Source organism: Emydura macquarii, unplaced genomic scaffold, assembly GCF_026122565.2.
Source record: "Emydura macquarii macquarii isolate MOO-44397 ecotype Brisbane River unplaced genomic scaffold, CSIRO-AGI_Emac_v2 contig_312, whole genome shotgun sequence".
Classification (NCBI taxonomy): domain Eukaryota; kingdom Metazoa; phylum Chordata; order Testudines; family Chelidae; genus Emydura; species Emydura macquarii.
Window position 1 is genome coordinate 14,618,458 of NW_027130449.1, and position 567,523 is coordinate 15,185,980.

At 47.9% G+C, this 567,523-nt stretch overlaps 17 protein-coding genes and 1 long non-coding RNA gene across 43 annotated transcripts; 10 read left to right on the plus strand and 8 right to left on the minus strand.

Moving 5' to 3' along the window:
* Positions 1-4,665: 4,665 nt before the first annotated feature.
* LOC137163014 (myelin protein zero-like protein 3) lies at positions 4,666-10,512 on the minus strand. Of its 2 annotated transcripts, XM_067563041.1 has the most exons (6): positions 10,388-10,512; positions 9,695-9,920; positions 9,065-9,194; positions 8,254-8,314; positions 6,673-6,768; positions 4,666-5,010 (listed from the first exon to the last, which is right to left on the minus strand). In XM_067563041.1, exons 1-6 carry the CDS (start codon positions 10,409-10,411, stop codon positions 4,801-4,803), a joined length of 747 nt encoding a protein of 248 aa, XP_067419142.1. In that variant the 5' UTR covers positions 10,412-10,512; the 3' UTR covers positions 4,666-4,800. The 2 variants fall into 2 exon arrangements, with proteins under 2 accessions (XP_067419142.1, XP_067419135.1); XM_067563034.1 differs by lacking the exon at positions 10,388-10,512 and having other exon boundaries at positions 9,695-10,119.
* Positions 10,513-17,038: 6,526 nt separating this feature from the next.
* On the minus strand, positions 17,039-28,834 carry MPZL3 (myelin protein zero like 3). Its single transcript, XM_067566237.1, has 6 exons — positions 28,645-28,834; positions 26,257-26,423; positions 24,485-24,695; positions 23,479-23,644; positions 22,669-22,732; positions 17,039-21,069 (listed from the first exon to the last, which is right to left on the minus strand). Exons 1-6 carry the CDS (start codon positions 28,700-28,702, stop codon positions 21,043-21,045), a joined length of 693 nt encoding a protein of 230 aa, XP_067422338.1. The 5' UTR covers positions 28,703-28,834; the 3' UTR covers positions 17,039-21,042.
* Positions 28,835-30,188: 1,354 nt separating this feature from the next.
* MPZL2 (myelin protein zero like 2) lies at positions 30,189-41,809 on the minus strand. The gene is made up of 6 exons (XM_067563055.1): positions 41,737-41,809; positions 37,507-37,673; positions 36,227-36,437; positions 35,830-35,974; positions 34,001-34,093; positions 30,189-33,461 (listed from the first exon to the last, which is right to left on the minus strand). The coding sequence occupies exons 1-5, from the start codon at positions 41,807-41,809 to the stop codon at positions 34,033-34,035; spliced, it is 657 nt and encodes a 218-aa protein (XP_067419156.1). The 3' UTR covers positions 30,189-33,461; positions 34,001-34,032.
* A 2,889-nt stretch (positions 41,810-44,698) lies between these two features.
* Positions 44,699-53,210, plus strand: CD3E (CD3 epsilon subunit of T-cell receptor complex). The gene is made up of 8 exons (XM_067567000.1): positions 44,699-44,742; positions 44,869-44,989; positions 47,181-47,201; positions 47,496-47,513; positions 48,800-49,006; positions 50,008-50,160; positions 50,650-50,696; positions 51,113-53,210. The coding sequence occupies exons 2-8, from the start codon at positions 44,941-44,943 to the stop codon at positions 51,167-51,169; spliced, it is 552 nt and encodes a 183-aa protein (XP_067423101.1). The 5' UTR covers positions 44,699-44,742; positions 44,869-44,940; the 3' UTR covers positions 51,170-53,210.
* Positions 53,211-58,397: 5,187 nt separating this feature from the next.
* On the minus strand, positions 58,398-66,808 carry CD3D (CD3 delta subunit of T-cell receptor complex). Its single transcript, XM_067563067.1, has 6 exons — positions 66,607-66,808; positions 64,930-64,953; positions 61,852-62,040; positions 61,182-61,313; positions 59,796-59,839; positions 58,398-58,669 (listed from the first exon to the last, which is right to left on the minus strand). Exons 1-6 carry the CDS (start codon positions 66,659-66,661, stop codon positions 58,607-58,609), a joined length of 507 nt encoding a protein of 168 aa, XP_067419168.1. The 5' UTR covers positions 66,662-66,808; the 3' UTR covers positions 58,398-58,606.
* Positions 66,809-69,732: 2,924 nt separating this feature from the next.
* On the plus strand, positions 69,733-99,041 carry UBE4A (ubiquitination factor E4A). 4 transcript variants are annotated; one of them, XM_067566252.1, is made up of 20 exons: positions 69,733-70,090; positions 72,842-73,003; positions 74,513-74,689; positions 78,441-78,553; positions 79,781-79,933; positions 80,098-80,257; positions 81,416-81,618; positions 82,222-82,413; positions 83,491-83,824; positions 84,082-84,208; positions 85,522-85,829; positions 86,846-86,978; positions 88,966-89,153; positions 90,792-90,892; positions 91,030-91,143; positions 92,728-92,902; positions 93,035-93,215; positions 94,140-94,287; positions 96,318-96,475; positions 97,585-99,041. In XM_067566252.1, exons 2-20 carry the CDS (start codon positions 72,883-72,885, stop codon positions 97,721-97,723), a joined length of 3,225 nt encoding a protein of 1,074 aa, XP_067422353.1. In that variant the 5' UTR covers positions 69,733-70,090; positions 72,842-72,882; the 3' UTR covers positions 97,724-99,041. The 4 variants fall into 4 exon arrangements, with proteins under 4 accessions (XP_067422353.1, XP_067422371.1, XP_067422361.1 ...); XM_067566270.1 differs by lacking the exon at positions 69,733-70,090 and adding an exon at positions 70,129-70,438; XM_067566260.1 differs by lacking the exon at positions 69,733-70,090 and having other exon boundaries at positions 72,647-73,003.
* A 1,407-nt stretch (positions 99,042-100,448) lies between these two features.
* Positions 100,449-106,017, plus strand: ATP5MG (ATP synthase membrane subunit g). Its single transcript, XM_067566293.1, has 3 exons — positions 100,449-100,607; positions 103,646-103,806; positions 105,828-106,017. Exons 1-3 carry the CDS (start codon positions 100,544-100,546, stop codon positions 105,924-105,926), a joined length of 324 nt encoding a protein of 107 aa, XP_067422394.1. The 5' UTR covers positions 100,449-100,543; the 3' UTR covers positions 105,927-106,017.
* A 6,065-nt stretch (positions 106,018-112,082) lies between these two features.
* On the plus strand, positions 112,083-118,577 carry LOC137163044 (uncharacterized). The gene is made up of 3 exons (XR_010922603.1): positions 112,083-113,305; positions 116,149-116,835; positions 117,804-118,577. It is a non-coding gene; the product is annotated as an uncharacterized lncRNA (long non-coding RNA).
* Positions 118,578-121,410: 2,833 nt separating this feature from the next.
* On the plus strand, positions 121,411-204,653 carry KMT2A (lysine methyltransferase 2A). Of its 3 annotated transcripts, XM_067566306.1 has the most exons (36): positions 121,411-121,755; positions 144,354-144,423; positions 147,365-150,036; positions 151,447-151,624; positions 152,041-152,275; positions 153,627-153,691; positions 155,591-155,962; positions 156,658-156,731; positions 159,055-159,183; positions 161,940-162,053; positions 163,402-163,548; positions 163,872-163,967; positions 164,892-165,012; positions 165,585-165,698; positions 165,891-166,075; positions 167,564-167,737; positions 168,667-168,777; positions 169,175-169,248; positions 169,683-169,876; positions 170,891-170,997; positions 171,618-171,755; positions 174,333-174,491; positions 174,795-174,912; positions 175,004-175,082; positions 175,359-175,519; positions 177,357-177,545; positions 178,905-183,213; positions 185,543-185,620; positions 188,981-189,045; positions 190,087-190,257; positions 190,902-190,976; positions 192,373-192,547; positions 197,092-197,199; positions 197,700-197,783; positions 198,197-198,326; positions 199,520-204,653. In XM_067566306.1, the coding sequence occupies exons 1-36, from the start codon at positions 121,411-121,413 to the stop codon at positions 199,793-199,795; spliced, it is 11,892 nt and encodes a 3,963-aa protein (XP_067422407.1). In that variant the 3' UTR covers positions 199,796-204,653. The 3 variants fall into 3 exon arrangements, 2 of the variants coding, with proteins under 2 accessions (XP_067422407.1, XP_067422415.1); XM_067566314.1 differs by lacking the exon at positions 197,700-197,783; XR_010923294.1 differs by lacking the exons at positions 190,902-190,976; positions 192,373-192,547; positions 197,092-197,199; ... (1 more) ...; positions 198,197-198,326; positions 199,520-204,653 and adding an exon at positions 188,323-188,395 and having other exon boundaries at positions 190,087-190,129.
* Positions 204,654-206,319: 1,666 nt separating this feature from the next.
* Positions 206,320-209,854, plus strand: TTC36 (tetratricopeptide repeat domain 36). Its single transcript, XM_067566394.1, has 3 exons — positions 206,320-206,865; positions 208,065-208,253; positions 209,158-209,854. Exons 1-3 carry the CDS (start codon positions 206,748-206,750, stop codon positions 209,424-209,426), a joined length of 576 nt encoding a protein of 191 aa, XP_067422495.1. The 5' UTR covers positions 206,320-206,747; the 3' UTR covers positions 209,427-209,854.
* Positions 209,855-209,993: 139 nt separating this feature from the next.
* Positions 209,994-222,565, plus strand: TMEM25 (transmembrane protein 25). 3 transcript variants are annotated; one of them, XR_010923297.1, is made up of 9 exons: positions 211,186-211,538; positions 211,837-212,148; positions 213,068-213,358; positions 216,914-217,045; positions 217,204-217,234; positions 218,043-218,143; positions 218,467-218,553; positions 219,949-220,204; positions 222,070-222,565. XR_010923297.1 is itself a non-coding variant. In XM_067566344.1 (8 exons), the coding sequence occupies exons 1-8, from the start codon at positions 211,445-211,447 to the stop codon at positions 219,997-219,999; spliced, it is 1,095 nt and encodes a 364-aa protein (XP_067422445.1). In that variant the 5' UTR covers positions 209,994-211,444; the 3' UTR covers positions 220,000-221,800. The 3 variants fall into 3 exon arrangements, 2 of the variants coding, with proteins under 2 accessions (XP_067422445.1, XP_067422432.1); XM_067566344.1 differs by lacking the exon at positions 222,070-222,565 and having other exon boundaries at positions 209,994-211,538; positions 218,471-218,553; positions 219,949-221,800; XM_067566331.1 differs by lacking the exon at positions 222,070-222,565 and having other exon boundaries at positions 219,949-221,800.
* A 141-nt stretch (positions 222,566-222,706) lies between these two features.
* IFT46 (intraflagellar transport 46) lies at positions 222,707-242,960 on the minus strand. Of its 5 annotated transcripts, none has more exons than XM_067566377.1 (12): positions 242,762-242,901; positions 242,281-242,374; positions 240,677-240,756; positions 239,004-239,137; positions 237,729-237,803; positions 237,512-237,605; positions 228,595-228,723; positions 228,023-228,144; positions 226,426-226,492; positions 225,816-225,876; positions 224,982-225,067; positions 222,707-223,102 (listed from the first exon to the last, which is right to left on the minus strand). In XM_067566377.1, the coding sequence occupies exons 1-12, from the start codon at positions 242,777-242,779 to the stop codon at positions 223,007-223,009; spliced, it is 1,056 nt and encodes a 351-aa protein (XP_067422478.1). In that variant the 5' UTR covers positions 242,780-242,901; the 3' UTR covers positions 222,707-223,006. The 5 variants fall into 5 exon arrangements, with proteins under 5 accessions (XP_067422478.1, XP_067422465.1, XP_067422471.1 ...); XM_067566364.1 differs by lacking the exon at positions 222,707-223,102 and adding an exon at positions 224,300-224,404 and having other exon boundaries at positions 228,023-228,141; positions 242,762-242,960; XM_067566370.1 differs by lacking the exon at positions 222,707-223,102 and adding an exon at positions 224,300-224,404 and having other exon boundaries at positions 240,677-240,753; positions 242,762-242,953.
* Positions 242,961-244,126: 1,166 nt separating this feature from the next.
* Positions 244,127-258,589, plus strand: ARCN1 (archain 1). The gene is made up of 10 exons (XM_067566453.1): positions 244,127-244,282; positions 248,355-248,618; positions 249,569-249,748; positions 250,022-250,227; positions 251,230-251,394; positions 252,579-252,744; positions 254,071-254,218; positions 254,627-254,735; positions 255,084-255,288; positions 256,614-258,589. Exons 1-10 carry the CDS (start codon positions 244,280-244,282, stop codon positions 256,701-256,703), a joined length of 1,536 nt encoding a protein of 511 aa, XP_067422554.1. The 5' UTR covers positions 244,127-244,279; the 3' UTR covers positions 256,704-258,589.
* A 6,290-nt stretch (positions 258,590-264,879) lies between these two features.
* On the plus strand, positions 264,880-376,964 carry PHLDB1 (pleckstrin homology like domain family B member 1). Of its 2 annotated transcripts, none has more exons than XM_067566405.1 (23): positions 264,880-264,900; positions 280,283-280,372; positions 282,766-282,889; positions 286,198-286,368; positions 312,408-312,533; positions 325,252-326,777; positions 337,201-337,491; positions 338,405-338,542; positions 339,193-339,330; positions 344,769-344,897; positions 347,814-347,969; positions 348,361-348,471; positions 349,115-349,204; positions 357,639-357,755; positions 358,055-358,157; positions 362,170-362,464; positions 364,329-364,419; positions 364,649-364,795; positions 365,252-365,471; positions 365,692-365,777; positions 366,772-366,801; positions 372,151-372,189; positions 374,595-376,964. In XM_067566405.1, exons 2-23 carry the CDS (start codon positions 280,313-280,315, stop codon positions 374,733-374,735), a joined length of 4,329 nt encoding a protein of 1,442 aa, XP_067422506.1. In that variant the 5' UTR covers positions 264,880-264,900; positions 280,283-280,312; the 3' UTR covers positions 374,736-376,964. The 2 variants fall into 2 exon arrangements, with proteins under 2 accessions (XP_067422506.1, XP_067422515.1); XM_067566414.1 differs by lacking the exon at positions 264,880-264,900 and adding an exon at positions 274,589-274,657.
* A 621-nt stretch (positions 376,965-377,585) lies between these two features.
* TREH (trehalase) lies at positions 377,586-402,835 on the minus strand. Of its 3 annotated transcripts, none has more exons than XM_067566432.1 (15): positions 402,702-402,835; positions 386,699-386,799; positions 386,215-386,362; positions 385,407-385,494; positions 385,136-385,236; positions 384,632-384,724; positions 384,260-384,376; positions 383,375-383,497; positions 382,437-382,486; positions 381,290-381,490; positions 380,455-380,672; positions 379,899-380,010; positions 379,085-379,197; positions 378,524-378,577; positions 377,586-378,285 (listed from the first exon to the last, which is right to left on the minus strand). In XM_067566432.1, exons 2-15 carry the CDS (start codon positions 386,718-386,720, stop codon positions 378,148-378,150), a joined length of 1,578 nt encoding a protein of 525 aa, XP_067422533.1. In that variant the 5' UTR covers positions 386,721-386,799; positions 402,702-402,835; the 3' UTR covers positions 377,586-378,147. The 3 variants fall into 3 exon arrangements, with proteins under 3 accessions (XP_067422533.1, XP_067422541.1, XP_067422526.1); XM_067566440.1 differs by lacking the exon at positions 402,702-402,835 and adding an exon at positions 402,676-402,695; XM_067566425.1 differs by lacking the exon at positions 402,702-402,835 and adding an exon at positions 394,325-394,462.
* Positions 402,836-412,610: 9,775 nt separating this feature from the next.
* DDX6 (DEAD-box helicase 6) lies at positions 412,611-439,123 on the minus strand. Of its 4 annotated transcripts, none has more exons than XM_067566461.1 (14): positions 438,872-439,059; positions 434,635-435,105; positions 432,838-432,901; positions 432,202-432,306; positions 430,752-430,881; positions 430,021-430,167; positions 429,408-429,506; positions 426,607-426,725; positions 425,904-426,032; positions 425,324-425,440; positions 423,859-423,922; positions 420,742-420,843; positions 418,948-419,127; positions 412,611-416,863 (listed from the first exon to the last, which is right to left on the minus strand). In XM_067566461.1, exons 2-13 carry the CDS (start codon positions 434,832-434,834, stop codon positions 418,952-418,954), a joined length of 1,452 nt encoding a protein of 483 aa, XP_067422562.1. In that variant the 5' UTR covers positions 434,835-435,105; positions 438,872-439,059; the 3' UTR covers positions 412,611-416,863; positions 418,948-418,951. The 4 variants fall into 4 exon arrangements, with proteins under 4 accessions (XP_067422562.1, XP_067422576.1, XP_067422570.1 ...); XM_067566475.1 differs by lacking the exon at positions 438,872-439,059 and adding an exon at positions 438,401-438,520; XM_067566469.1 differs by lacking the exon at positions 438,872-439,059 and having other exon boundaries at positions 434,635-438,025.
* Positions 439,124-439,415: 292 nt separating this feature from the next.
* Positions 439,416-466,015, plus strand: CXCR5 (C-X-C motif chemokine receptor 5). Of its 3 annotated transcripts, XM_067566504.1 has the most exons (3): positions 439,416-439,676; positions 440,746-440,796; positions 461,638-466,015. In XM_067566504.1, exon 3 carries the CDS (start codon positions 461,716-461,718, stop codon positions 462,715-462,717), a length of 1,002 nt encoding a protein of 333 aa, XP_067422605.1. In that variant the 5' UTR covers positions 439,416-439,676; positions 440,746-440,796; positions 461,638-461,715; the 3' UTR covers positions 462,718-466,015. The 3 variants fall into 3 exon arrangements, with proteins under 3 accessions (XP_067422605.1, XP_067422613.1, XP_067422598.1); XM_067566512.1 differs by lacking the exon at positions 440,746-440,796; XM_067566497.1 differs by lacking the exons at positions 439,416-439,676; positions 440,746-440,796 and adding an exon at positions 455,415-455,453.
* An 8,276-nt stretch (positions 466,016-474,291) lies between these two features.
* Positions 474,292-565,073, minus strand: BCL9L (BCL9 like). Of its 6 annotated transcripts, none has more exons than XM_067566545.1 (9): positions 564,134-565,073; positions 563,202-563,332; positions 508,488-508,866; positions 496,672-496,794; positions 488,229-488,439; positions 486,746-486,830; positions 484,156-486,520; positions 481,706-481,966; positions 474,292-479,235 (listed from the first exon to the last, which is right to left on the minus strand). In XM_067566545.1, the coding sequence occupies exons 3-9, from the start codon at positions 508,786-508,788 to the stop codon at positions 478,082-478,084; spliced, it is 4,500 nt and encodes a 1,499-aa protein (XP_067422646.1). In that variant the 5' UTR covers positions 508,789-508,866; positions 563,202-563,332; positions 564,134-565,073; the 3' UTR covers positions 474,292-478,081. The 6 variants fall into 6 exon arrangements, with proteins under 6 accessions (XP_067422646.1, XP_067422639.1, XP_067422632.1 ...); XM_067566538.1 differs by having other exon boundaries at positions 563,453-565,073; XM_067566531.1 differs by having other exon boundaries at positions 563,449-565,073.
* Positions 565,074-567,523: the final 2,450 nt, after the last annotated feature.

Here is a 567,523-nt window from a genome sequence, read left to right on the forward strand (position 1 = left end):
CAGCAGGGACAGCTGGAAAACCTTGCCTTGTAAGCCGAGCACATCCGATCACTGTGCGGTACTAAATAAGCAGCCCGGCAGCATCTCTTTTCGGGTGACTTCTCCGAGGAAGGCTGAGATGCTTGGAAAAGCGCGATCCAGAACTGCCCCGTGTCAGGCAATCCCAGCGGTGCAGGGCCGCCCGAGAGCGGACTGAATGCAGCTGAAGGGCGATACGGAGGTGTTGCGAGCTCAGAGGTGGGCAGTCTCCTCTGTGACAGGCTGCAGGGACCCCAGCTTTGGAAATGTTCCTGCTGCTCTGCAGATAGCGGGCTTAGAGATTTAAAGGTGCCATACACAAAAAAGAAGCTGTAGCAGTCCGGTAGCTAAATACACTACAGCGCACAGCATCCGGCCTGGTCCTGGGCCGGTCAGGAGTGCTGCGACAGGCTGCACTGCCAGAGGGACGCTCCGAGAGCGCGATGGAGGGTGCTGTGCAAACGCCAGCCTGGCCAGGACGTGTGCCTGCGTGAGTGATTCCTGCTGGCTGACGGGGAAGATCCATTCCGGCCTCGCTGAGGGAGAGGAAAGAATTCCCAGCACCAGGCCCCAGGGATTCTCGTTGACTGGGCAGGGAGAGAGCTGCAGTGGGACGCTGGGACTGGTAACAACAGTGTGGGAGCACAGAGCCTCCTGCACTGCTCCAGCTGCTTCACCAGAGCAGCCATGGCAGCAGGCATCTGACAGCCTCAGCCCACCTCATTTCCAGGGAGATGCGGGGAGCTGACAGCATCCTGGCTTGGGGAGCGTTCTGTAATGTGGACGTAGGCCCTGTCAGCTGCAAAGTGCGGGAGGATCTGGCCAGGCCGTGGCTACAGACTCCCATGGGCCCAGGATACCAGTGAGAACCTGCCGCGCTGAGCAGCCTGTGAACACACAGCAGGGGTGAAGAGCTCAGTCACGGAGGTGGAGGCTCCTAAACGGCGTCCGGATGGTGCCTTTCCCTCTCTGATAAGCCCTGAGGCTACCTGCCCTGCCGGGACACGGAGCCCTGCCCTACGCTTTGCTCCCCAGGGCTGTGGAAAGATCTGTAAGGACTAGATCAGGCCAGAGGCCTCCCCGGTATCGTGGGAGGGCATGCGCCATGCGGAGTTCTCCTTTGGGGCGCGCCGGCTCTCCCAGCGAAGTCAGAGGAGGTTGCGACCATCCCCACTAGAACAGAGTCACCTGGCCCAGCGGTCACAGCTAACAGCTCTTAGGAGGTGAGACAGGGGACTCCACCGGGACATTCAGCAACTCAGTGCAAACACCTGTATTCCTGTTCGAACAGCGGAGCATGCGACACGGGCTTCTTCCCCAGAGCGGGTGGGCACTGAGGAGAGTCCATTGATTCCCTACTGCTTCCTTCCCTGCCCCCCTTAACTCCCCAAGTGCCCTGTCCCCTTCGACCCCTTTCCCACAGGCTTGGGCGGTAGAATTACACGCAGCCTCTCCGCAGCAAATGACATGCAGGATTCCTAGTCGTGAAAGGAGGGGAGATCTGGTCATGTTTGCCTCCATTTCCCAGGCTGTCTGAAGGCAGAGGCACCGGCCCAGAACACACCTATGTCTTCATCTGACCCTCTCCTATTTCCGAGTAATCGATACAAACACAAAGCTGCTGACACACATTGCCGGCTCCATGGCCGGGCAGAAAAGCAGGGGACAGAGACCAACAGCCCTGGCACGCCACACTCCTCACTAGCAGCCAACAAAATGCGAGGCAGCGCCTTGAGTAAATTAACACACACACCACACACATGCGACACTTCGCTTTTCAGCCTGACACCTCTGAGCAAAGGCACAGCATCCCCAGCCTCTCCCCTGCACCAGGCAGGACCACACCCATAGCCCGCACCAGAGAGACACCGGCGATTTCAGGGGTGCAGATACAGCCTGGAGCCCGGATCCTGCTTTGTCAAAGGTTGCGTTCTCCTTTGTCATTTCAGTCAATATTGCACATTACACCGTCGCCCTCCCCGGTCGCAGGTCGACACGCCCCAGCCCTGCTTTCCCGCACGGTCTCCCCTCGTCCCCTGGCTCCCGGGGTCTCTCTGGGGCGATGCGGCTGCTGAGTGAAGCGGTTTCTCCCCGGCCGGCCGGGGCTGCTGTTCTCCTGACAGATGCCTGCATGCAAGGTGTGCAGAGACACTTACCCAGAGAGACAAGCAGGCCGAGCCCCAGGAGGCACAAGGTGGGCTGGAGCAGCCACGCGGCCTTGCTCATTTTCAAGGAGCTTTGTGTAGGGCGCTGATGTGGTGTTTGTTGTGGCTGTTTGTGCCAGTGCACGGGGTTGTCTCCAAGACACACACAATTTTAGCCCTGCTTTATTGCCAGCCTGCAATATGGCCGGGTAGAGGGATGCTGCTATTTAAAAAAAGGGAGTAAATTTTATGGTTGGTGGATTTCATCAAAGTAAGTGGGAGGGCATCAACATTTCCTCTGAAGCGCTCAGCTTTTCGCCTGCTCTGCACGCGGGGATGTGGTTCCGGTGCCGGGGCCTCTTTAAAATTGCCAGCTTACCAACGAGCGGAGCTGGCTTCCTCTGGAGCCAGCTACTGCCTGTGATGAGGGGAAGCGGGGCCGTTAGGCTCTCTGCGCCTTCCGGACCAAGTACCATCCCCTTGGGATCGCAGGTGCCGGTCTCACGTTACCGGAGCAATGCAGCCAGAATTCTGGGTCGGCTTCATGCCCCCAGCAGGCCTGCCCACGATCCCTAGCAGTTACCTTAGGGTGTTGTCTGGTAGCTTACGGAGCCCTGCCTGTCTGCCCCACAGTGCCTTACTCACAGCTCAGGGAGCAGGTGTGTTTAAGGAGCAGACGCTCCTCAGCCTAATGAGGTGCTCAGGACCCGTTCGACAGCAGCACTGGTGCAGGATCAGGCTCCCAGCTTTGCTCAGCACCTCCGTGCTTGCCCTTGTGCTAACACCACTCCACACCTCCGCCAGGCAGGGCTACTCCCAAGAACTGAACTTGTGGCGAAATGGGAGAGCGGTGCCAGGCCCCAGCAGTCAAAAACCATGAATCGGGCCCCGCAGTCCTGAGATCAGTTTAAATGTCGTGAGGTTGGCAGCTGGATTTTGTTCTCTTTGCCTTCACGCGTCTCAGGCTTTACGTTGCACTTGGATCACATTTTCAAGCTTTTCTTTGCAACCATGAGGGCTAGCAGCTCTTTTGTGAAACAAAAGGTGAGATTCTCACATAGTCACAGGACTCCAGGAGCTGGGGCTTCAAGAAAGACACCAAAATATCAGCCTCACAATAAAATCAGGTTGTCAAACAAACAGAAAAGCGCGCACGCACACACACACACACACACCCAGGTGTGGGGGCAGAGCACTGTGTATCGTTTGTCAGTTGTTACAGCTGTGAAGTGCGAGATTACAGTGCGAGATTATTATATAATAAATCGCTAAGATCTATTGACTGCACGAAGTCCCACACCTACACTGTATAGTCCCAGGCATTCCTGCACGCGGCACTCTGATACAGCAGGTCCTTACTCATTACTTACATCATCCGATTTATTTCAGCTTTCATAAAAAGTTTGTGGGCATATTTTTTAAGCCACTCCGGTTATTCTGCCTCACTAACAAAAACGAGTTGGGTGGCCATGAGAAACAAAAGACTGCAGCAGAGAGCAACCCTTGCTGTATTCTCCCCTCTGTCAGCACTCCGGCTGGTCTCCCTTCCTCCCCAGGAATGGAGCCATCCCAGCTCAGATCACTGACATGGAGGTGTCAGACAGCTATACATAGCACCTGAGAGCGGGACCCCGCTGGGCTGAGCCAGAGGCCTCCCGCCGTGCTTCGTGGGAAGGTTTCTCACCCCACCACAAGGAAGCGCGGGCAGGGCAGGGCAGGGCAGGGCACGGACTCCCATCCGAAATGAGGGGCTGAGCCAGTCCCGCTGTCCGCCAGCGACTTGGCACGCTCAGATGCAGATCTGGTCCATGTAGAAGCGAGGCAGGACACCGAGCCCTGCGCTAGGATCTAGCGTGCGCCCCATGGCCGTAGGGGTGCAGACGGAGACACAAACGTGCGTGGTGGGGGCCAGAGCACATCATGCACAGGCCATGCACGCAGCCCGGGCTTTGCTACAGGTCAACCACGTTGTGTCCCCAGCCTGTGGGTTTGCTTGTTTCCCATGTGGTTCGGGTGGAAGGTGCCAGGCTGGCGGCCCGGAGACCCCTAGGCACCCATGCAGCAGGCCCAGCCGCAGGGCACACAACACCCCATCAATCCCTCCTCCGTCTGGGTATTTGGGCTCTCCCTGGAGTTGTGTGTAGCACGGCACAGGCCAGTAGCACAGCCCCGTGCGTGGAAGATGTGCCACTGGGCCCCGTCCCACCTGGCGAATGAGAGGGTGAAACCAGAGAAAGGTCCATGGACTGTCATCTCCCTGCTGTGCTCTGCTCCTGGCCTGCCACACTCGGCAAGGAGGGCCCTCCCGAGGGGCAGCGTGTCCAGGACCAGGGCTCCAATGCCGGGTTGCACAGCGCTCCTGGAGCGGACTCGAAAGCTGCAGTTCCCGGCAGCCCCATCAGAGCATGACGTGGCCCTTTCAGAAACGTCCGTAAGCAGCAGCAAGTCTGCACAGTGCTGGGCGCAACGGAGCCAGGTCCTGACTGGGGCCTGCAGGCGACGTCGCACCAATCGATTGTAACAACACGGACAGCTAGAGAGATGCGGCCCATGCACCATCCAGACTGAGCCAGCATCGCGTGACTGCTGGAGTGGGAGGGTGTCCCCCTGGGGCCATGGCGATTGTGCCAGGCTGGGCTCAGAGAGATTTCCCTCCCTCCGGGGCACAAGGGAATTCCTCCTCCGGACAGTCTGACTGCTCACAGGTTTTCTTGCTTTGACGGGCTCCTTCATCGCCCAGTCTCCCTTCATCTATCCGGTCCCCTGGGATCTTCTTCCTCTCCAGCTGGACGTACACATTGTTCTCCAGAAGGGCCAGGCCCGCCCCACGGAACGCGGCAGAGGGGTGCTGCAAGGGACAAAGCGCAAAGCCAGAGTGTGTCAGGCAGCCAGCGGGCGTTAGGCCTGACCTACACTAGAGTGAAGTCAGCCCAGCTACCTCCATCAGGGCCCCGTTTGCTTTGCCTAGCGGAGCGAGCAGATCCTTCCTTACCTAGGCAGAACTCGACAGAGCTTGCATCCAAACGCCACCCTTGGAACCAGAGCCCAGCTCCCCCATCACCTCCAAAGAAAGGGGCTAGGATCCCCTGCTCGCCTGGCGGCAAACCACCCACGTTCTGCCCTGCAGCCAACACTAAAACTGGAGCCATCCGTGGTCTGGAGACCGGTGACTAGGCTACAAGGGGTGACAAGTAACGGCAGGCTCAGGCACACGCTGTTCTGTGTTGGCTCTTACGCTGTACTGACACACGCTCAGCGTTTCATCCACCAACGCACATCCGCGACAGCGCACAGCCTCACCCTACGGATGTGGAAACCGAGGCACAGTGAGGTTAACCGGCTTGTTCCAAGTCTCCCAGCAAGTTCGTGGCAGAGCAGAAATGGAACCCCAGAGTCCTGGCCCCCTGATTCTTGCTCAAAATTGAGGCAAGGTTTGAAGACACGAGCTGCTAAGAGTCCCATAGCCCCCCATGATCACTCACCCCCTCAGTGCCCTTGGCAAGAAAGAGGAGAAGTTGGACTGCCCTACGGTGTGTGACAGCTGGCAGCGTGGGCACAACCCGCATGGCCCATAAGTGTCCCTTTGCCTGGACACGCCCCTGCATGGAAGCCCACGGGCAGGGTCTGTATCTTTGCCCTATGTTTTGAGCACGCTGCCATGAGAGGCTCTTTGAGGCCATGCAATAGGGCTTTGATCTGCTCCCGCTGCAGTGTATCCCCAACATGGCTCCATTCCAATGGCGTGAGCAGACATCGGGCTGTTGATAGCAATGGGGTCACTCCAGGGCCAGTCAGGCCCTGGTGTTTGGGGGAGGCCCTGATCTTCTGTAGGGCGCGGAGGATTATTGCAACGCGAGAACGGCACAGGTGACAAGACTAGGCCCTAAGACCAAGAGTCGGCCTCCTGAGGTGGGCTAGACCTCATGGCCTAGGCATACGCTCGGAATGAAAGCAGAAGTAGGCTGACCGCAGAACCAGTTTAACCCAGCTAAGGGCCAGCTAAGCAGCTAACAAGGAACTGCAGCTTATAGTGGATTGGACCCTAGCTAACGGCCAATAGGAAAGAAAACCGCACGTGTTAAGAACCAATCCCCAGGTGGACTGAGAGGTAGCCAATGAGTTATTGCTAGAACTGGGGAGAGGGTATATTGGGACCCCAGGTGCCGCCCTGCCTCGAAGCTCCCCGCAGATCCGTGGAGGTACTGGCGGGTGCTACGTGGCAGGTTCGTTCCCTGGTCGCAACTCACTTATAGGAAGGCCGACGGGCTTCCCCTTCCTCAGTGTGGTAAGTGCCTGATTTATAGTCCCAGCGGCAGAGTGTTGGAATGACAGCCTAGGATTTGTAACTTTCACGGGTTGAGTGCGGCTCTAATGAGCTAACAGTGTAAGGCCCTTCCTCGTCCGGCTGCTCTTTTCTCACTACCGAGATCTCAAACCACGGACCCTCCATCTCTGCGGAGCACATCTTCTGTCCTGCCTCGCCTGCGTGGACCTCCCGACACCTGCTTACCATGGTAATGTAGGTCGTGTCCATTGCGCTCCACCGCTCTGCCTCCTGCCCAGACTTCAGCGTCTCAGCACAGGTTGGGAGGGAGTAAATGCCTTCCTGGCAGGAAGATCAGAGAGAGACTCAGGCCCTGTGTGGCTCCTTTCTGCTTGTGAGCTCTCCCGCGCAGGACCAGGCAGTCTCTGTGCTTGGGGAGGTCCCAGCATCTCGTGGGCAGGATGATAAATGCTGACTAGCTCTCCAGCGAGGGCTCAGCCCTGCTCCAGACTCCTTAGCCGTCCGCCTTCCCCACTCATCCAGGCGTGCTGGGCAGGCAGGGGGTTCTCTGACCAGCAACAGCTGTAGCAAAGCAGCCCCCAGGTAACTACAGTGCGTGCCAGCCAGCAGAGTCCCCAGCCTGGGGCAGACTGACGTCCACTAACTGGTGGCAGCCGCCAACACCCGAGCTTCAAAGGAAGGACTATAAAGCCCCCATAACACATCTAATGGAGCAGTCTGGTACTGGGGGGGGGGGGATGCCTTCCTGACCCCTGCTGATCAGCCATGCCCTGAAGCATGAGGATTGAGAGCACTGCTCATCTTACCCTAGCTAGTGTCACTGCAGAGGTGATTCTTGTGCTGTCTGGGACTCCTGTTTTCTTTACTCTTACTAACCTGCTTGCCTCCATAATACCTAGTGTCAAGAATATCCTTGCATCCCCCGATGAAAGCTCAACAAATAAATACAATGTTACACAGTGAAAGGCATGTTTATTCCTAATGGGACAACAGATCCCCACAAATCCTGGGATGCAAAGGCCCCGTCTCCCACCAAGGTCCATTCAGCTGTGGGTGTTTAGGGCCTCAGCACCTTTAAAGCCACAACAGCACTTTACCCTTCTCGAGTGCTTCTCATCTGAGGCCATCAAAGCACTTCACAGGCATTAATCAGTGAAGCCCCATGCGTGGCAAGGCAGGATCAGGATCCCCATTTTGAGGCCAGGGAAACTGAAGCTCAGAGAAGTGAAGTAACTTGCCACGGTGGGACTGAAACCCCAGTGTCCTGGTTCCCGTGTCTGTCCTACCCGCCCTGCACTGCACTCTGATTGGCTGTGTCACACACGCTCAGCCTCTTCTCGCACTTCCCTCTGAGGAGGACTATAAACCATTCACAAGTCTTGGGCTGCAACAGCAACAAACGTTGTCACAGGACCCACATCTCCTGCTTTGCAAACAGCGACCTGCCCTCTGCCTGGGCATTTAGGTAGCAGCAGGAGACCATTAGCTCCCTCTGCTCCACTGATATTATCTCTTAATGAGGAGTCACGGCAGGAGGGAATTATCTGGGGTTAATTCCCATCAGCACCCACACGACAAGCCCACGATACAGCAAAATAGAAGCCAGCCTTTCATTGCTGGGCGTAGGAGTCTCTACACGTGCACTCACTGCCTGGGAGCAGGCCGGATGGCAGCCCTGCTACCCCAAATCCTCCTTTTATTCCAGTAACTGGCCCCGCTGGCGTTTCCTCTTCTCGTGTATCAAAACCGTTACAGGGTCTGGCAACAGGAGCCCTGCCCAGACTGGCAAGCAGAGACTGAGCTTACCTCTGGTTTGTGCCGACTGCCGTCACCCCGAGTCCTCCACAGGGTCCCGTCCTCCGAATGTCTGCAGGGAATGTCAGTTGTGTGCAGGTGAAGAGCTGCCATCCCTCCCAGCCCTCCCGGGGTTAAATCCAGAGCCAGCCCCGGCTCTGCCTGCAGCTACCCTGACACGCGGCCCTTTGCCCTTGGTCAGGCACCTGGTGCCAGAAAGCAGCAAGGAAAGGCCAGAACCGCTGCTCAGCCGTTCCATACGCAGGGTGGAGGGACTCCCACTCCCGGTGACTGGCCTTGCGTCTACCCCATGCGCCTCGCTCCCACTGCAGCCTGCTGTGCACAGGAGTGCTCCAGCCCCACAGACAGCTGCAGTAGCTAGGGGTGCAGCCGGGTGTGCGACTCCTCCCCATCTAGCTGCTCCACGCAGGGCACAGGGACGGGCTGTGCTGGGACCCCAGCCCTCCGCCTCGTTCCCAACTGGACGCGAGCTCTGTCCCTCGAACCCGGCCCGTCAAGAGGGCATCCCCTAGCATTCCTGTCAGGAGGCGGCTCTCAGAATAGGCAGGCTCAGCAGGGACATGGAGAGGAGCCGTGTGGAGCCCAGGAAGCGCAGGGCAGGGCCAGGCCGGGCCGGCCAGGCCAGCCAGACACACCTGAGCCACCGTGGGGGGCAGCAGGGGATCAGGTGTGGTCGCCCCAAGCTGGGATTCCCCAGGTGCTGAAATTCACCCACATCTGCATCCCCCTCTCTGGTCCTGGCCTGTGGCAGGAGGTAACAGCCAGGTACCACACCCACCCTACAGGACCCAGCGCCCGTTACCTCTGCTTCTGGAGAATCTTCTTCAGCCCGGATCCCAACAAGAGGGCCAGGAAGGTGGCTGCACACACGTAGCCCATCACAGCCTCCCAGCCGCTGCTCTTGGAGTCCTGGGCCCCCGCAAAGCCGGACGCTTGGGGGTGAGAGACACATGCGGCAGGGTTAGAGCTGTCTGTCTGCCCCTGCGCATTAGCTGTCAGGAATCAGTCTCTGCCCCAGACCTGGGGAAGGACACGTCACTGGCAAAGACATCCAGGGGACTGAGATATCTCCTCCCATTTGTAACAGAGCGGTTAGTTCCCTCAGGACGGGGGCAGAGATCTGTCCCCAGGGAGCACAGCACAGCACCTGGGGGCTGCACAAAGTCAGGAATTTCTGCCCCAGCGCTCACAGTTGGTGGCATTTGTTAGTCCCTGGTGACGCAGCACCATGCTCCTGGGATCGCACAGGGCTGCCAACTGTGTGACCCCTAGGCGCCCCCAAGCTCACACAGACCCAGCCGGGGCGTAGCTAGCACTAGAGATGGAGGGGCAGGGAAGTACTTGGCTCAGGGGAAGGGGCGAAGCAAGGAGGCTGTTGTGAAATTGACCCATAGCCACGGGGAGGCGTAAGCTAGCAAGAGAAGGCACCTACATGTCCGTCCCACAGGAGCCACGTGCAGCAGGGTGCAGTTTTTGAAGACGCTGCTCTGCCCCAACACCCGGATCTCACAGGTGTAGGTCCCACTGTCGTCCAGCTGTACGTCCTGCAGCCTGACAGAGCTGTCCTTGCGGGCCACATCCCCCAACCACTGCACGCGGTGCCGGAAGCGCCCCACCGGCACGCTGTAGTTACTGTAGTAGTAGAAGACTATCTCCTCCTGCAAGGGGATCGGGACCTTCATGTGAGTGGGAGTCACTGCACGCCCAGGTGTGAACTTCGCTCCTCTGAATATCCCCGAGCAGCTGCCTCGCCCCCTCGCCATGGAGGGCTGCCCTTGCGGGGCCAGAGGTACTTCAGCCGAGGGCCCGCTGGCGTCTGGCTCCTCGCTGGGCCTGTCAACAATCAGCCCCATCTGCCGGCGGGGATTCTGGGACATGAGCACCTAGGAACCGGGCTGAGAGGCATCAAACCCACCTCGTTCAGAGACCTCTGCACAGCTGCCGCCTGGGCTGAGTTTCCAGCCCCCTTAGAAATCGCTGTTGTCTCTGGGGTGAATGTGCTGAGCAGCAGCACTGCTCCCAGCCCCGCCTGACCCCCCGAGCCCTGCTCTGCTCTACGACCCGGTGTCCCCTTTGCCCTAGGTCTGTGCTGTTGCCTTGGGCCCTTCCTGGCCACTGGACTCACCGCCTGAGTCTGGTTTTCCGGCATGTGTAGCCAATCCACTTTGGTCACGTTCCAGTCTCCTGCCAGCAGGAAACATTCCAGCAGGACTGAGTCCCCCACATTAGCAGTCAGCTCCGGACGAGTGATGACCAGGCCAGCCAACACCCCACAGCTCTCTGCAGGCACCAAGGACGGGAGAGATGAGCCCAGAGAGGAGGAATGCAGCCCGGTGCAGAGAGCAGAGCTGCCTAGATCAGACTGGGCCTGCCAGCTGCCCGCTCATCCCGGGAGCCATCCCTCCCAACCCAGCCTGGAGGGGGAGAAGGGACCGGCCGCCTCCATGAACCAAGCCCGGGAGACCCTGCTTCCGTCACGCGACAGAGTCCTCCTTCCTGGGGGCGCCTCTCCCACCCATCTGACTGCACAAAATGCTGCAGCCCCTCAACTGGCTCCTTCGTGAGACAACACCAAGAAATGGGGGGCCAGGGCAGCTCCTTCCCCCCAGGGGAGAGTCTGTGCTGCGCGTCCACAGCCAGAACCAGCCCTGGCGCCCAGTCCCCCCAGGCTGCTCCTGCTCTCAGAGGCAGCCGAGTGAGTTTTCCTTCTCTGCCCTCCCAGCAGCCCCTTGGAGGGAGCCCCCTCTACTCCCGGTCCCCCAGGCAGGGAGAGCTGGGGGGCAGACCCGGGCGGTGTAGGCGAGGGGCATTGCAAAGGACTGGAGGCAACACCACAGGCAGGCCCCCTGCTTTGCACACACCCCAGCTGGTCACACCCGTGCTACGGCCTCGTCCGCCCACAGCCTGAAGCCAGGGTGATGGGCTGCTGCTAGCCGGACCTCTGGGAGGTGGGCAGTGCTGAGGATGGACATGCTAGGTCTGATGTTGCCTCCACACTACGGGCCGTGGCCTCCCAAAGGGCCATGCTGCCTGCTCAGTGAGATCACGTGGCAGGGCCTGTGGTGCAGCCAAGACACCAACCACATGCCTCTGTCCCAGCTCTTCCTCAGGACAGGTCATCACCCTGCGCCCCCAGCACTGCGCTCCCAGGCACCATGTCCTGGGAAGGTCCCTTACCCCACATTGCAGCCCCACAGTGCCCGTTCTCCCAGCCTCACTCCAGTCAGCAGTGGCACGTGGGCCCGGCTTGAACAAGCTTGTTGCACAAGCACAAGCCACTTTGCTCTCTTGAAGCGGAGAGCTGTGGGTCTCGTGAACTGGTCTCCTGTACCCCTGCCTGTCACCATCGTATCTGAGCACTCCATCTCCTGTATTTACCCCAACCCCCTGTGAAGCAGGGAAAGCCTATTATCCCTATTGTACAGATGGGAAACCGAGGCACAGAGAGACTAAGTGACTTGCCCAAGGTCATACAGGAAGTCTGTGGCAGAGCCGGGATTTGAACCCAGATCCCCAAGGCCCAAACTAGTGCACGGACCACCAGCCTATCCTTGCACTGGGGCAAGGACTGCTGGGCTGCATTCTGTGTGCCAGTGTCACCTCTCTCAGCCCTTCCCTGCTTTCTTCCCCACCCCTTGCCCTGAGGCTCTCAAACCCATCAGGCTGGGTCCTCAGCTTGTCTGCACATGCAGTGGCCCAGCTATCGCTCAGCCGGTTTCTGGAGAACCCTGGCAGAGGAAAGGAGCAGAGCAGCGTCAAAGCGTTCAGAGCTGGCACAAGCAGCAGTGCTACAGAGCCGGGACAAGGAAGGGACCTGGGAGCAGCAAAGGTTCAAGACTCTCAGTGCCCCAGAGACGGCGCCGTTGGCGCGATGACACAGGGCGGTGGGTTGGTGAGTCGCCCAGAGGGCCGGGCAAGGTGGGAAGCAATAGAAAATTCCCAGGGGAGAGAAACCACCGGGAGATTTTGGGCAGGGCCAAAACGAACATTAACAGATCCCAGCAGGAAGGAGGCTGATTCGCCCCTCCATGCTCCTTAAATGCTTGGGGATCTTCAGGTGACGGCGTTAAGCCCAGCTGATCATGCAGCTCCGACTGCCGGCCTTCCTGACGCGTGAGCCGCGTTCCTGAGCTCTGACGGGAGCCGCTTTCGGGCACAGCCCCCAGTAAATACTAAATGCGAAGTGCTGCTGTGTCCCGAGCAGGCCTCTTCTGGGGCTGGCTGGGGCGTTTAAATGAAGAGCACTGGGCAAAGGAGCCCAAGACAGGCCCAGGCCTCTGCAGACCCAGAAATCAGTAGCTTGGAGACACTTCCCTGCAGCTGAAACTTGCCTTCAGCCCTCGTGAGGCGCTTCTGTTCCTTCCCGCCCTGCTGGGGCCTGGCTGAGCACATGCAGATCACAGGTCAGGGCACAGCGGCCTGCTGAGGCCGGTGCGTGGGAGCCAGGTTAGAAGGGTGGCATGCCCAGCGTTCAGGGATCAGAGAAATCATCAGCATTAGTGAGGATGCGCAGCTCACGCCCCCCATATTCCAGATCGCACCAGATCGGCAGCTCATCAGCTTCCCCAGCAGTAGGCTCCAGTATCCCCTGCTGGGGAGCTGAGGCACAGGGGGGGCAGGAGACTTGCTCAAGACCACCCTGACGCAGCACCAGGGCTAGAAGAAAGGGCTGCAGGCTCCGAGCTCAGTCACGGGGATGGCCTGGGCTCGGACATTCACGGTCATGAGCCGAACGCTTCAGTCACGTCTCCTGGGGGAGGAACGGTGGCTCTTTAAGAAAGGCCAGGGAAGGAAAAGGAGGCAGCGTTTCCAGGGTGCCAGAGAGAGGGGACGAAAGCAGGATCTCTGCTTACCCAGCGCCATCAGTATCAGGACAAGAGTCAGGGCAGCTAACCGTCTCATTGCACGCTGAAAAGGGAAGAGAAAAGTTAACAGGCTGCAACGGCCCTGCTCTCTCCAGTGGATGCAGAGCACTTAAGTCACAGCCTCGGCTCCGCTGAGCCAACCCCAAGATCCCTCCCTCGCTTTAACAAGATACACACCCAAACCATGGCCGAGCTGGCCGAGAGGCAGGGACTGTGTGCCTGACTCTGCTATTGCATTGGTACAAAGTCCCCCAGGTAGCAGGCAGGGCTGGAGGCAACTCCAGTGAAAGCCCAGAGAGCAGAGCTCCCACCCTCAGGCAGCAGTTCCCTCCAGCACCCCATCTTGTAACTGCATTGCAGCCACGTCCCAGGCGATCAGCCCGTAAGCAGGTGACTCACAGACGGACAGAGTTGCTGGACTGATGCTTCCTTTGCTTTTACTGAGATGGATTTGACCTTTATTCCCCCTCTACTTATCCTGAGCCTCGGGGATTTAGCTTAACAAATCCACCAGCTCCCACTGGCTGACACCTGGGTGTCTAAAGCTCAGGCACTATGAAAAGCAAGGTAGCTGTCTGATGCGTTTCTGCTTTGAGTCAATTCTGAGCTACCGTGAAGGGGAAGTTAGCGAGAGCGCGGCTGGAGGACCATGCTCTGGTTTTAAATTTTCCTTTTGTGGAACGAATCTTCCGCGTGGTTCGGAGCTCAAGGTTCCTGCAGAACTGAGAGGTCAACTTGGCTTTGCCCACAGATGTGGAGGAAGGTGATAAGAACTGTTTCCACAAACTTGCACTCAGAAGTGTTTACACTGATACTAACAATCCAGACGCCTTAATCTTCAGACAATCTCCCTGTTAGTGTGTGTCCTGCACAGCAGAAACATCTGAGATCCCCCGAATGAGGACAGATCAGATGATAACACTATTAGTCACTGGCAACAAGGGCTGAATTTCAAACAGTGGAAACCTCTATAAGGGGAACTTCTTCTGGGACACCTGAAATGGCCCCTTTTTCACTAAGTGGATACAAAAATTGTAATAACTTCTGAATGTTTGTTCCAGACGCATTCTGCACCAGGCGGAATTAGCTGTGTTTACAGGAACAAATCAGTGGAACAAGTGTTCATTGTGACACTTTGCATTCAAAGTGAAGAGAAAAGCTGAACGAGCGCAGGCACACTCAGTGCATTTGCTATGGGTCTGATGATCAACTCTTGAAGAACAAGAAGTTAATGGGAAAAAATCCTCCAAACTACATGAGTGTTATACACTCATATGTTAAATCCAAAAGCTGGCAGTAGCAACAGCAGCAAAATATACACACACACACCACACACACACAGTCTCTTGTATAAGAATTCTGTTACCCAAAAAAACATCACCACAAAATCATCCTGTTTTTTATTTTGAAAAATCTTGTCCCCTTCTCTGTGCGTTTCATTATTGTGCCCTGGACAAGCCAGTGCCCCCCAAAACCAGTTTCAATACAATTTTGAGGTGGGATTTATTAATCCCCAAGAAACAGGGCAGCTAATGAAAAGGATCTAGAGTAAACCTGCCACCTGTACTTGGTTTAAAGTACACTTCTGAAGTACTGTTTACTCCTGATCATTCTCAGAGAACAACAAACATGGCCTTCAGCACTAGCACAGTAGGGAGCAATCGGTGACCAGTCTGGGGTATTTATACGGCAAACTCCATGAGGCCGAGACTGTCTCCTTTGTGCTCTGCAGAGTTGAACATGCAACAGTGAGTAGTGAGAATGGATGGCACACAGCTGGGGATGCGCTAGCATGCACCATGGGATGGTGTGAAATGGAGAAATACTTAAATAGAACAAGGTCAATAGGGAGAGCAAAATTTTGCACCAAATCTCCTAGGAATCCTCACTTCAGAGGATTTCACCTCTTCTCAGAACCAGGCATGTCTGCAGATTTCTTTTTTCTCAGGCAATTGTAGTTTCACATTCCAGTGGAAGTTGGTAAAGCGCCTGCAGATCCCAGAGTGGAATCCAGCCATCACCAACTGCCATGGATACAGAACTGCTTTCTAGATTGAGAAATGAAGACTTTCCAAGCTGCTCGAGTGCCCGGCTAAATACGCTGGTATAAAATAGACCCTGCCTTCCATTGCCCGCTGCGTGTTTGCAGAATCAAAGTCCAGCTAGCAGTAGCAAGGACCTCTGTAATTCTCCTTACACGTGCCTCTCAGTAAAGAAACGTTTGTAAAAAGACTTAAGTATTTAGAACCTGCCCTGCAAGGTCCATCCTGCACTCAGGGCTTGCTCGCTCGCTCACGTTCGACACACACCGCTCCAAATTCCCCGGCTGCCGCATTTCCCCGTGCAGATTGGCCATGCTCCTAATTCTCAGGGGGCTAAATTGCCAGAGAAGCACCTCCAGTGAGGCGCCTAAATAGGGGACAGATTCCAGAAGCACTGATACCCAGCAGCTATCATGACACTTATGGCCGGAGTTTCAAACCATCTCAGCACCTAACATGCACCCAACCACTGAGCTCACTGGAGAATCTGACCCTCAGCATCATCGAATCCTCCATGTATTTGTTACCTTATTACTCACAATCCCCTCACTGACTTCGTTCAAGTATTTCTACACAGCAAATCGGGCAGCAGGTGCTCCATGTGTTTCAGCTGGCAACAGAGTTACCGCAGTGGGGCTCTCTTGGGTATATTATGACACCAATATATATACACATATATCATGTACATAATGGCATATTATCAGGATCCTTCCATGGGATAATTGTCCTTAGACAGAACCTTAACTCATTGGATGTGGAAAGAAATCCATAAAACCAACAGTGCCCTTCACTCCCCTGCGATTGCACATCAGGGACTTTCAGCCACTGGGCAGCTGAGCTCCGAGAATTAAAATATTCCCTAGTTCTGCTCTCCGACAGAAAATGAATATAGATTATTCAGACACTTACCAGATAGTTTGGAGCAGACCCCCAGCTTCTCATGCAAAGTGTTCTCCAGTGACTGATTCAGAGGCTTACAGCGTCTCAACCATGGTCTCAGCGGAGCAGAGGCAGAGTCTGCTTGAGGTTGCAGGTGCAGGATTTAAAATGTAACTCTTGGTTTCAGATCTTGTGTGTCTCATTCACAGGGAAATGGCTGCTTTTAAATTACAAAGGGGAAGTGAGTGCTGACAATCAGAAGGCAGAAAGGGTTTTGGTGAATAGAGTGAAAGGTGGTTGTAGACAGGACGTGTAGATACACACAGCACTCACATTAATAGCGAAAAAACTGCTATGCACAGACTCAGGATGTGCCTGAGCCCCCAACTTTTAACCACAGCACACAGCTCCCATCAAATCTACGATACATGTCCTAAATGGGGCCACAGATTCTCAAAATGCAGCTCCCTGGCCTCCCCTCACTCTTAGCCTGGTCTTCTGGGACAAAGTAAGTTGTAAAATAACCAGCTCAAGGAGAGATGAGGCTCAGCACCCCAAGGCAGGATAGATCCATGCCAAGATGCCACCTACATGTAAAACCAGGGGGACTTGTAACAGAAGGTGGTGGGGGAAAGCATTAAAGTGCCTACACTCAGGGCAATGAGACAGCCTCTGTATGAGCAGTATGGGAGGCAATAGCCCAGCTGGTATCTTTGTGGCAAGAAACCGCTATCTAAATGCTAACATTTATGAAGTCATGTATTCGACATCATGCCACTAGCTTTACTGTTTAGATTCTGAATGCAAAGGCAGGACACTTGGCATCGTAGCCTAACCTATAGATTATGTATTGATTTATGTATGACGTAATTCCTAGCGATCACTTTGAGGGCTGAGAGATTCTTGTCCAAAGATCAGGCCCAGTATTGATTGAAGTATATATTTTGGGAACCCCAATGTGCAGTTACACCACTCACACCACAGGAACACTTCTAGAACTACCAATAGTTTATTGATACATTCAGCACAGTCACAAACACCCCAACTCAGTAAGACAGCGATACGACAGAATGTGCATCCGCACAGCCATATACTCACACCATCCCGTGAGAACAGCCGGGAATGTTAGCCATCATCTTCCTCATCACCATCCCCTTCCCCTTCATTATTAGTGGCCATTATTCTGGCACCTCCCAAGGATTGCATCTCTTTCTCCTACCGCCCCCAAGCTGGGATGTAACTTTTAAAAGATGATACACTGAGGCCATTCATGTTTGATGCGTTCAGCAGGAGATCTCCCCCTTTTCCTTACTTGTATTTTCTCACCTTACTAATGTTGGATTGTTCTTCACCTGTAGGTCAGTGTATCAATGATCTCAACTTATTATCATGCATCAGTTCATTATTATGGCCCTCTTGTAGCTCGGTATACGCAGATGTAGCTCACGTACATGTTATGTACATCAATTCATTGCCATAACGCTCTTGTGGTTGGATCGTGTAGCTGTGGTTAGAAATTCTTCTTAAACACCATTTTCAGCTCCCCAGTACTTTGGGTTTTCTGTTGAACCATTGATCTGTTTCAATTTTATCTGTACAACGTTCATTGGCCTCAAGCCTTATGCCACCTTGCTGAAGCGAATGCCTTACAGTTACGGCCTGTAGGTACCTTGCATTACTGCTGAATATAACAAAGCAGTGAATATAAGAAAGGCAAGCTAGCCCTATGGGCTACAGCATACACGGCTGTCTGCTCTGTTGACAACTACCTTCCCCACCCAAACCCCCAATTTCAATAGCATATAGCCTGCCTCACTTCTCTCCCTACCCGGGTGCTATTACACAGCTGTTGTGGTCCACCCCAGAGCTGGATTTCCAGATAGCTAGCAAAGAAAGAGCTAAACTTTGTTCTCTCACACACCATTCTAAACGTAGAGCCAAGCCATGAGCGTCAGGCAGCACAGCTTTGTCCCAGGGTAACCGAGCGCAGGATCTGGCCATTGTTTGTAAATGCTTTGGCCTCCTTTAGACTGACAAGTTCTGTAGAAACATGAGATTCTCTACTTAGCAAAGCACTGAGCAATTAGCTACTGCCCAAACTGGAACAGTAAAACCAGTTCCCTCTAGCCTGCCAGTAACTCCCATTGAGATCCTTCCACTGGCTGGTTTTAGGTTTGGACAGTCACTGAGTCACCAGGAAGTGCAAACTTATAAAAGCCCTTTAGCTGTGAAAGGGGAAGATCTTACCATTGCTTTGACCACACAGCTGCAAGAAGCTAGCCCTGAATGCCGTGTGGCTACGCCACTCAGCTTCGCAGCCTCTGGACTAGACAGTCAGGTTTATATGGCACTACAGCTTACACCCCATTAATGGAGAATGTGGCCTCTTCTACAGATCAGCTCCTAAGCACATCTCCCATCATCACCAGGACTCTTCAGCTCACAAGCAGTGATCAGTCAGGCCGGGTAGCTTCACAAGCCCCTCTTCAAACTCAGCCACGTGTCTGCCTATTTCTAGCCAAACAAAGAAAAACGTGGCCTGGAACGAAACAAAATGATTTATTGGCCATAGCACAGCAGCACAGCTACAGCAAAAGGGATCATCCAGAGAACGCCATACAGAGAAAGCAAGTGGCGCAGCAGCAGTTTGGGTGCTCAGATGAGAGGCATGTCACGGCTGCCCCCTCCTCTCTATTTCTTACTGGGCAGGGCTGGTGGAAGACAACACTCCACCCTTTGCAGACCATGGGGCAGCAGTCACGTGCCAGCCTTCTGGTAGTTTATTAGTTCCCCATTCAGCACTTGCACATGTAAAAGTTCAAACTCAAGATTGGACAGCCCTAGGGTTAATGGACCTTTTCCCCCTTTGTAACTCCTGGAGTTACAGCAAGTTTTGAGCTGTAGAGGACTACTGCAATTCTGCCAGGCCCCAGTCCAACAGGTCACAGCAGAAGGGACACGGCTCTTTACAATACACTCTCATTTAACGAGAGACTGGGATCTTTAAACCTGCCTGCTATTGTGCAAATGCAGGCATCAAATGCTTAGACATACAGGCAAGGCACTTCCCAGTTGGAACACCAAGGGAAGGGCGAGGACAAGATGCAGCCCTGTTCCCAGCTAAGTCGATGGGAACACTCCCAGACTTGCACAGAAGCAGGATGGGGCACCCAGAAACCTATGATTTCTACAGGCAACATCAGAGTTGTGTCCCCGGGCGCAGTCCCTGCAGAAAGGGAAGCACCCAACCCTTGGGCAGAGGCAGAACACTGGCCTGCCTCTGTTGGTCAGTCTAGGAGCTGTACTGGGAATCCCACGCTGTAACATGGACTTCCTGGGATGGCACTAAGGACTAAGAAGGGGTAGTGGTAAGCATTACTCATCCTGCCCTGGAAGCATAAGTCTACAGAGCCTCGCACGCTATCCACACTGCTCCTTGCCCTGCATGACTCCGCTGCTCACTAGAGAGACAGGTCAGAACTAAAACAGGATGAGCAAATGCTCTGTGCATAGCTCCCTCTTCCTCACAACAGTGATTGCTGGAGCTGGGGGAAAGAGGGGGCGGAAAAGTCGAGAATTTTCTCTCCCTGAAACGTTCAATGATTTCCCAGTCAGCAATACACTGACCCTTCCCTCTGTAACGTGCATTAGTATTTGCTAATATACTGATGCATTTTTTCACCCCACTCTGCAACTTCAGAACCTCTCTGTAGTTTACTCTATCTGCCCAGGAATTTCACAAGACTCACTAGACGCCTCCTGGCCCATCTAAGATGAAGGCAGCTACATAGAGAGGCATTGCACTCTGTGGGCCAGGGAAGCTCTCTGCGCCATTCTCCCCCCGCTCATAGCTCTTGGAGAGGAGAAAATGAAACGTGACAAGTAACGACATCCATCAATGTTCAGTTCATGCAGACGCTGTCTGCCCTGCTCAGCACAACAGAGTTAGTCACTGCAGCATTATTGTCACGTTTGTCATTTGGAAGCCCACGCAGCAGAGGTTTGTGCAAGCTGCTTTCTCAAAGTCTGAGCCTATGAAAAGTACAGGACGAGTCTGTAATACCCAAAGGGTCCTTCCCTGTGACATTGCCCTGAAATGATGGCCCAGGGAGACAGGGTGAGATGGAGCTGGGGGCACCCTCGCCACCATTCGCCATTGTTAGAGGAAAATGGCTGCAAATTAATCACACTCCATTTTTTTTACAAATAACTTCATTCTAAGCATAGAATGATCTGGTGCTGCAGATTGCTGGGTAACGAAGAATCAAGACAAATACTGCCAGGGTTTCATTACAATGCAGCTGGCAGCTTTTTAAAAGCTCAGCTGAAAAGATGGGAGGCATAAGATGGTTCCCCTGTCATTATAAGGCAGATGCCACCAGGAAGCAATGAAAAAGCAGCAAGCTCCCTTCACCCTACGCTCAGATAGGTCCTTTGTCCAGTAGGCCAAACACGGCCCTTAGTCATGCTGGTGCATCACTTCAGCAAGGAGGCAGCAGTGTAACGCAAGAGACGTTTGCTAGATGTGTCTCAAGACCATCCATTTAAGGCGCTACAGTCTCACTCCTAAGCAGCCTGTGCTTTAGGCAATTTCAGCTTCGGGGAACTGGAAGACAGGCATGCGATAGAGAGGGCAGCTGGCACTGCCCCTCTACCAGGGAATGTGCTGAGTCAGATTGTTGTTAGAGAATGAGCTCATTTCATTGGAAGCACTGTCGGGCTGTAAGTGGAAAGCTGTACTTCAGGTCTCTCTGCTTTACAATATTGCCAGGTGGGTTTTAAATACAAAAGGTTTCCTTTTTTTCCCCCAATAAATAACACGATTTTAGAATCATTATTCCTGCCGTTGAATAAAAGTTGATTCTCCCATCTCAGAATTAATTCTCCCAACACGCCAAGTTCAGAGGCACTGGGTATCCAAGGGTCTTAGTGGCCTTCTGGAGGAGGCTTTCAACACTGCACGTTCTCCCTTCATCTGTAGCTTTGGCCTTTCATCAGTACAGGTCCTCCTCATCTGTGTCCTGGGGGAAAGTATTGAGGAGCCAGATTAGGCACGCAGACATGAAACCATTCAGATGCTCAGCAGAGACAGGAGTTGGGCAGATTCAGACAAGAGATTAAGTGCTTCTCACAAGCTGCTCGTTTGGAAAAAGCCAATGCTCTTGTGAAAGCCGTAGGCCCAATGTCTCTGTAAAAGGCTGCAGTCAAACCCTTTTGGCATGTCGCTGAGGAGCCCCGTTAAACTGGCACAGCAAGAAATTCGCGTGGGGCAGGTTTAAGTGGCGAAACAGTCAAACCTCAAAGCAAGAGGCACTTGCCACACCAGCCCCAAACACTAGTTTCCTTTGAAAGCGGCACAAGTTCCTACAGAGAGCGGATCCAGAACAGCTCGAGCACCCGTTTCCTTGCTGCAAAGTCCCCACACAAGACTGGAGAGCTGCCAGCCTGATGGTTTCAAAGGAAAAGCACATACATTTACAGTGCGTGCAGAGAGGGTTGTGGGCAGCCACACGGCGCTGCTGCTACATCTAAACCTACTGCTCAAGTCTGCCCCCGCTCCTGGCAACCACACGCCTTCAAATCCCCAATATCTCACTTTAATGACCATGATCATTTGGCGCTCTCTCGCTTTATGGGGACCTCAAGTCGTTGCGCTCTCACACCAGGAGGCAAAAACGTATCTGCCTTATGAGCAAGCACCTCCACTGGTTCCCATCCCTTTCAGGATCCAAGTCCAAGCAGCTCTCTCGGTTTTGTGTGTGTGGCGGATTATAAAAGTATTCAAAATTGTAAAATGTATTAAAGATGAACGGAAAACACAGTACAGAAGCATCAAGTCCTGCTACATCAGCATCAGCGAGACGCCTGGCATGCTAAACACGCTGTTGTCAGCAAAGAACAAAGTGTCAAATGAGTGATGAAACATTCAACGTGACTTTCTGCCCCTTGCAAATTCCTATCCTCCTCCTACTGCTGCTGCTCTGTTACCCTTCTACGGCTGGTATTAGTTACCTATAATTCTGTTTCTGCACCTGTAACTCATTGGTACGAAAGCTGAGATATTAAGTACAGCCTTCTATTGCTGACAGCAGAAAGGATGAGTCAAAGCAGTGGTCAAACATGTAATGCTTCATCAGTAAGGCTGCAAGTCTGTCATGGAGGTTGCGGAAGTCACAGATTCTCACTGATCTCAGGGCTGCCTGAGCAGCTGGCCCCAGGGACCACCAGGGCAGCAATGGATTTACACATTTCTGCACTGCTCACCCAACAGCCACAGCATCCTAGCCCAACTCCACCTATGGCATAAAGAGACTCCCCATGGTCTTTGGAGGAGAAGGGCAGCACGGTGAGTTAAGTGGTTAAACTCTGGCTTTTCACCACTGAAAATGTAGGGTTTGATCTGGATTAAATGAATTTGTGGGCCTCACGCTAATCACACCCACCCAATAATGCAGCAGTTTCTACCCAAAAAAGATCAGATGTGGAAAGCACCGAGACACATCAACTGCGCTATGTGGGGAGCTCACGCAGAGCTCTCAGGCACTGTGCTTGGCTCTGGCTCGGAGCCCTCACTCTTAACAGTGACACAAGCAGTTAAAAGAATGTTTATTTGCACTCACCACACACTGCAAACACCATGTGCCCAGCCTCCCCAGATAGGTGCCCTTCTCAGTACACTCAGGCCTGCAGAAAAAGCACAGTGTTAGGTCAACGTGTCTCCCACTCACGCCCCAACACAGCCGGGAGAGCAGGGTTGTTTTCAAACACACAGGTCTCTTTCCCAGCCCTTCTGACTAATTCCTCAGAAATGCCTTCTCTGTAATTATGTTTTAACTAGCAAAGCAAAACACCAGCATGTGAGGCTCCTTATTTCAAAGGTTTGCATGGCAAACCTAAATCAAATGGCCAAACTATTCCTGTTGTCTTTTCACCACACCATGAACCTCAGAAATCGCTGCTTGGCTGGAAAGTTTCAGCTGCCATTAACCAAAATATTTTAGTTAAAAAAATCATCAGTGTAATGATGGCTTGACATCCCAGGAGAACAAAATGACGCGTTTACACGGGAACCAGTTCGCATTAGAGTGCTGGGCTTTTGTGATACTGACACTTGGACTGAGACCCACCACACAGTTTACTGATCTGGGCTGGATTAAGTCTGGTGATGGAGGTGAAAGGCTCTACATCCCAACAACAGGTTAGCTCAGCTGCCCCCCAAAGAGGATGTACCGCACACATTTCACTTCATGACATTCCCAGAAGGTGTTTTCAGAGACTCTGACTGCCAGCTGAGTTGTGCCCACAGACAGTGACGTCTCAATGGCAGAACTCCAGATGCTGTGGGTTATGAAATGTGGGAGGACAGAAAAAACCCACCTAAGACCATAGGCCAGAGGGGAAATGGGGTTTAGGTTCCAGGCAAAACTTACTCATCAGAGACTTCAATGGATGATTTCTTATAGCCAGATTTTTTTCTGTGCTTTAGGACCCCAAACTTCCTTCCCATCCTCACCAGCAGCAGTATGACCACAATGGCAGAGGGGAGGAACACTAAGATGGATAGCAACGCTGCTGAAGTTAGCTGGAAAGAAAAGCCTGCAGGGGAGAGAGAAAGCAATGAGGACAGAAAAGCAGTAGAATATGGCTTTGTTTCATCTCTAAGGCAAATATTAATCCACCACACAGCATCCTGGCCTTTCCTATAAAAAGACAGGGCTGGCTGGGGTGAAAGGAACTTGTGACAGAGTCCTGGCAGGGAACTCAAATTCAGAACTGGACTTGAAGCTTTTACTTCCCTACAGAGGGGAGGGAAAAGATTAAAACTCCCTGCCTGCAGTGAAGGAGCACAACTGAGAGCAGCATATCCAGAGCCAGGCGAGAGGCAAGTCGCATCGAACTGATGGACACAGCCAGTCTGCAGGCACAGGGACAGCGCTCTCGCACAGCCTACGGCAGCTATTTGTTCATGTTTGTGAAGCATCGGGTCATTGTTAGGACATCAGTTCCAAGCCACGCTACCCACTTAATGCTGCACGCTCTTCGGTGGGAATCCTGGACTGCCCATCACCTCCACCTCCTGTTCCACAGGACAGGACATGCGCTAACCCCCAGTGAAGTTTGGAATGATCTGAACTCCCCAGACAGACACCAAGGCAGATGCCTGCTCTTAGGGGAATGCTGTGGCGTCTTGCGTCTTCAGACAGGACAGACACAACCTTCCGTTTTCACCAACAGAACACAGGAGAAATTGCATGGATCTGAATTTACAGCTGGAAAAGGAGAGGGGCTGAGTGAAGCCCAGGTGGCATTGAAACCTGTAGTTCTACGGAAGCTAGACACTTCACACCTGGTACTTAGACTCCAAAGATTTTTGGCAAAACAGGAATGCACTCATGAGAAATAAACAGGAAGAACACTGCCACACTTGAGTCTTACCTCTGTGTGTGACCGTCAGCGTGGTCTGGGGGATGTTGTGGTGCACGTCCGGGGGATTCTTCACTGCGCAGGTGAATGTCCCATTGTCGTTCGTTGTCGGGTTTTCTATTGCAATGGAGGCATCACCCTTGGCAATATTTCCAACCCATGAAATCCTGTCTCTGAACGTTCCCACTACAGCTGGGTATGCAACAGACTGATAATGAAAAATCTGAAGGGGGAAGACAGTGATTGTTCCAATAAGTCATTCTCTGAAAAGGAGAGAGAAAGAACTCCCTTCACAGAGTAACGGGATCAAAACGAACCACCATTTAAAGGAGCCCACTCAGGCACAGCCAGGGGCTCTCCAGCCCACAGCACTGGGCACCTTTGCACCAGCTTTTCAGATTTTTAAAATATTTTTACCACGGGTGAAGAGGGGATGGAAATGCGTGTCAGGGTCTTCCATACCCATGTCAGAGCCCTGAGGATCTCCCTCTTTGCCCACCAGTCTCCAAGGCTCACATCAGAGTCAGCATCATCTTTCTGGCCAAGGAGGATCTCAGATGGAAGAGGATGCTCTGGAGGTTGGGGTGCTAACCTGGGATTTGGGAGACCCATGGTCAATTCCCTGCTCTACCAAAAATATTCTCTGTGTGACTTTGGGCAAGTCACTTAGTTGTTCTCTGCCTCAGTTTCCCCTCTGTCAAGTAGGGATACTAGCACGTTACTACCTCCCAGGGTGTTGTGGGGAAAAATACATTGAGATTGCAAGACACTCAAATACTATGGTAATGAGGGCCAGATAAGTACCTTAGACAGACAGACAAATCAGTTACTTAAAGCTACAAGGCGGGGGAGGGAATAGCTTTTATTGGACTAACTTCTGTTGGTGAGACAGACAAGTTTTCAAGCCGCAGGTCACAGCTACAACTATGCTGCATACAAACAGTTACTTAGTCATCTAGCCATGCCAATCAGGAGGTGTAGTGCTCTCTGCTGTAAAGCATGGGAACCCTATCCCAGGCATGGCATGACTGAATGCCGCAACTCTGCCCATCAGACTTTAGTTCACAAAGCAATGCTAACTTCCCCTCAGTTCACTCACGCTGGCTGGCCACAGGGGACTTACCAGAGCTTACTTTACAAAGGCACCACCACATCCTCCCAGCTGCAACATACCATTCCCAAGAGCTTAACCTCATCTGAGCAGAGGAAATCACTGATGATTTACACAGAGAATAAGACATTTATGAATGGATTTTCCATCTATGCACCTCTGACTGGATTTCGTAACACTGCCAACAATAACCAGTAACAGCCCATAAATCCTTAGGGACGATCTATCATCATGCCTGCAGACTGTGACTGCGCACACACCCTGCTATCACCCCGACCTAAGTTACACCTGCATTCTGCCACATGGCAAAACTGCCACAGTACATTCTCCATGGGAGGCTTTCCGAATCACATGATCTCTTGTGCAGTAATATGGATGCCTACCTTGCAATGGGACAGTCATCTCTTAGGGTTATAATATTTTGCATTTACATAGTTCCTTTTGGTCCAAAGGATTCTAAAGTAATTCACCCTATGTATATACAGCAGTGCTGAAATGCAGCCACCTCTGGAGCAGAGGGTGACAGACAAAGCCCACCACACAGCTGTGGAAAAGCACACAGAGGAAAACCCTGACTTTTTACACAAAATGCCATGGGATCTTCAGCCTTCCTACAGAGTTCTGCCCAGCCTACATTAAAGATTCTTTGGACCACTCATCTGCAAGCACTTACTGTCTCCATACGACCACCTGTGAGGGGCTGGTATGTCCAGTCTACAGTCAGCTTCTCAGTTATGGGAGAGAAGGAGCTGAATGAGCATTTCAGGGTCACTTGTTCATCGACAAAAGCTTGTACTTCAGGATTCACTTTAATTTCCAATGAAAGACCATTCCAGACACCTGATAAAACAAGCCCCAAAGAGAAAGGTTAGAAGGGAATTTTTGTAAGGGACACACATGAGAAAGCAAAGCAAAGCTGTGAAGAACTGATGATTGTCTGAAACTGCACATATATCTAGAAACAGGAAAGCTAATAGTTGGTATCTATCCCATCCCCTTTCCCCCACCAGGCCCAAGAAATGCAAACCTGGGGATTCCTCTAATGATGACAGGAATTCAGCAGTGTTTCACACTTAGCCCACAAATAGGGTATTTGTTTGGTGGTCACTGCCAAAGCCCTACGTGTACCCACCTATGGGGATAAACTAGTCAAAGAGTAGGTAACCTAACACAGCTGGACTAGAGAGAAGGTCCAAAGTACCAACTTCAGGGCTCTTTTTCTTATTAATAAATCAACATACAACCCCTCTCCTGACAGTCTGTTCTGCATTTGGTTATGCCTGTCTTCTTTTGTTTGTAAACTCTCTGGTGCTGAGAACATGCTTCTTTTAAAGTTTGTAAAGTGCTGTGTAAGTTTATGGCATTCCAGAAGTGTTATGTACTCACTAATAAATACAAAACATGGACACTTGAAAACAAATGATTTTTTCCACAAATGTAAACAAGTCTTAGTCCAACTACCTGGACTGTAAAGTGACGGAGGCAAAGGGAGGTGGAAGAAAATCACAACTCTTAGGAACCTCATGGCCAGGGCCTCAGAAAGTATGCTAGGGGAAAACCACTGGCAACTCAGTTTATCAAAGGATTTCAAAACGGGATTTGTTTCATCATCATAAGAACATAAGAACGGACACTCTGGCTCAGACCAACGGTCCGCCTAGCCCAGTAGCCTGTCTTCAGACAGTGACCAATGCCAGGTGCTTCAGAGGGAATGAACAGCACAGTCAAGCATCAAGTGATCCCTCCTCTGTCATCCAATCCCAGCTTCCGGCAATCAGAGACGAGGGACACCTAGAGCATGGCGTTACTTACATCCCTGACCATCTTGGCCCACAGCCATTGACGGACCTACCCTCCATAAACTTATCTAGTTCTTTTTTGAACCCTGTTATACTTTTGGCCTTCACAAGATCCCCAGCATCAAGTTCCATAGGTTATTGCGAAGCAGTAACGAGTTGTCAGAAGACACTTTTCACGCAAAGATCTCCAGGAGCTTTGCAAAGGCGAGTGGATATCACTCACCACAGTTTACAGATGAGGAAACTGAGGCCCAGTCAGGTGAAGTGACTTACCCCAACAAGTCACTGACATAGCCAAAAATCGAACCCAGATGGCCCGAGTCCCATTCTCCGCTGCCCCATGTCCATTTCCAATGCTAGACAGACCTCCAAATGAGGCAGTGTTGAGAACCAGGGCCAGGCAGAGGGATCAGCGGAGGCTTTGCTCCCTAGACAAAGCCCTGGAAATCTCAAAGGCACTTGTGAGCCCTTTCACATGCTCAGGCTGCACCTGTTGCAAGGCCTCAGTCACCCCAGCCCCCAGGGTGGTGGATCCCAGCTGGGAAGTGGTGTGTCTGGGTGACTCAGAAAGCTTGACAGGGTGCAGCTGGGTCACTGTTACCCAATCACTTCTGGGACACTCCAGCTGAAGCTACACAGGCTTCCCACCCCCGACACCTCCCCCTGGCCTGTAACTGTGGCAACAAGCCTCTCGCTAATGCACCTTTCCTAGCTGCCCCGAAAATACTGCGGGGGAGGAGGGGGCTAGTCACACCCTGCCCCCACACAGAACTCCCTAAATGTATCTCAGTACAGACCCCAGCCCTGCCCTACAGCGGGCTGCCCCTACACACCCGGCCAACCCCACACCTCACCCTCCTTCGGCGAATCCCACAGACGCGCCCCGCTCAAATTCCGACCTCCCCCAACCCAACCCCCGTCTTCATCTGCCCCACCAACCCCAACCCAGCCCCCACCCCCGGTCTGTCCACCCCCAGCCTGGGCCGTCAGCAGCCTCGGCCCCGGCCTCAGCCTCCCGGGTTCCCGCATCCACACCCCATCCACCCCAGCCCGGCCCCCCCCCAGCCCCACGGCCAGACCCGCCCCCAGCCCTCTGGTCCCCCACCCCAGCCCCCACCATCAGCCCCCAGCCCCAGCCCCACAGTCAGACCCGCCCCCCGCCATCAGCCCCCAGCCCCACGGCAGACCCGCCCCCCGAGCCGAGCCCCCCGAGCCGAGCCCTCCACCATGCCCGCACCGGGCTGGGCTCGGCCCGCGCTCACCCAGCAGCAGCAGCAGCAGCCCCAGCCGGAGGAAGCCGCCCGCCGCCCAGCCCCGCATCCTGGCGGAACAGGCCGGGAAGGCTCACGGCAGAGGCAGGGCGAGGCCCGGCGCGGCAGCCACCAGCCGGGCCCAGGCCGCAGGAACCCGGAAGTCGGGGGCTCCCTGCCCCGGCCGCCCAAAACAAACCAACCGACGCCGGACACATGCCGGAACGATTACTTCCGCTTCCGGTGGGGGAACGACCCGGCACAAACATGGCGGACGGCGCGTTTCCGTTTCGGGTTGGGAAGAACCCTGAACAAACATGGCGGAATGTCCGCTTCCGTTTCCGGTTGGGGCGGAACCACGAGCAAACATGGCGGGCTGTGCACTGCTGCGATCGGGCCGGACCGGAACCAGGCCGTGGAGCGGAAGCGGAAGCGGGGCGGACCAGAGTCGCTCGGAGCCGGCAATCAGCGGAGCGCGACCCGAGCCCAGACCCGGCAAGCCCGCCCCACGCTGCGGGGAGGGGGAAGCCCCGGCTACCCAGCAGCGCCCGTTTCGCTTAGTCTGGCAACTGGTCGCCCCGGCTGTTTCCATGGCAACGGGGCCTGCCCCGGCCCGGCCTCCTTGCAGAGCCGCCGCGCCGCCACGTACACGCCCTCCATCGCCCTGGCCATGGGCTCCGCCCGTGGCGGTGTCACCTGAGCCACCGCGCCGCACCGCACCGCCTCAGCTGCAGGGCAGCCTGGCCCGGCCCGGCCCGGCCCGGCCCGGTGCCTGTCTGCAGCCAGGCCTCTGGTCTGCGCCATGCGGGAGCGGGGCCCGCTGCGCTTAGCCAACGCGGCGCGACGTTCAGGGCGGGGTGGGCCTTTAACAGGACAGCATGGCCCGCACAGCGGTGTCCAGTGACCCGGCGAGGTGACACACAGCACCACAACACAACACGACATCGTTGTGTACACAAGCAGCATGACGCTGCATGATACACAGCCTTGTCATTCAGCGAGGTGGGGTGCGGTCTTAAAACTCCTTTTTGAACCCAAACAATCTCGGACTCTTGTGTCAAAAACCTCCCGAGTAGTTCAGTTCCATGACATGGGATGTCCACCAGTGTTATCACAACGTCAGCCACTGGCAATGCAATCTCACACTCCTCCGATGTGTTGTCCTAGACTTTCAACGCTGTTTTGAGCATCTCACAAGCACAAGACAAGTGACAACCAATAAATGGTGCCTTTCCCTGCGAAGAAATATGTTCTGAGACGGAATTGGTAGTCTCCAAACTAGGCACATACAAAAATAAGTTTGTGCAGTGTAGTTGTACCATGTTGGTCCCAGATTATTAAGAGGGACAAGGAGGGTGAGGTAATATCTTTTATTGGATTCTTGTCTCTCTAACTGACAGAAGTTGGTCCAATAAAAGAGCTCGTCCACCTTGTCTCTATTGTGTATAATGGCATCCATTGTTTTCGTACCATAATGAACTTGTTCAGTAAACTGTCCAGTTTTTTCCAAATAAAAACAGGCAACTGCGACATGATTTAATACTAAAAATGGTTTATTTATGTACAATGATTTGAAAGCTCATTTAAAATAAATTGCAGTACAAAAGAGTATCTGTCTGCAGAGATGGGGCACGGCCCCTTACTCACTATAGTTTCTCTCTGCAAAACATACAAGATTTGCAGCAAGAAATGAAAATATTGAACTTGTCTATAACTAAGCAGCTGTTTATTATAAAAATGCACATGCACAACCTCTACATACTGCCCTTGAGTCTTAATCCTACAAGTTGTTTCATGTGAGCTGACCCCTGCACCCACCCAGAACCCTGTTGAAGTAAATGGGTCTCCACATGGTTGAAGAGGTCTGCCTAAGCAGAACAGCGGGCAGGATCAGGGCCTTGAAACTGACAAGTAGCATGAGACAATGTTTCCAGAAGTAGAGAAACTATGAAACAGAATTAAGGTAATACTGGTCTAAAAAAATCGCTATTAGCCATTGGTAGCTGAATACAAGATGGTACATAAAACTATGGCGTGTGGGTTCACAGCACGGCAGTGTCTGATAATTGAATTTAATCTGCAGTCAGTTCATTTGAAGATCCAAGGCTTGACTTGCACTAGCCCCCCTCTATATGATTTTGGGACTCGGAGGACAAATACATTTTGGGTCAATTGAAGTTTAGAGTTTGGAGAATCTGGGTTTCCCTCTATTAGTGACGTGTGTCCAATAGTTTGTTTTTAGTTTGAAATGAGACTGGACACTGTACAAGTAGGCTCCTGCCCCAACCAACTGCTCCAATCCTTCTTTCATTGACGTCAATGGGAGCAGGACTGGAACCAATGTTTGTTTTACCCCCTCTCAGACTGATCATTTCTTGAAAGACCACCTCTGAGAGGTGCTGCAGGTAATCAAACAGTGCTGTGGAAGAGCTAGGACTCCATCCCACCCCCAAACAAAACACAAAAGCTTTGGGAGGTAAATGGTGACCTATAATTCCAGTGATGTCCTCAAGCTTTCATTCCAGGTGGCTGCACAGCTCACTTACAGCCCACCCTGCTCAAGGCACAACCTAATCTCTTCCTCTATAATCCCTCATGTCCTTTTCCAGACTCATATCACCATATTTTAGGCCCGTGGTTTGGAATCATCCTCCTTAGAACCCTGCTGTAACCATCTGCTGATCCCAGTTCCAAAGTTAGAGCTGTTCAGTGATGGCATGAGGACACAGGGTGTCTGCCCCTGAAAGAGCAGAGGATCCGAGAGAAGAGCAGTAACAAGTTGCTGGGCAATTTGTTTCTGTGTCTGCTGCTGCTCCTTATGTGCGTTCCAATGCCATGACATGCCATGACATCATTGTCACATACAAGCACCCTTATATCGCAACAAAACCTTATCGGTCAGGGACATGCGTTAAAGCTCCTCTTCTAGCCACACCCTCTCTCCTGCTCATGAGACGTGGGCATCAATTCCAGTAGGTCAAAACCCAGAACAACTCTTTTGTGTTGAGGACAGGGTGATTTGCGGTATCAGAGTTTACCCAGACGTACTGTGGTAGTTATACTGTTGCCACTTCTGCCTTGGTCAACAAAACACATTTATTTAGGACACTCCAGATAGGGAAAGAAAACAAATGAACAGATAACATGGCACTTCACAGGCAGGGCCATAAAAACAATGATACTCTTTAAACCAGTGGTTCTTAACCTTTCCAAACTACTGTACCCCTGAAGCCTGAGTCCCACCCCCACGGGGCTGAGGCATGTAACTTAGTTTCATGGCGCCCCTGTGGCTCCAGGCAATTGCCTTTCTTGTCACCCCCAATACCAGCTCTGCACTTGCGACCCCTCTAAACCCCCAGGTTGAGAAACACTGCTTTAAACAAACAAGCTCAGATTTTGATGTAGTGCCAATTAAACACAGCAGCAGCAGAGGTTTTGATTTTTGTTTAAACTGAGGTCTGCAGCAGCGCTGATGGGATGTGCTCACCCCACACTTAGTGATAAAATGCACTACCAGTAACCTGGAGCAATAATTAGCATTGAGACAAACAGACTTTCATTCCCTTTTGCAGCAATGTGCATATCTAAGAGGGAGCTGCTTGCATCACTGAAGTACCAGTTCTGCTTTGGACCTCCCAGCATCTTGATCCAATGGAACCAGCCCTTGAACTTTGATATGAAATAAAACTTGACCGTGATTAGGCACAACAGGTAGTGTTTGCTTAGGAGAATCTCTAGGCTGGAACAGAAGTGGTTATCGCAAGCCAAAGCTGAAGGGCATCTGCCGACTGCACAGAGCTTCTGACAAATAACAAGGGGTGCTGCAGGTCGGGACTGAGGTGAATCAGCAGCAGTGAGTGGGGGAACCAGGCCTGGAACAGCAGAGGGAAGTCAGAATTCTGGTGTAGAGACTGCAATAGAACCTGCCCACATTGCAGATAGCCATAGGCACTGTTCTCAGCCTCTCACTTTCAGACACACTAAGTCACCTAACATGTAAAACAAAAACCAAACTGAAAAGTGCATCCACTTCTAAATACCATCACAGCCAAAGGAACAGTGCATGGTCCAAAGCTGTAACACTTTCCACGTAGAGTAACAATGGGATCCACATCCTGTTCTTGCAATAAGCTTCCGCTGATCAATCTGTCTCAGTCTTCTTTTTAGCTACATTTAAAGAGCTTCTTTGAGGAAGGAAAAATAGTGCAACTCAAAGTTGTTAAGAATTAAAGCGAGAACTAAGTGTGGCAAGCACAGACAGTTTGCAATAGGAATAGGTTAACCATTCTCCCATTCTCATTCAGAGTGATAGGTCTGTCATTCTTTTTCTAATACATTTCTTTTCTACAAATATTGGGGGTTTTGTTTTATGTGGGGAGGGAGGAGATAATAGTAAAATAGTTTTTTAAAAAATTAAAGGCAGTTTTCCAAAATTCTTCCACATACCAAGATAAGAACTTTGAAAGATCTCTGTTCAATCAGAGATCTTTGAATTTCTTACAGTTCTCTGGGTTTGGTTTTTTGTTTTGTTTTTTTTTTCCCTCCCCTTCAACAGAGTGAATCAAATGAAATTCTGCAGGACTTGCTACAGTTGGCTTGAAGACCAAAGATAACTTCACTGTGGATAGACCAAGTTTCCTCTATGTTATTTCAATGAAAGGAAATAAGGTCTTACATTTTATTTTAATCCCACCATTTAGCAGAGGAAAAAGCCTAAAGGTGAACAGGGCTACCACAGTTGCGGCATGAGACATCTGTAACTCAGTTTTGTTCCAACATCTGAAATCAGAAGGATTCCACCTGCTTCTGAAACTTCTGCAGGGGAGAGGCTATGGGAAGGAAAAAAAGACAAACATAGTGCTACAGCATTCTTGGGAGTTAAAACAGTGAAGGCAGCTGATGACATCAATAAGTGGAGAGGTAAAATGATGCATAAACGCATCAGCCAAGCCTGTCAGTAGCAGTAAGTAACAATCTTCCTATAAGTGCCTTAAAACAAGGAAGGCAAAGCGAGTCTAGAAATGGAGATGAAAATGCCCCTTTTATCCACAAAACAGCTACATAATGGTAGCAACAGTTCAAACTTCCCTTCCAATAAGAACCAGCTCTGACCTGGAGAAACCTCCTGTATTTAGAGAGGGTCTCTCTCTCCATAGCCCGTTCAGGCCTTGTTCTGTCTGCTGCAGCTGCCAACAAGGAGCCAGTCAGTACTACCTGGGACTATGGCAGGAGCAGTTTTTGTAATGTGGATACCATGACCTGTCCACTAGGAACTGGCCTGAGACCTACCCACTCATTTCACACAGATCATGGAATAGCCCCTCTTGAAAACCTGCAGCAGGTCAGAAAGCTTTTGGAAAGCAGTTACCTGCACTGTATGTACCCTTTGGTGAGAGGACCTTAGTCTTCTAATGGGACAGCTACCTTCTCTTCTGTACTCTTCAGCATCTCCTTTTCTGTTCTAGAAAAGGAACCAAAAGCAGCCATCAAACACCCTGCACAGCAACCCAAAGCTCTGAGTCACAAGGAGGTAAATAAGCAGGGATCTTAGAAATCAGTTTGCCACAGAAAAAACAGAGAATTTGCATTTTTACAGATAATCTTTAAGTTTATACATTTTGTGAAGAAAAAAACAAAACAAAAAAAACCACACAGCCAACCCACCCATTAACAATTGTAAGGCTTGAGACGGTTTTCAGATAATAAGTTGTACATTAAAACTCTTGTAAATGGCCAGTGCAAACATCCGATGACTCAGTTAGCCAGATGTCCCCTTAGTGATTCGAATTCCAATGAGAACAGCACATTTGCTTTTAGAAATTCCTGTCCGCCACCTATCTGTAAGGATCCCCCCCTTCTTCCTCCACTCTACCCCCCATCGAGTGTAACCCTAGCATCCTTGATGTAAGTTAAGTGATTAAAAGTGTCTCTGCATATATGTAATGACCATTATCACTGTTGTTCTCTCTGGATGGGACAATGTCTGTATTTGTAAGCGAATAGATAAAGAATTTAAAATGTACTATGTAATCAATAAGAAAGGGTATATAATTGACCACTGTAACATCATGAAGTTGAAGCTGATTTATCAGACTTCCCGGTATCGTGAATAAACCTCTCCAGTATTGTCTGTGGTTCCTGATTCTTGGAGAAAGAATCCTTCACGCTTTACACAATTAACTAAATTTTACTGAAAGTACCGGTGTCACTTATTCAATAAGTGACAGTGGGATCCCCACCACCCAGGGCATTTTATTTTAATCGTGGAAAAACATGGATGTTTTTATTGGAGAATTTTGGTTTTATCACAGAAACTAGGATCCCTGGTAATAAGCATGTTAAGTGGAAGGTGCAGAGAGGGCTTGTGGTGTCTGCTCTAGGGAGGAAGTGTTGGTTAAATATATTTAGACTGCAGTGCAGCTGTATGGTCCTGCAAATTATGCAGTAGCTCAGTCACAGCTGGTTAGACATGGTCCCAACCACTGCCCCCCTTTCACCATCTAAACCTTTCTGACAATGGCTCCGTTGTGATCAAGTTTTTTAGACCCATTACCCATAACGTTGTCTGTTCTGCATTCAGCCTTCATGATGGTCCCCCTGCAAACTATAACCTGTCCATTAAACTGCAACATATCACCCAGCCGCAATTCCTTTAAACTACAGAGTATCTTGGCAGCCATTAGAGAAGCCAATTCTGTGGCCACCAGCTCCTTTTGACAGTGGTCTGACAGTACTGACTCTTCCCTGTAGCTGTTCTGTTTGTAAGTGGTTGTAAAGCTTTCCTGTTCCTTTATAACAAAGAAGCTAGTTAAGTTACTTTCTGATCAAGTGTAACTACAGCTCTAAATTAATGACTATTTATGTACCCCTTGATTTAGGGAACAGAAGCAAGTGTTTCTCCTAGTAACACAGGACATATCTGCTGTATCAGCCACTTCTAAGGATAAGCACAGCATTATGGAGAACAGGCAGAGCAAGCTTCCCCCACAGACACCTCCACAATTGGCTTCTACCCTGACTTGATGGACCCCCTCTAGGGGTGAACGGAGGCTCATTCACTCTGAGAGCTCCCTGTTGTGACTGCCAGCAAAGGGGCCAATTGCTGCCAGTTGATTTTAGACTGTAGACCCCATGTACTAGGACGAGCCAGCCCCCCAAGAAGATCTATTTTGAGGTTTCCCAGAAGCCCATCCTTACAGTTCTGTCTCCACCGTCTCGTTGGTCTTCTCTTGCCGTTTTTTCCGATAGTGTCGACAGACAACCACCACTGTCACCACAATGATCATCAGAGCGCAGGCAGAGCCTATGGCCATGAGCAGGAAATGGATTTCCGAGAAATGCACTGCACAGAACAGAAACAGGAGAGTGGAGCTTGGTTGGGAGGGGACTTAGCATCTGGCTGGGAATGAGGCACTCCTGAGTTCAGTCCTTCCTCTCCCACATCCCATTGTATTCCTTTACTTTTCCCATGCATCCCCTCTGTGCTCCCTTTCCCTTTGTGCAATCCCCCAGACATGGCAGGGTATCATCCACTGCTGCCCGTTCCCTGTAGCAGCTAACTTCATATTGACCCCGACCATGCTGGGCCACGTACCTTGCTGCACGACCCTGAGTTGGATTTCACCAATCATGCCATCAACATCCGGTGGGTTCTTCACCTGGCAAGTGAACGTCCCATTGTCGGTGGGATTCAAGTTCCAGACCATGATGGAAGCATCGTTCCGGTTAATGTTCCCATCCCACGTAATTCGCTCTTTAAATCGCCCACTGGTTGCGGGATAGGGCTCCTCATAGTAGTAAAACACCTATATGGTCACAGAGGTGAAGCTTCCTCATTACTGTGCGCTGTGTGTGACTGCGCCTGCCCTTCCCCCCTCCCCTGTGACTACGGGACCTGCCCATCTGTACCTTTGGGCTCAAGCCCATTCTGCAAACGCTCAAAGTGTTTCTAAAACAGGCAGGACTAAGATCCTGGTGTCTCCATCTCAGGCTGGGGGCCAGAGGCAAGACAGGCAGCATGGATGGAAAGCAGCCAGACAAAGGAGCCATGGTGGAATGGGACACCCCCCCTCCCCCAAATTCTTACTCTTCTGTTGCTCTGTCCCTCTCAGTGGCTGCAGGTGTCTGCACCCCAACTCCCGACCCCTGGTTTTTCACCTCTGAAAGCTGCTGCAACTTCACATCCCCCAGAGGCCTGCAGGGAGCCAGCAGGGCTCCAAAGTAGCACAGGCTGGAGAAGAGACATGGTAGGACAGGCAGGCACTGTGCTGTGTCAGCCTCTGTAGCAGAGCTCAGAGACCACCTGACCCTCAGGGTGGATCCCTCTCCTTACACCAGTGCCGAAGCTGTGTTACCTGCACTGAACCCTGCTTCAGGCATAACATGGTCCGTGCTGATGTGCGTTCCCTGCCAGCATGGGCCAAGAAAAGTCACAAGGCAGAGCTGTAGCTTCAGCAGGACCCAGGACCACATCCAGCTGTGATGTACGGTGTAGCTCCACTTCCATCTAACTGTACAAGCCTGAACGATCTAAAAATGGTTCCTCTCACCAGGTTTAATGGCCAGCAAAGATCAGGTCTGAAACCAGAACTCACTGCCCAGGAGATTAGTCAGACCAACTTTTACTCAACAAAACAAGTCGAAGCCACCTGCCCTACATGCCTCTGCTAATCTGTGGTCCCCACCCTCCCTCACACCCTCTATTGTTAGTCACATTCCTATTGCAGCAAGTTCTATGCAACAGGCGAGGCTCGTATGAGCAATGCCCTGCATCACTCAACTGGAGTGGAAAGCTGCCACTTACAGACTCAGCAGTGTTCATTTGTATGAGCAATGCCCTGCATCACTCAACTGGAGTGGAAAGCTGCCACTTACAGACTCAGCAGTGTTCGTTCCCTGGGGCCGAAAGTTCCAGGTCACCGTCAGACGCTGGCCAACAGGGCTGAAGCTGGAAAAGGTGCATTTTAAGCGTACATTGGTCCCATTCAGAGCCTCCACTTCCTTGGAAGTGTGAACTTCCACAGGTGCCACAGGCCGGAGTGCTGCCGGGAAAACGGGGATGGAAATAAAGAAAAGCTACAGTCTAGAAGAAAGCTCCTCACCCTTTCTTATCCACACTTAGGGTTTCTCTTTTGGGGGGTTATTAATTTCATTTGGGGGGGTTATTTTTAGCAATTTGAGTTTTATGTGGCTGTCCAAAAATTGGGGAGATCAGAGCTCTCTTTACAAGGATTACTCGGTGTGTACACACACACGCACACACATGCACACCAGGGTCAACACAGACCATTTGATGTGCAACCATTAGTGTTTAGAAATCACACCTGGGTAGAGCACACCACCATACGAGGTAGACAAGCCCTGAGATACAAATACCCATTTCCAGTGTATTTCCATATTTTTGAATAAACATCCATGTCATCCTTTGTGTGTCAGGGGTCTTTTATCAATGTTTATCAGTTAAAACCAAAAATCAGAATCCCTATCCACACTCAATTCGGGCTGCCGCCTGCTCTATCATCTCCTGTTAATAAATTACACCAAGAATCCCAAGGGATAGATTTAATTATTGATAACGATCTTGCATGTATGGAACCTGAAGGATCCCATAGCACCCCACAGACTTAATCAGCTGATACACAAACACTGACATGGATGGCTTCAGGGTGCGGGTGTTTGCTTGGTCCTTGGGCCGGGCCCATAGGAGATGGAGGAGAGCTTGATCTGGATGTGACTTTTGGTCCCACACTGCTTTGTACTGAAGAGGGCATGGGCTGCTGGTTCAGAGGGCACTGGACATTTTCCTTTTCTCACATTTCTAGACACTGACGCTTGCCCAGCAGCAAGTGAAGTCAGAGGGATTTGTGTGTGCGGAGCCCAGCTGCAGAACAGCAGCCTACAACACTGCAATGCCATGACGTTTTAGAAATCCCTCAGCTAGAGAGAGCAGGGGTTCTGCTGGCTGTGTCCTAGTTGAAGGTCTCTAAAGTTACAGTGCAGCCCCAGACTTCACTTCCATGTAGTGCATTGGTTTGGATTACAACTGAGTAGGCTGCTCAGGTGAATATGGGCAGCCAGGCATTTTATGGAAACACTCCAGGGCTTTTTCTCCAGACTGTTTTTATAGCCATTTTGAAGCTCCCTGCTGCACGCATTGTGAGGAGGAGACAGGAGCAGTCTAGGGCAGGAACTAGCTCTGTGCTGGCCAAGCAATATTTGATTTGCTTGTTTTGTTCTGAGACTGATTTTCTTCCTTCCCCACTTTGTGACACCTCTATGGGGTAGGGTGCCCGGATTTCGCCAGTGGAGCTCTCTATGCAACCATCTGGGATGGCAAGTGGCTGTGTGCTGGGCAGAGAGTCTTCCTGGCCTGGCAGCTCGACAATTTCAAGTTAAGTGTTTTGGGGTCTGGTCACTAGCTGGATAGGAGACCAACAAGGAGAACCTGCCAGCAGGAGCTAGTGCTGGTTATTGGGCTGATGGCAAACCAACTTGACCTTTACAGGGCACTGTGCTGATGGACGTGCCCCCTCACAGCTGAGATACGACACTGAGTCCCTGACGCAGGCAGGCATTAAAGACTCAAAGCCTAGGGCGAAGGGTGCTCAGCAAATGCCAGGCATGCCTGCCTGGGAGCATGCTCAGCCCTACTAATATTGCTCCACAATTACTGCCCAGCTCCTTGGGGAGCGGGTTTCTGTCTCATTCAGGACGTCCCCAAGGTAACCTTTATCCGGGATGTCAAAGAAGTATCTGCAGTTCAACTGCTGCTGGGGTGGTTTGGTTATGCAGACAGGTGAACCCTACCAGAGCTGCTGGGAAAGAGGGAGGAAGAAGATGGAACCGTTAGCTCGTGGGGAGACCTTTCAGTTTGGAGCCCTGATTCTGCTCTTGCTCACACTATTGTAACTACGACGACAGAGGCTGTGTCTACACAACACACACTGCAGCTGTAGTGAGGTTGTAGGAGGTGCCAGGCGGCGTTTTTCCACCACTCTAGATTATCACCTCTCCAAGCAGTGGGAGCAAAGACAATGGAAAAATTCTTCCACTGGCCTAAGAACACAAGAGTGGCCATACTGGACATGACCATTGGTCCATCTAGCCTAGTATCCTGCGTGACAGTGCCCACTGCCAGCTGCTTCAAAGGGAATGAACCGAACAGGCCAGCTCTTGAGTGATCCATCCCTTGCTGTCCAGTTCCAGGCAGTCAGACACATAGGGACACCTGGATCATGGGGTTATGTCCCTGACCATCTTGGCTAATAGCTATTCATCAAGCTAGCTTATCCTTTTTTTAACCCAGTTATACTTTTGGTTTTCACAGTTGTACTTTTTTCCCACACCCCTGAGCGATGTAAGTTTTGCCGGCATAAGTGGTAGGGTGCACAGCACTCTGTCCGGGGCAAGAGAGCTTCTCCTGCCGACATAGCTACCGCCACGTGTTGAAATGGTTTTATTATGTCGATGGCAGACTTCTCTCCCATCAGCATAGAGCGACTACACAAGCGATTTTACAGCAATGCAGCTGCATTGGTACACTCAAACCCTCCTCTTCCCAGATGCCCACAAGAAGAGAGTTTATAATTCTTACAAAAAGAAAAATCAACACCCCTGAGACCCTCCCACAGCATTGCCAAGTGCACGCATGTCAGGCCTTAAAGCGTGAGATGGTTTTAAGAAATGTGGGATTTAAAAATAAGGATTTTGGGGTGCTCTTCTCTGCCTTCTGGCGGTGGCGCAGTAGGGAGCATGGTTGTCAAGCTTCTCTCTGAAACCAGGAGGGCTGGAAGCTTACTTTTCCTTTGTCATTGAAAGCTGAGATTTTTCAGATAATAACCTGATTCTGACAGCTGGGGCTTTTCAAAGAAAAAAGATTATAAGGAGCCTTGTGATAAAATGTCAAGGGTTGCAACACTGCCAGAGATGAGAGATGGCTTGAGGAGGGCTGTATTCTCACCTGAGGGGGGAAAAGGGGTGTTACTTATCCTGAAGGCCATTGCCCATACAATACAATACAACACAACGGGTTTCACACAGCAACTGCTTTTGCCTTCCCTATCTGAAGGAAACCCGAGTAACCTCCACCTGACAGATGTCGTCCACTTTAGACTTAAATTCACCTCTGTCCCAGACTTCTTTCCAGTAAGCTTTTGACTGCAGAAAAGCAGAACCGTTCAGCGGGGTTGTAGAACACGATTTTTATGCTAAGGAATGCATCCCACATTGCCTTGTGTGCTTTATTTTCCGTTACTGCCAAATACAGCAGCATAAAGGGGATCTGCGAAATATTCAGAATGGAATTCAGAACCCAAGAATCTGTGCTCTTTGCATCCTACTCACTCCATTTCATAAAAATCCACGACATTTCACAGCTATGTTTATCTTCTTGAAATAGGACCTCATTCAAGAGTGAACACATCAAATATATGTTCATGTTTTTGCATTTGAAAGTTTCTTTTTGGCAAAGATCAGCTTTTACATCAAAGTGAAAAAATCACCATTTTTGAAAAAACTTAAAGAGCAAAACTGGGCTGTAGGTGTGAAATATTGTCACAACAGATCACAAAAGTGCATGTGCTGGAAATAAGGTGCCAGGGAAGCAATGTAAAGCCTCATTGGGTCTCTGGACCAAGTTCTGATCTCCTATACAGCTGTAAAGCCTGTAAAATTCCACTGAAATTGGGGTATTTATTCCAGATTTACTCTGCTGCACTGGATCTGAATTCAGGCCTGTCTCTTTAATAATCTCTTTCTAGTGTAACAAAGATGGAGACGGCAGCGCAGGTTCAAAGAGTGAAGTCCTCTGTCAGCCCTGGCTGGAGCAGGGATTGAGGGAGGAAACAGTGCGTAACCCGACCTGAGAATGCTCCTGCACAGCCCCTGTCTCGCTGGAACACACCTAAACCTGTTTGTCCAAGAGTCGTGTCCATACACACAATCACCCTGTGTAACTCAGCAAAATCAAACCAGAACAGCCACCAAAACAAGGGCCAGAATTCTGCAGGCACTGACTTCTGGGGGTAGGGAACTCAGCAACCAGAAGGGCAAAGCCAAGAGACACCTGAGGGGTGCCCAGGGGAAAACAGCAGAATAATTCCTTACCTAGGAGCTGTACCCCCAGGATGAGCACAGCACCCGTCCAGTGGGGGCCATGCGCTGGGGAAGGCAAGTCCATACTCCAGAGACCGAGCAGGGAAATACAGAGAACTTGTCAGAGCCTGCATCAGTGCCCGGCCCTAGCGCTGGCTGAGAAGTGAGCAACACACCTGAGAATTCCTCCCTGCCAGCTCCCGGCCCCCACGCTGGGAGGGAGTGCTGCTGAGTCACCAGGGGATGAAAGGTGGAGCCAGCACACCTCACTCACACACTGTAAGCAGGTGAATTTCCCTTTCCCCTTCTGGAAAGCAGTCACTCCGCCCAGCTTCCCCGCCTCCCACTGGAATCAGCCCTCTGCTGTGGCAGGCAGATTTCCTCCTAAAGGGGAGGCTGCCCCTGGGCATTGACAAGCAGCAGAGCAGAGTCAATACACAGGCTGCAGTCGCCGTGGTAGCAGGACAGTGCCCCGTGCCAGAGAGCACAGGCCTCAGGTCAAGGGGAGAAAACACGCCTGCTCAGTCACAGATCTCTGCAGTGACAGCAAAGGGCACGGATGTGCACGTCTCCCCCTACACAACGGGAGTCATTGTAGCCGTCCCACCGAGGGGCTGTGAAGCTGAGTTAGTTAATGTCTGTAAAGTGCTCGGAGATCCTCCGCCAAAAGTGTCCCATTAAACCACTTTCTAACCCAGCCCAGCTCGCGGCTAGCAGGGACAGGGCTCGGGAGTTCCTCCTGGAGCTCAGCCACCACCCCAAGGTAACAGAGAAAGTTCATGCACCAGATTTTTTTCTCCCTGAGCAACATCCCAACAAAGCTTGACAGACACAGATGGGCGGGGAGGGATTAAAGTGAGAGAAGGGTGTACTGGAGGAATGTAAAGCCCTTTCCCACTCACAGTAGTAGGCACCAGAAGTTGTTACTGTCAGACAACTCTTCTGTGGCCTGGGTGAACGAAGTTGGACGTCTCAGTCCAGTTCCTAGGGCACAACCATCCGTACAGCAGGGATCTCCCTCCTGCCTGGCAGGCACAGGACAATGGACCATGGAGAGCGAACGCCCTCTCATGCCAAGGCAGAGCCCCTTTCCCTCAGGGCGTGGGCACGTTGCCGGGGACAGCGCTGCCTGGGCCAAAATGCACTTACTCCACGCAAGGACATAACGAGAGGCCATGAGCCAGGGAGTTTGGTAAGGAGAGGGCTGGGGCAGGGGCTCACATTCTCTTTTCCATACTAGGAACCTCATCATCACGGGATGATCTCGGGGCCGCCTTCCTTCCCATTCGCCATCCCCATGGCAGCTGGCGGACGAGACTGAACACCTGGGAACAAGGCAAAGCCCCAGCACCACATGCCCAGAGCTGGTTCTTGGTGGCCTCACTCTATGGCCGCCCCTCAAACACTGCACATTTCTACATCAAAGGAGGAACGTCCCTGTCCCAGCCACTCTTCACTGCAGGTCACTGGACGTGTCCAGAGCTGCTATTCTGAGACTGTTCTCGCCATTTCTTTCACTTTTACAAACCACCGTCATTGCTGGTTTTGTTAGTTTGTTGCATGGCGGGACATTTGTTTGCTGCCCCCATCCTTGCTGCAAACGCTGTTAGCTTGGGTCACGGTCAGAAAATGTGCTGACGGTGGTTTGTGGCCAAACAGGTGCGTCGTTCGCACAGAGAGCTATGAGTAAGTGCCGGGACAGAGCACCCCAGAGTGCTTCGTGCAGAGCCAAGCTGTAAATGAAAATGGCCTGACTATGGCTTTCAAAACCAAAGCCGATGTAGGGCTGCATTATAAAGAAAGGGGACGCTGTGTTTGGAGCAGAAGTTTGTTTAGCTCACTTTATTGAGTGTGAACAAAGTCAGCTATGGTACCAAACTGCTCATTCCAGGGCTATTAGTAGATTCCTTTTTAACTCTAGCCCCCAAATAAAAAACTATTTACACGGTTACACCCTGCGCATGATCAGGGCCCAAGTTTGTTGGTTTTCTGGCCCGGACCAGGAGCTGCTGCCAGGTTAGTCACTAATTCCACCACCAGAGGGAGAAGAGCCAAGAACTCCAGCTCAGGAGGCACTTTCTGGTGTGGTGAACAGGGTGCATTTTCTCATTCCAAATCGGAACGGTTGCAAAAGAAGATATGGAATCCGGTGATAAACTGAGCAGACCAGCAGGCTGGGAAATGCCACAGAGCCCTGCCCCAGCACCTGACTCCCAGCTCAGCGTTCTAACTCTCTGTCTATTTACTTCTGGCAGTGGGAAAGGCCATCCTATGCTGGGGCTTTGAAGGCACAACCCCTGCTCCACAGTACTCTCTATCTAGAGACAGACCAGCCAATAGACAGGCAGGGGTGCAGGATATATGTGGGTCTGGTAACGAACACGTCTCTGTCTTTTCAAACAGGGACATAAACTCTTCTCCAAGGATTCCTCCAGCGTGTCAGCTGCAGCAAAGGGTGGAGAGAATAGTGACCTTTCCACCTGAACACCCGCTTCTCCGTATTTCTGTCGTTGTTGTTATTGTATTAGCACCCAGGGGCCTGAATCGAAGTATTGGGCCCACTGTGCTAGGCACTGTACAAACCCCTAGTTTAGGGGGAGGCAGTCCCTCCCGAAGCGCTTACAGGCTAGTTATGCTGGTGGTACAAGATGTCTTTATATGTCGCTGGCATTTACTTTTCTTGCAGCGTTTCTCATGGTTGTGTTTGTTGCCATCGCTTTGCTAAATTAACTGTAACACTCTGAACTTGAACTGTTAAAATATTGTTTGAAAAATGATGGGAAACGCTGACAGCGAATCTGCTCGGGGACAGAGGGTCTGACGGTGCTCGTCGTCCCCGGAAAATGACAGGCGCTGGCCGGAGAGTCACAGCAGTGGGCTGGCAACAGGGCAGCCCCCTCGTGTCCTCAGTGACGTTCAGAAAGGTAGGCATCTCGAGCCTCTGCACTTCCTGCCAAAGGGCTTGTTTTGTCATAGACATTTCTCTCTCTGCGCTGCTTGCATGTTATGCTGGAAACAGTGAGTCTCCTCGGTGCGCGACTTCGTTGGCTGTAAGATGCAATTCTGGGAAATATCCTGGGCCTCTTTCTCATAAACAGAAACTTGAACAAATTCTGTGTTTTTTGGGGTTGGTTTTTTTTGCAGACCCGGACTCGGTGATGCCAATCTGATTGGAAAGGAGAGAAAAGACAGCAAGAGAGCGGGGGGAACACCAGGATGAAGTTAGAGCTTCCCCTGCCTGTTTGGGGGCTCCTGCTCTGTGTGGGTGAGTACAGCTGCCTGGATACCCCAGGGTAGCCGAAGAGTGAGACTCAAGGGCTCAGGCAGGAAGGGGACCGGCATGTGCCGATGGACACTGCAGATTGCCGGCCGCCGGCTGTTCTTACACAGCCATACACAACTGAAGTTGCCTCTTGCTGATGAGAAATATACCCCCTCGAGTGTTGACTTTGAGGGGCTGCGGAGCAGGAATCATTCCCTGCAGAATCAGAGGAGTGGAAAGAGAAGGAATTGAGGAGCTTAATTATACGGGTTTTTTTTTCTGACAGAAGGCAGTTGCCAAGAAGATCCTTGTTATTTATTAGCAAATTCATTAAAATCCAAAGCCCTAATCAATGGCCTGAACAGGCTGGTGAAGCTTACAAGAGAGGCAGTGCCTTGGGCAGCAGAATGGTCTGGAAACTGGACTCATCTGTCCCATGGCTGGCTCCTATGTTAAATCGCTGTGTGATATTGGGCCAGTCACTTCACCTCTGTAGATCTCAGCTTGACCATGGGTAAAGCAGGGATAATAGCATCTCCTTAGTGATGTCCGAATGAATTGATCTGTGTATGCCAAGGCAATCAGATGTAAATCTAATCAATAGATCAATATGCCCACTGGGAAATGTGCAAAGGAAATGTAAAAGTAAACTCTATAGCCAGCCTGCCCATGAGCGGCAAATGCCAGTTGCTGGCATTGGTGTGAGCTGAAAGGGTTTGGGTTCTTTTTGGCCGCGATTGGTTTGTGTTACTGGGCCTGTATTTATTCCCCTTTCTCCAAAACAAAGCTCTGTGGGGGATAAAGCAGCCGATCACCTCCGCCTTTGTCTGTGGGATTTCAACTGTGCCGTTATAGTGAGACTGCGCTCCTGTCCTCTCTGAAGCGAGTGCTGGCTCTGGTGACACACCAGGACTGGGAAAACACAGATGGGAACACTTGATTCTTTCTTTTATTGGCTCGTGCAACTTTCTTTTGTCTAGCGACTCTCATCCACACGCTGGGGCTGACCATTCTCACCCCCTCCCTGACGTTGGTTTAACATGGCGGTAGTTTCGGAAGCTCAGGGGACTTCCACATGCTCACAAATTGCTTTACAGCGTTAAACAAAACTATGTCTATGCTCAGGCCCTGATCCCGCAGCAGGCAGACCCATGCAATCATGCAGATCCCTGCAGTTCTCATTGCTAGCTCGGTGTTCAAATCTCCTGCAGTCTCTGTCTCAGCGCTGCACAGTAGCCATGTCACTGCATTTGCACCTTGCCATGAACCAGATCATTGCTTTTCACAGCAAACCCAGGAACATCGGTTCAGGTTTCCACTTTGAAAATGACACCCGAGGGAAACACAGCTTTGGTTTCAAGTAACCAGTTGTCTCTCTAACTGTTTTAGCCAGCGACACGTTTCTAAAGCATCGCACAACCGTTGGTGCAGTACATCAACTGGAAAACCTCTCTCAAGGGAGGGCTAAAACTCCAAGGAGAAGCATTCAGTTCGGTGCCTGCGATAGGACTATAAATATATCCTATCAGTTAATTGTTGCTGTTTACATTGATTTGAAAAAGGAGCTAAAGTTAATTGTCTAGTAACCATTTTAGTGCCATCCAAGCAGGATCAGGCACCTGCAGAGACCAGAGCGGCACATGGAAAACAGACTGATCACTAGCGTATGGACAGCCAAAATAAACAGTTCCACACTGGGGGTTTGACACTGTGGTTGGTGGTACAAGGGAACAGTGAAGAAACCAAGTGACAATGGGGGGAAAAGAGAAAGAATGAACTTTCATTTAAACCAAGAGTTTACATTTTTGTTACAAAATCAAAGACGGGGGGCAGCAGGGGTCAGATGAAATTACAGACCTGGAGGTGGGAAATAGAGCAAGTGGCCAGTCTTCAAAGTAGCTCCTCGGTTTCGAAGTAAAGGGTTTTTAGCCTCTAACAAATCTTCCTGTGTATGTTTCTAGGACTGGGGGGTCTGAGAACAGGGATTTAAAACACGAATGTTGTTGTGATGGTTCTCCCGTGGCTGCATGGCACCAGGCATTTGGCTGTAAGAGCAGCTTCACTACAGATTAGTGTTTTGTGTTTACTGCCTAGAGGCAGATTGTTAAAAATAAGTGGAAGGATGTTTTTAAACAGATGAACTAAGGAGAGAGAGGTAGATCTGCTAACAGCTTTCTTTGTTTTCCTTTTGCAGCTAGCACCATGGCACAGGATGGTAAGTTGATTTTGCCATCAATGTTTTTAGCCATAATCAATGTCTTAAAAGTGCTGCTGCTAAGATTTGAGCCTCCCATTTCTAACCGCTCAGAGGGAATCTAAAAAATGGGGCATCTTTAACCATTAGAGGCATATGCCATTAGTCTGAGCACCCGTGTGAGTGTGGGTCTGGGTCTACGCTAGAACCCACTGAAGGCAGATTGTTAAAAATAAGAGAAAGGATATTTTTAAACAGATGAACTACAGAGAGAGAGGTAGATCTGCTAACAGCTTTTTTGTTTTCCTTTTGCAGCTGACCCCACGGCACAGGGTAAGTTGATTTTGCCATAATTGTTTTTTGCCATAATCAATGCAGCTTTAACCACTAAAGGAATATGCCCATGTATCTGAGCACCCGTGTGAGTGTGAATGTGTGAGTGTGAGTCTGGGCCCACGCTAGAACCCACTGAAGGCACTGGGAGTCTTTCTATTGACTCCAGTGGGTGCTGACCCAACCCCTGTGTGTGTGTCTGGGTCTTGGTGTGTTTGAACATAGACCTTGATTTACTTCTTCTTTTTACAGAGACAGATCCAGAAAACTTTATTCCTTGCACACTGGGTTCCAGCTTGCTCCCTTTGCAGTTAGTGGGGGGTCTTGTTATTAATAACAGTTACTCGGTTTCCCCACCTGTAAAATGGGGATAACGATGCTGATCTTTGTCAAGCACTCTGAGATCTACTGAGGAAAGAGCTCTGTCTATATTCTTTACTAGTAGCATATGGTATCACCCCAGGCCATATTTAGGAGCAGGGATCTACTGGGCTGTGCTCAGCAAATATGCATCGGACAACAGGCCCTGCCGTGATAAGCTCCCAGTCTAAGAGCAGTGTCACAGTGGACTCCAATGGGTAGATAATAGGATGCATTATTTCCCCTCTCTCCATTTGCATTTCCACCTCTCCCCTCCGGTCAGCAGTCGCACTCGCGCTCTCTCCAATTTTAGTTTTTCTCTATCTAGTTCCAGTCCATGGGCAAAAACCTCCCCCCACATATTTACCTGGGCCCCACTCACATTCCATCTTCACTCACCAGTGTGCACAACTCAGAAATCTGCATTCCGATTGGCCAGTGAGCCGGGAGCCGGAAAGGTTGCCTGGAATATCTGTTCTCCAGGGTTTGAGAAGGTTTACAGGGCGGTTTCAGTCAGTGCTTAAAATGGTCTGAAAAAAGATTGGGGCCGGTATCACAATGCCAGACAAAATCAAGAGAGGCAATTCCCAGCTGTGGGAATCCATTGATTACATAAGGAGGGTGTTCAATATTTAGCTCATGAAACCACTGCCAGCTAGTTACTGTCACTGTCTGTGAATGAGGAGAGAGTTATACACCAGAACCTCCCCCGAAGTGATAACGAGGCAGAGTTTTTACATTTGAACCTAATAACCCCACTTCCAACGTCCTTCACAGAGGCCCAGCAGTGCGCATAGTGAGCCTCTCATGGCCCAGCTCCAGTTTTCATTATATTCTTGCTGGACTGTGATCCCTGTGCCCTGCCCATTCCAAGCACTGGTTTTATTGAATACTCTGTGTTTCTGGTCTCGCTTCCCCTTTCGCAGGGTTCGAGGTGGCGATCTCTAAGATGAGGGTGTCTCTCACTTGCCCCCTTGACACTTCAGGGATGAAGTGGAAGAAAGAAGGGCAGGAGCTGCGCCCTACTAATGAACAGGAACATGTGATTGAGAAATACGATAGTTCCAAGGATGACGGTGAATATCAGTGTGAGTCAGGCAAAAAGTCCATCAGACTTCACCTGAAAGTCAACGGTAAGTGGAAGAGAGCCCCCCTTCCATGGGAATAAACAGGGACATAAGATGTCCTGGGAGGCTGCAGAGGCTAACGATTCACTGTGTCCTTTATGGCTCGAAAGATTGACACGCCGTAACATACACCGAGGCCTGATTTCCAGGGGTGCTGGGACTGCCTTCGACTCGGTACTCAGCTGCCCTGCGGTCCAGCCTTCCCCGCACGAACATTAGGGTTCCATGGGGCACTGTTCACAAATATGGGTTTGCCATGGGAGGTTTGGCTCCGTTACCCTTCACTGCACTGTCACGTGGTGTGCTTTGCCCTGGCTGTGTCCTCCACCCCAGGAGTGGCTGCAGTTCAATGGTGCTTTATACACAGCACGTGGGAGCTGCTGTGGGATGGGAGAGGACGTATAAATGTGAGATTGTCATCTCTCCCCGAGAGCAGTGACATTTCATGAACTTCAGAGGATCAGGAATCTTCAGGGTCTTGGCAGGAGATTCCAGGTCTGGAGGCTTGGAGAGGGGCCAGCCTGCACCCTGGGAAACGGGAGCAATTCTCCAATCTGACAAAGCCCCTTGCAGCCAGGAGCTGTATGGGTGTCTGCGGAGCTGCTGTGCGCACCCTCCTCGCACAGACAGACAGACAGGGCTGGCATGGAAAGAGCCGGTAGAAGCAGGGGATGTTCGCACCCTGCTCCCAGGGGCCATGCAGAGAAAGCAGGCAATGTTTCAGTCCCTGACCCCAGCAGTGTTGGCAGTATGAGCGGGTGTAGGGGGACACAGAAAGGCCTCTCCCTTCCCCCTTCATTTCTCCACTTACTGTTCTTGCCCCCACCTCATGAGGTAGCTGGTCTCCATCCGTGCAAAGTGCGTGGGTGCGGTGTGGGCAGACCAAACATGGGGCATTTCCCCACCAGCATCTCCAGGCTGGGACTTGTGACTCCCACCTCCTGCCTTCTCCCTGCTCTCCCCTTCTCCCTCTCACTGAGCCCCTGACCTGTCCCTTCCCACGGCAGTGTGCGAGACCTGCGAGGAGCTGGATGTCTTGACAGTGGCTGGGGTCATCATCGCAGACCTCCTCATTACCCTCGGGGTGCTGGTCCTGGTCTATTACTTCAGCAAGAACCGGAAGGGGAGAGTCGGTGGCAGCGCTGCAGGTCGGCCGAGGGGTAAGAGCTGGTTCGAGTCTCTCCTGGGAATCAGTGGCTGAGCGTTCTCAGCTCTCCCCGATGCTCCAGGACATCGCTGGGCTGGGCCCCACAGGGGTCAAGCCCACCTCAGCCTCCTCCTGCTTACCACACCCTGTGCTGCCGTTCATGTAGGGAAGTGCGGCTGCCATTTTGGGCTGAAATGATACCCCGCAAATCACGACACGCACCATAAACTCCTGAGAGCTGAGCGCTCTGCGTATTGCACCCTGGGCAGAGCCTCCTTTGCCCAGGTGCTGCAGGCCTGTGTCTGGAGTATAGTCCAACAAAGGCCAGGCACTCAGGGCCTAGGTGTCTCAATTGGGCCCCCAAAACCAGTGGACATTTTGAGCCCCGCTCCTGAACGCCCCCCGCCCCCCGGCGTCGCGGGGATGAGTCACACCGGCGAAGTTGTGTGTCTGCACCAAGCCTTCATTCCACATGACGTGCCCGTCCTGCTTTGTGTTCCAGGCCAGAAGATGGCACGTCCCCCACCTGTACCGAACCCAGACTATGAGGTAACGGGAACCAGGGGGTGGGGGGGAAGTTCCTTCTCTTCTCTTGGCCTTTCCAGACCTGTTGGGATTGGGGTCACAGTCTTCTGCGGTGGGATGAGGAGAGCTGGGAAATTACAGTATCTGTCCCCTTCCACCAGGTGCCTTGTTCACCTCCAGGATTCCCCTGGGCGGAGGGGAAGGGGTAACTGGGAGCAGGGCCATCTGGCTTCCTAAGGGTAGTTCTTAACCCGTCCGACAGGGAGTCAGTGCCGGAAGGATCACAGCATGTAGCGTGCAGTGTGCATACCCAGAGCTGCATGCCCCCTGTGCCCAAGTCACACCTGGAGCCCCAGTCCTGGACCAGAGCCCCCTTGCATTAGGTGCTGCGCTGTGTTAACGCAGGAGCCTGTTGCTCACTTCTGCTCCTATTCCCACAGCCCATCAGGAAGGGCCAGCGGGAAGTGTATGCCGGGCTGGAGTCCAGGGGCTTCTGAATGGCTCAGCGGATAGCAGGTTGGACGAGAGCAGCTAAAGGTGATATAGATTCTCAACACTTCGTGCTGGCGACCAGCCAAGCCACGGCAATGGGAGACGCTGCCCCTCCTCAGACACACTCCTTCCTGCCTCCGATTTGACCCCAGGGAACTGATACCAACAAGAGGAACAACAAGAAAAGTTTTTCCCCCAATAAATAACATAGCTTTCTCCTCTTCGGGGCCCTCATGGGAACTGTTTGGCTCTCCCGACCATCCCTTTCTAAAATGCTGGGGAAACCCTTTCGCTCTTTAGTTTATTTATTTCAGTCAAATGCTTTGATTTTTCTCTCCAGCGCCCTGCACTGCTGATCTCTTCCTGGCACTCAGATGGCTTCTTCTCTGCCCAGGAAAAAGAGTAGCATGATCTAGTGTCCTGAGCAGCAGCCTGGGAGCCAGGAACACCTGAGCTCTGACCCCAGCTCTGACACTGAGTCCCCCTGTGACCATGGCCAAGTCATTCTCCTTCTGAGTACCTCAGCTTCTCCGTCTGTAACATGTGGGCAATGATTCACCCGCTTCCTGTTAAATAGTGCTAGTAAAGGGCAGATTCCTCTCCAAGCACTGGGGCTTGCCTGGCTTTCCTCTCTCTCCTGTCCCTCTGTTTTCATCTGGATGGTTTTACTATAGCTCCACTTTCCATGCCCAGGATCGTAATGACTCTGTCATCATGTTGTCTGGGGCTCGAAAGGGAGATGCGGTGGTCTGTATGGGCCATACGGGTTAGAAATGGTCGTATGTGCATTCACCCGTGTTCGTCCTTCAGCCCCGTCCCCTTCTTTCTTGTGCTCTGCAGGTTTCTCTGGGTAGTGCCAGCGTTTGGGTGTAAGTCCCTGGGCTGTGATCTCCAGGCCCAGAGGCAATATATCAGTCATGGGCTCCCCTGGTCCCATCTCAGCAATGACAGAGCAATTCATTGGAAGTGCAGCTCCAGCTGCACTTTCCAGCCAGGCCAGGGGAGCCCGGCTCAGCACTCCTGTCCTTGCTGTGGGGTCACCCACAGCACCAAACACCCCTTACAGGGGACCTGCAAATGGGAGAATGGGGCTGGAGCCCTTTCTTACGTCTCTGGGAGGGATAGAGAGGGCCTGGAAGGGGGGATTTAAATATCAGCAATGGAAGTCTGGAGTCGCCCAGTCTTGAGAGTCGATAGTTCTCTCAGAAAGGTACCGTATGTTGGGCCCTAAAATAGACGGCTGAGCGTGGGATCTTCAGCACATCGAGCGTCTCCGCCAACTTCCTCTAGACATTGTAACAAAGCAGAAACCTCTGTTCTACTTTGCAGGTCCCCTGTAAGCCCCTTGGCTTAACTGGTGGATTGAGTCTTTAACCCTTGTTAGTCAATTTCAGTAGCAGGGGGAAGCTTCAGCCAGGATCCGGGCCCCACTGGGCTGGGCTCTGCACAGCCACGTAGTCCCGCCCCAGAGACGTTACAGTCTAAATGGGACAAGACAGACAAAGAGCTTGAGTGAGGAGAGGCACCATTTCCCAGAGGGGACACTGAGCTCAGGGCTCCGGAGGCCCAGTGCCTTAACCACAGGACGTTCTCTCTGGAGAAGTCCTGTAGAATTCAAGAGAGGCAAAACCCTTGGGGCTGTGTAGATATTAGCCCAAACCATAGAGGACTGAAGTCAGAATGAGCCCCTTTCCATAGGTCTTTTTACTCCTCCTGTGGAATGCTATAGCAGGGACCCCCGTTCCTGTTTCAGTTCTATAGCATGGTCCACGAACACATCTAACAATGGGACCGTTTTCTAGTAAATGTGCTGGGACTTGCCCATAAGGGCTGTACAGACTCCGTGCACTGAGTGACTCGCATCTTGCTGCCCCCTCCCTCTCCTGCTTCATCACCAGCTCTCAGGCTGTGTTCGGGTCTCGTGGGGTCTGTTACCAAGCTGGCGGGTTTGCTTGTATTGAGAAAGGCTTGTTTTAACATTTATGATGCAGCTATTTTTCAAAATGCCTTGTGGGGTCAATAAAATGGGAGGGCTGTCCCCGCCCAGATCTGCACTGGAGAGTTTTCAGTTCATTCTTTCTCAACACACCCATTGCACAGAGGATTCTGCGCGGGAGAGACCAGGACTGGAAAAGCTGCAGGGGTCACTCTAGGTGCACCGGCAGCAGTGTACAATGGGGACCAAGGGTAGGCAGTGGGGTGGGGGACAGACAGCAAACAGTGGAGTGCAATGGCCAGGCTAGGAGGGATGTCACCAGCAGAGCTGGGGGTGGAGCTGGAATTGCAGGGGGCTGCAGGGGGGGGGTGGAGGGGAATTAACAAGGTGGTGGGCACGCACACTCAATTTAACAAACAATTTTTAAAAGCTGGCTGAGTTAAAATGATCCCGTTTCATAAAGGTAGCAGGACAATAACCTAAATGGGGGGATTCAGAATTGTGCCCTTTTCCCGAGAGCCACATGGGCGGCTGGGAGCAGACACCAGCGCCTGGCTTAGCCCAGGGCTGAGCTGAGCCAGTTGTCTATTGCTCAGAGGGGAGCTGTGTCTCCAGAGAGGAAGCTGCAGTAACGGGGGTGGGCTGTGGTTTAGGCCTGCTGTCTCGGTACAGCGAGGAGTGAACACTGCACCTCGGCTCGGCGGGCTTGGCCTGGAGGATGTGGTTACAGGGGCTGGCACAGCTGGGTTTACCTTGCAAGCTCTACATGTCGAGAGGAGAGAGTTTGCAAGCAAGCGACAAACAGAACCAAACCCACACAGCCATGAAACCGCCCAGGGCCAGATTCCCTGGTGTAAATGGGCATCACTCCACACAGTGGCTCTCAACCTTTCTGGACCACTGTGCCCCTTTCAGGAGTCTGATTTGCCTTGCGTAACCCAAGTGTCACCTCACTTAAAAACGACTTGCTTACAAAATCAGACATAAAACGCGTCACAGCGCCCTATTACTGACAAATGGCTTCCTTTCTCCCTGCTGGCAGTAATTATAAAACCAGGCCGTTGGGATATAAATATTGTACTTACATTCCAGTGGCTCCTGTATAGAGCAGTATGAACAAGCCATGGGCTGTATGACATGTTAGTTTGTACTGACTTGGCTAGTGCTTTTTATGTAGCCTGTTGTAAAAGCAGGCACCTGTCTGGCTGAGCTGATGTACCCCGGGAAGACCTGTGCGTACCCCCAGGGCATGTGTGCCCCGAATGAGGTCTGCTGCCCCACTGAAGACAGTACAGTAATGAAGCTTACTGACCACAGCCCCCTGGCGTAGCTCCTTTGCCGGGGCTGGGTCAGAGCAGGGGTGTGAGGCCTTTCACAGACCACACAGGAACTGCTGCTGTGGATGGAGAGTGGATCAGATCCTGCTCCCTGCCACACCCAGGGGATCAGACTGCCTGCCCCACGGCTCCAGGCATAGGTAGCACTCAATCCAATCTAATCACCATCTTCCCCACTTGTCAGCTCGCTGCATCGTCTAGACACATCTGTCTATGAACATACGCCGCCTCTGGCTCCCCGTCACCTTGCTTGGCAGCACTTGTGCCTACAAATCTCGTCATCATATTGCCTTCTCAGGCCGGAATTGCACAGAGAAAACCCCAGCGCCACGTAAAGGAAAGTGGCAAAGAAGGGAGATGACCCTTTCAGATCTGCATGGTTTCTCTGTGCCCTGCAGTACCGGAGGGACTCACTCCTGGACACAGTTCCAGACTCAGAGCAGGTCTGCAATGGGCGAATGAAGTCTCTTCCCAAAGCATGAGATGGTCTGAAGAGCTGTGATTATGCCCGGCCAATGTTTACTCCTTCTCTGGCATAAGCGGGGGCTGCTGAATGTGGCGATTTTATCCCCACAATTTAGGGCCTAATAATATTTGAATCCTGCTGCTCACTAGTAAACCTCGTATCCTTATCCCACAAGAATTGCACTTCATTCCTGGCATTTTGGTCTCATGTCTGTCTCCTACACGAGCTCTGATGTCTCCATATATTTACCCACCTATCACTGTGTGGTGTCAGGTAATGACATGCTCCACAATGTGACCCTAGAACAGCCAGATGAATACAGGGCATTTCTTCCATGTTAATATGGCTAGCAGCTCTCTGATGCTCACGAAAATGTGTCACCCAAATTCTTAGCGAGTCAGGAGGCAAACATGACCCACAGGTGTCTGCGACCCGCACAGGGAGGGTGACCTGGTTTCTGAGCTCTTTAACTGCTTGATGCTCCCATCTGTCACCTGACGCCCATTCTTCCCAGACAGGGAGAACTGTAATAACCTATAGAGGGCAGGTTCTATGCAAGGTCAGGGAGGTCAGGAGGGGGCCGTTGGGTGGAGAGGATCCCAGGGGACTGGAGCAGTCAAAGCTGCTGTTGAGAAGCTAAGTGTCCCAGTATCTGTGGCCAGTAGGAGAGATGGAAAGACCTCATCAGTTACATGCAATGCATCGCAGGGGGTAGGTGTGTTTGTGAATCCAGATGCCATCTTCTATGGCCCGGCATGCAGAACACTAACCTCTGTGACATTAAGGAGCCCTCCTGTTCTGACCCTGAGACATAGGACTCCCAGACTTTCCTAGGAGGACCAAGGAACGTGCTTATCTCTGCTTCACACCCCATGGGGTGCTTTTGGGCCAGAGAAAGGCACTTACGATCCCTTAGCATTTCTCTGACCAGGCAGCATGATTCCCTCCCTCGCTCACGTCCTTTCCATGCAGCAGGTGTTGCAAGTGGGACAGGAAGTGTGTGCCTGATGGTTAAACGGGCCCTGTTAACACGAAGCCTGTATGTTCCAGGCTGCTTTCCAAGTGCAAACCTGTATGGATGTTGAGGGAGTGCAGGAGCTGGGACTCGGCTGCTTGTTGCTCCATCACTTGGCACCTCGTGTTCTTGCCTCCATCTCTCAACCCTTCGGCCAGAAATCTGTAATCCCACATCACAAGGTCGATGACCTGTGCACAGGAGCAGGCAACCGAGGGGTTAAACCACTGCTCCAGGCAGACAGACATCCCTGCTGCACCTGCTCCTGGGATTCTATAGAGCGGGAATCCCCAAGACTCTGTGGGCTCCAACTTGGCAGGAGAGCTTTTAAGGGGGCCTGCCACTCAGGAACCTGACTCAGCCAACAGCTGGCCCCAGAGGGTGGCTGGGGAGGATACAAACCAGCCAGAGGGGTGGCACGAACCATGTGTGCAAGCGTGCTCTTCACACTGGAGACTGGCTAACAACAGCCTGGCCTTGGACCCCTTCGTAGCTGGGCTGCTGCCAGCTCCGCTGGTCTCCTGCGCTGCGGAAGTGCTGAGGTGGATTCATGCTGTAACTCACTGCTGCGCCGAACAGCCTGTCACCTCCCCTCACTGGCCAGACAAACTCAAGCCAATTCCGCCCCTTCACCACAGCCCACAGAGAGCGTCGGGCCACAGTGCAGGAAACAGGCCTCTCTAACCAGACGGGGCCCAGGGCAGATGCTGGGCTGGGATTTCCCTCGGACTGACTCAGCAGGCAAAACACCTGGCTTCTGCTCTGACCCAGCGTGTGGCCTTGGTGGAGTCCCTGCCGCTCTCTGCACCTCAGTTTCCCCATCAGTAGAATGGGGCTTACAACGCTTGTCCTCCTGAAGCGCTGCATTATTATTTAGGATCATAGCGGGCATAGCTGGCAGCCCCAACTCAGAAGAGACCCTCCCCACCCCAGACTGGCAACTGGGCCACCACTCATAATCCCACCCGCAGAGGCAGGGTTGGAGTGGGACAGCACCACGCCCTAAAGAGCTTTAGTCTGTTTTGTGGCTTGTCTCTTTAGTAGAGCCCGGATCTAGACACACAAACAAATGGGCTAGGAGCTGCTCTCTGTAGAGCATGGGAGGAGCAGCATTTCCAGAGTCCCCGAAGGTGGAGGGGGCTGAGCGGACTTGGCTTGCTTGGTACCATCATCCCTGCAGGGCCCACACTTCTCGAATGGACGAGTGCACCGCTCCGCTCCTGCACGAGCATCTCTTCTGCAGCGTGTTTTCTGCTCTGAGCTCTGCTTTGCCTGTCATCGCTCACCCTCCCCGCTGCGTCTCCATTTCCTCCTTGGTCACAGAACAGCTATCTGATTTTGGGGAGAGCTTGTCTCAGACACATCTCCCGTGTCAGCAGCACACCCAGCTCAGAGCATGCACAGCTCTTTTGCTGATGGATGGCTGCCAAGCAAGCAGGCCGGCTTGCGGCCTGGGTGTGCGCTGGCGGAAGGGACTGGGCCTCAGAGCTCGGCGGCTTCAGTCGGAAACAGAAACTTGCACATGCAAGAGCAAACCTATTTTGGAACAAACAACTCCTACCATGTCCCCCCTCCCCGCCCCAGCCTACCCCAGGCAGATCCTGGGGGGGAGGGGCTGTCCTGCACTTCGCAGCCCTCTGATGGAAGAGGCTGCAGGGGGGCAAGGTGTCACTGACACTCCCCATGACTGCCAGGGCAGGAGCAGGTCTTGGCATACCACCAGGGGAGCAGTGTGGAACAAGCAGCTGCGCGGGGGGTGCCAGGAGCAAGCTCCCACCCCCACTGCTTGCAGCGGTAACAATATTCTCCCCGCTCAGAGCCTTTCTTTCCCTCCCCTCCCCTCCCCAAGGATTGCAGATGAAACCCCTGCAAGGTGGGCCAATATCATCATCCCCCGTTTATGAGGGGAGGATGAAAGCACAGATACGCAGGGTAAGCAGCTTGCCCAGGGTCCCACAGCGCTAAGAATGGGAACCTGGGCCCTGGCTCCCAGCCTTCTGATGAGCCACAACGCCGCCCTTCCAGCCACAAGGACTTGCAGGCAGTTTTAGTCACTGGCTGTCTCTTCCCTGCCCCCCACTCCCCGGCCTCCCAGGCAATGTTAAAAACAACCAACCGCCAGCACAAGACAGTCGGTCTCCACACGCAGCAGGGAGGGCTCGGGGCCAGGCAGGAGCTCCCACCGGTTCAGCTTGTGCTTTGTTTTTAAAACACAGAAGCCCGGAGGCGCAGTTGCACTCGGGCAAGGCCGATTACGGGTTACATGGGGTCCTGTCAGACTGCACACGAGACTCCGTCAGCTGCAGGTTGCAAGGACTCAGGAGCTGCCCCCAGGGAGATGCTGGAATGAGGATAGCACGCAGGGTTCTGCTCCTCTCACCAGCCTGGCAACACCCCTCTACTGACAAAGCAAAAGCATCACAAAGAGCAGAGAGTTCTGCAAGCACTCTCGGGCCTGCAGGGAGCCAGGGGGATTTCAGACAAGAATCACTCAAGGTCTCCGGAGAGCAGAGATCATTTATTTCTTAGACACATTAATGAGGCACCCAACACCGTGGTTTCTGGCCACCAAGATGCAGAGTGATGGCTTCGCGGGCTGGTTCGAAGGCAGCAGGATTTCCCGTATGGAAAAGAGATGGGATAAAGGGCCACGGGTCACAGCTGATTAGCCCCAGGGGCTCTCCTGTCTCATTTGCGGGTCTTGGCAACCCCTAGGCGGCTATACGGCTCATTGTCCCGTTCACCAAGGGGCTAGGAGAAAAGGAGAAGTCAAGGCTGGTTTTCAAAGTGTTTCTGTACTATTCAGGGTCTCACACTTCACCCACCACCATGGTATTTGATCCCAAAAGCTGGGAGCTGGGGGGTTCTGACAGGATAAGTAGCCCCAGACAGCACCTCCCATATCCTCTGCATTCAAAGCTTCATTGTGAAACAGGCACCCTCAAAACAGATGAGATGTTGGCTGCATTCATGTATCACACACAGCCACTGAGTTCCCAGCTAGCAGGACCTTCCGATGAGCCGATGGAGCAGTTACTTATCTCAGCAACCAGCTGGGAGGAGGGGGCCAGCCTGTGCTCATTTCCCATCATTACCTGGGCTGGCTCGCTTCTCCATACCCGAGTTCATCTCACTGTGGCTGACTTTCCCTGCCCTCTCCTGCAGTGCTAGGACAGAGCAGCTGGCACCAGTTGGGGGGTGAAGGGAAGCAGGAGCAATTACGCAGTAAATGAATCACCTGGTGCACATCTGGGGGTCTGTGCCCCTACATGTGTCTGGGTGCAATCTGTGCCGTTGTGCATCTACGATGCTCCTACACGGGCACCTGGGAGTGCATAGCTGTGTCTAGCCCTTTCTGCCCTCCTGCGTCCGCCATGGCAGGCAGGCAGCTCAGCACAGATCAGCCTACTTCTCTGAGCTTAGCGGCGGGTATCTGATCTCAGCCTGAATGTGTGAGAGGGACAGAGGGGCACCTGGGGCACACCCCTCAGGAGGCTGTCACTGTGGAAGGCTAACGGGGCGGTACAGCGGGCTTAAGCAGTCTGCTAGGAACTCCCTGGGGAGAGGGGAGATCCCCAAGCAACCAGCACCACTCCGGCACCCTGTCCCAGTCCCCAGTGGAGGAGGTGGGAAAGGGCACAGCCAGAGGGCACTCCCAGCTGCAGTGTGCGCACTGGTGCCAGCTGTGCGTGCAGCACGACCAAGTCAGACCCTGCCCCCGTGCTGCCATTCACCCCAGTGGGGGCATTCCACAGCCGCTCTGTACGGAGCCTCCATGCACCAGTCCTGATTTCCAAGCCCCAACTGACATGAAAGGATGGCACAGCCCCAGTGGAGGCCCTGGACAGGCCAGGCACAGTGACCCCTTGTTACTCACCTGGTAGAGCTGCTCATTGGCAATCAGCCTCTGTCTGTCAGAAACTAAAATAAATCAAGCAAAGGTCAGTGGGAAGCTTTGGGGCAGGCGAACATTTTAAAATGACCCCAACGGTGGTTTTCTGTCCTGCACCCTGCACCTTGTATCCCCGCTTACACCTGGACAGCATAGGGTCAAACACCACCAGTCTGACTCGCTAGCATCTCACACTGTGCCTGGTCGGTACTAGCGACACCAGGTGCAGGGCAGGGGGGCCAGGGGCCCTCTCTGCTCTCCATGGACAGCTGGGAAGCCAAGTCGCTTTTGCTGAGCATAGGGCTCTGTTCACACTAGGCCTGCTCTGCTAAGATTTCACTTAGGCTATGTCTACACTGCTGGCAGCACGGCTGGCAGGGCAGGATCGAGTTTGCGGATTCGACTGAGCGGCAGTGAAGACTTGCTCAATCGAACCCGGAAGTCGACTCTGTTAATCCACCCGGCAAGAAGCATAGCGCTGCATCGACGGAGGTCATTTCCCGTCGGCGCAGCACGGTGGAGACACCGCGGTAAGTAGACGTTAGGAACTCGACGGGAGATATGCAAGTTACTGTATGTAGCTTGCGTATCTCCCCTTGACTGCCGCCGAATCCGCGACCAGCGTAGACCAGGCCTTATCACTGCCATTGGTTCAGCCACCCCAGTGAGGGCATGTTGCTGAGAAGAAGCCAACATATACTGGTGTCAACTGGGTCAATAACACAGTGCTTAAAAATGCTGAGAGGTGCAGGAGCCGTATCTACACTAGGGCTCCCACTGTCCCTAACATTGGGAGAGCTGAACTAACAGTTGCGAAAGTGGGAAACTATTTGCACAAAAGCCTAATGTAGGTACTCCCTTGAAGTTTACTCTAATGTCTCTGCCCAAAATTTCCCCTCTCCAACTGTGCTCTGTGTTGGCTGTCCCCCTCCCCCCCCCGATATGGCTGACTGCGCAGAGTTTGTGAAGTGATGAGACCTTGTGGGGTAGTTACAGACAATCAGCCCGGAGGTAGGTGTCCTGCAAAATACAGTGTTTCCTGCTGCTACCCCCTCACACAGGCAGATACCCACACTCACAGATGAGTCTCCCACAGCAACGTGCAGACACCCTCACACCCTACCGTGGGCTGATGTGCAGGCCTTGAGTCATGCATGTAGGTGTCACAATGAGTAGGAGCACCAGGCACCAGCCCAGCATCATGTGGGGTCAGTGATGGAAAAACCCCAGGGATACTGCGCCGTGACTCCCATCCGACCAGCCATCCTTCCTCCAGGTGTTAGTGGCGATGCCCAGACACTCCCTGTCCCTGCAGTGGGCAGCAGAGACAACCTTTCCCCAAGCTGGATGGAGCGGCCTCCCCCATCTCACCTCGTGACAGACGGCCACTGTCTTGGCTGGTGATGCAGTACACGGCGATTGCCAGGAAGACTGTGGCGATGACATCAGCTACCAAGATCCCCGAGATGGTGGCTGCATCCAGCTCAATGCAGTTGTGGCACACTGCAAAGCCACAGACACAACACAGAACACTGAGAGCCGGCACACAACCCCCCACACCGCACACCCACCCGCCTCCTACACACCTAGCTGGGGCTGACCAGCACAGGGAACCAGCCAGCAGGAGAGCCCTTGAGAATTATCTATTCCCTCTACAAGGCTTCTTTGCCACACAGGAAAAAATATAACTACACACACATATACACACACACACACACACACACACTCCACTGCTCTCCCACCTCCAAGATGCCACTCGGCCAAAGACACCTGGACAGGACCCTAGGGAGCCCACCAATGCTGACCAGACAGATTGGTTACTGCTCAGCCGCTCCCATTCCCCAACCAAGGGCTCAGCACACCCAGCCCCAGGTGCCTGCTCAGAGCAGCTGGCAGGGAGGGTGCAAATTTGGGATGGGGAGAGGAGCGGGTTCTCTCGCATGTCAAAGCATAACACGAGCTTCTGAGCCACAGGGCCGGCCTAGAGTGATCTGCCAGGTCTGGTTTTATAGACAAGAGGCAAATCAACTGAGGAACGCACTTCGGAAATACACCTGTAGAGTGTTCTGATCACACATATAAACGCCTCTTGGGTCGTTCGCTGCTGGACCCAAATTCAGCTCTGATCCATTTGTGCTTTGTACAGTTCCATCTCTCTTCCAGACGGCAGGCTGGGAAGTACACGTCAGGACCATGTCACGGCCTCTCTTTTCCAACTTTATGGCTCCTTCTGTCAAACAAAAATGGAGGCTGGGAGGTGACAGGTATGAAGGAGCCCAGGGGGCTGAGTTGTCATTGGTAACCAAGTTTCAGAACTCAGGTCTCTTTCATAGGCATTTAGAAAGAAGCCATTTCCCAGTGAGACCGAGACGGCTTCTCACAGAAACCCCTGAATAAAGGCTGTTCTAACTGAGATAATATCCCTGAAAATCTGGGCCCGACTCTGCCAGCTCACCTCCTGGCAGAGTGCCTGCTGCTGTGAGCAATCCTATTCGCATCTATGGAACTTCATGGTCAGAGTAAGCTGTACATTCCATAGTAAGTGTTTGTAGGATCAGGTCCTGAACTAGCAACATCGAATATGGCTACATAGTATTGATTATGTTAATAGAATGTTACAATTGATATTTTATCAAGCAGATTTTCACTAAGGCACAGAAGAACTGGGCCCAGCATCCTTTGACCTATAGTAAATTCTGGGTGTTGATGGGAGGCTCCAATCCTGCAAACCCTTATACAAAGGTTGAATGGTGAGCAAAAGTGTTTGCAGAGTTGGGGCTACTAACAAGTAGTGGTGGTGGCTGGAATTTAAAAAAGAAAAAAGTTTTTAAATTAAAAATGGTGGGGAGATCTGCCAAACCTGTTGGCAAAATACTGTTGTGGTCAGCTCTGTAACTAATGGGCAAATTTAATTAAAAAGTGTTTACAATGAAAACTGTACATAAGATTCACAAAATGTGTTTCCTGTGAGGGCAGGCCCATGGGGATCTCTCCCCCAGCCTTCAGAACTTAAATGAAAGTTCCTAGGATTGTTGTTGTTTGAACGCTGAAAATGAGAGCATTGGAGCACATACTGAAAAGGCCTCAGCAACACAGAAACACATGAGAATTTGGATTACACCTCCCCCCCCCCCCCACACACACACACACCTCCCATTTTTTCAGTCACCTCTAGTTTGGATGTTTAATTCTGTTTGTGTTAGCAAAATAGGTAGTTCTGTGTCTGCTAGTTGCACACTCAATTGTCACTAGTTCAAAAACGCAGCCATAATTATATGGAGCTGCAAAATCTTAAGTGCACAAAGATAGGCTGTGTTGAGGTCTGTCCCTATTTTTATATATGTATCATTAATTGCTTATATTAACATTGCAATTATATTTTAAAGATATATTGCTAAATAATTATTAAACAGCAGCTTAATGGATATTAAACTGCGTGGGGTGGGGACTTTGTCTGCTCCCTTTTCTGTGCCGAGGATCTAGGCTTTAAAATATAACGATAATTTAATTTTCAAAGAGCCCAGAAAGGCGCTCTGAGGAGCTACACAAACAATTGAAATAAATATTGAATAATAACTACAATAAATAATTATTTAATTACTAACAATAAGCAATATAAACAGGTAACTGCAAACTAGACGTTCCATTAAAGGGTCTGCATCAAATCAAAAATCTCATCTCTCTGGAGCTTTAGTCACCTTAGATGACTGCAGCTGGAGAAGATAAAATATATTTTTTTCTCTCTGTTTCTGAGTTTACAGTGTTTGAAGTCAATGAGGTCCCATGCGGACGTAGTGAGCTCATTGCAGGGTCGGGGCCTTAACAGTCAGTTTCTCCTCTTCCTGAGTCTTTCACATGGCAACAAGTTAGAGAAAAGTATCTGACAAATACAGGAAAAGATAACTGGGGAATCACAATAGCTGGCAGGCAGACTTGAGGGCAGGGCCAGCACTGCCCTTAACACTCTTCTCAAGAGCGACTAGATTTCAGGCGGGGCGGCGGTATCCCTTTCAGAGTCAGGGCCGATCCTAGTCTCCACTCCAGCAAAGCTCTCATTGAAGCCAGCGGGTGTGTTGCCAGAGTAACGGCTGCAGGATCAGGCCTGAGGGTCTGATTTCAACCCTCCTTTGCCAGGAAGTTCACTGTTTAGTACATGAACTTCAGGGGCAAAACTGGCGCAAATAGCTTCATTCTCTAGTCTACTGCTTTTCCCTGTTAACTGCACTGACCACCACAATTTTGGGCCTGATTCTGACTTCACTTGCATCCGTTTTGCCCTGGAGTAATTTCACAGACTTCAGTGGAGTTATTACTGACTCACACTGGGGTGAACAGGGATCACGAGCTAGAACTTTACATTGGTTGTGGGACCAGTTTGGCCAATTGTCAATTCTTGGTTTCCCCACTGGAGAGAATTGAGAGCAATCGGCCTCCACGGTGACAATTTACATGCTGGATTGGATTTCTGAGGCTTCCTATCCCATGAATGAGGAACTGGCTCTTTTCCAGGGTTTGCTTTTCCTGCACTAAGATGCTGGCTAGTATTGCTCCACACCCATCCACAAGGAGGTGGTTCTGACAGTCATGGGACCAATCCTGCTTCCAATAGGAGTGATGCCATTAACTTCACTGGGGCAGGATAGGGTCTAATGTGGATCAGGATACAGTCAGTCCTACTGTAAGGCAGTCCAGGCTTGTAACAGGCACTATACAAGCCAGGAAGTCACCATAATGGGCTCACCTTATTATATGTCTCTTGTAATATGCTTTCCCTGGGACCTGAATTGATGCCCTGCTATTTGAAATGATCACTACAGAAGTGAGCATGTTGCACAGATGAAAGATACAACACTGATAGCCCCAGAACCTGAAGCCTTGTATATATCCTCAGAGCAAGCAGGGCATTAACAATGACCATCTGTGCTCCCTCCGACTCCAACCTCACCCTTCCCCAATGAGCTCTAATACAAACAGGGGATACAGAGTCACGGCTGCCAAGGTTATCTGCCAAGGTTATCTACCCTTCCGCTGTGACTTTCAAGAGCAAAATGTCTCCTCCATCCAGCCTTGACCAAAAAGGGCTTTAAATGGCACGACAGTAAGAAGTAGGGTTTTTTACCTTTATTGCCAGAAGTTTGTGTGCCTGAGGGGAAAAAGAAAAAATATAATTTAGAAGTGACATAAACCCTCCTGCTTCAGGGCATAAGGACAAGACATAGGAAGAAACCAGCCACTCTGAGAGAGAGGATACTGAACTATCTGGGCCCCTGCTTGGACCAGAGCTGGCAATTCTTATGTTCCTGATTCCATTTAGTTATAAAGGCAAACTTTTCAAAAGTGGCCACTAATTTTCAGTGCCTGGTTTGAGTTACCCTGGGCCTGATTTTCAGCCATGCTGAGCACCCAGCCCTCCAACAGAAGTTAATGGGAACTGTGGATGCTCTATCAGGCTCAGGTTGTCTGAAACTGGGCACCCCAAAATTGAGTCACCCAAATGCATTGGTTGTGTTTTAAAATGTAGGCTCAAGTGAGTCTAGAACTTGCTTCCCCTCAGCTCTTTGGAGCCCAGCTCCTGCGTCATTTTGGCTAAAGGCTCAGTAATCACGCCAACTTTTTTCCAGGGTGGGTTGGCTGAAGGAAACATACCAAAGTTTGTTTGTTTGTTTGTTTGTTTGTTTTTTTTTTGGGGGGGGGGGAGAATGTATTTAGATGGCAATAAGGAACTGTTTGTTTTTAATCTTTGTATGTGCACTCAGAGCTTATCAGACATACGTATTCTATAAGTCAGATGAAATAAAACGCAGATGTCTCTTCAAGCTAAAATATAGAAACACATTTTACAAAATCAAGGATACAAATATCAATAATTTTTTAAAACCTTTAATCTTTACCTATACGCAGCAGAAATATTAAAATTTCACCAACCTTTGCGGTGTGTTTAGCAATCATGTCCCACATTTAAAGCCATGAACAAGAACAAATAACACAAAGGGGCAAAACATACCCAAATGCATACCCTGTGCAATTCTTCGGATTGGAATTGTGTGTAACTACGGCACAATGTGGCCCAAAGTTCCATTAACGCCAACAAAACAGATCACAAACCTACTGAGTACATCTGAAGAGAAGTGAGGTTCCATTAGGAAAAAAACACTTGGGAAATAAGCATTTGCTTCCCTTTGTTGTAGGTGTGCACTTTCCAATGAACTTTACAAACTTTACACACTATATACTATTAAAATAGATTAAAACATTGTATGGCTTATTTGCTTAAAATGACACACAGTATGTATGGTAAAAGGCTGCTACAGACGATTCTTCTTGGTCATAACATTTGAGTTTGCCACACAGAGCATTTAACGCGATCATTTTTTAGTTACTTGCCAAACTGAACTATATTTCCACATGGTCTTTTCCCCTTTAAACTTTGTGAGTGAGTTTAATGTTCATGGAAGAACAAAAAGTAGAGATGGAAAAGGCCCATTAGGTCATATTGAGTCCATCTCCCAGTCACAAAACAACCTCCAAAACCAAATTTGTATAATACAAATAAGGATGTATTTCTTTAAACAAGATGGGTGCCAGCCATAACTTTCACAGCTTTGCCTTTCTATCTTTCTGGCTATATACTTTCCCCCTCCATTTATCTGTCTGTGTTTAGTCTTGCAGATTGTTAGCTCTTCATGGCAGGGACTGTTTTCTTACTGTGTTTATATAGCACTGAACACATTTGGGCCATTATGGTAATACAAATGGAAATACTTAATGACTGATAATGCAGAATTGAAGATCTTACCTTTGATGATAAAGCCAATCATTATGACACTGACCAGATACCCATGTCTGCCCATGGTCTTTCTTCTTAACACTAATGTGCAACTGTTGTTATTTCCTCACTAGTTAGGAAAAATTACTTCACTTGGTTTAAAAATCGAATACAATCAAAGGTCTCTTTCCTACGCTGCAGAGAAATGTGCAACCAGCACTGAGATCCTTCTCAGATGTTGGCAACAGGAAGCCTTTGGGTGGAAGCCTCTGCCTTCTTTCCCCTGAGAACGTCAGCTTAAAGACGACGTCAGGGTTGTTACAGAAGTTGTTTCGCTATCACCAAAGTGCTGCTGACATAGATCAGAGTATTCAGTTGTAAATAAAAGATTCTCCCACTAAAAACACAGAAGGAAAATGGTGCCTAATGTGGGCATCCCCACAAAGGATCCATACTGCAGCTAACTACTTTAGGTCCAAATCACATCCTACCTTCATTTTTTCAGGTATAGAATGAGTTGAATTACACAAGAGTATCGTTTAAAAAAAAAAAAAAAAATCTGTGGCCCCTTCTGACTTCAGGGTTAATACATAACCCTGTCACTTCAACTTTCTCAGCTATAGCAGGGATAGAGTTCAGGTTCTACTGCTCCAAAAGCACAGGCTAAAAAAGAGCTAAAGGAGAACTGCTGCTAGCAGTGTAAGTATAAGTTATGACACATGGAGCGGTTCCTATTCTGTCCAGTACCTGGGAATGGTGCACATGCACCCTAGTTCGGTCATACGATATTTTGGTGGTATCTAAGCAGGTGATTAACTTTGTCCTTTGGCTTTAGGATTAGTGTAGCCATTTCCCACCAAATGTGTTTGCTGTAATATAATTGTTGCCCACTTTTGTGTTCATCAGTGATTCCCAAGAAAGCTCTTTGCAGGAATATCCATAGATTCATAGGCCATCTACTGTGACCTCATGTCTAACAGGCCATAAAACTTCCTCAAAATAATTCCTGTTTGAACTAGAATATCTTTTAGAAAAACATCCAATTTTGATTTTAAAATTGACAGTGATAGAGAATCCACTACGATCCTGGTAAGTTACTCCAATGGTTAATTATCTTCACTATTAAAAATGGACATGTTATTTCCAGTCTGAATTTGTCTGGCTTCAATTTCCAACTACTGGATCTTGTTATACCTTTGTCTCCTAGACTGAACATTATAAATATTTGTTCACCATGTAGGTATAATCTGCGATTAAGTCACCCCTTAATCTTTTCTCTGTTAAAATGAATAAACTGAGCTCTTTGAATCTTCTAACGCATATTTTCTAATCTTTTAATGATTCCTGTGGCTCATCTCTGAACCCCCTCCAATTTATCAACATCCTTCTTGAACTGTTGACACCAGGATTGAACACAGTATTCCAGAATGGCCACACTAGAGCCAGATAGAGGAAATATTGTTTGTGACCCGCTTATCAAGAGATCCCAATTACTATATATCAGTGACCTGTCCTCTTCATTATTTACCGCTCCCCATTCTTGTGTCATCTGCGAACTTTATCAGTGATTTTATTTTCGTTCAGGTCACTGATTAGAATTTTAAGTAGCACAGGGCCAAGTAATGATCTCTGTGAGAGCCCAGTAGAAACACAAACACATTGAAGTCCAGGTTCCTCTCACTGAGCTCCTGTAATTCCCTGCAGTCATGTCTGGGCCTCCAAATGAGCAGAATACCTACTTATTTGCAAACCAAGTCAGTGTTTTATTAGAAATGTTTTGTGTCAAAACAGTTCCACCTCATGGGGAATAATTTTTAAACCAGCGAGTGAGAACTCAGTGACAGCATTGTATGAGACTTTCCCTCTCTTCCTTTTCAGCTGCTACACAACTGGTTAAAAGAAATTATCAGTTTGTGTGGGTGATCTCAGCTTTGACAAGCTAACATAGTCTGGGTGGGGTCAGTACTTTGTGGCAAGACTGCTAAAGGAAAACCTCTGTACTGTAGAAAACCAGATTTGTGATTAGCAATGTGGTCCCTGAATTAATAGAGAACCCCCTGATCCAGCATTGTACTAAGGGATGCTGGGCTGAATTCCTCAAGCCAGATGAAAGGTAAAAAACGAAAGGCCAGATTTTTCAAAAGTATTTAGGACCCAAAGCTGCAGCTAGGCCCCTAGTAGGATTTTCAAAAGTGCCTAGGCACCTAATTTCCAATGGCTGCCAAAATACCTTAAAAAAAATCTAGTCATACATGGTGAGGGCCTTGCCATGAGATTATTAATGATACCTTACCACACTGTAATGGTAACTGTGTGTACCCTGGTATCCTGGTAAATTACAACCCAGGGTGCCCAGTGGTGTGTATAAGGGGATCCACAGCCAGACAGATACACAGACTTCACCAAGCCCTTTAGATGAAAAGGGAGTTATAAATGTATGCAACCACTGAGCTGAGGATTCCCTTTCTAAGGCAGTGCAATTACTCATCCTTAGCGCCCTGCCTGGTGTTGTTTGCAGGATGAGGACCCTGCTGAAATAAATATCCAGGCTGTATCTACACGGTGCAGACTGTATGTCAGCACAAACGGAGGTGCAGGTGCTGCCTACACGCACAGAAGGGTTTTCTCCTCAGCATAGAAACAGGGCCTCCCACACACAGTCAGCGACACCAAGGGAAGCTCTTCTGTCAACACAGCTGCAGCCGCGCTGGAAGTTAAGCTGTGTCAGCCGGGGTGTGTTTTTCACCCCTTAACCCATGTAGCTGTGCCAGCCCAACACCTCAGTGTAGCCCAGGTCCCAGGGCGTGTCTACACTAGAACAGCACAGCCAGCCACGCACCGCACCGCACGGCCCGGCCCGGCCCCCCGTGTGCAGGCGCAGCACCGCGGCCAGGCGCTCTTCCACGGAGCAGGGGGCGGGACTGGACTGGACTGGCGGGACGAGCCCGGCGGCTGTCGGAGAGACGGAGCTGCCTCGCTGTCGGGACACAGCCCGCCCAGCACCGCCGCGTCTACACGGGGCCGGGGCCTCGTCAGCAGGCGCAGCTCGCTCCGGGTGTCTGTGCCACCCCCGCCCGCCCGCCCGCCCGCCGTCACCTAAGGCTGGGCAAGGCTTTGGCGCCCACTTATGGCAGCTGTGTCCGCCTGTGACCGCGCTGCGGGGGGAGGGGAGGAACTCCAGCCCCGCCCCGCACGGACGGACGGACGGACTGACTGACAGCTCACGAGCTCCCGGAACCGCCCCCGCCGCACTGAACGCCCCGCCGCAGACGCATGCGCAGAGAGGAGGCGGCGGCCAGGAACGGATGGATCATGGGGGGAGGAGCCAGTCCGGCTCGTCACAAGGGGCGGGGGGAGTAGCGCGCGCGCCGCCAGGATCAGCCCCGCCCCGCAGGTGGTGCCCACGTGCTCCTGGCGCTGGGGCGTGACGCGAGGCGTGGCGCGGCGCGATGACGTCTGCTGTTGTTGCCAGCCGGAGGCTGACCGAGAAGTGGAAGCGTCCGGGTCCCTCCCGGTAAGAGGCGGCGGTGGCTCCGCCCCTTCCTCCTTCCCCCCCTCCCCCTCCCTGGGGGCGGCGCCCGTGTCCTGCTCCGTTTCCGCCGGAGGGGCGGGCGGCTGGAGCCTGCCCCCTGCTCTGCGGCTCGGCCCGGCCCGGCCCGGCAGGCAGGCGGGCCCCGCTCAGGCCGCGCTCAGCGGGAGTACTAGCCCGGCTGCGCAGGGACGCAGCCCCTGGCCGGGCCGCGCCGAGTCGAGTCGAGTCGAGTCTGCAGGAGCAGGTGGCAGCCGGCCTGCATCTGCCGGTAACGGCCCGGTTCTCCTCGCTGCCGCGCTCCGAAGGCAGGACACGCCCGGCTGCCCTGGTGTGAGCAGTGTAGTGGCGTTACGGGGCACGTGGGGGTACCGCCAGCGTGACCGGGCGTCGTCTGCAGGCGCCCCTAGCTGTGAGCGGAGGTTTGGGGGAGCTGCGTCGGCAGCTGCTAACGCCCAGCTCTTTTCTGGGGTGGTCACCAGCTCTGCCGCTGCTCTGCAGAGATCACGTGCAAACTTTGTCACGTGCAAACGCTGGCTGGACGCACTGGTGATGTGGTTTTGGGGGCTTGATGGGAACAGCTTACCAAGAACAAGTTTCCCACCCTCAGGCTCTTTGAATTGTGTGTGCGACTGGGGAGGGGAGGTGTGAGGAAGAGAAGAACAGGGTAGGTGGAGAAAAGTCCATGAGCCACACACAATCAAATGAGTGTTTGTGGATGTGTGGGTAAAGCAGTGATAGAGACAGTCACCTGCTTTGTGGCCCTGCTGTCACACTGGCCCCGTACTGACCAACAAAGCTGGCCCCAGGAGCAGCTCTCAAAGACTGTTGACTCAAGTTTCCTTCCTCTGCTCCTATGGCACTCTGCTAAACTGCAGAAGCATATGCCACCCAGCTCTGTGGAACTGCCACTGGACAGGCTAACCTGGAGGAAACAAGGAGGGAGCAACAGAATAAGAACAAAAACAAGAAAGCTTGACAGTTAGAAAGCAAAGAGGAAGAGGACAGAGAGCACAGAGAGATATGGGCAGGAGAGAGAGAATGGTCAGAAAGGAAGATGCAGCCACCTGGGGTGTATGACGTGGGGAGGGCATGCCAATCTATTTCAAGAGGGGTTCCAACAGAAGAAGGTTGGGAACCACTTCTGTACGATATTGTGCTTTTAGGGTTTTCTTGGCTTTGCTCCATCTGTAGGTTATGACACAACTGAGCCAGCTACAAAATCCACTAGCTAATTTATGTTGTAAATGTGCCATATGATACTAATCTTATTTAAAGTATTGTAACATGCTTGATTACTTGCACCAGTATATCAAAGCATTGTGCATAGAGGCTACAGAATGTTGTCTGCATAAGTAATTGGCCATTAGCTACTTTTTTGGTTTGAAGTAGGGCTGTTAGAGCAACAAGGTGGGTGAGGGAATATCTGTTAGACCAGTCATTTGAATGACATTTCACTATACAGTAAATAACCCATTAGCATGTACTTTCATAAATATAAATTTAACTGTTCAATTTTTTTCACTAGCTTGGCTAATGTGATTCCATGCAGAACTCTGTCTCCATTGAGGGGAAAGAAGGGGGAATGCACTTAGTGCTGTTGTGACTTTGAGTCCTTGAATGTTTCTGTAGGTATCAACTATGTAAACAGACTGAGTAAGTTTGCCTTTTGGCTTTGCGCTAGATGGACTTGTGCACAGCAGTGTTCCACAAGTTGAGATTCTTGTTCTCTCAAAATGTCTAAACGGGGATAAATGTAAATTGCTCTGTCAGGGACGTTGTAGTCCAATGTAGGAACAGCCAGGGCTAGGAAATGAATTATGGCAATAAATGCCTCATTTAAAAACCAAATCTGACTCCATGTGTTATGAATTAGGAAGTAATACCATGACAAACTAGCAAAACTCTAGGCTAAAAGTTAAGCTATTTTGCTTTCTCTATTTCCTGTATTTCTGTAGAGAAGGACAGGTAGAGTGGTTTGCTGAGTGTTGCATCTGATTATTTTTATGCTATGATGAAGAATAAATAACTTTTAGAAGAAATAGTAAGGGTAAAAAAATGGACTGGGCTTCCTTTCCACCATTACCTGGCCTCTTCGAGTATTCCTTCCCTGAGATTTCTCTACAGAATCTTTCTCCATCGTTCAGCTCCACTAGGTCTTCAAAGATAGTAGAGCTAGCATAGACCAGTTCCCAGCATTCTTACCAGCATGTCATCTTGTCCTGCTGATAGCAGGTCTAGACAACATGGCTGTAAAAGGTCTCCATCAGTGTTCCAACCACTGCTGCAGTTTTCCAATTAATCCTAGTGCAGGCATGGCCTTTGTCACTCCATATTGCAGGACTGTTTCCATGTAAGATCATTCACTGTAATAGGTGCTACGTTACCTTAACAAGAAACAAATTCTGCTAAGCATCCATAACTGAATTCCCTTGCTCTTTTCAGTTTTAACTCTGTGCTTAATTTTAATGAGTTAAAAGGTGTCATTCAACATTGAAAAAATGTATCAAGGTAGAACAGTTGTGTATTCCTTCAGTTTTAACAGCTGTGAAAGCAGGCATACTATTTTTAATGGTGGGTTCTTGTATATTGTAGTTATATTGCCTTAAATCTTGAATTCCTAGTTGAAAAAATCTTTCCCACTAAAACACTTAGGGTTTTATTTTTAAACTGTAAGAATTGTAGCTGCTGCTGTTAGCAACTGTGTTGTGATTGTGATACCTGTTCCTTCTTCAGCTCCTCTTCCTAGGTCTGGATGGAGCACATTTTAAAGTGAAATGACAGACCAGGAGAATAACAACAGCATCTCAAGTAACCCTTTTGCAGCCCTCTTCAGCTCTCTAGCTGATGCCAGGCAGTTTGCAGCGATCCAAAAACAGCAGCTGGGGCAGCTCACTGGTAAGAGGAGGAAAGAGAGCAAACAATGCAGCTCTGATTGCAGAGGGTCTTCCCTAACGACATGTCTGTGAGGTTATGATTCACTGGTGTGTGTTTTCTGTTCAGGCTCAGTACCTTGGCAGGTTTGGGACAATCAATAAACAGAAATATTTTTCAAGTCTGGACACTTGTAAGTATAGGAGCCAGGAGTCAGAATTGACTGGTGGCCGTAATATTATTTGTATGTCAGTATAGCTTCTCACTTCATGCACTTGAGGCCTGATCCAAAGCCCATTGTATTCAGTGGAAGTCTTGCAGTTCACTTCAGTGAGTTTTGGATGAGGCCCTAAATTGTTGAGCTAACTTTTTGTAGTCCACTAGAAAATCCTCTTGGGGGAGAAATATCTGAATGCAGGATTGGGAACCAGAAATGCCTGAGTTCTGATCCCAGACTGAATACTGACTCTGTCACTTGCTGTGATCAGATCTCTTGTAGCTTGATTTTTTTTCTCCCAGAGGTGCTGAGCAGAGGGTGCTTGGCATTAACCTTGCTGCTTCCATTTTCCCATCCCATGTGTAAAATGGGAATAATGTGTCATCTACATCTCAGGAATGGTTTACAAATTAATGTCTGTGAAGTGTTCTCAAGAAGGTAATTAGTGTAAAAGGGCTAAATTTGAATTAAAACAATACTCTTGCCTTACCCACATCCATATGGGAGTCTTTTGGGAGGCAAGGAGGGAGAATGGGAACTGGGCCATGCACCACTACAGAAGCAAGTTATAGCAGTGGGGAGAATGCTTGTGAAAGAGTGCAGATTTCTCCTGGGCCTTTTATCAACCAGTCTGAATTGAGAGGGTGACTTATTTCTTTCCCAGAGAGTGTAGGACTCTATTTTATTTTGTTGTGACTGTAGGTCTGCTTTGCTTTACAATAGCAATTTGTCTGACATGAAAGGTTTAAGTTCCTTGTTCTAAGACTTGCGCTGTTTGACAGGTGTCTGTGTTCAGATGGAGTTTTTTCACAGAGACAATAAATATTTAAAATGCTACTTTCTATTCTACAAAACAAAATGCCATTGCTTCTCTAATTCTTCAGCTTGGCATACAGTGTATGGGTCTTCAGCTCTTTTCATTGGCAGCACCAGTTGAATATAGCATGTAGACGGACTCGGTTCTTTTTCAACTCGTTGTCACACCCTGCTCTGAGCCGGGTGTGACAACATGGTGCACGCCACAGCCTACATCATCACTACCTTCAGCAGAACTTCACTATAGCCATAGTGTGTTCGCTGCTGTGCTTGCCAAATAATGAATAATTCATGTTTTTGCATGCAGAAACCTAAGCTTTGGTGTTTCAAAATCAGTGGAGGCACAAAAATGGGAAGGACTTGTGCTTGTCATTAATAGTGTTCCCTTGGTTTAATTCAGCCTTTTCTGTTTCCAGAGTCACATTGTTACCCTTTATGTTACAGTGTTAATTTCTTCCTGAGGCCAGAGACATATTTATTTACTAGCTTCTCTTTTCCAGCAGATGAAACCTCCGCCAGCCAAGATGACTCAGATAACAGTGTATCAGAGAGTCTGGATGACTGTGACTACTCTGTGGCTGAGATCAGCCGCTCCTTCCGCTCCCAGCAGGAGCTGTGTGAACAGCTCAACATCAATCACATGATCCAGAGGATCTTCCTCATCACCCTTGACAACAGTGAGTGGACAATACAGTGAAGATTCGTATTACTCGGTGGCGGGAATCTCAGGGTTACAAGATTTACTTGGCAAGCATGCTAGCTCAGCCCAGGGAGTAGTTCTGAGTGTGTGTTACAGTTTGAGGCACTTTTGCCTCCTTGGAGGTAGAGATTAAGTCTGAAGACTAGTGTTAGATGTGTGTGATTGCACACCCCAGCCATTACTTATTATTTGTATTACAGTAGCACTCAGGCACAAATCAGGATGAGGGTCTCGTGTTAGCCCCTGTACAAACACACAGGCAGACACGGTCCCTGCCCTGAAGAGCTTAGAACCCAGTGTTAATTTCTGTTGTGTGTGTTTGCAATGTTATGAAAAAAGCTGAATAAATCAGCGTGGATGAAAATCAATTTTTTTTTTTTTTTAAAGCTGATTTTTTTATTTTAAATTAATTATAAATTTTCTTTTTAAAAATCAACCTGTTTAAAATAAGTTTAGGCCTTAACATATTTTATATTAAATTCAGATTTCATTTTAATCTCTCAAAATCTTTAAATAAAAAATAATTCTGCTGACTCAAGGAGCCTCTGTCAAAAACTTGGAGTTAAAGGCTGCTTTTTTGTCTAAAGAGCGGTGTTTTTCCCTGATTCTAACTATTGAGGTCAAGACTTAGAAATGTGACACAGGAGGTCATGTGTTGTATTAAGGGTTTGATCCTATGGGGGACCAGGGGCTGTCCTAGTGCGTGTGGGAGACTGGCAAAGTCATCACAGGCATTGAGACTTGGCTTCTGACTCCAGCAGACCCCATCTTGTATCTGCGCAGGATCATCCACTGAGTCCACCTGGGTACAGTTCATAAGAATCTGGAAATATTAAGCTATATAATCGCTTAACTATCGTGTATTAACTATCGTGTAATATAGTTATAGTGTACCCTGCTAGGTAGCAAAAAGATGTGCCAAATCTAGTGTAAAGGTTCTATTTAGCTGTAAATCAACATGTTTTAATGGGTATATAAACCAATGAGAATGTACCTTTTTTTTAAGAAAATAACTGAACTACAAATGGAAAAGTTTAATTAAAATTGATAATTGACAAAGAGGCTTTCCACTTGGTGATTTAAATCAATCCAGCCTGGAATAAATGTAAAGCATTAAAATTATCACCACTTGGCATGACAATGCAGATGGTATGACTTATATCTTCCTTTCATAAAGCCACAGAGGATGTTGATGTGTTTGCCCTTTATTTATTTGTAATGATCATTAGAAAGTTCACTTATAAGGATCAGATGGGAAGTGACTGACTTGATCATTGGAGATATTTATTTGATGTTTCATGGAATCATAGAAATGTAGGGCTAGAAAGAACCTCAAGAAGTCATCAGGTCCAGCCTCTATGCTGAGGCAGGACCAAGTAAACTTAAATCATCCCTTACAGGCGATTGTCCAATTTGTTCTTAATGACCCTTACAGTTAGAAAGCTGTTCTTAATATCTAACCTAAATCTCCCTTGCTGCAGATTAAGCATGTTCTCTTGTCCTACCTGCAGTGAACATGGAGAACAGTTGATCACTGTCCTTTTTATAATAGCCTGTAACATATTTGAAGACTATCAGGTCCCCCCCCCCTTAGTCATCTTTTCTCAAGACTAAACATGCCCAGTTTTTTTAACCTTTCTTCATAGGTCAGGTTTGCTAAACCTTTTATCATTTTTGTTGCTCTCCTCTGGGCTCTTTCCCCTTTGTCTACTTCTGGGAGCCACACTTCAGAAAAAATGTGGACAGAGTACTCCAGTTGAGGCCTCACCAGTGCCAAGTACAGTAGGACAATTACCTCCTGTATCTTACATATGATGCTGCACTTAATGCATCCCAGAATATTAGCTTGTCTCACGACTGCATCACATTGTTGATTCGTATTCAATTTGTGATCCGCTATAACCTGCAGATATTTTTCAACTGTACTACCATCTGGCCAGTCATTCCCCATTTTGTAATTGTGCCTCTGATTTTTTTCCTTTGTAAGTGAAGTACTTTGCCCTTATCTTTATTTAGTTTCATCTTATAGATTTCAGATGAATTCTTCAATTTGTAAAGTCATTTTGAATTCTAATCCTTCCCTCCAAAGTGCTTGCAACTCCTCCCTCTTGGTGTCATCTTCAGATTTTATAAGCATACTCTCCATTCCATTATCCAAGTCATTAATGAAAGTATTGAATAATATCGGACCCAGGATTGGACTCTGTGGGACCCCACTATATATGCTGTTCCAGTATGACAGCGAACCATTGATAACTACTGATTACAGTCTTTCAACCGCTTGTGCATCCATTTTATAATAATTTCATCTAGACCTTATTTCCCTAGTTGCTTATGAGAATGTCATGTGGGGTTGTGTCAAAAGCCTTACTAAAATCAAGATATATCTATTGTTTTCCAACCAGGCAAGAAACTCTGACAAAGAAGGAAATTAGAGTGGCTTGGCATGATTTTTTTTTAAACAAATCCATGCTAGGTATTCCTTATAACAGTATTATCCTCTAGATGCTTACAAATTGGTTGGTTAATAATGTATTTATATATATATAATTTAAATAATATGCACAGTATATTTCCAGATATTGAAATGAAGGCTGACTAGGCTATAACTCCCTGGGTCCTCTCTGTTGCCCTTTTTAAAGATAACTGTTTGCCCTTCTGCAGTCCTTTGGGACCTCACCTGTCCTCCATGAGTTCTTGAAGATAATTGCTAATAGTGCTGAGATTGCTTCAACTAGTTCCTTGAGTCACTAGGATGAATTTCCTCAGGCCCTGCTGACTTGAATACATCTAACTTCTCAAAATATTCATTGATCAGTTCTTTCCCAATGTTGGCTTATTTTCCTTCTCCCTTGTAGTTAATATTGTGTTGAGCAGCTAGTTAACCTTAAATCTTTTCGGTGAATACTGAATGCCTGTTTTGTTTCAACACCTCAGCCTTCTCGATGTCATCAGTTGTTAGCTCTCCTTCCCCACTAAGCTGAGGACCTACAGTTTCCTTCATCTCTTTCTTGCTCCTTGTGTATTTAAAGAACTTCTTATTGTTTTTATGTCCCTTGCTAGGTGTAACTCATTTTGTGCCTTACCCTTTCTGATTTTTGTCCCTACATGCTTGTGCTATTCTTTTGTATGCCTCAGCAATTTGTGCATGTTTCTATTTTTTGTAGGATTCCTTTTTGATTTTTAGGTCATTAAAGAGCTGCTCATGGAGCCCTATTGTTCCCTTTCTATTCTTCTTGTCTTGTCTTCACTTTGGAATAGTTGAAATTGTGCCTTTTAATATTGTCTCCTTGAGAAACTGCAAACTCTCCTGAACTCCTTTATCCCTGAGATTTTCTTCCCATGGGAACTTATCTATCCATAAGTGAGTTTGTTAAAGACTGCTTTTTTTGAAGTCCTTATTCTGCTTCTCTCACTCCCCCCTTTCCTTAGAATCAAGAAATCTATCATTTCATGATCACTTTCACCCAAATTGCCTTCCACCTTCAGATTTGCAGTCAATTCTTCCCTCTTGATCAGTCGAGTCTAAAATGGCTGTCCCCCTGCTCACTGCTTCCATTTTCTGAAACAAAAAGTTGTCCCCAAAGGCAGGAAAGAATTTTGCATCTTTCTTGGTGTCATTTTGCTGTGGTTGAAGCATATGACAGTGCCAGTGGAAACCAGTTATATGTTGACTGTAGGCACATATCTGTGGGGTTCTGTTGAAGCGAATTTGATTTTTTCCCCAGGTGATCCCAGTCTGAAGAGTGGCAATGGAATTCCGGCTCGTTGCGTGTACCTGGAGGAAATGGCTGCAGATCTGGATGAACAAGACTGGCTTGACATGGAAAACGTTGAACAGGTATCTCCGCTTCTCTATTGACATGTCTCTTTCAGGTTGCTGTCTGGCAGTCCTGAGCTAAGGAAGGTGCAATGAATAATAAGCAGGTACCTGACTGCAGGGTATCTCCTCAAAAGTCAGTCCCAAATAGGTATTTAATGACTTCTATTTAAAGATCTGCATAAAACATTAATGATCCAGGAGTTGAGCTTAACTTGTGCACGTGTTACTAAAAAACCATCATGCTCGGGTTTTTTTTGTTTAGACTAGGCTAACAGTAGGTTGTCGTCTGGGAAGCAGTGGCTGTGGAGAGCCAAGCTGGCTGCATCCTGAGCACGGGGTTGGCCCTGTGGGTTAGTGTTTGGATGGTTATTCCTTGCCAAATGGAGAAGGTGGAATTTGGTTTCTGTTAACAACTTTTTGTTAACTGAAATTGATCTTTACTGATGGGGATGCTTTAGTTCTTACAGTGCACAAGAAATCTGGCTCTCCGCTTCTAACAGTAAGTTGAACTCTGCTCCTTCTTCCCTGCACAGCATATTAGTTTACCTTCAAGTGCAAACTTGCTCACTAATGGTGTCATATGCTGCTGCCTGTGACAACTGCACAGTGACTTCAGGCTTGTGGGGCTAGGAGCTTTGGAGTGCTTATATTAGCTAATACTAGCTCCTCTCAGTGGCTGCAGCAATCTGCTACAAATGTGGGAGACTGAATAGGAAGATACAGGTTAGGAGTATGGCGAAGAGAAATTCAAAGTTAGAGTGGATAAAATCCAAAGGCCCCTCCCAATCTTCCAGTTTAGTCTGCTGTGTCCCCCTCCTGGAAGGTAAGAATGCCTTTGCTTATGACAGTGGGCACGAGGGAGCCGTTGCTTCAGTACTCTGCTCTGCCACCATCCACCTCAACAAAGCACTGTAAGAGACGCACTCCTCTAACAGGAGTGTCCTGGTAATGCTTGCCATGTTGGTTTCCAAAGGCAATGGGGCACAGTCACCTACTGGTAAAATAGCTGTAAATTTTGAAGGTGGATGGCAAAGCTGTTGGTCTAGCAGACTGGAAAAAGTCAAGAACCTCTGGTCTAGCACTGAACTCTCTACACTTCTCAGTAGGAAAGGAAAGCCTAATGGGGAAAAAGGAGCTATAGGATGTTGTTTTGTTTTGTTTTGTTTGTTTTGTTTTGTTTATTTGGTGATTTTAGACACTTGGGATTGTGTTAAATTTTCAATGTATTTTTAATTGTGTGTCTAGGCACTCTTCACACGCTTGTTGCTCCAGGAACCAGGAAATCACCTGATTTACATGACCTCTGTCAGCACGCAGAATCTTTCTGCAGATAGAGATGCAGGAGAGAAACAGATTCTTCGCTACCTATATGCCTGTTTCCAGAGAGCAAAAGAAGAGGTAGGCAGGCAGCCTTGGGAAGGGGAAGTAGCATCATATCCAGTCTGATTACTGACCTGACACAAGCAAGTTGTCAGACTGTCCACATACACCCGTTGTCATTTAATTCCCAGTACATTTCAGGGGACATAACTCCTTCTGTCTCAATTTTGCTTTCCATGCAGATAACCAAAGTGCCAGAGAACCTGCTGCCCTTTGCACTTCGCTGCAGGAATCTGACTGTGTCAAACACTCGCACTGTTCTCCTCACCTCAGAGATCTATGTCAACCAGAATGTCTATGAGCAGCTGGTGGACCTGATGCTGGAGGCACTGAGAGGAGCACGTACGTTTATAACTAAGCCTCTTTCTTTTGGTGGGTTGGTTATTATCCTCAGATGACCAAGTACTGTTGCTTTTTAGAAAACTATGGTAAGTACAAAGCTGACTGAGCAATATTTTACCCTTTGAGGGCCTGGATGTTGTGTTAACTTTTTCTTGTACCTTTTCATGAGCAAAAATGTGTAAAATCCTGGTGCCATTGAAGTTCAAGCGAGGTTAGCCATTGACTTGAATAGGGCCAGTATTTCACCCACTGTAAATAACAGATCTGATACAGCATACAAATTGAAATCCAAATTTATAAGTTACCTAAGGGGTAGGGAATAAGAATAAGCTATTCATACATATTGAAGAGGAGCATCTGACCATGTTGGGAATCTTAACTTATATTTTAAACTCTAGGGATGGACCTGACTTGTGAACAGGAGGGAGTAGAGCCAGAAATGGGACGGAGCCTGTGAACAGCTCAGTCCTTTTCAACACGAAATGTAGGGGAAACTGCTGTCTGCTTCATTGGTTTTCTGTGTCACTAGAGAAGTTAACACTTTGGGCCAAAGTGCAGTCCATGGATATCAGTCACCCAGAGCCTATCCTGGGGTCAACTGAATGAGTGTGGGTTTGGTGTCGGGAGGAGAATTGGTTTATGAGAGTGTCTCTCTCCAACAAAATGCTCTGCAGAATAAAACACTGAGACCACCTTTTATAAGGGATTTAAAATCTGAGGGGAAGTTCAAATACCTTTAGCTAGTGTCCTTATCCCATATGAAAACATGACTATGTCCACTTGGCAGGAGGAAAATGTCTAGTAATAAGAATGTTTCTAATGTCCTTGTCAAGAACAATTGGTTCTACTTAAAACTGTGTCAGGAATTCTCGTCTCTTGATTTAATTTATCCCTAAGCAGCCAGTATTTTAGGAGTCTCTAGATATGGACTTGCTAAAGCATGAGTTAATCCGTACATCCCTTCAGCATTTGCTGCACATATGACCTGCCCTTCCGCTATGGCTAGTATTTCACAATTTGATGTTAACTCATTGGCTGATGGTTTGGGATTATAATGAGATGAGTCAGAAGTGTTAATGGGTTGGAGCCACTAAAAATATTTTGAATATTTCTGTTAAATGTGTTTTTTCTACCTCCATCCTTTACTTCTTTTATTAGACTTTGAAGATGTGACTGAGTTTCTTGAGGAGGTCATAGAAGCCTTGACGATGGATGAGGAAGTACGGACATTTGGGGAGGTCATGGTGCCTGTGTTTGATATTCTCTTGGGTAGAATCAAAGACCTGGACCTTTGTCAGATCTTGCTGTACACATATCTGGATATACTCCTCTATTTCACCAGACAGAAAGATATAGCAAAGGTAAGTGTGTTTTAGTGCTGGTGAGAAATGCCAGTTTTCCACTGGAAAAGTGCTGCATAGGCAGTTCCAGAGCAAATTCCCTCTATGCTATCCCTTTAATATGCCTCTGCCATAACCCAGAAAGACTATCTCTACATAAGTAGTTCACTTTCTGTGGCCCTTTAACACTTAACCTTGCTACTGAGCTTGTCAGCAAGGAGAGCAACTGAATACGCCCACAGGCTGGTGAGTCTGCTGTAAATGCACCTCCGGTGCAGTGGCTAATGCCTTTGGTTTTGTTATCGAATGACAGACTGGATGTGCGGGGCTCACATTCTGCTCAAGTGAAGGTGTGCTCTCAGTAAATTGTTTTGCTACGACACATGCATTCCAGCTGTAGTTAAGGAATGATGCACTGGCTACATGCAGCATCCTAAATGATTCTCAAGTTCTGTATGTATTTATCCTCGTACCTGCTGAGAAAACAAAAGGGAGATGAAATAATTGGTTTCCCCCCTTGCCTACACTAACAAGCAGCTCCTGCTGCTCTCTGACATCTCCCAAATCAACAGGTTCTCTTCATGCTTGTATGAACGTTGGCGTGTACATCTTCTGTCTCCTTAGGTTTTTGCAGACTACATTCAACCAAAGGACCCCAACAATGGGCAGATGTATCAGAAGACCCTGCTAGGAGTCATATTGAGCATCTCCTGCTTGCTCAAGACCCCTGGCGTAGTGGAGAATCATGGATACTTTCTGAATCCATCCCGATCCAGTCCACAAGAGATCAAAGTGCAGGAGTCCAACATCCATCAGGTGGAGCTGAAGTGCATCAGTGACACTTTCTCATACTGAACCAGTGTGTGACCCTAAGGAAGGGAACCCTTGTAATGAGTTACAGCAGAAGACTTGGGCTCAAGAGATCTGGGTTCTATTCCAGGCTCTGCCACAGGGTGGCTGTATGACCTTGGGGAAGTCTCCCTTCCCTGTGTGCTGCTGTTTCCCCATCTGTACAATGAGGATAGCACATACCTCACAGGGATGTTGGGAGAATAACTCCATGAATGTGGGTAAAATGCTTTGAATCACTCAGATGGAAGGTGCTGCAGAAGTGCAAAATCTTAAAGAACTTTCTAGACATTAATGAATGAAACATCACAAACCCTGGGAGATAGATGTAATCCCTATTCTGCAGATGAGGAAACTCAAACACAACAAGTTCCCCATAGAGAGCCTGGCAGATCCAGGAGCAGAACCCAGATCACCTGGCTCCCAGTCATGTGCCCTACCACAAGACCATCCTTCCTCTCAGTGATCTGTGAAAAACTTTGGTTTTACTTTCCATTGAAACAATTAGTTAGATCTCTTAAAATGTCCTCTTTGCTTTTTGTTCTTGGCTTCAGGATTGCTCTGTTCATCACGCATTGTCTGACAGGAGACAAGGGCAGGGGGGCTGGGGAGCTACATCAAAGCACCTGTGGGTATGTCTGCATTCCAGCTGGGAGCCTGCTTCCCAGCATGGGGTCAACAGACTCTCACTAACTCCACTCAAGTTAGCGCACTAAAAGTGGTTGTGTGGACACAGGCTAGCTGCCGAAGCTTGGAGGCAGGCAGGTTTGGATGTGGGCGACCAGACAGCAAAGTCCATACTGCTATTTGTAACATGCTAGTTTGAGCAGAGCTACCATGAGTCTGTCTGGCCAGGCCGGGAGGCTTGTTCCCAATTACAGGACAGGCATACCCCAAGTGACTTTGTAAAATGTTACCCCATAAGATTAGGATGATCTGGGGACTCTTAAGACAAACCTTGGAAAGCGCTAATGTTTTAAAATGATTGTGTAAGTGAAATGGGCCTTTTTCAAAAATTCAGTGATGGGTGTTTTTTTGTGACAGTTCATGGCTCAGTTTCATGAGAAAATCTACCAGATGCTGAAGAACTTGTTACAGCTGTCTCCAGAGACCAAACACAGGATTCTGTCCTGGCTTGGAAATTGTCTCCATGCCAATGCAGGCCGTACCAAAATCTGGGCAAATCAGATGCCAGAGATCTTCTTTCAGATGTATGCCTCGGATGCCTTCTTTCTGAATCTAGGAGCTGCTCTCCTGAAACTGTGCCAGCCGTTTTGTAAACCCAGATCTCCTAGGCTTCTCACCTTTGATCCCACCTACTGTGCCCTGAAAGAACTGAATGAAGAGGAGAGGAGAAGTAAGAACATGCATATGAAAGGTAGGTATGCTAGAAATGTTAGCATTTGCTTCCATCTGGGATCATGTGCACTTGGTCTCCCTCACAATACTCTGTCTCGTGACTCTTCAGGAGAAAAAGGAGGCAAGGGGGTAGATGGGCAATGGGGAAGGAGTAAAGGAAAAGCTGAGAATTAAAATATCACCCACACCACATGAGGCCTTTCTGACAGTGCTGAAGCCCCCTTCCCAGACCCAGCAGGGCAGGGTTAACTCAGTGTTGCTTTTAATTTCTTTAAGGTTTGGAAAAAGAAACATGTTTGATCCCAGCTGTGACTGAACAGGAGCCAGAGTTTGCCCACAGCTACAATCTGGTAACCGAGAATCTAGTCCTCACACAATACGCCCTTCATTTAGGATTTCACAGGTAATTCCTCTGCTAGCCTTGTAAGTTCAGGAAACATTTGTTATAAACAGGGTTGATAACAGGGAAAGGGTCACACATCCATTTTTCTTATGGATGTATTTTAAACTAGGGTGTCTGCAAGCTTATGGGAGAGATTATTTTGCCTAGGTGCAGGTAATCACTGGTGTTCTCAAATAACAGAAAAATGCTAAAATCACAAGGGAAACGTTTTCTTTCTGTAGCACTTTGTATCCATTAAGTGTTTAAAAATGAAACAAAAAACCAATTCAACAGCCAGAAATACTCTAACAAGGAGTATCCCCTATCTCTGTGGTCCAATACTGTATTATGCCTGTTTTTCTGAGTGTGCTGATGACCTTTGAGCTTCAGGCTATATATGAAAATTCAACATGGAGTTTATTTCACCTGTGCTCAAATAAAAGCTAACAAGCCCATGAACCAGAGGTTTTGCTTTGAACCAGAGTTCCAGCTCTTCTGTAGGCCCAAAGTTAATGTCTGGTTCATGGGCTTGTTAGCTTTCATTGTCACTTTAATTAGCTGCTCTAGAATATTGGAACTGCTGCAGTGAGTGGGTTTCATTTTAAACAGGATAGGAAGGTGACTGGCTGCGTTTCTCAGGAAGTGATCTGCTGGTTGCTAAAATGTATTGTTCCCTTAGCCTCCCATTGTGAATAGTCGCCTGCATACTGTGAGGTCACCAGTGATCCAAGCGTATTCATCTTCTGTGTGGTTTATTGTCTAAGTATAGAAATAGCTGAAAAAGTTATGCAAGTGGCTTGTTGCTGGAAAACTTGAAAATGCTGCCACGCAGACACATCACATTACATAGAAAATCCTTGACTTTGGTAATCTAGGAGGATTTACAGCTACATAGACCAAGATAGCCCTCTTTACTCTGCTGCAGAGTTAGCTTTGGTGGATCACCAGATTTTTCATTCTGCAGATTACTTGTAAGAGAGCTCCTTTTCTGGAACTGCACCCCTCCCAATCCTTCCCTGTCTGATTCCAACAGCATTTCATTCAGCAGACCACCACACAGGATTATTCGTGGGGGATAATTTGAGGACAGTGGATTTAAATAACGCTCACTCAGTTACAGCCTTTTTTCTGCTTATTCAGATGGAATGGAGCAGTTTGTAAAGCTGGTACTGTGCCCTGCTTTTTTTCCTGCCCCCTCAGCTGCTTCTGCTAACTGCACACCACCACATAGAATTTCACAACAGGGTAAAAGTGAGTGTGAGTTTGAGCTGTGTGGGCAATCTGTACTAAATCTCTTTTCAACTTCTCTGGTATTCTCTCTGTTTTCTGGGCAGGCTGCATGATCAGATGGTAAAGATAAACCAAAGCCTTCATCGGTTGCAAGTAGCTTGGCGAGAGGCTCAACAAAGTTCCAGCCCTGCCGCAGACAGTCTCCGGGAGCAGTTTGAACGCCTGATGACTATCTATCTCTCTACCAAAACATCAATGACTGAGCCTCAGATGCTACAGAACTGCCTGAATTTGCAGGTGTCCATGGCAGTTCTCTTGGTCCAGCTGGCTATAGGGAACCGAGGGACGGAGCCTATAGACCTGACATTTCCTTTGCCAGACGTGGAGCACAGTGCACTGGCTTACGTACCAGGTGAATGGGATCGTTCGAGACTATTGCTTTTCATGAAGAAAAACACACCTTTAAAGGGAAAGTGCAAAGCACTTAATCTTAACTTCTCGCCGTAAAATTATGTTAGTATGATTTCAGTTTGCAGTGGCTGGACTCTTTCGGAGGTGCTGAGTACCTACGTTTTGCAGGAGCTCAACATCTTACAAAATCAGGGCTGTAAGGCCTGTTCAGAAACAATGTGAAGTTCTGCTTCAGAATTTCAGGAGTGCAGATAATGTGATAAGCATCATAAAAATGCCTGAGAGTGTAAACTTGTGGTTCTGAATCTGAACAGATTGTGCAAGCTAAGCCAAGCTTGGGCTCGATGAGTGCTGACATGGGAGTTGTCCAAGGAAATTCTGAATTTTCCAGGAAGTGATTTTATGTTGATGATACAGGAGGTAGCACTGTTCAGTGTTGGTACTGAATCAACACCCCTGTTTGTTGATAGAGGTCACTGTAGTGGTGGAAGTGCTGTCTTTCAGATGAGACAAACTAAGGTCCTTGACCCTTTTAAAAGTACCAAGCACTTTCTGCCGGAGTTGGAGTGTCCAATCCCAATGTCCTGCCAAATTCCAATTTAGGCAGAATGTAATTACCCATCTAACATTTCACCCGCAGGTTCAAGTGGATATGGATCCTTCAGCTGTTGTTTACTGTTACGTACTGCTAAACAGCTGCCAAGTTTCACCCCAAAGGTGACTTGCTTCCATGGTGGTGTGAAGTGATCTCAGCATACTGTAAAACGTATCCTATGGGGATGCTTCAGGATTATATTTTTATATAAATGAAAGCTGTTACAGTTAGGGATAGGGTTTTTACAGGCTGTGCTGGCATCCTCACTCAGTAATTGCTTCATTTGTTCATTGGCATTAAACAACCGTGTTCATTTTAATCACCATAAGAAGCACTGGGAGGAATCCTACAGGGAAGGATAGAAAAGCGTGCCTGAAGGAACTTTCTGAGGTGACACTAACACTTATGACTTCTGTTCACAGAATTCTTTGCTGATAATTTGGGTGATTTCTTCATTTTCCTGCGACGTTTTGCTGACGACATCTTGGAGACTTCTGCCGACTCCCTGGAGCACGTCTTTCACTTTGTAACTCTTTTCACTGGTGATGTAGAGAGGTAGATACATTTTCAGACCTCTTTTCCTTTTTCAGTTGCTGCAAAGCATTCAGAGAGAAACAAACAAGTAAAAATCGTATGGGGTGTCTTGAGGTTTGAGTTAAACATTAATGACTCAACTGATGTATCTGGGGATAGCCAAGAATTCTGCTCACAAGAGGCGTAATAAGCAAAGAAGCCATGAAGCACTTGGGCTTTGTGTAAAGCACAAATGGGAGTTCAGCATCCAGTTCCTTGTTAAAGTCAAATTACTGTAATGTTGGCAGCCTGTCTAGTTACAGCTGGTTGTTAGTCAACTTTGAGTAACAATGGAATGCCTGGCACTTGCATTTCCAATAAATGTTGTTCCCTGGTCTGTGTTGTTCCCTCCCCTGAAGGAGGAAGCTGAAGTACGTCCCGCAAAATTGTTTTCACAACCAGGTTTTTATATTTGTGGCAAAAAAAGAAAGGGATTTTTCACAGCATTTCGAGTTGTAAGAAAGGGAGCTGGGGCATCAGGAGAGAGAGTTTGGTTAATCACCATGGCAAGAGCAAGTGATGGGGGGGGTGTTCAATAGTGTGTTTACATGTAACAGATGAGGTCAGCACATCTTGATCTATATGAAAAGCACCTGAAAAACACTTCCTTTTTGTTGTTCTATTACATACCTTGGTGCCTCTAACGAGGAAACAAATGGGTATTGTGCATGTACAGTTGAATTTGGTTTTAATGAGCAACACACGTGATCATTTGGCTGTGGATCAAATTACTTTCCAGAATCCATTGGTTCTAATGCTTTTGCCCCTCATTTACACCGATTTATGGGGGCTTTTGATTATAAGGGTCAGACTGAAAGAAATTTCAAACCCGACTTTCATTTTCAAAGACAGGAAATAATTTTGCACGTTTCTGTTGCTGTTCAGCTGCAGGTAAAGAACATTACAGCTCAGACAGCACCAGCGTGAGTTATACCTGAGTGCCCAGCTGTGGTACTAGTGGACAGACTTTCAGAAATGAGCACTTGCAATTCCAAGTGAAGTCACTGGGAGCGGCACGTGCTCAGCACCTTTGAAAACCAGGCTTCATGTATCCAGCAGAATTTGTGCTGTCTTTGCTTTATCTTCATGTCTGATTGGGAAATTCCCTGTTTTATGGAATGGGATGTTCTGCTTATGATCAAAACAGGTTGTCTAGATTGGTCTGTTTTAGTAGCTCTTGAGACATCTGGTGCCTCGGTATCTAAGCACTGAACAAAATTATGACCAGAGTTATTGATCCTTGTGGTACGATATCATTGTGTACACTGTATTCATGCTATTCGTTCGTTAATATTTGTGTGCATGGCAACTACAGGAGAAGATAAATTCCATCTTCTCCTATGGGTGCTATTTGCAACTGTGGTATGCCCAGCATGGGACTTGAGAGACCTGGGGTCTGTTCCCACTTTTCACTGATTCACTGTGCAGTCTTGGACAGGTCACTCAGCCTCTGGCCCCACCTATACAATGGGGGCAATAATGCTTTTCTGTCCTTGCTGAATGCCCTCAGATGTATTAAGTCCAAAGTACCTCTGCTGTTATATAGATGGTAGACAGAGGCATTAGACAGATTCAGCACATCGCTGATATAACCGAATGTTTGCCATGAAAATACATTTGGGCTGCTCCAGGAGAGCCACAACTGATGCATGCTACTGCACATCTGTGCTTGCTCATCATTGAGCGTGTTCTAGGAGGGATGAGGCCAGAAGCTTCAGCCTTCACTTCCTCTGTGGCCCTTCTGCCTGAGGTTTAACCACTAGTGACTGAGTGTGACCATGGCATGCTACTAGGAATCCAAGTGATAGGTCAGGTGCTTTCCATTAAGTCAGAAGTTTGGGTGCGCAAGGGTAATATGGGTAGCCAGTCTTGCCCTGTGTGGATGGCCACAATCTTTGGGATTATCTTTGGTCAATCAAGTTCTTCTTTTGCTCTAAACTGCCCAATTCTATCTGTTTCTCTTTTCTAGGATGAAGAATCCTCACCTACGAGCTAAGCTGGCAGAAGTGTTGGAAGCAGTGATGCCTCACTTAGATCAGGTCCAGAACCCACTTGTCTCCAGCATGTTTCATCGCGAGCGAGTGTTTGGCTCTTACCAACACGCTGCTCATCTTGCTGAGGCACTTATCAAGGTCTTTGTGGATATTGAGTTTACAGGTAAACAGGGAAGGGGAGGTGAGACTCTGTGGAGGATGTCTGCCGGCTTTGAGATGCTTGTTCTGTTGACAGTGATGCACCAAACCTAATCCCTTCAAGCTTGATCAAATCCGTTAGACCATCTTAGACCGATGGTGCTTTAGCAAGAGTGCAGCTATTTTGAGTAGCTGATTCATGCAGAACTGCATCATATCTGGAAACAGCTGCTCTGGAAAGCTCATTTCATGGTCTGATGAGGTCTATTAACATACGTGCCTAACCATGCCTACAGGGGTGCCATCCTGCTCCCATTGAAGACAATGACAAAACTCCTGTTCAAAGCATTGTAGAGAACATGAGAAAAGACATGAGCAGGCAACTCCCACTGAGGGGGAAACAAGCACATTTCCACACTCAGACTTTCCATTGGTGTCTCTTCTCAGAGGCCCCTGCTAGACACATTTGTGTTCTGAGAGCCCTACATCCAAGCCACCATACTAGCCAGGATTCTCTTCTCCTCTCAAGTGCCTCAGTCAGAGGGCAAGAATCCCTATGGAGCAAGGAGGGGTGCTCCCTTCTCCCTCACACAACCAGTCTAAGTATGGTGCCTAACTAGCATTTCTGGCCCTGCATCCCAGAGCTAGGATTCTGCCATTCAACTGGATTTATTTTATACCCTGACATTGTGCTCAACATAATTGTTTGTTCAGTCCTCGTCCCCAAGAGGTGTCCACCATCTCAGTAGACTGCCTCAGCACCGTTTGCGGTATGTGCTTGGTGGTTAATCCAGCTCCCATTGAAGCCCGTGAGAGCCTTGCTGTTGATATCAGTAGAAACAGGATTGAGCCCTTGTTGGGTGGGTGGTGAGTACTGGTGGTACTGAGCTTCAACTTGGCTGCTTCCTGTGATCCGACAGTCAGCACCTGTGCTATTGCAAACCGTTGCCATGGCAATGGTTTCAACAACACAGACAGAGTGAATTCCCAAGATGCTGTTATTAACTGGGATGCTTATTCCAAGGGAAAATGGAGCAAAAACATCCAGTCACTCTTTAAAAGTCTGTCTTATTTTCAAAGGCACTAACATTGGCCTTGTTCCTGTTTCTTTGAGGTAAACAGGCCTGAAAATCTGGACAGTTTATCTCCATTGTTAACTTTAACCACGCCTTTAAAATAGTACAGGAACCTCTTTGATATCACCGAGTCCAGTCGTCTTCCCCAGACTGAGCCAAGTTGGGGGCTCTGATCATTAACTAATGTAAATGGGTTGCCTTAGCTGGGTAAAGCTCTCCAAGTGCATGTAAAGTCTGTATAAAATAGAGCCCCTGGGCTCTGTGAGGCTTGTACAATATTGGTGCTGTAAGGCAAGGAGAGATCAGGCAACAAGAAGTCTAGTGATGATGGCAAGTTTATATCTGGAAGTTGCATTCAGTTGGTTCTTGCTTTCTGGCATTAGTTGTGTTTCAGGAACCTGCTGTGAACATCGTTTTCTGCTGAGCAGGATGCACTGTGAAGTCAGCTCTTGAGCTTTCTCAAGGAAGTGAGCAAGTGTTGTGCTCCCCCTGCCTGATGCGAAGTCTGAGCTCTGGAGAGGTTAAAAAATACGGGGCTGGTGCTTGCCGTTGACTTGAAACGCTCTCTCCTTTTTGCCTTTGTTTAGGGGATCCCCATCAATTTGAGCAGAAGTTTAACTATCGCCGACCTATGTATCCTATCCTCAGGTACATGTGGGGGACAGATTCATACCGGCAAAGCATAAAGGTAAACCAACCGATGCTCAGATAAGCATGTCAGTCATTTGTTTTGGTTTGTACTATGCTGTAGTAAGTGTTGGGTTGTGTCTTTAAGTTTGAGCTGTGGTGGAGCATTAACTCATCATTTCTCTGTGTGATTTACAGGGTCTGGCGGATTATGCCTCAGAGAACCTGGAGGCAATGAACCCCCCCCTTTTCCTGCGCTTCCTTAACTTGCTCATGAATGATGCCATTTTCCTGCTGGATGAAGCCATACAGGTAGGGCTTGGAAGGCGCTCTAGCTGTGGCACAGGAAGTAGGTGCTCGAGGTCATGATTGAAAGGGCATTGGCAGAACTGTCTTTGGGACCTAGGACTAGAACCCGAGGGGCTCTTGCAGGCCAGGATCAGTACTGGGTTGGTAAACTTTGAGGGAGGGAGGAAGCCAGAACACAGGCAAGGTTTTCAGGTCAGGACTGAAGCACATTGGTACAGTCATGAGGGAGTCTGCATGTTGCTTATCTGAACTATAAATGGGTCATGTGATTCTTCTTGCAGTTGCTGATTACCAGATCCCTCCGGCTCTCTTCACAAATGCTTTGTTATCTTAACAGAGGTGCAGTTCTCAAGACAGCTTTGTCCTTTGGGTTTACAAGGCATCAGACCCGATGAATTTCTGTGTCCCCAGTGTGTGATTATTTTCTAACCACACCTTTTGGAGCTGCTTGTTGCTACTATAAAAAGAGCCCTTTGTTTGGAGAGCTAAACTGTATGTCCCATGCTGGAAGTGTGGGCCTGGGGACTAGCAGATGAGCCAGGCGGCATAAATGTAACCCAGCTGCTTGAATGTTTATAGGTGCTTCCTAATGTTGCTTGTGGTTTAAATGAATGTTCTGTGTTTTTGTTTGTTAAATGTGTGTGTCTGTGGGAGCCTTGTGTAAACTCGGAGAGAAGCGCTCCTGTCATTGACAGGACTGGCTCTGGGATTTACTATGGCCTGGAACTCTGCTGTGCGAGGTTTGATATGTCAGTGGAAATGCAAAGACATCCACTGCTGCAAAGAAACTTACAAGTTACTTCCATGGTGTGGCGTATCTCACTTGTTGAATCTTCTTTAATCCCAAGAAATGAAATCCTTGATTAATCTGGTTCACCCTTTGCTCAATCCTTTTTCATCCACATGCCAGTTTTACTCTCCTAGTTTCCCTCTTCCTTCTTGATGCACCATGTAATCGTTGTTTTTCTTGTTGGTCTTTTGTTGAGCTGCAGTGAACTAGACTCTCTTTGGAACGTATCAGTCAGTGCTTCTGCTGGTAGCGGGAAGCTTGTGAGAACTTGGGCTGAGCTGGCAAAGGAGAGGCCCTGTGATTCTGTCCCGCCCGGCAGCCAGAACGTCAGCTGATACCCTGGGTTACATTATTTCCATGATACCCTGGGTTACATTATTTCCATGATACCCTGGGTTACATTATTTCCGTTCTTGTTTTTGGTTTATCTGTGTAATTGGTGCTGGTGAAAAATACCCAATTGAAAGTACCAGAGACTTAAATTCTGGTCATCTACAAGCCACATTTATCACAGGCAGCAGCAGTTCAGGCTTTCCGCAAGACTTCAGCCTACCCTCAAGGGAGGAGAGAAGTGCCTCCATGGTCCAATTCAACCAGGCGCTCTTTGCTGAGGTGGCTGACAAGGGGCCATGCGTAGTGATGTTTCTCTGATGTGCACAGCAGCCTTCTAGGAACTTTCCCAAGACCTACTGAACTCATGGAATGATTTCCTTTCCCAATGGAGATGAAAAGCATTCTGAGCATGTCAGGCTTCCTAAGTAGACCACTGCTCATTTCTTCTGCTTTTATCTTTTCAGTACCTCAGTAAGATAAAAATTCAGCAGATAGAGAAGGACTGTGGTGAGTGGGATAACCTGTCCCAGGAGGCTCGTCGGGAGAAGGAATCCAGTCTGCAAATGTTTGGTCAGCTGGCTCGCTTTCACAACATCATGTCCAATGAAACCATCGGAACCCTGGCCTTCCTGACCTCGGGTATGGGTCGCAAATCCTGCTGGCTGGGAATGGAGAGTGGCAATGGTTGGGGAAGCTTTGCCTGGTTTAAGGGGTTGGTGTGGAAGGGTTGATTTATTCTGATGCTCAGAGAGCTCTTGACTTCTATTCCAGAGATTAAGTCCCTGTTTGTGCACCCTTTCCTTACTGAGCGCATCATCTCCATGCTGAACTACTTCCTGCAGCACCTGGTTGGTCCTAAAATGGGAGCCCTAAAAGTCAAGGATTTCAGCGAGTTTGACTTCAAACCCCAGCAGCTAGTTTCTGACATCTGCACCATCTACTTAAACCTTGGGTATGTGAGGGAGTGAGAACCTGCAAGGGGGCAGCAGTCCTGGAGAAATAAAACCCGTTACACAATGGATTCACATTGCTGGGGTGGCAGAGAAAAATGATTTCTGGGAATTTATCCCGGTAAATCCATGAGCAGGAGAGGGGTGAGCTGCTAAGGACCAGATTCTATCCTGAGTTGACTGCAGTCAGCATAATCCAGCCAGGAATTATTTTGGATTCTAAAACTTGTTTTTAGACCACGACCCCTCATCTGAGCAATTGCGGGTCTAAGGCTCTACAAGAGATTACTAATAATGGAGAGTCTATAGATTACATACAGCAGGCTTTTCTGTAGGAAATCTGGCCAGTGAAATGCCATTTAATGTGATGTGTGTAGTTCTGTTTACACTGGGAACTGAGCTCTTCTAGCTGTGATTGTTTAAACATGGTGGTGGTTAGCAGAGTTCTGTCACAATTCCCTGGCCAGTGTGTGTGTTGTGTGGTGGTTTTGTATTTTATCATTTTTGTTTTCTTTCTTTTTCTTTTTTTTTTTTTTTTTTAATTATGGTAGCCAGGCAATGCTATACACTGGTTCCTTGTCCCTGGTGGGGTACAACATGTTTTATAATAGGGTTTTCAGACACACACACACACACACTCACACAAAAACCATCCATGCTAGCCTGGGAAAACCTCTGTACCCCTAGCAGCAGTTAGCAGAGTTTAAATATGGTTGTAGCTAGTGTAGCCCAGTGTGGAGACAGGCTGGAAAAAACTACTTAGCTGTTATGGAGGTGTCCCTTTGTTTCACTTTGCCATTTCCGGTGTACATTTTACTGAAGTAATTCAGACGTTGTGTGGGTTGATGTCTCGGCAGCCAGCAATTCACTCCCTTTTCACATATGCGAGCTTTTATGTTCTCTTTCTTTTTGCAATTGTGGTTCAGCGATGAAGAGAATTTCTGTGCCACGGTGCCCAAGGACGGGCGCTCCTATTCGCCGACACTGTTCGCTCAGACAGTCAGAGTCCTAAAGAAAATCAATAAGCCTGGCAACATGATAGTGGCTTTCAGTAACCTGGCTGAGCGGATCAAGGTGAGAGGAGGAGTAAGGGGTCTGGTGGAGGTTGTTGGTGATTTCATCCGTTTACCAATGCTCCCTCTAGGCAGAGTGAAAGTTCTTGAATGCGCCCCTCAGCTCCTTGTCTGATTTCTCTCTCCTCCTCCCCTGGCCTTCAGTTATTCATCCCAACATCCACTCACATTCTTCAGTCCCATTATCCCTCCCTGGGCTCCTCCATTCAGGGTCATTCTGTCCCCTGGCTGTCGCATTTCTCGCCACCCTCCTGCATCCTGGTTTCTTGTCAGGTTTATCTCCTGTTCCCCTATCCATTGGTTCCCAATCTCCTTGCTCAGTCAGTCTGTCTCCTCCAACACCTTGACTCCCAGTTTCCCTCTCCCCATCAGTCTCCAGTCTGTCTCACCATCCTCCCAAGGTTCCTTGTGGCAGTCTGCTCCCCCCACCCCTGCAGGGTCCATCTCATGTCCCTTCTGCATTCAGACTAGGCAGCTTCCTCCTACTCAATGCTGGGAAGCAGCAGCAGCAGCAGCAAGGTCATTGAGGGTATGTCTGCACAGGGGTAAAAAACCCACGGCTGGCCCGGGGTCAGCTGACTGGGGATCGCAGGGCTGAAAAATCACTGTGTAGACATTCAGGCTCATGCTGGAGCCCAAGCTCCGGGGACCCTGCGAGGGGGAGGATCCCAGGTCTTGGGCTCCAGCCTGACCCTCAGTGTTTACACAATAACTTTTAGCCCCACAGCCTGGGCCAGCTGACCCAGGCCAATCGTGGCCATGCCCTAGGTCTTTTATTCCTGTGAACGCAAAGGAGACAGACTCTCCTCTTCCTTCCAGTGCCTGGATCTCATACAGCCCACAGCAGCCTAGAGCTGCAGTTTCGGGTAAAGTCCTGCCCAGATCCAGGCTGTAGCATGCCCAGTGCAGACAGAATCTTCTGGGAATTTAGTTGCTAAAATCTAAGACATCTCTACTAAGCATATGTAAACTGCAGTTCTTTTCTAAGGCCAAATGTGAGCAGATTTTCACAGGGATGACAAAAAGCACATCCCTGATACACAGACCAGTCCCCTTCCAAATGTCAAGTCCCCACTCCAAAGTGTGATGGTGCTAGAGCTTTTCAAAGGAAAAGTTGCCAGAATATTTTAACATGAGCAAAACAACATTTTTCCAAGCCTCCTCCTTGGAGATAGCTGAGCCATTTTGGCTGAAATTCTCTAAAAAATGTAAGCCTCAGGCAGACACCTGCCATGTCAAATTTCAGCCCAAACACTTAGATTGGCAAAGTTATCAGCACTGAAACAGCACAGGGTCTTACAATGTGAAGTCTTAGGCAACCTTAACAAAAAGTTAAGAATACAACCCCTGCCTGTAATATGTGTATACAGCTCTGTAAATGGACATGGTCTTTTACAAACCAATAAAAGGGTGATCCCTGATGCAGAGTGGTTATAGTCTACCTAGACAAGACAGTGTGCTGTAAAAGCTTCTGGAAACCCCATCAGTGCTAATCAGTCACTGCTTCAGTGCAGGTTTTGGTGGAAAGTTACAACCACGAGAGCCATGCTCCTCCAAAAGCTTCCACCCCCCATTTTGCCCTACCCGTGCTGCCAAGGGGAAAGCTGGCAACTCCTGTTTTCCAATAGATCGTTATATTCTAGATGCTTTTGCTGTGTCTGAAATTGAAACCAGGAACTGATTTACATTTTGATGGTACTTTAACAACTGCAACTATGCAAATTAAGGAACAATTAGACCTCAGGAGTTTGCAGAAGCAAAGCTGTGTGCCCAGTGTTTATTTGCATGCCAGAGCTGTGATGTGTTTTCTGGGCTCCTGCAGTTTCTTAGCCAGGCTGGTGTCCGAGCTCTGGCTATAAACCAAATGGTTTGGTAGAGCATCCACATGTGTATGGATGCTGTCTGTCAGGTACTTCTCAAGTGAGAAAAGTGCCAGACTTTCTGCACTGCTAGGCTCCACCCCTTTGTGAATGTGAAAACTTGAGCTGCTTCACAAAGCCTAGTGTTAATGGCTGTGTATGGATCTGCCAGTCTCTTGCAGACCGACAGCAGCAGGAAGAGGAGACCTATGCAGACGCATGTGATGAGTTCCTGGATCCTATCATGAGCACTTTAATGTCTGATCCTGTGATGCTGCCGTCTTCCCGAGTCACTGTGGACAGGTCCACTATAGCCAGGCATCTCCTCAGGTATTCAAGAAAAGTGACCTGTGTCTGAGCAGTTCCACAGGAGTAGCCGTGTCAGTCTGTATCCAGCAAAAACAATGAGGGTCATGTAGCACTTTAAAGACTAACACATTTCATTTCAGCAGTGTGTCTGCGGAGCTGTTGCTTCACTAGAGGTTTGCTGGGAAGGGCTGGTAAGCGTTTGTGCCGTCAGATCCAGGCAAGACAAAGTGGACATTCCCATATGCGGATACAGTCGTTCTGCTTTCCAAGTTCCCACGGTTGCTCCAGAGTCTAGGAGATCTTAGCTGTGTTATGTTTGGAACTGGCCGTAATTCATCTGTCTCTCAAAAGTACTAAACGTTTATGGAACTGTGTGCAGTTTAATCTGTGCCCTGGCCCCTTGGAATTCAGCTTTCTGAAACTTGCATCCGTGTCCAAACTTGCACAGACCAGACTGTTTCTTTTGTTTTAATGGAATAACGTATATGAGAGGTACTCGGGGCTAGAGACTGAAGTTGGGGTGGAGATTATGAAGACTTTGCTTTTATTTAAAGGTAATTCAAACATTGGGCAAACCACAGGTGTTTTGTCATCCTGGTTTGTTAAAAAGTAAGTGGATAGGTTGGGCATCTTGGTGAATACAGATAAATACAGAATACAGACGTCTTCCAATAAAGCATGATTATAGGAGATGGCTTTTTTCATCCAAATAGTAGCACATTTCAGTCTGTCCCTAAGTAATCCTCTTCTGTGTTTTGTAAGAGTCAGAGGTTTGCCAGCTGATCTGGGCTGTGGTTTAAGTTCTCTTTGAAGTACTGTTGTATGCTCTGGTATTTGATTACTGTGGATCTGTTTTGTTTTCCTTGAAATTTAACCTCAAATGTTCATCACTCATCATTCTCAGAGGGTGTCATTTCTGAAGTGTCAGCCTTCTGGGGGGGGGGGGAGGTGTCGATGAAGCCTAATGATTATACCTAGTGGCTCAGAGTCCACAGGCAGGTCTGATTCACTTGATGGAACAGTGGCTTTGCATGTCTCTGCTCCCCATTTCTTGGGTTCATAATGTTGGTTTTTAATCCTAGGATGGTACTGTCCGAGAATGAGCCTCCTTTATTTTCTCTCTTTTATAGTGATCAGACAGATCCTTTTAATCGGAGCCCCCTCACTATGGACCAGATCAGACCAAACACAGAGCTGAAAGAGAAGATCCAGCAATGGCTTGCAGAGAGGAAAAAGCAGAAGGAGCATCTGGAGGACACACTGAACTGAACAAACCAAAAACCATCCTGACACAAATGAACAATAATTTGTTTGCAAGAGAGTGAAATTGCCTTGCAGAGATGGTGGCTGGTGCTCCAGCGAACCTGTGAATTTGTGCTGCAATGTACTCTTTACCCAAGATTGCATTTATTGCTTTGCCATCAGACCTGGAGCCTCTTGCTTAGGCCCTTTCTTCCTTTTATCCTCTTCTACTTTTATTTGTTTCCTTTGACTTCTCAATGAAATCAGAAACCTGAACTGCACTACAGCTTCTCAGCCCAGGAATCATACAGCCCCTTCTTTCTCTGTTGGCCACTGGTTAATTTTCATGTATTGTTTGTTCTTCACAGTGTTCACTGTTTTTTATGACTGTCATGCCACACAGTTCAGTGGCTGTCAGCCACTGCCAGAAAAGCTCTTCCTTGTGTTTCCTCCCTGTTACAGCTGCTTTGGCTCCAGACTTGTTTAAACTATGTAATGTTTTATCATATGATGTTTAATGTGGAAAAAAAAATCCTTTGTGTCTACAGCAGCCCTTAAGTTAGATGTTTGCAAGGATGCAAGAGGTTCTCTGATGCAGTTCTGTCTGTAAATATTGGTTGTGTACAAGGATTCACTTTCAGCATGGCCGAGGGTAGGGGGGCAGCACTGAAATCACGACGTTTAGATCACCCTCTGAAGGGTGGATGTGAATCCCTTAGTGAGGGATAGTTGGACAATTTAGCAGCTGCTATAACAAAATTCTCACTGGGAATAGGGAGGTCATGTTTGGAAAACATGCTACTGGTTTTAGAAAAGCCCCTCCCGTGGCTGACAGACAGCTAGTGGTCTGTTATTTCTATTTTGCTCAAAGGACAACCCTCCACGAACTCGCCATGTCCAGACCCCCAGGACAAGCTGTTCGGGGGGGGGGGAATGACATTATCATTTAAATTAACCTTAATGCGTGATGACCCTCTGCTACGTTTGAGCCTGCTGGAAAGTGCCCTGGGTGCGCCTCGCCTGCGTACGTATTCGTCCAGGTACGCTGTAAATCCTGCCCACGTTTATACTGTACGGTGTGCATGTTAACGTGTATCCAGGGTGTGTATAGACAGAGGGACCCGGCCTTTACCAATAAAATGTCAGGCTGCCAGGCGGTCTGGAGTAAGTGCCGGTGTGGTCTGAGGTCAGCGTGTTGGAAAGGGGGGATGGACCTGGGCAGCTCTGACCCCGGCCAGTGACAGTGACACTTCATCTGCGGGGTGCACACAGCTGTTCATCTCTTTCCTCCACTCCCCACTGGGGTTACAACCGCCCCTTCCCCTGGGCGGGTCTGCAACGTGCGGAAACAGCCGCACTGCTCACCGGGGGACGCAGAGCAACGGCGGGGACCGGCGCGAACCCGGTCAAAGCAGCGTCTGCCCTAAGGCCGGGACCGCCGGGCTGCTGCGCTGCGGGTGTGCGCGGGCACTGCCGGGCCGGGGGTGGGTGTGTGCGGGCACTGCCGGGCCGGGGGTGTGCGGGTGTGTGTGGGTGGGTGTGCGCGGGCAGTCCGGCGCTGCCGGGCCGGCAGGATAAAGCGGCCGCTGACGGTGTGTTCTGCTGGGGGAGCGGGGCTCGCGGTGCTGCGGCGGAAGGAGCCGCGCGTTGGCCGGAGGGTCCCGTGCCGGGGGGTCCCGTGCAGCGCCGGGCCGGGTCCGTGCCGCGGGCAGCAGGACCAGGGGCCGGTGGCGGGTTCACAGGCTGCCGCGGGGGGGCCGAGCCCGGCCCTCGTGTCCCGCCCCCCCCGGCCTTGCACCTGCACCAGCAGCCCGGGACAGGCGCGGACCGGCCTTGGCGGCTGCCTGGGGCGAGGCCGGGCGGGGCCGGGGCGGGGCTCGCTCTCTCTCTCTCTCTCTCTCTCCCCCCCCCCCCCCGCCACGAGCGGCAGCGCCGGGGCCCCGCAGAAGCCAGGCGCCCCCTCCCCCCCGGGTTTTGGCACCGACGCCCCGCCCGGCCCGGCCCGTAGGCCCTTGCAACGCAGGGCGGGCACGTGTGCCCCGGATCAGGCCCGCCTGGCCAGCGGGACCGCCCGGCCGGGAGCGACTCTCGGGCACCCGCGGGCCGCCGAACCAGGCGGTGAAGCTGCGCAAGCGCCAGAAGGGCCCTCGGCCAAATGTCGTCACGCACGCGACGAGACAAAAACAACAACCAGGCACTGACTCCTCCCAAACAAGCCCGACCCCCATAACCCTGAACACACATGGCGGAACGTGCACTTCCGGTCCCCTGAACAAACATGGCGGGATGTGAACTTCCGGTTCTGGTTCCCCTCAACAAATATGGCGGAACGTGCACTTCCGGTTCCCTGAACAAACATGGCGGGATGTGAACTTCCAGTTCTGGTTCCCCTGAACAAACATGGCGGGACGTGCACTTCCGGTTCCGGTTGGAGCCGGTCAGGAAAAGGAAGCCAGCGCGCACAGCGGCGGGGGTGGGGGGAACAGGTAAGATTCCAAAAAACATCAAATCCTGGCGTCATTTTCGCGCGTTCGGGAATGCGCCGCTTTAACTCCCTCGAGATGAGGTCTTTGCGCGTGCGCAGCCCGCCATGGCCGATAGGTGACCTCGGCGGGCGCCTGATCAAAATGTTGCCTCTAAACGGGGGAGAAAATGGCCCCCGTCCCCTTCCCGCAGGGCTGGGGCGTGCGCGAGGGCAGTTTGGGGGCGTGGCGAGTGGCGGCGGTGTTAGGCGCTACCAGGGCAGCCCTGACGCAGGCAGGGGTCCTTAGGGGTCCTGCTGTAGGTGACATTCAGGCTCCGGCTCGGCGGCTTCTTTCTCCTCAGCTGCCCCGCATCGGCTCCGCCATGGCCCAGGCCGCCCAGCGCATGATCCAGCGCATCGCCACGCGGGGCCCGCAGCTCGTCAGCGGTGAGAGCGGGGCCGGGCGGGTCTGAGCGGGGCCGGCCTGGGACCGGCTCTCGGCCTCCGGCCTCCAGCGCTGCGCCGAGGGGCGCCGAGACTGGAGCCGCGCGCGCCTTCCCGGGCCAGCGTCCCAGGCTGCCAGCCTCCCTCCTTCCCTCCCTCGCGGCGGCGCGCGCCCTGCCGCCAGCCCGGCCCGGTCCGATCCGGTCCGGCCCTGCCCGGGGGGGCTGCGTGACGGGCCGCGCCGCGCCGCGCCGCCCGCTTACACTGGCCCGAGCGTCTCCGGTGAGGGCGGGCAGCGCCTCGCGGCCAGACACTGCGCGAGCCGGGCCCGCCCCGCCCCGCCCCGCCCCGCCGCCGGCCGCTTGTCTTTGCGCGGGGCGCTGCGCGGGCCAGGGCTCGGCGCGCAGCAGGGCGCGGCCTCCCTGGCGGCGGGCTGCCCGGGGCTGGGAGTGCCATGGGAGACCCGAGCTGTGTGCCCTGCATTGCTCCACCCCTCCGGGTGTCCTTCGGCCTCCCGTCCCGTCCCGTCCGCTGCCGGGCGGGGGTTGGTTCTGTCGCTGTCCCGGGACTCGTTCCGCCCTTGCTGCGTTTTTCGCCGAGCTGCTCTTCTGAGCGAGCTGTGCGGAGGCGGCCGGGGGCTGCACCCCGCTGTTGTTAGCGAGCAGGGAGCTGCGCGGCTGCGGAGCCGGGCTGTTTGCGCTGCGCTGCGCTAGGCGCCAGCTCTGTCTTGTGCCTTCGGCTCCTTCCACCTGTCCATATCGCAGCAGCTGAGCACTGCGGGTCCGGATTTAAACTGTCTTTACACTGCAGCTTTGCCTACTTTAGCTGAGGTTTTTCCCATGTGAAAGGCTGTTCTGCTCTGTAATGGGTTATCATTAAAATACTGCAATCTGCCCGCCCAGTCGGGGAGGGTATCTCTAACCTCAGAGTGAAGTCTCTTGAGGAAGAATCAAAAATAGAAAAGGTCTGACCTACCGAGGGCCAAGGAATATTGTTTAAGGGTGCTAAATATGAGAGAGTTATTAACAAAATCTCTTTCTTCTGTGACTGACTTTAAAGTGATCTAACTATTGAGGTGGTAACTGGCATAAACTAGAGAGAGAGTCTAGGTGGAACGTCTTGTGGTGGTTGAAGACCTTAGCTTTACTCTAAATCCTGCAGCAGCACAGCTGCCATGGCAATTGACGAAAGCGTGGGGTTTGGTGGAAGGGCTTTCAGTGGCGCAAAGGCCCTTTACAGTGGAATTCACTCTCAGTTAGTCTAACAGAGTGAATTTCTGATCTTCTGGATGCAGTGCAGAATGTCTGTATCCCTTTCTGAAACTGAAGCTATGCTGGGTTTAATTTGGAGGGTGGGTTTCCCCCTTTGAATTACTAATGTACCAATATCCCATGGCACTCACAATGCTTTTTGTAAATTGAAAAACATTGTTTGATTTGTTTAACTTATGCTGAATTCAAGGTTATTTATGCAAACAAAAGGTGGAATCTACCTTCATAAGCAAAAGCTGTCGTTATGGAGACTGGAGAATTTCCACCACAGTATTCAGTGTGTGTGTGTGTGTGTGTGTGTGTGTACTGAGACTGGTATTAGAGATGTACTTTTCAGGCCACTTAGTCTGAAGTTTACCTAGTGTTTAATTCTTTTGCATCATATAGAGCATAATTGTCAATAGTTCTCTTGTGCTTAAATGCAGGATGCTGCAAAGTTGTGATTCATTCCAACAATAACATTGTTTTCACATTACCATTTCTGCAGCTTTTGAGGAGAGGCAGTTGTGCTGCCTGTTTAGGAAAAGCTTAATAAAACACATCTCAACTGGTCCATCAGTTGCTATTAGCCAAGATGGTCAGGGATGCAACCCCATGCTCTCTGATTGCCAGAATCTGGGAATAGATGATGGGATTGATCACTTGATGATTGCCTGTCCTGTTCATTCCTTTCAAAGCACCTGGCACTGGCCACTGTTAGATGACAGGATACTGGGCTAGATGAACCATTGGTCTGACCTTTTGTGGCTGTCCTTATTAAAATTATTTGGCTAGTGTAATTCTAACATCTAATTATTCATGCTTCCAATATTGAGGCATGACGTCTTAAAAATAGGGGCAACTAAATGTTTTCCACTTAGATTCCTTCTAGTAAAAGTCCATAACACTCTGCTGGCAAAGATCAGTGATATGATTGATCTTCTATACTAATCATTATCTGGTAACTTAGATTGCAGCTAACTGCTTCACAATTCACAACCAGCTGATAGAGGGTAGGTACTGACCTGGGGTCATCACATAATAAGCTCTTCTTCATACAGACTTCCTGAATGTCTGAGTTCCCAGGGATACGCATGTTCTGTACTTTTAATGATGTATACAGCCTGATTAAGTGGCGTTGGATATTGGGAGCACGTTAGACTAGTAATCTCCCATGGCTGAAAAGTAAGCTTTGGACTGGAATTCCAACTGTTTGTTTTAACCTAAAACCCCTTAAAAGGCTTGGGATCTGGTTACTTGTAAGACTGCCTCTCTCCTTGTGAAATGCTGACACAGTTGAGATCAGAAGAGGTGCTTGAGCTGGAGCTTCCTCAACATAAATAAGGGAGCTAATGGCACAGTATTCTTTAGAAGGGGTCTTTGGGTTTGTTTTTTTTGTTTTTTTTTATTCGCCATCCCACATCTGGTCTGCCAGCATCCAGATTTGTTCACCTTCTGAGCATGCTGCTAAATTCACCTATTTCCCCTTTTTAAGTCCAGTGGTTTTGGCTGTGGTGGATGTATTTATGGGCAGACCTTCATGTTCCTGTTGTGATTTTTTTTTTATTTATGGAATAGGCAGTCAGAGCACAGAGTGGGTTCCTAGACCTGTGTTTTTAAAAGTGAAATAAATATCTGCTCATTATCCAGGAGCGGCTCTGACTTCAGACTGGGTGCGCATTTGGTGAAAGCAATAAATGAATGTGATGCATATATCAATATTTGTGTCCAGCCCACACATCTGTTTCTTTTAGCCTCCAGTGAGTTCATCCTGGTATTTTTCTCTTCCAGCTGCTGTGACTTACTCCAGGCCTCGTTTGGCCACATTTTGGCACTATGCCAAGGTTGAACTGGTTCCTCCAACCCCTGCTGAGATCCCCAAGGCCATTGACAGCATGAAAGCTATGGTCAAAAGCTTTCAGTCTGGTCACCTCGCACAGCTTACAGTCAAGGTAACTGCAGGCTAAATAAGAACGGATGTGAATAACAGAAGCGTGTTTCCCCTGCGGTTTCTCCAGCTAGTCTGGTTAACACACTTTTTAGCTGGGCTGCATCTAGCAGCATAAAAAGCAGCCCAGAAAACGGCTTGTGCTTGTTATTTGGACAGAACAGTTAACTTGGTAGACAAGTTGTTGATAAAACCTGGCCAAACCTGAGTGCTCAGCGAGCTCATTCTGTGACAAGAAAAGTGTGACTGGCCAAATATCACTTTTGCCTTATGGTGGTTTCTTCTCTAGTGAGCTTTTATACAAGATTTTAGTATGGCCAGATGTTGGTCTTTCCACTTTTGTCTGCGGCTGCCTTACTGTCAAAGGGACTTCTCAATGCACTGTCACCTTTCTGATAGCAATGTCGACATAGCCAGCACCGTATGTAGCATGGTGTGAAGGCGTAATGGATAATTGACTAGTCTGGAATTTCATGCTTCTGCTTGACCTTCGTGATAACAACCCAAAGCTTCAGTATAGTTGTAAAACACTGCTACCTTCTACAGTGCAGTGAGGAGGGATGGGGCTATGTTCTGTTCCTACTGAAGGATGCAACTATCTTTTGGGTGTGGCTCTCTTTTAGGGGGAAAATGCATCTTTCCTTAATAGGAATGTGGGCATTGACAGACTGGATCATTCCAGTAGTTCCTCTAGTCCAGGATCCTGTCACTGATGGTGGCATGTACTAGATGCTGAAGAGGAAGGTGCAAAAATCCTAGAGTTGGGCAGCTATATGATAACCTGTCCCAAGGAAAGTTTCCACTTAACTCTTAATTTATGGAGATTGGTTTTTATCCCTTCCCAAACTCTTGCAAATACCTATTATAAATTTGGATTTTCCTGTCATCCATATAAATAGCTCTCTGCCTCATTGATACAATGTGGGAATGAATTCTTCCAGCTAATTATGCATTGTATGGAAAAAGTAATTCTTCTATCCGTTTTGAACTTGCTGCTTTTCAGTTTCATTGAATGTCCCCTTATTCTTGTATTTCACAATGGGGTTAGCCTCCAGGCGCTACCACAATATAAATGTTAAATACTAAAGCAAGGTCCAACCTGGGTGTTTTTTCCAACTAGTATACCACCTTGCTGATATGTAAAGTAATTCAGTAATAGCCTTTTTTCTATAGGAATGGGAGCCACAACCAAGAATAGTTCTCTGAACTTATTGCCTGCAGGTTTCATTCTTTAGTTGCCTCATCCAGGTCTTCTGACAGATGCCCTTTAACTCTTCACATTTAAATCTCTCTTCCTGAAGTTGCCTCCAGCATTCTGAAAACCTTGTTGGTTTATATAGTGTCAGTCTTCAAAAAGTAGCTTTTTAAAAATAATGGGTCTTAATTGATTCAGAGTTAGCTAAGTCTGGCAAATGTAGTCTATTTTGTGTACAGGGCAATATTTTCCAGGAACTTATCGAACCCCTGGCATCCTAGCTTGAAAACCTTTACTTGTCATGAAAAACAATAGAGCTGTTATCATTAAGGATTGAAACTCCTGAAGAATTTGTAGGTTGAGTAGACTAGCATTTTTAATATACCAGCTTTTCATTTCTTAACCCTATTGCTTCTAGTAGAATATAGATGTGCTTTTGACAGCAGAGTTTTCAACATCCATTCACAGGAGTTATGTCAGCAGGTACCAGATCTGCCCAGCAGTATTGAGCAGCTATTTCATAGGTCTAGTGTATTGTTTGGCATGGAAACTTGGATTGTCTTTTCAGATTTTATGCTTTAAAACATTCTCTTTGAAGGGTCTGAAACCTAAGCTGTATTTAAGACTTGAGTGCACTTTCGTATGTACTATAACTCCTTGGGTGGATGGGAAGTAAACTCTGAATAGCATTCTTGGCTTTAGGTAAAGATGCTATCTCGTGAACTGGGTGGCTTTCTTGTCATCATAGTCAAACTTTGTATGGTTAACAAACCAAAGGGAGATGTTATTGCAATAGCAACCATTCTAAATTGTGGCTTTCTTTCTTTCAGGAAGCTCTGAGGAACGGTTTGGTGGCCACAGAGGTGCTGATGTGGTTTTACATCGGTGAGATCATAGGCAGAGGCAGCCTGATTGGATATAATGTTTGAAGACTAATCCTTGGTAGTCTTGTGTTTCGCTTCTTTGTCCCCTAAGTCTGTAATGGTATTTGACAAAATAAAACCAGGAAATGATGTGGAATTGTGGTGGTCTCTGTTAGTGATGTTTACAACGTGGGCTTGTCTCCACCCTCTTAGCGTTGCCAGCTGTGGAGAAAGGATCAGTTAGTATCTAGCTGCATGCAGGCCATCCCTCTTCAAGCATTACCACACACAAGGAAATGGATTTATACCCCTCTGCTGCTTCTGTAGCACTTGAAAATGTGAATCTTTTACAATAGCAGGTTAACTTGGATTGAAATTTTTTTTGGGTCACTCACTTAGGACTAGCGCTTGGGAATGTTTGCTGGCTAGGAAACCCTTTCTTTGTTTGATCTGTTAAAGTGGTTATCGCTGGGGATTGTGAACTCAGATCTGCATAACACAAGCTGCATTTTTTACTTTGATTCTGACAGATTTAGCAGTAGCTGTTATGGGAACCAAAATACACCCATGCTTTAAACCATCAGACAGCAGCTTGGCATCCCAGATTATTCTACCAGTCTGAGTTGGAAAGTGTCAGGTGTATGTAAAGAGCTGGAAGAAAGAAGGTAATCAGAATAACACTCCTAAGGTCTTATCTCACAGGCTGGTAGGTGTAAGTCATCCAGTAATCAGTAGTCTTGCTGTCCTCATCAGAGAGATTTTTCTGAGATACAGGTACAAAAATTTCCTCATGTGATCTTAACCCTAAGGTTAACTCTTTAAAACAAGTGGGGGGGAGGACAGTTTTTAATCAGGCAGACAGCTCCATTTCTGCTGAAAGATGTCAAACAATCTGATGGGACTTATTCTTTACTGTTTATATTGCCATAGAAAGTGGAGCCAGGTTTGCTATTTAAAAACAATCAACCACTTTTCCTTGTTAATACTTTTAGCAAGACTAGTATTGGCTCAAAATCACCTGTTAAGCCTTCTGCAACCAAGGCATGACTGCTAGATGGATAGAATGGTGACACGTTTCCCTGCATCATAACTTCTTTTCAATAGATGGCTTCAGTAAACAAAAATGAAACAAAATCCAGTTTCCTCCAAAGTAAAGATGTCAAGCAAAGTGTGGCTTCTGGTTCCTTTAGCAGGATCTCTAGGCCATGAGGTTACAGCATTGGTAGAAAAACATGATTCAGCTAAGTGTGCTAGCTCTACAGTGTAGCACCTAACTGTACATAACTAGAAGATATTGGCTTTCACTGCTAATAAGAACATGAACACAAAAGTTCATTATCAAGGACAGAGGGAACAAGCATTGAATTCCAATAAACTTCTGTTGAAATGGGCATGTAAGCACAGCTTCTTCATCGGTAAAGAAAACAAAGGAGGGGCTCTCTTCTCTGCTACCAACAACACTATACTTGCTCTGAAATTGGGCGTTACGTACTAAAACAAGCTGTTTCTTAGCTAACAAAAGCTAGTGAGTTGGAGTCAAACAGTCTATGCTAGCTATTTTGATAGGGAATTATGATCTGCTGTAATCCTCTCTTGGGTTGCCCTGTGATTGTCTGAGTCTTGCTTTCAGCTCCTTGGTGAGCTTTCAGTACTCTGGCTTGGCTGGCCCGTGTGACATTAGAAATGTCTTGGCAGACTATGCTAATAGTACATAGATCTCTCTTGTCTCATCAGCAATAGCATAGGCTTTTCCTACTGAAAGAAGAGTTTTGACAAGTCTTGCATCTATACCATTTTTTTATCGTGGAACATCCCGGCTATGCTTTCTGGATAAGTACCTAACTTCACCTGCTCCTGAACTACAGTCAGTTATCGTGTAGTTGCAGTTGTCCTTTTGCATGAACATTTTGGATGGATGGGAGAACATCCATTTGAAACAGGAAGTGTTGGAATTAGGCCAGGATACCACTGCTAACAAACCTGGTCTCAAGTCCCATGGTATCTTAAATGATCAGAAGTTGTTTGGATCTTAGTTGCTTCTTCGAACTGTCTTTTGCCACTGGTTCACTACTAGTGAAGGGGGAGGAAGATGGAGAACGGCACTACCATTTTGATAGCAAAATACTCCGCAGAATCCATATACTAGTAAGCAGTTTGTATAATGGTGTGGTCTAACATTTGCCAGTCGATGAATGACAATCTCAGCAGATCCTCTTCACAGAAATGTAGTAGTCACTAGCCACCACACTTTCCATGGTTGATTTGATATTGCATTTCCAATAAGTAAAGACTTCAGAGGTGGTACCAATACCAGACTCCTTACCAAGCCTGCTCTTGCACTATTCCTGTTACCTAGAGATGGGACCATGGGGCTAACTCAGTGCAGACAGACAGGTGTTTGGGCCTCAACAGAATTCACATGAAATGCATTCATATAAATGGCAAGAAGTCCTGAGCCAAAAGGTAGGATATCTCAACAGGGGAGGAGATTGAGCTTGATGGAATAAGCGGAGACATATTTTAGCCTTACTTTTTGTAGGCCAGACCAGTAAGAGAGAGCATTCTATTCTGCTCTGTAACATGAGCCATGTCAAGCTTCATTCATCACATACTAGCACTGCAGAAGTGTGCCTTTCAGACTTCGAAAGCGTGACACAAACAGCAGGCTCACCATATACCACTCTGACAATGGAAAAGGCAACTGTACGAAGTACTAAGCAGGCGAGAAGCTGACATTTTTCTTGTGGAATAAAAATGTCTTGCTCCGAAGCCATATGTAATCTTCACTGGTGTCTTGCAGACCTCGGGCACTGCTTTCTAAACCAAATTAGGTAAAACGATGGAGTGCTTTTGTTACTGCTTCCTTGGGCAATCTTGGAGTAATCTTTGAAGAACTAGTACCAGCTGCATCCTGGTGGTGCTCTTCCTTCTGATGGATTACTGAATTGGCACCCAAATATAGTCTGCTGTCAGCTCTCAGGTGAGATGTACAACCGAGACCCGGATTAACTGTGGCCATTAAACTCCTATTAATGGTATGGCTGTAGCAGCTACAGGCCCAAGTAGTGACTGGGCCTTATATTAGGTACCACACAACATAAAGATAGGCTCCTTGGCACTTTTTTAACCTGGTTTTTACCTGCTGAAAACAGGTGGATTCTGTCCCCTATTAAGTGCCATTCATGCTGCCCTAGAGACAGAGAGGTTGCCCACAGTGCAGGGTCACTGTATGTGGTTTTATGCCACTCCTGCTGTATGGATGGAGTGCTTGATCATTAATCTTTTCTGTGCTTCAGGGCAGCTGGGGAAGCTATTCAAAATTACAGCAGGGAACAAGCTGGCCTCTCAAGATCAGGTTATGGGAGACATAAAGGTGACTTAGTCACCTTTGTCCCCCATCTCCTGGTCTATGCCTCCTGAAGGCTGCAGCATAGAATCCAGGCTGTCTTGCGAAGTTATTACATTCTGCTTACTCTTCCTTGTCTGAAGTTATTCTTTGCTTCCCGGCCCAAACTGTTGTGCTGCTGTGTACATATCTCAATGACAGTTGGCTATTTAATTTGTATTACCCAACCTAGACTGAAATCCATTGTGCTGGGTGCTGTACAGACAGACAGTCCCTTCCTCAAAGTGTTTACAACCTAAATAGGTGAGAGACAGAAAGGAGCAGTATCTCCATTTTACAGAGGGGGGAAAAGCAAAGTGAGCAAGAGAGAGAGTGATTATTTTATGTAAGCTATTGTGCGAGCCTTCAAAGTGCTGTGTAGATTTAAGTGTTACTGCTGCCACCCTCATGGGCAGTCCCTAGCAGGACGCAGAGAATTCAGAGGGCTTTAGGGGATGCTTATACAATTTTTATGTATCTTTAAAAATGGGTGTTCTCATCTCTTAAACTCCTCGGTGGTCCAAAGTCTTGTTACTTGTTTGTTTTTTCCATTTTGTTGCATGGCCCATGAAAAGAAGGGGTGTGAGTGTGTGAGAGAGAGAGAGAGATGCACTATGCAACATTAGGGTTTCAAATGCTGAAGAGGAGGCTTGTGTTGGAGGGGGCTTTCAGTGAATTTTTAAAAAAACAAACCCCAACTTGTGGCAATGCTTCCATTGCTGTTTGATATGGACAGAGCAGGGACTGTCTTTTTGTTGTATATGTACCGCTCCTCACACGGTGAAGCCCCTAAGTGCTACCACTGGTCAAATAATAATGATCTCTAGGTGGTAATAGCCTGCTGTATGGTTGCACTGGAGGGAACATACAAGTAGTGCCAGTAGAGAACTCCACCTGCACTAGGACCCAGGAGCTTGTAAGGCACCCCCAAAAGCTGTTGAACCAATCACTCACAGCTGGGACCAGTGATGGGCAAGTCAAACAGTAAGCTCCTATGGGGGGGATCTTGGGCTGCAGAGAGGTTCAGGGACTCGGTTCCCAGCTGCCTGGAGAATGACTGTTGTAGAATTACGTCACCCCCCCACCTCTCGGTAGCTGACGCGGAGTGGCTTTCATTGCCTGTAAGAGCAAGTAACCCCCTCCCAGCAAGCAAGGAGGCTGCTGTGCAACATCTCTGCATAATCGAGGACAGGCTAAGCATGGATGGAAAATCCTGTGCCTCCCCTGGTGGTCTCCTCCCTGCTTCTAGGGGGGGAGAAGTTCAGTGCTATACAATCGGGCTAGAGAGCAGGATCTGTGCTGCTGGAGCCTGCAGAAAGCCAATAAGAAGCCATCGTTACTGTAGTGTCGCACCATTTTCTGCACAGGTTTTTCCTAGGCTGCCTCAGATGGATCTTTATAAGAAATGTTAGCTTCTGACTTTTAACCAAACAGATAAATGAGATGCTGCTGGCTTCTACTGCTTTCTCTGCCATAGCGTTCATGGTTAATTAAAACACCTTACTGCAGTGCTGAACTGTTCCCTGTGTATTCAAATTCTCATCCTTTTCCCAACAGACACCCTGCATTTCTACCTCTGCCCCTGACGTCACCCCCTTCCCACCCCACAAGGAAGCAGCAGCCCTATCTCTGCAGTGCATGTAATAGCTGAGGTTTATAGCTATTCCCACATTTCTGAAATGACTTTAAATGGGGAATGAAATACAAATGCCTGCCCCTGTTTTAGGGGAAAGTCCCTCACCCAGGCTGCTTAACAGAATCAGGGGCAGAGAGAGAGCATTGAGTCAGCATGAGAGCTGCATCTGAAACTGGTGTTAAGTGCACACTGACAACAGTTAGCAATGACATTCCACTTGAAGAGCTCGGTGTAGCGCGAAAGCTTGCCTCCATCACCAACAGAAGTTGGTCCAGTAAAAGATATTCCCTCCCCCAGCTAGTCCCTCTAATTTCAGCTCTGAGGCATTCATCTTTTCTGCTGCAGTGTGCCCGTACCAACCTGTGAAATTTGACAGGGCACCACACAAGCTCGGAAGCATTAAGCTGCGTCACTGTTTGGGTGGGACACACACAAGAGATCCTGTAAAAGGTGGGGTAAGTAACTCAAAAGGGGTGCTCTTTTTTTGACAGTCAATGCTGACGTCTGTGCTTCAGCTTGGTGTTGGCATGCTGTGTTGCTGGAAGTGTTTTGTAGATGGGAGATTAACCTGAGATCTTAGCAGTTTGTGGTTATTAATGATCCTTGGTTGTTTTTGCAACCAGAGGCTGGTTATCCTGGCTAAATTCCATCTCGTAGAATTGCACTCTGTCTTCCTCCAATTTAAGTGAGATGGAATTAGACTCTACTTTTTGCACTAAAACTTGTGTGTAGTGTTGTTGTGCATGGCTAAGCAGCTGGTGGATTCTACCCCAGAAGTGGTTGCATTTCAGTGATGGGAGGAAATGATCTCTGTAGCTTACATTTGCAACACATTCTTTCAGTGTGAAGTTACCATGATCAATGTCTTTATTAGTAATGCTATATTTTCCTCTAGAGCTTCCTAGCTGAGTACCTTTGCTAACATCATTTTCTATGTGCACGATCCCGCTATTCATCCGTCCTTTAACAGGGGCTTCCAAGCCTTTTCCTCCCTGGCTCCATTCAAGAGCTTTAGAGGGACCATCACCCCTTGCACTATGCCATGCTCAGTTGGCTTCCTATTTCAATTTGTTTGTATTAGATACAACTTCATTGTGTAGCATCTTCCACAAAAATTAAATCCGCAGCTGTATATGAAACACAGACCTTTAGCGAGGCCCTTGAGGATGCAGCTGTCCAAAAGGAAGTTTGTGCCAACAAGATTTATCTGGGCAGTTGAAATGTACATACAAAAGAGAACGCTTTATCCCTGTTTGTGTTAGTTCATAAAATGAGTTCAATTGTACAAGCAGGAAGCTGAGAGTTACCACTAGAGGGCATGCTTCCCACCTGCCCCTTATGGCCCAAGTTCGTTCGTTCTCTCCACGAAGGCATGTTTAAGACACTTTGTTTTGTCAGCGTTTGGTAGGTCATGCTGTGCCTTCTCAATCACTTTTAAACTGATGTTGTTGGAAACTAATTAGGCTTTCAAAAAATATTCTCTGCACAAGATGAGCAGTGAGGCCCGTGCACAAGCCCGGGGGTCAAAGGCTGACTGGTCTGAGCACATGGAGAGAGTGGTCATCACAAGTATCAACGTCCAGCATTTCCTAGGCAAACTCCCCTCCTCTGGCAACTGACCCCGCAGAACACCCGGTCACAGAAATCCAGCTGCATACGCTTTGCCCTTCGTTGATGCTAAGTAACTCAGCCTCCTAATCCCTTGCGAGGTAGGTCAGCCATCTCCATTTTATAGCTGGAGAAACAGAGGCAGAGAGAGAGTGTGACTTTCCCAAGTTGGTGACAGAAGAGGAATGGAAATTAGGGCTTCTCACCCGCAGTCTTTAATGAGAGACATTCAAGTCTGTGTTTTTTTAAAGCCAAACATTTGCACCTAACCTAATACCAGCCCTCAACATCCTCTGCTCGGACTTTAGCAAGCAACTGGTAATAGATCCATGACTTGTTCCCCCATTCTGCTTCCAATTACGCAATAGGAAAACACAGAGAGAGACCAGCCTCGTTAGAAAAGAGAGACGCTGTGCCACTGAGTTGTGTATATACTGAGCTCCAAACTTTTCTCAGAAGACTATAATGTAGCTGTGAGCGGTACATACAGTACTTCTTCAGAGGCTACCTAGGGTCTACTACTCCTTTCACACCCACCCACACACCCACCCACACACACACACCCTTTTATGTGAACTTTTCCCCCAGTATGCCTGGCTAGGAGCTGGCCCTTTAAATTTGGCAAAGCCAAGCAGGTATAGCCTGGAAGTAACCATTTTGTAGCTGGCAGTTGCTGACTACACTTCTCTCTTCCCTTGCTAGTACGTGCCTGTTCTGTTTTCCCTTGTATGGCTGAGGAGATGGCCCTTTTCACAAAGTGTGTCCTCTAATTTGAGACAACATCGAAGTCTGATGCTCCGTGTGGTGCCGGTCTGAGTAAGTACTCTTCTTCCTCCTCGCCAGTAAAGTCTATGAAGGCTGCATAGGGTCAAATGTAAGGTCCTGGGGTTTGGCTTTACTGTTAACTCAACAGTAACAGATAACAAATCTCACACCAAACTTGGCTGTTCATTGGCTTTCCTGCAGGTCCTCCTTGTCTTTGTTCCAGTTTATCTGACCAGCAGCTCACGCTCACATTTCCTGTGACTTCATGGTGTTAACAGTCACCATGATGTGCCAGCAGCTTTACTCCATGCTCTAACTTCTGCTAGCGGGATGGGTCAGCATCCCACTGTGAGGCTGCAGATCCCTCCGTTCTATGCCAACCCTCAAAGTATTCCAAGAATCGGAAAACTTTCCCCATCATGTTTGAGTGCAGTAGGGTAACCTGCAATTTCAGTTAGATGCAAGGATTTTGGGTTGTTTCCTATCCTACACTGTTCTGTAGCATTGCCATGTGCTGTTAAACGTCCTACCAGGCAAGACTGTATGTCACTTGGTAGTGAGGTGACACCCATGTATGGTTGTACAGAATGAGTTTACAATGTCATTTGGAAGCACTTGGCATGAAAGGTGCTTGGTTAATGTACGATACTGTTATACTGTGGGAGGGAATCGACCCTCTTTCTTCTTTGAGTGGCGGTGAAGGTGTGTGGCCCTAGAACAGGAAGATCTCTCTAGGAATTATGCATCTCACACATTTGTAACCCGCTCACACTACTTATCCATGGGGAAGTTGTCAGATGCCTCGATGATAGGCTGCAGCACCTCTAATTAGAGAAAGAAGTCACCTTTGGGATTACAAGTGTGATCTTGACTTCCTTCCAAAACGAGCACTAGCCCTGGGCTAAAAGAGCAACTTCCTGTATGTCAGTCGCCAAAGCCCTTGTATAATTACCTCAGGCTTCCACTGCCGCTGGTATCCCCACCTACACTTCCACTGCCTACCTTCCACTCCCCACCTCCACTTCCTGCGCTGTCCAGTGAGGAGGGAAGCTACTCTGCTGCAGACAAGTTTGACACAAGCAGGTTTTGGGATGGCACATACATGCCAGGTTGCAGAGACTGCCAAACTCACCTTATGGTTGGAGACGAGATTCGATTTGACTCCTGCAGTGGCAGAGGGGACCTGGCAGCATTCCAGCCCATTTCCCACGCCCTAGCAGGACACAACTTGGCTATTTTAAAGGACCATTTAAAAAAATTTTCTCTAGAAAAGTTTTAATGAGAAACTACTTTAATAATGCTCCCAAAGCAGGACAGCAAGTGTGAGATAAACAGATGACATGCCTACAAACCAAAATGGGCTGGACCATTTCTCTTTGCTACTATGTTCTCTTTGCTACTATTGCAGATATTGGTGTTTAATTACTTTTCTCCCATCTCATCCATCTTCTCCTGCTTGATTTGACAATGACACCTTAAGGAAATACAATGCTTTATGCCCAAAATTAGTTTTATTTTAAAAATTAATATTAATCATATTTTTAATGTTTTAAAGTAATTAAAACTGTCATTTGTTTGGCTTTAAACCTTCTCCTGCAGCATTGCTAAAACAAGGTATGCTTCTCAGATCAGAAGCCAAAGCTCAGAGAGGGAGCTTGTTATTGAGAATATGCTGCATCAGTGTTACTGTTACTGTCCTGATAGGACATCTGAATTGGATATCAGGCCACTTCTTCCATGAAAGATAAAGTGAAATTGGCAGCAAGTGGACTATGATTTATGGAATGAAATCTTAGAATGACTGTTCTTGAGTCAGGTGAAATTACTTTTGATTGGTTACTTGCTGTTTTTTGTTAATTGTTTTCCTTCCAAGAATAAATTTTTGCTATTTTAGTCTGACTTCCTCTGCAGTACATTGCCCATGTTAAAAAACCAACAACAATGTACATCTGTGCAGCAGATGAGCTCTATCACCCCCTGCTTTGCAGCAGGGAGTTGAAATTTGGCAGAGGGATTACTCCAGTGTCAAGGATATGCTTTTTGCCATCCTTTGGGGAAAAATACCCAAATTTGGTCAAATTATAAGCCTCTGAAAAAAGTCAGTTTGCAAATGCTCAGTACAGACTTGTCAGTGGGAGCTAAATTCTCCAAAGAGTCTGTCTGCACTTAGCAGGTCCCAACCCTCACAGCTCCGGTGTGTCAACTGGACTGCAGTTGCACCATCCCCACAGAGCGACTGAGCATCCAGGGGTGAAGGAGGAGAAAGCAGGACTCTCCCTGCAATTGTTTCTCTTGGTAGCGTAGGGCTGCTGAGCCAGAACTGAGAGCAGAGAGATTCTCTCCTGTACTCTCTTGTTGCTTTCCCTGCTGGCACTTAGGCAGTGGAAAGGAGGAAGTGCCCAAGTTGAATGTAGAGGGTTAAGAGATTGGGGAAAGTGGAGGAGGGAGTGTGACTAGCAACAGAAGAGGAGGGGGCAGGAGCTGGGCCTGGGTTGGGGCCAACAGGAGGAAGGGGGGAGGAAGGGACAGGACCAGAAGGAAACAGAGAATGACATGGGTGCACAGTGTCAGAAAGGCCTATAACCAACAGAGAACACTTCTCTCCAAAACCTGGAATTGAAGTCAAGTGTCCTGAGGCTGTACATTTACTTGCTGTTAGCAAATAGCTAAAACCTATTGGCAAAGTGTGTCTCATCACCCTTTAAGTGACTGGTCCACACGGATAACTGCAAATGCTACCATTTACTTCATTAGCTGATGTGGTGGAAGCTTGTGCTGTGGATGTAAAGGTCTGAACCCAGCTGATGAACCTCCTAAATTGGAGGTCAATATAATTCCACTAGATAGAATTTCTTCAGTCTTTAATTACATGATCACATGCTATTTTCCCACAGGATTCCTGCCTCACTCAGTGCACAGTTTGGTTCTGCTCTGGAGGATGAATCAGTTATGTAGCGAAGGGGAGACTCGTCTGTAGGACAGCTGCCTCCTGTGTTGCAGAAGTTGGAAGGTTGGTAGTGAATGAAGCAGGAGATTGCAAGCAGAGAAAGGATGGTCTCACCCTTATGAAGTGAAGACTGCATCCTGCTGCATATGCATAAAGGGGCGGAATGGAGGTTGTACAGGCAACCTTCATCCTGGCTTTTCCGAACTTCTACATGCTGGACTTTGCAACCTTCACGTTCTTTTGACTGAGTGTTTTGGATGTAACTTACCCATTTAAAAAACCAGACAAACTGCAAAGTCATAAATTCTGTCATGTGGAATGTGACCCACAGCTGGGGTCATCAACAGGGTTTGGACCTTTACAGCCACAGCTTCCCTTTGCACCCTTAACGCTTTTAACCTAGAGTGCGAGATAATTCTCCTTGTTTAACAGACTTGGATGAATGGATTTGCCCCAGGTCACCCAGGGAGTCAGTGGCAGAGCTGGGAATGGAGCCCCCCATCTGAGTCCCATTCGAGTGCCTGAGCCAGCAGGTCTTCCTCTGCCTGCAGCAAGCATGGCAAAGAGCAGGAGCCACCAGCGCGTGATTTGTGTGTAAACTGCCGGCCGGTCCCGGTGTCAAAGCCCCGCTTAGGTAAGAAGTACTAGGGCCAGGCACAGCCGCCTTCTCCCTCGGCCTGGCTGCGGGGAACAGCAGCTGTGTCACGCCTGGCCTGGCTGCCGTGCTCCCTTCTCGCTCAACACGCAGCGTCCATCGAGGGCTCGGCGCTGGGGCCCTGGGATCTCTGTGAGAGACGGGAGAGAGCCGCGAGGGGGGAAGCAGGTGCGTGTGCAGCCGCAGAGGGGCGGGGATGCCACCAGCCCTCCCTCGCTGCTCCCTACCGAGCCGTTTCCAGTGTCACTTGCTGCTGGCTGGAGTGGCTGGGGGGGGGGGGGGGCCCACGGGTGGTTCCCCGCCAGGCTGCACGTCCCAGGGGCACAGGGAGAGCCACGAGGAGCCCAGCCCCGCCTGCTCCCCTGGGTGGGGCTGGGGTCTCCAGCCGGGCTGTCCTTGGCCTCCGTTCGCTTTCAGCCCCAGCGCAGCACCTTCTTCCCTCCCACTGCCCACCTAGTGGAGCATCCCTGTGCTGGGGCCAGGAGGGCTGGCTGGCCTTTCCCACAGCAGGTCCCGCGGGCAGCCCCGCGAACTCCAGACCCTCTCTAAGAAGAAATGGTCCTGCCAGACACCGGGGGGCTCAGTAACCCGGCCCGAGGGCACTTTATCCCTGGCAATAACGCAGAGGTTCTGTTGCTTGGCTGTTCCCAGTTCTCTGTGGTTGCCCCCAATGACTTGCGGGCTGGGGGGCTGTGTACAGAACAATAGTTATTGTTAAGCTGGGTGGGTCCATGATAGGAATGGTGCAGGCAAAAAAAGGCACTTTCGGTCAATGCTGCTCTCCGAGGTTCCAGAAGCAACTGGGAAATCCAATTCCGCTGCACCCCTCGCCCTCCCGCCCAAACTGAAAAGCTCCTTGACAAAGGGGGGGCAGAGCCCATCAGCTGTGGGCAGGGAGATGTTAAGAAGTGCCATCCCTACCATACTTATTCAGTGTTTTCCCCCAGCCAACCTGCACCATCACACCCAGCATCAGTCGCTACCAGTTTGCTCTCCTCCAAGTCCCAGCCCCTCTAAGTGCTATCAAAGCAAAGATGCAGCATTTCCCTGGTCCTGTCCAAAGGAGACGTGGAGCTGTGTCTCATCAGGGCACTGATGATGACACCACAGTCCAAACGTCCAGAGCCTTCCTGCCTCCACCAGGATCTTCATACACAGGTTCAGCAAGAGGACAGCAGAACTGAATCCCTCTGATCGCCCTGCAAGGGAGAAGCCTCAGATAGAAGAGCAGTGGCCCAACTCCATGCACTGGATCTCTCTAGAAGGAAAGACCAGCATCTTGTGAGCTCTCCCCATCTATCCCAGACAGCGATTGCAACCATGTTAACCAAACTTGATCAGCCATATCCAAAAGCTTTAGACAGGTCAGAATGTGTCTGCAGGTACAGTGCCGCTGGAGCCATGTTTATAGCAGGGGTGCTGAAAGCCATTTGAAGAAGACTGTTGTAAACCTTGTATATGATGGAACCACTTCAAGCCAAGGGGTGCTGCAGCACCCCAGAGCATGCACACCTGGCCTTTCTGTTACGCGGAGTTTGTCAGCCAGTGAGATCAGTGCAGGCTCTGTGCTATTCTCAGGTCAGAGGCAGACGGAAAAGGCTCAGAGTGGGCAGGACTCCAAATGGCACCGAAGCTGTCTTGAAACCTTCTCAGTGATCTTCCCTCCACAAACTGGAAGGTTCCCTTGATAGTCATACACTAAAGTTTGCAAAGACTGGAGCAGTTCCTGGCTTTTGTTACTACTCCTACTTAGCTCTGGGAGATAAGATTTCAGCCAGAGGAGGGATATTGGGAAGTGGGGCTGGTCTGGCTTCAGGCAGCTTTCTGAGGCAGGGTGGAGCAAGTGCAGACAACAGGTTCTGCTGGCAATTGAGCCTGAGCTTAGAGGAGGGTGGCTGCTGCTTCAGCACAGGAAGTTGGAGAGAAGTGGACTGAAAGGTGCGTGCGTGCGTTCGTTCAAATAACCCAGGGAAGCATCAGGGGACAAAACAGACTGGGGGGGAATGGATTGGAGGGCAGCAGGGAGCTAAACAGAGCAGGGGTCTGCATGGGGCAAACAGATGTGGGGGGTAGGAGGTTACAAATCTGAGTTAGGGGCTCCCGGGGATAAATTTGAAACCTGGAGGGGCACAGAGGTAGAGCAAAATAGCAGTAGTATTACTGTGTGGAAAAGGAACAAAAGACTCTTAGGGTGAATGCTGTGAACAGGAGCACAAAGAGATTTGGTTGGAGACTGCCCATCAGTTTCAGGATGGTCATGGATGCAGCCCCATGCTCTGGGTCGACCTTTGAGTGCCAGAAGCTAGGACTGGACGACAACAGGGGATGGATAACTCGATAGTTGCCCTTTTCTGTTAATTCCCCCCTAAGCATCTGGCATTGGCCTCTGTTGGAAGACAAGACACTGGGCTAGATGGACCGTTGGTCTGACCCAGTGTAGCCGTTCTTATGTTCAAAGGGAAGCAGCAGAGACAAGCAGCTGTGGATGGGGTCAGAAAAGGAGGTTATTTCCCCACCTGCTTGTGTCCATTTGTGGAATGCAGTGCAAGACAAAAACTCAAAATGAGAGAGATTATTAATTCGTGAAATAGAAAATACTGCAGGATTCATTCCTTTAGTGTGACATTTTCTATAGCTTCAATGTCAGGCTTCTTAGACATATGATAGGGAAATGGAACGTTTCAGCTGGAAAAGAAAAGAGCAGTGATCGAAGTGTCGTACTGGTTCAATGAACCACTGTATTTGTTTTGGAAGCTGACATGCTCCAGAATCTCAATTTTCATAAAAAACAAAAAAGACGTGTGTGTGTGTTCATTCTGCATTAGCTCTGGACATGGTGAGGCCTGTGTGGGTTCTTGGGGGACTGAGTTCCATGGTCTAGGTCCAGCTCCCATGAAAGTTCTGTGTGTCACGCTCATGAGTGATCTGTGTGGGCAGGGGGGTGGGAGATGGATATATGGCAGCAGTCAGGACAGCGTTGTGGTGCCTCACTAATTCTTGTGCAGCGTGGTAGGGTAGAACTTTCTGTAAGTAGGTTTTGGAATTTGGCTGTTGCTGCAAGTTTTCAGGCTTGCTCCATGGCCCTGGTTTCTTCTCAGCTTCCACCAGGAAGGAAGCCACCTCGAGGAGGAAAGTTCTGACCAGGATGAGTGGGATACTGACAGTCAGCTGGAGGCTCCATTCCAAGGTATGGCTGGCTGTGTGGGTAGGTCTTGAGAAATTCCCTGTAAGAACCTGAAGGGAAAAGGGCTGGGTGAGGGGATTGGGAGTGTTGTACCAGGCATGTGGACCTTGAAGTCTCCCATGATGATGAACCTTGTGTGAGCGCCATCCCCCTCAGACTGCATGCATCTCTCTGCCCTGCTGAGAAGCCTTTGCTGCCCGGGGTTCTCATCAGTAGGATGCCTGCATGAGTCTTCTCTGGACTCACCGAGTAGGTGGGTACGCTCGAAGAAGGGTACGGAGTGACCTTTCTGTGTGTGCCTGCCTCGGACGGACGGAGGCTGACTGTGTCACCAGGCAGGACCACTGGAGCAGGCAGGGAGGGGAGACGGGACTGGGGGGGGCCTTCCAGCTACAGGGCTTGGCGGGGGGGCCCGCTGGTGCTGGGAAGGGGGTGCGAGAGCTGGGCAGGGCCCTGTGCGGAGGGGGGAGCCTGGCCGCAGGGGAGTTGCCCCTGGACGGGGTGGGCCTGGCCTAGGGCGAGCTGGCGGCACGGAGGGGTTCCCGAGGGGGGCTGCTGGCAGAGTAAGGGCGGGTCCTGGCTGGGCGGCGGGCGGGCGGGCAGGGGCCTCTGTGCAGAGGAGGGGGCTGTGCTCGGGCCGAGGGTCTCTGGCCAGGCGGGGGGGGCTCTCGCAGGGGGCTGGCCGGGCGGGGGATGGGCCGGGCCGGGCGGGGCGGGGCGGGGGGGGTCGCTGAGCGGGTGGGCCGGGCCGGGCCCGCGGTGCGCAGGCTCCCGCCAGCGATGCCAGGGCGCGGCTCGCTAGCAGCGCGGGCCGGGTCCCGCTCCGTGCCCGTGCCCGTGCCTGAGCCGTGTGCGCGGCCCCGCGCGCCTGCGGGCTCCCAGTCGCTATCCGGGGACAGGCCCTGGGCCGCCCGCCGCGCCGGCCCCTCGCCCCTCTCGGCAGCGTGCTCGTGCACGGGCTGCTACGCCGCCAGCGCTCCCGCCCGGGAGCCTGTGTAACGCGCGGAGTTATGCAGCGCACCTGGCGGTGGATTATGCAACAATCAGGGCGCTGGGCCAGCCGGTGTCGGGGCCCCGCACCCAGCATTTCGGCCGGCGTTATTCAGGGCCGCTATGGTAGGCTCGCGCAGTATCCAGTCCCCGGAGCCGCGCCGTGGTTTCGCCCGTGCCCTGCATGCCGGCCAGCCTTATGCCGGCGCTCTATGGTTTACTTATGAATTATCCATTGTCCCGGGCCACGCCACGGCGGGGCCCCGCAATCTGTATTGCCGCGGCTGCTATGCAGCGCCCCTATAGGCGCGCGCGGCGCCATCCAGGCCCCGGGGCTCGGCTCGGCCCTGCTCTCTCTGGCTCGTCGCCTCACAGTAAAGATGGCGCACAGCGGTCGGTGGCGCTTCCCAGCCCGGCCCGGCAGCGGCGGCTGGGGCCGCCGGGGACTGGGGGGCTGCCGGCTCCGGGTCCCGGCAGTGCGGAGCCTACGGGCCGCGGAGCCGCCGCCTCAGGCCGCGGCGGGCGATGGGGAGCGCGGGGCCCCGGGCTCCGGCGGGGCGGCGGGAAGCGGGGGAGGCGGGGCAGCGCCGGGCTCCGGCGGCCCTGGGGGCCCCGCGGCCGGGGTGGGTCCCGGCTTCGACGCGGCGCTGCAAGTCTCGGCCGCCATCGGCATCAACCTGCGGCGGTTCCGGGCGGCCTGCGGGGCCGAGGCGGGCAGCGGAGAGGTAAGGACGGGCCGGGCCGGGGGGAGGGGACAGCCCGGCCCCCGCGCCCGGGCCAGCCCCCCGCGGGCTCCGGGGAGCAGCCGGGGGCTCCTGGCCGCGGGGAGCATCCCCCTGCCGCGCCGCTGCGCCCCGCCGCCCTGGGCCGCCCGGGCTCCGGCGGGCACACCCCTTCCGTGCGCACACACCCCGCGGGCGGAGCGGCCCCTGCCCGCGAGCCGCCTCCCCGGAGAGCGACACCCCAGCCGGGCTGGCCCAGCCCGGCCCGGCTGCTGCTGCTCCCCCGGGCGCAGCCTGCGGCCCTCCGGCCCGGCCCGGCCCGGCCCGGGGGAGCAGGCCGTCCCTTGCCCCCGCGTGGCGCACACAGCAGCCCCGGCGCAGGTGAGCCCCCCGCCCCCCACCGCTCCGCCAGCCTCCCCCCGGCGGGGGTGGAGAGGCCCCGCGCCCCTCAGGGGATGTGGCAGCGCAGCAGCGTTGTGGGGGGAAGGAGCTACTGCTCCCCGTCTCCCCGCCCGCCCCACTCCCACCGGCCCTACTCAAAGGGGGCAAAGAGCAGCCCCCGCCCTGGGCAGGGAGCGTGCCTCCCCCACCTCAGACATTTTATTATTGATCCTCTGTCTCAGTTCTTTCTCCGCCATCCTTCTGGAAGAGGAAGGAGCCCTAGCAGCTGCTTCTCATGGGAGGAAGGATAGGAAGGAGGGGTGAGGGTGGGTGAAGAGCATGTGCTCCCCACCATCAGTAGCCGCAGAAGGATGTGGGTAAAAACCTTCCCCCCATCATCAGCAGGTAGGGCTGATAAATGATATTTGCTCCTTCCTCTGTGTTGTTAGCAAGTGCGGGTGGGCAAAGCACATTTGCTCCTTCCCTCTCTTGATCAGGACAGGGTGGATAAAAGGAACTTGACCCTGTCCCTCTTTATAAACAGGAGGAGATGGGAGTCAGTGTCTGGGGCAGGATCTTTATTCTTTCGCTTCTAACAGGGCAGTTCTTCACAGACATGCTTCTTCTGGAGTGTCCAGATATTAGGGTTTCTATATTTTTATTTAGGTTTGGATGTGTAACGGGGTTTTAATACATAGGATCCGGGAGGGTGCAGAGCAGCTGCTGCTGCTTGGGGGCGGGCGGTGGGGGGGAAGGAGGGAGGGAAGGGATGCTCTGAAGTGCGCTTGACTGAAACAGAAAGGAAAAGATGTCAACAAGCAGCCGCCTCCTGTGTGCCCTGCTGTTGGTGCCACACGCGCACACAAATCCTGTTCAACCGTTTTCCCTTTCACCACCCCCAGCTGCACCTGGACATGGAGAAAGACTCCAGGGGCAGAAGGGATGGGGGAGAAAGCAGCTCAATTGCAAAAAGGGTTTGGCATTTTTGCAGGGTTGTTCATCTTCCTGCCTTAATTTTTTTCAAAGCGTTTCTAAGGCAGCCAGATCAGGAGTCTCACAACAACCCGCCTTTTGACAGAGCAGGGAAGACATGATGGGGGCGTGTTACTTACTACTAGTTGCAGCATCCCCTTTTCTTGTTTCTCTCCTTTTTGAAGTACTTCCATTTGCAGCCTTCCAAAGATGGAATTTTTTCAGGCATTATACCAGGGACATATTTTCTTTTGAAGGGCTAATTCCATATCTTGTTCTAAAGGAAAACTCTCAAGGGATGTGTCTGTCTGTGTATGTGTGTGCACGCGCACACGAGCAACATGATTGCTTATGTTAATAATATCCAAAGTTATTAAAAATGAAATAATTGTAGAAATCCAATTTACTTCTCTCAATTTTTGCTGTTTAAGTTTTGTATTTTCCTCATCTGGTACAGTAAAACCAGACTGGTCAATTTCAAATTTTGTTTATAGTAATTTCTGGGGCAGTTTGCTAGACACTTGCACAATCATTTAGCATACAAATTGCACTCATTGCAAGGGAACATGTAATTATAAACAAATTATTGTAACAATTTCATGAAAACATTCCTTTTAATGTTACCTGAAAAGTTTAACAAAAAATCAATATTTGTTTTAAACCACTCAAATTATCCAGGTGAAAACATCCCTTTACTTAAAAACACAAACACTCTTTGGCTGGATATAATGATTAAAAGACTAGGTTAAATTGAAGTTATGGTATCAACTTGAAGGAAGTTACTATCTTATAAATATAAGTTGACTGGCAAAAAATGAAACCCAAACAGTCAGCCTACTGATCATAGAATTATTTTGAGGCATAGGAGGCAGGGGTTATAAAGAAAAGCTGATTATGTATGGTAATGGATTTTTGTCCATTCACATTCCCATGTGTATTTTCGAATGTAGAGACAATTCTAATATGTTTCAAAGAATCTTTGTGTACTTGACTCTAAGGACATCATATAAAGAAAGCAGCGATAACGGAAGTGTCCTTTACAGTTAATGAAGAAAATATTTCTTGTCTTAGAGAGAAACGCATTTAGTAAATGTTCAACTAGCAAATATTTTTTGGAGATAAGCAAAAGAGCAGTATTTTATGTTAATTGGCAACATTTAATTACAATTCTGTATGAGAGTGAGCTTTGTTTGCTTGACTCTATGGTTTATCTATTGGGCTATGACAAATGACTTTTTAATTTTTATTAAGGTGGTGCAAAACTCCTGTCTTCTAGTATTATGAGATGGGAGGAAATATGAAGTTTCTCTGATAGCTTATTGGTTGTAGCCTGTGAGGAAGCATCAGTTGTATTTCAAAAGACCTGAGCTCCTGTTCAAATGTATTTAAAACTACATTGTTAATGGTATGCTGAGACACCACAGTACCAAGGCAGATACACACTAAAAGTGGCAGGCAGCTTTAATAGATTCAATATTTTTACTCATAATTTCGCCCTCCTGTGTTTGCAGTGGGTATTGTTTCCTGATTTCAGACTAGCTGTCAATCTGTTGCTTTCCAGAGACTTGGTTATCTTAACAGATGATCTCTGAATATGGGGGTCAGAAGGTTTGGAGCATGTTTATCATAAAGATTACACTAAGCTGAAATAATGCAACATATTCTACTAATAAGTTAAAAAAAAAAAGTTCTAGAACCCAGCCTAGTTCATATACTTGACTAATTTTCTGTATGATAGGAGTGGGATTTGCAGATTGAGTTGTGATCCAGCTCAAAAGTTTGTCTCTGTTCCCTGTTGAATGGGGATGGAGTAGCTTTCGGATTAATATCTGACCAGTAAGGTTCTAGCCCCTGATTGTGACAGGAATTTGGGGCACAGCTTCTTACCTTCTTTATCTTGGAGACCTCCAAGAATCCAGTCTACTTAAGTACAATGAGTCCCAGGTAAAAGGAGTGTCCTGTGAACAGTTGCATAACATTTACGTTGTTCATGATTTCCATGAAGTCAGAGATCTTTCCTGAACCAAGCCGATCAAAACCTGGTGCTTACCTGCTCTAAAACTACTCATCCTAAGTTGAAATCTTATAAAACATTACATAATCAAAGGCTGGATGGGCCTAGATGTAACATCCAGGAATCTTTGGAGATCAAAATAGTATGTAAGAAATTGTTGTGTATGTTTGTGTTATGGTCAGTACTATTTTTAAGTAGCTTTTACTCTGGTCTGGTCTGATCTTTTTTTAGGTAACTACCAAAAATGTGACGTTAGCATCAAAATTCTAATTTGATCCAACAAGACCAGGAAAACTCAGAGCTAAATTTTGCACTCAAATTTTCATTCACCTCATTGTGCAATGGTTCAGAACATAGTGGATCTTGTTATACTGCATGTGCTGCAAATCCAAAGAAAACCAGAGCAACTGCTTCAGATATGATTGTTCTTCTTTCTGTCCATTCAGTGATACTTGAACATTATTAACATAGTTTTAATTTTCTTTGTTACTCAATACAATTTTAGGGGGTGAGGAGGGGCTGATGGATCTCTCCTCCCATTTCCAGCTAATGTTGATTTTGTGCAAATTCTTTGCTTCCAGTACAGTTCAGTTTCTTTCACTGAGCTGTCTTTTATATATTTATCTGTAGAATGAAGTACTAAAACTTTAGGCTTTGACATAGCAATAGTTAGTGTGGGGATTTGCATAGTAGAACCACAACAAATTGAAAAAAATCTTGTTCACATCAAATCTTTTCTACTTGATATGAGTCAAACTTACCTTGAGTTTAGGAGGATTTTGGATAGTATTTGTTTACAAAAATTCCATATTATAGTCTAGAGAATATGTATAGTAGAAACCAGGAAAAGTGCTTATGTACAATTGCTTTATAAGAGTTAAATATCTGCCAGCTTTGTTTCAAATAATGTTTGATGCTTTATGAAATAAAAGTTGAACCTGTACTTATTGTCTGCTTACTTGCTAAGTTTCAACTTGATGCAAGTTAATAACAGTTACAAACCCCTGGAAAAGGTGTGCGAGTGGAATCTTAACAGTAACTGTAGTAGCACTGGTAGTGTTGTAATTATAAACGGATTACAGTCTTGTATGAGGCAAACAGAAGAGCTTTACAGGTTCACTAACAGCTGACTTGTTTTGAAATTGCACTAGATACATGTGCTGGGAGGCGTGGCTTTCTATTATTGCCAGAGTCATGCCTGAGCTGAATAGTACAGATAATTTCTTTCCTACACTTGCATTAAAATTTTGTGTCTCAGAACTTCATCTCCTAATTTTATGTTAAAGGATCATTGTAAAACTGTATGTGTTTAATTTGTGAAGTACAGTTACAGAGCTCTGCCTGTCAATGGTAGCTTATTAAGTATATATAGATGGAGAGGCTTGGATTCTTATTAGGTATTTATGTAAAGCAAATCCTGACTGGTTAAATGGATGTTGTAACCAGAGAGATGGGACATTCCTGTTTTTTTCACACCTAGTCTTTCTGAACTGTTCTAGGTCCTTCATAAGAAATATTAGAATCAAAGTATAAATTATAACCATACTATGCCAGTCTCTTGTTAGGTTTCTCTAAATATTTCCTCACTTTGCTGAATGCTGGTTACATGCAGCTCTCAGAAGACAAATACTCTGGCTTGTAGATTCTGAGAAAGTTGATTTTTTCTGATGGAATGTCAACTTTTCAAAGAAGGCAATGATTTATAACGTATTGTTGGGTTAGGGATGGGGATGTTACGTCTTAACGTATATTAGCATAACACTAAAAGCATCAGAACTCTTTCGCATCATGGTTCTCTCAGCTATGGTACTCAGAACACAATCCTTACAGGATGTGTTATTGAATTAACATTGTGTTTTTTTCCTTAGTTTTCAGTGTAGGAGTCAAATGATTGAAGTGGATTTTATCATACCACATCAGATTCTGTCCAAGGAATTAGAGTGGGTGGGGACAGTTGGGTAACCTGCTGCCTCCTTGAGGCAGCAATTAGTCTTTCAGCCATTCTTAATTAGGGGGAGATGAAGTTATGGGAATTGGCTTTTCAACTCTCATCATTGTTAGGGTTGCCTTTTCTCCCATATGGTTGCATGGGTTCCACGCAAATACAGTATTTGGCCATGTGTGTCCTACAACCACTTGTTAGGAGCAAAAGCATGTTCTGGCTGCCCTCTCCTCTTTTGAAACTGTGTATGATGGCTATGCACACAGGATTTACAAACATTGTTTCAAAAGCCTGCCACCTGCTCCACTTATTAGCACTTAACCCTTTGAGTGCCCCTGCATGTATTGCCTGTAGCTAATTAATTGGCATTCTAAAGGTCTTTTGATGTATGTCTTGTTCTGCTGTTCCCTCTTATTTTATGTACTGAAGTATTAACAGGATGATTACGGGACATGGTTGAGAGGAGGAATATGTATGGTATGCAATAGAGTTAAGATTAGGAACCTGCACCATTCATTCATCATTTAAGTCAGTCAGATGTATGTCCCCACCACACAATTTTTTTGAGATTTGGTTATGAAAATTTATTTTGCAAACTTTTATTACTAGTTTAGAGTGTATTTCTAAATTGATTCTTAACCAGACCCTTTACCTGCCTGTTTCCAGCACTCTAAACAGTAGATGAATGTTATAGGGGGGTGATCATAGTCATTGCAACCTAGTGGAGGCAATAGCCTGGGAGCTTCCATCCAAGGAAACTACAGCTATTGACCCACAGATCTCTGAAACTTTACCCAAATTCTACCTGCAGTTAAGGGTGGTATCAGAAATGTCATTAATATTTAAATTTGTTGAAAGAATTCTCATTGGATTGTGTACATAAATGCTGTGGCTAGAAGGCATTTTGCTAGATTTCTGTTTTGGGAAAGTTATGCTCAACTTCATATAAAGAGAAAAAAGTTACCTTGCTTTAAGAGTGAGTATTTCAGTTAGAGGAACTATGTTGTACTGGTATGGAAGGAGCAGCAAAAATCTCAGGTTTTTGTTTTTTTTTAAATTTCCTTTTCAATTCATCCTGGAAAATGCTTGGATAAAAATTAGCCTGGATTTAGTAAAGGCATTCTCTCAAATCTGTCATCTAGAGCCAAATGTCTTTGTTGATGGCTCATTGATATGAGACAGAGAGTGGTATCCTTACTGAATCCTTGCCTCTGATTCCTGCTGTCACAGCCATTAAAATACCTTGTTAGGATACAAAGAGGATCTGGAGATATCTCTTATGGGGTTATTGAAAGATGCAGTTAACCACTTCCCCAGGATGTTCTTTCCAGATTGTACAGCATCTTCAGAGTACAATTATACGAATGTCCAGAAGTATCTGAGTTGTTTGTGTTCTGCTTTGATGTGCCTGGGCAACTTTGATTGTTAATCATTCATATCCATTTTATATTTTAAAAAAACTACAGTTTTTTTCACGTGTTCTCAGTTGTCTCAGTTTATTCTGAGTATTGCTTTTTAAATGTTCCTCTTAAAGAATTGAGGGGGTAAGAACTAGCTTATCAAAAGTGCTGCATTGCCAGGACTCTGTTAGATGAGATTTGGGAAAAAGTCTTGCTTTTCACTCACCGAGAGCTGGATGCTGAGGTGATGCATGGTTTTTGTATAACACTTTGGGTGACCCTCTGCTTCACAGGCTGTACTGAAAGAATGTTGCCATCAGAATGAAACCATTTCAGGTGTTTCATGTTGCAGAAAACATTTCCTGTTCACTCAGAATGAAAATTAGGAATAGCGATTATTCATACAGAGTAATGAAAGCATGGGCAGGGTTGATAGAGCGCTACTAGAGCGACACCATCAACTATGCAGAAAACCTTGGACTGATGAAATATTTTGTTAGGGTGTGTGTTTAAAAGTTACCTTTGCCTGCTGCTTGGAGTTTAGGTCATGGTGGTGGTCTTAACTCAGTAATAGCACAGGCTGTTTTCTGAGTTGCACCTAGCAAAAGCTTTATCTGGCTTTAACAGGCCAGATTGGGCCATATGCTACTTGAATAAGCACTGAAGTAATTCTGTGAGAATTAACATGATGTTCAGTTTGATTTTCTAATTCTAAAATTAGTTACCAACTGAGAGACTCTGGAAGCTGGAGTTCTGATTGTATTTATGCTGCTCTTCCTGTATCTTATAATTGCTAAGGATATGGGATGCCAGTTAAAAACATTGGGTCCATTTTGAAGCATAATTTCTTCTATTCCTATTGTTCCACTTTAGAGTTTGTCTTATGTGGAGACAACACAGTGAATAATTGTGCTGTACTTTCTGAGAGGTCTTACGAGCTGATTGTGCTTAGTACCTCTATTTCTAGACTAAGTGCCAACACGTGACATTCTGATTCTCAGTTTCTGGACAGGCATTCACTTATAAAAATGTGGAAGTCAAATGAGCCCTCACTTTGGTAGGCTGGATGTAACAAGAACCTCTAATGCTCTGTTGCTTGCAACTCATAATACAACTCATCGCAATAATGTGGAAATTCAGGGATGTGCTTTTGGGCTTACTTGAGTATCCAGTTGTTTTGATCAAAAGGTACACGTGAACATCTGATTTGATGCTGACATAGTAATTTGTTGCTTTGTTTTCTCTTCAGTATGAGGGGAGTACATTAGATATTGTGCCAGTAGTTACTGGACAGACTGCAGAATTAGCTTCTGAAGACAGACTCTCGCTTGTCTTTTCAGGGAGATAAGATACTGCAGAGCTGGCTGGCTTTTGAAGAATGAACCAAAAACCAACATGTAGGAAGGAAGTAAAATAAATCATTGTTCAAATATGTCTGTCTTTAAATTAAATACCTTCCTCGTCTCCCCTATGAGTGCTGCCTGGAACAGTTGCATTCCTGTTTCTAGTGCTTCTGGTGGTCAGTTTTGACAACAGTGATCCTGTTTGCCTCTAAGAATCCATATCATGCTTTAAAACTGAGACACAACTAGAATCAGTATCTTCAGGAGAACTTTTCAGCTGAAACCCATTTTAAAAACCAGATTTCCTTAAGTCTTTGGATAGAACTACTTTGGAAAATGTTATGTTGCTCCAAAGTCTTACTAAAATGGTCTGTTAATTCATTTTAACAGAGATTTGAATATGACTTTCTGTGCTTGACTTACACTGACTGTAGTGAAGAGATTTTGTCCATTGAGTCAGAACTTTAACCTATGTAACTATCTAGATAAGATGGGAGAAATACATTGAAACTCTCCTCTCTGGGTCTAGGGAATGTCTGCGCCATTGGGGCCTTTCACTTCCTTGTCATACCCAAGGGACTGGCCTATTGTAATCCTTTCATTTATTTTCCTGAGTTATCTTATTTTTGTTGCATTATGCTTTCTCAGGTAAACGAGGTCATGTTTAAAATCATCATGTTTTTAATCACTTTCCATCTAGTGTCATGCTTTATGGTAACTTACAGTAAGATAACCACAGAGATGGTGTTTCTGCTTCAGTTTCCTAAGGATGGAATGTAAATACCTGTGACATCTTTAACTGACTCAGTATTTTAGCCTTCCACATGCATGTTGAGATTTCGACAGTTGTCATGGTATTTTCATCTCTGATCAGTTACTAGACTACATTGATAGATTGCTATTCTGTCTGTCAGTGGTATTATTGTCATGAACAGGCCACTTACAAGCATGATTGACAGGTGTGACCACACCCCTTTCAATTGAAAATAAAGCAGAAAGAAGTGTTTGTGAAGAGAACAGCTTTTTTATTTACTCTAGTAGGCAGTACTAGTAACTGCCCGGTATGAAACAAGAAAGAAAGAATCCTCTACAGAATGTTGGGTCAAAGCCAGAATTAGTTCATCCTTTTGGAGAAATAGGTTAACAGAGCTCTCAATTTAAAAATAGTCTGAATCCTAATTCTGAATTGACTAGGGTGTGTAATTGTAGGAATTGTTCCAGTTTTTTCTTTTATGACCTGTGGATTACAAAATCATCCTAGAATTTCTGTTAACAGAATGAATAAAAATACTACAAATAGTTAATTGAATTATGGAGAGACCAAAGTCTTTCCATATTTAAGATTGCAACTGAGTTTCTGTTATAAGATTCAATTTTGTGTCTCACATCCTCCCCTTTTCCCACCACCACCACACACACCCCCTTTCAGAACAGTCATATCTGCTTCAAAAAGGTTGGTACAACTGGGGCTGAGGTAGAATATTTCTACAAAATATGAAGTACATTGGGTGAGTTCCTGAATTATGTCACCCGAGAAACAGATGTTCAGAAGAATCCAAAAAAGCTGTCAGTTTGTAGTAAAATATATACAGTATTATAAAACCTTGTGGGTAGGGCATTGGACTGAGTCTCGGAAGACCTGTGGTATACGTCTGACTTTGCCACTCATCTTTTGGATGACCTTGGGGTAATGTTTGGTTGCCTTTCAAACTTTGCGCGTAATGGGAAGGATTGCCTTTTGAAAACTAGTCTTTTTCTCATGAAGGAAAGTTGCCTGATATTTTTATTAAACTATGTTGTAGGTACTTTGTATCTTTAAGGATATTTGTCTGGAGACCAAACATCTCTGCCAGAAAGAAGAGAATTTAGGTGTTTTAATAGGCATTTATATTTTTTCTCCTTTTCTCTGAAGCCCCACCTTCAGAGATTTCCAATATACTCAAAATAGAAGTGATCTTGCAAAGAGCCTGAGCATTGGTCTAAATGTATGACAACTTCATACAGATTACTGTAAAGTGGAAGTGTGTCTGCAACTGTGATCTTTTGAGTTGCAGAATAAATTTCTCAAGGCAGAGAATTATTGTTTTTGTATTGTGATGTGCAGGATACCCATGGCTATTTCGTAATACCATTTTTATTACTTCTGGCTTTTAGATCAGGATAGCATTTCTTTGTTTTTTCTAGTCTTTTTCTAGTGACAGGGAAGATAATACCAACTCAGAAGGAACACCCACAACAAGGAGTTGAGAAACAAAAATCAGATTTGAACATCAGTATATTTTGATGATTGGGTTGTCTTATTTCAACTTGTCCCTTCTTCGTTAGAGTATTTTTCTAGCAGGAATTAAATGATTCAAGGATCTGATTGGTCTTCTGAAAATATGAGTTAAAATTACTTATTTTTAATGGCCAGACTTAGGAGTTAGAAAAAAAGTGATAATTATGGAATTATAGCTGGTAAAAGGACAGTGTCATATCAGCCAATTGGCCATTCCTGCTTACCCCTCCCCCCTCCAAATGGGTCATATTTTTTAAGGTTTGCAAAGTATTTATATGTTCCTAGGGTCTTCTTTATCCCCAGTTAAAATATAAATATATTAGCCAATTTATGGCAGTCACACTGCACAACTTTTAGAAGGGGAAGGCAAGTGAAGAATAATGAATCCAATTTAAACTACACTAGGGAAGCATGGGTAGGTGGAGTCTGCCAACCAGCACCCCATGCAGCCTCTTGGGGGGCCACCATTACAGTACCGAGACTCAGGAGAGGGTCGTGTAGTGAGTCACTATAGCAGTTCCTGTAACTTCTGTGTTTTTCTTGGGTCTCTTCTCCCAACTGCATGTTCATTGATCTTGAATACAATTGAGCTTATGCAGACTGAAATCTCAGCCTAATGTCATGAGCAGATGCACGAAATTTTGCCCTTCAAAGTGAGTGCTGGAAAAATATTAAAATCTGTTGTCATCTCAGTGACTCACCATCTACCTCAGAACACTGAGGTTATTGGGTTTACAGTGAGTCTGTGACATGTATGCTGGATTCTTACAAGATATGATATTCTGCCCACTTTCAAGAAAGGAACCGGCTAAGCAAATGGCCAAATAGGTATCTGAACCAAAATGGAGACTGGAAGATCTCCCTTTATCACTTTGAAAGTTACTGTTTAAAAATGGGTACATGCAAAATCTGATTCAAAGGCAGTATTTATTAGATTTATTATATGAAATTAAAAAAAACAGTTCTCACCTTTTCTGAATCAGAAAATAAGAAAAGGTATGAACCATCCACCTCTTTCAGCAATAGATGGGTGAAAGCATTTACTGCAGAGCAATGTGTTGTTACATTGCATCTTGCCCCTAAGTGATGTTTATGAAGTATTTCCAATTGTAGGGGGGAAAGCTTTAAATAAAAAGTAAATAAATAAAAACATAATTGAAACAAAAGGAGCTCTTGGGTTGTGTCCCTCAGCACTTCTTAACAGGTGGGTCTTGTATATTTATACAGAGGCTGGATTTGTACAGTTTTGGCTTTTTCCTTCTCAGAACATTACAGGAATGTTTCATATGTTTATGATGAGATTCTTAATGTTACTTAAACAACATACAAATTAAGTGTGTTCAAATAAAAAACATTTAATGCTATTAGTGTCTCTCATCCTATTTGGGACTTGTAATGGTCTACCAACAGAGAATGACTTTGCTTGCCATATATGCTACACACTGCTGCCAGGCAGTGTGGGTTGGGTAGAAGAGATTCTTATAGCTTTTCTTTGCCTTTGTGATTGGGTTTATTCTTCTGCTGAATAATGTAAATCAATCTTTGTACTATTGCTTTTTTTTCTGCAAATACTTTCGTGCATTTACTTAAAATGTTTTGTGTTGTGATATGCTTCTTGCATAGTTTCCTGATGGGCAAGCCACACTGGATTGTATCAGAGCAAAAGTCAGTAGAGCTACTTTTTAATTTTTTCCAATAGCTCTTAAGTTGAGTTCTTGAAGTATAGCTGTTATTTTCAGTCTTAAAATATTTGTATATCTTTCGCCCTGTCCACTGTATGGTTGAAACTGTGCTAGCAAGGATTGTGTTTTTGTCCAAGTCTACAGTCTCTATATCAATGGTTCTTGAACTGTAGGCCATGACCTATTGTGTTCATAGTCCTTCCGGGTATACTGCAGAATGAACTACTGTGAACCAGTGAGTGGGAAGGTTGAGAAGACTGCCAAGTGAGCTAGTTTGTTTTCTAAAAAAAATCTTACAAAGTGGTCCTCAGGATAAAATATTTGGAGAGCTCCACTTCCATTATACCACTCTTATCACAGACATGATTCTGCATAGTGTAGAGTTCCCCACGTATTGAAACCTATCCAGTCTCCTTTCCTCGGCGCTTTTGTTCCATTCTTTTCCAGTCTCATTCTTTTTCTTCATCCTAGCTTTGCAACTTATTGCTGTTGGATAATAAATTCTTTCCCACTCAGCAACTTATAGCTGTGCACCTTCAGTTCCAAGGCACAGCCTCTGTACCTTCAATCATATTCTGTTGTTGTGGTGCATTCAAGGAAGAAGTGTTATACTGCAGGTGGCTGGGGTGGAAAAAGTGTGGCAAATAGGACACAATTTGGATTGCTGAGGTGAGTGGGAGGCAAGAAATGACAGAGTAGTACTGGATCAAAGCTGTGTGGGTCGGGAATATTGGAAATGGGGGCAGTGTTGACCCATTGCCATTGAGAGTTGTTGCTAAACTAGCATCAAGGAAAAGGAATTGAGGCAACTGCAGGGGAAGAGGGGATAGTGGGGATCTTGTGGTGGAAAGTGAAGCTAAAATGATGGAAGAAGGAAAGGAAGGGAAACCTTGCAGGTCTGGAGGGCTAGGGCTCTTATCTGAAATTAGAAGGGAATATAGATAGTGTTCAGGGAAAAGGTTGAGAGTCTGGACTCCTGGGTTCTATTCTTGCATCTTCCAGAAGTTCATTTTCATCTTGGACATGTCACTGGCCATCATGATGCCATTTTTCCCTATCTATAAAATGGATACGTTACTTGCCTTTCATCCTACTTGTTTGTCAACAATTTTGATCTAAAGGGCTTTAATGCTTTAAGGATTTGGGAGCTCTGGTCTGTAAAGAATAAGCATCAAAGGTTTCTTGCCTGCACTTAGTACTAGGCTACTGTTTGTTTGAAAATGCTGTGTGTCTATGTTCTTGGCAGCCTTAAGTGAGGAAAAAATGTATTTGGGACAGAAGGCTCTTTGGGATACATTTCGAAACCTAACTGATAAGACCTAGCTTGTGACTTTTCTTTGTGTGTGTGTGTGTGTGTGTGTGTGTGTGTGTGTGTGTGTGTGTGTGTGTGGTGGGGGGGGGAGAGAGCACAAATGCATGCTAAAATATTTTACGGCATTGAATATGTAGATTTTTAACAGCCTCTCCTTTTGTCAGTTTGTAGAACGTTTTTCCCCTCAACAAGTATTAATCCTTTCTAAACCAGTTCCCTGTAACATTGTTTACATCTTGCAGTGAGACCCATGTGTTCAAGGGGAGTGGCAGAAGAGACATGACAAGGCTATTGCTCATTGCAGTGCTGTGTGCAAAATATGAGCCCTTGAGTGATGCACTTCTGCAGTGTTCCTTTCACAGCTCTGCTTGGATTTCAGTTTAATTCTATTTAATCTAAAATCTACCTTAAATTCAGACATAAAAAAACCTTATTATTCTCTTTCAGTAAAACAGTAAATTCTTTAAACAGAGTCTTTAAACAAATTGTCTTTATATTTTTGAGAATGTATTTGATATAAGATGTATTTTGTAGAAGCAAGTGGTTGAACTTTGTGTTTTTTACCAGTGTTCTTTCTTTCCCTTCCCACTGGCATCACCGCCACAACACTGGAAAGAGAATGTGTAGTGCTGAAAAACTAGCAAAAATTTCTCTTCTCTTCCCTTTTGCTCCAATCCTAGTCTGTGTGTGAGAGAATATAAAATATAGAGAATTGTATTGCTGTGTGGCAGTCTGATATTCCAGTGCTACTGTGGGGTCTATACAGATGATATAAGTAAATTTGATGAATGTCAGCATAATCAGAGCTAAATATATCTAGCACTGAGTCGTTCATGTTTAAACACAACCGTTTTTTGAAACCAAGAGTTCTCATTTTTGTGTTGTCTTCTTTCTGGATATAATTTGCATTATTTACCTGTCTTTGCAGCTTTTATTAGTATTGGACTTCATGCATTTACCAGTGTGCCTCTGTATATTTGTTGGAAAATCCCCAGATGTTTGTTAAATGCATAATTAGCACCTTATTTCATGAGAACAAGACAGAAAACAGAATGCAATGATTTTTTTTGTATTTAATTAGAGCATTGAAGACCAGAAGGCAATTTGTGTCAGGCAGGATAGAATTTCTTTACCTTTAAATATTCACTTAAAGCTTAATGTAGTCTTAGAGGAGCCAATAGTAAGAGTTTATCCAAATTATATATATTTATATATTTTTTAAAAGAGAGAACTCATTGGAACACATTTTTGTTCTGAAATGTGAACGGGCTCTTGTTCAGAAAATTGCATAGTGAGTATTCTGTAAAACTGTCCAGTTCTTTACCACATTATTACGAGATGGTGTTTAGTTGGACCTTTCTTTGTCTTGCTGAAGGATGTTTCAGCTGCTGATGGAGTTAAAACATACTCAGACTCCAGATCCCAGGCATACCTTTCATGTCCTAATGCAGACTATGTACATGGTTAATAAATGGCAATTTAAAAATGTAATTTCTGGTGACTACAGACAAAATACAGAAATCACTTAAGTATTGTATCAATACGTAGTGCTTGTGATTGGTAACTTTCTAAATGGAGATCAGTGATAGCTTTCATTGTGATTTAGTTTCACAGAAGGTTTTGAGAGATGATACATCTTCTAGCCTGACTAGGTTTAGTGGAGATTTCTTAAAATACTGCCAACAGTCCCCATCAAGAGCCTATGGCATAAAGCCTATAAACTCAGCTCCTGGAATTCGCTGGTGACATCAGACTCCACTTTCATTTGAAGAAGAGAAAACAAAACATCTAGCTGTTATGATTGTAAGCAGAAGCTTGTTAACATGAACCATGTGCAACTGATCTAGATATGTCTGCACACAGCCTGAGAGAGTAACTGAGATGTGTGAACTGTGCGTGCGTTTCAGTGTGGTGTTAACCCTTGCCCTGCTTTGTGGGAGGCCAGGACACCACCACCCTGGAACTGCAGGACTTGTGTGTGGCAGGGAAAGTGCAGCAAGCCCAGCCAAACCATCTCAAGCTGGTGCACCTCAAATTCTAGGCTAAGTATGGAGGGGTGTTGTGGTTGCCATCCCTACCTCTCCAGGGGGCGGAGGAGACCCCCACCTTTACAGAGGGCATAGGGGACCCTTGATGCTGCTCTTGATAGAGGAGGGAGCCCTGTGCTACTGCCTCTGCCCCTCTAGAAATGAGGACCCTGCCACCACCACTTCTAGTGGGGTGTAGCATAGCCATGGGGAACTCTGTGTCATGTGCCTAGGGCCCTGGATTACTTTAATACAGTCCCGCCCCATCTCTGTGTCAGATTTAATGTGTAGTCTTCACTCTTGGTGTTAAAACATGAGCATGCTGGGCCAATTTGTGACCTCAGAGATGTATGCATCTCACATTCTAGTCATTTGATATTATATACTTATATCCATGGGCAAAAATTGGCCCTAGGTATATAGATTTGTATGTATTTGTCACTTTCAGCAATCAGTTTACATATATTTCTCAAATATTTCCTACTGCCAATGACAGTTTAAGCAGGTTAGGAGCATACTGTAGCTGTAAACAACTGGTTTGACAGCCTTTCAGCAAAAATCCACAGACATTGATGTCCGTATGTGTGGTTTAAGTTCTTAAAAACAAGCTCTTGTTGCTTCAGTGGCTGCAACTGGATTTTGTTGCCTACCCTGCAAAAAAATGGAGATGGAAAGAGTTTTTTCTTGACATGTAAGGCACAAACTTAAAAAGGTTTATATGTTGTTTTCAGGCAAAGTATTTTACCATAGACACAAGAAAAAAGCTTTACTGTTGGTTCATTTTGGCTTTCTTATCAAGCAAAGTTGAAAATTAAGAGGTGGCCCAAGCTAATTCAGTGAATGGTATTGTTTGTGTATTGTTGTTGTCATTGTTAGAATTTTTCTTTTCTGTGATTGGAATTACTACCTTTTTATTTTTAGTCACTTACATTTTTGTAGTACCTCTTACCCAGAAGAATCTCAGAGCTCTTTACAAACCTAAATTTACAGTAACTGTACAATAAGGGTCCCTATAGCCATCTCTGCGGTGGAATACAGTAGTTATTTTATGCCGTATAACAATAATAATAATTTCAGACAGGAAGTAGAGAGTGCCACATCCATTGAAACTACAGAGGAACTTTAAGGAGGGAAAATGTAATTGTCCAAGTTGGAATTTGGCTAGGACACCTGGATCAACATATTACTCCTAAGAAAAGTACCATGAAATCTTTAATTACTCCAAGTGAATAGGGCTTTTATTTAATATGTTGTCTGAAAAATCTGCCTCAGCTGCAGCGCAGTGCCCCAATGCCATATTGGAGTATTGTTTTGGTACTCCTTTTTGAAAAGTGCAATCTACTGAATCATTCAGAACCTTTGTTTCAGCATCTAGCTGTTCCTTAGTTGTCTCCCATCCAAATATTGATTTTAATTCAACTCTGATTAGCTTGTGATCTAGTCAGATGCCCCTCCCTTCCTCCTATCTTTCTTCTGCCACAGTTGTGGAAAGGCTAGGCTAAAGAAATGTTATGCATTTTATTTTGAAGGCAGTAGGAGTTGTGGTCATTCTTTTAAAAACACTAGTTTTCATTGATTTTTTTTAAAAAGAAAAATACTAAAACAAAACCACTCTAGAAGAAAGTTCTGTAATTTTGGGCCAGAAATTCTGAGAAAGCTCTGTCCTTTGTTCTCAAATGTGTTGCACTTGAGGTTGACAGTTTCTTTGAAGTGTAACTGTTAATAGAGGTCTTGGTTTCTTAGCAAGTGGTGCTTCTGTAGGTAACTTGGTCCACTGCCATGGAGGACCTTAAAGATGAGGATTGCTGTCCTGTAACTTGATGCCTTATGCTAAAGAAAAGTGTGTGGAGCACTGAGGTGATGTGCTTTTCAGTGGCTGATATCACTCAGGAGGCATGGTTTTATACTCTGGACAAGTAAGAGCTTTGTTTGAGTTGCAGCACTCATTCCTGAGTAAGTGAGTTGCAGTAATCCAGTCTGGGAGTCACACGGGGTGGATTGCTATAGCCAGAATTTTGTCTGACAACAGGGTACTTATCTTCTTGGCAGTGGTAGGTGAAAGATGATGATTTCAGTAGCTGTAGTTATTTGAATGTCTAGGAACAGTGATGAATCCAGAACGTAGAGGCTATGGACTGAGTTGATTGTGTCCATGCTTGCTCAAGGATGGGAAGGTGAATGGTGGTAGGTCGCTCTTCAGAGTGTTGCAGTATTTCCACCACTGGGTGGTTGTTTAGTTTCCACCAGCTGCTTTACATCCACTTGCTGATCTCAACCAGTGATGGAAGTAGTTGGGTGATAGGGCTATCTGTGTCCTTGAATGAAAGACCTGGGTATTATGTATTGATATTTAAGTCATGATTTCCCCACAGTAGATTAATGGAGTTGATGAATAGAGTGGGTGCTAGTGTATAGGTCTGAAGGACTCTGTAGTGAGCACTCTGATAAGGGAGGATAAGTCGCCCATCACCACTCTCCAAATGTGATTTGTAAGAATGGATTAACTACAACTCACTGTTTTCCTAGTAACCCCTGATACCTCTTCAGGGTGGGTTAATAGTAAACTGGTCAACAGTGACAAATGACCCAAAGATCTAATATTATAAGCATAGATAACCTCTTGTCCAATGATAGGAGAGGGTATCCATAAGCACGACTAATGCCACTTATGTTTCATGTCCTGCCTGAAACATGATTGGAATGTGTCCAGGATCTTGGCAATGAGAGGGTATGTTGAAGATGGCTTTTTGCTGTTTGTTGTTTTCAATTTAGTTTACTCAGTTGGATAATAGATGGTACCTTGCAATGCTCGCAAGGATCAGTGTTTGCTTCCTTGTTCATTATAGGGAAGATGGTAAGTTCCCTCTTCATAGGAGTGGCTAGTCAGGAGGGTACTTAGATGAACCTGAGGGTCTTTTCTAGTCATGAGGAGTCTGGGTCAGAATTGCATGGCTTCAAAACATTTCTTGGTACCAAAAGAAACCTAGACATGAACTTACATTACCAATGCCTTAAACTAGATAATTTATAAGTGAACATAAATCTGTTTATCCATGGAGCTGGTAGAGCAGAAAATCTGTATTGGAAAGGCTTCACTCTGCGTGACAGCTCAGCTCTGATCCAGTCCTCCTTTGGTCTGAAAACTTAGGCCTTGACTACACAGAAAAGTTTTTGGTATAATTTTATTTTTCCCATATCAACTGCCCTGTATCCACGCACACGATTTTTTTTCTTGTCTTAATCTGCTTTAATTAATCTTCTTAGGAAGTGATATAAGTCTATTCTGGAATGAGGAATTACAGGTATAAGATTTGTGTGAACGCAACCCTGTTTTGTATTAATTATACCACTTCTATGCTTCCAATGGCTGTCCCACACTACATTTATTCACACCTGGATTGGCCAATTTGTTTACCTGTGGGCCCTCTATTGCTCCGGGGTTATCTTGGCTGGATGTCACCTTTCCATTTAAACATTGGCATACAGCCAGGTGCCTGCCGTGTGATTCTAACTTTTTGTGAGTTAACACACTGAGTCACATGCCCATTATAGCAGCCATGCTTCTGGATGATACCATCAGGAGGTCTTGGAGTTCCTTGACTTTTGGGGAGAGGAGCGTATCCAGACCCATCTGAGCAGCAATCACCAGAATGCCAAGATCTACTAGAGGCTGCTGGAGCAAGTGCAGGAGAAAAGCACTGCTACTGGAACACAGCCCAGTGCTGTGTCAAAGCAAAGAAGCTCCTGACAAAGCTACAAGAACACAGTAAACTAAAATAGGACCTCTTGTAATCCTTCTGCTAGCTGCCTCTACTAAGAGGAGCTTGACCGTATTTTTGCAAAGGAGGACACCGCTGAACCCTGTCATGGGGTGTTGGACAGTTTGGTGTTGACCACAGAAGGCATCCAAGTGAGTAGAAGGAGTTCTCCCAGACAGCCAAGATCTCTTTGGCACAACCAAGCATGAGACAGAGACCCAGGCACCGAAGATGCCGCCCAAATCTCAAACGGGGCCTCAGCCTGAAACTGCAGAGGAATGGAGCTGTACCAGTAAGTATTATATCCTGTATTACAGTAGAGCTATAGAGGGGGATTTAAACAACTTTGTTCCAGGTCCAGACTGACCATCACCATATTGGGAGGACATGAGCTATGAGCCTCCCTACCTGCTCAGCTCTCCTCTCCTCCCGTCTGCTCAAAATGGCATCTGTGCTGGAGACTTCAAGCTCTGAAGGGTTATTTCCCTTAACTATCAACTCGCATAACCATTAGTAAAATATGTTGCCTCCCTAAAGCCCTTCCCATGCTGCTTGATTTTTTCCCTGTCCTTCATGGTGGACCATGCCCACTTCCCCTACTCAAGATGGAAGCTCTGTGTGGGTTAAAACATCATACAGTAAACATGTCTGCCATAAGTAAGAGAAGATCTGAAAGAGAAGAAGCAATAGAATGGGTACTTTGGCTCACAGTTTGACCAAGGCTGTGTGCTTCTAGCCACCTTTACATTGTATGAAGTAAATTGCCAAAATTAGGCTGCAAAGACATTTCAAAATGAACAATTATAAGGCACTTTTATTTTTCAGCATTGTTAACCCCTTGGTTTCAAACTAATTACTACAAGAGTGTTTATTCTACATTGCTCTCAGTGCTTATCTGCAATTGTTATATAACAGAATTTAAAGTGAAGATAGCACACTATTTGGTTGGTGCAATGCAACCTTCTTGGGGCTGCTCATATTGGTGGTGTGCTTCCCTTCAACTCCTGTACCAGCTGTGGGGGCATCATCTTGGTAAACAGCAGTGCTCATTTTCCTGGTTTGCTAATTTTTTTTTTTAACAAGGCCCTTCTCTGCCCCTTGGGAACATAGCTCTGTGTAAGATCCTCCAACATAAGCATAGCCTCCAGAAGTGCACATGCAATTATTAACCTGCCCTCTTTCCCTCTCCCAGCCCACCACTCACCCACCATTGGTATAGGGGACCCTATCCAAGGGGGAAGTAAGGTGGAAAACATCTAGTCTCCAATCTCACATCAAACTAGACAGAGCAGTTGGGGATAGCGTTTTAAAATTGTAATAAAAGCAACATTTTATCATTTTGTATTATGACAATAACTACTTGTGCTGTTTCTCTGTTCTTCTGGTGCCTGAAATGCTGTGGCCCTCACAGACGGGGTCTTATCAGCTGCTGAATGCCTGGCAAACCTCTGAAGGAAGTGAAAGAGGGCCAGGGAGGACAGGTTTACTGACCTCATGACTGCATCCTAGCAGAGGGCCATGAAAGCAGAAGAAGGGAAGGAAGGTTTCCTGCAACAGTCTGAGAGGCTCTGAAGGGACTGCGTGGACAAAGAAAAGGACGTGCAGAGGGAGGGATGCTGGACCTAATGCAGAGGCAAACAGCTCTACTGGAGAACATTGTTCACAACCACCTCCACAGCCTAGCCTGGTCCTTGAACACTGAGGAGGACACAGGATACCAGGGAGCCCCTTTTCACTTCTCCAAATGACAGGGCTTTCCCACACTGAGACAACAGTTTCCATTCTTCTACCTATGCATTTTTGTGGGCCTTTAAACACAAACATGTATACACTCATCACTGTAGTTCTGCCACAGTTCCATTGGTTTTAAGTTTGCACTGTAATGTTGAATCAATAAAGGTTTTTAATATGTAAATAGAATTTTCCAGCTGAATTTGAGGTACAACTTCCCCCTAATAATATCCTTTACACAAACATATTTCGTTCCTTTTCTTGGTAATGGTACATTACTTTTCTACAAATGCACCGTGGTCTGAAAGTTGGACCCAAACACATCCCTGACCCTGTTTCCTAGACTAGTTGAGGCATCTTATGGAAAGGCATCTTCTCTGGCTGTTCATAATGTACAGAAATCTCTCCATCTCCTCCTCCCATCCACTGGTGAGGATCTCTCACTTGCTGTCACAAATGATGTTCCAAACAGAGCAAAAAGCACTTATCACAATGGGCAAACATTGTTCCGAAACATCCAGCCTTGCCATGAGGCACCTCTGCTTTCCTTTCAGTCTTCCAAAAGCACCTTCTGCTGCTGTTCTGCCGTTCCTCAGGTATATTGTCAACAGCTTATGTCTCCTGCCCGAGTGTCCAGTATAAGGCTTCATAAGTCAGGGAACTAGAGGGTAAGCTTGGTCTCCCAAGATGATGAAAGGAATCACTGTTCGATTTTTTTCATTGCAAAGAACAGGGACAGAGGTTTGAAATATCCTGGCATCATGGATCTTTCCTGATCACCCCACATTAATCGGTAAACCTTGCATAAGGATCAACCAGGGCTTGCACCATGGAGATATACCCCTTTCTGTTGATGAATTTTGAGGTCTGGTTTGAGGGGGCAAAGAACAGGCATGTGGGTCAGGGTGGTTAAAAATTGATTATTTAAAAAAAATAACTAAAACAGATTTTTGTATTTAAATTGGATTTTTTTTAAAATTTTTTAAATAAACTTTAAAAATAGATTTGAGATTATGACCATCTATGCTAAAGCCTAAATTTACTATAATCCATTAAAATTATTTAAATAGTGTGTGAGCCTTCCTCAAGTTTTAATGACTTGAAGGGTACTGTTTTTTCAATTGTATACAGAATCAGGAGGAAAACATCTTTAACTTTTGAGGTCAACTCATGCTTTATAAATACTTCACAATGCCATGTACTGCATTAAGTATCTGTATAATTTTCAATCTTACAGTGGAGCAAATGCCGGTATTTATATTTTTCCAAATGTGTAAATATTTTCAGTTTTTGTTGTGCTGGAAAGTTTTTTGCCTTAGTTACTTTTAGATTCAATTTCGCAAGCAGATTCAAAGTGGTGTGGACACATTCTTTCACTATAATCATACCGGTGTAACTGTAGTGGAAAAACTTAAACTGAAAACAACTCTCCAGTGCCAACAAGCCCTTAGGGTAAACTGTTGTTTCTATGGGCTAGATCTTTATCTATAGTTTGTGGAGAAGAGTGTTTTGTGCAATACAAGGTATGTTTTCAACTGAATGTGCTGTTTATTCCCCTCACAACTCTTATGAGTATTCTGTGGCTATCCTCCAGGGCTAGATATTATTTCCTTTTTAGCCACTGTTTGCTTAAGGAACAAGCATTGCTATAGAATAGATTTTCTTTCCTAGAATTTTTTGACTTTCTGACCGTAGTTGAATTTTTTAAAGTTGATGCCCATGTCTTTAACTTAAAAAAAAAAAAAATCACTTTCATTGCAGGATGAGCAGTTCCTAGGTTTTGGCTCAGATGAAGAGGTCAAAATACGAAGTCCCACCAGGTCTCCCACAGGTATGTTTAGCTCATGGGATTGGATGTTGGAGTTTCATGTTGTCACTTTGCATGGTTTAGTCATGCCTCTCCCAGTTCACATTGCAATACCTTATTCTAATGACATCTTGCTGGAAAACAATTGTAGCTATTTTTTTCCTACTCTGAGTGGACCACTTAGAGAATGGTTGTTCCTGAGAGGCTGTGCTTCATCCTTACCTAGCCCACACTGCCCTGCTTTTAGGAGCTGTTCTTTGGCAGGGTCCAGCACTCAAAATATAAAGCGCTCCTCAGCAGGAGATATGTCAAGAAAGTTTGAATCGAAATAAGACTGAGCTTGTGATCTTTTGATGTGGATTTGGAGTCCTTCACTTGCTCTTCACTCTCCAGTAAGTGTAATTAAATGAGAGGAGCCTTTTAACCAACTGGTCTTTTTTTATTAACGAGAAGAGATGGTGAGCAATGACAAAGCAAGCTAAAATGGAAACAGACAAACTAAAATTAGACCTGCTTAATCTTCCTATTCGTTACAACATTGTTGTATCTTTTCACTTTGTCTTTTGAAATGTAATGGTTGCAGTTTTGCTGAAGATACTAAATTTTCTTTAACAAAAACCCTCCATATTAAAGTGAACCTGGGTAGCTTTCTCTATTGCCATTTTCTTCAAGATTAACAATCTATTTATTCCCAGGACTACCAAATTTGGGTGGTGGGAGATCGCATTTTGCCTCAGTTCCAGTTCGTTGTACATGCTGGGTATGGGGCAGCGGGTGGAAGTGTGGGGGGATGAGATCCTGTGAAATTTATGCAGATGTCTCGAATGCTAGCACTCCCTTTATTCCATCTGATTGTACATCACATTCTCTTTCTGGCCTTAGTTTTATTGTGGAAAAGCTCAACAGCTAGTTGATCCTTGGGCTAACGATAGTACTAACCTAATATGGGAAACCCCTCTACAAACTGCTATTACTACTCAGTTGTACGTAGCAGCAGTTGCCATAAGAAAGTTTTAATTGTTTTTTCTTCCCCTCTTCTTACATTTTTTTGAGAAAATGGCCCTGAAATCATATGATTGAGCACACACACAGTGCTCTTTACACTCTAGTCGTAGTGTCATCAAGATGTAATTTAAAGAAGTCTATAATTGCTTTTTCCAAATACCAGCCTGAAATACAGAGGGTTCAGTTTACTTCTTAAAAACCTTAAGGCCTTTGAGAGAGACAGCTTCCTCCTAACGGAAGAGGATGTTTTGAAGAATTTTTTAATTGTAGTTTAACAGGAGATGACACTTTGAACCAGAGAAGCCATGAAAATTGATCAGGTTCAAGTTCACGATGAAGATGAAAAATCCAGTATGTTTTTTTTGGCTTGGAGTCCCTTTCTGATGGAATGAAGTAATGGATTTACTATAGTTCCTCTTACTCCCCATTCCAATGCTACTTTGATATTATGACATTCTTTCTTTTGGAGACAGAGAGAGTTCCATCTTATTTAAAAGTTGTATGTGTTTGTGGAATAACAAAATAAAACTCACATCCAGTCTTTTGATTCAAGTCAGCAACTGTTTAGATCTGACTCTATCATGGTCTATTTTTCTGATCTGTCATGGAGCAGGGAAGTTTTATGAGTGAAACTGATATTAGATGGTGAGACTAACATGAAACCTGAGTCAATTTATGCATTAACGGAAGATCCTGCATTTTAGTGAGATGTCTTTTGCTGATGAAATACTGACACTAAAGTGAAAAGTTCTAGAAGGGTAGCTGTGTTAGTCTGTATACTGCAAAAGCAATGAGAGTCCTGTAGCACTTTAAAGATTAACAATTTTAATTTCTTCAGGAATAAGCTTTTGTGGGCTGCAACCCAACCCACGAAAGCTTATGCTTGCAGAAATTAAAATTGTTAGTCTTTAAAGTGCTACAGGACTCTTGTTGTTTTGACACTAAAGTCTTTAATAAGGAAATCCTTCTGACATGCAATCAACACTGCCTAACGTGAGTTTTTAACTCCGTGTTTAGTGTCTCTGATCTGATTTAGTGAGCCTCTGGTGTACATCCTTGATATGAAACTATTCAACAGTTGAATTTGTGTGAAACCAGACAGATGAAGGGCTTGTGTGGATAGGTGCAGTGAATGAGTTTGATCGTCTTATCCTAGACTTTAATGGATAAGTGTTCCTATCACAATATTCTACACAGCTTAGCTCAAACGACGTCTGCTAAGGGGAGAGACTTTATAGTGGAATCATGTGGATGTCCCAGGTAATGGCTGCAGTGCATTGGCAGAGCTGTTCGGAGACCCAGAACTGAAACAGCAGAGTAGGTGGACTATAGGTTGAGATTAAGGTGCATTGGCAGAGGTGGGTAATGAAATCTTGCACAACATATGCTTGACACCAGTTGCAGGTGTAGTCATGAACACTAAATTTACTCCAAAACTAAAGCAAAACAAAATCTTGAATTTGTAAAGTATTACTTTTGATTTGCACTTTCCCCAAACACTATTCTTGGTGTGGTTACTTTTGTATTAACAGTGGGGGAAGATGGTAACTAAGAAAAATATTTTTAAAAAATGAACTAGTTTTGAACTTTTTCCTTCTTTGTATATGTTTCAAGAAAGTTAATCTTAGGAGTTACTTTTCCCTTCAGAAAAGTTATTTTTGGTATTTGTTTTTATAAATGTAAAAGTTCTTTTGGTAGAAAGACATTTGTACTTTAAAATATGTTTTGGAAAATGAGCTCTTTTATAAGGGAAGTGTTTTGTTTGACTGCGGTGGAACTCTTATGTACAGCTCTTGTTAAGAAGTTGCATTCATAGTGGGTTGGTGGATCAAAATTATGGTAGCTTGTTCTATGCATGTAATGACACTTGTGATGAGTAAAGTCAAATGTGACCTGGATACTATTATAACAGTGTAGAGAAAAAGCTTAACGTGCTGTGCATTCTCTACTTCCCCCTTAGTGAAGTCTAGTCCACGAAAACCTCGAAGGAGACCCAGAAGCAGTCCTGACCGAAGTTCAGCTGCACACTCGGACTCTTCATCAGTGTGTTCCCCCCTGAGCAAGCCTGAAACCATGTCCATGGAAAAAGTAAAGAAGAAGGAAATTAAAAGTGGAGAAAAGAGACGCGGAAGACCTCCAACACTTAGTAGTATGAAGTTCAAGTTACCGCAAGTAAAGGACACATCAGATGTTCAGAAGGGGAGCAAAGAAGCAAAAGAGAATCTGAAGAAAATAAAAAGGGCACCGTCCACTACATTTCAGCATGCTGCAAAAATCAAGAAGTTACGAACTGGTAAACTCTCCCCACTGAAGTCTAAATTCAAGACCGGGGCAAAACTTCAGATTGGGAGGAAAGGGGTTCAGATTGTGCGCAGGAGAGGAAGGCCACCGTCTTCAGAACGTTTAAAAACTGCCTCACAACTCGTCATTAGTTCACAGCTGGAGAAACCCCAGCGGGTAGGTAAGGAGAGAGATGGCACACCCCCACTCACAAAAGAAGAGAAAACTGCTGTCAGACAGAGCCCCCGCAGGATTAAGCCTGTCAGGATTATTCCTTCCAGCAAGAGGACAGATGCAGCAATTGCTAAGCAACTCTTGCAGAGGGCTAAAAAGGGGGCACAAAAGAAAATTGAGAAAGAAGCAGCTAAATTGCAGGGTAGAAAGGGAAGGACTCAGCTCAAAAACATCCGGCAGTTCATCATGCCAGTTGTGAGTGCTATCTCTTCGCGGATCATTAAAACACCCAAGCGCTTCATTGAAGATGAAGACTATGATCCTCCTATTAAAATAGGTCGCCTGGAGTCCACACCAAACAGCAGGTTTAGTGCTACATCTTGTGGATCCAGTGAAAAATCAAGTGCGGCTTCTCAGCATTCATCTCAGATGTCTTCAGATTCCTCACGATCTAGTAGTCCAAGTGTAGACACATCTACTGACTCTCAAGCCTCTGAGGAGATGCAGGTACTCTCCGAAGAGCATGGCAATACTCCAGAAGTTCATGCTCCTTTACCTATTTCTCAGTCCCCAGAAAATGATAACAGTGATAGGAGAAGCAGGAGGTTTTCCATGTCCGAAAGAAGCTTTGGCCAAAGGGCAGCTAAAAAATTGTCAACCTTGCAAAGTGTGTCCCAGCAGCAGTCCTCTTCCTCTCCTCCTCCACCTCTGCTCACTCCTCCCCCACCATTACAGCCTGCTACTGGCATCTCAGACCACACACCTTGGCTTATGCCTCCAACAATACCATTGGCATCACCTTTTCTGCCCACCTCTGCTGCACCCATGCAAGAGAAACGGAAATCAATTCTACGAGAACCAACATTCAGGTGGACCTCTCTAAAGCATTCTAGGTCAGAACCACAGTACTTTTCCTCCGCGAAGTATGCCAAAGAAGGTCTCATCCGTAAACCAGTATTTGATAACTTTAGACCTCCACCACTGACTCCAGAGGATGTTGGCTTTGCATCTGGTTTTTCAACTCCTGGTGCTACGGCTCCAGCTCGCTTGTTTTCTGCTCTTCATTCTGGAACAAGATTTGATATGCACAAAAGAAGTCCTCTGCTGCGAGCTCCAAGATTCACTCCAAGTGAGGCCCACTCCAGAATCTTTGAATCTGTAACCTTGCCTTCATCTGTTAGTCGATCCACTGCAGGAACTTCTGCGACAGGTGTATCTTCTAGGAAACGAAAGAGAAGAGTGTTTAGCCCGATCCGATCAGAACCCAGATCTCCTTCACACTCCATGAGGACAAGAAGTGGGAGACTTAGTACCTCTGACTTGACAACTCTCACCCCTCAATCTTCTGTCTCTTCCTCACTAACTAGCATGTCTGTTGGTTCTCTTGCCACTAGTGCCTTAAACTCAACTTTTACTTTTTCTTCCCATTCCCTGAGCCAGTCTGGGGAATCAACAGAGAGAAGCCAGAGACCAAGGAAGCAGATCAGTACTCCAGCTGAGCCTTTCTCATCCACTAATCCGACTCCTTTGTTTCCCTGGTTCACACCAAGTCCCCAGACAGAGAGAGGGCGAAACAAAGACAGGGCTACAGAGGAACTGTCCAAAGATAAAGATGTTGACAAAAGTGTGGAAAAGGACAAGTGCAGAGAGAAAGACAGAGAGAGAGAGAAAGAGAACAAACGCGAGTCAAGGAAAGAGAAAAGGAAAAAAGGGTCAGAAATTCAGAGTAGCTCTGCTTTGTTTCCTGTAGGTAGAATGTCCAAAGAAAAAGTTGTTAATGAAGATGTTGTAGCATCATCTTCAGCTAAAAAAGCTGCGAGGCGGAAGAAGTCTACAGCAATAGATCCTGTGGCAGATGCTTCCGCTGTGGCTCTTGTAGATACAACAGCCATCAAAACCAAAATGCCTAAGAAAGGTAGAGGGGGTTTAGAAAAATCAGATCTAGACTTAAGCCCCACTGTTCCGCCGCTGGAGAAAGACAAAGCCCTACGCCTCTCTGCTCCTTCCTCAAGCACTGTTAAACATTCCACTTCCTCCATCAGCTCTATGTTAGCTCAAGCAGACAAACTTCCAATGACTGATAAGAGGGTGGCCAGTCTCCTAAAAAAAGCTAAAGCCCAGCTGTACAAGATTGAGAAGAGCAAATCCCTCAAACAAGCAGATCAGCCAAAAGCACAGGTATTCTTTCAGACTTGTTCACGAGAGAGCTTTACGGTGCATTTTGTTTTGTATTTGGATTGAAAATTGTTACTGTCATTCAGATGCTAAAAGAGAACAAATAGCATATTAATATGTGTAATTGTTAGAGCAACAGATGGTAATTAATTTGAAAATGAGAAGCACTGGGCAGAAGTTGAGGGGGAGACAAAGCTGCTGGAGTGAGTTCAGGATGGAGCTGCACACATTTTTTGAGAACAGCACAATGTAGTTGCTTACTAGATTTTTCTGGCTAAGTGTGATGGAGGTATTCATCTAGTGTATTTTGAGTTTATACAGGCAAGGCCGTGGCAAATGATATATCTTCTCTTGGCCCTTGATGTGTGTTTCTGGTACCCCACTTGCATACAAAGCTGACATCCAAAAATTACAGTGGTCCTGATCTCTTCTCTTCTTTTAATGTGTGTATTACCATGGTCTCTGTCTCATGGGATGGACTTGTGATCCTGTGGGATTTTGCATCTAAAGCAATGGGACCTCACACATCCCTCCTTCTTGGCCCCAGTATTTTTTCAAATGCACTCCACTGTAGTCCAAAAAACATAGACATCACATAAACACATTTTCAGGGAATGGTTCCTATTTGGCATTTGGCCTATCATCAGTGGTGACATTCAGGAATTGTGGAAAATAGATTTTTTTCGGTAGAAAACCTCCAAAGGTGTTTCTCACTGCCATCAAGTTCTGCACCCTCTGACTTGTCTACCCTATACCATTCCATGTACTCTTGGCCAGTTTCACATTAAGAAGCAACATATTGTCCCTAAAATTCAACTTTATGGAAGTACATTTGTTCATCAGAAATACCCCTGAATCTTTGGGGGCAAATTCTGGAAAAACACATTCAATTACTACATTTCTTTTATCAGCAGGGATTAGAGGCTGGTTGTGCTGTAATTTCTAGAACCTTATAAGGCGGAATACTGCCTTATTTTCATATGTCCCACTGATTACAAGGCTTTCAAACAGCTTGATTCTCCTCTGTCTTCTGTCAGGGCAATTAGGATGGTAGGATGCTTTAGTCTCTTTTCTCCTAATTATCTGTGCCAGCTCTGATGTTTAGGTGCTGATGCATTTTACATGAGTACCTAGCATTAAGGAGTTCAGGTCCTTACAGTAAGAGGATAAAATTGGTTATGGAACTCTAGTAAAAATAATAATAGAGTTCTGCTTTACTGTTCTTTAAAATACATCTTTACTAGGAAGGAGGCTATGAAAACTAGCTTTTATTCTCTAATTCTTATGTGACCTGCAGTTTGAGCATCTGACTTTAACCACTACCTTTTCTTTAAGTGTGCTTGGTGTATTTTCCAAGTACACTCAGAATGCCTTCCTCAGAAATGCCTATGTTCTTGCACACCTGAAACTTAGGGTCAAGAGAGTGATTCATCAGAGACTTCAGTGCGAGGACCACGAATAAAACATGTCTGCAGGAGGGCGGCTGTAGCACTAGGCCGTAAGCGAGCAGTGTTTCCTGATGATATGCCTACTCTGAGTGCCTTACCATGGGAAGAACGAGAGAAGATATTGTCTTCTATGGGGAATGATGGTAAGTTCAAGATTTTCATCTTTGGATCAGTGGATTCATACAAAATGTTGATGCATTTGCCCATTAGTTTAGTTTCTTCTGGGACACTGCTTACATGGTTGAATATATGTTTCTATAGAACGGACAACATGCTGCATTAGATTATACAGGGTAGGTCTGAGTTAAACAGATTCCAGATATTTTGAATAAACTTCCAGTCTAAAAGGTAATTCACTAGTCTTGTTGATCTCAGTTCATTTTATAAAATATTGTGCCATGAAATATCAGTTTCTCATCTGAAAAACAAAAGCACTCTACTTGTATGACTCTAAGGATGAGCCCACACACTTGATGGAACAGATGATTTCTGAGTAAACTGAGAGACTTCTGATATGGTGTTGGTGGCCGTTGAATTCACCTCAGATTGTTTTTGCCAGATAAGTCGTCCATAGCTGGCTCAGAAGAGGCTGAACCCCTTGCTCCGCCTATCAAACCAATTAAGCCAGTTACGAGAAACAAGACACCTCAAGAGCCTCCAGTGAAGAAAGGTCGGCGCTCAAGGCGCTGTGGGCAGTGCCCAGGCTGCCAGGTTCCAGAGGACTGTGGTGTCTGTACTAACTGTCTAGACAAACCCAAGTTTGGTGGGCGCAACATAAAGAAACAGTGTTGCAAGTAAGTGTGTCTCTGACAAGCTATTTCCCTAATCCTTGCATTGAAGGAGGGAGCTCTGGGATTGTGGGTGGTGATTTTCTTATTCACTGCTTAGAAGCAGAGTTGATAGGCTTTTAAGGGAGTCCTTTTTATTCAGTCGTGGCTGCTGTTGAGTAGAGAGAGAGGGCAAAAAAAAGTCAAATTGCTGGAGTATTTTTGCTCTGAGTTCTGGACACCCCTTCTTCTCTAAGGCCTCTTCCTACCCTACTCTACCCCCAAAAAAACTTGAAAGAGGATTGCAATGCATGTGGTACAGGAAAACTCATGGATACTTTATAGCTAGGTTAGTAATTGCAGGCAAGACTGAAATTTATTTTCTCAGGTAATGTGTAAAGAAGTGGACTTCTCACAGTATGTGTTTATCCAGTGTGTATTTAACAAACAACAAAGGACATTGACCGAAAACATCCCTTTTTCTTGATCCTTTTTATCAGTTTATCTAAATATTTGTGTGTACAACATCCCTGGGTTTGGAACTTCCCTTCATCCTTCCTACGGTCACTTCATTAGCCTGGTTTTACTAGCCTGAGAAGGCAGCAAGTGAAGCGGCATAAATAAAGATTGTTGTGATATGAAGGCTATTTATAAAGTATAGCTATGAGATTTGCTGCATAGCATGCGTCTGTGTGAGAACACTCTGCAGAGTACAATCTGTAAGTAGTCTGTCTCCAAGCAACTTTGCCCTGGACCTGGACAAGGTTTCAAAACCAGGGGAAACAAACATTAACTCAATAGACAACAAATATTGTATTCTTAATATTACATGAAAACTAGGAATTTAAGTTATGGCAAAACAACAATTTGATAACTGTGTCTCATCCCACTTTATATAAATGAAGAGGGTGTTGCCAGATGGGAAGGATTCCTTTCTTATGAACCAAGTCCAAATTAAGTCACCAAATGGTTGGCCCACTCATAATTGGCCTTAATCAAAATTCAAAGAACTTGCAATTGAGGGATTTGGCATGGTTTTCCAGACCTTTTAAATAGATCCTGAGACATCTATGCCTCTCAAATCCTAGTATATGAAAAGGGAACTGATAGAGATAGCACCATGATGCTGACAGAGCCATTCAGTTTCTTGTGGCACTATTCACATAACCTTTGTATTGAATGATTGTAATTATTTTAACCCAAAAGGAAGCCCCAGGGTTCCTCAGCCCTAAACACTTTTGAAGAAAAAATGAATGGTTCAAAAGTGGTAATGGTAATATTGACTGGTGAAAAGGCATTTTCAGCAAAAAGCCCTACTGGAGTTCGTTGCTATCCTATACCAATTTCTGATTGTTCCAACTTATCCCTTTCATCTCAGGATGAGGAAATGCCAGAATCTGCAATGGATGCCTTCAAAAGCTTATCTCCAGAAGCAAGCTAAAGGTATGCAATGTGTGTAATGGATCCTCCTTTTGAGAAGGAGATACTGAATTCATATCTGAAGCTTTTGACTGTGCACCTTTTTTTGTGGCTGCATCAAGCAATAGAGCCAAAGGCATAAGAGGAGTCTAAAACAAAATGTTTCAGGGAGCATGATCCTGTTCCTGTTGAAGTCAGACAGGAATTTTACCCTGGACTTGCAGTAGGAACAAGAGCATGGCCACAACTTCTAGAATCCATGGTGCTATATAGCATTTTCGCTCTCCAAATCTCTAGATTGCTTTTGTTTTTCTTTTTGTGATTTTGGCTGTTGTATTTGAAACTTTGATATATTTTCTGTCCACTCCACTCCACTCTTAATGCCCTGCATTCTGAACACTGGACTCGTAAAAGCCTAAGTCTTGGCCTCTGAGAGCTTCTCAAGCTAAGTTGCTGAACCCTTTGAACTTGCTGTGCAACATTTCCTTTTTGATACTTGTTTTTTTTTTTTTTTTACAGTTAAGGTAAGAAGGATCCATGTCGTGCTACAGAAAGATTAGTCCATAAGAATACAGAACCAACTTACTAGAAGAGTGGCTGTAGCATAGGAAACTGAATATGTCAATTTGACTGTTTGTGCATCCCTTTTAGAGCACTGAGCCACTTTTTATGCCAAGAAACTCTAGTATGAGAGTTCTGAGAGCAGAATAAGTTTGTTTCTTGTTTGTATGTAATTCTAAAATGAGATGGATGATTTGAAGTCACATAATTGCATCTGACTTTTATTTTTTGTGTGCCTTTTCTCTCTAAGAACATAGGTGCCATGTTGGGTCAGACTATGGTCCATCTTGCCCAGTTTCCTGTCTCCGACAGTGGCCTTTACCAGAGCTTTGGGGAAGTGTACAGAACAGGCCAATTATGGAGTGATCCACCCCTATCTTCTGGTAGTCAGAGGTTTAGGTTCACCCTGAGCATAGGTTTGTGTTCCTGACCATCTTGGCGAATAGCCATTGATGGACCTATCTTCCATGAACTTATCCAATTCTTTTTTGAATTCGGTCATGCTTTTGGCCATCACAACATCCCGTGGCAATGAGGTGTGTGGAAAAAGTACTTCTTTGTGTTAAACATGCCGCCTATTAATTTCTTCAGGTGACCTCTGGTTTTTGTATTGTAGGAAAGGGTAAATAACACCTCTGTATTAATTCTTTCCTCTCCGTTCACAATTTTATAGACCTCTATCAGATTCTCCCTCCCACCCCTCCCCAGTCATTTCTTTTCTAAGCTGAACAGCTCTAATAATTTTAGGCTCTCCTCACATGGAAGCAGTTACATACTCTTGATCAACTTTGTTGTCCTTCTCTGAATCTTTTCCAGTTCCACTACGTCTTTTTTGAGATTGAGTGATCAGAACTGGACGCAGTATTTGAGATATGGGCATGCCATAGATTTATATAATGGCATTATGATATTTTCTATCCCTTTCCTAATACTTCCAAACATAGTTAACCTTTTTACTGCCGTGCATTGAGTTGTTTTCAGAGAACTATCCATGATGACTCCAAGTTCTATCTTGGATTGTAACAGCTAATTTAGAACCCATTGTATATGTATAGTTGGGATTCTTTTTTTCCATTGTGCGTTACTTTGCACTTGTCAATGTTGAATTTCATCTGCTGGTTTGTTGCCCAGTCACCCGGTTTTGTGAGATCACTCTAACCCATCGCAGTCAGCTTTGGAGTTAAAGAGCTTGAATAATTTTTTATCACCTGCAGATTTTGTCAATTCACCATTCACCCCTTTCCCAGATCATTAATGAATGTGTTGGACAACACAGGTTCCAGTTCAAAGTCTTTGGGGGCCCTGCTGTTCACTTCTCTCCATTGTGAAAACTGATAATTTATTCCTACCCTTGTTTCATAGTTGTGAAAAAGAAAGAGAAGAAATCCAAGACCAATGAAAAGAAAGAGAGCCATTCTGGAAAGAACCAAGTGGATTCTGGACAGAAACTAGTTCCTCATACTGTTTTAGCAAAAGAAGATAATCTCTTGAAGAAGAGCAATGAACCTGTCCGAAAGCCCAGTGAGGAGAAGAATGAAGAGGGAAATACCTCTGTCCCAGTGTTGGAGTCCAAACAGGTCACTGCTTCTGGTGCCAGAAAAACTGGCAAACAGGCACCCCAGCCACTGCCGGTTCCCCTTTCTCAGCCGCCTAGCTCAGGACCACTGAAAAAAGAAGCACCTAAAACCACCCCTAGTGAGCCCAAGAAAAAACAGACACCCCAACCAGAATTAGGTAAATGAACAAATGTAATGAAAATAGTCACTTGTCCAAAAATGAACTAAAAACTAGATTATTAGATAACTGACAGTCTTGTATGTTGAATATTAAACATTATTGAGCAGTATAAAACTGGAAAATGCTTTATATACTGGTGCAATCTTTCTAAAATGTTTGGGATATGTTTGTGATTAAAATAGGATTTATTTACATTAAACTTAATATGTGCATGGGAAGGGATAAGGATGTCTAAACTATATGTTTTAGTATCCCATTCAAACCCTGGTAACCTTAAAACAGAGTTTCGTGGTGCTTAGTTAAAACTTTTATTCATAAGTGGTACTTCACAGTAGATTGAACATGCTAAACAAAGAACAGAATCCCTATCTGAAAAAGCACAGTCTAGCAGATATGGACTGTTACTATATAGGCAATTTAGGCAAGGTGTCAGCATTGCATGTGTTATGCTTTGGGGAACAGATGGGTTTTCAGGAGTATTTTGTGGGGAGTGCAAGTTTTCTATGTTTAGGAGGCTGCTTAAAGCATAAATGATGGTGGTTAGTCACTAAAAAGAGAAAAGGGGAGCAGTTGGTGACAAAGGTTAGGCCTTGCTCGCTGATCTGCCCAAAATATTTTTTCCTCAAGTGCATTGTTTTCCAGAAGTGGTTATTCATTCCAAGATCTAGACTCAGATTTTTCTTTTTCCCTAGGCATAGAACAAAACAAACAGAAGAAAGTTACTCCTCGTCCAAGTTTCCCTGTGAAACAGAAACCAAAAGAAAAGGTAACATTCTGTTTTTGTACTACATACTTAATAAATTACAAGAATTTCAAACTTTTCTACCGTCAGATAACAGTGTGCAACCCTAACCTACCTTGTTGTGGCTTTTCATGATTGGATAAAGTTATTACTATGAACAGCATTTTTAGCATTAGATCTACTCATAAGTAAATTCGACTCCTTGCCCCTGAATTGTCAATCTAAAATAGGCTTCAACTTGATTTCTATCATATTTCCAGATCTTTTTAGACACTCTTAAAGGAAGAAGTTTCTATTACTTGTCCTAAGGGCAGAGTTTGCGGCTGCTTACCACTCCAGACAAGCCTTACAGATGTAAAAGGCTCCTCCGTCCTCATTGTACCAAGTGACATGACATGCATTTAAGACATACATGTCAACTTGTTTTACTAAGAATATAAGTAATTGTAAAAATGAGTTCTATTTTAACTAATATGAACAATTTCAATTTTTAAAAACAAGTGTGATGTTTCCTTTGAAAAACAAACTAAATTGCTTGGTTTTTAACTCTGTTGAAAAAAAATGAAAAATGTGTGTAGACATTAATTACTCACAGAGCTGCCGTACCATAGTAAGTTAAATACCAGCATTGTCTTGGATGCCATTGGCTATTATCTTTGAAAGCTCATGGCAATTGGGGGAGATCCCTGATGATTGGAAAAAGGCAAACATAGTGCCCATTTTCAAGAAAGGGAAGAAAGAGGATCCAGGGAACTACAGACCGGTCAGCCTCACGTCGCCTCAATCCCTGGAAAAATCATGGAGCAGGTCCTCAAGGAATCCATTTTAAGGCACTTGGAAGAGAGGAAGGTGATCAGGAACAGTCAACATGGATTCACCAAGGGCAAGTTATGCCTGACCAACCTGATTGCCTTCTATGAAGAGGTGACTGGCTCTGTGGATGTGGGGAAAGCGGTGGATGTGATATGCCTTGACTTTAGCAAAGCTTTTGATACAGTCTCCCACAGTATTCTTATCAGCAAGTTAAAGTATGGGTTAGATGAATGGACTATAAAATTGATAAAGTGCTTGCTAGATCATCGGGCTCAACAGGTAATGATCAATGGCTCGATGTCTAGTTAGCAGGCGGTAACAAGCCGAGTGACCCAGGGGTCGGTCCTGGGGCCAGTTTTGTTCAACATCTTCATTAATGATCTGGAGGATGGGGTAGATTGCACCCTCAACAAGTTTGCAGATGACACTAATCTAGGGGGAGCTGGAAGGTAGGGTTAGGACCTAGAGAGTGACCTAGACAAACTGGAGGATTGGGCCAAAAGAAATCTGATGAGATTCAGCAAGGACAAGTGCAGAGTCCTGCACTTAGAACAGAAGAATCCCATGCACAGCTACAGACTGGGGGCTGATGGGCGAGGCAGCGGTTCTGCAGAAAAGGACCTGGGGGTAACAGTGGATAAGAAGCTGGATCTGAGTCAGCAGTATGCCCTGGTTTTCAAGAAGGCTAATAGCATACTGGGCTGCATTAGTAGGAGCATTGCCAGCAGATGGAAGGAAGTGATTATTCCCCTTTATTTGGCATTGGTGAGGCTGCATTTGGAGTAGTGTGTCCAGTTTTGGGCCCCCCACTACAAAAGGATGTGGAGAAGTTGGAGAGAGTCCAGCGGAGGGCAACAAAAATGATTAGGGGGCTGGAGCACAAGACTTATGAGGAGAGGCTGAGGGAACTAGGCTTGTTTAGTCTGCAGAAGAGAAGAATGAGGGGGGATTTGATAGCAGCCTTTAACTACCTGAAAGGGGGTTCCAGGGAGGATGGAGCTAGGCTGTTTTCAATGGTGGTAGATGACCGAACAAGGAGCAACAGTCTCAAGTTGCAGTGGGGGAGGTCTAGGTTGGATATTAGGAAAAAGTTTTTTACTGGGAGGTTGGTAAAGCAGTGGAATGGGTTACCTAGGGAGGTGGTGGAATCTCCATCCTTAGAGGTTTTAAGCTGTGGCTTGACAAAGCCTTGGCTGGGATGATTTAGCTGAGGTTGGTCCTGCTTTGAAAATGAGGTTGGACTAGATACCTCCTGAAGTACCTTCCAACTCTAATCTTCTATGGTTCTATGACAGAATGCCATTATTTTAGAGTGCAGTACAGTAAGTGTGAAGTATAATTCTGTGTGTGGAGTGCTCTAAAAAGGGTTTGCAAAACTGATCCTCTGCTTCCAATTTCTATAAAAATCTTAGTTCAGAGATGTGCTCAGTTTCTCTGTAGATGAATTATCAAAGATTTGGTTACCTTGGTTTATCCTTTCTTAAATCGTATTTGTGGTTGAAATAAATGCAAGTGTGTTTTCCTTACTTTTTAGGAAAAACCACCTCCAATCAGCAAGCCAGAGAACAGCACACTGAATTTGCTCAGTTCTCTGTCAAATGGAAGCAGTTCCAAGCAAAAGCCACCTACAGATGGAGTCCACAGAATCAGAGTGGACTTTAAGGTAAGGGGTCAAATATCTTAGAAATATTTTGAGTGTAATTGGCTGTAAAATAAACATTGGAGCTGTTTCTTCTTCAAGTGCTTGCTCATGTCCATTCTGATTTAGGTGTGTGCGTGCCACATGCACCGGTGCTAGAAATTTTCCTTCTAGTGGTATCCGTAGGGCCGGCTGTAGCGCCCTCTGCAGTGGTGCACGTATGCGCTTACGTATATGGGGCTGCCAGCCCCCTCCGTCTCAGTTCCTTCTTATGGTGCTGGAACAACACTCTTGCTCTCGCAAGCCTTTGTGTTCCTAGTGGTTCTTTCACTGTTTTCTAGCTCTTGCTAGTGTATATAGTTTTAAAAAGTTATCTAAGTTTGAAGTTAGTAAGTTCCAAGGGTCGGGGCATGCTCTGATCTCCGGGGTTTAAGCCCTGTACTTCTTGCAAGAAGCCAGTGCCACTGAGCAACCAGCATCAGAGCTGTTTCACGGTGCTTAGGGGAAGCAAACCTCTGTGCAAAGTGTAAGACCTGCAAGAATTTTCGCCCGAGAACTAAAATGGACCGAGACTTAAGGCTCTGCTGATGTCGGACTCGGGACTGAGTACTGCGGCATCATTAAAAAGCGCCCTTCTGGCATCAGTCGACCTGGCACCGTTCCACATCCCTGGTGCCGAAGAAGCACCAGAAGAACACACATGGAGAGGGAGCACTCGCTGACACCAAAGCTGACCAAGAAAACTCCAGGGAAGCCAGAGTCAGCCTGGATGGGGTCTCCACCCAGACAGGCATCGAATCTGATACCTGCGCTGCTGTCGACTCCAGAGAGTGGCAGGGGCCCACTCCACCTATTGGTCCCATCCACGCTTGAAGCATTCCAGGTGATGAAGGACCTGTTGTCCATGCCGGTGCCGTCTATGCCTCAGGAAGGTAGGCCTGCACACTGAGGAGCGGACGCGCCAGCTGGGGGTTTGTTGAAGGGGATGCTGACACAACAGCCTCATCTCCCGCCCACTGTTTGCCATTCGCCGGTCTCAAGATGCTCTTTGGGTTCTCTGCACCAGTCACTGGAACTGCGTCGAGACACATCAGGTTCACACCAGCAGCTGTCGAGCACGAGGTACCAGTCCCTGGGGCATCGGCACTGATCCACGGAGTGGGGACATTGTTCTTGGGAGTCCTGGAGTTCATTGAGCCCACGGCATCGTGACATGCTGGCACACAGCAGGGCACCAGAGCCGTGGCACCGTGAAAGTCCATACAGGAAACCAAAAGATGAGACGTGGTCAAAACATGACCAATGCTCCGGCTCCACATGCTGCTCCCTGGCACCAGACCTCCGACACAGGGACACGGAGGCAAGGCCGGCACCCCTGTGGTCACGGGGGTACTCTTCCTCAGACTCGGGGGGAGAAGGTTATAGCCCCCTCTAAGTTGCAAGCTACGAAGCTGACCACAGGTTTCTCCACGCCGCCTCAGATGAGAGGATGGCCGCAAGGGCATTGGGCTGGACCCTGGCAGTACTGGAACCCTACAGCAACAGCCTTGGAGATTGACTAGGAGCATGAGGAGTTGCTGTCAGACAGTCCATCAGTGACCACCCCGACTCGGGAATAGGTGCCCACAGCCCCTCTGCTACCAGTCTCCTCCTCGTCCTCCCTGGACGAGGAGAGTAGCAGGCCCCTCGTACACTGCTCCTCTGGGTGATTATAGGTCCCATCAAGACCTACTGAAAAGGGTAGCAGCCAACCTGGGCCTCAAGATAGAGGAGCTTAAAGAACCTGTGGATGAGCTCTGTGGTGTCCTGGTGTTTGCAGCCCCATCCAGGGTGGCCCTCCTTGTGCACGAGGGGTAGTAAAACTGGCTATGGCCTTGTGGTAAAGCCCTGGCATCTGTGGGCCCCCCCCCACATCCAAGTGGGCAGAGAAAAAGTACTATATACCCACGAAAGGGTTTGAATATCTGTATACTCAGCTGGCTCTGGGCTTGCGAATGAGTGCGACAGGAAGGGACAAATGAGCTCCACGCCAGAGAACAAGGAGGCAAAAAAAATTGACTTATTCGGCTATAAAATGTATTCAATAGCGAGCCTCCAGCTAAGGGTATCTAACGAGCAGGCATTGCTAGGGCGGTACCATTTTAACATACGGCAATCGCTTGAAAAGTTTGCTGACTCTCTTCCCCAGTCCTCCAAGCAAGAGTTTGAGGCCATTCTGGAGGATGGTAAGACTGTGGCCAGAGCTTCCCTGCAGGCGGCCTCAGATGTGGCGGATTTGGCAGCGTGGGCAATGGCCTCAGCGGTGTCGATGAGAAGGGCCTTTTCTGATCCATTCTGGGACTGGTAGTCTGTCTTCTCCAGACCCTCAAGAAAAGTTTTACGAGTAGAGGGTGTACTGAGGTCTCATTGCTAAGATTTCATGTTTTTATAAAATGTACGACAGTAAACTATGAAGTATTATCAGAATAATTAGAACATAGACTTGTGAACATTAGTGTATAAAGTACACCTTGTGGTATGTTGTCCTGCTTACATTCACTTACTAATACATGAACGTGTCTGTTATAGTGGGTCTGCTCATTAGCAAGAATTAGTAGGATGTGACTTCCATTTTTAATTTATACTATATGAATGGATCCAAGGTATGAGTTTTTAAATGTTTTGAAACTGAAGCTGCTTAGGTACGCTGACTAACAGTTGTGTAAATGTTGTGCTATACTTTTTTCCTAGTACTGCATTTTTCTTTTCTGCTTAACGTACGTACCCTTTTATGCTTTCAGGAGGACTGTGAAGTAGACAACGTTTGGGAGATGGGTGGGTTAGGCATTCTGACGTCGGTACCTATCACTCCCAGGGTGGTCTGCTTTCTCTGTGCCAGCAGTGGACACGTAGAGGTAAAGCATCTTGTTCTGCTGTTGATCTTAGAATGTTTAGCAGCACCAACAATAGAAGTTCAAACAAGTGTGTATGCGATTCTTTCTTGTTAAGTCATTTTAATCCAGGGGAAATTCAGACTAGAGGCAGTAACTCCATATTTTGCTAATCCTGTTGTCCCACAGTATCTAACACATAACATGGTATATAGAATAAGATACTGTTGAAGAGTTCTGCAGTCCTCCAAAGGAAGTGATCTGATCTCTGTTAGGTATTGGGGTAAAATTTTTAAAAACACCTAAGTCCCATGACGTAGGAACACAAATCTCATTGAAAGTCTGAGACTTAGGCACTTTTGAACTTTTGCCTCGGATCTGTCTAAGCCTGTTAAAGGTTGCATACAGCAGGAGATATGTTTTTCCCTGAAAAAATACCTGTGGTACTTTCTGATGCCCGAGACAGAACAAGACACCAGTTGAAGTTTCTTACCTACATGTCCCTGGAAATGCAGCTATCCAGTGGCAGTGCAGTGCAAGTGTGTCACAGAGGTGATGCTCATGCCCCCTGGGGAAGCTTAGTTTCTGTGAATTATCAGTACTTCATGTTAATTTTGGAGGGAATGTGGTAGAGCTCTGCCTCTGCTCATCAATGCATATGGGACCTTAGAAAGTCTATTGGGAGCATTCTTGGTGAAAACATTTCCTTGTTGGGCAGAAACATTTCCTTAAAGAGAGGGAAAAAAATACACCTTTTGTGTTGGGTTGGGGTTAAGTCTCCCATTGCCAAAGCCCTGAGACTTGTGTTGCTTCCTGCATATGATCACCCTGGTGGAGGACATTCATTGGAAGGGAAGAATCTTGCTGAGGGACCAAGTAAGTGAAGGGAGGGAAGGAGGGATAGCACTCCCTTCTCCCCCCCCCCCCCCCCCATCCACAGAAGGTTTAGGGCTCAGGTTGGGGAGGGCAAGGGATGTCTCATTTGTCTTTGAAGTATCTAGCAGGCTTTGGATACTATGTAAATAAAGCAGTTACACGGATATTAATAATAAACTACATTTGCACATTTTGTCATCCAAAGTTAGGCTTTGAAATCCATATCTAGGCATCTGAATAAGCAGCCTGATTTTCATCTTACTAATGGGTACTGAAAATTGGTGCATAAATAAGCATGCGGGTGCCTAAAGTTAGGTACCTATGTCTGAAAAGAGTGTCCCAAGAGGTTTGTGTGTGAATTCCAGTGTAAAATATTTGAATGCAAATACTTGTTCTGTCGATTCTAAAATAGCCTTTGAAACAGAATGGGGAGCAGTTTGGTTTGGTTGAGAAATCAGGAAAGTGTTTGACCTGCTAATGTTTTCCCCCCTTGTAGTTTGTGTATTGTCAGGTCTGTTGTGAGCCCTTCCACAAGTTCTGTTTAGAAGAGAGTGAGCGCCCTCTGGAGGACCAGTTGGAAAACTGGTGCTGTCGTCGTTGCAAGTTCTGTCATGTATGTGGGAGACAGCACCAGGCCACAAAGGTACTAGAGTAATAAATGTGACTATTTTGAGAGTGCTGTTCTCTTTACCCATCAGTTCACTACTTTCAGGAACTCTATTTAGCATAATTTCTCTAAAGAATTTGACATGGGGCTGGATGTTTTGTGGGATTAATAATGGGATAAAGAACCTATTCCGTGTATGTGACAGCATAGTATTGTCGTGGTGAATTCAGATTGACTAGCTTATATCCGACCTATTCCTGGCACAATGAATATTGAGTCTAATGTAAAATGGAATTATTCAAGGGATGGCATCTGTTCTTGGGTTTGTTACAATGCTGATGATTTTTGCATTTCTGTAGCAGTTGCTGGAGTGTAATAAGTGCCGAAACAGCTATCACCCTGAGTGCCTGGGACCAAACTACCCAACAAAACCCACCAAGAAAAAGAAAGTTTGGGTGAGTTTGCTCTGCTTGACTAATGTTCCGTAGAAACTACCAGCCAGAGCGCAGGCTATTCAAACTGCAGAATTTTTATACACGACAGGGCTTCTTACACTATGACAGAATCACAATTTCTATGTACGGCCTATTAAAAGATGCTTATTGTTTTATAAGGTAAATTTGAAAAAGCTTTATTACTGAAGACTGGCTTTTGAATGCTCTTATGGTGAGTGAACTCTAGCATTCTGTAAATGAAGAATGTCAGGGATACAAGAGGACTTTTAGCCTTATGAATCCCCCTGAGGAAACTGAGTGCACAGGTGCCAAGGAATTTCCTCACGTTAGTAAATAAACACACAAGTTTCCATTCTGACATTAGTCTGTTGATACTGGTATGTTGAAGGGGGTGAATGGGATTAGTGTGCTAGACTGTTGCGTCTTTCAGGTTGTTAGCTCTTCGGGGAAGGGACTGTATTCCTCTGCACAGTGCCTAGCACATTTGGAACACTGCTATTACATCAATAATAGTGTTTGATGCTGCTATATCTGCGGCTTTGTCAGCCTTCTCCATTAACCCCTGATCTAAAACAGGAGGTTGCACAGAATGCCATAAGAATTTTGTCCATGCCAAAACCATGTGCTTTCAGGCTAAAGAAAGGGTTGAGATTAACTGTACTACAGTTGCTAATGGCAAAACAACTAGACTGAAGCACGTGTTCTGTTGCATGCTCAACATTGTATCATAAGGAGGGAAGCGGCTACAGAAGTTATCTGAAGTGAGTGAAATGCTGAAGGCACTTCACATGGGCCCAAGGAGTGCATATCCGTGGCATTCTGTATACACCTGTTAAATAATAAAACTGAGAAACCGCTCTTTAGAACTGTCCGAGGAAAGCAAAGACGCTAACTCCTGTCAAATGTCTGTATCCCCGCTTGCAGATCTGTACCAAATGTGTTCGCTGCAAGAGCTGTGGTTCTACAACTCCAGGCAAAGGATGGGATGCGCAGTGGTCTCATGACTTCTCACTGTGTCATGATTGTGCCAAACTCTTTGCTAAAGGTACAAAAAAGTTGAGGTTGCAACGTTGTGATGCTGTGCCTGCCCCCTGAGGCATTACAAACCCTTCCCAAAGCACCGCGTGTGTACTTGCACAGTGGGATAGCTATGCACCGTGCACTGCTTCCTGTGTCCACGAAAGGGTTGGTTGTGTGAATGCACTCCATTGACACAAGGAGCACAGTGAGGATGTGCAACAGCAATTTAATTACAGCAGTGGACTGTACGCCGGCATAACTTGTGCTGAAAAACTTTCCAGTGTCTACAAGGTCTCTTATTTTTCCCTGCAAAGCTGTCTGTATAGGTTTTTTAATTTTGTGAAGAGTGTTGCAATAAAAGTTAAAATGAAGTGCCTCATTATACTGAAATTGTAACACCTACATGGATTGTAGGTTATTTTTGTGGGCATTCTTATTTTTGTGTGTGTGTCATAAGGGTTAGAAGTAGCAGCAGTTTGCATTTGGGTGGGAAGGTTTCAGTGGGCTTGCTCTCAGCACTACAGTAAGCAAAGAGCCAGCCTTTGAGATGTGCATGCAGCAGCTGGAATGATGATTGAAGTCCTGGCTTGTTTACAGGAAATTTCTGCCCACTCTGTGACAAGTGCTATGATGACGATGACTATGAGAGTAAGATGATGCAGTGTGGGAAATGTGATCGCTGGGTCCACTCCAAATGTGAAAATCTTTCAGGTGAGGCAAACTCTCTTCACTACTCAGCAGGCTCCCCTGGCCAGTAATACACATGCATTAAAAGTTTCCATGTACGGGTGTTTCCACTAGACAAAACGAGCCTAGTATATAGAGTGGTTCTTTTTTCTTGCCTCTCCCTTACCTCTCCTACTGTTAAGCAGCTCCGGTTATGTTTGTTTGTTTTGTCTCTAGATGAGATGTATGAAATCCTGTCTAACCTTCCTGAAAGTGTGGCATACACCTGCATTAACTGCACAGAGCAGCACCCTGCTGAATGGCGGCTGGCCCTGGAAAAGGAGCTGCAAGTTTCTTTGAAGCAGGTTTTAACAGCCTTGTTAAATTCCAGGACTACCAGTCACTTACTGCGTTACAGACAGGTGGGTTCAGGTCTCTGTTGGTGACTTACAAAACCAGAGCACAGTTTTGTGTGTTGCCTATCTCTGGATTGGGTTTTATTGTTGCTACCTGTCTTATTTTAGAAAGTTGATTTACTGTACTTGATAAATCACAGTATATGTGACTATTCTTATTTTAAATGGTAATCTACAGAGGTAAATATGAAGGATATGTCATCTTTAATTAGTGTAGGGCCTGTGCTGTTTTAGGGAGAAGGGGAATTTTCAACTTCAACAGTAACTGAGGGAGGAGACCTTCTGCTTGTAAGAAGTTGTCAGACTTGTGGAAATGAATTTGTGTTTCTACAGCTGATCACTCACTGCCTTTTGCATGTGAACAAGCTGCTAGTTGTGCCCATGCTTGGAAGTGTAATAAATTGTAAAAAAGCTCGCAGAAGTGCAGGAGAATTGCCCCTGTGTAGGTCACAAAGCCAGTTTTTATGAAATGGGGCTTGCTCCTGCTGCTTAAGTTCAGTTGTGAATGTATTCATTTTAAGTTCTGCCGCCAAATGGTTTTGCTTTCCTGTCCAGGCATCATTATGTGTCTGTTTTTTGCCACAATTCCGGGATAACCTCTTTTGTGCACAGTACAATTGAGCTATATTTTAAAGAGGGAAAATAATGGGATAATGAAATGTCAAAGCTTCCCACATATGCTTGTTTCCTGTGTGAAGTGACACTGTGGAACTACATTGTAGGCAGTGGGAGTTTAGATCTCGTGGGCTGTATTCCCTACTTTGCCACTATGTAATCCGGAGTAAGTCCCTTTACCACTCCGTGCCTCACTTAATCTTTCTGTAAAATGGAGTATGTTTACTTACTGTACAGGATGATAGGCTTCATTCATGTTTGTAACTCACGATGAGGAACAGCACTGTACAAGTACAAAGTATTATGTGATGGCAGTGGTGTTCAGTGAGCATGTGTTTGTGTGGCTGCATTTCTGAATGGTCTGAAAATTGGTCCAAATCTTTAGCAGCTTGCCAGAATGTTATTTTGTACAGCACAATAGGTGGGCATGTTGTTTTAGACAAAAATGATAGGTTCATGCCTTAAGAAGGAATCTAAATTAGATACTAAACAGAAAGAGATAACAAACAGGAAGAGTTGAGGGAGGAGAAAGATTAAAGATTATGACTGTGAAATAGCAAAGGGAATTACTATTGTAGGTTGTACAACTTTTTAGTTCCACAGTGAATTACTTAATAGAATTTGGTCACCATGTCTGAATGGGGTAGGGGTAGAATGGGGTAGAAGTGAACAATAGAAATCAGTTTTTTTAAAAGACACATTTTTCCCATTTATTTTTTGAAGGTTGATTCATAACTTTGTCCATTGAGCCCACTGTTCTTCTTACTAACATGTGACTTTGTTTTGTCACCCTATGTTTATTTCTGCAGGAAAAAGTGTGTTTAACTGTAATTCTCACACTATATAATGCTGGCTATAGAATGTTTTTAATGTTAACAGGCAGCCAAACCACCTGATTTAAATCCTGAGACAGAAGAGAGTATCCCATCCAGAAGTTCTCCTGAAGGTCCAGATCCTCCTGTCCTAACAGAGGTTAGCAAGCAGGAGGAGCAGCAGCCTCTGGATCTGGAAGGAGTGAAAAGAAAAATGGATCAAGGAGGTTACACTTCTGTGGTATGTCAAAGTCAGGAGGTAGCATCTCATTCTTGTTAGAATTGCTCAGTTGTACATACCCTTTTTCTGGTGACTATAACAACACATGTTGTGAAGTAGTTCATAACATCCTGAAGTCTTATCTTTACTGAATGGGGAAACTGGATTAATGTTTTACTAAAATGATAGTTCTGGCTAACATAGTTTGAGCACTAGTGTCAGTTTGTCTTTAAAAATATCAGATTTACACCATTTTGTTGCATCGTCTTTTACATTGAGAAGGTTGGTTAAAATTATTATAGTTGCTGATAAAAAAATCTATATCCAAGAAAACAGGAGAGGACACTTTTTGTGTGTTACTTCTAATTAAATATATCTAGTCAAGTAACTTCATTGATTCTGCTTTCACCTGAGTTCTCTGGAAATTAATTACTCATATTTGGAAGGAAGAATCTCTTGGGAGCAATTTATGTAAAAATGCTAATATTAACTGAGCCAGCTTGTTCTGTAGGGAACAGCATTGAATAGTGATAATCTTACCAATTGTATTTTTTTTTTTGGAAGAAACTTTATTTTTAATATAGAATATACATTCAAAGGCAAGACTCTGTTCCCGCTGCAACCACATGCTGTGTTTCTTTAAAATAACTGCAAAACTTGCAAAAAATAGCTCGTTTAGTTGCCTCATAAGACCCATTGACTTTGGTTTTGCTTCTCTCGGGGCTGAGCGAGGGGAAAAATGAGGTAAATGTTCCTCATCACTTAGAAGAAATCCCACCAGTCAATTCACAAACCAGGTGCGACTTGAGGTGTAAGGGTGGCAGGCTCTGACCTTTTAAGGGTAAGCCCTCACTGCATGGGATGCTGCTCATGTGGACTAAGGATTTGGAGATGGCCCAGGTGTGCAGAAGAGAGTAACATGCTGATATGAAATTTGTTTTCTCTTGTAGTTGGAATTTAGCGACGATATTGTGAAGATTATTCAAGCTGCCATTAATTCAGATGGAGGGCAGCCAGAAGTTAAAAAAGCCAATAGCATGGTCAAGTCCTTCTTTATTCGGGTGAGGAATATAAGTTTATTTTTAAATGCTGCTTTCTGTAAAACAAAAATAATTTAAAAAAACCAGACCGAAACAAAAAACAACCACCAAATACCAAACAAACAACAAAACCCAAACAGCTTCAGTCCACTGATTCCCAAACTTCCAGATTAGCTGTTTGTGCTGCCATTGGAATTCAAAGAGTTCATCAGATTCTGTGCATTTAGCATCTTTCTGTTTAAACTATTGGTTGGCTGTCCTTGGGAAATAAATTAGTACCTTGGAAGGGTTCTCAACCTTAATGAATTCTTCATAACTGTCCAGAGATCTGCACATTTGCAGTGGATCTTGGACGAATTTCTTAGGTTTTTTTCATGAATATTTTATTATTTCTAATCTAGTGTTGTTTTTTCTTCAGCAAATGGAGCGTGTTTTTCCATGGTTCAGTGTAAAAAAATCCAGGTTTTGGGAGCCAAATAAAGTAACAAGCAAGTGAGTAACTGTTCTGCATCCATTACCAGCACCCTGCAGTTTGTCAGCTGTCAAAGCAAAAAGGAAGAAAACATGCTGTTACTTATAAAAGAGCAATCAAATTCCCGAATGGGTTTATGAATGCATTTTGTGCTTCTGAAACTGAGAGACTAAAGGCATGATCTAGAATTTGAGTTAGTGTGTGCTGATGTGGTGTGAACTGCCCTCTGTCTAGCATCGCCTTCATTCTGTGTTTAGATCATTCTTGAAGGAAACAGACAACAGCAACAGAAATGTTGAAATCTAACTGATTGGTAGTAGTGACTGGTTGAGAGCATATATGGGTGTTCAATATTGAAGTGAACTGTAACTAGATAGAAACTATCGGTAGTTTACGATGCCCAGGTCATCTGGGATAGCAAGGTCTGACAGCTGACTCCTCTTTACCTTTTCAGCAGTGGGATGTTGCCGAATGCAGTGCTGCCTCCTTCACTTGACCATAATTATGCTCAGTGGCAGGAGCGTGAAGAGAACAACCATACTGAACAGCCCCCTTTGATGAAGAAAATCATTCCAGCTCCAAAACCCAAAGGGCCAGGAGAACCAGATTCACCAACACCGCTGCATCCTCTCACACCACCTATCTCTAGTAAGAAACCAGATCCCCATAGTTTTGGCCCCAGTCCTGCTGTGCCCATCCTTCCCCAAAATCTTGAGAACCAAGGAGAAGACTGCATTAGCCCCACATAGGGATTTGTAAATGTTCATTCTTTTAAAGAACTCTTGGGCGTATTTGAACAATGTGTAAGTGGTTTCATGATCTCCAGCTATTTGAAACCTTATCAAGCAATCAACATATCTGCCATTTTGCCAGAGCTGGTTGAGCACATCCAGGATCCCTGGCAGCACTATTCCGATAAACTGGGCACAATGGCAGCCCGTAGGGAGAGGAGACGAGGGCAGCAGGGCCGGATAGTGGCAAGAACAGGAGACAGAAGGCAACATGAAGTTACAGAGCTGTGCCGGGGCAGAGGAGGAGAGGTTGCATTAAAGACAGCAGGAGCTGTGTGGACAGACACCAGAAGCGGTCTCAAAGGAGGCTCCAGTTGGTCATGGGAGCAGCCCTGTAGCATGGGGCTGTTGCACAGGAAACCTCAGTTCTTGGGGTGTTGGCTGTCTTGTCTGTGCCAGACAGATTCTTCACCCTCTTTTCTCTTCCTGCCCATGCGGAGGAGGGGAAGGCCAGGGGACCTAGGTGTGAGACCTGACATTCTACTGGTTCCTCTACCTGTCTCTTCTGAGCCAGGAAGAGACAAATACATCAAAGTGCCTGGCCTGAAATGAGGTTGTGAAGGAACACCTTAAAATAACTTAGCCTGAACGGTTGTCTGGGATTCCTCTGCTGAGCCATGGCCAGAATCATGTTCTCTTCTCCCCAGACAGTGGCCCTGTAGCCCCTGAGGTCTGCCTTACTGGCCCTGCTCTTTGGTTTAAAACACTCAGGTTAGTAATGAAAGCTGCATATGCTGCTGTTTGGCTCTTCTACATTTGTGTACTTAAAACTCCTAAGCTGACAAGTTTTCCAAATAAGTATTTCCCTCCCCCCCACTCTCTCTTTAAGAACCAGTTGCCAAGAATAAACGTTCTCTCTTTTTGCTGTAAGGCTCTGATAGAAGCAGGGAGGATAGCCCTGAACTCAATCCACCTCCTGATGTGGAAGACAACAGGCAGTGTGCCCTGTGTCTGAAGTATGGCGATGACAGTGCTAATGTAAGTACCTGGCACAGCGCACACACTATAATGATGACAGACTGTCACGAAATATTGTACTTTTCTCCTGGCATTGATAGCAGGATAGATGCTTATTGATTTCTCTGTTCATAGATTTAATGTAAAAGTAGTATTGCGTGAATTAGGTCCAAAATAACTTTTATTTAAGCCTGGTTTGTTTTGATAGGGAATGTGGTTTGGTTTTAATTCCTTTTTTTTTTGGGAGGGAGGGGGTGGATTTTAAGTGTCACCCTTTTGATACGAGTTCGCTAAATAATGCATGTAGGGAAATTATGAGTTGCACCAATTTCCGGTGACATTGCTGATGATGCTGGGAAAATTGAAGCTTAACTACTGTTTAGGCTGTTCTTTTTAAACTGAGGTTACTGCTAATTTACTAAACTTCCTTTTTGGGCGGCTTGAAATCCAGTGGCTGGGATCTTTGTGCGTTGCTGCACCTAGGATAGTGGTTTTCAACCAGCAGTTTGCGCTCCCCTGCGGATCTTCAGACTTACGTCTAAGATTGCCAAAGGGTTTCACACCTCCATTCGAAAGGGGTTCGCAAATGAAAACCACTGCCCTGGGGAATCTTGGAAAGACTATTGCCGGTTTGTCTTTAGGATGCTGGACGTCTACTGTACATTGGCCAGAATGAATGGACACATGTGAATTGTGCTCTGTGGTCAGCAGAAGTGTTTGAAGATGATGATGGGTCTCTGAAAAATGTACACATGGCTGTGATCAGAGGGAAGCAATTGGTGGGTATAAACAAATGTTGCTTTATTAGGATTGAAACTGGAGTCCATCTAAAGTAATTCTTGTGGGGTTTTTTCCTTCCTTTCTCTTTCTATTATTAATCTGATTTCTGATTTTAAATTTTACCACTGTCTGTAATGCAGAGAATATGTTCCCTGAATAGTCCTTAGGCTGGCTGATGGCATTTGAAAGCCTACTTTTCCTCCTGATGCAGAAAAATGTTGGAGACCAGAGGGTTAATTTCAGGTGTGCTTATAATAGGAGGGCAACACTTTATGGACTGAGATTTTTACAGGGGATCTCCCAGAAATAAATTTTGAGTTCAGCACTTTAGACCATGGCTTTTATTTAAAAATAAGTAGCAGCAATAAAGGATGTCAATTGTACAGCTAAATGTTGCACTAAAATATGGAATATGTAATTACATGTTAGGACTTTCTTGTTCATTATGTCTACATTTGACTTGTGAGAGAGACACGCTATTCCTAGATCAAAAATCCAGGATAACTGGGATTTTAAAGGGCGTTAGCTCAAAATAAGTTATTGAGTAAGCCGAAATGGCCGTTTGCCATTTGAGGATGCTCATAAAATCCAGAGTAGGTTAGTTACTTTAAGATGTAATTTTTATAGAGAGAGCCATCATATTAAACTCTGCAAAAGGTTTTTCTAAATTTTGATCAGTCCTGGGAAATGGAGTAACCTTCTTATTGTGACTCAGTGGCTGCTTCCTTTCTAAAAGAAAGGAAGTGGAGCTGAAAGCAATTGCACAAATTAAACTGAAGTAATCAGTCAAATCTTGGTATTGCATCATCTGGTCCTAAACAATGGTTCTTTTTTGAGTGCTGGTCCTTATGTGGATTCCATGTGTGGGTGCGCATGTGCGCTATGTGCTGGACCCGGAACTGTTTTGAAGTAGTTTCCGTCGACTTGCGTGCACATTGTGTGTTGTCCACATGGTGCATCCGAGGTCTTGTGGTATCTCGCAAGTCAGCACCTCCTCAGTTCCCTCTTACACCACATGGCCAGAGTTGGAACATTCCTCTTCACCTTTCGACCTGCGTAGTGGTTGGGGGGATGGGGGAAGTTTTAGTACTTGTCAATAGTGTTAATAGTTTGTAGGAAATCATAGTTAGTCTACAATCAGTCGGTTCGCTCGGGGGCATCCTACCCATTCCGGGGGATTATGCCCTGACAAGCCAGGTTTAAGAACTGTGCTACATACCTGCAATTGTTTTCCGTAAGCAACGACAATCAACGCTGCCTCTACTGTCTTGGGGAGTCTCATGTTGTCGTCCGGTGCTCTATCTGCCTCTCCTTCCCAGCGTGAACTTGCGAGGTGAGAGAACTCAGGCTATGTAAACACCTCTTGAGCAGGTAATGTGTCCTTGTGCACACCGAAAGGTGGCATCAACAGACCCCCAAAATGCCCAACTGCATTGGCGGTGAGTGCGTCCCCCCTGCCAGGGGGACACCAGCGGAGCCAGCCATATCTCCTTGTGTGCACAAATCATGGGCACAAGGGCGGATCCCTGAGAGGGGCCAACTCTAAGCGCAGTTTTACCTCCCCGAGCGGAGACAGGTGAGAAGTCGTGTGCAGACACAGTAACATCTGTGCCGAAAAGATCCAAAGTAGAATGCAAGACCAAACATCATGACAAGCTGTCGCCATCTGCTACTTTGGCCACCAGTGCACCACCAGAACACCTGGCTCCATCCACTCCGCTGGTTCCATCTAACTCACTACACCTGATAACGTATTGAATCCACATAGGGACCATTGCTCGAAGAAGAAAGAGAGTTTACTTACTGTAACTGATGGTTCTTCGAGATGTGTGATCCCTATCTGAATTCCACTCCCACCCCCTATCCCCTCTGCTGCGGGGTCAGTGCCTGTTGGTAAGAGAGAAAAGAGGCAGCGTTGACCCGTGCGGTCCAGTAAGACCTCGGATGCACCATGGGGATGACCCACAATGCGCAAGTGAGTCGACGGCAACTACTTCAAAACAGTTCTGGTGCATGGCACACATGCACACCCATGTATGGAATCCAGATAGGGACCACACATCTTGAAAAACCATCCGTTACAGTAAATAACTGCTCTTTTTTCATACTAAAGCTTCAGAAATAATGATAAATTGTGCCTGTATACAGGCCAGCTGCAAGGGCCACAGGAAAGAGCAGTTGACTTTGCTAGGTCAGGAGTACATGTGCACACTTGTGCAGGCTTCTTCCAAGAACACCTATTTGTGGTTCTTGTCCTAACGGGTGAGCAGGATAGCCTGTCTGTGGATACTGAAGGAACCAGAGTTTCGGTGGAAAATCGTGCACCCTTCAGGGAATTCTTCTTTCTCCTCTGCAAACAACCCTCCTTGTACATGTGTGCTCTGTTTCTTGTGGATGGATTTTTGGGTGTGAGCCTGTGCAAAATAACTCATTGTATAATTTTTGGCTTCCATTAAAACAAGCTCATTCAAAAGTCTAAATCCTCTTTTTAGTCTGCAAAAGAAACGAATGATAGTGACATGATGATTTGTTTAAAAAATAGAGTTTTGTAAGATTTCCATGCTTTCTCTTTGTAGAGATGCGAGTTCTGCCAAAAGTCTGGCGCCACAGTAGGCTGCTGCCTTACTTCCTGCACTAGCAACTATCACTTCATGTGCTCCCGAGCCAAGAACTGCGTCTTTCTGGATGATAAGAAAGTGTACTGCCAGCGGCATCGTGATTTGATCAAAGGAGAGGTGAGAATATGCTCACACCCCTTTTTGTCCAAGGTTTATGTAGCAATAAGCATTTTTATTTTTTTAAAGATTTAGGTGAATGTATTCTTCATGAGAGTGAGGACCTGACACACTAGTGGGGAAAAGAGGTCAGTGATGTGACTAACCACCCTGGGCAGGTGTGGCAAGTGCTATATAAGTCCCCACACATCCCTATCTGAGAGGCCAGATCAAGTGTCCATTGAACGAGGCTGTATGCAACTTGCATAATGTTTCCTTTAAAATGATTATGTTGCTCGGGTGGGGGGGTGTTTCCTGCTCCAGATGGTGCCAGAGAATGGGTTTGAAGTTCTTAGAAGAGTTTTTGTGGACTTTGAAGGGATCAGTTTGAGAAGAAAATTTCTTAGTGGCCTGGAACCAGAGAACATCCACATGATGATTGGTAAGGCCTGTATCTGAGTGTGTGTTCTGCCTTTGGTGCTGGGATCTGATCTCCTCTCTTCTAGAACTCTTCTGCTCTTCTCTCTGTTCAGGTTCAATGACTATAGACTGCTTAGGGATTCTGAATGATCTGTCAGACTGTGAAGACAAGCTGTTCCCCATTGGTTATCAGTAAGTATAAGCATTAGGTAGATCTTACTGTACTAGAGTCTTATCCGTCAAGGGCTAAATCCATAGGTCTTTATTCATGGACATTTCATTGAAGTTGATTGTAGTTTGCTTGAGCAAAAACTGTTCAAGGACCTTGGGATTTGGCTGGGATCACGCCAGATAGTACAGGAGACAAATAGCCCCTGTAGTTTTGAGAAGATGAAAACTGAAGACAGGAATGTGGCCATCTCTCTACATTAGTTACAATATTAATTTTACTCTCTAAATATGTTCTAGGTGTTCAAGGGTGTACTGGAGCACAACAGATGCTCGGAAGCGCTGTGTATATACTTGCAAGATCATGGAATGTCGCCCTCCTGTCATAGAGCCAGATATCAATAGCACTGTAGAACATGATGAGAACAGGACGATTGCTCACAGTCCAGCACCCCCAACAGGCAAGTTTCTTAACATACTTTTTTTAAGTGGCAAATCCTCTGTTTGTTTGTTTGTTCAGCCACATGGTCATGATTTTTAGTAAGCAGGTGAGGGATATTCCAAAAAGTGAATTCTCCAGCCTGTGCTCAGAGTCCTGTGTGTTCTTGGACGTAAGGTCAATTCCTTGTCAAATTCTATGTGGCAGAATTGTGCTCTAGTATGTTACAATTTTATTTAAAAAAAAAATGTTTCTAGGACTCATGGTTGCATAGGTAATCTTTGAAACCAAGTGTAAGCTGATGCAGCACTACCTTCCAGTCTTCAGATAGCTTGAAACAGTAGCTCTAAGAACTGTTTGTCACAGGAATGTTAACTCTAAAACCAAAAATTATGTCAATATTGGAAAATATTTCACTGCTGTTAGTTTTAGCAAAAACAGCTAATTACTATGCCTGTTCCATAATTCAACTGCTTCCTACTTCTCTGTAGATACTGGCTGCCTGTTACCTTCTTCAGAGTTGTCACAACCTGCAGCTTCACTTCCAGACAGCTTTTATAATGCAGTTATGCTTTGTCTGTACAAAAACCTGCAGCATATTAAAAACTGCATAAAAATGAATGCAATGTCCAACCTGGGAGTTACTGTACTGATTCATATTCATATGCATTTTATTTAGATTCCTAATAACATACACAATAGGGCGTCTGTCTTACTATTTTAGGCACCTCTGACAAAAAATAAAAAAACAAACTGAAACAGCCAATGCACCAGCAATCCCCAATAAAATTCCTCTCCTCTTCAAAACCCCCTTCATCTCTAAAGACTGCGTGTTCATATAAGCCTTGCATTGCACTTTGAAGATCAGCTGACTCTAGCTGTTCTGGCCTAGAGTGAGAATAGCTTCCAAAGCAGTGAACCTCTCTGAAAATATCCTACCACCTTGGGGATGTCTCTTGTAATCACAACTGTGGCAGTATTGCACAAGAAGAGACTGTTTCTCAGGTAGGCTGGTCTTAGGCCATTTAGAGCAAAACCTAATTATTTAAATCCTCCATCTTTTCATTTAAATGTAGGTGCCATGAAATTTCAAGTTTGTTGCCCCAGATTGCTGCAACAGAATCCTGTGTGCCTTGCTATAGAATTGAAGTCAGTCTTGCTGAAGACTACGAGGGGATTTTGACTATAGTGCAAGTCTCTTAACGGAAGGGGAGTAAGCGTTTGTCTACACACTGTGGCGGTGTGCACTAGACTGGTGTAAATTGCAGAATGATTCAAAGTGGTGCTCTCTAACTGCCTTGTGTAGACCCTGCTGGTGCTCTCTAAAAGGTTCCTAGTGCATGTTAACATAGTAATGTTTCAGAAAGGACTACATCATTAGGCACCAGATACCTTTCAGAGCATGTCACGGGGCAGTTAGAGCACACCACAGTACACACCCCTCTGTTGCGCATTGCTGCATTGTGTAGAGAAGCTCTGAATAGGTAGTTAGAGCCAAGGCTTGCGAGTCAGGAGACTGTCTTATTACCATAGTGGCAAAGGTGTTCCTGGGGCTTTATTGACATGTAGAAAGACAAGGTCCTTGTCCCAGGGTAAGTTATTAGTGAAACTGTCACATTGCTGGGTCATAATTAGTTTTACATTGTGGTTTTTGCTGTAAATATTTCAGCTGGAAAAAAAAAACATATTTAGGAGAAAGAAATTAGGCTATTACTTCCTGAGGGGATCATAAAAGATGTCAGTATTTTTATGTTTTGTTTGAAAAATGTATCTTGATTTCCCTAAATGAAACTTGTCAACAACAGATGCTTCGGCATTTTAGTTTTTAATGTCTGAAATTTTTTACTCTTATTTTGCAGCAGAAACTCTATCCAAAGAAAGTCGAAATGCACCAGAACTGGTAAACCCTCCATCCCCAGATCGTCCCCGGTATTCTCAGAGCTCCAGTTCCTGTTACTATCCTCTGATTTCAAAGGGTCGCAGGGCCAGGACACCAAGCTATCCCTTAACACAGCGGTCACCTGGGTCTAGGCCTTTGCCTTCTGCAGGTATTGTGCTGCTTTTCTTCAGTTATTTTTGTGTGTGTGTCATGCTTTGGTTCTCAGAAGTTCTGCTCACTTTAAATGTTCAGTTTGGTGGCTGTAGAAATGACCGTGAAAAATGAGAAGGAGAGAGTCTGGGAAATGTACAGGAGAGAGAATTTGTCAAGGACTGAATACTCAAAACAAAAATCTGCCCAGAAAACAAAAGGCTCTAGAACTGTAGTAGCTCTCAGCAGGCATCAAAGTTTTGTCTTATTAAGGTCTCAAAGACTTTAAAATGGCACTTTCTAACAAGACTCAGAATTTTAGTATCTTGGGTGATATACTACTTTTGTATGGTGATCGTGTGTTCTTAAAAAAGAATTTATAGAATCTACAGTCAAAAACATAGCTGCCTCTCTGGGAGGAATCTTTCTGAAATTCTTACCGAGTTTTAGATTAATTCCAAACAGATCTATTCAAGAAGATTACACACTCTAAAACAATGTCAAATATTGATTCACAAAGAGTTCTTTTCTTTTTTCTAAATTAAAACATTCAGAGACATCTACATAAAGCAGAATGTTTAGAACTCTTAGAGGAAATATTGCCTAATGATTTTAGAACAGGAAATTAGAAGTCAGAACTCTCCAAGATTTTATTCTCAATTTTGCCACATAGACCAAGTCACTTCAACGTTTCTTTGTGCCTTGATCTTCTCTCTAAAATGGTTAGAGTGTTGTCCTTTACAAAGTTGAGGACTAAGGTTTATAAAAAGCTTTGAAATCCTTTTGGATGAAAGAGAAATAAGTGCAGTTTTAGTCAAAAAGAGGACATATTTACTGATTTCTTTCGAAAGTGTGTTGAAAATCTACGTTAAGCATCCGATCAAATTTATTTGTAAAGACAAGTTAGTAATCCTCTTGTTATCCTGAAACTAGTATATTCTGATATGCTTTTAATATGTGTAATGTTGTAATGTGTAATGAGGGATAAGCACATAAAATAACACTTCTGAATTATTTTGAATTCCTTTGTTTAACTTTTGTGATGTCTTTGTAAATCAGAATTAGGTCTTGAATTTCTGAGACCAGAAATTGTATAGCATTGAGGCCTATAGGGTATAATTCAGAAATTCAGTGTCAGCTTCAACAGACATAGAGCTGACAATATTGGATCTTTACAAAGAGTCTGATTTTTGGGAAATATATAGCTTCAGCCTTATTTTTTCATTTTTATTTTGAAAGTATTCCAAAATATATTTTGTTTTTTGTTTGACTTTTTTAGGCCTGTGCATCGTTTGTATAATCAAATTGCATGTATGTGTTGGTTAGGTGAAACCCATAATGTTTCACTGTATTTTTCCTCCCTGCTTTTCCTCTTCAGGAAGTCCTACACCAATGACCCATGAGATAGTAACAGTGGGAGATCCTTTACTGTCCTCTGGACTTAGAAGCATTGGGTCTAGGAGACACAGTACCTCTTCTTTGTCACAACAGCCGTCAAAACTTCGAATGATTTTTCCCACAAGAGCTGGGAATACTTACTCCAGGCACACACTGCCTGGGGTATCTGGTATCGGATCCTCTTCAAAGCATGAATCAAGTGCAAAAAATATAGACAGCTTCAAAGGGTCAGTGAATTTGAGTGCTCCAAGTGCGCTAGCTCAAAATAGCCCTAACTCTTCATGTTCTCAGAGAACAGTAGCTACAAGTGGAAGTAAAACTTGTCATTTGGATGGATCTCAGTCTTTAGAAATAAAACAATCTAGCAGTTCAGAGTTGATGTCCAAAAGCACATCTTCAAAGGGAGAAAAGACAAAATTGTTGAGCTCAAAGGACTCAGATTCTTCAGCTCATAGCTTTGCTTCATCTGGGAATGCTAAATTGCCTACCCAAGTGCTCAATACGTCGGGCATAGAATTAAACATTAATAAAAAGGGAACTTTTCAAGAACCTTCTTCTGGACCACTTTCTTCCAAAGATACAATGTCCTTTCCATGTTTACATCAGAGAGGCCTAAGGAAAGATAGAGACCTACATGTTGACCCTATACAACCAGAAAAAACACCTTCTTTTGAAGACACAGATGCAAAGAACTTAACTCCTGTTGGAATAAGTAGCAGGTCTTCTGCAGAAAGTGAGCATGTGGTTTCTGCTTGCAGAGACAGACGACAGAAAGGAAAAAAGTTAACTAAAGATACTTTCAAAGAGAAACATTCCATTAAAACTTTTACAGACTCGAGTCAAGTGACCGCCAGTGATGAAGGAAGCCTAAATCCAGAATTTGTCAACCAGGCTTTGGCAACTGAGCAACTTAGTCAGAGGTTGTGTAGTAATGTTTCTGCTGAGAAAACTGGGGATAAGTCTCCATCTACACAAGGGGCATCTAAAGCTCCATTGGTGCAAGTTGAAATGGCTTCCAAGGAAGCCCAGGCTCCTAGAAAACGCACTGTTAAGGTAACCCTGACTCCTCTCAAGATGGAAAGTGAAAGCCAATCTAAAAATGCACAGAAAGAAAGTGATGCCGAATTGCAGTGTAAGGGTGTAGAGCCAACTGCTTTGACAGAGCCGTCTTCAACTTTTGAAAGCCAAGGAGATGGTTCTGTTGTCCAGGGAAGTCCAAGTGATACTTCTACCCAGGAATCTCAAAATAACTCTTATCAGAATCTGCCTGTTCAAGACAGAAACTTGATTCTTCAGGATGGAACTAAAGCTCAAGAAGATGGTTCCTATAAGCGGAGATATCCACGGCGAAGTGCTCGGGCCAGATCTAATATGTTTTTTGGATTAACTCCTTTGTATGGTGTGAGATCTTATGGAGAGGAAGACATTCCATTCTATAGCAACTCAACTGGGAAGAAGAGAGGAAAGAGGTCTGCAGAAGGACAAGTGGATGGTGCAGATGACTTAAGTACTTCAGATGAAGATGACTTGTACTACTACAATTTCACTAGGACAGTGGTTTCTTCAAGTGCAGAAGAGAGGCTTGGATCCCATAATTTATTCAAGGAGGAGGAGCAGTGCAATCTTCCAAAAATATCCCAGCTAGATGGTGTGGATGATGGAACAGAAAGTGATACAAGTGTCACAGCAACAACAAGAAAAGTAAATCAGGTAACCAAAAGAAGTGGCAAAGAAAATGGGACTGAAAACTTAAAGCTTGATCGAGCTGAAGAAGCTGGAGAGAAAGTACAGGTTACCAAGAGCTCTACTGGCCACAAAACTGATCCAAAGATTGAAAATTGCCATGCTGTGAGCAGAGTTAAAACCCAGGGTCAGGATTCCTTGGAAGCTCAGTTGAGTTCCTTGGACACAAGCCGTAGAGCTCATGCTAGCACTCCCTCAGATAAGAACTTACTGGATACTTTTAACACAGAACTGCTAAAATCAGACTCTGACAATAACAACAGTGATGACTGTGGAAACATTCTCCCTTCGGACATCATGGACTTTGTACTAAAGAATACACCATCGATGCAGGCTTTAGGAGAAAGCCCAGAGTCATCTTCATCTGAACTTCTAACACTGGGGGAAGGGCTAGGCCTTGATAGTAATCGTGGCAAGGACATGGGTTTGTTTGAAGTGTTTTCTCAGCAGCTGCCAACTGCTGAACCAGTGGATAGTAGTGTTTCTTCCTCTATATCGGCAGAGGAGCAGTTTGAGCTGCCTTTAGAACTTCCATCGGATCTCTCTGTTCTAACTACTCGCAGTCCTACTGTGCCCAGCCAAAACCGCAATAGGCTTGCTGTAATTTCAGAGTCTACACTCTCATCTCCGGGAGAGAGGTCTTTATTAGCTTTACCTTCCACAGAATCAGGAGAAAAGAGAGTTACCGTCACAGAAAAATCTGCCTCCAGTGAAGGGGATGCAGCTCTGTTAAGCTCAGGGGTAGACCCAAGCCCTGAAGGACATATGACTCCTGATCATTTTATCCAAGGTCACATAGATGCAGAGCACATAGCCAGCCCACCTTGTGCCTCAGTAGAGCAAGGACATGGCAGCAACCAGGATTTAACTAGGAACAGCGGCACTCCTGGACTCCAAGTGCCAGTATCTCCTACTATTCCTCTTCAAAACCAAAAATATGTTCCAAATTCCACCGACAGTCCGTCTCAAATCTCTAATGCTGCAGTACAAACAACCCCACCCCACCTAAAACCAGCCACTGAAAAACTTCTGGTGGTCAATCAGAATATGCAGCCTCTGTATGTCCTCCAGACTCTTCCCAATGGTGTTACACAAAAAATTCAGCTGACTCCTTCTGGTAGCTCTGCACAGACTGTGATGGAGACTAATCCTTCTGTGTTAGGGCCCATGGGAAGTGCACTTACACTGACTACAGAATTAAATCCAAGCCTACCATCATCTCAGTCTTTATTCCCTCCCTCTACTAAAGGCCTGTTGCCTATGTCCCATCACCAGCATTTGCACACCTTTCCCACAGCTACTCAAAGTGGTTTCCCACCAAATATTGGCAGTCCTGCATCAGGTCTCCTGATTGGTGTACAGCCACCCCCTGATCCTCAACTTTTAGTGTCTGAAGCAAGCCAGAGGGCAGACCTTGGCACTACAGTTACCACGCCGACCTCTGGCCTTGGGAAAAAAAGGCCAATATCCCGTCTGCAGTCACGAAAGACTAAAAAGCTAGCTCCTTCTGGAACCCCTTCTGCCATTGCCCCTTCTGATATGGTTTCCAACATGACTTTGATAAATTTTGCTCCCTCCCAACTTTCCAACCACCCATTAGATTTGGGGACCCTTGGAAATTCAACATCCCATAGAACTGTTCCCAATATTATCAAAAGGTCTAAGTCTGGAGTGATGTATTTTGAGCAAGCATCTTTGCTGCCCCAAGCTGTGGGAGCCGCCACTGCTGCGGCAGTTGGGACTTCACCCAGCATTATTGGACCAGATGCTGGCCACCTCACAGCAGGGCCAGTGTCTGGATTAGCATCAAGTTCATCAGTGCTGAATGTAGTATCCATGCAGGCTACAGCAGCACCTAGCACTGGTGGGTCAGTACCTGGCCATGTTTTGGGACAGGGTTCTGTAACATTAACTAGCCCTGGATTGTTGGGAGACCTTGGCTCAATAAGCAATCTCTTGATCAAAGCCAGTCAGCAAAGTCTTGGTCTTCAGGAACAGCACATGACTTTGCCACCAAGTTCTGGGATGTTTTCACAACTGGGGACGTCACAAACTCCAGCTACAGCAGCAATGACAGCTGCATCAAGCATATGTGTACTGCCTACAGCACAGACTATGGGCATGACAGTTGCTCAGTCATCCACTGACACAGAAGGTCCTTATCAGCTTCAGCATATGACACAACTTTTAGCCGTCAAAAATGCTTCTTCCCAGCTGGACCTTGGCACTGCTTCAGCAGCTCAGTTGTCAAGCTTTCCACAGCTAGTGGACGTTCCTAACACAGGACTCGAGCAAACCAAGGTTTCCTCATCTGTAATGCATGCCAGTTCAGCTTCCCCTGGAGGCTCCCCATCATCTGGCCAACAGTCTGCAAGCAGCTCAGTGCTTGGTCCCACAAAAGTGAAGCCAAAAATTAAACGAATTCAACCGTCTTTAGACAAAGGGAATGGAAAGAAGCACAAAACTTCACACACGTGGACCAGTTCCCTTGAAGTACACATTCCAGACAGAGGGGCCAGTGCTGTATCCCAGGTCTCAGCTGCAGGGTAAGAGAAATATATGTTTGCTTTTCCATATCCTTGGGGTTTCGGTACAGTAGTTAAAAAATTGGCACTTGTTGCACTGGTCTCCACACCAGATTTCCCTTTTATCTTCTCATAATGAATTCTTTAGTAGTAAATTCTAGAGGTAGCATTCACTGTCATCCGTGGACATCAGGACAGGGAAAGCAGATTTCTTAAAAAGTCAGCACAAAATCTTTGCCTTTATTCATGGCTGACAGCCCATTTATTTGGGGGAGCAAACTTGTTTACGGACATGATACCTCTAGCTGTGCTATAATCTAATTGGTGGTTAGATGCCACATTGATAGATGCTTTGGATCTATCAGTGTATACTATGGTATTATTATCTTAAAATCTGGCAGCATTTGGCCTGATTAGAACCTGGGCTGGAACGCTCCAAGAAAAACATGGTGGTTATAGGAAATGGTGGCGTTCTGAGGAGGTTGCACTGTTCCAAGTCAGTTCCAGAGATTGCTCTGGTATGTTCCTATAGAAGTACTGTGCTGTTAGAGATACCAGTTTTTTATGTAGAACTTAAAACTGAGCCTCTGACTATTTGTAGTAATGTGAAGATCCCATTGGTACTTTTTGCAAGAGGAGAGAGAGTCCTAAAATCCTAGCCAAATTTGTAACTGGATGATTACAATCTGCCTTCCCAAATTCCACTGCTTTTACAAGTGGCTATGGGATTCTTCACACCAAAATTACTGTGTGCTGGGAAACAGGTGTCTTGTTTCACCTATAGAAGTGGCTATATTTTAGTGGCTGGTGAAGAGGACTTTCCTCATAGTTTGTAAATTGTTTTGAATTCCTTCTGCCCTATTTTTTGCCCTTTTGCTTCTTTTCTTTCTTGAACATCAAGTTGGTACAATTTTAAAATGTCACGGGAGTAGAATACTCTGTTAAATGTTGTTAATAGCATGTTAACATTGCTGAGATTTAATTGTATTGTCAATCATGTGTTAATGCTCCTGGAGCCTTGAATAGGTGTCTTTTCACTTGTTTAATTAAAGGGTTAAAGCTGTATGCCAGTTAATATCAGTAATCACACTGCATTTACTTCATACCTCTGATTCTTCTCTTTCCTTTGGAAAGAGGAATCACAAGTTATAGAGAGTGTTTATGGAATTTAAGGCCAGAAGGGACCATTTGGTCATTTAGTCTGATCTATGTATATTACAGGCCAAAGAATTTCACCCCATTATTCCTGCACTGAGCCCAATAGCTTGTTTGACTAAAACATATCTTCATGAAAGGCAACTAGTCTGTATTTGAAGATAATTTACCAGTTCCCTTGGTAGTTTGTTCCAATAGTTAAATGCCCCCACTTATTAAACATAACAGTTATTTCTAACTTGAATTTGTCTGGTTTTAACTTCCAGCCAATGGTTCTTGTTTTGCTTTTCTGCACTATTTTAAAAAGCCCTTTAGGTTTTGGTATATTATCTCTGTGAAGGTACTTACACACCATAATCACTACAACTCTGCATCTTCTTAGGTCCCTTCTAGTCCTACACACACCTAATTCTACCATTTGTTTTGATAAGCTAAACAGACTGAGCTCGTTAAGTGCCTAACTGCATAGCAATTTCTTTCTAGCCCTTGAATTGAAGTGGCATTTGTCTTGGTGATTTTAGTTGAGGTGCAAATCTGTAAAGAGAAGGAAAAATAAGAACTGTGGACCTAGGTGCTGAATTTGAAACTTAATGTTTTTGTTAAGGCAGTCCCCAAGTGTTGGTTCTGTGTGACATTGCCAGCAGTCTGTATGATAAGGGATTTGCCCAGGGGCAATCCACTGCAGTTTCTAGAAGTCAAGGGACATGCCCAAAAGAACCTTTGGCGTTAAGAGGACTGAATGGCCCTTTTATTCCGTTTAGTTGGGTTGTATGATTCAGTTCTACAGTTCCTTTATTTTTTTTTAAACTCAGGGCTGTAGGTCTGTTTTGGAAAGCAATTGATCCAGAATCTTATAGACATAATTGGTCTTTTCTTTGTAAATATTTTATGCAATTTTTTTTGCCAGTATAGCATCCTGGTTACATGTTTATAGTTATGCAAAAATGTGCTTGTAAAGATCCCACTAGTATTGCATCCCTTTGAAGAGCAAGTCCTGAGTCTGACCTAAAGTACTAGCGATTTCATAGTTTGTCCTCTGGCTTCACAGTAGCATTTGTTCCTGTTTTTGTAGTTTGCTGAAATGCTGAGTCGTTTATGGCATGTCCCTGTAGATCCATTATTTCTGACCAAGTCTACTTCATGATAAATTCTTATTGTCCAGTCTTCTGAATGATGCCAGATCTTTCTGTTCCAGGTCTCCTGCAGCGAAGGCAGATGTTCAGGATACAAGTATAGATCAGCCACCACAAAAGCCATCTGGGCAGCCTGCGGGGTAAGTGTAAAACAAACCTTTCCATCAGGTTTTTGCTGTTTGTATTCAGTGCTTTATAAACCAAATAAAACTCTGTTCTTCCTTCCTTGTATTTGTTGTGTTAAATTAAAACACTCTGGTAACTTTTGGTCTGGAATGTGTCACTTTTTAGCCACAATATTAAATCTTTGTTTAATCTAGTAGAACAAGAATCATTGTAATAACTTTATCAGAGCATGTGCTACAGTGACAAGTGTCATAGAAATAAATGCCAGTGTATACGAATATTTTCATTTTCAGTTGAAACCAATTGATTTTTGAATACTTGATTCAGGAGTAAATGCTTGGAAATAGTTGAATACTTGTGGTTTTTAAACTTTGTTTTGTAATTTTTTAGTGCTAGTAAAAGCTACCAGCTTAACTGCTTTACAGATCAAAATCCTTTTATCCACAGAATGGGTACAGTAATTCAGGCTTTCCTCATCCAGCCAGTTTTCTTCAGTCTGTTGCTTTGCTTCATTCTAGAGCTGAGCTCAAGACTGCTATCCTGGAACCAGTTTGTGATGGATTTTGTCAGGTGGACCATTTCCCCTGGGGATTGAGTGTCTCTTTTTTTTAAAAACATCTACTCCCAATCCTTTAGTGGAAAGGCTAGACAGTTCGCACTACCTGATAGTGATTGTGTCTTAAAGGAAGACACTCAACGTGCAATATTAAAATATAGCACTAATCTTCAAAAGTAGATCTAATTAAATGGACACTGTCACATTGAAAATCACATTTCTGTCTGAAAACTTTGGGGCCTGATTAACTGCTGCTGTTATTTCAGGTCGGCATGAGGGGTTGTCTTCACTACCAAGTTAACATGGAGGGTTAGCAATAAGTGTTCATATTAACCCCCCTTGCTCTCACACACTCTGTTACTCATGTGGTGACCTGCGTGAGGTGTAGACAGTAAAACAAGTTAGCTGTCGTGACTTGGGATAATGGGACAGACCTTGAGCTTCCTTCAGGAGCCACAAACTCCATCTCTCTATAGTGTGGGACACAGGCTAGTGCCCTGACACAACAATTGAGGGCCAGAAAAGGCCACAGGATCCCCAGAAGGGACAGACAAGTTCTCACAATAACCCAGGAGCATTCACAGAGTGGCACAGTAGTGCTATGAACCATGGAATGTGCCCCAGGAAGTCTTAGTGCTACTCACAAGTGAATAGAGTGCCAGTGTGGATAAAGGACACTACAATCCCTCCGCTCCCCCAAGCTTGGCTGTTCTTTAGTGAGACCCCTCTCCTTTGTGAAATGCTAACATAAAGGAAATAACTTGAGGGTGGATCACCCGAGTTAATTCTGCAGTGTGAATGCACCCTAAGTGTTATAACAGTATAAAGCTGAAATTATGCAGCGGTGAATCAGGCCTCTAGTATCTACTGTAGTCACAGGTAACACTAAGATTTCTAGGGGAAAACTAGCTTTTTTTTCTTTTCCAGCTTGTATTCATTGTGCATAGATTCCTAGCTTCCAAGGCCAGAGGAGACCACTGTCGTCATGTAGTCTGATCTCCCGTATTACACAGGCCATAGAATGTCCCTAAAATAAGTTCTAGAGCAGGTCTTAAAATCCTCTCTTGATTTAAAAATTCTCAGTGATGGAGAATCAACCACAACCCGAACTAAATTGTTCCAATTGTTAATTACTCTTACTGTTAAAAATATATGCCTTGTTTCCAGTCTGAATTTATCTACCTTCAGCTTCCGGCCATTGGATCGTATTATACCTTTCTCACCTAATTTGTTCCCCATGTGGGTACTTATAGACTGTAATCCAGTCACTCTTTAATCTTGTCTTTGCTAAACTAAACAGATTCAGCTATTTGAGTCTATCACTATAAGGCATGTGAAGTTCTTGGGTACAATCCGGACCAGTGAGGAGCTGTGTCATTGCCTCACCCACAATTTTGGGTGCCTCTCAGTACTTTGCTGTTGTATCTTCCAATCTGGGCTGCTCACAAACAGTATGGAGGTCACACCCTGAGTGTCTATGTATAGCAGCAGTTCTGACCCCAGCAGCCTGTCAGTAGCTCCCCAGTCACACTCTGTCTTCCAGCAGCCTTGGTTATTACTTGCAAGGTGACGCACAACAGACTCTTAGTCCCAAATTTTCCCAAAACATGTTTTTGCATTGTCCAGCCCTCTCCTGGGCAGTTCAGATATTAAAGGTTTGGTGCCGCTGTAAAGGGTCAATATTCAACAATCTGCTACTTTAACTGGAGTTACCAAACAGTTCAGTTTAAGCACAGCACTGGATTGGTTTAGATTACAAAATAAAAAGTTTATTAACAAAAGAAGATTGGATTTTAAGTGAATTCACGTATCAGGTATTAAAGTCAGAAATGGTTACAAGAGAAATGAAGATAAAACTCTTTCTAGTAGCTAAAACTCAACAATCTAGACTTGTTTCAAGGTAAAATCCTTACCACATGTTCCCAGCAACATGGCTGACCAAATTCTCAGGTCAGGATCTCCTGTCAAAGGGCTGGTTCCTTTTTCTTCTTAGGTGGAAGAGAGATGATTTGAGGTGGTTTGGTCCCTCACTTTTATAGTCCAGTTAGTCTTTTAAGTGGATCCTTCAAATCAAAGTTTATTCCAACAGTAAAGCAGGTGACCTCTGGTGGTGAAGGAAGCTCCAGGCTCTTTTTTTCTCCCCTGTTTGTTGAAATGCAGATTTGCCCTGTTTCCTGCCATTTTCCCCCTTGCTGTCTTGAGGACCCTGTTTACTGCTTATTTGTAAATTGAGGTAAACACATTCCTTTGTTTAGGATAGGCCTGTTTACAAACTTTTGCCTAGTTATGACTGTGTGACTTTGAACATGTGCTAATATCACAAAGGAGGGTTTCATAAATTTACATATAATGTTGCTACCATGATGATATTGTCCAATGAGTTATGGTTTTCAAATGATACTTCACAAGGCATATTTTGTACAAAGATTATTAAGGTACTGTGTAGTGTGAATACAGTGGTGCTTTCAGTCACAGGCATGCAGTTTGATTCACTGTTCTCTTGCACAGTCAGTTTTTCCCTTTCTGAAAGGATCCTTATAAACAACTACAGGGGAACTGAAACCCTTATAAACCTATCTGGAAAAATTATTATTTAAAGAATGTTCTATTAGAAATTAGAACTTTTTATATTTAATCAATTTAAAAACATTCGTTGACATTGTCCCTGTAAAACACAAACAAACAAACATCCCCAATTGGTTAGACACTTCAGCTGTATTTAAAAAAAAAAAAAAAAAAAAAAAAAAAAAAAGAGTTGCCATCTGTGGGGTGATGTGTTGCCAAGCATTATATTTCATTTTTTTTCCTTTTCCCCAAGGCAAACGGCAGTTCTTACAGAGCCACAGCCAGTGCAGAACATAGCAAATGATCAAGAAAATGCAGGTATGTCACTTCTGCCAATAATGCAGTGTCTTGGCAGTCTCTGGTGTTGAACTATATAGAGTCACTTGCACATTTGACCTCTCCTTAAAGAACTCTTAGTAGCTGGTGTATTGTTTTCTGCTCCTTTTGGAGGGAGTCTTGTTCCGGTCACAGTAATGTAAATTGCATGGATAGCAGTTATACCTTCTGGTCCTAGTTGTAGAAACTTGCAGGTTTTATTTTTATGCTATCATGTTGTGGTGTAATCTGGATTCCACCTTCTAAATGGATGTAAAACCCATGCTCAGGACCTCAGTTTTTGATGAGGAAATGAGAGCTCCAGAACATTTTAGACTTTAGAAAACAAACTGACGTGGTTTGGGAATTGAGTTTAAAGTCTACTCATCACCCCAGTGCCTATGTACAGAGAATGGAATTAAAACTGTGGTGGTGAAGCTGTTGTCCCACTAGCTGCAGTTTTCTTTCTGTTCTTCATCACCGGAAATTGATATTCCTGTAGTAGCTCCCCTGGAGTATGCTTCATGGAGAGACTTGTTGTTTTCCCATGTTATAATTACTGTTGTCACTGATGGTGTAGGTGGTTCAGTAGCTAGTCCGTTATTGTGAAGCTTTGACAAGTTGCTTAATTTCATTATCAGAATTGTTCTGGTTGGATCCACATGCCTGCATGTGGATATGAATTCTGCTGAAACTGTGTATCTGATTACTACTACTACTAATGTATGCTGCCCTCCGTACAGGGATAGATGTTAAATTGTATTACAAATTGTACTGATTGTATTAACCTCTAAAGCAACCGTGGGTTGGTTTGCATGAAAATGATCTCAAAACTAGGAAGTAAACTGGGCACACTGGAAAAGGAGGCAGATCTTACTAGGAATTTTGCTTACGTTTTGGTGGCTTCTAATTAGAAATAATCATCCACTGTTCAAATCAGGGACAAGTTCACTTCACCATTAGGTGTCTGTTTATTTGGTGGTGGGAGATACAATAAGAATTTCATTCTGCCCAACTGTATCTTCATATTGGTCTGTCTTCCAGGATCCAAAGCTCCTGAGGAGGAGGAAAGCACTTTCAGCTCCCCACTTATGTTCTGGTTGCAGCAAGAACAAAAGAGGAAAGAGAGCCTTGGTGAGAAGAAGGCAAAGAAAGGGCTAGTTTTTGAGATCTCAAGTGATGATGGTTTTCAGATCTGTGCAGAAAGTATTGAAGGTGAGGACAATGATTAGTGGTTGCAACTTTCTTCGAGCTTTCGTTGCCACAGGTTAAAAACAAAAGATGCTTTTTGAGGAATTTTGATCTCTGTAACAAACTTCTTCAGAATAGACTTGTGTTCTCCTAGACATAAAACTTTGGAATCAAATCCAATGCCAGAGTGCCTGCTTTGTGTTGAATGTCTGCATTGTCCCACTTTTGTCTTGAATCCACTGACCAGCAGTGTTGTTGTATATAAAGTAGTGGTGGGACAAAGCAAATAATTAACACGGAACAGGCATTAGGGCATCTAAATTTTGTTATCAGAAATCATTGCTAAAGCAACTTATTTGCCTGTGCTCCAATGAGTTATTTTGGAGAGGGCAAAAAGTCTTCAACTACATGAAGAGTATGGGTTTATCGCTACTGACTGCACTTCTCATATTTGCCACTTGGCTTAATTTCACACTGCCACATGAATGTTCTTCTAGATGCTCATAGGTACTGTGTGCATGCACATGTGCATACATGCACACTCTGTGGACTGTTGGTTGTATTACTGCAGACTTGGCTGAATGAGGAGAGAATCAAGAGACATACAGAGCATGTCTGATAGATGTAACTCTTCTTTGATTGTTTTGTCTTCCATTCTCTGATTGCAGATGCCTGGAAATCACTGACTGATAAAGTTCAAGAAGCTCGTTCCAATGCCCGTCTGAAGCAGCTCTCATTTGCAGGTAATGCCAAGAACTGAGGTTGTTTCTTCCTTGCCAGCAAGTGTATTTTGAGAGCAGATAAACCCATTTCATGAAGAAATGGTCAAACGAGTAGAGTCTTGAGAAGAAAGAGGGCAGTTGCATATAGATAGCTCACTTCTTTAAAGGAGAAACATTTTTGGCAGCAAATATTTTGATTTAAGCAGAGGCAACACTCAGTGTTTGCAGAAGTAAAAAGCTCCAATGTATTGTGGCAAAAGTAACTTGTATATGAGAATGATGGCGTCAGTGATTTTTCTCTCGTTACCTGATCCAATAATAAGTGTTTGACCCACTGAGCAAGCTACGTTTGCTGTGAAATATTGTGGTTTTATTGTACAAAAGTGTAGGCCATTTTGCTTCTTTTTCAAATAAGAGAATTAATTGTTACTTCTCTTAATGTATAGTGGCTAGCCACCTGAGCCTATTTGATGTTTTTATTTTTGCGTATTAGTTTCACAAATAGCACTACTTTAGATGTATCCTGGAGCTCTGACGTGAAGTTGTTTAACAATATAGTATGATCAGAAATCTCCTCACTTCAGGTGAGACTGCCCACAATGGCATGTAGTGACTACTAGCAGCAAATACCTCCAATGGCTGGTGATGGGACACTAGATGGGGAGAGCTCTGAGTTATTACAGAGAATTCTTTCCCAGATGCCTGGCTTGTGGGTGGTCTTCCTCCATGCTAACGGTCTAACTGATCGCCATATATGGAGTTAGGAAGGAATTTTCTCCCTGGTCAGATTGGCAGAGACTGTGGGGTTTTTTTGCCTTACTGTGCAACATGGGGCACAAGTCACTTGCAGGTTTAAACTATTGTAAATGGTGGATTCTCTGTAACTTGACATCTTTAAACCATGGTTTGAGGACTTCGTTAACTCAGCCAGAGGATAGGGATCTATTATAGGGATGGGTGGGTGAACTTCTGTGGCCTGCAATGTGCAGGTGGTCAGTCTAGATGATCAAAATGGTCCTTTCTGACCTTAAAGTCTGAGTCACTAACGTAACTGCATGGTATACAAGAGGAATGCCCAGATTTACCCTATGAGCTCCAATGTGTTTTATGATGAGTTAGGCATAGTTCATAAGTCTGCTGTAGGAGTTAGCATTCTGACCACCGTAATCGTTCTGGAAAAGCTACTGTCCTACATGGTTTTAGTTCATCTGCTGGTTGCTGAACTGGGGATATGTCTTGATGCATAAACTGAAACAAAATAATTTTATTTTAAGTTCTCATTAGAAATCAAACCAACTAGCTAATGCAGGGCTCTGGCAGGAGCTTCCACTGCTTTCCAATGGGCTGGTTTATCTTCCAGGCTACCTGTCTTCACTGATGCCTGGTTTCTTACCCTTTCCTTTTGTTGTTGTTTTAGGTGTGAATGGGTTGAGGATGCTGGGGATTATCCATGATGCTGTTGTGTTCCTGATTGAGCAGCTTTATGGAGCAAAGCATTGCCACAACTACAAATTTAGGTTCCACAAACCAGAGGAGACCAATGAACCCCCATTGAATCCCCATGGCTCTGCTAGGGCTGAAGTCCACCTGAGGTAAGTGTGAGCTTTGTGATGAGTGGGATTTGACAAGTCCACTTGCCAGAGTAAGGGTATGTCTACACTGCAGAGTGAATTTAAAGTAAATCAGCTTTCACCCATTGAATTGTAGAAGTCACAGGAGCGTGATCACACCACACTCCTTGCATTGGGCTCTGCGTCCCCACTCACCATGCTAGGGTTGACATTCAAAGCAATGCACCATGGGTAGCTATCCCACAGTGCAACTGGCCACGGAGGCTTTTGGGAAGCTTATTATCTTTCCATGATGCAACGTGTTTCCTCCCCGTCCCTTCTTGTCCCAAACAAACTGCAAATGTTTTTTTGCGCCGTTTCTCTATGCCGTGCGCACGCTGTTGCCGGAGAGGCATGGAGCCTGCTCAGCTCTGCACTATCATTATGAGCATCACAAATATCTCACGGCTTATCCTGCAGTATTTTCAAAGGTGAGCCAGGACCTGCAGCACAGAAAATAACGATGTTACGGAGGCCAACCTGCTATAAGCCACAGAGCGAAACAATTCCTGTTTGCTGCAGGCTGTCATGCATCATCTTCAGTCCATGGAGCACCAGTTCTGGTCCCGGGAAACAAGCATAGACTGGTGGGATCGCATCATTATGAAGGTGTGGGATGATGACCAGTGGCTGCAGAACATTCGTATGCGAAAGGTCACTTTCTTTGAACTTTGTGTGGAGCTGTCCCCAGCCATGAAGCACGTGAATACTTGCTTGAGACCAGCTCTGACAGTGGAGAAGCGAGTGGCCATTGCTCTGTGGAAGCTGGCATCCCCAGATTGTTACTGGTCAGTTGGGAATCAATTCGGAGTCGGTAAATCCACCGTTGGAGCTACTATGATGCAAATGTGCAGGGCCATTAATAGACTTCTGCTATGGAGGGTAGTGACTTTGGGAAACGTGCAGGACATAATGGACGGGTTTGCCACAATGGGGTTCCCAAACTGTGGGGGGTGCAATAGATGGCACATGTATCCCTATCCTAGCACCTGACCACCTTGCTACAGAGTACATAAACCAGAAGGGATACTTCTCAATTGTGTTGCAGGCCCTTGTGGATCACAAGGGACATTTCACTGACATCAGTGTGGAGTGGTCAGGAAAGGTGCATGACGCGCACATCTTTAGGAACTCGGGTCTGTTCAATAAGATGCAGGTGGGCGCTTTCTTCCCTTACGAAAAAATAAACATTGGGGATGTGGAAATGCCAATAGTGATGCTGGGGGATCCTGCCTACCCCTTGTTCCCTGGGCTAATGAAGCCCTACACCGGGCACCTGGACAGCGAGAAGGAGCATTTCAATAACAGGCTCAGCAAGCGCAGAATAGTGGTGGAACGTGCATTTGGGTGTTTAAAGGCCAGATGGAGATGTCTACTAACTAGGCTTGATATCAGTGAAAAGAACATCCCAACAGTTACAGCTGCATGCTATGTGCGCCATAATTTGTGTGAAACAAAGCGTGAAAAATTCTCCCAGGGTTGGGCCGTGGAGGCTGATAGGCTGGCCACAAATTTTGAGCAGCCAGATTCCAGCACTATACTCAGAGCCAACCACGGAGCGCTTTGCCTCTGGGAAGCATTGAGAAATCCGTTTTGCAATGAACTGCAGCAATGTACATCTGCTTTGCCTTTCTCTTTCCCATCCCCCACCCTCGCACCAGCAGCCTTCCCCTGCTTTCCCTGCCCAAGCTCTGAATGAATAAAGACAGATGTTTTTTAAAGCTGCAAAGTTTTATTTGTGACCCGTTTCAATGGGAGAAAAGGAGGATAAGTTAACATTGTAAAGTGTCACTGTGCAAGCAACTGTGGTTGCGTGCAGTTCTTAAAGGGGCCATCATGTCTTTCTGCTAGCCTCCACTGGTGTGGAGTGCAGCACATACTGCATCCTGCTCAGCCTTCTCCTAGATCGCTGGGGGGGTGGGAGCTGAAAACAAAGTGTTAGGCGGTGGAGCGTTTTGGAGGAGCTGCAGAGGGAGTCTGTCCTGCCGCTGCTCTTCCTGGAGCTCTACCACGTGCCTCAGTATGTCGGACTGATCCTTCATAATACGCAACATCTCCTGTTGCATATCACGCTCCTGCTCCTGTGCTGATCTTCTGTGTTCCATGTCCATATCTGAAAAACTAGACAAGGACATCCTCCAGGCTCTGAGCTCTGTGTCAGCGGCCGTGGAGGTGTTCATTAGTTCACTAAACATGTTATCCTACGTTTTCTTTTCTGCTTCCGAATCTGGGGAAGTCTTTCAGCAGGAGTTCTGAAAGGTGGGCTGAAGGCCAAAGTGTCAACTGTAAGAAAAGCAAAGCACGAAGTGCCATTGTTAGTTGACCCAAAGTAGTAAAAGAAATGTTACAATGTAAAAAGAACTTCCCTTCATGTTCACAAGGCTAAGCCAGACCTGCATTCCACTCTAAGTAGCAGACGGGTCGGAGTGGCATTCCAGACATGGTAAGCAAGGGGCCCTTGCATCCATTATGGAGAGATTTAATTAGCACTAAAATTCACAATCCACACTTGAGCAAAGAGAGGGATCAGCGGGCTCCCCTGTAACATCCCATGGACAGGTTTGGGAGGAGGTGGGCAAAACAGATTAGAGGACACTGTGGGTGAAGTCTAGCAGCAGAAAACATAGGGCAACCAGTGTCCTGACCCTTAGCAACAATACTGTGACTAGGAGTTGTTTTGGGGAGGCACCAGGGACACCAGACATGGCAGAGGAATAACACGGAGTGACTGTATTGGTTGGGTATTTTAAACTTGCGCCATCTTCCCTAGGTGACCATGTGTGATATCAGTCTCCTGAGGGTAACGCAGGTGGAAAGAGAAGATTTGCTGCAAGCATCGGGGTACAGACCTGGCCCTTATGCTGCTATGCTGTGTTCCGCGATGATGCCTGCTCATTTAATAGTAGAGTGGCAGAGTAAAGTCTCCTACTGTGGTGGAAGAAATAAGGCTGCCCTCCCCAGAAACCTTCTGCCAAGGATTACAGATTGCCTACATGAAAGTTTCCTTGAGATATCCACATCCACAGGGGATTCTCAGAGCATACCTCTGCACATAAATAGTGTGTTCCGGGAGTAACCCTCCACTGAAATTTGGCAACACCCAGGAAGTCCATCCCCTCAAAAACACAAACTTCTTTTAAGAAGCTGGACTGGGAGCATAACCAGTCCAGCTGGGAGTTGCCCCACACACTCACCAGATGTGCCTTCCACAACCTCTCAATCAGTCCCTCTGTCCTGTGTGTGTGGCAGGGCTGCTCTGAGGTAACGAACAGGTCCTGGCTCTCAGGGAGAACAGATACCCTGCTTTCCTGCACCCTGCTCTCCTCATCCTCCTTGTCCATAGAGTCGTCATTTGTTCTGACTGGGATTCTGCGAAGGTATCGACGCTGCCTGGCGGCACAGTGGTGAGGTCACCGCTGAGAATCGCATTCAGCTCCTGGTAAAAGCGGCATGTTTTGGGCGAGGAGCCAGAAGGTCTTTTAGCTTCCCTACTTTTCTGATAAGTGTGCCTCAGCTCTTTGATCTTAACAGGGCACTGCTGCGCGTCTCTGTTGTGCCCCTTCTCCAACATGCCACGAGATATCTTCTCGTAGATATCTAAATTTCTTTTGCTGCCTTGGAACTGCACCAGAACAGACTTCACTCCACAGACCGGTGATATCCAAGACCTCAGGTCGACTCCATGCTGGAGTGTGTTTGGGCCGTGTAGTTGCCATGAGTGGTTCAGCTACAAAGCTCTCGCCATACTGTCCAAACCGGAAATGGTCATTCAAACTTTCCCAAGGTTTGAGGGGGAGGAGTTATTTCCTGTTTACATGGCCACATTACAGCAGAGCACGAATGTCCAGAGCAGTCATAACAGAGCATTATGGGATACCTCCCGGAGGCCAATGGCATCAATTTACATTGCGCTCTGCCTTCACTGACGCAAATGTGACTCATGGAATTCGACTTCAGCGCTACGCCACTTGCGGAGATGGTTTTATTAAGTCAACTTTTACCTCGATTTAGATCAGCGGAACTTGCATGCCAGTGGAGATGCATACTTTAGGGGTCGACGTAAGCGGCGTTACATCGACCTCCATTGCCAGTGTAGACCAGGCCTAAAAGACCTGGCAAGTGAGGGGGCATAAACTGTAAACTTCTACAGAATTTAAGTAAAAGATTATAGCTTTAATGGTACCTTCTAAATGTAAATTGATGGCCTGTAGTGTCCTGAGTCTGCATGCAGCTCTAGTGCTTCTTCTGTTGCTCTTAGCTTTGCCAAGGCAAGCAGTAGGAAATTGAAATTAACAAGACTGCCCACTTTACCACTGCCATTAACAGTCCTAAAGAACTATGTGGATTTGATGTTGCTGCCTTACAGAGCTGTGATCAGAATCTGAGGTGAGCGTGAATCACTGAGAAGGACAATGAAAAATAGGCCAGAGAAGTAGTAGAATAGCAAACACACACAGCCCTTGCAGCAGTCAACATACTGTTGAAAACTAACTTTGTCAGTAATACACCTGTTCTTTGTCCTCCAGGAAGTCAGCATTTGATATGTTCAATTTCCTTGCTTCTAAACACCGACAGCCACCAGAATACAACCCCAATGATGAGGAAGAGGAGGAAGTGCAGCTGAAGTCGGCTCGGTATGCAACTGAATTTGTCTCCATAAAGGGAAAAGGGAAGGGTGTGCTAAGAAAAAAAGGCAAATATTTTGATCTTACCTCTTGCACCGGTAGGTGTGGTGTTAAAACTTTAAATGTACAAAATATTGGAAAATATATTGTAGAGGACAAACCTGCATTAGCAGGGGAGCGGCTACTGAAGGAGGCCAGCCCCTCTCTAATTTGTTTCCATGCTACCGCAGGATGTTCTGATCAGGAAAAAGAGATTACTTACATTAAATTTGCAGAAGAGGAGAGCTGGTTAGCAGTAAGGAGTTTGTCTAAGATCTGAGGTTGAATTAAGAACAGCTTTATAATATTTCCATAAAAAATACACTGTATTAATCTTGGTTGCTTTCTCAGTGGCATTGGGCTGCAGTGTCACGGTGGCTAAATGTTAATATCTTTGAAACGATACCAACAAATATTTGGCATGGGCTCTCGAATGAAGGTGATCACTTAGCAGTGTCTCTTTGTTCTAGGAGGGCAACCAGTATGGATCTGCCAATGCCCATGCGATTCCGACATTTGAAGAAGACCTCCAAGGAGGCAGTTGGTGTCTACAGGTATGGTTTTACTCTGGTGTTTTAACTCTGTCTCAGGGGCAGAGGGAGATTAAAAATTTGAAAGCTCTTTCTAAAGTCCAACTGGAATGTTGAGGGAAAAGAGTTCTCTCCCCCTTCGTTTCTTCCCCCTCTTTGTTTTCAGGTCAAATCTTTAAAAAGCTGATCCTCAGTACAAACCACTTATTCCTGCCAGCTCACCTTGGTGATAGCTCAGGCATTTATTTTTGGGGTGGATGGGAAGCTAGAACTATTCTGGTTAGCTGCATATGATAGAAACACAATGAAGAGAGTCAAACCCTTCGTCCCTTTGATGAAGAGTTACCTATATGCTAAGATTTTCTGATCTTCAATTAATGCAACATGATCCAGTTGCATTGTTTGATATATTCTCTTCTCTTGTTTCTTTTTACTAGGTCTCCCATCCATGGCCGGGGCCTATTCTGCAAAAGGAACATCGATGCAGGTGAGATGGTGATTGAATATTCAGGCAATGTCATTCGCTCCATCCTCACTGACAAACGAGAGAAGTACTATGACAGCAAGGTGAGTTCTGTGGCTTTCATCAACATTTGTAAAAGACATATTCACGGCACTTTTCTATGGCTGGTGATCTGAAGGGAGCATTCCAAAGAAGAAACTAATAATTTTCTTTCACAGGGATTATGGAACTGAAACCCTGTGTAAACTATGGAAAAAATACATGCTCTTGTGTGTGGAGTCCTAGAAAATATTAGGACTTACACAGTACTTCTAATCTTCAGTGTACCGTACAGACAACTGATCCTCACAACCCTTTGGGGGGTAAGGACTATAGATGAGGAAACTAAGGCAGAAGAGTTAAGCTGTTTGCCTCAGGCACAGAGGGGATTGGTATGATATCCAAGATTAGAACTGAAGGGTTTCTGGCTGCCATACCTGTGCTCAAACCATTAGATCATGCATCTCAAGTAAGTTTTAGAGGCCAAATAAGTTTTACATTCTGATGTGTGTTTGCTTCGGACAAGGCCCGAATTAAATGCCCGTTGTTGGCAACTTCTCCCCTACATCATATCAGCAGTTTCTTCTTGAAGACTCTACCTGTCTGTGGTGACATAGAAGTCTGTAGGATAATAATGTTGAACTGAAAAAAATTATGGAAAAGAGAGGGAGTTTGTGACTTCCTAAGTGCTTTCTGACAGGGCCAAAACATGTTTGTTGTGACTTGAAAACGAGCAACTTCTAGTCGCAGTGCAGCATTATGACCTCCAGCAGCATTTTGTAGAGAATGGACCCAGATCCTGGCCAGACGTGGTTCGTGGGGATTGCATGGGACGTAAATATGTCTATCTGGGTTCAAGGGTGGGTTAAAGGGAGTCAAGTAAATGTGTAGTGCAAACTTTAATAGGTGTAAAAACTGCACTTGAACTCTGTGGTTGCAGTTAACAGACTTCCCAGGTTTTCCAGCACTGACTGGAGCATTAGCAGCACTTCCTTTGCTTCCTCCAAGGACATGGGAAAGATTTGAGCCCTGTACCAGCACTGTAGATTCAAAGGGTGTGAGGATGAAATGGCTCAAGCAAAATACCTTATAACCAAAGAGTGGCTGTGGGATTCTAAGGAGATTATGGTTCCACACAGACTAAATTTGATTTCTCTTGTTTAGTTATGGTAATAAACAATCTCCTGAAACTCCAGGCAGGGGAGAAGGAATCTTGGCTCCCCTCCGCTCTAAATGCCTTTCTTTCTTCCATGCCCAGGGGATTGGCTGCTACATGTTCCGCATTGATGACTCCGAAGTGGTAGATGCCACTATGCATGGGAATGCAGCCCGCTTCATCAACCACTCATGTGAGCCCAACTGTTACTCCCGTGTAATCAACATTGATGGCCAGAAACACATTGTCATTTTCGCCATGCGCAAAATCTACCGTGGGGAGGAACTCACTTATGACTACAAATTCCCCATTGAAGACGCCAGCAACAAACTGCCTTGTAACTGTGGCGCCAAGAAGTGCAGAAAATTCTTAAATTAAAACTTTCATGAGCTGTGAGTGAGCCTGGAAGGGCCTGGGGTGAACCAAAGTTACAATGCATCTCTTTCCCACCATTTGGGAGGGAGAGGGGAGGACAGAGACAGAAATAAAGATTGACTGGGCTCAGGGACGTAAGTGATGGCTGCACTTCTCCGTCAGAGTCCCCATCTTCATGTCTCACATGCGCACACTTATCCTTGTGAAAGACATGGACGATCAGAGAAGATCCTCAATATGATTGTTATGTTTTTTCCACTGCCCTTTTTCTCTTCCCCCTCCAGTATTGCTGTCATTGTGGGATAATGAGTGGGAGAGTGGGAGGGTGGATGGATGAGGCAAAACAGACCAAGACCCATATATGGGTAGTGGCCTCAGATTTTTGTCCTTGGTTTGTCAGGACTCAGAATTACCAGCTTTGCCAGGAACATGAATGTGGGGTTTTCTGTTTCCTTCGCTTGCTGTATCTTAAGTAAAAGCACAGTACTTGACTGAGCTTTTTCCCTAGGGGGAGAAACTGTATCCCACCAACCAGCTCCATTAAGGATATTCTGACTGTCTGTGGTTCCTTCCACCATACATTTCCAAAACACTATTTGTGAGCTGGCTGGGTCTTACCAGACTTCTTAGGGAGGCCATAGTTGGCCCAGTGCATTTTTCTTGATTAGGTTGTCCTTTATTATGGCCCAGGAAGAGTTAATAAGACTAGGGTAAACTACAGCAGCCTGTAAGTGGACTGAAAAGGGTTTCAGTAGCATTTTCCTCTGAAATTCCTGTTTTTGTGTAAGAGAATTCTTAGCTCTCTCTAGTAAAGGAAAGGGCTGTTTTGGGCTTATGCCAACTAATTACAGAGTGATTCACTCTCCAGGATTTACAGTCCAAAGTGTAAATCCTTGTCAGCAAAAGCCTTGATTCAGCAGACACTCTTTTGTACAATAGGAACAACTCTTCTCCCATATATCTGCCATGAGAAAAGAGCACTCTTCTTTGGTCTAAGGAGCTGAAGGCTTTTCCAGTCACACGCAAATCCCAGAGATCTGCCTCCCTGCCCCTGAGCCTGTCCAAGCAATGGAAATCTGCAGTTCTGTTAGCTAGCCAGTACTCCCAAACAGAAACTAGCAAGGGCTGTCTGCAGAAGTTTCAGCAGGAGAAGTTCTACTCAGATGGCTTAAATAATATGAATAAGGCAAATGAGTGATTTCTGTAGGTACATCCCTCTCTCTAGATCCATTCTAGGTTACGGTTACTTCAGTCTCCCTTCTAAGACATAGGAATAGGCACCAAAAGGGGGTATAAAAGCTCAGAGAAAATGCAAGGCCAAACACTAACAGTCTGAGCATACTCCTTGTAGCATTTAAAAAAGTGTTTAGGAAACCAGTTTGCAACTGCCACAACTAAACCCACCTGAGTGAAATATTAAATCCATTTAAAAGAATGACACTAGTCCCTAGTTCAAGCGGGATAACCTCCCTTTGGGGTCAACCTCAACCTTCCAAAAGAAAGAAAAGCCCCAAACCTCTTAAATTAAATGATTGGATTTTACTCTGTTCTGTTTACAGTTTAGTATTTAAGGTTTTATAAATGTAAATATATTTTGTATATTTTTCTATGAGAAGCACTTCATAGGGAAAAGCACTTATGACAAGGCTATTTTTAAACAGTGGTATTATCCTAATTTAAAATAATCGGTTTTAAATTGTTTTATTTTCATAGGACCGTTATAGGAAATGTTTGGCTGGACATAGTCTGATCCTTTCTCTGGAGAGAGGGATGTTTTTATTTTATTTTATTTTTAATCTTGTTCTGCCTTGTTGACTTAAGTAACTGTTTCCTGGAAGCTTTGGCTGGACCTTAATTATATTGATTTGTCAAGGGGGAGGGCAGGGGGAACAACCACCCAACTCAGGAGGAGTTTGACTCAGTGGAATTTTATTTGAACATCTGTGTTACTGTTTTTTGGTACAGTTCTCCCACTGCTGGCAGAAAGAGGCATGATTCAGCCTTGACACATGCCACTGTTCTGTTTATAGAAAGGTGAAGGAGAGGGGGTAGTAATTGCTATCTTCACTTTTCCATTAATTTGTTCAGGGCTCAGAATTATGAATTTGGCAAGAAATATGAATTTTTCCATCCTACTCAAATCCTGCAGAGCAGACGTGTCCTCCTCAGTAACTCGTCGATTTTGCCAGGATACGTACTGAGAGTGCGTGGTCCCTGCATCCCTGGATAGATCACTTTAACTTAACCCCAGCTCTGTGATTGGTGGCAGGGAAAGCCAACTTCCACCATTGTTTCCAAAGCAGCTTCACTGGATGAAGACCCAGAGTGGATTTTAATTCTGGGAAAATACGCAACTCTCTTACCATAGAAACAGGGTCCTGTGGAAATTGAGCAAAGCAATAGACCCCCAGCCCTGCCTTGGTTCGCCATCATTGTTAGGAGCAGTGTGAGACTTGTACTCACAAATGCACTACTCAGTGCCGAGTGCCTCTCACTTGGAAACGTATGAACAGTAAAATCATAATGCACCCCCACGCCTCTGATCGTTCCCTGTGACAGGCCATCTGCTGAGCTAGCAAATTGAAAGGCTGCTGTGAAGCAGCAGCAGCCATCTAAGGACATTGGACAGCCTTGACTAATAACTCCTTAGCACTCATAGCCTGGCACTCTGAATCTGGGCTGTTCAACCCCGGAGACCCCTTCCTCTGACCTGAGAATGAAATGCAGCACTCAAAAGGATCAGGAATTGGTGTTTCCTTTTTTTTTTTTAATTGCACTGTGTGATTATTGTTTTGTAAAACTTTTTTTAAAGGAAAAATCGGAGCTGCATTTGTTACTGAAATGATTTGATGCACTGACAGTTGGGAATGCACGCACACAGAGGCCAGAAAGCATGTCTGGGGAAATCTCAGCCCAGCATCCGTAGACAGACTCTTCACGGCAGTGCTGGGGACACTTCTGAATTTTAACTTCAGAAAGGTCTAGTTCAGTCATTTTCCCCTTCTCCCTCCCACTGTGATCCCTTAATCCGACTGAGAATCAGCCTCTGCAACTGACAACAATCCCATTTTTGTCTCTTGCCAAAACTCTGTGTAGCTATCAGCTAGTTGATAAGCAAAATTGAGTCCTCACCAGAAATCCACACTAAGAGTAAGCTCTGATCAGGAAACTTTGCTCCCAGAAACCCCTTTGTTTAGGAAAAAAAACAAGAGGAGGGGGGAAAATAAGTGAAGGAGCAAACAGGAGAGAGATGTCATCTGAGTCCCTCTCAGAACAAGGCACTAGAAATTTCCTCTACCATGAGGACGGAGAAAGCAAACGATCAGGTTAAAATTTGGTGGAAGATCCAGCTCACTGAATGCTTTGCTGCTATACCTGTTGTGGCTGCCTTAACTAGCAGCCACTGTGGCCAGTGAAACTGTCTGTAAACCAGAGAAGCTGAATTGTGCTGACTTGCAGGCTGGGCCAGGGGTCCCTTTGGCTCCCCACTTCCATTGTTCTCACCAGTCTATCTCCAGCACAGTGGTTCTCATTCACTTACAGTTTTAAACAAATAAAAGGAAGGTGGGGAGAAGCCTTGGCAGCTAGTATTTAAGTTTTCAATGATTCATCTGTAAGACGCAGGCCTTTAACCCTGTCCTGCCCAGGCTAATAGTGAGCACAGTGCAGCTTCCTCGTATATGAATGTATATTTTATAAGGACTGACATAGATCATGATATCTGAAAATACTAAAAGTCAAACCTTAAGGCATTTATTTTTATTTGTACAAACCAATTTTTTTTAAAGGAAAAGCGGGTCATTGTAAAGGGCTGGGTATAATCTTTTTATTTTCATTTTCTTTCATTTCAAAGCAATACCAGGTTCTTCAGCAAGATGGTCTTTGTGCAGAATCATGCCATTCAAACCCATGCTACTGGTCCATACTCAATACACCTGTGAGTTTTTATAACTATAAATATGATATATATAGGAACTAATATAGTAATGCACCGTGTAATGAAGCCTAGTTCAGTATCGGTCCATGGCTTTTAATTCTCTTAACACTATAGATAAGGGTTGTGTTACAGTTGCTAACAAAGGCAGGAAAAATAATCAAGCTGTGCGCGGCTGGGTTAACACACTGAACCCGAAGGGGGCTTGCTGGGCTCTAGCGCAGACTCCTGAGCCCTGTGGAGCCACAGTATTACATCTGGGAGCTTGCTGCGGAAATGAAATGCTTAGACCACAGGGTCCCTGCTTGAGGATTTTTCTGACCTTCAATGTTACCAGTCAGTACTTGTACAACTTGTTTTTTGTTTTGTTTTTGGTTTTTTTGGTTATGAATGTTGGGGTACCACCTGCATATTGGGAAAAATGTGTTCTGTGCTTTCCTGGTATCTTTTTAACAAGGTACTGTAGCTTTGTCTATCAACCAAGAACTATACTTGTGGTGTTTCTTTTATTAAACTTAACAGTCTCTTTAGTAAATACAGATAGGTGAATAATTGTTCAAAAAAAAAAAAAAAAGCTCTACAAAGGCAAGGTTATGTTCTAGAAATAATACATTTCTTGACAACTTATCATGTATAACAGATCTTTTTATTTCTTTTTTTCTTGTGTTCTTCCAAGCTTCTGGTTTAAAACAAAAAACAAAAAAAAGGAAATGTGTCTAAATTACATCAGTGTTAACTCCCTTTCACAGGGATGAAGGATATACTTTAATAGTTTAAAAAAAATGCTGAAAGCTCTGCGAAAGACTGAATGTAAAAATAAAAAAGTGTATATAGTTGTAAAAAACAAAGGAGTTTTTAAACATGTTTATTTTCTATGCACTTTTTTTTATTTAAGTGATAGTTTAATTAATAAACATGTCAAGTTTATTGCTGCAGTGGGTGACTCTTAATTTACTTTATCTTTAAAAAGCTGGAGAGGAGGTGTTCCTGGTACCACTGCTTATTATCCTCATCATATGAATTCCCTTTCTTCAGATAGGGCAAATTCATAGCATGTGATTTCATTATTACTATTTGTGTTATAGCTCCATAGATGTGCCTGGTGCTCTGGAAAGAAATGAGTCACTGCCTCGAAAGGGAATGGTTCTTGACAAGTAACCTTTAAACATAAGGGTATGCAGTGATATCATGAAAGAAAAGTTAGAAGGTTCAGACGGGAGAAAACAGTGCTTAGGAGGTTTGAGAATGGATGGCGTGGAAATCGAGCTTCCCTCACCTCTGTCAGGAGCTGCAGAGGAATGTCTTGCAGCAGTGTGGCTGAAGATGTATGACGGGATAGAGGCAGCCAGGGGTAGAAGTATGTAGAGGTATGTAGGGAGGGGAGGAGCAAAAAACAAGGCAATTTTGAATTGGCTCCTGAAAGCTTTGGAGTATTGACCGTAGGTGCTCACAGAGGATGATGGTGCAGGCAGCAGTACTAATGGAGAGGGACCTATTGAAAGGTAAGGAAGAAGGCCTCGTCCCTCCCAAGTCCTTGATCCCTTATGGTCACATGCAGTCACAGAACAAGTGAAACACCATTTGTAAAAGTCACCCAAGTCAGTGTTAAGCAGACCCTGTGCCAAGAGTGTGTGTGTACTTTCTAACTTGTGTACATGCTGACTTGTGTGTGGGATCTCACTGTGGCATTGACCATCCATCTTCTAAAGCTCTTAGGAAGTAAATTAATTCACATATATTCAACAACTGTGTATGATCTTGATCTGTGATACTGAATTAGTTCTAAGTGTTATGAAACTGAACTTAATGGAAGGAAAAGTTAGCTACATTAGTATAGTAAATATTTATAGACTGGGAGAGCCCAAAGGCTTCAGATGGGATCAAGGCCACGTTACAGGTCGCTGCACAGCCAGCCAGCCAACAGCCACAGATATGCTGAGGGGATGTGGATACAACAAACAACCCAATGAACCTGGTGAGGAATTGGCCCTGCTCTGCTGGATGTTTCATGGATGGTGGATGGCTGGTTTCAGCTGAGGACAAAGGAAAGCGGGAAGAACAACAGGCCCAGTTTATCTGCCCAGCCATGCCCTCTGCTGAGGTGCCTGCAGAACCATCCAGAGGGGTGTCCTGAGGAGGACGAGGCAGAGGGGATTTTGTCACGGGTTTTCCTCAGGCATGAGAGAGGCACAGAGGGAGAAACTGCCTTGTGGGCAACGAAGGCTGGGAACACTGGCAGAGCGAACAAGGGGTGACCTCACCATAGGTAACTAGGCCACCAAGTGGGGTAGGGCTACGTTATGAATTGCCTTGAAGGTAAAGACAAGTATCTTTTTATTTGACACACAGGTGAAGGAGGAGCTGGCAGAGGAACTCGATGGCTGACGTCAGAAGAATGAGAATAAGATCTTGGCAGCAACATTGTGAAAATACAAGGGTAGTAAGGGGGCAGGAGTCAAGGCCAGAAAAGGGAGGGTTCTGTAGCCAAGACATGAGGGATGAGGGCTTGGACAAGAGTTTTGGTTGTGTAGGCAGGGAGGAAAGGCCCATGCTGGAGGAGGCATGTAAGAAAAAAAAGTCAAGATTTAACAATGGCCTGAATGTGAGTCCAGTTTATTTCCATATCTGTGCAATAGAAGCTGGTAATACTTTGCCTGGGACTAGAATCCCTCTCTTCCACACGCATCCTGTTACTGACCTCAACACCCGCAACAGTTTTAGGGAGTTCAGCTCACATTTGACATTTTCAATGTCTGGACCCTACAATTCCACTGCTGTCCTGGCCTAAAGTTAACAGCCAGCGGCCTGCCCTTTGCGGGCTTTATCTGCCTCTGGCCAGGAACAGAATATGCTAAAGTGCCATCTGAACATTAACTTCCCCTGCTGTTCTGAAGTGCATTGCCCTCATCTCCTCCCACACTCCTATTGGCTGCTTTTAGACCAGCCTCCCCCCTTAGAGTCTGCAGGCCTCATTCCTGGTTGTTAGAGGTGCTTTTTCCTGCCTCTCTCTGTGTGTTAAATATGGCTACAGCCAAGGACAGGGCGGTTCTGCAAACAATCTTTAACCCCAATACTCCTTTTGGGGTTATCCCCGGGTTAGCTGAGGAAGAGGAGGCGGCAGTGGCAGTCCAAGGGGAAGGTGAGGTTTCATTCAGCAGCTGTTGTACCTCTGGGGGCTCAGATTCTTGCTGGTAACTAAATGTCTCTGCAGTGGCTGTGATTTCCCCTCCCCACTGGCTGGGGAATGTGTGTGGTGTCTGATGTGTCTAATGTGTGTGGTGGCACTGGTTAATGAAGGGAAGAACATTCTGAATTGTGAACAACGGCACCGCTGTAATTCAAGAGAAATCATGGAGTTACACTGGGGGAAAACTAGTCCTATGGATGTTGTGGAATATTCCAGTGTTCCCCTGGCAGTGACTGATGGGGGCTTGGAGGCCAATTGCAGACAAACTGATGCAAGAGAGCTGTCTGGTTGCCTTTTGCCAGGCTGCATGTCTGTCCCTTAGATTAGAAGAGAACAGCAAGTCCCTGCATCTGTTACTCCTACCAGATAACGGTGCAACTGGGAGTTGGGGGGGGCCCCCAGAGCAGGGCTGGAATTACAGGCGATGGAAGGGTGGTAGCAAATACCCACCTGATCAGCCCAACCTGCCTTCTGCATTTGGGCAGTTACTGAAGCAGCCTTTGGCCTGGCAGACTGTCCAGCCATGAGCACAAATCTGGTTAGTTTGAGAAGGGCATCTCAAGGTCATGTCACCTCCCCCAAACTCACAAAGTTGTGACAAGTAACCAGGGAGTCTGGCCTGGATCAGAGTGCTGAGTGGATCCCGTTGGACACAACCCTGGTCCAGGCAGTCCCGTGGATCATACAGGAGACAGGACAGTTCCTCTTCTAATTCACTGGGGAGCAGGTCGGACACTTTGGCCCTGGGGCCAGGCCCCATGCACTTTGCAGTGAGGTTTCTGGTCTCTCTTTCCAGCAGCAAGTTTAGGTGAATCTGAAGGTGCTGAAAATTAAACTGCATGTTAGGTTTAAGTGCAGCCTGCTGTCCAGCCTGCATACCTGCCTAAGTAAAAGTGCCTGATGGGGATCTGCTGTCACAGCAACCAATGGCATGCCTGGGTGCTGCTCTCAACCCTTAGTGGATCAGGAAAGCAGAGCCCATGATTAGCTCAGAGGCCCTAGACTAACCCCTGGTCCAGTGGGTTCGCATGCCTGGAGGTGGTGAGGCTCTTCCCTCACTGTGCCCTGGTCTGGCACAGGGGATCATCCCCCAGCTGGGTGTCTGCCCAGAGTGCTGCATACATGAGGATTTTCCTTTGTGCATCACACAGATGGAGCTTTCGCCTCAGAACTGCTGGAGCAAGTCAAAGACCTGGAGCTGCAGGGGGTTTTAGCAGCTGAATCCGGAGATGTGAACACAGCCCTTGAGAGATTCAGTGAGGCCATTCAGCTCCTCCCAGAGCGAGCCTCAGGCTACAACAACCGTGCGCAAGCCCTTCGTCTGAAAGGGGTTGTGGCAGGTAATTGAGGAGTGGAGTCATGCCCATCACACATGGCTTGGCAGTTTCTGTTGGGTTGCAAACAGATGGGGGTCTGACTGGTTTTAGGAGTGAGTGGGCCAAGGGTGGATCTGATGGGCAGCAGTGCAGTCAGAGCACCCTGTATGTGAATCGCATACAATAGTGGAGCAGATCTCTCCCCTTGAGGGAGAGAAGCAGGGTCTAAGTTCAGGACTGGGAGCCAGGAACTCCTGGGTTCGAATCCTGACTTAATGTAATCCAGTTCTTCATGTGATGTTGCTGTGACAGGACCTTCTTTTGGGAGTCCTGAAATGTCCCCATTTTTCAGTCCCTTTGTTCCAGTGTGTTGCAGCACTGAGTAGAATTTGCTCTGTATTTACCAGGAACAAATTTTCAGGGCAATGAATGGGGTTTGGCATGGTTAGGATGAGTGCAGGCACTACTGGAGATGCGCTGGGGCTCAGAGTGAGTGTTCATGATTCTTGGTCTATGTTCCATGGTAGATAAATTCAGAAGAAGTTACCATGAAGAACACTCCCATGTTGTGGGTGGGTCAGAAGCTGGTGCACAGCATAGAAAATAGGCACTTCTGTCTATTGAACGAACATTTCATGATCCTTAAACGAATCTGCACAAAATAACCCTGTTTTTTTATTTTGAAAATGTGGTCATAGCATCTCAGCTCTGAGAGAGACTCTGTGGGTGGCTCCGGTCACTGCCCTGCGCCCTGCCTGTACAAGAGGGTTAAGACTTAGCTGTTCCAACAGAGGCGATGGAGAGCACCCAGTGCTGTGCATAGTAATCATGGATCTGAACCCTTAGGAGCCATAGCTGAGTCTCAGCACATTGCACTGACCAAGGACAGGCAAAGTTCACCCTTTGCTGCTGACTTGTCTCCAAACAGGTGCCCGGCAGGACCTGGACACAGCCCTGCACCTCAGCAGGGGCACAGGGTGTGTGGCATGCCAATGTTTCGTGCAACGAGGCCTCATCAACCAGCTGCAGGGGCATGAGGACGATGCAAGGCAAGATTTTGAGCGGGCGGCCAGCTTGGGTAGTGCCTTTGCTCGGCACCAGCTGGTCCTGATGAACCCCTACTCAGCACTCTGCAACCAGATGCTGTTAGAGATGATGAGGAAGCTGCAGAACCCAGACCTCCAGGGGAGCAACTAGAGCCCCTCTGTCCAGGCAAGAGGTCAGATGGGATTGCCCCAGGGGAGAGGGTTGTTAATGAATCATTCTGCTGGGCCAAGCAGACACCTGCTCTGTACAGAATCCTGAACTCTCCAGAGGGGCAAGGGCAGCCTAGATTGGTGCATCCTGAGCAACAGCCAGAAGTTTGTTTCACAGAGCCTGAGGGATCTCAATCCTGGCAGCCTCTGCTGGCCTGGCACAGAGCATGGTCTGCAGTGTCTGTGTCAGACAGGCTCACAGGTGAAGCCCTCAGGCAGGTGAGCCACCTGGCAGGGATTCACCATGAGATTGGCCCCTGTGTAGTCCACTTCTTGGACTTGCCTGCCCTAGAGAAGAGCTGACCCTGCTTGAGCTTTAGCATTGTTCTTCCCTATGCCAAATAAACTCCAGTTTGACTGGTCCTGAGAGCCAGATGTTTGGGCTTAATTAATGTTATTTTCACTTCTATGTAAGCAGTCATGAAAGGGTGCTCTCCGAAAACCCCTGTCCTTCCCTCTGTCCCTAGCAAATGTAGTCTGAGGTTTATTGAGTTCTCCAGTTCCTTGTTTGCATTTCACTCCGTTAGGGCAGTGGAAATAGAGGGGCCTATTGTCAGTGACAGTAGCCGAGGGGACAGAGTGCTGGACGAGGGCTTTGGAAACTGGGTTCCTTCCTTGCTCTGCCACAGACTTATTGTGGGATCATGGGTAAATCACTTAGTCTTTCTGTCTCGGTTCCTTCATTTATTTGTCTTATGTATTTAAACGGTGGGTGGTGTGAGGCAGGGACTCTCTCAATATGCACATTCAGCCCCTAGCACCGTGGTGCCTCAATCTGCTACTATGTGTTACTACTCCCAGAGTGGGGTTTATGTACCGAGGGCTTTCTTAACGCTGCAAGTGGTGTAAGTATAGACTTCCCTTTGCACTCCCTCTGCGCGGCTCAGTGTGATGCTGTGGGGTTCAGGGCTCCAGTGCTGACAGGGAGGGCCTCTCTTCCTCCCTAATGCTTTTGCCCTTAAACTCATCGCAAACATCATTCTTCCTAGGGGGTTTTTAACCTGCTTTTTGTTCTGGTTGCAGAGTGTAATCTCTACTCTCACGGCTTGTCTGTGCTTACCTCGGAGACTCAGGGGCAGTCGACCGGACTTAGGCAAGCTACGCAGAAAGCTTGCCTTAACGCCCGTCGATTTCTCTGCTTCTGTTCTGCGCGCCCGGCACTGCACGGCCCGGCCCGGCACGGCACTGGCGGGAAGGGAGTTCCCCTGGCGGCGCCACGCCACTTACGCCCTCGATCTCTGGATCGACTGCGCGGCTCTGCCCTGAGCACTCGGGCACGGCAGAGAGGTCGATCGGACGGTGGCGTCAGTGAAGACACAGCCTGAAAGGCTGGCAGCGTGGGCTCCAGCTCCCGGGGCTGGGCCTGCGGGGTTACCGCCCGGCCTGCCGCCTGCAGCGCTGTCGGCGTGGGGCGAAGGGCCTTCCACCCCGTCAGTGTCCGAGCAGCAGCGTGGCCCTGTCTGGCTGCAGCTGTGCGCAGAGCTCTGCCCCCGCCTGCCGCCAGGCCAGGCCGCCCCAGGGCAGCGCAGCAGCACGGCGGCGCGGGCGCCCGGCCTGAGCGCGATCCCGAGCAACCGGCCTCGAGCCTGCGCCCGCCGCAGCGGCGCGTCCTTGGGGCTCGCCCCCGTCACCGCCCTGGGCAGAGCGAGCGCGAGCTTCCCCCGCCCCGCCCCGCCCCCGCCCGGCCGCGCGCAGAACGCGGGTGTGAGGCGGTTGGGTGCGCGCGGGCGCGAGCCCCCTGCAGTGGCGGGCTGGGGCTGGCGCTGGCGCTGAGGGAGCCGGAGCCGGGCCTGGGGGCCTCGCCTGCACCTCAGCGTCCCCCGGCCTCGACACGTCCGGCCTGGCGCAGCCCCTCGCAGGGCCCAGGCGGCAGCGGGGGGAGCCGCTTCTCCTGGCCGGGTACCGCGGGAGCCGCTTCTCCTGGCGGCGGGGCCCGGGGCGGGGCGGGGCGGGGCGCGGATGGAGCGGGCCGGTCGGAGCCGGGCCGGCGGGGCTGCCCTGCCCCGGGCGCTGCTGCCGCTGCTGCTGCTCTGGGAGGCGCTGGTGCAGCCAGGTAAGGCTGGGCCGGGGCGGGGCGGGGCGGGCGGGGAGCCCCGGTGTCCTGCGGTGCTGGCCCCGTCTCGGCGTGGCGGGGCCCCTGGACCGCGCTGGCCCCGGGCGGGCGGGCGGGCGCCGAGACTCGCGCAGGGCGGCCGGGCCCGCCGCCCGCTCCCCAGCCAGCGCAGCGCAGCGCAGCGCGGGGTCTCCGCGGCCTGTTCCCGCCGCGGGCCGTGTGGGCGCGGGGGGCGCGGGGCGCAGGTAGGACGAGCTCCGGCCAAGCCCTGGCGGCGTTTCTCGCCCGGTCCCGGCAGGGCGGGCGGAGCCGGCTCCCCGGATCGACGGGCGGTCGCTGCTGGTGAGCACCCTGCAGGAGGAGGAGCGGCGGGACTTCACCTGCCGGGCGGGCAGCTGGAGAGCCGTGCCCGCGCTCACCTGGTACTTGAACGGCCGGAAGCAGGAGACCAACGGCTCCACCCTCCTGACCACCTCGGCTGAGGCCTTCGAGCAGAGCTCCAGCACGTTCACCGTGACGGCGCAGCGCGCAGACCGAGAGCTGAACTGCTCGCTGATGGACCCAGCCTCCGGCAAGACCGCCAACGCCTCGGTGCTCCTCAACGTGCAGTGTAAGGGCTGCCCCCTCGGTTCGGCCGGGGCCGGGGCCAGGTCCCTCGTCCCAGAGAATTCATTAGGGCAGAGACCAAGAGCTCTGGTGTGGCAGCCCTCCCCACAGCAAGCATCTTCATCCTGTTCTGCAGCCTCACCCCTTCTCTTCTCCTCTCCCAATCCTGACCCCACTGTTCCAGCCCTTCCCCTTCACCCCAGCTTTTCTGCTGCCCCTCCCTCCTGACTGGCAGCCTTAGGAACTCCAAGAGAGGCAGCTGGTCAGACCGCGCACTGAGTGCTCACGGTACCCTGGGATCCACCAAATGTATTTCCCTGAAGACGTGAGGGAGAGTTGGACCCAGCTCTCCTGCACTTTCTCCAGCCGAGTCCCATGCGGTTAGACACGGTGGAATGGAAGAGGCTTCCCTCCCACCCATGCTTGTGTCTGTGGACCAAGGAAGCAGCTGGGGCTGGACTGGGAACGGTGATTGTGCAGTGCCCTGGATGCCCTGACCAGCTGCAGGGGCTGTAATCATTATTCTCAATAGCAGCTACTTAGTGCCAGCACTTGAGGGGTTGAGCCCTGTGCCTCCAACTCAGATATGCAGAGAATACAGGAGAGTGACCTGAATGCGTCACTAATAATGACGCCTCCTCATTAAAATGCTCCACAAACGCAGTGATGGTGTTTCCCTCCCACCATTGCCAAATTCAACCCTGGCAGAAGAACTCTGCCCCTCAACCCACAAACCCCTGCTCCCAGCCCACAGCCAGGAGTCCTGACCCGCAGATCCCTGCTGTAGCCCACTAGACCCCATTCCCTGTCCCCTGATCTAACCACTAGATCCTGCTGCCTCCCCAGTGTCAGAGTTCACTGGGTTCAAGACCTGGGGCCAGCTCTGTCTTACACACATTTGGTTTGTGTCCCTTCTTGCCCAGTTAAACCAGAGATCATGAAGATGAATGCCAAGTACCAGGAGGCCAAGGACCCAGGTCTCTTCATGGTTCTCTTTGTCCTGGTGCGGGCCAACCCTCCAGCCAGCATCACCTGGATAGACCAGGATGGGCACATGATGGTGAACACGTCTGACTTCCTCATCCTGGACACCAAGAGCTACCCCTGGCTGACCAACCACACCGTGCAGGTGCAGCTCAGCAGCATGGCCAAGAACTTCTCTTTCACTGCAGCCAATAACGTGGGCATCGCCAACTCCTCCATCCTGCTGCCGGGTAGGTGCGACCCATCTGGGAGTCGGGCACTAGGGCTGGAGAGCACTGCAGAGTGAGGCCGCCCCCCATCTCATCTTGGTCTGGGGTGATCCGCAAATCCAGCAGTGGCGGGAGAGGCTGCAGTCTGTGCAAGGAGGGCTGTGGGGACAAGCACCTGAGTGAGGGATGTCCATGGGGGAAATGAATGAGCTGAGGGCTTGTGGGGATGGAGACTTCTTCCCTATTACTGCCCCTGGAGAGGAACTGATATCTCTTTTGTCTCCCTAATATGCACCCCCCTGAGCCAGCCTGTCCCCATGCCCTGAGGCAAGATCAGAACCAGTGCTTCCTAGAGGGGAAAGACCCTGTATCCCACTCCCCCCAGAAAGCATCTCTGTTTTGTGAGAGGAGCCCAGCTGTATCTGAGGCTTCCTGCTCCACCCTGGGGTTACTTGGGGAACTGGGTAGTGAATATAGAGACTCATAGCATCCTTCTGAAGTGCAGCACCTGGAGGTGCAGACGTGAATAAAGTCCAGACCAGTAATTTATATACTTGGTGCTTTAATGGAGCCAACTTCACAAAGCTGAAAGCAGTTATGAGCTAGTTCAGCTGAGAGGAAGAAAAAATGTGAATGATAACTGAGAATCATTTAACAACACCTTGCTAGATGACCAAAAAGCTCCAATCAAAGAGCACCATGTTGGTTAAAAAACTGACCTGATTTTAGTGGGGAGGTAAAGAGAACTATAAAAAATTAACATGTGGAAGAAAGGGAAGTTAATAAGAAGAAGAACATAAGACCGGCCAAACTGGGTCAGACGCATGGTCCATCCAGCCCAGTGTCCTGTCTTCCAGAAGTGGCCAGTGCCAGGTGCTTCAGAGGGAATGAATAGAACAGGTAATCATCAAGTGATCTGTCCCCTGTCACCCATTCCCAGTTTCTGGCAGAAGCTAAGGATACTTCAGAGCATGGGGTTGCATCTCTGTCCATTCTGGCTAGTAGCTATTGATGGACCTGTCCTCCACGAACTTGTCTAGTTCTTTTTTGAACCCTGTTATAGGCTTGGCTTTCACAACATCCTGTGGCAAAGAGTTCCATAGGTTGACTTTGCATTGTGTGACGAAATACTTCCTTTTGTTTGTTTTAAACTTGTTGCATATTAATTTAATTTGGTGACCCCTAGCTCTTGAGTAAATCATATTTCATTATTTACTCCTTCTCATACCAGTCATGATTTTATAGGCCTCTATCATATCTCCCCCTTAGTCATCTCTTTTCCAAGCTGAAAAGTCCCAGTTTTATTAATCTCTGCTCCTATGGATGTTGTTTCATACTCCTAATCATTTTTGTTGCCCTTTTCTCTACCTTTTCCATTTCCAATATATCTTTTCTGAGATGCAGTGACCAGATCTGCGCACAGTATTCAAGATGTTGAGCATACCATGGATTTATAAAGAGGCAATATATTTTCTGTCTTATTATCTATCCTTTTCCTAATGATTCCCAACATTCTATTAGCTTTTTTGACTGGCACTGCACACTGAGTGGATGTTTGCAGAGAACTATGACTCCCGAGATCTCTTCCTTGAGTGGTATCAGCTAATTTAGACTCCCATCATTTTATATATGTAATTAGAATTATGTTTTTCAATGTTAAATTATAATTAATATAAATCAGAAGTGAAAAATTGTAGAAAATTAATAAGGGAAGCAAAAGGACTCAAGGAGAAATGTAGGGCCAGCAGAGTTAAGGACAATAAGGAGTTTTTAAAATCTATTAGGAACAAAAGGAATCCTAATAGTAGTATTAGTTCATTATTGGACCAATGGTAGAATTATCAGTACTAATGCAGAAAAGGCAGAAATGTTCAATAAATATTTCTGTTCTGTATTTGGGGGTAAAAAACAGATGATATAACATCATCACATGGTGATAACACACTTTTCATGCCACTAGTATCTCTTGCGTATATTAAACAGAAGCTAGTAAGTTAGACATTTTAAAAATCTGTAGGTTCAGATAACTTGCATCCAAGAGTTTTAGAAGAGTTGGCTGATGAGCTCAGTGGACCATTTATGTTGATTTCCAATAAGGTTTGAAGCACTGGGTAAGTTCCAGAGGACTAGGAGAAAGCTAATGTACCCACTTTTAAAAAGGTTAAACGGAACAACTCGTGATTATAGGTCTGTCAACCTGACATCGACCCTGGGCAGGATAATGGAGTGGCTGATATGGGATTCAGTTAATAAAGAATTAAAGGAGGATGTAATTAATGCAAATTAACATGAGTTTATGGAAAATAGATCCTGTCAAATAACTTGATTTTTTTTTAAATGAAATTATGAATTTGGTTGATAAACATATTGACATAATATATTTAGACTTCTGTAGGGCTTTTGACTTGGTATTGCATGATATTTTGATTAAAAAAATAGAATAATATAAAATTAATATAGCACACATTAAATGAATTAAAAACTGACTGATGGGTCTCAAAATGTAACTGTAAATGTGGAATCATCATTGACCATGTGTGTTCCCAGTGGGGTTCCACAAGGATTGGTTCTTGGCCCTACACTATTTAATATTTTTATCAGTGACCTGGAAGAAAACATAAAGTCATCACTGATAAAGTTTGCAGATGACACTGATCTCGGGGGAGTGTTAAATAATGAGGGACAGGTCACTGATCTGGATTGCTTGGTAAACTGGATGCAAGCAAACAAAATATACATTTTGATACAGCTAAATGTAAATGTATACATCTAGGAACAAAGAATGTAGGCCATGCTTACGGGATGGGGGACTCTATTCTGGGAAGTAGAGACTCTGAAAAACACTTGGGAGTCATGGTGGATAATCAGCCGAATACGAGCTCCTAGTGTGATGCTGTGGCCAAAGTAGCTAATGAAATCCTGGGATGCATAAATAGGGGAATCTCGAGTTGGAGCAGAGATTATTTTACCTCTGCATTTGGAACTGGTGCGACCACTGCTGCAATACTGTGTCCAGTTCTGGTGTCCACAATTCAAGGGCGATGTTGATCAATTGAAGAGGGGTCACAGAAGGATTAGAAAACATGCTTTCTAGTGACAGACTCAAAGAGCACAGTTCATTTAGCTTGATAAAAAGAAGGTTAAGGGGTGACTTGATGACTGTCTATAAGGAGCAAATAGTTAATGATGGGCTCTTCAATCTATCAGAGAAAAGTAGAACAAGATCCAATGGCTGGAAGTTGAAGCTAGACAAATTCAGGTTGTGGTTGCGGTTGCGGTGGATTCTCCATCACGGACAATTGTTAAATCAAGAGTGGATGTTCTTCTAGCAGATCTGCTGTGGGATATTGTGGGGCAGTTCTCTGGCCTGTGCTATACATAAGGTCAGATAAGATGGCCACAATGGTCCCTCCTGGCCTTGGAATCTATGAACCTATGATGGGGGAGCCGTAGATGCCAGATAAGCCTCCTCTGGTGCCATATAGGAATGGCCAGTGAGCCCAGGCCTTGGGGTGGCGTAGCCCTGTGTCTGCTGCGTTTGGAGGTCGCTAATGCGGGTGGCTGGCTCTTGTGCAGGTCTCCTGGACACCCGTGTGGAGCTGTCCCTCTTGGCCATTGTCGTTGGAGGAGCCTTGGCACTGGGGACCCTCCTCTGCCTCAATACCCTCATCATCTGTGTGGTCTGCAGGAAGGGGAAGAAGGCGTCAGGTGAGAGGCACATGACCTTGCACTGCCAGTGCCCTGGCTTGGGAGGGCTCCTTCCCCCCAGCCTCTAGGGTCAAGGCCCTGGCACCCCTGCCGTGCCCAGCTCTGGGTAAAGGGCCAGGATGCCAGCTTTGTCCCTAACGCACTGTCTTCTTTGCCAGGGCTCTCTGGACCTGCACCGCTGCCCCAGAGGTAACCCACTGCTGCACCTTGGTGCTGGGGTCTCTGTTCTGGCAGGACTTGGTGGAGGGGTAAAAGTGCCTTATTTAGCCTCCCTCTGCCACCCTCACTGAACGACCTGACGCCTGCATTCCACACACACTCCTGTGCCTGCCTCTCCACCCCCTCACTGCTTTGGCATGTGTAATTTTTGGGGATGGTCTGGGGCTGCCTGGAGCATGTGGAGATTGGCCCAGCTCCACAGGGTGGCTGCTGGGTGGTCACTCCCCTAGGGGTGGGATAAGTTTAGTGGTGTTGCCAGGTGCCAGATTTTTAGGACTGAAGACTGGAGATCTCTATCCCCAGAGGTGGGACAGTCTGGGCACCCCCAGCCTGCCCTGCCCTGGTTAGGCCTGTCTAGGGGAAAGAGAGGAGTCCAGTGCCTGGGGCCAGTTGGGGCTGACTGTAATTTGGGCCCTTGGGAGCTAGACTCACTCCTGCCAACTCACTTCACAGAGGGCCCCCAGCCACTGCATGGGGACACTGTCCAGTCCCTACCAAGCTGGGCTGGGCTCCCTGTCCCAGCCCCAGACCCCCCCTCAAGCAGCTCTGGTCCCATGGGACACGGATGCAGCAGCAGGGGCTGCGGGCCAGCCTAGCTGTGTGTTCCAAGGCCCTGCAACCCTGCCTGGAATGAGCCAAATCTACTGAAATGTAGGCATGAACTGGGGCCAGTGAGGGCGGAGGCAAGACCTCTTAGCTGGGGGAGAGACCTGCACTGCAGTGGGCTGTGCCATTGGAGGGTGCTCTTCCAGCCTGTCAGTCTTTGTTCTTGTTGCAGTGATTCCAACAACCTGAGGCTGAACAGGGTGCGACTGCCCCGAGAGAACATGTCCCTCCCATCCAACCTGCAGCTCAACGACCTCACGCAGGCAGCCAAAGGTGCGTTCCCTACCAGAGCCAGGCAGCCCAGAGGGGTCTCCCCTGAGCTGGGCACAGCTGCCCATAGTAGATGGGGTGGGATTTCCCATTGACCCAGTGTGACCCTTTTCCTGGGACCCCTCTGGTTCTGCATCTGTCTGGGGCAGGGACTTCCCCTTTGATTCTAGGTCTGTGCTTGGGACCTGGGTCCCTACTGCATTTGGAGGGAGGGATGGGGCGGTGCCCCCAGGCAGGGGAGTCCCAGCTCTGTTGGGGGCAGTACAGACATGTGGGCACGATGCATGTGACTCCTCCTCACCCCAAACTCCTCCTTCCCCTGACAGCCAGGCATGGAGACACGGGAATCCAGATCGAGCGCCATGATGACGCCCTGTCAGAGCCAGAGAACAGCCTGGACCTTGGTTACAGAGGTAGCATGTCTGGGCAGCAGGGGCCCTGTAGGTGCAGGGAGTGGATGTGGGAGAGGTGGTTCCATCCTGTGATGGGCTAGTGCAGACAGGTCGCTGCTGGGTGCAGTGTCAGTCCCAGCTCTGCACTGGAGGAGTGAGAGAGCCGGGGTAAAATGGGAGGCAGCTGCTGTGTGGGAAAGCACAGCATGGGGGCTCAGAGGGCCATGCTCCCGGGGCCCTCAAGCAAAGTATTAGATAAACAACACGGTGCGCTCAGCTGTGAGTAGGAAACCTGGCCAAGCCCGCACAGAACCCAGCTGCCCATTCAGGAGAGCATATTCTTCTGCACTCAGCAGACATGCCCTCCACCTTAGCCGCAGTCACTCCTGCTGCCTGGCGAAAGGACCAGAAACATCCAGGGCACGGTTTTGTTTGGCTGCAGGAAGGGTCTGTTGGTGCTGGCAGGGGCTATGGGAGAGGTCAGAAGCAGCAGTGATAGGATGACACAGAGCTAGTAGTAACACGGGAATGAGAAATGGTGAGACCAGCTCTGGACAGTGGCTGCCTCAGCGGGACCCCCGGGCTGCTGGCTCCAGTGAGCTGGCTGGGGGCTGTTCCCTGTCCTTTGGTGGCTGGACAGGAGAGCAAAGAGCCAATTAGCACAGCATGTACAAAATGCATTTTAAAATTATTTGTGCTGGATGTGTAAAAATGTTTATCAAGATGTTTTTAATTGAAAACTGATTTATTAAACAAAGGAAGTATTTGTAGGTAGTGAACTGAACTGATCTTCTGATCACCATGTCCTTCAAGATTTTAGAACTAGTAGATCTCATCCTCTCAAACTAGTTTTTATTCATAGACTGGAAGAGAAAAACAAGCCTTCCTGCTTTTTTACTCCCAATCGGTTTCTTAATTTTGACTGAACTAGTTGAATAAACTGAAATTAGGCAAATATTCTCTCTGCATCTGCAGAAGAGGCTTCTGCTATCAAAAACTGGTTTAGCACTTCAGCAAACTTTGATTCCAGGTGCATAGCCAGTGACTTCTAGCAGTTCAGTGGTTTGACTTTCTTTAAAACTTGGTAGCAAACAAGTACTACTTAATATATTTTTAATAGATTGTAGCATGCTTAGACCTTAGCAGTGGTTGTCATAATTTCAGACAGGTTTTCTTTTTTTAAACAACTTATTTAACTTAAACATTAAAGAACTCCTCCTTTTACCTGCTGTGGTAGCTCTGCTGAGTGAGCCCAGCCAGCAGGAGTGTCTCACCTGGAAGTTGTCCTCTGTAGATATTAACAAATGGGCTGAAATGGTCTGAATGGGAGGCTGCAGCAAGACGGGGGCCAGTGCACCACCTGCAACCAGCGGCTTTGTGCTGCAGGGCCCGTGTCGGGTTTCTTTTGTCTTTCAGGTTTTGTCCGGTTCCCGATTGTTGGGCACATTTACAAAGTGTCCAGCATGAGCAGTGATGAGATATGGCTCTGACTATGTAGGCAGGACACGCTGATGGGGTCCAGGTCATCCCTCCCCTGGGATGAGTCCATTGATCCATCAGCACTGCAGACCCATTCAGGAGCTGCAGTTCTCCACCGAGATGCCCCCAGGATCCCAGACAGCAGAAGTCAGCTCAGAACAAGCTCTTGGTGGAACCACCACCGGATCTCCAGGTGAGAGAAGTGCAACGTCGCTAATGTCCTGCGACTCCAGGTCTTCCACACCATCCTGCCCCAAGGATCTCTGGGCTCTTCAGCTCTCTCGCTTGTCATGAGTTTAGTGGGTCTCACCTAAAACACCTTGGAAGCTGATTTTTTAAGACGTCTCCAGCATGCTGGAGGCAGGTCGAGCGCCTGGTGTGGGAATGGCCTGTGCTCCTGCCCAGGAGCAAGAGGAATTCATGCATACAACAGCCGTGGTCATTTCATCTCCACTCAGCCGGGGAGCATCCTTCTCTGAATGGATCAGGGCTGCGTTCAGGAGTCTGAAACTGCTGGGAGTGGAGGATGAGGTAATGTCAGCATCTCAGGGGAGATGGGCGGGGAGCCAGGCTTGACCAAACTCCAATTTGTCAGTTGCAGATTCCCTCTCAGGCCTGGCCAAGTCCCTAAGCCCAATGACTTCAAAGTGGCTCCTGATTTTGGTGTCGTCTGACTCCTGATGTCTGGGTTTCAGAAGGGCTGGTGCCGGCTGCTACCAGGGGACTATGCTCCCCAGATCAGGATCCAGGTGTTCCAAGCTAGTGTGGGCCTATCCCCTATGTGTTGGGTATGGAATCATGTAGTGGGAGATGGAACAGACTTACCTCCCCGTGTAGCTGGGAGGGGAGAAGCCCTCTGAGAATGTTAGTGCTAAAAATCAAAAGAGCAAGCACTGAGGCAGCAAGCACTGAGGCAGCTGCTCTAGGTCTGTCCTCTGCTGGGGGGAAATATACTCACAGCAAAACCAGTCTGCATGCCCCCTGCTGCTTCTCAGCCCCCGTTAATGCTAGACCTAGAATAGGACAGCAGCGATGGGCTGCTTCTGGATCATCCAATCTGGGAGAAAGGCCCATGGGCTGTTTCTGTTTGGAGCCCATGGCTGTCTCCTGGAGAAGAACGAGAGTGATGAAGGGAAGTTCTTAATCTCTGAAAAGAACATTTAGGAGAGAGGAATCCCTGCTCTGCCCTCCTTTCCACTCGTAACTCCCTGCAGGCCATGGGCAGGTATGGGTGTGCCTGAGGACAGCCCCACCTATCTCTACATCTCCCCTCCGTACCTAGGCACTGCAACACACACAGCACATTTCTGTGTGGGAAAACCACTGCTGATCCTAACCATCCATTGCAATAACCAGGGTGTCATTCCTACAGTCCAGAGCAGCTGTGGCAGCACCTGGACACCAGGATGGCTTTGAGTTTTTTAGCCTTTGCTTTGTTAATGTCTTGCTTATGGCCTGTGTGTTTTGCTGTGGTGATGGTCTCTTTGTGAATGTGCATCTGGAAAGAGCAACTCTTTCCTGTGAGACTCCCATGCGTGACCCTTCTTATGCCGAGAAGTTGGCTTGGCCTGCCAAATTTTGCCCTGGGTACCAGTGAATACGCACACACAGGTGCTGGTGGAAATAAATATACCTGGCCATTCAAGCTGATCAGCCGTTCAGTACTACCTTAAGCTATGCATCAAATTATCTAGCAGCTGTTAGCTGTTCTAAGCTGCTGCATTGTTAACTGAGGCATGTTTCTATGTAACTTAGGCCCTTTAAGAATAAAAAGCTATCAGCAAAGTAATATAGAGCTGCTTCTAAACAGACCAATGCTCTGCCTCCTGCAGGGGTTGATGGGATGGAGGGACCTACCTTGCTGCTTTAGTGGCTGTGCCTGATGCCCTGAGGGCGCCTTAAGCTTTCCTCACCCCAAGGGTCTCTCCTTCAGAGCAGGGGTGAGTGGGTTGACTTGATAGCGTCTGGAAAGTTCTTCCGACAGCAATAAACCAAACAATTCTCTGTAGCAATGGGCTGGTTATTTCTGGTGACCTGTCCTCTTTTCCCAAAATGCAGGATGAGACTGAGCCACATTCTGCTGGATTTACGCTAGGCTGACATGGATCAGAGCTAGTGCCCTCATCTCTACAAAGAGGCTGATAAAGGGGACATTTCATGTAGTAACTGATGCCACCTACAGGAAACAAGGGGGAAAAACTCCACTCTTCCTTCACAGAAAGGTAGTACCACCATCTCTCCTTAGCTTTCTCCCTGTATGGCTGCTACTGGGCTCCCCCTACAGAGTAAGGGCCCATCCACAGCACCATCTTCTCCCCTTTAATTGCTTCCACTGACAGCTCTTCTTCCTTGCAGGACAGGTTTACACACGCACATGAAGTGTGGTGAATATATAACTTTATTAGAAATGCTAAGACTACCCCTAGGTGAATGACGTTTGTGGCCCTTAGTGCTGTTCACCTCTCCTTTTAGTAGCTGAATCTTGCACTAATGGAAACTGCGGCAGAGAAGCAATTCAAGGCCCATATCTGTCTTTTAGGGAAAGATTCAAGTTCCCTACCATCAGAACCAACTCTGAAGCTCAATAGTCTGCAGAGCCACATGGTTTAGCAGTCTAGGGAAGGGCTATAAAAGGAGTCCAAACATTTGCATGGGCAGAGTGAGGGTTATGTCTTGGGCTGGGAGCTGCCAGTGAAAGATTCTCTATCCAATCTGATTTCAGGTACCAAAGACACTGTTACCCCTTGCTACGGTGCTCCCAGTTGCAAGCACATTTAATGCTGAAACCTCTGGGAACGAGCCCATGGGAAAGGGTCATGCACGATGTGCAGTTAAACACCACAAGCTAAATTCTAATCTCTACAAATTAATCTGGGTTGTACACTGTCCATCTACCAGTACATACAGAAACGATGGAGATTTCCATAATGTTTTGCCTTAGGCCGAGGCTCTCCGCCAGGTGCAGGAACCAGCTCATGAAGAAAGGGTTTTTTCCTCAGCTGAAGCTCAACACTTCTGCCTCTCCTGCTTGTGAAGGCGGATTTGATGGAGGACTCCCTACCTTTTTGCCTTCAGCCAGGGCTTTGAAATGCTGGGGGGAAAGGAGACAGTGTTAGGGCAGTGACTTGCTCTGGTCACTTGAAAACACACATGGACAGCTGTTCAGAGACAATACATTTACAACTCCTAATGAAAAAACAACTCCCCAAACACCACCAATCCTGGGTGAGGTATTCTTTCATTCCACCCCCACGAAGAAGCTAACCCCTTTGCAGAAAATGGCTGGAATGTGAAAAGCTACTCAACTCCAGTCATGAAACATAAAGGCTTATTTTCCACTCTACATAACAGATTATTTAGTGTAAGGGCAGTAACTACATTAATAGAAAGATAAAGTTTACGCAGGCATAGAAAACAAAATTGACGAATGGGAAAATATATGGAGCAATCGTCCCCACACCTCCATAAACCCATTAATAAAAAATAGAAACTACATTAAAATTCATCAATGGTACCTACCTCCCCTTAAAAGTAAATGAATTTATGGTACAGGAATGGGTGAATGTAATGAGACTATTTCTCCACAGATAGTGGATGTGTCCAAAAACTAAAGCTATTTGGAAAGTCCTTGAAGACTCCCGAAGGGAGATAACAGGGTGTCAGTATTTTATTGAACTGTCCTGCAAATGGCTTTTTATAAGAGCCTGAAAGAACTGATCACTCATTCCCCAGTTGCTAGTAGAATTACCATAGCATTGGGTGGCAAAGGAGTGACTCCCTTAAAACTACTGACTGATATCAAGAAGAATTTCCCATACTTCTTGATATCAGTCAGTAGTTTTAAGGGAGTCACTCCTTTGCCACCCAATGAACCTAGAAACGTTAACTCAAGTCAGAGTTGTACAGCTGAGAAGGAATATAGATATATCTTTTTAGAAATATGGTGAAAGTTTCTGGAGTTTGCTGTAAAGAGGGTCACTGCCCACCACCAAATCTGATCATTTGAGAATTTAAAAAAAACATTAATTTTGACTAATGTTGAAGGTGTTTCTTCCTTAAAATTAAACTCAAGTTAAGATTAAGACTTGAACCAACGCTGCCAACTGACAAGATAGAAAAGGACAATGCAGAGTAGAAGCGCATCAACCGCAATATTTGTTCAGTACTACAGAACTGAAGAAAGTGACTGAGAGCAGGTCTCAATACAGCAGTAGGGACATCCAGGGGCCAATTTACATGTGTGTCTGTATATTACGTTTATCTCTGGTTACACTGTATAAGACTTACCTCATAAAAGAATGGCTCTATTAATAAACAAAGAAAACGTGTGTGTGTCCATGCTGACTTCATTTCCCTTCTGCTGACTATGCAAGACATAATTAGCACCTGCATTCTGAAACATGCCATTTTGTGAGTTAATTTGGGGTCATTAGTGAATATTAGGAACTACTGGGTAAAAGTCATGCTTGCTGACTCAGGCTGGACTGAATTAGTTACCCAGCCCAGTGTTATGTGCCGCTTAAGGCACTAGGAGGAAGAGGTCCTCAACAATCCTTTGGAACTTTTCATACTAGTAAACGTGTTAGCCAGATGTTTCCTATCTGCCTCCCTAAACTCCCTGTGGTTTCAGATGGGAAATGATATTCTTCACCAAACACACATTCACCTTCCAAAATGGTATGCCCTTAAACAACTGGTGTGTCCTATGCAAGTGTTGGGTGAAAGAATCCTTGTGTGTCAGGGGCATGGGGAGCCTGCAAGGTGAAACATGCATTACAGCGAAGGTTGTTAGGAAATCATGGAAACACGTCAGCAAGTGATGTTCTTTGGGCAAGACCCCACTCTGGTCATGGACTCTGCGGCAGTGCAAGGTAGCTGGTGACTTTCAGGACAAGTGGCTACTGTTGCTTCCTGTGGCCATTCTAACAGTGAGCGCCTGGAAGGCGGTGCACAGGGCTGGAGTCACTTACCTGTGAGTTCTTGAACTCTGAATACAGCGAGAAGAGGATGTGCAGGGACTGGACCCGACTCTTATAGATAGGAATGTCCAGAATAGCTAAAACAAAACAATATAAGGATACAGAGCACAAGCCTGCTACCTGCACACTGGCCCTCTCCAAATAGCAATACCCTCTGAGCACCCTCTCTACTGCCCGGGGCTTCGCACACCAAGGCCTAAATTCAGCCCTGAGTTTAAAAAGTCTGTCCCAACTGCAGTCAGCAGGAGATGTGTCAGGTTAGGTGAGGGCTGAACTTGCATCCAGCTACCTCTTGCTTTTCCTAACTATGCTGCCATCTCTACTGCTACGTGGCGATTATGCAGTCGGGTTTAGCAGCGAATGACGATTAGGACAGGGCCTGCCCTGAGTATCCAGAGGAACAGACATTTAAAAATGGGGCCCACCTGTTTCTCCACACAAGGACAGGATAGTGGGAGCACAAAACACATCTCCAAGTTTAGAAATTAACACTCTGGATTAGCGTCATTCACCGATACAATTGGAAGAGAGGTAGGTGCTGGCGGGACCTATCATCCCACTCAGCAGGGGGCAGGCTCTCCACCACACCTGGGGCATGGTGGCCCAAATAAAAAGACCAAGCTCTAAGGGGAGGGGAGTGCAACTAATGCACCCGAAATCTCTATCCAAGCAGCCGGGGAGTCCTGCTGTCGGGAGGAAGTGCTGCCTGCTCAGAGAGCCCTGTAGGCTCATAACACTTCATCGTTTGTGGCTATTCTAGAAAGGATGGTGAGGAGCTGGCAATCTGCTGCCTTTGACAGTGAAACATGCAGGTCCTTTTCTTACCACAGATCATGTCGATATACTCAGCCAGGCCACAGCTGATGTCCGCAGTTGGGAGGCTTACCTAAAAGGGACATGGAGGGGGTGACTCATGATCCAGCTCTTGTTCAGTTCCCATACAGCGAGTGTGTGTGTGTACTAGTGTTATCCCAGCACAGAGCAGGCTCAGCCTGGACAGCAGCAAGGCAAGTTCTTCCCCTCCCTGACCCCATCTTGACATGGAGGGATGCCTCTGCGGCCCATTTGTTGCTTGGTGTGTCTGCCAACACAGGACGATTGGTACTGACTGGTATGAATGCCTGTTCACTAGAAAGTGGGCAGAAATTAACCCACTTCACACAGGCCACTCAACAAGCATCACAGGGTGGCCGCTTTCAGCCACCGCTGGCTGGATTTGAGGCTTCAGCTGATGAGCTAGCGATACCAAATCGCCCAATCATTGGTTGCACAGTGGTTTTCCTTCAGATTGTTACAAGAAACCCAAACAGCTCTGAACCAGCCTGCATTAATGAAGGATAACACGGAGTAGGCAAACAGCCCAAAGTGAAACAAAAACCCAGATTATGCATGTAATCTGCAGCTGGGATAGCTGCTAGGCAGACTGACAATGTACCTTTCCCAAGAGTTCCTCAAATTCTGGGGACCATTCCTGCATCAGAGTATCAATATCAGGCATTGGCCTGCAAGGGGAGAAAAACAAACCTGCATGTAAACACACAGTACGCTTCTGCTGAATTCTGCTGAATGTGGGGCTTCCTGACAGAGTACATCAAAAATAGACTGATGTAAATGGGGAGAGCAACTGCACTCTTGTCCTCACATAGGGAGAAAACAAGCTCGAATGCATGTATCTATGAACACACACAAACGTGGTACCAACTAAACAACTTTCAATAGTACTGAGGTAATCAAGAGTCAAAACAAGGTGCCAACTCCATATTGCAAGAGACAAGGACACATGACAGCCACAGATTTCACTGTGCCTGCTATAGAATGAGTGTTCATGTACTAGACTTTGCCTCTGGAGGTCTGGGATCAAGTCTGATTTGGCTCACATGGGAAAAACGAGTTTGATCTCAGATTAATCCACACATCTGGACATCACGAAATCTCTATAAAATACAAGTCTCTTCGTAGGAGAGGTTTGTGTGAGATCAGGGGGGCTGCTGGTTGGGACAGGAGTTTTGGCAGGGATGTGCGGTTAGCTCAGGACTGGAAAAGCAGGGAGTGTGCAAGTCAGGATTGGGGGATACTGGCTGACTAGGATGAGGAAGCTTGTCTAATAAATAATTCCTTCCTCAAATTGCTTTGCAAAAGTGGACAGGATCTTTCTCTATATGCAAACTATACCTGGCCCAAGTCAGTGTTATTCATCGCTCTCGCTTTAATAGGGACCAAATTCATTTGAAAAGTTAAAGACACAAACACACCTAGCTGTATGTTTCAAAATCAATACAAAATTTTGCTGAAGAGTTCTGAAGCAATAGGAATTTCAGCTGAGTGGATGAGCCAAGTAGATGTAAAATGGAGGGAGTGCAGACATTCATTCCAGCCAGTGTCAGATTTTGATTCGTACATGCACTCCATAGCTGTAACCATTTACTAAGTGTCTGATGAGAGATCAATTCCTTCTTTACAGTCATGGCAAGAATAACTCCAATGAGCTGATTGATGTTTTTATTTTCTCCAAATAAACCATTAGTCTAACTCTGTGTCTGCATTTCTAACACCCCTATCACTGCAGTGCACCATACCGTAAGTCACCAAAGCTCCTCCCCTCTCCTGACTGCATTTTGAGAAGAGTTAATGGTAGTTCTTTGCTCTCATACAGAACCTGTCATCTCAGGATGTCTAAGCACTTTACAAACATTAGGGAAGCCTCTGAATCCTACTATTAGGTAAATCAGTATTACTATCTTCATGTAACAGGTGAGGAAAGTGAAGTATAGAGTTGTTTGATGTTGTACAAGTCACTTCAACAGATCAGTGGAGGACGGAAAATAGAACCCAAGAGTCCTGACTCTTAGTCCCCCAAACAAGCTACTTACAAATGCTGCCTTCCTACAAGGGCAAACTAGCGCTATCTGAATTGCACAGTCAGTAGGAGAGAGAGTCCACTGATTAAAGAACACTCTAACTGCATCTCTGCATGCAGAACACGCGTAAGAAGTAAGCAAAGTACAACAGGCAGAAGGGTACAGAGAGCTCACCTGGTGTAGTGCACAGTAGCAGGAGGTTTGAAGCGATGTAACTCGCTGATACTCTCGATCCAGTTATCAATGGCTTTGGGATTCTTCTCTGCATTCTCCAAGCTCTTCACCTTTATCTGCTGCTGAGAACAGAAATGAGAATCTGGAGACAGACTTTCCAAGGCTAGTGGGTCCCTCCAAACCCTAGGCTTCATTCCTGGCTGGGCTGTGTGTTTTTGTTCTCTTTCCCAGCTGCTCTACACAGCCAGTATCTGCATACAGGAGCAGAAGAGCAGCTGGGAAAGAACACAGTAACCCAAAGCAGAGAGCAACAACCACCGGAGAATGAAGCTCTGACCAAGAAAACAAATGGATCCAAACTATGTTTATTAAGACGTGTGTGAATGAGAGCAGACACACTGTAGTCTACTGGTGTGGGTGGGAAAGATGTTTTCCTGTTCGCAAGAACTTAACATAACATCCTCACTGTGCTGTAATCATGGTAGCGGTACAGCTACACAGGTTAGACTAAGACTCCATCTTTCTACCAAGCCTGGCATGGGATAAACAGCTCTTTTCCCTTCATAACTTACTGCAACATTGTGCTGTTTGGAGTTTTCCGTTAACCAGAGAGAGAGCACTGTGGGATCTGACTGTTTTGTGGATGGCTCATCCAATACCAACAGGCCAAGGTTATCTGGCTTGCCATCAGGACGTGGAACCTGCAGATAAACAAAGAGGAACTGAGATTTTTTTTCTTCTAAATTCAAAATAGGGGAGTTTGAAGGATGTTTAAAATGAGTCCCTCTAAATTACTGACTTGGAAGATCAAGTCACTGTGTTACAGGCTGGCCTTAGAGAAAGGAGTGAGAGAGAGTTACAGAGCTGCATGGCACTTCTGGAGCAGAAAGACAGCTGCAGCTTAAATGGGATGCTACAGAAAACAGAGCAAGAAGGAACAACATCAGAATTAAGGGACTCCCTGAAAACACTGAAGGAGGATATAAATTGTGAAATCTGAGGTCACTGGAAGAGGTGAAAGTGGAGAGAGCAAAAAGAGCTCTGCTCCATCCACTTATGTCTCATAATAGACTCAGAGCTCTGATTGTGAAATTTCATCATTGGCAGCAGAAAGATTTAATTATAAAAAAGCCAGAGAGCATTCAGAGCTTTTTTTTAAAGGCCAAAATTTTTCCATGACCTCTGTGCCTTTACTTTAAAAGAGAGAACAGAGCGGGGGGAAATTACAGCAGCACTCAGGAGGCCAGATATTCACTACAGATGAGGATCCCATTTACACTCTCATTCAGCTTTCAGAATCAGTAGTATTATACAGTAAGAGAGTATAAACAAGAGAAACAAATACACGCCAGTCACTTGGGATAGAAATCCAGATCTCAGCCATACTGGAGATGGATTTCACACTTGGATTTCACCACTTACCAAAAAATCTTGGTAGATGGTGAAATTCAAGAAAAAGAAGATAGGAAAATACAAGACAAAAGCCTGTAGTGAATGTATTGAAATAGCAGAAGTGAAGCTGAACAGAAGGACTTGGATACCTGAGGCACTTCTTGGGAGTCATCAGCAATGAATACTTGAATAGTAACTACGTTAATGTTGTAAGGAAAATAATATTCAGTTTGCTTTAATTGGGGTGATCACAACACTGATAGCTGTGTTCTGTATTTTACAAAGTATACAAAATGAAGGACAATAAGGGGGGAGTGTTAGGGGGGCCATGGATAGAGGGGACTGGAGCAAACAGAGGGGATGGGGAGGAGCGCATAGGGGTCCTGTTATTTCCCTCCCATGTAACTCAAATGACCAGATGGTAGCCTATCCTTATGAGTGATGATTAAGGTCCCATAGGAGGAGACTTTGTAAGAAAAGCAGTCATAGAGAAGCACAAGAAAAGTGTTCATGGGGGGAGTACGAGGGTTTAGGGTTCAGCACAGCGCAGTCGTTAGGAAACTAATTTACATGCCATGTTGATATTTTATTTTTGGATTTAAAGTAAGGAGAATGCAGGAGAGGTGAGGCAGTGGGGAATTAATACAAGAACTACTATAGAATCTTACAAACACAAATCAAGCCATAGTCAAGCAAACATTTGTGAACACAGCATAATTAGAAATGAGAGCTATGCTAAAGCATCACAATAATTTCAAGTTTTTCATGGCTCCTCCCGACCCCACGTATGGTGGGTGATCAGTTAGATCCTGCCAGCCAAGCCCCCGAGAGAGAGAATGCTCAGTGCCCCTCAGAGCCGTGGGTCTCCCTGTCCAATGTCCCATATCCAGCTGTGGCCACCCCTGATGATTGAAATCAGAGAGAACATTGTTCAATATTGTCAAATGATGCAGACAATATAAAAAGAGGTCTTCTCTGTGAGGCAGTGTAACAAGGCGCTGTGGCCTTCCTTGGAGCCTGGGCCCAAGGAAGGTTCGCGATGCCCCTACTGGACAGAACCAGGCCCTGCAGGCCAAGCCACCCGGAAGCAGAGGGGTGGAGCCAGGGCCAGGGAGGGAACTATAAAAAGGCAGCCCAGCAGCTCAGTAAGGAGGAAGGTGCTGCTGGAGGCAGATGTGTTTCCCCAGAAGCTGCGGTCTAGGCCTGACGCAGGCCCTGTGGCAATTTGGAACAACTGCCCCACTGACTGGAGCCTCCAAAACTTACCCGGGCTGCCAGGCCCTAATAGCTGGGAGACACTACCTGAGCCTGCTGAGTGGGAGAAACCCCCTGAGGCTGGCCCTGACCTGGAGGAGCTGCCTGACATGGAGGACCCACAGAAGTAGACTGAGCCTTGTGTACTGGACAAACCCCAGGAACCCTGTGACATGGAGGAGCTGCCCTCTGTGGATGACCCGGAGGAGTTTCCAGACCTGCCACTGGTTGATGGTGAAGGGCTTGCAGGACTCCCGCTTGCTGTCTACCCCAGCGACACAGAGGGAGATGGCTGGATGCAGGTACCTGGGGACTGGGTGGGAGGAAGCCGCCCAGGGACAGCTGACTAGAGAGTGGCTGAGTCCATGGCCAAACCAGTCAATATGTTGCAGCTGGATCCCTGCTGACCCAGCGGCAAACCGCTTTGCCACTGATAGGGCTCTGGGCTGGGACACAGTGGAGTCGGGTGGGCCTGTGTCTCGCTCTCCCCTTCCCTAACCACCCCGGGAGTGCTTGGCTTCCTCTGAGCGCCACCAGCAGAGACTGAGCTTTACCAGCCCCGCTTGCCTGTAAGGCCAGGGGCTTTAGACTATTTTGCCTGCCCCGCCTGCTTGAGGGCCAGGGGCTATTGACTCCTTCACCAGCCCTGCCTGCCTTGAGGGCTGGGGGCTGTAGACTACTTTGCTCGTCCTGCCTACTGGAAGACCGGGGACTACAGACTACTTCGTTTGCCCTGCCTGTAGGAAGGCTGGGGGCTATAGACTGCTTTGCCTGCCTGCCCTGCCTGAGGGCCAGGGCAATAGACTGCTCACCTGCCCCACCTGTTGAAAGGCAGGGTCATGGACTCCTTATCCGCCCTGCCCTCTGTGAGGGCCAGGGGGCTGTCGGTTTAAAAAGTAAGCCTGCCGGGGGCTGGGGCTACAGACTCAATCTGCTAGGCTTATTCCCCTAGACCCAGGTGCTGGGGCCTTCCTCAGAGCCTGGGCCTGAGGAAGGGTCGCGATGCCTGATTGGACCGTGCGACCAATGGACAGGCAGGTAAAGCAGTATTTAGGGGACAGATGCCCCTGAAAATACCCTTAGGTATAAAAAAGCAGGTGTTTTATGAAAAAGGAAATAAAATTGATAAACTATTGGCACAAAATCTCAAATGGATTAGAGGAATGTATTATTCCACCAATTTAAAAATCATCAGCAAAAGATAGTTACATATTGCAGTGAAATATATGCTACTTTTGCTCCTTATTATAAACTCTGAAGTTTAGAGTTTAAAGTATCTGAGGTAATTAAAAAATATTTGGAAGTAGCAGGCTTGCCAAAGATAAAACAAAATTGATAAAGAAATTTTAGATAAAGAAATAACAGAAGAAGAAATCTCAAAGGCAAGAGCAAGAAAAAGATAAAACTCTAGCACCAAGCTAAATTTCACAAATTATTAAAGAAGTTATTAGTGGGTCCCTTAAGGGGTATCTTCAATGTCATTCTGCTAGGGGAAGAACTTCCATAGACCATGAAAAAAGCTATTTTGTTCTCCCTGAAGTTGGAAAAGATTTGACTTTATGCAGTTCCTACAGGCTCATATCAGTGATGAATCACAACAAAGATTTTAAACAAAAATACTAGTTAGCTGACTGCTGTCCATGCTCTCAATTTATATGAATCCTGATCAAATGGGATTCATAAGGATAGACAATGTCAGATAATATTTGGAGAGAACTCAGAATCATTCAGAATGCCAGTTTAAAAAAAAAAAAAGTTTTGTTATCACTTGACACAGAGAGAGCTTTTGACAGAATAGAGTGAACTTGCTGTTTCAAGTCCTGTCCCATATGGACATTGGCTCCCAGTTTCTTAATTGGATAAATGCTCTTTACATCAGACCAAAAGCAGCTGTGTGAATTAATGTAGTTAAATCTCTGCTGTTTGAATTCCACAGAGGGACTAGGCAGGGATGTCTATTGTCTGTCTTTTAGCCCTGGCCATGGAGCCTTTTGCACTGAGTATAAGGAAGAATGAACTTATCACAGAAATAAAACTTGCAGGAACACAACAGAAAACAGCTTTTTATGCTGATGAGATTTTTTATCTAATTAAAACATTTTTCCCAAAATCAGTATCTAAAGATATCCATGACTTTATGTTAAATCTACATGCTTTTTTAAACTAAGCTAATATTTTAGATTTGTCAATGAATTTGCTGGATTCTCAGAAGTCATTCCTTCCGAAAACATTTGGATACAAATGGGCAACAAATTCTATAAGGTACCTAGGAATTCAAATCTCAAGCAACCTATGCTCTATGATTAAAATGTCAAACCTATGTTAGCAAATGAATAGAGATCTGGAGAGCTGGGGTAAGTGTTCAGTTTCTTGGTTGGGAAGAATAGCCACAGTCAAAATTAATATTTTGCCATAGGTATCTTTCTTGTTTCAAAACTTTTTGTAATCATCTCAGATAAAAACCTTAGCAAGAATACAGAGGAAGATGTTAGATTTCTATGGAATACGAAAAGACTGAGAATGAGTGCAGATACTTTGCTCAGACTTATTAAATGGATTGGACTAGTTGTTCTGTCAAGCAGCCAGCTCAAAGCAGTAGCAGATTGGGAGCATTCAAACCCACTCACACAGTGGGTCTTTACTGAAGAAGAAAACTGTGACTGTGTAAACACTGTTAGGCTACCAAGAATTAATTTTAAAAAATCTAGAAATGTATACACATACTTTAGCAAAGGTTACTCTATGGGTCTGGGATAGAACTAGGTAAAAAAACTTATCACCTCATTAGTGACAACCATTGCAAATAATTCAGATCATAAACCAGAGTGTGGAATATACATGGTTGGCCAGCTAATCAGTAAAGAAACTTTTCTAATTTATTTAGAGATCAAATCTAACTTTAACTGGCCCATTTGCCCATGGTACCAGTATTTTCAAGTTATGCATTTATATTTCTTAGCTTTTCTGTCTAAAACAACTTTCTAGAAAAGTTAACTAATAGAAATTATGGCATCTGGCCAATTAGGAAACAAAAAATAACTAATTTATATCAATCTTTGCAGACAACTCTTTTTAACAGAAATTTCCATTCACGATCTGGATAGACAGATTACCCCAGAGGAATGGTATCTGATTTGGAAAAGAGGACCAAGAACCTTGGTCTGTAGCACTATAAAAAAGTATCTTTAAGATACTATTTCAATGGTAACTTCTCACCAGTCAGGTGGGGGGGGGAGGGAGCAGAGAGAGAGATTAAATGAGGCTAAATGGGAGAAATTGCAGTGAAAAGAGATGTTATGTCTATATGGTGGACACATTCACTCAGAGGGCACTGGAATGCAGTTTATAACTAAATATAATAAATTATTGTATATTATGATATGATCTTTTGATAATCCTCCTGGGGTTTACCAGCAGAAATGGTCACACAAAAGGACATTAAGAATTAATCTCTCATCCGCTAGAGGCTGTTAGGCTACCAATTGCCTCTCATTGGAAAAAGAAAATTAGTTCCATTCTAGAGAAATGGTTAAAAAAAAGTGGCTGCTACAGAAAAATTAATGCACCAATTATGTTCCCAGCAAAATAGATAGAGAACAAATATACACATAGATTTTGTTTCCATTTATTCTATACTCAGCAAAAGACCACTCACCACCAAAGAAACCAGCACATCTGACACTTAAAAAAAATTAAAAAATGAACATTACACATTTAACAAACAAGGCATGTCTGTTCAAACAGATTATACTACCTCTAACATGTTGTTTCTGGTGATTTTATTAGATTGAGTGAAAAGACATTCTAATAAGGTCAAAACTCATCAGTGGAGAGATCTGATGATTACAGAGAAGGCCTGATTAAATTAATCCTAGGATACTTAAGGAACTAGCTACTGAGACCTCAGAGTTGCAAAGCCAAATTAGTGATCAGCATTACCCAAAAGAGCCACAGTAGTGTGAATTCATTGTTTCATTTACCATAGTAATATTCATATTTAAACAGTATGATAGGAAATATTTAGTTTTTATATATTATTCTCGTACTAAGTAAGTTAATAACTTAGTACAAGTTGATAACTTAATTGCTTAGTAACACAGTAAAAGCATCCTGATTGGTAAACTCAGTGTTTTAATATCATGTGCTGCAAAGAGCCACTTGTGGTCTGAGTATCCGTGAACTATCTGAAGCAATCTCAGAACTGAAGCAATCTTTGAGAACTCCAGGAAAACAAGTGAGGTCCCAGAAGACTGGAGAAGGACATATATAATACCTATCTCTAAAAAGGGGAACAAAGAGAATCTAGGGAATTATAGACCAGTCAGCCTAACTTTGATACCTGGAAGGATACTGGAACAAATTATTAAACACTCAATTTGTTAGCACCTGGCGTTATAACAGGGTTATAAAGAATAGCTAGCATGGATTTGTCATGCCAAACCAACCTAATTTACTTCCTTGACAGGGTCACTCCCCCACTGGATGGGGGGAAGCAGTAGAGGGGATAGATCTTGATTTTAGTCAGGCTTTTCACACAGTCCCATATGCTATTCTATAAGCAACTAGGAAAATGTGGTCTAGGTGAAATTATTATGGGTGGCTGCACTACTGGTTGAAAGGCTGTACTCAATTAGTTATCAAATGGGGGAAGATTACCTAGTGGGGCCCCACAAGGATCAATCCTGGTTCACTACTAGTCAATATTTTCATTAATGACTTGGATTATGGAGTGGACAGTACACTTACAAAATGTACAGATGACACCAAACTGGGAGGGGTTGCAAGCACTTTGGAGGACAGGATTAGAATTCAAAATGACCTTGACAAATTGGAGAAATTGTCTGACATCAGCAAGATGAAATTCAATAAAGACAAGAGCAAACTTTTTCACTTAGGAAGGAAAAATCAAATGCACAACTACAAAATGAGGAGTAGCTGACTAGGTGGTAATACTGCTGAAAAGGATCTGGGGGTTATAATGGATCACAAATTGAATGAGTCAACAATGTGATGCAGTTGTGAAAATGGCTAATATCGTTCTGAGAGGCATTAATAGAAGCATTGTAACTATCCTGCTCTACTCAGCACTGCTCATGCCTCAGCTGGAGTACTGTGTCCAATTCCGGCTGCCCCACTTCAGGAAAGACTGGACAAATTTGGAGAGAGTTCAGAGGAGAGCAACAAAAATGATAAAAGTTTTAGCAAATCTGACCTATATGGAAAGGTTAAACTGGACATGTTTAATCATGAGAAAAGAAGATTGACGGGGGACCTGTTAATAGTCTTCAAGTATGTCAAGGGCTGTTATAGAGGGCAGGGATCAATTGTTCTCCATGTCCACTGAAGGTAGGACAAGAAGTAATGGGCTTAATCTGCAGCAAGGGAAATTTAGGTTAGATATTAGGAAAAACTTTCTAACTATGAGGGTAATTAAGTACTAGAATAAGGTTACAGGAGACATTGTGGAATCCCCATCATTGGAGGTTTCTAAAAACAGGTTGGACAAACACCTGTTGTAGTAAGAAGTGAGAGCTTAAGGCCTGTAAAACAGGCTAAGGCCTAAATGGAAAAAGCCGAGTGAACAGAAGTATAAGGGGTCACTCAAGTTAACTGAGACTGGTATAGGAAAGTGCTGATACTGCAAGATTGTATGACTGCCAAAATATTACTAAAATATGTAGCAGGTATGGGAGGTACCAAGATACTAACTCTCTGAAATGATTCTTTTATGGATAGAAATGATAGATGGAGTGGTGTTGCCCAAATCAGCCAATCAACGGAAAAAGGTGGTATTAGACTACGTCAAGAGGGTGGCAACTACCTACATCAAAGGGGGCAGAACGAAAGTGTAGGTAATAGTGTATAAAAGAGGGTGTGAGAGAATACCGGCGTCCGATCTAGGGGATAACGAAAAGTCCTGCCGTTGGGCCGAGACCATTGTAATGCCGCCTATGTGAAACTGACCCAGAAATACTCTGTAAATCATTTCTCGTGCCGCACGCAATAAACCTGGCCTGGGCGCCTTCATTGCTCAGCTAATCTGTGGTCGTGTCGACTCATTCGATCGTGAGAGCCGTCTGTTTCCTAGCCAGAGCTGGGACAGCATCTACACAGGCACGCAGCCTACACTGATAAACATCGGTGACCAACACACCAAGTACAACACCTGTCAGGGATGATCTAGATTTACTTGGTCCTGTCATAGCACAGACTTGATGACATCCTTGAGGTCCCTACCAGTTCTACATTTCTATGATTCTATGACTATATTGCTGTATAATGTTCTCCTAACAGGTTTACTGTTGTAATGATTGTTTTGTCTCTGATACTTATATGGCAAGGATCAGTAAATCTGTTAAAACTTTCTAATTTCTTCTTTAAATGAGCCCCTGTATGGGTTTACTGAGATTCAGACTCCATATTGTAGCCACAGATATTCTAATCTGTGAGATATGGATTGTATGAGATGTGATTAACAACATATTATAGTAGCACCTCAAATGTACTAGGAACTGAATAACTAGAGGAAGATGCTATCCCTGCCCCAAAGAATTCAGGTCCTGTTTTGGTGAAAATCAATGGAGCACTAACTACACATGAATCTATTTCTTTCAGTGTGATAATTCCTAACTTCCTATGACAATTCATATACTAAGAGGCCACTGAGCCCCATTAGTGAGTTTGGGCCCGTAGTTTGGCACTCTGTGTGCTGAAATCGCTGCTGTTCCAATAAAGAGAAAAGCAAATGCTGCTTCTCACTAAATTAATATTGTTTGCATGGAAGAGAGCACTGTTTGATACTGCACAATAGGAGTTACAGGGGAGTGGCTGAAAGCTGTGTACCTTTAAGAAGGCATCAATGTCCCCAACAGCTGGAATGAAGTCTGGAATGAAAGGCTGCAGTTTGTGTTCAAGTTCTATCATTTGTGGAGTGTACCTGAGAACAACACAGGGAGAGGGGATGACTGAAATGATCATCCAGGAAAGAAGTATTTTCTTCTGTAAACATTTCACTCTGCAGAAAGACATCCCAATCCGGACTAGCGCTCCTTCTACTCACCTCCTTATATACTGGAAGAGCTCTTTAATCTCAGCAGACACTGGTAGATAATCATAGTCTGCAGGGTTGTAGGCACTATTGAAAAGAAGAGAGATTCAGGACCAAGAGAATTAGGCAGATTAACTTAATGGAGTACTTAGATCTGATCCTGTATGGGTGTGTTAAAGGAGGAGAGAGTCTAGGATACCTTCCCCAGCCTAGTGTACACAGACTGGGGGATTGGTCTGGCTACAGAACAAATTTACAGAAGAGATCAAGTGAATCCAGAGTCTGACCATCTTTAGGAAATGCTGCAAACTCTTCCTCTTTGAAGATGTTTCCACCATAACACCATTCACAACACTCACACCCCCTTTTACCAGATAAACTCCAGCCAAAATAAGAGAGGGAGAGGGAAGATTAATAATGCCATACTGATGGGCAGCAGACCAGACTCTCAACAAAACTGTATTAGGTTTGAATAAGTGTAATGAGAAAACAATTATTTCCCTTGGGGAAGGCAGGCTTGCATGCTAGGCATCTGTATGCACACTATGTAAATTAATTGTTTGCAAAAAGGCAGTAAATGCACTCTTTTTGTGCAGCACAATGCATTGAGTATATTAATGGGCCCATTAATGTACCCTGTCCTCTATTAATGTTAGCTTATTATATTACATTTCAGTTTTTGCCAGGCTATCTGGGTACCCCCTAGACGACCTCCAAGAGGCTGATTGCATTGGTTATAAAGTTCATGACGACTAGACATTTGTAGGGAGAAAACTGGGCAGCCATATTTGAATTCTAAGAGTCCTATGTGTGTTAATAAGCAACTCAGAATCTTGTTTGGGAATCCAATTTTCAAGTTCTCTAAGAACTGTTTTATTGTATAAACAGTGCATCTTTACTGATGCTTTCCAAACTCCAGTGACACTCTTCCTGTCCACATGGTCAATGGAATTCCTCCTCCATGTTTAATATAGCTATATCCTTGTATCTTCATTCTCATGGCTTATACTCTGAAAGCAGCTTTCCAAAACCTTTAATTCAGACTTCCAGTTCCCATTGCAGCACACCAACCCCAGTACCACTGAGCTGTTTGGGAAGCTAGCATCTACACATTATCTCCCTCTGCTTTTAAACCCCTCATCCCCACAATATCTAACCTAAAGGCATATCTGCACAGTATTGTTAGAAAGTAACAGTGCTCAAGTGCCTTGTTAGGAGCTTTCTCTCAGAACTGAGCGCCTGACTTTAATTAACCTGGTCTTATTAGGAATTAATAATCCCTCATACCCCTCCAGAGGGGCTCCATGTTCCTCCTCTTCCTCATCATCATCTGAGTCAGTTTCAGATGAATCGTCGTCATCCTCCCCATCCTCATTCTCACTAAATCTTCGCTGGGGGGCCAACTGGGCTACTTTCTTCTCCTAGGTTAAAGTTAAAAACAGAGATACAGTGCAACATATATTCCCAACAGCCCCATTTTCCAACTCCCTTAGCTTTCATTCTAAACAGCAAACACTGACACACATGGGTGAGGCAGAGCTGCATAAGAAAGAAACTTCCTCTAGTGGGGTAGAAAAGGAATGTCAGCATGGACATTTAACCTAGAGTTACCACTGCTCTTAGTCTAACCAAATGCATGGTTTTCAGGGATGGGGCCATGTTCAGTTCTAATACATATGTGGCAGGGCACCTACCCCACACTGGCCAAGAGGGGGGTAAGGAGGGCTGGGAGAGGAGCAGCCAGTGGGCAGGAGCAGCGGGGCAGCCAATCAGGACCCAGGAGCCCAGTATAAAAGGGGAGAAGCAGAGCACGCCAGTCACTCCCAGGAGCTCAGGGAGGGAAGGAAAGCCAGTCAGCTGAGGGAGAGCAGCACCCTGGGTGGGAAATGGCCGTGGCTCAGTGACAGCAGAAGGCCCTGATACAAGGGTGGAGTAGGTACTGAGGCTGAGGGGAAGTGGCCCAGGGAAGGCTATAGAGGAGTTGGAGGAGAGGCAGGAGAAGGCGGCTGGGCCACACCGTCTCCGGCTGCCAGTGGAGTGGTGGCGGACTATAGCGGCCACTGAAACAAGTGGGGGGAAAGGGACTGCAGAATCCCACCCTCTCCCCAAAGGATGGGGAGAACACGGACTGTGGCTTGGCCGGAGGGTTGAGCCTCAAAGACAGCGGAGAGCCCTGATGACAGCAGGAAGGGAAGAGTGATGGAGCACAGGCTGTGGATGGGGGCGTTGCCACAAGCTAATTCCCAGAACACCACCAGGAGGTGCCCGTCGGGTGGTGAGTGGCAGTCTGTCTCACACACTAATTTTTTCCCTTACAGGATCTCAAAATACTTTATAAACATTACTCAGCCCTCTCTAAGTCCCTGCAAGGTAGCTGGTGGTATGACCCCACTTTATAGCCAGAGAAACTAAAATACAGATGGAGGGGACTGGCTCACCCAAAGTCACAACAAATTGGTGGCAGAGCTGGACACAGAACCCAGGTGTCCTGACCCATCGTCTGTAACCTGTAAAAAAGCACTTCCTACCTTTACAGCCAAATATGAGCTTAAGCCCTCTTTTTAATCCCACTTCAGTCATGAAGTGAGAACAGGTCTGCTATTCATTACATCCACACTGGATGGTGTCAACTGCCATAATTTGGCCCTTTGGATGTGAAATCCCTTTCTAGATCTATTCTCCCTCGGACACATAAATTGCTCCACCTGTTCTAACTGAAGGAAAAAGAAAGCTGACCCCTTTTAATCTTCACCCTAGTATAAATAATGTGTCTTGCCACAAGATACTGCAATTACATTTCTTTCTATTCCAAATGGGTCAAAAATCACAAAACTTTCCAGACTGCTTTTCTGCAATTTCCCTAGTAGGTCTCAACATGCAGATAATGAGGTCCCAGTAGATGGGCTACAAAAAGCTGTGATCAGGCACAACAGCAAAGAAGAACATGAGTAACCTCATACCTTGTTCATTTCTTCATCATACTCATCACTGCTGTTATCAGCCATGTTTTTGTGCTGTAAGCGTGTGGACCTAGGACCTGCTGAAGAGATCACCAAGAAGGTTTCTTTTTTCATGTTACCCAAGTGCAGGTTGTGGGGTCACAGCTTGGATGAATGAAACCATGTCTACAGGGGCCTTACACCCAAGTTTAACAATCATGCTTATGCAGAACTTCAACTCGCTTTGGCTGAACCAGAATCTAATGCAGTCTGGCTGGCCATTGGGGAGAAGGCCAAATCCATGTTAAAACGACCATGTCAATGGTTCTCAAATGCAGCCACAAGCAGCTGGGGAAGGAGGGGAAGGATCCACCCCACCCAGCCAGGTTTCACCTGATCACAAGCTGGGACTTGTTGAGAGCAACCCCTGCAGGGTGAATAATGCCCGGCCCTTGGCTCCCAGAAGCATGGTCCTTGACTGGAATGCCAAGGTAAGTGACCCCAGCCCACCCCCATGTGTCTGCCTCAGGATCTGCATTCCTCCCTGCCAGCCACTGACTGTCCACCAGTGCCTGGGGTTCTGACTCCCACTCCCTTCCCTGCCTTTCCCACACCCATCCCCCTTTCCTCCCTGCCAGCTGCTCGATTGCCTCCAGGGTCTGACTCCTTGCATTCATCCACTCTCACCTCCCCTCTCCCCACCAATGCCTCTGGGTCCTGACTTCCATTCACTTCCCTCTCTGCCTTTCCAGCACCTCCCCCCTTCTTCCCTCCCTGCCAGCCGCTTGATTGCCTCTAGGGTCCTTACATTCACCCACTCATCCCCCCTTCCTGCAACCATGCAAGTGACCTCCAGCAGCTCCCTCCCTAAGCTGCAGTTCTTCCCCCACTCTCCCAAAGCAGCCCCCTCCCTGCCTCCTGCCAGGTGACTCAGGGCAGTTGCTGCACATATAGCCAGACTGGCTGCTCTGCAGGGAAGGACAAGTGACTCCCTCCAGCCACCTGGCAGGAGCTGCAGTTCTTCATGCACCCCACTCACCTTTCTCACCTGAAAGGTGAGTGGGGCAAGCAAGGCAGCCTTTCCAGTCAAAGAGCTCCTGAACTTTTGCTAATATTCTGATCCACACTATTGATGCATCAAAACCCAGAACTTCTTATTGGGACATGTATATGTGCATGTTTATTTGATTTACCTAACTTTAACTGAGTATATTGGGAAAAATTGTCAATGCGACCACCAGCAAGAGTTGGTGGCTGCACTCTGAGGCCACCAAAAAAACTGTTGTGAGAACCACTAGATACACACCTAGATTTCAGTGACAGTTGCCATTACCACATCTGTTGTCTCTAGCTTTATTTCCATGAACACATTTTATTATTAAAAATGTGAGTGTATTCGGTTTACCTCCTGATATGCCTGTGAGAAAATCCCAACGAATCTGCCCCCCCTCCAATTTTATGGAAAAGATTTAAGTCCCATAAAGAATAGCGTGAAGAAGCTATGACTAAGATCAAGTTGCCAGCAGCAGATCTGAGGCTGATCAGCATTTGAGTGTTTCAGGAAGCAGACGAAGAGTTCTAGTGGGAAGGACAGAGGCAGGAGATGAAAGGAGGCTTTCCCATACCCAGCCGTGGAGTCGGTACGCAGATACTGGAAACCTCTTCCGAGTCGTTAATCTCTAGACTCTCATCATAGGGCTGGTTTTCAACGACTTTGGTCTAACAACGAGACAGAGAGGTCGGGTTACTCAAAGCAGAGCAGCACACGTCCTCTTATAGGGCAGGGCGGGCCGGGCCTGCTTCGCCCCAGCCAAGGGCTGCGAGGCCCTGGGGAGAGGAAAAGCCTCTTCGGTGCGGCTCGTGTGAAAGGCCACGCACGGCGATGGCCGTGGGAGAAGGGCCCCGTGCTCGGGCACCGAGGAGCCGGGAGCCCTGCGCGGCCAGGGCCCCAGACAGCCCTGGCAGCGGCGCACTGGGCGGGGGCGCTCAGCAGAGCCGGCCTGGCATTACCGCCAATGCCACGGGCCACGCTTTTAATCCCCCCTGCGGCCCGGCCGAGTGCGTTTCCCCAGCCCTGCCGGGCGCCCCAGGCTGGCGCTCGGTCACCTGCAGGGCCTCCGCCATGTCCCGGCCTTTCAGGGCCCGGCCCGACGCCTGGACTCCATCTTCGCCTGGCACTGAGGTACAGCCCGCGCGCCGTCACCATGGAGATTGGAGTAACTCTCGCGAGAACTTGCAGCGCAGGCGCAGCCCCCGCTCTACCGGCTTTCCGGTGACCGGATCCGCCCACCCAGCAGAATCCCCTCATTAAGTCCCACCCCCTGGCGTCTATGGTTATGGGAAAGCTTTGAGCAGCGGCCCCTAGTGGTCGGAGAGCTTCGTTGCAAGAAATGAGCCAGTCCCAATGCACAGGCCCAACTCACGCTGTGGAGGAAATGGTGGCATTGTTCTAGATCAGGTTGGCTTGGTCTAGAACAGTATCATCCCCTCCCCACGCAGGATGAAAAGGACTGAGCTGTCCTGGTTCTAGCTAGATTGGTTTACAACACTCCGAACTCCCATCAGCCTTGTGCAGCAAGGATGGGAAAGAGCCTGCCTTGTTCTAAAATGGACGAGATTGTTGACTGGCAGCAAAGCAAATCCTCCTAGCTCCTCTAGGACTAAATGGCAAGGGGCACTTTCTTTCTAGATCAGGCATACTTTGCCTAGCGCACTTCAAATCCTCCATCAGCCTGTCTGGGAAGGAAGGTGTGGTTGGAGCCTGTCAACTGCAGGATATTGGAAAGACACCAGAGGTGAGGTAATAGCTTTATCTGACCAACTGCTGTGGGGGAGAGTCGAGCCTCCCAGCTTACACACAGCTCTTCTTCAGGCCCTGAAGAGCTCTAAGCTCAAAAGCTTGTCTCTCCCACCAAGAGAAGCTGGTGAAAGATGGAACATATTACCTCAGCCACCTTCTCCTTGAGAAGGAAAAGACAGGCTGGGCAGGGCAGAAACTCTCTCACCATGGTGCCGTCTTCAGAGGGAGAAGGGCAGGACTCCCTGTTCTAGATCCACCTAAAAGAAATTCCCCTCAGCTTCTGTCTGCTTGCAGGGCCAAGCCATGACCCCATGTGGTGTCAATGCCAGGCTGTGGGGGCGGGGGCTGTGTCAAGACAGAGGTTCTAGAGCAGCTCGATCTAGACCTCCCCAGCCCCCCCCCCCAAACCAAGTGATAGGAAGCAGATCAGGGAGGGGCTCGGGGCGCAGCAGCCCCTCAGGACACAGAGGAATGGGGGGGGAGGGGCAGAGATGAGGCCCCCACGCCGCGGTCTCCCCCGCACCCGCCAGGCGGCACACAGCGCTCTGGCGCTCTCAGGCGGGGGAAGGGCCCAAGGCCTGCGCGCCCACAGCCCAAGCCAACGGCCGGCCGGGGGAGGACGGAGCAAGGGGGCGGTGCTTCCGGCTGGGGACGTGGCTCGGCCGCCGCCATCTTTGTGGGGCAGCCGAGAGAGACGCGGCGCGGCGGCCGCTGCCGTGGGAGGGGGGGAGAGAGACACCGAGGGAGCCGGCCAGCCAGCCAGCCAGCCGGGAGTGAGCGCGCCGGCCGGGCCGCGCCGCAGCGCAGCGCAGCGCACCGCCGCCATGGTAAGGGCCGGGCCCCCATGCCCTAGCCTGGCCTCCTGGGGAGCGGCACTCCGAGGGGCCGGGGCCGGCCTGAGCCGCTCGGGGGACGCTGGGCCGTGGGGCACGCCGGGGAGCCGGAGCCGGGCCCGGAGCTGGGCCCAGCCCCGCCCCGCCATAAGGGGACACTAGACCTCTTCGTGCCCCTTCCTAGGGCCTTGCCGTGGAGGCCGCGCCGTGGATACAGGCCGGTTCCCTCATGCGAGGAATCACAGGCCCGGGAGCCTCCCCCAGCGGGCTGCTGTCTTGCCGCTGCAGACGTGGGTCTCAAACCATCGCCCGGGGCCTACCCCCTTCTGGCTCCGGCCCTGCACCCTAGCGGCGGGGCAGCCAGCGGTTCCCCTCCGTCTTCACTGCACGGGGCCGGGACTTGTTGCCATACTTGCACCTGGGATAGGTCCTCTGAGGGAAATGGGGCTTGGGTACACCTGTGTCCCCTTGCAAAACCGCCTTCTCCTGCAGGGTTTCCAGACCTTCCTGGAACCAGCCCCAGTGTAGCAGAGGGGTGGCGTGTGGGCACTTTGTGCCCCCCGTTCTGCATTGTGCAGACCTCCGCTCCCATTCTGGATCACCTACCATCTCTGCAGCAAAGACAGCAGCTGCTTACAGGGAAAAGGAAAGTAGTATGGTTTGGATGGATCGCAATATAATTTGACAACTGAAACAAGGAGAACCAGTGACCATCAAGTTCTCTGTGGCCCAGAGTTTGAGAACTTCTGGTTGCAGCACAGGGCTTGGAGTCAGGACTTCCGTAGTCGTCGTCGTCCTATTGCTGTCATTCGATGTGAAAATTGGCATGGTATTTTGCCTCTTTTTGTTTCTTCATCTATAATCTGGGACTAATGATATTGATGTGAGAGTTGAATATTCATGTTTATAAAACAGTTGGGTTTCATAGAGGAAAAGTGCTGTAGAAATGCAAAACATTATTAGTATACTGCATCCTGCGTGCACATACATGAGGCAAATGGACAGTGTGTATATATGCACACATATAAAGGTAATGACTGTACATATACTTGATTAAAATTGACTACTTAAAAAAGCATGAATGATAACAGTTTCAAGCACATGTTTTTTGTGACCAAAGATAGTATGTAATTTGCTTACATCAATAAATTAGTAAATGGGTTTAAAACATCTTCATACCCTGTTGGATGTGGTGAAACAAGGTGGAACTGATCAGAGAAAAGATATTTAATTACAACTTGTTAAATGAAATAGAGGAAAATTTGATAGCTTGTGACAATTTAGCAGGCATATTGCAGCATGTGATAATATACACAAAAGGACAGCTTAATTTTAAAGGACATGTCACATTTGGGTTTGCTCTTTTGAATAATTGTTCTTCCCTCAAGGTATTTTTGATGTTTTTTAATTTACTGGGAAACAATATTTGTACTAAGGGCAAAAAAATATTGGTGTAATTTGAACCTTTTCTAAGTAAGCAAAATGTGTAATGCATCACAATCAAGTGCTGTATAACTTAATCCTAGTTTCAGGTTCAAACAGATGATGATATCAAATCCGTTCTACTCAAATATCGTGTGGTGTCTGAATATTAATTTGATATAATTTTTCACTCTCATTCACCTTTCACAGCCCCTTCTACGCTGTAACCTTTATTGCTGGAAAATAGAAAATGCTTTACTTAACTTAGTGAGGCTAAGAACAACATACTTTTAAAACAAGTTCCAAATGAAGAATACCTAGTTTAATTTTTGTCCTCTATCCAAAGAAGTTAATTGCTTACATAGCAGAATAAGGATTTTAAGTACCTGTAAAAGGGCTTATCCCTTGCTTTCACAAACTGGTAATCCAAAAAGAATTGTTATGGCAAGTTGAAAATGTCATCTTACTTTTTTAATGCTGAGTGTGTGTAATGTGCTCTCTCCACCTAGAAAGTACTGTCCTTTCAGTAAAACAAATCATCATTAATAAATGGAACCATCCTTTAAAACCTAGTTGAATGTTCAAGTGCTACATATGTGGTATTAGATTAATTAAATCTAATCAGATAAATCCAAACCACTAATAATTCAGCATAACGTTGCTTATAGATAAGAATTTCTTGAAATGTTTGATCTAGTGGGTTTAGATTACTCAGATCACTGGGACATTTAATATGGTAAAACAGTGTTTTTACACTCTGGATCTTTGCAGACTGGATACTGAGGATGCTGTTAACTTTTCTGAGCTGCCTTTCTTGATGCACTTATCAAAGTACTATTTACATCAAATCAGCCCTAACAGGTCAATGTCCAAAGCCACATGGTCTGACTGAACAGTGAAATATGCTCAAACCTGAAACACATGCCCTTTTCACAGCCCTAGAAGCTGTTCTGTTTGGTTATATCAATGATTGGGATGAGGCAAGGACACATCATCAGTCTTTGCTTCCAAAGTGGTAACTCTCGACTCAGAAGCATGGTGTCAATTACAGGATCTTCGGTGACTTGTAAGCATACAGTAACCTGTGGCTACTCCCTTAGGTAAACTTACGTTAAATGCCTGTACAGTTTAAAGGCCTTTTAAGAATAGTCAGTCTGTCTTATTTAGTGTCTTGTCAGCCAGACTCAGCCATCCTAGGAAAGTTGAAGGCTGTAAGCCTTTCACTATTGCAATCCTGTCTTTGCTTTCCAGTCTATCTGAGTTCATTGGACTACTGTAAGGACATTGCTGTCTAGATGGTATTTAATCAGTTGCATCAAGGCATCCAAGCCTTATATCCAGCTATGAATGTCCTGTACAATGTGTGGTTATGAGCATATTTTGGCGTAGGGTCTTAAATTTGTCTGTATTTGATAATTGCAAGTATTTGCTTAATTAACAAAGAACTCTTAATAAAGAAGCAATGGTTGAGTCTTTGTGTGACTTCAGCAGAATCTCCCTTTTGTGGCCAAACTATTCAATTAAGAAGTTAAGATAATTTTTTCCAGTACAGAGAAATGATTTGAGTAGGCAGCTGCAGGAGACTGACAGACCTATAAGAGATAAATTGGCAACTGTCTCACTGCTTTTGAATTATCATTAATATGATAACATATGTAAAAAGCCTGAGAGCTCAATGAACAGTAATTAATATGTTTAATAACACATTTGTTAATGAAATATCACTTGACTTTTTAAAGGGGGTACTGTGAAGAGAAGAATTAAATTTAAAAGCATTCCCTCTCTTGTTAATGTTTATATTAAAACAAAGTTTAAAACAGTTGTAACTTACTTTTCAGTTTCTTTGTCTTTGCATGTTACTCAGTTGGGGGCAATAAAACTTGGCTTGTCCGTTTTCAGTACCACTTGGAAATTCATTTAAAAAAAAATTTAATTGAAAAATATCTTTAAAAGAAATCTCATTAAATCCTTTCTGTTCATAGTAGATAGGGTAAAACTATTATAATTTTCCCCAAAGGCTAAATTTTGGGCCTAAATGGCATAACAAGCCCTTTTAAACAAGCTCACCTGTGAAAAAAGGTAACAGCATTTTAATAGTGTCCAAAGCACTTTCAAGGCATAGCAGAAGGCTAATGTTTTAGTAGCTCTGTTCTGGCACTTGCCCTTCCCATTGACAAGTGATCTTTTGGTGTGATAACCTCACTGAAGAGAATATTAATGGATGTTAATGTTACTTTGTTACTCTAGCAAGTAGCATTTGAGACTTTTTTTTTGTGCTTGTGCTTTATTAAATCAATTTGAAAGACTTGTTCTGCTCTGACCAGAGTGACATGAATTAGTTGGATTTGGGTGATGGGGAGGAGTACCAAAAACAGAAGTTAGTTTCTCTCTAGAAGAGTTCTGTCCTCTATGCCAAGAAGAAGCCTGGATGAAAAATATACATGGTCATGTAAATATTTTTTATTTAGCACTAAATATACTAGATATACTATATAGATGAGCGTGAAGATAAGGTTTCTGTCCAAAGAGCTTCACCTACATAAACAATCTTATCTCAAAGTCAAAGGTTTTGTGAGTCTGTCTAGTCTCAAAAAAATCTGTGTGCTTGATGAATGTAACTAACCAATGCTTGTATTCCCCATAGGTGCTATTGGCGGCAGCTGTCTGCACAAAGGCAGGGAAGGCCATAGTTTCACGGCAGTTCGTGGAGATGACACGAACCCGCATTGAGGGGCTGCTGGCAGCCTTCCCCAAACTTATGAACACTGGGAAACAACACACTTTTGTGGAGACGGAGAGTGTGCGATATGTATATCAGCCAATGGAGAAGCTGTACATGGTACTGATCACCACCAAAAACAGCAATATCCTGGAAGACCTAGAAACACTCCGGCTCTTCTCTAGAGTGGTAAGGACTTTATTCCAAGCTTACTTAATACAAAATTCAGATGCTCTTGTCCTGAAGCAATGATGTTACAAAGTGCTGTATTGGAGAGAGATTACTTCTGTATCCGCTGCCTCATAACAGAAACTGATCTCCCATGGCCCGTTAATGACCTGGAAGTAGTCATTGAGTCTGATCCCATAAGCTGCTGCACTATTCCTTGACTGAGGCCCATATGGATGAAGTGTTTGGCTTTGAATTAATCAATGAGTTTTAAACCAAAGCAGTACATGAAGTATTTGTTAACAAGTATGTAATGCTGTAAACAAAACCTTAATACCAGTTGTACAAAATAAATAAGTGGAGTGGATTGAATTTACTGCATGCAATTGCGATTCCTAGGCAAGTAATCCTGCTGTAAAAATCTCTTTGCAAATGAGTGTATTTGTGCATATGTATTCATGATATTGTCTGCATAAAGCTTTATAATTTTTGTCTGTCAGCCAAATTCAGCCACGGGAACTCCTGGAAATCACAGTTTAGTATCTGCTGCCAGTTCAGGCATCTGGTAGTTAAAATGTATCTGAAATAGAATATGAGATTTCAATTTAGTCTAAAAAATGCATGCTTTAATAGTGACACTCTAGCTGCTGATTGACACCAGTGGAAATAAGCAGTGACTGGTTAATGGATTTAAAAAGATAGCCTTGGGATGGCATTTTGGGGCGAGGCGAGGCTGGGAATGTTACAGAAGTGATGCCTTTGGTGTGAAATTAACCCCAGTACAGATCCTATAGGAGGTCTCAGCACCGCTTACATCTCACACTCTCAAAATAGGATGTAAGTAATGCATAAGCCTTCTGCTAAACCTCTGCACAGAGATGAATTCACACTGTACATGTGGCAGGAGGATTAGTTCATGTAGACATCCTCTCTTCTGCGGAGACTCCTTTTTAATTATTCTCCCTAACCAGATTCCCGAATATTGCCGAGCTCTGGAGGAGAACGAGATCTCTGAGCACTGCTTTGACCTGATTTTTGCCTTTGATGAAATTGTTGCCCTGGGCTACCGTGAGAATGTAAACCTGGCACAAATTCGGACCTTCACAGAGATGGACTCACATGAAGAGAAGGTTTTCCGAGCAGTCAGAGAGGTGGGGAAGAGCCATTCCATGTCTTAATTGTTTGAAATGTAATAGTCTGTCAGGCATCCAGGAATTACTGCCTTTTGTACTGTGAAGTTGCCATTTGTTTCAGGTTTGATCATAACCCTTAATTCTTCAGAGATCAAATTAATTTTAACGTTTTGTAAACAATTTGTCTGTCCTACCTTGATCTCCTCTTTCTCTCATTGGTGAATGCACTTTGAAACATGGCATAGATCAAAGTCTTAAAGATCTACTCAGTCTCCTGTCTTTTTCCTCTAGACTCAAGAGCGCGAGGCAAAGGCTGAAATGCGCCGTAAAGCCAAGGAGTTGCAGCAGGCCCGAAGAGATGCAGAGAGACAGGGCAAAAAAGCACCAGGCTTTGGTGGATTTGGCAGCTCGGCTGTGTCTGGGGGCACAACTGCAGCCATGATCACAGAGACCATTATTGAAACAGAGAAGCCTAAAGTGGCACCAGCACCAGCAAGGTATGAAACTGGTTCAGGTAGAGTATAGCCCTGCAGTGGGACTGGGGTCCTGCAGGACCCATTACCGTAACAGCAGTAACGGGATGGGAACAGGATTTTAAAAAATTCCTAGGCAAGGCTCTAAGGTAGGGCATGTCCATTAGCAAGAGAAAAAATGCTGCAGACTTTATTAAAATGAAAGATTCCAGTTTTAGATTGTCCTGCTGATTAGTTGCTTTGCTAGACAAATGAAATTGTGATACAGAGGGATGCTTAGAAAATGCACATAATATGTAAGTGAGGGAAATTCCCATGGATAGTGTGAGTGCTAGTGTCATCGACTGCTTTGTGCATATGTCAGTTTTTTCTTCTAGGTAAGTTAAAACTTACATTTTATCTCATGATTCTGCAAGTTTGCAGCTTTCTAGTAATCATGGTGCCTCTATGCATGCAGCTGCTGAGTGGAGTAAAGGTGCTGGACGTTCCCTCTGGGTTGTTTTAAAGCAGTATTGAGAATGTTCATGAAGCAGAAACCTCTCTTCTCAACTTGGGTGGGTGGATCTGTACTTGTTGATCTTCTAACAGTCTAAATTGCAGTCCATGCCTGCCACAGCCATCACATGCTCTCTAAACTGCCTTTTTTATTTATAGGAGTTTTTGTGGTGCTCACCACCATAGTGTCTGAGTGCCTCCCATACACTAGAGGATCTAACCTGTGAGGCAGTACAGTATGATTTATCCCCATTTTATAGGTGAGGAACTGAGGTATGGATTAAATGACTTGCCGAAGGTCACAGAGGAATAGGCAGTGCTAGGAACAGAACCCAGATCTCCTGAGTCCCAGTTCATTGCCTTACCCCCAAGATTATCCTTTCTCATCTTAACTTGCCTTGAAAGGGGCTCAAAAAATAAAAGCTGTGGTGCTGGAATTCTAATTGTAAAGATGTGAAGAAATTGTGGAAAGGTTGTATCTGCTGCCATAGTTGTCAGATAGCTGCTTACATCTTATTTTTTGTTCTTTAGACCATCAGGTCCCAGTAAGGCTTTGAAGCTTGGTGCTAAAGGAAAGGAGGTGGACAACTTTGTGGACAAGCTGAAATCAGAAGGAGAAAATATCATGACCTCTTCTGTAGGCAAGCGTTCCTCAGAGGCAGCCAAGGTTCTCGCTCCACCCATTAACATGGAGAGGTAGGTGTTGTCCTGGGCTGTTAGAGGATGTTATTTTTAGTGTGACTGTAGACTCCAGTTGAGGCTTCTAGATCGGTCAAACTCTTCATTTTATTTTATTTAACAGATTTCTTTCTACCATTCAGTTCTTGCATGCTGACTTTTAGCTCTTGTGTCAAATTTTTTAAGAGGCTCTGAATTCAAAGTCACATTTTCAAAAGTGACTTAGGTGCTTAGGAGGCTAAATCTCATTGAAAGCCATTGAGAATCATGCTCTTAAGTCATTTAGGTGATTTGGAAATTTTACCCCTCATCTTCTGAATTTTTATTTCAAATATTCAACCTAATTTTTCCCTTTCTCCCAATACCTCTTATTTCCTGATGTCAGATACTTTGAGACAGATATCTTTTTTCCCACCTCCCCATCTGCTGTTAGCTAAGCTTTACAGAGTTTGTAATAGTTCTTCATACTTCCATTCCTCTAACTCCTTAACTATTTTTGTTGCTTTTGTCTGGATCCTTTTCAATTTGTCAGCAGATATTGAGTATTGAAGTGGCTGGATCAGAAGTCTACATTCCCTGTTCTGAGTGTTGCTGGACTCTTGAAGAGTTCCTGACTAATTACCAGTTAGAGTACATGTATTCACAATTTCAGTTTTCTGTATTGGAGCACCAGTTTTATGAGGTTAAGTGAAAAACACAGCTAGGACTGCCTTCCTTTCTAGACAAGTTTTCATGTTGCCTGCATGTTTTCTATTCAGTACTGAATAGAATAGCTTGGCAGTGCAGTACATAAATTCGCCCAGTGTCTTTTGAAGCACCAAAGATGTCCATTTGTTCTTAAGATAAAATGGAGGATTCTTCCCAGTGTTTAGCTCTTTAAGCTCTTTCTTTTGAAAACTGCCTGAGTGATCTGCAGAAAAAAAGCCAGGGTTTTGTATTTGGGCTCTCATCTACTCCAGACTTGTGCCACATGCAGGTGATTCTAAGTGTCTTCTGTGTGACACTGTTCAGAGCAGAAGAGCATGTTTCCATAATACTATTCTGCATCATTCTGCTCTGGGTCATTCTTTTCTTGACAACATCCTTTGGGACATCCTTTTGAATACTTAGTTTGTCCCTGTCAGATCCTAAAATAAGGAAAGAACCTTCTTGCCTGTAAAACCAGGGCATTTGGTGTGTATTGGCCTTTCTTTTCTGTCCAGCGTGCATATGAAAATCGAGGAGAAGATTTCCTTGACTTGTGGCCGTGATGGTGGATTACAGAACATGGAGCTGCACGGCATGATCATGCTGAGGATCTTAGATGAAAAGTTTGCCCGGATTCGCCTCCATGTAGAGAATGAAGACAAGAAGGGGGTACAGCTACAGGTAAGGTGGGCTGATGGTCCTGGCTTCTGTCATGGGTGGTAGCAGCACTGAATTGTGTATTTTTATCCAAGTTTTCCCAAGAGAGACAATTGGAAAACAGCGAACATGCTCAAAAGACTCAACTTGAAAATCCAGTTTCTTACACTTATCATCATGCTCCCACAGCCTTATCTATCCCATGGTGCACATTGGTACACACTTGATTTCATTTGGACTTTGCAACAGTTCCAGTGTGTTGCTTGCCGCAAGTTATATCACAAGAGCTTCCTTTATAAGGAAGAGCGTATTTGTATCAAGTTACTCTCAGCTAATGAAGAATTAATTAATCATCCAGAAGACTGCTTATTCTCCCTGTTACTTTTGCTGTTGTCATTGATCTTAATATCAGAGACAGTCTCTAGAACCACAGCTTTTGGGCTATAGTCAGTATTGTAAACTTGAGATTGTCACGTGTTCGCCCTTTCCTCTCTCTGGTTCCAGGTACTTGCTGAGCCCTGAAGTTTTCCCCACTTTATATGTCCTGAGCCATGGCCATGATTACAACTCCTACAAACTAGATAGTGCTGCTGCTTAGTTGGTCAGAGGGCCTTCTATTTAGTGATGGAAGTCCTTATTCCCTTCCCTAGGGGCTGAGAATTCTTCCTCAACACTCCAGCACCAGCTGCTCCAGGAAGAATCAGATTGCAGTGGCAGCTCCTTGCCCTCCAATATAACTTAGATGCTAATCAGTAAAAAGTGGCACTGCCGAAATAGCTGCTCACATCTATTGCTATAGTGTACTAACACTTGGATTATACAGAATTAGTTTAGTTTTCCTTGTTTAACTTTTGCATTTCTTTGAATTTGGTCAAGGAAAACCGTTTCACTGGTTTCTAGTCTGTTCCACCCAGTTGCGGAAGGCTGCAAACTCTGCAGGGGGTTGTTCTTTTGTTTGCTTAAAAATAAGTTTTATTGAATTTATTTTTAAGTCGAAAAAATGTTCAAGCTTCACTAACATTTATTTTATAAAACTGGGGCTAACATTTAGGTTATCTGCCAGAATTCCTTTTAAAAGGGAGGAACGGGGGGGGGGGAGGGGAAATAGGCCAAATGAAACTTTTGGTAAACTGACTTTCTATTTCTTGGAGTGAGCTCTGGATTGCTGAGCAACTGTGATCCTGTAGCACTTTGAAATCAGTAGTTTTCCTTGGCAAAGGTATTCCTGTGTGGTCAGGAGCACCTCACAAGAAACAGTATTACTTAAACACAGTTGTGCTCTCCACTGAGTTAAAACTAAAACAATGAACAGTTTACCCAGTCTGTGTCTTCCTGTCTCCCCTATTTCAGACTCACCCAAATGTGGACAAGAGACTTTTTACTGCTGAATCTCTGATTGGCTTGAAGAACCCGGAGAAATCGTTCCCTATTAACAGTGATGTGGGGGTGCTGAAATGGAGGTTGCAGACCACAGAAGAATCTTTCATTCCACTGACAAGTGAGTCCGACCATGCGTGTGGCATTCTTCAGGTGGAATGCTGGAGCTTGGGCTGAAGAATCTGTGATAGGATAGGAAATGACCGCACAAGACCAATTTTTACAGCAGGTTCTGCTGTCAGCAGAATGTTTTACTCTTTGATATTATCCAAGGGAAGACAGTGATTTTTAGTGCCTCTTCCCTCTGTAACAATCGCTTTAGCTAATCAATAGCTATTTTCAGTAATGCTAGACAATACTGTGTGTTGCTTTGCAACTCAGGTGGCTAGAAGTTCTTGGGTGTGATTGATGTTGATGATTATTCCTCCTTCGTTCAGTGCTGTCCTGCATTTTTCTAAGTGTCTTTTTCCAGAGACCTGTCCCTATAAAACAAGGTCACATGATCCAACATGCGCTTTTGTGCCCTTAGTTAACTGCTGGCCGTCAGAAAGTGGGAATGGTTGTGATGTTAACATTGAATATGAGCTGCAGGAGGAGAGCCTAGAACTGAATGATGTGGTCATCACAATCCCATTGCCGTAAGTAGGATTTGGGGATGGGGTCAGGCTCAGCAAATACCTGTAAATATTCTGTAGGTTCCTTCCCTTTCCTGCAATTGTGGGGGTAGCATAGAAGGGGGTGGCATTCTTGTGAAATGCATATAATCTGTGCATGTATCTGCTATAAATCCAGTGCTGTCTTGTCTCAGCTCCTCAGCTGGTGGAACTACCTCTCTTACCCTTTGCAGGCTGGCTATTCTCCCTCCCTCACCCATGGTTCTTGGAGGGCTTTTGGGAGGTGAGCTGTCCCCTTTGGGGTTGTGACAAGTGTGTCTTTAACCTATGTGCAAATGAGCTAATGTGCAGTTCCTTATTGCCCTGCTGTAGGTCCAGTGTTGGTGCTCCAGTGATAGGAGAGATTGATGGGGAGTATCGCCATGACAGCAGGAGGAATCTCCTTGAATGGTGCCTGCCAGTGATAGATGCCAAAAACAAGAGTGGCAGCCTGGAGTTCAGCATAGCTGGGCAGCCCAATGATTTCTTCCCGGTGCAAGTCTCCTTCATCTCCAAAAAGAACTACTGCAACATACAGGTATGGCCACCCCCAACTTCTTGTGTGTCCCTCTGGTGCAGAGCTTGGGAGGCTTTGCCTAAAAGTCCAAAGCTCTGCAGGCCTTGGAATGAACAGTTGCAGTGGTACTCAAATTCTTTTGTGGATAGGTGCCAGACTCTGCATTCATAGCACCCACTTAGCTGTGTCACTGATACTCTTGGATACTGTCAGCCCTTGCTTCCCTTTGCTGTCTGTTCTGCCACATACTCTGCTGCACCATACTCTTCTCCAAATAGTCTCTCTCCTTAATTCATCTTTCTCGTGGATCTTCCCCAAGAGCAGCCTCTTCATTTTATATTACTGCAGTTCCCACTTACTGTTTTTCAGCTCATGCAAGCCACATGGAGGCTACTCTTTGTTCAGCCCAGTGCATTATTCGCACCTGGCAGTACTGAAAGAGTAGACAGTGTAATGAGGATGGCTTGCAGCCATAGCATGTTGTGTAGTGATTTCTCCGATCTCTCAAGCTAGGGAGGTGGGGCTAGATCAGCACTAGATGGGAATCCTCCAGGAAACAGCTAAGTGCTGCCTGAAGTGGTTGTGATGAATCAGTAAGTGCACACAGCCTGATGGTAGGGGGCTTTCGGCTGCCATATACTCAGAAGGGACATAGCGAGGTCCTAGGGACCTGTGTTAAAGATGGCTTTTCATGAGCTGGGGCAATAATGCTGGTCTCCTGGCCAAATTCCAGATCAGGTAATTTCATTCACCTTTCCTTAAACTTGACATGCAATTTCAGTTGGATCTGGAATTCTTCCTCAGTGCCTGTCATAAGTGTTAGTCAGACTTGTCCTCGTGAGATGGTGGCTAAAGGGATCCATTTATCACAGTGTTTGAGAAGTGTTCTGGGGGGGAAGATGGAAGATGATAGATGACCTGAAGCAAATGAAAATTCCCTTTGTCTGAGTGTGATGGCTTGTTTGTGTGGGGTAAACTGCCACAAGATGGGGAACTCAAGGCTGCTTATCCACCTGCCTGGTCAAAATGAGCAGCTGCAGGATGACCTTTCTCCACATTGAACATTAATCAGAAGCCACAGCTCAATTCTGTCCTGGGTGCTCTGAGCGGAGACTTGGTTGTTACCGTAAATTAGGGTAACTGTCTGGATTCTTGTTCTCTAAGGACAGCTGAGACCCAAACTCTTTTTAAAGTCTCAAGCTGAAGTTAACCTTGTGGCTTGGGTGAATGCGTGCAGCCACCCCAACCCCTTTGTTGTCCTGGTTTGAATTGAAAAATCTCTGATTGATTGTGTTTTGGAGGCAAAATATCAAGTGTTGAACTAATTGTGTGTATTATCTCCACAGGTTACCAAAGTGACCCAGGTAGATGGGAACAGCCCCGTAAGGTTTTCCACTGAGACCACCTTCTTGGTGGACAAATACGAAATCCTGTAACACCAGCATCAGGGAATAACAAAGGAATTTTTTAAATTAAAAGAAAAAAAGGCTGAAGTTTATTCTGAATGTCTGGAACGCCGCTGCCCTTTCTCTGCTAGGACACACAGCTCTGTCTGCCCAACTGCAGTATTCCTGGGTCACAGGGATTCTTTGGCAGAGAATTGACATGATCATATGGGGAAAGGCTGCTAATTTCTTTGGCAGATTTTACTGGCCAGAAGTAAAGCAGGATCTCCATAGACAACCCTGGCTTTGATGCCTCCCCTTCCTCTCTCCCACAAAGCTGGCTACATAGCTCAGTCCCAGAATGAAACTACATCTCATTCTTTTCCTTTTCGTATCGAGAGTTCTGTTTCTTTTGTTGTAATGTTCATTTTAATTTCTCCACTGCCTCCAGTCCTTGTTCCCATGGATTCAAATATGCATTAAGATACTCTATACGTGGGCATTATGCCCCTCTCGATCTCTTTGTGTAGTGGGAATGGACCAAGTTGATCTGACTTGGCCTCAGTTTTAAAGCTGAGGCTTTGGGTGGTTATAGTAAACATACTCCTCCCCTCTGCCTGTACTCCTGACTTGCTGCCTGTTTAGCTCTGCTTTTCAGTGATGGACATGCACTTGAGCCAGCTTCCACAGTGAGCTCATGTGCCTTTGGTGTGAGTTAGATCAGAGTTGTCTCCCAACTGGCAGAGAGAATGCATCTTCGGAATTGACTGGTTTCAGGTGGGTGTTGGGGCACCCAGAAGTACTTGCTTGTGCCAGAATTCCTTGGCGCTGTGTGCTGCAGCACCTGGGCCAGACGCTTTCAGTCATTTTACTTGGTTTAAGTGAACAATCTTTGTGGCCTTTTTTGATCCATTTGAATCTTCCCCAGTAAATTGAGCCCCCATATCTGCCAGTGTGCATCTTAACCCTTCCTGGATGCAGCTTGTAAAAAGGTATGGCCTGCTTTGTTCAATCCCATACACAGGTCTGAATTACTCTGACCTATTCATGTTTGGGTGAGTCTGCGTGGGCACGGTGTAAGAGCAGAGGAAAATGATCCTGTTGGCACTTATGGATGGAGTAGGAGGAGGGAAACCTGGGTTGCAACACAGAGATTTCAGGTAAAAGTCAAACATGCTGTAGTGCTGCTAAGTTTTGCCCTGTGTGTCAGGGCTGCACCCAGCCATACTCCCTTACACTACAGAGAGGTGTTTCCTCTCTGACTAGCTGGAATAGCATTGCCTGCCCTGGCCTCCCTTAAAACACTTCTCACCTACTTTCTTTAGAATCTTTTTTTGGTGACATTGGGTGGTGGTCTCAGCCTGGCTACGTATGAGCCATGACTGGCTGATCACACAACTTCAACAAGGCCTTGTGGTTCTGTCGGAACACAACTGTTTCATTGGTTTGTGGGTGACAGGGAATGAAGTTTCTTGCTCATGGAAGTCTTAGAAACTTGTGTACTACGCTCCAGTGGGAGAACATCTGTTTGAGACTAAGTGCACAGCAATGCTCGTAGGGTTGTCTGCCAAAGAAGTTAGCTGTCTCTCCCCTATTCCCTTAATTTCATCAGTGAGGAAATGTAACCCCAATTCTTTCCATGTGAAGGTGATGTGTTCTGGGAGAGGGGAAGCAAATCCTGTCCTGTAGTTAAGTAGACTATGAATCTTAATTCAGTTGTGTTCAAGAGTTGCTTGTCTGTATGATTTTAAAATGGAGTCGAGTTTAGTTTCAAACATCAGAGCATTTTTCTTAATTTACTTTGGGGATAATATTTAAAAAAAAAAAAAAAAAAGTTTTGTAACCCTGTATAATAATGACCTAGGGAATAGAACACATTCCAGTGTACACAAGGAATACAAATTCTTTAATCAAATAAAGAGTATTATAAAAGGAAATCAGCCGAGGCTTTGGCCTATTCATCTGCTGGAATGGCTCGGCTTTGATTTGTTCACAATACACTCGTGGGGAGGCAGGGGGAGCCAGTAATATCAGAAATGTTGTGACTACAGTTCCATGGAGTTCATGGGAATGGGACAGCTCGTGGTCAAAAGTTCTATCTTATTTCCTTAAAAAAAAAAATTAAGAACGCCAAAAATGACTGTGAAACTTCATGAAGGCTTTTTGCTCTCGTTGAATCTTTCCAGGTTGCACTTTGCTGAACAGAATTGGGTGACCACTTCCCTGTAACAAACACTTTCCAGACTGTTTCTTGCCATATGTTATGTGCAGAATCACATCCTACAGCATCTGCTAGCTCTAAAATGTAGGTTTGACCTGGATGATCTGTGAAAGGCCAAGGCAATTACTCTGTAGATCTTGATCTTGTTATTCCACTCAAGAAATATTAAACCCAGAAAGGGGGCTAGGCAAGTATTTTTTTAAGTGAATATATTTAAAGGAATATGGAAATAAACTAAGAGAACTCAGATGTCTTAATGTTGGATATGGAGACCCTCTAGCTTTTACTACTCTGCAGGTGCCTAAAGATGTAGCAACCGTTGTTAAATTGTCTTTCAGCTAAGCCATGGAGCCCTCCATCCTAAGAGCCCGTGGTTGAATATATTTAAAACACTGTAGACTGGGGAGACACTAACACAGGCAGCACATGAACAATGGTTGCAAAGAGGGAGGTGGGGGGGAAGGGGAGCACCTGCCTCACTGGAATCTGCTACAGGTTTCTGCATGTTATCTAAGTTCCTTTAAAGGAAGATAAGTAAAATAGTCCAAGGGTGAATGCTCTTGTCTTCTCTTCCCTGCTCTGTACTGGTATATTATGTGAAGAATGGGTAATATTGCTGAGTAGTCTGGAACTGTGAGGTAGGGAAGAAATGAGAATTTTGAAGATGTGTTAAAGAACAAATTCTTATAAAAGATGAAGTTGCCCAGAGTAGAGCCCTGTGCAGGATTATTTTTTAATCCTACCCTGCACTACCCGCTCCCACTATTATGGTGGGGTGTCCTGCAGGACCTGTGAAATCCCAGTCCCACTGCAGGGCTCTACACTAGTCCCGCTCAGAGCTCTACCTCAGGGAACATGTTCTCTGAGCTCTTTCTATTCCCATCTCAAAGCTCTTATTCACTAACAGTAGTGAATTACATTTCGCCATGCTTCTCTGACACAGGCAAGCAGTATCCCAATTTACAGATGGGGAAACTGACAGAAAAGGCCTTAGAAGAGCTTCAGAATGGAACCTAGGTTTCTTGGCTCCTAACACTGCTCTTTAAAGAGGACGTGGGGAGATGGGAAGGAATCGGGCTTTTTGGTTTTTGTTTGTTTTTGTTTTGTTTGCTGCTTGTTGCTGGAACGTTTTTGTCAGTATTTTCTGTTCATTTATATTAGTGCTTCAGGTCTTGTCTATCTTGGGAGATGCTGTAGTGACTAGAGAATGAGTGAAATTGTGACAGAGACCAGACTGAAAGCTACAGCGATTGAGGAGAAGTGATTTTTAATCCCTGTAATCACTTTGTATTCTGTTGACACTTCTTTAACTGCACTTCAGAGGAAAGATGTCTCTTTAAGCTGCACAATTCAATCCCTTCAGTTCGGATGTGAGTGCTCGCAGTACCCATTTCTGAGATCCGCAGCAGACTTCACATTCTTGTTATTGCCAAAGGTAATAAATCATGCAGGAGAGCAGCTTAAAAAAAGCCACAAACCCTATTTTAATACTTTGTGAATCACTTCTGACCTCTCCTCTCCTCTCCCTGAGCTGTTCCATGGTGTGGTGAGCGCACACAGCTGATGTCTCTGCAATGCTAGGGATTGCTCTTCACTGTTAGTAGTATGGTTGCTGCCTTGCAGATCTGTTGTTCAGCTGCAGTGTACAATAATTTCCCCTGATGTTACTGGCAGCTATTCACATCCTGATGTGGGAGAAATTCAGCAGATGTAAATCAAACTTGTAGCCCATAGATTGCCCAAGTGTTGCTTTGGTGCCCTCACAATCCCAATCCTATAGCTAACTCAGGCCCTGTGTCCATGGTGAAGGTTTTCTCTGTGTAAGCTAAGGTGTGAATGTAAACCATTACAGCGTTATTGCCATCTCTGGTGTGGACACTTATTCTGGTATAAGAACACCCCTTTTAAAAGCTTAGCTTAAACCCTTTCCCAAGTGACATAAACTAAACTGAGAAAAGTTGCTCTGAAGCTTGTCTTCATGGGGAATCTAGCACAAAATTGCAAGGATATGATTTTAAAGCACAGCAGCTGTTCTGCACTAGCTTCTTTTATGGATACATGTGTGCTCAGAGTGCGTTAAACTGCATAAAGGCACCGATGCAGCTGTGCTGCTGTAGTGCTGCTAGTGCAGACACTTTTTAAGCTGATGGGAGAGAGTTCTGCTGTCAACTTAATTACTCCAGTCTTCACAAGCAGTGGTAGTTGTGTCGGTGGGAGAAGCTCTCCTGCTGACATAGCACTGTCGACACCAGCACTTAGGTCAGTATTACTTTGTCGCTCAGGAAGGTGGCTTATTCAAACTCCTGATTGACATATACCAACATAGGTTATGTACACACCACCACTTAAGTGTTCACATGAGGAGCTAGTATGGAATAGCTATTCAAGCTTTTTTTGTCTGTGTAGACAAGGCTTATATTGGAATAATGTCCACATAGGAGGTTGTTATACTGGTATAAGTGTCCTATGTAGACAAGGTTTTAGCCCTTTGCTGGGAGGCTGCTACTTTCTAATGGTAGATGATATTGCTGAGGCTTACACCCAAATTTGTATCAGTTAGTTACATGCAGTTGTACTGCTTTAACTAAAGGTCTCAAATTGCAGTAACTCCATTAGTGCTGAAGTAGAGGTTAAGAATATCCTCCCCCTGCCATTTTGTAAGTGTACAGTGGGCCTCCTAGCAGATGCTTTATTTACATAAAGAAGTCTCAGGTGTGTTCTATAGCAGGTGCAGCTCAAAGTTGGCTGCTGAAATGGGGGGAAGAAACAGCCTTCAATTGGTGCATAACTTACATTTCACCTTTGCCAAAACACTTCACACCAGATCCCTTTGCAACAGCTATTAGAACTAACAGTGAGCTTGAGATCTTGCACTTCAGAGCAGAGGAATTTTTTTGTTCAATCTGGAGTTAAAAGCAAATATAAGGCCAGCTGGAGCTTGTGCTAAGGGTCCTGGTTTGTGTTTGGAAGAAAAATGCTAGAAAACAAAGTTAGAGAGCAACAGCTGAATGTTAACTGTTTACAGAAGAGTTGAGGTCACTCTGTAGAGATTAACATGTTTTCCTCTGAATAAACTGTATTACCATTTCACCATGAGCAAGCTCAAATTAGTCCATATACCTCTCATTTTTATCCATTTTCCTTCCAACCATCTTAATCCTTCCTCAGTGCCTCCAATTGAATTATGAGCAAGACATTGTTTCTCCCATATAGCTTCATGTATCCTGAAACGTGGCTACAGAAGACTGGACAACCACTGACTAATTGCTGAGTATTCAGCAAAGCTTGTGACTCTGCAGACACTGGCTAGTTCAACTCCTACGCTGACCCTGCTTAGAGAGTTCTAAAGAAGATAGGGACCAGCTTGCTATTTCTAAAAATCATTTCCTGTCCAGCTCCATGAACATATGTGGGCCTTTGAACTAACTGTGTTTGTGTTGGATGAGGAAGCAAAGAATGATGAGCAAATTCAACAAAGTGGGAGGTCTTGCACTGTCCATGAACATTTCAGCTGTCTTGCTCTGAACATTTCCTGAGCTCCCAGGTCAGGGTGCTTCATTATAACGGGGGGTGCCCAAGAGCTGATGTAATTTAAACTATAGATGGATCTATTTATTTATAGTTAATTTGGAAAGTGTTTGGAGTGAGTCCCTGACTGTTAATCTCTCTGCTTGGACAGGAGCTGCCTTTGCTGCTAGTGGTAGGTATTGCACTCATGGGTGTTTGATTTCTTGGTCTGGGTCCTCTGGAGCTGGGTAATTTGGTTTAGCTCACCTGTGACCTGGGAGCACAGTTAGTCTGTTACCACATTACCCAGCAGTTAAGTCTTTTAGAATGTTAGCTCAAAGGGGATAGGACTGTTATTTACCATGCATTTGTTTAGTGCTAATACACTGGAGCTCTGACATAGTTGAGGCCTCTAAGTCTACAGATAGGTGTGCGGAGCTAAAACCTCACTAGCCCCCATGCACACAGTATGTCCTCTTTGAAAACAATTATTAGTTTGGCCAGGCTTACAGTGTTCAGACCAAATATGTTTGGAACTGATTTCGCTGGGACTGCAAGTTCATGCTCTTTCCAAAACAGTGTCAGGCAGGGCCCAAGTGTCTGTCCTAGTATATCCCTGCCCACTTCTCTCTCTTCTGGGAAACTGAAGTGGCTGAAAGATCTGCCCTCATGGTTGTTCTCTTCCTTCCACTTCTCATCTCCCAGCTCTTGGGTCTCTCAGCTGTACAGCCTGTCAGATAACTTAAAAATGCAGGGCTTGATAGATTCCAGATGTTGACATGTAGCATTGTCCAGTTTACTCAGTGACTGTGGGAACTAGAAGCTCAAGCTACAGCTGCATTGCACTGTTCTTTCATCATGTAATTAGTCAGACTGGACCTGACTAGAGTGTCTGGCAGTAAGTAGTTCCTCCTGCCCTGAACTACTTCTCCACAGTGCTGTGTCTTACTCACTCCATGGCATCTAGTCTTTAGACATTGCAATAGCTGCTGAGCTTAAGGAGATGTGGGGCTGCTGTGATTTAGTGTCCAGTATCCAGTCAGGCCAAGTTTCCCTCATGCTCAGCTTTGGGAGGGCCTAAAGACTCAGCTCCCCTGTCAGTGACTCAGGTGAAAGTGGGGACAGGAGCATTTCAAAGGGTTTTGTCTCTTGATTGTGGGAATCTATGCCTTGATTTTTCTCCCTTCCCTAGCCTCTGTTTAGCAGAAGCTGGGAATGGGAGATAGGGGATAGATCATTTCATGATTACCTGTTCTGTTCATTCCCTTTGAAGCACCTGGCATTGGCCATGGTCTGAAGACAGGATACTGGGCTAGATGGTCCATTGGTTTGACCCAGTATGGCTGTTATGTTCTTTTCTAGCACTTTCTTTTCAGATACCCTTTCACAAACCTGTCACGGATTGGTCTGTGAATGAACCAGACAAATCAGTGCTGTATGCTCCTCTACTCTTTGCCAGGGTCTCCTTGGCAGCGCTCAGCTAGGGCATTTGCTGCCAGGAAAATAAGGGGGCTCAGGTCTGTTCTTGAGTCTAGGTCAGCAGAAATAGGAGAGCACCTTACACTCTGCCCTCTGCCTTTTTATCACTAGAGGGAAAAGGTTGCAGAAAAAGGAGGAGGTGATGTAGGAGTCAGACTCCTGGGTTCTCTCCCAAAAGGATAAATACCAATAAACCCCTATCAGCATCTGTATGCACCTATAGATGTACCCCCTTCCTGTGTCGTATTTTGCTCCTTTATGAAACATCTGCCTGCCTTTCCTGGAAGCAGCAGGGGCAGGTGCGCCTGTTTGCAAAGCGCCACTGTCCCTGTGCTGGGACGAGCTCTAGACATGCACGGATTTGTTCTCTGCAGTCCTAGCTGCACCAAACTCCAGGCGCCAGCCTCGATTGCTGGGTGCAGCCTGCGGTTGCAGGGCAGTGCAGCCCACGGCCTATTTTTAAGCAGGGGAGAGGAAGGAAGGAGGGGGTGGGTCGGTCGGTCCTGGCACACGTGGGCGCAGGCACCCTGTGCTCCGTTCGTGGGTGGGACTCGCTTTTGTCTGACCTCAGGCAAGTCCTCCTCGCGCTGCTGCCTCGCTTTCCCCAGCAGCAGCGGGCTCTGGGGGCAGGCTGAGAGGCTCAGTTCGTTGGTTTCTACAGCGGCCTTGGCTTTAAGCAGCGCGCGGGAAGGATGTGAGGGCCGCGGGAGCGGAGCGGAGCGGAGGGGCGCCCTAGCGCTGCCAGGCCCTTGTCCCCTTGGCCGGCCCGCTGCCAAGGCGATAACGCACCTTTGCTGCCCGGCTCCCCAGCGCTGAGGGCCGCCCCCACACAGCGCGGCTTCGCCGGCCCCTGCCTCGTGCCCCCTCCCAGCTGCGGCGCGCGCGGCCCGCCCGCCAGGGGCTGGGCTGGAGGCGGGGGTCAGTTGGTTTCTTCGCGCGCGCGCCCCCCCCCCCGCGCGGCGGGCGGTGACCGAGCCACGCGCCGAGCGGCTGCCCGCCCTTTCTGCTCTGAGGGGACCGCGGGCGGCGCGGACCGGCCAGGTAAGGGGCGCCCGGGGGCTCCCCCCGCCATCCACTCGGCTGCCCTGAGGAGCGGCTTGGCGCGCCGGGCTCGGGCTCGGGCTGGCTCCGGGTCGGTCGGTCCGTCCGTCCGTCCGTCCCCTCCAGAGAGGGCCGAACGCGTTGAGAGGGCCGGGCCGGGCCGGGCCGGCCCGGGCGGGGCGCGTTGCTCGAGGGCAGCGAGCGGTGGCTGCTCCAGTCAGGCTGGCTGCGCCAGGGCTCTGAGCGGGGCTGCCCCGGGTCTCTGTGTGAGCCGGGCCCCGCTTCCCTCTCGCCTCATGTGCCGGGCCCGGCCCGGCCCGGCCCCGGGGGTAGGGGGGTCCCAGCCCAGGGCGGGATGCTCAGGGGCCGGCCGGCTATGGCCGCGAGGCTGTGGGGGCGGCGGGTGGCCGGGCGGCTGCTGCGCTGGCAGACGGCGTGTGCGCGCAGAGCGCAGCGCAGCGCACCTGGCCCGGGCCGGGGCGGGCCGGGGCCGGGGCCGGCGCCGGCCGGGGATGTGCCTTGCTGCCCTGGGAGCGGCGGGAGAGGGTTGGGGCAGCACCTGGCACTGGCCACCTGTCAGAGACGGGATACTGGGGAGGTGGACCATTGGGCTGCCCCGTGTGGCCTTCTGATGGAGCAGACCCCTGGCTGCTGAGTTCGTTTGTCTGGGGTGCTGGACCTGGGAGCCCAGCAGAGTAAACTGGCTCAATCTCTCCTTCAGCAGCTGGTAACATGGAGTCCTCTTCTAGGCTGGGGCGACAGGGCAGCAGAAGGGAGGACAGTGGGACTGTGTGGTGCCCCTTCCCCACCCATGTTGCTCTCCCAGCCAGCACTGTTTGGGTGAGATGGGAGTGTGTGGAAGGGGCTGTTGCAGACAAACAGTGCTCTGTCTCCTACCTGAAGCAGGGCTCCTGCTGTCCCAGGGAAATGGCTTTGGCAGAATTCCTTGCATTTCTGACATTTTCTTCTATAATCTGTAGCAGCAAGTCTCTGGCATGCAGCCTTCTGTCTGCAGGAAGGGAAGGGAGCTAGTGATGTGAAGCCAAAGTGTGTGTGTGGGATCCTTACGGACCTGCAGCCTCCTCACTTCTCTGAGAGATGGGATTGGAGATCCTGGGCAATTTAATGTAATAGGCTATTCGTGGTCCAGCTACACACAAAGGGAGGCGCTTGGCTGAACGGACTGATGACCAGGGATTAGGAGCCAGGAATGCCAGTTTTGGTGTTGATTTGTTTTGCCTCCTTTTGTGCCTGTGAAATGGAGAGAATGCTAGCTAACTGGGGTTAGTGCCTGTGCTTTGGGAACGGTCAGTTTTGTGTGAGTGTGGCAGAAGGGCTCTTGTGTGGGCCACTGTTGCCAGATCAAGCCTTCTGCTGTCCTTGTGGTTATTTAGCCTTTGGCAAGTCAAATGAAGGAATGAGGGCTGAGAGCCTGTGAAGTGGGGATTATATATTTTGCCCCCTAATCCTCGTCTTTGTATGTCTATGCACAATTCTGGGGTTCCCTTTGTTCCTCATAGATATCAACTTGGCTGTCCCCTCTGTGACAGGGAGTGATGGCTGCTGGGTAAGCCCACACCAACCAATAGGGATCCTGATCTCCCATGCTCATGCCTGGGAAGTTCCTCTATGGCTAGATAGGTTCTTTCTGCCCTGTTTGCCTTCTGCTTGAGAGAACTTCTGAACCTGATGGTGGGCCTACAGCAGAGATTGCAGTGGCACCTGCTCCACGGGGAGCCAGAGGCCTTTCTACCTCTCATTTATTTGCTCTTCCTGATCGATCTGAGCTAGGACAGCAGGGGCAAGAGAGGGCAGGGATGGAAGATGATATTGGGCCCGGTACTGGCCCCAGGCTCTCCCTCTCTTCCTCTGGAAAGCACCCATTTCCTCAGCTCCACACAGCCACCCTAACGCCTACATAACCCAGCCACAGCTGCCAAGTTCTATGCGCCCTGTGTCTTCTCCCCAGCATTCTTTCACTTTATGGTTGTATGGAAATGATTTTTAAATTAACTTATTAACTAGTTTGTGTAAAATATCAAATAGGAAGCTGCACAAAGCTTAGCAGCTCTGCTGACACTGAGGGGATGTGATGGATTATAACCTCCACCCTTCATCACTCTGGGGTGATGACACTAGCTGAGCCTGTTGCGAACAGGGAGAGCCTGTCTCTGCTTCTGCTGCCCCCAGGAAGCCACCACTGGGTTGTGTTTGTTCAGCAGAGCCCTGTATACCAGTCAGGGGAGATCCCGCTGGGATGTTGTGCGCTGCTCCAGACCCCTCCATCCCAGCGTGATGTGGTCAAACTTGAGAGAGTTCAGAGAAGACCAACTAAAATATTTCAGGGAGGGAGAAGAATCAGCTGAGTTTAGCCAAATGACAGAAGGTGTAGGCCTAGCAAGTGCCTGCACAAATGTATAGGAAGGGGCAGGGTAGTCTGAGTGTATCAGGATGTCCAGGCGGAGCTGGGAGAATATCAAAAAATGCTTCTTAACAGTAAGGTCTAAGGCTGGGGAGCAGCATTTCAGGGGTGGGAGGCTGTGCGGTCTATTGTTTGAGATGTTTAGAGCCAGGATGGCTAAATCAACCCTGCTGGTGTCTATAATGTGTTAATTGCTGAGATACCTGAGAGCCTCCGAGACCCAAAGGCTTGTGTGTGGGTAGTGAGATGTGCCTAGCAGGGCTCTTTGCTCTCTAATTTCTTGGATCCCAGGGCTTGTGCTGGGGGCACATGCAGTCTGGCCAAGGCCTCACAGAGACCAGAGGCCTCTTTACTGATTCAGTTCAGCCACTTTTGCCATCGGGTATGCACCATGGACTTGTTTGTCCCTGTGACAGTGATTACAGCCCTTCTCATAGCAGCCTCAGCAAACAGTCTGAGCCTCCAGAGTAGCTCAGGAGCAATGGGAATAGACCCCTGCATGGCATAGATCTAACTTCTGGACCTGTATGTTGTATACTTTTAACTTCCTGACACATTTCTTGGCACCAGCCCTTTAAATGCTCTCAGAAAGTCCAAGGAATCCTTTGGCACAGTACAGGGCTCCCCCTGTCCCAGAGGAAACTACCCAGCTGCTTTGTACTAACTGTGAGGATTTTCTAAAATGGCCACCTACTTTTTCTTCCATTCCCATGTATAAATGTTGAGTTGGCCGAATGGGCCTTGATTTCAGCTACTCCCTGTGCTGGGTTTCCAGCACTTTTTTTTTTTTTTTTTTTTTTTTTAGGACTTGGGCATTTTCTTGTCAGTAGTGAGGGGTGTGAACTGCCAGTAATATTAACACCTGTCACCAGAAGAGACAGGACTAGAAGCTTTGGTCTCCTGGCTCCCAGCCCATTGTACCTTCTGTGAGGCCTAAGAGCGTTTCCTGGGGGAATTTCCTCTTCTTGCCTGGGTGACACTTTACTGGAGATGTGGGCAGATGTGACAGGGCTGCCAACAGTGAGAGAGTCGTCAGGTGCCTAATGCTTGGCAGGTCTGCAAATAGTCTTAATCCCCTTGTTATGTCTGTGTGTTGAGCTCTAAAAGGGTGGTATCTGGTTGGACTCCCATATGGTGTTCCCCCTCACACCCTGGTGTTTTGGCTGATGCGAGTGAGCACTCTGCTGCTCCTCTGGCTTGGTGGGATTCCTTGGAGTGCCTTTGAGTGGCAGTAAAAGGACACCCTGCTGCTGTTCCCTTACTGGACCTTGGCACTGTCCTGCTCCCATGCAATGAATTCAAACAGCCTTTATAACTGATGTTCAGGTCAGAGAGCTGCCTTAGGCCTCCTGGTGTCATACCTGCCACTTGGATTTGTTGTAAAATACAGATCAAGAATCTGAGCCTTGTTTCCTTTTATCTGGGAAAGGGAAATGGAGTAGGGTGCTGTAGTTTGGATTGAGGCGGATAGTCAGAGTTTGAATAGCAGGGTACTACAAGTCAGGATTGAGGGGCATCAGCAGAGCTGTATGCATGTGTGAGGAACCATGGGGGACTGTGGGTTAGGATTGAGGTCATCTGCTGAGCTGGGGGTGGGAGCATGGCTCTGGGCTGGGATACCAGCAGCAGAGCTGTGTGCACGTGGGGGACCCTAGCGCAGGGATAGCAGGAGGGCTGTGAATTTGGACTGACATGCATTGGGCTGCTCAATCTCAAACCCTTCCAAGGTGCAAAAAGGCAGAATAGAGATGTATCTAGTTATTTCTTTGCAGACTGCAGTCTTCTTCCTAAGCATTAATTTGGCAGGAGGTAACATTGTGATAAGGCACTAGCTATGTTACTTGAGGATTCTTCGTGTATTGGGTACCTATTTAATTCAACACCTGAGCCCAATTGTGTGAATAAATCCTTCCCAGGGACTGGCTCATACCTGCACCTAGTAGGCAGTGGGGGAGGCACGGCTTGTTTTATTGTTTCTTTCTGCCTCCCTTTGTGTTTCCATAGTGTTAAAAGCACGTCCCTATTTTGATTCCCAAATCCCCTTTGCTAGCAAAACCTCATGGTGGCAGGCAGAATAGAATGTCTGTGGGAGAATTGACTGCTCTGTGCTGAAATAGGGAATATGGCAAAGTAGCCTGCTCTCCAAGAGGACTCAGGAAACACTGGGGACTGGAGCTGGCAGCTGTGCGGACACTTTAATGAGCCCAGCAAGGGAGCCTATTTCCTTCAGGGGGCTGAGATAAGTGGGTGTGGCACAGAATTCTTTGTCTCCCAATGTAACTGGCTTGGAGCTAATTTATGTGACTGTTATTGCCAGGCATGTTGTGTCTCCTTGGCAACGTGACCCAGGCTCCACTGTGTGTAGTCTTTGGGATGGAGGGGGAGAGAAGGTGTTACCACCTAGAAGGAGCAATTGGAGAAGAGAGAAGAAGGAGCCTCTGGTGCAGGCTGGCCTCTCTGTTGGGCCCTGCATCTGTGATGACATGGCCAGTTCTGTGCCAAGAGGGGATCGGAACAAATACTGTAGCTGGAGCCCCTGTCATGGGGAGCACAGCCTTTGAGATGAGACCAGACCAAAACAGCTGATTCAAATCCAGGCTTTAATGCCTACCTCTCCCTATATCCCCAATCCTCTCATCCCAATATGCTGAAATGTAGAGTGGGGAGCCTGGGTCATCTCCAAGCTTTCCTGGTCACTGGACTATTTCAGCTCATTGCAGAGAGGAGTGCAGGCTGTGAGCTTGGATCTGGTTCAGGTTCTGAGCCACCTCTGATTTATTTAGAAGGGGGTTGTTTGGCTTTGTGTGTGAGGCTTGCAGTCTTAAGGGTGCTCTGGGGGTTCGGTCAGAGCTTTGGAATCCTTTCTACTCCATAATGCTGTTTTTTCTGGCATTTCCAGTATAAATCCTTCTTGTTTATGGTGTTTCCAGCCTTGCTTGAAGGGCCCATGGTTTTAGAGACCTGTAAAATTAGCTGAGTGGGCTGGTGACCACATCTCATAGAATTATAGAAGATGAGGGTTGGAAGGGACCTCAGGAGGTATCTAGTCCAACCCCATGCTCAAAGCAGGACCAACCTCAACTAAATTATTCCAGCCAGGGCTTTGTCAAGCCAGGCCTTAAAAACCTCTAAGGATGGAGATTCTACCACCTCCCTAGGTAACCCATTCCAGTACTTCACCACCCGCTTAGGGAAATAGTTTTTCCTAATATCCAACCTAGACCTCCCCCACTGCAACTTGAGACCACTGCTCCTTGTTTTGTCATCTGCCATCACTAAGAACAGCCTAGCTCCATTCTCCCTGGAATCCCCCTTCAGGTAGTTGAAGGCCACTATCAATTCCCCCTCACTCTTCTCTTCTGCAGATTAAACAAGCCCAGTTCCCTCAGCCTCTTCCCATAAGTCATGAGCTCCAATCCCCTAATCATTTTTGTTGCCCTCCACTGGACCCTTTCCAATTTGTCCACATCCTTTCTGTAGTGGGGGGCAATGCTCCCAATGTGGCCTCACCAATGCCGAATAGAGGGGATGAATTACTTCTCTTGATCTGCTGGCAATGCTCCTGCTAATGCAGCCCAATATGCTATTAGCCTTCTTGGCAACAAGGGCACACAGTTGATTCATATCCAACTTCTTATCCACTGTAACCCAGGTCTTTTCTGCAGAACTGCTGCCTAGCCAGTCAGTCCCCAGTCTGTAGGAGTGCATGGGATTCTTCTGTCCTAAGTGCAGGACTCTGCATTTGTTCTTGTTGAACATCAGATTTCTTTTGGCTCAATCCTCCAATTTGTCTAGGTCGCTCTATATTCTATCCCTACCCTCCAGCATATCTATCACTTCTCGCAGCTTAGTGTCATCACATATATCATTAAAACCATCAGCATCTTGATCAGAGGGGTTCCAGGCTGTATGGGCTCAAGGAGAAGACCCCTCTGGCTGCTGGCTCTTACAAAGCTCTTGATTGTTCTCATTGGTCCTAGGTCAGACCCAGCTAAGAGCTGTGGGTGTCAGTTTTGCTCTTATATCATTGGATATGGTCTCAGGGAAGGTGAGTCCTCATTTGGGTGGGATGTGCTCTCTGTTTGGATTGGATTGAGTCCCATGATGGATTTGGTGGGGTGTATTCCCCATTCTAACTGGATTGGATTCCACTCCAGATTGGGTATGGTGCCTATTTTACCCAGATACACTCCCCTTTCTTCCCTGCCTGTGTCTGAGTTTAGCCCATTCACAGAGACTGGCCCTGATGGGGTGTTTCAGGCGCTGCAACACTAGCTCTGTGTGACTCCTCTCCAATCAGGGCCCTTGCTGCAATTTAGTTACCATGGCTGCCTGGCGCAAGTCCCCTTCCCACCCACGTTTGTCTCCAAGACAATGCTCCCGCCTCCGACATTCCCAGGCTGGAAGCAGAACAACCCATTGCTCACTACGACGGGATGGCAGCTTTAGTGCCTTAAATACATTAGCAGATGTGGAGTGAATGTACAGCCAAGTTGGATGCAGGGCCTGGATAATGTGTGGCGTACCCCGTTAGGTCAGCTGCTCTGACTGCTTCTCAGTGACTCATCAAAGGCAATGGGGGTGGAGGGAGGAAAGAGGCCAGGGATGCTGTATTTCAGGGCATATAACACATAGGGTGCTGCAACTCCTTGTGAATTACCCAGGTCTCCTCCTCTTACGTGTTCCCTTGTCACATCTGCATTCAGCCTTTAGAGAGGATGATAGACATTGTCCAGCTTCCATAGAGTATGTGTAGATGTACACACGACTAAATACTGTTCTTGGGCACACCCAGGCCTCCATACTCCAGGTGTAGTTCCAGGCTGAGTCTGACCTGTCCTCTGTAGCTGCAGATACAATTAAATGGAGCACAGATGGGAGCTCCTTCTCCTTGTGTTTTTTTGGTTTTAAGTAAGATAATAGCAGGTCCCATCTACAGGGTCCTTTATAAATGTGAACTAACCCAGGCTCACAATGCCCTTGGAGGCAGAGCAGGTTTATCCCCATGGGGAAACTCAGGCATAGAGTAGGGAAATGACTTGGTCAGGTGTGACTTGCTTGGACGTGTGTTATGCATCCCCTGTCTGGTTGTAGTTGGGGTACAGTTATACAAAGCTGCAATCACTGTGATGTCCCAAGGGGATCTCACTTGGAGGCTCATGAGGTGATGCATAGGAAGAAGAGAAGGTGAGCACTTTGGAAGGCAGAGTCTGAGTCCAATGGACCAACTGGATTTCAAAGGGAAACAAACTTGATGAGACACCCAAGAGCAAAAGTCCTCCTTCCCCAACCCTCCCAAAGCCAAACTGGACTCCCAAGCCTACCACTGCGATTCAGAGTGTTGCCACCAATAACCCCAGCCCAACAGAAAGAGGCAGGAGGGATTCAGTCACAAGGCCAGTTGGCCCCATTGCTCCCATCTGATGCTGCAGCTCACCATCCCATCCCCGTACTGTAACCAGGCCACAGAGACTGCTCAATTCAGCTCACCAAGAATCCAACAGCAGCAGCTGACATTTGAGTGCAGCCCTAGCCTGAGTTGTAAAATATTTGTAATTTTCATGTCTGAGTGGGGGGCTTTGGCAGAGCTGGGTGTGGGAGGGATCCCAGGGCTGGAATTGCAGGGGGGCTACAAGTCAGGATTGAAGGCATTGGCAGAGCTGGGTAGGATCCCAGAGCTGGAACGGTAGAGGGGCTGTGAGTTGAAATTGAGGGACTTTGGCAGAGTTGGGGGGGGGCCCAGGACTGGAATAGCAAGGGGGTTATGAGATGCAATTTAGGGTCATTGGCAAAGCTGTGGGGTGAGAGAGGAAGCCTAGGGGTGCTATGAGTCAAGATTAAGGGGCATCAGCAGAGCCCAGGACTAGAAAAGCAGGGCAAGACGGCAGTTCCTTTTTGTGGGCGGCCTCTGTGCACCCGTTCTCCTTACTCTGAGGTGAAGTCCTCTCACTTCTTCCCTTCTTGGAAAGAACAGAGAGCTTTTTCTTAACTTTTTAAATCATTTTGTCTAAGGATATCTGTGGGAATTGGAGACATAAGCCCTGTGGATGCCAAGAAGGGAGCAAGTAGGGGGAGTGACCCCATGGGGGAGTGTGGGGGGTGAGCATGGTCTGTGCTGTGTGGGAAGGCTCTGGTGACTGTTGCTATTTCATGGTAGCTGAGCCCGACCCTTTGGCATTTGCAGCCTGCGCCTCTTTTGGTGGTAGGAACAAGTGAAGTGTTTTGCAGGCTGCTGTGAGAGAAGAAAGGCGTCCTTGTTGCAGCCAGAGGTGGGGCACCCGGCTGGGCTGGGCCTCGCTCCCCTGCTAGCATTCCTAGAACAGAGTCTGCTTGTGAAGGGCAGCAGTCGCCCTTCGTGCTGGTGCTTCCCAGGTGAGGTGAAGGGATGGGATGGGAGGCAAGGAGGGAGCATGAAATATGCCCCGAGGGGAGCTCCCCAATTCCTTATCTCCTTGCACTGGGGGTGGCCACTGGCTCCCATAAGGATCCCAGCCGGGGTACTGGGATGGGGAGATGGAATCAGATCTTTATATCCTCCTCCTCTGGAAAGCAGTAAAATTCCTTATACAAATTATAGCATCTATATGGTTATGGGGCGGGGGAGGAGGCCTGCTATTCTAGTGTGAGGGTGGGAAACCTAGGCTTGTCTTGTAGTTAGCCTGGGGTGGGAGAGAAGTCAGGACTCCTGGATTCTATTCTTGGCTTGTGGAGGGGAGAGGACTCTAGTGATTAAAGCTGCAGGGTGTGTGGAGAATCTGAGAGTCAGGACTACTGGGTTCTATTCCTGGCTCGGGGACAGGAGATGTACCTAGTGGTTAGAGCTGGGTTGGCAAGGTTGTGAGATGGGACTCCTGGGTTCTATCCCCAGCTGTGTTATAGACAGCTGTGGTGACTTCCCCTCTCAGTGCCGGAGTTCCTCCATTTGTGAAGGGGGTACCTGCCTCACAGGGGCTGGGTGGGTTTGGTGCTGCCACGCCCAGATGGATGTAAGGTGGCACACCATGGCCTAGTGTGACACTTGTCCCTCATTCCATACTGACTCTGTGGGCTCAGCTGGGATCCTATAGCCTGCTGTGCTGGGAAGGGGTTAATGTCCAAGCAGGATTCCATCTGACGTCACTGGCTTCCTATTCAAGAGTCCAGCCCCCTGCCTGCCTTTCCTCTGGCCCAGCTGCAGCTGCTTTTGGGGGGAAGGTGCAGGGATTGGGGAGAGGTTAGGGCTGTGGACCCTGCTGGCCTGGCTCTCCCCATTGGAGTCTTCTGCCTTGCTGTGCCTGTTGCCTCCCCAGGGACCTGGCAGCACAGACTATTCTCTACGACTTCTCCTGCAGCTGGGTAAGCCACCTTCCATGGCCCTGATGTGAGCAGGGCACTGGGACATGAACAGTCTGCCACTGAGGCAGATGGTCGGTGCTTAGCCCAGTGCCAGGGTGAGGATCCAAGGGCAGGTAAGGTTCAGGCCCCAAAACCACACTGTTGCTAGGGGTGTGGCGTGTGTGTATTGGGGCAGAGGGATCACATAAACTCTAAGACTAGCCCTTCCTAGTGCTCATGGGTCTCGTGAAGTCCCTGTCCTGCCATCATCAGTGCTCAGATCCTGACTTGAGGGGGCTGGAACCCAGGCCCAAAGGGGGTTCCTCTAAACATCAGGGATGGCTCTGGCCTAATAGGTGGCCAATGCAGGCTCAGCTGCATGTTAGTGAATGATGGCTGAGCAGGCAGGAGAGCTGGTCCTAGAGAGCTCCAAACCACTCCCTTAATATGCTGTCTGGAAGCCGTGTCCCTCCCCGACCCACCTCGACCCCATTATTGTGTCTCCTACACTGCCTTGCCCCCTCCATCCCTCACCCCGGTGCCATATCTTTTTTCTACCCCCTTTCTCTGCCCCCACGGCCACACCCCACAAGAAAGATCCTGGCTGGGCAGCCCACACAGGAAATCTCATGTAACAGGTTGGAAACTCCTTTTGCACCATGGGAGAGTGGCAACAAATGGAGAGAAATGCTGGTGGTAATGAATTAGTGCCCCCCTCTCCCACTTGCTCACACAAACATCCACTGGCCCTCTTTGCAGTGAGGGCTAGAACTGCTCCCCAATAGCTGTAGGTTTGTGTATGAGAATCAGGGAGTGAAGGGGAACAGCCCCACATTACTGTCCAGACTGAGATGAGGTTCAGATGTGCTGAGTGCTGGCAACTTGAAGTGACAGGAGCTCGGCCTCTCTGACAGCCAGACCCACGTAAATCCTCCTGGCTCTCACCCCAGGTCCATCACTCAGCCTCATGTCCAGTGTGCTTCATTTACAAATAATATTTCTAAGCTCAGCTCCTCTGCTCCAGAGCCAGGGCCCAGCATGGGAGGCAGCCTGGCTACCCTTGGTGTCAGTGGGGGGACTGTTATGAAAATTGGGCCTGAATGCCAGTCTAGACACTTAGTTTGAATTCTCTCTGTGCTTGCTCCCTGATGCTGTCCTCTTTCAGCTGTCTATTTCAGAGGGAGCAGGGGCCTTCTACTGTGAGCTGGTGGTTGTTTTTGTTCTTTCCCAGCCCGGGAGTCAACACTGTCTTTTTCCAGCCTTTCATTTTTTCCACAGTGTGTAATAATTACCCACTAGCTCCCACTCTTCCTGGCCGGGCTGAGCGCTTTCGCTCTGGGCATGTCTTCTGCTAACCACAGACCGTGCTTGCTTTGACAAAGTGGGGGAAGGGTCTCTCCTTGCTTCAGTGGTCAAAACCTGAGGATCTGGGGGGCTATAATTGCCAGGACAGCTTGTAGATAGTTCTTTCTCTAGGGAGAGTAGGAGAAGCCCAGACCTTGCCCATTTGAGGGGGCTGCACTGGCAGCAGTCCCAGAACCCATGGGCTGTACATACACTGTGCAGAAATGCAAATCACACCTGCCTTTAGCTCTGACACAGCTGCTGCTTGAAGCCAGAGGAGCTGGGCTAGCACTGGTGGTTTCCACAGGCATGGGTGCCCTGATAGGTAGAAGGCAGCACTGGGTGTCTCTGCAGCCCATGAGCTGCAGTGATTTCAGGCTACACTAGGGCCTTGTCTAGACCTTTACATGCTACTAACCCATCTCCCCTAAATGGCCCATCTTCTGCATGGGGTGTGGACTGAAGTTCTGGTCACTAAGGAGTAATAAAGTTCCCAGGACACTTTCCACAAGCCGGGGCATTGACTCTGGTGTTCTGGCCAAAGCCCAGCTTGGGCAATTAATTGCACTCTGCCAGTCTTACCCCCAGCAGTTTCAGTTGGATACAGATAGTTATTCCCATTCTGCACTACCTAACCTGCCACTGTGCTGGTGTGACAGCTGCCGTGTTTCACCGCAGATGGGGGTTGCATGTCAGTCCTGGGGTAGTGGTGTCTCTGAAGAGCACTGGGGGATCCTTCTAGGTGAAAAGTGCTATGGGAATTTTTCCCCTCTTTAGGGTCTGCCTCCAGAGCATTATACTCCCTGCTGGCCAACAGAAAGAAGGGGTCTGAGGACTGAACATGCCTGTCTGGTGTGGTGACACAAACTTCTATCCCCAGGGCCCCACAGGCCCTTGTTATGCATTAGACACAAGCATCTGTGAGGTCTGGGTCCCTTTGATGTGACCAGGGAGCAGCACAGCCTCGCCCTGGCTGTGTTTGTAATGGGTGGGCTGCTGGATGTGTGGGAGCAGAGACTAAACAATCTTTCCATGCACTCGGAATGGCTCCAGCCCTTGGCAGGAAAAGACACAAGAAATGCCCAGCTGGCAGAGGTGACCTGATGGAGAACAGCAGGGAACTACTGCAGAGTTGGGGGGCTCAGGAATCACCACTGTCCTTTTGGAGTTGTTATGATCAAGTTACCCCAGCCCACCCTGCTTTCTGAAATCCTGCTGGGGCCAGTGCTGACCAGGGATGGGTGAAGCAGGGCCAGGGAATTTCCTAGGTGTAACTGAAAGCAGAGTTCAGCATGTTTTCCTGAAAGCATATTGGGGCCCTTGGGAGTGTCAGTGACTGCATTCGTGAACATTGTTCTCCATTGTCAATAACAGGAGAAGGCTGTCCATGCTATCACTGGCAATGCAGGCGTAGCCTGTAGATGGTGCACTGATGTCGCACAGGTTGGCCGGCTTTTACTGAGCTATATGTGACCTAGTTCTGCCTTAATACCAGCAAAATAATGTATTACTAAGAGCAGAGGCCTGGTTGGGGAGGGAGGAACAGGGCTACCTCTTCCACAGATGAAAGCAACTCTAATTCCTCCCAGACAGTCCTTCTGTAGTCCTGTTAGTATCAGGCATCCCTCTGAGGCCTGGATTGGTGGCAATTCAATAGTCTAGTGCATCTTTCTAGCTCTGAATATCCCGGCCTAATGCTCTTCTGTCTGAATGATTTGTCTGCAGCTGCCTGGGAGAGGAGTGGTGGCCCTATCACATAGTGTATTTACACCAGACTGGCCAAAGAGCTAGTGCTGTATGGTAGGGGAGCAGTGCGGCACTTGATGAGAAGCAGGGGCTGAAGGGTCCAGCAGACCCCAGCCTTCTCTGCAGCCTCTTAACCGTACTCTGAAGCACAGTGATTCTTGCTAAAAGCGTAGGCTTCACCCCACCCTCATCGTTGACAGGGAGAATGTGTTAGTGCTTCACACTGTGCCAAAATAGTCATTTGGGGCCAGCTTCTAGGAACTTTTGTGATACAATCTGCCCCCTGATTTTCACTCAAACAGCGCAAGGCTGGGGGCAGTCCTTATAATTGTGCGGGTCTGTAGTGAGGGAGCCGACAGCACCCAGTGATCCACAGGCCAAATGAACAAATTACCCATCCCCAGATCTGCTCTGGAAACTCATACAAACCAGGCCAGCAAGGAAGGGGTTACTGCTGCTATCCTGTTATAGGATGATCCCAAGATGGAAGTGTGGGATGCATGGAGCAGGGGGTAAATTTAGAAACTCTAGCCTGGCCCAAGTGGTCTGAGCATCAGAGCACAGGAAATCACTGGTTTGTGTGGTCAGTTTCCTCTCCAGGCTGCTTTACTTATACTTCCTGCAGGGACAGAAACCTTGCCCAGGATGATAATGCAGGGAGAGCTGGGATTGAGTTTGTCAATTTCTGTGTGTGTGTGTGTGTGTGTGTGTGTGTGTGTGTTGTCATCTGAACATACATGTCAATGTGGGGCATGTGCACACATGTAGAGGGTCTGTGAAGCTGTGTATGCACATATGAAGGTGGGTGGGTTGCTGGTTCCCTAAGCAGCAGCTGGGTGAGCTGACTGGTGTGCTACATCCCTGCTGACTAGTGGGGCATGATGCTGGGCTAGCATGGACGCATTGTCATATGTAGTGTGTGCATGTGTGTCTCTGTTCATCCTTCCTTCCCTGCATCCCAAATTTTGGGATTTTCGCTTGATAATGATTTTCCTTAAGTATGTTTAGTGATGTAGATCTTTTTAAATGAGCCTTTGCAAAGCTGTCATTCAGTTAAGGCTCCCTCTTTTGTTCTGTCTCTAGTTATGCCCTCCATGTACAAGTGTGTGTATGTGAGTGAGAGACAGAATATCTCTGGATAGATAGACAGGGAAATGTAACTTTGAGACCATTTCTGAGCATCTGGAAGCAGGAATTTAGCAGAAAAATATCTTCTTGCCATTAAATGTAACCCTTGGAGCTGAGTTGTGAAACTGAGCCCCTGGCTGCTCATGCCATCCCAAGGCACATGATACGAGTTGGGCCATTAGTTCCGGTGCCCTGGCCCCAGTCTAACCCTGGAAAGTTGCCTGCTGCCTCCCTATAGTTCCCTGAAGTTTTAGTCAGAGAGAAGATTCTTTTTCCTGTCCTGTCTGTCTGAGTACTGCTAAAGAGCTGCTGTGTTGGAGAGCTGGCTCGACCATTCCCATGCACATTCCTCAGACTAGCCTCATGTAGGGTTTATGGGGCTAACATTGCTCATGTTTGTAAAAAGTTGGGATGTCTTGGGTGAATGGAGAAGCAGGGCCATGTATCCATGCTCTGCCCACATGTTCTGTAGCCTTCATATACATAGGGACTCTAAGTTACTGTGCTTTTTGGGTCTCTGCCACTCACTGTCATTTCACATCAGCCGAGACCCTGCGGCAAGATGTGTGCGCAGAATTACCCTGCTCAATTGGGGTCCAACCCAGATGCCCCTGTGGCCATTTCCTCATTGACTTGAGCAGGAGCAGGCAGAGAGCAAATGAGGCTCAGGGACTCTGTCCTGCAAAGCCCCACTGGTAAAAGAGGGTTTGTGAAGCCAGAGGTGATGCCCCCTGGTGTCCAGCTCTTAGTGCTGCATGCACTGCAGCCATCAATGTCTCCAAATCCAGGGTCTCTTTAGTACTGGGATTCATATACCTCACCCATTTCTTGATGAAACAAATAATGCCAGTGCAGGAGCTGGGTAAAAAGCCTGGAAGCTGCTTGTGTCTATAGGTAAGTGGGTGGGGGGGGAGCAGCGGGATGTGGAATGTGTATTGCTGATGATATGTTGCTTTTCTCTGGCATTCTTCATCCAAGTACCTCAAAGCTGGTTACAAACAACCATGAGCCCAGACATCCTGTGTGGGTAGGTGGGTGTGATCCCAACTGTACAGGTTGGGAAACTGAGGCACACAGCAGCAAAATGATTGCCAAAGGTCAAGCTTAAAATAGAACACAGATATCCTAATTGTCCATCCCCTGCTATAAAAACGAGACCACTCTCTCCCCTTTCATAGACTGGGCATATATAATGAGGCCTCTCGATCACTCACCTGTGCTTGCTGGGCTATTGTGAACTTTACTTTCAGCCTGTGACCTCATGTGCCTCATTGGTCCAACCTGTCTGCATCCCCTGTTGGGAATGGAGAGATGTCTCTGTAGCATAATCCCGTGTACAGCACTGGTTTGATTCTTTCAGTGTATTCTTGTGACTGGGAATCTCTCTCAAGGCCTAACATCCCGTCTGTGTTTCTTGTTTCTTTGCAGGAGAGTGACAGGCACGTAGATGAAGTTGTCATGGAATCTTCAAACAAGAACATTACCAGCCCGACCTGCAGAGTCCAAGCAATCATCCAGGTGAGTGTGTGCTGGGGTCGCCACCTCCTTCCGGTGAGTTAGCACTGCTGCTTTGTGATAGGGAAGGCAAACTGAGACAGCTTTGGGAGGTAATGGCCTGTCCTTCCTTCACCAGAGACGGGCACGGGGGTCACAAGTGAGCAAAGATTATTAGTCCTAGAGAGGGATTCAGGGGGGATGCTAAAAGGAGTGGCTAAACAGGCCGTTTAGGTCCCCATAGTGATGGAGCCAGCAGGAAACCAGGACATCCCGAAAACCAAAGAGGGAGCAGCCCCAGGTTCATGGAGATGGGCCTGGTAATCCCCTGAGAGCATAGGGAGAGCGTGTTCCCTCTCCCAGGCCTGGGTCAGGCTTCATATGTGGCCCTATTTCTGTTATGGACCAAGGCCAAACCCAAGTCCCAGTTACAGGTGGAGGCTGGGGGCACTGATTCCAGGTTGGGCAGTTCAGCATCCAGGTCCTTGCACTTTGGTCGAGTTGTCCCTAAAGGCTCCTGGGGATCTTGTGGAAAGGGGACGGGGGAACAGCTTGCCTGTGAGGAATTGTGGCCCCGTCACAGTAAGAGGCTGTTGATGATTTATAGTCAGTGAGGCATGATCCTCTACCCTGGAGCTGGAAAATGGCATGGGGCCACCTGGTGTCTGTGCCACATCTCCCGCCCCCCACTTTGGCCAGAGCTCAACTCTGAAAGGATCTTGGTATTTTGAATAGATTCAGAACTTGGCTGTGGGTGACTTGAGCTGCCCTCTGCCGAGCGCCATTGGGGCCTTTCCCCCCAATCCTATTATAGGATTGGCCGTAAATTCAGTTGGGCTAAATGGCTAGTACTTTGGATCCTATTAAACAGAGCCTAAGCCCATGGAATCCCCTCTGTCCTAGTGCTGGGCTGTTGTCACTTCTCCTCATCCTTCCAGCCCTCTCTTCCCCAAGCCCACAACAAAGAGCAAAGGTCACAGCTGTCCTGGCCTGTGGTCCTGAGGTCTGGAGACATGGGAAAGGCCTAGAACCCTCGGACTCCATAACTGAGGAGTCCACTCCTCAACTTGCTAACCTGCTGTCTGGAGCCCATGTACAACACTCTCTGTGCTCTGGATAAAGGACTGAGGGATCCTCAGAATGAGGAACCAGGGGCCTAGCAGTCTGTGCTTGTGGGTTCGTATTTATGTGCGTCTGCATGTGTGTCTGAATGTACATATGCGTGCATGCAGGTGGTGGGGTCTCAGTGAAGCCTGGCTGGATTCTGGTTTACTTGTGGTAGGGTAAAGGCCCAGGGTGATGGGGAGTGCCCAGGCCTGCTAGCTGCAGCTAGCTATCCTGTGAGACCTCCACTCCTGCCCTTCCCTGTCATATAAAACAGAAAGATAAGGAGCCCATAAATATTTATGCCCCATCTTTGCTGTGCAGAATGGGAACAGAGATAGAACAGGCTGCGGGGTAGGAGCCAACCCATATCAGAGACCCCATCTGTCTCCTTGTTCATGCATCCATCTACCGGCCTGTTTCTGGGGCTAAAGCAGCTCGGCTGCAGCAGCGGAGCCTGGAGAGCATCTCCCAGTTGGAGGCCTCAGCAAGTGGGAGTGAGGGGTGTATGCCTCCTTTCCATGGCTAAGTCTGGCACAGGGTCTGCAAGGGCCCAACGGGTTATGGCTGGAGTTTTGTGTATCCCTACTGCCACTTCCTGCTTCTCCAAGCAGGGGAAGGTTTGGCTAGTGAGTTCTGTCTGGAGCAGTGACCCAGTATGGTGGGAAATGCTCCTGCCAGTGCTGGCTTCTCCTGTACTCAAACCCTAGGGACTAAGCCACCCATGTATGAGCAAGTCCTTAGAACATGCCCTAGCCCTGCCTGTCAGCAGCCCCACTGGCCTTGCTCCTCATTTCAGGGGTCTTGTTTGTAAACCCTGCCTGCTCCCCAGACATGTACCAGCCTTGTCCCTGTGGATCTGGGCTCCTTCCATCCTTGTTCCCTCTTCCTTTTCCTGCAAGTGTGGTGCTGCTAGTGCAAGAGCCACCTTCTCTGGAGCAGCTGGTGCCATATCTGCCTCCCTATGTTCTCGTGCCAGACTGACCACTCTGGAGCCCTTTGCTTACCTCCAAAATGGTTAGTGGCCAGGTCAAAATACCCAACCTGACCTGTTCCCAGATAGCAGTCCCCATGGCCTGTTCAGCCCTCGGCCTTTCTGCTCACACTACCAATAAGGAACCAGGGATGGCTTTTGCGCTGTGGATACTAGTCCACCAGGAGTTGACTGAAACTCACCAAACTCATTGCAATTCCCTCCAGATGGAAAACCTCTCTGTCCCCCCATCTAGGCAGGGCTTGACCCAGCGACCTCTCCCCTGAGTCCAAGAATGAGCGTGTTCTAAATAGGGGTTCTGCTTTATCCTTCCCTACAGAACAGCCCTCTGGACCTGATAGACATGGGCAAGGGGCTGAAGGTCCAGACCGACAAGCCGCACCTGGTGAGCCTGGGCAGTGGCCGGCTCAGCACTGCCATCACCCTCCTTCCCCTGGAAGAGGGTAAGTCTCCCTTGCCTGTGCTGTGGCTATCTGGCAATGGGCCAAGGTTGATAGGGGTTAGGATTTTAGCTGAGTGTTGGAGGGGTCACTTTCCCTGCTCCCTGGTGACTGAGTCCCTGTGTAACTTACACTGCACGGAGACATCATTCCATGGGAGAGCCAGACTATGGAGAGGGTGTGTTTGTAATGGGTAGAACAGGAGGTGTAGGGGTTCCATTCCCAACTCTGGCACAGACTCTCTATGAGGCCTTGGCCAAATCTCCTACACCACAATTTTAAACTGGCTGTTAAGTTTGGATGTCTCATTTTAAGAACCTGGGGCCTGATTCTAAGAAATGGTCACTAATTTGGGGGGTCCAACTGGGAAACCTTAAGGCCTGACTTTCAGGGATACTGAGCACACGCAAGCTTCCAGTCATGTCAGCTAGAATTGTGGGTGCTTAGCACCCTTGAAAGTCATGCCCCAGAAATCTCCAGTTGGGCCTTCCAAATTAGTGACCACTTTTGAGAATCTGAGCCTACTCCCCTCCATTCCCCTTGCTAATTGGAGCTAATGTTCTTGCCCTGCCCCAGTATCTGATATGGACCTCCTGTCTGCCTGAATTGTAGGGTGTAGTTAGTGGAAGATCGCATGGTGCTTTGGGAGCTCAGGTGAGAGGCACAAGAAAACGACAGGGCTATTGATGGCCCAGCCCGCAAGATGCTGCTGCCTTGTATGCACCGCGCTTGCCTTCCATCACAGTCAATGCACAGACTGAAGGCAGTTTTTCAGCTGTGGGATTCCCTCTGCTTTGGCTAAATAGTGAATACTGTCAGTGTTCGCCTGACTGCTTCTGCCAATTGTATCCTTGTCCCCCCTCTTCCTCTCCAGGTGTGTGGACTTTGCTGTGATCCACTTTGTGTGACTGTAACTTCCTGCAGGATGCTGAACAAGCCCCTCTAAAGCAGCCACATCTGGATGCTGAGTGTGGATCTAGGACCTGGGTTAATCTTGTTGAATTAGGGGTGCACAGTCGGAATCTGGCTGGGATGCTAAGAGCCCCTGAGGACTGGGCATTATGGTTTAAGTCCCACCCATCTTTAATCCCAGCAATGGGAGCTGGTGCTGCCACACCCTCTCATTTTGTAGGGACTTGGGTTAATGTCTGCATTGGTTTTCATGGTTTATGTGAGCTCAGCAGCCCAGAGCCAGATGGAACCAGCATCCCAGCAAGAACTGGGCTGGCAATGGGATGCAGATCCAGCCCTGGCTCCCAAGAATGGAGGGGTCGAGTGACACATAGGTCAGTTGTTCCTCCCCTCCAGAGGGTGAGTGGCTGGCTCATTATTGTGGCTCCCAGAGGTGCTGGAAGCTCCTGAAAAGCTTCCATTCCCAATAACACTCCACCACCACTCCCTGGCAACCTGTGAGAGTGGCCCTGCTGCAGGGATGAGCACATGTTTATCAAGAGCCCAGCTGTGCCTCTCTATCCCTGAGCCACTTGCTCCCAGCTCTCAGTTTAGGATCTGAGACTGCAGCTCCTTCACGGTTCAACCACTCCAAATGTCAGCCCTTCTCCAGCAGTTGGTGTTGGGGAACAAGGCCTTAGGCAGGCATCTATGTCCAATAATTGTTATTGAGGCCACAGCTACAGTGCAGCCCCAGATTAAAGATGGAATAAAAACTGGAGAGAAGCAAGAGCTAAGTTCTCCCTGGAGACTTTGCTGCCAGCAACCTTGGCCTAAGAGACAGGGAGCTGCAGGTCTGCACCCTGCAGAGACATCCAAGGTCTTGCCTGTGCACACATGGCATGCCCATGCAGCAGTCCAAAGCACAGACCCTACCAAGCCCCCTGCACCTCTGGCAGGGAGTGTGCTTCCTCCACTGGGGAGGGAAAGGAAGCAGAGCAGAGCTTCTCCTTGGGCCATGCACTTGTTGCGTAGTGAGCCTTGCACTACTTATAGTTTGATGTCAGTCAGCAAGGGCCTGAGTGTGTGAAATGGGAGGGAGCCGAAGGGGGATCTGTTCAGCACAGAGTCAACGGAGGAGACTGCTAAAGATGACTGGATCAAAGGAGAGAGGGAGTTGGTGGAGGAGGGGAAGGAAGAAGAGGCAGAGAAGCCATGGGAATTGGCCTGTCTGATCAGAGAGTGTGAAGGAGATAGGAGGAGCCTGGGGGCACAGTGGTTAGTGCTGAAATAGGATTCTTTATCCCTAGTTTCTTCCTGCCTCTTATGCTGCATTTCTGCTTGGGTTCCAGTTCCTAGAAGGGTCGCTGTCTGGGTGTTTCTGATCATCTCTTTAGCTCTCTGTTGCCTGTGCCCAAGTGGCCCCATGTCTCCCCAACAATTTGCATGCTGAGACCTTGCAGGGTGAATTCCTGTCAGGGAGCCAGTACTACCCAGGAAACTGGGTGATCAATAGCAGGCCTGATAAAAGCCCCATGGAGTGTGGGCTCTGACCTGAGAACCAACAAGGTCCCATGTCTCTGGCCTGGCCTTTACAGTCAGGGCCACAAACAGGAGCCAGTGCTAATCTCTGCAGCCAAGGAGAGAGCAGCACTGCACTGGGCCCTGCAACTCTGTCCAGATTTTACCCTGTGGAAGGATTCCCCTTTCTTCTTCCAAGGTGCTGCAGAGTCCGGGGTCGGGAGGGGCAAATCAGCACTATCACACACCTCTGTGGATGCCGATTGTGCTGCCTCCAGAGCTTTAAGAGTCAGCCTGGCCTAGAGGTATAAGCACAGGACTTCTGGATCCTATGTCATGCCCCTATGAGAGAGGCTGGTACCTCCATTTTGTGAGGAGGTGTGTGGGTGAATTAGTGGCTTTTGGTAGTTTGTGTGTGCACGCAAGAGGCGATGGATGCAGGAGCTGGGAGAGGCTGTTTCAGACCCTATCTAGGGGACCCCCCAGTGTCTGGAACTGGGTGGCTTGATACCCAGGCCTGCATTCACTCTGCAGCAGCAGGACAGGATCTACCTTCCCCTCTCATTTGCTCCTTGACCCTGGCTGCACTCCTGTTATTCCACAGAGTTGAGATGCTGGTTATGTGCCCTCCACCTCCCAGTTCATGAGCTCCTCTGGGCAAAGGCTACTAAGGCTGCTTCCTGCACAACCCCCACTAGCCTGGCCCCCCACCTTGCTATCGCATGGCACCCACGCAGGGTGGGGTGTACACCAAGCGGGGGTTTGGCCACTAGTAACACAGGGTGAGGGGGCCCCCTCTCAGCCTCTGTAAATGCCTGGCCTGTTTTGGCCTCTCTTCTCAGGCACAGGATCTCCCTGATGTGGCCCTGGGAGCATTAACCAGGTGTTTCTCCTTGCAGGGAGGACCGTGATCGGCTCGGCTGCTAAGGACATTATTCTGCAGGGGGCTGGGCTGGCCTCTGAGCACTGCTACATTGAAAATGTTTGTGGGACGCTCACCCTGCACCCCTGCGGGAATGCCTGTGCCATTGATGGCCTGCAGATTAAGCAGCCCACACGCCTGACCCAAGGTAAGGTGTCTGCTCTTGGGAATCGAGGCTGGCTGTGGTGGGGGCAGTGCCTAAGAGGGAACCCGTGACGGCTCAACTAGCTCCGGCCCTAGATCCTCTCATTCCCCAACGATTGGCAATGTTTGGGTCAGGTTTTGGCTTCTCTACCTTTGTAAGATGGATCCTAACTTCTTCTGACTTTGGAGATATTTGGAGCCAGCCTGAGCTCTGCAGCTAGAGTACATCTTTGCCTGGGAGCTGTGTCAATCGCAGTTACCCAGAGAGCAGGTCAGTGTACCTGGGCTTGAGAGAGAGTCCAATGCAACTCAACCCAGCCTCACTGAGTTTTACGAAAGCTTTGTTGAGGTTGAATTGGCTTCAGGGTGAATTTGGCTTGTGTTTTCAGAGAGTCACTGCTTTCAGTGGAACTAGAACCCCAGCCCTGGGAGCAGGTGCAGGCCCAGCACCAGTGGTGACTGCTAACTAGGTGAAGCCCAGTTCTAGTATACTCTATTCGGTGCTGGGTTAGTGGGAATGTCCCACCAGGAACAGAAGCTGGCTTGGTTAGAGTGCAGGTAGCATGTGATTCTGATTGCTCAGCTTCATTTGAGTTCTGACTGCACAGAGATTATTCCTCCCCATCTCCCTTTCTGAAAGAACTCCCAACACTTGCTGTAGGATTGGAGTCTCCTTTATATTTTAGCTGGTGGGTGCTCTGCCTCAGCTGGAGGGATCTGTGTGTGCCTCCCTGGGTATGTCTACACAGCAGAGAAGGAGGCAAAGAGGGCCAGGACAGCATAGGCAGATCTGCTGATGGGGGAATTTCTTCAGCAATAATAATCCTTTCTAGAACCTCAGTGTGGCTCACTGGTCAAGCTTGTGCTGCGTCCCCCTCTACTGAGAGCTACACTAAAGGGTAACAGCCTATTACTGCTACCAGCTAATGGGATTACCTCTTTAGCTCACGTGGTCAGAGTGCTGTTGAAAATCCTGGGTTCAAACCCTGCTACTGGTTCATGCAGGGGGCTGTTATAACCATTTGAGAAGTCAGTCTTTCTGGTGTCTAAATGAGGGCTGCAAAGAGGTGAGAGTGTCCGGTTGTTTTGGGAAGAAGGCAAATTTGGGTCTAAAATGACGGGTGGATGGGAGTTGTGACCCATCCTGCATCCTCAATTTGTCCACTAGAAGCAAATTGAGGCTAGAATCCCTAGTAGCTGGAAGCCTGGCATGGACTAGCTTTATTGGCCCATTGCCACACAGTGCTGTCATACATGGTTCTTAAAAGAGATGCCTGCTGAAATTTTTTGCACCAAGTCACCAATTGTACTGGAAATGGCTTTCTGCTCACCTGTGTCCCAGCTCTCTGCTAGCCCATGCAGAAGCATGCTGCTTTAGGAGAACTGCCATGCACTTTTCAGGGTAATCTGGTATTAAGGTCTCTGGCACAAAGCACAGAATCCAGCTTCCCCTCCCTGATGGCGGGTTTATGCTGTCAAATATCAAAGGTACATCCCGAGCCATCTTCTGACAGCTGCAGAAAGTAGAGGAGGGATCAGCTGCCAGGAGTTTATTAGAGGCTTTGAACAATGGCTGGGCTTGTTTAAGGCAGAAAGAGAGGAATTTAGAGCTGATTGTTCTAAAAGAACCAACCAGCTGACAAACAAAAACAGCTTTTTAACCCAGATGCCTCCTTTTCATGTAATTATTTCAGCTTCTAGGGCTCAGTTTTCCTGGGCTGGGCTGCCATTTCCCAGGCCATCCCCTTCCCCATCTGTCCTTAAAAATATTATCATGCCTGAGTCACTCCCTCTCTGATGTACCTCCTGTTGGTTTCATTTGCCATAACCACTCTCCTTGCCCTCTCCCTTTGTCTAGTCCCATGGCTGAGATTTGCCTTGTTTAGACTGGAAGCTCTTTGGGGCAGGGTCTCTGTGTCTCTGCTTGGCTCTTTATAGAACTTGGGTGGAAGGGTATGCCAGTGTTAACAGGCCTTCTTGTTGGGGTCACTCTAGAACTTTTCCATGGTAACCTGCTGCAATGGCATTGTTCTAGAACTTGCAGTTGCCATGGTAATGAGCTACAGGCTAATAACTGATTCACTGTGAGGCTAGCTGGTGATATCTGCTCAGTGAGGGGGCTCTGAACACTGTGAGGGGGAACAAAGAAGCATGAGCCTCACTCCACCTGGGGGAAATCTCAGCCTAGAGGAAATGATGCAGTGTGGCCCCCAGAGTCCCAGGCACTGTTAGTGTTATAAGATAGCCCAGAGCCCCACCCTCTTTATCCAAAATGATTCTTACCAGAGGAGCACAGCATTTGCCAGAACAAATCTGAACTAGCCCTGATCCTGCTGCCTGCCATAGCAGATCAGTTGATATGGCCATGGGTCCTGGACCCTTGTGCAATGCCCAGTGCTTCAGAGGAGGCTGAAACACGCTATCATATGCCTGGCCAGTTGTGCTGAGCTGCGTGTGGCAGGTGAGATCTTGGCCCAGCTCAAGGCACTGCTGGAGACAGGAGACTGGACTAGACTGACCACAGCTCTGATCCTGTCTGATAATTCTGATGGCCATTGGACTGTGAGGTGGAGCTGCCACCCTGGGCTTGTGTGAGGGATGGTCTGAGTTGACAACCACCTCAGACCTGTGTCTCCAGTAAGGTGTTTTGTGGGGCAGTGGGAGGAGTGATGCACCTCCCTGCTGGCAGTGTTTGCTTAGCTGTAGTTTACCTTCTCCTTGTGTGCTCCAGCATGGGTTGGCACTATTCCACATGGCACAGCTGATCAGCATCCTGTCGGGCTCCTCATCTCCCTCTCAATACAACTGGGGACATAATCCTCACCCAGCCAGCGACACTTTTTGTGGTGTAAGCTCCTTTGTTACATCGTCTGCTGTCTGCACCCAGCAGGGAAGTAGCAAGGTCTGTGCTGCCCTCAGTCCCTTAGTAGGCCTGTTGTCCCAGATGGAAACACCACATGCTCCCATCTAGCTTACCTGGTGCCTTGCACCCGTTGACTTTGATTTGTAGCACACAATTACAGGGTGCAAAGCAGGTTGTAGGTGACTTTTTCTAGTGGTTGTCACAGGGAATGGGAACCAGGAGTCCTCACCCCTCTCTGAGCCTCAGTTTCCCCCCTTAAAAAGAGTGCAGTGACACTGACCCTGCTTTGTAAAGTGCTTTGAGACCCTGGCTGAAATGCCAGAGTTCATTATTAACGATTTCCCAAGGCACAGGCTATGCAAGACCCTCACATGACCTCTTTGTTCAGTGGAAGGAGCAGGGGCCTAGGAGTCAGGACTCCTAGGTTCTTTTGTTCCTGTCTCTTCTACTGGGGCTCTGTGCCGGGATTGGTCTGTGAAATGGAGATACCAGCTCCCAGCCTCACAGGGGAGGCTGAATCAGTTGATATGTACGCCAGACTTTAAAGGTGCTGAGAGCTGGATATGGCTGAGCTCAAACTGTGCTGAAATGGGATTCCTCACTCGCTCAGATTCCCTGTGGAGGATAATAGGCCCTAAAATATATGTAGGGGACTCTGCCTTTCTGTACAGGCTGCCCTGCTGGGGATATATCTTTTGCTATGCTATATAAATAAACCCCCAATTTAGCTGCAAATGACACATTCAGCCTTAATGCTTCATGGCTGAATGACATCATTTACAGCACTGGCCCTGGTGTTACCATAGGAGTCAGCATAGTTACAGCTTGTAGTGGTTACAATGTTGCTGTTTGTGATAAAGCAGCTGCATAGAGGTGCGGGGGGAGGGGAGGCGGGAGGCACAGTGAATTTTTGTGCTTGTTTTTTGTTTAAATGTTTCTTAGGACACTTGCATTTTTACAGGTTTGTTTCCTAATTGATATTTATGCCACAGGAGAAGTGCAGTTCATTACAACCAGCCGTCTCAGGATGGGAATGGTAGGAGATGTAATAGATCAGGACTGAGAGGCACTGGCAGATCTGTTTGAGGCAGGGAGCCCATGGCTGAGATAAAAGATGCATCTGTGGGTTGGGATAAAAGGATATAAGCAGAGCTGGGGGTGGGGGAAACCCAGAGCTGGGATAGCAGAGGGGCTGTAGATTAGGATTGAGAGGCACTGTTAGTGATGGTGCAGGAGAGATCCCAGAACAGGAATAGCAAAGGGCTGTGAGTTGGGATTGAGGGACATCAGCAGAGCAGGGTTAGGAAAGCCTGCACTGAGTCTGGCTTTAACCTGTCTCACGGTTTCCCCTCTTGCATGGCCTCGTAGTGGTTGGCAGCACTCTGCACACAGATCTGCTCCTCATGATGCTGGTTCTTGAAGTCTCTATTTACAGGAATCTGATTTGTGCAGAGCGTCTGAGCACTGCCCAGCTGCTCCCAGGGAGTCCAGTCAGTAAAAGTCCCTTTGTCTTGCTAACAAAACCCCAGAAACAGACTCAGTCTAAGTCAAGTTTGTCCCTAGATTACACTGTAAATTGAGGATTCCTCCCAACTACAATCAGTATATAAACAGGTTTGTTCCCAAACCCCACTGCTCCCTCTTTGTGCCTGACTGGGAGGTCCATGCACCATAGAGAGAGTGAGATCCCAAGGCCCAACACATCCTCACACCTTCTGCCCATGGGCAGATAGAGCAATATACACACATACCACTGTGCACAGGCTCACAGGCAGTCTGACTGATGCTGACACGCACATGTAGCTGCTGCCTATGCCTGGTGTTAGCATTTAAGCTGCATTTCTCTGGGTTGTATCTCACAGCAGAGCTGGGATCTAAGCCCTCCATGTGCTGGCTATTGTAAGTGAGGCCCAAGACATGCTCTGTGTAGAGGCACTAAAAGTTGTTGTTAAAGTGTCCTCATTTTGCTCTATGACATCCAGGGGAAGGGAGCAATTCAGTTAATGATAGTGCAATAGACACAATCTGGTACACACCTTTTGAGAGTGGCGCAGGAAATCTTTCCCGGGCCTGACCTCCACCCCCATCCCCAGTCCCACTGCCGCTTCCTGCAACTCCTGCTGCCCCACTCCTGGTGGTGCCTGGCAGCCTCTCCCAGATGCTTCTTTGCAGGGCTGGGAGGAAGGCTGCTGCTCTCTGATACCTTCCCCTTCCAGAGTCTTCACACTTGGGAAGATTTCTGAAGGGAGAAGCTCTTAAATGGAGACAGTGAGGCAGGTGCTGGATCCAGCCTTGTTCAGACCATTCTCATGAGTGTGTTGCCCTGGAGACAGTCTCTCCTGGTGAGAGGTTATAATCACCCATCATTTTGCTTATGACACCAGTTTATCATCTGCATGGATCCAACGAGTAGAGAAATGAGGGCACGCTGGGTCTTTGGGCAGGGGGTATGCAGGGTACTGGAGATGGGTGCTATTCCATCAAATCCTGCTGTCACTTATGGTCTGCTCCATGTGATGAGATTGGCAATAACAAGTTTCCTTCGGTGCCAGATCCTCTCTCTAAACCGTCACAGGAGGGTTCCTGGTTAGAAAGAGTAGGTCATTGACTCCTTTTCCATGGTGGCAGGGCAACTGGAGAAGGCTGGGGACTTCATTGTGCCTTTCTTTTCTGCTTTAATTTCTTTTCCCCTCTCTGCCTGCTGTGCTTCATATCATGTCAGGCAGTTAGGAGCACGTGTGGATTATCCAGCCCTGGAGAGTCACTGTGCTGTCTTATTTCGTACAGCATTTAGATGTTCTTTTCATTCTTCTCCTCATCAGATTTCCCAAGATGTGCTGCAGGGGGTGGTACCACCTGCTATATCTGTACTCTTGTGATGGACATTACATTAGCAACAATGAGTTATCTGGATGTAGCAACAGTGATACTAGCAGGGTTGTCAACATGGAAGCTAAGCTTTCATCTTGACATTCCTGTTCAGAATTCAGCCATTTCCCTTGATAATTATGTATATTTTCCACATTACTCTGGTGACTTTCAACCAGATGTATGGAAACCCACATTAGAATAGAAAATTACACACTACAAGCAACTCCAAAGCCAGGACAAATGAGGCCCATTGGTTAGGCCTATTAGAAAGCAGAGACTGTCTAGGCTAAAATACAGGGACTGAAGACTGACCAGCCCATGTTCTACACTTATCTTGGAAACATGGTTAAAGTGTTTCATTATATTCAGCCCCGGCAGCGCCATGCATGTGTATACTCTCTCATGAATGTGTGCATGTGCCCTTTCCCACAATCCAGAGTCATTCCACTGACTTCACTGGAGTTTCTCTGCTGTAACGGAGCACAGAATTTAGACGACACATGCAGGAGCTTTAGACACACGACAGCAGTGCGATGTTGAATTAGCAGGAGGAAGAAAGCACAGGCCCTGAAGAACAGCAACAACAAAAAAAGCTCAGAACACACCCAGGACAAAGGACACAAGGGGTTTATTTTCCTGCCCCTGTCCCTCAGTCATTTTCACACTACTGCAGTAAATATCTTTGTGCAAAGATGGTGTCATATTTTCCACAGCTGCTTTAGTTTTCCAGTTGAATCACTTTTTCTGATCATACCCTTAAAAAAAACATTTTTAATTTTTCTTTTACAGTCTGGAAGCCTTCCCTGGGGTGTTAACAGGGATTTTGGTGGAAAATAGTGCAGATATTTTTCTCCGTGACTGAGTCATTCAGAAATCTTTACCACTGTTGCCATCAGACTTCTATTGTAGCATAGGCTGCCTCTAACTCTGGGAAATGTTTGGTGCCATTGGAATTCCTCTTAGCAAGATCACATGGACACACTCCCCTCCTGCTAATATAACATTGTTGATCAACAGTGCTTCCCAGTTTTATGGAGAAGGGGAGGAAATGACCACATTATATGTATTCCTTTCACTATGGACCCTGAGCACAACATTTGCCCTGTCTACACTGACACAAGGTTAAACTGCTTCAAAAAATGGCATTACTCCCATTGATTGATACTGCATCAGTGCATCAAGTTAAGATCTTTTCTATGACCTTGCTCGGATGCACTTTGCAATGTGTGAGCTGTGCTCTAAGGTAAAGTAGAACTTTGTATTTCTGGACACTTTTTATGCCAACCTAAGTAAACTTGTGATTAGAACAGTGGGGTTGGAGTGAGGGCTCCTTGGTTCCATTCCCAACTCTGTCACTGGAGCTCATGCAGTGACTGAGTTAAATTATTTAAACTTTGAGCCAAATTTGTCCCTAGTGTAACTTCTTTTAAAACTATGGATGAGGAATAAATTTACAAGAGGGATGAATTTGGCCCTCTGCTTCAGTTTCTGCATTTGTAAAATAGAGCTGTAATGCTTCCCTCCCCGCTAAAGCAGGGAGGTTCTCAGAGTAAAGCAGCTACATACATGCAAACTATCCCATTTTGTGATTTATATGCCAGAATTGTATTACATGTATGGGTGCAGTCTTTCTTCTACCATTTACTTTGGTAGAGTTGTGTATTGTAGGTGATAATGTGGCTGTACAAACCACCTAGAACCTGACTGTCCGTGCTCCAGCTACCCTCTGCTCCACAAAGCTGCATTTGAGATTAAACCCCTCTAGCAGCATTGGAAAACATGGCTCTTCAGAGTGTTTGCAAAATTATTTTTCAAAGCTGTCATGTGGATTCAGAACCATAGGCTCATAACCTTTGCTCCTGTCTTGGTGGGCGGTGTAGCCAGAGTTCCTGCTTGGGTGTGTGAGGGACTGAGCCTCCTCACTCAACAGGGTATTACAGCACTCGGCATCATGCCCTCATTATGAGGTTTTACACGCAAACAGAAATGCTACTTTTGTGCAAAGTTTTAAATGTGTTTTCACTTGGAATCCTAATGGGTTTCCATCTGCTCTAGGTGGTGCTATGAACTCTGCCCCCAACTGCTGTAGGCCACAGGAATCCATTGCTGAACTGACCATACTAATGTTCTTGTCCAAGCTGGGCATAAAATGCAGGAAGTAAAACAACTATCAGCAGAAGGAGTAGGAAGTAAAATTGTCAGAGTTCACTGCTTTACTAACTTCAGGCAAGAGCAATTAACTGTACGTTGAAGTAAATTGCACCACTGTCCTCTACTGGCTGCAATCAGAACTGCTCTGCTGCATGCCAGAGGCCCTGTACTGCTAAAGGATAACACAGGTTTTCTCTAGCTTGGGTGGCAGAGGTTCATGCTTTGGAAATGGGAGGCACTGGGGTGTGTCCTGCTGTTGCTGTGAAGTTTTGAATGACTGAACATGTGTTAGAGCAGGTGCCTTCAACCCTGCGTCTGACGGGTATTGGCAGAGTCCTGTGGAGCTGCCAGTATACACCGGATTGCAGGATCTGGGTCTGTATTATTTTTATCTTCAGAGTGTTCCTGTTAAAAGGGAAGGTGTGTGCCAGCATAGGAGCCTACACTGTGGTGGTTCTGACTGAGTGGAGCTCCAGTCTGGGACCTATGAGGAGTGGCAGTGGCTTAGCTAGTTGCACTCTGCACTACTTGCCTGGTAGGCACACTTTGGATTTACAGCAGTCTTTGCTCCCCAGAGCAGGAATGGAAAGGTGGTGGCAGAGACAGAAGAAGGGAAGGCCAGAAGGGACAATAGAAGAGGGGGATGATCGAGGAACCCTGTTGTTTGCCAGCGGAGGGGAGGGGAGGGGAGGGGAGGGGAATCAGTGGATCTCAGAGCAGGGCGTGCCCATGACACAAATCCAGGCATCGGCAGGCTGGGATCAGGGAGACAGATAGCGGGGCAGGGGCGCGGCTGCGGGATATTGTGGATGAAAGGGACGATAGAAGCCGGCAGGCGTTTCCCCCTTTTGCTGCGGGAGGAAGGCAGTGTCTGCTGAACTCTCCTGTCCTTTCTACTCACGGGAAACAGAGAAGTCATCACATGTCCTAGCCCGGCCCCTCAGTCGGCTCCAGTGTCTCACTCCCCCCTCCATTCTGGCAGACTGGCACTCCCCCTCCTCTCTGTATCCTCGTCCGCCTCCAGCTCTCCTGGCTGTCGCCTCCCCTCCTGGGGCGGTGCGCTCCCCGCCATTGGAGCCGCGGCCGCTCTGTCTGCGGGGAGGAGCCGCCCCCTGAATAGAGGAGACTCTTCGACTCCGGGCTGGCTGGCACCGGGGCACCCGGCAGCGGCGCGGAACGCGGCTCGCAGCGCGTCCTTCCAGAGCGGCACCGGGCTCATGGTCAGTGCCCCTGCCCGGGTACCCGAGGGGCTGGCGGCGTAGCCCGCCTCGGCCGGCGCAGCTCGGGTTAGGGTACAGCGGGGCAGTCTCCTGCTCCCAGGGCCAGGAGGGCTGGGCATGGACGTGGCTAGGGGGCTGGAATCGAATCCCGCCCCCGCCAGCCCTGAGCACATGGAGCTGGAGGGCTTCGAATTGCTGGGAGCACGGCGCTCCGGTCTGGGTGGGGCGAGGGTGGCAGGACTGAAATAGTCAGGAGGGTAAATATAAGCGGAGCGTGCGGGCTGTGGGCGCCTCTGGCCCGGCTGTGCGCCTTGGCCCAGCCCTCGGACCCTCTGAGCTGGGTGCTTAGCGCGAGCCGGGACGCAGCAGAGATGGCTGGGGAAGCAACTTGCTGGATCTTCAGCTCGCGGTCGCCTTGGGTAAGGACTTGGCGTGTCTGTGCTGGGCGCACGGCGAGAAAGGAGCCCGGCGCTCCGTGCCAGCCAGCGGGGAGGCCAGGGCTCGCGTCTGTCGCTGGCAGGTCATTGCGCCGTTAGACTTTAATTATAACTCCTCCTCCCCGCTATTTTAGGAAGCTAGAATGGTGGTACCAGATTTAGCTTTGGGTTCTGGAGTGTGGCAGATGGTACAAAACCTCTTCTGTCTCTCCCCCCCCACCCCCCCCCCCACACACACACAGAGGCACACACCTGCGGATAAACAAGCCCGGGCTGTGTCTTCCTGGCATCTCTGCTTGGAGTTGGTGTGTACATTCACCCGTGTATCAGTACATACATGTCTGCGATGTGTATATTTACATGTGGCTTTTTAAAAGGATGGTTTTTTTAGGCCACTGAGTATTCTTTGTTTGAAAATAATTGGTCTTGTTTTTACTGGGGTGTGAAATTTATTTTCCCTCTGATGTGTTGTCAGTTTTCCTTGAGACCTCAACAGCTGTGCAGCTGAAACTTACTTGAAAAAAAGCAACAAATAGCTTGGAATACTACTTAAATATTTCTCCTGCATATTATATATACATGTGCTGGATGTGCACTTGAAGGGAATGAATTTGCACTTATTTTCATATGTGAGTTGCACATGGTCATCACAAATGAATGAAAATAGAAAGTTTGTTGCACTCCCAGCCATCAGTGCTATTTATATTGTAACAGAGAGCTGCTAAAGATGTGGTACTAAATTCAGCACTGGTTTAAGTGGCTTAAAATTGTATTGATGTAGAGTTGTACTTATTTGGTCTGAAAACAATTTTCTTCTAAACACTGTGGTGCACTTTAACTGTTCCTATCCCTGAAATGATGCATTGATGTAATTACACACATCCATCACTCCTGGGAATAGTCAAATTCTGAATGTGACACACCTGCCCATTGACTTTGTTTTCCTTGGTTTGTGGGTCAGATATTGAGAAATCCCAGTAGTTATTTTGGGTTGCTTTTGTATGTTTGGGATGAAGCAATGGTATAGCACGGTGCCATTATAAACTGGGTTCATAAGTGGCAGCCAGATAGTGCTGTTTGCAATCTTCACTTCGTTATCCTAGAATTATAGGGTTAGAAGGGACTGCAAGGTCATCTCATCTACCCCCCTGCCAAGATTCAGGATTTGTTATGTCTAAACCATCCATTTCAAATGGCTATCCAGCCTCCCTCCTTTTGAAAACCTCCAGTGAAGAAGCTTTCACAGCCTCCCAAGGCAGTCTGTTCCATTGTCCTACTGTTCTTACAGTTAGGAAGATTTTCCTGAGATTTAATCAAAATCTGCTATGCCGTAGTTTGAATCCATTGCCTCTTGTCCTGCCCTCTGTGGCAAAAGAGAACAACTTTTCTCCATCTTTGTTATGAAAGCCTTTCAAGAATCTGAAGATTGCTATCCTATCCCCTCTTAATCACCTCTTTTCCAAACTAAACATACCCCGTTCCTTCAGCTTTTGCTCATATGGCCTGCATTCCATCCCTTTGATCATATTTGTCGCTCGCCTCTGGAGTCTTTCCAGTTTCTCTCTATCCATTCTATACATTGGTGACCAAAACTGGACACAGTACTCCAGCTGAGATATAACCAGCACCTAGTAGAGCGGTACTATCACCTCCTGTGACTTGCATGCTATGCCTTTGTTAATGCGATCTAGAATTGCGTTTGCTTTTTTTTGCAACAGGATCACGTTGCTGACTCATGTTGAGGTTGTGATCCACCACAACAGCCAGATCCTTCTCAGCACTGCAGTTGCTAAGCCAGTTTTCCCCCATTCTGTATTTGTGCATTTGGTTTTTCTTCCTTAAATGTAGTCCCTTACATTTGTTTTTGTTGAATTTCATTTTGTCATCTATAGCCCAGTTCTCCAATTTATAAAGATCCCTCTGAATTTTAGCTCTATCCTCCAAAGTATTGGCAACCTCCCTTAGCTTTGTGTCATCTGCAAACTTGGTCAGCATGCCCTCTGTACCTACTTCCAGATCATTAATCAAGATGTCCAAAGATACTCTTCCCACTATTTGATAGATGGAGCCCATCCCAGCACAGTTATCCTCTTTTCTGGAACATTAGCTCATTCTCGAAGAAGCCAAAGCCCTCTTGCTGAGTTGATGCCACCTGCATAGCCATGCATTTACTTCCACAATTCAATGGTACATGCCTGGGCGTTTTCCTTCAGCAGGGAGGATGGATGAGAACACCACTTGTACCCCAAACTCTTTTATTCTTCTTCCCAGAGCCACGAAGTCTGCCATGATACACTCAAGGTCATTCTTGGCACTATCGTTGGTGACCCCGTGGATAAGTAGGAAGGGGTGGCAGTCCGAGGGCTTGATGAGTCTCAGCAGACTCTTCGTCACATCCTGAATTCTCTCCAGGAAAGCAGCACACTTCTCGGGATTCCTGGTCCAAATGGCAAATGGATGACTCTGTCCCCCTTAGGAGGGAGTCTCTAACCACTCTTTCCCTCCTTTTGGGAGGATTCAGTGTCTAGAGTACAGAATTTGGAATTGGGACTTCTGGTTTCCATTCCTAGCCCTGTCATTGACACCCTGTGTTAATGTTAGCAAGTCATTTTACTTCTCTGTGCCTCATTTTCACCATCTGTGAACTGGCGATAATATTCACCCTCAGGGTGTTATGAAGTTTTACCAGTGTTCAGAGATCTTTGGCTAGAGGAGGAGATATTATTTTCCTGTGTCATTTTAATAAGGATTTTTGGGGAGATTAATTGGAGGGGAACAGTAGTGATGGCATCTGTAGAAGGGTAACTGGAGAAAAATAATGACCTTTGTTATACAAAGGTCAGACTAAATGATCTAATTGGTCACTTCTGCCCTTAAAATCTATGATTCTGCAAGAGCTGAGTAGTTGTCAGGTAACAGAAGGACTCACACAAGTGTATTTAGGTCTAGGCACCATGGTGTAGACAATGCCAGTCTCTGGCTTAGCACTTCTGATAGTCACTGGTTTTCTTGATACCATGTAATTAGCTAGTAAACACGATCTGGGGAAGTGCCATTCTGTGTGTGTGAACGAGTTCTGGTGAGGTTCTGATGCACATGAGAGCTATCATCATGGAAACACACTGGCGAGGTGTAAATTTTCACATTGGAGTTGCTAAAAAATGTATTCAGCATTTCTGCATGGCTTAGCTTGGAAATGATCACTCAGAATTGTATTCCTTGCTGTGAGAGCTGGAATCTTAGTCCCTCTGGCTTGTGGGGAAAAAACACGCTCACTGTCTTCACATGAGCAGTACTATTGGGTAAAGGGAATGTGTCTCATTAATGTTTTGAGGGAGGTCTGGATTGTTGTTGTCTACTCCTTTTTCTTACTTTAATTTCCAGGAACACTAGAAACATGATTATCAGAACTACTGTTTTGGCACTGGCTATATATTTTTTACTTCTTCTCCACTCCCCGGCACTTTTATCCTTTTTGGTGTTGGATTGCGTTGGAGTTAGAAATCAGGGTTCTGTGTTACTTGACAGCCTCTCTTACAGTTGGTGATTTATCTATGTATTTGCTGGAGTGGTGGAGGTCACAGAAAGGGCTGGGACTAGAGCATGGAGAAAGAGACCCTGTGAATGAGAATCCAAACCCCAGGGGAATGGAGGGAGGAAGGGGGGCCGGGTGGCGGAGCGGGATGCAGGCCACTCCTTGAATGTTTAGAAGCAGGGAACAGATTGTTTTAAGAGGGGATTTGCCCAACCCCCACCCAAGTACAGCACTTGTTACATACGGGGGATCCTTTAGTAAAGAGCCAGGCATTCTGGGGCTCCAAATTATCTGTAAACCCAGCTGTCAGGGTTAATACAATCCCAGGATTTCTACATGAGACTTTCTGTTTTGTTGTTAAAACCCCAGGGGACATTGGGATCTTGGAAATACTTTGTTGGGGGTCTACATATACAGACAGTTTCCCCAAACCCCACTCTCTGCTGTATGAACCACCTGTTCCTTTAAAGCTCCCTGTCCCCGGACTTTCTGCCCCTACTTCTGCTTGTCTGTCTCTAATATGGCTAGATCGAGGCATATTGGAGGAAAGGCTCCTTGCTCATGTCCTGTGGTTCTTCCCTCTTCTTCTAGCCTATTGTTAGAGATCAGAGAAGCTTGTAACTCCAATGGAAAGGATGGGGCTTTGATTAGTGTCTGTAGTTGGAATTCTGCAGCAGATGTCTTTCTCTCTGTGCCTCTCAGAATGGTGTGAGCCATATGTTCAGGAGTAGATTGAGGATCCTTAAAAACCTTTAATAAAATGGACTGGTGATGCTTGTTAGTTTACTAAATCCCCCAAGGGCAGTAGGTTTTGGGTAACTGCTGCTTTCTTGGTCATCAGCAGTGGAGAAGTTTGTGTGCAAATGGTGGTGGGAGAGAGCTCCAAGGTCTACTGTGGGGGTGGATGGGCAGGCTGGGATAGGCTGTGTGTAACCTGCTCCCAAGAGACTTCACTGGAGGAAGTGTAAAACTCACACCCAGTCTTGTGTGAGAGTTGGGTGTTAATGAGGGAGATGCCTGCCTGGCCCAATCAAGCCGCAGAAACAGAGATGCAGCCTGGTGACGGGGCAGAGACTGCTTGTTCATCTGTTGTTGTAGGTGTGACCATGACTTTCTGCTCCATCTCCGCCCCAATCCCCCTCCCAGAGACACCTGCAGGGCAGCAAGTTGAACTTAACATGGGCTGTAGAGACCAAGTTAGAAATGCTTAACTACTTAGGGAGTGACTGGAGTCTAGTGGTCTAACAAGAGAACGAGAAGTTAAGAATCCAGCTCTTCCATTGACTGTGTGTGGCGTTGGGCCATTTTACACTTAGCCTATCTGTGCTCTTGCTTAGCTAAGCCAGGAATTGGATTTAGGGCCTAATAATCAGGTCTGGAATAAACAGATTCCCTGAAACCACAAATCCTGGCAGGGCTAGCTCAGTCTGTCTTCCTGATTTGCATAAATCAAGTTCCATGCAGCATGCTGTGTGTGAAACACAGCAGCCCCGCATGGACAGTAAAGATCCTATGTCACTTTCTGTAAAGTTTTTTGCAACGTTTTCCTTCCACCACTGCCACATGCTACTTCGCTCCTGTCCTCTTGGAGATAGCCACATCTCAGGTTCTGCCCATAAAGCGCATTGGAACACTCTGCCCAGCACTATGGACATGAGAAGCACTTCACTGATTATGGACGCTAAAAGGAGGAGTGTGTATTTCCTGAGTAGAATAGACCTGGGAAAATTGGTTTATTAAAGTCACTGGGTGGGAGGCAGGGGGCACTATCTGTGAGCTGTGTTTGCCAGGACTGGAGAGTAAGGCAGGACAGGTTGCTACCTGTGTGTCATGGTTGTGTCTTGTTCTCTCTCCTCCAATATCCTGCATAGATAGTGCTGGTGCAAGTGCTCTTTTGGCTTCATACGGAGGGCTCCTGGGCAGCATTGCAATGGTTGTGTCTATGGTTGACGCAGCTTGGTACTGCATGGTAATATAGCACAGCAGCTGGATTTTCCAAGAGAAGATCAGATATTACAATGGGGAGTTCCCCAAGTACTCCAGCATTGGTGGGGTGGTGGTGTCGATGCTGCTGTAGTCCTTGCTGTCATCTCTGTTTTTCATCCTCCTGTTGAAGGATTTTCAGTCTTTGCTCACTCAAACACTACAAGGTTTCTTAAGGCCCTGTTCAATTTTTCTCTTCTAATCAAGGAGCCTACTCCACCACAGGACCTTAATGTAGTATTTAGTACACTGAAGAAACCTCTGTTTGAACCTATGGGGAGCTGTTCCTGCCTTCATTTGTCCCTCAAGACCTTGCTTGTTGTCAACCAGCACGATAGGGGAGCTAGCGCTCTGATGGCTGACCAAGTGTATCAAGTTTTCTTTCGCAACAAGGTGACACTGTGCCCAAACCCTCGATTTCTAGCTATGTTTCTTCAGAATTCTACATTAACCAGGAAATTCATTTCTCTGTGTTTTATTGCAAGTAACATCCATCAAGGGAAGAAGTGAGTCAACATACATGAGATGTAAGAAGGGCACTTGCCTTTTACCTTGACAGGACTAAGCCTTTTAGAGCTTCTCCTAGGCTTTTAATCTTGATCACAGAATGAATGAAAGTTGTACCTACTCTTCACCCAAAGACTGGGTACAGCTAGCATTGCAGTATTGGCTGCCCACGTGAACAGCAATGGATCTTGGAGACCACTCCCAAGTTGTCACTAGAGATACTTAGACATGCCCTCTGCTGCTGTACCTCCAGGTGTTTCCAGGCCCCTCCTGGAGATCAGGGATGGTCAGTGAGAGTCCCAGATGTGGTCCAATCCCATGACGTATCTCCAGAGCTGGTAAATGTCTTCTTCTCAGGGGAGCATCTCCTGAACATCCAAGGCCTTTGCGCAAGGTCGGCCTCCAGAGTGTTGCCTGGCTCTTCTCCCTCTGGCAGAGCAGAGGGATTGGCTTATTTTTACAATTGTTCATGTGGGACTCAGTATTTTAAGGGAACAAGGTTTGTGTTGGGAGGGCTCTGCCATTCATTAGTGTCCGATGTCTGGGGGTTGTTCAAAGCATGTCTAGGACCTCTTGAAGTGTTAGGAGGCCTGTTTGTCTGATGTCGTTGCTGTTTGGTTGGGTGGTTTGGAGCCCATAGTGCATTCACTGCCTCTCTCAACTTGGTGCTGTGCCCTTGGCCTCCCATAGCAGTGTGGCCAACCAAGTCTCAGTCAAGCCTTGTGTGCTCTACTGAGATAGCTGTGTCTGTCTGCCATCAACAGAGACGTTGGTCTAGGGACTCTGCAGCAGCAGAAAGGCCCCACAGCTCCCTGCACAAGCTTTCAGTTTATCAAGAACCATTGGAGGGCGTTCCCTGGGAGAGGGACATGTGTTGTGCCAGGTGCCTGAGTCTCCTGGTGTGGCTGTTCCTGGTGCTGAGCTGTTGCCCTGCTTTTGGGGTATTACATGAGAGTCATGTCTCCCTCCTACCACAATAGAGCAAGGGGTCCCTAGGACACTCCTCTCCCATGGGAGGTAGGGGACAGCTCTGACGTGGATGTCCTGGCAGATCTGCTCTGTGGAGTAGGGGCTTGGCCACGAAGTGGCTGTGGGGTAGATTCTCCCTGCTCTAGTGCCCGTTGGGAGAAGCATTTATTTCTCAGCTTGATCCATATGCACGTTCTGCCAAGTGATGGGATGTCCCTCCAGATGTTTGAATGGCCACCATTCAATGTTCATGTTCATGTTCGGTTAACATGTTAAAGGGTCCAGTTGTTTGCCTGTGACCTGTGGAGGCAAGTGCCATACCACCACCTGCTTGCTTTGCCTACCTTACTGCATAGCCCAGTATGGTGCTGCATGTTGGGATGCTCCCTCTACAGTCCAGGTAGCAGAAAGCTGATTTTGTCCTCTCTCATTTGATATACTTGGGGTGGACCCAGGGGTGTATTGATCTGGGCTTTCAGACCAACCTCAAGTCTTATAAGGGGTGGGTTAACATCTAGGCTGGCTCCATGCCAGTGCCACAGATGGACAGAGGTTCCTGCTTGGGCTCCTCTCTGCCCCAAGCCTTGCTGTGAATTCTTGCCACAGGCGTGTTCTCTGCATGATGAGAGCCTGAACATGAGCAGCTAGGTGCTCCATAGAGCTCTCTCTCCTGCCCTTTGTGGTGTTGGATATCTGTCCTAGCCCCCCTCCTCATGCCCACAGCACCCAGTGGGGGAAAACGGGAGCAGCCCCACTACTTCTCCTATGATTGTTTTTCCCTGCACATTTTGCTCCCCCTCCACATCTCACTCCCCAAAGAGGGAGCGCCTCCCCTCCTGTATGCATGAAGAACCATCCCCTGGAGGGAGAGATTTTCAGCCCTGGCTGAAGCTGAAGAGCAAGGGCTCCCCAGGGGATTGGCAAAGTGCTTCAAAGCTAGGTGTGTCTGGGGAACATTCCAACCCCTTCCCCTCCCACTGCCAGTCACACAGACATATTCTGCAGCATGCTCCTTGCTCAACACAGCAAAGGGGAGGAAAGCTGGGCCTAGGAATGCCCCCCCCCCCCAATGCTTTGGGGTGGGGTCACGTATGGCAGCACATCACTCAGTGGTCTCTGACTTTAAGGCACCATGTGGCAACTTTCTGTCTGCTACTGAATGCCAATCTGGGTTTGGGGCTCTGGAACAGCATCTCCGAGAGTCCTGCCCCAGGGGCAGGGTGCTGACCTAGGCACCGGCTTTCCTGCTGTTTGGCTTTAAGTGTCAACTTTAACTTTTTCCTGTAGTTTGTGAGAGTGGAACATAGGAATTGGCAGCAGAGCTTCGGAGTTCTGCTCCTGAGTCTCTACACCCTGTCACCTTACACAAGTTGCTGAGAGTCTTGCTGTCAGGTGCTGAGCACCCCTTGTCGGGTCGAGTCAGTGGCAGATGTGGATCCCCACAACCTCTCACTGTTGGGCCCTTCCTCTTTCTGCGCCTGAGCTTAATATCTATCCTGTGGGCCTAGCAGGGTTCTGTAGATCATGGGGGCAGGAGGTGGGGTGTTTTGTTGAAGGTTTGTAAAATGCTCTGAGATCATCTGATGATATGGGTTTAGGGGAAGGCAAAGGGTTAAATGAGTCTGGTTTTCTGTACTTGCACTCAGTCAAAGCTGGAACATGTCCTGGTTCTCCCTTCACTTATTCTAATGCCATTACTCAGACGTCAGGGGAACTTCCCCAGCTGAAGGAGAATCAGCTCAGGATGTCGATCAACATTTGTCAGTATGCATTGAATCCTTGTTTGGGTAGCATCTGACTTTCCCTCCAAACTCTGACTGTTCAGCTCCTCTCCAGCAACTCACCCTCTTCTCTTCCCCAGGCTTCAGGTTTGAGATCTCTGTGGGGTCCCTGTGCTATAGACTCTCCCCTGCCCATTGCAGCCAGGAAGGGGCTGTGCTCTACATTTCTACTTTTCCTTAGCTCTGCTTCTTGCTCCCCTTTTGCAGCTCTTTATTCTGGTAACTGCATCAGGGTCAGCACTGGGACTCTGCTTAGGAGCAGCTCTGGCCTTTTCTGGGCTGGGATACTTGCCTCTAAAGTGTGACTTGTTGGCACTGCTCTGGGATGTGGTCAGGCGTGTGGATAGCAACAGAGGCAGAGCGCTAGATGGCAAGCATGGTTGCTCGCTCCTTTGCACTCAACAGGCCATGAACAAACACAGCACGTGGCTCAGCCGGGGAGATTACATTAGGCAATTGGAACAGGAATGGTCTTGCCTGTGGTCAGGCCAGAGTCCAGGAGAAATTCCCCACAGTCTCTGAGCCTCATCACCCTCCAGGAGAGAATCCAGGCCACAGCAGTGCTCAGCTTGGCAAGGAAAGAAATCAGTCCTCTCTTTCCTTCCTGTGCCATGTGGCGAGAGCAAGGGGGTTGCTGGATGATGTGAGCACTAGGTGAAAAAAACTTTCCTTCTGCAGTGTATGCAGTGCCACCACAGGGACAGTCAAACACTGCTGGGCCTTGCTGACCTTGGCTGATATTGGCCTTTATGGCTATAGTTGTTTCTCATGCTTCAGAGCATGTGCTGGTTCCAGTGTAGAGGGTCAGGAAGAATAACCTCTCACCCAGATGTAGCTTTGCCTCAGGCGTACTTCTGCCACTTGCTGAAGCCTCCATGTTAGGCTAGGAACTGGAATTGCTGGGGCAATGGTCTGATCTGGTATGGCACATCCTAAGTCCACTGGGATAAGCTTACAGATTTGGGGATCGTCTCATCTTAGGAACAGTCAAGAAAGAAAGAGGTGCTGGCGTAGGAAGGTGCTGCTCTTGTACTAGCATTTCAGAGCCCAGGGGTGTACAGCAAGATGCTGCAGTCTGGCGTGCTCATGGATTTGCTTGTACAAGTTTATGTCCTCTCCTTCTCTGCTGTCTGAAAGGACTGTTTAATTTCCTGGAATGAAGGGACCGGGACCAGCTTCTCTAACAGGTTGGGTTGGGCATAGCAACAATGGCTAATTATAATTGCTGCATGTATGTCCTGTTCATCTGTCACCCTTGAAACACTTTACACAATGAGTAAATATCCTGCTCACTGTGAGCCCTGCCCCTGCCCCGCCAGAGAGAGGCAATGTGTCCACATTGAGTCCGTGACAATTGCACTCTCCTGAGCCCCAGTCCTGTTTCACCTCCCTGGACAGCCATTGTGTTAGATATCCTGGTATCAGTCTAAAACACCCCTGGGATGGGTGTCCAAATACCACGCTCCCTCCCTCCCTCCTCCCCCTGCAGAAATGATTCATACTCTTGGCTATACGGTGTCCGCAGCCTTGCTGTGAATGTCTATTGCCTGTCCTTGGCTGATGGTGAATAATGTAGCAGCTTCTGTGAAAGAAGAAATGTCTGTGGATGTCATCAGAGAGGCCCCAGCCAGACCCTGCTGAATGGGAAGGAAACTTGCTACCCTCTGTCCACTCTTATCCTTCCCCTCTGTCCACTCACAACTTGTCATAAAGATATTTAAAGCCCTGACCTCTTATGTGGGGATGGGTCAAGAGGGAGCTAACAGGAGCAGCTACTGCCAGTGGAATTATCTGCCTATTCGCTATAGCCAGCACTTTCAAACATAACATTAAGCACCTGTTACTGGACTCTGAGCGGCTGAGCACACCTGCTGCACTTGATGTGAGCGATGGATGCTCAGCACCTCTGAAAATCAGGCGCTTATTTAGATGCCTGATGTAGATGCTGGATTCTAGGCCCTTTTGTTTGAAGTTGTTCTATTTACTTTTGGATGAGGCTTTCCAGGGCCTTTTCTAACACTGAGTTTACACAACCGCTTCCAAAATTATATTGGCCCTATTTTACTGCTGGGGAAACTCAGACAGCTCTGAAGTGACTTGCCCTGTGTCACACAATGAATTTGTGGCAGAGCTGGCGCAAGCCAGCCTATAAACCTCAGGAGCCCTGATGTGAGCAATAGACCAGCCAGCCTCCCTCCCTTTACTATATTATCCACTGCAATAATTTCTGTGTGTTGAAAGATTTGTGTGTATGATTAATTATGACATTAAATTGTACAGCAATGGTCTGGCATTTGGCATGGCTATATGCCACTGCACCACCCTTCTGCCTCCAGCGGATTTTTGAATACACTGTGCCCACCTGCATGTAACTCTTAAGTTTTCAGCCATGAATTGTAACTGGGAATAAGTAGTCAGTGACACCATTGTTGTGGCCCTGCTCACAGAGACCTGTTCCTGTTAGAGCAAAGAGAGTAATGGCTCTAGATTATTAGGGATGGATTCTGGCAGGCCAACTTTCTCTGTAGTGGAGTGTGCTCTCCCCAGCCTCTCATTGCCTTAGAACCACGGGTGACAGTTGCAGCTAGGGCGTTACCACAGCCTTCAAGGTGACAGAGGTCTCCACTCCTGAGTGTGAGGGGCAGCTGCTAAACACTGCTTGGGACTTGAGTGAAGAGGGTGCTCTACAACCCCCTTTCTAGCAGTGCTGGCCCCAGTTCAAACTCCTGCCTATTAAATTTTATTGTAGTGGCGCAGCAGCACCACTATACTTAAGGTTGTGTCACATCTATTTAAAGGTTCATCTTTTAAAGTCTAATAAAATCACCATGCTAATTGGATTTCTCTGAAATTTGGTGTGCCTCAGAGGGTGTAGGGTTAGGCTAGTGATCCATATTTTGAGTCATTTGAGCCATTGAGCCAAGGGTTCCAGAGATATAAGATCTCCCCCCCAAAGAGCCATATTACAAAAAGCAGCTAGGCGTGTGGTTTTTGGTTTTGCTCAGAGCTAAAGACCAAACTATTGAAGTTGTGCAGGTCAACCTGGTTTCAAACTGTCAAGTTTTACCAAAGGTAATGTGTGACACTCTCTCTATCTTTGGGGGACTCAAATTGAGAACAGTATTTAAGAAAATATGCATTTGTTACACTGCCCATGCACCAGTACAGAAAAATGGCTAGACAGTTTCTATTCCTGCCATTTTATATGCTTTAAACCTCTTTTTTTCCCCTTTTTGTCCTTTAATAGTGTTAGATGGAATCATGTGGGTGAGAATGGATTGTAAAAAGAGATAAAGAGCTTGTACATTTCAGCAACTGCAAGGTTGGCAGAGTAAAGCTATATGTATTAACTGGTATATTGGCACTCTGGATTAAAATAATTTTTCTCCATTGAATATATATTTGCTATAAATATTAATTTAGCTGCACTGGGCCCCTATAATTGTACATGGGGCAATTGAACACAAAGCAGCGACTTACCCAGCTCACAGTGAATTTGTGGCAAGGTCAGGAATAGAACTTTGGAGTCGCAAACACACATATCCTGCTCTTGAAGCTGTGCAGCGCTCCTTCCATTAAGGAACGGGAGGAGATTGGGAAACAGGATGAGGCAGAAAGTAAAGTGGTGTAAGAACAGAAAGCTACCAATAATATGCTAGGAACTGTTCCCCTACTGCTTTGTAGGGAAAAATTCTCTTCTATCCCTGATTCCCCTTTGATTGGTAACAGGAAGTGTGAGGTGGCATGGGGAATAGGAGTGAGAATTCCCAGCAGATACTGCAAGGAAGCAGTTTGTTGGTGTTCAGGAGCATTACCATATAGCCATATATAAATATTACTTACCAAAACCCTGTAACACTTCACCCATCCCAAAAAAGTGCCCCAGCACCTACACTGATGTATTGGGTTAGGGCTAGTTACCAGTACGCTGGCTGCATGAGGCTGCATGCACTGGCCACATGGCTAGCTAAAGGACTCCGGAAGAGGCACTCTCCACTTTTTACTAAGGTAATATTTCACTTTCCATGTGGATAGGATACACAATGCTGGGACCTGGTGTTCTGTGGGTTGTTGATCCTGACAGACTGGGAGGGGATTCCATCAAGCCCAGGACATCACTTTTAGATCCTTCCCCATTTACTGAACTCATCTTGGGGCCTGATTTCAGAGGAGCTGACCTGCAGTTGCCTGTGAGGTCAGTGGGCCCAGATTCTTTGAAAATCAGGCTCCTGGTCTTTAGTGATGGCCTTTTTACCCCAGCAGCCTCCACGCACATGCATCAGCCATGAGTGCCTTCCCCTCTCCTAGGGAATGAGAGCAATCCTATGTGCTGGTTGGAGACAGGTGACATGGGTTTGGCATTTTGTGCTGATGTATGTATGTGTCGGGCCTTTGTTTAAATGCCTGTCTGCACATCCCCCAAGCTGCATTCCACACGCATGGCTAATTACCAGTTTTCTCCAGAGAAGTCAGTTGGTTTTGGCCAAAAAAGATGATCTGCTCGAGCAGACAGGAGCTGTCTTGTCTGCAGTTTGGGCTGCCAGCTACGGCGTCCCTGGAATGTTGCTGACTTCCAGTAAAAGATGAATCTGCTATTTGGCCCCCTGCACATAGTCCCCCCTGCAACCATGCACCCTGTCCATACTTTTGTTCCCCCACCCTGTTGCTCAAGATGCTGTGTATTCTCTCAGTTCCAATGATGTTGAGGTGGGCGGGTGCAGGGAATGGGACTGAGGAGAGCCCTGGATTTCAGCCTCTCTCCTTAGTCCCTGAAGATGGCAAAAGAGCCTGTCCCTGGAAAGAGCCTTATGGGCTGGGCTGCACCTTGAATCCCAGCTGTTCCTGTCTTCATCCTGCCTCTTTCGAACACTTTCTCTCTGTGTCTTGTGCTCTCTGTCCTGAGTGGAAGTGGCAAATAACACATGAGTGAAGAGCAAAGGCCTGGTCTCAGTGTGGAATAGCAGAGACTGAGCCTGTTCTGTTCTATATATGTTTTTATATCGCACTTATCACCATAGCATCTGAGCACTTTCCAGTAATGCATTAAAAAACGTGACTACATGTCTGTCACATTTGTTCTCTCATCCTCTGCCCAGAGGGAGAAGCATGTGTAGAGGAGTGTCTTGTTTTGGTAGGACTTTTTGATTTTTTGTTTGTTTAACTAAATATACATGTTGCACTGTGTTCACAGTAGAAAAGACAAGGTCAAAGAAATGTGCTTTGTACTTGGAGCGGAAAGTGGTGAAGTTTGTGGTGTTCCTTAGTTCTTGGGGAGTTCATTACAGTCTTGGACTGCCTTCAGAGAAGGTTCCTTCTCCCTCACAGATGAGCTTTACTCCTATTGTTGAGAGTCCATTGTGCCAGAAGAGCACATTTGTTGACCACAGCATTTGCCCTGGAGTCTTAAATGGTTTTTAAGTATCCTGGGCCCAGGCCATGGAGCTTTGAAGATAAGGACTGAAATCTTGAACTTGATTTGATATTCTATGAGAAGCCATGTAGCAGGTGTGATGTATTCATGGTAGCCAGCGCTGCTGAAGAAACACCCTGTATCATTTTGTACTTGTTGGAATTTCCTAAGTGCTGAAGGTTTCATGCCCAGGTATACCACATTACTGTAGTCCAGCCAACAGGTGACAAAGGCATGAATAACAGACCCAGGTCACCTTCTGTCAGGATGGGGTGAAGTCTCCCAGCCAACCAATTCTGAATGATAGAAAGTATTACTCATGGCCACAGCAATGTGAGAGCTCAATCAGCGGGGAATCCAAGAGTATTCTTAGACTGGACTGAATTGACAAATTGTGGATGTGAACGCCACAAAATACTTTCTCTGTCCACCAGTATCACCTCTCTCTTGTTTAGGTTCAGATTCAGCCAGCTGCTCTTCATCCATGAGCTGATCTCATCTCACTGGGTGATCTTGTTGGTAGTGGTACAGTCACATATGGTGAAGGATAGATAGAGGTGTGTCATCTGCATGTTGCTGGCACTTGAGTCCCTGTAATCTGACTAATTCACCTGCTCGTTGGATGTAGATGTTGAAAAGGACCAGAGAGAGAATTGATCCTTATGGAATCCCACAAGCAAGGGGTAGTGGTAGAGGTGCAGTTTACCATCGTTGGATGCAACCTCTGGGAAGGACCCAAATCGTTTTAATGCATAACTGAACTCCTGTCACCTCTCCCAGGTGAGACAGCAGTATCTTGTGGTCAACAGAGTAAAACGCTGCAGAGAAGTCCCTGAATGATCTGCTCTGTATCCATTGACAGGAGGAGATCGTCCATCAGTGCCACAAAGTGGTTTCAGTTCCGTGTTCTGTCCTGAATGCAGATTGTGCCAGGTCTAGATTGCTGGCTTCAGTTAGATGAGCTTGCTCAGGAAAGGGAGGTTTGACACTGGGCAGTAGTTGGCTAGGACTGATACCTTGCTGCCAAGCCAGTGTTTAAGCAGAGCTACTGCTGGGCTGCATGTAGCCCAGCCTGCCTTTGGAAAGGAAGATCTGGTGATGCAAGGAGTCTATGGTGAGTAGTGACTGCACCTATGACCAGAGGCCCCGTCCGAGTGCAGCAGCCTCCCAGAGATCGCTCATTCTGGTGGTATTTGCATCATGTATCTGTGCAAACTGGCTCTTGTTTCCCTCACTGCCTTTGGAGTTGAAGGTGTGTGGGTGGGTAAACACTCCCATCTCAGTCCAGACAGGGGAGAGGAGTATGTGCAGTAGGGAGCAAATGTCTGAGTCTGGAGCGCAGTGTTCCATGCACAGGCACCTCTGCACTCCTCTCTTTAGGATGCCACCTCCTTGCGAAGCTCCCTCTGCCCATACTTGGGAGGCTCAGATGGGCGCAGCAATAATCAGTAGCAGAATGTCTGACACGGGACGTAAATGGCTCAGAGGGGAGGGTCATATGTTTAGTTAGCAAGTAGGTTTCCCCTCAACCACCTCCAGTAGGCTTATTCAGGAGCTGTTTGTTCATAGTCTCATTACTCCTGACAGGCTGTGGTCCTGTACCATAAGCACTGGTCTTAGTGCGCCTTCACAGCATGTACTGTCTGCAATGCCTGTTGAGCAAAGTGACATGGCGGCTTCTGTGAATCCCACATCAGCCCTCTGACCTGATAGCAAGTCTCAAATGTGCCTAAAACCCACCAGAACCCCAGCCTCACCACCTTTGTACCTGGCACTTAGGTTCTCCCCACTTACGCTACATTGCCAGGCATAAAGGGGCAGGCTAAGGGTTCAGTTGGCATTTCCCTGCCACCAGAGGCTCCTCAGTCCTGGCTCTTTCATCAGGAGCAATGTGTGCAGCTCCGGTGTGGACAGTGGGATTGCATCGTATGTCCAAGAGTGGAGTTTAGCCTTGGCTAATCCTGATGGGATTTCTGTAAAGCTCCTTGTGGTCCCTCAGGAAGGGATGTGCAATGGGAATGATTCTGTGCCTAGCTCAGTGGAGTCCTGCTCCATGATTCAGGATCCTGGCACTACGGTGATACAGAGAATGATTCCACCACCACACCTGTTATCTCAGTGCAGCTAGACTGCCAGCTGGTGTATTTGGGGCAGAGATCCTGCCAGTTCCAGTGGCCATGACAAGAGCTTCCCGATTGCTGCAATGTATTCAGTAAATAATCTCTTGGGGTGCATTGTTGGAGCAGAGACTCCCAAGGACTGGTGTGAGCATATTCACTGTACGCTATAACTTCCATCTCACTCTCTCTCCCCAAGGGTGCATGATCTGCCTGGGGCAGTCGACTTTCCTCCGCTTTAATCACCCTGCTGAGGCCAAGTGGATGAAAAGCATGATCCCAGCTGGGGAAAGGAGCCCTGGGGCCTCATATGGACACACAGCAGGTAGGTGAATCCTCCATGCCCAGGGGCTGGGAGTCAGGACTCTTGGGTTCTATTCTTGGCCCTGCTGCTGACTCAGGCAAGTCATTTTTATAGAATCATAGAATATTAGAGTTGGAAGGGGACCTCAGGAGGTCATCTAGTCCAACCCCCTGCTCAAAGCAGGACCAACCCCAGCTAAACCATCCCAGCCAGGGCTTTGTCAAGCCGCAGCTTAAAAACCTCTAAAGATGGAGATTCCACCACCTCCCTAGGTAACCCATTCCAGTGCTTCACGACCCTCCTAGTGAAAAACTTTTTCCTAATGTCCGACTTCGATCTCCCCCACTGCAACTTGAGACCGTTACTCCTTGTTCTGTCATCTGCCACCACTGAGAACAGCCTAGCTCCATCCTCCCTGGAACCCCCTCATTAAAGTAGTTATAGTAGTTAAAGGCTGCTATCAAATCCCCCCTCATTCTTCTCTTTTGCAGACTAAACAAGCCTATTTCCCTCAGCCTCTCCTCATAAGTCTTGTGCTCCAGCCCCCTAATCATTTTTGTTGCCCTCCTCTGGACTCTCTCCAACTTCTCCACATCCTTTTTGTAGTGGGGGGCCCAAAACTGGACACAGTACTCCAAATGCGGCCTCACCAATGCTGAATAGAGGGGAATAATCACTTCCCGCAATCTGCTGGCAATGCTCCTACTAACGCAGCCCAATATGTTATTAGCCTTCTTGGCAACCAGGGCACACTGCTGACTCATATCCAGCTTCTTATCCACTGTTACCCCCAGGTCCTTTTCTGCAGAACTGCTGCCTAGCTCGTCAGTCCCCAGACTGTAGGAGTGCATGGGATTCTTCTGTCCTAAGTGCAGGACTCTGCCCTTGTCCTTGTTGAACCTCATCAGATTTCTTTTGCCCCAATCCTCCAGTTTGTTTAGGTCCTTCTGTATCTTAATCCTACCTTCCAGGGTATCTACCACTCCCCCCAGCTTAGTGTCATCTTCAAACTTGTTGAGGGTGCAATCTATCCCATCCTCCAGATCATTAATGAAGATGTTGAACAAAATCGGCCCCAGGACCGACCCCTGGGGCACTCCACTTGTGACCGGCTGCCAGCTAGACATGGAGCCCTTGATCACTACTCGTTGAGCCCTATGCTCTAGCCAGTTCTCTATCCATTTTATAGTCCATTCATCCAAACCATACTTGCTGATAAGAATACTGTGAGAGACCGTATCAAAAGCTTTGTTAAAGTCAAGGTATATCACGTCCACCGCTTTCCCCACATCCACAGAGCCAGTCACCTCTTCATAGAAAGCAATCAGGTTGGTCAGGCATGACTTTCCTTTGGTGGATCCATGTTGACTGTTCCTGATCACCTTCCTCTCTTCCAAGTGCCTTAAAATGGATTCCTTAAGGACTTGCTCCATGATTTTTCCAGGGATTGAGGTGAGGCTGATCGGTCTGTAGTTCCCTGGATCCTCTTTCCTCCCTTTCTTGAAGATGGACACTATATTTGCTTTTTTCCAGTCATCAGGGACCTCCCCCTGTTGCCATGAGCTTTCAGAGATAATAGCCAATGGCTCTGAAATCACCTCAGCCAACTCCATCAGCACCCTCAGGTGCATTGCATCTGGTCCCATGGACTTGTGTATGTCCAATCTTTCTAAATAGTCTCAGACCTGTTCCTTCAGCACTGCGGGATGTTTACCTCCTTCCCATTCTGTGCCGCCCAGTGCAGCAATCTGGGAGCTGACCTTGTCTGTGAAGACAGAGGCAAAAAAGGCATTGAGTACCTCAGCTTTCTCCACATCCTCTATCACTAGGTTGCCTCCCCCATTCTGTAAGGGGCCCACACTTTCCCTAATCTTCCTCTTGTTGGTAACATACCTGTAGAAACCCTTCTTGTTCCCCTTCACGTCCCTTGCTAGCTGCAACTCTAATTGTGTTTTGACCTTCCTGATTTCATTCCTGCATGTTCGAGCAGTATTTTTATACTCCTCCCTAGTCATTTGACCAAGCTTCCACTTCTTGTAAGCTTCTTTTTTGTGTTTAAGTTCACCAAAGACTTCTTTGTTAAGCCAAGCTGGACGCCTACCATATTTGTTATTCTTTCTGCACATCGGGATGGTTTGTTCCTGTGCCTTCAATTAGGTTTCTTTAAAATACAGCCAGCTCTCTTGGATTCCTTTCCCCCTCATATTAGCCTCCCAGAGGATCCTGCCCATCAGCTCCCTGGGGGAGTGAAAGTCTGCTTTTCTGAAGTCCATGGTCCGTATCCTGCTGTTCTCCTTTCTTCCTTTCGTCAGGATCCTGAACTCGACCATCTCATGGTCACTGCTGCCTAGGTTGCCACCCACTTCTGCTTCCCCTGCCAAATCTTCCCTGTTTGTGAGCAGCAGGTCAAGAGAAGCACGGCCCCTAGTTGGTTGCTCCAGCACTTGCACCAGGAAGTTGTCTGCAACACTATCCAAAAACTTCCTGGATTGTTTGTGCTCTGCTGTATTGCTCTTCCAGCAGATGTCAGGGTGATTGAAGTCCCCCATGAGAATCAGGTCCTTTCCTTCTGTTTGCTTGTTTTCCCACCTATAATGTAGGGATAATAATCCATCTCTCAGGTGGGTGTTGTGCCAGTCCATCCCTCTGCCTGATTGGGCCTGGGGCTGCACTGAGGAAGAAGCATACAGTTTGTGGGTGTTAATGGCAGCCGACTCAGAGTGTAACAAGCTCAGCAGAGCGCAGACATTCAGTGGGGCAGCTTTCTACTCCCTGTAGCAGTGTTTGGTTTAACCCTTCATGTGCTGTTACCAGAGAACCCTCACCAAGATACCTGCTTGGGCAATGGGCAGTGTGTGCCAGAAGGGCTGTTGGGCACTGCCTGGGCTACGGAACTCAGGCTCTGGCTGATGCAGACTAAATGGTTTCTTCTGAGCGTCCTTCTCTTTAATGGCCACTTGAGACAGACTTGCTGGCTTGGTGCTTATTGTAGCAAGGGTTCAGTGAGAGTCTGCGCTGGTAGCAACCAGCTTGGTAGATAGAGGAGGTGCAAAAGGGGGAGTTCACAGGGGCTCTCCAGTAAGGGAGTCTGACCATCAATGGCCAATCTTTTCCTGCTTGCATTCCTCTATCTGTTCAGTGGGGCTTGTAATTGGGCAGTCTCTGAGCACACCCCTTTGTGGTATGGCATGCTGCTGCACCACCTTACATAGCTTTCAGCACATTGCTACAGTGACTTAGCCCTCCAACTGAGTGACATTAGAATCCACCGCTTCTTGTGCAGTAAATGCCAAACAAATGCAAAACCAAAACAACTCTCTGTCCTCCTTGAACTCAGCTCCTAACCCCTCATGGGCTCTGCTCGATTTCAACCACTGTTTTGTAGAGCACATACTCTCCAGACAGCTCTCCCTGGAGCCTCTAACCCAGGGGTTTCTATGGGAGCCTCATTCCAGATTCCCCTCCCCACCAACTGAGAGTCTCCTGGCTTTTTATGAGCACTAGGTGCTCTCTGATTTAGTCATCTAATCCTTTCAGCAGCTACTTTGGGCTGGACTAGGCCCCATTAAATGGCCAGCTCACCCAGTGAAAGGGCCCATGACCCCAACTTCTTGTGAGACTTAGCTCCTTACTGTTTGGAAAGCACTTTGAAAAGGTGAGTGTTTGGCAGTCAGGAGGAGGTCAGGCTGGTATCCTGCCACAGCAGTTTATAGCAGAGTGCATCCCTTCCCCCAAGCACCCATCATATGCAAGGTATATCAGTGAGGCACTAAAAAACCCGAGGGATGAATTTCTGGTCCCATTGAGGTCACTAGCAAAGCCCTTGCTAATGTTAAGTAAGGCCAGGATTTCACCCCAGGACTTGGTGTTGGGACACAATCGGGAGCCTGACAAGAGTCCTGCGGGAAGCTGCCTGGTGCAGGAGAGCATGTCCCATGTAAAGGCTGCCAGCTGTGGTGGAGCATTGCTGGCTCTCCCTCCCTCCTGTGTTTTTTGTTTCTCGACATTGTAACCACAGAACCTGATCACGTGGAGTCTCCTTAAAGGTGCTCTCTGGGATGCTAGCCCCCGCTGCTCATGCAGGAGCAGTGCTTGTGTGACTGAGTGCCACCATCCCCTGTTCACTGTAATAAATGAAACACACAGGCGGTTTGACAGGCGAAGCTGCAATTTGCTCATTACATAAATGATCATTATTGAAGGTTCCTTTAAAAACTCCATCTCTCTGAGTGCAAATATCACACAGTGCTGATCTTGGGCCTTCTTGAGAAAAGTCCTATGTTAATTGGATCTCTCAACTTAGACTTAGTAGCGTCCCTACTCCTGCCAACGGCCAACAGGACAGTGGACCCTGATAGAGGAACTGTTTACGTTTCCAGCTGGTGAACAAAATCTCAAGCTTGGAGACTGAAATGTTTCTAAAATGATGTCTCTGCTTGCTGAGAGATGCTTGCAATTTACGTGCATATGAACAGCATTTACGCAGGTTTGTGGCCTTTCCGTTCCAGCACCCGCTGTTGACGCAGCTCAGCAACTGCACTTTTGTTTGTTAATTATTAATACTTGTCTCCAAAGAGTTTAATTGTAGCAGCTACTGAGCTGAGCCCCTGGTTGAACACACAACCTGGCTGGCATTTCACACCAGCTGTCCTGGTCACTGGGCAGGCTCCAGAGACCTTCTAGCGCTCAGAACAGCATAAAACACAAAGTCATGAGCCCCATCTGATGGGCTCAGCACAGGGAACCCCCTGGAGCCGGGCTGGGGAGCTGCAGGCAGCGCTTGTTTGTAAGGGCAAATACATGCAAGATTCAAAGGCTATTTCCCCAGTGGCAAGACTCATTACTTGCAACTTATTTTATTTAAACAGTGAGAGTCCTGTGACACCTTAAAGACTAACACATTAAGGTGCCACAGGACTCTCGCTGTTTTGCTAAAAACATGCTAACATGGCTACCCCTCTGGAACTTTTTATTTAGTTTCTCTCCATGGAGTACAAGTCTCCTTTAACTTCTGTGGCTGTTCTCCCTCTCTGCCTTTGGCTGCTGGTGGGAGACTGGGCTAGATGGACCTTGTTTTGATCCAGGCCAGTGGCTATGTGCTGTCTCCACACACCTTCTTACACTGTACAGAGCTGCCATCACTCCTCCATGCTTCTCCTGCAGCTCCTAGCAGCACCAGTGGAGATGAGCTCTGTCTCAGTTGCGTCAGGGTTATGTTTGTCTGGGACTGTAAAACAGAAGGCATTAGCTGTTTGCGTGGAGGAATGGGCAGCTGCAGCATCTCAGACTCTGATTGCTGTTCTGGACCTGCAGTGGCTGTATCAGACTATCTAGGGTGATGCACAAGAGGAGGTAGCCTGGCAGTAACTTCCCTGTGGTAGCTTGTTACCAGCTAATGTGTGTGAGGGGCCACGTACTGCTGTTAACCTGCTAGAGCAGCATGTGAGGGAAGGGAAAGTGTGGAGCCAATGAGTGTGTCAGAGATTCTGGAACCCAGAATTTTCTAGGGGTGTGTGTGCACATACTTTTTAGGCAATTATTTCCTGCATGCTGATTTCGAGCGTGTATCTGGGCAGTCTGACATATGTGGCCCCAAGCATGGTCCCCCCAGGAGGGTCGGGCACCATGGCTGGGGGAAAATTAGAGAGGAGGGGCCTTACACTTTACTTGTACAGTCTCAAGACTTTTCACTCTGGCATTTGGTGCCAGAGGCCATAGTGATGGATACCTTATAAATATGCATTCCCTGCATACACAGGAGTCAGACTAGGGTGGAGGTGGAGAATTGGCACCGGTTCCTGTTGGTTACATCCAGCAGAGTCCTGTTCGATGTTAGCCAAGGGCTCCAGGCAGAACTGAATTCACTTTTCTGAAGTAATTTGATTTCTGTCCCTTCATCGCCTCTGACCGCCTCTGCACTGAGTGCTTGGTGCTCAGGCATTGTCCCAGCACTGCAGTCAGCGAGGGTGCCCCCTGGATTCTGGCTTGCTACAATTTTAACACCCTGAGATGCTTTCCAAAGGGAGCTGGTTCAGCTGGTCTGATTCACCTCTGTAAATGGTTTCCAACCTGAAGGCTGGTCCTAACTTGTCCTATAGCCAACCCTGCCCTAATGTTTGGAAGAGAGGGCTCTGCAGTGTCCTTTGGTAGCATGTGTTTGTATTATTGATGGCACTGGGGAGCTATAAGGGCAGAACGGGTTGCATGAAGAGAAGGATATGGATAAAAATCAGTAGATTTATTTTTTATAAAAAATATCAGCTTTTTGTATTTAAATTAGAAACAAGTTTATTTTTACAAAATAAACCTGTTTACTTAAATTTAAATGTGGAATTATGACCAACCTGTGTTAAGGCCTAAACTTACTGTAGTATATTAAAATCATTTAAATTAAATACAGAAATATTAAGCAGTACATATTTGCTGCAAAGTTTTTACGAAAGTCAGCCACTGAAATGGTGGAAGTCACTGGCTAAGCACCTGGAACAAGACCTTATTGAAGTGCTAAACCAGTTTTCGGCAGCAGTACCTTTTCTGCAGATGCAAAGAAAAAAAAATTTTTTTTCAGTTTATTCAACTATTTCACTTCAATAACTAGTTTGTTCAAAGTTCAGAAACCAATTGGAGTTGAAAAAGCAGGAAAACTTGTTTTGGCCTATGAATAAAAACTAGGTATGAGAGTGTGAGATCTACTAATTCTAAATCTTGAAGGACATGGTGACCAGAATAAGTGGTTCAATTCATTAACTACTTCCTTTGTTGAATAAATTATAAATTAATAAAAAAAATCTATTCTGATAAAAAAAAAATTTGTATTTTATTTCCAAAACATTTAATTTAGTTTTTCAACTAATACAAACAAAATTAAAAAGCTGCTTTGTGCATTTTAACTGAATTTGAATTTCCATCTGAATTGAGCTAAATCACAAGTAAAAAATTAAGCATAATGTAGTTAATAAAAATATAAAAAGGAAGAATCTGAATAAATGTATGTTAAGCTATATATTTGCTTAAATAAATGTGTATAGATATAGCATATCCTCTTGATTAGCAACAGATTTCAATGTACAGGTTGTATTTAGTTGCACATCAACTTGTTTTAATGGTTACCAACAATGAGAATCAACATCTCTTTATGAAAATAACTGAAAAGTACAAATGCATAGCAAGATTAAAATAAATTATTTAAATCAAGATTTCCTGCATGCTGATTTTAATCATGATTAAAATTGGTGATTTAAATCACTTTGATTTAAATCAGTCCACCCTATTGGGTCTTTTATGTCCTGCATAACCTGTGTGTGTCGATGCCAAGCCCCTCCAGGGGGAAACTGGGAGGTTCTTGGGCCTCCCCAGTGCTTCAGAGAATGTCTCATTCTGACCCAGACATCCTGATCCTTCCCACATCCAGTATCTTGGAGATGGTGGATACTGACAATTTGTGGTCTTGATATCAATAGAGGGTGGGGTTCTTATGGGCTTTCACTCTTACAACCTAACCACTTCGCCATAGCTCTGGCAGGAATGATTCGGAATCACAGGTGTTGGGCTTTGTTGACCGAATGGCACAGACCTGATATGGCCAAATCTGTGATGCTGTTGATAGCAGGCTGAGCATGTGCTGCAGACCCAGAAATTCTGTGACCCATCAATCCCAGCCCTTCCTTCCCTGCCTCCCATAGCTAAGTAACTGTGGAACCAAGGCTATATATGCAGTGGGAGGGAGGGATTGACACAATTCGATTCAATGAGCTTTTATTGGCAGGACAGGTTGTACAATTGTTGGCAAAGTGTTTTAAAATAAAAGCCGGGCTGCTCAGGTCTTGGCCGAGCAGGTCTGACCCCCCTCAGGATGGGATCACTCCTAGTGTCTGGGGCTTGAACCCCTAGGACCATGCGGTGTGTCATTCCTTAGCTGGTGGCAAGTGACTCTGCCGTGTCAGTCTGTTTCCCAGGGTCGGGCACAGATTTTTCTAGTCCCTCTGCGATGAGACATCTCTTATGATTCTGGGCATTTGAGGAACTCTCTTCCTGGTATTCCTTTGTATTTGGGATGTTGGATGGAAAGTGTCTGTGTCTCAGTCTCTCCTCTGTCCTGTTGGCTGCACAGTCACTTCTTTCTGGGTTCTGATCATGCCTTGTGGCTCCCAATTTGCACCTGGTACTCAATTTAGTGGGAGTCTGCCTTTGTTTTACCTATGTCACTATGGCAAAATATAACCTGGCGTGACTTTTCTCGGCAAGGACCTGGTACTGTTCAGCTTGTTGTTGTTGATTTGTTCTTCTCAGTAATAGGTGTGTTGGTGGTTTAAGTGTTGGTTGAGCACACAAGTTGAAACAGAAGGCTGGTGCTTCCAGATGAGAAGCACAGAGAATTTGGTGCTTCTTTGAGGCATGAAGGTCCCTGTGCGTGCGTTGCAGGAGAATTTGGAGGTATGCCCAGGCTGTTGCTGGTGGTTACCTGAATGGGGCAAACCGATTAGCACAGAGGGATTATCAAGGGAAAGTTTGTATAAGGTTTTCTTGGCCAGCCCCTTCCAAATGGGAAGTGCTGTCTTTCCTGTATGGCCTCTGTCTCTGCTTCCTTTCTTGTTCAGTCATTTGCATTGTCTCTTGACTCAGAAATATTTGACTGACTGAAATCGGCTTGCATGTCTGTCTTTAAGATGATGAGAGCTGGGGATCAGGACTCCTGGGTTCTGTTCCCAGCTCTGTCACTGTCTCCTCCTGTGACTTTGGACAAGTCATTTAGTCTGGTATTGCCTCTGTTCTCCAGGTACAGAATAGAGTTAATGATACAAGGATCGTGAGGCTGCAATGATGTCTGTGAAGTGCTTTGGGATCCTCAGACCAAATGCACATTGTTGTTATAATAACCAATTTACTCCTATGAAATAATTCTGCAGGCAGATGTGGTCAGGAATTTTGTATCTATGGGAGAGCTGATTTAATGAAATAAATTGAGCTTTGGTCTGCCTGGAACTGATGAGCAGATTAACTCGCCAATCAATCCCCTCTCTTACAGTAATTGGCCATGAGACCATGGTTTTTCCCATTAATTCAGCACTCATGCAGGGAGACTGTCTAGTCTTCTAGAAAGCCAGACCGTAAGTGGCCCTGATTGGGTTATCACTCTAGCAATATTATTACTGCTTCTCTTCCTTCCCCTTCATGGTTCTTTTCATTTACTAAAGGGGAAAAAATCTGGCTATTCTCAACGTTGGCTGGGATCTAACCATGTCTGACAAATGCTGCAGGCCAGAGCAGCCTAGTTTCAGCTTGACATTTATGAGGCTTCAGACCAGACAAATACTTTTCTCCATGAAGCCAGCCAGCTGCCGTCTGCCAACTCAGACAAGTAGGTGGGCATTGGCCATCCAGGGGGCTCAGCTAGCTCTGCAAGCAGAAATTGAGGCCCCCCCGGTGAGTGCCATTACCCCCCATGTATAGACTGGGATTCTGAGGCTTTCCAAGGGACGAGATTAGCCCAAGATCACACAGCAAGTGAGTGGCAGAGCCAGGAATAGAACCCAGGAGCTCTTGAATCAGGCATTTGGCCATGTTGTCTGCACAGGTAGAATGGCCGGAGTAGCCATTATTAATTAGCCCTATAGGAGGTGGGTGGAGACGGGAAGGTTGGGCTGTCCAGCATTTGGGTATCAGCAGGCATGGAAGACGTGTGTGTGTAGTGGGGAGACAGCCTAGAAGCTTGTGACCTAGCTGGCTGTTTTCTTTCCTCTGCTGTGGTTGCTGTTGGGAGTGTTAGAGCTGGAAAGGTGCCCTGAGGTTGTGGCTTAATTAATTAGTGTTTGCAAAGTGTTTGGAGAAGCTCTGAGGAAGGGTATAACAGCACAGAGTGATGGTGCTGCTGCCGCGGCTTTGAAAGTGACTCTGCCCTTGGAGAGAGCTGCCTCCAGACGTGACTCACTCCAGCCCCAGAAAGCTATGCCATGGGAAGGGCAAGCTGGTACTGGGGAGGTGTAGAGGCCCTTGGCAGCTTTTGGCCAGCTCACATGTGCAGTGTTTGTCCAAAAAGAGGGAGATGTCTAAAGTCACCTGCTGATGGGGATCTGTCCTGGGGATGAGCTTAAAGGGCTAATTGGGTGCTATCACTTCTCAGAGCCTTTGTAACTGGGGAGCTTGGGTTCTGTGAGGCCAACATTTGGGACCCTGAGATATTGTGTCATGGATAGTTCTTGCTTAGAGTTTGGGGCCAGTTTAACGGGTGCCAGAAGCTTCGATCCACCTTACAGTTTATTGAGCTGGAGCTGATAACCTGGCGCCTGTTTAGCAAAGGAATTGGCCATTTGCCACCTGCTGGGATCCCTAACATCCTGAGGCACCAGAGGCCAGTCCAACTTCAGCTTCAGGGACTTGCGGAGGGGGGACTTTAGTTCAGACCCAAGTGGCAGGAACTGAGGGTGGAGCTGCTTTGTGTTTATCCCCCATGTCCTGAGGCAAGTGAGTGGCCTGGTCTAGTTTATAGCTGACGCATGCTCCCTCCCCCAGCTCAGCTTGCTTGCCCCTGTTTAGAGACATGTTGCATAGCTCAAACTCTAGACCCCAGACAAAGGTTATGGCAGCTGCTGGCTCCATGCTGGTAGTTAAACGATTTGTAAGGGACACTCAATCAAATTGTTTACTTTTCCTCCCTTCCCCTCCCTGTTATTGACCATGAAATCCTTTGAATCCCTAAGACAAACTCCCAGAGGTCCCATCCCTAAATCCGATCCAGAGAGCAGCCGCCCCTCCCTCCAGTCAGCCCAGATGTTTGATTTTGGGGCTCTTACTTGTTCTTCCTGCCCTCTGTCCCTGGTCACAGATAGGGAAGGAAAGGGAGTGTTGAATCTGGGCCTCAGAGAAAAGGAGATGCAGCTATTTTGGCTGGGAGGGTGAAATTGGCAGAGTGCCCTGCACCCTGCTGCTGGAGGATGCTTTGGAGGAGGCAGTTCCTTCTCCCTTCTGTGTGGGTGGCAGATGCTCAGACCCATGTCTGGAACTGGCTCTTGCTTGCTGCAACTCCTTCTCCTCACTGTGGTGTAGGTTCAGTTTTGTCTACAAGACTCCAGAAGAAAAGTCAGGCAGCCCCAGCAACTGATTATTATGTGGACTGGGAAAACACAACAGTCCCATCTTTGTAGGATGAGGTGAGGTGTGTGCATCTGTTCCCTGCCCAGCTCCCAGCATACCAGCGAGACCATGGGCAGAGCCAAGAGAGGTTGCATTAGCTTCACAGGGCTTTGCTGTCTGTGTACTGGAAAGAGCTATCAAATTTCAGTTGTCTGGTCAGTAAGGCAAGGTGGGACACCCAGCTAGTTACTGGAATATAATCCCCAGGCACCTGAGCTCCAAGGAGATGATTAGCATGGGAGATGACAACACTCCATAGGGGCAAGGCTTAACCTGAACCCCAGGGGGAGTAGGGCACGGTTAGGGGGGAGAGTTCAGCACAGGGCCAGCACTGTGTGCTTGAGTTTCATAAATGAAAAGATCCAGTGGAAGCCTCAGGACTATTGCTAAAACGCATCCATCTCTCAGGTGAGCACAGCAGCTGTTCAGTACACAGTAGCTCAAGGCAAGGGATGAGGAAGACTCTTGTATCTGACTGAAGCTGCAGGAGGAATTGAAGGAGGTGGAATTTAACTAGGTTAGTTGTTAATATTCCTTTTCTTCTGAGATGTGCCTGGACCCCTAGTGGCTCCAAGTAGTCAAGACCTCTGCTTAGGTCACATCCAGAAGATAGCACCTGCAGCAGCACCGTGCTTTGGCACTGGCTTGGAGAATAGCATTCACAGGAGCATGGACATTGCCAGGCTGGCTCAAACTATCTGTCTTTCTAGTGCACCCTCTCCTCTCTCAGAAAGGCCATTCCCAGCTGCTGCAATTTGTGAATCCCTCTAATGGCCAAGTATGGAATAGCTTGGCTATAGGAAAGTGTCTTCCCAGATCCAGTTGTCATAGTTAGAAATTGAAGGGTTAATGGCCCTTATCCTGTCTAATGGAGCTGTGGATGTTCCCCTTTGCATTGCTAGCACCACTTCCTACAGTGCTTAGCATTCCAGCCAGCACATATAGGCAGCACACACCTGCAGTGTGGTTCCAGCCTCCTCCAGAATGCAAAGTGCTAGTTTAGAGCAATTAGAACAAGGGGTATTCTGAAATGTGGGAAGTGAGGAGAGGAGGAGGACTGGGGGGGGGTGGAAATCATCTTTTGTGTGGGTGACTACTACTGGCATCTTCCTGCTGGAACGTTTCCTCTGGGAGATGTCAGTGATTTGACACTGACTTCCATCCCTTCCCTTCCTCATGTGCCTCCAGGGTCGTGGCTGTGATGAGGTTGGCTGTGTTAGCAATAAATAGCGGCTCTCTATAGAGGATTGGTAGGTGGGTTCACAGACCCAACCCAGACTGATCCACCAGGCTTTGGTGGCCATCGGTTTTTCCTTCACTACCAGCCTCTTGGAGAGCAGGCCCTAAGCTGTTGTGGTTCCTGTGGAATCTCCAGAACTGACTTGGAGCCAAGATTTTGTGGGGACAGGGCTTGGGCTATCCTGCTTTAGAAATGGTCCGTTTGCCTCATGTGCAGCAGGAGCTGAATGTTTGCTCCCTAGCACAGGCTGGCTCTGGCCTGTCTCAGCCCACATGGTCTGGTTGAGTGGAGGGGTTTGGCATGGGTTGGGCTGTGAGCTTCATGCTGCTCTCCCCTGGACTAACACGTGCTCCCGTCTCTCTCTGGCAGAATCGGAGAGTCTAGTGAATGGCAACCATCAGCTATCGCTCAATGATGTCCATAAGGGGCAGGAAGTGAGGCCCCGGCCCAGTCACAGTTCCCTGGTCAGCTCCATCGAGAAGGACCTGCAGGACATCATGGACTCTTTGGTGATGGAAGAATCGGGCTCCCCTGGAAAAAAGCTCTCTGCCAGCACCCAGTCCCCTGTATCCTCAGTGGTGAATGGTGGCGGGCACTACTTCTTGTCCCCACCCTTGAGCCCTGGGGCCATGTCTGTGGGCTCCAGTTATGACAATGCATCCCCGCCCTTCTCCCCACTCTCATCCCCAGCCAGCAGCGGCAGCTACACAAGCCACTCTCCCAGTAGCCAGGAGCAGGGGCCGCCCATACCCCCAGTGGTGCCAGTGAGATCCTCCAGCTACAACCATGCCATGCAGCCCCCACAGCAGCGGCCACCTCCACCTCCGTGTGGGGGCTCCAGCCTGGACCTGAAGAGCAGCACCATGGGTACAAGTGAGACGCAGCTTGCAGAGAGTCCCAAGATGCAGAGGAGGGCAGTGCATGGCAGTCCCCTGAGCCCCACGTTTATCCAGAGGGTCATGCATCCTGAAAGCCCTGGACATTCAGCCTTCTCCAACACCTGGAGATCTGTTGAGAGCACACGGCTGGGCCATTCTAACCAGCACGTGCCTATGGTGTCCATAAGCCTGAGTGACTATGTAACAGGGAACCCCCAGGCTCAGCTTAACAACATCTCCAGCAGTCCCCAGCTCGCACCCAAATTTCAGTCACCATCTGCTCAAAGGTTGAAAACAATGGCTCTTCAAGAGCGCCCGCCCAGCCCCTTCAGAGAGGGCAGGGAGCCCCTGGGCATTGACAGGCACCTAGCCTCCAGCCCATCCCGGCAGGTGTTGGCAAGAGTCTTTCAGCCCCTGGAGACTACAGGCTTCATCCACGTCAGTCAGGGCAGCTGCTCTCTGCAACCCCCTGAGAGTCCCAGGATGGGCAGAAGGAGCGTGGAGAGCATGAGGGATTTGCCTCCGCTTAGCCCTTCCCTGTCTCGCCGGGCAGCACCCTTGCCCTCTGCCTTGTCTCCCCAAGGAAGGACCCCCCAGGAAAGCCCCTCACAGCAGACCAAGTTGGCCAGGGAGGTTCCTGAGAGCCCTCGCATCCGGCGCAAGGCAGCCAGGCCCTTGGAGAGGCACGAAGACTTCTCCTCCTCATCCTCCTTGGCGGGGAAGAATTTGAGAACCAGGAGCCCCTCGCCCATCTTACAGGCAGAACTTGCCTCCCAGCGTAAGCCCAGTTTTGGCAGCACCCTCAGCCCTGCATACAGCCTGGGATCACTGGCTGTACCCTCTCCCTGCCAGAGCCCCCGGGCACAGAGGAAGTTGTCAGGAGACTTTCGGCTGCCACTGAGCACGAGGGAGCGCAAAAACAGCATCACTGAGATCAGTGACAATGAGGATGACCTGCTAGAGTATCACCGACGCCAGCGCGAGGAGCGGCTGCGTGAGCAGGAGATGGAGCGCCTGGTGAGAGCCAGAGCGTGGCACGCGGACGGGATGGGGCCTGGTGAGGGTCAGGACACGGCACAGAAGTGGGGCCTGGTAAGGGGTTGGGGATGGGGCACAAAGGGGGAAGCTCTATGACTAGACCCTGAGCTTTAGGGGAAGGAGGAGCACTGGATGTTGGGGGAGAAGTGAGTGCTTCTTTAGGCCATTCTCATCAGTGCTCTTGCCTGTTCTGAGGAGCATGGGTAGCACCACAATGGGTAAAGCACTGACTGTTTAGGACTATCCAGTTAATCTCATTCCCTTGCAGCAACCGGGAAGAGGCTCTTGGTGTTGCTGAAGCTGGGGGCAGTGATGCTGGGGTGGGTTGCTTTGAGTTAAACTAAGGCTGATCAGGTCTCAGGGCATCAGTTGATCCCTGAGAGGGTGAGGAAGGAGCAGTCATCCCACATGGTACTATTGGCCTGCTGCATGCTGGGCCATTTTACCTTCCCCCATGCACCATGGGAGGGAAGACACCAAACTAGCTGGGAGCATGGTCTGAGTTGTGTTGGTTAATCCATTCCCCAGTGGGATTTGATTCCAGGGCCCTTCCTGCTATGCTGACAGCAGGTTCATGTGCTGTATACCACCGGCTACATCGTCACACAGCTGGGGCAGCAGTGGTAGGACCTGCCTCATGGCAACTCATTAATTTGCTGAGCAGCTGGATGAGACCCTGCACATGACCCTTACCAACTCTCCTCAGCACAGTTTCCTCAGCTGAGGTGTTAATGTTCTGCATCTCTGACCTTCACTAATCATAGCAGAAAGCTCAGATGCTATCTGCTGACTGTATTCTGGGCCCCTGCAGTTTCACATCATGTTGGGCAAGTTCATTGAAGCCCTGGGGGAGGCTGCTGTCTTGCTCCCTGTCAGATCGGTTATTGCTTAGAGTGAGACACTGGCTACAATGAACCCTTTTCTCTCCCCTCTGCTCCAGCTGGCATGCTGCTTTCCAGGAGCACAGAGCAATAGCACTGCAATCCCTGCTGCAACCCCCATTACGCATCCATGGCATGGGGCATAATTAGTGGTCATAGCAGGGCACTTTATTGGTGAGCCCCAGTCTTGTAGCATGCTACAGAGCCTGGAAAGCTCTTCCCTTGTGTACATGACCTACAGGCTCCCCGTCTCCCTCAAATGCTTAGTGGGGATTTGTGAAGGGGGGACAGGAAGGCAACTACAATGCCCTCCACAGACCTGCATTCCCAGCCCATTCCTTGAATGGGGAGAGAGCGGAGTGCTCTGTTGATGGCTGAGGGGCTTGTGGCATTGTCTGCTGGGCTGCTTTGGCCTTGCACGACCTTTGGGTTGGATAGGGTCTGGGAACCTTCTTGCTCTGGAGCAATTGCCAAGCCCTCCCCTTAGTTTGATTCTGCCCTGTGTTTGCACACACAGCTCTGGGCCTGCTGTATCACATACTGTTATGCAGAGCGCATGGCACTGGAAAGTGTATACATCATTGGAGAGCTATCCACTCCTGCCACTCACTTGACTGTCACTACACCTTCTTGTCCTCACAGTGACCCGGGATTTTTTATACCATCGGTGGTCTTGACTCATTCCAAGCCCAGATCTGACCCAGGTACCAGGGAGACCAGGCAGTTGCAGTAAGAGCTAGTGTATTCTTTGCATAGGGCCTTGGATTTCTACTGTTTTCAAACCCATACCCCTTTTTGTTGTGTGTTTTGCTGCAGTTACTAACAGCTGCATACCAATAATGTGCATAAACCTCTCAGTATCTGGACTCTTTGTTTATCTGGCAAGATTACCGCAAGGAGCAGCTCCGGGGCCTCCCTTCTGCATGCAGCTAGCTGGATTATGCAGAAGCCAATATGCATTTAACTATCGTAACAGGACAGGGAACCTAATGGATTCATGTCAGGACAGTGCTGGCAAGTTATGCAGCTAAGTGAGCTGCATTTATGTGGGGTGAACTGTGAATCTACAGTGCCTATGGATTATATTATTGAGTCTCCGTGTACAGGATAGGGTGTGAACCTACAGGGTATTATTAGCACAGTCTGGCCTATATGTATAGCACTTTGACGTCTCTTCTTTAAATGCAGTCCCTCAGGATTTGACCATATGCTCTCTGGGGGCTGCCAGCCTGGGGTTCCAGCTTCCTGTCACAGTAGTTAGCTGCCTGGGCCTTTTAATTGCAGTGCATGTATTGTGCAGATAATGTTCCAAGGCTGCTGGCAGATGGGAGATCTTGCAGGCACCTAAGCCCTATATTTTGGGCATGACACAGAGTTTTTATAGACTAGACAGCTGCCTGGCTGGGGAGAGGGGTGGGGTTTGCCCAGTGCATCTGTCTCTTCCTTTGTTCATGCATAGTCAATGGGGGGACCTGTCTGGGGTGGTTCTAAGAGACCGTGTAGTGAAATCCCTCCCCTTGCCACCGGATGTTGCGCTGGGGCAAACCAGGTGGTAGTTGCTGAGCAGAAGTCTCTGCACAGGTGATGGGCTCAGTGGGCTCAGGGAGGCACCTGTTGACTGCTCTGCTTATTTTGGGAGGGAGTCACTGCTGCAGTCAGGGCCCAAACCACTGAAGATGTCTGCTGGCTATCAGGCTGCCCTTCGTGGCAGCACATGGAGTGTCTGATCTGTATCCCCAGGAGGCTGTCCAGCAACCAGCCATGTGCTATGGGGCGGGGGAGCACAATACCTTGCTGTCCATGGCCTCAGACTGCAAGGGTAGGATTTGACTAAGGTAGAGAGCTCAGTGCCTGAGATCCATTTCTTTGATATAAAGGGCTCCACGTAGGTACTGGTGCCGTGAATCAGATGGCAATAACCGTATGGGAAAAAGGTGGATATGACAGTGTCCCTGTTTGAAGGGGCACTTGGCAGGTGATGAGTGGTGCCTTGTGAGATGAGGGTGGCATCAGATGCAGAATAACAAGACCCAGAGATGACTCAGCCTGGCACTTGACACTCCCCTGACTGCCTCTAGGAGTCGACAAATGTTCACTCTGCAGGGCAGCATGGTGACAACTCACTTCCCTAAATCACCTGTAAGGTTACACTGGAAACGGTTCTTCTCTTGCCTTCTCTGAAATGCATGCATATCGTTGCTTTGTGCATGGTAAACAGCTGTTGTCTTGCCTTTGTGTGGGAGCTACCCCGGCCACTGCCCGTATTATCCATACCATCTGGAATGTATGTGAGGTGCTTGGGACAACAGGTGCGGGAATACAAGGCTGTTCTTCATGACACGTAGCTTTATCTAGTGTGTTTGGCCCTAGAGCCCCTCAGGAGGAGATGCCATTTTAAATAAACTTCTCTCCATAGCTTCTAATGCATGGGTTGTGAATGCACTTACGGTGCCTTGCTGTCCCTGTTGCAGAGGGGAATGCTCCTTTGGAGCTCCTTATCCTGCCCAGCCCAGAGGAGAGAGATCCCTTTGGGTGGCTAGGGAGGTGTGTCTGCAGACAGCAGTCTAGCAGGCGGGATGGAAGGAGCTCTGAGCTTTTCCTCACTTGTAGCTTGCTTGTGAGATAGAGCAGATTAGAGGGAACCAGCCTGGGATTCCCTTCCCTGGACAAAGGCTCTTAAGGGACTAGTTCTGGTGGTACCTGCTGGCCTTAGCTGATCAGGGGCTGAGAAGAAGGAATAGCTCCCCTGGACTCCAGCAGATAGGCAGATGCTGTCCTCTCCAGAATCTGTTTGTGCTGCTGCTGGCTGCTTTGTGCTGAGAAGGTCTTTGGCTAGATATGTCTTGAGCCTGTATGTTGCTGTTGACACCAAACCCTCCACCTGGTGCCCTGAATGTGTTCTGAGCTCCTCAGAAGCAGATCTATGTCTCTGGCTGGCCAAAGAGGCCCAAGTCTCTAATTTCAGCTCATGCTCTGCTCCCAGGGGAGTGTAAAGGTTTGCAGACAGACCTGGCTTCAGAATTGGGACCAGTATGTGAGACAGATGACCTGGGTCTAGGCTCTAGGTGTTAGCTGTTCCTGACTAGCATGGCTCTGACTGGGCTGCATGCAGTGCATGACCCTGCACCCAAGGTGGGGAGTTGGACCGGAGGTGATTTTGTTCTCCAACGTCTGGCTCACGCTGTTGTGCTTTGGCAAGTGGAGGTCAGTCTCTTTCCTGGGTGCTCAGGCTCAGAGCTGTGGTGTGGGCTGTCAGAGAGACTCTGCACACCCAACATAGAAGGAATAGGGTGCATGCCAGCACCCTCTCTGTCCTGTGTGCTCCAGTGGTGTCTTGCTCTTTTCAGAGTCTACACTGAGGAGTGCCTGACTCTCCCGATGGTTCTCTCTGAACCTGTGAGGTGATGGTCATTGTAGGGCTGGGGAGTGCATAAACCCTCAGGCAGTGGCTGGAGGCATCAGTCTGTGGGAGGAGGTATGGGGTCCTGCTCCCCATTAATCCTTGTGGAGAAGTCTGCAGACACAGGTAAGACAGGCACAGCACAGACAGGATGGAGAGGTTGCTCTTGCATATCCCGTTCCCTCCTAACAGGAGAGGGAGAGCCTCTGGGCACTTTGTCCGCCTTAGCTGTAGGGAGGCACTTTCCACTCTGAGCAGGGCTGGGTGGGCAGCCTGGGATTCCCCAGATGGCTGAACCGAGAGGAAGAGGGCCAGTTGGGCTGCTGGGAATCCAGCTTGCTTTGTTGTGGGAACAGTGTTAGAGGGCAGCACCCCATTTTCTAAGACTATTGAGATTTAACGCACTCCAAACGTGGGGCCTGGCTTCCTAAGCCAGCCCTTTCAGTGCCTCTTGGCTGAGCAGGAAGCTGATGCTGGGCTGGGTCTGTCCGGCCAGCTGGGTCTGTTGTGCCCTTGCCCTGGGCTGTCTGATCCCCAGGGAAGGAGGTGATTATCAAAGCACCTCCACCCCTGTGAGTCTGCAGCAGCAGAGCTCAGGAATGTGCTGTCTGGGACAGTCCATTGAGGTAGGGGCTGTGCAAGAGCCTGAGCCCAAGACCAGGCTGTGTTTGGGTCTGAACATCCACCCCCAATGTTACTAATCATCTTTGTATTAGTAGTGCCAAAGGACTAACCAAGAATGGGGCCTGCTGAGCTACTGGTCAGAGCATGGCAGGCTGCCCTTGCCCCCCTTGTGATTTCTTCTGGTGGCCAGCGCAGTGCATGGGAGGCACGAGGCGCCTGGTGCAGTCTGGGAAGGGCGAGGCTGCCTGGCTCTGTGGGCTCCTGAGTTACCAGTCAGAGGCAGGTGACTATCCTCCTCTTTTATCTAGGGCTTTTCTGTCTGGAGACATCCCCTCTGTTCCCCCAACAGGGGGCTGACCTGGCCCACAGGTGGAGCCCACACCCACCTCTCTCTTGAATGTCATTTGCCCCCTGTAGTGCTTTCTCCTCAGGTCTCCTAGCCTGTCACAGCCTCTTCCAGTCCAGTCAGGTCAGGATCAACTGCCATTGCACCCATGGGGAAACAGAGGCATAGGGACAGTGTATGTCTTGCCCAACATCATGCAGTGTGTCAGTGGCACACCTGGGAATAGGACCCAGGTGTCATGTTAGAACCGGGCATCCTGACTCTGTCCCATCTTATAACCACAAGACCCTAATTCTCTTCACCCAGGCTCAGAGGAGGATGGGGGATCCTTTCACCTAAGCTTCATCTAGCTGGAGTGGGGGAGGGAGCCTTGTTTACTCAGCACTGACTCAGGTTGGAGCTGAAGTTTGCACTCAGACTGCCTGATTCACCGTTCAGAAATAGCCCTGTGTGGTGTGCATGGAGAGCCATACAGCTCTCCAGTCTGGGACTGTAGTCTATGTAATTAGTCTATCCCTGACTCCCGTCTCCCACAAGGCACTCTGCATGAGGTGGTGCTGAATCCAGGTGGGTGAGAGGGTGAAGGTGAATTGCTTCCCTGCAGGAACGCCCGATGGGCACCATGAAAGTGGGGCTGGATTCCTCTGTGAGTATATATGGACCTGGGGGGGTGGAGGGTAGATGGGGGGAGCTAGCAAGAGCATCTGTGAGTGGGGGCTGGATACCTTTGAGCCCCAGGGTGCATTTCTTTTATGGCTGTTGCAGTTCACTCCTTGGTCTCTAGCCAGGTCTCTACAGGTCATTGTAGGTTAGAAAGGTTGCCACCGGCTTTCTGTTGTTCCCCTCCCTTTCATTGCTGTGCCCCGACCTTTGCCCTGTTCTCTTCCCTCGCTTTATCTGGGCTTGGAATACACCTGGAGCGGAGTGGGTGCTTGTGCGGCATGCCCTTGAGACTGCGCTATGCCGAAATTAAACCCACCCTGCTCTGTGGCCTGATTGTCAACCGTTGTTCAACAGAGGCCCGGGACTGGAATAGCAGGGGACTGTAGATTTGACTGAGGGCACTGGCAGAGCTGTGGGAGAGGAGTCTTTGTTGTCCCTGTGATGCTGTATGTGGTGCCTGGTCCTGTACAGCTAGTCCCTGATTTTCATCCCTTTTCCAAGGAAAAAGCTGACAAGGCCCAGTGTCTGCCGTCTGGGCTCTTCAGAGACTTCATCTAAACTTCCAGGGCTGTTTGATTGTTGGCAGCACCCTTTGTGGCATATGACCCGTATTTCTGTAGGTCTATCAGGCCATTAGCTTCTCAGACCAGTTGAGATTGGCTGTGACACTGAGCTGTTCAGGGCAGAAAATGGTTCTGCATATGTGTGCATTCTTGCTTCCTTAGCAGTCTCTTGCCACCGACTTCACAGGATGGCATTGGCATCTGCAAAGCAAGTGGTCACTCATGTACCTAGGCAGATGATGGGAGCAGCCTTTTGCAAAGGAGAGGCTGAAAATTGTTTAGAATAAATTCCTGGCTTTTCTGTCCAGGGCAGGATCACCCCCTGAGGCAGCTATCTCAGGCACTTTAAACTCCTGGACCTTGGGCAAAGGCAATGAAGTGACTTACATCTGGAGTTTGGAATATCTTGAGTCCTTCCAATCTCTGTGGATGACGTTCCATTGGAGTTAGGAATCCCACGGGATGGAAAGCAGCATCCCACAGCTGGCTGGATGCCTACAGCAAAGAGATTGGGACTGCCAGGTCTTGGGGAGTGGTAACAAGGGGTTGCAGGTACCCGTGGGTGGGATGGGGCTGCTTGGGAAAGCACCTTAAGGAGTAGCCTGGTCCCTTGCATGCCAGACAAGTGCCGCATGGCTGGTGGTTCCTTGCAGTGGGGAGGGGTACCAGTTAGGGAGAAAACATGAATTAGTGGTTACAGCAGGACACTCGGTGCCTGGAGTTCTGGGGTTGTCTCCCAGAATCATCCATGGTCCTGGTGTGTGCCCATGTTAACCTGTATGAAACAAGTGTCCCTCCCTACCTCTCCCTGTACGTTGGAGTGACTAATAATGCTGTACTCTGGCCCAGAGCCAGGAGCGGCAGTGAGCAGCATCTGGCAGAGGATGTGGGGGAGGGGGACAGGAATGTGCTGGGCCAGGTTGTGTTGTGTGTGCACTCTTTATAACTAATGAGCAAGGAGTGCGACTCGTTAACCAGGTAGATCTGGGGAGCTCTGCAGGTTTTTAGATAGACGTGTGTGTCCTCTCACCTCCCTGGAGTGTGTTAATGAATGAGAACCAAGTCCCTTTGCATCAGGTGGTGATTCCTGGGGTCTTGGATAGGCATGGTCCTGTCCCTCATGATCTGCAGGAGGTTGAGCACTTCACTGTGATTCGGAAGTGACTGGTCCTGGCACGTCTGTTTTGTCTGGGTGCTCCTTCTCCTCTGGGGGAGGGGATTGCTTGCCTTTTGTAAATAGGGAGTGCAGTCTGGGGTGTGAGTTGCATAGCAGAGTGCTAGAGCATGAGAGCCTGTAGTTGACCTTGGTCTCTGCAAGGAGAGGCGATGAAGGGAATGGGTCCATGCGTTCAGCTCCCAGGGGTGACTAGCAATGTGGATAAAACCCTGTTATGTGAGCATGACCTTGTCCTGGGAACATCCCTTCAATAATACGGCACCAGCTTCTGCTTGGTTTCCTGCCCCTGGTGGGAAGCAAGTGCTTTCAGGCTCTGGGAGCTCAGATCCTGGGAGGGAGGGTGCTATGCAAGCAGTGATTCCATGGCTGGAAGCAGACAACAAAAGCTAGGGAGGGAGCTGGCAGGAGCAGACCTTTCCCCTGGTTGTTGCAGCAGCAGCTGTTCCAGAAGCAGGCAGGACACTCTGTCTTTGTTGGTTTGCGGGGTGGATTCAAAGAGGATGAAACATTCCTTGGGATTCCCTTGTTTTCCTTTTTCCCTTCCCCAAATGTCCTGGAGCAGTTAAATGGGCTCCACTGAGAGCAATGTAGGCTGCTCCTTTATCTCCAATCCCCACTCCAGGGCAAAGTAGGCTGGCTCCACACCCATCGAAGGGAGAGGACTCTGGGTGCCTCCCCCTGGGTTATGTGGAGCTGTGCCCTTCTGGCCAACAATGCTTTGATAGAAATCCAAGTCCCTGGGAGGAGTTCTGCTCTTGAAGTAGCCCCTGGCACCAATGGGCAATTACCTCAGGTCCTTGGTTCAACTACAGAAATGCCTTATTGTCTTATTTTGGCATTAAACCAAACTTAATTCAGGTTAACTTTAGTTGCTTAGGAATCAGTTGAAGCTAAACTGCAGTCAGAGCATCCACACACTGGCCTGCTTGAGTTCAAGTAAATGGGCTTAAAAAAACAATTTAAGCTAAACCCAGTGCCACTTTCTCATGTATGCCCAGCCTCCGCCCCATGCACCTGCAGTGGCCTGGGGAGATTCGTTTCGGACTGTTTCCCTTATGCTGGGGCCCTTGTCCCGGCTCCTGAGCTGAGCCAGAGTGACTCCTCAAGCCAGCACTTTCGGTCTGTGAATTTAGGGCTGATCTGCCTAAGCCAAGGAGTTTAGGGTGTCTTGGCGCATGGTATGTGTTTGTCTGCAGCTGGACACTCCCTTCTGTGTGGTCTAATGGCCTGAGCATCAGGAATGGAGAGTGAGCTCCTGGTGTTGTGGAGTCCACTGAGTTCCTCATCCTCCTAGGTAGCAGCCTCAAGCTACACAGCATACATTTACACTGGAATAAGAGACCTGCAGCACAGCTGAAGCTGCCCCAGGTCAGCTAATTCGGGCTTGTGGGGGGGGGCTCAGGCTGTGAGGCTAAAAATTGCTGTGGAGATGTTCACACTCAGGCCGGACCCCGAGCTCTGGAATCCTCCCCCCTCGCAGGGTCGTAGAGTAGCATGAACATCTACACAGCAATTTTACAGCCCGAGCCCCGTGAGGTCAAGTCAGCTGACCTGGGCCAGCCATGGGTGTTTAATTGCTGTGTAGACATACCCATAGGGTTTTTCAGCCACATCTTTTAAACCCAAGGCCTATCTGCTCTGCATGGACATTAGAGATCCCCTCAGCACAACTGGCTGCAGCAGAGATTCACCCCAGGCACCTGAGCCAGAATTTCTCCTCCCCTTGTTTGTGGGCAGGTTGATGTACTCTGTCCCAGAGGCAGCTGCAATTCAGTGGGACTGCACATGCATCTTGGAGGATCCCAGACTCCCTGGGAGAAGCCCTATTAGCGAGATGCAGCCACATGCCTCTGTGTTGAGGATCCCCAAAGGATGCAAGAGGATGCATTTTCCCCATGATGGCCAGGCTGGAGATGGGGAGGCTTTGGGATCAAAGGGCACTGTCCACAATGCAGCGAGCTTCCCTGCATTACCTGGCTTGCAGCTTTGTGATCCGGGGCTGGGTATGCACAGCTAGCAATGACATGGCAGCTGGTGGCAGGGGCTCAGAGAGATGAATGTTTATTGGGAGAGTTGTATTATGGCATGGACCAAGCAGGTGTCTGTGTCCGTGTCTCCCCCCAGCACTCAGTTCCATCTGTCAGGCCCAAATATGGTTGTGAAGGCCCTGCCCCATATCCTGGCTGGGAATTAGTGCGGGGGAGGGGAGGAGGCCTGGAAGAGAGGAGGGAGGAGAAGGGGGGAATGGCCAGCCAGAGCCGCCTCCTCCATTTCCTGCATATTAACTGTGATTGCTGCTGCCCCCACCTGCAGGCAGGGACTGGTGCTAGGAGATAAGACCTGAGTCATATCCCGCAGGCTCCCGGTGCTGAACAGAGCAGGGCTGAGCAAAGGGCAGCCACTCTGTCTGCCTGCTCCTCCCCACAGGGGTCCTAGTCCCATGCAACAGAGTGCCCCAAGCTGATGGGCCAAGGCTTGTGGTGGGGAGCTGTGTATTCATCCAATGGTGGGGAGAGCAGGGCCAAGGTGTGGGGGAACAAGAGGTGGGAGTCGTGTTTTAGTCCAACACAGATGTCACTTCAGGAAGTTTGGTATCAAGGGTTGATGCAGGGATGGCGGGAAGAGGGGAAAGACCAGGGCAATGGGACGTGGGTTCACATGGGTTCCAGTTCCTGCTTGCTTGTGTGTGTGTGAGAACCTATCTGGCAGGCACCCCACTCACCTTCCCTGCCCCCAACCCCTGCCCAGGAGCGCCAACGCCTGGAGACCATCCTGAACCTGTGTGCAGAATACAGCAGAACCGATGACACCACGGACACAGGCAATCCTCATCGGCACTTCCCAAGTGACGGAGATGCCACCACCACCATCCTGACAGGCAGAAGGCACTCCAAAGGCTCAGCCAGCCTGGCTGCCTTGAGCCTTGGCAAGGCCACAGAGGAGACTGGAGAAGCCACGGGGCCTCAGCAGAACCTGGAGAAATCAGATGAGGAGAATCTGAAGGAGGAATGTAGCAGCACAGAGAGCACGCACCACGAGGTGGGGGGCAGGGCCCACAGCACAGAGAGCACGCACCACGAGGTGGGGGGCAGGGCCCACAGCACAGAGAGCACGCACCACGAGGTGGGGGGCAGGGCCCACAGCACAGAGAGCACGCACCACGAGGTGGGGGGCAGGGCCCACAGCACAGAGAGCACGCACCACGAGGTGGGGGCAGGGCCCACAGCACAGAGAGCACGCACCACGAGGTGGGGGGCAGGGCCCACAGCACAGAGAGCACGCACCACGAGGTGGGGGGCAGGGCCCACAGCACAGAGAGCACGCACCACGAGGTGGGGGGCAGGGCCCACAGCACAGAGAGCACGCACCACGAGGTGGGGGGCAGGGCCCACAGCACAGAGAGCACGCACCACGAGGTAGGGGTGTCAGGGCCGCCCAAGCATGGAGAGCACCACTGTGAGATGGGGGGTCCACATCGCACAGAGCACACACTGTGCGGTGAGTGGGGGTGGGGCCCAGAGCACAAGAGAGCACCTGGCCTTAGGTGAAGGGACAGAGCCTTGTGGAGTGGAGTGGAGTGGCAGAACACATCCTGCAGGGGACGCTGTTGCTGCTGGACTCAGACATGCTCATGACCCAAGCTGGGTGTGGGCAGCGATGGGCTTCTGGGCGTCTCAACATGAAGCTCCATGTCTGAGACTGCTACGCCGACTGTGTGGCCAGTAGAATGCCAGGGGGGTGCTGGCTGGAGGGAGCTGTCGCTGTGCATGCACCCCTCCCTTAGATGAGAGCCCCATCTCTGCCCTGCCTTGGAGGGCTGTCCTGGATGGGCTGTTGGGAGTGGCTGTGAGCAGGTCAGGGCCCTCTTCTTGCTGAAGGGATGTGTGCACTCCCCGCTCTGCAAATAGCAAATAATCAGCCCCCCAGTGACACTGCCATTTCTCCTAAGCAGCATGAGGACTCGACGGGCTCCAGGGCCAAGGAGGCCACCTTGCTGGAGGAGGAGTGGGTGCGTGTGCTGGGCCATGTGGATGAGCTCAAGACCCATGTCAAGGAGCTGGAGCAGCAGCTGCAGGAGTCTTCCCATGAGGTGGGGGGAAACTTCTGCTCTTGCTTCTGGGGTGGGGGAAAAGAAGGGTGCAGGGCACCCACTGGCACCAAGGTGGAGCCCTGCACTGGACAGAGGTGGGTTCATGGTGGAACAGTGCTGGGCTGAGTGGTTGGTTCATCTGGCATCCCCAGCCCTACTTCTCTGGTGTTCTGTGGGGCTCTGCCCTTAGAGAGCTTTGGCAAGGCACCCCTCCCCAGGAAGGGCAAGGCAATGACTGCCCCAGGGAGGGGCCTGGACCAGAGCCTCAAATCTGATCCCTTTGTGGTTTTTTTGTTCGTTTTTGGTGGTGTGGGGTTGTTTTTGGTTTTTTTTGGGGGGGTGGATGGGGAGTCAGAACTAATCCTAATAGCTTGAGTCTGGCTCTGACCCAAGGCTGAGTGGGGCCTGTCTCTGTTTCCCATTTTTGATGGAGTAGAGATCTCAGGGGGAGAGCACTGAACCTGAACCATTAGCCTCAGCCCTGACCTGCACCTGGGCCTGACCCAGAACCAGTTGCCCTTCTTGGCCCATCTCTTCCAGCAGAGCCATGTCCCACTCAAGCGTTGCTGAGTCTCGGAGGGGCCTTGCAGTGTGGTTGGGCAATGAGGGCTGGCAGGGGTGGCACTGCTGTAACATGACTGTCTGCCTAGGCGGAGATGGAGCGAGCACTGCTGCAGGGGGAGCGGGAGTCGGAAATGATCCAGCTGCAACAGGAGCAGAAGATTGTGCAGCAGCTGCAGGAGAAACTGCGTGACCTGGACTCCAGCATCCAGAAGGAGCGAGACAAGGTAAACCCCAGAGCTGAGAGCTCCCCCTGTCTGTGCCTCAGAGCAGTGGGTGCAGAATGCTCCCCCAGAGCCTCCGAGGAGCTACTCAATTTCTCGCCCCCTCCCTGCTGGAGACCTGTCTCTGCACTCACACAGCTGGCTCCAGTGCTGAAGAGGCTGACCCATTCTTTCACCCACTGATCGCGGAGGAGAATGGCTTGGGTTCTGTGAACTGCACACACTGGACATCTGTCCCCAAGAAAGCCTGTGTCATCTGCCTCTGAGCCCTCTTTCTCAAAGGGTTTGCCATCCACTCCTGGGCAAGCATCTGAAGTGCCATTTCCATGAGGAGGTGGCTGCCCCAGGCACCTTTGCCCTCAGATAGAAGGTGCAGCTTTATTGCAGGCAGCTTCAAACAGCACTTCCCCTACTCAGTGCATATCCCTTCTCTCTGCCGTTGTCTGTCATCCTGGAACAGACTGGCCACTGGCTCGGGAGCTTTGCCAGCCTGTCTGGGGTTGGAATTGTCCATTCTTGGGACTGTCGTGGGGGAGGGCAGCTCCTTTCAGTGCTTCAGATGCACTTTAGGAGTCACCTTTGCACTCGATGAACCTTTCTCCAAGGTGCCCATCTCTGGAGCTTTCCCTGTTTGCCTTTCCCTGTTCACGTGGGCAGGTTACTGGCCCCTCGTGCCCCTTTGCTTCCTCCCTAGCCTTGGTGTATGAGGTTTTGTAGTGAGTTTGTTGGTTCTCTCTCTGCCCCACCAATCAAAAGCTCCAGATGCTCATGTGCAAGTGGTGGTGACAGCTGCACTTCTTAGCTGGCCGGAGACTCCCATGTCGCTCCATTCAAAGCATCATTCAACTTTGACCATGATGCCACCATGGGGTCATTAATTTCCCAGCTTGTTGGCTGAGACGTGGTTCCCAGAACTCTGGAGAGGATGGGGACAAGAGCCAGAACGCAACTTCCAAAGACCATTATCTCAGCCCTCCTTCCAGATCTGGGGGTCTTGCTTGCTCCATGCTTCTTAACAGGTAACAATACTGCCACCCCCATGCAGAAATGCACACAACACCAAGAAGAGACCTGAATGCAACTTCCTCTATGTTATCATGGCAGCCTTCCAGCCCTCACCCCCTGAACACCTCCTGCAGTAACTTCTGCAGGACAGACTTTGCCCCCATCCCCATTGAAACTGCACCAAGAAACCCCCTTCCTGCTGATGATTTCTGCCCTTCACAGCATCAGAACCCTCTGCTGGTGCCCCCTCAGAACTGCATATCCATGCAGGGAACTATCTCAAGGAGTCTTGTTGGAGACATTCCATTCCCTTGCAGGAAGGTAACTGACTGCACTGGAGCACAGCCCCAGGCGTGCACAGAATGTGTCACTCTGGGAAGCAAGGATCGGTGGGAGCTGAACACATTCCCAGCAGTGAGATCAACTTTCACTCTTGTCAGGCTCTCTTAGAACCTTTGCCCTTGTCCCTCTGGGGATTCCATACTGCCCCACACAGTGAATTGATGTTTGTGCGTCCTTGCCCTCTCCATGGCAACCCAGTGGGGTGTAGCCATGCTGGCACCATGGCTGGAAATGCACCAGGTCCTGATTAATTCCATTGGTGACTATTTCTGAGGCTGGATGAGGTGAAGCCTGTGAGTGGCAGGGCCTGCAAGATGCAGGCAGCCCCTCCTGCACAGATGCAATGTGCTGGGGCTTTTTTCTTTTAATTTGACAGCCATTTTAAAAAACATTGCTAGTGAAACAACCAGCTCCATGTGGAGCCAGGAGAGGGACTAAAAGAAACCACACTCCCAAAGTCTCTGCTTTCCTAATCAGTCTTCACTTTTCTAATCAGTCTTCACTAACTCACTCTAACAGTGCCTACTCTGAATTGTGCCTCTAATCCCTCATGCCTCTGCATGCTGTGGGACTCTACGTAACCTCCAGCATTTGTGCAAGCTGCAAACAGCAGGGCCTAACCTGGGCAGCTCTTCTTCAGCGATGCTGTGTCCTTAAGACATGTCCTGTGAGCTGCCCTGGGGCCAGGAATCTGTGCTTCTGGGCTAGTACCTAAATCTACCCATCATTTGTATAGAACCAGATCTCCATTAACCCTGCCGAAGCTTGTGTGAGAGAGACATGGATCACGGTTTGTAATGTTCCTGGTTTTTAAATTTGCTTCCCAACATTAACCCCATGGTGCAGACAGAGGAGAGGATGCAGGGGGCACATTAGAGACTGTCAGAGTAACCACAGCTGGACATGTTCTTCTGGGAATATTGTTTGCTTTACAGAAAAGATGAAAAATCAAAGCTAGTAGACCTTGATATTTGACTTGGGCTGAGAATTCAAACTTCTAGACATGATCATTATTCACCCTGCTCTGAGTGAGCAGCATGGAAATCTATTCTTCTCTAGTGAGCAGCCCTATTAGCTGCTCCTCCAACCAACTAGACCCTCTCTGTGTGACAGCTACGTGACCACTGACCATGCCACTAATTGTTAGTGGCATAGCATCCCCGGATGCAGGTTAAATTGTGGATATGGATGCCCATTCTAGCTTACCCGTAACCAGCTCCTTTGACCCGCTTCTGCTTGTAGTGTAGATGGGTTCATGGTGTATCTAGCAACCTACCCTTTGGGCATTGACATGCGCAGAGAGAGTGGATTCGCAGGTTGATGGGGTCTCATGGTCTGTCTCCATTGGTTACAGTGGAAGTGTTTCCTGGCCTCTTGATAGGAGGTGGCAGAGGGAGGGGAAGAGGGGGATTGGGTTAGTCTTTCCCTCTGGCTCCTCGGAGGATGTTTTGTCTACTTTTTCTGCATGATGATTCTGGTGCTTTAACTGCCATCCCCACCTCCCCTGAGGTGAAGGAAGCATCCTGCGTGACATTCTGGCTTTGCAGAAATTCATGGGTTCTTTCATGGGGCGTTGCAGGCTGACCACGCTGGGAAGCAGGGAATGGAGGATGCTGGCATGCAGGGATGCATTGCTAAATGGCAGCAAACTACTGCAGGGATTAGGAGGTGGCAAGGTACTTGGTACAGCCATGCCCAGGAATTCTGTTGTCACTGAGGTATTTGACTTAAGTGGATGTAACTTGCTGGGCTTGAATGGAAAATTCTATGCTATGAGTAGAAATCAGTTGTACAATCTCATGCATGCGCATATGTAAATAGGTATTACTCTGTTGTCTGAGTTTGTTTGGATGAGTGCGCACCCTCCATTTACCAGCCTCTGAGTGCGGTGGGAGAGCATGGGTCTCTTGTTTTGGAGACAGCCCACAGCCTTCCAAGGTCTGTGCCTGTGTTACTGCTTGGAGGGGGTACTCAGAGTTATACAGTGCAAATACTCTGAGGGATTGCTGCCTAGTGCTTAGTGTATGGGCCAGGGCGTCTGGACTGCTGAGGTCTAGTCATGGCTTTATCACTGAATAATTTTGTGTTCCGCAACAAGTCACTTCACCAGTTAGTGCCTCAACTTACCTGCCCATAAAGTGAGTTTCTTAAGACTGTCCCTCACAAAAGTGTTGGTAGGGGTAATCAGCTTTCGTTTCTGACTCTAAGGTAAGAGGTTCCTTAGAAGCTGCAGAGATTGCACCACACCTAGGTGGATGCTGTAGATGCTGATGGTCACAGGTTCATATTTTGTAATAATTGCTCAGGTAGCTAGCGCTTGGTGTCAAAGCCAGAAATAATAAATCCTAGAGCTGAGCCCAAACTAGGCCCCACATCTTTTATTCATAGGTTTTAAGGCCATAAGGGACCATTAAATCATCTAGTCTGACCTCCTATATAACACAAGCCAGATAATTTTATCCAGTTACTGCTGTATTGAGCCCAGTAATTTTGTTATAATTTAATACTGCAATAATCTGAATATCCCAAGTGTCTCAGCAGTTTAGATCCAAATTTGGGTCCAAACTTCATGGCTCAAGCCAGGTCTAACACATTCCATTCTGTCCTGCTGGTGTCAGCCTGTAAATGAAGACCCTTGTGCCCTGTCCAGGCCGAGTACTGCCCGATAATATGGTGCCACGGTTATTATTTCAGTCAATCACAAACTTCTCAGTGAGCCCCAGGATTTCTCTCATGTACCCATAGACATGAAAACAATCAGGGATTGGAGGGAATATTCATATTTCCTCTTTCTGATTTGCACTAACTGGTCTCATCAGTTGGTATGAGAGAGAATCTCACATTGCAGGGTTTTGATTCAGATTTACCCCAAATTAGCAGCAATCTGGTCTGGGGTTTCTCCTATTCAATTTGTTACATATACTGTAAGTATTGGGAAAATGGGCAGGATGGGAGGAAGGATCATCATGAGGCTATTGCTAAGGAAAGGGAGTCAAGAGGTCCTTGGTTCTCCAACTGTCTCACTGTGTGACATTAGGCAAATCACTTACGCTCGCTCTCTCTGCCTCAGTTTCCCCACCGTAAAATAAGTATAAAATCCCCATCTTCCAGGGTGCTCTGAGGCTGTAGGGCATTTTGAGACCAAAGTGCTGCTGTCATTGGTTACAATGCATTGCTTTGTTAATTCAGGGTTTCTGGGCACACAAACAGTGGATTTTATCATCAATCTTTATGCTGGCAGAACCCTCAAAAGGATCCTAGGATCTGTAGGTGGCTGAGCTCCTCTGAAAATGCAGCGTGTTGATGCAGGACTGAAACCAACTGCAAACTTAAACTGGGTGGGGGAGTAGGGTGGGGAACCTGTTTCTTCCTCTCTTTAGGCCAGGAACAAGTGTCCCCTTTATTTCTGCTCTGTCACTAACTCACTTAAATAAAACCTGAAATGCTCCTGAGGACCCAGGATCTAAACTGTATTAACTGAGAAGAGATTGGATCTTAGTCTCTTGTTTTTCATGTTGTTGCTAAGGAAACCAGAACGTCAGGACATCCCTGTCTATGGAACAGGACACTTGACCGGTAGTGTAGCCTCCACATTTGACCTGCTTTACAACTATTTGATGGTGTCCTGGGATTCAAAATATTTTTTATAAAATGATGTTCCTGAAACTTACTTAAAGTAAAATGTAGGGCCTATGAAAACGCCCCGATGACAGGCTGTGCAGGATACCTAATCGACAAAGCCATTGCCAGTGCTGTGCTGACATCATCCCAAATGATGAATCCATGTTAACATTAATCTGCTCACGGCCTAGAGGTGGCCTGGTGTGTTTCCTGTTAAGTCTTTGCCTTGAGACATGAGACTGAGGTCCAGTCCTGAGCAATAAGTGTTCAATCCAATCCAGCCCTGGATCCCAACTGCTTTTGCTTTTTCAATCTTTTGGAAAATGCCCCTTTGACATGCCCCTCCCCGGACCCCTTCTCTCTCTGGCTTGAGCCACTGTCTAATTCTCCAGCTTCTGCATGGCCTGGATTTGAGAAGTGTGTTTTCTCTTTTTTGTTTTTGTTTTTTGTTTTGTTGTTTTTCCCTGATTTAGGAAAGGGCAAAGGTTGATGCTGAAAGGAAGGAGCTAGAGAAACTCCAAGCGCTTTACAATGAGTCGAAGAGCCAGCTTGATAACTGCCCTGAGTCAATGCGGGAGCAGTTACAGGACCAGATGAGAAGGGTCAGTGTTTAACCCCCACCCACCTGGATCACTGCCCACTCCCCCTACCTCCATGCCCTCAGCTGTAGCCTGAGCCAGCACTTGACTGGTGCCATGTGCCAAACTGAATGCAGCACACCAAGGGCTGGAGGAAGCTGACATCCAGGTATCATGGTATTGGTAAGCTCACCACCTAGGACGAAGCCTGGATGGCACACCAGCAGCTTGCAGAGTGACTCTCCCCTCCTGTTGATGCTGTAAGCAGCTCCAGTTCCACATGTCCCTGTCTCTGAATGCTGTAACGCCTCACTGCAGCCTCTCCTCTTGGAGCAAGTGAGGAGGGGGGTAGGTTTCTTCCCTATTACTCTCCTCCTTTTTCACCTGCTCCCTTCTCTGGTCACTGCTGCTGTTCTCTGAGTAGCACTAATGTGGCAAGTGCTGCAAGCTCCCTCTTGTTTTAGTGACTGGAGAGGGAATTCTGAGCACAGGAGCAATATAGTACAAATCCCCCCATCCCCAGATGTAAATTCGGTTCCGTCCCTCTTCCACCCCCCAACAGAGACCAGCGATTTGGCTGCTTGGCCAGTTCTGATTCTGACTAAGGTCTCCTTTCAAGCATGGAAACTGGGCAATGCACCACACTTGTTTCCTTGAGCTAAATCCTCCACTTAGGTGCTGCTGCTGAGCACCTGCTTCTGTCAGGGATGACTCCTGTGTTGCTGGAGGCCAAGAGGTTCAAAGTGGGGTTTCTGTTTGGGCAGTTTCTGTAGAGGAGTCTTTGCACTAGGGTGTAAAGGAATGAATGTCCAATTCATAGACCCCAGGCCTGATTACTTAGACTGGACCTGCCAAGTGAAACTCTTGCACTAACCATTGAACTGCAATACAGAAAGGACGCTCAGCATTGGTAGAGCTGGAAGAGGCTTATTGCAAATGCAGGTGCAGCCAGCCCCTGGGTGCCGCACTGCTACTGGACCCAACTTTAGCCTTAATCCAGCCCCTGTGTCAAGAGAGGCTGGCAAGCCTCAGGGGACTAAACTGTATCAGTTTTCTGTTGTTTCCTATGAACATTATTTATACAATCCAGGCCAGTTAATGTCAATATCACAGTACTGCAGCATTTTTCCCCATTAGCTGGAATTTTCCTGTAGCAATCTGACCTTCCTTGGCCTGGGAATGGAATCTCGGACTTTTATTATGGCCGACTCTTTTAGGGCAGATAAATGAAAGCATTTTTCCTGATCCCCCCAGGAGTCACAGCTAATCCCTGCCTGAAAACCTATGTCCAGTTTAAAGTGGAACTCGGCAGATGTCACATGCAGTGAGTGATATGCAGAGACATGTAAAGCAAGAAACCATTGTCTCCCTATTGACATTGAACAGGCACATTTACACTAAATAGATGCTAACTGGTTTGCATGGAAAAAATGTTCAATGAAATGGGGCATGGTCAGGCTGAAAATAATGTATTTTAAATAAAATGCAGAAACCACAACTAGCCTAAAACCTAACCCTAACTTCTGCAGCTTGTTACTAACAGTCAGAGTGACTGGAACGTAAAGGATTTAAACATCAGATGCTGTGCTCCCTGAATGCATGTTTGCCTCTTGCTTCTTACTCAGCGAAGCTAACCTGGTCAGTTTCATTTTCGAGTTCCTGTGCCCCAGCTCCTGTTGGATTGGCAAGAGCTGCAGAAGGATGTTTACATTCAAACAAAACCTTGTTTAATTAATAAAAATATATGTTACTAACTAAATAAAAATACACGACTAAAGGCTCTTGCTGTTAGTGTAGAATTTACACACCCTGAATTTTAGCCACACTTGCCCAGGAGATGTCATTGAAATTTAAAACTAAATAAAACAAAAGGTTATTACATCAATCTCAGTCCTGCACTGTCCAGGAGGTGATCTAGCTCAGACCCAAAGGGTCTCATCCATCTCTGGGCTATGTGGCCACATCCCTGGAGCACACTAACATGTTGGCTTGGCCATGCTAACTACATTAGTGAAAGCCCTTCAGGTAACCTCATCTCAACAGCTCCACTAACCCATCCCCACTGATGGCCCAACTGGTGCCTTTCATAGGAGTTCCAGAGGGGGAGCCGTGTTAGTCTGTTTTTAGCAAAACAGTGAGAGTCCTGTGGCACCTTAAAGACTAACACATTTAGCTTATGCCCAAATAAATTTGTTAGTTTTTAAGATGCCACAGGACTCTCGCTGTTTTCACAGGAGTGACTTTTAAGAGGAAAAAAAAGGGTATAAGAATAAATTTGCCTGCATGAATCTCTGCTGCTGAGGATGGTGGGCTGTTCAGAGCCCCCACCAAGGCTGCTGTGCCCTGACCCCTCTTCCAAGCAGATCACAAGCCCCCCTCTGTGTCATGTCACAGGGCCCCCCCACACATCGTCCCCTACCCCAAGCCATTATCTCTAATTCTCTGGTGTAGTCAGGCTGGGAGCTCTCTGGACTGGACCTCTCTGCTGGTGTGTGAGCATCACATGGGTTTGCAGCACTGGGGGTGGGATAGAGATGGGGATGGGTCTGGCCAGCAAGGCTGGTGGGGAGAGTGCAGGGCACTCACTTCTTGTCCATATTGTGTGTTTGTGTGTGTGGAGTAGGAGACCGTGCGTCAGTAAGTCCTTGGGATGCTGCTCCCTGTTGAGCAGGAGGTCCATGATGTGCTCAGTCAGAGCCACCAGCTGCACACTGCCCCTGTGCCTTCCAACAAGCAAGAGGGAGGTGCAGAGCTTCTCTCCTGCTGCAGTGAATGGAGTTTGCCCCTTGCTGTCTCAGTGACATGCTCTCCTGTCAGAGGAGATCCGTCCAGGCACATCTGTGTGCGGTAGGGGCCAGGGGTGGGGGAGGTGGGGTGCTACTAGCAGGAAGGTGTGTCTGTTCCAGAGAGGGCTGAGCGGCCACGGTTGTGTGTTTGAAGGAGGCAGAGGCCCTGGAGACAGAAACCAAGCTGTTTGAAGACTTGGAGTTCCAGCAGCTGGAAAAGGAGAGTCGCCTAGAGGAAGAGCGTGAGACTGTGAGCCAGAAGCTCCTGCAGAGCAAGGCTGAGTGCCACCGCAGTATCGCCAAGAGGAAGGTGGGGAGAGGGCCATGAACCCCTGGGCAGAGGCTAAGACCTAATGGGCCATGGAGCCTGCAGTAAGGGGGAAACTGGCTTGCCTGTAATTTTCTCTGAGCCCATCTTAGCCTAGGACTCCCCAGCCCAGCTTTGCTCTGATCTGGGCTCCTAGTCCCTTCCTTTATTGCCCCAGGCCCTGTGCTGACAAACAGCCCTTTGAGTCCTGAGCACCATTCCCTCCCACACTTCTCACTCCATCCCAAGCCAGCCCTGTTCTGGGAGCTGATGGAGGGGCTCCAAATACCTACCCAGACTGGTAAGGCTTCTCCCTCCCTCCCAGCCAGCTACTCCTTCCTAAGCCATCCTGCAGTGCCTGATGCCAGCTCATCCTTGCCTTATTTTCCCTAAGGAGCGGATGGCTGCATTGGAAAGCCAGGCCAATCACATCCGGCTCCAAGCTGCCCAGGAGTCTGAGCGCCTTGCCAAGGAGAAGAATGCCATGCTGCATCTGCTACAGAAGGTAACATCCTGGAACCATGCTGGCTGGGAGGGGGAAAGGGGTTCACTAGGGTAGTGTATGCCAGGCCAGGAACACTCACTAATAGAGTGCACTGTGTTGGGGGGCTGGATCCTGTCACTGCACTGCTGTGTCCTTCCGGTCCAAACGAGGCCACACGGCGCATGTGTTCTGCTGTCCAACAACATGCTGCACATTGCCTGTTGGCAATGGAGAGGGTAACTGTACAGACTGTGCTGTGGTAGCACGGCTTGTCATGTCCCTCCCACTTCGATGGAGATGGACCTGGGATTGAGCCCAGACTTTTCAGCTGGCCTCTATCCAAACACTGCCCCCTCTACCCTGGGGAGAAGTTCCCATTGGGAGCCCAGCTGTGCACTTTGCCCGAGGCTCGCCTAGTGATAGGGAGAGGTCTGAGAACACTTGCCTGGGCTGATGCCTCTCACGTAACTCACTAGCTGCCTCTGCTTGTGGCTGGGAGAAGAATGGATCTTAGCAGTAACCTGAACGATATGGACCTGGAGTCAATGTGGGTGCTGGCAGGAAAAGCCCTAGAGGTTTCTACGGCTGCCCTGATGTTGGTCTCACTTTGGACAGTCGCTAACTCTTGCTATCACCCTTTTTCTCCTTGTTGCTGTACACGAAGGAGAAGGAGAAGCTTGTCTCCCTGGAGAGACGGTACCATTTTGTCACCGGCGGCAGGAGCTTCCCCAAAACATCATCTGCACTCAGAGAGGTAATTAGGGAGAAGAGGGGTGGTTAGTCACTAGAACTGCCCTCTCTACATAGTGCCATGCCCTCCTGGCCTCTGGTTACCTCGCTGGCTGGGCCCCTGTCTCTGGCCCCCAAGATGTGTAAACGGGGCTCAGAATTGTGTGATTGTTGGCACAAATGCATGAATGTCACAGTGCCTGGACAATGGAAACACCTGTAAGTTGAAGACTGGCACCAGACCGAACTTTCTCTCATTGCAGCTGGGATCGTTTCTCTTTGACAAACCCTCCTGGGGGTAGAATCACCAGCACCATGGAACCAGTTTAACCTCTGGGTTTAGAGCTGTTCCTTCACACATGGATTTGCCATTACCTGGGTGTCCTAGTCACGCCATGCACCATGGAGACTAGAGACAAGTCCTCACCTGGTTGGCCCCGGACATTGGCAGGGAGAGGAATCTGATCCAGCCTTGGAAGTTGAGCACCATTCCCCGGGCATGTGCGGCCTTGGACACCTCAAAGGTGTTGGCCTCAGCTAACCCACCACAGCCCCCAGACCAGTCTATACTGTTAGGATCTGGCCAGCAACCCATAGCACAACAAGAGCGCACGGCGTGTGTTAGGGTGGGGTTCTAGTGGCAAACCTTGCATGGCTGCAGGAGCATTTCTCAGCATATCCCATTGCTTAGCGGGACTGCAGGCACCAGTTGGGGCTGTAGTACCATGTCACGAATCCTTAGTCCATGTGCCAGGGAAAAGCATGATGCTGGCTCCGTGCAATTGCCCAGGATTCTACCTGATCACACACATCAAGGTGTTCAGTGTGTACATGGGAGGAGGGGATTGGCCCGTTACTCCCTTCCCCAATCCAACTTTACTAAGTACCTTTATTCTGGGGAGGGACCGAGTGAGCTCGTGGCTGGCTGGCCCTTCCTCTCACTCCACCATACTGTGTGCATGATGGGAATTGGCAGCCAAGTGGGTGTAGGGTGTGTGTATGTTGATGTGGAGACTTGAAGTGTCTCCAGGGAGGGTTGGCTCTACACTGTGGAGAGCACAGGCCCTTTTCCTCCCTCCTGTTGTTAGAACTCCAAAGGCAGAGCTGTGACAATCCAGCCTGGTGCCTTCAGCCCTGCTACTGAGACATCTACAAGGTGAAATCTCCTGTGAGGCTGTGCCATGAAGTTGCAGTGCTGTTGCAGCAGGGGTTGGCTGGCTGGAGGCTCCATCAGGCGATGTCCCTGCTTTCTGCCCTAGGCTGTTCAGTTGGGAAAGGGTTTCTCTGTGCTGTTTCTTTGCCTGCTTTGCCCTAACGACCTTTACCCTCCAACAGGAAACACTTCATATCTCAGAGCCTTATGACCTATTAGAGGAAACTAAGCCCCAAAATCCCCTGCCAGGGGCAAGTGCTTCCTTAGGTTCTCCTTCCTCCATCCACTCTTATTCCAAGATGCAAGAGGTAACGGGACTAACTGCATGTGCTTGCTTGCTTGCTCGCTGCTTTTGCTCCCCTGCACAGAGTGGGGCCAGACTGCTATGTGCAGCTGTCTTATCAGGGTCTTGCAAATAATTCAGTAGACAGGCAGGCCTGCAGTTCCCTTAAATGGGTTTGTGTTGCCCAAGCCCCCTCAGACAGGCATGGAAAAGACTCACTAACAGGGCATCATCAGGTTTATAATTGCATATTTCTCATGCACCTTTGAAGCACCTGGGATTATTAACACTCCTCATAGCTGATGTTCTTTGAACTTCATTCAGCTGCACTGCTCTTGTTTCTAGCCAATTTGGTTTCCTGGTTCACATGCACTGGCATCACGCTGCAATGTGGGTTAAATTCCAACAAAATGCCTTATACATGTTTTCCCTCCCATCCTGCAGACTGCAAGCCCAAAGCTCCCCAACAACATCGCTTTAATTTCTGCTCTTTGCCTGTTGTTGTTTTAATAACATCAACCTCTTTGATTTAGAAATAGTGAGGCAGTTGGGCCAAACCGACTGGCAGGAGAGGCTGGGATTCTTAATTGCAAATTTCTGCCAGCATATAAAAAGTTTGCGTCTTTGGCAAATGTTTCTATTTATAACGCTTGGCAACAGATGCCAAATGCTTCACCCCATTACCTGCGTTGTCTGGCTGTCGATAGAAAGGGGTACTGGGCTGGATCTTTGGATCTGCACTGACCCACCCCATCCTCTTTGCTGTGTTAGAGGGTAGAGGGGAGCTGGTTCCAATACCACATGCCAATTCCTGCTCATCGATTGCTCGTAATTTAGTTGCTTTCCTTGGGCCAGTATCCTGCGGGCTCTGTTTCCCATTGCTGCTGTCTCCCTTTAATGCTGGAGCGTGTTGGGCCTTTCTGATGGAGGGGTTGCATGTGGATGTTTTGTGTCGTGTGTGTAGTAAAGCTCCACTGTAGGTTGGTTATTGCGGCAGCATACGGTCCCTTCTCTCATCCGCCCATCACATGTTCCAAAGCACAGCCAGCTGAATGCATTTCCATCTATCAATCCCGCTGGATCGGCTGCTGAATCAGATGCCAAAGGAGCTCCAGATTCCTTCTCTCAAATTGTCTCAGGTGTTCACATTGTGACCAGGTGGCACTAAATGCAGCCAAGCTGCCATTGGCCCAGTCCTCCAAGTTCCAGGAGAAAGAGAACCCAAGTCCTCAAGCTTTAAGCCAGTGGAAATAAACAAAGCAGAAGCCTAAAGATGAATTGGCTGTGTGTGCCATGGTGGTGAAGGTTGGGAGGTTCCTATTCCCTGGATAGCCAGACCCCCTAAGATAGAGACAATTACACAGTGGTGTAGTCTTCAGAGACTACAAGTCCCAGCATGCTCTGCCACTATCCAAGTGGCAGCTGGACAGGTCCTGCCCTGTAGTGCTCTCCTTCAGAATGGAGTGTTGCATGCTAGGACTTGCAGTCTCCACAAGCTACACTTATCTATGGAAGAGGAGGTCGGTGTGTAGCTCAGCCAGCTGCACTATGGAGCATGAGTGGAGCTTTGCTGTGTAGTGGTTGGTGCCATGGGACCAGCACATGTGTCTAACTCTCCTCCTCCTTCTCCACCATGGATTTCTAGGAGTACATGAGGCTGTCTGACGTTTTCAGGTTCTACTGTAATGTGTATGGCCCTGGCCTGGACACTAAAGCTTCTGTTGCTGCCACTGCTGCTGCTCCACTCTCTTTCTTGCTTGCTGTACCTCCTGCAACCAATGAGGTACCTGCTCCTGAGCATGTTGAGTTTTGCTTACCATGTTTCTGGCTGGGTTGCAAAATCTGTACTCTAGTAGCTGACACTGAGAGCAAGGTTGTCTTACTGCTCAAGTGGGTCACGCTGGTGCAGAGGATGGCGCCACCTTGCCCTTACCAGCTCCCTCAATGTACTTTACCGGAGCAGATTGGTTTTGGCTTGGTGCATCCCCCTGGGCTGCAGCTGAACAGCCAATGAATTCATGCAGACTGATGAGAAAGGCTGGAACGATCATTTCTAGTGACTATGGATCTCTCTGCTCTTAAGCTGTAAAACAGAGAGCTTTGGACTCGTAGACAGCACTGGCGGGGGGGTGTGTGTGAATGAGTTAATTTTTTAGTCCTTTGGCTACCTGGGGCAAGGTCCCTCCCTGTTCTCAGTGGAATTCCCTTGGGGAGAATTTGGCTGCTGGGGTCTGTGAGTAAGATATATGGGATCAGCTTTAGGTTGAATTAGATCTTTGTTACAAAACTGCCATTCAGCTTGGCACAGACAGTCTCGGAATGGCTGGAGTAGCTTTGGGGCTGTGGGTCATGATTGAGGGGCATCAGCATAGCTGGGGGGGGGCGGGAGGTCGGGGGAAGCCCAGCACTGAGGTAAAAGGTAACTAAGGATGGAGGTGACTTGGCAGAGCAGCCTGGGGAACCTGACACACTGCCAGCCTGGCCTCTCTGTGGCTCAAGTGGGTGCTTATTCCTAGGAGCAATAATAGTTCCCCCAAAAATTAAAAAGTAAAATGAATCCCCAAGCAGAGCTTCTGCAGGCATCACTTCTGATGTGCTGCAAGACCCTCAGGCAGGCAGGTGACAGCTGGGCTCGATGCAAATAGCAGCTATTCCTGCTGGTGATGCTGCTCTGCGAAGCTGAGCTAAAAACCTCTGCAGCTTGTCAGGAAGTAAAACTCTCCTGTTTTAATGATCTCCCCTGGGATGGGCTTTGGGGTTGCTGAGGTCCTTGCCTGTTCACTCTCTGCCTGTCTGGCTCTCATTGCTCCAGTCCTGTTCCCAACTTTTCACTCTGTTGCTTCTCTCTGCCCCAGTACGTGACTGTTGACCAGCTCTCAGGGATTCTGGGCAGTGTCAGAACTGACCTAGGCCTGGCCCCTCCTGCTTCCCCATTGGGCCATCCCACTTCAGGCTTCATCCCTCAAGCTGCTTCATCTGCAGGCTGCCTTCCTTCTCCTGTGCCACCTCTCTCCTCTTCCTTCATCTCTGCTGAGGTTTGTGTCCATTGCATTTCCCTCTTGCTACCCTCATGTTTTCCAGACAAACAGTAGTAGCTAGCTGGAGGGAGGGCTTGTAAAATTCAGAGGTCCCAAGGTGAGCTTCAGCCCTACACCATGTGCCTGAAATAGGTCCCAGAGAAAGGCTGCCAGGCAGTAGGGACCTCTTCAGGGCTGGGATGCAGTCTGGATCTTTGCAGGTAGGCATGCCAGCATAGACACTACCAGCATCAGCAGCATGTTAGCTTGCCTTGGCAAATGCTGAATCATCCATGGAGGCTGATCCCTCCCAGTGCAGAGCACCCACATGGGGCAGAGGAAGACCTGGTTCTGCTGCAGGATCCCTCCCCAGGGTTACCACACCAGTCTCTCTTGCCAGCTCTAGAACCCCAGGACTGATTTAATGTTGAGCTTGCATTTGGCTGTAAAAGGGAACAGCACAGCCCACCTCTAGGGCAAGGTACCCTGCTGTGCGGGTGGGGTCCAGCCACAGAAGGGAAGGGAGATGTGCGGAAGTGAGGCTCCACAGCCTCTGACCAACAAGCGAAGAATTTTGTTTGTTCTGGATGCAGATGGGCTCTCACTGCCACTCAACCACTCCATAGGCAGCTGCCCTGGGGGCGGAATCCTTTTGCCAGGGACCCTTCTAATGCCATGTCAATACCACGCCGTGAGCTGACTGAGTGAGTGCCCTCTGCTGGGCACTGCCATGCAGCCTCAGGGGGAGCCTGTTTTCTGGCACAGGGTGTCCACTTGGCACTGGAAAGACCCATCTTTGGAGTCTGAGGTGACGCCTGTATTCCATCGTCCAAGGCTGAACTTTCCCACAGCCCAGGAGTGCAGGGCTGTCTGCACTGGGAGTCAAGCCGTGTCAGGCTGCAGGGCGAGGGAGATGGGCCGGGATCCCCAGGTTCCTTTTCTCACTGCAGAGCAGAGTTGTGTGCTGCTCCCCTGCTCTGCTCAGTGCCCTCATCACAGCACTCAGCTGGAGGGGGAGCTAGGACTGGGAGCAGACCCAGCAAGAGAGCTGGTAGGTGGTGAGAGCTCATGACCTAGGACTTGTTATGCCAGGGATGTCAGCCATCTTCCTATGTGTGCAGGGTCCTGTCTGAGCCCTCCAGCATCCTATGGGTGGAGTGGGAAGGAATGACATCCTTTTGATCCCCAAGCCATAGGCATCTAATCAGAACAATCTGTCTCATCACCCCTGCGTTCAAGGGGGGTTTGGAAAATACACTGTCCCATCCCAGCCAGCTCTACCATGGACCTGCTGCACTTTTCCCCCTTTTGCTGTGGCTTCATGGTATAGCAGGAGTAGCCTTCTGCAAATCTCCCATTACACGTGTTGGTGCCTGTGCGTCCCCTCCCTGCCTGTGTCCCCTGCTGCCTTTCATTCATCTCAGCCCTTCTGTGGGGACACACCACACTCCCACAGTGCCTCCCTGTCACATCTAGCTGGTTGTACCGTAAGCCATGCAGCTTGGGGTTGAGCATCTGCCTGTGGCATTCCAGTGCTCATGTTCGTGCCTGCTGCTCTGGCTCCTTGATTATGGGGGTGGCAGATCCCGGAGCTGTTGTCAGCACAGTGAAACTCCCAGAGCTGGAGTTTGGCTGCAGATGAAGGGTCCCATGTTTAGTCCCCAGAAAGAAAGGAATGGAGCCAGTTTGGGCCCCTGGTGGCTGTCGGGAGCACTGAGTCCTGTTCCCCTCTCCCCCACCAGGTCACTGGGTGTGGGCATACAGGGATGGTGCAGGATTTCTCTGTTTCTCATTTTCTCACTGTTTCATCCTCCATCCCTTCCCTCCTGTTTCACACACCCTCTCTCTTCAGATGGAGAAGCAGCTTCAGGGGTGCCCAGTGCAGCTTTCTGCCCTTGATTTAGACAGGTGGTACCAGGAAATCAAGGCTGGCTTTGAGGCCTTCTCCCCTGCCTCTCCTCACTCTTCCCCTCCTCCTCTTCCTGCTAAAGCTCACTCTTCTCGAAAGCTGCTCCAGGTAATTGCCCCCCCACTTCCTGTCTCTGGGTCCTGCAGGGATGCACAGTTCTGGCCTTTTGGGTGCTCACAGGCTACAGGGTTGAGATCACAGAGGTGCCTGGGGAGAGGGTGGTTGTTAGCAAGGCCAGCTCCAGCTGGACTCAGCCAGGCTGGTGCAGGATGGGCCAGTTGTTAAGTTAGTGAAACTGGTCACCAACGAGGGAGTTTCTGAGCTAGGGATGTTCTGAGTCCCTTGCTGGAGCAGGCTAGGATGGAGGAAAGACACGGGTAGTGTGAACCCTATCCCCAGCTGGTGATTCAGCTCCCGTGAATCAATGGAGCCAGTTTGCACCCGCAGTGGATTTGACCCATCATTGTTTGTTGCTTTGATTTCCCATTGCCCGGCTGAGTCCGTTACTCTCACAAGATTGCTAGTGAGTTTTTTTGGGGGGGTTATTAGTTTAGTGAGTTTTTTGGGGGGGTTATTAGTTTGGGGAAGTATTTATTGTTATTTATGCCATGCCATGCCATGCCAACACACCTCATAACATAACAGACACATAAAAGAGCCGCTCCGTGTCCTCTTTTGTGTAGCTCACAGCTTGTCTCCACAGAACACAGAATCAAAGTAATGAAATGGTCTGTAATTTACTGTTAAATACCCCTCTGTGAGTCTGAGCCCCAGTGCCAAATGAGAATGCCCAATTGCAATATAACTTAAATGGATTATTTATCAGTGTAGGACCTGTTGCAATAGAGCACTCACTCTGCAATATGTGCTCATGGAGACTTTGACTGGGGTAACTGATGGGTCAGGCTACAGCCCACTTAGTTGATTGGATTCCAGACCAGCCCTTGATCTCCGTGAGGAATAACAACTTGTTGAGTGATGTTAGCAAGGGTGGAGAGGAGAGAAGTACCCGCTGTAACAGGCGCCCTCAGCGTACCACAAGTCCCAGCACCAAATCCCAGGAAGGTGAGCGCAGACCTTCTCATGTCCAAGTCCACTGCACGCAGTACCAGGCTTCTTTCATGCCTGGGGCTCTGCAGAGGAACCCAGGGGAGCAGCAGTGGGAAGGTCTGAGCCCTCAATCTGTACCTGTGGATGTGCCATTCCATCTTTGTGGAGATTGTGCTGGTGTTTGTAGCGAAGTGACTGATCTCAACCTTGTGAGCCCTGTGCTCACTCTCAATGAGTCTAGCTTACAGGAGCTCAGCTGGTGAGTCAAAAAGTTGCTTTTTCTCCTGGCTGGCGTAACAGACTCCATCCAGGGCCTTAAACCCCACTGGACTCCCGTCTCCTCACCAGGAGTAAAGGCTCTGCTATTGGAATAGATTGTAAGGCAGCCTAGAGGCCAATTTGCTCTCCGTTAGCTGTCTCAGCCCTTGAGAGCAAGTGGGGGGGTCAGAGACCCTGCACCTTGAATGAGATGTGATTTCACTGTGGCAAGGTCGCTTTTCTCACTTGAACAGTGGAAGTTCATTTTTAGAGGAGCAGGTGTTTGCTCAGAGAGGGCACGTTCCTGGGCCCTGGGTATTTTGTACCCTGTGCAGCGGTTGGCCAGCATAGGGCACCTTAAACAAGATGGAGCAAAGCACTGGAAAATGTCCTGTAGGGAAGGAGCCTGTTCTGAGGGACCTGGGCTGAAAGAGGGATGTAACAGAGGTTCGCATTAACTCTGCTGCTGTTAGCAAACTGGGCCCTGAGACAGCTGCTGTTTGCACATATTACCTATATGTTGGAAAGATGCAGATCCCTCAGGTAAATCCAGGCTGTCATCATCATCATCTCAGAATCCCATTTGATCCAGCAAACTCCTGTCGCTGTCCAGGCTCCTTTTCTCTCTCTCTGCCTCTTCAGGGGTCAGGGTGGTTCAAATGTGATGAGTCTCTGTTATGGGTGCTGATAGCTCTGGTAACCGTCAACCCTCCGTAGGCCTCAGCCAGCCCACAGGGCCCTGTGCCATGGCCTCCATCTGCCCTTAATCATGTGCGTGTTTGTGTTCAGGTCTATCGTGCTAAGATGGACAGCGATGCCGGCAGCACCCTCCCACGCACAAAGAGCGGGTCTGCATCATCCTCGCAGCTCAGTGTAGCCACGCTGAGACGGAGCTCCTCACCAAAGGTATGGGCCAGGGGGGCGCAGTGCCAGCTTCGTCACTCCCCAAAGAAGGGACTTGTTCCAGTCTATTGCCCTTGGGGAGTCGGGCACTGGGGCTCTTGGGCTGCAGGAAGGAGTTGGGGGAGACAGCCTGGAATCCTGGCTTGATGCCCTTTCACAGCAGATGGGTCTGTTAATATCTCCATCAGCCAGACTCTTTATCACTAAGACCCTTTACTGCAGCTTGAGCCTATGAGCCTGGGCCTGAGCATCCCAGGGGCACACCCCACAGGGGCTTTCTCATCCTTGTCATTCCCCCCCAGAGTTCCCTGCACTCACAGAATGGCACAGGTAGCCTCCCACGGAACCTGGCAGCCACGCTGCAGGACATCGAGACCAAACGCCAGCTGGCCCTGCAGCAGAAGGGTAAGTGCCTGCTCCAAGGATATCCCACAGGGAGTGGGATTCAACCTGCCCCAGGGACTCAGAAAGGAGATGCTCCTACCAGGAAACTCCGAACAGGGCTGGGTGGTTTCTTTGGGAGCTGGGGTTGCTCTGCCCCCTCACAGAATGGGTCCAGCCCTGCTTTTGCCCTGCACAAATATCCCTGTTCATTGTGCGTTACTGCTGGCTATGGTTCATTAGACATCCTGCCTGGGGAACTCTCAGTGCTAGAAGGAGAAACACCTACTTCCCAAGCTGACTGCAGACAGCCTCTTTGCCTGGAGGTTTCACTACTCTGCCCTCGTGAATGATGCAGGCCCAGCCCATGGCCCAGTCTGACTATGTGTCACAAACCTATGAGGCTCTGATGGCGCTCACAATCTGGCCAGGTGGTGGGAGGGTTGGCTTAAAGAGACACTGTCTCTTTGTGAGAATGGTCCTGGTTCTCTCACACCCAACCCTGGGTTGGAATTACCAGAAACGCAGCAAGTATCCAGCCCAGGTTGGAGGAATCCAAATCCACTGGGGAAAGAAGGTCCGGCCTCACCCACTCTGAGGCTGAGGTGACCCTATGGTTTCTCCTCGTGCGGTGCCTGTCTCCCAAGTGCTGGGGCATCAGTAACTGTTTGTGTCAGGTGGGAGGAATGAGAACACCTGGGCACCACAGTTCAAATGGAATAACTGTCTAGGTTGCTATAAGCCCCTCGAACGCCAAGGGGTATGTCAGGCTGCTGCCTTGTGCCACTGGCTTTGGGGGTGTGGAGCAGTAGCCAGAGCCCATCTGCAGAAGGCTGAAGGGCTGAATCGACCCAACTGGGATTTGAACCCATTTCCTGGAAGTCAAGATGTCTTAGCTCATGCTTAGCCCCTGAGGGCATCCCCTGCAGCCATAAGCATGCCCATCATGAGATGGTCTCTGCCAGTGGGGGAGAGGAAATAGGGGCATAAAGATACACATCAGGCCTTTTTACCATCCTGTGACTAGGGATGTAAAAGGTTAACCATTTAAATGGTAATCAGCTGTTTAAACGTTTTAAACAGTTGATTACAGTTTAAACTGGGGGGGGGGGAGCAACTGGGCTCAGCTCCCCGTGAGTGGGGTGGGGGAGACGTGGGGGGGAGCAGAGCCCAGCTGCAACTACCCCGCTTTCTCGTGCTGGGCTCCGCACTTCCTCACAAGCAAGAGCTGCCCAGCTGCGTCTCCCCACTCTGCATTTAACTGTTTAAGCATTCTATTTTTAGAACATTTAAATGGATTTTTAATTAAACTAATTTTTACCTCCCTCCTTGTGACTAATATGTCAAGTCAGCTAGAATAGACCAGGAGGCTCATGGGAAGGGGAGAGGCCAGGAATCTCACAGGTGGGTGGAGGGATGTCCTCCATGCTCGCTGAGTTGTCACACACTGTTTTGCTGCACTTGAGCCGTGTTGGCCTGTCTGGCCACAAGCACTCAGCTCAGCTGGCGATTCCAAGCTCTGTCCATGCTGGGCCCAGAGTCTGTTCTTCAGCTCACACTCCAGTCTGGCTGTTGCTAGCAGTTGCCATGACTTGTGTGCACAAAGCTGGCTTGCCGGAGAGCCCAGTTAGGCCGATAGTACAGTTCGTCTGGCAGGATTCTTGGAGGAAGAACTCCTGCCAGCCCAGCAGTGCCCCCAGCAGATTTAAACTGGCGACATGGCTGCACTCCTTCTGACCCATGTCAGATATATTCATTGACAAGGCAATAGCATGATCCTGCAACACAGTGAGAAGTGGCAGGACCCATTTGCCCATGGTAACCATCCTGGGCTGCCATTTCCTCCAGCATGGCAGATCTGACAATGTAGATGAGACCAAAACCTCAGCTAATCCTGGGCAAGGGCACTCTCCCAGCAGCAGCCCTGGGGAGCAGGCAATGCTTAGAGCCCATCGTGCAGGAGAGGAAGAAGCCAGGATTCTGCCAGGTTTGATTTGGCTCTGAAACGGACGTTGTGGCTCTTATGATCTCTTGCTTTTCCCCTCTCTCCCCTGCTTCCCCTCACCCCCAACTCCATATGATGGTGCCTCTCCAGCTGATATGCTCCTAGCAGAGCCCTTGCAGCCAGGCATTGTGTCAGGTTGAGACGCAATGGTTGGACTCCTAGATCAGCCCCTGAGGCAGCTGTGTGGTTCAGGAAGGCACCTGATACCATCTGAATAGACCCAACCCCAAGGGGTCTGTGAGTCTGTGCTTGCAGCGCCTAACAAACTGGCCAGATGCTTCTGGGATATCTTCCCTCAGAAGCATCCACACCCCACCTATATGGATCGTCCCTAGCTGTGTCCCAAAGGGGACATCTGCAGTCTGCCCTTGGGAACCAGCTTGTTCTCCCCTGGCATTAGGGGCTGGTGCTGACTGAGGTGAATGGCTTGCTCCTGACAGCCCAGGTTTCCCCCTGCATTGGAGATCTCAGGCTAGAGAGAAGCCCAGAGCATTTTGTCTCCCCCACACCTACCCACAGGCCAAGTCAGCCAACACCTTTCCTGCTTCAGTCAAATGAGCTCTGCAGGCCCCTACTGCCTCCTTTTCCATTGCAGCAGCATCTCCAGTGACAGCAGCTCAGTCTGCTCCTTTCGGTGCCTGTGCTGTGCTTGTCTCCCACATTTGCTCCTGCCATGCAAAATGCCACTGGCTGGGGCTCTTTCAGTAACCTGCTGCCTAGTCCTTTTGCCTCCCCGCATCCCCTTCTCTCCCTGCCGCACCCCCCAGAGCCGAGCCAAGCATGCAGATGGTTGTATGTGTTTGGCAAACCTAGTATCAGGCTGCCCTGTGTATGAATGCTTTTCCCAGCACGGCCAGACTGATGCACGTGCGCTCCTCTTTGCTGCCTCCGCTCTGAGTGTCTGAGGGGATGGGATGGGGGCCAAGGGAAGTTAGCGGCCCTGCTGGAATGGTCCATGGATCTGGCTATGTGCATCTTTGGGGGAGGCATGGAGGAGTGCGGGCAGCAGATCTGAATGGGTCTGGAAAAGATGAAGAGCAGCTTGCCAAGCTGCAGTGGGAGCTTCCAGAACATCCACCAAGTGATCCAAAATCACAGCATGGGAGCGGTGTGCGTTGTCAGTGGCCAGCGTCGTCCATGCCGCTGGGTCAGACCTGCGTGGTTCCTGTCTCACTGCCAGCTCCCAGATAGGGGGTGAGCACTGGGTAAAATAGCCATGCCATTGGGCTGCTGAGCTGCACAGTGGTGGCAATGGCTCCAACCCCCTCAGGATGAGTGACTTTCCAGGGAAGCCATGGTTCCTTGACTGCTGCACGGCAGCGACGTGCATCCTGCCCAGAGACCAGGCTTATCCTGGTGCTCTCACGTGCACAGCTTCTCATGTGCACAGCAGGGAATTCCCTTTCCTCTCAGGTGCAGTCACAGTTACAGTTCAGATCCACATTCATCTTTCCCACTCACTCCACATTCCACAGTGCTTCACCGGGGCTGCTGTAGGACCTGTAAAGGGATTTGGGCCCTGGGCAAGGAACGTCTCCGAAGACTTCTCTGAAGACTGAGCTGCCTTTCCTTTGGCTGGAGAGGCAGATGTGAGGAGACAGACACATTTGCACTGGGAAATAGACAGGCATGCACTCCTGCACAGTGCTTAGGAGGGGGGAACTCACACTCGGATGGATGTCACAGGAGATTCTCTGCTCACCATCATTAATGCTGTGACCTAGATGTGGACCTAGATGTGGACACTTAGACAGATGGGTGCATGCTCATATTTCCAGTCACGTTCTAAGTGGACTTAGCCTAAAACAGCTGGATGCACTGGGCAATTCAGACTTGTGCCTTCCTGGCCAAAGATGGCCCAGTGGTGGAAGCCCTGTGTGAGTCATGAGCCCCAGGCTGTCATGTGCTGGGTACATAGTGTAAACTACTGGAAGGCTGCCTGCTGGTGCCCAAGCCCTGGCTACAGTAGCCGGCCAGGCCCCTGCTTACCCCTGGTGATCTGCCCTTTGTTCTTCTTCCTTCGGGGTGCAGGGCAGCAGGTGATTGAGGAGCAGAAGCGGCGCCTGGCGGAACTGAAACAGAAAGCAGCAGCTGAGGCGCAGTCCCAGTGGGAAGCCCTGCATGGGCAGCCTCACTACCCCCCTTCTTCCTACCCTCTGCTCATGCATCACTCCATTCTCCATCATCATCCTCCCCACGGCATTGGGCACCGGGCCGAGGACATGGACCACGCCTATGACACACTCAGCCTGGAGAGCTCAGACAGCATGGAAACCAGTATCTCCACTGGTGGCAACTCAGCCTGCTCACCTGATAACATGTCCAGGTAATCCAGGTGCCTGTTCCAAGTGTCCACAGGCAGGGTAACACTTGCCCTCTGGGCACCCCACAGAGGGGAGGGGTGCACACGGGCTGGTCCCTGCCTTGACAACAGGCGATGTGGAGAGTCAGCCCCATTCAGGAGAAACATCAGCATGTTCCAGATGCCTGGCCTGCCCTTGAGGGGGGCAATGAGCTGGCTTGGGGATGAAAGCCTTTTACCACCAGGGCTGTTAGGCCGGAAAAGAGCAAAGCATGTCCAGTGGCCCCTGCATGAGGTGAACTTGGTGGGGCTCTGGGGACCTGAAGTATCTACTTGCTGAAGGTCTCTGATGGGTCCATACCCAGGGCAGCTAGCCCCTCCCAGCTCACACTGCCATGGCAACACTATTTTTACCGAACGTGCTGGAAGAGCTAGCACAGGTGCATCTACTCGAGCTGTGAATCACCGTCCCCAGCTCCAAGTGTAGACATACCTAAGTGGTGAGGGCAGGAGCCTGGTCACTGAGGGCTGGGAAGGACTGGGGGCAAAGACCCGGTCATTAAGGCTGGGGGGGAGTTGTAGGGGGGACAGGAGCCTAGTCCTGGTCGATAAATGCAGGGGCAAGGGGTCAGGTACCTAGGCATGGGAGGAAGGGAGGGCTGGTTTCTAAGTGCAGGGGCCTACAGAGTTTCACTGGTTTGACAGATGAGTCATTTGTGAGCATTTCTGACAACTCCATTGCAGCCACCTTCCATCATCCATCACACCCCCACCCAACTCCCCTGCTCTGAGACTCCCCAAACTCCTCAGCACTTGTCTCAGAATCTGTGGGCAGTAACAACCTCCTGAGCCGATGGTTGGGGGGCTGGATGAGCTTGGTAAAAGGGGATGTGGAGTTTGAGGCTGGCTTCCCTCGCTCTGTCCAACATTAAGCCTGACTAACAAGTCCTAAGCAAAGGATGTAGGGAAGCTACTGTGCTGGGCTCTGAACAGCAACCATGCAAGTTGGCTGTACTGGCTTGTGAATACTCCTTGGGAAGGAATCGAGAGCTCAGGCGTGTCAGTAAAATCAAAAGTTCTGCCTGTCTGGGGGTCCATCCTGGCTCTGTGTCTGCTCCACAGCAGGTGTTGGCAGGAAAACAAGCCTATAGACCTTGTTCATTCTCTCGATGTCTGATGTGAGGTGACTCTGTGGCAGATGCAGCATTTAGAGGCAGCTCTAGCTGTATGAGTGATGTTCGGCTGAGGCAGAGCAAAGGATGTGGCCCCATTTGATCCCCCAGGTTCCCCTCTACAATGAATTCCTGTCTGCAGACACATCCCAATAAAACTCATGGGTAGCCCCATGGCTTGAACCTATAGTCTTTGGCATCCCAGGTACAGGCCCCTCCCACTCAAGCAAAAGGAGAATTTCCATTGTTCCAGGGCCTATATATCCTCTAGTTTAGTGTGAGCCCACCGGAGCAGGGGTCCTGTCTTTCTTCAGTCACCACCACAATATGCTCACTGGATTCCAGATCAACAATCCCTGTGTGCGGGTGTCTCCTTAAGGGGGGGGGACAACACATGCTCCAAAGTTGTGCTTGTGGGTCTCTGACAGATACAGTGGCGCAGTGTTCAGCCTAAAACCTACAGCTTCTCCACAGAGTAGATACTGCTGCCAGCTCATCCCTGAGAGCTTTCTCTGGGAAAGATCATTCCCTCCCGGAGGTCTGGCTTACTCAGCCTTGGCTCTGCGCTCACAGGGAGCTGGGAGTTTGCTTGGCCCTGCTGCCTAACTGGTGCCCTGGGGTGGGCACGCATGGACACACTCCACCTGTGAGGAGCAGCCAGGCTTCTGGCCCAAAGCGGGAATTGCAGGCTGTGATGGTATGGCTTTGTCTTGCAGTGCCAGTGGGGTGGAGGCAGTGAAGATTGAGGAGATGGAGAAGATGCTAAAAGAGGCCCATGCAGAGAAATCCCGCCTGATGGAATCACGGGTGAGCAGTGTCTGTATGCCAATGCTAGGGAGCTACACTCAGGAGCACTCACCCTCTGTTTAGGGGGACAGGAGAAACTTGAGAAGAAAGGCGATCCAGCATCAAGGGCTGCCAGCCATCCACTGTCACATCCACAAGCCCTGTGTCATTGAGTAGTGCCTGTGGCAACTAGTGCTGGGCGCAAGGTCGGCAGGGCAGAGAGGGCTGATCCTGCCGTGTCCCTTGGCAGGAGCAGGAGATGGAGCTGCGGCGCCAGGCCCTGGAGGATGAGCGCAGGAGGCGGGAGCAGCTGGAGCGGAGGCTGCAGGACGAGACGACTCATCGGCAGAAGCTGATCGAGAAGGAGGTCAAGATGCGAGAGAAGCACTTCTCCCAGGTGAAGGGAGGGACGTTGAGCAAGGAGGGCAGAGCAGGAGAGGAGGGGCAGTCCTTTTCCCATCTGTCTCTGGTGTTAAGGAGGCTGCATGGTGCCTTTTCAGTCACACACCTAGCATTCGTGCAGTCATGGAAGATACCACCAGGCACGCAGTTCCTTTGGGTCTGATGTCTGCTCCCATTTTGGATGCAGTGACACATGAGGAAATTCTGGTATCCAGGGATAGTTGTTGGCAAATGGGAGCGTCTGGGGATGTGCGGGTGGGGTAGGGAAAAGGTCAGGGTCTCTTGTCCCCTATTGAGACTTAGGAGGGTGACACAGCTGGTAGCACAATTTTGGATGCTTGGCATGCCAAGGGGCCTGTATGGGCTAGGTGCTCAACTCTCCCTCTCCCTTTGCTCTCAAGGGCATGACTGCCTTTGGGGTGGCATTGACGAGGCTGCATTGCTTTTGCAGGCACGGCCCCTGACCAGATACCTCCCCATTCGCAAGGAGGATTTCGACTTGAAGACGCATATCGAATCCTCAGGCCACAGTGTGGACACCTGCTATCATGTCATCTTGACCGAGAAGATGTGCAAGGGGTACCTGGTCAAGATGGGTGGCAAGATCAAGTCCTGGAAGAAGCGTTGGTTCGTCTTCGACCGCATGAAACGCACAGTTTCCTACTATGTCGGTAAGAGCACTCCATTGCTGCCCCACGCTCCCCAGCCTTTACCATCCCAACCCTACTGCCACCAAGGGAGTATTTAACCCTCAGAAGGACTCATCACATCCATGTCACTGACAGGGTGTCTCAGGGTTGTCTCTCCTGCCAGCTTCCACCCTCTTGTCTTTCTGCCTCCTTCCTCATGGAGCCTGGTGCTGACGGGTCCTGGCCTTTCTCTCTCATACAGATAAACATGAGACGAAGCTCAAGGGAGTGATCTATTTCCAAGCCATCGAGGAGGTTTATTATGATCATCTCCGCAGTGCTGCTAAGGTGAAGCCTGGGCCCTGCCCTTGGTTTGGGCTGGGGGAGGCCATGGACTGTCTGGTTAATGCTGTCCAGGAAGGGGTGTGTGGGATACTTTTAAATGCAATGATGCAAGCACAGCCTTGAGGCACCAGGCTGCAAGCAGCAAGATTCTGGAGTAGCAGGGCCCCACCATGAAGCCCAATCACATCACAATGCCCAGCCCAGTGACAGACTGAAGCGGTGTTGTGTGTCATGGGCCCGTGGAGTCACAAAAGTCCCACAACCCCAGCATTGTCCCATTGTAATCAGCAGGGCCCAGGCCCTTGGCACCAGAAGATGTGCCTCTCTGGGCCAACTGGACAGTGCAGAACCTGTGCTATAGAGCCTCTCCCCGCCTCCAGTGGGTGGGATTAGTTACTGCCAAGGCTTCCTGGAGTCCAAACCAGGTTGTGGCGAGTGGACCAGCTGCCAGAAATTACCTTGGTTCTGCCCAGTGTCCAGGTCAGGCTCTCTCCGCCCAGGAGTCACTCTTCTGATTCTGCCAGTTCAATTGGCTTGGGGGTTGGGTGTGGCTGGGAAGGGGGCGTTATCTCTAGGCACACTGTGTGCTGAGTTGTCTAGTACAGCCTGCACCATCTCCCTCATACCCACAGGACGGGCTCCAGCAAGCCTGTCATAGCCCATCTTCCGGGAGTTACAAACCCAGCCTGTCAGGGGGGCGAGGGAGTTGTTACATGGCTGACAGACAGTTCGATGCCAGCACTTGGGCAACTGACATGTCTCCTGGGCGTGGCAGAATGTTGGCCCTCCAGGAATGATGATGGGGAGACAGACCAAACTGCAGCTTTTCCCCAGAGCAATACTCCCCACTGGAGACTTCTGCATGCACAGACCTGTCCACACAAATCCTGCTGCACAGACAGGGGCAAGCATAACAGTATCTGAACCCAGGGCAGGCCAAGTTCTTTGTCCATTTCTCTCTCCTTTTTCTCACTTCTGTTTCCTCCTTCCTATCCAGAAAGGATTTTTCAACCTCAGCTTAGCAAATGTACGTATCCCCGCCCTGTGGGCTCTGCTGTGTCAAGCACTAACCCCGCTCTCACAACGGGTTCCCATTAACCCTTTACTGCCAGGAGTGCCCTAACCCGCTTTGTGTTGATACTAACATCAGGACCTTCAGGCTGCCTGTCCTGGGACCAGGGGACTCATGGGTTCAGGTGCAGCCAGAACTGGCATCATTCCTTCAGAAAGCAGGGTGTGCTCAGTCTCCTGTATAACCCAACCACACCAGGATCCCACTTCCCACACTCCGATCCCCAAACTGCTCTTCCTGAGGGATGGATTGCCCATGGATTGATGGATTTATTGCCTTGGGGAAATAAAGTGACTGAAGCTACAAATGCCCTCGGAATCCCTGGGGAGTGAGGATGCAGGCTTAGCAAGGGTGAAGGACCATGCCCTTTCCGTCCCTGGAATCTTGCAGTAGCTAGATTGGCACTGATCAAGCTGCAAGGTCCCTGCCCCATAAGGTGTGCAAAAGCTGGTCCCTCTTGCCATAAACATGGCTGAACTCTGGGGCTGACAGTCACTGGATGAGCAAGGCGCAAACTCAAGATGTTTCAGTGTGTGTGACTTTCACCTAAGGGGAGGAATTTCTCAGTTAAAACCAAGGCTGTGAAAGCTGCTAGTGGCAGAGTGGTAAAGTAGGGCTGCAGTGTGCTCTCTGTGAAGCCCAAACACCACAGCTCTGCTGACTGGCTTTAAAATTAGTAACAAAGGTGGGGAAATAGCTACCAGTGAACTCCTCTGAATCCCAGCAGCCTTCAGTTGGCACCAAAGGAGGAATTTCCGCTGGAATCTGTTACAAGGAAACCAGGAAAACTGATCTAGGAGTATCTGGGAGCACGTGAGGGGGGCAGTAGTGTGAGCTAGCATGATTCTATCCGAAAACAGTGCAGCCTCCTGCAAGCACAGGAGAGCAGAACCAGCACGTGACCCCTGAAATGGGACCACGCTGCCACTGCTGGTGTGCTGGAGGGAGGGCAGTGCCACCCATCTGCCAGGGAAGCTGATGGAAAAGTCCTGTTGGCCTCTGCCAGTGCTGGAGAGTCCCATACGCTTCAAAAGGGGGCAACATCTCTTTACTTTGCACTGAGCTGTAACTCCATGCTGGCATCTTTCCAGCATACTCTTCCCTGGAGCTGTTATGGCTGCAGTGGGAATGTCTGGATGCCTTTGACAGACACCTCACACTGGTGAAGTGCAGCAGAGTTCAGATATTCAAGGGTGGGGTCACAGAAATGTCACATCCAAGCCTGAGGGACACCCAGACTCTTGGCCCTTGTAGCTCTGTGAAACACATACTCTCTGAAGTCCCAAGATTGAAATCTCAGCAGGGCTTGCTCCAGATCTTCATTTTATTGAGGCTGCCTTGAGTCCCATGCAGGTCACGACACTGAGGTGGGGGTGTCTTGGAAGAGATCTTAAAGCCCCAAAGGCCATTCCATTCTGCATGGATGTATACCTACAACCATCATGCCTGCAGCTTCTGCCTTCTTATCTCTTCCTCACTGCAGCGAGCAAGGGAGCTCAGGGCAGGGATGAACACAGAAGATAGCAAAGTCATGTCTAAGGAGAGCGTGGGGGCAGGGAGCTGAGTGGAAATGATCCAGAGGGATATGGGCATCCCCCCGCTCCTTAAGGAACCTGAACAGCATTTCCCCAGTTCAATAAGGAAGGCCTGGGGAGGTGGATGATAAGAGCTGCCTGCTGGAGGGGGGTGGGGGAGCCTGACGAAGAGAGTCAAACAGAGTTTGAACCGAGGGGTTCGCTCCACCCAGGCTGGGCTCTGAGCTATCCAGAATGGGTTGCGCTACAGGTCTCTGTGCTGCCCTGTACAGGAAATGTAGTATTCCAGTTCACTTACAAAGCCGACTGTTTCAACAATGCGGGGGGGGGGGGGTGTCAGTGCAAATGCTTGGTGAAGAACGTTAATCCCTGAAGAATGTATGAAATTCCAGCAGGGTTCTGCCTCAGGCGACCTCACTGAACCGGGCTCACGCTGCAGGCCCACAGGTCCAGCCTAAGAAGGTCGTTAAAAACCTGGACATTGACACCTAGCAACCAATGATCTCAAGAGGGTGTGGGAGGTGTGGGTTCGAGCCTTCCCTTTGTGTGGCCACAGAAGGCTGGTGTGGGGCTGGCAGAGTTGTTGTCTTTTTTGTCACGTGATGCTGTTCCACATGAATGAAATGTGGTTTGGGGCAAGCGTTGTCCCTAAGTTCCTGCGTAGCCTGGTGGTGAACCTGTGTCCTGCGGCTGTGGGGGCTGCCGGGTCGAGCCTACGTGGGTGCCTGTGCCTTCCTTTGCTCTTACCCGTTGAAGCCCTTCCACTTTAGTTAAAGGGGCTTTGGGCCAGGCCTAGTACTAGCCTCCCTCTCTAGTCCAGGGGTTAGGATACTCCCCTGGGTTGTTGGAAAGCCAGGTTCAAATCCCCAGTCTGCCTGTTCAGCAGGGGTTTGCACTGGGCTGTCCGGCCTCTGTGGTGACCGTCCTTTAGGGTGTTCCATCCTTGGGTGAGCCCCCTCTCTTTCTCAAGAGCCGTTGTCTTCTTGGGAAAGGGAGGGGGCTCTAACAAGGGCGGGCCACCCCTGACTCTCTCCTTGGAGGTGGAAGCCCCCAGCTCACGCCCCCTCAACGTCGAAGGGGAGTGCCCTGGGGTCTGCCACAGCCTAGGTGCCTATCCTGATCACAGCGGACGAGAGAGAGAGGGGGGTGTTTTGCGTAAAGCCGCCATAACTCTTTAGTAAAGAGCAGCAAGAGGGCCTGCGAAACGCCCCTTGCTCCAGTACGAGGGCTCCCATTTCACAGGCCAGACTGCCTCCCATGAGGCGACAGGGGGATTCGAACCAGGCTCAGCCACGCCCCAGGCAAGCGCTCTAACCCCTGGGGCATCCAGCGCTCTGCAAGACAGCCCGCTTCCGGTTAATATGTAGCGAAAGAGGAGCAGCGTCACAAGAAAAGACTCCAACGCCCACTCCAGGAACAAGATTTGAACCAGCACCTACCCCATCCGCAGGGCAGGCGCCAAACCACAGGACTAGAGAGGAACCTGAGTGGGCCCTGCTGCCCGGCTCCCACTTAGTGATGTCACGACATTGGCCCACCTTCAATAGGACACACGGAGGGAGCCAGCACGTGCGATGGTGGCCAGGGACCCCCTCAGGCGCCAGACTCATTTCGTGCAAGCTCGTTAGGCACCTGCTGGCATGGGCCACTGTGGGAAGACAGGCTATTGGGCCCATTGGTCTGACGCAGTATGGCAGTTATGTTCTTAACACACACACCCCCCCCCCCTCACCTCAGGAGTAGGGATATGAAGAGGGCACACCTATTGGCTGGTTAGTGCCCTAATCATTGGGTTATGGCCCACAGTGGTAGGTTGCTCCCTCAGTCTTGCCCGGTGAAGCTGCTCCACTTTAATTAGAGAGGTTTCAGCCCTGGAGTGCTGTGGCTCCATCGCTAGTTCAGTGCCTCAGGTGTGCTGTGATAGCTGTTAGTTTATATCCTTTTTGTGCCTGCTGGGGGGACAGTCTTGAAGTGGGCTTTGCTGCAGCCTGTGTGCGCGCAGTTATCACACAGCTATAATGATGGAATCCAGTGACCTGTGAGTCTGGCCCGTGAAGCTTTTCAACTTTAATTACCTGGTATTTGGTCTGAGGCACCCTGCACCTTTTTGTGGTGAAGAGTTTGTCTGTTTTGTGGGTGCTGTGGGTTCAAATGGTCTCTCTGCCTGTTACAGTTCCCTGAAGAGTGTCGCTCACTGCCCAGAAGCGTGTCCTGATCTCTCATATCTAGTGATGGGGAGTTCACTTGCTTTTGCCTGCAGAAGCTGGTCTACATTAACTCAATACTGTTTGGGCACAAAGAGAAGCACCCTGCCTTGGTGGTGCAGTAGTTTGGCCATATGCTTGGGTTGTGGCCAATGTGGGGGCCAAACCTGTGTTCACTGCTGCTCTCATGGGCTTTGGCCTGCCGTTAAATGCTGCCTTGATATATGGTGGGTCTCCCTCTTGCCTGTAGAAGCTGTTCTGCTTTAATCACGTGATTTGGGCCAGTCCCACAGCTACCCTCACTCTCTCGTCCAGTGGTTAGACTATTTATTTGGGCTGTGTAGATCTTGGTTCAACTCTCCAGTCTACCTGTTCAGCATGGAGTTCTGAGCTTCTTGGCAACCATCCATTGGGGTAGGACATCCTTGTTTGAAACCCCCCCTTTGCAGGAGGCTGTCAGTTTCTTGGGAAAGGGAGGGCACACAGATCACCCACCAGTGACTTTCCCTAGGAGGTGGGAGCCCCCAGTTAACACCCCTCAATAGAGAAGGGGAGTACCCTGAGGTCTGCCACAACCTGGGCCAGTTTCCTAGCCCCTGGGGCCGAAAAGGGGATTCCCGTATTTTGTGTGGCCCCATCTACTAGTTAATTAAAATAGCATGCACTGCTGTGGATAGTCTGCAGTTGAGTTAAAAGGGGTCAATCCTCAGGTGCCAGATCTCCTCCCCCTTCAGAGCCCTCGGCTGGGATTTGAACCAGGGTCACTTACACCCATAGCATAGAGGGCCTTGCAAACAAGCATTGGCCCAGTTAATATGTAGTTAAAGTGGCCCAGCTTCAAAAGGCTGAGGGAGCCCCACGTGAGAATACCTCCCCATCCAGCATGCAGGCCATTCACTTGTGAGCAGGGCACAACTCCCCTCTGCACCCCACAAAAGGGATTTGACCATTCAACTCATGAATCATGGGCAGGTACCCAAAGCACAGGACTACAGCTGGATTCAGAAGATGAGCCTGGCCCAATTACTATTTAATTATTGAATAAAGCTGGACCAGCTTCAACAGGAAAGACTGAGGGAGTCCCTCATCAGCCTACCTTGCAGTCTGGCACTTTGGCCAGTCACTTGAGAGGTAGGAGAGTTCAACTCCCATCTCACCCTGCAGAAAAGGATTTGAATGAGAAATTCACCTATGCAGGGGGTGGGGGGCAGCAAATATCCACATCCAGTGGACTCCAGAGGGCTTCATATGAATGCTCTGGCCCAATTACTATTGAACGAAGGTGGACCAGCTTCAACAATAAGATTAAGGGAGCGCCCACATCAGCATAGCTCCTAGTCTGGCATTCAGGCCCTTCACTTAAGAGGCAAGAGCAACATTCCAATCTGAACCCCTTTGCCTAACAGAGTGCATTCTAATGGCGCAAACCACCTTGCTGAATGCTTTCTGGGCTGCATAACTAATGGGGGCAGGAGGGGATGGGAGGTCAGTCAGTGCCCCGCATGCTCCCCTGAGAGCAAGCTTACAGGACTGTTCTAATAGCATTTGTCTTCATTTTCTTCTAGCACCTAGCAGATATTCTCCCCATTCACTTCCGAAGAGAGGTTTGTCTCATGGCACTTGTGTCTGCTTCTTACTTTTTTCTCGTTTTGGAGGGTGGCGTGACTTTGCCTGGCTGGTTTGCTCCCCAGCCTGTTTGTAGTGGTTTGTGTGCTTGCTTGTTTTTAACAGAAATGCAGAGTCTTGGTCAGCCTACCAGCCTCTAAGTTCCCAGCACGAGTCCCTTAGGCCTAGAAACACACTCCTCAGTGGGCTCTATTTCTGAATTCACTTTGTGTTTCTGGATCTGCAGCCTAAAGCTCCTTCCCTCTGGCTCCATGCCTCTCCATCTCTCTGCAGTGGGGGTGGGTAGGTGTTGCTTTAGAAGAGTGACTGGGGCTGGACTGTCACCCACATCCTATGCCATAGTGCTTTGGGCCTGAGCCTGCTCCCACCGAGGAACAGGAAGTTTTCCCTTCAACTTTGATGGGAGCATCAGCAGGTACTGTGAAAATATAGTGACGAAGGTAAGAGCATCCCTCCCATTTACCAGAGGATCTGAGGCAGCCAAGAGACCAAAGTGCTGGTTGGAACCACTCATTGCCTGTGAGAGGGCTGGGGTGAATTTTAACTTCAGCTGCTGGACTCTGCTTTAGAGAGGGGATGGGGAATGGGAGGTATCACCACCCCCACCTTTGACCTCTGTGGACCAGATCCAGCAAAACACTTTGTATCTGTCTCCTATTGACTCCAGGACAGCTGAGCCCCCCCCCCCCGAAGCTTCAAGATTAGGATGCTTTAACAGTCCATCTCTGCACACACCCATCTTGTCAATGATCATTCCCAAATGGCAGCATCTTGGGAGGAGCTGAGGGCTGGTTAGATGTCCTTTCAGCAGTAGTATGCTGAGCAAGGGCAGTGGCTTCAGCCTATCAGATCAAGGTGGAGAGGTTTTATGCAAGTTTCCATGATCAGAAGCTGCCCTCCCCACACAAGCATTAGCTTTGGCTCTAAGCAGCCTCTGCAACAAGTTGAGAGGTGATAGAACTTCAACTGAAACATCCCCATTCAGCTCGAGGGCTGCGTTCAATGGATATGGCTGTTTTTAGCTTTCAGCTGCCAATTTCAGTCGGTACCAAGTGTAAACCCTGCTGCCTATCCAGCATGAGAGAGGTGCCTGGGGGCATTTGTATCCTAGGCCAGGGGCCTAATGGTAGCACACCTCTGCTTGTGCACAGAGGTCAGGCCGACAGTTCCTCTCCGGCCTTGGCATGGGTCATGGCCCTCTTTGGCTGGGGGTTGGTCTAGGTGTGCCCACTGGTCTGATTCTAGGAGCCCCACCTTGCCCAAGTGAGGGAGTGGGGCAGCAGATGGTTTACACCTTCCCAAGGAAGCTGTTAAGTATCAGATGGGAAGTCAAGTCCCACAGTTGATCTGACTTAGTTATGGCCAGGTTTCCACTGGAAGAGCCAGGAGTCCTGGCTCCATTCAGCACGGCACACTGGCTTTCACAGATTGGCTGGTTGTTAGAGGCAGTAGCACAACCTTTTATCTTATGTAAGCTCTGTCCTCCAAAAACTTGGTGTCGCTACTACTGTTCTGAAGAGGATACAGGAATGACAACTCCATAAAATAGCTCCAGCTTTCGGGATCTCTCCATGTGCTGGGAGGTCTCTCTCCTGTTGAAGCCATTGCTGTGTCTGCCAATCTCAAGTGCCCGGATTTCCATCACCTCTGACTTGAAGGGGGAGATAAAGTCTAGGTAGTTCTAAGCCTCTGCCTCGTTCTTCAAGCCAAATCCTGCTGGCGTTCGGCAAAGCTTTCACTGACTTCAGTGAGACTAGGATTTGGTCTAGAGGCAGAAGCCCACTCAGTGTCTAGTGTATCCCTAACACCAGGGCCTGCCCCAGGAGTGAAGCGTATCAGAGGGTGAAGAGCGTTAGGCAGCTGTCTTCCTCTCTCCACGACTGGAGTTGGGCCCTTGGGCTGGGCAGCAGCATCATAGCTAGCTGTACAGGCTTGAGCCTCAGCCTGGCCTTGTTCAGGCAGTACATTCAGCTTGGGTCCTGCTCGCTGTTATGCAGAAGTTAAAGCCCACAGCACCATTCCATTAAGTGGATGCTTTGCCTGGTTCTGTACTGGTATCCCAGCTTTCTGTAGCACACAGGGCATTGGCACAAAGATAGACAAAGAACAAATGTACATTCCTGTGCACATCTTGCCTCACTGGAATCCATTTACCAAAGGACCTGCACCTGCTCAGCACGGGACTGAATCTCCTCCCTGGCTCCCCTCTCCGCACTCCTCCTCCCCCCCAGCCTCTGCTGAAGCACAGGGTGTAGTGGGTAAAGTCCTCAACAGCCCTTAAGCTGCTGCTGGTGTGAGGGGAATGGGTCTTATCACTGGGGAAGAGCTGACACTCTAGTCACTGGAGAATAAGCACCCCCGTCTCTCTCCCTTGCCTCTGCAGAGTCCCAACCCAGCTCTTACCTTCTGCGTCAAGACCCACGATCGCCTCTATTACATGGTGGCACCATCAGCTGAGGCTATGAGAATCTGGATGGATGTCATTGTGACTGGAGCAGAGGGCTACACTCAGTTCATGAATTGATGGGGACCAGGAGGACTGAAGGTGGAACAGTCCCAGCTCTGCCTTCTCTTCCTCTTCCAGCTCACACAATTCCAGATGGATTTGCCTTTGACAATGCCAAGATGACCTGGAGCACCTACCAGCTGGATCCAGCATGCAGCCATTTCCATTCGCTCCCAGGGGGTTCAGCCAGCAGCACGAAGATCTTGAATCCAGGGGAGCCCCCTTTGGTACAGATGTTGGCTGTTTCAAGCCCTTTGGGCCCTGCTTGGTTAAACCTCCCTACTGGTTGTAGGGGCCTGGTTCCAGGCCCAGCACTCTTGCTATCTCACCTTTTTCCCAAGAGAGCTTTGGGAAGTTATTTGAATAAATGTGGGGTTGAGGTTTTTCCAGTGGGGAGGGTGTTAAATAGGAAATATCAGAACTGTAAAGCCATGATTTTTTGTTACAAAACGTTATTTTTTCATATTGCAGCCATTTCTCATGGAATTGCTGTTGTGTTTCCCCTTCTGCCTGCACCAAATGCCCTGCGCTGTCTATTACACACTGTGTGTGAGAATAGAGCGAAGGCACACGTGTCTAGCTGGGGCACAGGAGTGGTACCATTGTGCTCTCACTGAACAGAGGTGATGAGGAAGGATGGCACAGAGGCCTAGCCAAGAGTTGGGGGTTTTTTGTTATATATTGAACAGACTTGTTTTTATCTTTTAATGGAAACATATCAATGGGCTGAAAGGTACAAAGCACAAGATCTGCCAAAGACCATCCCACCACTTCCAGTGCAAAGTAGGCCTGAAGCTGTTGGATTAAGGAACTAAGCTAATTGCTGCCACTTTTTTAAAATGGAGATTGTTGGGCATCACCATGACAACTGCATCACAGACTCACCTGGAGCATTCTCCCAATACCTGTGACCAGACCCCAATTTGCTCCACTGTCTACTTGACTTGTTTCCTTTTCTTGTGCCATTCTCACCAGCACCAGGGCTGCTGCAGGTGCCAATACATGCACCATGGCAGGCCTGTCAGATTTACTGCTGCCTGTAACAGGGAGGGGTCTGTGTCAGGCACACATCTTTGCTCTCCTGTGCCTTGACCACCTCCGAGGGTCTGTACACATCAGCACAGGCAAGGTGCCTGATTGGAGGGTTCTGATGGATTATGGTGTGGTGTAAAGCTGGAAGTAACTATGCCTGGTGTGCACATGCTGTGGTATGAGTGGGGAATATTTTTTTCTGCCATGGCTGCTGATCTCCCTTATGCACCGGGCATTGAGGTATAGCATAACAGAAGCAGTGGCTTGTTCTTCCTGACACTGTGTGCTTTAAAAGTGCCTCCCCAAAAGAGACGCCAGGAGGGCAAGGCAAGAAGAATACAGGGAGCCCAGTCCTTAAATCTGTCTGCACATGCCTCATAGGAGTGTCAGAGCCTAAATGCACATCTAAAAGCCTGATGGTGTGAGGTGCTGAGCATCCTCAAAGTCCCAGAGAGATGAGGGTGTGCAGCCCCATGCAGCACTAGGTCCACACTATCCAAGCTTGAAGCTACTCCACATGTAGAAGTGGCAGTGACAGCACTGGATGCTTTACTGAGTGGCTAAAGAATTGGGCCCCTTGCCATCTTGTGCCCCTTTAAAATGGCTAACTTTACCTACCCACATTTGCACAATCCAGCACATAGCTGAGTTCCTTGAAAGAACAAGACTATTTAAATCCCACCTGCTTTTATAACCTTGAAATCCTTATTTTCTAAATCTCTTTTTGTAACCCTAGGTATCTGAATTCCTACAAATGCCGCTGCTGTTAGGCCTACCTCTCCTTTTGTCCAGTTTGTACCTCCTACGCTCGGGGCAGGCAGCAGCCAATCCAGCCTTTTTTTTTTTTTTAGTAGCTGTAGGCAGATTGCAAACAATAAAGCCTTTTGAGTAACAGACTTGAGGTTGTTTCCCCTTCCCCTGCTCTTGACCACAGCCAGCTGTGCTTGGAAGACACCTGCCTTTAAAGGGCTCTGCCCTGCCCCCATGGAATTTAGAATGGTGACAGCCTCAGAAGCTGATCAGACAAAAGAAATAATTCAACAAACTACAAGTTAAACTATTTACACATTTTTCTGAATGAGAGGGAGATGGAAGGGTGGCACAGAGGCACCTTGGGGAGAAATGAGGGATAAACGGATCTTTTGGTGTGCAATGAGCTGAGCCCACATCAACTGTAGAGTATGACCCTCTTATTAATTACATTTTTTAAAAGTTTGTATTATTTTGTAACTTGGTCATCTTTCATTCCATTCCAATTCAGACTTAAAAAAACCCTTCAAAATTGTGAAATTTCCTGCCAACTGGAAATGCTAATTTCTGACTAGTTCTAGCTGCGTCTTAGCATATAGGTAATGGGGTTATTCAGCACTGTTTGTGCATTAAGGTGTATGCAATGTTTGGACTGAGCAGGCCACTGATGACTTTGAAATGAAGCCACTGTGTCCCATAGTCCCCTAAGAGTTTGCTAGCAGTAGCAACCCATTCCACTCGTGCCCATGACCTGGTTGTTCCTGTTCTGCTGTGGCTGGGACCACAGAGGTGTAGAATTTGTAAGGTAAGTGGTGTAAAGCCTCTCAGGCATTGGGAAAGCAGCATATGACTGGCAGGTGCAATACAGCACAGGCCCAGGGGTCACCTGGAGGTCTGGAAAAAGCATTGTACGAGTTGTGGCAGGGAGTCGAAGGTACAGCAATGGCAAGCAGAAATGTGTCTCACTTTTCACCACTGCAGGCATGGGGCTGCATGCTGCAGAGAGAACACTGACAAGGAATGGGACCAAGGAGCAGCAGCATGCTTCTTTTCTCTGCTTGTAGCAAATGCAGGTGTGATGGCCACACTAGAGACTGACCTGAGGCCCTCCAAAGATTAAACCATGAGCTGCTACAGCTTACGCTATAGAGCCAAGGTGCTGAAGCTGTAACAACTCATTCGATATGGAGGAGGATACACAGCACACACTCCCTCAGTATGGCACTGTGTAACGGCCATCAATACCAGGGGGTCAGGGACCAGTACTCAGCCCCCATAGCCAGGCTCTGCCCTAAGACTACGGGGGATGAAGGAGGCCTCAGTACAGACCTCCACAAGGATCAGGGCCCTGCCTGACCCAGTAGCCACTAATGCAGGCATTTGCTTCATGGCAGCAGAGAGCAGTTTAATAAGCCCTAATGAAGCAGCAAGAGCATGAGAGCAGAATTGCAGGATGGAGGCTCAGCAGGGCTGCATGCACAGGGCTTTAGGCACAGCTATTGTTCACCTGTGGCTCACTGCTGCCCCAGCAGGTAGAGAAAGAGGTGGCTGCCCAGATGAGCTTCCCTTCCCTTCCAGGGGCCAGCGCTGTTTAGTATACATGGGCTTATCTCTTCTGGCCCTGCTGCTGGGAGCCCAAACCACTTCCTTATTTCAGGTTAAGGAGGAAGATGCAGGCAGCAACAATCCAGGCCCAGGAGGAGGGGGAGGGGGAGCCAGAGGTCAGGCGGTTGCCATAGAGATCCAAGAGCTGCAGGACTACACCATTGGTCCAGCCAAATCCCTCCTGGTGGGGGAGAAGGCAGCATTAGCAATCCCTTACAGGCTCCTGCTCCTGTTAGCCAGGGCAGGAGCTCACACATGGCTGCAGCATGGAGGCTGATGAAGCCTACAGTAGCTGCCAGCCCCGCAATTTGTCTGGAGGAAGAGCAAGAGGAAAGCATGTCTCTCATGCCTACAGAGAGGTTCTGCAAGCACACAGCCCTACCCTGTAGGCACTGAAACATTTCAGCACATGCTGTTACCTGGACTTGGTACTCTCCACCGGTCCCTGGCTTCCCATCTCCATCCACATTGTACTGGGGAGAGAGAGGATTATTCAGAAAGCCCCATTAGAATGGGGGCTAGAATGCTTGGGCCCAACAGAGTCCAGGGAAGACGTGTGCTCAGGAATAAGGGTAAGCACAGGTGCTTGGGGTAGAGGAAGCTGTACACCAGGTTCTGGAGAAGGAGAGAAGGGACAGGTCCCTAGCCCTGACAGCACGACAAAGAACAGCCATAGCATGATAGGGGAGACCCGCTGCTGACCAGTCACGCCTACCCCCACACTGGACAGGTTTACCCCTGCTCAAGTGCACCCAGCGGCTGAGCTTGGGTCTGGTGCCTCGACAACTGGGGCTCTTCTTTGAATACAGATGGACAAGCTATGGGTCCTTTAGGACAGCAGCCCAGTCTCCATGTAGGCCCTAGGCACTGTAAGGTGACCACCACCAGATGCAGGGTGCCGGGGGAGGGTATGTGCATGAACTCCACTGGACAAGCTCCAGGGGCTGTGGCCTGGCTGAGGGAGACCCCCAATGGCTTACCTTCTCGAACATGGCCTGGTACTTCTTATATAAGGCAAAGTTGGTTCTGACCCAATTCTGAGCCAGGGCAAAGGCAACTTCTTTGGCTCTTGAGGAGTTGGACTTGGCCAAACCTATGAACACAGATAAATGCCAAAAGGTCAGGGATCTGGCCACGGGAGCCCCTGCAAACAGTAGCCTGCCCATCCCTGCAAGAGGTGACTCTAGGACCCTCACTGGAGCTCAAGACCACCTCGGGAAGCCAGGCAGGGGCTTGTACAGTACTACCCTCTTCCTGCCCACATCCCTCCCAAAAAAAGCAGGCTTCCACAAGTTGGGCCCAAACCTTGTGGAATTTGCCCAAATGAAAGCCACAAGCCAAGGCCCTCAGGGATTATGGACTCTCCCACGGCTCTGAGGAGGGTTATTGGAGCCACCTGGCTTTTCTGCCAAGCAGTGTCAGTGGTTCGGTGGCCCACTGTAGCAGCAGTTTGGGAAAGCCCCAGGTGGGAGGGTTTCCCCTGAACCAAGATGGCAGAATGACACCTGCGCTCACAGCAGCGCATCTGGCCTGGCCTGTAGCTGCAGTCAGGAACCAAACCTGCAGAAACAGGACCAATTAACTGCTATACAAAGCAGTATCGGAGTGGAGGGCAGGGACTGAGAGGGGATAATGTAATACCTAGAGCACAGCTGGGAAAAGGTGCAAGGAAAGGAAAGAAGAGCCAAGTCCTAAAACAGCTTGGTGGGTTGATACCAAACCCAGGAAGTTTTCCAGTGTGGCTTCCTGCCCTGCAAACAGCTGGATCTGAGCACAGCACTCCCCTGCCCTCACCTGCAATCACCATGTGCTGCAGTGGAGGCCATGCGTTGGGCAGGTCCCACTGCTCCCCAGTCCTGGCAAGTGAAGTCGGGATCCCATTCTTGTAGGACAGCACTGTGCTCCCCTGCAAATGTAGGCAGCATGTTGAATGGTGGCACGGGGCTCCCCTGTACGTCACCAGACAGGAGACAGTAGGCTGCAGAGGGGGATCTAGGCAGACAGGATGCTGTTAGCCGAGCTGGTCGGCCACTAGCCCAGCCCAGCTCCTGAGATGGAAGCAAGTGGCCCAGTGTGGGAAGCTGGCAGGGCCTCTTGGAGTCACTAATGGGTTGAGCTGGAGGAGCAGGTCCTAGGAATCCCTTGGCAAATACCTGGGATGGGGCCACATGAGAACGAGGCTCCAGCTCCACTTTGCTCTGCTCTGTGCAGATAGCATATGCCGGGCTCAGAAGGAAAGTATGCAGCACCCTCCAGTGGACACTGTCTGCCAGGAGCACTCCCAGGTGATGGGCTAACGATTGACTGGTCTGCTGGGCTGGGGACTCTGACCCACATGAACCCAGCACACCTCTAGGTACTGCACTGCCCTCTCAGCTGCAGCCTGGTCGGAGAAGCAGTCAGTCCACAGGGGCGCCAGGTTGGAGGGGTAGAAGGCCAGGTTTTGCTGCTTCTTCAGGAGGTTGAAGTCCAGCCAGACTCCAACAGCCTCATTCCAAAAGACAGCTTGGACAGCCTCAAGCCTGCGCTCCAGAGCGGCCTGGAACTGGGCAGCCTTGCTGATGTTTCCTTAGAGAGAGAAGGGATGTTTGCACAAGTGAGGGGCATATGGGGCATCCACGGATGAAGCACCACACAGCACAGCCTCAGTTTTTGCTGTGGCCCAAAGCAACCCTCACTGCAGACTCTCCAGCCCCAGTGCACTCTGATCAGCATGGCATGTGGCCTCTGCTCAGTATCAAAGGGGAGGAAGCCGCAATCCACCGTAGCTCATACAGAGTCAGCTGCAGCCTTCCAGCTCCTGACTATCTGCTGACACAGCTCCTGGCTGGGGAAAGGCAGGTGCCCTAGACAAGGCCCATCCCATACACACACCTGACCCCCTCCCCCTCCCGGGCTCCCAATACCTGAGTTAAATGAAGTGAGGGTCGAAGTGGCTTTACCTGGGGCAGAGAAGGGTTAAACTGTTTCCTTCTGCCACTTGCAGGAAGATGCCACTGGGATTCACTGATGTTTTACACAAACTGTTCTCTCTGTGGGCAGCAATACTACAGGATGCTGGGCCTTTCCCCTCACAGGATATGTTGCCCCAACACCACCATTTCATGTCCCTGTCTCATGGAGAGGGAAGAGACTCCACGGGCATCAATCCTTCCAAGGTAGGCACTTCCCAACGGGCTCCTTACCCAGCATCCTGTAGAACGAAGCCAGCAGGTGCTCGGTTTTGCACAGAAAGGCATTCAGATCCACTGGCAGCACGGCACTGGCTTTGGTGTCCTTCAGTGTTGCAGGGAGTGGGGGAGGCCAGGATAGGAACCAACGAGAGGAGAAGTCCCAGCCTGATTCTGCCGCGGACTTTAACTCTGCCCAGAGCTCTTGCCTGGCATCTGCAAGACACGCACAGACTGACACCAGATACTACTAAATGTCCCTGTGGTAGAAGGTTTAGTGCCTCTGTCCAGGGTGGCCCCTGGCAGGAAATGGCAGAGAAAGGATCTGGGACTTGAACACAGGTTCTGATGGGATGTGGGTCAATACAATTGGAACCAGGTCCCCAAACTGGGGTAATGAGGATAGAAGAGTGTGTTGCCAGAAGCTGGGAATGGGCAACAGGGGATGGACCACCTGATGATTACCTGTTCTGTTCCTTCCCTCAAACACCTGGCATTGGCCACTGCGGAAAACAGGACAGTGGGCTAGATGGATCATTGGTCTGACCCAGTCTGGCCGTTCTTACGTTCTAGAGCAGGGACCCTAAGCCAGAACACTGACCCCCAAGCACAGACACATAAGGGCCATGCTGGTTCAGCTGGAACAGTGGTTACACAGCTTCTATCACACTTTTAACTCCATCCCAAGGCTCCTTAGAGAGAAGGAACGGTCAGAGCACCAAGGCTGGGGAGCCCCAGTGAATCCTGTCCTGCAGAACTGACATGATGTTTCCCTGGCTGAGCCATGGGGACACGTAGGAGCCTGAACCCATGCAGTCCAAGGAGAATGAAACCATCTCAGCAGGATCCCACCACCCACCTTCCCAAGGACAGCAGGATTCTATGCAGAGACTTCCAGCAGTGATCAAAAGAATCCATGGCCTACCCTCCAATGCCATCACATCTGCGCCATGGCCTCACCTCCCACAAAAGGGAATTCCATATCTAAACCCTTCCCAGTTCCCAAGAATCTCTCCCTGCCCCCCACCCAGCTGTTCCGCCTCCCCCTGGCATATGAGTGCCCATATTTAGGTGCAGTCAATGAAGAGCAGCAGGGACTGTTCTGTTCTAAGTGAGCATTAGAGGGACACAGCACGGTCCCATCACAGAAACATCTCTTTACCTTCATTTAAGTTGGCTGCCAACTCCCAATCTTTGCTGTAGGACTCTGGTCTGCAGTGGATGGTGGACAGAGGACAGGAGACAGAGATCACCAGGTCAGTCCAGCTCTTAGACACTGTCTTGCCCTAAGCAGGCAAAGGCTGGGATGCCTAGCATGCAGGGCAGGGTCTCACAGTGGGGCTGCAAAGGGGAACCCAGAAACTGAGGTGGTGTGTGAAATCCTACCAGTGGCACTGCAGCGCAGGCAGCTACAGGGACCAGCTGCCAGGCACTGCAGCACGGTGGCCCTGTCTGACATCAAGGACAGCACAAATCTCATAAGACACGGCTTCACTCTCATCCCACCTTCAGCACTTCCAGATCTCAACCAGCAACCCAGCCGCTCAGCTGGACAGGGCCTCCTCAAGCTGTCTGCACAGTGGACCCTCAAGTCTCCAAGGGACATGGCCCGCAAGGTAACAGGAGGCCATACCACCTTTCCCTGCAGTGCCTGGTCTTGCCGGTGCATGCCCTGGGACAGGCATGGCTTCCTGCAGCAGCTTGTTTACCGCAGGGGCTGGAGAAGGGCAACTCACTCTGCACTGGGATATCAATGTCCCAGCACAGGACAAGATTGGGATGAGACAGTGACACAACCATGCCCATTGGGCACCTGTCTCCACTGCATGGGTCCAGAAAAGGGCAGGGGAATGGTCTCTGGAAAATACTCAGTGCCACTATAGAGCTTTGCTGGAGCTATGCATGATCAATAGCCCCCACGAGGGAAGCAGGGAGGGAGGATTATCCCACACTGTGGATGGAGAAACTGAGGTACAGGAGAGGCAGGTGAGTCACTTGCCCAAAGCCCACAGCCCTCAGTGGCAGAGCTGGGAATAGAACCCAGGAGTCCTGGCTCCCCCTCTAACGTAACTCCATCAGACAGGGCTTGCTGGGCAGTACCTGGGCTCCCCGATCTGAACGTTGTAGTAGTTCAGAGTGTGATTCCTGCCCCCGACAGTGATGATCACAGAGCGATTCCTCTGCCAGAACTCGTACTCCACCTCCAGCAGATGGATACTCTCCCTGGGAATCAGACCAAATATGGTATCTTCTCACGGAGGAGTCTCATTCCATGAGGAGCAAGTCATCCAGTCATGGATCTACCCAGGAATTGGGCAGATGGCAGGAGAACAGGAAGCCCAGTAGGGAATGAACTGTTGCAGGGAATTTCCCAGCGGGATGATGCTGAGTGTCTATTTAGAAGGGCATATGCAGCATAGAGCATGACTGGGAGCAATGCTCCTGCTGCCTCACACATGCTGGCCAAGCAGAGAGCAGACTGCACCGGCCCTGGGACCAGTCAGTGGATGGAACAGGTAGCATTGCTGTACCCAGTATTTCAGTGATGGGCTCTTGCTGAGAGTAGCCTGGCTCACAGGGATCTGCGGTGTGTTCAGAAATCTCTAGGCTAAGAGGAGAGGGCATGGATTGGGGCATGTGTGTGTCCAGGAGCATGGCGGGGAGGGGAAAGGGGGGGGCGGTTTGAGAGAGAGAGTCACAAGACACCTGGAATATGGAGCACAGTAGGTCACCCCAGATCCCAGCTGTCTGTGCATGCAGCCAATCCCCACCCCCACTGCTATGCAAGATGCTCATTGTCACCACAGGAGAAGGGGGAAACTTTATTGTCTTAGGTTACAGAGTGCCAGCCCAAGGACCTGATCCTGAGGGAGAGCCCAAGGGTTTGGTGCCAGCCATGGGGGTGGGGGCAGAGGCAAGGAGAATCCACTCCTGCTCCCTGGGACATACAGAGCTTGGTGACACCTAGCAAAACCTCATGCCCACCTGAGAAACTCCATGTCGCTGGCATGGGCCAGATAGGCTTCCATCATCAGGGTGAGGAAAGGTGGCTGGCTCCGGCACAGGTAATAGACTCTCCCTCCATTTGGGACGTGCCCATACCTGCCCATTGAGAGACAGCCCATGTGTTAACAGCCCAGAGGAGGAGGAGGAAGGGGCCTACAGAAGCATCCCCAACTGTCCCCCCAAAGGATCCTCAAAGTGACAGCCTGTCAGCACAAGGCCTTGCCAGAGCCAGGGCTGTATCACTTGGCCAGTTATTCATGCTAGTGAAGCAGTGGCTTCAGAGTTGAGGGAGGAAGGGAGCAAGCCTCCAGCCAGCCTCCTCTCTCCAAGTGCCTTAGGCAAGGCTCTCACCTTTCCACCAGGTACAGGAAGTTCTGTATCATCCCCTTGGCTGTGGCTGTCATTTCAGAGAGGAGCAGCCCTTCGATCACCCAGTAGGAATCCCTGCAGCACAAAAAAAGCAGCTGCAAGAGCAGTCCTAGATGCTTTAGGATTGTGGCCCTGCATGAATCAAATGTAATCTGGTCCACGATCACACCCAATGCCCTGCTGAGGAATGGGGTTCAGGCCGTGGCTGAGGACCGTCTGTCTGCACCCTCACCATACAGTCATGGCCATACCCAGTGTGGGACAGGACAGGACAGCCCACCACACCATTTCAGGAAGTACAATTACTTGAAACAACGCCCCCAAGCTTAATGGCCAGGGGAATGGTGCCAGTGACTGCAAGGCTCAGCAACTTGCCAGCTCAACCTGTATGGGGCAGGGCCGAGGCGCCAGTTACAGATGTGGCTGCAACTAGATAAGTTTGAGGTGTAACCAGGACAAGGCTCCAACCCACCAGGTGTTACTCACCAGTAGTAATATTCAATGAACCTGCCACCAGGCACCATCAGAGGGTGCGGCACATAAATCTGAGAGTAAAACATCGGATGAGCCCTTACATCATCTTTGATCTGAGAAAAGAGATGATCCACGCTGGTCACCACTATCCACAATCCCCATATCCCTGAGCCAGTAATCCCTCCCACAGCCCCTGGAACTAGCCTGGGACAAATCTTCACCACACTCCTTTGAAGTACCATGCACAGGAGCAGGGTCATACTACCTCCCCCCATTTCTCTACCTTTCTCCCCAAGGATTTCCACTTGGCGTTCAGATCCGATGCCCATGCCTGGAGTTCTGGGTCAGAAATCTTGGCTAGAATCTGGGGGCTAGAAGATAAAGAAGGAAATACACTCGAGAGAGGAGACAGCTGCAACCAAGCACCCAGTCACTAGGGGCAAGGGTTGTCTCCAGAAACTGCATGTGAAATACCCCTGCCTGATATAGCACAGCAATCTATGGGTCACACCTCCTTCTTGGCTTCTTCCTCCCCCATGAAGTGCACAGGTTAGAATGTGGCTAAACTAGCAATTCAGCTCTAGAGACCTGAGCTTCAATCCTCAGTAGATCAAAGGTGGATTTGGAGGCCTGAAGGGGGTTAGCCTGAACAGCCATTCTCATGTTCTGTTCCAAGTCATCATAACTGGCAGCCTATGCTCAAGACTAGACTCAAAGACCAGACCAGCAGCAGGGTCTGCAGGCTGGGGCACCGGCAGAGCTGGAATAGCTGGGAGGCTGCAGATTAGGGTGAGGTGCACTGGCAGCACTGTGAATGGGAAGCCTGCAGCACCTGTCAGTCCCTTGCACTGATTACAGCTACCACATCCCCCAGGCACTAAAAACAAATTCATCACTTCCCAAGAAAGCTGTAGTCAGCCCCCATATCCAGCACGGGACAGAGCCCAGCACAGTGCAGTCTAGTTCCCTTACTCCCATCACCTGGGCAGAGCACAGCTACTCCAGTTGCCAAGGGCAGCCACTTCCCATTGAACTGTCAAAAGAATTCCCTGAGGCTCTTACTGGGGCCCCCATTCGGTTCCATTTTGTACCTGCTTGTCCAGTCCTGAGGTTCCCATTGCTCAAACTCCTGTCCAGGGTCACTGAAAGATGAGCTCACAAACTCTTGCAGCTGCTTTTTGGACAATATCCCCCCTGGAGTCACGCTCACCAGCTGCTGAAACGTCTTCAGAACTAGTTCTGGGAAAAAGAAAAAAAAAGAGCCATCACTGCCTCCTGCCTTGGCTGAGCTTCTGCCAACCTGGGGACCATGCGTGGTGAAGGCATTGGGGCTACCTGGTGCAGTATGTACCAGGGCATGGTGCCACCATTCCCACTAATACCCGTGGGGCACAGCACATCTGTGAATTAGTGCCAAGATTCCCACTCATTAGGCCAGTGTGGTGGGATGGGCCCACAGGCAGCTGGCACCAACTGCGGCACAGGCGGGTGTGGGGTTAGACTTCAGGTGTCTGGCAGGAAGGAAAAGAGTAAACCCAACAGCTCCGTGGCCCTGGCCACACTGCCACTGCTGACCTGGAGACTCCCGCAATGGCATGTCAACGAAGTGCTTGTCATCAGAGAAAAGCCTGGCCAGCTGGACCTGCTTCAGGAGATCCCCAGTGCAGTAAATCTGGCTGAGAAGAGAGACCAAAAAAAAGGAGTGAGTAAGATGCAGACAGACCCATGTCCTGATCCATGCAGTCCAGCCAACTCCTTGGGTGGCAACCATCTTATTTCTGTTAGATTAGGGAAGTAAAAATTCATTTAATAAAGAATCTGTTAAAAATGTTCTAAAAATAGAACATTTAAAAGCAGGGGGGAGGAAGCAGTGCTGGACTCTGCTCCTCACTACCAAGCGACAGCTGCCTAGCTGAAACTCTTCCCCTGCCTCCCCCCTGCTAGGCTCCATGCCTCCCTCGCAGCAAGAGCTGCCCAGCTGCTCTCACCTGCCGCTCCCTTCCCCCTCAGTTTAAAGGTAATCACCTATTTAAAACATTTAAACAGCTGATTACCATTTAAACATTTAGGCTTTTACATCCCTATGCTAGACATACCCGGCTTCATTAACTGCAGCATTATAGTCTTGTTAACGTGGACAGCAACCCAGACATGCTGGAGCACTTAGGCAGGGGCCAGTCCACACACCCTACTGTGCCGCACCAAGCTGTGTTCCCCAGCTGTGGGGAAGAAAGGGTCAGGTAACCACAGTTACACACCAGCCAGCTAATGCCTGTTAAACAGTTTTATCTGTAGGAGTTTAAATATGATCTCAACTCAGTTTGAAACCCAGCATGGATGGTGCTTAAGCCAGGGATCATTTATACTGCAAAACCAATTGTGACTTGGTCTCATCTGCACAAACAAAACCAAAGCATATTACAACCATTTACAGAACAACGTAACAGACCTGCAAAAGCTCCTGGCTAGAGCATGACTCTGTGACATACAAGGACAGGTCATATGCACCACTCAGGCACTATCCCAGCCCCATGTTTAAAGGGACACTGCCAACTTGGAACCCTATCAATGTTCATTAAGGAGTTTAAAGTACTTCCAGGTCCTGCCTTGCCACTCTGAGTGTACTATTGCATTTCCTTTTTTTTTTTTTTAAACTATACAAACAGCACAGGAAGTTCACTGACTCTACAGAGAGTAATCACACTGAAATGAGAGAAGAATATTGTTATAGGTTGGACTAAAATGCTTTGAAACCAGTGATGTAAACTTCATTCAAAATAAACTCAAGAAACAATAGGGGCCTCAGATTAAAACAAATTCATTTCACCACTCAGTGTGGGTGGGGAGCTCTGCTGAGGATTGTTTGGTAGAGTGGTTGGTCTGTGCAGGAGAGAAATACAAGAGACACAAAAATTGTAGAAAGCCAAACTGAACAAGCACTGAGAGTATGACCCTAATGTGATAATCAGGCCTACAAATTTATTCTAATTGTGAGGTCAACAGAAAAAAAGTATATGACAGTTTATAAAGCATCACATTAACCTAGAACAAATGTTTATGGGAAAGGGTATGGAAGGGAGGCAGATAGAACTAGTCTAAACCAAAAAACCTAGTGATATAACTCAAGGACTGTGCTGAAATCATGCTTGGTAAAAACAGAAGATGTGGAACTGAAAATTAATGAACAAAAATTGGTGTATCGGATATTAGCTATAACTGGTGAGCAAATAAGGGGATGGGCTATTCCACTATTTTGGGTACTTAAAGAGAGAGGCTTGGGGGGCACAGAAGGCAGAATGGATGGAGGCTACTGGAACAATCTTCGCCATTATATGGTTGCTACCCCACACCATTTCCTGGGACACTGGACCTTCTTCGTCCTAATTCTGGGGGATGTCCTGACCAAACCGAGCCAGCGAGAAGAATCTAGATAACATCGCCACCCCTAACAACTCCAGTTGAATCCCAAACACTGCCTGAGATAAAACAGATCTGGACTAGCAGAAGCAGCAACTCCAGCCCATCTCAACTAACTTCTCATTTACACAAAAATGACAGTTATTACCCTCTTTGATACCATCTTTTAAAGATGCGGCTTGACAAACCCTGGCTGGGATGATTTAGTTGGGGTTGGTCCTGCTTTGAGCAGGGGGTTGAACTAGATCTCCTGAGGTCCCTTTTAACCCTAATCTTCTATGATCTAAGATTGCTAAACAAGAGGGTTTTTCCTTCTATAAAGCACCCCAGCTAAAGGAAAAGGGAACAAGGAAATGTTGCTAAAAATTAAAGTCTTACTTAACGTTGGGATTCTGTCCAAAGCCTTTTCCACTAGGCTTATCCTGAATACCTCATCCAGTCAAGGGAGAACACTTTATCTAGTTCTCTGGAATCCAAAAACTCGTTTCAAATCCAGACCTGTCACTAAGGATTCTTTACTGGCATTTCATAAAGATACACCTGAGGTGATCAGGCTCAGGTGTAGGGAGGGGGTTAGGGAGCATAACTCCAATGTACATAATTATAAATCAGATTATAATACATATTCTAAAGCACACTGACACATGTGCATTGCACTCTAAATTGTATCAAACTTCATGCTTGTTTTACTAATTTTGTGAACCAATTCCTGTAGAGATTATGAGCTGTCAATGCACTACGAAGTGTGCTAATAAGCAAAGGTGCAGTTGCAAGCTTAACACACATTACTCTTTTTCCTATTATTTCTTTATCTACTAGCTATGTATTATTTACAAGACCACTTGTGAATTCATGCTTCGTCCATTGTTAACCTCCATTTCCTTACTTCGGTTTTCTTTCATTGTTCATGAAAGGCCTACACTTAATACTTTACATTTCAAATATATTAACTATTTTTCCTTCTTTTCTTTATTTTTAAAGTTATTGTTAATGGTGTGTTTGCTATGGTACTAAGCTTGCTAAGGTCTCCGAACCTTGTTAATAGTGTAAAGCACGAAGGATTCTTTCCCCAAGGATCAGGCAGCACAGACAATACTGAAGAGGTTTTATTGACACACACAAATAACCATAGCTATGGGGAAGCCCAAGCAGCACAGCTTTGTGCTGGCTACTGGTGCTTCATTTTGCTATCAGATACAACAGACTTATTATATAGGATCACACTTACATAGTGATTGTTGTTATAGATATTATTTCCAGATTCCACACAATTTATGACCTCAGGAAGGGCAAATACCGTTCCCAGAGTTTATATGATTTGACCTCAGAATAGGTAAACACCATTCCCGGATGTCACATAGTGGGGACTCCTGGTGCCAGGAAGTCTAGGACCCCAGGCAGGCATTTGACCTAGGGCATCCTATCAATATTTTCCTGATTCCACAGTTACATAGTATGTTTTAAATTCTATATCTAGTCACTTGTGAATACATTCAAACTACTAAGGTTATACTCGGGGGGGGAGAGGGGAGTCTTCACGGATAGGTGGTAAACAGACAAAAACACAAAAGGCAGTTGTGGCTCTTATAGATCTTAAGATTACTAAGACTAGAAATTGTCTTAAGCCTAACAATAGTGTTTAATGGAGGACAGTGACTGGGTTATATCAACACCTTTGGTCTATTTATTCCAGCTAAATTAATACAACAGCCCCAAGAAAAGCCTAAAGAGCTCTTGGGCTGGGTGATGGTAAAAAGGGGCAAAGAAACTCCCTCCTGTTTGATTTTTCCTGTATACAACAAAACAGGATTTATACGGTCTTTGTAAACATACAGGAGTGCTAGATTGAAACGCCCATTATTAAATATTTGTTCTCCATGTAGATAGAAATATAAAACACAATCCAATGGCTGGACAAATTCAGACTGGAAATAAGGTATACATTTTTAACAGTGAGTAATTAACCTTTGGAACAGGAGTTGTGGTGAATTCTCCATCACTAAGAACTTTTAAATCAAGATTGAATGTCTTTGTAAAAGATCTGCTCTAGGAAGAATTATGGGTAAATTCTATGTCCTGTGTTATACAGGAGGTCAGACTAGATGATCATAGTGGTCCCCTTCTGGCCTTGGAATCTAGGAATCTGAATTTGTGCATAGGCTCACAGATTATGGACTAATCAGATCATCCCTTTGTTAAACTAAAAACAGATTGACTCTCACTATCAACCATGTTTTCTAATCCTTTAACCATTCTAATGGCTGGCTCTGCTCTGAACGCTCTCCAATTTATCTTCTTGAATTGTGGGCAACAAAACTGAACAAACTATTTATTCCCAGCACTGGTTGCACCAGTGCCAAATACAGAGGTAAAATAACCTCCCTATTTCTTACATGAGACGCCTGTTTATGTACCCCAGGGTCACATTAGCTACTTTGGACACAGCATCAAACCAGGAGCTCATGTTCAGCTGATTACCCATGACAACACCCAAAGTCACTGCTTTTTCAGAGTCACTGCTTCCCATGATAGAGTCCTTCATCCTGTACGATGGCCTATATTCTTTGTTTCTAAATGTATACATTGACATTTAGCCATATTAAAAAAAAACCAAAACACAGTTAGCTTGTACTAAGTGATCTACATCACTCTGACTCAGCAACCTGTCCTCTTCATTATTTACAACTCCCCTAATTTGTGTGTCATTAGCAACCTTTATCAGTGATGATTTTATGTTTTCTTGCAGGTCATTGCTAAAGCACATTAAATAGCCTAGGGTCACAATGAGATCTTTGTGGGATTCCACCAGAAACACACCCAACTAGATGATTCTCTGGTTACAATTACATTTGGAGACCTACCAGCTAGCCAGTTTTTAATCCATTTAATGTGTGCCAAGTTAATTTTATATCATTCAAGTTTTTTAATCAAAATGTCATCCAGTACCAAGAAGTCTATTATGACAATAATATTGCCATCAATCAAACTTGTAATCTAATAAAAAATATATCAATTTATTTGACAAGATCTGTTTTCCAAACACTTATGTTGATTTGCATTAATTATGTTACACTCCTTTAATTCTTTACTAATTAAGTCCCATATCAGCCACTCCATTATCTTGCCCAGGATCAATGTCAGGCTGACAGGTCTATAATTACCCAGGTCATCCCATTTACCCTTATTAAAAATTGGCACAATTTTAGCTTTCTTCTAGTCTTCTGAAACTTCCCCAGTGCTCCAAGACTTATTGAAATCAACATTAACAGTCCAGCAAGCTTATTGTGGCCACTCACACAACCTCAGAGTACCAGACATTCCAGTACTTCTGGGAGTGATGTGGGTCCACCCCCGTCTGTGTGACCCCCACCCCTGCTGGTGTGACCTCGCACGCACCATGCGTCCAAGTTCACGGTGGTGGGATTGGGGTGCCAGGCTCTTCAGAATAGCACCTGCTGTCTGATACCTGATAAAACCACATCTGATTTTGTCTCAGTACCAGATGGGTGACAAACCTTAGAAAAGCAGGACTGCCCTGTTTAAACCCAGGCCTAAGCAAGTCTCTCACCAGCTCTTTTTGAACTCTTGGACCTGCTCATTTAAAAATGTCCAGCTTTAGTAGCTTCTGTTTAACATCCTCCAGAGATACTAGTGGAATGAAAAGAGTGTTATCACCATATGACTACCATCATCTGTTTCCTCCCCCTCCCCCCCCCGCCACCTCCCCAATTACAGAATATAAATAATTTATTGAACACTCCTCACTTTTCTGCATTATTATTGACAATTCTACCATTTCCATCTAGTAATGGACCAACACTATTGTCAGGATTCTTTTTGTTCCTAATAGATTTTAAAAACTCACTGTCCTTAACTCTGCTGGCTGTAGATTCTTCCTTGTGTTCCTTTGCTTTCCTTATCAGTTTTCTACAATTCCTAACTTCTGATTATATTCATTACTATCAACTTCCTTTTTCTTCCATTTGCGTGCTCACTCGCTGTCCCTCTATATACCGACCGGCTTTCACTGTCCCTGTAAAACAAGTCAGTTTTTTTGTTTTTTTTGTTTTTTTTTTTAAAACCATTATGGCCTTTTCTCGATTGTAGCTTTGGGGCATCTCGTAAGGTGTTCTTAAATGATTCACAATCATTCACATGCTTCTGATTAACATTCTTCCTGTCAGCTGATATGACTCAATTGTGTTCAGCTTTTATGAAATTGGCTCTATTAAAGCACTAAGTACATATATTACTGGTCTGGACTTTATTCTGGTTGTCCTTTATACATGCGATCAATTCACAAGTTACAAATTGTTAGCTAGAGTCCAGACTACCACAACTCTGCTTCACGGCTCCTTCCTCCCACAAACATGTTACCCCAGGATGTCTGACCACCACGCTCCCCTCCCTTGGTCCAATTCCCACAGCATCCAGTCCTGATCCTTACCCTAACTCTTTTGTTCCTCCTCCATTTATTTTACACACAGAAATTATGCAGACAATTCTACTCAATTTTTGAATCTCCCGAATTTGAACACATGCATTGGGGCCCAATACTCTTTCCAGACAGGAGAGGATAAGTTAAAATGGGAAGCTTGTTGCCCTAGTAATAAAGATAATTTAAACTGATACAGTGCTTTCCATCCAAAGGTCTCAAATCACATTACAGAGGAAGTCAGTGAATAGAGAAGAAAAATAACCAAAAGGCAGAACCTAGGGGTTGCCAATGTAGGTCACCTGGCCTAGCCAGTAGACCCTAATGACTACTGTAATGGGAACTTCTCTAACAAGCAGCAGGAGAGACGGATGATCCTTTTTAGAGGCTTCAAACCGGCTCTGAAACAATCACGCAAGAAGAGCTCAACAAAGACTATGCTAAAATTAAGTTACCTCAGCCGTTCAAGCTTTGAATTTCATAGTACAGGAATGCTGAAGAGTTATGATGCAAAATATAATTTCAGTAACCAGATCTCTGCCCATTGACTATCTTATATTATTCTAATCACTGAAGTGTCTGTGCACCTCACGGTCATGCATTTATCACCACAGCATTCCTGTAAGGTAAGGCAGTGCTATTATCCCCCATTTCATAGTTACAGAATTGAGGCACAGAGACTCACCCACAGTTACAAAGGGAGCCTGGGGGAACTGAACCTTAGTCTCTGAAGGCCAGGCTAGTGCCTTATCTACTGCACCATCCTTTCCCTACTCCTTAGAACTCAGTCTATATAACCCCTGCATGCACACAACACTACACTGCTCAGGTGAGTGCATTATTGCCTCTTCTCCATCTGCCAATCTAGCAGCTTTCAGTTATTTTGTGTATTACTATAGTGCCTGAGGCCCAGCTGAGATTAGGGCCCACAATACTGTACAAACAGAACTAAACAACCCTGCAGAGCTTACAATCAAAATAGAGGCAAAGGGGAGGGAGGGATAGTGCACACCAGCAGAGTCAACAGCCTGAGGGCTTACGAACGTCAGGGCAGTGCCACTATTGTTTCAGTGTTTGTTTTTATATTTTTTTTGGTGGGTTTTAGGTAGGAGGGGCTTAGCCAAAGGGAAAAACAGGGAAGGCACACATGCACACACCCACCCTTACCTGCCACTCAGCATATTCTTATTGCTCCCCAACCCTCTACCAGTACTGTGCTTCTGAACAGCTCTTATTTGTATAGCATATCCCAGGGCACTTGATTGGCAAAACAATTAAGACTATGCCCCTGCCCCAAGATCAGTCATCTGGAGACCCACCAATCCCTCAGGGAGCAAGTAAGTAGTTACCTCTCACAAGGAGGTGGGAGCCCATAGACCAGTCCTTGCCATCCTGGCACAGAAACAGAGATGCCTACAAAAAAGCACCAGGCTGGACCCAGCATCTTTGCAGAGCTAGCCATTTGAGAGACGGACAAAGTGCTTACTCTTCTGTTGAATCATTACATTAGTTGCATCAGATCCCACCCACCAGTGCAAAGGTCTGGGAAACAAAGTCTGAGATAAACTCTATGCAATAAGGGACCTATTAATTATTTCAAGAGGAGTGGCTGCTTCTACAGACCTTGGCAAAGTAAATTTTGTTTGGATCTATTTGCAGTTCAACGTGAGCAGGCATCTCTCTTCGCTAGAGCTATGAGGCTTCAGAAAAAACGACTGGAAGGAAGATGTCCTGGTTGACATGAAACTGCAATACCACCTTGGGTAGAAATGCAGGATGAGGGCACAGCTGAACTTTATCTTTGTAAAACACAGTGTAGGGAGGTTCCGATATTAGAGCCTTGATTTCGGAGACTCACCTCGCCAATGTAATTGCTGGCAAAAAGGCAAGCTCTCACGAGTGCAGAAGTGAACAGGATTCCATGGGCTCAAAGGGGGGCCCAGTGAGTCTGGACAAAACTAGGTTGTGGTCCCATGGGGGAACCAGGTCTCTGATCTGTGGAAAGTGCCTTTCCAAGCCTTTCAGGAATCTAGCTGCCATCTCCCGGGAGAAGATTGATCTGCGCTGGATATGCAGCAAAAAGCCAAGGTGGCCGTCTGGTGTACCGTGATTGACGATAATGCCAGGCCTTGATGTTTCAAGGGGAGTAAGTACTCCAGAATGGAGTGTAAAAGTATCTGGGTTCGGGAGAGGTTTTGTTCTGCTGACCAGCAGGAGAAGCGTTTCCACTTCACCAGGCAAGTCGCTCTAGTAAAGGGTTTTCTACTTTCCAGCAGGACTTTCTGAACCTGAATGGAGCAAGCCTGCTCCTCAAGGCTTAACCATGCAGCATTCATGCCATCAGATGTAAGGAGGCAAGGTCTGGATGTAACAGCTGACCATGATCCTTTGAAATCAAATCTGGATGATCCAGGAACATCCAAAGGGCTACCACCACCAGGTCCAGCAACATGCTGAACCAGCGTTGACAGTCATGCCAAAGAAATTATTATGACCCGCGCTTTGTACCTTTTGATCTTTATGAGGACTTTGTGGAAGAGAGGGATCGGTGGAAAGGCATACAACAGGCCTCCTGACCACTGGGAGGAGGAAAGCATCAGGAAGTGAGGCACTGTCAGATCCTTGCAGGGAACAGAAACTGTGACATTTCTTGTTCTGTTTGGTCTTGAACAGGTCTATCTGGGGAGTTCCCCACCTCTGCAAGATAACTGACTACCTTCGGGTGCAGGGACCACACTTGGCAGGAAGAGAAGGACCTGCTGAGGTGATCTGCCAACGTGTTCTTGACCACCGAGAGATGTGAGGCTTTGAGGTGGATCACATGTCCCACACAGAAATCCCACAGATGGAGTGCTTCTTGGCAGAGGGCTGAGGATCTTGCTCCCCTTTGCTTATTGACATAATACATGGATGTCGGGAAAGGTAGTACAAATATTGACAGATAATACCGCATCAGACAAAGGAATACTTTGCAGGCTAGATGGATTGCCTTGAGCTCTGACATGTGTGTAATGTCAGCTCCTCTATGAACCAGATGCCTTGGGCCCTGAGGGAGCCAAGGTGGGTACCCCACCCTATGTCTGAGGCACCCGAGAGAGTGTCAGACCGCAAAGGGAACCCCCCTCTTGCTATGTGGGTAGGGTTTGTCCACCATGCCAATGAGGCAAGTACTCAAGGTGGGATTGTAAGGATCACGTCAAGGCTGTGTCTTGTCGGAGAGTAAAACCAATGCTAGTCACATTTGAAGGGGTCTGAGGTGCAATCTTGCACATTGTACCACGTAGGTACATGATGCCATGTGACCCAGAAGTCTGAGGCAAACCTAGCTGTGTGAGGGGGTGACCAGGTTTGACATGGTTTGAAGTCTGTCTTGAGGTAGCAATGCTCTGGCCTGCAAAGAGTCGAGGACAGCCCCAATTAACTCTATCCTTTGCACTAATATAGATTTCTGTTCATTTACCAACAGGCTCAATTCTTGGCAGGTAGCCCATAAACCTGTGATACCGTGCTGGACCTGAGCTTCTGAGCGACACTTGATGAGCCAGCTGTTGAGGTAAGGGTAAATTTGTATTCCCCGACATCTGAGCAACTACTGCCACACATTGTGTGAACACCCTTGGTCTATTGATAGGCCAAATAGGAGGGCCATGAATTGGTAGTGGTCGTCTCCCACCACAAACTGTAAGAACGGTCTGAGGCCAAGGAAAATGGAAGTATGCATACTTCAGGTCAAGGGTGGCATACCAGTCTCATGGATCCAGGGACGGGATGGACGCCAGGGAGATGATATGGAACCTCAGTTTCTTGAGGTATTTGTTAAGGCAACATAGATCCAATACGGGCTGTAGGCCTCCTTTGGCTTTTGGGATTAGACAGTAAACGGGAATAAAACCCTCTCTCTCTCAGATGTAGAGGAACTTCCTGTACGTCCCCTACCCTTAGGAGAGCTTTCAGCTCCAGGAAGAGAAGTTGCTTGTGAAAAGGATCCCCGAAGAGAAACAAGTATGGGGGGGTGGGTGGGAAGGAGGAATCGAAATGTATTGAAGGGTGTACTCCACTGCAGAGGTGCTTAGCACCCACTTGTCTGACGTTTTAGCTGCCCATGCAGGAAGGTAGGGAGAAAGGCGGTTTGAAAAGAAGTGAAGGGTTGGATCCGGAATTAAGTCTACTAGGCTGCCCCCGGGCACACCCTCAAAAGGCCTGCCTGCCGCCTGGTGGGTAGCAGCTTGAGTCTGACTGGGAAGTGCCGGCAGGGGCTTGACCTTGACAGCGTTCATAACCCTTCCTCTTTTTCCTGTAGAGCTCGCTCCTGGCCTGTCCCGCGAACCGCTGCGGTTGCTGGGGCCTGAAATGCTTCCTGGAAACAGGCAGAATGTACAGGCCTAAGGAGTGGAGTGTAGCCCTAGAATCCTTTAGGCTGTGCAGTCTGGCGTCCATTTGGTCAGAGAACAGCACCACACTATTGAAGGGGAGGTCCTGGATGGACAGTTGGACATCCACAGATAAGGACAGATGACTGTAACCACAAGGCTCTCCACATAGAAACCACTGACGCCATTGTTCTGGGTGCTGAGTTGGCTGCATTAGAGGCTGCCTGGAGGGAAGCTCCAGACACTGACTTGCCCTCCTCCAAAATGGCCACAAACTCCTGCCTACACTCCTGGAGCAAGAAGTCAGTGAATTTAGCCGTGGAATTTGGTCATATGTTATAGTCAGCAGGGCTTGCTGGTTTGATATGTGGAGCTGGAGGCTAGCAGTCAAATAAATCTGCCAAAGAGATCCAGCTTCTTCGCATCTTTATTCTTGGGGGTTGAGCTTGACTGCCTGTCTGCCTCTTTCTTTGGCAGCTGAAACCACCAGGACCCCGGGGTTGGGTGAGAGTACAGATACTCAAACCCCCTTGGCAGACAAATAATATTTTTTCTCAGCCCTTTTAGATGTAGGGGGCAGAGAGGAGGGGGTTTGCCATAACAAGCCTTGACAAGCTTGACAACTCTTTTGTGGACGGGAAGGGCCACTCTAGAAGGGGCTGCTGCTTCCAAAATGTCAAAGAGTGCATCAGCAGCCTCCTTCAGCTCCTTTGCTTCCAAGCCCAAATACACAGCTATCCTCTTGAGTGGCTCCTGGTGTGCTCTAACGTCATCCTGTGGGACCATGGCAGAAGGACCCGCTTCTGCCTCATCAAGTGGTGGTGATGAGGAGGAGGCAGGTAAGGGTGGAGTGGATGACTGTTCTTTGGCACCCAGAGTAGCCTCTTCCGGAGGTACCACTGAAGCCCCCGCAGCTTGGTCTAGTTCTTCATCCAAGTCCAGGGGAAGGCGTGACACTGTTGCTGAGGATCTCCTGGGTGTTCTTGATTATTGCACCTGCGACTCTGGGACAGGAGGGAATTCCCATTGGTTCCAGAAATGCCATGGTCCAGGCCATTGTGTCGGTGGCCATAAGCCTGGTGGTAAGCTGGGAGGGAAACCTGCAGCCGTGGTGGGTTCACTTGACCCCTGAGCACGATGATCTCCTCTTCCTCTAAATCCAAGGGGTCCTCTTCCGGGGACCATGGCAATGCCAACTTCATTTCCAATTCTTTAGTGCACCATTAGGTGCAGTGTTCCAGTATCGGGGAGTGGTGCCGGGATGCTGTTGATAGGTGCTGAGCATCTAGGAGTCGATCATGGTATTCCAGCGACTGGTAGTGGTGCTGCAGAGACTGACACTGGCTCCAGGGATGGGCACTGAGACCCTGGTCAGGGAGCAGTACCGTGAATTTGGCTGCCGACAGTACTCTGGGGACCAGTGACAGGGTCCTGGCGACCACTGCCGGGGCATCGGTAACCAATGAGGGATCAGAGAGCAGTGTTGAGGCATCCGGGGGATCTGTGCGGGGTACCCATTGTAGGCTTGCTCCTGTACCCATTCTTGGCCAGCTGCCCCAGCATGGCATCTTCGCGCAAAGGTCTATTCTCCTGAGGACTTGGGTGGCACCAGGAGTGAGAGCAAGTCTTTGACCACTTAAAAGGCGTTGGGCGTGGACAGCATTGGGAGATGCCGGGTCCACCTACTGCTGTCAGGAGTTGGAGGCAGGTCCCAGGGAGGACTGGGAACTCTAATGGGTGAGGCTGTAGCCAACCCAAGTGGCCCAGGGTGGGTCTCAGCTCCTCCTCCACTCTGTTTGTCCTTCTTAGGGGCCACGGAGCATCCTCTTCTGGCGTGCAGCTTCTTGTGCCACTTCTTCAGCACTAGAGATGGTGACCAGTGCCGGGATGAAATCGGTGCTGGTGGGGCATTTTGAGTAGATGCCAATATACTGGGCACGGAGTCAGAGCAGCCAGGCTCAGAGTCTGGTCTGAGAGCAGACTCCATCAGGAGTGTTCTTAACCTGACGTTCCAGTTCTTTTTAGTGCGGGGTCTGAAGTTTCCACAGATCCAGCACTTGTTTCGAACATGCGTCTCACCCAGACACATTAAGCAGTTCTGGTGAGGACTGTTTATGGGCATGGGCTTCTTACATGAAGCACATGATTTGAAGCCCGAGGCATGCCCCATCCCTGGGGCTATGTCCCTGTGGGACTAACTTCTATCTAATTAAACTTAAACTATGTACACTAAATCTACAGATGAGACCACTGATAGAAGGCTTGTTGAGGCAACAACATTCCAGCACAGTCACTGATAGTAAGAAGGAACTGGGGTGGGGGCGGGGCACGGCAGCACCCTTATACCAGTGCATTCGCTTGCCACTGAAGAGGCATGACAGCCGGCTCTCCAGTTACCACTGAGGGAAAAGTCTCCAGCACTGGTACATATAGCACATGCACACACCTGACATGGAATGGACACAAGCAAGCACTTCAAGAACCATGTTGCTATTTTGTTTTATATGTAACCTTTATATGTTCCCAATAAATTTACTATCTCCAGAATCTGTAGTCTGATGATAAACTTATTCTTGTTTTCCACTATAAAGATATATAAGTGCTGTGATATTAAGTGAGGTGCTGATCCTAAACTGAATAATACGGGCTGGTGTGTACACTGTTCCCTTGAGGACAGCAGACCGGGTATTTCTTTGATTTTTCAGTGGCTAATGGACTGGACACTACAGGCAAATACTTCAAAGGGGCTCAGGGACTGGGATACACCTACTGTTAACCTGTAAGGCAAAGTAAGGGCTGGCATAGCTCAGAGGAGAGTTCTTGGGTGCCTAATAAACAGGTGGTGCCATGGAGGTGACAACCAGTTAAGCACAAGCAAGTGTCCCTCACGCTGGAGCCTGGGGAGTAAAATATTGACTCAGTACTGGGTACCCCAAGAACCATCACAGTGTTCTGCACAGCCCAGGCAGCAGTAGAGCTCTGCTCTTTTACCATGTTGGTTTCCTGCATTTCCCCTCAGACTTCATGAATGCATTGGGGGCAACTTCACCTTGCAACAAGATCCTCCAAAAGGCAAGTTTTAAAGCTCTGTGAGTTTAGTGCTGGTGAAAGATGCCAGCTTATTAACCCTGGAGACTGACTTGGCTCTTCATCTACTCCACACACCACAGGCAGTAAGGCAGGCTTCCACCCCACACACTGCCAGCATGCCCCCACCTTGACCTGGAAGAACACAATAGGGGAGTTCCATCTCCCAGACCCAGCTAGGCACTGCCCTCCCATCTGAGCCTGCCAAAGGAGTCAGTTAGTGCAAGAGGGACAAAATGGAGACCTGTCTCCTAGCAAACTTGGTTGAGACCTACCACTTTGTTTCATGAAGGCTACTAAACAGCTTCAGATGGGGACAAATTTTGGTCCTTAACATCCTTGCCCTGGATTTTGGCAACAAAGGCTTCCACGCCCTCCAGCCCCTTGAGTCCATCATTTTTTTTAAAGTATCACTTTTGCCATTGTCACTGGAAGGCACAAATCTCCCTCCCTCCCTATTAACATTTTCCATTTGGCAAGTAGTGATCCCTACCCACTGCAGCTTCATTTTATTTCACTAACAGTCAGGACAGATTTTGTATCCATACTAGTTAAAAGAACACAGAAGCTACTTCCCCTTCTGGACCTCCCCACAAATTCTGGCAGCTACCTGGAGAGGGGATATGCATTTCAATAGAGCGGTCTATGTTTCTGTTGAAGATATATTGCACTGAGATTTTTTTTTATCTGTGGATGCATCATAGAATCATAGGGCTGGAAGGGACCTCAAGAGGTCATCTAGTCCAGTCCCCTGCACTCATGGCAGGACGAAGTAATATCTACACCATCCCTGACAAGTGTTTGCCTAACCTGCTCTTAAAAGTCTCCAATGATGGAGATTCCACACCCTCCTTAGGCAATTTATTCCAGTGATTAACCACTCTGACCATTAGTACATTTTCCTAATGTACAACCTAAACCTCCCTTGCTGCAGTTTAAGCCCATTGCTTCTTGTTGTTCTTGGCCTATGAGGACAGGATAATTTTTCTCCCTCCTCCTTGTAACAACCTTTTATGTACTTGAACACTTATGTCCCTCTCAGTCTTCTCTTCTCCAGGCTAAACAACCCCAGTTCTTTCAGTTTTGCCTCACAGGTCATGTTTTCTAGACCTTTAATCATTTTTGTTGTTCTTCTCTGGATTTTCTCCAATTTGTCCACACCTTTCCTGAAATGTGGACCCAGAACTGGACACAATAATCCAGTTGAGGCCTAATCAACATGGAGTAGAGTGGAAGAATTACTATTCGTGTCTTACTTACAACACTCCTGCTAATATATCCCAGAATCATATTCAGGTTATTCTAAGGCAGACTGCTACTGACATTCCTCTTCAGCAAGGTACAAACACACATAGCAGGCAGTAAAAACACAATGACCCATGCCTTGCTGTATTCAGGAAATGCTTGAATGCAAAGAACATCCTCTTCCCAAAACCTCTAAAATACCCCCAGCAAGTTTAGCACCCCACGAGTTCAGCTGCTCTAGACCAGTGTTTTTACATGACCGGTCCGTGGACTGGTGCCGGTCCCTGAGATCTCCCGACTCAATTTAGGAAGACAGCAAGCTGGTCCCTGGTATCAAAGAGGTTGAGAAACACTGCTCTAGACAAGACTCAGGTCTACACAGCAGTCAGAGCTATGACTGCAGCATGTGTAAACATATCAATATTTCCAGCCTCAGGACTCCGAAGTCATGAGCTATTTAGCTTTGTTTTTTTAAACCCCCGGCAGGTCCCCAGTGCAGGTGAGAGTGACAGACAGACAGACAGACAGAGTGCTATACACTCCCGCAAATGCATTGGGTGAGGTGAGAATGACCCCAGCTACAGGACACACTATCTCAGCACACATCTGCGCAGAGCCTGCCCCACAATTAAGTCAGCCCCCCTTCCCCATGAGCACAGCCGCACAGCGCCTCAGCTCAGCCCCCCCTCCCCGCCAGCCCCACAAGCCCTAAGCCAAACCCCCCCGCCCCGCGCCGGCCCCACCGCACCTCAGCCCGCGTCCGCCCCGCCCCCACCGCACCTCAGCCCGCGTCCGCCTCACCCCCCGCCCCGCCCCGCCCCGCGCCGGCCCCACCGCACCTCAGCCCGCGTCCGCCCCGCCCCCACCGCACCTCAGCCCGCGCCGGCCCCACCGCACCTCAGCCCGCGTCCGCCCCGCGCCGGCCCCACCGCACCTCAGCCCGCGTCCGCCTCACCCCCCGCCCCGCCCCGCCCCGCCCCGCGCCGGCCCCACCGCACCTCAGCCCCGCCGCACCTCAGCTCACCTCCGCTCCTCTTGGCGCCCTTCACTCCCCCGCTCCCAGGGCGCGCTGCGGCAGCTTCGGGAGCTCCTCAGTCCTCACGAGCCTCGGGCCCCGCCCACTCCCAGGTCGGGCCGGGGGTGCACGCAGTTACGTCATCAGCAGCCCACCGCTTCGCCACCCCGGACACACGCGCGTGAGGAGCGCGCTTACTCCACCTGGAGACGTAGCTCTGATTGGTTAGTCTGCCTGAGGCAGGCAGCCAATCAGAGGGCTCAAATTCGCTAGGGGGCTGGGGCTCAGAGCCAACCGGCAGCTGTCAATGTGCACGTGCAGCTGGGGTAGGCTTGCGGGGGCCTGCGGGGCGCGGAGCTAGCTGGATCGTGGCCAGCTCGGGTGCCTGCAGCCCTCTCATGGCAGCATAGAGAACACACGCTACCCCGCCCTCAGAGCCTGGGCTCCCTAGGGCCACGTCCCAAGCGCTGGCTGCAGCGCGGGCTGGGAGGCACTCTGCATTTAGTGCTGTAGCCAGGGTCCAGATGTGGACCTTGCCTCACTCCATGAAGCCTCTATACATTTTACCAGGAATCTCACAGGTAGCACACACTGGGTGCTGCTAGAGCTGCCCCATAAACTGCTGTCCTCACTCTGCATTGGAGGCCCTTTCAACTGCTATCCTTTGTACAGGCCCGTGATAAATTAACACAGCCTGGGATTATTACTGAAGGCCTCATGAGATTGAGGGACCATAGTGCAGTACCCAGCAACAGGAGGTTGGTTGCCATAGGACTGCTACAGGTGAACAGTTCTGTCTTGCATTCATCATGCAGCTAATTTAGACCTGAAAACTTCACCCTACCTTGCCTTTTATAGGTACCCACAAGAGAACAGCAAAGTAAAGGATAACAGTGCATCATTTCCATCTCCACAGGGAATCTGAAAAATTCATTCAGTATGAGGAAATGGGTATTATAGGACGGAGGGGTGGGGGGGAGTGAAATGTGAGAGGTTAAACAGGCAAATTCCCATCATTCTGGTTTTAAAAGGTGAGCTAGCCACATGCTTTAGGTTTCAGTGCAGACCTTAGATTAGCAACTGACAGTTCACACTACCCAGTGTGCTTTTCAACCCCGCTACTACTGCCGCAGCACACGGGTATTTACCATGGGGTCACCTCACCTTAAGGCAAGGTGGTAAACACACACACCCAAGTCCTATTCATGCCACATCTGCCATTGCTACTGCGAGTGGCAGTGACATGGTTCCTACATTTGCAAGTGTAGCTGCTGTTATAGAATGTCCAGGAAAACAATCAGAACAGGCAGATGTACCAAAACTCAAGCCATTTAGATTAACATTACACTTGAGCCTGTAAGATTGCCATGTCAGACGCATCAGTACTCAAGACATTAGAAAACAGCAAATCAACTTTGTAACAAAACATCACTCCGTACTGGCTATTAAGCCACTTGAGTAGATATGAACGTAAGATTTTTCCATTCCAGATTGTCAGAAGCTTGTACCTATTTCTGAAGGCTAACACCACGCCCAATGAAGCTGATCAAGTTTCATAATTCAATATTACACATCTGACTGCTGCATGTTATCTGGTTATGAGACAAAAGGGTGTTATGGTGTCAACTGCCAAATAACTATCCTTAAAATTACTAAAAAAAAAAAAAAAAAAAAAAAAAGTGTCTCAAGAAGCAAGAAAAGCAATTACTAAAATTTAGCCTAATGCTGATCCATAGGGAGTCACACCAATCATTTTAGTCATCTGAAATTCTTACCACACTTTAGGGAATACCATGATCAAAGACATACAAGAAGTCACAATTGAGTTTTTCCTGTACAAAAAACAAACGGGTCTTTTCTGTAAATCTCTGTGGAGAGTGGATCCTGCATGGCCAGGACTCTCTTAGTAACTTAAGACCCACATATATTATTATTTTCCTGTTTTAGTGTATCAGATAACCAGTTTATAGATGGGCAAGGGATTTTCATCTAGAGTTGCTAAATCCTCTGGGTTATCACGGATAACATTTCTAAAAGGGCAGAGGTAAGTGATCTTAATTAAGTCCTATGAAACTGAAAAAAAAAGAATTAACTCAATTACTTAGAAGCTTTTTAATAGTTACTCAACTGAAATACCATTTCTTATAAACCCACCACATCACTTTAGGAGTGGTCCTGAAACAAGCAAATTATTAGGAATCTTAAATTCAAAGTAACCAACTATTTCTGGATAATCACCATTAGTTTATGTCTCCTCTTCAGGAGTACAGAGTCTGAACAATTTAGGGTTAATGATGTTATTAGTACTGTTAGTTACAACATACAATTTCAATATGCCATTAGAATTATTACCAGAAAAGTTTTGAATCCCTTGGCAGTGCTTTGCAAACATCTCACCAATGATGCTGAAGTCTTGGTGGTGTGATTACACTGCAAAACCAGTGCTGGAATGGCAAGTTGGTTCTCGATGCTGTGTAATGGCTTGTTTACTTTTTGCTTGCTTGGAGATGAGAGGAACAGGTTGAGATGACAAGAGAGTTGAGTGTGCTGAATTGGTATCTCAATGCAGAGATATTTATATTCTTCCATAGTCGCACTGAAGGTGAGAAACCCCTCTTTTGGGGCGTGGCAGGATCCAAATATCAGCTGCTGTCACTTTCACTGGCCCAACACCTTTATAGAATGGTCCTGGTAGCATCTTCAGTTTATTAACATGCAACCTGCTAATACATACACAGCAAAGTTGCAAATCTTCAACATCCTGGGCAAATATTAGTCTCTGAAGGAAAACAGTGCAATTTACAGTCAACTACTTAGTTCACTTAGAAATAGCCATTGAGGTTTAATAACTGAATTTGTTTCAAGTTATTCCAAACACTTATTTGGTATTTAAAAGTTGTTCAACGTTTAAATAGTCTTTTTAAAATTTTGGTAATTCTTGAATAGAGTTTAAGCTTCAAAGGACATCAAAGGCAGCACAGTTAATACTTGGAAGAGGTGGTTCTGGTCTCTGAGCTTGGTAAGAAAGTTGCTGAAACACTAGCAGATACCCAATTAATTCCCCAATGAATATAAAATATTCTATACTCACATGGCTTCTTGTATCAGTAACCAGTTACAGCAACGTCACTTGATTTTATACGGATGCATGAACAGTGATGTTATGTAACAGTGCTATCAGAAAGTTATTACCTTAGATGCTTGCGTTTAGATACAAAGTGGTGTTTGCAAATGACCATCACAAAAGGTGCTTATACCATCTTAAGTATTTAAGGAATTAGAAAGGTTCTCACCACTTTGGTGGAAACATGTAAAAATGGGAAATGTGTTTGTTATATCTACACATTTCCTTAAAGTTTTTGTTCCTTTAACTTTAGAGTGCCTATGAAAAAACTTTTCAACTCAAGTATTTCTAGCATTTTGTGAAAAGACAAGACAGAGGTTTCTCTGGAGTGATAAGAGACTCATGGCCTAGCTTTTGTGGCCTTGATAAACCAGGTGCTTATATCACGTATCCCTTAAAGGGAGGTATCCTACTCTGAAGAACGGCTGGTCCCTCTAGTCCAGTATCTGTCTTCTGACAGTGGCCAATGTGAGGTGCTTCAGAAGGAATGAACGGAACAGATAATCAAATGATTCATCCCATTGCCCATTCCCAGCTTCTGGCAAACAAAGGCTAGGGACACTTCAGAGCATGGTTTTTGCATCCCTTATTATCGATCCCTTTCCTAATGATCCCCAACATTGTTTGCTTTTTTGACTGCCACTGCACAGAGTGGATGTTCTCAGAGAACTATCCACAAAGACTACAAGATCTTTGAGTGGTAACAGCTAATTTAGACCCCATCATTTTATATGAATAGTTGGGATTATGTTTTCCCAATGTGCATTACTTTGCATTTATCAGCATTAAATTTCATCTGCCATTTTGTTGCCCAGTCACCCAGTTTTGTGAGATCACTTTGTAACTCTTCGCAGTCTGCTTTGGACTTATCTTGAATAGTTTTGTATCCACACATTTGCCACCTCACTGTTTACCTCTTTTTCCAGATCATTTATGATCCTGTAAGACAATTTGCCTTTCAGCCAAACAGTTCCCAACATTACATATCTACAGTAGCTTCACCCACAATCCACATTTTAGAAAGTTCCTATCAAACGCTATACAAGGCAAATGTCACATTTAAATACGTCTTTCTAGCAATATAAAACAAAAACCATCTACAGTATTATAGTAAAATAGAAGAGAGAGAACAGTTACTTACCTTGTAACAATTTGTTCTTTGAGATGTGTTGCTCATGTCCATTCCCAATTTAGGGTGTGTGCGCATGCCACATGCACCAGTGCCAGAAAACATTTTCCCCAGTGGTACCTGTAGGTGCTGACTCTAGCATCCCCTGCAGCCGTGTGCACATGCACCCGCATATGGGCACCGTCGGCTCCCCCTCCCTCTCAGTTCCTTCTTGCTGGAACACTGACTGAGGAGGAGGGCGGGTGTGGAATGGACATGAGCAACACATCTCAAAGTAACCGCTCCTTCGAGTGCTTGCTCATGTCCATTCCCAATTTAGATGACTCACCAGAAGTGTCTCCAGTGGCGGACATGGACGTGACACTTAAAGCACTGCTTTAACGAAGACAGCAATGTCCTGAGCTTGCTGTGTCAAAACATAGTGGGACACGAAGGTGTGTACTGATGAGGTATGTACTTCCAGGAGGATTTTATGGATTAGCGGTATTGGTGGAAAGGCATACAAAAGGATCCCCGACCAGGAGAGGAGAAAGACATCTTAGATGGAGCCCGCACTGAGTCTGATAGGAACAGAAGTGATGGCACTTCCAGTTGACCCTGGTGGCAAATATAAGGCAATCCCCAAGTGAACTTCTGTGGAAGATTTGGGTCACTACCTCTGGATGGAAGGACCACTCATGGCGAGAGCAGAAGGACCTGCTGAGATGGTCTGCTAAAGAGAGTTGACAATGCCTGGGAAATGTGCTGCTATTGTATCACTCAACATTCACCCAAAAGTCCCAGAAACTCATGGCCTCCTTGCAGAGGGCCAGGGATCGGGCCCCCCTCCCCCTGTTGATATGGTACATAGAGGCCATATTGTCCGTGAGTATCTGTACCACTTTAATTGGTAAGATGTGGCAGGAGGACTGTACAGGCTAGACTAATTGCCCGAGCTCCTGGATATTGATATGCAGCTGCAGCTTCCCCGAGGTCCACATGCCCTGGGTCTTTAGGGAACCCAAGTAAGCTCCCCATCCCAGGTCTGAGGCATCAGAAATCAGTGTTACCGACGGCTGGGGCACTTCGAAGGGCATTCCCGAGAGCACCCGACGTGAATCCATCCACCACACCAGGGAGATAAGTATTTCTGGAGGAACTGTAAGTATACTGTCCAGGTGGTGCGTGACTGGAGAATACACTGACACCAACCACATCTGGAGGGGCTGGAGGTGCAGTCTGGCATGGGGAACCATGTAGGTGCAGGCCGCCACGTGGCCCAGGAGGCTGAGGCACATCCTTGCTGTCATGAGGGGATGGGATGAAACGTGGGTTATAAATGTATGTCATTGCCAGGAACCTTTCCTCTGGAAGGAATGCTCTGGCCTTGGACAAGTCCAGCATCACCCCCAATTAACTCTATCCTCTGCACAGGGACTAATTTTTGTTCATTTATTAGGAGAGCTAGTGCCTGGCAAACGTTTCAGGTAACTGGTTCAGGCCACTATCACGGAGACCTTGACCTGTCTCTGATGAGCCAATCGTCCAAGTAAGGGAACACCTGCACTCCTCTCCTTTGGAGATATGCCGCCCACTAATGACATGCACTTGAAGACCCTTGGTGCAGCTGAGATGCCAAAAGGGAGCACTGCAAATTGGTAATGGTTATCTCCTACCATAAACAGTAGGAATCTTCAGTGACCAGGGAAGATTGCAATGTGAAAGTAGGCGTCCTTTCAATTGAGGGTGGCGGATCAGTCGCCCAGATCTAGAGAGGTAATGATGGTGGCAAAGGAAACCATACAAAATTTTAGCTTCTGAGGTATTTGTTGAGGTGCCTTAAGTCCAGGATAGGCCTCAATCCTCCCTTTGCCTTCACCATCAAGAAATAATGGGAGTAAAAATCTCGACCCCATAGGTCCTGAGGAATCTCTTCCACTGCCCCCACCTGCAAAAGTGCTTGCACCTCCTGCTCAAGAAGTAGCTCAAGAGAGGGGTCCCTGAAGAGGGACGGGGAGGGAGGATGGGAAGGCGGGAGTGAGGCAGATTGGAGGGTATAACCAATGGCCACCATACTGAGCACCCATCAGTCTGAAGTTATGGTGGCCCAGGCCAGGAGAAAGCAGGCTAGACGAGAAGAAAATAAATGGGAGGCTGGATCCACAGGCAGAACTGTGAGGTAGCTCTCAGGCACACCTTCAAAAGGCCTGCTTTCCACACCGATTATGGCAGCTAGAGCCCAGTTGCAGGCCAACGGATGATGAGCGGCCCTGGTGTCTTTTATATCGTTTGCTCTTCCTCACAGGAATCCCTGTGGGAGTGTTCCCCAAACCATTGATGATGCTGATGCTTGAAGTGCCTCCTAGAGGAAGATAGGGTATAGAGGACAAGGGACCTACCTCAGTGTTACCCTCAAGTCTTTCATGCCATGCACCTTGGAGTCCATCTGCTAGGCAAAGAGGGCCATGCCTTTGAAGGGGAGGTCCTGAATTGACTGCTGGACCTCTGATGGGAAACCTGAGGATTGCAGCCATGATACCCATCACAGACACTGCTGAGGCCAATGTCCTGGATGCAGAATCCATTGCATCAGAAGCTGCCTACAGGGATGCCCTGGCTACAGATCTCCCATCTTCCAAGATGGCCTCGAACTCCTGTTTAGAGGGGGACAATGAGTTCAAACTTTCCTAGCGACTGCCAAATATTGAAACAATATCTTCTCAGCAGTGCTTGTTGATTCACCACTTGTAGCTGCAAGCTAGCCACGGAATTAATTTTTTGACTGAAAAAGTCTAGTCTTTTCGTCTCTATTCATATTGTGTGTGTGTGGGGGAGAGGGGGGGTACACCTTAAAATCAACGAGCGGTACTGCCCATGAAGGACCCGCAACTGCCTCGTCCAGTGACGATGATGAGGTCGGTAGCTGAAGTGTGGAAGGGGCCTCTGCTCTGGGTGGAGTGGTTCCCCCCCCCGTGATCGAGGCATGTGAACCCTCATGGTCAGAATCCATGTCCAAGTGTGGTGCCAAATGCTAAGGGATGGAAGACTGCAGTACCAATGCTCCTCTCACAGAACCGAGCTGCAGAATCTGAGGGTAAACCCCCACCAGTAAGGCCACGGTCCAGGCCATTGTCCCTGGGGCCACGCCCCCCCATTGGCAGCACCGTAAGGAAGCCAGGCATTGGGCCTGCTGTTTGCCTCAGATGAATAACCTTGTCACTGTCCGAGGTGGTGCCGCTGTCCAACGGCCATGGTGGCAGCGATTCCGAATATCTCACTGTGCCCTGTGGAGCATGCGCGGACGCCCCAGCACTGGTAAGCGGCACGAAGAACACACTGATGTTCTGCTCGATGCTGATCCTCCAACAGCGGGAGCCCAGTCTGACGCTGTCCTGACCGAGCGCATGGTCTCAACTCCAGAGACCGCCTGCACACGGGTGAACAGCCCGACAGTCCCACTCTTCAAGGCACTGATCTGTCCCTCATTAGGTTGTCCGTTGGTGCCAGTTTGAATCTGGGTGGTTGCACAGGCAATGCTATGAGAGCCTTCATTGCCTGGAAAGCCTCTGGAGTTGATGGCACCACCAGGTGGTGAGGGCCCCTACCATTAGCTGGAGTCAGTGGAGGGCCCGGTGCCGGGGTCAGCGCTCACAGTGGCAAGGGACCCTTCAGAGACAGGGAGGATTGGCAGCCAGACACAGGTTTCACCTAGTTTCCCCCTCCCCCCTTAAGTCTTCTCCACAGGGGAGCATCCCTGCTCCATGCGAGTCTTCTTCAGCCTCTTCTTCAGTACCAGAGATGGTGAACAGTGCTGAGAGGAGGAAGAGGGCGCTGGAGGGGCACTATGTGGTGAGGTCATTGTGCTCAGTCCAATCTGCCCGGCTCAGACACTGGTTTAAGTGCTGACTCCGTCAGGATGGCCTTGAGACGAATGCCTCCATCTTTTAGTCTGTCAGATTTTGCACCTCAAGGACATGCGCTTCCCCTAGATACATCAAAAGGGTTTAAAGTAAGAAGCCTATGCTGAGGAGCAACCCACATGAAGCGCAGGGTTTAAATCCCAGGGAACGAGGCATGCCCCAACTCTGGGACTCTAACAACTAACAAACTAGAACTAACTATATCCAAACTACATACACCAGAACAATGAATAAACCATTAGGTTTAGTGAGAGAACTCGCAAAGGCAAGAGGCCTTCCAGCACTGTCACTGGTGGCAAGACAGAATTGAGAGGCAGTAGGAGTCAGTGCTATGTGTGGGCGTATGTGCGCACCGCCATACGGGGTGCTAGAGTCAGCTCGTACGCCACCAGGGGAAAAAGTTTTCCAGCACTGGTGCACACACACACCCTAAATTGGGAATGGACATGAGCAAGCACTCAAAGAACAGAGGTAAAGGCAAAGTGTCATTTGAAAAGATGGCCCTTGGAAAAAAAGACAGCTTCTGCGGCAAGGTGGACACAGCAATGCCAAAACTGTAGAGCTTCCATATCGCAAACAAGAACTATTATTTTTACAAAAGACACTAGTCAGACTCCTGGACTTATTTCACACAGAGCATATCCAGCTAAAAAGGTAGTGTTGCCTTGGGGACAGATCTGGTTCCTATTCCCAGATCAACCAATGGCCTGACCTTGGACAAGTTATTTCATCTCTAACTCGATTTCCTCATCAACCAGCAGGATAAAGATACTGACCTCCTTTGTAAAGGGCTTTGAAATCTACTGGTAAAAGCCCTATGTAACAGCTAGAGATTATTATACACCCTCCCTACAATTGCTCTATTAGTATAATCACAGTAGAGAATACCCACTTGATAAATGATTCAGCAAACTGTGATGAGTATGGAATGACTAGTCTGAAAACAAAGATATGTGATAATTCATTAACAACGAGTTAATTGTTCAAATCAAATTGGCATTTGCAAATATACTGGTCAGTCAGGTCTGTATGGGGAGATGCTTTGGAAGACAGTGTTCTCTCCTGCTAAGGACTAGTATTATGTGGAGTGCTTTATTTCCTCCTCACATAGCTGTCAATACACTAAAATCCTGACTTGCAACAGCCTTTGCTGTCCCAGCCCTATGCCTCTCCTAAACAGGCTGTCAATTGTAAAGTGGTTATGTTATATGAACAAAAACCCACTAAGCTGTCCAGAGATGAGACTTTTTATGCTGATTTAAACTAAACAGAAACCCAGATTTTCACTGAACAGGCACTGTAGTAATTGAATGTGCCACTGTAGCACATTTCCATTGGTTTTAAAAGGCTAGTTAAAATTTACAGTCCAAGGTCATCATTAAAACTGTCCCATTAGTGTCAGCACATCTTTAAAGAGCTGCTTATTATAGATGGTGGTAGGCTGGATGGCACCTTCCACAGAAGCTAGTCTGTACACAAGATAGCCCAGCCAACAGGACAGAAGTTATCTTGCAGGTGGGCACTGTTCTGCTATTTGCTGCAGCTGTAATACTGCTGCTGAGCTTGCAGAATGCTTCTGCTATACAGCAAGATTGGCACTGCCTTTCTGCAATTGTTGCTCTTTTTCTCTCTCAGAGAAGCACACTCACTCAGCAACAGCATGTATGCAGGATTTGGATGGAGGAAGAAAAGAGGAATGAAACTTCTGGTACAGTACAGAAAACCTGAAGGAGAACAGCAACAGGAAACAGACACCAAGACGAGTCTGGAGTTCCAGTGAGCTTTTATTGAGCTTAAACAAAATCAGGATTTTACCATTCATCTTTTCTGTACTCTGAACTCAGTGAAGATGTTCACATAGTCATAGCCTCTCATCACACATGTACATACAGAGATGCATTCACAATGAAGACTCAGCTCCACTGGACAATTTGCCAATTACCAATTAAACAAAAAGCCAATTTTTCCCCTCCCTCCCCAAATGTTCCAAGTTCTAGTCCACCCTGTTCACTTATCAGTGGAACACAGCCCTTTTGACAGGGGACCAATGGATTATAAACTCATCTGAATTGCAAACAAAAAACTTTTCTTTTAAACAAGTTCCAGTTTGTTTCAATAAAGGGAACAGTGACTATTTTTCTCCAGACACCCCTTCCCCACAATTAATGGTTAAAATACAGCAAGCCTGTATCTTAGTATACCCTATCCCTCCCCCCAGCCATCCCTAATTTTGTCTACACAAGAATTTAATAATGCTTCGAACAGGGGAATACTTCAAGCTGCAGAACCGTGGAGGGAGCAAAGCTGTAAAGGCATACATGCTGCCCTCCTCACGTATCCATTTCTCAACTGACATTCTTTTCACTCTAGAGACCATGCATTTGATGTAAAGCAAAGTTTTGGTTTAAAATTGGACTAGAAGGGTCATGGCATCCAAACATTCTTGGCCTGGACAAATTTTACCAAATTTTGCAGTGGCAGCAATACTATTCTGGTCCCTGAGAGCAGAGGTCACTCTGTTCCCATAAACCAATGAGCTCTTTGGCACCGGCATCATCATCAAGTCCATTACCGGTAATGAATATTACACACAGAATCAGACTCCTTGCATTAAGAGACAAAAGATAATGTATTTGTAAAAAAACCTAAATAGAACGGGGCTTTAAATACAAATGACAAAGGTGGTCTCATGCCAACATTATGTCAGTGACTGATGGAATACAACCATCTGAAGCATTTCTAAATCCTTGATGCAGACACCCTCCCCCTCCCACCACTAAAATAAAGAACAAAGTTAGTCAGAATGAGATGATTTGATGCCAACATAGATGCAAGGGCTTTGTGTCGAGCTCTCATGTTCTCACCCAGCTCTATACAAAAAGACACAAAGCAGAACGCAAAGGAAAGATGCTCCCATCTCATTCTGGAAATGAAAATATTTAAGACCAATCCACCCCCCTCCCTTTGGGGAAACCCTCTAGCTACAGCAGCTCATTTGGATAATAAACTGAGATGCCAGCCTAGATTTTCAGTCAATTTAATTGGCTACAGACTTGTGCCCCCACCTCACTACCACTTGTGGGGTTTAAGATACAGGGTCTATATCAGATTTAGAGGTTGATAATGTAATTCTTTTAGGCTTTTGGGGGGAAATATATAAAATTCTCAATATCCTAGTAAGAACTTGACTATGGAGAACAAGTGTTTGACCTGGAGGTTATTAAAAGCAGGTGGTACTAGCTCTGAAATAATGAATACATGGAAATCTTGGCAAGTAGTCTGTAAAAATAAGAAGCCAGAAGAAATCTGATAGTCAAGTTTTACACATTCGTTAATGAGGGACAAATAAAGACTAGGATTTGCCTAGTCATTTGGAGCATCTTTCCTTTTGCATGTTCATACATTTCTGAGAGAGATAGCCTATTAGCACCAGAATCAGACTGCTTCCTTCCTCTAGAGAAAGCCACCTAAAAATGGTGCCCCCGATAGTCTAGGTAAGTGCCAATCCTCAGAGGCGGAGTTTAATACTTTCAATTTAAAATTACTGTGCTTCAAGAGGGACCATCAGAACATGGCACCAGGCTAACCTACCACAAATCCAGGCAGAGCATGCACGTCTGACTCTCAGCATGGCTATCCTTTTCTTGTTGGATGCGGATGCTCTGTCACAAGATAAAGTTTTTATTTACACTTTTCTTTTTATCTTTGTTGCACTAAAATGATCCCTCTTCTCACTGGAAAAAAAATCATAAGCTGGCTGCAGTACAAGAGCAAGATTTTACTTTTGGTCAAAATTCACCACCCAAATTCCCTTCACCTCCCCAAAAAAGCACCCCAAAATTACTTGTTTACATTTGGTACCTGTCAGTTGGATGTAACTATGTGGCTCACAAAGTGCCTGTGACCAAGCTCTTGAGTGTGTACTTTAGTGCAGCTTTTGCTACAGTTATTATGGAGTCACTGTAGATTTAAAAAAAACAAAAACAAAACAAAAAAAAAAAACAAAAAAAACTTTTCACCTTGAAAGTTGTCACCAGGAGGCACCTGGTTCTATTTCTGATCCTCAAAGAGTAGGATGGATAAATCTGCCTTCCCCTCCCCCCCTCCCAATTTCACTTTTTTATAGTAAAAATGAGAAGTTATGATTAAATTCCCATACATGTATTCAGGTAAGCAAGCATGGTGTGAGTGCAGCATCTGTATATGCAAAGTACAACAGACCAAAAAGGGATTGCTTTCATCCAGGTGCCTCCTGACAGACTGTAGTTGAACAGGCTAAAAGGGAATTAAAAAAAAAAAAAAAAAAAAAAGTTTACTGGTTTTGATTTGTCTCACTCCTTTTGCCTGTAGATCAGGCCAAACATCAAGCATGTTGGGAGGGGCACAATTTAAAGCAACACTACTTGACCATAAAACATTCTCCAGCAATAAACACCACAGAATGACAGACAGCAATTCATGCCAAAACCACAGAAGATGACAAGCAGCTTTCTGTGGCTTCAAAGTTACAAATTAAAGGGTTTGCCTTTATCTGCTTAAATCTACATAAAGTTTGTTTTGGGCAGAGTATGCACAATGATGCAGGAGGTGAATCATCCAATAGTGCTCCAGAACTGTCAGTTTTCTATTGTTTCTTTTAAACCCAAATTCACACCTTCTATGTTCTGCTCAGCAACACTGATACCTGCTGGATTTCCCTCATGCCAAGGTGGAACAGGTCTTTGCCCCCTTCAGAGTTTGTAAAGTTCCTGGAATTTTAAGGTGGAAATCAAGAGTATCTCAAAAAAGCTGAGCTATGGATTTTGAGGCTTCTCCAACCCCACAAATAATCTTTTCCAAAAGAGCGGCACAGGACAGTGTTACAAGCACAAGAGCAAACCCACCCTGACAAGATATAGTTGTCTAGGCCCGCTCTTCATAGAAGTCAGAGCACTTTTCAGTGTATAGTGTTGCAGAAAACTGAGCCCCTCTCATCTTTAGCTGCTCCCATAATCAGTCTAATCCCTTTAACCCCAGCAACTTTCATAAAAAAAAAGTTATATATGAACAGAAAAAAAAAACATATTTACAAGTTTATACAAGTATACACATCCAATTTTCTATGGGACACACTGCGCCAAAGGAAAGAGGGCCACATGCCTCTGAAATAAGTCTACATATGAAGTGCTGGAACTACTAATGGAGACTTATGGAAACCAGTCTTTAGTGTTCTGCTAGAGCATACAGGCTTTTCATATGGCTCCTGCAAAAGATGATAGGCTGCTCTTTCCTTTTAGAGCTATGATGTTGCACCTAATCAGCCCAGATTTTTAGTTGTTTTTTGTTTTAAATACGTGTATTTACAGTGTGGGTCAACTGCAGTTGCATATCAACTCCTCCAATTTAAAAAAAAGTGAAACAAAAAAAGTGTTACATTACTGATAGTTTTATCTCACAGCCCCAGGCTTGAATATTGTGGGGGGAGGGCAGAAGGATTGGTGACATTTGACCTGGAAAGAAAAAAAGTTGATTCCTCGGGCTGTATCTGAAAGGTGATATTCTGAATGGTCTCATAGCATAAGGCACTTTGCACGAATAAGTAACAAGCTGTTTAGCTTAAAAACAGATGAGTAACCAGGGAGAAGTTGAAATGCACTCAAGTTAGCTGTTGGAGAATTTGAAAAATTGCAGACAAGCTTGTGTTCATCAAGTTTCTTCTCTTTTCAGGGTTTCTCTTCTTCCCTTGCTGCTCCTGCCCCCCAAAGGAAACGTTTAAAACCAGCAGTTTAGTGCAACTAATGTTCAAATCAGCACACAGTGCAAACAAGTGAAAAAAACAAAAAAGGTATTCCTTCTTTTATCTTCTTTCTTCCTTGCCGCCAAATTTAAAAAGAAAAAATGTCTGAGCTCCTTAGTCTTCATAGTTCCAAAATGAAAAGAAGACGAAAAACCCACAAAGAGAAGGGTATCCCTAAAGAAATGATGTGTCACAAATCCGGATCAAAGGGCTTCTTCAGCTTCTGGTGTTTGTAATCTAAGTCTAAAAAACAAAGATCCTGCAGTTAGTTCTCCAAATTATTTTCAAAACTGTAGAAAAGCTGCTAAATCACAAAACTGAGTTGTTGGTTTTTTTTCTTAAGCTTAACTTTGGTTGATCAGTTACACAAGCCAACCCATTCACTACAAAATGAAAGGATGGAGCATGGTAGATGTTGATCTTTTATAATGAAAACATAAAACTGTCAAATAAAGTAACAAAACAGGAAGCTGCCACTCATACTGCCTGATAGAAAGGAAACAGCCCAACAGATGAGTGCACAGAAAAAAGGAATTTTCCTTTTAAAAAATAGGAAAATCATTTGGTAAAGTGGCTAGGTTATTTAATAAAAAAATTCAGAACAATTTACTTACAACTCTGACAACCTACTGTATCTCAAGCACCCAAATCACAATGCCAGACTACATTTCCATGCCTCAGACTAACCATAATATAGGCTTTCCGCTCTCAGTAACATGCTAGCACCACTCACCCTCCTGGAGGCATTCTAAAAATGGTTATAACCAATTCCTGTACACTAACTCTTTAGTTAAAATATTACAATTAGTTACTATCTTTTTCCTTCAAAGGGAGACTGCTCCAGCCTTACAATGGGTACAAGTTAGCCTGGCTTAACCAGAATTATTAGTTTGTCCTTCAATATTTCCAGTGAGAAAATAGTTAATTTTTCCGTGAAGTTAGTCTCCTCTCTACATCTAGTTTCACAGCAAAGCTCTTTCTAGAATAAATAGATTATGCATTGTTTCAGGAGTTCATTAAGATTTCTGATGGATGTTTTGGATCCTGCTCCCAGAAACTAAAGAATTTACTTTCAACTCACATTATATTCTCCCCCCTTTTCTATCATAGATAGGGAAAATAGTAGAATGGCTGAAGATAAGGAATCAAGTGTCCAAACCCCCTGGAGGTCTTTGCTACTGAATTATAACCTGGGGTACATAACTAGCACTACAATTAAAAAAACAAAAAAACAAAAAAAAAAACCCCCCCCCACACACACACGAAGGGGATTTACCTCATCAACAGCAAACATTTTTGCTGGGTAGGCTGAAGCATAAGCAGGAGAATCTGACTCCCAGCACTACAGAGTGAGCAGTGTTTTGGTGGTTTTCTAAACCATTTTAGAGCCATCTAACATTAACCAAAGTGAATTATAGACATACATCATCCTTAACACACATAGCTTCTCTCTCTTTCAAGGAGCCCACACAGGCAAAGGCTGCATTTCCAACAGATCAGGAAATGGGAAAGCCTGGAGGCTCCTGGGAGCATGAACTGGTTCATTTTAATAGGTGAAGTGCTTGGCTCATTGTTGCCAAACAGAATGCATCTTTCCTCAACATTCCCCCAATTTCTCACTGCTGACATCACTTCTTCCTCTCTACTGCTCAGGTCCATAACCCAAGGATCATCTTTGGCCTCTCCCTCACCTCATATCCCAGGCAACATCCAAATCCTTCCATTTATAGCATTGCTAGAAGTTCAGGCCCTCATTTTCCATCTTGACTACTCCAACCTCCTCCTCGGAGCTCCATAATACACCCATTTTGCCTCCCAAATCAACGCAAAACAGCAAAAAGTTCAAGCTTTTTGTCTACACACTCAAGGCTCTTCAGAACTCTGCCTCTTCCCTACTCATTTAATCACCTTGTGCATCAGCTGGTCTGCTTCCTCCACTCCAGTGATGCTAGCCTCATGTACTTGTCAGCGTCTCACAGCCATTTCTGCACTTTTTTCCTTACTGAACCTCATGAATGCAACACCCACCTTGAACTGATCCACAAGGCCATTACTCCCTCCCTCAACACCCATCTTTGCTGTAACACCTACAATAAGTCAGTTAAGCAATGGTGGCTGTCTAGAAGAGCCAATTTCTAAAAAGAAACTGAAATCAAGACTCAATTTTGTGCGATAGCTAGTGAATGCAATTAGGTATATTTACTTTCATCCCCTCATCCCATGTATCACACTCCCATGTTGCACACTACTTGCTCTGCCTAATTATTTTCCCACTGCCACACCGCCTTGCCTCAATTCAGCGCTCAGAAAGCTAATGATATACGCACATGGTTAAGGTTTCTCATCATCTACAGGTTCGGTGTGGTATTCTGCCACATACAGGCTCTTGTCAATGTTGCTTGGGATGGGTTTAATTTCAGTTCCCAACTGCTCCTCAATACTTTTCAGGTTGAATCGATCATCATAGGTGATCAAGTTGATGGCCAGGCCAAGGTGACCAAAGCGACCTTCACAAAAAGAAAAATATACTGAAGTAGTGAGTCTTATCACACAAGTCTGTAGGTTGTGTCATGCCCAGATTACACAAACATGCAGTAATAAAAGACAGTTTCAAACAAGACTGACCAATCCAAATCCTCAAGCACATCATTACAGCAACTATTTATTGTTGTATTTTTAGGATAGCTTCAGAAAAGAAAAAGTGACATTTCTGCTCCCCACAGAAGAAAAGATGTAAAAACTAAGTAATTAAAATAGACCAATGAAACTCTATTCATTTCTTCCAGGCTATTGTCCTGTCTGGTCTCTGCCCAATGACATTGCTATTGAAAAGTTAAGCCAGTAATTGTGTGCAGTGGTTTTGTTCAACAAGAATGGGGGGGAAGGAGGGGAGGGAAGCAAAATTCAGCCTTTTCTACTCTTCCCTCAGCCCAATAGATAACCCAAAATACAACTGAACTCAAACTTAACTGATTCAGTCCTCTAAGTCATGCCTTTGCTAGGAATTAATTTTAGATTTGAATCAACTGACATTCAGACATCTGGAAAAAAAAATCTTTGGCGCATACACGGAAGAAGAGTCGTGGTTGTGACTATAAGCGTTTTATTTAACTGAACTGCATCATCCTTCCCCTCCTCACTTAGCTTTCCTTTATGTCTGTTCTCTTGAAACTTCCTTCTCCCACCCCAACTCCCACAAACATTCAGCTTCTCCCCAAAACACAAAAGAGTTAGGATGAATGGTTACAGACATACCAAGTTAAGGTGGTGGTTTGAATTATTCTGAAAATAGGGAAATGTTAATATACAATACATTGCTTAATACAGTTAGTCCTGTGTTAAGATATGTATCACATTACAATTAAGGTCTTGTTATTAAGGACCTGAAATATCAATAAAAAAAACTCTTCTCTCCCTCTTCCCCCAGTAAAAGGAGTCTAACACGTGCACATACATACAGCTATTTGGAGCAGTTTTCTTAGGCCTGGTCTACACGGCCATGCTGGGTTGACAGGAGATACGCATTCTACAATACATAGCTTGCGTATCTCCCGTCGACTTACACTCCCTTACCACGGCGTCTTCACTGCGCTGAACCGACAGGAAATGCCCTCTGGTCGATGCAGCATTACTCTTTTCCGGGGGGTGGAGTTACTGCATCGAACAGAGAGCACTTCCAGGATCGATAGAGTGGGTCTCCACTGCCTGCTCAATCAATCCTGCTGGTCAATTCATGGAGACAGACACAGCAGAATAAGTGCAGACATACCCTTAGATTGCCAAGAGAAGGAATGCCAGTCAGCCTTAGGAGGCAAGTGGTATATTTTGATTAACATTTAAAAATTAACAGATTTTGAGCCAACTTCAATACCCTGAGCATTTAATCCTGTTTTGTATCATGCTCCAACAGGACACCATAAAACAATATCTTTACACAGCTTTTCCTTGGTGAAAATGGAATGAAGTTTGTCTTTCTATAGGCCAAAAAAAACCCCACCAAGTTGCTTCAAGCCATTTCAGAAATACTCACAATTCAAGAATAAAAAAAGTTAATCTGAGCAGTAGCAAGTTATGCTTAGTTATTAGCACAGCTTTCCTGAAGAACCCTTCCCTATCCTCACCTGATCTGCCAATACGATGGAGATATGTCTCTGCCAGCTTTGGAAAATCAAAGTTTATCACCACATTCACAGCTTGGATATCAATACCTCGGGTAAACAGATCTGAAAACAGAATTCCATTTAATTAAAAGGATATTATTTCACCAAAACACACTAGTGGGAAGGGGGACAGGGTGGGAAGGACCTGAGGGAAAAAGCTACCCAGGACAGAGATTACTTCAACTTGATAAAATAAATACACTAACCATGTTTTTAAGGGTAAGAAATTGGATGATGAACCTCATCTGTGATAACTGCTTAATTTGTATTTAAATTTTGTTTAAAAAAAAAAAAAAACAAAACTTCCCCTCACCCATTTTGAGCATGGATAACATTGTGAAGAACTACCAAGATGTGCTCTTTCCGGACCTGGCATTGAAAGATCCTTCACATGAGGAACAGCAACTCTAGCATTTTGCAGATCTGCTTACTTCTGAGCATTGATTTTACAACACTCCTTCCCCCTGAAGGGAAAGTACACCATTCTCAACTGAGAGTCTAAAGGTCTAGACACAACTTGTTTTCCATCTAATTTAACTGTTTTGCCTTACTACTGATGCATTTTGGAGAAATTAAAAGTTACTACCCTTAGAACACAAGCTTCCAGTCATGCACTGAATTTATGAAGTCAGCAACACCACTAATCAGCAACTAGTGCAGTGGTATTGTCAACTCTGAGGTTGTGCAGTGGGGAATCCTAACAGGCTGAATGAAGGCAGGCGGGACTGCTGTTTCAGAGAGTTAAGTGTTTGTTTAAAACAATTTTAAAAAGTCAGTTTAACAAAAAACAAAAAAAAATAAAAAACACAAGAATCTAGTAGCAATTTACTTTAAGTCTGTTGATTAAAAAACCCTAAAATGTAACAAAACAAAGTTAGTACAGATATTTAAATTGAGTACCTACATACTTCAATTAGTTGAAGTTTACATGTATAAACATTAAAAACGCTAAAGTTGTGGCAAAAGCTGAATTACAAGAAAGATTCATAGGCAAGTTTGATCTTCAATAGTTTGACAGTGTAAAAGTAATTTCTACATAGAGAGGTATAGCTTACTTTAGTATCAAGTTAGTCATGACTTAAACACTCTATTAGTTATCCCTTACACAAACACCAATTTATAATGAAGTAAGGTAATGACTGCTACATACAACACATGGGGATGCTCTGCAGGATATTAGGGGCTTGGCCACACAATGTAACTGATAAAGAGAGACCCTAAAGGAAGATGCTACAATTATTAAAAAGGTTAAACAAGTTGGTGGTTTGTTTTGTTTTTTTAAGAGGGGTGTGGGGCTTCAGCTGTTCCTAAAATTATATTATGTAAAGAAGTGTATAACTATCTTAAAAGCAGTCCATGTGTCAAATGCAAGACAAACCAAAGAGTAGTCTTATAAATTAATTAATTACTCTTATGTAATCATTTAGATGGGACATGAGTAAAACTCAGCATAACAGGAAGGATGAGACATGCAAATAGAGAATATGCAAATAATCAATGCCTCCAAAACATTCCATAACTTAAAAGTCAATGTGTGTGTGTGTGTGGTGGGCGGGGCAGGAGAATTTAACATTTGCCTTTTGTCCTTATTCAGCCACAGACCACATGTATGTGCCTGAAATCTGATGTTAGAATAAGATTGTTAAGCATTCTCACACTATTGACAGTAATGTTACATAACAAAGATACCTGAACAAATTATTAAACAATCAATTTGTAAGCACTTCGAGAATAACAGGGTTTTAAGAAATAACCAGCATGGATCCGTCAACAAATCATGTCAAACCAGCATAAGTTTCCTTTGTCAGGGTTACTGCCCTTGATTTTATTAAGGCTTTTTATACAGTTCCTTCAATTCTCATAAGCAAACTAGGAAAATGTGGTCTTGATTGAATTACTATGAGGGGTGTGCATAACAGTTTGAAAGATCATACTCAGTAATTATCAATGGTTCACTGTCAAACTTGGACAATGAAGAGGAGAGTATGCATATAAAACTTGTAGATGATGCTAAACTGAGAAGGATTACAAGCACTTTGGAGAACAGGATTAGAATTCAAAGGGACCTTGACAAATGGGAGAACTGGTCTGAAACTAACAAGATTAAATTCAATAAAGGTAAGTGCAAAGTACTACACTTAGGAAGGAAAATTCAAATGCACAACTACAAAATAGGGAATAACTGGCTAAGTGGTAGTACTGCTGAAGAGGATCTGGGAGTTATAGTGGATCACAAATTGAATGAGTCATCGAGTCAGTTGTGAAAAAGGCTAACATTCTGGGGTGTATTAATAGGGGAACATTATATTAAGACATGGAAGGTAACTATCCAGCTCTGCTTGGCACTGGTGAGGCTTCAGCTGAAGAACCGTGTCCAATTCTGGAGACCACACTTTAGGAGAGATGTGCACAAACTGTAGAGAGTCCAGAGTACAGCAACGAAAGTGATGAAAGGTTTAGAAAACCCGACTGAGGAAAGATTAAAACTAAACACGTTTAGTCGGGGGGGGGGGGGGGGAGGAGACAACTGAGGGAGGACTTGATAACAGTCTTCAAGTATGTTAAGGACTGTTACAAAGACGACAGTGATCAACTGTTCTCTATGTCCACTGAAGGCAGGAGAAGCAGTAATGAATCTGCAGCAAGGGAGATTTAGATTTAGGAGATCAGGAAAAAAAAAGTGTTCTAAGGGTAGCTAAACTCTGGGAATTCTTAAACTAAGGGAAGATGTGGCATCACCTTCACTGGAGGGTTTTAAGAACAGGTTCAACAAAGGCCTGTCAAGAAGTGTCTAGGTTTACTTGGTCCTGGCTCAGCACAGGGGGCTGGACTAGATCTTTCAAGGTCCTTTCCAGCCTGATATTTCCAATAGTCTTGAAAGATTCTGATCACTGAAGGCAAGTTTATCAAGTTTCTTCATTGTGATAAAAGGCAGGTGAATTGATTGATTGTATCTGTTTGATTGCAGCTGCCACCTCCAGAAGTGGAATGGTCTGTTTTCTACTACTATCACCTTTAGAAACTGAAAAATAATTTTTATTTATTTATTTATTTATTTTTTTAAAAAAGGACACTTACCAGTGCAAACAAGATTGCGGCATAAGCCATTTCGGAAATCGTGGAACACACGATTACGGTGTTCCTGGTTTAAAAAAAAAAAAAAAAAATACAGCAGTTTTTACAAATTGAAACATGAATTCCACTACTCCTCTCCTCCATGAACTGGAATAAACATTGGAATTTGCAAACTGAACACTCTCCAATAATACTTACTGTATTTTATAAAGTGCTTTACAAAAGAGGCCTCTGGCACAACATTTAGGTATAGATACTTAACTAAACTGGTTAGAAACAGATGTACTTAAATTGATGCAATCCCCATGGATGGACAATCTGTTTAAGAGCGTCTCAAACTAAATTGATATAAAGCACTCAAACTAACTGAAGAGTGTCTACCCAAAAGGCGTTGCATCAATTTACGGTAACTATATTAGCTTCTGTACTGGAAAGCTACACAACTGTATTTAGAGAAGGCCTGAAGCAGACAGATTAAATGATTTGCCTGAAGTCACAATAAACTGGGATTAGCAATCACGTCTTCTGACAGGTAGTGCACTTTGATTATGGCTGCCCTGAAAGAAAATCTAAAATGTCAGGTCTTTTCCAAGACCATGTGTTATTTGTTGAGTAAAGATATTCAAATTTACTTTATTTAATAGAAATAAATTTATAACACATCAATGTATGAAAAAAAATCACAGGCGCTGTTAAAATGAAGTGAGTGAAGACTTGAGTTATTTTTCAGTTAGTGTACTTATTTTTACACATCTATAACCATGGGCACCACCAAGCACTGAAAAAATTCAAGTAGCATCAGTCTTAGCCAGTTTAAATAAAACTATAGGCCTGAGATGTATAAATCAATATGCATTGTGCTGTGAAGATCAGCTAGTCAGAGGCACAAAAATCAGACTTTCCAGAACCAACTTTCCATTTCAATTTCAATAAATAGTCAATATTGAGAGCAGCCAGAAACACTACGTAAGTTTGTTTAAAGACCAGGAGTATTAGAATTTTTCAGCTGCTACTCACTGTTCAAATTAAAAAAAAAAAAACAAAAAAAACGCATGTTTTGATTAATAAACTTGAATAAAACGTTTCAAAATGAAATTTAGTTACAAATGGCATCTGAGCCTACTAGTGATGTTTGCTAGTTTGGTGAGAAGTGACATTCAGTATCAGTAACAGACTATCAAAATCAAAGTCTGGAGCTAAACCAAGGTGAGAATGGATCTAAAATTATGAAACAGATCAATGGAATCACATAAGGCAACTTTAATTAAAACCAGTTTTGATACACATCATTCCCGTTTTACATTTAGGTGCTTCTGATCATGTGATTGAGTTGCTGTGTTAACAAATGTGGATAAAGATTTTTCTTGAACAACTAGCAAATCCAGACTAAATATTACAATTTTAATTCACAATTGTACTAAGTCTGTATCAGTTGCTTTCTCAGTAACTGGTATATGGTCACACTCACCTGCCTCATTTTAGCATGGATATAGAAGCAGGAATAGCCCAGCTGGGAGATCTTCTTGGCTAGCAATTCAACCCGTTGTGAGGAGTTGCAGAAAATGATTGACTGGTTAATCTGGAGCTAAATATATAGAGAGGTGGTTAAACACCAGCAGCATTTTACTTACACAGCTTTGAAACCTAAAACAGAACGCATCCTTTTCAGGAGGACAACATGTAGCTGGAATTCCAGCTACAAGTCACTCACTCTTCTGGCTGCAAAGAGAAGATAATGACAAGTCTCCCAACCAGGAGATCTGCAATTTAATGGGACAGGAAGAGAAATATGCATTTTCAAGAGAGATCCTGGGCTTCAAGTTTCACAGCCACAGCATGAAAGTAAATGGGTTAAGATGTCACTATTCATTTAAAGAGATTTAAAAAAACAAACAAACAAAAAAAAAACACACACACACCAAAACACTAGGTTAAGGAAATTTCTTGCCAGAATGCATCTCTCTGCCATCAAGTTATGATCTGAAGAATAAATTAAATAGTTCAGAATAGTGTTCTAGTTGCATCACACTGCCTGGTAACGTACTTACCCTGGAGAATAGTGTATTGAGGCAGTGTACTTTCTGCCGCTCAGTTACATAGGCATAGTACTGGGTAACTCCCTTCAAGGTCAGTTCCTCCATCAGGTTAATCTCATAGGGTTTCTGCAAATGGGAATTCTGAAATAAAGAGGAGTTTCAAATAAAATTAAGATAGAATATTTAACTTTTGTGAGTAGACATGCATATCTTTTCTCTTACCTAGCCTACTATCCTACCATTTGAAATGAATCAAATACTCTTCACAAAACACTTTTGCATCACTTGTCAACATAGTTACGCTATCAAACACCACAAATGGTTAATGAAAGCTTGGGAGCAATTAATGAAGGATTAAATTTTATAAGTACAAATAAATAAAGAGTGCAAGCCAAAAAAGGAGTGTGCATCTCAAGAGTGCAGTTGCAGAGAGCATTTTCTCTTCTTAATACTGGCTATGTATGGTTATTTAATGTTCCCATTTAATGTTCCTTGGAATACAAAACTAAACCCAGAACGCAACTTAATATCACCCATCCATGCATCACAACAAGAAAAAACCTGTTTACATAATGATGCATATTTACCTGTGTGTGTGTGTGGGGGGGGGGGGGAAGGGGGCGCGCGCGCGGTGGCAACAACACAACACAACAACACACACACCTCTACACATCCATGCACTCCATAACCAAATGGGCATCAAGAGGGCACTTACCATGAATTTCTGTACACTAAGAGGGAAAGTGGCTGAGTAGAGCAAAATCTGCCTATTTTTAGGTAGCGTAAGAATAATGTCCTCCATTATTTGAACAAAATCCTGAGACAGCAACTTATCTGCCTGCAATTAAAGAAAAAAAAAATAACCCAGTGCTGTTATTTCTAACTTTAATATTAATCAAAAAGATCCAGAAGACCATGAATTATAACTAGTACTATCCTCAACTTGTGGGGTAGAAAGCTTGCTTTGAGTATCATGCTTCATGGATAGCTCTATTTACATACTAGGGATAAGCTTTACTTCAACTATACAGACTTAGAAATGCATTTTATCCTGCCTCACTGCCATCTCTTCCGATTTAAGAGCTGTACCACACTGAGGAAGGAAGGGCCAAGATTTCCCATTCCTTAACTGGAATTAACAGATTTTAACGGGAGAGGATCATCTCGTCGGACCTCAACACAAGATATAGAATTTCCCCAAAATAACTGCTAGACTATATGTCTTTTAGAAAGACATCTGATCTGGATTTTAAAAAATTGTCAGTGATTGAGAATCTACCACCATCCTTGGTAAACTGTTCCAATGGTTAATTACTCATAGTTAAAAATGTACATCTTATTTCTAATCTGAATTTGACTTGTTTCAGCTTCCAGCCACAGGATCATGTTTTACCTTCCTCTGCTAGAATAAAGAGACCATTATTTAATGTTTGTTCCCCATGTAAGTACTTGCAGACTGATCGAATCCCCCCTTAACCTTATCTTAGCAGAAGACAAGCTGTCCTGGTCAGATGACCAGTCCATCTAGCCCAGTATTCCATCTCAGATATTGGCCAATTCCAGATGCTTCAGAGAGGATCAATAGAACGGGGCGATTTCAAGTGATCCATCCCTTCTTGTCCAGTCCTAGCTTCAGACAGTTGGAGGACTAGGGACACCTGGAGTGCAGGGCTGTGAACCTGACTATATCTTGGCTAGCAGCCATTTGTTCCCCCTGAACCCATTAATTATTTTCTGAATCCAGTTATACCTTTGGCTATCCCAACAAGTTGCACAGGGTTATATTCATTGAGTGAGGGACTTTCTTTTGTTTTAAACCTGCTGCCTATTGGTTTCATCTTGTGTTATGTGAAGGGGTAAAAACTTTTCTCCTATTCATTTTCTCCACACCATTCATGATGATTTTATAGACCTCTATCACATCCCCCCCTTAATTCTCTCTTTTCTAAGGTGACCAGTCCCAGTCTCACTCGTCATGTACAGAAGCTGTTCCATACCACTAATTATTTTGTTGCCCGTCTCTGTAACTATTGCAATTCTAATGCATCTTTTTTTTAAATGCAACAACCAGAACTGCATGCAGTATTCAAGGTGTGGGCAACCATCAATTTATATAGTGACTTGTCTTATTATCTATCCCTTTCCTAATGGGTCCTAATATGGTCAGCTTTTTTACTGCTGCTGCACACTGGGAAGATGTTTTCAGAGCTCTAGCCACAATATCTCCATGATCTTTCAGTGGTTACAGCTAATTTAGACCCCATAATTTTATATGCATAGTTGGGATTATGTTTTCTAATGTGCACTACTTCAAAATTCAAGGTTGATAAATGAATATCATTTTGCTACTCATTCACCCAGTTGAGAGATCCTTTGTAACTCTCTGCAGTCAACTATTTGTTAAGATCCTTGAGTCTATTACCATAACACAGGTTTTCTAATCCTTTAATAATTCTCATGGTTCTTCTCTGAACCCTCTCAATTTTTCAACATCTTTCTTGAACTGTGTCCCCTTCTGGTGTCCAAACTATTCCAGCAGCAGTCACGCTACTGTCAACCAGAGGTAAAAACCTGTACTTCTACTCAAGATTATTTTTATGTATCCAAAGATCACATTAGCCTTTTTGGCCACAGCATCATACTAGGAGCTCAAGTTCAGCAGATTATCCAGTATGACTACCCCCCCCAGCCACAAACCAAAGTACCCCAATGTCTGTATCAGATATAGCAAGCTTGGTTTCTCACATCTCCACTCTCCCAGCCCCCTCACTCAAATTCAGTTGTTTCAAGAGATACTAGAAGGAACATTCCTTTACTCTATTGTGAAACAAATCGATAACAGACTCTTTAAATCTAGTAGAGAAAGGTAGATACGATCCAATGGCGGGAAGCTGAAGATAGACAAATTCAGAATGAAAATAAAAAAAGTTTGCATTAAGTGGTGAGACTAATTAACCATTTGAACAACTTACCAAGAGCTGTGGAGGATTCTCCCTACTGAATTTTTAAAAATCAAGATCAGATTTTTTTCTAAAAAGAGATCCCCTAAATAATTCATAGAGTAAGTTGTACAGCCTGTGTTGTATAAAAGATCAGACCCCTTGGAATCTATGAATCTACTGGATCTTTGTATATCAATTTATACAGGACGGTTGTAATACAAACTTCCTATTTTAAACTGAAGTCAAATGGAAGAGTAAGAGCGCCCCATTTCAGAAGAGACTGTTAACCTAATACTCACTGGTCCTACAAAATAAAGGGAAAGCAAAAACTTTCCCTACCAGTTTGCTTCTAACAGTCTCTACCCGAGAACAGTACATGTTGAAAACTCTTCCCCCTCAACCCCCAGGCTACGTCCCCCCACAAAATGCAGACATGGATCAACATCAACTTTATGGCTGAAAATCTGACAATTTTATTGGCCAGAAATGCTCAATGAGTAAGCCTGCAGAGATGGATCACTGCTTCAGCTTCCTGTTAACTATCTGCAAAAACAAGGACATTTAAGACAGTGACTTGCCTCATCCAGTACTATCATCTGGACATGTTCAACCTTTGCTACTCCTTTCTTGATGAGATCCAGAATTCTCCCAGGGGTAGCTATTACCACATGCACTGTACATTTTAAAAGAACAAACATTTGTGAATTTTTGCTTGGATAAGAAACAGTACAAATACAGAATATTGGCTTGGCTGACAATTAATACTATGTCAACTATAAGGGCCTGTCTGCGCAAGCAGTTTGTGAAAAATGGGAGTGTAAATCTACTTCACAGTAACCTCAAATGTAGGCCTCATTCCCACACTAAGTTCTAGAATATGCTCTGATGTACTCCTGTTTCAAAGTGGTGCAGATCACAGTGCACAACAGAACATATAGTGCACTGCAGCAGGGTCCACATGGATAGTTAGCCAGGACATACTTACACCCAGATTTGCTGCAAACTAAATGTTTGCATAGACCGGCCCTTAGAGACACACGCAGAATGGATGGATAAAACCTCAGCCTTGCTCACAAAAGGCCAATGCTAGTGTAGGAATATCTCAAAGGGAGAGATTTTAGTGCTTTGCTATGTAGTACTGCAAAAGCCACTAAAGAGCACCAACTTAAATTGGGAAACATACGAACCTGTATCATCAAGCCTCATTATGTCATCACGCAAATTGGTTCCTCCCGTTGTTGCCATCACTTTGGCACCTCCCATGTGTTTGCTGACCTGGATACAGATTTGACTGACCTGCAGGGCTAGTTCTCGAGTGGGAACAATCACCATTGCTGAAAGAGAAGATTGCAACCTAAGACACCAGCAGCATAGGTTTTTATCTTTCATACTTTCTTCCGCAAAAGAGCAGAAAGGCTGAGTGCATTTGTTTGTAAGGATAATCAGACTCTATGAAGGCCAAACTAAGGATTATTGTAGACATTCTTAAACCTGCCTATGAATCTTCACGGAAATTGCATGGGTATTCCTCATGGCAAGGAAATCTCACTGTGTTGAAGCATTGTAAGTTAACTGGCATTCCTTGTGTGGTATTAAGTAATGACCGACACAATTTACACCCCAGCCACCTGTACATTACATTTTTCGGGGTGGTGATAAATTTCTATTAGTTGACATTTTCAAAGCGGTCTTGGGGATTCAGACAATTCTCATTAATTTTAGTTGAAAGCATCCCCAAATCCCCAGGCTGCTTTGAAAAATTCAACCACCAATTTTAGGTATAAATCTGTAGGCCCATCAAGCTACACGGATACCGGCAGTCTTCTAATGTCCCATCCCACTAATACTGGTGTGCAGCAGCAGGACTACTGATGTTCATTCCTAGATGGAGCTGCATGCAAACCTATCTTCAACTCACCTTGTATATTGTCCTTCTTTAAGTCTAGTCGTTCAAGTAAGGGAATGAGGTAGGCTCCGCTCTTGCCTGTTCCGTTTTTAGCTCTAGCCAAGATATCCCTACCAGACAAAGCAATGGGAATACTCTCCTCCTGAAAAGCAAGCACAGAGCAATGCAACAAACAAACAAACCACCTCAATTACAGCTTTTTTTAAAAACTGGCTATTTAAAACTGGCCCCTGATAAGGGACAGGTCAACTTTCAAATGTAACACTGAGTTATAAGACCCTATATATGAAAGTACACCATCACCACCACAATGAAAACTGAAACTGATCAAGCAAGAACATGACAACCAGTTGTGAAAACTCTGCTCCCAGTATCCCATTAATCAACGCCCCACTAGTCTAGCTTCGTCATAAGCAGAGTGAATAGAACTACCACCACAAGAATAATCCTAATGTGCAGGGTTCATGCATATTAGGAACAATGGAGATGGTAGGAAAGGTGCTATCAAACCTATCCCATGTGGAAAGAAGGGTTCTTCACCCTAACCCCAATTCCAGACACCTATTAGACCAGGAAGAGCAGCAGGGAAAAGTGCCTGGGTGTCTTCGAGATCTATGTATATATTTTAACATTACATCATGAAAACAGAGGGCTAAATTAGCTTTTGAAAGTGAAGGTATCCTCTACTGAGACCGCTCCAGACTCAAAGGCCAGAAGTATTCTTCTTTCTGCTGTTCAGTAAAAGTATAAAACCATTCTTTAAACAAAGTGACAGAGATAACCGAGCCCGGGTGAAATTAAGTGTTTAGAAAGCCTTGTATCATTTTCCCCACTGATGAATTGAAATGGTCCAGTTGTGAGTACTCCAATCCTCTCCAGTGTTCAATTTAAAAAAGCCACTACAAGTAATTTACAGATGACAAAACAAAAAACAAGCATCAGAGCAAGAGTGAAAGGACTACTTGGGAGGGGAAGGGGGGGCAGATGTACATCTCAGTCACGGTTAAACCTCTCAGCAGAAGTGGGGCTGTGATTAGACAGGCACTATTGCAATTAAGGAATGAGATCAACTGCAGTAAGATTCTATAGAGATGTTTTGGTAGTTACAACCTCTATTGTGTCTAGATAGCTACAACTCTATTAAGTTTTTCCATAAAATGCAGACAAGATTGACGTCAACAGGACTTACACACTTGAAGCATCTTCGTGAACTGGACCTACAACCCTAACCTCTCTACAAATAAAAGAATCACACATCAAGCTCTTTTAAAAAGTAACATATAAATTAGGCTTTTTTACCAAGTATTTTTCAGTATAGTGTGAAGTTTCTCAGAAATTATAGTTTTTTCTGTTAAAGCCTTATTGTCAAAACCTCAAGGATGTCCAAAAGCTTTAAAATGTCTATCAGATATCTAAGATGAAACAATCAGCCTGTGGCACACAAAATCTGCTCTGTACTAACCTGAATAGGAGATGGTTTTTCCCAGCCCATTTCAAAAATTCCCATCAGCAACTCCCGTTTCAGACAGTAATCTTCAAACTCATTTCCTTTTGTGGAGGTCACATCCTGAGTAATCAAGCAAGTAGAACAGTAAGACCAATCCATACAAACTATCCCATAAATTAGTCTGACTATACAACCAACAGATAATAAATCCAGGACAAAGACAAGGCGGCAAGATGGTGTATCACGAAGTAAGGTGTTTCTCCCTTTCCCACCTGCTGCCATCATACAATAGCTCACAAAAAATCTGTACAGTGCAATAGCAAGGATAATTAGTGATTGGGTTACTGGGGACCAAACAAAGTAATCTGCATACACATGTAAAACTTATCTATTTTTCAGTGAGCACTAAGAATATAGTGTTCATCCTGGAGTATTCTTAGAAGTAAAAATATATCCTCTGAGTTTCAACATACTTGAGAGAGAAGGGAAACATATTTGCCAAGTATCTCTAAGAATGTATATTACTACTATCTCCTTTAAATTAAGTTTTAAAATAGAACAGAAATCAATTTTCTCACTGTTGACACACTGACAGCAATTTATCTCACACCCTTAATCCCATGCTTATAGTTACCTTTAAAACATCCTTACCGAAGTTTTGATTCTCAGATCCTTTGGAGGGAGTTTTAAAGTCTTTTTCCAGTCATCACCAGGTCTGCAACGTGAAAGCAATAGTTAACATTCCTAAATAACTCTGGTTTGTCTTAGTAACAATGAGTACCTTGCACAAACTAACATAAAACCTTAACCCTCCATTGAGGCAAGTATTTTCCCAGTTTTTGAGATACAGAAACTGAAGTAGGGAGAGATTAAGCCATTTATCCAAGGCAAGGAAGACCATGCAAAAACAAGGTTTAGAAATCAGAAGCACCTGAATTCAAGTCCCAAACAGAGCATTACACAGCATCCATTTAAATGGTGCACTGTAGTAGCTGTGCCAAAAGAAACTGACCTAATTATGTCACTCAGAAATGCTGCCTTCATCTTAGACAATTTTAAGAGAAGAATCTTTCAAACACTGATTATCTACTCACTTTTATGACCATTAGCAATATGACCAACAACTGTTCAACTCACTGAGTTCACCTCACTATTTCAGAACCAGATATGACAAGTAACTTAGTGGACAAAGTTAGTTTCCTTAACAGTAGCTAACCTTATCTTTGGAAAAAGATAGGGTTATAAGAACTGTCATATGAGAGAACAGCACGGGTCCATCATTCCCTGCACCTTGCTAACAACAGTGGCAAGCACTAATAGCTAATGTCTTGAAAGACAGTATGAACCCATAATTCATTCATCCAATTTGTATAATGCTATACCACAGGAAAAAGGAGAAAAAAATTCTCTTCACAGTGAACTGATTATCAGCTGGGGATGGGACTTGGCAGCCAGACTCATTTACCTCATCAGATTTTTGAATATTTAAACCAAAAACAATATGTTGGATCACGTTTGTGGTCTCAATCTAGCAGGCAGTTTCTTCAAAATTACTTAAGCAGTTAAAAGCATAAAGATGTCTATAAATTTTCATTCATGCACTACGGAAGAAGAAACTGCCCATATACAAGTATCAAATTGACATTTTAGCTGGACACAGTTCTTTCTTCCAATTTCCAACACCCAAATCCACCTATTATAATGTGTTTTCAGAAATTCCTACTTTGGGGAGTGAGTGGATAGAGAGAGGTTAATTATTACTGGTTCCAGGTACTCTTTATTCAAACCTGGACTGATGTCAAAAGAAGTGTTAAACTGAGGGATCAGACATTTTTTGCAAATCACCCAGGAAAGAAAATAAGTGGTTTAGGTCAATGGGATCTGGTATTCCAAGTTTTAAAATATTTCTCTAATTCTAGCATTTCATGAGAAAGCTACAAATCATGTAATTGAACTGTGTGTGTATGCGTATGGTGGGAAACGCAAGACAGTACTCAGAACAAAGTGACTTTAAGGTTCATTATGTCACAAGCCACCACTTATATTCAACTATGGTATTAAGTCATTAATTGTATTAAGCTTAATATAAGTGTGTATGACAGACTCATCTTTCCCTCACCCAACATCAATCCTGAATAAGTGATGAAAATGAGAAGGTGTTTCTCAGGGGAAGGGCTCTCAAAAACTATGCTCTTCAATAGCATAGGACTTGACAAAAATGCCTTAACTATTAATTCTCACAACTGATAAACTGCCAAGATCTGTCAGAGAAAGCCTATAACTAGAAATACACATTTGTTTTCTGAATTATCAGTAGTTCATATTCCTCATCTGACAGCCAACATTACATTTTAAAGTATCAACACAAGAAATCTTAAAGCCCCCTCCAATGTCTGGTAGCTCAAACACTTGTTTAAGATGCTGTTTAACATTTATGCAGATACTTACTTAATAGTGGTGGTCATACTCTGTGCTTGCTGTTGAGTGCCATTATTGATTGTGTTGGTGTTTTTCAGCTGATTCATCTGTTGCTGAGTCTGTGTCCCCCCACCTCCTGGGCCCCCACTTGGTTTTACAGGGCCTCTCATCTGCCCATTCTGACTGGATAGACCCATTATAACAGGGTTCTCTGTTCTGGCCGTGCTCATGTTTTTATTTGTAAAGATGTCTTTTTAGACTTCAAAACTTTGAAAGTCAGTACAGAAACTGTAATAACAGTTTATTAGACTCTCCAAAATGAAGAGATAAATAAGTCTTGCTCAATATATGAGTCCTTTATTGCAATGCAGGCAAGCACCTGTAAGTCACTCAACAGTAAAGTAGTAACTTGCTCTGATGCACTGTGGAACAACTTTTTTTTTTTTTAAAAAAAAAGCCCTCTAACAAAGTTGAATTGTATCTGAATTCACTCACTTCAATCTGAAAAAGATGCAGAGAAAAACAATTAATACCTGGATTGAGCATATAAAAATAGATCACAGTTTGTAATACTCATGGTTATCTTGGTATTTGAACGAAAGTACCACCAGAACAAGCATACAAATTCTCAATACTTTAAACAAAGACACTCAGAAGATCAAGTGTGACAGACCAACCAAAAAAGTTATATTCCCTACTTAAAACTGAGAACACAATCGTCATTTTATGGCACCATGTGGAACTCTGTAAAAAAAACAGGTACTCCTAGCATCTTTTATGTGATGACATGCTTTACAAATATACCTACGTTACTGGGGTGCAGTTAATGAGTCAGATTACTTCACCCACCCTTGAAGTGCTAACACCTCTGGGACAGAACATAGCAGCTGTTTAACATAGCTATTTAACACATCAATTAATGACAGGAGATCAAGAATACCATTATATCAATAAGTTTATATTACAGGAAGAAAGGGGGGGCACTATGCCATTACTTCAATTGCTATTTTAAGATCTCATTTGGAAGAGTGGGGGGAGAGAAGAGAACACAAATACAGTAAGCAAGGCTGAAAAATCTGAAAGTTATAAATTCTATTTTATGTTTAAGTAGAGATTAAGTTAACGGGTAAGTATACATTTTTTTTTAAAAAAAAAGCTCAGTTTCAAATAGTGAAACCAATTCCTTCACTCACAGGGAATCAGAACTGCTTCCTGTTTTATTACATGCAAGAATAAAAAAAAAATACTTGCAGTGGTTAACTTTTATAATTAGAGATACAAACACATTTGACTTGCTATCATTAGAGATTTTTCCCCCCTTAAATTTTTAATGGAGTTAACACCCTTTGAGTTACATCCAAAATAAGTGTAGGTCACTGAAAGGCCTGCCTGGTGCTCTCAGAAAATACATACAAAACAAATGTAAAATTTAGTGACAGTACTGGAAAGGTAATTATAACTGACGGTTCAAACAAAATATCAGTCAGTCAAACACACAAAACTTGTACCATTCATAAAAAGCTAAAGTACAAAACTGCAAGAAATTAGTTTGAAGTAACCCTAGAAATGGTATTAACAAGTTAAGGCTACAGGCTTATCTCCTTTTCAAAAAAAGGATTTACAAGCTTGACAAAGTATCACCACCACAAAGCAGCTGCATTTTAGATAATAAACGCAAAAGAAAGGCAGCATTGGTTGATTACTACACTCTTATAAAATGTTATTTATAAAAGATAACTCTCCCCCATAACCAAGTAAAATCCACCCATAGGATTCAAATACCAACATTCCTCAAACACCACCAACATGACTTTCAAAAACAGTTCCAGGTACTGCAACCTGCTTTTGAGTATGTAAAACCATGAATATTGGCAAAAAACCACCAAGTTTTCTAATTTTTCAAACATTTCCCTTGTGTTTCAAAATAAAGACAGGAAATGACTTACTATGGAAGGGAAACAAAAATTAATGTGTGAAGTACTACCAACTGCACAAAGCAATCTTAAAAAATTATTTTCCTCCAGTCCCTTTCAGATAGTCATTTTAGGTAGTTCTCATTACAAGAGTGGATGAAATATTTTCAGACAGATGTCATTTTCAAGCACCTTTCATTTACAGGGACACTCTCAAAGCAGAAGCCCAAAAATCTTTTAAAGGGTTTTAAGATAATTTATTTTCATTTTTAAGAAGTCTAAGAGAACACTTGTGTTTGGATTTAGGCATTTCCCTTCCCTATTACAATCCAAATACCAAAGCAGTGTGCTAGGAGAGGAGAACCAGAAAGAAAATATGAACAGCAGAGAGATATACAGCAAAAGGTAAATTCAATTTTAATTTTTTTTAATGAGTTGTTGTTAGTAACCCACTTTCTTTTATATTTTACCTGACGTCTTTAAATATCTTAATCCGGAACACAAAGTAAGATTCCAAAGCTTTAAAGTATAACAAAGTAAAACATTTAATAAAACCAAACCTAAAATTTCAGTGATAAGCAACACCACCATTTCAAAAACTAGTGCTCTCTACAAGCAAAAAACTCACCAGCCCCTATTTTCTAAGCATTTCCTTTCTTGCTTTTGACCACGTACACAGCCTATGGAAGCTGCTGCCATTATACATTTCTACTCCCCTTTCTCCAATAAACATCCTCCTTTGCCTGAGGAACTTAAATTTTTGCCTAGGAAGAGCACACAACGCTACATGAAGAAACGGAAAATTGGAGGGAGGGGGGCGCACTTTTTTCAGTGACCCCAGGAACCACGTTTTCCATTGTTTGGTAGAGTTCAAAGAAGCAGTCCTCTACTAAGTCCTCATCAGTAAGAGGCGGAGGTGAGCTGGTCCAGAACCGGCCTGTATTTCCTAGTCTAACGTAATGACCTCACTGTAGCTTCAATTGGTTAGAAATTTCAACCCTATTCTCATCCTTCCCCTCCCCCCCAAAATAACCGAACAGGATTCGTTTTCGGAAACAGATCATGGATGGGTCCGGAACAGCTTAAGCACTTATTGCTTCAGTCGCACATCGCCATGGGCCTGGCTGGGAGTGACAGCACTTCACCCAGAAGCGGGAGCTTTGGCTTGAGAGTTCGGAGCAGTTTCTGCCAAGCCTAGAGAAGGGGGCGGTTTTCCAAGGCGAGCAGGGGCAGCCCAGCTTCGCCACAGGCGAGGGGCGCCGCGGCTTAACACCCAACGCACATACATCGCATTTCTTTTCGGCCGGACTGGAGCGGCCCGAAGGAAGAAGCCCAGGAATGTATCTGCGCAACATGAGCGGGCACCCGCCTGCAGCTGCATCCGCCGGGGTCGGGGAAACAAAAGACCATCCCCACCCCTCGGGCCCCAGACACCGAGGGGGGCGGGGCTCCCCGCTGCCCCAGCCCCGCACCCCGATCGTAGGGGGCCAGGATCCCCCGCCAGAAACACCAGTCCCTTCTCCGCTGCTCACGGTCTGGCTGCCAGATACGCCCCCCCCGCTCACACACCCCGCAGCGCCGCCCCTTCGAGAAGCGCTCGCCCCCAGCCACCACCGCCCCCAGCGCCCTCACCCCCTAACGCGGAAACGCCCGCGGCGTCCTCCATGGGGCACCGAACACACCGACCCCAGGGGCCCAGCCAGGGGCGGAAGAGACCCGCCGGGTCCCCGCCGCACCGTACTCCCACAGCCCGAGCGAGGGACCGCTCGCTAGGCCTTTCCCCAGCGCGGGGCAGGCCGCAGGCCTCGCCGAGGTAGCGGTGGCCCATGGCCGCGCGCCCCCATGGCCGGCCCCGAGAGCCGCTCCCCCGGGCCCCTCCTCACCGCCGCCGGCTACGCGCCCCACTCTCCCGGGTATAAAAATCCAGGCTCTGACTCGCCCGCGCTTGGTGCCTTGTTATGGCGATTCGACGCTCCAAGATGGCGGCTTCCTCCTTCCTCCCGTGTGCCCTCCCCCTCCCCGGCCGGGCGGGCACTCGGGCTGGCTGGCCGGCCCCTAGGCCCGCCCCCCGTTACCTCAGCGCTCCGCTCCTAGCCTAGCCCGCCTTCCCCAGCCACTCCTCCTCCAGCCTCGGACTGACCGGCGGCCTAGGCCTGCCCGCGCTGCTACAGCTCGCCGCCCGCACCGCCACCGCTCTAGGCCGCTTACCCGCACGCGCTCGCCACCGCCGCGTTCCCCGGCCCCCTCCTTTTACCGCCCCCCGCCAGCTTCAGACGCTCCCCTCCTACCCCAGCGCCCGCAGTGCCGCTGCCGCCCAACTGCCCCACGCGGAGCCCGCCAAGACTCGCGGTCACCTGCTGGCGTTTTCTGCCTGAAGCGCCACAAGCCGTTAGAAGCCGCGCGTCCCGTTACCGCCATGCCCGTCCCAGGCGCGCCCCGCCGCTACGGGCACGTCTTGCTCCTGCTCGGGCTTTTATCCGCCTCGCCCGCCCGGCGCCCGCCTTAGCTCAGCCTCGGCCATTTCCACCCCATGCTCCGCAACGCTTCTCTTAAAGGGGACAGTGTGCAGCGTGCACCCTCGGCTCCCTCCAGGCCGGCCGGCCGGACAGCTCCTCCTCCTCGCGTCACTTAACTCCCCCCACCCCCACCTGGGGCCGGGCCGCGGCTGTCGCGCACGGCGGGAGGCGCTGTCTGCTTTGCGCGCTTCCCGGGCGCACACGCGCTCCATCTCTTCAGCCGCGAGGGGACGCGCGACTCCTGAGGCGTTAAAGGAGGCTCGAGGCGGCCGCGGCACAGCAGCCGCTTCCCACCTGCCCCCCTCATGTGGCACGGGCGGGGCGGGGCACGCTCGCAGGGCGGGAAGAAACCCTCTGAAGCCTGGCCTGCGCGAGCGGGCAGGCTGAGGGAGATTTCAAACGAGGGAAGCGACCCGCGAGAATGTACAGGCCGGGCCAGCCCCGCCGAGCCAGCCCCCTGCGGCTGCCCTCTGTAGTAAATGAAGTCGCTTTACAAGGGGTCTCCCGCCATCAGCCATTCTCAGCAATAAACCCAAGGAGACTAAAACATCTCTGCAAAACCTATAGTAAAGTCAGTCATGAGAGAGAGGAACGTTAAACAGCTGCCTTGACATTAATCCAAGAGGAGGGAGAGGCCCTGCAGGTAAGACAGTGACTTGGCACATCATCTCCGTTAACTTTACACCCCCCGTCTTCAGTCATTTTCCTGGAAATAATCACCCGTGTGTAGAAATATAACAATGGCTTTTTAAAAAGTCATCTTTTCATCCAAACCCGAACAACTGGCACTGCTTAGACAGGTTTAGTAACATTGTTTTCCTCCCCTGTGGTATGGTTTTAAAATTAGTGACTTTAAAAATTAAAGCAGAGTTAAAAGTATCATTTCTACGTCTATAGTAGTTATGAAGCTGTTCCTGGCCAGCATGAAATTATGCTATTAAGATGATTTTAAACTAAATCAAATAGAAGAGTTCAGAGCTCAACACCATTGGTGATACTACTGATGGAGACACTAAATTAATGGTATAGTAAGTTATTTTCTTACTGATATGCATTTGCTTACCAAGACTTTCCTACTGTCCGTAGTTAGAAATGAACAATTGTGGTAACAAATATATTCGTACAAAGGACAAAAATTGTATTGCAGTTTGCTCCCACACTATAAACACCCTATTTAATCTCAGCTGGAAAAAAAATCTTGAATGCTAGTGGAAAAAATAATTTGGAAACTAAAGTTCATTGTTGAAGATGAAGGGGAAAAATCACTTTTTTAAAAATCTGAGATTATTTAAAAAGAAAACCTGAGTCTTAACAATACACTTAGTTGCAAAATAGAAAGAAAAAAGTTATTTAGTAACCAAAAGAATTTGGAAAGATTCCCAAAGCAATTAAGCTTTAAGGCTTATATGTCCATCCATCTCACAACTTAATTTGTTATAACTATTGCAAAAAACAACTTCAGAATTCAAGTTTATCTTTATTTATTCTCACATGGGTCAGTACTTACAGTTGTTCTGATCTGGACAGAAATGTTTTCTCCATGTCTTAGGTTTTCCTTTTAAACTCTCCCACTTAACTAATTAGCACTTTGTTAAATACTTAGCTGCACTGTGGCTTTTAAACCATTACTTACTAAGTCACCATCACATCATTAGTCAATAAAGTACTAAAAAATAGCACTCAAATGACAAATGTTTAATTTTGTGTGTCAGAGCCAGGAAGAAACTTCTGAAAACAGCAGGGAACTCAGGAAAAACAGATTTGTAAGTACTATATCTGAAACTTTTACCCACAGAGCCTTGTACTAGATTAGGGTTGGCCTCAGGCATAAGTATGGTAGGTGCTGGAGGGCCTTGCAGTTCTATGCCAGTGATCTGCTGGAGGAAACTCTTAGGACCCCTTTCTATTATTCTGACACCAAAGTGCATGGAGAGTTGGGCTGATTTTCCCGCCTCGGAGGACATCAGCCCCTCTCTGGATACTGCTACAATATCCCTGCCAGGGATTATTTATTTCCATTTAGTGTGTACTGCAAAGCAACATAGTACATTTTTTCAGAAATCGAGTACATTTCCAGTTTAAATGCACTTCATGCACATTTGATGTGCTGCCTTCTTCGTGAGCTTTATTTAAATGAGAAAATAAATGGATTCCCCAGTGTCTCACCTACTCTGTCCATGAGCTCATCCTGATAAATGGGAAAATGTTTATGGGAATCCCTAGTTAAAACAATCTGTAGTATATTAGTGTTCTATGATGACTCCAGAATTTATAGGCCATCTCAGCCTTTATGTATGGCAGTGGAGCAGAGGGTCAGGAAACTCTCTGCTATACCAGCCTGTCTCTGATGATGGGACAAGAAGGTGAAAGAATCACTTAACCTTTTTCTGCTAATGGAGTGAGAGGCTTTACTGTTTACTTAGGTCCTGCAGCCAAAAGGCTAACCCTGATGTTGTCTGGTGGAGGCTGGTAGCTGGGGTATTGATGGACTTAACTGTGGGGACTTCTGTGGATAATTCAGTGCAAATGGAATGTACAGATGTGATAAATTGGGAATCTGTCTGTACAAACTTACGAATTCTGTGCGATATAAATTGTTACTATGAAAGCTGCTGTATCATGAATGCCTAGATGTATGTGTATCCACCATGTCTTACCAGCCTGACAGCATGTCTTCTTCGGACTGAGGACAGTAGGAAATACTTAAGGTTAATGACAGTACTTTGGTCACAAAATTATGCTAGAAAGTAAAAAGTAGCTGCATCCTTGGGAGGCCAGTTTTATTTTACCTCTCTGAAGGGAGTAGGGAAAGGCAGGAGCAGAACAAAAAATGGCCAGGTGACCAAGAGAGGTTTAATAAACACAGAGGAACCAGACAGGAAGAGGAGGTGTGGAGTAGGAGAGAGTGTAAGGTCATGCAAGTTGGCCAACAACTTCATGAGGGAGAAACCACCCAACAGGTAAAATCCTGCATGAGGCAGGGGACACTCTGCTTGCCTTCCTGGACACACGTAGTCCCACAGGGGTTCACAAAGGAAGAGTGAGTTAGTGAGGGACATTGAGGTTTAAGATGTTTATTATTTTATATGATCTGTACTCTTCTGTGTTTGATATGGTTATGTAAAAGAGCATTAAGGTGTTAGACTCTGTGTAAAGTGTCTCTGTATGTGTGCTAAATGCTTAACAATTACTGTGTCTCCAGAGACAGTTAAACCGTAACCAGAAGCTTCATACCTTTGTGGTGTGAATGGGGGAGAGGGTGTATTTAGGCAACTGGGTTATTTTGGGGGTCAACACTTGTCCTGGAGGCCAAGGGCAAGTCAGCTGAGGAGCTTCATTTCTGTGAAGGGATAACAGACTGAGAGTCAATGCTTAGGCAATGTACCAGAGACACCCAGGGAGCACGAAGTTCTGCAGCGCTGATGAGACCCAGAGGAGCTTAAAACACCCAGGAAGCCAGGGGCTTAGATTTGCCTCACAGCAGTCCAGTGGGTTTCTGAAAGAAAATGTTTGGCTAGATCTGTGGATCTTTCAATGAACGAACTCCAGTAAAGCAGCTTTCATCTAAGCTTTCCTGATACTAGGAATCCAGAATTCTTGGATAAAGGATGCAGTTCTGACCTTGTTAGGCCAAGCACTCCTGCAGTTTTTATAAGTCATTAAATTAAGATGTACTCATCATCTCTGGTGTTGCTGCATAACAGAGGTACTGCCACCTGGGGCCTTCCTGTCTAGGAGCCCATTCCTAGCCTGTGGAAAAGACTGGTCAGGACTGTTAATCCAGTGCTTTTCACCAGTACTAAATTTCCCTCTTTTCCCTCACCACCATCACCACTCTCATTTCCAAAAGTGTAAAGGAAACCTTTTTCAGATATATAGTTATATTTTTATTGATGTGGAGACCAAATACTGGAATTTAAAATAAACTAAAACTTTTTGGTTCATATTGAAATAAAGTTGCTGTTTTAGTTGTGTGTTAATATGTTGTGCTGTGAAAAATGTCATTGTATCTCATCTGGAATTCTTACTACCTGAAGAGTTTAATAACATTTACAGATATTACAGTCTACACTCTCCAAGGCAAAATGGAAAAACTGTCCCACTGGCTAAAATGCCATTTAAGTGATGACCATTTGGAAGTTTCCTCTTGTAGTGTATGTAGTACAAAAAATACATGGGACTTAAAGCCTTACTTAATTCGTGATATTGCGGAAATTGCAGATACTGCAATGTTAGGCTTCCACTGCCATTTTGATTTTAATTAGCTTACTTTGCACAGTCCACACTTTTGCATATATTTTGAGGTTTGAAACACACTTTTTTCCCCCTTAGTACTGTAGAACCGCAGTACGTAGAGCACATTAATGACTGTAGAACCCCTGTACAGTAGAACAGTAGAGTGTATTAATGACTAATAGTTGCAGCAAAATGTCTGGTTATCAAAAATAATTAGCAGGCATAACATAATACTTGAGTGTTTATATTATTCCAGCATATTTTTCTTAAACAAATAGTGTTTCTATGGCTTTTCCAAATTACCTCATTTAAAAAAGGTCCATTATTACTTTTCTGTCATTTTCCATGTCTTGTCTGCAACTCAGCTGCAATTATTTGACAATCATCCCATGATTCAAATAGGGCCTTAGCTGGATTGTAATTTATGATGCAGAATCTCCTGAATTACTATTGTATTGTGCAGCAAAATGCTGGATGACACTGTGGTGTTGTGTTAAAGATTATGATAATTTGCAGCAGCACAGTATGGCATGGTATACTGCAGGAAGAGAGTATGTTGAGATGCAGTTTATAGTGATCGGTAGCATTTTTGCAATACAGCAAGCATTGTGCAGTATACTGCAGGGAGATGGTAGATGTAGGTTATAATGTATACCTGTACTGAGATACAGGTTACATTGATTTGCAGCATGGTGCTAGATATTGCAGGGAGGCTGTGTTCTGTTAGACAAATTTTACTGATTTGGATTAATACAAGGCAGTATGCTGCAGTATAATACAGCACAATGCCGTATTGTGATATAGATTTTGCTTTTTCTGAATTACAGTGCAGCATATAGAAAAACTGGATGAGGACTCTAATGAATCCCAAGATCATTACAAACAGTATACCAGTGAATGAGAGAGGAATAAAACTGTTATTGAAAACAAAAAAAACCAGAAAGCATCTGTTGTGAACTGCTGTACACAGCGACACTCTGTTCTTAAACCCCACTTCTTCCAGGGCACATCTCAAAATTCTTGTGTTCATAATACTGTCACTTATGAGGAAGCCAATCTAAATTATCAGCTTGCACAAACATATCTCTACATCTTCCCTTCTTTAAAAAACAACAAAACAAACCCTCTCTTCTATAAGTAGCTAACAATTATCTAATAACACATTCATTACAATCTCAAGACAACTAATACATTTCCCTAAACTATGATCTATATACCCAATGTATCAGCTACCTAGAGAAAAGAAGCTACCCTCATGAGCTCTGGAGTGAGTCTTTACCACTCACATTCCTCAAATAACCATTCTCCAGGCAGGTTAGCAAGTCTCTTGAGTCTTTCTGGCTATTTAATCTCCTTCTCTGATCTTTCATTAGAGTCTGAGTTGTTGTCTTGTTGCTTGCCCTTATCCTTTGACCATTGATGATAAACAATCGGTTAGTAAATGCCAGAGTCCACACCTACTGTCAGTGTTTTTTAATTTTCTGGGATTATTTTTATTAGATCCCTTTGATTGTGCCAATATTTGTCCACTTGGTCTGTGTGGGCTAAAATTCTTGGATGCAGCTGTTCTTCAGTGGTAACCCTCTAGCTCCAAGTATTAGAGTTGTGATTCCTCAGGTACACTCTATCACGTAGACTAAAGGATGGGAGATCACGGGTCCTTTTATCAAAATAATAATTCTGCTTCCACATTTGATTTTTTCATCTTCTGTATGGTTTTATTGTCATGAAATTTCAGTACGTTATCATTGATCAGTAAATTAGATGTAATCTTTCTTCCCATTAACAGCTGAGCTGAAGAAGAGCCATTCTTCAGAGGTGTACTTCAGTAAACCAATAATATATTATGCAAATCACTTCCATTGTTGAAAGTCTTTTTCATAAGGTTCTTTACTGTCCATATAGACCTTTCCACAAAACCATTCAATTGGGGGTAATTCAGACTTTGTTTTGTGACAAAAATCCCAATCGCTGCCAAATTGCCTAGAATATGTCCTGGAACATTGTGGCTATTATTGCTAAAGACTTAACCTGGAATTCCACGTCTGGAAAATATTCCCTTCATGCTGCCTGTCACTGACTTACTACTAGTACTGTGCCATGTGCAAATTTCTGGATTCAGGGAAAATAATCTGTGACTATTTAATAATCTTTTAATTGCCGAGTAAATAAATCAGTGTCTACCTTTTCGTAAGGGCATTTGTGAAACTAGATGAAGTCTCAGTGGCACCGCCTGGTGGCTTGGCTTGTATTTCAAGCATGAAAAGCACTTTCCTACCATATTAGCAATGTCATGATTGATCCACAGCCAAATACATCATCTCTTGTGCCTCTTGTTTGCACTTCTAAATTCCTAAATGACCCTTCTGGATAGTCGGTAGCATTTCTTTCTGGGGGCTCACTGGTATTATAATCTTGCTGCCCTTGAAAATCCCCCATCTATCACAGTTAGTTAATGTCTGCAGTTCTATTAGTCTCTTATACTTGGACACCAGCTGCTTATTTCTTCAGGACACCTTTAATTATCACTTCTTTAAGGATCCCCAGTGATTCATTTTTCTTGTTTCCCCTCTTGTGTGTTGCAGTTTTTTGTTAGCTATGGAAATTGACTTTGCAATCAGATCTACATAGGCTTGCATCTCTATCTCTAAGGTCTTCTCTGGTTTCGTAATGGGAATTACCACTGTGGAAAGTGCATCCATAGTAAACATTAATTTACCTGGCATGTAGATCACAACCAAATCATACTTTTGCAGCTTTATTGTCATTCTTTGAATCCTTTAAGGTACAGTAATTTAGCAGGTTGCCAAATAATGCTATCAGATGCTTGTGATCCATTTCAACATCCACTGTCTTTCTATAAATACATTGATTTGACTCTCTTACAGGCAAACAATATTCCTAAAAGATCCTTCTCAATCTGTGCATATCTGATTTTGCATCAGTCAGTGATTTGGATGTGTATTCCACTGGTTGCCAGCAATCATTTGTTTCTGTAAAATCATTATAGCTAACCCAGACTGTGAAGCATCTGCTGAAAATTTTAATAGACCTGTTTGGTGTGTAGAACTTCAACACTGGCTTTCGTATCAGTTGTGGTTTCAAACCTTCCCATGATTACTCCTGTTCTGTACCCCAGTATCATTCTTTTTTTACTTTCTAAAGCTTCTGCTTTTGTAGATATATTAGGTATGAATTTTCCAAGTTAAATAACCATTCCCAGGAACCCATCTACATCTTTCAGTTGATGTGGCAATTTCAGTGGCTGAAACCTTCCTCTTACCAGGTTTGACATCTTCGTTGGAAATAATATCTCCAACACAAGTCAGTTCTGTAACCTATAACACACATTTTTCCCTGTTTAGTTTCAAGTTTGCAGCTCTGATTGCATCCAAGACTTTCTGAAGTCTACAATCATGCTCCTCTTTAGTTGAGCCCCCGATGATGATGTCATCCATTTAACGGTATGATAACTCGTATGTTCATAGATCAGATTAAGGTTTTGTGGTATGTTCTGGTGGTGCAGCTATGCCAAAGGGAGGTATAAGAATCGGTATCTTTCAAATGGATATTAAATGTACATAGTTTTGAGCTTCCTTCACTTAATTTTATCTGGCAAAATGCTGAGGAGGTATCCAATTCACTAAGTTATTGCGCAGTCACAAATTAAGCCACAATCTCTTCTCTGGTTGGTAGTTTTAAATGTTTTCTTTTTACAGCCTTGTTGAGATCTCTCTGATCTTAGCACATACATAGCTCGCTGTTATTTTTCTCCACAATGACTAGGGAGCTCATCCATTCCATTGATGCCTCAATTTTTTGTATTACTTGCATTGCTTCCACCTTGTGAGCTCAGCCATGAGTTTATCATGGTGTGCAAATGGCATCTTTCTACATGAATGGATAACTGGATGGACTTGCTTGTTTATCTGGATTGTATGTTCATCCTGCAAGCAACCCAACCCTTGAAACAGATCATATTATTCCCAAATGAGCGTCTCATAGCTAGGTTCCGTATGATCTTGTAGCGAGAGCACCCGTTTTATCAAATTGAGTTTTTCACAGGCTGCCAAGCCTAAAATTGGTGTCACTTCCTTTGGTACTATAATGAACAGGAGCTGTACATGATGTTTTTATACTGGATGCTAGCAATGCATGTCCCCTTCACTGGTATAATTGTTGCAGAATAACTGGTTGATTTTATTTTTGTTGGTCCTGGTTTTGGTCTTTGTGACATTGGCCTCCAGGGGAGCCATGCTGAGATAGTTTAAACACGGCAAACTGCAAAGAGTGGGGCAGGCAAAGCCCTAAATATTGGTGGGTTTTCTTCCATAATATATACCAAGCCAGCACCAAACAGGTTCTGATGACCTCACTGGTCATTCAGAAGACAAAACACAGTTTCCTTAAAACTATTCCAGCCCTTTGGCTAGCACCCAGACAGCCAAGTCAAATATGATGGGGATTACTAAAAAACTTTATCCATCATATGTAAAAAAGTTCTACCAATCCCAAAGGATCGAACACATTACCAAACAGGTCAATGAATAGTTCAGATCTTCCCCAAATACATGCTTAAAGCCAATGTTTCTTAACTAAACTATTTATTTTAGAAAAGGAAAGAAAGTAATGGTTAAAAGCTCAATATACATACACAAATGAAAATAAGTTCTTAAGTCAGTTGCAAAGTAGAGAAGATAAACTGAATTGCAAAGTTCTTAAATTGCAAAGTCTCTGATATTACCCAAACAGCTTGGGGGTCATCAGTCCTTGTTTAGAGCTTCCTTGTTAGAAATCTAGTCCAGAGAAATGAAGACGAAATAGTCCATATGCAGAGTTTGTTCAAATTCTCTCATGAGAATTAGCAGGGTGATTCTAGGCTGGCTCTTGCGATTCAAATTTTCCCGACAAGCTTGGACAGATTTGAGATAAAAAGGATCAGTCCACTAGAGTCTTTTACAGTTCCATGCAGGCTGACCGATATCTTCTTGACAGCAGGTACCTCTTTGAACAATTAATAGGTGATTACTTATGGTTCTGAAGTATCATCTCCTATGTCCTGTGCACACTGGTAACTAGTTACATTAACACAAGGTAATTGGCCATTTACAACCATTCACAGGTATTTACTACTTAAACTTCAAAGAGAAATAAAAACAATAGTATTATTAATTTAAGTTCCATCTTGTTCCTTTGTTCAGTAGAGCAGGACAAGTACCTTCTGTGTCGTAGATACAACGATCCTGTTAATATGCCCCAGAATTATAATGGCCTTTTTCGCAACTGCATCACATTCTTGACTCATATATTGAATTTGTGATCCACTGTAACTCCCAGATCCTTTTCAGCAGTACTACCATCTAGCCAGTTATTCCTCATTTTGTAGTTGTACATTTGATTTTTCCTTCCTAAGTGTAGTACTCTGCATTTCTCTTTATTGAATTTAATATTATTGCTTTCAGACCAATTTTCCAAGGTCATTTTTAATTCTAATCCTGTTCTCCAGAGTGCTTGTTAACCCCTCCCAACTTGGCGTCATCTGCAAATTTTATAAGCGTACTCTCCACTCCATTATCCAAGTCATTAATGAAAATAGGTTGGTTTGGCATGATTTGATTTTGATGTATCCATGCTGGCTATTCCTTGTAACCCTGTTATCCTGTAGGTGCTTATAAATTGATTGTTTAATAATTTGTTCCAGTATTTTTCCAGGAATTGAAGGCTAGGCTGACAGATCTATAATTCCCTGGGTCCTCTTTGTTCCCCTTTTTAAAGATAGCTACTAACTTTGTCTATTTCCAGTCCTCTAGGACTCACCTGTCTTCCATGAATTCTCAAAGATAATTGCTACCAGTTCTGAGATTGCTTCAGCCAGTTCCTTAAGTACCCTTTGATGACTTTCATCAGGCCCTGTCAACTTGAATACATCTAACTTATCTAAAGTTTCTTTAACCTGTTTCTTTCCCTGTTTTGGCTTGTGTTCCTACCTTCTTGCTAATATTAGTTGTGTTGAGTGACAATGATCATTAACCTTTTTAGTGAAGACTAAAGCAAAATAGGCATTAAATGCCTCAGTCTTCTTGATGTCATCATTTATTAGCTCCTCTTCCCCACTAAGTAGAGGACCTGCATTTTCCTTTGTCTTTCTCTTGCTCCTAAAGTATAAAGAACCATTTTTATGGCTTTTCTGTCCCTTGCTAGGTGTAATGCATTTTATGCCTTAGCCTTTCTAATTTTTCCCTCCAAACAAGCCCCATTCAGCTCCTACCACTTACCTACCCACCTCGCCCATCTCTTAACTGCCCGCAGACCTCCAATTGTGCCATCACGCTGTGGCAGACCCTTCTCCACCTTTGTGAGGCTTCTCATAACCCTCCTTCCCTGGATTGGAGTTTATCTGGGGACTGGGGAGCAACGGACAGTTGTGTCTAGATTTTCAAAAGAGCCCAGCAAGCAATAGTTTCTAATCCAGTCAGTAAGAACCATTGGGTGCTGGACTCTTTTAAAAATATGTCCCTGGGGATTTCACTTTCTACCATGGCCCAGCAGCACAAGCTAAATAGCATTGGGACTACTGCCTTGGCAGGTGGTTTAGGAGTGGGCAGGCTGTGCTGACCTTATGGAACATCCAGTCAGTTCAGCTGAGGGTCTACTTTTTATTAATTTTTAATGTCCTTTAAGCTGGTCCTTTTAAAAGTTATTCAGACTGAAAGTCACCTGTGTTTTGCATCTGTCTCTATTCCACTTTCAGTTCTTGTTTTGATGCAAAGATTCATAAAGTCTTCTTTCAAGGGAATACCCCAAGTGTCATCATCCTGCCACCTCTTCTGCATTAACACCCCATTAGAACTGCCTAGACTGTCAAATGGTTCCAATGACAAATAGACTGAAATTCCCAAGGGAGGGGAGGCTTTTCCTAATGTCAAAATGATCCGGAATCTTCCACTTCAGCTGCTGCAGGTTCAGGTTTCTCAGCCCTTCTTCACCAGAGAAGAATAGCTTGGTTTGGCCTGATTATTGCTCTTTGAGCCAGAATTTCTAATATCCCTTTATCATGGATGATAAAGCAAAGATGATATTTGCTAGGTGGGTCCTGCAATTAAAGCAGGGGACTGGGAGTCAGAATTTTACTTCCATCTCTACCACTGACTCACTTGGTAATCCTGAGGAATGAGTCACTTCATCTCTCTCTGCTTCTCTGTACCTATCTGTAATACTGAGATGATGTTACTGACTTACCCATGTGAGGCTTCATTAATTATTCAAAATCATCTGAAAGGCTCAATATGGGCCTACTACTGTGAAATACTGAGCATTTCCTAAGAAGTGCAACAGTGACATTAAAATCATGACACTGTCATGAGACCAGCTCTGGAGTAGTATCCTCTCCTTAGAAGGACGGTAGGCCTAAAACCTTAGCACTGGACCCCTTTGAATTCTCTTGCGACCAATTAAAGATCCATGGCCTTCTCTGGAGGGTCTTACTCCCAATAAGGGAGGGTCTTACTCCCAGTGTCCTGACTAGGCCAAGCTTGGGCAAGTGCATGCTGCCTACTATCAACTCCTGCTTTAATTTTATAGGATAGATATTCACCTGAAGACAATAAGTTGGTACATGTTGGATACCTGGGATGTCCTGAAAGAACCTGGTCACAAAGACACTCGTCGTAATAGCTGAGGTAGGAGGAAGAGCAGAAAATAGATCAGCTCCTCCTCTCTTTTTCCTTTCATCCCCTAGAAGGCATGGCTTATTAGGCCAAGGTCTAGGGCAGGAGATGATTGCAGTGCCCAAAGGCAATTAAGCACTAAGGAGACTGGCTGTAGCATGTAGTTCCTGGGGAAGGAGGTCAGCAGCACCCACCTGACGTAAACATTTCCCATGAGTAGAACATGTAAAAACGTAGATATTTTTATACATTGCCCAAACCCACTGCAGCGTGTTCTCTAAAAGCCTTAAGATTCCGTTCTGCATTAAGGATTTGGAAAGGGACTTACTGAGGGTATGTCTACACTGCAGATGAAGTCAACTTACTTAAAATCGACTTTCACCCGCTGATTTTTACAAGTTGCTGGAGCGTGTCCACACCACGCTCCTTGTGCCAGGTTTGTGTATCCACACTCGCCACGCTTGTGTCAACAGTCAAAGCAGTGCACTGTGGGTTGCTATCTCACAGTGCAACTAGCCGTGGTGGCTGTTGGGACAGGTTTCATCGTCCCATGATGCAGTGCTCCTTCCCTCTCCCTTCTTCCCCCAAACAAACAGGAAACCGGTTTTCGCGCCATTTGTTTATGCCACGCGCTTGCTATTGCTGCGGAGACATGGAGCCACTCAACTCTGCACTATTATTGTGAGCGTCACAAATACATTGCGGCTTATCCTTGAGTATTTTCAAAGGAGAGCGAGAACCCAAAGCACAGGCAACTGCGATGTCACCGAGGCTGCCCTGCTATAAGACATCGAGCAGAACAATTCCCGATTGCTGCAGGCCATAACGCATCATCTGCAGTCCATGGAGTGCCGGTTCTAGTCCCAGGAAACAAGCACAGACTGGTGGGACCGCATTGTTATGCAGCTGTGGGATGATGTCCAGTGGCTGCAGAACTTTCGTATGTGAAAGGCCACTTTCCTTGAACTTTGCTTGGAGCTGGCCCCGTCCCTGAAGGGCGTGAATACTCGCTTGAGACAAGCTCTGATGGTGGAGAAGTGAGTGGCCATCGCTCTGTGGAAGCTGGCAACCCCCGACTATTACCGTTCAGTTGGGAATCAGTTCAGAGTCGGTAAATCTACAGTAGGAGCTGCCGTGATTCAAGTGTCCAGGGCCATCAATAGACTTTTGCTACAAAGGGTAGTGACTTTGGGAAATGTGCAGGAAATAGTGGACGGGTTTGTCGTGATGGGGTTCCCAAACTGCAGGGGAGCCATTGATGGCATGCACATCCCTATCTTAGCGCCCGCCCACCTAGCAACTGAGTACCTAAACTGCAAGGGGTACTTTTCCATGGTGCTGCAGGCCCTTGTGGATCACAGGGGTCGTTTTACCGACATCTATGTGGAGTGGTCTGGAAAGGTGCATGACGCGCGTGTATTTAGGAACTCGGAGCTGTTCTCTAACATGCAGGCGGGCACTTTCTTTCCAGACCAAAAAATTCACATTGGGGGGTGTGGAAATGCCAATAGTGATCCTAGGGGATCCTGCTTACCCCTTGCTCCCTTGGCTAATGAAGCCATACACCTGGCACCTTGACAGCGACAAAGAGCGTTTTAATAACAGGCAGAATGGTTGTGGAATGTGCATTTGGGCGTTTAAAGGCCAGATGTAGATGTCTCCTAACTAGGCTGGACATGAGTGAAAAGAACATTCCATCAGTTATATCTGCATGCTGTGTTCTTCAGAAAGTGTGTGTAGTGAAGGGGAAAAGGTTCCCCCAAGGCTGGGCTATGGAGGCAGAAAGACTGTCCGCCAATTTTGAACAGCTGAGAGCTAACCACAGAGCACTTTGCATTCGGGAAGCATTGAAAACCAGGTTCTGCAATGAGACGCAGTAATGATTTCTGTTCCTGTATGTTTTGTGCCTTTGCTTAACATCCCCTCTACCACAGATATCAGTACCCTCCAAATCCCTTCCAAACAAGATATGAATTAATAAAGAGACATATTGAAATGACGCAAACTTTTATTTATGAACATTCAAGTCGGTGGGGGGCGAGTGTTCATTCATAGTCTCAAGGGATAGCATGGTTGCTTGCAGTACAGCTGTCAGCGTGGCCGCCACTGCTTTCTGCTCGCCTCCACTGGGGTGGAGTGCACCACATGCTGCAGCCTGACCATTCTTCTCCAAGACCACTTGGGGGTGGGTGAGAGGGAGGGCGGAGGAGCGTTCTGGAGGGGCTGCAGCGGGGACTCTGTCTGGCTACCACTCCTCCTGAAGCTCCACAAGCTGCCAGAGCATGTCTGCCTGATCGTGCATGATTCACAGCATCTCCTGCGTGGTACTGCACGCCTGCTCCTGCATCGCTCTTTGATTCTCCCTGCCCATGTCCATGTTCTGGGACAAGGTCAGCTGCCATGCTCGGAGCTCTGTCTCTGCAGCCGCGGAGGCATTCATGAGCTCGCCAAACACGTCATCCTGCGATTTTTTTTCCTCTTTCTAATCTGCGGTAGTATTTCCGCAGCATTTTGGGGGAGGGGGGGGCAAGGTCAAGGTGTCTACAGAACGAAAAGAAATACACAATATTGCCATTGTTAGCAGACCCAGGAAAATGAAGCAACTGCAACAATGTGTAAAATACTCCCCTTAGTTTTCACAAGGCTAAGCCAGACCCATATTCCATTTTGAACATCTCCGAAGGGTCGGCTCACTGTGCCGTTACAGAGATGGTAAGCCGGCGGCACTTTACTCTGCTATAGAGAGGATTAATGATCTCTAAAAAGCTCATTTCAAATCTCCTGTATGAGAGGGGTGACCGGGTGCAACTGTCTACTTAAGATGACCGTTTTGTCACAAGGTGGCCAAAGTGGATCTAAGGACAGCGTGGGAGGGTTAATAGTCTCATCAGAAACCAAAGCAAAATAATTAAAGTGACTCAGTAGGACAATACAAAGGGGAATAGAGAGGTACAGGGTATCGACTATATAGCTCTGGTATTTTAAACATGCGCCGTCTTCCCTAGGTGACCATGAGCGATATCAGTCTCCTGAGGATAAAGCACGAGGAAAGGGAACATTTGCTGCATGCAGCGGGGTACCAGCCTGGCCCTTATGCTGCTATGCTGTGTTCCACCATGATTCTGGCTCACTTGATTGCAGCGTGGCACAGCAAAGTATCCTACCAGGGAGGAAGGAACAAGGCTGCCCTCCCCCGAAACCTTGTGCAAAGGATAACAGATTACCTACATGAAGTTTCCTTGAGATATCAACAGATGATTCTCGGAGCATACTTCTGCACATAAATAATCTGTTCTGGGAGTAACCCCCCAGTAAAGTCCGCTAAACCCCTGAAATCCCCTTCCCCACCCTTTAAAAGGACATAACTGCTAAGAAGAAAAATAAAACTCTCCTCAGCCTCATCCTCTTCCTCCTCATCCATGGAGTCCTCCTCATCCCTGGATTGGGATCCAGCAGAGGTATCGATGCTGCATGGCAGCACTGTGGTGGGATCTCCACCGAGAATTGCATGCAGCTCCTTGTAGAAGCGGCATGTTTTTGGCGAGGAGCCAGAACGGCTGTTAGCTTCCCTGGCTTTTTGATATGCCTGCCGTAGCTCCTTGATCTTCACGCGGCACTGCTGTGTGTCCCTGTTGTGCCCCTTCTCCAACATGCCCTGGGATATCTTCCCGTAAATGTCCAAATTTCTTTTGCTGGCTCTGAGCTGAGCCATAACAGACTCCTCGCCCCACAGACCGATGAGATCTAAGACCTCTGGTTGACTGCATGCTGGAGCGCGTTTGGGCCTTGCAGAAGCCATGACGAGTTCAGCTACAAAGCTCTCTCCACGCTGGCTGCACAGGAAATGAAAATTCAAATTTTCCCAGGGCATGAGAGGAGGGGCCATTTCTGGTTTGCGTTGCCACGTAACAACAGAGCACGAATGTCCAGAGCGGTCATAACTGGGCATTATGGGATACCGCCCGGGTGCCATTAACATCAAATTACGTTACGCTCTATCTACACTGATGCAAAATCGACCCATGAAATTCGATTTACGCGCTACGCCACTTGCGGAGGTGGTTTTATTACATCAACTTTTGCCACGCTTTAAATCGATGGAACTACCGTGCCAGTGTAGACGCAGGCATTGGGAGATTGACGTAGGTGGCATGAGAGACTGATGCTTGCATTATGCAGTGAACTACTTTGCAGGCTTTGTTCTTTTACAGATTATGGGAGCTTTTGATTATTCAAACCATACTTTAAAAAAACGATGATAGAGTGAGATGCTAATCTGAAGCTCAAATAGGTCATTCTGGGCTTTTAGCTCATTTGCTTTGCAAAGCAGTAAAGCTCAGTCTTTGTTGATGAGAACTGGGTTCCCCGCCCCATTCAGTTAAATAATTAACCCCTCATCAAAAAGGGAAGTTGGCTGGTATTCTCTGTCAGAGCCTCTACCCTAACCACTAGAGGAGAAAAACAGTGTCTTTCAAATAATGGGGCCCTACAGCATCTCTATGAAGAGCTATGAGATGGTAAGTCATGCACAGCTCTTTGTTTTTTGCCATGTCCATGAGTTTAGGTTGAGCACTCTGGGAGGAGGAGGTGATGGGTATTATATCTGGGCTGAGGGGCCTGGCTTTTAAACTCTCCCACCCACAAACACATACTTTCCCCCCTTCGTTTAGATAAGGTTGGTCTCAAGCTAAAATTATAAACCAGTGTAATTAGACCGTAAAGCACCTATTTAGGGCTGTTCTTGCCAGCTTCAGGAGGAGCAGACAAGAAAATGCCAACCCTTCTCACACGCACAGATTACTGATGCCATATTTTTAAAGCGCTTTCATCGGTGGTTGGCACTACCATTCTCCTGCTGTGGGTGCTAGGATTGCAGCCTCTGTTCTAGTGGCCAAAAGGCTCATTCTCAGATAATGGAATCAGATGCATCATTTTCCTAGGATATCTTGCTTTGAGAGAAACCCAGTCTGAGTCTCTATTGCCCTGCACCTTGTGTAGTCATTTACACCAGTAGAGAGAGGGTGTAAAACACTTATTCTGACTTGATAGCATTTTACACCATCCTGTACTGGTGTAAATGACTGCAGAAGATGCAGTGCCATGAGAAACCAGACCTACTAACTTTAATAAACAGGAGTAACTGGGTAAGCTACAACAACATCGGGAAACGTGAAAGACCTAGATATCACAATAACATAATTATATGTACTCACATCCCTGCCTGTATTTTATCCTTTTCTATGAACGGGTTGCCTTGCAGACTCTGCCTGAGAGGTCGTCTGTAGCATATACAGTATTTATATTAGATTTTTTTTTAACCAGGAGAAAAGCTACACTACCAGTACTTTGGTTTGAATGATGACATGGTATATTTCATCCTTTAATTAGCCTTGTAAATTGAAAACAATAATATTATCTTTTAAAAGATCATTGTTCCCTGCTAGAGGAAAACTCACAGCAGATTTGCCACCAGCCTGCTTTTAAATAGAGTGGCGCAGAAGTTTTTCAACATTTTTTAATTGAAGATGATTTTTTGAAGGAAATGGTTTGTTTGTTATTGTTTCTGTTCAAATCAAAACATATTAATTCTATTTTGGTTTAATTTTTCCTCTGACTTTGTTCTCTCTTGTTTCCTTTGAAAGGGAAAAAGGTGAGAAAAGGGAACATACACACCCCTTAAAAACCAGAATGATTTTGGTTCAATTTGTTTGGTAGAAAAATCCTGTGAAAATTTTAAAACAAAATGAACAATTTTTTTTGTCAGAAATGTTTTGCCGAAGATACTTCCTCTTCTTTTACCATACATCCTTTAAATGACAAGCTCAGGTGGGAGAATCATGGTGATGGAGTTTAGCTGGGGGTAAAGCAGGGCTCACTCCTTAATGAAAAAAGTGAGAGGTGGGAGCAGCATATCCACTGCACCAGCACTGGCTGGGGGCAGAGCATAGGTTGGGGGTCAAAGCACAGAATCCAGTGGGGAGGCTCTGCAGAACAGCTCCCATGAAACTTTAGATCAATACTGATTTTTTTTTCTTTGCACCCTTCTCCCAGTTATATCTTAATTGTAAATTATCCTGCTTGCAGAAAACCAGGTAAAATCAGTGTTGTGTCCTTACCTCTTAACCTGCCCAGGTCCAGATATGGGATGTAGTCTGTGACAGACACAAAATTATTCACGCAGAGAAATTAAAGTGCTGTTGGATTAGTTCCTTGGTTGTGAATACTTTCTAGAACCTCAGCTCCATGACTTTATCTCTGCTCTAAGTAATATTCACCTGTGAGGGTAACACTAGATGTGTGGAACATGGATGACTTTGGGACTGAAGGGAGGGGTAGTTGTGAGGTAGAGTAGGATCAGTTTAATGTCCTCCCAGCACTTGTGGGAGGCTGGACTTGATGAGCTAATGGGGGGGGGGAGGGGTGTCCTTTCCATCTCTATTTTCTAGGGACCTCTTAAACAGAAAACATGAGGCGTTAGATTATATTTATTGAATGTATCTCTCTTCCTGCAAAGGCAGGCATTCACGCACAATTAGTGCCACGGTTGGTTTGTCAGTTCTGTGTTTTATTTACGTGTAATTCCCCATCATTACACAAAAATACCCACAGCAGTGACAAACAAACTCTATTACATAATTCTGTTCTATTCCTTCCTTCCTCCTTCCTACTTTTAGGCCCCTTTTTTGTGCTTCTGGAGGCATTCCCAGGAGATCTATCCTTAAAGCAAATTTATGAAGCCCTGGCCAAGTGGCAGGAGTGGAAAACAGCTTCTTGCCCCTGAGAGTCAGGGGGACTAATCTCTGCACCTGCAATACAGAATACTGCAAGGTCCCTCACATCTGTGTTCCAACAGCCCTAGTGTGTCATGCTCTCTGCAACTGTTGCAGCTGTGCTCCAACCCCTTTCCACTTCAGCTTGGATTTGCGATACCTAATGACTTTATTTGTCTCTTTGACTCATCTCTGTCTGCTCCCACCCACGCTTGCTACTCATTCTCCCAGCCTGAGATGCACATGAAAGGACGGCTCAGTCACAGCACTGTGCATATTTCCCAAGCCAGAGGCGAGTGGCTTACAGTAAAAAAAAAAAAACCAAAAGTCTACCTGTCATCTTATCAGAGATGAGATGGTGGCAGATAGTGGTGCGCGCCTGCTGTATCTTCTGTTTTATGTGCAAGGTGACCCTGACAGCCACTCTGCAGTTTAAACCGTTTAGCACTGTGCAGTCACTGCCCATGTTTGAAGAGTTGCTATCCTTTGTTTTGACACCATGTTGCATTCTCGTCATTAACCCTGCAGTCCTAAACTGTTCTGCAGCATCTCCTCCTCCGCCTTCAACCCTTCTCTTCTGGCTCTTGGGCACCCTGGTTTGGTTGGTTAGTTGGTTTTTTGCTAAGAGAAAGTGTAAGAAGGGACCTTGTATGTGTTTGATGAGGTGCTCTACACATCCATAGTGCCACATCAATAGTACAGCAGCTGTTGGGGTACATATGGCATAGATACTGAAGGCCCTTTGAAACAAGAACCTCTTAAGGATGTCTTTGTCAAGCAGGAGGTTATATAACCACCCCAACATTGGGTTAGTACCTTGGGAATTGGCCCTTGCTGTGGTCAGTGCTATTAGCATAAGTTTTGTGGGTGTCATTAACTCCTGGTATGTACTCAAGATAGGCAATATTTTTAGGGACAGAAAAGTCTGAAATGAAGGGTATTTTAAAGGCTCCCTTTGCCGTCACTCCTTTTTTGCAGCTATTTGTTTTGCAGAATTTTACCTAGTGGAGGTGAGTGTTGGTACCTCCAGGCTGATGACCTGCTGTTGCTTTAGAGGAACTCCATGAAGCGTCTCCCAGGTGGAGGCTCTGGGGAGACCATAATAAAGAAACAGCAGCAAGGGAGGGGGCAGCAAGCAAAAAAAGAGACCCTGCTATTTTCCAAAACTGCATTTGAAAGATTTGCGTGAGCGCACAGCAGCTACAGCTGCATGCCACAGTGCAATGTCTCACGGGTTGCTCTCTGCCCTGAGCAGCCACTTGCTACGCCAGAGATATCATGTTTGCACGTCGGGGGGTGTCCCCAAGCAGGGTGCTTTGTGCCTGTGCTGTGAGGCCTAGGGTCTCATGACTGGGGAGATTCAGTAACTCTATTTAACAAGACAGTAAAGATGTTTCTAAAAGAAAAACACGACCAAAAAAAAAAAAACCTCTGAAAACAGCTCAAGCAGTGCTAGTATTTTTAGCCAGGAACTGTGTCTAGTGGGGGAAGGTGCAGCAGGTGCAGGCAGCTACAGCTGTCAGTGAAAGGTATGAAAACATCAAGCAGAAACTTCCGCTGTGGTCAATGCAAGAGTCAGTCTCCAGAGAAGGTGTTTGGAAGGGAGGAGAGTGCTCAGCCTGACTGCAGTGGAACCCTTAACATCTTCTAATTAGTATTTCTTGAGCTGTCTGTGACACTTTTATCATGAGCCTCTGCTCGGCCCTTTGCTCCTCTTATCCTTGATTTCTACCCTCCCCGTTTCTCCTCTTTTTCTGACCATTCTTGTTTTGGCTAGCACTAGGCTCTATCCGTTGCCCGCTTGAAGCAGGCCATGCACTCCATTGTAAGGGTTGGGCTCCAAAGCTGCCAGCTTTCTAGTGCTCAGGACTTTGATTTGATCTCTGCTTTTAAAACTTGATGTGTGATACAGCTCCATGTGGGCCAAAAGGACTACAAAAGTGGGGAGGGTAAGCCCCCCCACCAGCATAATCTTCTCAAAGCCCCTGCCTCCCCTCGCTCCTTACCTTCCTTGCCCTTGGGTAGTGGGTCCATCCTGCTTCCCAAACCTGGCACAGCCTCGGCCCCTAGAAATCACTGCCATGTTTTCGGCCACAAGCAGGTGAGGGGCCAGCTGTAGACATACAAGACAACACAAAGCAGGACCCAACCGGCATATTGTATGTGCCACGATGCAGAGCAGAGCTCAGTTGCTTGCCAGCCAGCCAGGCACAGTGTGCTCCCTCACAGCCAGGTTTTCAAAAGCAGGGAGGCAATGGCCCTCCCATCTCCAGTGCCTTCATACAGCTTGCTTCATTGGCTAGCTGCTGCATCATTCCCAGTGCAAATCTCACTCTGTGTGGCAGCAACGCAGCCTGTGCATTGGGCATAGACCTGAAATCATAAACTCCCAGCAGTAGTTCTGCCCAAGGAGCTCAGACAGATGTGCAGTAGGCGCAGGATCATACTGCAGGATCATACTGAGGCTATATACACACTGACAGTGGCGATTTTTTCCAGATTGATTGATCGGCAGTGGAGACACACTCAATTGATCTGGAAGTCAATCTTTTAAAACCACCTCCAAAAAAAAAAAAAAGAGTAGTGCTGTGTCAATGGGAACACGTTTCCCGTCGGCACAGTGTAGTGGAGACGGCACACTAAGGGTTACGAAGTCAGCGGGAGTTATGCAAGCTACTCTGCCAAATTTTGCTGGCAGTGTAGAGCTGCCATGAGTCAAGCGCAGTGGCAATACATCCTGTGTTTCAAGACACAGCATGGTTTGTAATCACTCTACAGGCAAATGAGAGAAAGTCCTTGGGGCTACTGTATGAAGGTGTTTTTGGGATCATGGACATGAAATTAACATGACAGAATACTACAGGATAAAGTTAGAGGGACCCAATCAAGCTAGGTGGAATGATGGTGGCTGAAGTTCAGTGTTAAGTACAAAGTAATGCACATAGGAGGAAAAAAATTGTACTATTCATATACATTACAGAGTTTTGTATTAACTGCATCAATTTAGGAAAGGGCATAGGAGTGACCAGTTCGATGGAGAGCTCTGCCCAGCGTGCAACAGAGGTCAGAAAGCAAACAACATGCGAGAGTGCACAAGGAATAGTGTGAAGAATAATATGGAGAATATTCTAATGCCTCTATATAAATGAACAGGACACCGTCCTCCAGGCAGTGTGTGTAGTACTGGTCCCCCATCCCAAAAAAAGATGCAATGGAATTAGAAGGGGTCAGAGAAAGGTGACAAGAATGATCAGGGGCCTGTAAAAACTCTCCTATGAAAAGAGACTGAAAAGACTAGGATTGTTTACCTTAGCAAGAGATGAATAAGAGGAGACTTGATAAAAGTCTATACAATAATGAATGGAATAGAGAAGGCAGATTGGATGCTTCTGTTCTCCCTGTCCCATAACACAAGAATAAGGGGACATTCAGTGAGACTGAAGGTGGCAAATTCAAAACTGACAAAAGGAAATACTTGTTCACACAGTGTGTAATTAGACCGAGGAACTCATTGCCACAGGAAATAGTCGAAGCCACGCACTTAATAAGATTCAAAGAGATAGTATATTTATATGGATAACAAGAATATCAAGAAATATTTTAGTTAATGATAAAACATGTAATGGAAGGAAGATAGAAATTGGCTTAAGTCCTGGAGCAGGAGGTTCTAACTATCAAAGATCAGGATGAGACCCTCACTGGTGGCAAATTATCCCACATCTACTGCTGGAGGTTTCCTGCATCTTCCTCTGAAGTATCAGTTGCTGGCTACTGTCCAGAGGCAGGACTTTGGACGTGATGGACTATGGTCTGATCTCATCTGGCATTTCCTCTGTAATGGTTGGGCTTCTTCCTGGGAAATGGTGTTGACTGTGTCCAGCTGTACAGAAACTATAACCTGTAATGGAATTCTTCTCCTCCTGTTCTGCAGAGTTTGCTGGGTGACTTCAGTGACTACAACGATAATGAGAACACCACAAGATCCTATGATGACTACTTTTGTCCAGATATGGCCTCATCACTGGTTGGCGATGCCACACGTTCTTTCAAGAAGATCTTTGTGCCCTTAGTCTACCTGCTGATATTCCTTCTGGGGACCTTGGGCAATGCGCTAGTGTTGATCATCCTGGAGCGTTACAAGCGTGCCCGCACTACCACCGAGAACTTCCTCTTTCATCTAGCCCTGGCCAATCTGGTGCTAGTGCTCACCTTGCCTTTTGGTGTGGCTGAGAGCTTGATTGGATGGATCTTTGGCACTTTCCTCTGCAAAGTCCTCAGCGCTATCCACAAAATCAACTTCTACTGCAGCAGCATGCTGCTGGGCTGCATCAGTGTAGACCGCTACCTGGCCATAGTTTATGCTATCCACACCTACAGGAAACGGAGAGTCAGATCCATCCACCTCACCTGCTTGGCCATTTGGTTCATCTCCTTGGTGCTGACTTTGCCCGATCTAGTTCTCATGGAGGTCTGGTCATCCAAGAGCAACCACAGTGTCTGCAACTTCCAGCCAGTTGGGATTCATGGCAGCAACATGTGGCTGGCAACCCGCTTCCTGTATCACATTGTGGGTTTCTTCATGCCCCTGTTAGTCATGTGCTACTGCTACACAGCTATTGTGAGGACTCTGTGCCAGTCCCAGCGGCTGCAGAGGCAGAAGGCCGTGAGAGTAGCCATCCTGGTCACAGGGGTGTTCTTACTCTGCTGGAGTCCTTACCATGTGGTCATCTTTTTGGACACTCTGGACAAGCTGGAAGCCTTACCGAATGATTGTGCCTTGGTGGACCAGCTGGGCACCAGCATCATGGTGACAGAGGTGATTGGCTTCACACATTGCTGCCTCAACCCCATCCTCTATGCCTTTGTCGGAGTCAAGTTCCGCAACGACTTCTTCCGGATCCTCCGGGACCTAGGCTGCATAAGCCAAGAGACCCTGCAGGAGATCCTTGATGTGACAAGGAAGAGCAGTGGGATTGAGTCGGATACCATCACCTCTGTCAGCACCTTCTAATGGGAAAAGAGCTGGGCATGGGGCTGAGATAGATCTTGGTGTTCCTGGCCAGTGGAGCATGGAGTGCCCTTGGTGCAGGACTCAGCCCTGTGCCTCAGATCATCCCCACCACTTCCCTCATCTCCCCAAGAAACTGAGGTCTAAAGGCCATCACTTAAACAGCAAATACTTGCCAACTGCTACCACATAGTTACTTCCTGTGCTAAGTATATGGAGAAATGATTGTGGTAGCACTTGGCAAATACTGACTTCACATAGCAACCACTGTGATGGAGCTGGCTGGGACCCCTAGCGAGTTATCTCTGATATTGCACCCTTCCCACTGGAGGAGCTGATTGTGGGAGACCAAGTGCAGAGCCTGTCACAGAATTGGGCCCTTAGAAAGTGACAAACAGGAAATTCCAGTTGATGGTGAGATTTTTATCAAAGAGAAATGGAAAGGCATCATTTAGTCTGTGCAGCTCACTAAGGTGTTCAGAAGTAAGTGATATAGTTAAAAGATTATTGCTTTTAATTAGAAACAGTTCTATGTTTAATGAAAGTTATGTAAAATATGAAGAACTTTAGAGTACATTTCAGTTACTTGGGCACGTAGCTGCATGTTACTCACCGTTTTGGTCAGTACAAAGATTGGACACTGCTCTTCTGACTGCATTACAGAATCTGGAAGTAGAAGAGGCCTGTGAGTCAGCCGGCCCATCTCCCCAGCCAATGTAGGGTTGTCTCCTGTTTTGCCTTCCTGAGGCTTTGGGCAGGTTAGGTGCCTTGATCCCAAGTGGTTGTGTTTCCATGAGCCACATTGGGAGACACTTCCACAGGCCCAAAGAATTTACTGGCACAAATTCCTTTCCTGCCCATCAGCTGCACACTTTCTCACTCACTTTCAGTTCATTTTGTTGTTACTAATAATTCCAGTTACTGGCTTACTGGAACTAATTAATTTCCTTTGAGGTTGAATATTCTCTCAGGAGATCCTGTCCAGCCTTGTAACTGAACGCTGACACAGACCTTCTCATGCTTTGAATACTGGGGGGAGAATAGGCTGAATACGTTACTGATTGCTTAGGGGGTTGGTCGCTGTATCTCTTCGGGTTGAGAGCAAGAATTCCCATTATCCCAGTGTAAAACAGAACATGGAAGGAGAAGAGTTAGTTTGCGTTTTTGTTTTTGTTTTTGTTTTGGGGGGGGGGGGGGAGATAAGGGAAAGTTTTTGGTATGCTTTGTGCTGTGCTTTCAGATGTTCTAGCTCTACCTGCATTGATGGTGTTTTTAAAAATGTCATGCATTAGATTTTAGGGAGAACAGACTTGACCTTTGACTTCACACCAGAACTGTGGTACCCAGCAGCTGTCAGGACCAGGACTGTTCTACACAGACATTCACCAAACTAGTGACATCAGCTTTAACCCACACCTAGGGTTATTTCAGTGCATGTCTGTGTGTTTAACTGTGCTTTCCATTAGCTGTTGTCGCATCGACAGGGACAGTGTGTTGGCAGCACTGCTTTCTTTACATTTTTCTTAATATGTAAGTGTTACTTTGGCTTGAAATGTATTAATTATAGTTCTGTCTACAGAGCCACTGGCCACCACTCATCCCAGGCACAACCTAACCACAAATAAATTTGTAAAAATCTGTTCCCAAATTAGCCTGAATTTTCTAGGCAAAACTAAGACTATTTCTGCTGATCAGTATTCATTCCAGTGTTGTCACACTGCCTACATGGCAGGGTGGATGTTTGACCCTTGTGCTAGGGTCACTAGTAGCATTCACTAATAACAAAGAGACCAACTACAATTCACTCACCCCATTCCAGAAAAAAGACCTGTCAGAAGAAGAATCTGTAGGGGAATGCCCCATATTTAAAGGCCTTTGGGCCAAATTCAGCTCAAAATGGAGATTTGGTGAAGCCTTTTATAAATTCTAACCCCAACAGGAAAAGTCCAAGGTTTAAGGAATTTTTTTAAATTCCAGTGTATGCAATTTTAATAAAAATAAAAAACAATCAAACATTTTCTGGGGTGTTCACAGCACAGGCATTGAGGACCTGAAAGGAAAGCAGATGAAGTGCTTCTTATTGTCAAAGCAAGGAGAAGTGCCTAAAAGTTGGTTTAAACTGTGCTGCTAGAGCAAAGTCCACCTAGGGCTTGTACATTATTTCAGTATTCATAACTCCAAGGGGATATTTATGAGAGAGAGATTTTTTTACTATAACTTTTAGCTTGTGTCCCTGGAAACTCAACATAAATTTTGTCTGCTGAGTTGTTTTTTTTTAAATCAACTATAATGATTAATTAAATAAAGTGCTTTTTCCACCTCCTATGTCTCATGCTTCTGCAGAAAGTCAGCTGCAGTTCTTGGTATCCTTTTTCTGAAACAGACCGATCAGAGAGTCGGGTTGGTCACACCTTTCTGACAAGTTCTGTATGGAGATAAAAGGAGCCTTTCTTATGTTGCTTATGAGTCTCACAGGAATTCGTTCTTTTCACTAGTGCTGCAGAAAGCTTTATTATTTTAGGACATGTGTAAGATCCAGGTTTAGCTCATTCTTTCACCAAGGAATGCCTAGAACACCCATCACCACAGGACTGTGACATCAGCTAACACTAATATGTTAGTATAATCTACTTTATCCAAGTTTCAGATTTCCCAGCTCATGGCAGAGCGAGGCTCAAAGCTCAGATGCTTTAATCAAGAACAAGAATCAACTGTAGCTTGTCTCTTTGGAGACCCTGTTGAAGCTGTTCCACTGAACTGCGCTTTGGGGCAGGCGCAGGGCGCGGCTCCCGCTGTAACGCAGTGGGTCGTGTGCGCGGGTGGGCTGTGGGAGCTGCTGGGTCAAATTCCCTTTCTGCAGGTTAAGCAGGAGGGCGATTGAAGAGGGGTATCCTGCGGTCCCAAGCTTGCCTTGCTTACACGGCTAGCGCGCTGAGGTGAGAGTACGTCCCTGCGGCAGCTATTCTGCTTTAGTTCTATAGCAGTTGAGCACCTGCCCCCGGCCCCCACTCACTCAATCCAGTGTGTGGCTCAGAGGTTAGGTTGCTCCCTCAGAGTGGTGGGGGTTGTGGGGTCGAGCCTTGCCTTTGTTTGGCGCACGGGGCCTGGAAGGAAGATAGGTGTGGGAATTGCAGAGTTGTTGTCTTTTTTTGACACGTGATGCTGTTCCACATTAATGAAATGGGGTTTGGGGCAGGCTCTGTCCCCAAGTTCCTGTGTGGCCTGGTGGTTAGCCTGTGTGCTATGGCTGTGGGGGCTGCTGGTTCAAGCTGGCCTTGGCGCGCCTTTCGTCTCTCTTGCCGCTTGAAGCCCTTCCACTTTAGTTAAAGGGGCTTTGGGCCAGACCTAGCACTAGCCTCCCTCTCTAGTCCAGTGGTTAGGATACTCACCTGGCTTGTTGGAAAACCGGGTTCAAATCCCCTGTCTGCCTGTTCAGCAGGGGTTTGCACCGGGCTTTCCGGTCTCCCTGGGGACTGTCCTTTAGGGTGTTCCGTCCTTGGGTGAGCCCCCTCTCTTTCTCAAGAGCCATTGTCTTCTTGGGAAAGGGAGGGGGCTCTAACAAGGGCGGGCCACCCCTGACTCTCTCCTCAGAGGTGGAAGCCCCAGCTCATGCCCCTCAACGTCGAAGGGGAGTGCCCCGGGGTCTGCCACAGCCTAGGTGCCTATCCTGATCACAGCGGACAAGAGAGGAAGGGGGGCGTTTTGCGTAAAGCAGCCATAACTCTTTAGTAAAAAGCAGCAAGAGGGCCTGCGAAACGCCCCTTGCTCCAGTACAAGGGCTCCCATTTCACAGGCCAGACTGCCTCCCATGAGGTGACAGGGGGATTCGAACCAGGTTCAGCCACGCCCCAGGCGGGCGCTCTAACCCCCGGGCATCCAGCGCTCTGCAAGACAGCCTGGTTCCGGTTAATATGTAGCGAAAGAGGAGCAGCGTCACAAGAAAAGACTCCAACGCCCACTCCAGGAACAAGATTTGAACCAGCACCTACCCCGTCCGCAAGGCAGGAGCCAAACCACAGGACTAGAGAGGAACCTGAGTGGGCTCTGCTGCCCAGCTCCCACTTAGTGATGTCATGACGTTGGTCCACCTTCAATAGGAAATGCGGAGGGAGCCGGCACGTTGGAATAGGGGCTAGCCCAGGACTTAGGCCAGTCAGTGGAGAGGCGAAAGACCAAGGTTCAAGTCCCGTCTCAGGGAGCATAAAGAGGATTTGAACCCCCCACCATTCACCTGCCAGGGCAGTACCCAAACCACTAGACTACTCAGGGCTCCGTCGTGTGGGCCTGCAGCCCAATAGCAACATACTGCAAGCGGAGCAGCTTGGGGCGAAAAGAGCGAGGGAGCCCACGCATCTGGATCCAGCCTTGCCCGGCACTTAGGCTGTTCACTTGAGAGGCAAGAGATCAAGGCTCCAATCCCTTCTCGGCAAGAAGGAGGCTTGAACCACAGCCACCCGCATGCCAGGCAGACACCCAAGCCACCAGCCTACCCCGGGCTGTCCGCAGCCACCCTCGGCCCAAGGAGTAGGTAATGAAAGTGGCACAGCTTCAGCCAAAAAGGTCAAGGGGCCCACCAGGCCCCACGAGAACACCTCTCACTCCAAGGAGTGGATATTTACTGGAGAGCTGGGAGACGGCTGTTCAGGTCCTTTCTCAGCAAGCCGAGGAAGGAGTTGAACCCGCATCACCCACGTACTGGGTAAATACCCAAACCACTGGACTGCAGAGGGATTCTCGGGCGTCGCCCTCGCCGATGGCTGTTTAATGACGGAGGCACGGCCTCCGGCCGCTGCGAAGAGCAACCCGCTTCAGACTATTCGCCGCCGTCAGGGACCGGGGCTCACGCGTGAGAGAGTGCGGAGGCCTGTTCCGATTCCTGCGCCGCAGGCGGGAGGGCGGGATAGGGAAGCTGAGCCAGAGTCTGCCACCCCTCCCGAGGTAGCGCCTGCTGCGTGCGATGGTGGCCAGGGACCCCTCAGGCACCAGACTCGTTTCGTGCGAGCTCGTTAGGCACCTGCCGAAGGCCCCGCAGCCCAGCAGCGGGGGAAAGGCGGTGAAGGCTTCCCGGGCAGCTTTTAGCCAGTGGGTTAGGGCCCCCAGCCCCGCCGTGGGGTGGGGAGGAGCCTGCTTCCCGTTCAGCTGGGAAAAGCCAGGCCAAAAGGGGACTATGCAGGAGGGCTGTAACGGCGTGACCGGGGTGCAGAGAGCGAATAAGGACGTGTTATTCACCCCGCCCGTAACACAAGACCCAGGGCTGAGGCGAGGGCGTTCAACCGAAGACAGGGCCGTGCGTTTCCCTGCAACACCCAGGCGCTGTTTGGCAGTTGATGTTGCGAGGGCCAAAACTAGAAGTGGGTTGAAAAGAGAACGAGAAAGTTCACGGCAGACAGGGCCAGCAACGGCCCTGAGCCAGGATCTTCGGACGCAGCCCCGCGCTCCGGGCATCTCTCAGCCTCCGCCTGCCTGATGGCGGGAGCGGCTGCCGGGGGCCGGAGCGCTTGATAATTGCCCTTCTCTGTGCGTTGCCTTTGAAGCGCCTGGCCGTGGGCGCTGGCGGAAGACAGGTGAGCGGGCTTGCCGGATCGTCGCGCGGACGCAGTCTGGGGCCAGTCACGCGCTGTTAACGTCCCCGTCCGCCTGATGAGACGAAGGGAGTTGAAGAGGGCTCACAGGCAGCAGAGGTGAGCGCCCCAGCTGTCGGGCTGTGGGCTACGGGGCGGGGGGGGGGGCGGCTCCCTCGGTCTTGCCTGTTGAAGCTGTTCCATTGCAGTGCGCTTTGGGGCAGGCGCGGGGCGCGGCTCCCTCTGTAGCGCAGTGGGTCGTGTGCGTGGGTGGGCTGTGGGAGCCGGTGGGTCGAGTTCCCGTTCTGCAGGCTAAGTAGGATGGACGAGGGGGGGTCTCCGGTGGCCCCTAGGTGTGCCTTGCTCGATGAGGCAAGAGAGAGTCCCTCCCTGTGGAGCTTTAGTCCTGCTGTATTTCAATAGTAGTCGAGCGCCCACCCAGGCCACCCAATGAATCCCATCTGTGGGTCAGTGGTTAGCGAGCGCCCGTAGCATGTGGATGCAGTGTGTTGAAACCCTATCTCGCTGTGTTACGCGGGGCCTTGATTTGTTGTCTCTGGTGTGTAGGGAATGGCAGAGTTTTTGTCGCTTGATGCTGTTCCACATGAATGAACTGTGGTTTGGGCCATTTGTTATCGCTGACTGCCTGTGTAGGCCAGTGGTTAGCCTGCGTGCCTTAGGTATGAGGCTTGGTGGGTCAGTCTCTTGCCTCTCTGATGTGGCGCTCCTTCCAGCTCTCTTGCCACTTGAAGCCCTTCCACTTTTGTTAAAGGAGCTTTGGGCTAGGCCCAGCGCTAGCCTCCCTCTCTAGTCCAGTGGTTAGGAGACTCCCCTGGGTTCTTGGAAAACCAGCTTCAAATCCAGTCTGCTGTTTTAGCAGGGGCTTTCCGGCCTCCGTGGCGACTGTCCTTTAGGGTGCGCCGTCCTTGTCTGAACTCCCTCTCTGTCTCAAGAGCCGTTGTCTTCTTGGGAAAGGGAGGGGGCTCTAACAAGGATGGCCCACCAGTGACTCTCCCCTAGGAGGTGGAAGCCCCCAGCTCACGCCCCTCAATGGTGAAGGGGCGTGGCCTGGGGTCTGCCACTCCCAAGGTGCCTATCCTGATCACGGCGGACAAAAGAGTGAGTGGGGTGTTTTGGTGTAAATCTGGAATAACTCTTTAGTAAAAAGCAGCAAGAGGGCCTGTGAAACACCCCATGGGAGGGCTCTCTTTTTATCGGCCAGACTGTCTCCCATGAGGCAACAGCAGAGGATTTGAACCAGGGTCACTCACTCCTTAGACAAGTGCTCTAACCCCCACAGCATAGAGCACTCTCTTGAGTGGTTTGATTCCAGTTAATATATAGTTAAAGAGGAGCAACTCCGAAAGAAAAAAAATCAGGAGCCCCCCCCAAAAGAGCAGGATTCAAACCAGCACTTGATTACATCTCATGAGCAAGCTCCAAACCACAGGACTAGAGAAGAACCCTGATGAGCCGAGCTGCCCTGTTCCCATTTAGTGATGTCATGACGTTGGCCCACCTTCAATAGGAAACACGGAGGGAGCCAGCACGCTGGAATAGGGGCTAGCCCAGGACTTAGGCCAGTCACTTGAGAGGTAAAAGACCAAGGTTCAAGTCCCTTCTCAGCAAGCATAAAGAGGTCTCGCACCCACACACATTGTACCCAGCAGGGCATTACTCAAACCACTAGACTACACAGGTCTCCACATGCGTAAGCTTGGGCCCAATGGAGCAACTTCAAGCGAAAAGCATGCAGGAGCGCACGCATCTGGATACTGCCTCGCCCAGCACTTAGGCCATTCACCAGAGAGGTAAGAGATCAAGATTCAAATACCAGCTCATCAAGAAGAAAGGAGATGTGAACACGGGCCTCACACACCCAAACCACTTGACTACTCCAGGCAACTTAGCTGTTCGTGTGGCTCAGTGAATGTGTACTGAACATAGATCCGTTACAACACAAAAAGTTAAGGGGGCAGCCCAGATGGGCCATCAGAGTACCTCTTGGTACAGCCGCTGGACACTCCCTTGGAAAGAGAGACATGACTGTTCAATCCCTTTATCAGGAAGTTGAGGAAGGAGTTGAACTGGCCTCATCCAAATACTGTGTAAGCACCCACTGGCCTACAGAGGCACTTTTGTAGCCATGCTGGTTCAATTACTGTTTAATGCAACTGGCAGAGCCTGAACAAGCTGCCTCAGGCTAGCCGTTATGTCAGTGAGCAGAGCTTACTCGTGAGAGAATGCGGCTCTCTACTCAGATACCTTCTCGTCAAGCCTGGGGAGGAAATTGAACCAGACTCTACCACCTCCCAGTACGGACCTCTGCTTGCAGGCCATGGCTAGGAACCCCCTCAGATGTCTTAAACTGTTTCATATGAGAGTCCAGTACGTGCCTAATGCCCCACAAAACAGCCGAGGCGGAAAAAAGCAGACACTTCCCACTGGGAGTGGCCGACAGATGATGAATGACTTGATAGTTGCCCTTGGCTGTTCATTGCCTTTGAAGCAGCTGGAATGGGCCATTGTGGGAAGACAGGTGGGGCTCATTGGTCTGACACAGTATGGCAAGTGTTATGGTCTTAACGGCCCACCCCTTCCTCGGCCTCATGAGGAGCAGGGCTTTGATGAGGGCTCACCTACTCATTGGGTAATGGCCTACAGTTGGTGATGGGTGGGATCCCAGTCAGTGTTGTCAATTGAACCTGCTCCACTTTAATTAAATAGTCTTTGGGCCAGGGAGCCACGGAGGCAGCTGCTTGAGTCTGGCGGTTTGGCCTCTCAGGTAGGCTGTGACAGCTCTTGGTTCACATCGCTTTGCGGCTGGGTGGGGTACAGAGGGCTTGCCTGCAGCCTATGTGTGTGCAATAGTTACATAGCTGTAGTGATGGCGGCTAGTATTCTGGCCAATTAAGCTGTTCAACTTTAAATATTATTTGGTCTGAGGCCCTCTGCACCTTCTTCTGCAGTGCACTGGTCAAGTGTTTGGCTGGCCTGTGGGTTCAAAGGTGCGTACTGCCCGGGCGTGTGCCCTGGTCTCTCTCACATATAGCGATGGGGGGGGGGGGGGCGGCCAGTGAACTAAAAGCTCTACTTGTAGTTCTCACCCACCGGCGTGATGAGGTAATTTTGGCCCAATTACCATTTAATATTTACTGAAAGTGGCTCATCTTCAACACAAAAAAAACTGAGCCCCCCCCCCTGCACACACACTTCTGAATACCTCCTGGGCCAGCACTTAGGCCTTTCGTTTAGAATCATAGACAATTAGGGTTGGAAGGGGCCGCGGGAAGGTCAGCTAGTCCCAGCCCCTGCTCAGCAAGAAGAGAGGTGATTTGAACACCATCCTTGGCAGCACCCCACCCACTAGCCTGTACAGGGCCGGTTAGCTAGGTGCATGGTGGGCCAATAAATATGTCATGGCGGTGAAACAGCTTCAGCAGAAAAAGTTGCGTTGCCCCCCTCCATCAGAGCACCTTGGCCCAGAAGCTAGCTGCTCACCTGGGAGAAGCGAGCGAGATGGCTGTTCAAGTCCCTGCTCAGCAAGCTGAAAGGGGCATTGAAGCACCTGCCTACGGGGTGAGTATCCCAACGTCTGGACGGCAGTGGGGTTTTTGTTGGCACGATTACTAGTTAATGAAAGTGGCATATGCTCAAGCAGCTGCAAAGAGCAACCCCTCAGACTAGCTCAGAGGTCAGCAACTGGAGCATTTACTTGAGCTAGTTCAGACTACCTAGTCAAATCCCATCTCAGCTTGAGGGAGTGGGAGGAAACTGAACCACGGCTACCATCTCGCAGGTTTCCAGCTCTGCTTTATCCATTTCTTGTGAGAGTGTTAAGTACCTGCCTCCCATCCCACAAAACAGCCGAGACGGGGGAGACCTTCTGTGTAACATTTTGTGACGATGTTGTAATATGTTTAATAAGGCTATGCATGCCTCACTTTCCCCTCTATGTTGCATTACCACCTAGTGGGTGGCAGAGGACTGTTGCTGTCAGGGCAGCACTTCCCCAGCTCTAGAAGAAAGGTCTGGAGAGCTGGACCATGAGAGCTAGCTGTTGGAAGGTGGTGGGACTCTCATGTGGAGCCTGATGAAAGCACTCACATGGAGGGAGACAGCCAGAGCTTGACCCAAGGGGTTCATGCCTGTCTGGCTAGGTTCTGGGCTACTGAGAATGGGCTGTGCTTTACCCTGGCCTCAGGGATTCCTATACAGTGTTCCAGGTGACTAAAAAGCCGACCATGTGACAGCGATTGGCCGTGCCACTGCCAATGTATGTTAATTCCTGAAGCGTGTATGCGTTTCCAGCAGGACTCTTCCTTGGGCAGACTCACTGAACAGCGCTCCCAGTGTGAGGCAGGAGTGCTGCAGTCCTGGAGGTCCATCCAAAGGCAGCGCTGAAGCCATTTGGCTGACTCTGGTGGACGAGCGAGGCTGGCATACTCAAGGGGTTCCTCTGAGCCCGTTCCAAAGTTGGGGCCTTAGCGCAGATCCATGCCACCTTTCCCCAGTGGTTAGGTTCCTCACCTGTGATGTAAGAGACCCTGCTTCAGTAGCCTCCCTGGCTGATGAGGAACAGGGATTTCAAGAGGGATTGCCAAATGCTGTGGGCCATTGAAATCATTAGGGGCTTGGTCAGGCTTGCCTCTTGAACTTGTTCCACTTCACTTAACTATTTGGGGGGCAGGGTGTGACAGAGACAGACTCACTCTGTAGTCAGGTGGAGGTCCTAGTTCAAATCCCCAGTCTGCCTATTCAGCAAGGGTTTGCACAGTGAGTTCCAGCCTCCTTGGGGACTGCCCTTTGGGGTGGGACAGCCTTATCTGAACCCCCTCTTTCTCAGGCAGCCTTTGTCTCCTTGGCCAGGGGATTTGGACAGGGCTTGTCTACCTCTGACTTGCCGTAGTAGTCTCCAGTTCACACACCATCGGAGAAGGGGAGGGCCCTAGAGTCCGCCGCAGCCTGGGATGTGTATCCGAGCCAGTAGGGACAATGGAGTGATTCAGGTCTTTTGTGTGGGCCCAGTTACTAGTTAAATAAAAATGCATGAGGCCCTCTGATAGTTCAGAGATAAGGGCTCACACTTCAGGCACCAGCCCCCTCTGCCCCAGTATTTGCCCAGACACTGGTGATTTGCCCTGGGATTTGAACCAGGGTCACGTACACCCCCGGTGAGTCCCCTAACCCCCCCCATACTAGAGAGGGCTTTGAAGGTAGACTTTGGCCCAGTTAATGTGTCGTTCAAGAGAAACAGCTCCCACTTCAGAATACCTGCCAGCCCAGTACTTAGGCCATTCACTTGAGAGGTAAGAGAGCAAGGCTCAAATTCCATCTCAGTACGCAGAAAGGGGGGGGGGGGGGGTTTTCAACCACCAACTCCTGTTCTTAACCAAGTACACAGGAGTGTAATACGTCATTTGTTTGTATGTGTGTGTAAATGAAAGATCATAGGACGGGCACCTTTGACCAGCCAACGGGGGCAGTAGAAAGTCCTGTTGCTGTCTGCCCTGAGTACTTGCCCATCAGCACTCAGATGGTAATGTAGCTGGAGGGTGCATGGGGCACTCGTACTGTGTTTTGAGGCTAGTAAACCTGGCTGAGCACTTTTGCCACCAAACGGAGTCTGTGGTCTTTCCAGGTAATTCTCTCAAGGTCTGGCCATCTGCGCAGAGCTGGGACAGCACGCATAGAACACACAGAGGCACACCACCTGACAACATTTACAGTCAGGGAGTGGAGATTATTTTGTAGTCTTTGACAACTAGTTCAAATGGAGCAGCCAGAGAATAAAGCTGACATTGGTCTTTCCTTCACTGCTTCTACCAAGGAGCATGAGAGAGACCGGCTCAGGAGCAGCCCCAGCTCTCTGACATTATGGAAGAACAGCGAACGCTTTTTTATGGTGGAGAGAGATGGGCTGGCAGCAGGACAAGGAGGGAGGCAGGAAGCCCTTTTATTGTCTCATGGTGGCTGTTTCCAGCTGCATGGAGAGGATGCAGCGAGAGGGTTCGACGGGGGCCCAGGTCAACCTATTGTTGATCATAGGTGCTATTGTGACATCAGCTCCTGCTAGGAGCAGAAGGCTCCTGTTGCCATCATTGGCAAGGAGCACAATAAGCTCAGCTGTGACTTGTAGTCAGGGTAATCTGGGCATTGACAACATCTCTGTGGAATAAGGAGAGTTGGTGCCATGTGAAGAGCAGACAACTTGGAGAAAACCACGTATCCCAGCCTGTTCTTCACTGGGGCTCTACCGAACAGCAGTTGCCAGCTATGTGTGATTTGATGTCAGCCCCCAGAACAATGGGCCACACTGGCTAATGTTGAAGAAACTCAGACCATGAAGACAGGCTCAGTGGATCAGGTTTTGAAATTTCTCTTTTTAATAAAAAGGCACCTATAAAACAGGTCAATACATTACAGGCAGCACAGATACCCAAAAACAAGCCTAAAAATTGTTTCAAAATAAAAACCAATAAGATGTCTTCACATATTGTATTTATATATTTATATTTATATATATATTTATATAATGGTACAAAATGACTGGGGAAGTTTCTCCATAGAATGATAGAGAAAGGGTCAGTCACTGTTACCTTGATGTGAAAGCTAATTTTGGGCATGTGACTGCTTAAAATGGCATTGAAAATATATGGTTTCATGTTGTTTTCCTTTGTTTGGAGCAGGAAAAAACAGCAACATGTCAGTTAGAAACACAGGGGCATCCATAACTGTGATTGGGTGGAATTCAGCACACAAAACTGAAGCCAGTAAATCAAGCAATAAACCACAAGACACAAGACTAGACCCAGCTCACAGCAGTAGGTGACAGCAAAATGCTCCACCAAGGCCTAACAAGGGGTGGCTACCATTCACCTCTGCATGGCTCCCCCCATATTGCTGATGAACTAGACCTGTTTGAAAGCAGAAAAGGTGCCACTCGGCACTGCTGGCTCCCAGATTCAGACATCATGAGGATTGGCTGCCAGGGCAGTGGGGATTGCTTACGGAGTCCCAGGTGGCTGCGCTGAAGACCAAACAAAAAGTGCTCCAGGAGGAGCCGACAGTACTGCAAAGTAACAATTTCCGCTTTGCATTCAGGGCTGTTGGGTTGTAGGCCTTGCTCCTTTCCAACTACCATGCACCCTAATGTGGGATAAATATCATCCCTTTCCACTATCTAGAAATGCCATCCCTCCCACCTGAAGCTGCAAGCTCTCTCTCGCTCCTCTTCACAACTGTACTGGCCTCTCTCACACAGACATATTGCAACTTGCAGGCCCTGATTGATGTGGCGACAATGCTGATAGAATGGAGAACAAACACCTCAGGCCATTTCTCAGCTAGATCACGTGAGTAGAGGGCAGTGGGGGAGGTCTGTACGCTGGAGGTTTTAATCACTCAGGGGCCAAGCCAATGGCTGTCTGGAGACAGACAAAGATGAATTTTACTCTCAGAGGGGGAATGGGACAGCGCCTTGGCCCTTACTGGCAGGGCAGGGCTGCCCAGGCAGAGATGGGTAACAATGCATTGTTCCCATTTTACCAAAGTGGGCTGGAGCTGGAAAACTGGCTCTGTTCTGAGAACCACACTCATAGTCCCTAGACACAGGCTCAAAGACCAGAGCTAAACACCCTTGCACCTGGTTTGGATCCAGACTTCCCAGCCAGCTCCACTCCCTACAAAACACCCCAAACTTGGCAAATGTTTCTTTCTAAACTTTGTGGTTCCATCCATTTATGGATCTGGCCCGAGAGATTGTCAGGCTGGTACAGTTCAGGAGCCTTTGCTAACAGATCGATTATTGGAGCCAAAGGAGAAGTTCACCTTTCATGCATTGCTTCACAACTTCTCTGCGCAGAAACTATTTCTCCTCCATTGTGATCCTTAGGGAAGGGAGAGCTTTGCCATGAGAACAACAGAAGGGCTAGGTCTGGCTTTGCTGAGACAATCCTCAAACTATTCTTAGCTTTGGATACAAATGCCCAGAAGGCACCTTCTCTTTAGAATATTTTCCTGCAATTCAGCGATTTCATGCACATACAGGTTAACACCAACCTTCCTTTAAAAAGCTGTCAAAGCACTCTGCGGGGAGAACGCAGAGAGTGCAGGATGGGGAAGGGGTTGCCAGGCCTGGGCACACTCCAACACACAGAAAACTTAGTGTTTGCAGTGCGTGATTTGAACAGCCTAGAGTGGTGGTGGCTGACAGGAAGGCCCAGCTGCTCCTATGAATAACATGAAGTGACCCGTGGAGATCTCCCAGCATAGATTCTAAAGCCAGGTAAGACGACTGTGATAATCTGAATAAATTCCTGTTTGAACTAGAGTTCCTTTTAGAAATATATCAGCTCAATCTGAGCAGGAGGCCTCTTGTATCCAGATAGTGTATTGCATGCAGAGAGCAGGGCTGCTCCAGGTGGGTCAGGGTATAATCATGACCTTACAACTCCTAGCAAACTGCCTATGGGGCCTTTCTGAGGTGTGGGGGTGGGGGTCTGGGATTCCCAGACGAAGTAAATGCTTTGAATATTTCCACCCTAAAATCCCTGCTTTTATGCATCAGGTTGGCTGTCCCATAGGAATGTGTGCATGCCGGGGGCAAAGGAGTGTGAAGGCGGCAAGGGGCATAGTGCAGGGCACAATGCGTGCACTCGTGTAGGGGGTGAGTAGGAGCAGAGCCAACAAGGAAGGGTGTTGGATGGGTGAGTTCCCTCTTGGCCTCTGCACACCCAGGAAGAAATCAATCAGGCAGTCAGAAATCAGGATTAATTCTGTTATCACCACTCCCACGTGGCATGCATACACCACACAGAATGTGGGGGGGTGAAGAGAGGAGCAGGGAGGGTTGTGATTGGGTGGAGGCCCCATGGCCCAATTAATTGTTACCTGCATAGTGGATCGGACCCCCACCCTTCCTTAAACCAAACAAGCTGGGCACTCTCTTTTCTCACGCTGCCAGCAGCTTCACCATGTTGCTGAGACAGCTAGAGACCCTGTCAATCCCTACAACCAAACTCCCCCAGCCATCACTATTTTAAAGATGTCTCAGCAGCTCCAATCCTGTAGGTGGATCCACATGACTAGATGTACCCATGAAGCTAGTACAGGCCCACAGGGTCTGACTGCAGAATCAGGACCTCAGATGTGTATATGTCTCTGTTCAAAACCATCCACACCACTGAGCCCTACCTCATTCCTGCATTATCCCTACACACAAGCTGTTCTGATGCATGAATGAGGTAGGGCTGGCAGAGGCCCTTTTACAGAGAGTCTCTCAATGCCCACTCAATTCTCCTCCTGCTGTGGGACCCCCCCGCAAGAGTTTTAAACCCTTGTACATTAATTAAAAAAAAAACGTTTTAAAACAGAAAATTGAGGCTTCTATTAAAACACAGAAATACAGAACAATTTAAAACCAGCACAAGTTTCTGCCTTTTCCAGCCCTATTTACAGCTCGTTCAAAACCTTCTTGCACATTTTGGTTGTTCTTTAAAACAAAACAAAAAAAACAAACAAAAAACCCCACGCTACGAAGAAAAAATAAAGGAAGATTTTACAAACTGCCGTGGGGTCTGGAAGCCCCCGCTCACCACTTGGGTTTAAAAAATAATAATACCCCCTCCTCCCTCCCCAAAAGGATTCACATCAATTGTACTGCACATCTGGTTTTCCATTTAGAGGCAAATCTGATATGAAAAATATCACCCCTCCACACCCCCACAGGCTCCAGCCCCCGACCCTAACCCAAATAAAGGTTTAAAAAAAAGTTTCTACAATCAGCCTTTGCCCTTCGGACATGATCAGAAAGGCAGGTTCGCCATGTTCCCAGGCCCGGGGATGTAGCTCATTTGGCTGTCCAGTGAAACACTCCTCTGCCTCATCTGGTGCGTGACCATAAGGTTCTGCTGAGGTGGGGGCCCCATGAGGGAGCCCTGAGGCGACATCATGTGTCCCGTCTGGGCATACATTTCCCCTGACACAGACATGCTCCTCTGCTTAGCCTGCATCAGCATGAAATTCTGCTGGGCCATCAGACTCTGCTGGGGGGACATCATGCTCTGGTGCATGCTGTTCCCCATCATGGCTTGCTGAGGTGGCATACCTGTCCTGGCTAGCATGGACATCTGTCCAGGGTGGCACATAGCCATGTTGAGCCCCCGCTGCACCTGTTGCCCTGCAAGGCTGGGGGCACTCACACCAGGCCGCGCGGGCGGCTGTTCAGCCATCATGTTCTGCAGGTTCATGAGGTGGAGGTTGGAAGGCTGTGATTTCGGTGCTTGACTGTCACTCTTGGGGAAATACTGCAAGGTGCTGCTCGGCTTCTCTGAGGGGATGATCCTGGAGAGGTCAAACTCAGGGATGCCTGTGGGTGTGGGACGGATTACCTCACTGAGCTCAGGGTCATTAAGCACTGAAGCCACACCTGGAAGCACGGGGGGGTAGGACTCTCCAATCCGAGGAGGGATGTTCTTGCCCATCATGTGCTGCTGGGGGGGCATCTGGCTGGGCTGCTGGGAGGGAAGGTCCTCTGGTGGCAAGGACATCCCAGGTGGGTAATGTTGCTGCATCCCAGCCCCTCCCCCAGCTCCTGGTGTCATGGGCATACCTGCAGCTGGAGACTGCATGGCGTTGTGGGGTTGCTGCATGCGGGGGAACACCAGCTGGTTGGAAGGGATCATCTGAGAATTGTTCGGCGCCGGGCCGCAGGGCTGGTTCAAGGAGTCCTGAGGCCCTGGAGGCAGCATCATGGGGTTCTGGGGGGGCACACCCGCCCCCTGCGCACCAGGGTGCATCGGAATGTTGGAGCCCAGGGGATTCGGCGAGGACATCATGGATGTGGGGGGTTCATGGGAGAGTGGCTGCTGGCCAGGAAGGCTCATGCCCATGGGGCTCTGAGAGGATGCAGGCCCCACTGAGTTCAAGTGCAGTTGATTTGGCGGGTTTCCTGTGATACCTAGTGATGGGGAGAAGGAGAGTTAACTCATTGCCCATGCACCTGCTCCCCAGGCTGCAGCGAGCATGCCCCCAAAAATCAGCATCTAAGCCAGAGACCAGCTCCAGCCAGATTCCCTGGAGTGTTCAAACCTGGCCCCGCTCTGGCTTCTAGACCCAGGGGGAGGGTCTGCCATGGATGTAAGGTCAGCAGAAGACAGACGTCCCCATCACAACCTACATTCGCCAACCTGTCGGCAGCAGAGAGGGCGAGCACTGCGGCAAGCAGGCAGGGACCAGCCCAGTGATCTAATCCACCCCAGGCCCAGGGGACTCTGCTCAGGCTGCTGTCGGTACTGAGCCGGTGTCCGCTCTCTCACCCAGCACTCCTGGGCTTAGTAGCACCTCCCCATAGGCTGGGGGAGGGGCTTTTGGCCGTGCGTGGGCAAACTCAAATAGGACTCTCACCCACCACCTCATTGCCATGGCAGCATCACACCCTACCGTGTACCAGCCAGGTGCTGGGCTGTGCTGGGGAGACGTGAGCATCACTGAGCACATGCCTGGGAGGCCAGCACCTCCCTCTCTCAAGGAGACAGTAAGGACATGTCAACACTGCATCTGGAAGTGAGCCTGCCAGCCCGCGTCCACAGACTCGCCCCAGGTGTCAGAGCCTGAGCTGGGCCCGAGCTGTAAGAGCAGCACAGCTATTTTTAGAGAGCTAGCGCCAGCCTGCGGACCCAGGCTGGCAGGCTCGCTCCCAGAGAGAGTGCAGATAGATGTTCCTGAAGAAGACCAGCTGGTAGGTGCTGCTGCTCCAGGCCTCAGAGCTGGCCTAGTGCAGGGATTAGCTGGGCTTCAAGAGATGTTACCTAGGGTGAGCAGATAGCAAGTGTGAAAAGCTGGGACGGAGTGAAGGGGGAATAGGCGCTATATAACAAAAACCCTTGAATATCAGACAGTCCCTATAACATCAGAACATCTGGTCACCCTCATGTTACCACAAGACTCAGTCACTGGCCATACGTGGGCCTGTGGCTCTTACCAGCCCAGCCAATCCTGTGCACCTGTTGCTATGCAGGCTGGGACAGCCCAGCTCAGCAACCTCTGCAGGCTGTGCTGCAGCCCCAGCTCAAGGAAGGACTGTCAAGTAAACACCCTCAGCACAGCCATTAGTTGGCAACCTCTACGCAGCGCCAACGTGCCTCCCAGTGGTGGCTGCTGAGAAGGACAGCCAGCCACCTGCCTAGCACGCAGCACTGCCAGTGCTAGTGTTAGTGCTCACAGCCGGCAGGAAGGAGGTCTGGCCCCACACTGGGAAGGTCAGAAAGACTTTCTGAAATCAGAACTGAAGAGCTCTCAGGTTGTGCCTCTCTCACACCGCTGACTATGCAGGCACCGGGACCTTGCATGGACTGGAGAGCCCAGTCCCCGCTCAGGCTTTCCCCATTTCAATAGGACATACCCTTTCCTACGCAGCAGAGCTCTGTGCGGGAGACCATGGTGATGGGACATTTCTGGCACGAGGGGAAAAATTCAGGGGCATCCCAAAGGTCACAGCCCCCTCCCTCCTCCAGGCAGGGCAAATGTGGTTCCTATGACTCCAGCTCTAGGACTGGAACAAGGCCCTGCACCCCGAAGAGGCTACTCAGGCACATGGCTGAGGGAAGGGCACTGGGTGTGTGGGGACAGAAAGGAGGTGACAGAGGATCGAGAGATGATTGGGAACTAGGGAGTGTCACATCAGCCCCACCAGGCACGGGGATGTACATGTAACCAACACGCATGCTGCATCCCCCAGAATCTGTTCTGGCCCAGGCTGACTGTGGCTGTGAGCTGGGCTAGAAACTCTAGGGTCCCCTTGGCTCCCTGCGTTTGGCAAGGATACAACCATGTAAAGTCATACATTTGGAAAGGAGTGATCCTTCCACAGAACGGCGCGCAACAAGGATCACACCCCGCCCTGTCCCCACCGAGCACGCACTCAGTGTTCTTCTTTGTCCAACTTCTTCTCCAGGCTGCTCCCTGTGTCTGGAACAAACTCTTCTCTTCCCCACAGGATAAGTGCTCTCATTGGACTCCATTAACCCTTTTGTTCTCCTTCTTTGCAGCTCCAAAGGCATGTGCTCCTACTCTGGCTCTCAACAGCACACCTTTCTCCCTAGCTAGCACCCCGAGCACTTTCCAGTCATTAATGCACTAAGCCTAGTGCCGCCCCCCCCCCCCCACAGGCAGGGAGGGATAGAGAAACAGGAACAGACAAGTTAAGTGACTTGTTCAAGGCAAAGAGGAAATCAGCGGCAGAGCCGGGAACAGAATTCCTGACCCTTGCTCTGAGAATCAGAACCACACTCCCTCCTGGAGACGGGGGCAGAACCTAGGTGTCCTGCCTTCCATGTCTGTGTGAGAGCCACAAGACCTGTCTTACCCTATAGAGCCCGGCTCCAGGTTGCTCTCCTTGCTGGCGCCGGCACAGTCTCAGAGGAACGTACCTGGCATGCTTCCTGGCGGGAGCATAGACCTGTCTGGGAGCAGCTCGTCATCAGAGGTGGCGATGGTTTTGATGGCATTGTGGTAGAGTGGTGTGGAGCTGGGCATGGCATACTTGGACATCTGTGACATCATCAGCGAGAGGGGGTTCTGGGAGGGGGTTGGATCTGGAGAGGAAGTAAAAGGCATGTTGGGATTCATGGTGCTAGAAGGGTTACTGGCTGGTGCGGAGGAACTGCTCCGAGGCCCAGGAGGGAGTGAACCTGCAAGCAAGAGAGAGAGACCAGCTTAATGCTGCCTGCACGCTGCAGCCTGGCTCGCCAGGCAGTGGCCCCAATTCTCTGCTTGGAACTGCAAAGAGCCAAGGAGCCTGCAAAACCTAAACCAGGCTTGGCCCCCAACCCAAGTCCATATGGACTCTGGGGAAGCTCTGTGCTGGGAACACCTGCTGAGGTTAGCACCAGAGCCAGACACCCCAAACTATGGGGGAGTTAGATCTGGTCCAGTCCCAACTTCCCAGCTTTGGCCCATCTCTTTCTGAGCTGGAGAAGGGGAGGGGCGGTGCAGGTGTAGAAGGCACTGAGTTTGGGGCCTTTTTCTAGACTGGGACAAAGAAAATTTTGCCCCTTTCCCCTACCTGCTTCTTTTTCAAGTCCCTGCTGGATGCCTGGGGACAAAATGCACACTAACTTCAAAAGCCAGTGCAGAGAAGTCAGAACCTGGAAACCTGGGGCACGTGTGTGCATCCCAAGTGCGTGGGGGACAAGTGAGAGTGCAAAAAATGCAGCTGCCAGTTCACTGTGGATGGGAGTACGCAATGGGACTGACACGCCACCAGGCTATGTAGCTCTGAGCACATGCTGCCCACACCATGTTGGGCTACCTGAAGCTGTTCTTCCAGCACTAGATACCTCAGAGGCCTCACCCTGACATCCCTTCCCTGGCTGTAGCTTTGGGCAGGTTTCTGGCACCTGTGTGTCTTGTTAGGATGGCAATGGCCTGGCAGGCAATGGCTCTGCATTCACTCAAGGCCTGCTCAAGCAAGTGGGCCTGGATGGGAAGAGCCTGTTTGCACAGGGAAATGGCTGGGGGGTTGCTGTGGGTGGCTAACCTTGCTAGAAGGCATGGTGGGAGAGGCAGACAAGCTCCCTGATGCCTAGGATGGAACCCAGCTTTCCAGCGCATCCTGTCACCCCAGGTGCAGATTGATGTAGCAGAAATGAAGTGTGGATGGGGAATCCTGATAACACCAGAGGGACAAAAACACTCCAGTCAGGGCCAGGGGAAACTGAAGCACCAAATGGTGACGGGACTTGCCCAAGGTGACAGTGGCAGAACGAGGCTTAGAATTCTGGAGCCCTGACTCTCAGACTCTGCTTTGGCCATTAGACAATGCTGCCTGCAAAAACAACTGGATTAAATTCTGATCTACCTGCAAAATGTCTCTGCAGAAAACAAGACCTGGGGCCTGAGAAAAGAAACAAGGAAATGCACGGAACTGGGCATTGGCTAGAGACATCTTGCAACTTCCCCAAGCCTTGCAATGAAGCAGGCCAGGTGTGCTAAGTGAGGGGGACACACACCATCCCCTCCTTTGGGTGCTGCACCAATCAGGACTGGCCTTGAACTTTCAGCACACTTCCCCAAGTCAGGGCACACGTTTAAGGCCTCTGTCTCCCAGCAATCCATTTCCCCTACCCAACCCTGGAGAGCATGAGCCCTGAGCAGAGGGATTTGGGAACGCTGGCATCCTCGGCCCCCATTTCTAACATGGTCCAAAGTCTCCCTCCAAAACCCTACAGTGCATTTTAGGCTGCCTGGTCAGTTTTCCTCCTTGTGAATAGGAGAGCAGGGCTTCGGGGGTGGGATGGGGCACTGCAAAACACAGGCATTAATCCCCAGAAGAAGAGAAAGACTGCACGTGTCGGGCACGTATTCAGCCCACCAGGAGACAGCAATCATCTAGGCTCTTGCTCCCTTCTTCCTGCTGCTGAGACACATTGCCCTCTGGCCTGATGCATGACACAGAAAGGGAGAGGGCACACAGAGAGAGCTGGTGTGTTCTATCCCTCTGGAAAAGGGACTGGGGCTGGTATCACAGCGCTTTTGGTTCTGGGCCTCAGATGTCCATTTGCTGACCCCAAATCAAAGAAACACTCAACCACACCATGCTGCTCTGCTGGCAGCTGGATAGCCCTGCCCCTGGAGCTGGCTAGTTAATACCAGCTCAAGAAGAGCTGGTTACGGGCAGCCAGGTTCCCACTGCTGCCCTGCAGGGAAATATCCCGGTAATCACTAGTAGTCTGAGTATGTGGAAAATATGGGTCTGAAAGTCACAGGGTTAGTGGGCCGCACAGTGACCAGCAATGTGCACAGAGACCTTCAGAGCACCAGGCTTTAGTATCTATGGCCCTAAGCCTTCCCCCCACACACACACAGTGGAGCAGCTTACCCTGATCCAGCCCTCCCATGGAAGCTGATGAATTCATGCTGATGGGCTGCTTGCTCTGGCTGACTCCTGGACTTGGCAAGGTGGTTTTGGGTGATGGCACCCACCCGGGTGAAGGAACGGCCATGGAAGGGGACTTCAAACGGCTTGGTGAACTGGTGGGAGACCGGACGTTGAGGGAGGAGCTCATCACCTGGGGCGACTTCAGGGGCCCAGACTGGTTGGAAGGTGGCATGCTGACCATCTGCGAGGGCGTCTGTGGGGACTTCAGGTTGGCAGATGGGGAAGGAACAAGTGGTGAGTGCACCTGGCTGAGCGTCGGGGACTTGAGGTGGGCCATGCCAGGGGAGTTCATCTGGCTGATGTTGATGGTGAGGTCAGAGGGCCTGCGGCCTAGCCCCCGTGAGGGTGCCTGATGCATGTTGGCTAGGTTGCCCCCTTGCGTGGGAGGGGGATTGGAAGCTGGCGGCAAAGGGATGTGGCTGAGCCTGGTGGTGCCGCTGATGTTCCCAATAGGCATGGCACCCTGCTCAGGGCTAAACATGTCTGGGGCATTGCCCATCTCCTGGGGCATGCTGGGATAGGGGCCTTGCCCACCTGAGAAGCCTGGCTGCCCTTGGCTGGGGAACTGTGAGGGGATCATCATCTTCTGTGGCCCCCCCATTATTGTGCCGCCACTGCCATTCTGAGCCCTCACCCTGGCCAGATCCTCTGGGCTGATGCCCTGGTGGCCTATCATGTCAGGGCCCCTCATTTTCTGTGACATCATCATCTGCTGCTGTGGCGTCATCTGAACGTTGAGGTTCATGTTCATGTTCATGTTGACGTTCATGTTCATGTTGAGGTTCCCAGGTCCCATGGGTGCATCCATGTCTCGGAGGCTCGACTGGTTCATAGGTGGACTCAGCATTCCCCGGGTACCCGTGAAGTCCATGCCCAGGGGTGTGCCACCCAGGCTCTCTCCTGACATCTGGCCAGGGAACATGGATGGGTCCATCTGCCGGTGAGCCTGTATCATCCTCTCCATTTCCAGGCCTTGGCTCATGGAGCTGCCAGACATTCCCATGGGCCTCTGCATCGCCACCGGGCGCTTCTCCATCAGCTGGTGCCTCAGGATCTCCTCCCTGGCTCGGGGGTTCATGAACCGCTCAGGGTCCCCTTGCCCCGAAGGGTAGGGCAGGCTCCCTTGTGGAAAGTTCCCAGGGCCTCCTATTGGTGGCATATCGTCGCTCCACCCCATGCCAGGCCTGACTGGCCGCTGCATAGCATTCATGGCCCCAAGGGCGTCCATGGGCACATTCTGCATCCCGCCAAAGCCAGAGACCCTCTGCATCTGATTTCCAGGGAATCTCGGCCCTGGGAAGGGGGGAGCTCCCCTCAGCTGCATGGGGTCTGGGACCTCTATGGGCCCACGCAGCTGGTTGCCCATTCCTGGAGGCCATGGTTCCCCAGGTTTGCTGTGATAGGGCGGTGGTGGCCCCCGGATCATCATGCCACCCATGGACTGTGGGATCATCATCTCCTGCATGGGCCGACCGTGGATGCTGATCTGCTCCTCCTTCCGCCGCTTCTCCTCATAGTACTCCTCCTGCAGCTTCCTCCAGGCCACTTGCTCTGGTGTCAGGCTGTCCTGGTTCAGCCGCTGCATCATGATGTTCATCTGCTGCCCCATGTCAGAGCCCCGATGGTGGGGGACCTCGTGCTCCAAGTTGGGCCCCCCCAGACTCTGTGTCTGTGAAATCATGGACTGCAGGGGCTCTTCGTACTTCTTCATGCCCACAGGCGGCTGGGTGGCTGGGGGCTGCGGATGGGGAGCAGAGCCACCCTCACCAGAGCTTTGGTTGGACTTCATGAATGGCTCGGCCTCCCCGCTACGCAGCAGCAGGCGCTCAATGTCCCGCAGGGTCTGCAGAGAACGTTCCCGGTGCTCCAGCTGCTCCTTTGAGAGCCCCTCTGAGTTCATGGGATTCCTGGAGCCCAATCCTACCTGCCCATTTCCAGCTACTCCAGCACTTGGTCCATCCCCCAGTAAATTGGAGCTGGAAGCACTAGAGGAGTCCACCTGCCCCGGCTGCATGGGGTTGGTGGAGGCAGTGGGTGTACTGGGGTGGTTGCTGCCGCTGCTGTTCCCCACAGAGTTTGGAGTAAGGTCCTGCCGAATGTCCTCTCCCGTCCCTTCCTGGGGTAGGGTGCTTGATGCAGGCAGAGCTGGCTGACTGATGCTCTGGGGTGGGGGAGGTTGTGCTGCAGGGGGCTGAGGCTGTGCCTGGCTGCCCTGAGATGCTGGGGGTTGGGACTGCGGAGTGCTGGAGGCAGGCGGGTTAAGTGGTAGCTGCTCGACGACTCCCAGCACCTTGGGAGCTGGAGCCTGGGAGAGAAAGGGGAAGCCAAAGTCAGCAGGAAACATGTTCAGCCCCAGACCTTGGGTGGGCTTCAAGCCCTAAACTCCCACAAGAACCAACTGAGCCCATCCCCCTCGAGAGAGAGTGAACCGCAAGCACAGGTCACAGTGCGACTGCCCGTGGCCTTGGCCATGGAGCCATTAGCCAGCAGCATGCACAAACAGGAGTACCTGGCTCACACCCAGCCATACCTGGTCTAACTTCGCCCGGGGAACATTCTGCTGATGATAGGCCAGGATGGAGTCTGCTCGCCCCTGCAAGACGGCTTCTGCAGCACTGAGAGAGAGAGAGAGCAAGAACAGCCAAGTGTCAGGCTAGAAATACTTAGCAACAGGCTCAGACCCCCAAGCAGGGTCACCTCTGCCCTTTGCCCCCAGGGGATGAGCCCAGGAGGTTTGGGCATTCATGGGGATTTCAGAGGAGAGCTGGCACTGAACTGCCACCTGCTCCGCACACATCTCAGGGCATCTCTCTGATAGGAAAACATCTGCCTTGCAATTTCCCCTTCACTCCAGTACTGTACAATGTGCTGAGCTCTGCACTGGTTGCTGTGTGCTGCTCCAGAGGGATATAGCAGGTGAGGAGACACTTTGGGATATGCAGACTAGAATCCCATGTTCTTTGCAAATGCGAAACAACACAAAATAAAAGCAACAACTATGAATAAAATGAAACACCCTGTAGCAGTGGCTCCCGTCCCATGAGGCTAGGCCGGTCTCCCTGCTCCAGGCTTTGTGACCTGGCCCACAGGGTTACAACACTGCTCAAGTTTGGCTTGGCCATCCCCTCCACCATCATAACAAGAGGGATTGGGTGTGTCACCAGGCCCAACTTGAGTGAATGGTATTGCGACTTCCACATAACACTGCAGCTCCACTCACTCAAATTTGGCCCAGCCACGTTCCCCATCCTCATGATGGGGCAGCTGGGCCAAACCTGAGCAGCATTGTGACTCGGTGTGCCAACTCTCAACACCCAGAGTGGGGAGGCAGGCACAGCCCTGCTGGACAGGAGCTGCTGCTGTGGAGTGAGTGAGGGGCAGGCTTGCTCTACGACACCCCCTCAGAGCCTCCCACTCCTCCTGGGGGCAGGACCGAACCCCCTCCCACATGGATAAAACAAAAAAGCCTAAAGTACCCAAAAAATAAAACAAAAAGTTATAAAAAGTGAAAGGAATTTCCCAAGAGTCTAGCTGTGACCTAAGCTGGCTCTCTAAAGATGTGCAGGGCCCCGAGAATCAGCCACTGAGACACTGCGAAAGAATGAAAGGATCGAGCCGAAGTCACCCAGTAATCTAGGGTGTTAGCACCCAGTGTCTACCACTGCACTCTGTTCTCCCAGGCCCTCCCCAATCACACCACTAATCCATCCGACCGCGTATCCTGCTCTGGCAGCAACCCACAGACGTTTCATGTCCCTGCGATCCTCTAACAACGATCCCGCCAGCTGCACTCACTGCTCCCCTTGCAGCTGGCAGCGCTAGGGCAGCACTTCAGATGAAGTCTCTCCACCAGCACCTGACAACTAAGCTAGAGAGACTGTGGCTGGGCAAGGAGGGTCATGCTAGATGCAACCCAGGGAACCTCCAATCCCACCTGCTCCAGAGGCTGCAGCTGTGCTAGACCAACCCTAGTGCCAGAGCAAATAGGGAGGGCGCAGAGGGTTGCCGCTTACGTGTTTGCAAGGTGCGTGGTGAAGACGTAAACAAACTGGGAAGGCTGCTTTCCGGCACCACCACCTCCACCGCCTCCAGCATCGGGCCGCAGGCCAGGAGCAGCGTTGTGCGGTGCATTGGAAGAACTGGTCTCATTCAGGCTCGGCAGCGGGTTGGACCCAGGACCAAGCTGTGGGGCTGTGGACATTGCAGGATCTGCTACATTACAGTCTGCAGAGGGCATAGGAGAGAGCAGCTGTTACCAACCATCAGCATAGCAGGAACTGCTGGGAAGACAGTGCAGGATGCCAGAGCTAAACAGCACATGCTGCATGTCTGGACTAAGGGCAATTACCAGAGCTGGGCTGGGGCACAGAGGAACCCAGGGCTGGAATAGCAGGAGGTCTGTGGGTCAGGATTGAGGGGCACCGGCAAAGCTGCCTATGGTGTGGGGGAGCCTATGGCTGGGATCGTGTGGTTTGCAAGTTGGGATTGAGGAGCAGGGCAGAGCTGCGTGTCTGTGGAGCCCAGGGCTGGAATAGCAGGGAGTCTGTGAATCGGGAGTGTGGGGCACTGGCAGAGGGTTCAGTGCCCTCAGCCCGACATTCTACCCAGCAGTTGATCCCCTTTCCTTACAAAACACAGGAAAGAACAAAACCCATGTGCTGGGGGGCGGGGCCATCTCCTGCCTCTTCCCGCCAGCAGGGCAGGGCTATGCATTCCCTCAGCCTCCAGCAGATGGCAGCACACGACAGGGATTTTTCAGGATCTGGGTGGCTAGGGCCTCCCAGGGAGATGTGAGGAGCAGGGAGTGGCTCAGTTCCTCCCCTTCACCTTCCCTCCTGGTGAGTGATCGGCCCCAAATGCCCCTCGCCCTTCTCCTCCCAGGAGCCAGAGACACTCGTGGCTGCGAGGGGATGGGAACACTGCACACTGGAGCGATAAGAATACTCCGACTTAATAATAATTGTAATTAACAACAAAACGCAGTGCTCTGCAGTTGCACAGCACCTGACAGAGAGCTGGAGGCCAGTTAGTAGATATTCTGCATTAGGACCCCCACCTGCACAAAGCCCCAATGGAGCCGGAGTCAGAGCCAAACACGTCCGCAAAGGCCTTGAACTCAACTGCATGCTTATGTGAACTAGGAGGCTCTGGCATTAAAGCGAGGGCACAGCTGGACTGGGGGCAAGGCCAGGATTCACCCAAAGCTTCCTCTGCGTGCTGTTCAGAGTGCCCCATCTCTGAGCAAGACTCCTTAGTCCCCATGCTGGGAGGGGAGCCAGAGCCAGGCTTTAGACTGTCATGGAGGCACCCTGAGGAAGGCTCTCTCCTTGCCAGGTCACAGGGTTCACGGTGCCTGAGCTGGCAGAAGTCTATGCAAAAAACTGTTAAAATCCAGCCATTTTAAATAGGCAAATAGCCATTTGTTCTCCAGGTGGACGGTGTCCTATCACACATGGCAGAGTCTTGGCCCCTGCTCACAGACAACCTCACAAAATAACCACTTAGCTCTTACCTTGCACCTTTCACTCACAGATCACAAAGTGTTTCATAAAAGGCAGGGCAACATTATCCCTTTCTATGGAAGCACAGAGCAGAAGTGACTTGCCCATGGTCACCCAGTGAATCTGTAGCAGAGCCAAGAGGAGAACTCAGGAGTCCTGACTCCCAGCCTAGTAGCCTGGGCTACACTGCCTCAAACCTAGTGATGCAAAGGGAGGAGCCTCGAACAGCAACTTGCTGGAAGCCCGTCTGTTTACACGACACTGAGTCAGCAAGGACAACTCCGCAGCTCCTTGTGGGCTTGTCCATTTTTTTACGCTGTCTGCCTGCCTTGCTCTTCACCCAGCTGGAGGCCTGCACAGCAGAAGGCAGGACCCTCTCTCTAGGGTTTTGCCATGTTGTGGTGATGCATTTCCAACTGTTGCCAACTGGCAGGTATTATAAAGTTCCCTGCAGCAAAGGCTGCCAGACTCCCATACACCTTTATGATGAATGGAGAAGCGTTAACGTGGAATGGCAGCCATTGTCTTGAAAGATGGTGAAAGTGCCAAAGAAGTTCAGTTCCTGTGTGCTGTGCTGCAGCACTGCAAGTGGCTAGAACATCCAATTCCTGAGCAATAGCTCTTGCCATAGATAGTGCAGGCATAAGGCACAGGGCCAGAAGAGGAAGTTAGTGCATTATGAAGACTCTGAAGCCTGATGTGCTTTCCTCTTTGCTGTCTTCACTTTCCTGTCTCTCAACCACATCTCTTCAGCCTCTTTGACTCCCTGGTTCAGTGCAGCACTCCAGGGCGGCCTGTTAGCTGTATTGTGTCACCCTGGAGTGCTGAGAGTTTTCAAGTCCTTCCTGCAAACATCCTTGAACCTGAGCCTAAGTTGGCCCAGTGGCCTTGGAGCATCCACAAATTCTACAGGAAATCCTTCAGAATGCATCCATTGTCTATCCATTGCAGACCAGGTTTGAGAATAATGATTAGAATCGGCAATTTTGCTTTCTCAGGTACTTTTGTGTCAGGAACCTTGGTTTTCCACTTGATATTTAGAATATGAAGACGACAATGAATGTGGAAGGTGTTTAGCCTTCTCTCATGCCTGCTGTTGGTGGTCCAAATCTTGCCACCATACAGCAGAGTGCTTAAAATGCACAGCTGGTAGACCCATATCTTGGTGTGAGTTAGCTGGCTGAATATGGTGGCTTCCTTTTCAATGCCAGAATTAAGTTTGTGATCTAGAGATAGATTATCCAATACAGTTGATCCTAGATAGCAGAGCTATGCACAACTTCTAGCATGGTACTAGCTATTGAAACTTCTGATGCAATCAACACACTTGTGCCATTATCATTTCATTCTTTAGACAAATGGTTAATCCAAATTTGTCACAAGCTAGTGGAAAGCTACTGGCAAGTTGTTGAAACTCATCTTCACCGTATGCGATGAACAGTGCGCCGTCAGCACAAAGGAGCTCCCTTATCAGCAGGTGTTTGACTTTGCTGTTAGGTCTTATATGTGCAACATGGAAGTGTTTTTTGTCTGATCTCGTATGGAGATGTATACCCTCAGTGCTAGATGAGAAATCATGACAAAACAGCAGAGAGAGGAATATACCAAAGAATGTTGGTGCCAAACACATCCCTGTTTTATACTACTATGGATTTCAAAGCAATCAGCTTGATCACCATCATATTGGAGTGTAGCATTCATGTCATTGTGGAAAGATTGAATCTCACTGAGGAGGACTCGGGGGCAACAAATTCTCTTGCAATCGGAAAAGACCCATTCTGCTGATCAGGTCAACAGCCTTTGTAAGATCTGTGAAAGCCATGTAGAGAGGCTTTCCCTGTTCTTGACACTTTTCTTGCAGCTGCCTTAGTGAAGACTATGTGGATAGTTGATCTCCTGGCACAGAAGCTACGGTGACTCTCTGAATATACGCATTCAACAAGAACTTGGAGTCTTTTGAGAATGACATGTGCAAAGGCCTTACCAGCAATACTAAGGAGAGAAGAGTTATTGCAATCACTCCATTCTCCTTTGTTTTATACAGCACTATGATGTGGGCATCATTCATGTCTTGCAATATCCCTTCTTCCCTCCACCAGGCAAGCAAGACATTGTGCAGATGTTTAAGCCTTATTCCAGTACTTCAGTTGGAATTCCTTCTTTTCCTGTAGCCTTTCCGGGTGCCAGGGAGGTGATTGCCTTTTCAACCTCATTTATAGATGGTTCTATATCAAACTCTTTGATAGTCTGGAGCCTGGGGGATTGCATTTAGTGCTGCTTCAGAAAGATGTGACTAGAGCTTGTGATAGTGTCCCACCCATCACTGCTTCTGTTGATGATGTCTTCGTTAAGAGATTTCAGTGGGGAAGTCTTCTTGGCTGAAGGAACTATTGGTTTCTTGATTCCATCATCCTCTTAGATCTCCATTCTCAAAGGACATTTGTATCTTTTCACACAAAGAGAGCCAGTATGATTGAGCACATTGCCTTGCTGTTTGCTGCAACGTGCTCTTGGCCATTCTGAGGTTAGCATGTTTCAGGAGAAGGGTTCATGTTGTGGTGGATATATGGTGTGCATTTTGCTTCAATAACTGGAAACATACTTCAGAGTATGTGACAAACCAGTCTTTATCCTGTACAGTCTTTTTACCAAAAGCTAAGGTTGCAGCTATATGGATGGAGAAGCCTTTACAGCAAAGATAGTAACATGAGTCTCTTATATCAAATTGGGAGCCTGGGTCATAAAGGGCGTGAGGGAGGTGTTCATGGCTAAAAGGGTCTGGAGTATTAAGAAAAAAACCCCATCATGACTACTGATCTATGAAAATCTCCTCTGTCATTTTAGGAGCTATTGCTCTGATTCGCAAATTCTTAGCTTCACAATTTTCTTTATTACTTTTACCACGTTACATTTGCTGTGAGCAGAATATAATCACAACTCTAGAGGAGGAGGAAAGCAAATGGACAGATCAAGGGAAACAAATCTAGCTTTTTCTTCCAGCAGCTGGGGAACATGTCTGTTGATCCCAGTTATTGGGAAAGCCATTGGCAGGATGAAGAGGGATGAGAATGTAAAGGACGGACCCAAATGGACCAGATCCAACTGCCTCAAAAAATATTTTCACTTCCACAGTTTGAAAATAGTTGAACTCAAGAAGCAACAAATCAAAGGATTTTGCTGTTCCGGAAGGGAAGAGGGACCGTCAGTTTGTTCACAACCCACCCCCTAGTCATGTTGGATCATTGCACTATTTATCCATTAGTCTGAGGGAAGCGCCTCGACTTACAGCTAAACACTAAGTGAAACTTTTTTAGCATATTAGATTCCAATGGATGGGGAGGGAGGACAGAGATTTGAATTGAGGGTGTAGAGGCTTGAGTCAATGAAATCTACTGAAAATGAAATTTATTGAAAATGAAATCTATTGAAAAACATCACCATTCCCCAGAGACTTATAATAAAAAAAAAAAAAGTCATGGCCTCAGAGCAAGCTTTAACTCAAGTTAACAGCCTTGATCAGAAATTAAGGCAGTGTACAGCGAACTCTGGTTAACTCAGCCCTCTCCAGACTCTTCACAGGCCCTGAGCATTCCCCCTCGATGCCAGAGCACAACTCCTGCCAAGCATGGTTGTAGTGACTCCAGTGTAGATGGTCTGACAGTACAGTATGAACAAGGACCTAAATCCATGCAAGAGGCACTGTCTGCAGCACAGCGCTCATGGAAAAAAATGGTTACTTACCTTCTGTAACTGTTGTTCTTCGAGATGTGTTGCTCATGTCCATTCCAAGCAGGTGTGCGTGCACCATATATACAGTCGTCAGAAGGCTTTTCCCTCAGTGGTACCTGTTGGGTTGGTGTAGGCATCCCCCGAAGCAGCGCCTCCATGGTGCTGCATATAGGGGCCCGTTGACCTGCCATCTCTCTAGTTCCTTCTTGCCGATCGTTTCTGACATGAGGGGTAGGCAGGTGGGTTTTGGAATGGACACAAGCAACACATCTCAAAGAACAACAGTTACAGAAGGTAAGTAACTGGTGGCTGCTTCTCTGTGCCTTTGCTACGGTTGGGGCCTATTACTCCTGCACCTTCTCTTGGAGAAGTCCTGCCGAGGATGCGGACGATAAAACCTTTGCCCAGACTGCGGCTTAAAGTGCTTCCTGTGTGTATAGGGCGTATGCAGTCCCAAGGATTTCAGTGTCGCCCTAAAGTCCTTAAGGCTGTGGAGCTTGGAGTCCGATTGCTCCAAAAACAGCCCCGCTCCTTCAAAGAGAAGGTCCTGGATGGTGGACTGGACCTCAGGTGAGAGGCCTGACACCTGCAACCAAGAACTTCTTCTCATGGCCAGTCCTGAAACTATAGTCCTTGCTGCGGAGTCTGCAGCATCTAGTGCAGCCTGTAATGATATCCTTGGCTACGCTTTTCCCTCCTCTACCATGGCTCCAAACTCTGCTATGGACTCTGTCAGAAGGTGGTCTTTAAACTTCGCCATCGTGTCCCACAAGTTGAAATAATATGTGCTGAGGATTGCCTGTTGGTTGGCAATTCTCAGCTGCAGGCCACAGTGGAGTAGACCTTCCTCCCGAACAGGTTGGGTCTCTAAGGCTCCTTCGTCTTTGGTGTTGGGCCCTGCTGCCCCTGCCTTTCCTTTTTGTTCGCCGCAGACATGACGAGCGAATCAGGCTGAGGGTGGGTAAAGAGATACTCATACCCTTTGGAAGGGGCGAAATATTTGCTCTCTATCCCTTTTGCTGTAGGTGGGATAGAGGCTGGCATCTGCCACAGCGTCTTTGCCGTGGACTACACCGTTTTAATCAGAGGCAGGGCTACCCTCTGGAGCCAAAATGTCCACATTGGGTCTATGGACTTTCTAATCTCCTCCACCTGCAGACCCAGGTTTTGGGCCACCCTTCTCAAGAGCTCCTGGTGAACCCTATTGTCCATGGGTAACGCAGTGGTTGATGTCCCCGCTACCGCTTCATCCTGGCCCATCAGGTCTTCCATACCCAGGACCTCCCTACAGGCGTCTGGTGCCACCTCAGTACCTGGATCTACCTCCTCTTCGGCACCGCGTGCCGCACTAACTGTCCTCGGTGGCACCGCCTCACTGCACCCGCTGGCTTCAGTGCTGCGCGGCATGGAGCTTCGTTCCGGGGGGCCAGCCGCATGGCTTTTTGAGGCAATCAAATAAGCCCCCTGGACGGGACCCTTGGGCTTGGTGACACGCCCACGGGGTTCAGAAGGGCCATTGCTGAAGCACCCACCACTGCATAGGCCAAGGTCCGGCAGGAGGTGCTTGCTCTCTACCCGCCTTATAGTATCGCCCCTCCGACTTGTGTCTCCTCGAGGTACTGGAGTCTACCTGAGTCCAACAACCTAGACTCTGACCGCAGGGACCACGGTGGTGCTGAGGTAACTGTAGCCTTTGAGTGGTGCCACAGTGCCGGCGATCAGTGCTGAGGTGAGGGCGACTGGTGCCGAGGGAACGGTGCCCAGTGCCGAGATGTGGCTGACCTGTGCCGAGGCGCGGGCGATTGGTGTCATGGGGAGGCAGATTGGTGCCGGTGCTGCGGAGAACGCAAATGGTGTCACGTGGGTGATCGGTGCCGAGGTGACAGTGATCAGTGCCTAGGAGACAGCGACTGATGCCGAGGCAAAGGTGAGCTGCGCTGCATCATTGGAGGCTTGCTTCTAGACAGTGCCGGGGCTAGCGGTGCTGGAGATCCTTGGTCTGGCACCTTCACTTCCAAGACCGGGGACTGCTGTGCCGTCATGGCAATCTGGTTCCGTGCTGCCTCAAATGTATCCAACGTGGAGGGGAGGTCCAGCTCTTCCACCTCGGCTCTCCTTCACTGGGGAACCCATGCTCACTGGGCTCGTAGGCGCTTGCTGCAGAGCCATCGCTGACAGTCCCAGAGACCGTTGCGCCGAACATGCCTGTGGGTGTGATGGGCCAGCACTCTCGTCCATGGGCTGCACCGTAGGTGAGAGCCCCATCTGCCCTGTGCTTCTTACGGGGCATCGGCAAAAGGGATTGGTGCCAAACAGTCTTTGCCACTGGTGAGTGTCGGTGCCAAGGCTTCCTCTGCACCGAGGACTTCTACACCAGGCCTCTAACTGACGCTCTTCTACACCAGGCCTCTAACTGACGCTCTTCTACACCAGGCCTCTAACTGTGCACCAATGCGCCCGGTGCCGGGTCTGGGGCTTGCGGCCGAAGAGCTGCCTCCATGAGGATCTGCTTTAGGCGCATACTCCTCTCTTTACGGGTCATTGGGTGAAAACCTTTATAGATCCTGCAATGGTCTGTTTGGTGCGACTCTCCCAAACACTTCAAGCAAGAGCTGTGCGGGTCACCTTTTGGCATAGATTTGTGGCAGGATCTGCAGGATTTGAAACATTGGGCCCGAGGCATACCCTGGGGCCCTGGTCAGGGGAGTCCCAGAAACGGGGAAACTCCTTACCATTACTTAACACCTATTGATAGCTGTATAACTACAACAACAGACTAACTCCAACTTTCTAACTATTCACAGGAACCACTAAGGACAATGGGGAAAGCTTGCAGAAGCAAAAAGACCAAAGCTCCAATGACCGCCACAGGCGGTAAGAAGGAACTGGAGAGGCAGAGGGTTGGTAGGCCCCTATATACAGCACCATGGAGGTGCAACTCCAGGGGGCCCCTACACCGACCCAACGGGTACCGCTTGGGGAAAAACCTTCCAACAACTGTGCACGCGGCATGCGCACACCTGCTTGGAATCGACATGAGCAAGCACTCCACAATACCACAACCCTGCAGCATCAACACACACCTCACCAAGCGCCTTGCTAAGCCAGCACAGACAGAACTTTCTTCTGGGAGCCTTTGGGTGCCATTGCTGCCTTCTCTGCCAGACTCCAGGGCAGGAACTGAGCATGTAATAATCTCAGGGCTGTCTGAGGAGGGGATACTCACTGTGTGTGCTGCTGATGGGTTTGTCGTCCTCCTCGCTGTCTGGGCCTGAGCACCATTCATCCCCACTATATGGCTGCTTCCTCTCCAGCACACACCGCCGCTTGCTGCGGGGAGCCACCTCACCTGCAATGGGACAGAACCTGTTAGGAAGTGCCACGGGACAGCCATGGATGAGTGGGCTGGCGCTCTGCCCCTCCATCTTCGGGCCCTTAGGGTCGTGCTAGCAAAACCAGCCGGGGCAGGGGCCAGAGCACAACAAGGGTTCAGCTCCCCATGCCTACCCACACCCTGGCCCTCATAACTCGCCTCTATCTGCTTCCTGCACTGAACCACAGCAATCCCCCCAGCAAAGAGCCATGCAGACTCCTGTCCATCAGCTGAACTGCCCTACTGTGGGTCAGAAGCCCCGCTATTCCCAAATAGTGCAGCACTGCAGTGTCTCTCCTACAGTGCACAACTCGGGAGCAGCATTTCTCTCTCTGCCCTGAGACCAGTGGTTGAACTATGATGCACCTCCAGCAAGACCCGGACTTTGTTGTGGCTGAGGTCCACCAGCATGGCTTTGTAAAGAGGCATTTAACAGTCAGGGCCCAAGCTGGGAGCTTGCTACTAGGACCCCTGGGATCACAGCTTGAGCTGGGTCCAGACTGCCACCACAGAGCTGTTTACAACAGTGAGAGATTGTCAGGGATCCAGCAGCTTTTGCTGGAGCCCCAGCACCATCCCGGAGCTGTGCCCCAGACATGAGCAGGGGTGGGACTAGATACCTCCTGATGTCCCTTCCAACCCTCATCTTCTAGGATTAGCCAGGGGAGGCAAAGCTGCTGCTGAAGCGTTGGCAGGAAAGCTCAGTGTAGCGCGGCATCCCGTCACCGTGCCTCTCTTCGGTGTCCTTCTGGACCACAAGGGACCTGAAGACCCTCAAGCTTGCAGTCACCAATGATTTATTTACAACGTGCACAAGACTCTCCCACCACCATACAAGGCCTCGCCTGGGCCAGCCGTAGCTGGGGCTGCTCAGGGGCCAGGGAGACCGGCAACACCTCTGCACTCCCAACTCCTTTCCCCTCTGGGGCCTGACTTATAAACCCTGCTGGGCCAGCAGGGCAGCTGCAGCTGCAGCTCATGGCCTAATCAAACCCCCGGGAGGCTGCTCAGCCTGTACCTACGTACAGCTGCTTCCCTCAGGCAATCAAGCCCCAGCCCAGCTACCCGCTCTGCTGCCCCTGAGTTAGGTAAGCTGGCATGGCAGGGGGCTGATCAGGGGTTCACCCCCCAGCACCCTGTCACATTCAGTCAATACCAGCCATCTCTGCCATTCACAATAACTCAGTCTGGCGCAACAGACGGACCTGGGGGCTCACTAGAGGCCTGTCAGCTCCCATCTCCCTCCCTGCTGGCTGCAGCAGAGTTGCTCCCACAGGGCACCACCCAGAGGTTTGCCTTGAGTAGCTGAAATGTGCCGAGCAATGGCTCTGCTACCCCTCCCTTTGGAAGGCAGGTCCCCAGGCTGAGCCATCACACTGCCAGGTGCTTTCCTGGTATGCAGCCCAAATCTTTCCCCTCTCAGTCTCAGACAAGTTCTTCTCCCTCATTGCACCTGCACTAACTCCTCTCCCTGCATGGGGTGCACACTACCCAGACCTCCTCCAGCCAGACACAATGAGCTCTCTCCCTGGACACGGTGGCCCCAGCATTTAGACTCTTTCCCCATAGGCCTGAATCTGGAGCAGTGGATGGTGACTGGCAGGGAAAGGTGCACCACTGGTTTTCATGCAAGAGAAATGACTAGCCATCCCTTCCTGCCCCCAGAAAATAAGTCAAATGGCAACTGGTTCCAATTAGAGCAGAATTAAAGGTGGGGGAGACAGGGACATGACTGCAAAAAGCAACCAGAGCAGCTCAGCTAGCCAAAGCAACAGGTGCATGCATGCCTTTTGCCCCAGAGATGCTTTCCTGCCCCATGGTGTGATGCTGGGTGGTATATGACTGACCGGTCATGGTATTATTGATATCAATATTGCAAAATCACAGTAATTTATACGAGATATGCCATGCTAGGTACCAATGGGAAGGCTAAATTTGCTAAGATTGATAAGCACATTTACATGTATGTATCAGTGTTGTATTGAGTTCTAAATATGTACAATGTATCTGTACCCAAACACTGATGCAGTGTTTCTGGGTGACACCCCAGACAGGATGGCAGCAGCACTAAGCCTGCTTAATGGCTCATCGAGGGAACTCAAGGTAGGGAGAGAACCCAGGGCTACACCTTATGAGTCACCAGGGCATGTAAGAACACACCTAAGGACAGGGGACTCTCCTCTAAGGCTTTTCCAAGCCATGTGCTGCGTGGCTGAGTTTGGGATAAGCCACATGACAAAGGGACATGAAAGGCAGATGCATCATCCCTATATTGTCTTCATTCCTGCTTCCTATCTCTGGGTCATCTCATCTGCAACTGAAGCTGTGAAAGGACTGAGACCCATCCAGGTACTGGATGTATTCCTGAGGAATTATACAAGCCTGGAAACTCCACAGTTCTGAGAATATGATCTATATGGACTTTAATGTAACTGTATGTATCTGAGTGCTTTGACCATTTAACATTTCTCTTCTCATGTGTTTCTTTCCTTTTATAATAAACCTTTAGTCTTAGTTACTAAAGAATTGGCTGTCAGCATAGTATTTTGGGTAAGATCCAAACGTATATTGATCTGGCAATGTGGCTGACCCTTTGGGGTCAGGAGAACATTTTGGTAAATGGAACAGAGTTTTAAATAACTTCTCTCTTTACTGGATCCAGTTGCTGACTGGGAGTCAGAGACTGAAATGCATTAAAGGGGGCTATGTAATGTTTTTTGTTTTAGCTTCGTGATAACCAGTGTAGGGAATCAAAAGCCCTGTTTGTAACTGGCTGGAGAATCTAACTGCAGTGTTAGCCACCAGTTTGGAAGAATCTGCTCTCCTTTTGGAGCCTGCCCTGACCTTGGCATTTTCAGGTGGGCTACCTTAGGCATGGATGGGTCTCACATGGATTCCACAGTCTCTCAGCAAGGCAGCAGGCAGGAAAGCAGCGCATTCCCCCTTCCAGGGTTTTGTCACATTGAGAAAACTGGTCTGTCCCATCCCTCCACCATCATCAGAACATAAGAACAGCTGTACTGGGTCAGGCCAAGTCCATCTAGTTCAGCATCCCATATTCCAACAGTGGCCAGTGCCAGATGCGTCAGAGGGAATGAACAGAACAGGCAATTATTGAATGATCCATCTCATCATCCAGTCCTGCTTGTAGGTGAATGGATCGGGCTATGCAGTAATCCCATCGTCTCAACACTTCCTGGCTCAAGGTGGAAGAGCAAGCTCCACCCTGTTTGTTTATACAGAACATTGTGATAATATTGTCCATGAGTACGGAGATGCAGGTGGGATGAAACTCTGGACAAGCTAAGTATACCACTTTTAGTTCCCCGACACTGATGTACAAGGTCAGTTCGTCTGAGGACCATAGGCCGAGTCTTGAGGGACCCCCAAGTGGGCTCCCCATCCCATGTCTGAGGCGTCAGTGACCAGCGACATTGAAGGGAATGGGCCTCGTAAAGGGGATACCCCCGCACACCATGTGCCGGTCCAGCCAGAACCGTAGAGCGAGAATCACAACAGGTGGGACTGTGATCACTTTGGCTGATGGCCCAGGATATATACTGACACCAGCCACGATTGGAGGGGTCTCTGCCTGAGCTGAGCATGCGGCACTATGTAGGTACAAGAGGCCATGTGACCCAGAAGTTTCAGGCAGTTCTTTGCTTGGTGATGGGAAAGGTTCTCAGACCATTTATGAGGTCTTCGATGGCTCTGAAATGACTCTCTGGGAGGGGGGCTCTGGTCTGGGTCGAGTTGAGGACTGCCCCTATAAACTCTAGCCTTTGGACTGGTGAAAAAGGAGACTTTTGTTCATTTATCAGGAGCCCCAGATTTGAAAAAGTGGACTGAATGAGTTTTTGTATGAGCTTCCATCAGTTCCCCGGACTGGCCCTTCAACAGCCAATTGTTCAGGTACTGATAGACCTGTACTGCTTTCCTGAGGAAAACCGCCACCACTGCCATGCACTTTGTGAATATCCGCGGAGCCGCAGACAGGCCGGAAGGTAGCACCATGAACTGATAATGGTTGTGGTCTACTATAAATGGGAGGCATTTCCTGTTGCCTTGGAATATGGCTATGTGAAAATATGCATCCTTCAAAGTTGAGGGTGGCATACCACTCCACTGGATCTAGGGAAGGGATAATCAAGGACAGGGAGACCATGCGGAACTTCAGTTTCTTCATGAACTTGCTGAGGTTTCACAGGCCTATTATAAAGCTCAGGTCCCCATTGGACTTTGGGATCAGGAAGTAATGTGAGTAAACCCTGTGCTTCTTAGTTCCGTAGGAACCTCTTCCACAGCTCCCACCTTTAAGAGCGACTGTACCCCCTGGGTTAGAAGCCTCTCATGAGAAGGGTCTCTGAGGAAGGACTGGGGAGGGGAGGTGGGAGGAAACAAACTAAAGGGTTTCTCTCACTTCTACTGTGTGAAGCATCTTTCAAACTGTGCAGCCATGCATCCATTTGCGTGGAGAAGAGGGACTGACTCTCAAATGGCAGGCCCTGCACTTTCTGTTGTACTTCATGGGGCAGGCCTGAGGACTGAAGCCAAGAGCTTCATCTCATTACCACAGCTGTGGGCATGGCGTGGGCTGCCGCATCCAAGGCGGCCTGGAGGGATGGCTTAGGCTATCGCCCTACCTTCCTTCGCTAAGGCCACAAACTGATCTGGACTCCGATGGTAGAAGTTATTAAAATGTTAATATTGATGACCAGGAATAAAAGTCATATTGACTTAAAAGAGCATGGTGGCTCGAAATCCTCAACTGAAGGCCCCCCGTGGAGTACATGTTCCTCCCTAACCGGTCCAGCTTTCTGGTTTCCTTAGCCTTTGGTGATGGACTTGTTGCCCTTGTCTCTCCCATTTGTTGGCTGTGGCCATGACCAAGGATCCTGGCAGGTGGGGGGTATATACAGATACTCGTACCCCTTTGGGGGTATGAAGTGCTTCCTCTCAACTCATTTTACCATGGGCCGGAGGGATGCAGGAGTTTGCCATAGGGCCTTTATGGGTAGTAAAATTGCCTCATTCAAAGGGTCATCCACACCTGTCCCGAGGGTACTAATATATCCGCCAAATCCGGGGCTGATTCCGCAATCTCATCGACCTTTAGGCTGAGGTTTTTAGCCATTCTCTGCAAAAGCTCCTGATAAGCCTTATAATCCTGTACAGCGCTCTGGATGTGCCAGCCACAGCTTCATTTGGAGAAGAGGATAAGGTAGCTAGAACTGTCCTAGGGTCTTGCACATCCTCCGGCATTGATGGGCCCCCCACAGGAGTATCGTGGTCATCCGCAACTTCCGCCCCGGGACTGACCCCCTCTCCAACAGGGGAGGTGGGGTCGCTCTCACCTTGGAGGGCACAGAGAGCCTTGACAAACCTAGGATGCCCCCAGTGCCCACACTGGCCACTGAGGTGGCATCTGAATTGGGTAGGGGACCTTGCTGATGCGACAGGTCCCTGAGTTGTAGCCACATATCCAATGCCTGCTCCTTCGTGTCCCATAAGACTCAGCCTGAGACTCTGAGCCAGAGGAGTCACTCCTAGGTGACCATGGGGGTGCCCGTGTCCCTCAGTACCATGTACTGGTGCCACAATGGCAAGCAGTGCCGTAATTTGGAGTGGCGTTGGGAGCATGAGCGGTTCTGGTACCGTGACCAGTGCCAAGAGCGCAACTTGCGCCATGTCAGCAATTGTTCTCGAAGCATTAAGGAGCACGAAGCCGAGCAAGATGGGGGTCGGGTCCTCACCATCATCGCAGGCATGCCCAGGACTTGTCTCTCTGTGGGGCGGCTTCTTGCAGTGCTGGAGCTGTCCCTTGACGGCTGCGGTGCAGAGGAGATGGGAGCGCTGGGAGGCTTAAAAGACTCCTCGCCACCTCATACACCTTTGGCATTGATAGTGATGCCAGGGTCGAGTCTCCTTCATGGCTCACCCTCAGCAGGGAGTCCATGTGCACTGGACTCCACAGTTCCCTCTCCAGGACCGGAGTCAATGGTGTCAGCTGGCTTATGACCATCTGAGAGTGGTCCAGCACGGATCTCTCTCTCTCTCCACAGATCTCACTCTCTTTCCTTGTTGAGGAACGCCCTTGGTCTGACTTCTTGGTCTTCTTCTTCAGCACCAGTGATGGGGAGCGGTGCCACGCCAGTGTCACCGATTTTCTGGACACCAGGGAAGTGTTTCTGTGCTGAGTGGCTGTTGGTGCCAGGGATCCCTGGGTCCATTGAGGATCTATCTAAATGAGGCCAAGGCGCTCCTAAGTGAGGAGGTACTCGGTGCCAGATCTGGTTGTCACTCCGATGAGGGGTGAAGTATGGCTTCCAGTAGGAGGAATTTAAGTCTACTGATTCTGTCCTTTTTGGTTCATGATCTAAACTTCTTACAAATCTGGCACTTTGCCTGGACATGCTCCTTTTGCAGGCACGTCAGACAACTGTCATGCGGGTCACTTACCGGTATGTTCTTTGGGCAAGTGGTACACTCTTTGAAGCCCTGGGATCAAGGCATGCCCCAGGACACCGGGAGGACTAGCCCCACAGGGCAGGGATTCTAAGTACTCTAACTAATTAAGGCCTTGTCTACACAAGAAAGTGTTGTCAACGCAAGTTACAACAATGATCAAAAAGCACTATAATTACAATGCTTGTTCCTGGCCACACAACACTCACTGCGTCACTGAAGTGTGTCCACATTTGGTGCTCTAGCGTTGAGTTAGAGCAGTGCAATGCGGGCAACTATCCCACTGTGCAACTTGCCACCTTGTGCCGCTAGAAGTTGTGGGAAGATGAAGTGGAGTGCAGAGCATCATAGGTACGGGCTCAATGTCCTCAGATGCAGTGGTTTCTATCCCGTCATTCCATAGGTTTCCAACTGCGTTTTGCAGCATTTTTCAGCGGCCCCAGCCTCCTGTGTGCCCGCCATCTCTATCTCAAAGGATGGATCCTGCACTGCTCTCCACTGCTGTTGTCAGTGTTCTGAACACATCTCAGCTGGTCATGCAGTATATCTTGAGCTCCCAATCGAAATAGGAATCTGAGGCGCCTGACCTGCTGTGTGCTGTGCAAAAAAACAAACAAAAACAAACAAACGACAGCTCTGTTTGCTCCTCTATGGCTTTTATCATGCGCTCATGACCTGCTAACACTCGCTCCTGGTTTTCCTTCCTTTCCTGCCTATCAATTTTCTGACGCAGTGCGTTTCCATGCCCTTTTTTCTTTTTCCACCTCAGGGGACTGGAGGAATTATTGGAACATCTCCTCATTGCTTCTCAGTGGTTGTCTTCTTATCAGCCACAGGTGCTCGGCAGGTGCGGAGGGGATTCCCCCAAAGGCACAGCTGTAGAAGCACAAGCAGCAATGAACAGAAGCATGATTTTGAGTGCAATAACAGACTTGATTCATTACTGTAAAATACACCTCTTTCTCACTGTCCCTTGACAAGTGCACAGCTCGACGATCAACCAGGGCATGGTGAGTTGTGCCATGGGGGAGTGGGCACTGAAGCTGGGGAAAAGATTCTGGGTGATTGTTTGGGGTATTGATTCAGACAGACAGTGACAAAATTTTAAATTGTGCCACCATTTTCCACAGGCAGGGGACACAGAAACCATTATCTCACTCCTGAGAGTAAGCAGGGATGCTAGGATGCATCTCCTCCATGTGAGCAGCTTCAAAATGGGTCCCTATGCTGCTCACCCGTGTGCCGCTTTGGTCCCTGTACAAGTGATTGCCGATTGACATGGGAAAGTTTCCTACAACATGGGAAGAAACAAAGCAACTCTGCAGAGGAATCTCTGGGAGAGGATTGACAAGTACCTCCAGGAAAGTTTCCTAAAGATCTCTCTGGAGGTTTCCTATGAAATCGCAGTGTGCATTAACACACTTTTCTGCCTCACTGCCTAGCTGAACAGGGGAATGGGAAGCACATGCAAACACAGCTACTCTTGATTTAGTTGAGGGTAGCCCTGCTTTGAGGAGGGGGTTGGACTAGACCACCTCCTGAAGTCCCTTCCAACCCTAATATTCTATGATTCTATGTCTGTGCATTTCTATCCCTTCAACCAGCAGTGTAATGCAACAAAGCAAAGGACAGCTGTACCTCATGTAACTGAGCAGCATCACCTCAAAAAATCACTTACCTGAGCTCCCCTCTCCTGCATCCTGCACGCCAGAGCTAAAGCGCTGGGACTGGCTCAAAGCCTCTGGGGTCAAGAAGAGGTCCTGGCTCTCCATGTCAGCAAACAACCTGGTCCCCTGCTCCGCATCATCCTCCAACTCAACCTCCTCGTCTACGACTTCTTCGCTGGGGTCAAGTCCGGTGTCCACGGCCTCTGGGCCTCTAGGCAGTGGACATGAGGTCGCCACTAATGACGGCTTCCAGCTCCTTTTAGAAGCATCAGGTCTTTGGCTCTGCACCAGAGCAACCATTTAACTCCGTAGCCTTTTGGTACCCCTGCCGCAGCTCCTTGATTTTTGCATGGCACTGCAGTGTTTCCCGTTCATTGCCCATCTCCACCATTAAATGAGAAATTTGACCGTATGTTTTGAAGTTCCTTCGGCTGGAGCGGAGCTGGGATTCACAGCCTCCTCTCCCCAGATACTGATCAGATCCAGACATTCCAGTGTGCTCCAAGCAGGAGAGTGTTTGATGCGTGGAGCCGCCATGGCCAGTTGGGAAGATGAGATGTGAGCTCTCCACGCCAACCAAGCAGGAAGTGGAATTTCAAAAATTCCCGGGACTTTAGAGAGGGAGGGCGGACGGCTGCAGGGCCACGAAGAGCAGCCTGAGCAGTCAGGATGGGCATTGTGGGACACTTCCTGGAGGCCATTTACCATGACATAACCAAGCGCGGTGTCTACACTGACACTTTGTCGCTAAAAGCTTGGTGCAAAAAGCTCCTCGCCTCTTGTCAAGGTGGTTTTAGTTTGTCACACAATCAGGGGAGTTGGGGCGAGGGTGGGGCGGCGTTGCAGTGGGTACACCACCACCATTTTGGTGCAAAAAGCTGACTTTGGTTGACAAAACTCTGTGCACTAAGGCCTGGCCTACACCACAATCTAATGAACTATTTACACACTATTTACGGACTACTTGCCATCTATTTACAGGAGCACCCACTAAGGCAGAGATCCCCAGACTGTGAGGCGTGCCCCCCCAGGTGGTCGTGGAGGAACATCCAAGGGGGGCATGGCAGGACCCTAGCCAGCCCCCATGAGGGGGTGGGGAGGGAGCACTGCCCTGAGCTCTGCTCTGGATCTGCCCTTGGCCCCAGCTGTAGCTATGGCCCTGGCTCCACCCCCGGCCTTGCTCCCAGCCTCTGCTCTCAGCTGCGGGGTACGGAGCGGACACATACTATTACTGGGGGCAGGGGAGGAAGGGGGCGGCGGGCAGGGGGTGTGCAAGAGGAAACCTTTGGGACCACTGCATTAAGGAGTATTGCTTGCTAAGCAAGAGACAAACTGCGTTCCAGCACCTGTCACCGATGGAAAGAAGGAACCAAGGGGCGGTAGGTTGGCAGCGGTCTATATACTGCGCCAGAAAGGCACCACTCCAGGGCACACAAGAGCTGACCCAGCAGATACAACTAGGGAAAAGCTTCCGGCAACAATGCATGTGGGGCACGCACATCTAACTTGGAATGGACATCAGCAAGCACCCAAAGAAGAACTGCTCTAATTCTTTTTTGAGCCCAGTTATACTTTTGACCTTCACAACATCCATGGCAACGAGTTCCTCAGGCATCCATGACAGTCCGCACCCCCCAGCATGCAGGAGGACAGAGTAACATGCAGCAAGGATCAGCACTGCTAATCCAGCATCAATGTTCTGGGTGGCAGACTTGTATTCACATCAGCCCACCAGGGCGTCTGACTGGGAGAGCTCTGCATGGATCTTTGCTAGTGGGCATGCCCACCAACTGCCTCAGAGGAGGAATCTCAGGCTGCTTGGAATAAGAGATACTTTATTACTCTTTGAAAGGAATCCACCTACCCAAACGCTACTCAGCTCCTACTTGCAGGTGAGGAAAGGCTTGGCACTAAGCCCACGGCTGCAGGGCCGAGATTTCCAGGGGTGGTTTAGGGTTAGGGTCATTTGTGGGATTGGTGCCATAATACTCAACCATTTCATGACACCTGGCACCTAAGTATCTCAAAGCACTTTGCAAGACTGGGTATTGTCCCCATTTCACAGAGGGATATACTGAGGCACAGAGAGGGGAAAGACTTGTCTAAGGCTACACAGGGTGTCAGTGACAGAGCCAGGAATAGAACCCAGAAGTGGTGAATTCCAGTCCTCTACTGTAACCCCAAGACATCAGTCCCTCATTGAGTCTCTTACACAGAGCAGTGTTTACAGGCCAGATTCATGTCACACATCAGTGAGCCGTAGCTGAACTGGGAAGCCAAAGAACTTACATAGGAGATTCTAGACTGCGTTATTTTAATAATTCACCCGTTAAACTCACTGCTACAGTAAACTGAGCCAAGAGCATAGCTGGATTTAATAAAGGGTTGAACGTTTCCATGGATAATGAGAACATTCCCATCCCAAGACAGGGCTAGGAACCTCATGTTCCAGGGCATTAGCCAACCTCCCACTGACACTGAAGAAGAAACCTTCCCTCTGGGCAGGACATAGTCTATAATGGTGTTTCTTTCACCCTCCTCTGACACTGGCATTGGCCATGGTAAGGGACGAGGCACTGGGCTAGATGCAGCCCTGGTCTGAGCCAGCCTGCCAGTTTCTATAGAAGCCCGAACAGATCTTTGATCATGAGACATGCTGGAACATGGGCCAGGGCAGCAGTGCTACTCCTGGGAAGACAGCTCCAGGCTACCAGGTGTAAAGATGGTCCCCAAGAGGAACCAAGGACACTGCCTGAGGCTCTCACTTTGCAACTCACTGGCAAAGTGCCCCCATGTTTGCTGTAGCGGGTGCCACATGCAACCCTTTGGCACCATGCTCTGCAGGACCCAACAGACTGTGGGAGACTGGTTAGAACAGGGAACGGGTCAGGAAGTGCTGACTCAGCCCTTTACCAGAAACCATGTGATTTAACTCAGCAGTCATCCATTACAAACAAAACCACATACTCCCCAACTAGCGACGCTCACACCAACTCCTCTCTAACCGCGGCTGGGCAGAAACAAGACAGCTGTGAGGGCACCACAGAGTCAGCAGTTAGACAGTGAACAAAACCAGTCTCAGTTTGGTGCTTGGAATCTGCACTATCAAGCGATTTTCACCACACTCCTGATGCCATGCTGCCGCTTACTAGGGCCCCAGAGGCCAGTGCCAAATGGAGCACCATTTCCAGAGCCCACAGCTACTTCCAGTGTGGGGTACGTATGGTGTCTGCGGCGATGCTGCTAGCCAGTTCAGTGCAAGCATTCCCCAGCAGAAGGTGCTGTGAGAAGTGATGTAGAAACACAGGCCAGGACTGAGCTCACAGTTATTCCAGTCCCAGCACCCTTTGCTGGTAGAGGGCAACCCAAGAGTGCAGGAGCATAGGCTGAGTGGTGGAGCTCCCAGTTAGCCCAGCAGGGACACTGCAGGGTAACAGGCTGCAGGGAAGGTTCCCAGCTGCTCCCACCCAGTTCCCACTAAGATGTGAGGAAGAGTTCAGAGAAGGACTCGCCAAGGCAAAGGTTTATGAGCATTACCTTTTGATTCCGTGTCCAGCGAGGGGGTGCTGGCTTCCCGCTGTTCTCCCGAGTCCACTGAGATGCTTCGTTCCCGTTTCACTTTGCCCTTCAAGGACCCAAAGTTTGGGACAGCGTTCTGGCTGTTTTTCAGTCCAGAGTTGCCAGGAGAAATCTGATTGGTTTTGTTGCCATGATTTCCCGCCCCCACACCCTTAGACCCCAAGTTGCAGGTGGGTCCTTGGCTCACATTGTGGTGCTGGGACTGGGTGCCGCTGTTACCTGTCTTTCCATGATTGGTCAGTTTATTGTCAGGGTGCATTTGATTGGCTAAAACTTCTGGCAGCGACAGTGAAGGGAGCTCCAAGTCCCTGCTGCTGCTTTCCTTTGGTCAAAACACCTGCAAAAAGAGAAAGCAACCAATAAACCTCTGTGCCCAACATGCCTCCCCCTGAGCCATCCAGGGTGCCCACAGTCCAAGTGCCTCCTCCCGTCCCTCCCAACGAGGGTGCTTGCAACCCTCATGCCTGTCCCCCACCCCTACTGAGGGTGCCTGCACCCATGCCTATCACTATTAGCAAAGCCCAGCATGCCCAGTTCAATAGTCCTGGCACACTAGATATTTCTAGGGACTGGCAAATGGGGGAGACTGATCAAAACATTCTGGGTCATCCCATGACACCACCTCCCCACCAAAAAAATGAGCTTTGCAGGGTTTTTTGCCAGGAATAATGGGATTCACACAGTAATATTTTTTAAGTTGCATATTTAAATGCTATACTGGGGACCCAGGAAATCACAGCTGTCACTGTGCTGCATATCTGGCCGTGTGGAACGTCAAGGTGACAGCGGGATAGAAGCAAACTTGCCAAAGGAAAAAATCAGGCCCTGACCACCTGAGCTAAGGGAGAAGCCTTGTTTGCTGGTGGCAGCATAAGACCTGTGACATAAAGATAAGCAATTCCACCCAGCAGAGACATGTACACAAAAATATGGGGGCATGGACATACACACACCAATTCAATATGGTCTGAATAAAAGGGGACTCTTTTCACCTAAAGCTTGCCCATTCTTGAATGGAAGGACACCCAGCACAAATTTTGCCACACTTTCAGAAAGATGTGGACAAACTGGGGAAAGTCCAGAGGAGAGCAACAAACATGATAAAATGTCTAGAAAACATGAGCTACGAGGCAAGACTGAAAAAAATGAGGCTTGTTTAGTCTGGAGAGGAGAAGACTGAGGGGACAGGGTTACAGTCTTCAAGTAGGTAAAAGGCTGTTATAAGAGTAGGGTGATAAATTGTTCTCCTTAATCACTGGGGACAGGACAAGAAGTAATGGGTTTAAATTGCAGCACGAGAGGTTTCGGTTGGACATTAGGACTGACTGCCAGGGTGGTTCAGCACTGGAAGAAGTGACCTGGGGAGGCTGTGCAATCTCAGTCACTGCCGGTTTTAAGAGCAGGTTAGACAAACACCTTTCAGGGATTATCTAGATGGTCTTAGCCCTGTCTCAGTGCAGGGGACTGGACTAAATGGCCGATCGAGGTCCCTTCCAGTCCTACATTTCTAGGATTTAGCAGGTGCTTCCCAGAGCACAGAAGAACTTTTTGATACTGAACAGAAATACAGAGCCCTCCAGACCTGAGCACCCCAAATCCTACTGGCCATCTCTGAGCCAGCTCTTGCTATCACTGAAACAGCTTTTTTGGGCATTTTGCAAAATACACAGGACACGTGGTCCCTACCACAGTCAGCAGGCATTCAACCTGATGGATGGAGGAGAGGCCACGACCCAGCCCACTGTGGGGAGGGAGGGAGCTGCTCTGAGCAGGAAAGACTGAACAAGGCTGAGGGAAGGAGAGGATGAAGGAAGGAGTGGGGGGGGGGGGGGCAGAGAGAGGAGGCACCGGCAGAAGTGAGAGCAGGCAGGGGAACCAGCCAGCCAAACAACAGTCATAGCTCTTGGGGGGCAAAGGGGTGGCTGTAGCACTGCTACGATGGCCTGAGGCAGAGATGCTGGCTGGATGGGGATGGCTCCATACCAGCCAGAGCTTTCAGCTGGATGGTATGGTGCAGCATGGGGCTGCAGGGATAATGGGGTGAGGTCCCCACAAGGTACTCAGAGGGAAGGACATACATGAGAGGCTGAGGAGTGGCGCGCACGTGTGTGCATGTCCATGTGTTCAGGAAATGCAGATTCAGCCTTTCTTCAGCATCTATTGGACTTAACACAGGACCCTATCCTTCCCCTCACAGCCCCTCCCCACAGCTGGGGCTCTCTCCATCTGCCCTGGACTCGCGATAAGGAGTCTTGAGGCAACTGGAATGAGATGCTAGGCGCTTGCTGGGCCTGCTATCTGCTCTGTGGAGCCACTGAGCACCACCCACAGCTGCAGCCTGCATCCCTCACAGCTCGTCACCGTTCCCTGCCTGGAAGAAACAACGCACTTTACAGGGAGCAATAAAGAGGCACATCAGCTGCCCCAGAATCAGTGCAGTACCACACTGGGAGGAGAGGAAAGGCAAGTGCACTCAGTCACCTGCCCAGAGGCAGGGGAAGCAAGTGCAGGAGAGCAGTGTCTGTGCTCCTCACAAACCACCAGTGGTGCGAGATGGCTCCTGCACTTGGGACAGGAACAGGGCAAAGTGTATCCCAACTCTCCATGAGAAGTGTCCTGCATGTCTCCTCTGCTAGATACTGTGCCAGGATCTTCTAGAAACACACCCGTGTCCCTGGGCCATGTCAGCCCAAACAATACAGACACACCCCTTCGCTCCCTTGTTACTTCCTGGGGGGAGCCTCCAGGCAGCTGTTTGTGAAAGCTGCTGTCTTGCTCTCTGCTTGTTCCGCTCTGTTAAACATTCTACCCTATAGACACTAACCTGCCCATGCATGGGAGGGGGCTCCTAAGTGGGCAAAGAGATCATTGCACATACAGGAATCAGCCCCTCAGCCTGGGCTATGCTGCCTGACGCCAGGCTGCCCTTCCCAGACGCTGCACACAGCTATTTCTGCCACCCAGGGACCAGAAGTGGTGGGCACCAGCCCAAACCCCAGAACTCTAAATAGAACTCAATCAGCTCCGCAGCGGGATGGATGCCCTTCCTGACCTTCCTGGGGACACGCAATGGGGAAAAGCCAAGTCCCATTCCACTGCAGCAGGATGTTGGACCCTGAGCAAGACGCAAGAGAGCAGCCAGCCTGCCTGTCGCAGATCTGTGCTGTCCAAAAGAGGGCAACAGCCTCAGGGTCAGGTCAGCTGGGACCAGAACCCAGGCAACCTGCCACCAATTCCCCCCGGGATCCCTGGCAAGTCCCTTCGCAATGTTGTACCTCAGTTTCCCCATCTGTAAAAGGTGGGAACATAGCATCTGCCTCCCCAGTGGGTGTGAAACCAAGTCAGATGGGGCCGAGCACACTGCAGAGAAAGGTCAGGAAGCCGCCCAAGCACTTCTAGTCAGTGAAGTGGGATCCCTCCCGCACCACTTGGCCTAGCTCTGCTTCCTAACTAGCAAGTCATTAGTGGCTCCCTCCCCTTCATCCCCACACACCTAGCAGAGGGCTCTGCTTTAGCCACGACGCTGATTAATTTTCACAGCACATAAGGGAGCAGCTAGCCCTTTAAGTGTCAGAGCCAGTCTCACTAGCTCACTCTCTCTCTCTCTAGGGACCTATTAATAGCAGCTGGAAAGATCACATCACTCTCTGGATATTTATACCCCTCATTCCACACCAGGAGAGATTTATGTCAGTGCTGCTGTCCCAGTGCCTGGCCAATTGCTCTATCTAACTGCTTGCAGGGGGAGGGGAGCAGAGCATGGAAGGAGACACTGGGAGGATGAGTGAAGAGGAGGAGAAGGTCCATATGGTGCAAACTGCAGCACTAAGCATGCAGGCTGCCTGCAGGGAGCCCTAAGCCCCTCTGGAAGCTGCTGTCACTGCCAGACAGATTCCAGAAAGCAAGCCCTGCAGCAGTTTCTGCTGCTGGTGGCCCAGAGCCTTTGCCTGCTGCGTTGAGATCCCAGAAGCCAGCAGTCTATGCAACATATTGCACTGCTGCCCTGAGGTTCACACACTTGATTTGAGGCTGAAGTTCTACTGGCAGGCAGAGAGATGATGCCATCCTTCCTCTCAGCAGCCATCCCCTTGTGCACAGCATGCAGGATGCTTTGAGACCAGCAGGGTGTTAGAGGTTTCACATAGACATGGCACCTCATTGAAATGGATCTCAAAGTGCTTCACCAAGTACACGCCCAGCAGCACCAGGATACTGCCAGTTCAGGGAGGCGGGAGGGCACAATACAGTATGTGTTAGTGTTTGGCGGGTATTGGTGTCATGGCCAGGGGGACTGCAGCATAAACTCCTACCCCTAGGAAATGCGCCTATGGGACTCTTACTGACCATCCAGGGCAGACGAGGGTTTACGGTTGCATGCATAAATCACATACATACTAAACTGCCAGTACTTTGGAAGGGGCAAGGTCTGAGTCAACCTTGCCATAACCCAAACCTGTGGGTTCTAGAGAATCACGGTGTTTCAGACCCACCAGCCATCCCTTCCAGACAACCTTGAAAGTCCCTAGAGACAGACAGCCTCTCAATGAACACATCAAATTGGGAGATTCTCCTACAAAAACTCCACTGGATGGAACAGTTCCATGGTCCATGAGTGATAAAACCAGTGAGCAGACTGACTTGATCACTATGGATCCTGCTGACAGGCTACTAGGACCAACAGGGGGGCCTCAAGGACACAGCTGACGAGGGAAACGCCCACTGTCCTCACTTCAGTCATTAACCCTCTGGCTGCCCTTCTGAACAGCACAGCACCAGGTAAGAGCGCTTGTGGTCTGGGCGAGAGTCAGCTCTGCCCAGCATCTGGGCAGCGTCCGCTGTCCGGGATTCTCTGCTCGGTGTCCCTTCGTTTAAACCTGTGACTCCCACGCCCTTTCCTGGTTTTTTTCATTAGTTGTCCCCCGTAATCAGTTGTATCCCGGGCTCAGTGACTCCTCCCCTTAGGCTGGGGGAGGGGCCTTTAGCAGTGGGCGGGCTTCCCAGGTTACAAATAGTACAGACAAAAGGGGGCAGAGCCACTTGCAAAGAATAAAGAGACACAGCACAGCTCCATCAGCACCGTCCAGTCACTCACGGGAAAAGCCTTGGCGCAAGCTGCGCAGGCTTTCAAGCTGGTTGAGCCAGGCATGGCCCAACCTTAAGCCCCTAAGGGCTATCTATCTATCTATCTATCTGTCTGTCTGTCTGTCTGTCTAACTAACACTCAATGCTAACAACTATACTACCTAACATCTCCATGTGAAGGGGATGCAACTTGCTAGATAGCAAGGGCAGACGTTCCAGGATCCGTCACAGGCGGAAAGAAGGAACTGAGGGCCCGCGGGGTCAGCGGTGCCCTATGTACCGTGGCATGAGCACAGTAGTCCAGGGTGCGCCTAAGCCAACCCTACGGGGCCTGCTAAGGGGAAAAAGTGTTCCGGGAACCAGTGCAGGGGGCGCGCACTCACCTATATTGGAATGGATATGAGAAATCACTCAAAGTAGAAAACCTGTTTACACCTTGCATGCAGCACACAGATCCATACACCACCCCCCACCCGATGCACCCCAGCCAGCCACAGACAGACAAATATCCCCCCAGACCACAGTGCACTCCCTACTGAGACCCGGACATTGTCTGAGCAGGAGCCCTGGTTTCCTTCCAAGTGTCCCACAGCTTGGACTTTGTACTTGGAGAGCAGCTCTCTTGTGTCTGGCAGAGGGGTTAGAGAGCACTCTGCTTTCTGCTGTTTACTCGGCCACGCTGTCTTTGGGGCTGGGTTCTCTCAGATCTTGCTGGCATGGAGAGGCCTTTGGACACAAGGTGCCCTGTAAATAAAAGCTCTCCATGGCCAGGGATTCTCCAAAGCAGAATCCTGGCTCCTCCCAGCCAGTTCTGTTCTCGGGCAGTTAGCAAAGCCCCTTTCAGGCCATGCCTCGACTTGGAAAATCGGTCACTTTTAAAAACAGGTCAGCTAGATTAGTATGGAGCAACCCTGGGGGGCCTAGTGACCACCATGGCCACTGAGCACGTCTTCAAATGCTGCCCCCATTTTCCTAGTCAAGCCATGGCCTCAGAAGATTCCTCTTCAGATCAGGCATTTGCCTCCATTCTTTCACCCTCAGTTACCGAATCAGATGAGTTTGGAACTCATGAAAGGTTATCACCATCTCCCTGAGCCACCCATAGTACAGAGAGCCCCCCACAGCTCTGTCAGTGCCCCTCCACCCCAATCCGCAGCCCCTCATTTCAGACCATGGCTCCTCCTCAAAACATTGCCCATGCTCCCAGCCTTGACCCACAGCCCCTTGCTGACCCAGGGTGTCTCTGCGGAGAGTCTCCTACCCAAGCTCTAGCTAAGCTTGTGAGCTCTAACAGGACTGCAGCCAGAAGTGACTGCCGGCAATGTTCTACAGAGCTTTCAGCAGCAGCAATAGCTGCATCCTGTTGAAGGTATGTAGGGAGATAAGCTGCCTCCTCCACCAGTCTCTCTGCAGCGAGATGGACTTCTGGGTGAAGGGGCAGGTGAGGAGCTTCGGGAAATTGGACTCCAACAGACATGTCAAACATTGGGGCCATGGAAGATCTATGAAGACGTGTCTACATGGAACCAGGGTGACAAATGAACCAAAATATCCTTGGAAAGGACACATCAAAGAGAATGAGATTGTACAGAAATGTGGCTCCCTTGACAATTAGTGACAAGGCAGCGGGTTTAACAGAAACCTTACTCTGATCCAGCAGCTTTAAAGACAGCAGCAAGTTTTGATTCCTAGTTGTTAAAGCAAGGAGCCAGGACTCGTGGGTTTTAGTCCCAGCTCTGCCACTATCTTGTTGAGTGACCTTGGCCAAGACATTTCACAGCTATGTGCCTCAGTTTCTCCATCAGTAAAATGGAGGCGATAACTTAGTGTGCTAAGGAGTAAGTGAAGCTTAATAAATGCCTCTATAGCCTTTTGAGATGCTAAATGCAAAATATTACAGGCATGTATTCGGTGCTCTGCACATTCAACCAGCCGCAGACTTAAATCAAAGACCTTTAGAAAGGAAAAAAAATAAGCTGATTTCAATAAGTCTCTTGCAGTCTCAGTCTGATTGATGGAGGAGGAGGAGGAAACTCCGGGCTGAGGAGCAAACCTGACACACTCACAGTCCCGGAATTACTAGCTGATATTTCAAGCAACTTGAAACCCTGGTGCGTTCTCAGAGGAGTTTCTGGTGAATCATGCTCCTGCTCATACTGAAAGGACGATAACGCACAGATTCCTGATGCAGCCACAAGAACGCAGAGGCTCCCCACCCCCACCCCCCGCCTCCAGAACGAGCAGGGAAGCCACCCAGCAGCCAATCCGCCTGCCCTGCTACTTCCACATTTCAGTGCAGACTGATACCACTGCAGTGCAATCCCTCAGTAACACCGCCAGCAAGAGAGAAGTGCGTGGCACACCAACAGAGCAACAGTGAGAAAGGAAGCAGGGAAAACCAGAATCAAGACAATTAGAGGAGGAAGGAGATTGACCATGTCAGTGACATCAAGTGCTCATAACAGACCAGAGTAAATCCGGAGTTATGAGGGCACAGCTGAAACCAGAATCGGGCTCTCTATGTGCTGTGCTGACATGCCCTACAGAATGCAAACGTCCAATGAGTGCACACATGGAGAGATGGGGCGTGACAAAGCAATGCAATAAGCAGAAGTATTCATCCCTGCCCCTCTCCTACAGCTAATCCTTTTGGTAACAGAGACAGGTTACTCTCACATGCCACTAACCCGCCCCATCATGCCACAAGCAGCCCTGATCTTAAGTATCTCATGGATACCCCCAAACCTTGAATCAAGAAGTCCTCACTTTGAAACGAGGGGCCTATGACAGACCCATCATTTCCCACAGAAAGCCCTTAACACACCCTTCAGGGGTCAGCAAAATAAGTGGCCCCAAAGATTGCTCCCCATCAGACAACAGGAGCCTTTGCCCAAGAGCTGCCTTGTGAGTCACTAGTACTGGCCAATAACATTCTGTATGGAAAATCCAACAGAGGTTTAGAATAGAGATGGCTAGAACATTTTCAGTGATGTAATTTTGTTGACAGAAAATGTTTGATCAAAACTTACTAATTTTACCAGGTTTTCAACACGAAGGTTTCTGAGGTCCAGGGCTCTCTGGTCACTTCTGACCAAACAGAGAGAGACCAGAATTGAAAACTTGAGTTTTTTTAATCCAAAAACAGCTGTTCTGACACAATTTCTTTGGATGAAAACGTTCAAAATGTTATTTTCATTCCAATGTGGAACAAAAACAAATGTCAAAACCTCGAAATTTGTCACAAAATGGAATGGTCATCCTCCAGCCAGTCTAGCTGAGACACAATGATAGGCACTGCCAACACAAATCACCATCGCGACTCTGACAGAGCTAACACCAGAAACCCCACAATGAACAATCATGGATTACCCTGGCCATAGGGGAAGTGTTTTCCCAACCTCCCAAGTTGGCGACCACTTCTCTGAAGCACAAGGGTTTACATCACTGCTAAAATCCAATTTAGTCCTAGCGAATACTTTGGACATTCTTGTTATCTGTATAAACATCTGAAATGTTCTTGAACTGTGCTGAGTTCTTGGCTTCAATGATACCATGTGGCAGTGAGTTCCACAGACTGATTCTGTGCTGTGTAAAAAAGTGCATCAGTTTTTAAATGTGCTACTTATCAAGGTCATTGATGTTCCTTGTTCCTGTTTAACAAGGCAAGGTGAACAGAAGAGCACAGACCTCCTTTCACTATCCCATTCATTTCTCTAAATGTGAGAGAATAATGAAAGTGTATTGGACTCACACACTCTATAGGAGAATTTAAACAGCCCTTCAGAAAGAACCTAATGCTCTGTTGGATCCTACAGGTTGTTAAGAGTAATTTTGACAGAATCCTATTAAACCCACCAGGGCTTTTTCAAAGGGCAGGAACAATACTTTGCTTTTCCACACTGTATTTGGCGAAGGATCTCAAATAGTTGAAAAAGGGATGAATGCTCAAACACCCTCTTCCAGCCCCTGCTTAGGGATACATATCCCCCATGTTATAGATGTGGAAACCGAGAGATTTGCCTAAGGACAGAGAGAATCAGGATAGAAAAAGGACAGAACCTCCCCCTAAATACTGCTTGGCACCTTCCCCATTTCACTGCAGAATGCTTACTCCATCTGCCCCCTGCAATGGCCAGCCAGCCAGCCAAGTGAACAGCTATCTGCAGAGCTCCCCTCTGTGATTCTTGTGGTTTCCACCCTCTCCCTCTCTGTGGTTTTCTGACTATACTCTAGGAAATGCTACTTCTCTGCCTGAGCATGGGCTCTGCTCCCATGCAGACGACTCCCTTCCCAGTGATTCCCCAAAACAGTCACTTCATTTGATGACTGCTTTGCGGTCTCAGCCCATTTGCAAATCCTCCCCAGACACCCCACACATCTAAGATGTTACAGGGAAGAGTTGGTGCTCCATGCCATTCTCACACACAGCCCAGCTATTCAATAGGACTTTTGCAGGATAACCCGATTCCCAAAAGGCGAAGAAGCCAGTAAGAGAGCAGTAGTGAGCTCCTATTGCCCCATTCATGAGGTGCTGCAGCTAGCCACACTTCCCAGAACTGCAGGCCTGCAGTGACAGGGAGCTCAGGCAGAAAAGCCACAAATATCTAAAGCACTTGCTGGCTATTGAGGCCTGGGGAGCTTTGATTTCTTTTGAGGCTGGAGCTCTCCCCTACCACATGTGAGAACAGGCCAGAGTCACAAGCTGCTGTTGGGAGCCGGCTGTCCACATCCAGCACCTGGTAAACACGTCAGGGGGGCTCTTCGATTGCAGGAGGTGGTAACTGACACTGCTCAGTCGGAGCTGTGCCTCGCAGAGAACAAAGCCCCGGCAGAGCAGGATCTGCTGGGGGACACAAGTAGCGATGCTCATTTGGAAATACTCATGCTGATTTACGTCAGACAGGCACCCTGAACATTAACCTCCCCACCCCCGAACATTCTCAGCCCCAGCACCCCATCCTGTTACCCAGAATCTTCTGAGGCCTTGCCCTGCCTCCTGGCATCCTATTCTGCTACCCAGAAGACCCAGGATCTCAGTCCAGTCCTCATTCTATGTTACCCAGTTGTTCCTGTCGAGTCTCCGTTACATGCAGCATCTTGGTGGGGTTAGGAGCATAGGTGAGAGCTGGACTGTAGCATGTAAGGGCAAAGCTGCAGATTTCCTATTTGAACTGCTATCCCAGGTGACACTGCCTGCCCTGGCGCAGCTCTGCAGTCCAGCGTCCCTTAGCCCAGCCACTACATAAGATAACAGGATCCCCTTACGCAATTCTCTCCATGATTGTGTACTGATGTCATTGCTGCTGCTTGAGCAATGATAAATAACCTGGCCACACCAGCCAAGCCCTGGCTCTGGAATTCTACAGACTCTGGCTTAGGCTCTGGGTGTGGACCTCTAGCCCCCACTGCTCTGACCATCCTGAGGGGGTAGGCCTCTCAGATAAGACCTTGAAACCCCAGCTCATCCTTGCTCTCCCTTGGGTGCTATGGGAGAGCCAGGGCTTGGTTTGGTCGGTGTGCAGTGCACACGCCTGATGCATCCACCTCTAGGGTGGAAAGTATTTCAGCGGGGTTAAATAGAGAGTATATGAAACACTTTGGGATCCTTCAAGATTAAACATAAAATGCTCTGGGATACTGAGACTGGCCATTGAGAGGGCCCACCAGCAGGAGAGTGCAGGTCAGGTTCCCATGCAGAGGGAGGGCTTCTGGAGAAGTCTGCAGATCCACATTTACCTGGATCAGGATCCAGGCACTGACGCTTGTAGGCCATTAATACTGCCAGCTCCCTACCTGTTGCATTAACACACTAACCACTGTCCTTTTCTGGGGCAGCAGTTTTCTCTCTACATGCCTATTGTGCACAGGCCCTTGAAAACATGAGCACTCTCATCCCGAGAGGTAGCAGCACAGGTGTTTTTAGCCACAATTACCAGCTGCATCTGGCAGAGCCAAGGGATTAAAATTCAGCTTGTGCCATAGTCTTTGGGAGGAAAAATTTCCAGCTGGAGAGCAGGAAGGGAGATGGATCTAACCAGAGCAGGTCCTAGGCTAGCTTCTAAGATCTAACCCCAGTAGAAGACTGGGAGCTGTTACCAACTCATGCCTCTTTGACGGCCCCTGTTCAAACACACCAGTTGGCACTAACTGATCCTCTTCAGCAGAGAGGGCAAGAACTAACTGTGCCCCAGAGCTCTGACCCCTAGAGGGGGCCCCTTGAGGGTACAGGAAGTTCCTCCTTTCCACACCACTCCGCACCTGCAGGCAGCCCAGACCCCCCAGAAACAGGCAAGGAATGGGGAAAGACCTGGACATTTTGTGATAAGACTATGCATTTCCAAGGATGGGAGGAGGAAGACTGGGCCAAGGAGAGGCCTTCCCCCCAGTTCAGCTGCTTGTGGTTGGGCTGGGCCATGCATTGCCAAGACAATGCAGGCCTGTGGTACACAGCGAGCATCTGCACTGCAGAAGAAGGAAGTGCTAGGCTCCCCATCATCCCTGAGGGCTCCTACTCTCAGCAAATCCATACCAATTCACACATGGTACCTAGCTCCCAATCTCCCCCTACGGAACACACCTGGCTTCCTACCCCAGAGGAGGTCCACCCAATACCTCACTCCCCATGCCAGGGACTGCACTAACACACATCCAGTACCTAGCATCCTGCCCTGCAGGCCCCACGTTCCAAAGGAGTCCCTGGGTAAGGCACATGGGTATCTCAGACAGCAGGCCTCTGTACAATCCAGCACATACCACAGGCACCAAAGCTGGGTCCTTTCAGCCCTTTATCCTCTCTTACTGCAAGCAGCTCAAGGGGTAACGCTATTTTAGCTCAGGCTGGAATGGTGCTCAGCTGATTTGGAGGTAGGGGAAGAACAGGACAGACTTCACCTCGAATGGTCCCTTGACACGTTAACTATTTATGCTAAATAATCTGTTCTACTTTGTAATTTGCTGTGACACTTTGAGTTAGTTTCCCAGACCTGAGGAAGAGCTCTGTGTGGCTTGAAAGCTTCCTCTCTCACCAACAGAAGCTGACTCAATGAAAGATACAACCTCATCCCCTTGTCTCTCTAGTTTCTCCTAGAGGCAGCTCTGACTGATTCCACAGCAGCAGTCAATGGCGTGGGGCAGCTGCTTTATAAGTGAATTTGCTTCCTCAGTGCATCCTTCTAAAGTTCTTCCTCTCCACACCCCTTGCCTTCAGGCAGCCTGTCCCTTGGGCACAGAGGGCTCCACAGGGCCTATGGCACTTCCAGCTGACATCTCTCCATCACCTGAGAATCAGAGGGGCCCAGGAAAGGATTGCCACACGCAAGTGCCAGGGACTCACCTGAGACTCATCCTTTGGAGGCATGGGAAATACAGACAAGCTCCAGTATTAGACAGTAACACAGAATGCAGAGCTCACAGTGCCCTAGCATGCAACCCAGTGTGCCTGGGGCAGGGAGGCACAGAGCATGGCTTGCACCCAGGACACCAACTCTTAAAGGGCACATACATCACTTCCCTCAGCTGCAGCAGGGGAAGGGAACAATCACACTTAGCATTTTCATAGCTCCTTTCCAGAAAAGAGTCTCAAAGGGCTGCACTCATGAGGTAAGCTGCCGCCATCCCCTTTGAACAGAGGGGAAGGGCTTAAGTCAGTGCCAGGCCTGTAAAACACTGGAGTCCTGACTCTCTTCCCTGAGTCCCTCCCTGCTCTAACACTAGGGCCATTATCTCCCAAAGCAGTCCCCCTGCCAAGGTACAGCAGCTCAGAGCAGGCTACTGAGCTCGGTGCTGCCAGGACTGACACGCAGCGCATTATAGTCTCTGTGTAGCGTCAGGGGATGCAGGCCAGGCCACTTACATCCCAGCGAGCAGCAAGGCCACAAGGTTCCTGCCCTCTGACTATGCTTTCCCTTCCCAGGTGTGGCACATGGCTGCAGGAGGAACGCTGTGCCACACTTGGTCCACGTCCACGCTATCAGACAGGCTAGTGGCACTCCCCTGGCTGCACCCAAGATACTCTGTGAGCGCCTTGCTGGTGTGGAATGTGTTAATCCTCACCAGTTGCATACCATCTTCTTGTATCTGCCTGGCATCAAACCCACAGGCCGCTTCAGAGACCTGGAGCAAATGGAGGGGATTCTTCTTCAGCTCCCAGCACAGAGGAGCTGTTGGCCAGCTCACCCCAACATCCGCATGCTTGAGATTGTAACGAGACTGTCACTGGAGTCTTGGCGAGTAGCCTGTCCCTAAACCTGGCCCTTGATCTTTGCCACTAGGTGTCACCGTTGCCCAGGGGATTCACCTAAACTCCCAAGCCTTACAACAGCTGGGGCTGAGAACTGGCAAACTCACTTCCCTCCAGCCAGGCAGACATCCCGATACTGCACAGCAGTGGTTCTACCTGCAGTTTGGACCCTTCCCCTTGGCCCCAAGTCCTGAACCTGGGAACAGCAGCATTCCAGGGGTAGTTAATGCTGGTGCTGTAGATGGCATGGAGGAGTAGAGCCCCTTAGCTCGGATGTGCCACTGGCAAGAAGCTAGCTGATGCCAGCTCAGAAAAACAGTGCACGGAGACTCCTGCTGTGAACTGCCAGGGAAATCTCAAAGCACAAGCCCATCCTAGAGCGGCTGCACACTCCCCGACAACCTGCACAAAGCCCTCCCAGAACCAGAGGCCCTAAAGCCATGCAAACTTCAGTCACTTCAAACAGGGGTGCAACCCATGTAGACTACAAGTCCCATTACCTGGATCTCGCTGGAGCATTGCATAAACTAGTCATGTTGTATGCTGGGACCTGTAGTCCAAACAGGCCTCATCTCCACATGACAGAGCAAGGTAGCTGCTGCGTTCACTCTGCTTTACTAGGGACCAGCAAAAGTTTGGCTCTGAGGAGCCTTACAAGGCCCATTTTAACTCAAGGGCAGGGGATCTGAATTACACAAGTGTGCTCTGGCTCTTCCCTACATATCACACATCAGCTGCAGCCCCGGCTCTCCTGGGTAGCCTCTAAAGTGCTCTTGTTTGGGAAAGATTTAGGTTCCCCTCTGACCTGATGGCCCACTCCCAGACCCTAGGACTTTCAACAAGGGGCATTACCATCTCTGAGTAGTGTCAGGGGATGCAGGCTGGTCTACTTATCCCCAGCAAGCAGCTTAAATCACAGACACGTAGAGGTGTGTATGTAACACTACCACCCATTGGGGGCACTGGCACGCAGGGAAATGATGGAGGCAGTTGAGAGTGCAGGGGTGGTTGCACTGTACCACTCACACTCTGCACAGAAAGCACTTTCTAACTAGGCTGCCTCGTATGAGCCTGGGCTGCAGATGAGACATGAGAAGCCACCAAACACTCCAAGATTATAAATAACAGGCCCAGCACGCAGCACAGAGCCTTGGCTCTATATTTAAACCTTTACTGAGGTCGCTTCCTTTTCCGGGCAGCTCCCCCCACCCCCGTTTGTTCTTATTTGCATGCAATCATGACTAAGGAGCACTGGGGTTTAAGGTCAAAGGGGAAATAGTCGTGCATCTGCCTGGCAGGAAATTCCACCCTGGGTGACCTTTCACCTTTCACAGTGCAGCACCAGAGCAAGCTGCTAGAATCCTGCTTGCAAAGCAGTGGCAGCTGCCTGTGAGAGATTGCCAGGGCGGAAGGAACTGGAACAGTCTGAGGGTGTTGAAACTTCAGCACAGGGTCCTCTGGGTCGGGGGGAGGGGGACAGGAGAAGGGGAAAGAACGGCCCAGAGTGAGATGAGCAGGCACAGAGTGCTCTGTCCTCCCCCACTGTATCAGAGTCTGGGTTTTGCACTGCTGTGGGGTTTTGGACACCACTAGGGGTTTCCCCCCCAGCACCTTGAAAGGACATCCTCCCTCCTTCACGTGACATTTCCCAGCTTTCCCACTCTGGGGGTCACACACAGGGGAGACACACCCCACAGCATTGGCCATGTCTCAGGTTATTCTGCTTTTCTATAGCGTGTCCCAAGCCCTCTAGGAGTCCTAGTTTCCTAACCCTTCAACCTCCTCTGCGAGGTACAGCAAACTAAGGACAGGAATTGCTCCCTGGCACTGAAATGCAACCCTGCTGGGGTGAAGCACGGCAGATATTTAACAGCAGCAACAGGGCTGCCATACAACAGCAAACCTTTTAGGCGGCAGGCCCAATAAATAATTTTTCCTTGTGCTCCCCACAGAGACACCTGCTCCTGCACAAAAGGGAAAGATGCCTTGTTAATTTATAACATCCACAAAGCTGGCAAGAGAGTGAGTATGTGCGCGCGTGTGTGGTTTTTTGGGGTTATGAGTATTCTTACACCCCTTGTAGTCCTTCATTGACAATGGAGTGTGTATGGGTGGGGGGTGTATTTTACCACTAAGTCAAGATCTCAGGAGCACCGCAGCAGCTCAGTTCTGGAAGTCTGCAGGTGATGCAGGTGCAGATACTGAGTTAGCCAGCTTGATAGCAGCCACCTGGACACTCATCTGACCAAGAGAGATGAAAGCACCGGAGAGGCCAGATGATACGGGAGTATCTAGACCCCAACAGCAGGAGAGCAACAACAGGGTCTATTGCAGGACAGAGAATGGAAAGAGCCAGTAGAACCACAGATCGTTCCCCTGTGGGTAGGGATTGCAGGCAAGATTGTCAGGACACAGCAGACAGGAAGCAGGGGGCAGGCAGCATGCAGATACCCCTTGGCTTTCCAGCCACAGAGTCCTTAGCCCCGGGTGTGGGCCTATTTCGAGGTATGCAGTGGCCCCTGCAACCAACAGGCCCGGTGTCTGTGGTCACGTGCTTGGATTCTGCAGCTATGAGGCCCCCAGACAGAAATTCTGTGGCAGCTTCAGTTATATTAGTGCAATAACTCAGGGAGTTAACTACACTCAGACAAAGGCCGGGACTGATCACTAGAATGGTCATTTCCATTTATTTTACTCTGCCTAATATATTCAGTATTCAACATGTGGCTGATTTTTGTATTGACATGTTACTACACTGAAAACATGCTCCGGGGAGGAAGCTAGAGATTGTTTGGTAGGTGCATAGGGGGAATTGGGGCATCTGGCACTAGGGTGGCATTTTAGGACTCTGGAATAAGCACATTAACTAAATGATAGCTAGTGAAATAGTTAACAACATTAACATTTAAATGGTCTTAAGTAGGTTTCAGATTTCACAGCCTGTCTGGAGAAATGAGCCAATTCACACTTCTCAGAACTGTTGTTTCAGAAGAGACGCCTCATTTTAAGGGCTTCACAACTATGAGAGCTACGGAGACCCCTACCCCAAGGATACTGAAGCACAGTTCTATAACAGAGGGAATGCTGTGACAATTCCACAGTGCTCTGCCTTCACATGCCCATGGGAAAGGTCCTGCTGTGAAGCATCACAGGTCAGTGTTGAGTGGGCAAGGAAAGAGATTGAGTATATACAGAATTGGGGGTACCAGTCTGTTTCAAACAGAAGACTGCAACTTGAGCCCCCCTCCTCTGCTGGGTTGAGTCTCTGCAGTTGGAAGGGGGAACCAGTCACCTCTGAGCCTGAGAGTTTGTGCCAAGTTTCGACTCTGAATGGATTTATAATGTTTATAATTGAAACACAGCCAGACCCTTAACTACAGTGTCTTCACAGAGGAGACCAAATACATCAACATGCACAGGAGAAAAACACCCTAAACCTTGTGCCAATACACTCAAGAGCAACTCCCCAAGCAGTCCCTCTTGTGCCCTTCCTTCCAGGGACACAGCCACAAAGGGCAGGGGCTGAACCTCATTTTACAGATGGGAATGTGGAGTCACAGAAAAGGTGTATATGAGGAGAGGTGCGCCAGCACTGACCATTCTTACCTGTATCGTAAGAGTCAGAAGGAACCAATAGATCATCTACTCTGACCTCCTGTAAATCACAGGCCACCAGCATCACCCAGCACACCAAACCTAACGACCGAAATGAGACCAAAGCATTGCAGCCCTCAGGAGACTAGACTTATGTACCATAGGCAGAGACTAGGAGGGACCAAAATGCATCCGTGCCCAAGGCCCCCACAATAGCAGGGAAATAATTGAGATACATCCAGATAATCCTGGCAAGTGACCTGCACCCACACACTGAAGAGGAAGGCAAAAAACCCCTCAAGGTCCCTGCCAATCTAAATAGGGGAAAATTTCCTTCAACTCCACATATGGTGGGTGATCAGTTAGACCCTGAGCATGGGAGCAAGGATCTGCCAGCCTAGCACCTGAGAGAGAGAATGTCAGTGCCCCTCCAAGCCCTGGCCCTCCCCTCCTAGGTCCTATCCTCAGCCATGGGAATCCCTGTTGCTTCAGCATAAGGAGATTAAAAAATGAAAACTAAACCCAGAATACATTGGGAGGAAAAAACCCATCTTGACCCCTGCAGGTGGCCAACTGAAACCCTGAAGCATGAGATTTTGGGAACAAAAGATGCAACCTGGAAGGGAGCCCCAGGGCTGCTGAGCCCTGTCCCCTATCACCACAAGCAAAACCCTCTTAGTGATGGTAGGGGCCTTGGTGCAGACAGGGCACAGGGGCCAAGGGCATTTCACCCCCATGCTGCTGAGATCTGCTCTTAGCAGAGCAATATTGCTGTGCTGGCACCTGCCCTCCCTGCACTCCAGCGGCCATTGTCGCTGTCTCTGGTGGTGGGAAGATGTCAGTGTAGACACATCCATAGAACGTCAGCCATAGCAGGGAACAAAACCCAGGAGTCTGGACTCCCACAGGCCATGTTTAGGCAGCACTGCCTTGCATGCATTACCATTACACTCCTCATAGATGCACACATTGCTGTTTCTGTCTATGTCCTGCTCCAGACAGAAACCCTGTATCCAGGCTGCATGAGTGCATTGGCGAAGCATGTCTGTTCCTTCCAGGGCTGTTGTTAAACCCACAGAAGTCAGAAACCAGAGAAGGCCAAGAGCAGCTCCTGGGCTGACGATCACATTACAGCACATGAAGGAAGAGGGCACTTTGATCAAGCTGGGATTACTTTAAATGATTTCCACGCCAATATCTAAGGCACCGGAATTAGCACCCCAACATCTCAAATCTCCCCCCCCCACACACACACCCCTAGAGGCACTGCCTGTGCCAGACACAGTTCCAGAGTCACAGGGATGGATGGCCTGGATCTGTGTGTTTGTGCAGAGGGGCAGGCTGGGGCTGCCCCAAGGGTAGCAAGTCACCTTGGCTAGATAACAGAGCAAGCAGCACCCCAGAAATATGCCAAATACTCTTCTCTGCTCTCTTTTGGGGAGAGGATAGAGGAGCTCAGCTGGGCCCCTTTCTCTCAGCTGACATCCCCTCGGGTCCAGCTATCCTTGGAGGATGCTGGGACAGCATTTTTATCTAAGGCATCTACCACCCATCTTCTGAGATGGGAACAACAGACAGAGGTTTGTGGGGCAGTATTAAAATTGAGGTTCCTGCTTCCGACCACTAGCTGAGGGCAATGGGAACTCTCCCTGTTTGCCCCCCAACATCTTCTACTTTGCACTGGCCCAGGAGCACTCTGCTGGTTCTTCAGCTGGTATCCAAAGGGTTAACAATGCCCAGGGAGCCACAGGAAGCTTCCCTAATGCTGATGGCAGGAACAATGGGGCTATTGTGGGAGGGCAGGCAAGTGTGGGCAGATTTCTGGCAACTGGATGTATTGCTCCTGCCATGCACTCTCCTCCTTCCATGGTCAGGTACCGGGAGAGAACGAGTCCATCTCCCCAGCCCTCCACACAGCTCTAGACGGGGTCAGAAACAGAGGACACAGCAATCCGTTGCCAAAGGTGGCCAGCCACCCCCAGAAGATGCACTGTGCTGCTGAGCAACGTGGCTTCTACAGCCTCAACGTGGTTTACTGAGAGCCGGGGCCACATCCGAACAGAGACAGATGCACGGAAAGCTGCTAGAGTGCCACAGAATGATTCCTTGCTATGCTTTCTAAGCCACTAGCGGCTACCTGCAGAGCACGGCTAGCAGCACAATCAGAAGTGTTCTAAAGTTGGGGGAATTGGTGGCAGGAGATGCAGGGCTCTCCCTTCACCCCACTGGCATGCCCCAAGGCAGGATTCCAAACGTGGGGCAAGGATGGTTGGCCACAAAAGGCAAAAAACTCTCCCTCTCTCCCCCCAATCCTCTATGCTGCCACCGGGGCACAGCTATAAGAGAACATTTGGCAGCCACCTTGGCCAGTATAGGATCTGCAGCATAATTAGGAGAGAGAGAAAGCAGCACAGGTTGGAGGGGGAGGGGGAGTTGGAAGAGAGACAATCATGTTAAACAAGGAGGGACACACAACAGCAATTACCAGGCATTTAGTAGGGGAGATGTCAGTGAAATGCATTACTGTTGCTGAGCTGGAAAGGAGGGAGGAGACGAGATGGCAGAAAGATGGGGACAAGGAGAGAGGGGGAGCCAGCCAGGCCTTAGAAACCACAACATTGTAGCCTGAAGTACACTAGAGCTTCCAGCAACCCCACCAAGGCTCCAAGGGAGTGCTGGGAATCACCAAACTCCAAGGACACAAATCTCAGTCTCAGACAGAGGGAAGTGAGGAAGCAGGGCAGGATCCAGGGTGCAGCTCCTGCCCTTTCAGTTCATATGGTGGAAAGTCCCCTCTGGAATGAGTGAGGGTTTTAGATGCCAAGGGCACTCTGTCCCCTGCATAGCCAAGCCCTTTACAAACATTAACCTGCCCTCACAGCCCCTTTGGCAAGGGCAGGAGAGCACATCCCCAGGTTTCAGACTGACATGCAGAAAGGGGAAGTGACTTGTCCATGGTTACACAGTGAGTCAGCAGCTGAGCTAGGAACAGAAGCCAGGAGTCCTGACTAGCAGACGGCATTGGTCCATGTCATAACTGAAATATGCTGAGGCTGGCCTCCCCAAGTCACTCTGGATCTTTCATGCAGTGCAGACAGGAAAGAAAACCACAGCCCTGTGTAACTCAGAATACAGACATTAACATCCCACAACCCCAACCTGCTGGGCACAGGCCTGAGATCCATACTGTGAAGTTCAGTTCCAAACATCTGCATGAGCCAAACTCCTGCCAACATGATAGCTGGTAGCTCACCATTTGTGCAGTGCATGCCAGCACTGGCACACACCAGTGAAATAGAAGGCCTATTGGGTTAATGAGTCATGATGCATGTCCATCTCCAGCCCAAGCCTGGCCCCTCAACTTCCCACACAGGCTAAGTGACCAGGGCCTCTCCCATCAGCAGCAACAGTCCCGTGCCACTCACTAATCTGGCAGCACTAACCTTGCAAGTGTAGCCAGTGTCTCCACTGTCTCCACTTGGACTAGCTCAGATACCCCGATCTCAGCTGCTCACTCCCTTTCTTATGTTTAGCAGCCTGAGTGGATTTGCCCAGCATCTCACAGCCATGACGCCCTTCCCACCATTTCACCTGTTGGTCCAAGAGCCTTTTCCACTGCAGCTCCTGTGGCACTTCAAGTCTTAAATCAGATGAAGACATCACTTTTCTCCCTTATCTCTGCCTCTAATTGCTCTCTTCCTCTGAAGTTACCCATCTCAGCAAAGCCCTTTGGGATACAGTGTAAGATGCACTGTACAAGATAAACAGCACAGTATAACTTCAGGTCCCAAATGGGGATCTCGCTGCTCCTAGGGGAAGGGCTAGGGATGAGTCTGCAGCCACTGGCAAAGTACTGACGTATTGTATCCTGTGATCCGTACCCAGCTTTGTTCTTCCTCTGAAGCATCAGGCACAGGCCACAAGAAGATGTCAGATAAAAGGATTTTTTTTTTTTTTTTTTATGGAGCAGCCCAGGCACCTTCACAGGGGAGTCTGCCCAGGAGCAAATGTGTCTCTAGGCTACATCTCCCCCCTCAAAAGATAAGGAAAGAGTCTGGGTGGCCATTGGCAAATAGGGCAAGGAAGCTTTGCCTTTGTTTGGATATCTTTAGTCCTGCTAACCAGTGACTGTAGTACATATAGCCCTGGCTCCTGGAGGCAGCTTAGAAGAGGCAGACTGGCCCCAATTTAACAAGACAAACAGAAAACTGAGCACAGCTAGGCCGACAGTGCAGAGACAGTCACGTCCCCACACTCAAGAAATCAGGAGGAGTATGTTATCCTGGATTTCCAAGCTGGATCACTAATCGATTTGGGTAGCAGTGTGACGTACAGTGACAGAAGGGACAGGACTACCCATATTTGGGTTTGGTTCTGTTGTGTGGTTCCTTGCAGCTCCCTTCTGGAACAGAGATTCTGTGCCTATGCCTTTAAAGGTGGTTCCAAAGACCACACAAGGGTTAAATCCACCTATAAATATCTGTTCCCAGCAGGGCTGCTGCTCTGAACCCTCCTGCCATCTGTTCCCTCCTCTACGACTGTAACATTTGAAATACGTTCCAAACTCTTAGGAGTGCTCCCAAAAATAGACCAGAGCTGTGGCTTAGGTCTGCCGCCTGTCTGTGCGTGCATGAGTGTGTCAGTGTGTGTGTGCCTGCACCAGCGTGAGCTTGCATCCATGTGACCATGTCCGCTCACGCGTGTGAGTGAGCAAGTGTGCCCATGTCAGTGGGAGTCTGTATCAGCGTGCACATGAATGTGCATGTGTGAACGTGCCCACACCAGTGTGTGTGTGGACATGAACGGACCCACATAAGCGTGTTTGTGTGTGTGCAGAAGAGGCCTGTGGCGAATGTGTAACTCTCGCTATGCTTCATTCTCTGGTGGCGAGGGGAGGCATGGTAGAAACTGCTGGATGCACCCAGAGACCCAGGCCAAGGCCTTCTCTGATTCACTTTACCTCCTGTGGAAACTACACTGCAGTAGCGGGCAGGTGCCCAGCCACTGTTCACTTTGAGCATTACCTGAATATTTCTGAGAGAGCCCCGTGCCCACTGCTGTCCCAAGCTCTTCCAAGGGCCCACCCAGACAGTGAGTGCATGAGGGCTCTCTCTCACCACAATGGAGGTGGAGGATGGAGCATCTTGTTCTGTCTCATGGCTGCCAAGCCCTGTAAACTCAGCAGCCTCAGCCTTGGACATCAGCTAGAACATGGCTAGAAAGGTGACTCAGGCCCCCCCTGGGTTGGACTGTAGCTAGAGCGGTGTTAGCTACCACCACACCCGCACTCAGGCACAGCTAGTGGCTGCAGGGTTTCCCCAACCAATGTGTACACAGATTATGGGGGCAAGTCTTGTATTATACACACTGCACATGGTCAAACTCCCACACACTCCATCAGGTCCTCTCTGTCTAGGGACTCATAGTCCCCTCATTGTAGTGTCTGAGTCTCAAACATCAGGGAATTAACCCTCACAGTCCTGAGTTAGTAAAACCCATTCTACAGAAGGGGCAACAGGCATGGAAAGATTCAGCAATTTGCCTGGGATTTCCAGAGTAGAGCAGGGAACTGAACCCAGATCTCCTGAGTCCCAGCCCAGTGCCTTACCACACGTCCATGCTTCCTCCCTAAACCCCACCACTAGCTTGTCACATGACTCTTCCAGGAGCCAGACAGTTCCTTACCCTCCCTCATGCCAGTCAAGAGGATTCGGTCCAGCTGTGCTTGCAGTCTGGGTAGGGCCTGTGTTTTGGAGCGACCGCCTCCTTGCACTTGAGGAGATCCTCTTTCTCCTGCCTCCTTTTAAATAGGTTAATCTCCAGATTGAAAAAAAACACCCTGACCAGAATTCACATTGAGGAGCCAGCACAAGAGCAAGCCCTGCCCTTGGCTAATCCTATACCCAAGGATAAAAACCTAGAGCACTTGGCCAAATAGAGTGGAAGGAAAAAACGAAGGCCCATCAGCAAGAGGCCATTTCTTCACAGTGAAGGCTAATCAAGGATTAGAGAATACCCAGATTTTGCCTCCAGCTCTCTCCAGTGTGAAGATGTCTCCCCTAATGATTCGGCTAGGGTCATATACAGTGATAACTACAAAAGCAGCAGGGCTGGGCATCAGATCACGGAGCCTGAGGGTTCTGCTTTTATTCAGATTATGGTCCCAGAAGGGACCTCCTCCAGGATAGCAACCTCGGTCACAAGTAACACCATGGAATGAATCAGCCACAGCACAGCACACTTGGGACTGGACCTGCCTTTCAAGCACAGTCGCGGTGCCTGGGAAGCGTGTTGGGTTACAGAACCTGGGGGAATCTTTTCTAGCTGTTTATTACCAGCATGTGGCAGACCCAGGAGTAAACTGACTAGCTATGGTCAATGCTGCCACCCCTCCAGCCCTGGGGCACTGCATTTCGCTATAACATGCTGTCTATCAGCTTTCCATTAATACATTTTAAAAGAGACAAACTGACTGCCAGGGATGGTCAAAGAGTAGAAAATACATTATCCCACAACCTCCCATGGGATTTGCCAAACGCTTCACTGACTGAACAGCCACTGCGCTAACGTGTTACTTGGCCCTACAGAATCAGCAAGACAGAGTTAAGGAGCAGAGGTAGATTCTAACTGAACAAGGCCCAGATACAAATCTACAAGCTGCCCAAAAGATCAGGAACCCTCCCCCGAAAACACACACACACACACACACACACACACACACACACACACACACACACACACTTCCCATTGCCCATCCCCTGACAGGACTCCTCTATCTCAAAACTGAATGCTCTTGCCCACCTCCAAGTTTTTCATATGCCCAAGATAGGATCAATTCAACATGGGGTCCAGCACTGGACATTATGGAGCAGATTTTCCCCAAGAACCCATCATCCAACGTGCACCCAAAATCTGACTCCAATTGTCGGCACTAAACATTTGAAACTCTGGCCCTTAAGTTTCAGACTTCTGGCAGGGGGATATGCTGGGAAATAGCCACACAAGCACAGTCACCTCAGCAGAGCGAGTCGACACATCCCTAGTGTCTTCCCTGACAGAGAAAAAAGTAACCCATTGATCCAGGTATCGATTGGATGCAAGAGTTTGTTTGTGTTTGTTTTAAAGTTTGCCCATGGGTCAGACCTTGTTACAAACGTCTATCTTGGTTGATTACGTTAGCAACAGGCTGTGCCAAGCTCCTGTCACCTGCCTGGGGAGAAACATGCAGGCAGGTGTGGAAGTTAAATAGTTCCTCAGGGATGCTGCCCTCCTCCCACTCCCTCACCATTAAGAACAATTGCTAGGAAGGCGGAACACCACAAACAGCTGTAGTGCAGCCCACAAAGCAGTGCCTGTCCTCTGGGAAAGGCAATGCAACAACTGCCTACAATGTAAGATGTCAAAGGGGCACTGACTGCTATGGAGTTTAGCAAGGATTTCAGTTTGGGTGGGAGCTGGAGAGGAGGTTTGGGTGGAGGGGTTTCAAGAACCCTGCCATTAACAAATCCATCTTTGTGGTTCTTTTCCTTAATTTCATGGAGAATAACTAGGATTTAAAGATTGCTGCAGAATTTGTAACCCAACCAGCACTAGGCTAGGGCATAGGAGCCAGAAAGAGAAACCAACCAGAAAATCATGAAACTAACCAATCTAATTTCATCCTCCAGGAGAATCACAAAAAGCAAAAACACAACAGTGAGGAGCAAGATGATTTTCAGAAAAATCTCTGGGGTTACTGCCAACATCAGTAATGATCATGATGCACGCGCATTCCCAGCGCTGTGACTGGCCAAGCTCATGTTTACACCAAAGCCAGTAAACTGGAGTTTTCACACTGGGTGCCTCCTATGAAGCACCCAGATAAAGGTGCCAGTTCTCAGAGCTGCTGAGTACACACAACTCCCACTGAAGTCAACAGCGTTAGGTGCCCAGGGCTGGAACTGTTGGTGTACACGTCTAAAGCACTGTGATGCATCTGAGCAGCCTGAGGTCATTCTGAGTTAATTAATTGTCTCCTCTTCCAGTCCCTAACAGGGACTCTGGCCCCCGTTCACCTTCTCTCCCAGGGTCTGCTGATGTGAGCTCAGTGAGTCATTTCTGCAACACTGAGGGTTGGATTTCTGCAGCAATTAAAAAAAGAAAAAGAAATCCCAAATTTTGTTTGATGGGTGAATTTGGTGTTTATGGAAGCAACAAAGTAAAGGCACTGAGCATTGCCAGGCATAGTACAGACAGGCTCCCACACCACACAGCTCTGCCAATGCATCTTGGGCCAGCAGTCATAAAACCCTGGAGAGAAGATCAATGTACCCTCATTGGGCACAGAATGTATCGGATAAGCCACACTTTGTTAGGGGACTTTTTTAGGTATTGATGAAAAGGGGAATTACTTGAAGACTATTAAATATGTTTAAGGCAATCTGATGCTCGACAGGACTGGGCTCTCGGGCCACAGAGACATATGGCCACAGGCCCTAACCGTTCTTTCTCGCCACACCTTCCAAAGCCAGAGGAACTGGGTCTTAGAGACTGAAAATGGAGTAGAAGGGAGGAGGAGCCTAGGGCTAGGCATAAGTAGGCGCAGTACACATTTCCCAAGCAGCTGTGCTAGTGGATCCTCATCTTGACCCTGGAGCACTTCCTACTGTCCCAGCTCCGGGAGTCCAGGCCCTCCCTAGCTCTGTCAATAGCCCCCACTTTTGATCTGCACTATGCTGTGTGATTCCAGTCCTAGACTCTCCACAAAGCTCTGCCAACACGTCCGGTCTCACCTGCATCACCTGCCCTCCCTCCCCACCTCCCACCAACAGGTATCCTAGCTACTGAGCAAACTCTGGCCTTGCCTACACGGCATCATCTTCACAGCTGTGCTCGGACAGGTAACACTGAGTAGTGCACAGAGGGCCATGGATCAAAACAGAAGAATGGTTTTATATGTGGACAGACAACTTCAAGGAGAGGAGCGCCGTTTCCCAAGTGCCCAGCTTTCCTTATGCAGAGCAGGGGGCTGAGGTGAAAGCTACGACTTTGACCCACGGGAGCCCCCAGAGACTTCTCTTCATCGCATTCCCAACTCTCCTTACATATCTTAAGTTCACTTCATTTCAATGGTGTGAAATATACCACAGTCCATTCTCTTTACAGGAGGATTTATTTCCCCTTTTACATTTCGTAGCCCATCACATCCTCTTCTGCTAAAATAAAAACAGTAAATCAATTTCTCTCCTTCCCTGCCTTAGAAGTAGGGATTGCAAGTGAGTAATGATATATTACGTGAGAAGGCAGCAAACTAGTTCAGACCAGTGCGAGTATCCTCAGATTTCAGCATGGCTCATAGCAGCCAAACGACTCCTTGTTTTTCTGCAGGCCCCTCGCTCAAGTACACAGAAGCCAGAGTACGGCTGAAGCATTTGCCAGGATTTGTGTGTTTGTAACAACACCACCACAAAACACACAAATTAAGAAAATCTGTCCCAGATACTGACTGGCCAATTTGCATTTGAAAATTAATCTCACCCCAAGGAATCTCCTTGGCTTGTTAAATAAGCTCTGCTACTGTGAGGAGCTGTGCACCTCAATTCCTGCGTACCCCATGCGAGGCTGATTACACACAACACCGCTCTTAATAGGGTACACAGTGAAAAATGGAGACGTAGGATAGCCATGAACACTCAGTGCAGCAAGCAAGGAGCTGACTTGGCAGCAACGAGAGATGTCAGTCACCTGTTACAATGCCACCCACGGTCTCCCCAGCTCCTGGAACATATCACTGGGCTGCCCATAGATGCACTATTGAAGTTAGGCAGGCAAGAACCAAACAATCAACAGCCAAACAACAGCTCACAAGGAACCAAATCCTCCCTCCTTCTCTCCCATGCACCCTGCTTTTCCCCAAGTTTAGATACCACTAGGTGGTGAAGGCAGGAACGGACACAGCCAGAGTGTGGTTGCCTAGGGCGAGAGACTGTCCTGGCTCCCTTCTCTTTAAAAAAAAAAAAAAAAAAAAGATCACACTCCCTCCTGGCTTTAACTGTTCACTCAGCCCACGAGTGAGTGCTGCTTCATTCCCATCTGACACATACCACTGCACACACGCATCCTGTTGGCACGTGGGCCTGGCTGGCACCTCCTCCTGCAGGATGCACACAAGGGAGAAGGGACTGAGGCCTGTAAATAAATTCCAAAAGTGATCAGACGCGCCCTGGCAAGTTACCCAGCACAGGGACAGGAAGCCTCACCAACACAGCCACGCAAGAGTGGGCAAGTCCCAGCATCAAAACCAAAACTCCACTGCAATCAGAGAGCATCCAGGAGCTGTCCTGTTATTTTCAAAGGGTTTCTCCAATTTGATTGGGTTAGTGGCTGGGTCAATGAAGACAGAATCATACCATCCATTCCCATAGGCACACCCTGTCCCTGCAAGCTACAGATGAGCAAAGCACTACCCTCCAGCAGCCCCTCCTGGCACCAGATGGCCACACAGAGCAACAAGAACTGAGGGGCAAGGACTATCTACTATCCTGCACAGCAACAAGCACAACGGGGCCCCATTCTCCATCAGGCCCTAGGTGCTACCACAATACAAATAAATCCTAATAATGACATCTGCTGCCTCACCTGAGAGGATCCTCTTAGATGAAGCTGTGGCGACAGACCTCACAGCATGGAGAAAAGTCAGGTTGTAGTTTGAGTTAGTCACTAGAAACACCCTCCCAATCTTGCAGCTGCAGAATTTGCTGTCTCCCCCGCACAGGCTTCAGGGGTCAACATCAGCCATCACTAGTACTAACTGGCCCCCTTGCCAGTCCCAGCAGAGACACGAATGAATGACTGGCCATGGAGACCGAGCACGCTTCATGCCCTAGTGGGGGAGAGACCCCGGTGAGCCAGGAATAAGGAAAGCTGGCCTTGCACCACACTATCTGTCATGCCCTGGGTTGTCAGTCGCATACCTCATTTATAACAGCACTGCAGTAACAGCCCAGGAAGGGTGATAGGGCTCCAAACCTCCTGCCTTGCTGATGGCTCATGTTTGAAGCACAGCCAGTGTCTCAGACATGCTCTACAAGAACAGGCCTTTACTTGCTCCACAGGCCAGATCCCTGCACCAGCAGCTGTGACCCAGAGGCCACACCAGCACCCAACGTTTTCCCCCTCCTTTGTATCTAGCACAGCAGCAGATAGTGAGCTGCAGCCCATTCCACATACCAGTCATCCCCCTAGGCCCACTTTGCAGCACCCCCAAGAGATCCTTGGAGAGACCTGTGCACAGCAAGGACTCCAGCAGAAAGAACAGCAAGGGAAAGGAATCAAGCACAAGGACTAATGGAGAACAGAATTAGACCACCAGCCAATCTAGAGCTATGTAGCATACCATAGCCCTGGATGTTAAGACAGTGAGCCATCCACAGTCAGCCAGCTACAGAACCATGCAGAGGCCGTGTCTGATCTAGAACTGTAGGCTCTAGAAGTACCCAGAGCAGACAAGATCTGGACGCACCAGATCTGCACATGCAGAGGGTGATATATATCTCTGAAAGCTCGTGGCAATTGGGGGAGGTTCCTGATGACTGGAAAAAAGCAAACATAGTGCCCATTTTCAAGAAAGGGAGGAAAGAGGATCCAGGGAACTACAGACCGGTCAGCCTCACCTCAATCCCTGGAAAAATCATGGAGCAGGTCCTCAAGGAATCCATTTTAAGGCACTTGGAAGAGAGGAAGGTGATCAGGAACAGTCAACACGGATTCACCAAGGGAAAGTCATGCCTGACCAACCTGATTGCTTCCTATGAAGAGGTGACGGGCTCTATGGATGTGGGGAAAGCGGTGGACGTGATATACCTTGACTTTAGCAAAGCTTTTGATACGGTCTCTCACAGTATACTTATCAGCAATTTAAAGTAGTATGGGTTGGATGAATGGACTATAAAATGGATAGAGAACTGGCTAGAGCATAGGGCTCAATAAGTAGTGATCAAGGGCTCCATGTCTAGCTGGCAGCCGGTCACAAGCGGAGTGCCCCAGAGGTCGGTCCTGGGGCTGGTTTTGTTCAACATCTTCATCAAAGATCTGGAGGATGGGGTAGATTGCACCCTCAGCAAGTTTGCAGATGACACTAAGCTGGGGGGAGTGGTAGATACCCTGGAAGATAGGGATAGGATACAGAAGGACCTAAACAAACTGGAGGATTGGGCCAAAAGAAATCTGATGAGGTTCAACAAGGACAAGTGCAGAGTCCTGCACTTAGGACGGAAAAATCCCATGCACAGCTACAGACTGGGGACTGACGAGCTAGGCAGCAGTTCTGCAGAAAAGGACCTGGGGGTAACAGTGGATAAGAAGCTGGATATGAGTAAGCAGTGTGCCCTGGTTGCCAAGAAGGCTAATAGCATATGGGGCTGCATTAGTAGGAGCATTGCCAGCAGATCACGGGAAGTGATCGTTCCCCTCTATTCGGCATTGGTGACGTCGCATTTGGAGTATTGTGTCCAGTTTTGGGCCCCCCACTAGAAAAAGGATGTGGAAAAGTTGGAGAGAGTCCAGTGGAGGGCAACAAAAATGATTAGGGGGCTGGAGCATAAGACTTATGAGGAGAGGCTGAAGGAACTAGGCTTGTTTAGTCTGCAGAAGAGAAGAATGAGGGGGGATTTGATAGCAGCCTTTAACTACCTGAAAGCAGGGAGTTGGACTAGATACCTCCTGAGGTCCCTTCCAACTCTACGATTCTATCCAAGAGCAGCCCTTTGTCCACTCCTTGGACCCTCTGCTTTATTAGCTCTCTCCTGGGATCTTCAGAATGCAGGTTGAGTGGGAAGGAGCTAGAGTTGCCAAGTCTCACAACATCTGACGTTTTTCTTAAAGCCCCAGTCCCTGGAATCCTGTGAATACAGGAAAATCTCAATCCGATTTTAACAAGTAAGTTTCTAGCCCTTGTGATTACAAAGAAAAGCGTGAAAATGCTTCCCTCCTCCACATGTACCTTCACTGACACCTAGAGTCCCTCCTGAATGTGCTGTTCCTCCCCAAAGTGAACCTAAGATAAGGTCTTTTCCCCAGGGTGTCAGAGAAGGGGAAAGACACCTGGGATTTTGGGACCTAAAGGAGGTAACTCCCTCCAAGCCCTCAGGAGGCTGTGCAGGTCTGACCCAACCAGCCCGAGGCCTAGAGCCATTCCTGCTAGAGCAGCAGCCTTTCGGGCAGGAATGCTCCTTTGAGGGAATGTGGGGGCGTTAAACAAGTACAGGGGCTGGCAGCGTTTCTGAAAGCCTTGAGGGAAATCTACACTTCCAAGGCTGGGTGATCTCCCTTGGGCATTAGTAGATCCTAGGGGGCACCCCGAACATGGCCAGTGTCAGGGAGAGGCTCTCAAATCCTCCTGTTCCTGTTCACATCCAACCCAAGACCCTCCAGAAACGAGTTGGGGTTGTGTGTGCGTGCATCTCAGCCTCATGTACTTTGCCCTGGGAGTTGGCGCGATGGCCTGGGAGTGATGCAATCTCACCTCTGTGGGAGGTGGTAATAATACTTAGCATTCAGATTGCTTCTCAGTGCACAAACAGTAACTAATGGTTCCTCGGAGCACCCCTAGGGGGGGCAGGCATAGACACCAGCCCTGCCACCGAGCCCCAGCCACTGGTGAGGTGGACAGTCACTGTCATGTGAGTGCTCCCCTCTGTTGTCCAGATGCAAAGCTCATTGCTGGGGGAAAAGCCAGGCATTGGGACATCAAGGCCAGAAGAGTTTCACACTGAAGTGCCCAAAGCTGGACACCTACAGAAGCAAATGGTTGATTTTCAGAAGTGCTAAGCATCCACAACTGCCATTCAGCCATTGGGAGCTAGGGCTGGGTGCTCAGCACCTCTGACAATCAGGCCTCTCATGCATTTAGGCTGCTCATTTTGGACACCCATGTGTGAACATTCTGACGCCAAGTTTCTTTTCAAACAGCCTCCCCTGCTTCTGCGCCATTCAAGCCACTTGCACTGTAAACATTTAGAAATCAAATTTTTCACCTCTCACCTCCTTTCAATCCCCAAACACCTGGCCTGTGGCTGGTGCACAAAGCTCAAGCCAGGGGGTCTCCTGCAATACAACAGGAAGACAGGAATTACCCTCAACTAGCTCGTGTGGCCTCAGGCAACCTCTCTGTGCCTCCATTAACTGTCAGTAACATGAGGGTAATAGCTGCCTCACATGGACATGGGGAGGCACTACTAGCTAGCTGCACACTTGGAGCCACACAGATAAGGTGCTAGAGAAGTGCAGAGCATTAGCTTTAAAATTTAAAGTGTCCAGAGTCCATTTGCTGCCAGGAGTTCAGCATGCAGCTCCCCAAACCTTCAGAAACCCCAGCACTGTGCATTAAAGAGCATGACAAAAACAAGCTGCCACCCAGCACCTTTTCCCTTTAGACTGATTCTCAGAACAAAAGCTTCCACTTGTCCCAGCCCTGAGAAGGATGAGGCAGAAAGAGGTTTGTTATGAATACATGAAACTGTCGCTAAGTGAAGAAGGAAAAAAAAAATACTGAGGAGAGAAAGAGGGAGGGGACAGAAACCACATTTTTATTTCTGGTGGCCAGCCAACCGACTGACTCAGCCAGTTTGGTCTCCTGCCATATAGATTTAAAAACAAAACCTAGCTCTCAGAGAGGGGAGAGCAGGGGATTCAGATGAATGTGCTTTTTTGTTGACTGCAAATGGATCCTAGACCAACCCAATATGTATTTAGGAAAATGGTTTCTCTATCACACTTTGTATAAGGTCTCCAGCAGTGCAGAACACAGCACGGGTCTATGGCCAACACGCTGTACTCTGAAAACGCCTTGGTTTGAAAATAAATAAAAGCCCAAGGCTAAACTGAGGCCTGCTCCCCCTGCAGATCCCTCCAGATCTTGAAAGAGCTTGGGGGAAAGTATTACTTGTTTGTTTGACAGACATTACCAGGGTTGGGGGGCATGTACTATCCGTAGAGCGGAAAAATAGCCAAGCCAAAGCAATATGCAGTGGGAGAGCTGTTCCTGAGAAGTATATTTGGCTTTGTGCATGTGTTTAGAAGTGAGAATGACTTGGTTTCTTTTTTGTCGGTGCAATGATCCACAGGCCCAGGGTTTGTGGCTCCAAAGCCTGCACGCTGTGGGTGTTTCCCCTCCTTCACCCACAGTCTGCCTGAGAATCTGCATGAAAGAAGCAGCAGGAGTGAGGAAGTAATTGTTTTAAAATATTGACTCCTATTTTATTTATCTGGATCCCATAGTGCCCATGGCAGGATAGCCTTTCATAATGAGTGCAGTGTTCTCAAAGCGCTGTACAAACATGAATAACTCCCCACACCCTCTGCTGCAGGAACTACCTGTACAGCAATGCTAAGCACCAATGTCCTCAGCGCAGTACCAGATGCACACAGCTTACAGCCTCAGCTGGAGCGATCAGTGAAGTCAGAAGGGAAAGAGCACCAACTGGCACTTCCCTGGTTTCTTGTGCACAGATCACACCACGCTTTATAAATACTAGTTGGCAAAGTCTCCTGAGGCTCCCACACAGCAATCACTCCTAGAAAGTGGCCAGCTTGGCTGGAAATTAATTCTAGACTCACTGCAGGGACCACGGAGGGAGCTGGATTACCTCAGGAGTTGGAAAGATTTAAGTGTGGCCACTGTATTGTTATTGCCATTTGTAGATGATGAAACTGAGGCACAGAGAAGCTAAGGAACTGCACAGCCAGTGGCAGAGCTGGGAATAGAACCCAGGAGTCCTGACTCCCTATTTCCTGATGTGACCATTAAGACAATATTGCCATTTAATGAGCTACTGTAACCCATCCCTTTAAATTGGCATTTCAGGGACTGTTGTATGCAAGGCTCCTTTCCAACAAGGTATAGTCTACAGCACAAGCCACAAGCCCTCACACTTTGAGGGGTCACAGTCCATGGTCAGAGCAGACACAGGATTCTACATGTGCGCACACTGGTAGGGGGGTCAAGGAAAGAACAGGCAGGTTCAGAGACCCCCTAGAGGAACCATTCTGGAGAGGCCCTAATAAGGCATGCAGGCATCCCAGTGAACACAGCATGGTCATTACAGGATTATGCAGGAAGCAACCGGACAGGCTGACCGCCACACGTCTAACAAAGGCTTCCATGATGAGATCCATGACTCACAGCTTAGAACCAGCAGCTCTGAAGCTCTGCAGAGCTACAAGCCTTGGGCTACTGGGCTGGTGTTGCCTCTGGAGAAGAAGTTCCAGGAAAAAGAATTGGAGGGGGCAGGGGTTAGCACTGGAACTAAAAGGGGAGATTTAGTGACTGTCTGAAAAAAATGGCTGCTTTATTGCAGGCAGCTTGTAAACTCTGGAGCCTGAAGGTCTGGGAGTAATTTCTCCCTCCCACGTGCTGGGCTTAGTTTGTACTGGGGGTCAGAGGTCAGTGCTTTTCCAAAGCATTCTGGGAAAGAAGCCAACTGGAGCAAGCTGCTAAACACCACTCCTGCAGCACAGAGCAAGCTGCTGCACAGAATTAACCCTTTGCATGGCAACTGCTCCGCTGCTTGTCTGTCCCAGCAAGCATGATGCTGTTTGCCGAGATAAAAAATGGAGTGGTGGAGGAGGAGGATTCTCAGTAGCGGAAGCCTAAGAACGTGCTCCCCTGAAAACACCAGGAAGGTTGTGGGGAATGGGCTGAGAGTTACTTCCCTCCACACGGGGTGGGAGAGTAGCAATGAGTCGTTTCCTTCCCCCTTGTGGTGGAGGAGATAGGGCCCCACAAACAGCTGCTTGCTTGGTTTGCGTTTCAGCCAGGCCCTAGCCTGGGGACGAGGGAGATAGCTCAGCAACAGACATCAGTAGAACAGGAGCATAGGTACACCTCCCCAGGTGTGGGAGTCAGTGCGTCAGTTCCATCCGTGGCCTAGAGTCAAATGCCAGTATATAAGTCTTAACGGCTTCCCAGCTTGCCAACAACTGTAACTACCAGCAAGGATTAGAGGCTCCACGAGCGCCAAGCATGTTAGAGCTGAGGAGTCCAGCACTGAGCTGGGAAAAGAATGGCGCCCAGCACAGCCTGAGCTGTTTGCCTTGTAGTGAAGGGTCAAGCTGTACCCAGAACCCAGCCCTATCCCAGCTAGTCACGCTCAGGCCCAAGCACTAGGGATGGGAGAGGATGATATTTATGGGCCACAGGGGACATAAGCCATTTTAGGATGTGAAAGAAGAAACAGTTCCTTACTGTAACTGGTTCTTTGAGCTGTGATGCTGATGTGTATTCCGTGCTTAGCACAGTGGAGTCAGAGAATTTTGCCTAGCAGTACCCACAAAAGGCTGTACTTGCATCTCATGTTCATAGCCCCTCCTCTGGCTATCTGAGGTGGCAGTGCCTCAACCGCCTCAGTTCCTTCACACCAAATGTCCAGAGACCCAACTCCAACGCAGAGGGGATGGAAGGAGAGTTGTGGAATACATCTGCTTCACACCTCGAAGAACCACCACTACAGTAAGTAACCATTTCTTCTTCAAGTGGATGCAGCTGTGATTCCACTTAGGTGGCCCACATACAGTACCCACCAGAGGAGGAGGGGCTCAGAGTCTACCTAAATAAGGATTGCAGGACTGCTCTATCAAAACTTGCATCCTCTCCGGATGACATGGCAATGGCACAATAGTTAGTAAACGTACGTATCAATGACCATACAGCAGTCCTGCAAATGTCCAATATTGAAACGTCACTGAGGAATGCTATTGACGTTGCTTGCACTCTCGTACAATGAGTTCACAACTGCTGAGGGGGCATAGCTGAAACAATTTCATATACAGTCTTGATACAAATGTTATCCATTTAGAAATCATTGTGAAGAGACCCTTTGCCCCTTCATGTGATCTGCATGTGACACAAACAGACAAGGCGAAGGATGAAACACTTTAGTCTGTCTAGAGAAAAGGCTAGACATTGACTGACATCTACTGTGGGGAAACAGTGCTCCTCTGGAAATGAATGCAGAAAGAGCACAGGTAAATATACTGCCTGGTTCAAATGAAACTGAGAAACCACTTTAGACAAACATTCTGGGTGTGGCAGTAAAGTCACTTTGTCCTTGAAGAACTGTGTATAAGGGGCTCTGCCATCAGAGCCTGCCACTCCCATTCTCCTTCCGATGTTATCATTGCTAGGCATGCAGTCTTCTGACATAAAAACAGAAAGGGACACGGTGTCAGGGGCTCCAACAGAGGTCCCATCAAAGCCACTAGGACCATGTTAAGTTCCCACAGAGGAACTGGCCCTCAGACCAGAGGATGGAGACAAAGGGGCCCTTTTAAATATCTTGCAAGAAGGTCAGAGAACCAGCACTGCCTTGGCCACACCTGGGCAATGAGAACGACCTTGGCCTGATCCACCTTCAGCTTGAGGATGAGCTGTGGGAGAACTGGGATTGGAGAAAAGCAGACAGGAGAGCCAACTGCCAGCGGAGATGGAACCCGTCGGACAAGGAGCCCAGACCGAGGCCAGCTCGAGAGCGGAACAAACAACATTTCCTGTTACCTCTTGTAGCAAATAGGTCGATCACTGGAATCCCCAAGGTTGCAAATATGACCTGGAGGATACTTGTCTGTCTTCAGGGACCACTTATGACTCAGGTAAGAATTCCTAATAAGATGGTCATTGAGATGCTTCTGGACCCGGAGCAAGTGATTGGCTATAGGAGTGATACTCTCCTTGATTCAGAACTGCCACAATCGGATTACCTCTTGGCAGAGCACCCTGATATGTGCTCCCCCTTGCCCGTTCACATAATAATGACAATACCACCGCGATGTAAGTATGTGAACCACTGAGCTGCTGATATGGTCCAGAAAAATGTGACAGGTATTGTAGATGGCCCGAAGCTCCAGCATGTTGATATGCAGTGAGGCCTCCTGCTCAGACTACAGACCCTGAACTTTCAGCAACCCAGATGTGTTCCCCAGTCCATCGGGGAGGCGTCAGTGACAACAGACCTGATTGGTAAGGGCCAAACAAACACTGACAAACACTCTCCAGAAGTGTCCACCACTACAAGGAGTCCAGGACCAGTGGAGGGAGACAGACCAATCTGTTCAAGGGGTGGAGTCAGACGGTAACCTGTACTCAGCCACATTTGAAGGGGGCAAAGATGCAACCTTGCAAACTGGACCACCTGCATGCAAGCGGATGTGTGGCCCAAGAACCTCCAGCACATCTGAACTGTCATGGAAGGCTGAGACCGCAGACTGAGGCAAAGGTGGCAAATCGCTTGAAAACATCAGTTGGCAAAAAAGCTCTCGAACTCGAGCTCTCGAACCCAATCTGACGGTGCTTAGGACCCAGCTGTCAGTGGTGATAAAGCTCCAAGCCCTTTTTCCCCAACCTTGGAGAGAAGGATGCCAACGTCAGCCGCCATCTTGACACAAACCCTTGTGTCACCACACCAGCCACTTTCCCTCCAGAGTAACTTCAATATCCAAGATGGCTTTTTCTCTGCTCCCCTTTGGGCCGGCAACAGGCTTTTACATGGACTTTCTGGTTCTCCCCAGCATCTCAGGTAAACACAAGTCTGTTAGCCTCTCCTCAGGCTGCTGGTACTACACCCATTTCCAAGGGAAGGTTTTAAACACCCTCTGACCAGGTTCCCTTATCTCTTTATCACTTCCTTTCAGGTTCTGGGAAAGAGCTCAGCGTGGGAAGGCCTTTGCCATCTCACTCCTCTGATGCTATAATCCTGGATCACCTGTGCAGGTGAGAGTTTAGCATCCTGAAGCATTTCGACTTCCTTTCCCAGGGACACGTGTGCACATTTCTGGCCTCCAGCCCAGTCCTGCTGCCCCCACCCCTGCCAACATCTGCCAGCAAACCATGAGACAGGGAGTTCCATTATGGTTCTTGGCAGCATCTCTCATGTGCCACATGCACTCGCACACACAGCCCCACCTCTTAAGGGCCTCAGCCTCTTCCACTTGCCTCTTCTTTCTTATATACAAAGGCTTGCTGTATATACAGGAAGGATGGGCTTGTGGTTAATGTCCAACCAAATTACCTGGGTTCTAATCCAAGCTCTAGCTGCATGACTGTGGACCACTCACTTCCTCCTTCATGCAATGGGGCTGATCCCAATCATCGCAGTTCAGCACCTTAGATAATATAAAAATACACATCAGCTTCTTCCCACCCTGCCAGCTGTATGTGGCTCCCCCCTACCCCCACAGTGAACTCACCAACTGCAAAGACACTCCTCCAGGCCCTTGCCCCTTCAACTGCATGGACTTCCCCCCCATAGCACCCGGACTTCCCCCACCAGTCTCTGTCCAAATGAAGCATAGGCTCCTTGGGGCAGCACCTCCCTCTTGGTTTTGTACATGACCACACTCATTGCTGGTGCCTGGTAATTAAGTGCCAAGGCCCAGCAACACGTCTGAAGATGGCCCTTCCCTTGAGAAGCCTCTGTTACCAGATCAGAAACAGCCCTCTCTCTCAGACACGTCCCACCCTAAGCCCCTAGCTGTCCTGTAGGTCAATGACCTCATCACCTCCTTGTTTCCTCAAAGGGCCCCACCCACTGGTCTCATTCTAGTCCCACGCTAAGTATGTTCCTCTACGATTTAACTCTTCACTTGTGCATCTAAGTGCACCTCCTGCTACTGCTCCCTCCTCCGTGCCCAGCACTGGCAAGGGGTGGCACTGTTCCCTAACATAGGCTTCTTGCTGGACAAACTGAGGGGCATATTGTGTGACATCATGTCATTGATAACTCGTATGCCAGGTGCAGTTACTCTATGTCAGCAGCGGATTCTGAGCTCCTCTGGGGCTCTTATGGAGCTTTTCCACCTCCGTGGCACCGACTGAAAAGACGATGGTAACTGTGAGCAAAATCAAACCCATCTCACTCCACCAGGAGACTTTTGTCTTCTTGTAAAAGCCTCTTTGAATCTCTCTCTCACACATCATAATGCTTTTGCCACAGAGCATGAAATCATCCACCAGGTCCATCCACTCCAAACTCTCATGTTTCTGCAATCTCTCCAACTCCTTCTTTCAAAATCTGCCTTTACAGTCACCACTGCTGAGCCCTCTTTTATCCTCTACTATTTTTTCTGAGTAGCAGTCCATGCATCTCACGTGGAGGCTGCCCCACAGCTTACAGGCCAGCTGCCCCTTCATGCTGCTATTTGCTGTTCCCTACCTCATCTTGGGAGGAGGGGGTACATAATGCTGACTGTGCTCCAGGTCTTACTCCCCCTTTTTCCACCTGTCATTAACAGTCCTGCAGGGAAATGGGAGCTTGAATGGGATTTTCCATTCTCCACCACGTTTTGTCTCTGTTGTAGCTGCACATGGGATGGCATCCTAGATCATGTCAACAGGTACATACCTGTCTCCAAAGGAGCTCTGAGGCTAGAAGCACAAATCCCACAGCTAATGGGCCTCAAAAAATGTGTCAGGGAAAGAGAAGGTTGGGGATAAGGCAAAAGTTGGACTTTAGATTACCTCCATCTTCCCCTCCTTCGGTTCCCCATTTACGTGCCCACAGAATGCCACCTTTCTGGATCATTTGCATGTTCGCACACAGGAACCCAGCACAGCAAGAGGCCAAAAATTAAAAAATAGAAAGCACTGCAAGGTTGGAGTACTGGCACCACAGCTGTGACTTGTGAAAGCACTGAGTCTCCAGGTCACTGTCACAGGGGAAGAGATCCATTAAACTGGCTTTCCTTCAGCCCACAGAGGGGGTGGAAGGGAGGGAATCTTGCCACTGTTGGACACAGGAGGAGGAAACAGACTCTCATTCTTGGAGAAAGGGGCCAGTTGTGCACCTGCAGCAGCACACACTGTGCTGGCAACCCCACCCTCCACACCTACATGGGATACTTCTGAGCCAGACACCAGACTCTGGCATGTGGCCTCGAGTTCACAGCTGAATCACCTATATCTAGCTCTAGCTGGATACCAGCCTGGAGGAGGTTTGCCTGTAAGGCAAGCCAGACTGGAGCAAGTGACACCCAGCTCTCAAGCTTTCCCCCTCCAGCATCCTCCCTGGATTTTTAACCTACTATCCAGTGAGAGGGAAAGCTGCTTAGATATTAGAGAACCAGGGAAACCATCATTTCAAGGTCCAGTGAAGGAGCCTATCAGAGCAGAAGCTTTGGTTGGGGTGGGGGAGTGATGTAAAGAGCAACTCAGTTTATAGGGAAGCCATTGCTGCCTGTCTGCCAGGAGGCGGGGGGGGGGGGGGGGGGGGAAGGGGAAGGAGAGGAGGCAGCAGATGTCTGCCGAGGGCCCACTGCCCTCCAGCCCAGCAATAGGAAGGCGGCAGCAATTGAACAGGACAAACATGACAGCTTCTGCTGAGAAAGCTTACGTTGCCTTTTCCCTCCAATAAGCATTGCCGGGAGAGATGTGAAACAGGAGTCCCAGGACCCTGACCCCGGGTCAAAGAAAGAGCTCAGCCAGTGATCTGGAGAACCTGGATGCAAGGCAGGAAGAGCCCCACAATAAAATCCAGCAGTCCTTGCATCAGGAGTAACAGACAGACATAGAGCAACTCTCTCTCTCACTTCTGAATTCGGTGGAGCTGCAGGCCCTTGTGCCAGGGCTGCACTTGGGCCTGAGACCCCCAAAGCCTGGAAGATAAAACCCTGCCCTCCTATAGCTCCTTTTATCCACAGATCTCAATGTGACCAACAAATAGTTACTGAAACCCCTCCTCATCTCCCAGTGGTTATGGCATAGGTGCCTGTGGTAGCGTCAGTAAATCATGAGGAGAAACAGGAACAGAACTCAGGAGTCCTGACTCCCAGTCCCCAACTTTAAGCACTAGACAATTCCCACCTGTCAGGGAATATACAGGCTTACAGTCCTGAAGTGAAATAGGAGCACAAGTCCCATTTATGTCAGCCTGTGAACGCTGATGGAGGAGCACAGACTGGTCAAAGCACTGCAACTTTACTGACTTGTGGATGTTCAATACATCAGAAAGTGTTATCAGCTGTAAACATAGCACAAGCTATTTGCTCATCTGTTTTGCATTTGAGTTTGTGTTCTCACAGTAAGGAAGCTAATGAAAGGCCTGAACTTATCTTTTTCAGCATAGAAAAGTATTTTAAACATGAAACTTATTAGTAGGAAAAAAATTGCTATGTAAAAACTGAAACTCTATTAACAATTAGGAAACTAATTAACGAAATAAGAACAAAACATCCAATTCAGCAATTTAAAACTATAAAATGGAAAGCCACTGCTGGCATCATGGAAATAAAAAATCTGTTGTAAATTGTTTTGTTTGTTTGTTTTAAAGTACAATATTTGTCAACCTGGAGAAGTCTCAACTCCCAGCCTCCTAGGGGAGTTACTGACATGATAGCGCATAGATACAGCCATTTGAAACCACATGGGCTGCATGTTCTAAGCCCAGGTACGTGTACGTACGTACGTACGCACGCACGATGCTCAACCACCCCCATGCGGTCCTATCCCACCAAGGCTTCCATTCTGAAAGAAGTCTGGAGGTTCACAACACTAGCAGCTGCCTTCACACACACAATGGCAGCAGCATAAGGAGTGTAAGCTGGAAGCAGACTAATATGGGGGAAAGTGAGGAGCTGCAGCCAACACATTTTGTTCTATACATAACTGACCATGAGAATGTCATTTAAAACCCTCCAAGGCCCTTTCTACAAGAGGATTCAGAACCTGACTATCTACACAGTGGAGGTCATCAGGCTTAGATTTTCTGTCTGCCACAGAGGGAGGATTTCTCCACGAGGACCAGAACGTAGATTAACCCATGCTTTTCTTGGCCAAAAACCAACTCCTTGCATCATGCTCAAAGGAGTCATGAAGCTAGCAGAGTCATGGTGAGCACAGTTCTGCCCAAAAGAGCAGGTAGGATCTTTCTCCGAGTCTGGGCTTTAACGGAAGTCATTTAGACTGTGCTTCCAGAGACTGCCAGGAGTCCACATGGCACGCAAAAAAACAACCCAAGTGTATGTGCTTGCATGCAGAGACTTCACCCTGCCCATGTGCGCACATATACAGTCCCCTTGTGAACACACCTCTAGTTCTGTGCATTATAGCAAAGCATCCACATTGCTGAGAGAGTGGCTGCTTCCCTCACTTTCTAGACCCAAGTTTTTCCACTTCCCCGCTATCTAGCCTGGTTTTCAATTATTGGGCTGCATCTCTCTGGCATGGAGACAACTCAGTACAGACTCAATACTCCTTCACCAAGTGGCACTGGGAGGTATTGGGCCTCAGCCCAACCCCAGGCGTGACTTGAGAGTCACTTGGGCAGTAGAGGTCTCAGTTCTGAAAGTGCAGCTATTGACAGCTGCAGGAACTCAGCTGCTCCTAGAATCAGGCCCCAGGCCATACTAGTAACATTGCAGGCTGGCAAATGCTTCACATCCCAGGAGCACCTGGAACCTCATGCTACTCTCATCCCACCCTGCTAGTCCCCTGAAACGAGACACCAGTGGCAGCCCCAGGTTTGAATGGGGAGGCCCAGTGCTGGATCTAAGTAAGGAAACATTGGGATGGCTGGATTCATACTCTGCAGCTAGAGGGCGAGAGTACCCAGCCTCTAAGCTTTAGAAAATACCCCAATAAAATCCAACTTCCACCCACAAAATCTGTTAAAGAAAGGGGGGACCATTGCTCACTTCCCAGGCTGGGGAGGGGAGGTGGCCCCATCACTCACTGCCCTGGGGAGGTGTGCCCTCTGGCTCCTGCACAGCACAAACCAGAGGAGGAGGAGTAGGGCACAATTCTGATGCCTGCATCCCACTCCTCAACTCGCTCAGGAAGCGGCCAGGCTTGCTAAGGCTGCCACATCAAATAGAGACAAATAACAAGCAAAGTCCTCAGAGCGGGACAGACACAAGCCTTTATCCACCCCGGGCAATGCACTGCCCACATCTGACGCTCATTCACTCTGACTGGCAACAGCTGATGCCTACAGATCATGCAGAAAACTTGGCCCCTCCCCACCCAGAGAAGGGGTTGTGCATCTCCCCAGGCAGCTGAATTTTTATATATTCCACCCCATAGATCCCTCTGGGTCATGAAAAAGGAACCAGACACACTCTGAATGCATACAAGGTAGGAACTGCATCTCAGGCCACTACATAGCAGGGGTAGGATCCTGATCACAAGGCATGGACATGTGGGCAACCCCCCTGTGAAGACACTCTGGCCATGCTAAATCCCAGTCCAAAGGGCCCCTCATAGAGGAGTGGGTGAGCTCATAAGCTCTGCCTCCTTAACAGGAGATTTGTACCTCCGACCCAGCCCAGCACAACAGTAATCAATGTGACCAGCTGGCAGCTGTTTAATGGTTACCTATAAGCAAACTGGTGGTTCCCAGGAGATAGTGCCCATGCCACAACTGGTCCCTCGCTGGCAGTCTCCACAGAGGTACCAGGAGCATGTAGAGTTTGCGTTCCCTTTACTCTAATAGTGACCCCTCCAGAAAATGGAGAGGCCCATTGGCAGAACAACACAGGGAAGCCTGCTCTGCCCATGTTCTGAGAGTAGAGAGGGTGCCAGTATCCAGGGATAATATTCTGATACCTTTTGCCACCAGTCCACGCTGACAAGCTATAGCCTAATCACCTGGGCTCTAGATTGACTCTGAGCCACCTGGGGAGCAGATTCAATCTGTAAACAAACCAGGCTCCTGGACTTCCTTGTGTCATAAGGGCCTTTTTCCCTGTGATTATTGCCCAGGCAGTATGTCACTAATGTATTATGAGGGAGGGACTGTCTAATTGACCCAACATGAGGGGCCCAGACCCCAAGTGGGGCCTCTGGGTGCTGTCACAGTAGAAATAATAAAACTCAGTTTTGATATTTCATTTAAACACATAATTAGCAAAGATTAAATGACTAATAATTATCCTGGCAGCCAGCAGCAGAGTTCCCTACAGCCTGTGTGAGGAGCAGTTGGACAAGTTCACGTGTCAATGCCAAATTATCCAACCACAGGTGGCCCCCGATTCCTAGTACCGGAGACTTCCCTCTCCTTCCCTTCCTGGTTGAGCAGCAGCCCTGCACGGGACACACCTTCCTTGTTCCTTCCCAGCCCTTCCAGCTCTGCTAAGCGCACAGCAACAGATGACAGGTTGTTTGGGGGCTGCAGAGGAGAAGAGGAGCTGCTAGGCCTATCCCACAGAACCATCTCCCACTAGGAAGCCAGATGCTCTGGTAGAGAGGGGCTCAGTACTTCATGGAATCCAGGCTGGTGGCCTGATCCCACCCCCTACCATTCACACTCCTGCCTCCCCAGGGCCTACCACTACATGGTACCACTACCTCCTATTCCCACTGCCCAAGTCTCTCTGAACTCTCCCTATGCTCCACCACACTCCCGCTCCTCTCCCCCCAGCCATGGCCCTTTAGAGGTCTTATCGTACACAGCTCTGAAAGGTGCAGCCACAACAGTTTTACTCCACTGTGCACCCATCACTAGCATCCCCACTCCAATGAACTTTTGTTGAGAGCGGGCAGGAGGGGTTAACGCCATAAGTGCGATACAAAATCCTTCCGATCTTCTTTTCCAAGCCCCCCATCCCCCACTCAACTGGAACCCCCTCATAAAAATAAGAAGAGACAGACGTTACTGGCATTTCCTTTCTCTAAAAAGGCTATAAAATTTTCCGAGCACAGCCAGAGCCAGAATGAAGTTTGTCAGGAGCTCAGCTCATTAGGCGGCTGCTTCGGGAGCCCCGCGGGAGGTGCAGGCTGCATAATTCAAAACAGCTTGGACCCTGGAAAAGAAAATAGAAACCAGGCCCCAAGAATGGGAGGAGGTTCTCAATTCCAAGTGTAACCCACCCTGCTGTGGGAGCACCCCCATCCGTGGGGCTGTAGAGGAGCCTTGGCCCCATCAGAGGTGCAGTGGCCAGCCCAAGAGGACCTGGCACCAGGCAGAGGAAATTCCAAGCCTGTTGCTTCTGGCAGCCAAGCTGGGCCCTGGCTTGGTCCTCGGCAGCCTGGAAACTGGCTACTCAGCAATTTTCTCACCATCCAAAGGACTCATTCTAAACCACAGCTTCACTCCCCTTGAAAATATCACAGCCTGAGAGGCAGACAGTTCTGGAGGCAAAATTTATTTTTTGGACAGCCACCGGCAACAAAGACCCCAAGCTATCCTCAGTAACAGTGCTGGAGTTTGGAGCCGCTGCCCTGTTTATGGCCTGGGGACAGCAGAAGAAACTTGCTCGGGCCAGCCCTGTGTCTACCCAGTTCCTTTCCCTCCTTGCCAGGGAGAAGATCAAACATGGACACAAGCAGCTTTTAGCTCAATCTAATCGCAGTGCCTGAGCTCAGCTGTGGCCAGACTAGCTCCACTCATGTCTCGTCTGACCCAATCCCCACTGGGGACCAATGCAGGATTGTCTCCTACCCAAGGGAAGGAGTGAAAGCACTGCACTATCGGGGATTACACAGCCTCATCTAGCTCAAGTCACTTAGAGTTTCACCCCCTGGCTCCTAATCACTCTCCCTTGGAGCATGCCAAGCAATTCCTCCCCATCCATCCCAGCCATTTACGCTCTCAGAACACTCACAGACATTTGGGTCTCTCACAGCCCCAAACTATGCATATTTGGGCCCTGCCTAGTCCAAGTTCACAAACGCCCTCACCCACTAATGACAAAAGCCTCACATTAGATCATCCCGAAGGAGCCTAGAACACTTGAGTATCCAGTATCCAACTGCACGAGGCAGAGATCACTTCACCCCCTGATAAAATGCAGCCATCTCTGGCATGGAGCATGGCAGCTGTTTACCATTGCATAAAAATACTACACAACCATTTAGGACAGGAAAAGAAGAACACTGTATCCACTGAGCAGGTTAAACCAGTATTTGCTTTTAAAGAAGAATGAAACGCTCAGTCGAGTCTTTACCTGCTTGATCCGCTGACTGACACAAGCCTGACAGGGCAGCTATCACTCCTGGGTACAGGTGGGATGGGGAAATCCACCACATGGGCACCTACCACAGCCAGGACAGGCCACATACATCTTGACTACAAGTAGGTGCAGTCTCCATTGGCTTCAGTGGAGCCTTACAACAGTACTGAATTTGGCCCTAGGGGTTTAAGCTGGACAAATCAGGCAGATTCTTAGAGGAAACATGTCTCTGGCAGGTTGAGGTGAGTCGTGTTGGCAGGGCTAGTGTGTGAGAAACTTGCCCTGCCTCACCTGTGCCCAGGCTGCCCTGTTCTGCAGATAGAGAAGACACCAAACGCTAAGGCCAGGGTTTGGAGCCTTTCACCAGTTCTATGTTTGTATGAGAAAGAAGCCAAAGATCTGACGACGGGGCCTGTGGGTGAGATCAGCAGGAACCCGACACAGATACGAGGATGAGGCTCAGTTGGGACAAGCGTGCCAGCATTCAGATCCACAAACACCATGCTCCGGTGGAAAGTCCAGCCACTCAGCTTCCTCCCCCAAACACGGATGCAGCCTCATTTGGAGACAGAGACTGGCATTTTGCTTGAGCATGCCCAGCCCCCTCTGCAGCAGGAGAATGCAATGTGGCATACACCCTATTATGTCTTTGGACTCCATGCACAACAAATGTAACATGAAGAAATCTCCCAGGCAGAGTGAGATCCAAATCACTGCTTACTAACTATACACAACATGGAGGACCTAGCCACACATACACGTTGCTGCTCTGGCAGGGTGCTAAACACAGAGAGCTCCACGTGAGGGCTCATAGACAGTCAAGACATCCTACCCAACCCTACCCATGATATACCATTTAGCAAGCAAAGCCATTTGCTGGGATGCTTTGAACACACCAGCTATTTGGACCCCAGAATTCGCAGACATTAAGCCTGGCTGAACAGAACACCCTTCCCTCTCCACCATACTCCTGGTGAGCACTCGGTTCAGGATCTCATGTTTCCCCTTCTCACCAATGGCCTTGCAATCCCCAAAGTTGCCAGGTCTCTGCCTGCCCCACATGGGATGTGGAACCACGGCATACACCCTGGGGAGAACTGAAAGCTTTTGGATACCAACATGGAACACATTTAAGGAGCACTCCATTGCAGCAGCACCACAGCTGGCCTTCCAGACCAAGGCCCACATTGCACATAGCAGGACCAGCCCTGGAGTCCTTAGGTCTGTCACTATGGGACTGGACAGCCTCATAGCAATTGTGACATTTCCCAGAAGTCATTGGGCTGAAGCACTCAGAGAGCTGGCAAAGAGACACCTACTCTACCCCTGGTTACAAGTAGCTATTTCAGACCGTGTGGGACATATAGGAAAGTAAGTGGGTGGGAAGCAGCACTGCAGAGGGACCAGGACTAGAACTGCTAGGATCTATCCCTAGCTCTGCCACTTACTCTATGGCCTTCGCAATGTCACTTCCTCTCTCATAAGAACGGCCACACTGGGTCAGACCAATGGTCCATCTTGCCCACTATCTTGTCTTCCAACAGCAGCCAATGCCAGGTGCTTCAGAAGGAATGAACAGAACTGGTAGTCATCAAATGATCTATTCCATCAGTCCCAACCTCTGGCAAACAGCAATCCCTGGCTAATAGCCATTGATGGACCTATCCTCCATGAACTTATCTAGTTCTTTTTTGAACCCCGTTGTAGTCTTGGTATTCACAACATCCTCTGGCAATGAGTTCCACAGCCTGACTGTGCACTGTGTGAAGAAATACTTCCTTTTGTTCATTTTAAACCTGCTGCCTATTAATTTTATGTGGTGACCCCTATTTTTTGTGTTATGAGAAGGAGTAAATAACACTTCCTTATTTACTTTCTCCAGATCAGTCATGATTTTATAGACCTCTATCATATCCCCCCTTAATCATCTCTTTTCCAAGCTGAGACGTCCCAGTCTTTTTAATCTCTCCTCATACAGAAGTTTTTTCCATACCCCTGATTGTTTTATAGTTGCCCTTTCCTGAATTCCAATTTTTTTTTTTTTTTTTTGAGATGGGATGACCAGATCTGCATGCAGTATTCAAGATGTGGGCATATCATGGATTTATAAAGAGGCAATATGATATTTTCTGTCTTATTATCTCTTTCCTTCCTAATGATTCCCAACATTCTGTTAGCTTTCTCAACTGCCACTGAACACTGAGTGGAAGTGTTCAGAGAACTATCCACAATGACGCCAAAATCTCTTTCCTGAGTGGTAACAGCTAATTTAGACCCCATCATTTGATATGTATGGGTAGGATTATGTTTTCCAATGTGCATTACTTTGCATTTATCAACAATGAATTTCATCTGCCATTTTGTTGTCCAGTCACCCAGTTTTGTGAGATCCCTGTAACTCTTTACAGTCTGCTTTGGACTTAAATATCTTGAGTAGTTTTTGTATCATCTGCAAATTTTGCCTGTTTACCCCTTTTTCCAGATCATTTATGAAAATGTTGAACAGTTCTGGTCCCAGTACAGACCCCTGGGGGACATCACTATTCATCTCTGCATTCTGAAAACTGACCATTTATTCTTACCCTTTGTTTCCTATCTTTTAACCAGTTACTGATACAGAAGAAGACCTTCCCTCTTACCCCGTGACCACTTACTTTGCTTACGAGCCTTTGGTGAGGAACCTTGTCAAAGGCTTTCTGAAAATTTAAGTACACTATATCCACTGGATCACTCTTGTCCACATACTTGCTGATCCCCTTAAAGAATTCTAGTAGATTGGTGAGGCATGATTTTCCTTTACAAAAACCATGTTGACTCTTCCCCAACAAATTGTATTCATCTATATGTCTGATAATTCTGTTCTTTACTATAGTTTCAACCAATTTGCCTAGTACTGAAGTTAGACAACTTCCTCTCTCCTTGCCTCAATTTTTCATCTGTAAAATAGGGACTACACTTGTCTACTTCTGTAGTTTACTCAGGAATCTCTGATGGATCATGACAGTGCCAACGTTAACACTGCCAGTCTTTGGAAGCCAAGCAACATATAGGAAGCTACAATATACTCACACAAACCCAAGAAAAAACTGCCATTTCCTTTGCTTACATTTTAAGGAGCATAAAGTCTGTAAATATTCAATATTTTGTGCAGCATCTTTATACAAAACTGTGTCTTCAAGACACTTCCCAGCTAATTCCCCTTCCTCTGTTTCATTATTTAAAAAGGCAGAGGCAAGGAAGAGGAGAGGTTTTCAGCTGAACTATAAAGCAAGATAGAGAGCAACTGTACATGGGCTGTTTCAGAAGCAGAAGCTACAGAGGAGAAGGCTCTTGCACTAGCGGTAGTAAGGGACAGAAAGAAAAGGGGGAGTAACAAGATTTATTAAAGCAACCCAAGCACCTTGAGTCAGGAATCAGCAGAAAGGCCCATATGTTCTGCCAGGCTCTGCTTGCTCCTCAGCAGCCCACTGCTGTGATTCACACACATCAGGGCCAGGGAAGACCAGCAGGCAGAGGCAGAACAAGGAGCACTCTGTGATTTCACTTGATATTTCAAGCCATCTCTCACACAGGAGGAGTTTGGCTCCACTTTTCAAGTCTCGCCCTCTCTCTGGCACAGGACGCCAACCTGGCTCCTGGCCCAGGACTCGGCTCCAGCAAAGCTTCTCATCAACCAGGGAGACACCCTGCCCCTAGGCACAGACTGCAGCTGATTCCTGGAGCTGCTTATCACCTTGGGGAGTATCAGCCCCAGAGCAGGCTCCCCACTGCCCTCTGACTTTCACTAATGTGTGCTGGGGCTCAAAGCATCTTGGTGGCAAGGTTTGAGCAGGCGATTAGGAAGCCTTGGCTCTATTTCTGCTCTGGGAGGAAGTGAGATCTAGCAGTAAGAGCCAGAGAGCCCAAACGCCTAGATTCTAGCCCCAGTTCTGGGAGGCAGCAGGAGATAGCGGTAGGAGCTGGGGGTTGAGTGAGACTCTTGTGCTCTGTTACTGACTCCATGTGTGAGCCTGAAGCACATCACTCTACTTTCAGTACTTCTGCTTTTCCCACCTGAAAGACTGAGGTCACATTGCCTGCTCCCTTCCCAGGAGTGTGGGAAGGATTCACGTTTGTGAAGCACTTGGAGCTCCACAGCTGAAAGGTGCTTCCCAAGACCCGAATGGTGTTACTGTTCAGCACACAGACAAGCAGATCCCAGCACTGCCAGCTGGAACCTCATATACCGAGAAACAGACTCACTTCTCACAGCTCTGAGAGATTCATCATGGAACGGATCCCCTGGGCCAGGCAGAGGCCTGAGCTTCTCAGACACTGCAGAAGTCAAAAAGCCAGATGGAGTCAGCCAGCCAGGGCCAGGGTGTCCGTCCCCGGGGAAGTGGGGAGGCGGAGGAAGGGAATGAGCCACAGGAGGAATTAAAAGTTCCTAACACAGACAGAGCCCCATCCCTACTACAGAGATCCTTCTCAAGCCTTTAAAACGACAGCCAATCCCACTGCTGCCTGGCACAGATTCCTGGGCATGGCTACCATGGCCCATTGCTCACACAAATGCATGGGCCATTCTCATTGTGTGCCAGCCCCAAACCACCACACCCCACAAGTCCTCCTCACCCTGCTCCCATTCAGTGTCAGAGCCACAGCCAGAGGAGCTGGAACCCAGAGCCTAGCCTGCCCCCCCCCACCCACTCTGGCAGGCGGGGCAGAGGAGAGCAGACTCCCCACCATCATAGTCTTCTCTGCTGGACCAATTTCTAGCACCCTGGATGGTTCCACTGGATTTTGGGGGCAGAGTCAGGACTCAGAGAGAAGCCATTTCTTTTGATGATCCACATCCAGACCCTGTCAACCTGAGGAGAAACAGCCCCCAAACCTCCTGGAAGGAGCTATCAGCTGAGTATATGGAGAAGGAACCCCATGCCCCACCACTCTCAGTCTGAGCAGCCTCAACAGACTTCCATACCTCCAGTGACCAGCTCCTTGCTGTGGAAAGGGTGGGATGCCCACCCCACCCCACCCCACCCCACGCAGGAATCTCAAGAATCTCTGCTCTGCCTTGCTTCCTTATCATGAAGAGCCCCCCTACTCCTAACCATGCCTGTGGCCCCATCCTAAAGGGATCTCCCGTGCTGCTCTCTCCCAGCAGGGTGCACTGTAGGGAGCAGGGCAGGAGTACTGGCTTCAGGGAACTTATAGCTACTCCAGTGCCAAGGATGTTTCATAGCCCACATCACAACCCAGGCAGCAGCACAGAAAAGACAGGTCTCAACAATGACCTGCTCCCATCCATACAAAGGAAGAAGCAGAATGCCAAGCAGAGGGGGAGCAGGGAGCCCCTTCTCCCAGGGAGGACTGCTCACACCTGGCAGGGAGATGCTAGAGATGGAATCTCAGTGTCCTGATCGCTGGGAATCGGCATAGGCCTTGGTTAGTCATGACAAGGCCTCGCTGGCATTGAACAAGCTCCCTCTCCTCCTGCACTTGAGAATAGAATGACTGCTGCGCTCACAAACACCAACCCTGCTTTCCAAGGAAGCTGGATACATGCACGGTTCCTGGCAACCCGCCCCTCGATTACGTGCTGCTCCGTAAATCAAAAGCAGGCGCCTGGGACATTAACTGCTTCCTCTGTGCCCACTCTGACAGGGAATAGCGCTGCAGCAGGTACAGGCTCCACAAGGAGGTGACCCCAGACAGAAATATTTCAGTACCCAAACCCACAATTGGTAACTGAGTCAGAGAGGACAGGACAGAGATGGGTATCCATGGGAGCTGCCTGATGCCAAGCAGGCATCCTAGAGATTGTCCTGTGGAAACACACCATCTGGGAGGGAGTCTCCAATAAGGCTCTGGTTCACAGGGGAAGGCTAGGTAAGCACAACAGAGAACAGCACAGAGACTGCCACCCTGTCCTCCTCTAGCATGTCTCAGCCAAGGAACCCAAGGCGCTTTACACACACAGCTCCTTAGGAAGTATTTAGGGATGGGAAACGGAGGCACCAAAAGCAGGAATGACTTGCCTAAGGGTCACACCAGAAGTCAGATATAGAGCCAAGAATAGAATCCAGGAATCCTGACTTCTAGCCTTCCCTGCTCCCGCCCAACCCAATATACCTTGCAGACACCATCAGAAATGGAGAAGCAAAGCAATAGCCAAACTCCTATGTCCTTTGCTTTGAGAAGTGTGCTTTTCCAGGGGCAGTCTGAACCAGTGACTTCTGGGGTCCTTTTTACCCACCGATTCACAAGTTCAACCCTGTGGACTCCAACAGGCCACAGAAAGTCTCCAAGATTCCCTTAACCCCCTTGGAGAAGTGAGACACAAACAACTTGATATTGGCTATAAGTAAGAGACAGGCACAAGAAATGCTGATGAGACTGGCAGTGACTTGGACTCTGTAACTGTGGCACCTGGCAGGAGAAGATGCGTGCACGCGCGCTAAACCAAGACAAAATAACTGCAGAGGAATGTCTTGGCCCCCAGTCTGCATGGGCCAGGAATGCAGCTGAAGTACCCAGGTGAGGTAAGGGAGAGCTTTCTGTCTAGGTAAGAAGAAGCAGTGTTACAACGGGAACACCCCCTCAGGCCCCCTCACTTAGGAAGTAGAGTTGGAAGGGTGAGAACATACAGGATGCAGACAGGAAGGTGGACTTGAGGGAGAAGGCAAAGATCCTTTCCCAGAGTACCAAACTTTGAGAAGCCTGTGCAAACTGGGTTGAATTGTCAGCAAAAGAGACAGACAGAGCTGACGTAAAATCTTAGAGGGCCCAAACAAGTGCAAGTGCAGTGTGCAGGCCCCAGTCAAGAGTTACTCCAGATTTACACCAGTGAAACCAAAGCAGAGTTTCACCCCAACACATTCTAGGCAGCCAGCAGCTATGCTGAGACCCGTTGCCTAATGATAAGAGCACAGGATTGTGAGCCACTAACTCCTGAGTTCTAATCTCTGCTCTGATGCTGCCTTGTGTGATCTTGGGTAAATCACTTCAAATACTGGGCCTCACTTTCCTCCCCATCTGTAAAATGGGGCAATAGGACCTACCTTAAAGGAGTAAGTTAATAGATAGACCATTTTAAAGTAGTACTTTGTGCAGGAGGTCAGATTGGATGATCATGATGGTCCCTTCTGGGTTTAATGTCTATGATTACATATCATTATTAGCCTCCTGCAACAGGGTTTAAAAAAAAAAAAAAAAAAAAAAAAAAAAAATCTTGGTTTTAACCCTGTACTCTTTTAAGTATATTTTTGGTATTCTTCCTAAAAATCCTCACCCAAAAAAAGATTAAGTTCTGATTTTGGATGTAGAGAGAACTGAAACATGATCAAGACACGAAAACCCATGAAAAACTAGGTAGATTTCTCCTTGGTTCACTGTGCGATACAGCTAGAGAGGGAGGAGAGGACATCACTGGATATTTTTGTACAGCAGAAGTGGTAGATTAGAAGTAAAAAAATGTCTATAGCATTTGGGGTTTGGATGCTCAGGGTTTTTTTTGATACAGACTCATCATGTGACTTTGGGCAAGTCACTTCCCCTCTCTGTGCCTCAGTTGCTGTCTCCCTCGCTCTGTGAAAGTAGGGAGAGCAATGCACACACCCCTTCACAGAGAACTTTGAGAATGATGGATGAAGTGAGCTGCATGGCATTATTTCCTGCTTGGCATGAAGCAGCATTTGGACAGGGTGGCGAAGAATCAGAGCCATGTTAATAGGACACTAGAACCCGAGGTCAAGAGTAAGCAGCTAAAACCCTTGTATTCCATTCTGCAAAGGCAGCACCACAATCCTAGGTGCGCAGTTGTTTGTGCCTTAAGTGTTGGCAGTACTGTGCCTTACACGCCCAGGACGCGAGTGTAAGACTCCACAGCCGCACACCCTGTCATGTAGCATTGCCCCAAGGCATGCAGATGCTGCATACTACACCACAACAGCATGCCCTGTCATGTAGCATTACTTACATGCACAGAAATGCATCCCTCTCATGTTTCTACCCCAGCAAGTGGCTGCTAGCACAAAGTAGGGCTGGGGCAATTTCACCACCTCCTCAACATGAGGCAGCAAAGGGATTTGGATGGGGGAGGGTTAATGCAGAAGAAAAAAGGAGTTTTGCTCTTTGCAAATTGACCAGGCATCTGTCCTTTCCAAGGGAGAACAGTGAGTAGCCCCTGGCATGATATTCCAGGGAATAGGGAGAGCTTTTCACTGCTACCTAGTTCAGTGTGAAGAAACTGGCCAAAACTGGAATCATTTATCCAGAGTCTACCTAAACTTCAGTAGTTCCAAATAAAATGGGTCACCGTTCCAAGCCACCCCAGGGTTTGGATCCAACTGGTGACTGACGTCTTGTGAAACCCAGCTCAGTCCCAGATAGAACAGGCCAGGCCTGCAGCATATGGGGAAAGCTGGGTGCATGGCAGGTAAGCTTGTCACACCTAGAGCAAAGCCATCAATGAGAGTACTCTAGTCCCCCACTCTTGGAATTGCCACCAATGACAGTGCCTAGCAAAGGGGAAGCACTGCAGCCTAAGAAAATGAATCTCCAAACCTAAAAACTAAGCAGCAAGCACCAAAGAGAATGGAGATGAGGCTCATCACATGCCCAGAGAGAGGAGGGAGGAGCAAACAGGGCTTCTCTTCCACACACCCCCAAGTCACAAAACTCTCCACAGAGTGAGGAGTGAACGGAAATAATCAGAGGGCTGGATCCCCTGCACCATTGCTCCAGAGCTGCAGGCAAGCATCCTTTGCACACTGCAGACTGAGCAGCAGGGCCAGATACAAGAGACTAGGGAAAGCCACCCAATACAGCCAGGCTCGTCTGAGGCCAGTGCCCTTTCCACAAGTTCTTGTCATCTCTGTCTAGGAACCTCTCAATGCTGCCACCTTCACCCTCTAAAAACAAACAGCCCCATGGGAGTTGTAGTAAAATGTCTTATTACTCCTCTGTAAAGCCAGCTGCCGGCTCTCACCTATTACTCTGCCATGCTGCATTTGCTGACTGGCTTGTGCTCAGCCTCCATGCTCAGCAGCCTGCAGCCCACCATGATTCTGAGCGCATGAAAAAAAATGAAGAGAAAAGCAAAGACTTCTGCTTGAGCAGCAAGACAAACAAGAGAAGGGAAAAGACTACAGCTACCAGAAGCCTTTGGGGCCACTCAGCCAACCTTCAGTTGCCAAGGGGCCTGCCTGGTCTCTTCACACTGGCTGTACTTTGATTCAATTCAGTGACTTCTACACAGTCACTGGATGCCTGTGCTGTCTATCACCCTTGCTTATTGCCAGCTATGCTGACTGAAAATGACAGCCATAATCAAAGATCTGGGCTTTGAGGTGATGTTCAAAGAAACTGTCGATTGCTCAAGAAAATAACAGACAGACACACAGAATTGTACTCCAAGTCAGCAGCCTGAGCTGAGCTCCCAGAGCAGCCCTGCATACCAACAGGCAGCAAGGGAGGGCACTTCCTCACAAACAAGAACAAAAAAGCAAGACACGCTTTCATTTTAAACTCACAACAATGAAACATTTTGCAACTGCAGGTCTTCATTTGCGACCAGGACTCCTAAGCACAACGCACACCACACTCCCTCCAGATCTCCGAGGAAGGCAAAACTGGAGTTCCCCACAAGGGCCCTTGTCTCCAGGGGAAATAAAAATTAGGACTTTGATCGATCTTTTATAAAAATCACCTTGGAAGTCTGCAGCATGCTGGAAAAAAAAAATACTGCCTCTGCCCAGACCCAGACTTACCACTACACGATACAAAAAGGATCTGCCTGTAGGACAGTCCTCTCATTGCAAAACACTCAGGCACTGAAAGAAAGTGGTTGGGAGGCTACTTACCTTTTTCTTGCTCCGGGTCTCAAGAAAGGCCAGAGGTATTTCCCATGGTGATCCTGCGCTTTTTTCCTTTGGGCTTTTCAGCAGTTGTCTGCTCGGTGAAGCTTGTTAGAGGGGAGCTGAGGATCTGGAAGCTGCTGGGGGACAGACATGCAGTCAGGGCTCATGGTCTTCACCAACAGCCTTCCAGCCAGCTGCAGGGGGCTCTGGGGAGTGGATCATGCTCTTTCCACACGCACTGGAATCTCACCTACATGCACAGCGCACACACATTGCAAACACTCTGCCTCTCGCACACTTTCACTCCTTTAGTTGTTTCACTTTCACTTGAGAAGAATTCAAACGCAGTTTCTGGTGGGGGAGGTTGTTGGTTGGCTGATTTTTAGCAGCAACTTCCCTCTTGCCTCCTGAAGTTACAGGAACCTTTTCCACTATTTTCTTTTCCCCACTCTTGGTCGTTATTATTGTTTAACTGTCTGTTAGATCCCTCCAGCTAAGAGCTTTGCGTTTTTTGAGAGGATGCTGTTAAAAGTAGGCAAAGCTCTGTGCATGGAGTGCTCCTTTCTTCCCTCTTTCTCTTCCTGAGTCTGAATAATCATTTGGAGAAACAGGATCATTCACTTTGCCTTCATACAAGAAGCCAAGCAGTGCCCTGTCAAAATAAAAGCCCCAGTTTGCCTCTTCCACTGATTAACTGCTTCCTAATCTAGGTCTCCTCCTCTGGCCTCCCAGTGGCCTGACTGAGAGGAACACCTTGCAAAAAAAGATGATGGGAAAAAACAATTAACCCCCATTGCCAAATGCCTCACCCGCCCTTATGGCTCAGGGCAATAATGGCAGGAGAGGTAAAGTTTCTGATGGACATTGCTGAAGAACATTAAAATCAAATTAAGTAATTTTTAAAAATCAAGGAAACTCCAAAAGAGCAAATTTGCCTTAAAAAGATGTAAACTCAGGACTGGCACACTTGGTTGTTCCCAGAAGTAACAGGAGAGGAAGGAGTTTTTTCAGACATAAGAAAAGTTGCCCAAGCTAATGGCAAATGAACAACCCCCACAATGGCAAGCTTAGCAAATCAGTTAAATGTCTGCACCTGAGTCTCCTGCTTGCTAGGCACAGCAATTAAAAGCAGCCCCCAGAGAGCCCCAGCTCCTCCATTCACTTGAGAGTGAATTAAACTCTGACGCTGAAGAGTGAGGTTTCTGGTTGCTACTGTGGGTCTGACTCACTCATTGATCTACTAATGATCAGATCATGTGAAAACTCTCCAGAGGATTCTGGTAAAGGGCAGGATCCCTGCTTTGGTTAAGAGACCAATCCTGCTACTGACTTTAGTGGGCATTGAGGGTGTTCAGCATCTCTCAGGATCAGGTCCTAAATCCTTTATTTGCTTTTGAAGTGTTGGCTATGAAAGGTTAAGTCTTCCCTTTTCTGAGTCTCTTATTACAGTGTGGTCCTCAAATTCCCTATACTGGTCCATCTCCCCACCACAATTGTTCCCTCCAGGGATGACTTCTAGCAGGGCTTGGCCTATTCCATTTTAAAGCAATGGTTGTGTCCCCTTGGTTGCTCTCTGGTCCTTTCCACATTCACTGTCCTGTCCAGATGGCTCCTGGATGTCACCAAATGCCAGCACTTTTCTCAACAAGGAGGAAATGTTTTTGACTTTGATTTTTCAGAAAAGGAAAGTTCTTAAAGGGCTGTACCTCCTGGGTCATCCAGTGTTCAGGCTCTCTGATGCTTTTGGCCTGAGACACTTCAAACTCTGTGCTGATGCATGGAAAGGTACAGTGTTGCTTCACTAGCAGGGCTGTAACTATGCAAACAAGACAGTTACATTTCCATGCACAAGCAGCACAACAGAAACATTCAGTCTAAAGCAACTTATTTTAAAGTGAGGAAAATGCCAAGAATAAAAGTAGTCTCCAGGAGAGCGTATGTCATCTCAACAACAGGTGAAGCAACTCAGAACAGAATGGCTGCTGTCTTCAGAGTCCTGGAGAAGTAGCAGAAATGTAAAGGTGCAGTAGACATAAAACAAAGGCCTCATCGTTTCAAGCTCCATATATCCAGTCATGCTATGCTAATGCTCATGAGCTTGCCCAGTATGAGGTAGGCTTTGCCAGACACCCAAGCAGACTAAGGGTGAGCTAAGTACCGTGCAGTTAATAGAAGTGCTGGGTCATTTGTACAACCAAGTATCTCCATCCTGGGAGCTTAGTTTTGTTTGTGTGTGTGTATGTGAAGGGAAGAGAGAGTGGCAAATTACTGGCTATTAGAACCAATGGGATTATGAGCACTTTACCTGAACTAGCAGGTGTGTCAGAAGACGCTGTTGTGAGCACCCACCTTCCCTTCTCCCTTCAACATGCAGGAAGATCAGGGAACAAGAACAAGTGCAGAGTCCTGCACTTAGGATGGAAGAATCCCATGCACTGCTACAGACTGGGGACCGACGGACTAGGCAGCAGTTCTGCAGAAAAGGACCTGGGGGTAACAGTAAATAAGAAGCTGGATATGAGTAAGCAGTGTGCCCTGGTTGCCAAGAAGGCTAATAGCATATTAGGCTGCATTAGTAGGAGCATTGCCAGCAGATCGCGGGAAGTGATTATTCCCCTCTATTCACCATTGGTGAGGCTGCATTTGGAGTATTGTGTCCAGTTTTGGGCCCCCCACTACAAAAAGGATGTGGAGAAGTTGGAGAGAGTCCAGCGGAGTGCAACAAAAATGATTAGGGGGCTGGAGCACATGACTTATGAGGAGAAGCTGAGGGAACTGGGCTCATTTATTCTGCAGAAGCAAAGAATGAGGGGGGATTTGATAGCAGCCTTTAACTACCTGAAAGGGGGTTCCAGGGAGGATGGAGCTAGGCTGTTCTCAATGGTAGTAGATGACAGAACTAGGCACAATGGTTTCAGGTTGCAGTGGGGGCAGTTTAGGTTGGATATTAGGGGGAAAAAAATTCATCAGGAGGGTGGTGGAATCTCCATCCTTAGAGGTTTTTAAGGCCCAGCTTGACAAAGCCCTGGCTGGAATGATTTAGCTGAATTTAGTCCTGCTTTGAGCAGGGGGTTGGACTAGATACCTCCTGAGGTCCCTTCTAACCCTGATCTTCTATGATTCTAACAACATAACAATGGCCATACTGGGTCAGACCAATGGTCCACACAGCTCAGTGTCCTGTCTTCTGATAGTGGCCAACGCCAGATGTTTCAGAGGGAGTGAACAGGACAAGGCAATTATTGAGTGATCTGTCCCCTGGCATCCAGTCCCCAGCTTCTGGCAGTCAACCCCGGTTATCACCTGCTCCTCAGTTTGAAATCATGCATGATCACATTGGGAGTTCACATCCTATAAGGGAAGAGCAGAGCCTAGATGCTCACCACGGTCATGCACCCTTGCATGTGGCTACTCAGGCCTGTGGCTATGCAAGAACTGTGTGTGACTATGGTTACTCAGGAGTGTGTTTACATGCATGCTGTGGTCCATGCTTAGCCAATACCAATATCACCACAGGCTAGTCTCTATTTTGCATGTACATGTGTGGGAGTGGAGTGTACCTGTGTGCACCCCAAACTATACCCCTGTCAGAGCTTCAGTTACTGAGCTGCACCACCAGTGCCTGGCTTCAACATCATTTAATTCACCTTAACAAATCCCAAACTGATACCCTGCTAAGTGGCAAGAAGAGGCTTCTCAGCCCAAACTCCTGCCCCCTCTGATCCTTCCTCATTCCAAACTGTCCGGGCTCCATCTTCAAATAGAACTCCACTAAACCACATATTCGATCCAAATCCCTCACCAACTGCACCTCTCTCCAGGACTTCAGTCTGCCAGTTCCCTCTCCCATGAGGAACCCAGGCATCCCACTTTCCCCCTCCCTGGGCTGTAAGTCTATCAGCACTGCCCACAACTTCAGCCAAAACTGGTCAAAACCTCTTCGCATCTGGACGACCCCCAGTCTATCTCAAGCCTCCACTCTTCACACATTAGGCAGCATCTCCCCTCTCTTGAACCTAGAAAAGGAGGCACATAGCCACCTCTTTCCACTGAAATCATTCCAGCTTCCTGTCCCTTCCAGAAACCAATATAAAATCCCCCTTCTCATCGCCAGGTCCCTCCATGGGGTTGGCCCCCCTCTTCTACTCATCTAACAGATCTAGTGGAGTGACAAGGGGGGGAGGGAATATCTTTTACTGGACCAACTTCTGTTGGTGAGAGAGACAAACTTTCGAGCCAATAAAAGACACTATCTCACCCATGTGTGTCTCTAATATCCTGGGGCCCACATGGCTACAACTACATTGCATATAGGATCTAGTGGA

Bases quoted from the DNA above. Each gene is read 5' to 3' on its own strand.
- LOC137163014 (XM_067563034.1), bottom strand. From the start codon at position 10,115: ATGGGGCTGATTGTTGACAGGCCCAGCGAGGAGCCAGACGCCAGCGGG. The intron at 6,769-8,253 runs GTAAGCTCAGTC...TCTTCCTGCCAG, and splicing joins GCAGTCGGCACAAACCAGAG to GAAGGCATTTACTCCCTCCC. The intron at 5,011-6,672 runs GTAAGCAGGTGT...TGTCCCTTGCAG, and splicing joins ACACGACCTACATTACCATG to CACCCCTCTGCCGCGTTCCG.
- MPZL3 (XM_067566237.1), bottom strand. From the start codon at position 28,702: ATGCGGGGCTGGGCGGCGGGCGGCTTCCTCCGGCTGGGGCTGCTGCTG. The intron at 24,696-26,256 runs GTAAGTGCTTGC...TTCCCCCTTCAG, and splicing joins CAGGTGGTCGTATGGAGACA to ATTTTTCATTATCAGTCTGT. The intron at 22,733-23,478 runs GTAAGTTTTGCC...CTTTTTCTGCAG, and splicing joins TCCATTGAAGTCTCTGATGA to GCCTGAGTGTACTGAGAAGG.
- MPZL2 (XM_067563055.1), bottom strand. From the start codon at position 41,809: ATGGACTTGCCTTCCCCAGCGCATGGCCCCCACTGGACGGGTGCTGTG. The intron at 37,674-41,736 runs GTAAGGAATTAT...TTTTCCCGGCAG, and splicing joins CCTGGGGGTACAGCTCCTAG to CACTCCGGCCTGTGGCACCT. The intron at 34,094-35,829 runs GTAAGGATGGGC...TTCCTTTTCTAG, and splicing joins GAGACGGTGGAGACAGAACT to AACAGAAAAGGAGATGCTGA.
- CD3E (XM_067567000.1), top strand. From the start codon at position 44,941: ATGAAGTTAGAGCTTCCCCTGCCTGTTTGGGGGCTCCTGCTCTGTGTG. The intron at 44,990-47,180 runs GTGAGTACAGCT...TTCCTTTTGCAG, and splicing joins GGGGCTCCTGCTCTGTGTGG to CTAGCACCATGGCACAGGAT. The intron at 49,007-50,007 runs GTAAGTGGAAGA...TTCCCACGGCAG, and splicing joins ACTTCACCTGAAAGTCAACG to TGTGCGAGACCTGCGAGGAG.
- CD3D (XM_067563067.1), bottom strand. From the start codon at position 66,661: ATGGGCAGACATGGGTATCTGGTCAGTGTCATAATGATTGGCTTTATC. The intron at 61,314-61,851 runs GTGCGTTCCTCA...GTGGCTTTGCAG, and splicing joins TCTACAGGTGTATTTCCGAA to TGTGCCACAACTGCATTGAG. The intron at 58,670-59,795 runs GTGAGTAACAAG...CTTTTCTCCTAG, and splicing joins CCAATGAGCAGCTCTACCAG to CCCCTTGGTGAACGGGACAA.
- UBE4A (XM_067566252.1), top strand. From the start codon at position 72,883: ATGACAGACCAGGAGAATAACAACAGCATCTCAAGTAACCCTTTTGCA. The intron at 73,004-74,512 runs GTAAGAGGAGGA...TCTCTTTTCCAG, and splicing joins GCAGCTGGGGCAGCTCACTG to CAGATGAAACCTCCGCCAGC. The intron at 91,144-92,727 runs GTAGGGCTTGGA...TTATCTTTTCAG, and splicing joins TGCTGGATGAAGCCATACAG to TACCTCAGTAAGATAAAAAT.
- ATP5MG (XM_067566293.1), top strand. From the start codon at position 100,544: ATGGCCCAGGCCGCCCAGCGCATGATCCAGCGCATCGCCACGCGGGGC. The intron at 100,608-103,645 runs GTGAGAGCGGGG...TTTCTCTTCCAG, and splicing joins GGGCCCGCAGCTCGTCAGCG to CTGCTGTGACTTACTCCAGG. The intron at 103,807-105,827 runs GTAACTGCAGGC...TCTTTCTTTCAG, and splicing joins TCGCACAGCTTACAGTCAAG to GAAGCTCTGAGGAACGGTTT.
- KMT2A (XM_067566306.1), top strand. From the start codon at position 121,411: ATGGCGCACAGCGGTCGGTGGCGCTTCCCAGCCCGGCCCGGCAGCGGC. The intron at 153,692-155,590 runs GTATGCAATGTG...CTTGTTTCATAG, and splicing joins TCTCCAGAAGCAAGCTAAAG to TTGTGAAAAAGAAAGAGAAG. The intron at 167,738-168,666 runs GTATGTCAAAGT...TTTCTCTTGTAG, and splicing joins AAGGAGGTTACACTTCTGTG to TTGGAATTTAGCGACGATAT.
- TTC36 (XM_067566394.1), top strand. From the start codon at position 206,748: ATGGCTACAGCCAAGGACAGGGCGGTTCTGCAAACAATCTTTAACCCC. The intron at 206,866-208,064 runs GTGAGGTTTCAT...TGCATCACACAG, and splicing joins AGTGGCAGTCCAAGGGGAAG to ATGGAGCTTTCGCCTCAGAA. The intron at 208,254-209,157 runs GTAATTGAGGAG...GTCTCCAAACAG, and splicing joins TCTGAAAGGGGTTGTGGCAG to GTGCCCGGCAGGACCTGGAC.
- TMEM25 (XM_067566331.1), top strand. From the start codon at position 211,445: ATGGAGCGGGCCGGTCGGAGCCGGGCCGGCGGGGCTGCCCTGCCCCGG. The intron at 211,539-211,836 runs GTAAGGCTGGGC...CGGTCCCGGCAG, and splicing joins GGAGGCGCTGGTGCAGCCAG to GGCGGGCGGAGCCGGCTCCC. The intron at 217,046-217,203 runs GTGAGAGGCACA...CTTCTTTGCCAG, and splicing joins GAAGGGGAAGAAGGCGTCAG to GGCTCTCTGGACCTGCACCG.
- IFT46 (XM_067566355.1), bottom strand. The intron at 228,724-237,511 runs GTACACAGCTTT...GTTTATCTGCAG, and splicing joins ACATTGATGCCTTCTTAAAG to GTTCCACGTCCTGATGGCAA. The intron at 228,145-228,594 runs GTAAGTTATGAA...TTCTGTTCTCAG, and splicing joins CCAAACAGCACAATGTTGCA to CAGCAGATAAAGGTGAAGAG.
- ARCN1 (XM_067566453.1), top strand. The intron at 248,619-249,568 runs GTAAGGACTTTA...CTCCCTAACCAG, and splicing joins TCCGGCTCTTCTCTAGAGTG to ATTCCCGAATATTGCCGAGC. The intron at 254,736-255,083 runs GTAAGTAGGATT...GCCCTGCTGTAG, and splicing joins GTCATCACAATCCCATTGCC to GTCCAGTGTTGGTGCTCCAG.
- PHLDB1 (XM_067566405.1), top strand. From the start codon at position 280,313: ATGGAATCTTCAAACAAGAACATTACCAGCCCGACCTGCAGAGTCCAA. The intron at 344,898-347,813 runs GTCAGTGTTTAA...GTGTGTTTGAAG, and splicing joins TACAGGACCAGATGAGAAGG to GAGGCAGAGGCCCTGGAGAC. The intron at 364,796-365,251 runs GTGAAGGGAGGG...TTGCTTTTGCAG, and splicing joins GAGAGAAGCACTTCTCCCAG to GCACGGCCCCTGACCAGATA.
- TREH (XM_067566425.1), bottom strand. From the start codon at position 394,437: ATGGCTAGCTCTGCAAAGATGCTGGGTCCAGCCTGGTGCTTTTTTGTA. The intron at 386,363-386,698 runs GTCAGCAGTGGC...TCTTTTTCCCAG, and splicing joins GCCATTGCGGGAGTCTCCAG to AACTAGTTCTGAAGACGTTT. The intron at 384,377-384,631 runs GTGAGAGCCTTG...CTCAATGGGCAG, and splicing joins TTCCTGTACCTGGTGGAAAG to GTATGGGCACGTCCCAAATG.
- DDX6 (XM_067566461.1), bottom strand. From the start codon at position 434,834: ATGAGCACGGCCAGAACAGAGAACCCTGTTATAATGGGTCTATCCAGT. The intron at 429,507-430,020 runs GTTCGTATGTTT...TAAAATGTACAG, and splicing joins AATGAGGCTTGATGATACAG to TGCATGTGGTAATAGCTACC. The intron at 423,923-425,323 runs GTGAGTGTGACC...TTTTTAAACCAG, and splicing joins TCCATGCTAAAATGAGGCAG to GAACACCGTAATCGTGTGTT.
- CXCR5 (XM_067566497.1), top strand. From the start codon at position 455,415: ATGGGGCCCTACAGCATCTCTATGAAGAGCTATGAGATG. The intron at 455,454-461,637 runs GTAAGTCATGCA...CCTGTTCTGCAG, and splicing joins CTATGAAGAGCTATGAGATG to AGTTTGCTGGGTGACTTCAG.
- BCL9L (XM_067566545.1), bottom strand. From the start codon at position 508,788: ATGCACCCTGACAATAAACTGACCAATCATGGAAAGACAGGTAACAGC. The intron at 486,831-488,228 runs GTAAGCGGCAAC...TCTCTCTCTCAG, and splicing joins ACCACGCACCTTGCAAACAC to TGCTGCAGAAGCCGTCTTGC. The intron at 486,521-486,745 runs GTATGGCTGGGT...TTTCTCTCCCAG, and splicing joins CCCGGGCGAAGTTAGACCAG to GCTCCAGCTCCCAAGGTGCT.